At 43.5% G+C, this 576,716-nt stretch overlaps 3 protein-coding genes across 8 annotated transcripts; 2 read left to right on the top strand and 1 right to left on the bottom strand.

Moving 5' to 3' along the window:
• The first annotated feature begins 65,170 nt into the window (after window positions 1-65,170).
• Window positions 65,171-358,980, top strand: MARCHF3 (membrane associated ring-CH-type finger 3). 6 transcript variants are annotated; one of them, XM_077462158.1, is made up of 6 exons: window positions 65,175-65,335; window positions 132,806-132,914; window positions 249,767-250,007; window positions 276,269-276,473; window positions 351,155-351,373; window positions 357,731-358,980. In XM_077462158.1, exons 3-6 carry the CDS (start codon window positions 249,823-249,825, stop codon window positions 357,887-357,889), a joined length of 768 nt encoding a protein of 255 aa, XP_077318284.1. In that variant the 5' UTR covers window positions 65,175-65,335; window positions 132,806-132,914; window positions 249,767-249,822; the 3' UTR covers window positions 357,890-358,980. The 6 variants fall into 6 exon arrangements, with proteins under 6 accessions (XP_077318282.1, XP_077318288.1, XP_077318284.1 ...); XM_077462160.1 differs by having other exon boundaries at window positions 65,177-65,335; window positions 132,810-132,914; XM_077462156.1 differs by lacking the exon at window positions 132,806-132,914 and having other exon boundaries at window positions 65,171-65,335.
• A 121,736-nt stretch (window positions 358,981-480,716) lies between these two features.
• LMNB1 (lamin B1) lies at window positions 480,717-505,272 on the bottom strand. The gene is made up of 11 exons (XM_077462163.1): window positions 504,513-505,272; window positions 487,680-487,836; window positions 487,431-487,556; window positions 486,262-486,432; window positions 485,706-485,831; window positions 485,332-485,552; window positions 484,851-485,076; window positions 484,667-484,771; window positions 483,323-483,442; window positions 483,084-483,203; window positions 480,717-481,216 (listed from the first exon to the last, which is right to left on the bottom strand). The coding sequence occupies exons 1-11, from the start codon at window positions 504,869-504,871 to the stop codon at window positions 481,184-481,186; spliced, it is 1,764 nt and encodes a 587-aa protein (XP_077318289.1). The 5' UTR covers window positions 504,872-505,272; the 3' UTR covers window positions 480,717-481,183.
• Window positions 505,273-545,201: 39,929 nt separating this feature from the next.
• SPMIP10 (sperm microtubule inner protein 10) lies at window positions 545,202-558,021 on the top strand. Its single transcript, XM_077462164.1, has 3 exons — window positions 545,202-545,687; window positions 549,317-549,425; window positions 557,718-558,021. The coding sequence occupies exons 1-3, from the start codon at window positions 545,551-545,553 to the stop codon at window positions 557,940-557,942; spliced, it is 471 nt and encodes a 156-aa protein (XP_077318290.1). The 5' UTR covers window positions 545,202-545,550; the 3' UTR covers window positions 557,943-558,021.
• Window positions 558,022-576,716: the final 18,695 nt, after the last annotated feature.

Below are 576,716 nucleotides of genomic sequence, written 5' to 3' on the forward strand. Positions count from 1 at the left end.
TAAAATTTCAGCCACAACTGCCAGGAAATTTTTTGGGATGCAAAGAAAAACCCACAAATAGCTTCAGGTGGAATATAGGACTCTGAAAATATGTGGTGTGGTGTTTCAAGATGCGCAATAAGGAGGCACTTGAAGAACGATGGGCTGCATGGTTGAGTCGCCAGAAGAAAGCCATTACTACGCATGTATCCCGCTTACAATACGCCAAACAGAACAGAGACAAGCCTCAAACCTTCTGGCACAAAGTCATTTGGAGTGATGAGACCAAAATTTAGATTTTTGGCCAGAACCATAAAGGCTACATTTGGAGAGGAGTCAACAAGGCCTATGATGAAAGGTACACCATTTCTACTGTGAAACACGGAGGTCGATCGCTGATGTTTTGGGGATGTGTAAGCTACAAAGGCACAGGAAATTTGGTCATAATTGATTGCAAGATGAATGCAGGATATTATCAAAAAATACTGGAGGAACATTTGCATTCATTAGCCAGGAAACTGCTCATGGAACGTACTTGGACATTCCAACATGACAATGATCCAAAACACAAGGCTAAGTTGAACTGTCATTGGCTACAACAGAATAAAGTGAAGGTTCTGGAGTGGCCATCTCAGTCTCCTGACCTCAATATCATTGAGCCACTTTGGGGAGGTCTCAAACGTGCAGTTCATGCAAAACAGCCCAAGAATTTACAGGAACTGGAGGTTTTTTGCCAAGAGGAATGGGAAGCTTTACCATCTGAAAAGATAAAGAGCCTCATCCACAAATACATATATATATATATATATATATATAGAGAGAGAGAGAGAGAGAGAGAGAGAGAGAGAGAGAGAGAGAGAGAGGGAGAGCACACGCTATGTTTTTTTTTTTTAAAGTTAAGGTTACACCTGAACTGCAGTTTGGTTTGGGTACAATTGCTCTAAATTTGGACTTCAGCATCAGTCTGACTGGACTGTGGAATGTTCAGCCTGGCCACAAGGGGCACTGTCTCTTCTGGCAGGCATGAAACTACAGTCTGGTTGGGCGCTTTAAGTTTATTCTCTCTCAGAGCCCGCCCAGTGGGAGTGTCATTCTTGCTGTGCTTTCTGGGAGAGAGTACTTAAGATGCGGATATCACATGGTTCGGGGTTCCGGTCCAGAAGGATGTTTTGACTCCATGGTCCTGGTCCTCCTTACCAGCCCCCAGGAAGGCTATGGCCTGGGGTGCGGATCCACCCGACTTATTGTCTCGGGGCTGGCTAGCCCGAGGCAAGGAAACTAAAGAAGGATTCCGAGATAGTCCGGTGCCGTCTCCAGTAGTTGGAGAGGCCCAGTTACTTCATAGCTATCCAGGGGAGGACTCATCAGAAGAAGGCCACTTACGGGTTGACTTCTTAGCAAGAGCCTGGAAGGCCTGAAGTACCTAAGCGAATCCAGTCTCATGGGTATCGCCAAGCTGGCTGAAAGATCCAGGTATCACACGAGTGGTCCAAAAGTGTTTCCTGAAGTCTACAATACCGTCTATGGCAGAGACGTATTCCTGTATGTTCTACAACAACATCTGTGGCAGAGACTTGTTCCTGAGTAAAGCACCTTGTTGGCTGCTAGGCCTTGTGAGAGAGGGACTATCCAATTTGAGTGAACATCCAGTTGTGAATGGCTATTCTCTGGATTTAGTCAAAGTAAGCAAGTCCTTTAGTATTGACTTTGACAAGAAGAGTACCCGAACTTCCTTCCTAACCCTCTGATCCTATTCTAAGAAACTGTTCGTTGTCTACGTTTTTCAAATAAAAAACAATTTATGCGGATCTGTCGTCAGTCTCTGAGTTTACTGGCCCATCTACCACGGGAACCCCTAGACACAGATCGAGGAGGAGAATGTAACGGTAAGCCCAATCAAACCAGCAGCTCCTTCGAGGGTCAGTGCTACATATATATAGTATTTTTAATTTTTTTTGCTATCATTTCAGGTTAGAGTGATTGAGTTATTTGTATACTTTTTAGTGCCTTTGGGATCTCTGTGTTTGCCTGCTGGCTTTCCCTTCAGCTCTCTCTGGCCCAAACTGGATTGAGCATATATGGAAAAAAAAATTTAAATCATGATCGCAGGCTATTACCCTTATTGTTTATTGGTTATTGCATCACTTTTAAAGTAGTTACATGCACTACTACACCATAATGTAGGCAAAATATCTGTGGGAGTGTGCATAGATGTGTAATTGTGTCATCTTGCCATCTTTATTATGAAGGTCCATCAGATTGCCCCTGAACGAAAACAAGTCTCAAAATACGTTGGTCAGTTAGCCATAATGCAGTTTGTACCAGAAGTATTTATATGCCCCCTTTCTTTTTTGGGAGGATATTTTCCAAATACTTTTCTGCTCTATGTAATATTTATGGACTTATTACAGTTTTGTTTCCATTTTACATGTGGGGTATGTGACTCTTAGACCTGCCTTACTGGGTTTTATTCTTATTTTTGCAACAATAAAGCATTGTTATACTCTCTAAAAATGTTTGTTGTTTAACTGCTTGCTGACCACCTCACGCCGATGTACGTCGTCAGAAGGGCTCGTACAGGCAGAATCGCGTACCTGTACGTTGCCCTTAAAGAGGTTGCCAGCGGGCACGTACGCGCCCGTGGCAAGCTCCGTGAGTCGGGTCGCAGGTCCCGCAGACTCGATCTCCACTGGGATACCCACGATCGCCTCACGGGGAGGAAGAACGGGGAGATGCTAATGTAAACAAGCATCTCCCCGTTCTGCCTAGTGACAGTGTCACTGATCTCTGCTCCCTGCAATCGGAGCAGAGATCAGTGAAATGTCACAGCCACACCCCCCCACAGTTAGAAACATGCCCCAGGACACACATAACCCCTACACTACCACCTAGTGGTTAACCCATTCACTGCCAGTGTCATTTACACAGGAATCAGTGCATTTGTATAGCACTGATTGCTGTATGAATGACAATGGTCCCAAAAATGTGTCAAAAATGTCCAATGTGTCTGCCACAATGTCGCAGTCACGATAAAAATTATTAATAAAAATGGCATAAAACTATTCCCTATTTTGTAAATGCTATAACTTTTGCGCCAACCAATCAATAATTGATTATTGCAATTTATTTTACCAAAAATATTTAGAAGAATACGTATCGGCCTAAACTGAGGGAAATAATTTTTTTCTATATATTTTTGGGGGATATTTATTATAGCAAAAAGTAAAAAATAATGCGTTTTTTTCAAAATTGTTGCTCTTTTTTTGTTTATAGTGCAAAAAAAAAAAACTACAGGGGTGATCGAATACCACAAAAATGAAAGCTCTATTTGTGGGAAAAAAAGGACGTCAATTTTGTTTGGGAGCCACGTCGCACGGCCGCGCAATGTCAGTTAAAGTGACACAGTCCCGAATTGCAAAAAGTGCTCTGGTCAGGAAGGGAGTAAATTCTTCCAGGGCTGAAGTGGTTAATAAGGTGCCTCTAAAATCCCTGCCACCCCTGTTTTTTAATTTTTTTGTAATCTGCTTATATTTTTTCCTTCTCTGCTTCCTACTTCACCCCTCATTAACATGCTTATGAAAGCCTTCCCTCTTTCATTACAAACCTTATATAAACCCTGTGCATCATCACTGGGTCTCCTTTCTTCTTTATGCATTTCAGCCAAAATATGGATGGTGGGAGGGGGCAATTGGGGCCTTTATATAGCTTCCTGAAAACATCACAGCATGATGACTCCTCCTAAGAGGGAGGTTTAACAACATTCATTAATAAAATGGCTTGTGTAGTAGTAGAATAATGTTTAAAGTGAAAGTGGAGTTTCTCTTTAAAGTTGTATCCTATAGGAAGCTCTACTTGCAACCAAGCATTTAATATAGTACTTTTGTTTGTTGTAACATTAGTCAGTATTTTCACTGAAGGTTATTGCAGTACAAAATCCAGCAGACTTATTGATTCTTGAAGAGTTATATGTATGCCATAGGCTAAGACACGTCGTAAATCAAGAGATTTCTTCAACGATTATTGTTCACAGTGCTTGCATACTTGCCAGTTGCCCACGTGTGTACCCTGCCAAGGTAATATACGTAATCCATAAATTAGGAATCAATATCCGAAAAAAAGTGCAGAATAATAGTACAAAACAAATTTACATTTCATTTAAAAGCCAAGATATCATAGGAGAAAAAGTAGATACCGGTAATAAATATTTGCCCATAAATATTGCATCTCACTTGAGAGCATCAATATTACGTTTTTGACCACAGGAAATGAATTTAGTGGCACACAATGAGATTATAAACACACAAGCCTGATTAAAGTGTTATAGTTGAATCTGCCTTTTGCTCATAAAGGCAATTTCAACTGGTTCATTAAATGAAAAAAGAAGATTTGTTGACATGCCTAACTGTATTTGTTTATGCTGTTCTGCTTCTGGGATATATTGTGGAATTATTTAACTGTATAAATTGTAATCTGCAGAAGCCATCGAGCAATTAAAGGTTATGTCCATCCAGATTGTACATGATAACATTTTTAGATTACTGCAATTTGGTGTGGTGTGAAGCAAGTGTCTGTCATAGTGTCTTTAGACATAATCTGCATATTTATTATGGGTAATTGAGGGATTGCATTCAAGGCAGAAGATCAGCATGGCAACCAGGAAACTATAATTTTCAGAAAGAGGTTCCAGATGCCTGGGGGGGAGGGGGAATTGGGGAGGTCAGAGTTGCAAACTAGGGTTGTAGCTGAACAACGTAACAAAAATAATAGCACACAGATATGTGCTTGAATGGACAGCTGCTACTCTAATTATTGCAGGAGACAGTAAATAAACCATATTTAGTAAAAAGAGTGTTGCTGGTCTGCACATCAACCCAACGATCCTCAATCTTAAAGTGTAAGTGATCAGAACACTACAAAGAGCAGCAGGAAGATGTCACATGACGAAACGGATGTAGGGAGGGCAAGGATGCTGATCGCGTATGTCGGCTCACGCTCTTGGTCTATGATAAGTCTGGTGGTGAATTGCTAATAATAGCTAAGTGTGTTACTCCCTAGTGCTGGGTAGGCATTCTTCAAATGTGAGTGGATTGTATACATTCTTTTAACAAGCCCGTGAGATGTTTTTACACTATGGGAGCCTCCTTCCTTCTTTTTTTTCTTCGCCATCACATGCTGTGACCTGTGAAAGGAGAATCTGACCAAAAACTATGCTGTAAGGGAGTTGGAGTTGGTGATCGTTTGGAGATACTGTGGTCTTCTGGCTGGTTTATAAATTTCCATTTTAGTGAGAGCAGTGAAGGATTCACACAGTGGTGGAGCACTTGGTGCACTCATAAGTAAAGACGTTTTTACTTTACAAGTTTGAAATATTGTTCATATATTTGTTAATATTTTCATTTGCGTTTTTTAGATTTTATGGACTGTTCTATAAGCACTTTAATATTATTGCACAAAGATTTTTTGTATTGCACTTTGATATGCACTAGCACTTTTATTCATATCTTTGCACAGAATGATTTTTATTACTTATGTGATATAGTGTATATAAATATATATACATATATAGCTATATATGTTCTGATCACTTATGCCACGTACACACAATCAGATTATCCGGTGGACTTGGTCCTACAGACCAGAGTCTGCTAGACAATCCGCCCGTGTGTGGGCTCCAGCGGACTTTTTCTTTCCAAAAGTCCGGCGGACTTAGAAAGAAGTTTTGACTCAAAATTGTCATTCAATCCGGCCATCTGTGTGCTAGTCTGCCGGACTTTTGAAATGAACGGACTTGCTCACACACGGAGAAAAGTCTGTTAGTTTTGAACGCGGCTCCAGGTAGACGGGACTAGCGCAGTAAGTCAATGTCACTGCCTCCATTAGCGAGATTGACACCTCGCTGGCCCCCGTCACCTGGTATGGACTTAAAGGGGAGGCTCTACGCTAAAAAAACGGCGTGGGATTTCCCCCAAGGTCCATATCAGACCCTTATCCGAGCATGCAGCCCGGCCGGTCAGGAAGGGGGGTGGTGATGAGCAAGCGCCCCCCCCCTCCTGAGCTGTACCAGGCCACGTGCCCTCAACATGGTGGGTGCTTTGGGGAAGAGGGGGGTCCTTCCCTACAACCCTGGCCGTTGGTTGTCGGGGTCTGTGGGCGGGGGGCTTATCGGAAACCGGGAGCCCCTTTAATAAGGGGGCCCCCAGATCCCGGCCCCCACCCTATGTGAATGAGTATTGGGGTACCATGTACCCCTACCCATTCACCTGGTGAAAAAAAGTGTAAACAAAAAAACACAACACATGTTTTTAAAATAATTTATTGCACAGCTTCGGTGGTCTTCCGTCTTGGGGGGTCTTCTCGCCGGACTCCTCCGCTATCTTCTGCTAGCTCTTTTACTATTGGAGGAGCCCGGCTTTCTTCTTCATCGCCGCTACCGTCCGGGGGTCTTCTTCTGACTTTGGGGGTCTTGTCCGCCTCTTTGGGTCTTCTTTCCGGGCCTCCACTTTCTTCTTCCAGCTCTTTTACTAGCCCGGTCTTCTGTCGCTGTTGCCGCCTTCTCTTCTTCTCTTCTTCTTCTTCCTTGAGATGTTGACTCGAAGCTCTCTCTGGCCGCAATGACAGGGACGCTTTGTGCTTTGACTTATATAGGAACAAGGGGCGGGGTCACCGGGTGATGTCACATGGTGATCCCGCCCCCTTATGATGCCACAGTCCCAGCATCCTCCCTGCGGCCAAAGCACCCCCCTATGTTGAGGGCATGCGGCCTGGTACAGCTCGCTCGTCCCCACACCCTTTCCTGACCGGCTGTATGCTCGGATAAGGGTCTGATATGGACCTTGGGGGGACCCCATGTCATTTTTTCGGCGTAGGGCTTCCCCCTTAAGTCTATACCAGGTGACGGGCTTCACTAGTCCCTTCTACCTGGAGCCGCGTTCAAAATGAACAGATTTTCCTCCGTGTGAGCAAGTCTGTTAATTTCAAAAGTCCGGTCCTGTGTGGGCAGGTCCGCTCGCCGGATAGTCCGATCATGTGTGCGTGGCATTACACTTTAAGATTAAGGATATTTGGGTTGATGTGCAGACCAATGCCATTCCTCTCACTATATATGGTTTATTTATTACCTGTAGCTGAAGCCCAGTGCATCCACAAAGTATTCATAACGCTTAATTTTTTCCACATTTTGTTATGTGACAGCCTTATTCCAAAATGGATTAAATTAATTATTTTCCTCAAAATTCTAAAAACACTACCCCATAATGCAAACGTGAAAGAAGTTTGTTTAAAATCTTTGCAACTTTATTAAAAATAAAAAATGAAAGAAATCACATAATTATTCACAGCCGTTGCTCAATACTTTGTTGAAGCACCTTTGGCACCAATTACAGCCTCAAGTCATTTTGAGTATGATGCTACAAGCTTGGCACACCTATTTTGGGCCATTACTTCTTTGCAGGACCTCTCAAGCTCCATCAGGTTGGATGGGGAGCCTCGGTGCACAGCCATTTTCAGATCTCTCCAAAAATGTTAAATCGGGTTCAAGTCTGGGCTCTGCCTTGGCCACTCAAGGACATTCACAGAGTTGTCCTGTAGCCACTCCTTTGTTATCTTGGCTGTGTGCTTAGGGTCGTTGTCCTGTTGGAAGATGAACCTTCGCCCCGATCTGAGTTCCAGAGCGCTCTGGAGCAGGTTTTCATCAATGATGTCTCTGTACATTGCTGCTTTGGTCTTTTTCTAGATCCTGAGAGGTTTCCTGCTGCTGAAAAACATCCCCACAGCATGTCTGATTTAGTCCAGATATGACGCTTGCCTTTCAGGCCAAAGAGTTTAAACTTTGTTTCACCATACCACAGAATTTTGTTTCACATGATATGAAAGTTCTTCAGGTGCCTTTTGGAAAACTCTATGCGGGCTGTCATGTGCCTTTTACTGAGGAGTGACTTCCATCTGACATCTCTACCTTACTGACCTGATTGGTGGAGTACAGAGATGGTTGTTTTTCTGGAAGGGTCTTCTTTCTCCACAGAGCTCTGGAGCTCTGTCAGAGTGAATATCGAGTTCTTGGTCACCTCCCTGACTAAGGCCCTTCTCCCCCGATCGCTCAGTGTGACCCGCTCTAGGAAGAGTGCTGGTGGTTCCAAGCTTCTTTCATTTACAGATGATGGAGGCCTCTGTGCTCATTGGGACCTTCAATGCTGCAGAATATTTTTCTGTACCCTTCCCCAGATCTGTGCCTCGATTCAATTCTGTCTTGGAGGTCTACAGACAATTCCTTGGACTTCATGGCTTGGTTTGTGCTCTGAATTACACTGTTAACTGTGAGATCTTATATAGACAGGTTTGTGCCTTTCCAAATCATGTCCAATCAACTGAATTTACCACAGGTGGACTCCAATCAAGTTGTAGAAACATCTCCAGGATGATCAGTGGAAACAGGATGCACCTGAGCTTAATTTTGATTGTCATGGCAAACGCTGTGAATACTTATGTACATGTTATTTATTTCATTTTTTATTTTTAATACATTTGTAAAGATTTCAAACAAAAATCTTTCACATTGTCATTGTGGGGCAATATATTGTTTTGTAGAATTTTGAGAAAAATAATTAATTTAATCCATTTTAAAATAAGGCTGTAACATAACAAAATTGGGAAAAGTACAGCGCTGTAAATACTTTCGGGATGCACTGTACCAAGATACAATAGGACAAATGATAAAACAGGCACAACCTACCTATTACATAAATTGTTTTGGATATATTTGAGTTTTACCGACCATTACAGCAGTAAATTTGAATAATTACTTCAAAAACTGGCCACATGTTGTCATATCAATCAATTTTAGAGATTAATAGTAGGAGGGTCTTCACGACACTGGATATAATTTGGCCACAAAATCATGTGGTTGATGTTGATCTGATAGACCAACTTTTGACTATGAAGGCCCAGCTTTAAAGAGGAGGGCCGGTTATACAAAAAAAAAAAAAAAGTCGGCAGCTGCAAACACTGCAGCTGCTGACTTAATCAACACACTCACCTGTCCAGGGCGCCCGCGATGTCGGCCGCCCGAGGCCGACCCGTCCCTCGGCTCTCGGGTCCCGGTGCTGCCCTTCCTTGTAAGGGAAACAGGCAGTGGAGTCTTACGGCTTCACTGCCCGTTTCCTACTGCGCATGCGCGAGTCCCGCAGCTACTGCGCATGCGCGAGTCCCGCAGCGCTTTCTGAATGGGACGCGCTGTGTTCTGGAACACACAGTTCCCAGAACACAGCGCGACTCATTACCCAGAAGACGCCGCGACGAAGACAGAAGACAGAAGATCTCCGCGGAGGAGGAAGAGGAAGATTAGGAGAAAGTGCCTAGCAACAGGCATTTCTGGTAAGTAAAAAAAAAAATTTTTTTTCATTTTTTTTTTTTTTTATATTTTTTTGTAATTTTTTTATATTTTTTTTGTTTTCAGGGTGGCCCTCCACTTTAAGTAAACATGTGCTCACTCTAAAGCATACTAAACCTTAGGTAGACATGTAAAAAAGCACCTAAAGGTGCCTGCACCTTTAGCTTGCATGCGCATTGCAGTTTTGTTATGGACAGCCTCACTAACCAATAGTTCTGTACACAAACGGATAGGATCACATATGACTTTAGACACTGAAGCCAGTATATGCATGTTGGCGCTTCCTAGGTTCTGGGAGTTTCTATGATATTCCTAAAATATGTAAACTTATGTGCAGGAATCTTTAGATTCCTGAGGTTTGAGTTTTAAAGTGAACATTTTCATGTTAAGGTATGACATTATTAAGATCTTCTCAAGCAACTGTGGTGATGGCAACCTATCAATTATCTGTTGTTTGTCCCACTGATTTCATGCCATTTCTGGTGCCCACAATATTACTTACCCTCCACTCTACACAGGCCATGCTATTTCATAAATCCTTGAGGAGAAAATGATTTTAAGCCACAACATGAGTAGATTATAAACGTTTTTCTACATTTTTCATTATTGATTTTGCCATTGGGATTCAGCCTTGTAAAAATTAAATGATTTCTTAGCAAGACAGCCAATTTCCTTACCCAATACATCCATAATGAGTCGTATGGTCCTTTCTTTATCATTAACAGACCCAAGAGGCCCCAGACTATTGAATGCATATTTAATGTTCATAGATTCTATGGATAATCCAGTCTTTATTTAATACTTATTCCCAATGTATAAAAAATGTGTCTGTGCATATGTGGGACCCTATATGTGCATGTCAATTTCTGACGTTATTTGGATATCAGATATTTTATTGGATAAGAAGATTGTTTGTGTACCTGTTTTTTTTTTTTCAAATTGAAGTAAATCTGTTATGTAGCCATAAATTTATTCAGCTGAACATTAGGGGGAAAGACAGGTTCTTTCTCAGAATATAAATATACACTATATCAGCCCTCAAAAATTCTACTCGCTTGTATGCATTTTGCGGGTCTGGCAAGCTATGGATGCCTGGGAGCGGGGGGAGGGGAGGTGACCACCGTTGGCAGCCTGGGTGGAATGGGAGTACTTCTCTCAGCGATCGTGTGGAGGGAAAGAGAGACAGAGAGAGCCACCCAGATGATCAGATCGCAGCGCAGGGAACACAGCAATTGAAATGAAACTGTTATCGCTGTGTTCCCTGCGCTGCGCTCTGATCATCTGGGTGGCTATCCTGTTCCTCTACTCCCCTGCACAGGTAGGCTGCATGGTGGAAACAGGGTTTATGGAGGACATGGGTTGCATAGTGGGCACATGCTGCATGGTGGGTACATGCTGCACGGTGGACACAGGCTACATGGTGGGCACAGGCTGCATAGGTGGACATAGGCTGCATTGGTGGGCACAGGAAGGCTCTATTGTTGGGCACAGATAAAGTTGATATTCATTTATATAACGTAATTCTGCATAAAACTTTTTTTTTTATAGAAGGAATGTTTATTAAAATATTCAATCAGTTACATGTTAAGCCTAGCAGATAATACATCAGTAAAAAAAGACAACGCAACATTACAGTAGGGTCATGTGACAGAACCATAGAAACAGAACAAAATGCATCTAATAGGCATGTTACGTTAAGGCTATACCCCTGAAGGGCTAGAGGACAGAGTGATATCTGAAGTTAATCCTGCGTAAACGTTGTTGTATGATAGACTAGAGAATACATAATTGCCAACTTCAAGGTACTTAGATGGTGAGAGCAATTAATGGCGTCAATGGAGGAGAGGGGGCAGGGAGGAGGGTTAAGGAAGGAAGTGGAAAGGAAGGGTGGGCCCTCCACGTAGAACTATACAGTGAGTTATCTAGCCTCCACCCACGCCGCCCAGATTTTATGAATTTTTTTGGGGACAATTACGGCCCATGTAGGTCAGCTTATAGAGGGGGAGGGCAGCGTTCACCACTTCCCTCCAAGTGGAGGCCCGGGGTGGCTCTGTCACCTTCCATTGAAGTAATATTGTCTTCCTGGCATAATATGCAGCATAAAAGATAAACAGTTTTTTGTGTGTTTTTGTGGGCAAGTTGTCTGTTATACCCAGCAGCAGAACCAGGGGATCAAGCCCAACGGGTATCCCACTAATCGAGGACATGTCAGCAGCCCCTGCCTGCCAAAACTCTTGCACTTGTTGGCAAATCCATACCATGTGTTTATAGTAACCCACGTCTCTTTTACATTTAGAGCATTTATCATTGGGGTATGAAACATTAGTGCCAGTCGTTGGGGCATGTAATGCACCCTATGGAGAAATTTTAACTGTATAAGTTTGTCCTTTGCAGAGATCATAAAAGGGATAAACTGTTGTAGGCCCTCAGACCAGTCCTCCTCAGTCAGTGTCGGAAGGTCACGATGCCAGGCTGAGAATGCCCTATTAGCCCTCGAGCCTCCTGCGCATTTAAGTCAGAGATAGATGGAAGATAGTGTTCTATCCATGATGCGGGATGTAAGCAGTCTCTATACGAGTGGGGTTCAACCTTAATAGCATCGGGAACTGTGCCCTAAGGGCATGTCTTAGCTGTAAGAACCTAAAATACATCCAGGGGGAAGCCCAAATTTGACCTTCAGCCCCCTGAAGGCGAGCAGACGCTCCCGAGCATGACATCTCTCAGTGTTCTCACTCCGTATCTGGCCCACACCTGTGGGTCGGGTAAAGTCCACAAATGAGGCATAGACAGATTTCCCCATAGGGATATATGGGGAGAGGTCGTCTGCAGCTCCTCTAGGTGCTTAGAGACCTGTGTCCACACCCTTACCGTGGTCCTCATGGGGGTGGTGATTTGTGTGGTGGATCTAGGCCCTCTGTACACTAGATTGCTCAGTTCAGAATAGGAACCCACTATAGTTGCCTCTAGGTGGACCGAGGGGTTGGATTGATCCTGTGTGAACCACCACCGCACTGACACAAGGACCGCCGCCCAATAGTATTTCCTAAAGTTGGAGAGGGCGAGGACACCTTCTGAAAGTGCCCTGCATAAAACATTTAAGCATCATGAGATAATTTGAGGGCGTGTTTAAGGACAGAATTAGGGGTAGGATGGGGATGGGTGGGGCAACTGATGGTGAGTAACCTTTGAGGCCTGGCTAGTAGCTCAGGACTTGAAATTTTGAGCTCTGCACTATATTGTCAAAAGTATTGGGATGCCTGCCTTTACACACACATTAACTTTAATAGCATCCTAATCTTAGTCCGTAGGGTTCAATATTGAGTTCAGCTGTTCTGGGAAGGCTGTCCACAAGGTTTAGGAGTGTGTCTATGGGAATGTTTGACCATTCTCCCAGAAGAGCATTTGTAATGTCAGGCACTGATGTTGAATGGGAAGGCCTGGAAGAATAGCCAAACATTCCCATAGACGCACTCCTAAACCTTGTGGACAGTCTTCCCAGAAAAGTTGAAGCTGTTATAGCTGCAAAGGGTGGGCCGACTCAATATTGAATCCTGTGGACCAAGACTGGGGTGCCATTAAAGTTCATATGCGTGTTAGGGCAGGCATCCCAATACTTTTGACAATATACTGTATATGTATTCAAAAGCAAGTATTTCAGGTGATGTGGGAGGAGTGGGTGTAAACAATCCCCTCCCACAATTACAGACAATCCTCAACTGTGAGGCTAGCCTATGTCATATATGAAATGTTTGGCTCTTTGCTCAATGGGAGCGGTCTAAAGACCAACAAGTAGGAAAGTTATTAGCATGGACAGGGAAGACGTTAATGCTTCCAGGTGTCAGTGTCAAAACTGGAAAATAATGATGACAGCTATAGGAACCAAATTCAAGGTACGAAAGAAGCTGCCTCTGTGCACAATTAAAAGTTTTGCTGGAGGGAATATGAACAGCTGGATATAACAAGCAAGCAGGCCAGGTTTCTCAGAAGGGTGTAAAATTATGCTCTGATTTTTTAAAGTGTAGATAGAAAAGAAATAATTGAGGATACTGCAATAAGGAACAATTGATGGAGATATGTATGATTATAATAAAGTTATCTTGAGATCTGACTTGAAGGATGATATAAAGGTATTGTCCAGGGAATAACTTGCAGGCAATGCACGGCTGGTGATAAGAAAGACCATCAGTTAAGGGTACTTAGGTCATAATCATCCCAAGAAAGGATTGAAAGCCAAAGAGAATCAGAGCGAGGGAGGGTCACATGGAGCAATAAAGCAAAGAATTCTACTAAAAGGTGATTCTAGGTTAGATGATGTGATAAATTAATGCAGAACCTCTTAGATTACATTTTTCAACCATGGAGAATGTGTGAATATTACTGAATTGTAAGGGCTGTATAAGAGGTTATCGGTATGAAAAATGGAAAAATTTGGAGTCAGGTAGATAATTGGGGGAACTTGAAACTTAGTATAGGATAGCAACTTAATGGAAAATATACAGTGCCTTGAATAAGTATTCATACCCCTTGCAATTTTTCTCATTTACAACCAAAAATGTAAATGTATGTTATTGGGATTTTATGTGATAGACCAACACAAAGTGGCACAAATTTGTGAAGTGAAAAGAAAATTATAAATAGGTTTCAACATTTTTTACAAAAGAAAATGTGTGAAAATTGTGGCGTGCTTTTGTATTCAGCTCCCTTTATTCTGATACCCCCAACTAAAATCTAGTGTAACCAGTTGCCTTCAGAAGTCACCTAATTAGTAAATAGAGTACACCTGTGTGTAATTTAATCTCTGTATAAATACAGCTGTTCTGTGTAGCTCTCAGAGGTTTGTTAGAGAACCTTAGTGAACAAACAGCATCATGAAGGCCAAGGAACACACCAGATGGTCAGGGATAAAGTTGTGAAGAAGTTTAAAGCAGGGTTAGGTTATAAAAAAAAATATCCCAAGCTTTGAACATCTCACAGAGCACTGTTAAAACCATCATATGAAAATGGAAAGAGTATGGCACAACTGCAAAACTACCAAGACATAGTTGTACACCTAAACTGACAGGCTGGGCAAGGAGAGCATTAATCGGAGAAGGCGCCAAAAGGCCCATGTTTACTAAACAAGTGCAAAGTTCAAATAAATAATGCAAAACAAGGTCAGAATGACAAGTATCATACATACACTGCCATGTCTCTGTGACACAGAATAACATGGGACTGCATAGCATAAAACAACAATCACTATTTAAGTAAAACAGCTCAAAACACAAATAGAACACAAGTTTGATTATCCTAAACCACTTGCGGACTACCTGGCCACAATGTACTGTATTGGGACGGCCTGTACGGGCAAAACGACATACTGGTGCATTGCTGCTTGTTTCCAGGTTGAGGATGCACGCATGAGTGCAAACTCGCCAACATCCGCTGTGATTGTACAGAGCAGGAGTTTGTTAGCAGGTTTTGGCCAATGATTCATGGCTGGGACCTGGTGATCGGCTGTGTCTAATCACAACCCAGAGCCCTGTGTTGACAATTGCCTTCTTTCTTATCCCATCTATTAGTGTCACTGGTGATGTCAGTGGCAGTTAATCAGTTTCCCCTTAAGTTAGTGTCAGGCCGCGTACACACGGGCGGACTGTTCGCCCAACTTTGTCCGCTGAACAGTGTTTGGGCGGACAGTCCGCTCGTGTGTGGGCTTTCAGCGGACAGTTTCAGCGGACAGTTTGACGGACAAGGTTTTTCGGAATTTCCGAAAAACTGTCCGCTGAAACCTTGTTTCAGCGAACAGTCCGCTCGTGTGTAGGCTTGTTCGTCAAACAAAGTTGTGCGCATGCTCAGAAAGGATTTTCACGCCGAAAGCTATAATGCAGTGTATAGGACGTCGTATTTTTCGTCCCGTCGTACGTGCCGTTCACGTCATCGCGCACGGTTTCAGCAAACTGTTCGTCCGTCGTGTGTGGCCATGTCCATCCATGCTAAGTTTGAGCGGACTGTTTGCCGAAACTGTTTGACGGACAAAGTTGGGCGAACAGTCCCCGCGTGTGTACGCGGCCTCAGACTGCCCACCGCACTATTGCAGTCCCATTATAAGTTGCTGATCACCGCTATTAGTAGTATTAAAAATAAAAAATCTAGTATATACCATAGTTTTAGATGCTATAACTTTCATGCAAACCAATCAATATGCACTTATTGGGATTTTTTTTAACAGAGACATGTAGCAGAATACATTTTGGCCAAAATTTATCGAGAGACTAGATTTAAAAAATAAAAATAAAAAATTGTATGGCTATGTTTTATAGTAGAAAGTAAAAAATATTTTTTTTTCACATTTTTTTCATATATTAAAGCTCTATTTGTTTGAAACAATATATATAATATATATACATTTAATTTGGGTACAGTATATACATTTGGCCTTGCAATTACCAGTTAAAGTAGTACAGTACTAAATAGAAAAAAATGGCCTGGTCATGAAAAGGGTAAAACTTTCTGGAGCTGAGGGGGTTGTTGTAGACAGTATCTCACTCAGTGAAGAACAGGGTCTTTTTTTTTATATATATAATCTATCTGTTATTAGGATCCTTCCTGACTGCCCATAGGCATGTTTTGAAAGTGGAGGGCCTTTCACCTGGTTGTAGATCAATTGCCCAGCTACCTCTGCCCCATTTGGTGCGACCTCTCTGAGCTGCTAAGAGTGGAAGCAGTGAAACCTATTTTCCCTGGGCATTATAGGAACCTAGGGGGTTATGGAAGAAGTAGGTAATGGGGCTTGAGCCTCCACCTGGCCATTGCGAGTAAACGGGCACTCTGCTACAGGTGTACAGTAATTGACAAACTAAGATAATGTAACTGATGTAAACTAGGCTGATAAATGTGATGGTGTAAGAACACGATCCAGGCAATTGCATACAAAAGAAAATTACACTAATACACAGAACAAGAGAGGAAAGATGACACTGACAGATGAGAAGTTGCTGAGGGAAATTAGAGTAACAAATAGGTGGATGAAGTAGAAAGGGCACAAGACTCACAAAGGAAGATGAAACATAATGAACAGAGGAAGGCAACACTGGCAGATTGGACTGGAAAGGAAGGCTAAAATGATGAAAAAGGGCAAAAACGAGACATGCCAGAAAATATGAATCTGACAAGTAGGATAGACAGCAAAGGAGCTTGATAAGGAAATGCAAGACTAGAGAATAAAGCTACTGAAATCCAGCTGAAACCAGTGAATTTTGGTCAGTGTGTGCCACTGTCTGTTCAACAGAAACCAGTCTAACAACCAGCCAAGGTTGCCACCTGTCTGGGATTCTGTAAGAGAACTGTTGTTGCGCTCTGGGCGCACTCGCGCAGGTGCATAAGGCACTGTAGGAGAACTGTTGTCGCGATCCGGGCGCACTCACGAACGCATAAGGAACCTTACGGAACACACGCGTGCCAATGCGCGTGCGCAAAGGAGTGCACGCATCGGTAGAGCACGCCCGCATGCCCCTTTGGCACCAGGCAGTCTATTTAAGGGGCGCTCTAACTGGTGACAGATGCTGACAGATCTTCAGCTGTTCCTGTACCCGTACCCTGTGACTCCCGCTTTTGCCTGATTGAAACCTGTTGCTGAATCCCTGGATTTCCTTGACCTTGCTTCTGGACTCCCCTACATCGCTGATTCCTGGTTCCTGATTCCAGCCTCCTATCTGACTCAGCTCCTGTCTGATGATTTTGTACCTCGCTGCCTGCCTGCTTCCGAACCTGGCTATTCCCGTGACTCTGCTTCTGTCTCCTGTTTGGCTCCAAGCTGCCTGCCATGTTTCTGTAACTCCACTCCTGCGACCCGCTGTGACTTCCTGCATTCCCAATTCATTCATCATCTGTCTCAAGCTTCCTGGGATCCATCTGCAGGCACTTGAGTTCCTCCTTTCCCTTGGGTCCTTTTGTCTCCATCCTCAGCGGGACCCGAGTTGGAGAGACAAGAGAGGCTGACCTCGTCACTTCAGACTCCGACCAGGTACATGGCAGATTCACCCGGACCGTCTGGGTTTTGAATCATGCGTCCGGGTTTCAGGCGGACTGAAACTCAGACACATTATTCAGACCAGGCTGTGGCTCCCCAAGTAACCAAGATAGTCACACACATCTGTTGCCATCAGGGAGTTGCAGGCAGCTGTCTGGGGGCAGGTTCGGTATTACTGGAGGGCAGGATGCTGATGTCAGCAAGAGCAATTTGGCCACATCTACACTTTGCTGCAGCACGCTTTGCACACCACATTACTACTTTCCATGGGGCATCCAAAGGTGTCCCAGGTTGCTAAAGTGGTCGGGTTTGACTTGAAGAAAAGGTAGCAACCCTGCAACCAACTTCTGTTGAACAGTCATGCTTGAAAACCAGCTTTCGATCAGCGCTTGCAGCCAATTGCTGCAGCACTGATCTGTGTATTCTGTGTATCCCCACTGTCAGAATACAATAGAACAGCAGAAGAGATCACTACATCAACATTGCTTTTGCAGATTGGGGATCTATGACGTTTCTTTTTTGTTCAACCCCCTCGCTGAACGAAGAAGAAAAAACTCAACATGCAAACCCAGCTAAGAGTGAAAAAATTATCAGAAAGAGAAAGGTGACCCTGTCAAATGGTAATGGGCAGAAAGGGTAAAGAACAAGGAGAATGACAGACATGAAAGGTGATAAAGGATAAGACAGAGAGGGTGATTTACTAATTTATGTTGAAAATGTTTACACAAAGAATTGAGTGAAGATTCACATCAGTTATCTAATCTTGTGAAAACAAAATTCTCATTAGTTTTTTTCTTAATTTGTGCATGATTGGATATTTGAAGTGAATATTCACACAGTTTATTGTGTGAATTTTCTGAACTCCTTTAGTAAATCAGCCTCAGGCTGACAGATAGGGATGGCAAAACACATGAATAGGAAGAAAAGATCACAGTGCCAAGAGTGAGAATGGAGAATAACACGAACAATGGAGAAGGAGGTCAAAGAACAAGATACAGACAGAGATGAGTGGCAAAAGAAGAGACTTACAAATTGGACAGGGGAGGATTGACAAGAATGATATCTGATTAAAGATACACAGTATCTGTGAGACTGAAACTTAATGGGCGTGCTAAATAAATAAATGGGGTTGTAAATGAGGGTAGAAATGTGAGGCATGAAAAATACAGCTGGTACTACAGTTTCTATGAATGAAACATGATCTTTGGATGGAGGAAAGGCTGATGATTGATTGGTTTACCCCCTCCATTCACAGATCAGGTTTCATTCATAGAAGCCAACAGTGAAGGAGCTGGGGGAAAAGGGCAGGCATAGTCGGGCAATCTTGATGAGTGCCTGTACCAAATCTATTAACCCCCTCCACACTGGGAGAAAAGGGGGGCATTGGAGGAGGTAGATTTCTGATAAATGGGGGCATTGCAGTACAAGTGACACATCTCACTGAAGGTAAATAATGTCTCTTGTGCTTATTTATGTGCTTATTTTTTTTAAAGTAAACTTTGGCTTCAATTAACACTGTCCAGCATTTTTCCTTACTTCACTCATACGTAAACCTCATAATACCCTGCTGATCCATGCCCTCGTCTTTTTAATTTCTGGACTTACCTAGCGCAAGAATCCATTACCTGGTCCTCCAACTTTATGCCAACAACTCACCACATCATTTGAACATCATTTGAATATGACCTTTTCCATTGCCCACCAGGTTGATATTACTGCCAAGAAATTGCCACAATTGCTAATTCAACAATGTTAATTCTTGAATGTCTTGTTATTAAAAAAAAAACGATTGAAATGAAAAGATGTAACAGTGGAAGAAGAAAAAAGGAGTAGGTAGGATATATGACTAGCAGGGTACAGTGTGGCTGAAATGTTCAGATTAGCAAACAAAAAGGAGTTGGTCTGATAGCTTCCTCCAGTAAATTGACTAAGGGCCTGTGTCAACGGCTTTTGTTCACAGTTTTTGCGCACCCAAACAAGTCTATGACAATGACAAACCTGCTTGAAGTTCATAACCCAGATAGCAAGGATAACTTGCAACAAATTTGTGGCAGTGTTGAATTGTAAGTCTTGTTAATTTGCTATACACCTGCAGAGTACTTGAAGCACTAGTTCTAGTTGACAATTTTCCAATTTGTAGCAAATGTGCTTGGCAAGTCTCTAGCAAGAGCAAAGTTGTAGTGGTGAGTCTGCAGCAAGGGCTCCGCAAGTCACAGTGACCCCTGTGGTGGGATGACTATTGCACAACATAACTGAAGCAGAAATTGCACCAGACTTATAGAATGTTTGGAAAAAAAGTTGATCTGGAATCATGCAATGCAGACTTGCTGCAATTGTGCCAACACACATGTGAAGCATTGCAAGTCTAGCAATAGCTCAACAAGTCATTTTCAAACTTGCAGCTCAGTTGCATGCTATCTGGGAAGATAGCAAGTCCAAAGTCCGTCAACACAAGCCTTAAAGGTAATGACATACTGCTAAATCAATAACTGTTGGATTACAAATAGAGCAGCTGAGCTCTTCCATAATGTTAATATGATGCATGAAATATGCCTACAAAATGAACTGGTGAACTGATAATTGAGCTGGTGATCTGTACAAAATCAACAATGAAAAAAAAAGTTATCCAAAATAATCCACATCCGCATCCCCTTTTCACATTTCTCATCGTCTGTCATGTGTGATAGAATTAATGCTCAGGAAGCTGGACATAAAAGCTCGCATCAGCTGTGTGACATATTGCGGAGAGAATTTCCTGCTATTTGAGAGGTGACCAACAAGTAAAGCGATTAACTTTGCATCAAATGAATTCCATAAAGTTGGAGTGAATATCTTCGTACAACCCAAAAACTTTTTTCTTCTACAAACATTAGTTACAGGGTATTGAGTAATGGGATGCATCTGCACAGCTGTGTTCCACAAAAAAAATTGAGACTTTTTTAGTGTCTTCAGGAGACGGCCCTATTTGTATCTATGGTAATATGAAAATATTTTGTTTCGGAATTTCCTTTTCGGCCGCAAAATAAATTTATTTAGTTACTCTCGAAATTTGTTTTTATTTATTTAGTTTGGTTAAAAAATGCATTCGTCCAAAAATCCAAAATAATTAAGGTTGAATCTGTCATTGAAGGCTTATGGTGTCTGTTGAATGTTCTAAGATTCAAAGGAGCAGTTAAACTGTACGATGCCGCAATCGTACATTTCCAGTCGAATGTTCTGACTACAAGCTATAGTAGAATTCTAATGTATGACACTAGTAATACTTATATTTATTAATTATTATTACTAGTCAACCAACATTAGAATTCTTCTATAGCCTATGGGCGGAGCATTTGACCATAAATGTCCGCTCGTGGGTACTGCTTCGTCGAATCTTCATGTTGAATCTTTTCTCTCTATGTCGAATAATCTTGGACTAATAGAGTTAGGTTAGGCACATTCAACCTTTTTTGCTATTGTCTCTATAATGTCGAATCTTTTCTCTCTATGTAGAATAATCTTGGACTAATAGAGCTAAGGTTAGGCACATTAGACCACAGGTTCGATGGACACAGATTGCTATTGTCAGCTTCATGTCAAATCTCCTATCTATATCGAACTGTTGCCACAACGAAAACAAAAATAAAGCATTTGTTTATTTCGGATTGGGTTTTCGGATTCTGCGCGTTCGCTATCGTTTGTTAAAACGATAACGAAAATACCCGAAATTCGGACGAAAATGCAATTGGACGAAAATGAATACACATGTCTAATAACCAGCAGGGACAGTAGATTGCTGCAAAGGCATATAAACGAAGATATGCTTACAGCTAGGGTTAGCATTGGGGAATATTAATGCCATGTATTTTATTGGTTGTCTGTAAGTTTCTAGATGGTTGTAACCCCAGAGAGAGATGCTAAATTACATTTGCAAGACGACTGTAAGAAGCGGGACCACCCCCCATTTTAACACTTATGGAGCAGATTCATCTGTGCTGCCCTATTTATTTGTATGCATGTTATGTGTATTGAATGTCAAGGTAATATATTACTTGGATATTATCTGTACATGTGACTTGATTATGCTACCACTGCTACCATCTATGTGTAGCATCAGTTTCCAGCCAACACAAAACAGAAAAAAAAAGTGTTTCTTAGCAAATATTATATTCCTTGTCTGTGAGCACCTTTATAAATCATACATCATCTAATTCGAGTTTCTGTGGCTCTAAAAGATGTTAGAGAGGTAAGTAATGCAAGCTAGTTTGCTGCAGCCCCCAACTTTATAAACATCATGGGGATTGGGTACCATCTGTGAAATGGATGGCCATTCATATGAACAGACATTATCTCATCTTTTATTGTTGCAGCAGGTCTGTGCTCACAAACTGAGCTGTTCTGCCTGTCCTATAGTGACTGATTTATAGTGTTAGTGGAACCGGAATGAACAATTTTGAAATGTGTTTTTCCTCACAATCTTTATCATTGTCATAGCATCTAAATACACCTATATGCTGAAAGGAGTTTTCAGTTTAATATTCATGTGTATTTGTACCATGCATAAATGTATGTCTTCGATGACTGTCCTTACGATGAGACAAGGTGACAATTTTGTTTTTGATAATTGCTTTAGGAACATTTTAGCCAATTTTTTCAAATCACCTCCAATCATTCTAACTGTCTTCTGCTTCTATCTATGTATGCAGGATTCATTTCACTCCTAATTTCATTACTTTATTTCTTCATCTTTGTACCCATTATATACAATCCTAATATACCTATTGCCAAATTCTGAATATCTTCTCTACATGGCAGTGATGATCATTTAACTCTTGGGAACAAGTTGTATGTAATTCTATCAACAGCATGTAAAAAATATGTATATTGCAATGAATTGTAATATGCACGACTGCATGGTTAGTGTTACTTACTTGTCTAATTCTGTTTATAACTTTAGAGATTTATGCAATTCTCCCTGAGGAAGAGGGCTTTTATCCCTCGAAACATGTCGGACAAGAATAATCTTATGCGAGAACCCTTTTGTGATCAACTGCGATCACCAACAATATACTGGCATAATCTGAAATTTTACGGTGTTTTGAAATGTTACCATGATGTTTGATATCTATATTATTTTCCTTCACTTTTAATGTTTTATACAAGAAAATGTATGTTTTTTATCACTAAATCTGATGTAGTACCTAAAAAGTCCTAGTAATTTATCTTGTTAGAGAATTGATTATTTTTCAGTCTCCTATAATATAGAGGATGTGGAAATATACAGACAGCAGAGCCAAGTTGATGTGAATTTTCACTACTGTAGTTACCAACAGGGAGCCAAGCACAGAAAGTAAACCAAGGAGCCAAAGTTATTATGAAAGTCACACTGGACCGCTGCTACCGCACTCAGATGACCAAATGAGAAAAAGACAAAAAACAACAAATTGGAAAGCGCAAGTCCAGGAAGTGACAAAAAATCAATTGGAGATGGAATCCATGAAAGATATAAAAACACTTTATTGCTGACAAAACATGTAACCAATACACAGTACAGATGGGAACGATCATCAGAGAAGCCAAACTCACTGGGCTACATCAGAGAGGAAAGAGGCTGAGCACAGATCCAGGAGGCATGGTCACTGTGCGACCAGAGTGGAAGATGCCAAAGCTGCTGCAGCAGCTGGTAAAACCAAGGTGGATGCTGGAGGGGCAGCGGGAACGAGGCTGAGCTGCAAGGTATCTGGACACCCCATGACTCCTCCCTGGCTGCGTCACACACTCCGGACACGGGCAGACGTCGGCAAAGCCTGATGGATCAGACGGATCAGAGGAGGGGATGTGAATGGTGTCACAGCAGGTGCTGAAACTTGAGCGGTATAAGATTACATGTTTCAGGGTTTAACCCCTTCCTCAGATAACACGCTTAAGATCCAGCATAGAACAGGTGTTTTATAGTCACGAGGCAGGGCAACCAATCAATCCACCACCAATCATCCAATACCTGGATATCGTAACGAATACCATGGACAATCATTTAAAAACAAATAAAGACATAAACACAAAATAAATATTAATTCATTATTGTGCAATAGATTAAACACATGTAAAACACAGTTTAATGAGTGGTAACAATAAATATATATAATTAACCGCTTCAGATCCACGCTATAGCTGAATGATGGCTACAGAGTGGACCTACTTTGCCGGGAGGGCATCAATAGATGTCCTTCCGCGCTCAAACGCCCTGCGCCGCAGGGCACATGCAGCGTGCTCTGCGATCAGCGAGTCTATGAGATGAAGAGAGGAGGTCCGGGAGAGAGGGGGTCACGGAGATAGAGAGACGGGTCAGGGAGAGAGAGAGGGGTCAGGGAGAGAGAGAGAGGAGGGTTCAGGGAGAGAGAGGGGGTCAGGGAGAGAGTGGGGGTCAGAGAGATAGAGGGGCAGTCAGGAAAAGAGAGAAGGGGTCAGGGAGAGAGAGGTGGTCAGAGAGAGGGGGGGTGGGGGTCAGGGAGAGAGAGGAGGGCAGGAAGAGAGAGAGGGGTGGGGTCAGGGAAAGAGAGAAGGGGTCAGGGAGAGAGAGGGGGGTCAGGAAGAGAGAGAAGGGAGTAGGGTCTGGTCAGTGAAAGTGCTCACTTACTTGGAATGGTCCCCAGGGGCTCACTGATTCATTCAGCAGTTTTTCAGTGTGGATGTTGGCTTCTTGTTATTTATCTTCTGGCCCACCTCCCCTTCAAAGACGGAGCACACAGGAGGGATGGGACTCAAGAGAAGTGTGAAATGTGAAGCTGCCCGGGGCAGACATGCTGGAGGTGGATTGGATGGAGCACATAGGAGGGACGGGACTGTGTGAAGCTTATGAGACATCATGATCTCGGAGAGGGGGATTGCTGGACACACATCAGAACGGAGAGCGCCCTGCTGGGGGGGGGGGGGGGGCTGGGTGGTTGCTGGACACATGATGTCAGAGTGGAGAGCTGCATGGGGGGGCCTGCTTGACACATGTCAGAGCGGCTGCCTGCTGGATAGTTGCAAGCTCTGTGGACAGTGCGAGAGTAGAATAACCAGTGGCTGGGCACCCTTGCCTAGTCCGCCTAGTGGTAGCACCGGCCCTGGCACCGGATGATAACTGAATTCCTAAGGATAAAAGTGTATTAAGAACACCTATATTTTGTGGTCTTAGGAGTCAGTAAAAGGCTGTGTGTGGTGGTGGAGATCATTGGGATACAGGACATTTCTATTAGTTATGGTGAAGCACAGTGATTCATATTTAAGATTTTTTGTTCAATTTTTTTTATTGTTGTAATTGTAAAACTGAACACAAAAAAAAAAAATATATATACATTCAAATGTGAACATCCAAAAGTTGTTTGTTTCAGGTTGACAGGCATATAATGAGAAAGAAGGTATGAGGCCTTGAAAACATATCGGAATAAACAACAGTAGAACCAACATTGAAGCTAAAACAATCCAAAATTGATAAATAGGAGGTATGTAGGAATTCATTCCAGAAAATCTAAATCCAATAGTTTAGGATCATGAAAGCCCAGAAAGAGTAGAAAGGGAAAATAAGGAGACCGGATAGAAGGGAGAAGAGGGAGGTCAACTGCTCCAGGCGGGGCCTAGGACTCATTGCATTACATACATTAGTAGTAAGAGCTCAAGGCTTCAGGATGGACTCCTCAAACCCGGGTGGAAGAAAACGAGCCACCCAAGGTTGCCATATCTTGAGGTGTTTATGAATTTTGTCCTAGATAATTGCTTCAATTTTGCTATGTATCATAGCCTGGCTTCAAGGGAACAGCACGTGGGGGTCTTCCAGGCACATGCTATAGTTTGTTTGGCTGCTGCCATAACCATATTTTATGTGTACAGATTATATTTTTTATGTATGATTATGGTTTACTTATTACATAATTATGATAATATAGCACTTTATTATGATTTAAAGATGTACACAATTGTATTTGGTGTTGTTTGAGTGCAGCTGTGGTTAATATAAGTTTGTGTACTAAGCACAGTTTTCCATGATTTCACATCAATTAAGCAACACAGCCTGCTCACCTCTCTGTCTCTCTGTGATTGGACAGCGAAGGCCCAGCAGCAACACAGTATGTTTCATCTCTCTGTTCATTTTGCTATCTCCTCCTGTGACAATGCCACCTTCTCCCAGTTTTTTGCTTTACATACACATTTAAGCTACCGTTGTTTTTAAAAATATATTTTTTATTATTATTATTCATTATTCTTTTTAATTGACTACACTGCCTACAATAATTGGAATCTGTGTGGAGTTGACCTCTAAGTACACAGCACTGCTAAAATCATAGGTTATTACACATACTTGCTTGTTGCATTGAATCATAAAATCATAAACTAAATATCATTTTTTTTTTTTTGCCCTTTTTTTCCCCAACAGGGTTCTGTGTGTGCGATGCTGTGATTTGTGCAGATTCTTCATCTTGCTGTCTGATTGTTGCTTTTCTTTTTTTTCAGGTTTTTCACTGGCTGTTATTTTTGTTGTTAAAATGTCAAAGGTGATTCATTTTCCCCATTCTCTTCATGCAATTAGATGCAAATGCACAACTATTGTTTTAGTGTTCCAATAATTCATTAATATTACACTAATATGGGCTTACGCTCTCTAAACACTGATTAAAGATTCACATTTAAAACCACTGCTTACTTTTCCTACATAAAATCAGACAAATGCATTTTACCCTGCATATAGCCATGATAAAATAGACCACCAACCAGCTGAACATGTTCAACATTTACATTTACTATGAATCACTCACAAATAATTTTATTTTATTTTGTTTATCACAGGTAATTATATAGCGCCTTCAATTTACGCAGCGCTTTACATATATTTAGCACTTTCACATCAGTACCTGCCCTCAAGTAGCTTACAATATGAGATCTCTATCTCACATTCATACATATACTAGGGTCAATTTAGACAGGAGCCAATTAACCTCCCAGTGTGCCTTTGGAGTGTGGGGGGACACCGGTGTACCAGGAGAAAACCCACACAGGCACAGGGAGAACATGCAAACTCCAGGCATGTAGTTCCGTGGTTGGGATTCGAACCAATGACCCTAGTGCTGCTACCACAAATACTACCTCCTGCTACCTAGTGCCAACCAACCATGTGTAGCCCTATTTTACTAGGTTAGGCCCATTTTTATTCTGGCTACTACATTCTCTGCACCCATGTGACAACTTGACACTGAGCCTCTGCAAAGGGGGAAACATTGGAAATCCAAAAGTAGTAGCTCTAGTTCTCTGACTGGCAATTTCTAGATAGATACTCGGTTTTACCCTGCACACAGCAGGTAGATGAGTGCAGCAACCACACCATTGGAGGTTCCCGTGTATAGTCCAGTGACTCCAGCTCTCTCTTCTTTAGCATAATCGATATGAATAAGGTCAAGAGTAGGCCCCAGAGGTTCAACGCAGCACATCTAACTCAGGCCATAACCTGCGAAACTGTCCATTTCAGAAGCCTGCTCTAGATCAGTTTTTCTCAAACAGGGTTCAGCATAAACATGAGATGCCTCCAAAAGGTTCTAGAGATTCATTGAACAGTATATTCATCCTACTAAACAGGGAATTCCTGAAAATCCTTCTACTGACCATCAATGTAAGAGGGCACCACTCCCACTGACCAACAATGTAAAGGTGGGAAAGGTGGTAGACAGGGAAAAGATGGTGGACAGAGGTTGTTGAAAACCAGAAAGAAGGCAGCGTTAGGTGGCAGACAAACTGCAGAAATTTGACAACAAACCAAGTTGTTATTATGAGCAATCGATCTAAAGGCAATGGTCATAGCCAAGAGTGAAGTTCAGCAACATAGGAACACATTTCTGAAAAACAGACAAGTTGTTATGGAAGTAGCAGGTAGAAATATCAGTAGGTTAAATTTCTAATGAAGGATTTCGTAAAGGTTCAGTCACAGTGGTAGAGCACTTAGCCAGATTTAAATCTAGTGTTATAATGATGTCATGAGAACATTGCTGTGAGCTCACACCGCAGTACCCAGTATGTGCCATAAGATGGCACTGGTGCACACCAAGGAACAGCATATCCACTGTAAGCACAGAAAGGGTTCAAGAAGGAGTGAGTCGATGTAGGAGGTGAACAGCTACCAATGACTTGTTACACAGTAATTTAATTGTGTAACATATTACATATTGTTTGATGGGTTGAAAGTACAGGCAAGGTAGACTGTCCATTTAAATCTAGGCAAGATTAAGCAAAAATGTTTCCAATCTTAGTTAATAGAAGACAAAGGACAAAATGGCGCTTTTAGTAAATATTAATCATTTAAAGAATGAATATGAGCAACAAGTATTCACTGAAGTGCAAAAACAAACCAGGAAATGCTGTACCAGGCTCTGTCAAAAGAACGCAGCTTATAGACATAGGGACAGTAATAGCAAACATCTGTAGAAATAAATTATTTATTTAGAAGGTACTTTAATTGTTTGCTTTCTCAAAGTTGGCTTCACATAATGCAGCTCAGCAGGTCCAAAATGTAAACATTGCCAATATGCGGGACCATATTACAAGCTGGCAAACATCATGTGGGTATGCACAGATGTTCTCATGTGAGTAGAACCATGAACAGCAATAGACATGGCTGTCACGCTGAACTAGTTGCTTCAGTATTTTCTGACTCATGGATTCCCAACAAGTAGGTAGATCGGGAGTTCTGACCTCATGTTTCATGCTCACTTCCATTGCTGCATTTATGTTCTTGGTCAATGGTTTATAACACTAAGGTCAGAGACAGCCAGGTAGCTGGCATTTTCAGAAGAAGGCTGGTGATGGCAGACTCTATGCTTTCTTCAGTACAAGTTTCCTCGAATGCTCAATGCAAGTGACAAGAAATATGCCATTAGATAGCCTGTACATACCAGCTTTATTTTCATATTCCTACCTTCCCTTTCTTGTTACAGCATTTGTGTTAGGGTGTCAAAATATGACTTTGAAATCAGCAGTGTACTCTCTAATGTAACAGACCGGTACAGACAGACCCCTCCCCAGCATGGAAATACAAGTCTGTGTGAGGATGCTTGTGATGAAAGGTGTGGCTGCTACTCAGCTCTGTCAGCACAGAGCACAGGCATGAGAGAGCAGGAGGCAACATTATCACTGAGAAAAACAAGGTAGTCACATATTATAATGTGGGGAACTATGCAAAGATAAAAAGGTGTCAGGAGTGGACTGACAACTCATGGGGCCCCCGGGCAATAGATTATGGGGCCACACAGTATACAGACACACAGAATACACACACACAGAATAAGCATACACACACTGAAAAGATACTGGAGAGGCAGGGCAGCTATAATCTTGGGATTTTTAAAAAAACACAGATTTTTACATACCGTCCCTGGTTTTATTGAGGCTAGCAACCCTGATGGGGCCCCTTAGTGGCATGGGGCCCTCAGGCAGTGTCCGAGTGCCCGAATGGTCAGTCCGCCCCTGAAAGGTGTAATACTTGGTTGGGCTTTAATGACAAATCCAACAGTTGATTAAGTGAACCACATCTTTCTTCATTACATAGTACTTGGATCTTCGATTGGTAGGCTTTCATTTATGCCAGGACTGCTTTAAGCATTTTGTGGCATCCAACCTCCTTGAAAAAAAACAAAACATGTTTTCTGTTCACCATAGTGGGACTGTGACTATTTACTTTCTAAATGATATGGGGTATTCAAATATTGCACAATTGCTTGACGAAGAGTCATGTGCAAACCTGTCTGTCATGCTCTATTTCCATATCTGCTTTCATAGACACACATTTTCTTTCTTTTGTTTTCGTGTTTTTTTTTTCAATCTTTACCTTGCTATTGGGACGCTGTCATGAAAAGGTCCACCCGTTGGTGGTGCTGTTGATCTCTTGGATTGCAGTACCAATGTCCACAAGCGGGTGTCTTCTAACACCCAGGGCCTGTAATAAGAGGACCTACCTCCTGGTGGCACTATTGGATCCTTGGACTGTAGTACCGGTGCCCACCAGCGGGTGTACTCCGGCAGTATGGAGCAGACAGCACCTTCTGCGCTCAGCTGTTACGTGAGGGTAATCATTGGTAGTCTTATAAATACCCGGCAAGCCCTAACATGCTCGCCTTGGTATCGCTTTCTCCATGTGCCCTGACCTTGTAACCTGAACCTGAACCTGAACCTGAACCTGAACCTGAACCTGAACCTGAACCTGAACCTGAACCTGAACCTGAACCTGAACCTGAACCTGAACCTGAACCTGGAGCCTGTATCTACCTGACCTGTTCCTTCCTGAGCCCATCCTGGACCTGTCCCTCTTGTCTCCGGTTATCTAAGATCCCTGCTCTGCAGCCCATCCATCCGACCTCTCCCTCTTCTACTGATTTCCCAGTGTATGACCACGGCCTGGCTTTTGTTGACGACTTTGGTAGTTCCCATTTATTGTATATATTTCTTGTTGTTGGTGGTTGGTAGTGCACTGTGTGTTTTCACTTTCTTTTATTTATAATAAACACTTTTTTGTTATTTTACTTACATGCATTTTGGGTTTCCTCTGTGCAGTCCACACAGTCTGGTCTAATAATTCCCTGACAGTATACCAAGGCCATCCCTGAGCAGACGTGGCTGCATTGAGGTACCATTCTGACCTGTTAGTCTGCCAATATGGATTTCAATGAAATCACGTATTATTCTCTGCTGGCAGAAGAGGATGGTGAATATTGTCGCCAGCTTCTAAAAAGGGGGACTAGTGACCAGCTGATGGAAACCATCCGATCAGCTCATTCCCTGGTGGATCAGGGCTACATGTCATTTGAGGATGTTCAGCCCTTAATCCAATTATGTGCAAAGCCAGCTCTGTCATGTTATCCCGAAGGAAGTGATGATTTTTCTCCCCCCTTCAATTTGGGCCAAGTTGAGTCTCTGGTATGGTTGTTAGAGGATGATCCAGCCTATTTCATGGAATGTTATTCCTCTTGTCCACAGCAGGTGCTGTCTGATTGCATCCATTCAGTGCAATCTCTGGTTAGTCAGGCTGTGTGTGAATCAGTGTTTGTTCAACCTGTGCTACAGGCATGGTCAGATCTCCTGCATTTAGCCAAGCCACAACATTCCAGCCCTGTCATTAATCACCTGCCTTCCCAAGTATCTATCTCCCCATTGCCTATGGCAACCTCAGCTACAGCCCAGTCTACTCCACTTCCTACCAAATACTACTATCCTGTCACTAAGTGTAGCACCTATCCTGCCTTCAATCCACCTGCCTCTTCTCCTCCACCTGTAACAATCCCACAAAACCCTCCTCCTGCCACTGTTCCTTGGTCTTCCTTTTGCCCAGATACTTTCTTTTCTTACAGCCCTGCACCTACATACAAAGCTGCAGTGGCTAAGTCAAAAAAGAAACAAAAGTTCTTTCCGACCCGCACAATCCTGCCAGTAACCCAACCCGCCTCCGCACCAACCAACCCGGTCCAGCCTGCATGCATGCCAGTTGTACCCGGTGGCCCACCTAAGCCTGACGTCCCAGTTCCAGCTACCCAGCCTGACGTCCCAGTTCCAGCTACCCAGCCTGGCGTCCCAGCTACCCAGCCTGGCGTCCCAGCTACCCAGCCTGGCGTCCCAGCTACCCAGCCGGACGTCCCAGTTCCAGCTACCCAGCCGGACATCCTAGTGCCTGCCCTCCAGTCCAACGTGCCAGCCTTCCAGTCTGATGTCCTGTCGCCTGCCTTCCAGTCCAACGTGCCAGCCTTCCAGTCTGATGTCCTGCTGCCTACCTTCCAGTCCAACATGCCAGCCTTCCAGTCTGATGTCTTGCTGCCTGCCTTCCAGTCCAATGTGCCAGCCTTCCAGTCTGATGTCCTGCTGCCTGCCTTTCAGTCCAACGTGCCTGCCTTCCAGTCTGATGTCCTGCTGCCTGCCTTCCAGTCTGATGTCCTGCTGCCTGCCTTCCAGTCTGATGTCCTGCTGCCTGCCTTCCAGTCTGATGTCGTGCCAGCCTTCCAGTGTGATGTCCTGCTGCCTGCTTTCCAGTCCAACGTGCCAGCCTTCCAGTCTGATGTCGTGCCTGCCTTCCAGTCTGATGTCCTGCTGCCTGCCTTCCAGTCTGATGTCGTGCTAGCCTTCCAGTCTGATGTCCTACTGCCTGCCTTCCAGTCCGACGTGCCAGCTTCCCAGCCTGATGTGCCAGCTTCCCAGCCTGATGTCTCTGCTTGCCAGCCTGATGTTCCAGCTTCCCAGATTGATGTCTCTGCTTGCCAGCCTGATGCTCCAGCTTGTCAGCCTGATGCTCCGGCTTGTCAGCCTGATGCTCCGGCTTGTCAGCCTGATGCTCCGGCTTGCCAGCCTGATGTGCCAGCTTCCCAGCCTGATGTGCCAGCTTCCCAGCCTGATGTTCCAGCTTCCCAGATTGATGTCTCTGCTTGCCAGCCTGATGCTCCGGCTTCCCAGCCTGATACTCCGGCCTCCCAGCCTGATGCTCCGGCTTCCCAGCCTGATGTTCCGGCTTGCCAGCCTGATGTTCCGGCTTCCCAGCCTGATGTTCCAGCTTCCCAGATTGATGTCTCTGCTTGCCAGCCTGATGCTCCGGCTTGCCAGCCTGATGTGCCAGCTTCCCAGATTGGTGTCTCTGCTTGCCAGTCTAATGTTCCGGCTTGCCAGCCTGATGTCTCTGCTTCCCAGTCTGATGTGCCAGCCTTTCATTTCGATGTCTCTGCTTCCCAGTCTGATGTGCCAGCCTTTCATTTCGATGTCTCTGCCTCCCAGTCTGATGTGCCGGATTTCCAGTCTGATGTGCCAGCTTCCCAGCCTGATGCTTGGATATCGGTGTTCCAGTCTGAAGTGCCCGTGTCTCGGTCTGCGAAGTCGGTGCCCGCTACCCAGTCTGCGAAGTCGGTGCCCGCTACCCAGTCTGCGGAGTCGGTGCCCGCTACCCAGTCTGCGGAGTCGGTGCCCACTACCCAGTCTGCGGAGTCGGTGCCTGCTATCCAGTCTGCGAAGTCGGTGCCCACTACCCAGTCTTCTGAACCAGTGTCCATTAACTGGCCTGTTAAGCTTGTGCCCGTTATTCGGCTTGCCGGACCAGTGCCTGGTGTCCAGCTCGCTGAGCCGGGGCCCGTCACCCAGCCTGCTGGACCGGGGCCCCGTTACTCAGCTTGCTGAGCCAGTGCCTGTGATCCGGCTTGCCCTTACAGTACTTGCTGTTCGGCCTAAAGACCCAGAGATTGCTGCCCAGCTCGACGACCCGGTGACTGCTGCCCAGCTCGACGACCCGGTGACTGCTGCCCAGCTCGACGACCCGGTGATTGCTGCCCAGCTCGATGACCTGGAGCCTGCTGTCTGCCCGGATGTGCCTGCTGTCTGTCCGGATGTGCCCGGTACCCAGCTTGGCGTTGCCCTCATCCGTGGTGTGGTTTGAGGCCATTAACTTTGGACACTTACACCTAGTTGGAGCGTCCGGAGGCCGCTCCTTTGAGGGGGGGTACTATCATGAAAAGGTCCACCCGTTGGTGGTGCTGTTGATCTCTTGGATTGCAGTACCAGTGTCCACCAGTGGGTGTCTTCTAACACCCAGGGCCTGTAATAAGAGGACCTACCTCCTGGTGGCACTATTGGATCCTTGGACTGTAGTACTGGTGCCCACCAGCGGGTGTACTCCGGCAGTGTGGAGCAGACAGCACCTTCTGCACTCAGCTGTTACTTGAGGGTAATCATTGGTAGTCTTATGCCGCGTACACACGGTCAAACTGTATGACGTACTTAGTCTGGCGGAAAAGTACGCCAGACTGTCCGTCGGAATTTCCGAACGGGCTACTTGCCCACACACGGCACTTTTTGAGCGGACTAATAGGGCCGTACTATCCGCCCTACTTTTGAAACGAACGGACTCGCCCACACACGCGGAGGAAAGTCCGCTCATTTCGAGCGCGTCTCCAGGTAGGCGGGGCCCGCGAAGGAGACGTTGCTGGCCCCGCCGCCTGGTATGGACTTAAAGGGGAACCCCAACGCCGAAAAAAATCGGCGTGGGGGTTCCCCCCAAGTCCACAACAGACCCTTGTCCGAGCACGCTACCCGGCCGGCCAGGAAAGGGGGGCGAGCGAGCGCCCCCCCTCCTGAGCCGTACCAGGCCGCGTGCCCTCAACATGCCCTCAACATGGGGGGGCGACAGAAGACCGGGCCACCGCCTGTAAAAGAGCTATAAGAAGGCGCGGTGGCCCGGCAGAAGAACCGAAGAGGGGGACAAGACCCCCGAAGTCGGGAGAAGAGGCCGGCGGCGAGGAAGAAAGCCGGACTCCTCCGCTAGCAAAAGAGCTACAAGAAGATAGCGGAGGAGTCCGGCGAGAAGACCCCCGAAGACGGAAGACCCCCGGAGCTGTGCAATAAAGTATTTTATCTAGTGTGTTGTGTTTTTTTTTGTACTTTTATTTTACAGGTGAATGGGTAGGGGTACATTGTACCCCATACTCATTCACATAGGGTGGGGGGCCGGTATCCGGGGGCCCCCTTATTAAAGGGGGCTCCCGGATTCCGATAAGCCCCCCGCCCGCAGACCCCGACAACCAACGGCCAGGGTTGTCGGGAAGAGGCCCTTGTCCTCATCAACATGGGGACAAGGTGCTTTGGGGTGGGGGGGCCGCGCGGCCCCCCCTTCCCCAAGGCACCCCCCCATGTTGAGGGCACGCGGCCTGGTACGGCTCAGGAGGGGGGGCGCTCGCTCGCCCCCCTTTCCTGGCCGGCCGGGTAGCGTGCTCGGACAAGGGTCTGTTGTGGACTTGGGGGGAACCCCCACGCCGTTTTTTTTCGGCGTTGGGGTTCCCCTTTAAGTCCATACCAGGCGGCGGGGCCAGCAACGTCTCCTTCGCGGGCCCCGCCTACCTGGATACCCGCTCGAAATGAGCGGACTTTTCTCCGGGCGGGAAAAGTCCACTCATTTCAAAAGTACGGCGGACTGGCATACACACGGCCGGATTGTCTGCCCGAAATGCGAGTACGACGGACAGAATTTAGAAAAAAACGAAATTCTTAGTACGCCGGACTGCACGCTGAAAAAGTCAGCTGAAGCCCACACACGAGCGGACTGTCCGCTGAAATGTGTTTCGGCGGACTAAGTAGGCCATACAGTCCGCTCGTGTGTACGCAGCATTATAAATACCCGGCAAGCCCTAACATGCTCGCCTTGGTATCGCTCTCTCCATGTGCCCTGACCTTGTTACCTGAACCTGAACCTGAACCTGAACCTTGAGCCTGTATCTACCTGACCTGTTCCTTCCTGAGCCCATCTTGTCTCCTGTTACCTAAGATCCCTGCTCTGCAGCCCATCCATCCGACCTCTCCATCTTCTACTGATTTCCCAGTGTATGACCTCGGCCTGGCTTTTGTTGATGACTTTGGTAGTTCCCATTTATTGTATATATTTCTTGCTGTTGGTGGTTGGTAGTGCATTGTGTGTTTTCACTTTCTTTTATTTATAATAAACACTTTTGTTATTTTACTTACGGTACATGCATTTTGGGTTTCCTCTGTGCAGTCCACACAGTCTGGTCTAATAATTCCCTGACAGACGCTGGGGCAGGTTTTTTATTTATTTATTACAGGTATTTTTATAGTGCCGACAAATTATGCAGCTCTATTCATAAACTGTATATTGTACATTCACATCAGTCCCTGTCCTCAAATAGCTTACAATCTAAGGTCCCTAACTCACATTCATACATATAGTAGGAACAATTTAGACAGGAGCTAATTAACCTACCGTCATGTGTTTTGAGTGTGGAAGGAAACCAGAGTACCCCGAGCAAACCCACACAGAGACAGGGAGAACATGCAAAGAATGTGAGAATGTTCACAAAATTCATCGTATGAAGATTCACTTCAATTATTCTGAATACATGAAAAAAAATATGTATTTACATATTTCACCTGCACATGGTTGGATAATCGATGTGAATATTCATACAACTTATTTTTGGACATTCTTAAATCATTTAGTAAATCACTGTATTGGCATATAACAAGCACTTTTCCACCCTGAAAATCGGGTGAAAAGCACGTGTGTGTGTGTTATATGGCATCGTTCAGTTCTGGCTGCCTCAGAGGGGACAGGGAGGCGGGCGGGACGAGCGCCATCAGATTACATACAGTGAGAATCTCCTGTTTAATCGGCTGGATCTGTAATAGGACATCCCGTATCCTGGGCTGTCATTGGACGACTGTTCTGTCTATCATAAGAGGCGGGACTTTTTATAAGAGGCCGCCAAGTAAATATGAGATTCTCCTGTATGTAATCTGTAACCATGGATCAGGCTGCACCAATGGAAATGGCGAGGCTGCATAAATGGCAATGGAGAGGCTGCATTCATGGCAATGAGAAGGCTGCATTCATAGCAATGGGGGGGGGCTGCATTCATGGCAATGGTGAGGCTGCATTCATGGCACTTGTGAAGCTGCATTCATGGCAATGGGGAGGCTGCATTCATGGCAATGGGGAGGCTGCATTCATAGCAATGGGGAGGCTGCATTCATAGCAATTGGGAGGCTGCATTCATAGCAATGGTGAGGCTGCATTAATGACAATGGCGAGGCTGCATTCATGGCAAGGGAGAGGCTACATTACTGGCAATGGGGATGCTGCATTCATGGCAATGGGGAGGCTGCATTCATAGCAATGGGGAGGCTGCATTCATAGCAATGGGGAGGCTGCATTCATAGCAATGGTGAGGCTGCATTCATGGCAAGGGGGAGGCTACATTACTGGCAATGGGGATGCTGCATTCATGGCAATGGGGAGGCTGCATTCATGGCAATAGGGGTGCTGCATTCACGGCAATGGGGTGCTGCATTCACGGCAATGGGGAGGCTGCATTCATAGCAATGGTGAGGCTGCATTCTTGGCAATGGGGAGGCTGCATTACTGGCAATGGGGAGGCTGCATTACTGACAATGGGGAGGCTGCATTCTTGGCAATGGGAGGCTGCATTCTTGGCAATGGGGAGGCTGCATTACTGGCAATGGGGAGGCTGCATTACTGGCAATGGGGAGGCTGCATTCATGGCAATGGTGAAGCTGCATTGATGGGCAATGGTGAGGCTACATTGATGGGCTCTGACCCTTATTTTGCGTCACAGTTCAATATTTAAAATTGATTTTTTTTCCTGAAACTTCCCTCTTAAAGTGAAGGTATGTGTTATAACCAATAAATATGGTAGTATATTTAGGATGATGATACTGATAATGGGAACTCTTTTATATGGTGATAAGTTTACAGGAAGAAGCTGACCCTTTGCTGTTGACGTCGGTCAGTATATAGTGAACTGCTGTGTCTATGGGAAAATCCAATCTTGATCATAGGCCTTGGAAAAAGGTGTTCTCAGAACAAAGGGGGTATTTAAAAAAATCTTTGCATAGCTTTTTGTCCATCAGAACTGCATGTAAAAACTGTCAGAATAGGGACAAATGAAATGCTCTCAGGTTATATTCTCGGCAGAATGAATGTCATTCGTTGAAAAACAAATGTGTTAATGGGGAAAATACCAAATTATGATGTAATAATCATAATGTGATTGTATATAATTATTACACATTATAGCAAACAGGAGTTTTTTTTGGTTATGGAGATAATAGGATAGCTGTGCATGCTAGCCATTCATATCGAACCAGAACCAAAGAGTTGGTGTTGAACTATACCGGTACTTTATATATAAAGGTAAGAGAAAAATTGAAGATAGTAATAAAATTTAACATGAGTTTAATAATTAGCACAAATAACAAAATACAAAGTATAACAATTAAAATTCTAGTACACCCCAGATTAATGTGTGCAAATACTCATAATAGAGTTCAGTTCTGGTGGCGTAGATGAAGAGTTCCTCTACTAGTTTTGCGGATTGTCCGCTTCTTCAGGAGGAGGTCTATACAAATAATAAACAATTCATAGATAATTAACAATTGGTATAATTGCACAAATAAAGCATTATGAAACCAGTAAAAATAATAGATAATGAAATCAAGAAGATAAAGGGAATATAGGGAAATTTCACTCACCCAGAAATTCAAGGAAAAGGGGAAGGTAAAAACAAAATATGGGAAGGTGGTTCCCCTCCATGTTCCCCCACCGGCGGACATGGGGGATAAAATGCGTGTGGCACTATAAAAAATAAAATAAAAAATTATATTATTAATTTACGAATATTATACGTAATGGGGACATATATGCACATGAATGCATATATACCCATACTAGGGCAATAATACATAATTAAATACTCTAGATGGTATATCAATTTTTACCTGGTAAGGATATACGAATAAGGTAGAGACTCTACCTTATTCGTATACCCTTACCAGGTAAAAATTGATATACCATCTAGAGTATTTAATTATGTATTATTGCCCTAGTATGGGTATATATGCATTCATGTGCATATATCTCCCCATTACATATAATATTCGTAAATTAATAATATAATTTTTTTTTTTTTTTAGTGCCACGCGCATTTTATCCCCCATGTCCGCCGGTGGGGGAACATAGAGGGGACCCACCTTCCCATATTTTGTTTTTACCTTCCCCTTTTCCTTGAATTTCTGGGTGAGTGAAATTTCCCTATATTCCCTTTATCTTCTTGATTTCATTATCTATTATTTTTACTGGTTTCATAATGCTTTATTTGTGCAATTATACCAATTGTTAATTATCTATGAATTGTTTATTATTTGTATAGACCTCCTCCTGAAGAAGCGGACAATCCGCGAAACTAGTAGAGGAACTCTTCATCTACGCCACCAGAACTGAACTCTATTATGAGTATTTGCACACATTAATCTGGGGTGTACTAGAATTTTAATTGTTATACTTTGTATTTTGTTATTTGTGCTAATTATTAAACTCATGTTAAATTTTCTATCTTCAATTTTTCTCTTACCTTTATATATAAAGTACTGGTATAATTCAACACCAACTCTTTGGTTCTGGTTCGATATGAATGGCTAGCATGCACAGCTATCCTATTATCTCCATAACCAAAAAAAACTCAATTTTCAAATTAATTTATGGATGGTGGTACATTCTTTAAATTTCACTTATTTGAGGCTATACTCTCAAATTTCTTGAATTATAGCAAACAGGTTTTTAATACATATAAATATAAAAAAAACAGTTGAGTTTTTCCTAAACTCGAAACTGCTCTAATGAGTTGTTATGCTGTTTTATTCAGTAAGCTTTTAGAGCAGCTTGTTACTTAACACTGTCTGCTGTGTCATAAGGTCATCTGACTTTTCAGCAGCAGACATCCCAGACTCACTTGGGAGCCACATGCTCTGTCTTCATGAGATCAAGGTCAATCATTTATTCCTTTGGCTACAGCTATGGATGCAGCATTGGGGAAAGTAACAGACAGCACGGATCGTACAAAACATGCTTAAGGGTGAGCAGAAGATCAAACGTTTTCTGTTGACTTTTTGTCACCACCTGCGTCCCTGTCCTCCTGCCAATTATCCACAAACCTCAGCTAGAGGGTTGATAGAAACCAAAACTGTCTGCAGTCTGAGCATTTATTGAAGAAACTGATAAACACATGTCACAAGCTACCGAATCAACAGTCGTAAGTCATCCATTGACATAAAGATGTTAAAATTTGAGTTCTTTTTTTGTTTTGTTTTTTTAATAAAGTGTAAGAACATCCATATACATGCCAATTTCTGAAAACCCTAAGCTTTGCTTGCTGTATCGTTATAGTGTAGGGGCAACGTTGCTGGCTATAAGTGGGAGCGAGCTTTATAAAGACCCCACATCCAGTAACCGTCTGGTTCCCCTAGTTCCATAGGTAAGCCAATGATCCTTCCCTGCATATGTGGCAAATTTTATTGTGCAACTGCTATTGCAGTATGAATCTATGGAACTTAATAGAAGGTGTATATCTGACGGTCTAGCTCAGGTGATTTTGGCAAACAGATGTGCAGCCTCTTTGTTAAAATTTAGAACTTTCACTAAATACACCCAATCTCTTTATTAACCTTCAATGTGAAATCACTAATATATATATATATATATATATATATATATATATATATATATATATATATATATATATATATATATATATATATATACATATATTATATATATCAAAAGTATTGTGATACCTGCCTTTACATGCACATGAACTTTAATGGCATTCCAATCTTAGCCCGTAGAGTTCAATAGTGAGTTGGCCCACTCTTTGCAGCTATATCAGCTTCAACTGTTCTGGGAAGACTGTCCACAGGGTTTAGAAGTGTGTCTATGGGAATGTTTGACCATTCTCCCAGAAGGGCATTTGTGAGGTCAGACACTGATGTTGGACTAGAAGACCTGGCTCGCAGCCTCCACTCTAATTCACCCCAAAGGTGTTCTATCGGGTTGAGGTCAGGACTTTGTGTAGACCAGTCAAGTTCCTCTACCCCAAACTTGCTCATCCATGTCTTTACGGATCTTGCTTTGTGCACTGGTCCAAATCATTTGGTGGAAGGGGATTATAGTGGGAGGGTTGTTTTTCAGGGGTTGGGTTTGGCCCCTTAGTTCCAGTGAAGGGAACTCTTAAAGCATCAGCATACCAAGACATTTTGGACAATTTCATGCTTCCAACTTCGTGGGAACAGTTTGGGGATGGCCCCTTCCTGTTCCAACATGACTGAGCACCAGTGCACCAAGTGTGTGTAAAGGCATGCTTCCCAATACTTTTGGAAATATAGTAAGTGTGTGTGTATGTATGTATATATATATATATATATATATATATATATATATATATATATAAAATTATAGAGCACAGTCTGTTGTCTATTTTGCTAGATAGGAGTGACGCAGCCTCCTAGAAAACCTGATCCCAAGTCTCATGAGAATGCGCACCTACTTATTTGCAGACCCAGTTGGTTGTTTGCATAGGGCTTACTGTGTCTTAAATCCTAAATCCAAGCAAAACCATTTCTTTTAACAATAAAAAGTAAGAAAAGGCTAAAATTGCAGTTGCTGGGGTGGGAAGAAACAGACAGAAGTAAAAAAAAATAGTGCTGCACTGTTTTTTAAATTGGATGCCCGGTGACAAAGCAACCCTTTGAATATGATTCAATAATATTTGAGATTGCATATTGCAGCATGCATTTATTGATGCTTTTTATTTGGATCTCTGTTATTCTAGAAGATCAATGCCCCTAAAATGAAAACCACATATTGGATGACTGTTTGTTATTTTTTATAGCCTTTCATAAATACAACCTTTCTGCCTATCATAAGCATTAGATTTATATATGAGTTTATATGGTAAGAGTTATTTCCCATTTCATTAGAAGCAAGTAAAATAGGGGAAGTAAAATATTTCCTTTTATGGAACAACGGATAGAATGATTCCATTAATACAGGCTTTACACAAATATAAAATGGGAATTTACTGAAAAGCAACTATAAATCTCCCTGGGAGGAAGAAAGAGAAAGTGAAAAAGCAGATGTTCTAGCCATTTGGTTCCTCCACCTGTTACTGTAGAATAATTATACTGTTAGGGTGTTCTCAAGGAAGAAAAATCATACACTATACAGTCCAAGCCAGTATTAACATATTGTTTGTGTGATGTATTGTGTTTTTATTGTCATTTACTACTTGTGCACCATCTGATAGGCACATGGTGGTCTTCAGAGGCTTGAGGGGTCATTTGTCAAGGGTCTAGTTACTTTTTTAATCCCCATAACGACTCACAGGGTAATAACTTATAAAGTTGTCAAAATTCTTGTAAGATTTCTTTTTAAATATACTATGGTGTGCTTGCGTGGAGAAATAGGGGGTACGGGACAACCTACATAATGATCAGACTTCTTGCAGAGAACACTTGTCAATTATAGACTTCTACTATCAAACATAATCCAGGAGTGGATACAACATCTAGCAGAAGCCAAAGAGAAGCTTAGATAGTCACAACAAAATAAAGCATGTGCAGCTACAGAGATCAGTGTGCACTAAAGGCTGTTTTATAGGCAGCAAGGGTGCCGAGGGAGGGACACAGTCTAGTGAGCGGGGAAGCACTGTGAAAATAAAGCACAGCATGCATTGCCTTGTTAGCCCATGTTAACAATAGAGGTGACACCTTTCAAAATGCCTTGTTCTGGGATGATTTCTTTTGTTTCAATCTGGGGAAAAATAGAAATTTATAAAATTGTTTGTCATCTGGACTCAGGACTGGTAATTATAAAAAATAACTCTTTTAACTAAACTACATTAAAAATGACTGTGCAGAAAAACTCCCTTACAGCAATGTTTTTTATCCTTAGTAAATGACACACATCACTGTTTTTCTATCCATTATGGCTGCATGGGTTAATGTATATAAAGGAGAGAACAAGTTTAATATTTACTGTATTTATTGGCGTATAACACACACCAGCGCATTAAACACGCACCCCAAGTTTAGGAGGGAATTTTAAGGAAAATATACTTTTAGGAGGGAAGTTTAAGGAAAAAAACTTACATTTAAATGCCCATCAATGCAGCCTTATCAGTGTCCATCTGCAACCTTGTCCATCATTGCAGCCTTCCCAGTGTCCCTATGCAGCCTTCCCAGTGTCCATATGCAGCATTGTGTTATTCAAGCCTCCCTAGTGTCCTTGCAGCCTTGTGTCATTTATGTCATTTAAAATTGGCGCCGAGCGGAGGAGAGGAGCGATCACCGCCGACATACACAAAGCCGAATGTACTTCAGCTAGACTTGGCTCTGCTCACAGTCAGGGGTAGGACTGCGAGAGGAGCCGAGTCTAGCCGAAGTACCCTCGGCTTTGTGTATCTTGGCTCCGCTCGCTCCTCTCCTCTCGCAATCAGTGGAGATTGGCGGGACTGCGAGAGTAGTCGAGTCTAGCCGAAGTACACTTGGCTTTGTGTATCTTAGCTCCGCTTGATCCTCTCATCACAATCAGTGGAGATCAGTGGGGATCGGCGTATAACACGCATCCGCGATTTTCCCCTGATTTTAAGGGGAAAAAAGTGCATGTTATACGTCGGTAAATACGGTACTTGCTTATGACTTGAGAGAGCCTGTGTTTCGTGCGTGGAGCCTACATTGCACCTGTGATCTACTGATTTCAGGTGTCATGCTTTCCAGGTTCCTGCAGGAAAAATTAACAAATGCATGTTTTTTCCTGCAAAAATATGTGCATTTATAAATTCTTTTGGAAAGATGAATGTATCCTTTATGTTTTTCTCTCTCTGAATGCTACGGGGGAGATTTACTATGCATGGTAGCCAATCAGCTTCTAACTTCAGTTTGTTCAGTTAAGCTCTGACAATAAAACCTGGAAGCTGATTGGTTTCTATACCAAGCTGCACCAGATTTTGTACTCTCCAGTTTTAGTAAATCAACCCCTATGCCTCTTCCCGTACATTTAATTGTCAAAAAACAGAATTTAATTGGTAGTAAAGGCTCTGGCATTTAATATTTGAAAGTCAAAGGATGAAACTAAGGGGTTGATTTGTCAAATATAATGTTTACCTTTCAAGGGAATTATCAATTTGCAAGGGAATTTTTTTTAGCTTGGTGAATGTAGTGAAAACCCCATTTGCAAAGAATATCCCAGTCATGAGCAATGAATATATAAAAAAAGCAGTATTTTTGCATGCACATGATTGGCTAATGAAGGTCAACAGAGCTTCACCCCATTCACTAAGCTAAAGGGAAATTACCTTGCAGGTTGAACAGTCTATTTTCCTTTAGTAAATCAAATCCAAGATGTGCTAAGAATGGCAGTTCTCAGTCTCAAATTGGGTAGAAATTGACATCCTATTCAAACCTCATTGAGATTTGAAGCATGAATTGAAGCTTCATCAGAAGTGCTTCAATGATGAACACTAGGTTTTCTATTATTTTCAATGGTGCTAGTTCATACCTGATTATAGTGTCTGCTGAAACTCATCACTAGAAAAAGTACATAAGCTTCATACAGGGCAGAATGGTGTGTTTTGACCCCAAAAGACTTAGTAACTCGTTTTTCATTAGTTAAAATTATAAATAAAAAAGATGTTAAAAAAATGTTGTAGCCTGAAAAGCTTGCAAAAAACCTCAAAATTGCCTGTACATATGCTCCAAAAAAATGCCCAAAGATGCTCAGCTCAAGTGTTAATGGAGTGAGTCTGGCATGAGAGCTGCAGGTTATTAGACTATCATCAGAGCTGCAGGTTACCCGAATTACCCTGCCATTGTGTTTTTTGTATATATTTTCTATGATGGGGAATTTAATTATTTTTTACTACAAACTGTATTGTGTAAGTGACAGTTGTCTTTTTCTGGCAGATGGTAAAAGTGAACCTGACCTGGCCTAAAATGTTTCCCTGTTAACAAGTGCAGGCACCTTCTGGTATGGTAGTCTACATATTTAACCCTTTCCTGAATTTTCTTTAGTAACATTCGCCAGGCTCTGGTAAACCAAAAACTGTCTCTGCCAATATGGCAGCTTTCCCTGGAAAAAGTGGAGCTCTCCTTGGTAATATGGAACCCGTTGCTGGTAAAATGCAGGTCTCTCTGATATCACTATAGTAACAGAGAGCTTAGAGGGGGCACTGGATAAGAGAGAATACACGCTATGGGTTTATATAAAGAACCCATGACCCATTGTACCATATAATATGAGTTTCCAATCTATTTTATAATCTCACTTTTGTTCTCAGCACTCATGGTAATTTTTGACCATTATCTTTCTGAATTTCCTTCCTTGGAAACCATCTTTGTTGAGTCCTGGTCTGTCATTAGCACCTCAGCTCCCACCAGTGATACCCCTAGGGTTTTTCTGATCCACGTTGGCACTTTGCTACTGCATAGACATACACAATATAAGTACTTTTGAGAGTGGTTTTAAGGGGTTTATCCTAGGCAAGATTACCTCTAATTACTTTATTTTATTTTAATCTCCATCTGTGACAGGGTCGGACCTTACAGATATTCGTGTTACTATTATACTACAGCATTCAGTTTTCCATGTGCATGCTCCTGAAGAGTGGATGAATCCAAAATGCATAGAGCTATTATATGCCATGTTTTTATGCCAACTATATGTTTTATTGACTTAATGATCACTTGTAATATGTGATTTGTATTAATGGATAATTGTCATTGCTGTATGTTTTTCCTTTGAACAAAATATATTGGTTTTCTTGGTGTACTCATGATTACCCGCATGTAACTTATCACTGACTTCCAATAAATTCAAACTTTTTACACCTGCCTGTTTCATTTAAAGTCCCAACCCCCAGTCCTCCTGTTTGTTTCATATAAAGAACTATTAACAAAATAATAGTCAGACTCAATACCTGTTGATTGAATAGGCCGTACCCTTTTTTTATAGGTTTAATAATTAAATCAATCACTAAGATAAAATTTAATAAATAATACTCTTATAATATAATACAAATGTTATTCTCTTTTATACAAAACTTTGTATTGTACTAATGCCTTTATTGGGGAAAGCTCTGGTTGGGGGGGCCTCAGGCAACAGGGACATGCGTGGAGGGTGCCATATGCATAAAATAATAATAAAATAATTTTGATCTGACTTGAATAAACTGCCATCTGGTTTCTGAAATGTGCAGTAGGCTTTTGCCCTAATTTATTTAAAAAGCTTTTATATTTAAATGTAAGTACCTAAACAATGAGCCTTGCTATTGAAGTTATCCAGATATGTGAACTACTCAAGGTGAATGCAATAATACATTTTCCTAGTGAAGTTAGTCATTCGAATATATGACTTATGTAATGTAACAAAAATTTATATTAAAACGGAACATTGATAAATGTTAGTCTTCCATTTATTGTGTAGATATAAGAGTACTTTAAAGCCCCATACACACTATCAGTTTTCCTGCTGAGTTTTTCCTTCAGATTTACCAAAACCATATCATATGAGGTCAAACCTTAGACGTTTCAATGTGTATGCAATCAGGCAGGCCCTTGTACTACATGGTTTTGGTAAATCTGAAGGAGAAACTCAGCAGAAAAACTGATAGTGTGTTTGGGGATTAAGAGGAGACTATGGTATACTTGTACTAATGTCCTGTTGTACCACTACTTTTATTGGGACCAGTCAGTGGGACATAAGCAAAGGTAATCTCCTGTTGATTGTATAAAGTTCCTCTAGGACACAATCCACACAATATCTCAGCAGGCTCTTACTGTGATTTTTTTTAATTCTTTCTTGTTCTTTAGTAGCTTTCACATTCCTAACATGAATGATGAAATATTTCTTTATATACATATGAATTCATCTTGTTAGACAACCAGAATAACATCTCTCAGAAGATATCTGGAAAGTACCTATCATTTTTAAAGTAGAAAGCTTTTAATCTAACTCTATGACCGGAGATAGGTACACATTTTTCTTAAGGGGAAACTGTGAAGGTTTTTAATACATTTTAAATTTTTGATCGTTTGTATTGATGTAAAGAAAAAAAAAATTGATGGCATAATATTTGGTTACAAATAAATGTTTAATTACTATTATTATTATACACGATTTATATAGCGCCAACAGTTTACGCAGCGCTTTACAATGTATAGGGGGGGACAACACAATTGCAGTACAGTTCAATACAAAAGGTACAGGAGGGCCCGGGTCGTAGAGCTTACATTTTAAAGGGAGGGGGTGGTGGTACAAAAGGTAATAGCTGCAGAGAATGATTCCATGCTCCAGTCTAGGATCCAGACCAGCCATTCTCAACCAGGGTTTCCCTAGAGTTTGCTAAGGGGTCCCTTGATCTCTCATTTGATGATTCCTGCAAAGTTCTGGATCCAACGCCACTTGGTAGAGCCAGATGCATGAAACTCATGGTCTTTTTTTACTGTCTGTAAAGGTATAATTCTAACTTTCTAACTGCCACTGTGTTGAAATACAGAATTGCATTTTGTGCAACAACTACTGTACAACAGTATTTAGTAGAGAAATATTCTTCAACCAGTAGATGGTACTGATTATAAGATTGTAGCTGCATCTATGGTATGCTCTGTGTCTTTTCCCTGAATAAAGTTTCCTGTTTGCAGTTAAAGTAGAGCTCCACCCAAAAGGGGAAGCTCTGCTTGTTTGCACCCTCCACTGCCACATTTGGCACTTTATGGGGAGGGCAGGGATACCCACTCCCACTTCCAGCTCAGATGACTGCAGCGATCTGAGCCGGAAGTGGCACCTCTCCCACCACCGATGACAGTGATCTTGCGGCGAACCCGCTGCGGAGACCACCATTATCATACACACGACCGGCGCCTGAAGAGATGGATATCTCAGTTGTGGCAGCAACTGCTGCCGTTAGTGAGATATCCCTCTTCAGAAAATGGACGTACATCGTCGTGCGCCGGTTGTAAAGTGGTTAATAAGGGTTTCTCAAGACCTGAAACATTTTTTAGGTTCCTCCGGGGTAAAAGGTTTGAGAAAGATTGATCTAGACCAGTGATGGCGAACCTTGGCACCCCAGATGTTTTGGAACTACATTTCCCATCATTCTACACTGCAGAGTGCATGGGCATCATGGGAAATGTAGTTCCAAAATATCTGAGGTGCCAAGGTTCACCATCACTGATCTAGACAGTACCTTTTTGTAACTGGAGCGGAGAATGTCATTCAAGTATTCAGCTGTGTCGGTACAACACTGCAGTAAACCAGATATTTTAAACTGTAAACTGGAATATGCGATTTACCAACTGCTGTCTGCAAATGGGAAAAAGTTAATATTTATATGCAAGTAATTTATATTTATTTACAACGCATGCAATTTTTTTTTATATATCGTTGATTTAAAAAGAAATACAAGAAACCATGTCACCCAGTTACCATTCAGGAAAAAGTGAACAGTATGTTTAAACTGTACCCCTGACCCCTTATATTACCATAACTCCTAAAATTATAATTTGAGAAAGAATTGCCCCAGTGTCAGCAGGAGTAAACAATGCATCTTTAGTATTAGGGGTTTGGAATAGTCCCCCATTGTTGGTGTCAGTGGGAGGAATAGTGCCCCATTGTTGGTGTCAGTGGGAGGAATAGTGCCCCATTGTTGGTGTCAGTTTGAGGAATAGTGCCCCACCATTGGCTTCAATGGGAGAAATTGCAGTTGCAGGCTGGTCGGTAACTTGAGCTGGGATTTTTCATTGGTTTTGTTTGACATGCTTCACCCTTCCACGTGATCCTTGCTGCAAAGGCCAGTTATAGGTGGGGGCAGTAGCAATTCTTACTGTTGGAATACTGGAGGGAATGCACTGTACATCTTTTTTTTTTCCATCCTGGAATCGAATCACATGGCTGTTCCACTCCCCCCCCCCCCCCCCCCCAGTGATCTGATTTAGGCAATTGCACTGCATTTTACCAACTTTTTTGGGGGTTTTGTTAACTTAACATAGACACCTGCAGCAGTTTACATGAACAGAGTGCGATTGTGATGTGGTGTGGGAAACGCACAGGAATCTCTGCAAATCCCACACTGCATCAGTGTGAACCAACACTAAGAGTTTTGGTCATTGGAAGATAGAAATGACCCTGTGTTGGTGGTCAGTGGAAGGAAAACATGCCCCAAAATCCCTGGTCAGAAGGAGGTTAAAATACCCTCCCGAGGTCAAAAGGCCCCAGCAGTGTCAGTGGCAAAGCAGTATGGCTGCAGGCTGTGTTGTCAAAAACTCTGTCAGATATGGTTAATTTGCAACACACCTCCACCTACGTATGGTGACAACTGGAGGAAATAAAGACCTGATGGATCATGCTAAGCCTCCACACACACATACTAGTACATGTTACATGAGAAGAGTTTGAGAGGCGGAGTCGAGCTGTCAGAGGACAATGGCGGTGGCGTGACCTAAATGATAGGAAAGGTGCCTTTCCCTTTCCTACTCCAATAAACTGGTAAATTTTAGTATCAATCTAACACAATTGGATGTCATAGCCACATGAAGCACATTAAGGCCGCGTACACACGCGGGGACTGTTCGCTCAACTTTGTTCGTCAAACAGTTTCAGCGGACAGTCCGCTCAAAATTAGCATGGACGGACTTGCCCACACACGACGAACGAACAGTCCGCTGAAACCGTGCGCGATGACGTGAACGGCACGTACGACGGGACTAGAAAACGACGTCCTATACACTGCAATGCAACCTTCGGCGTATAAATTCTTTCTGAGCATGCGCGGAACTTAGTTTGACGAACAAGCCTACACACGCGGGGACTGTCCGCTCAAACCAAGTTTCAGCGGACAGTTTTTCGGGATTTCCGAAAAACTTTGTTCGTCAAACTGTCCGCTGAAACTGTCCGCTGAAGCCCACACACGAGCGGACTGTCCGCTGAAACACTGTTCAGCGGACAAAGTTGAGCGAACAGTCCCCGCGTGTGTACGTGGCCTTAGACTTACATAAACACTTTGCCAGTTCTGCACCAGTACACCAACCAAAACATACTACTACAAGAGTAAGGAAAACTATGCTACCCTACTAGTAATTTGGTTCTACGTGTATGGAGCTGAAGTGAACTATTAAAGCATACTACACTATTTCACCAACACGAAAGCACAAACTGCGCAGGGACAGTAACAATGAGGACCCAAGTAGATTGCACACTGGTAAGGAGGGTGGCAAACAGTTTCCCTGCAATGTAATACAAGGAAACAGGTTACTGAATGTGAGCATTTTGGGTGACTGTGTGCTACCCCTGGGAGCTTTGCAGCCCTAGGCTGTGATCTACAGCATGTTGGCCAATACAGAAATCCGACCTTAGTGACAGCCTTGTATCACTGCTACTATTCTTTTCTGATATACCCAGAGCCAAAACTGAATCAGAAGCCCCTGGTTTACGAAAGTCTGTTAACTTTTCATGTCTTTAAGGTTTCCCTAGATTCCTTATCAAATACACCACTTGTGTGAAAGCATGTTCTCTATGCCTACATATGTATTCTAGATTGATGTTAAGCAGACTTTAAGCCAGTTATGCATTTGTTACCATTTTTTTTTTTACATAAAACGTACAAATATAAATGCCCCCTGCAAAGCAGCACTATGAGCCAACCAGCACTTTACTGTTTTACACCAGGGGTCTCCAAGCTTTCTAAACAAAGGGCCAGTTTACTGTCTTCCAGGCTTTAAGGGGGTAGGATAGTGGCCATTGGGAGTATAAACTGTCCTGGTGTCAGTGGGAGTAAACAATGCATCCTTGGTATTAGGGGGAGGAATAGTGTCCCAATGCTGGTGTCAGTGGGAGGAATAGTGCCCTATCTTTGATGTCAGTGGGAGGAATTGTGCCCCATCCTTGATATCAGTGGGAAGATTCGTTTCCCATCTTTGATGTCAATGGAAGGACTAGTGCTCCATCATTGGGGTCAGTGGGAAGAATATCTTATTGGTGTCAAAAGGAGAAATAGTGCCCAATCTTTGGTGTTGTGGGAAGAATAGGCTTCCATAATTTATATAAGTGGGAGGAATTATGTCTCATTGTAGGTGTCAGTGGAAGGAATAGTGCCCCATCATTGATTTTTGTAGGAGGAGGAATAGTACTCCATTATGGATATCAATGGAAGGAATCATGCCCCATCTGTGGTGCCAATAGGCAAAATAGTACCACATCATTGGTGTCAGTGGGAGGAATAGAGCCCCATCGTTGGTGTCAATGGGAGAAATAGTGCCCTATTGTTGATATCAGTAGCAGGAATATTGCCCCATTGTTGGTTTCGGTGGGAGGAATAATGTCTTGTATCAGTGGAAGGAGAAGTGCCCCAAGGGCTGGAGAGAGGCAAGCAGAGGGCCGCAGTTTGTAGACCACTGTTTGACACAATGCCTGCAGTCAACAGTTTGAACATGCTTACAGGAGGAGAGCAGAGAGATAACCTCATTGTGGCCTGCTTCCTCCATATTGTCTAGTCAACGGATGGCAGCAGGTTTAATAAAGGGGGTTAAACAGGAAGGTGTGGTCAGCAACCTGGATCTGCTCTGTGGCAGGAGAGTATTGATTATTAGATTAAATGACAGGTGTAAGCAAATCACACATTTGTGTATATATATATATATATATATATATATATATATATATGTTTGTAATTTTCATTTACCTGTTTTCTTAGCCCTTGTATACATGGTCGGACATTCCGACAACCAAATCCATCAGATTTTGTCCGACGGATTTTGTCCAAAACTGGTGTTGCATATACACGGTCGGACAAAGTTGTCGGAAAATCCGATCGTTCAGAACGTGATGATGTTATTTCGTTACGACGGGACAACGTTCAGGCTAGTAGCCAATAGCTTTGGTCTAGGAATTTCATCTAAGCATGCGTGGCACTTTGTCCAATCGGTATTCTCTACAAACGATCATGTTGTCGGAAAATTTTACAGCCCAGCTCTAAAACTTTGTCGGTCAGATATTCCGACAGAAACAGTCCGATGGAGCCCACACACGGTCGGATTATCCGACAACACGGACCGATCGGACATTTTCCGTCAGAATGTCCGACCGTGTGTACAAGGGCTTAGAGTTCACCTTTTGGATGCAGGGTGGAATGGTTAGAAATTCTCTCACCTTACATTCCTCTCTATAATCCCATTAAGGAGATTTCATCTAACTGCAAGCCTGGGCATTATGACAGCAGGTAAATGCTGTGACCCAACCTGTAGCAGTTAAAGCATTCACTTTTACTAGAGTGCGCAAGGGTTAGTTGTTTTTGTATTGTGTGCGTTTTTTTTTATTATTATTATTGTGTTTTGCGATTATTCCAGTCACTTCCTGTGTGATCACGGCAGCCAGGAAATTTTTTGCCAGTACTTGGACTTCAGGCTATAGTTGGCAAACATTTACTGGTTAGCAAATTCAAATATTTCATACCGAGACCCAAAGTAGCAAATCTAGCGATGTGCATCCATACTGGCACCATACAGTATTAACTGTCTTCTAAGACCACTTTAGCACTTAGCAGTTTTTACTGAATAAGACTGTCTTCAAACACAGCAGCTATCTTGAAATCTGTGAGCTGTCTTCTCTGCAAGAACACCACAGTGGCAGAAGGTCAGGCCAATTATTGTGTCCATCTATCTGATGTAACGGCTACCAAAATGTAAAAACTTTCTTACAGTGATCAGTGAGACTGAAGAGCGCAGACCTCTTAAGAATTGGAAGTACAGCGGACAAACATCAAGAAGCAATCTGTAATTATCAAGACATTCTCTTAGTGAGGCTCAGCTAACTGTGAAAAAAATAGTATCTCTCTCTCCACTATGTTCAGGTAATGCAGTAGGGAGGAGGTTTGCACTGTACATCTCAAGAAAATAGATCTATTCCCTATTAAAGTGGGGATTCTAAAATGAACTAACATCATTTTTCTGAACCTGCTGCCATATACAGTGGGCAAAAAATCATTGATCCCCTGTAGATTTTGTAAGTTTGCCCACTTACAAAAAAATGAAGGGTCTATCATTTTTATCATAGTTATATTTTAAATGATAGAGACAGAATATGAACCAAAAATCCAGAAAATAAGCAATACAAATGTTAGAAAATTGAGTTGCAGTTCAGTGAGCAAAATAAGTATTTGATCCCCTACCAGCCAACAATAATTCTGGCTCCGACAGACTGGCTACAGTATGGGCTCATGTGGTACACAGATTATTCCTGTCAATTTAAGAAGTTGCTCCTAACGACAACTCGTTTTGTGTATAAAAGACACCTGTCCACAGAATCTCTTTCGTTTATTCAAACCTCACTATCATGGGCAAGATCAAAGAGCATCAAAGAATGCAGGGACAAGTTTTTAGACCTGCGCAAGGCTGGAAGTTGTGACTGCTAAACTGCATATTGGTGCAGAATTTATAGGGTTAAAACCGGCGGTATACATATTGCATCACCACTACCTGTCAAACTCCCCTGAAAAGTTTTTCACTGCAGATCACTTTTCAGATGTGTGGCAAAAGATAGCTATGCATCTAAACCTACCTTTAAGTGGATGTATACCCGATTCATGAAATTTGACCTGGGCACATATATCTGTAGTGTTTGCTTATCTCTCTCCAAAGCCCTGAGTCCCGTGTCTTTCTGCTGCTTTGTTCCTCTGTTATCAGCATGATAACTTCTGATAAGTTTCCAACACGGAAGATAAAAGCAGCTGAAAATTTGTGCTGGGGTTGGTGCTATAAATTGTTTAGCAGAGAGCTTGTTCATTCACAGCACAGCTCTGCAAGTATCTTTGTTCCTCTGCCTATTTGGGGAGTGTGCTTTTCCTCCAATCAGCTGTTACGCAGTGTATGCCCAGACTCCCCTCCCACTTCTGAAAGAGGAAGTAAAATTTCTAACACAATGTTTACCTTCTAAAGAATGTAGAAAGCTGAAGACAGCGGATATACATGTAAAATTCATGTAGGGAGATTTGTTTCATCCCTGTGTATCATCTGAGGCTGTTCACTTCACTGGGTTTACATCCACTTTTAGTAGGAAATACCCTTCAATTGGAGACATTCCCTCTCACTTCCTTTTGCATCCCTGGACAGGATGTGAAGGACACTGCTTTAATGTAATACAGATGACAAAAAAATACCTTGAAAGGTATTTGAACCTATTTTTTACCTCTGCTTAAAAAAATAGCTTTAGCTGTAGTATAACTGAATTTTAGATGGTCATGCAAATGTGTTTTCCGTTAACTGCCTGGTACAAATTCCATTGTAAATCAAACATGAGTCATATAACTGTTTTCCAGATTTGAGCAATAACATCACTGATCTCATTGATTTCCAAATACTTTTTAACAGCATGTCCTCATTAATTTCCAAATATATTGTACATGTGTGATCTGCCTGGCAGAAGGTCCTTGAGATAAGAGGTTGTCTATCCCCCAAAATGTTGTTTTTACCAGGATTTGGTTCTGCTTCCTTTCTCACTACACTATTTGGGGGACTAAAGCCCCATACACACTATCAGATTTTCTGCAGATTTTTTCCTTCAGATTTACCAAAACCATGTAGTACAAGGGCCTGCCCGATTACATACAAATTGAAACTCCTAAGGATTTGACCTCATATTATATGGTTTTGGTAAATCTGAAGACAAAAATCTGCAGAAAAAACTGATAGTGTGTATGGGGCTTAACTTCTTGTATGTATTCACAATATCAGCTGTTATATGACTGAGTGGTACTCACTTTACCCATACAGTAAATGTCTTTTTTTGGATATAGCTTGGAGATGACAGTTTAGCAAATACTCATGCTCAGGGACATATGTACAGGGGTCATAGGGATTGTGATTGCGCGGCTCTACTGTACACCTGGATAGGAGAGATAGCAGCATGTAGAGGAACTGATCCCTCCATGCAACCGCTTAATTCCTACTTCTCCTCCTCTCCCTCCTGGAGACATTCAGCGGCTGCAGGAATGAAATAGAGGGCATTGGTTGCTGTTCTGCTGCCCTGAGCCCCCTGCGCTCCCAGGTTTCTCTCACCCTTCTCCTGCTGGCTGCCACGGGGGATTTTGTCAGGATGGAGAGCGGGGAAGGAGCTGGTAAATGTCATATATATCGGCCCCTTACCTGACGATCACTGCCATTTTTCCATTCATAGCTGAGGCAGAGCTATTCCTGTTCATTCATTCTGTGCTGCCAAGGCTGCACAGGAAGGTACAGTGTTCCATCATTGGTGTCAGTGGGAGGAATAATGTCCCATCAGTGGTAAGGATGAGCCAAACACCCCCCGCTTCGGTTCGCACCAGAACCTGCGAACAGACCTAAACTTCGTGTGAACTTTAGAACCCTATTAAAGTCTATGGGGCTTGAAGGTTCAAAATCAAAAGTGCTAATTTTAAAGGCTAATATGCAAGTTATTGTCCTAAAAAGTGTTTGGGGACCTGGGTCCTGCCCCAGGGGACATCTATCAATGCAAACAAAGTTTTAAAAACTGCAGTTTTTTTCGGGAGCAATGATTTTAATAATGCTTAAAGTGAAACAATAAAAGTGTAATATTCTTTTAAATTTTGTACCTGAGGGGTGTGTAAAGTATGCCTGAAAAGGGGCACATGCTTCCGATGTTTAGAACTGTCCCTGCACAAAGTGTAATTTCTGCAGTAAAAAAAGTAATTTAAAAGCACTCGCGGCTATAATGATTTGTTGGCTCCCCGTAATAGAGAGAACAGTCATTGAAAGTCATTGATAAAAAAAGCGCGGGGTTCCCCCAAATTCAATTACCAGGCCCTTCGGGTCTGGTATGGATATTAAGGGGAACCCCGCGTCAAATTTTAGAAAAAAAATGACGTGGGGTTCCCCCAAATATCCAAATCAGACCCGTCAGGTCTGGTATGGATTTTAAGGGGAACGCCACGCCAAATAAAAAAAAATGGCGAGGAGTTCCCCCCAAAAATCCATACCAGACCCTTTATGCGAGCACACATCCTGGCAGGCCGCAGGAAAGGGGGGGGGCGAGAGAGCGCCCCCCCCCTCCTGAACCGTACCAGGCCACATGCCCTCAACATTGGGAGGATGCTTTGGGGTCCCCGCATGTTGATGAGGACAAGGGCCTCACCACCACAATGGGTTGTGGGAGTCTGCGGGTGGGGGGCTTATCAGAATCTGGAAGCCCCCTTTAACAAGGGGAACCCCAGATCCCGGCCCCCCTGTTTGAAATGGTAAGGGGGTAAAAAAGTACCCCTACCATTTCACAAAGAAAGTGTAAAAAAATGTTAAAAAGCACACACACACCATTGGGAAAAGTCCTTTATTAAAAATAAAAAAAAGATTCCAGCGGTGGTAATCCACTCTTGCTATACAGCGATGGGTGATCTCTCCCTTCAGCGCAGAGCATCCATCCTGTCTCCACCAGAGGCACTGCGGGAATCCCGGCAGCCTGACACTTCTTAGCTGAGGAGGACGGGGCCACCCGTCACCTGACCCCGCCCCCTCTGATGCAAGGGGAAAGCCAGGCTTCCCCAGTGACATACGGGTGACCCCAGCCACCCCCCTGATGTAACGCAGGTTTTCGTTAGAGACAGGATGGATTCCCACAGTGTCTCCAATGAAGACAGGATGGATGTGCTGCACTGGAGGGAGAGATCACCCATCGCTGGACCCCAGAGAGATGATCATCCATCGCTGGATATCAAGAGTGGATTACCAATGCTGGAATCTTTTTTTTTTTAATTTTATTTTTAATAAAGGACTTTTCCCAATGCTGCGTGTGTTTTTTTCAATTTTTTACACTCTTTGTGAAATGGTAGGGGTACTTTTGTACCTCCTTACCATTTCAAACAGGGGGCGGGATCTGGGGGTCCCCTTGCTAAAGGGGGCTTCCAGATTCTGATAAGCCCCCCGCCCGCAGACCCCCACAACCACCGGCCAGGGTTGTGGGGATGAGGCCCTTGTCCTCATCAAGCATCCTCCCAATGTTGAGGGCATGTGGCCTTTAAAATTAGCACTTTAGATTTCGCCCATAGACTTGTACAGGGTGTTCCGCGGCTTTTCAAATTTGACGCGCGCACACCCCAAATTGTTCTCTGTTCGGTGAACAGGCAATGTTCGAGTCGAACATGAGTTCGACTCGAACTCGAAGCACATCCCTAGTCAGTGAGAAGAAAAGTACCCATCGTTGGTATTGATCCCTGCTTGTAACCTGATTCTGCCTGATGTTCCCGTACCTCACTGACCAGTTGTGTACTGATCCCTGCTTGTATCCTGACTCTGCCTGATGTTCCCATACCTCGCTGCCCAGTTGTGTACTGATCTCTGCTTGTATCCTGACTCTGCCTTATGTTCATGTACCTTGCTGCCCATTGTGTACTGATCCCTGCATGTATCCTCTTTATGCCTCTGCCTGATGTTTATCTACCTCGCTGCCCAGTTGTGTACTGATCCCTGCTTGTATTCCGACTCTGCCTTATGTTCCCATACCTCGCTGCCCAGTTGTGTACTGATCCCTGCTTGTATCCTGGCTTTGCCTGATGTTCCCGTACCTTGCTGCCCAATTGTCTACTGATCCCCGCTTGTATCCTGACTCTGCCTCTGCCTGATGCTTATGTACCTGGCTGCCCAGTTGTGTACTGATCTCTGCTTGCATCCTGACTCTGGCAGATGTTCCCGTGCCTCGCTGTATGGCTCTTGATGACCTTTTGGCTTGTGTCCTGGCTATGCTCCTGTCTTCTAATCAAGTGTCACCATGTTCCAGTCTCTGCTTCCTGTCTGGTAATTTGGTGGCAATTAGTTGTATCCTGCAACCAACAGCTGATACTGCACCCTACATCAGCCCTTGTGCTACACTGTGTCCTCACACCTCCTGTCACCATTACCAGGGGTGTTGGACAAGAGGTTCAAGAGAAGCCCCCTCTCCAGCTCGATCTCCACCAGGTACGTGACAGATGTGCAGATCTTAATTGCTAATTAAATATATTCCACAATTGCCACGGGGATATACATCAACTTGTGTGCATCAAATGGCTTTACAAAGCAAATATTACCGTATGTCCTGTGCAGAGAGAAGAGCCGTGGGTGGGATGCAGGTTAAATTACACATGCCTCTTTACTTAAACAATATTTGTTTAGCTAATAGTTCAGCTTTAAAGAAGTAGCACTTAATTTTTTAATTAACAAGTACGTGTAGCCCCATGTGCCTTAAAAGCAAATTTTTACTTATTTGTGCTGTACTTTACCTCCACCCCAAGCTTAAAGTGGAACTATACTCACCTTCAGTGCAGCGATGTGGAGTCCCAGAGCTTCCTGCGGGACCCTGACATCTTCGGGGTAGCTGGCTTCTGGGCCTCAATCGCTAGCTGCTTTCATTCACTGGGTCAGGATGATACTACTCCCGTGCATGCATGGAAGTTCTGTCAGCTCGGGATTGGCAAATTTGAACAATGAGCTGTGCATGCATAGCTCAGACTACAGGAGCAGACAGGGAAGTAGTTAACTTTCTGCAGATTAGACAAAATATGTCTCTTCTGCATTAAAAATACTGCCTGTACACCCATTTTTAATATGTTCCATAAAGTTCCACTTTAAGCACAATTTATGGGTGCTTCTATGAGGGAGCTACAGGCGTTAATATACTCGCCACCCCCTTTCTAAAATTTCAACGGAGAACAACCTAGCAGTGCTGAGTATTCATTCAATTGTAAATGATCTACCAGCACTCTTGGACTGTGTAATAGATGTGGTATGTTTACAAGGAGCTGTAGATCTATCACACAGACCCGCAGAGTGGACTGGATGTTTACTATTGAATTTATGAATGAACAGTCAGCTCTGGCAGGGCTGTGTGATAGATCTGCTGCTGCTAGTAAACATACACTGTGTCACAGCACTGACTAATCTTTGATTTGTGAATGGAATTGACCTCTGCTGTTCTGTATGGTGACCCTTGTCTCAAGCTTAAGCATGCTGCCAGAGATGAGCGCTGTCAGCCCCTCATTATGTATTTGTCTCCTTGATAGAAGCATTGTCAGAAAGCAGTTCTGGGGGGAAAGCTGTCTGACCACAGGGTAGATGGTGGCTTTTTTTAATCCAGTGAGCTACAGGGCTGCATCATTCCTCTCCCTGCAGCTCACTTGAACTGCAGTGCGGACGATGATCCAGCCCACAGGAGTAAAAAAACAAATGGAGTTCAGAGTTCAAGTTAGAGATTAGTTCAAAGGATGCTCAAGCTCATCTCTACTGACCATGCTGCTCAGCAACCATAGGACAGAATGGAACAGGACCAAGTGCTACATGAACTCAGTCCGCCGGTAGATTGAAAATCAAACTCCACCTTTCAGACCATGTTTCATGCCCAGATAACAAGCAATTGTACTGCAATTTGAAAATGATTTACTAAGCTATTGCTAAACTTGCCAGGCTTCACAATTAAACAATTGCAGCAAGTCTGCACTGCATGACTCCAGATCAACTTTCTTTGCAAACATTCTGCAAATCTGCTGCAAGTTCTGGTTCAGTTTTGTTGTGCAATAGCCATCCCACCACAGAGGTCACTGTGAATGAATTTTCATGCTGTAGACTTACCACTGAAACTTTGCTCTTGCCAGAAATGTGCCAGGCAAGTTTGCTACAAATTGGAAAAGTGTCAACTAGAACTTGTGCTTCAAGTGCTCTGCAAGTGTACAACTTGCCAGTAAAAATGTGCAGCAAGTTAAAAGACTTACAATTCAACACTGCCACAAATGAGTGGCAAGTTATCCTTGCTTTCTGGGATGCTACACCCATATTTAGGGTGTAACATGAAAACTGGTCAGTGTGTACAGCCCCCACTTATAGGATTGTAGGGTTCTTCTCCCTGCCAGCCTCTGTCCAATCATCTCTGTGTCTGTGCCATTCAGTCACAAGAATCTATGTGCACTGGACCCCCTAAGGAGCCACAGGTGAACTGGGTTCCCCTACCCTGCACAGACAGGCACATCACATTTTCACAGGCACTTCGGGGACAAAGAACAGTCCGTGACTTTGTTTTTTGTGGTTTATTGAGGCTTAAAAACTGGGATGGGGATGGGAAATTATGGGATGCCCACTAAACTTTAGCAACAATCTTTTAACAAGACATTGAGGGACATCTTCCTATATACAGTCTCCTTTACTCTCCTCCTGCACTTTCCTTGCTTGCAGAACTCTAGCTGGGTCACTGTCAATTATTCTAACAGGCACAGTCAGATTTAGCAATGGCCTTTTGCAGGAACCTGAAGCCCCTTGTTGTGTAGCAATGCTCAGTGATTGGCTTGCACTCTTCTTTCTATTGGCTACTGGTTCTAGCACCACCTCTTCAGCCACTGCCAACCCACCTAGCGGCAGCTGCCCCTTTCACTAGCCCTCCCGGCTAACTTCTTACAGCAGTCCTCCAGATGAACTCTCACCAGCCCACCCAGCTTACTCTGCAGAAGATCTCCCAGGAATGGATGAAGACGTGGCACAACACTGTCTTCAGGGAGGACTGGCTACACGTGGCAGTCTCCCCTTTGTAAGTCCCCAATAGTGCTTCTCTACTCACACTGTCCTCCACTTGCTCCTGTGAATCCAGGAAGGGCTTCCTCCATGTGTTGTGATGGGATCCTTCCAGCATCCGAGCCCCAGTCTCCCCCAGAGGGCCATCGACAGCCTCCAAAGCACTAAATCTCCATCCTGTACTCGACTGCCCTTGCTGGCATGGCTCATGCCTATTTATGAGATAAGCCTTGCTCCCTGCCAGCCTATTACTGGGGATTGACTGAGGCCCACATAAATATTCTACACAGCTCCTACTAACCTCCACCCACTAGCTCTAGAAGTTTCTACAACTTTCTAGACCAGGGGTAAGCACCAGAGGAACTCTCAGGATGAGTCATCCAGCCCTGACTCACTGAACCCTGACCCAGATTCACAGCTCAGGCTTAGCCTTGAGCTAAATAAATTTAGCTACACTAATGCCACGTACACACGATCGGATTATCCAGCGGACCAAAGTCTGCTGGACAATCCACTCGTGTGTGGGCTCCGGCGAACTTAGAAAGAAGTTTTGACTCAAAATTGTCCGCCGGATTCGGCAGTCCGGCGGACAATCCGCCCATCTGTGTGCTTTTGAAATGAAAGGACTTGCCCACACACGGAGAAAAGTCTGTTCATTTTGAACGTGACTCCAGGTAGACAGAACTAGCGAAGGAAGTCAATGTCGCCACCTCCATTGGCGAAATTGACACCTCGCTAGCCCCGTCACCTGGTATGGATTTAAAGGGGAACCGAAAAAACTGGCGTGGGGGTCCCCCCAAAGTCCATAGCAGACCCTTATTCGAGTATGCAGCCCGGCCGGTTAGGAAAGGGGGTGGAGACGAGCAAGCGCTGCCCCCTCCTGGGCCATACCAGGCCGCGTGTCCTCAACATGGGGGGGTGCTTTGAGAAAGGGGGGGCCCTGCGGCCCCCCACCCCAAAGCACCTTGTCCCTATGTTGATGAGGACAAGGGCCTCTTCCCGACAACCCTGGCCATTGGTTGTCAGGGTCTGCAGGTGGGGGGCTTATCAGAATCCGGGAGCCAAGGGGGCCCCCAGATTCCAGCCCCCTACCCTATGTGAATGAGTATGGGGTACCATGTATCCCTACCCATTCACCTGGGGAAAAAAAGTGTACATTAAAAACAACACAGCACAGGTTTTTAAAATACTTTATTAGACAGCTCCGGGGTCTTCTCTTCTTCCGTCTTCGGGGGTCTTCTCGCTTACAGGGCATACAGGAAACTGCCAGAACACGTTCAGCAGCATGCCAGAGAATCGTCAGTGGAACTCAGGAGATTACCATCTCCAAAGCTGTAGTGCACATAACAGGGCAGAGCCTAGCACCAAAATTATCTTCTGGGTTTTACGGACAGGGGATGGTGAAGCTCAATCCCAGGACACCAGTTCCAGAGACTGGGGATTTAATAGACTTCTCTGCTGAGGAAGGACAACCTGGTGAGCCTCCAGCAGAAGAGCTGGAATCAGGGCCAAACATCACTAAGCTCTGCCTAGTACCAACAGCAGCATATGTGGAGTTACCAAAAGCGCTGACAACTTAACAGAGGGTCCAAGACCTCTGCCCCATGCCTGCGGCAGTTCCGGAAGGCCCAGGGTGAGAAGGAGATGGTCGATTCGCAGCAGCAGATAAAGATCCAGGGGGAGAAGGGAGAGGAGGTGTTTGTCCTCCCTTCCCAACAGTTAGCCAGGGAGGAGGAAGCGATCTTTCCTCCCCAGCAAAGATCAGTGCACCTGGGAGAGAGTACCAGAGACACGTCGTCCCAGCAGCGAGATGAGGGTAAGGGACATGGAGCAGCTGGCTCCCCTTCTCAGCAGCAGAAGGCACTCCACAATGACGCCACCAAACCAGCAGAAGAGCTAGCAACAGAGTAGAGTGCTGCTGGCCTCTGCCCTCAACTAACAAAAGATGTGGTATCCACCTGTATACTCCAGGGATGCTGGGCAGTTGGTCAAGATCACCAACAGCATGATGAAGTGAGCCCAGCCACCCTGTTTTCTTTCCAGCGGTTGAGGTTGGGAAACCCTTGTTTCAGCTTCCCATGCACCTCCTATGTCTAAGTCATCCTGTGTCTATTAAGGGCACAGGATGACCGAGGACCCCAGTCTGATTTGTACTAATCAGACTCACTATACAACCACACTGGAATGTTGTGTATATATATATAACACATTTATTTTTACATATTTGTGTCTGCCTTGTGAGCAAAGTATTATGGGATGAATATCTAGGTGGATAAGCTGTGAGAGGGGAGGGGGGAATTCCCCCAGCAGCCCCTCCCAAAGACAGTCCGCTGATGAGAAGTTGACTACACCTGTGTCATGCTACTGGTGGAGGTAAAGTCTACTCCATCCTGTTTCATTATGCAAAGGGGTACCCTGAGTGTATCTCTATGTACCTGTGTTCAAATAAACAGCTGATGCTCCAGCTTTGTAACTGAGCTAGTCTCGTCTGGTTCTTGGTTACAATATTGGGCTGTAAAATCTGATATCTGAGGATCCAGATTGGAGGAAGCCGTGTACTGATGGAAACACTCAAGCGGATTGTGACGGGGATCCGTTACACTATGTGTATCTTACTAGCTATGTGTGCACCCTAGTAGATGTGTGTGTCCTAGTAGCTGTGAGTGCGTGTCCTAGTAGCTGTGAGTGCGTGTACCCTAGTAACCGTGTGTGTGTACCCTAGCAGCCGTGTGTGTGTGTGTATCCTAGCAGTCGTGTGTGTGTGTGTATCCTAGCAGTCGTATGTGTACCCTAGCAGCCGTGTGTGTGTGTACCCTAGCAGCCGCGTGTGTGTGTGTGTGTACCCTAGCAGCCGCGTGTGTGTGTACCCTAGCAGCCGTGTGTGTGCGTGTGTACCCTAGTAGCCGTGTGTGTGTATACCCTAGTAGCCGTGTGTGTGTGTGTGTCCCCGTATGTGTGTCCTAGTAGCTGTGTGTGTCCTAGTAGCTGTGAGTGTGTGTCCTAGTAGCTGTGTATAGGTGTGTGTGTCCTAGTAGCTGTGTGTGTCCTAGTAGCTGTGTGTAGCTGTGTGTAGGTGTGTGTGTCCTAGTAGCTGGCTGTGTGTGTACCCTAGTAGCCATGTGCGTGTTTACCCTAGTAGCCGTGTGCGTGTGTGTACCCTAGTAGCCGTGTGCGTGTGTGTACCCTAGTAGCAGTGTGTGTACCCTAGTAGCCGTGTGTGTGTGCACCCTAGTAGCCGTGTGTGTGCACCCTAGTAGCCGTGTGTGTGTGCACCCTAGTAGCCGTGTGTGTGCACCCTAGTAGCCATGTGTGTGTACCCTAGTAGCCGTGTGTGTGTGCACCCTAGTAGCCGTGTGTGTGTGTACCCTAGTAGCCGTGTGTGTGTGTACCCTAGTAGCCGTGTGTGTGTGTACCCTAGTAGCCATGTGTGTGTGTACCCTAGTAGCCAAGTGTGTGTACCCTAGTAGCCGTGTGTGTGTGTGTGTATGTGTACCCTAGTAGCCGTGTGTGTGTGTCCTAGTAGCTGTGTGTGTGTACCCGTGTGTGTGTCCTAGTAGCTGTGTGTGTCCTAGTAGCTGTGAGTGTGTGTCCTAGTATCTGTGTGTAGGTGTGTGTGTCCTAGTAGCTGTGTGTGTCCTAGTAGCTGTGTGTAGGTGTGTGTGTCCTAGTAGCTGGCTGTGTGTGTACCCTAGTAGCCATGTGCGTGTTTACCCTAGTAGCCGTGTGCGTGTGTGTACCCTAGTAGCCGTGTGCGTGTGTGTACCCTAGTAGCAGTGTGTGTACCCTAGTAACCGTGTGTGTGTGCACCCTAGTGGCCGTGTGTGTGTGTGCACCCTAGTAGCTGTTTGTGTGTGTGCACCCTAGTAGCCGTATATGCACCCTAGTAGCTGTGTGTGTGTGTGTACCCTAGTAGCCGTGTGTGTGTACCCCAGTAACCGTGTGTGTGTGTACCCTAGTAGCCACGTGTGTGTGTACCCTAGTAGCCACGTGTGTGTGTACCCTAGTAGTCACGTGTGTGTGCACCCTAGTAGCCGTGTGTGTGTGTGCACCCTAGTAGCCGTGTGTGTGTGCACCCTAGTAGCCGTGTGTGTGTGCACCCTAGTAGCCGTGTGTGTGTGCACCCTAGTAGCCGTGTGTGTGTGCACCCTAGTAGCCGTGTGTGTGTACCCTAGTAGCTTTGTGTGTGTGTACCCTAGTAGCCGTGTGTGAGTTTACCCGAGTAGCCACGTGTGTGTGTACCCTAGTAGCCGTGTGTGTGTGTACCCAAGTAGCCGTGTGTGTGTACCCTAGTAGCCATGTGTGTGTACACTAGTATCCGTGTGTGTACACTAGTAGCCGTGTGTGTGTACACTAGTAGCCGTGTGTGTGTACCCTACTAGCCATGTGTGTGTACACTAGTAGCCGTGTGTGTGGACACTAGTAGCTGTGTGTGTGTGTGTACCCTAGTAGCCGTATGTGTGTGTGTACCCTAGTAGCCGTATGTGTGTGTGTACCCTAGTAGCCGTATGTGTGTGTACCCTAGTAGCCATATGTGTGTGTACCCTAGTAGCCGTGTGTGTGTGTACCCTAGTAGCCGTGTGTGTACCCTAGTAGCCGTGTGTGTGTGCGTACCCTAGTAGCCGTGTGTGTGTACCCTAGTAGCCGTGTGTGTGTACCCTAGTAGCCATGTGTGTGTGTACCCTAGTAGCCATGTGTGTGTGTACACTAGTAGCCGTGTGTGTGTACCCTAGTAGCCGTGTGTGTGTACCCTAGTAGCCGTGTGTGTGTACCCTAGTAGCCGTATGTGTACCCTAGTAGCCGTGTGTGTGTAACCTAGTAGCCGTGTGTGTGTACCCTAGTAGCCATGTGTGTGTGTACCCTAGTAGCCATGTGTGTGTGTACACTAGTAGCCGTGTGTGTGTACCCTAGTAGCCGTGTGTGTGTACCCTAGTAGCCGTGTGTGTGTACCCTAGTAGCCGTATGTGTACCCTAGTAGCCGTATGTGTGTGTACCCTAGTAGCCATATGTGTGTGTACCCTAGTAGCCGTGTGTGTGTGTACCCTAGTAGCCGTGTGTGTGTGTACCCTAGTAGCCGTGTGTGTGTGTACCCTAGTAGCCGTGTGTGTGTGTACCCTAGTAGCCGTGTGTGTGTGCATATCCTAGTAGACGTGTGTGTGTGCATATCCTAGTAGACGTGTGTGTGTGTGTGCATATGCTAGTAAACGTGTGTGTATATCCTAGTAGCTGTGTGTGTATCCTAGTAGCCGTGTGTATATCCTAGTAGCCGTGTGTGTGTACCCTAGTAGCTGTGTGTACCCTAGTAGTTGTGTGTGTACACCTTAGTAGCCGTGTGTACATCCTAGTAGCCGTGTGTACATCCTAGTAGCTGTGTGTGTGTACCCTAGTAGCCGTATCTATATCCTAGTAGTTGTGTGTGTGTACCCTAGTAGCTGTGTGTATATCCTAGTAGCTGTGTGTGTGTGTACCCTAGTAGCCGTATGTGTACCCTAGTAGCTGTGTGTGTGTGTATCCTAGTAGCCGTGTGTGTGTGTATCCTAGTAGCCATGTGTGTATCCTAGTAGCTGTGTGTACTGGTGTCAGCCATCTGCTGAGAGGGAAGCCCACTTCTATCCTGAGAAGGACACAAATATCTCTGTAAATACCGGTATCCAGGGAAGCCTGTAGAGATCATGTGTCCAGCAGGGGGCCACATCCTCCCGATCCGCTCTCTACTAGACATTCCCTCCTCCCCTCCTCGCACTTTCCCACACTCTGCAGTCTTGAATGAATCCCTGCTGGCGCCCCGCCCCTTTGCCCCGTAGCGATTGGCTGCCTTGGTAGCCGTCTGCTTGCAGCTGAATCCACGGTTTGATGGTGGAGCTGACAATCAAAGCCGCGTCTCCGCCCCCTCCCCAGCAGGTCAATGAATTGACAGAGCTCAGAGCTCAGGCAGCTGTGAGAGCTGGAAGTCAGAGTACAGGATCTGCTGCTGCATTCTTCTAGTGGGAGATCTGATCAGTGGAGGACCCTGGGAGGGGAACCAGCACATCCTGCACTGTATATGTGTCCCTGACCTATGTTCATTTACTATGGTGAGTTCCTTTGTGGATTGCATGCATCCTCTTAGTGCTGTGTGCTGGAGTGACATGTGTGTGCATGGTGCTGAATTCTTCACATTGTCATGTGTTCTGTCCTGAGCTGGTCCCAGGGATGTGCTGATCACATAATAATGGGTGTCATGTTCCCTTCCTGCTGATGGCACAGCTGTGATCTGCTGCAGTTGACTGTTCATCTTGAACTTCTTCTATGAATGAGCTCAGGAGGGGGTCTGATCTTTGTTGGTGTCTGTTGTGTTGTCTTTAAACTTTTATGATCGCCCAGCACACAGCCCAGGCAGATTCCTCAGTGCTATTGCTGAAGCTTTACAAGCCAGCCTGACCCATCTGTTATAACACAACATTGAAAGGAGCCAGACAATCCTGGGAAATACTTTGACTGCCTTCTGTTTTTTTTTTTTTCTTTTATTCTGTGATGTGCAAATGGATTACACCTTGTGACAGATGATCACACTGGAGAAGACGTGGATCTCTGACAGGGCTCATTAAATTGCTGCATCCAAACCTGAAAAGTTTCGCAGACGTTTCTGTAAAATGTCACTTGTATGCGTTTTTACGTGTTAAAGATGATTTGCGTTACACGTTGGTAGATTTAATATTTTGTGTAAGTGTCAAATGGTTTTTGTGATGCTGAGGAATGCAGTGGCTGTCAAGTATCGCTGGCACCATCTGCAGTCCTGTGTGCGAAAAGAGATAGCAAAGTATCCATAGTGGATGTGGAGGATGTCCCGTTTGGACCCCATGGCTTGTCTCATCAAGTAGGTAAGGCTGGTGACTACGTCTAATTTAAACTGTGATGGGCAATAGTTTGTTTTAATGTTCATGCTAATTTTAATTGGTTTATCAGTCTATGGGTATTGTGGATAAATGGTGAAGATGTGCATTCCATATACACCTGGGAGGTGAAGATTATTATTCTAGAAAAAACAATTACAAGCAGGGTTCCTTCAGAGGTTACTAGGGGGTCCTTGAGCTGTGAGTAATTGACCTCCAGTCTGGTGCCTGCATTGTTCTGGGACCAATCCACTTGGCAGAGCCTGCAATATGCCATTCGTAATCCTTTTAGCTATCTATAAGAGTGGCATTCTGACCACTGCTATAAGCAGGTCGTTCTTCTTACTAACTGCCACCACTGTGAGGGGCATTTTTTCCGAGTGGCTGCCAGTGTGAGGGGCATCCTTTTCGCCCCACCAGTGGCCGCCAGTGTGAGGGGCATCCTTTTCGCCCCACCAGTGGCCGCCAGTGTGAGGGGCATCCTTTTCGCCCCACCAGTGGCCGCCAGTGTGAGGGGCATCCTTTTCGCCCCACCAGTGGCCGCCAGTGTGAGGGGCATCCTTTTCGCCCCACCAGTGGCCGCCAGTGTGGGGGGCATCCTTTTCGCCCCACCAGTGGCCGCCAGTGTGGGGGGCATCCTTTTCGCCCCACCAGTGGCCGCCAGTGTGGGGGGCATCCTTTTCGCCCCACCAGTGGCCGCCAGTGTGGGGGGCATCCTTTTCGCCCCACCAGTGGCCGCCAGTGTGGGGGGCATCCTTTTCGCCCCACCAGTGGCCGCCAGTGTGGGGGGCATCCTTTTCGCCCCACCAGTGGCCGCCAGTGTGGGGGGCATCCTTTTCGCCCCACCAGTGGCCGCCAGTGTGGGGGGCATCCTTTTCGCCCCACCAGTGGCCGCCAGTGTGGGGGGCATCCTTTTCGCCCCACCAGTGGCCGCCAGTGTGGGGGGCATCCTTTTCGCCCCACCAGTGGCCGCCAGTGTGGGGGGCATCCTTTTCGCCCCACCAGTGGCCGCCAGTGTGGGGGGCATCCTTTTCGCCCCACCAGTGGCCGCCAGTGTGAGGGGCATCCTTTTCGCCCCACCAGTGGCCGCCAGTGTGAGGGGCATCCTTTTCGCCCCACCAGTGGCCGCCAGTGTGAGGGGCATCCTTTTCGCCCCACCAGTGGCCGCCAGTGTGAGGGGCATCCTTTTCGCCCCACCAGTGGCCGCCAGTGTGAGGGGCATCCTTTTCGCCCCATCAGTGGCCGCCAGTGTGAGGGGCATCCTTCCCCCCCCACCAGTGGCCGCCAGTGTGGGGGGCATCCTTTCCCCCCCCCTCCAGTGGCCGCCACTGTGGGGGGCATCCTTCCCCCCCCCTCCAGTGGCCGCCACTGTGGAGGGCTTCGTATGCCATTCGTAATCCTTTTAGCTATCTATAAGAGGGGCATTCTGACCACTGCTATAAGCGTTCTTACTAACTGCTACCACTGTGAGGGGCATCCTTTTCCCCCCACCAGTGGCCGCCAGTGTGAGGGGCATCCTCCCCCCCCCTCCAGTGGCCGCCACTGTGGTGGGGCATCCTTCTCCCCCCCCTCCAGTGGCAGCCACTGTGGGGGGCATCCTTCTCCCCCCCCTCCAGTGGCAGCCACTGTGGGGGGGCATCCTTCTCCCCCCCTCCAGTGACAGCCACTGTGGGGGGGCATCCTTCTCCCCCCCTCCAGTGGCCGCCACTGTGGGGGGGACATCCTTCTCCCCCCCCCTCCAGTGGCCGCCACTGTGGGGGGGACATCCTTCTCCCCCCCCTCCAGTGGCCCGCCACTGTGAGGGGCATCCTTCCCCCCCCCCCCCCCCACTGACAGTCAGTGGGGAGAAGGGCCCCTCACATTGACAATCAATAAATTGTTTGTAGCAGGGGTTCTCAGAGGTCTGAAAATGATTTTAAGGTTTTCTCTGGGATAAGAAGGTTGTGAAATACTGATCTAGATAGTGAAAAAAGGAATTTCATCAATTTTAAATCTCTTGATATTCTCGCCACTGGAAAATGTTAACATATAGTTCACTTACATATTAAATCTTATCCTTTAAATCCACATAGAAGCGTTTGTAGACAGCATAGTTCCTCCGTCACTCCATTACCCTTGATAAATGACTGATAAAGAGTGAAATAAGAAAACATAAGGCCCTCATCTGTCTTATTACCTGCATAGTCTACTTTCTGTCATAAGGGTAATTTGCTGGAAAATATCATCTAATACTTTGATAGAAATGATACCCCATGCAGCTAGATTGTAGTGCTAGCTTCCTTCCAAGCTTCTGCAAGTCATACATACAAACCGCTCATTATCAATGCTCTTATGCACATGACAGATTAGCCATGGGGCTCTGCCAAGTGTGACTTCGTTCTATCTCACAATATAAACTTCAAACATTCGTACATAGGAGTAATTTATGACTGCATAAAGTACGAATGCCTGTCACACAATAGTATGCTGGGCTGATGACCTTGAAAGCTTGATTAACAGTTTCCAGGCCAGTGCTATACACGGTGCATTGGGAAGCATAAGGGGACATGTCAATGCCAGGCTGGGTATAAAAAGCAACCTTGGCATATACGGTAAATCGCAGCCGTTCTGGTTTGTTCTTCTGTCCAAATGTCACAGGACATCAGGTCAGTAATGTTTTTGGAATTGGAACCAGTTTCAGCCAAGGGTCAAGTGCAGCATATGCCGTGTTTAAAGAACTCTTTATTAAAACAGGACATGTAGGGGATGAGCAAGTGGCATGGGCTCATAAATACCCTACGACATGCAGTACTAATCCTGTACTGTCATACCTCTTTGTATACTAGTACTGTCCTAAAAAAGTAAGAAAATAAATATTATTCTGTTGATCAACAAATATATCAATTGTGTTTTTATTGGTTATGTCTATTTTTAGTTCCTGCAAAGGAGGTGTGTGGGCTATAAATAGAACTCATAATTGTCTCCAGAGGTGGAGTTCTTTGAAGCAATGAATAATATTGACTATGAAAAGAGGTTATGTATGCCTGTCCCCAAGATGTATTGTAGATGTAAGCATCGGGTTTAATTGAGTTTTCAGTGATGACATAATCTTGACGATTAGAAAAGTTTCCTGATTTGTTTGTCTCTCTGATCCATTAATGTGTGTAGGATGTTTATCCACTCCGAAGGACAACATTACAACAGTGCAAGATATTATTTATGCAGGTTAAATAAGACTAGATTAGTAAAAACTAAAACTTTTTTTGGAAAGGATCAATCTCTACTTGGATTTTAATGATTTATTATTATTGTTTATTTATTTTTTACTTGTTTACATTTAGGTTCTCTTAACACTTAATTTTTCAGTGCTAAAATGCATTGTGGGGGGGTTCAATAAAATGTTTGTCACTTTTCTGCCACTATTGGCCCATTAGAAAGTCCTTCGCCTAATTCATTACTCTTGTGGCAGTATTTAACCCAAAAGCAAACATTTTGACCCCTTTCACACGGACGCCTCTGCTAAACCGACTCCGCTTGCTCAGCGGGGGATCTCTCTGCTGATCCACGCTGAGCAGGCGGATGATAGGTCCATGTTTTACTCTGCATAGCAGTCCAGCTATCCGCCATGGGGTGATCTTGTCTCCCCCCCCCCCTTTCCTGGCCTGCCAGGCTGCAGGCTCAGAGCAGGTTCTGGTAGAGCTGCACAGGTCCTTTGTTAAAGATGAAGAATGTCCCCTGTCATAGCTCCAATGTGTCTTCTTTCTCCGGTTCTGCCACCGATGTCTTCGCCCTCTGGTGATATCGTCTTCCACTGCTAAAAATAAAAAAACGCAGTCCTCTGATGCTGGCTCTCGCTGTTGCCTGTCAGTTTTTATATAGCTATGGGGTGTGGCCATCCGGTGATGTCACCCGGAGACTCTGCCCCCTTGTGACATCACTGGCCCAGTGGCTAGAAATTGCATCCTGGCACCTGGGCTTTTGTTAGCCCACATAAGAGAAGGAGTTTTGTCATTGACAATAAAGCTTTGTTGAAAAGAAACTGGCTCTTAACTTTTTTAACTGGCTCCTTTTATATTCAAAGCAAATTTTTCAAGCCTTACTTTAAAGCAAGCTCTAAATTTTAGTGTACAGAGGCAGGTCAAAGTCATCGGTGGTGGGGGTGATTCTGTGTTATGTTGTTGTTGTGTTTTTTTGCCTCATTGCTTGCAAAAAGTCAGGCTGCCAGGGTCCTAGCTACCAATGAGGAGGGGCTGAACTTGAACAATGCATGGGGACACCTCCTTTTGATTGACAGCAGATGGCTGTGGGCAGTTTCCATAGCAGTCTTGAGCTATCTAACACTTAGTTGTCAACATTTCCAGAACCTCAGTGTAGGGGGAGTCGTATGTTAATTAGAGGCATTCCTTTTGTGGGTGTGTCCAAAGCCGAATAAATTGCAGCGCAGGAAGGAGTCAGGCAGACCTGATGGGACCCGTTGTGTTAAAGGGGCTTCAGTGATTGTGTCAGCAAGGAGTGACTGTGAGAAATTGTTTTTAAAATTGCACTGCCCAATTTCTCGCAGTCCAGTGACTTCTGGATAAACCCTTACCTTTACCATCCAAGCCCCCCTTTACATTCTGAGCCCCCCTTTGCCATCGGGGGGCCCCCTTTACATTCCGAGCCTCCCTTTACATTCGGAGTCCTCTTTTACCATCAGCCCCTCTTTGCATTCCGAGCCCCTCTTTACCATCGGGGAGCCCCCCTTTACATTCTGAGTCTTTCTTTTACCATCAGAGCCCTTTTTTACATTACGAGTTCCCCCCTCCCCACCATCAGGGGCCCCCCTTTACATTCCGAGTCCTCCTATACCATCAGAGCCCTCTCAGTGCTGGAACTGTGCATAGTGGGTAAGGAGGTTCTACTTACAAGCTGAGGAGAGCAAAATAGTCTGTGCTGGGACTCCGACCACCATACTGCTGTCATGTCATGTGCCAAGCATGGAAGGAGGTTGAAAAAACAGCGGGAAGGGTACACTGACTCTGACTGGACCGACATCCCACTGATGTCATCGTTGGAGCCTGCATATTACAGGACAGCTGCATACCCATCCCCGCCCCCACTCACATAGCCTAGGCCAGTGATGGTGAACCTTGGCACTAAAGATGTTTTGGAACTACCTTTCCCATGGTGCTCAGCTGCACTGCAGAGTGCATGAGCATCATGGGAAATGTAGTTCCAAAACTTCTGAGGTGCCAAGGTTCGCCATCATTGGCCTAGGCAGTAAGGAGAAGACGGGCTCTTCCTACCTAGGGGATGGTCTATCAGAACTCCACCACAGGATAACGGCTAATAAAAGTTACTATTGGGGCAGGGGGTGGAAATATATCCCAATCTCTGTCTGCAGAGTTGTTGCAGCCGGCGGTGTCGGGATCGTGTCCAATATTCGGAACTTTGGCCGGGACAAGGAGATGCCGGGACAATTGACCACAATCTATGAATGTCCCAGCAAATCTGTGAGTATTGGCAACTATGCTAACAACTAAAGAATCTGTCCACTGTCAATCACAAGGGAGATGGACCTGATGGAGAACTAGTCTCTAAGCCCTTATACACACAGTCGGACATTCTGACAACCAAATCCATTGGATTTTGTCCAACGGATTTTGTCCGAAACTGTTGCATACACACGGTCGGACAAAGTTGTCGGAAAATCCGATCGTTCATAACGTGATGACGTAATTTCGTTACGATGGTTCTACGTTCAGGCTAGTAGCCAATAGCTTTGGTCTAGGAATTTGATCTGAGGATGCGTGGCACTTTGTCCGATCGGAATTCTCTACACACAATCGGACAAAGTCTGATCGGATCATGTTGTCGGAAAATTTTATAGCCCAGCTGGAAAACTTGGTCCGTCGGATACTCCGACGGAAACAGTCCGATGGAGCCCACACACGGTCGGATTATCCGACAACACGGTCCTATCGGACATTGTCCATCGGAATATCCGACCGTGTGTACAAGGGCTAAGAGTTCTATATCAGGCTCCGCCTACCAGACAGCTTAGCTTTTTGGCTGATGCGCCTGGCTGTGTGTTCACTGTCCAAACAGGGAGCTCAGTAACACTTTAGGGTGGATTCACACCGATTCATTTTGCAGATTTGCACTACAGAACGTGTTCCATAGGAAACCATGTTAAATGGACTGTAGTGCAAATCTGCAAAAAGCACTAAAAATGCATAGGTGTGAATCCAGCCTCAGTGCTGGCCGCCTTCTGTGACAGAGTGATGTGCCTGTTCCCGACAAGTACATGAATCTGTTTCAAGAGCTGACAACTGTGGTGCGGAGTTGCAAATTATTTCAATGTTTTTACTTAACTTTTTATCGATCAATATCCGACATAAAAAATGTCTTTCAAATATGCGTTTCTTTCCTTTGGTTCACCTCTATGCACTGAAGTATATGTTTTAAAGGGAACCTATAAGTGTACATTTTACACCGTCTATTATGCATGCACAAGTACTCGCCATCCTTAACACTTTACACACTTTCTATTTAGTTACAACCCAGACATAAATGTTGATTTGCATTTTTTTTATTTTTTTGTCTCTAATCTGTAAAAAATAGTTCATAATGTCAAAATGGGGCATAGTTCAACTTTTTTTTATTTCTACATTTTATGTAAATAAATAATGCAAAGCAGTCACAATCTCCAAACAAATACATCTCATTCTGGAAGGCCTGATAACTTGTTAGAAAAAAATGCAACTTATGGAGGATAGTGACGCTATCAATACAAGACCTGCCTTTAATATTCTGGAGAAGCACTAATTAAATATTACTAAGACCACAACCCTAAAATTAGCTTGTATTTGCAGTAAAGCATGCTTGTTATACTCACTGTGGAACCTAAGGGGTTAATCAGCATTGTGTAAAAAGGCTGTTTGATCCTCCCCTTCTGCCACAGTCCCCAATCCATCTCTTGATAAAACAGCACCTTGTGGGGCACTTTGCGTATGCTCAGTTTGGTGTGTATTGCTGGAGAGGTGTGTGTGTGTGTGTGTGTGTGTGTGTGTGTGTGTGTGTGTGTTTTTTGTTTTTATTTTTTTGGAGGGTGCATGTGATTGGAACAGGGCTAATCAGCACTGGCCAGGCAGAGGGTCAGGGGTCCTGCAGCCTCATAGGACAGTCAGAGGAGAATGAACACAAACTTTAACCAGACACTCCTTGAAGTCATAAGACTATATACTGCTGATGAGAAAAGGTACAGTATTTAGCAGTTTATATTTACTAAAATGAATTGCAATTTAATGTAGTGTGTACTGTGGGAGGCCAGATATAGTAAATGCAGGGTCCCGGGTTTATTAACACTTTAATGCTGGGTTCACACTATTGCAAATCGGATGCGGATTTCTCCACATCCAATTCACATGACGTGAGTGTGCCAGATCTCAATGGAGCTGGTTCACACATCTCCGGACAGCCGCGGAATGCATAGCAGAAGAGTCCTATGCATCTTTGGCTCTGTTTCAGGTCCGAATTTAGCCAAAAATTCAGACCTGAAACGGAATGGGGATGCACCAGACCCCCTGCTGCAAGCCGCACCACACAGTGTGAACCCAGCCTAAAGTGGTAAACCTCAGACATGAAATATAAACAAAGCATATCGCTCTATAGGGGGCGTACTTGTCTCTATTCAGGGCACTACGTGTCAATTCTGTCTGCTGCTTTGTTCCTCTACTATCGGCATTAATCACTTCTGACAAATTTTTCTGACACTAAGACCCCTTTCACGCATGCGGACCATATGTCCGTATTTCACCCATCCGTTTTCAGATGAAATACGGACATACATGCATCCCTATGGGATAGCGGGTGTCAGCGAATGAACATCCGCTGACACCCGATATCATCCGTCTCCGCTATGGTCCGATTCTGCAGACGGAGGAAAATCCTATTTTTCTATCCATTTGCAGAGCGAATTGGATGAACACGGACAGACGGTCTGTGTTCATCCGATCCCCCATAGAGAGCGGCGATCTGACAGAGTGGTCCCTGCACAGTGTGCTGGGACCGCCCTGCCATCCGCCGGCTCAGCAGGGGATAAACAGAGCGATCCCCGCTGAGCAAGCAAATGTTCACGGGGCGGATCATCACGGATCCGTCCCGTGTGAAAGGGGCCTAAGAGGGGGAAAAAAAGGTGACTGGCGGGATTTCCAGATGATTGACAGCCTCAGCTCTGTTTCTCTGTTCCTCCAAATCAGCTGTCAGAGCTCTCCTCATTCATTAAGTGCTGCAGTGTGAAATTTCAGCTCCCCCCCCCCCCCCCCCATTTTTCTTCTAACAGCTCAGACAAACTTTATAAATTCTGGACTTTGGCTACGGATAAGAGATGACTGAAGATAAACAGGTACAATGTATGTAGGAGGATTGGATTCATCTCTACATCACTGAAGCCAGTCACTTCACCGGGTATATGTAAGGGTTTACAACCACTTGCAAAACAAAAAAAGTAGAACATAGTTTAGAGCAGAGGACAGGGTTGATGGCCCCTGGTTTAGAGCATGAAAAGGATATGACACAACTGCTGCCTTGCCTTGATATGGCCCATCGGGTGACTGGGGATTTAAGGCATTAGTCAAAGAAGCAGCTAAGATGCCGGTAGTAATGCTGAAGGAGAAGTAATGGTCCATAACTGAGATGGGCGAAAACATCCTTGGGACAACTATATAACCCATAAGGAAAAGATATACTTTTCTAAAAAATCATCACGTCCTATCCTATGGCTTGCTACATAAACGGCAAAGATGTGGGAAAGTGTCTTTGGTCACCCTGCAAAATGCTATGTGTGATGGCCACCTCAAGAACACCAGCATGTCATGGGTGTGATTTAATTTTATTTTTTGTTAGCGGAGACTGAAAACCTTGCTCAGGCTTAAAGCGGTTGTAAACCCGCAGAATTTCTATTTATTTTTTTACTCACCTGCAAAGGAAAAGGCATAATGAGCTAGTATGCACCACATACTAGGTCATTATGAAATACTTACTTTAGAATGAGGCCCCGGCATCTGGCCCGATTCACGTGAGGGAGCTGACATGTTTCCTCTGCGTTTCTTCCGGGTATGAGCCGCGATATCGTCACTTCTTCCCGGCAGGGTCTGGCGTCTGCCAGGCTTCCAGCCAGGCTTTCCTGTAGGTAAAAGTAAAAAAAATTACTTTACAACCACAAAAAAATAGAAGGATCCAAATACTGGGAAAACCTGAGGCTGGAGCCTCCAGCAGGACAATGACCCTATATGAAGCCAAGTTACCTTTTTGTGTGTTTTTATAACTAGAATCTCTTAGAATGGCCAGCTCAAATTCACACATCTATTCAATTGAAAGTCTGTGGGAAGTCTTGAAAATTGCTTTAATAACATTTAGTATCTGAATAGTGTGTGGGTTTTTTTTTTTTTTCTTTTAATGTATTTACTTATAATAATAATCCATATTTGCATGCAGATCAATCCATTCTAGAAGACTTGAAATTGCCTTAATGATGGCATTCATTATATGAATACATTTTTATGTGCCTGGCTTTATTTATATTGTTCTCTGTATTTTACATGCAGACCAACCAATTCAACAAACGTGGCATGATAGAGGTTCTGAAATTTGCACATTATAGTTCTGGTATTGTTTTCCCAAACCCCTGCTGCAGTTACTTTTTTTTTTTTTTGGACAGCTTGGTCTGAATTTGAATATGAAAAAAATGAATTCATATACAGAATACTGTGACTGCATTTATTATATCCAAAAGAAAACCTTTATTATATTGCAGGTTACCATTTCTCAAACCCCCCCCCCCCTTTTTTTTTCTTTTCTATTTTCAGTAAGTCTGATGTTTTTCAAAAGAAGTTTTCCAGCAGAATGTATAACTTATGCCGCGTACACACGAGCGGACTGTATGGCGTACTTAGTTCGTCATACAATCCGACGGACAGTCCGTCGTACTTTCGACTGAACGGACTTGACCACACAGGGATACCCAAACAGTCCGTCGAAAGCTTGCGCGATGACGTGTACAGCACGTACGACGGGACTAGAAATAGGAAGTCCAAGACACAGCAAAGCACCCTTCCGCCGTGTAAATCCTTTCTGGGCATGCGCCATTAGTCCGTCGAACTAGCATACTGACGAGCGGATTGTCCGCTGAAACCAAAGTATGACGGACAGAATTTCGAAAAATCCGAAATACTTAGTACTCCGGACTGCACGCTGAAAAAGTCCGCTGAAGCCCACACACGAGCGGATTGTCCGCTGAAATGTGTTTCGACGGACTAAGTACCCCATACAGTCCGCCCGTGTGTACGCGGCATTACAGAGTAAGGATGAGCTCAGGTGTGTTTGCATGCTCCACATGCAGAGCCCGCCAGGAAGTCGGCGCAGCGCTGCGCTAATCACAGTCAGTGAGACATTGCTCTGATGCGCTTCTGCAGAGATTGGGAAACGTCTCACTGCCTGTGATTAGCGAAGCGCTGTGCCGACTTCCTGGCGGGCTCTGCATGTGGAGCATGCAAACACACCTGAGCTCATCCCTATTCGCACCCATGCAGTTTTAGTGCTTTTTTGCATTTTGCAGATTTGCACTACAGTCCATTTAACATGGTTTCTTATGGAACACGTTCTGTTGTGCAAATCTTCAAAATGCAAAAAGCACAAAAAATGCATAGGTGTGAATCCAGCCTTACAGAGATGAGACAAACCCATTTAACACTGGTGGGGGTGCTTGCGATGATCGGGGGGGGGGGGGGGCTAAGTAAAACGAATGCAGCTACCACATCTAATGATTGGTAAGCTGTGATTATATTATATTTTTGGCTTTAGGTTTCGTACTCCTTACCAGAGTACTTTTTAAATTTTTTTTTTTTTTTTTTATATATATATATATATATATATATATTTATTTTTTTTGGTGACAGTATTCCATTTTTAAATTTAGGCAGAGTGTGGGGAAAAAAAACAAAAAGAAAAAAAAAAAGGGGGTGTGAACACTTATTGAAAGCTTGCTCTATTTCATGAAACTCCTTCCAAATTGTACTGTCTGGTCTCATGAGTTCAAAGTAAAGCCATAAGGCTGGATTCATACCTATGCATTTTTGTACTTTTTGCATTTTGCAGATTTGCACTACAGAACGTGTTCCATAGGAAACCATGTTAAATGGACTGTAGTGCAAATCTGCAAAAAGCACTAAAACTGCATAGGTGTGAATCCAGCCTTAAACTGCTGTATTGGAATCCATTTTACCTTGCAACAGCGATCTAAATGTATTTTTGATTGGAACTTTAACTAATTCACATGTGTGCAATGCAATTGTAGGTGCATTACCACTGAATTGGATAGAACGTGTGTTTTGATGCAAGCGCATTAAAGATCCAGCATTTATTTTATTTTTTTAAATGCACTGCATCTAAAATGCACACAAAACACACACACCGTGTGCTCTAATACCAAGGTTTTCTGGCCTTGAAAATATCAAGTGTAAAGTCTCGTACACCCGATCGGATTATTGGCCAACAGAGTGTCAAAAGGGCGTGTGCCTGGATCTTGTCTTTCATACTAACGGCGCACAATTGTCTGCCAACAAACACGAACGTAGTGATGTACTATGTGGAATTTCAGCTCTTGAGTGCCACCCTTTGGGCACCATCTGCTAATGTCCTGTTTGGTGAGCATTGATTCTGAGCATGAGTGTTTGTACTTTGTACTTTTGTGTGACAGACTTATGTACACACGATACGAAAATCTGACAACAGACCATTGTCCACTGAAATTTACTAGCCTGCCATCCAACATTTGTTGGCGAAATGTTGGACAACAATTATCTGAAGGAGCGTACTAACAGTCGGATTTTAGGCAAACAGTCTGTCATCACACAATTCCCTAACAACAATCGTATCGTGTGTATGAGGCTTTAGACTTGGGTGCACACTGGGACGACTGAGGCCGCGTACACACGGGCGGACTGTTCGCCCAACCTTGTCCGCTGAACAGTGTTTGGGCGGACAGTCCGCTCGTGTGTGGGCTTTCAGCGGACAGTTTCAGCGGACAGTTGGACGGACAAAGTCTTTCGGAAATTCCGAAAAACTGTCCGCTGAAACTGTGTTTGAGCGAACAGTCCGCCCGTGTGTGGGGCTGTCCGCTGTACTTTCGAAATGAGCGGACTGTTCCCGCTCGGAAAGTCCGCCCATTTCGAGCGCGTGTACAGGTAGGCGGGGCCCGCGAGGGAGACGTCGCGGGCTCCGCCGCCTGGAATGGGCTTAAAGGGGAACCCCAACGCCGAAAAAAATCGGCGTGGGGGTTCCCCCAAAGTCCACACCAGACCCTTGTCCGAGCACGCTACCCGGCCGGCCAGGAAAGGGGGGCGAGCGAGCGCGCCCCCCCCTCCTGGGCCGTACCAGGCCGCGTGCCCTCAACATGGGGGGTGCCTTGGGGAAGGGGGGGCCGCGCAGCCCCCCCCACCCCAAAGCACCTTGTCCCCATGTTGATGAGGACAAGGGCCTCTTCCCGACAACCCTGGCCGTTGGTTGTCGGGGTCTGCGGGCGGGGGGCTTATCGGAATCCGGGAGCCCCCTTTAAGAAGGGGGCCCCCGGATACCGGCCCCCCACCCTATGTGAATGAGTATGGGGTACAATGTACCCCTACCCATTCACCTGTGAAATAAAGTACAAAAAAAAACACAACACAGGGAAAAAATATTTTATTGCACAGCTCCGGGGGTCTTCCGTCTTAGGGGGTCTTCTCGCCGGACTCCTCCGCTATCTGTGTGTAGCTCTTTTACTAGCGGAGGAGTCCGGCTTTCTTCCTCCCCGCCGCCGGCCTCTTCTCCCGACTTCGGGGGTCTTGTCCCCCTCTTCGGTTCTTCTGCCGGGCCACCGCGCCTTCTTCTAGCTCTTTTACAGGCGGTGGCCCGGTCTTCTGTCGCCGCTGCCTTCCGTTCTTCTGTCGCCGCCTTCGGTTCTTCTGCCGGGCCACCGCGCCTTCTTGTAGCTCTTTTACAGGCGGTGGCCCGGTCTTCTGTCGCCGCTGTCGTCGCCGCCGCCGCCGCCGCCTTCCGTTCTTGTTCTTCTTCTTGTTCTTCTTCTTCTTCTCCTGGAGATGTTGACTCGACGAGCTCTCCGGCCGGAATGCCAGAGCCGCGTTGTGCAGTCACTTATATAGTGACAATGGGGCGGTGTCACATGGTATATGTCACATGGGTTGGTCACATGGTGACCCCGCCCCCTTACAATGTCATAGTCCCCATGTGACATCAACCCATGTGACCAACCCATGTGACATATACCATGTGACACCGCCCCATTGTCACTATATAAGTGACCGCACAGCGCGGCTCTGGCATTCCGGCCGGAGAGCTCGTCGAGTCAACATCTCCAGGAGAAGAAGAAGAAGAACAAGAACGGAAGGCGGCGGCGGCAGCGACGACAGCGGCGACAGAAGACCGGGCCACCGCCTGTAAAAGAGCTACAAGAAGGCGCGGTGGCCCGGCAGAAGAACCGAAGGCGGCGACAGAAGAACGGAAGGCAGCGGCGACAGAAGACCGGGCCACCGCCTGTAAAAGAGCTAGAAGAAGGCGCGGTGGCCCGGCAGAAGAACCGAAGAGGGGGACAAGACCCCCGAAGTCGGGAGAAGAGGCCGGCGGCGGGGAGGAAGAAAGCCGGACTCCTCCGCTAGTAAAAGAGCTACACACAGATAGCGGAGGAGTCCGGCGAGAAGCCCCCCGAAGACGGAAGACCCCCGGAGCTGTGCAATAAAATATTTTTTCCCTGTGTTGTGTTTTTTTTTTTGTACTTTATTTCACAGGTGAATGGGTAGGGGTACATTGTACCCCATACTCATTCACATAGGGTGGGGGGCCGGTATCCGGGGGCCCCCTTCTTAAAGGGGGCTCCCGGATTCCGATAAGCCCCCCGCCCGCAGACCCCGACAACCAACGGCCAGGGTTGTCGGGAAGAGGCCCTTGTCCTCATCAACATGGGGACAAGGTGCTTTGGGGTGGGGGGGGCCGCGCGGCCCCCCCTTCCCCAAGGCACCCCCCATGTTGAGGGCACGCGGCCTGGTACGGCCCAGGAGGGGGGGCGCGCTCGCTCGCCCCCCTTTCCTGGCCGGCCGGGTAGCGTGCTCGGACAAGGGTCTGGTGTGGACTTTGGGGGAACCCCCACGCCGATTTTTTTCGGAGTTGGGGTTCCCCTTTAAGCCCATTCCAGGCGGCGGAGCCCGCGAAGTCTCCTTCGCGGGCCCCGCCTACCTGTACACGCGCTCGAAATGGGCGGATTTGCCTCCTCCTTACGTGGGCGAGTCCGTTCATTTCAAAAGTTGAGCGAACTGTTTGCCCAACCTTGTTCGTCAAACAGTCCGCTCGTGTGTGGGCAAGTCCGCTCATGCAAATTTTGAGCGGACTGTTTGCCGAAACTGTTTGACGAACAAGGTTGGGCAAACAGTCCGCGCGTGTGTACGCGGCCTGAGTCACCTGACAAGTCACGCACCATTTAGTGCAATGGAACTGTTCTAATCAAAGCGACCCAAGGCACTCCGACTTAGAGAAAGGTTCCTGCACTACTTGGGGGCGACTTCAGTGTGGCCTGCATTGACCTTATTTAAGAAGTCGTTTGCAAGCTGTGCTAAATTAGAGCTGTGCGGGGTGCCTCAAAAGTCGGGTGACTATGAAGCCACTCTAGTGTGAACCGAGCCTAACAGGCATTTGTTTTGTAAATAAGTGTTACATGGTGGGAAATTTATAAGGATCCATGAAGCTTCATGTGTTTTCAATTCTGTTCCCTTTTCTCTTTCTCATAAAAGCTGTGGGTTTTGTAGTTCCTTATTTTGTTATACGTGTGACACAACTTTCTTTATGATGACTAAGGAAAGGAAATTGTGTCCGAAAATGTTAAGTCACAGTACATGCCCAGGGTCACCATGGAGGAGTGTCCCTGCAGGCTAGAAATGTAATCTGATTAGTGGCAGATCATAACTGATGATCTATGGTAAAACTGAAGGCATCTCCACTTCTATATGATTTAAAACTTAAAAAGATGTCCTACTGCATTATACATGCTGGCCAATAGCAGAAACGGTGATGGTAAATACTCCATTTTGTATATTTGTCCGGCAGACTTGACTGCTTTTAGCAGTCAGATGTTCTAATAAATGTTGAGATCTCAGCAGACTCTGGATCGCGGGTGACAGAATCCATCCATCAAGTTCATCTGATACAGTTTGGGCTAGTTTGGAATTGTATTTTATAGCTCAGTCTGTGTTTACTCCACAAGATATGTATATATTTATTTCTAACAAGGGCTCATTTACACTTGCTTCGCCTTTAACACACGCTTCAACATGCTTCTATGACACGCTTTTGAAGCTTTATTTAAGTGCCCTGTGTGTGTTTGGTGTTAAAGGGGCACAGTAGAATCCCAGCTCAGTGGTACCCCCACTTATCAGATCCCCAGCTCATTAGTACCCTTGTTCAGCAAATTCCCAGCTCATTGGTACCCTCATTTAGCAGATCCCCCCCCCCCTCCTTGGTAGTGACCCCCCAGCTCTGCTGATCCTCTAATTTGCTGATTCTCCTCTCGCTCTGGTCCCTACTCGCCTCCCGTTACATTGCTCCCATGCTGCCACCATGCGTGACATCTGATAGTTTCTCCTGCTTTGGTCCCCTCTCTCCAGTACTCGCTCACCTTCCGTTTTTATAGTGTTTCCATGTTGCACACCATGTGTGCCATCTGCTAGCTGCTTCGCTCTGGTCCAGATTCCGCTCATCATTCTTCTGCACCACACTGCACACCAGATGTGACATCTGCACCAGACACTTCCAGAAGCTATACACATGAACCGGACATGACTGCTGATGTCTTTCTGGTTCACTTCTTGGTTCACCAGTACATCCTAGGATCTTTCATACCTACAAAACAAAGAAAAGCTAAAGCTCAATAAAAGCCTCTAAAAAGCTGAAGGTGCTGTAAGTGAGCATGTCATAGACTTCTATTGAGGCTTTAAAGATGCGTTGATGCACCAAGAAAGCCAGGGCAACATTTTAGATGCAAAACAAAGTAAACACAATGAGGTTTATTTACTAAAGATGGAAAGCGCAAAATCGGGCTCACTTCTACATAGAAACCAATGAGTTTCCAGGTTTTATTACCAAAGCGTAATTGAACAAGCTGGGGTTAGAAGCTTATTGGTTTCTATGCAGAAGTGAGTCTGATTTTGCACTTTCCAGCTTTAGTAAATAAACCCCATTGTGTAAACAGGACTGGAAGCTTGCCATTTTATTTAGTGAGCAGTGTTTTGATAGCCATTCAGAGTGCTTTAAAAAAGAGAGGGTATTAGACATGCTTTTTTTTTTTTTAAAGCGCTCTGAATGCCAGTGTCCTTGAGGGCTGGCTAAGCAACCAACCATTACAGCTCCAAATCGCTTTGGATAAGTCTCTGAGCTTGCCATATCTTACCACTGGGATTTTTGCCAATTTTTCTCCTTGCAAAACTGCTTAAGCTCCTTCAGGTTGGATGGCTTGCACTTGTGAACAGCAATCTTTAAGTCTGACCTCAGAATTTCTATTGGATTGAGATCTTGGCTTTGACTAGGCCATTCCAACACATTTAGGTGTTGCCCCTTAAACCACTCAAGTGTTGCTTTAGCAGTGTGTTTGGGGTCATTGTCCTGCTGGAAGTTGAACCTCCGTCCTAGCCTCAAATCGCACACAGAGTGGTACAGATTTTGCTCAACAATATCCCTGTACTTGGCACCATCCACCTTTCCCTCAACTCTGACCAGTTTCCCAGATTTCCCAAATTTCCGGTACAAAACAGGAAATCGAGTGTTTCCAGGATCTGCATGACAGAATAAAATGTCAACGAATCCAACATGTCTGACTAGGGGATAGCAAACATATCTGGGTTTATGATGCAACCTCTCTCCTTGTGACTTGCTACCAAGGTACAGTGTCCCAGTGTGATCACTATAGGAGAGGAGAGAGGGAGAATGCCTGCAGCAGACTGAAGGTATCATCCACCTTTGGGAAAAGTCACATGACTAGAACTTCTTTTTAATGACAAATTAGAGCTTTGATTAAAAAAAAATTAAAATTATACTTTTATTTAAAGTGACATGTCAGCTGGGTGTAAGAGTGCTGTTAATGAACAAAAGGTTTGTTAGAATACATACTGTTGCTTAAAGGATATCCTAAATACATTAATAAAACTGAAATGATTGCAGCTTGCCAGTTCTTGGATGTGGCGGCTGCATTATTATTATTTTTTTCAGGCTAAGTGTTTTTTCCTGCGAGGAAAGAAAAAAACATGTTGAACTTGCTAGAAGTTCATTGTCCTTTTTAACTTCCTGTGAACTAAACTAAATAAATATTAGCCTTCCCCCAACTCTCTTTGTAAACTACTACAGCACACGGTCTCACTATGTTATGTGGAGGAGGTGTGTGCAATCCAAATCAGGAGAGCGGCTTTGTGTGACAACGCTGCTCCTCCATAGATACAGTGTAGTGAGTGAATGTTGTCATTCTAGGACATAAAAGTGTGTTACTGGTGGGTTCACCAGATAAAATAAAGACGTTGGGGGGGGGGGGGGGGGGTGGGGGGGTGCCTGAAAATTGGAAAAAAACGGTTCACACTGGTGCGACATGTGCTCCGATTTTGAGAGCACATGTCACATGAGAAAATGCGACTTGAGTCAAGAGAGACTTGAAAAAGGTTCCTGCATTACTTTTTGGTCCGACTTCGGCAGGACTTGCGTTGAATTCTGTTAAAGAAGTCATATGCAAGTCGCGTCAAAGTCTCGCTGGGATGTTGGCTTCAAAGTTGCACGAAAGTCACTTGAAGTGTGAACCAGGCCTTTCTGTGCAGGCCAGAGCAGAGTCGGCTATGGCAGGGAGGTGTGTGTGTGTGTGTGTGTGTGTGTGTGTTTGTTTTTTTTTCTTTTTTCAACTTTATGTGAAGTAACATGCAGAGACATGCAATGCTGTCCAGTGCTGCACAGAAAATTCTGCACTGCAAGGCACCACACATCACACCAGCGTTGCAGTGTGAACTGAGCACCTGGACGATAAATAGTTTTCTAATTACCGTAGTGGTGACCTGTGATTATCCAGTGCAGGAAAAATGCAGGACACTTCACACATTGTGAACGAATGTCATTGGCAAGCTCTGCGCATACATGTATTACTGAACGAAGACCCTGCAGAAGCTGGCCATTGTCAGATCAGGAAATTAGAGCTGAATTAAAGGAAGAAGAGAAGATGTGTATGAGCTGTGTTTTCATATCTCCCAATTCTACCATTTTGTCTCACGAGATTGTAGAAAACATTCTGCTGCCTCCACTTGTCTAGTGCTCTGTATCTGCCCGATAAGTGCAATGTGAAGATGACGTGAACTGATAGAGGCCTGTGAACAGGAAGGAAGGAAAGGACCTTCCCTTTTTATTATCGGCTATGGTCAGGTCATGTGCCACCTAAGCAAGTTTTTACATCAGACCCACAATATTTACAGCATGTATACATAATCGTATTTGCAATGTAAAGCCTATACAAAGCAAAAAAAATGATATAGATAGATAGATAGATCTATCTATCTATCTATCTATCTATCTATCTATCTATCTCTCTATCTATCTCTCTATCTATCTATCTATCTATCTATCTATCTATCTATCTATCTATCTCTCTATCATTAAAATGTAAATAACCAAAAACTGTTTCACTTTTTTTTTTTTTTTTCCGCAAATGCCTAGCTGCATCTATTAGTGTTTTTTCTATCTGCCTAAAGTTCAGGTTTTAAACATGACTGAAAGTTTCAGACATGGTTATTGGACTTCTGTACTAAGGAAATGATTTTTGCAGACATTGTCTGAGATCACAGGATATTAAATATACAGATGTATTTTCTTATTTTAATGTCAGATGTGGTTGTCAGAGGTATGCAGCATGTGCACTGTGATTGTCAACACAACAATGACCTTTTTACGCTCTTTTACTATAAAGGTAAATTGGAAACATGTGCACAAAAAGTCAATTTAATATATAATACATTTTAGGTTGCTAACTTTTTATTCTGCTTTCACGGCATACAGTCATTTGTCACTTGTTATTTACTTTGCAGTGCTCTTCTCTATATATCCTCATTCACATTGCATGTTATACAGTTAGAGTGCAGAATATTAGTCATCAGTTCTGCAAACCGAAAACCATGTCTGCTTCATTTGTTCATTTTTGTTTACCCATTGAACCCCAATGAATACATGGACTGCATCCTTTTCTTTAACCAATGAAACCATTAACACTAACCAAAACAATGTACACCATGTCCAATAACATGGCAACTGTTGGAATTTGGGAAGGGGTCTTTGTTGTCCTCTAGCTTAAGTATTGACTATGATCCAACCCTGTCTCCAGCTGCACCCCTCCAACTCGTGGACCACTTCATCGTACAATTTTCTGACTTTCCAATGGTGTAAACCCTAGTAAAGACAACCAATACCATAAGGAGAAGCATTATACCAAGAGATGGACCCTACATTTTGTAATGATCCCACTGTTCCACAGACCGTTAAAAGTCCCCATGCCTATCAGACTGCCACAACAAATCTTCCTAAAATCTGACCCAGACTATTACAAGAAATTAGAGCAGGTGGACACAACAACTTTCTCCTCTGAATCAACCTTCTGAAATTATCTTGCAGCAAAAAAACAATACCTGCAACATGAAAATTCTCTTGCAAAGCGAACAGCGCATTTTGCCTTTAAGTCAACCCCAAAAACTCTAACAAGGGTTTATTTTTAAGTAGAGCTATAGGCAAAAAAAATTTATTTTTTTTTTCATTTTGGATAGAATAACAGAAAATGATAAGGTTAAAATGCATAGGCAGTAAATGGAGACAAGGTAAGCTTTTTCCTGTACAAATCTTGTACAGTGGCTGAACAGTATGTAAGCAGCTTGATTAGGCCACAATAAAAGAGGGAGAGATGAGGCAGGTTTTATCTTAAAATAAACATGAGAGTTTACAGTATTTTCTGAGAGAGAATAGCCACACATATTGTGCAGTTGCTAGACTGTATTTAAGCAGCTTGGTTAGGTTGCACTAGTAAAGGGCCAGATAGGTTTTATCTTGAAATAAACTTTGAACCTTTAAAATAACTGCAAATTATATACGACTGGCTGGACAGTATTTAAAGTGGTATTAAACCCAAAAACATTTGTGTATTATACTGCAGCTTACCAATTCATAGATGGGGTGGTTGCATTTTTTTGTTTTGTTTTTGGTTTTTCTGTTTTTATTATAATAATAATAATAATAATAATAATAATATAATTTTTTTTTTTTTTTTTTTTAGCTATCAAGCTCTTCCTAGCCTTGCCCAGCTTTTAATACACTGACACATATCAAAAAAAAAAACGTTTTGTCCTTTTTTGCCTGCTGGCCAAAGTTCAAAGACCATGCAGTGCAATATGGTTTAAGTGCAGATCCTAGGCAAATCTGCCCATAAATTCACTGTAACTGCAAATCACAAACCCCCAGGATTCACTTTGAACCTATGGTAGCTGCGAACCCAAACCTCATCCCTCCATGACTGAAATGAACTGAAATCCAAAAAATGAAAGGGACACTCAGGCAAGGAAGGAAAAGTGTTAGATGATGCTGGATGTCCTCCAGCCAGGAAATTAGGCTGGTTCTATCTGACTTGCCGCCGATGCAAATGGGCAAACTTCAGACTATGCATCACATTTTCAGTACAGTAAAGGGGCCTGTACAACTGTGAAAGACAGAAGGTAAAGCTGGAGATTGGCTTTAAACGGGTTGTAAAGGAGGTGTTTTTTATTTTCTAATTAGGTTCCTTTAAGCTAGTGCATTGTTGGTTCACTTACCTTTTCCTTCGATTTCCCTTCTAAATGTATTTTTTCTTTGTCTGAATTTTTCACTTCCTGTTCCTCCTCTGTCAGCTTGTGTACGTTCACAGGCACGGGAGGCAGGGGATCCGTGGGTGTGTCTAAGACTCTGTAGCTCCGCCGCCCAAAAACACATTATTTTACTATTTTTTTTTTTTTTTTTTTACATTTTGCTATAACAAATATCCCCCCAAAAATATCTAAAAAAAAAATGTTTTTCCTCAGTTTAGGCCAATATGTATTCTACATATTTTTGGTAAAAAAAATCGCAATAAACGTTTATTGATTGGTTTGCGCAAAAGTTAAAGCATTTAAATAAAAAAAGGGGATAGTTTTATGGGATTTTTTATAATTTTTATTTTTTTACTAGTAATGGCGGCGATCTGCAATTTTTATCGTGACTGCGAGATTATGGCGATGGCGGACACGTCGGACATTTTTGACACCATTGTCATTTATACAGCAATCCGTGCTATACAAATGCCCTGATTCCTGTGTAAATGACACTGGCAGTGAAGGGGTTAACCACTGGGGGGCAGGGGCAGGGTATGGGTTAAGTGTGTCCTGGGGCGGGTTTCTAACTGTGGTGGGGAGTGGTTACATGTGACACGTCGCTGATCTCTGCTCTCAATCACAGGGAGCAGAGATCAGGGACACTGTCACTAGGCAGAACGGGGAGATGCTTGTTTTAAATTGGCATCTCCCCGTTCTTCCTCCCCGTGAGGCATTCGCGGGTATCCCCGGGGAGATCGCGTACGCAGGACCCGCAACCCGACTCACTGAGGACTCGGCTGGCGCATGTGGGCCACCGGCGGCACGCACGTGCTGGCGTGACGGCAAATTTAAAGGGACATACCTGTACGCCCATTTGCCTGTCCATGCTATTCTGCCAACGTACATCAGCGTGCGTCGGTCTGGAACCGGTTAAACAATAAGGTAATGTTGAACAAAAATTTTATAATAGAATATACAATTACTGGCATTTTTTAATCAGTAATATAATATAGGAAATGTATGTAGATTAATGCATTTACTTTAATCAATTGTTATCGTTATTTGACATGATGAAAAAGCAGCACTGCGCATGCTCGATGCCGCTAAGCCTCAAGGGAATTGTAGTTTCTTTGATGCCGTGACGTAGCTTTAGTGAATGCGCTGCAAAACCCAGAAGTTGAGGAGAGAATCAAGGGAGGGAACGAGGAAGTGAAGAAATGGCATTATTTAACCACTTGAGGACCGCCGTATTGCCATTGTACGTCAGCACAATGGCACAGGCAGGCATAATCACGTACATCTACGTGATTGCCTTCCAGCGGGTGGGGGGTCCGATCGGACCCCCTCCCGCTGGATACGGCGGTCCGGTTCGCTCCAGGAGCGCTCCGTGATGAGGGGATGGCCGTTGGTTTTCGGCCACCCCCTCTGGATCGCTCCTGGCCAATGAGAAGCTTCCTCCCCTGTGTATTGTTTACACAGGAAGGAGGAAGTGATGTCATTCTCCTCGGGGCGGTCTTTTTGACCGGACTACGAGGAGAACAGTAAAAGTAAGTGTGCACCAACACTACACTGACATGTAGGTACACACAGGCACACAAACCCCCCCCGATCCCCCCGCCCCCCCTCCCCCCCCAGTCACAGTGTCACTGATTGCATTGATCATTTCTTTACTGATCAATGCATTCAGTGTCAGTTGTGACAGTAAAAACTGTCAGGACAGTTAGTGTTAGGTCCAGGGTAGCCCCCTATCACCCCCCAATAAAGATTTAACCCCCTGATTGCCCCTAGAGTTAACCCTTTCACCCCCTTTTGCCAGTGTCACTAAGCGATCATTTTTCTGATCGCTGCATGTGTCGCTAGTGTCGCTAGGTAGCTAGTTATTTTTTTAGGTTCACCGCCAGGTTTTTATATCGCTAGGTACCCCGATATACTACCCAATAATGTTTTTAACCCCCTGATTGCCGCTAGTTAACCCTTTCACCCCCTTTTGCCAGTGTCACTAAGCGATCGTTTTTCTGATCGCTGCATTAGTGTCGCTACAGTCGCTAGGTAGCTAGTTATTTTTTTAGGATCACCGCCAGGTTTTTATAGCGCTAGGTACCCCGATATACTACCCAATAATGTTTTTAACCCCCTGATTGCCGCTAGTTAACCCTTTCACCCCCTTTTGCCAGTGTCACTAAGCGATCATTTTTCTGATCGCTGCATGTGTCGCTAGGTAGCTAGTTATTTTTTTAGGTTCACCGCCAGGTTTTTATATCGCTAGGTACCCCGATATACTACCCAATAATGTTTTTAACCCCCTGATTGCCGCTAGTTAACCCTTTCACCCCCTTTTGCCAGTGTCACTAAGCGATCGTTTTTCTGATCGCTGCTTTAGTGTCGCTACAGTCGCTAGGTAGCTAGTTATTTTTTTAGGTTCACCGCCAGGTTTTTATAGCGCTAGGTACCCCGATATACTACCCAATAATGGTTTTAACCCCCTGATTTCCGCTAGTTAACCCTTTCACCCCCTTTTGCCAGTGTCACTAAGCGATAATTTTTCTGAACGCTGCATCAGTGTCGCTAGTGTCGCTAGGTAGCTAGTTATTTTTTTAGGTTCACCGCCAGGTTTTTATAGCGCTAGGTACCCCGATATACTACCCAATAATGGTTTTAACCCCCTGATTGCTGCTAGTTAACCCTTTCACCCCCTTTCACCAGCGATCACAGTATAAGTGTCACTGGTGACGCTGGTTAGCCAGTTAGTTATTTAGGTTCCCCGTCAGGTTTTTATATAGCGCCAGGGACCCCCATATACTACCTAATAAAAATTTGAACCACCTGATTGCCCCTAGTTAACCCTTTCACCACTGATCACCGTATAAGTGTTACGGGTGACTCTGGTTAGTTTGTTTTTTATAGCATTTTATATTCAAATCCGGAAGGCAGTGCTTGGTTTTCGGGGTCCCGTACGTGGCTAGGCTCCCAAAAAGTTCCCCACATGTGGAATCCCCGTACTCGGGAGAAGCAGCAGAATTTATTTTGGGGTGTAATTTGACTTCTGCCCATAGCATGTGTGAGCAATATATCATTTAGTGACAACTTTGTGCAAAAAAAAAAAAGTTTGTAATATTCCCGCAACTTTTGGCAAAATATAAAATATTCCATGGACTCAACATGCCTCTCAGTAAATAGCTTGGGGTGTCTACTTTCCAAAATGGGGTCATTTGGGGGGGTTTTGTGCTATTTTGGCATTTTATGGCCTTCGAAACTGTGATAGGTAGTGAGGAGTTAAATCAAAAATTTGCACCCTTAGAAATCCTGAAGGTGGTGATTGGTTTTCGGGGTGCCGTGCGCGACTAGACTCCCAAAAAGTCCCACACATGTGGTATCCCCGTACTCGGGAGAAGCAGCAGAATGTATTTTGGGGTGCAATTCCACATATAACCATGGCATGTGTGAGCAATATATCATTTAGTGACAACTTTTTGTAAAAAAAATTTTTTTTTTTTTTTTTTTGTCATTATTCAATCCCTTAGGACAAAAAAAATAAATATTCAATGGGCTCAACATACCCATCAGCAATTTCCTTGGGGTGTCTACTTTCCAAAATGGGGTCATTTGGGGGGGATTTGTACTGCCCTGCCATTTTAGCACCTCAAGAAATGAGATCGGCAGTCATAAATTAAAAGCTGTGTAAATTCCAGAAAATGTACTCTAGTTTTTAGACGCTATAACTTTTGCGCAAACCAAAAAATATTCGCTTATTGACATTTTTTTTACTAAAGACATGTGGCTGAATAAATTTTGCCCTCAATGTATGACTAAAATTTAGTTTATTCGATTTTTCTTATAACAAAAAGAAGAAAATATCTTTTTTTTTCAAAATTTTTGCTCTTTTTCCATTTATATCGCAAAAAAAAAAAATCGCAGAGGCAATCAAATACCATCAAAAGAAAGCTCTATTTGTGGGAAGAAAAGGACGCAAATTTCGTTTGGGTGCAATATTGCATGACCGCGCAATTACCAGTTAAAGCAGCGCAGTGCGAAATTGCAAAAAGACCTCTGGTCCTTAAGGTATTTATTGGTCCGAGGCTGAAGTGGTTAACAGGCAACTAAATATTTTAAGCAGAAATGACAACTATATTCACTATGTATATAGCACAGAGAACACATATTGGCTAAAAACTCTTTACCTTTACAACCCCTTTAAGTCATTGGGTGGCCTGGTGGGCAGTTCTTTTTTTTCCTTTGTTCCCACTATGCAATGAATTTCTTGACTTTTAGCTTTGTTTGCTGTGCATACCCTTTACGAATGTTCTTTCACTGAGAAAGTGTAAAAAAACGACACTTTCTGTCCCTCCTCTCCCCATTGATTAGTAGGCACAACCACTCCACACCCCTGATAATTAACTGTTATCACATCCTCTCAAAGAATTAGTAGACTCAGAGCTGCTCAATATTCTCTGGCTGCCCTGCCTTGCCCCACCACCCACTATGGTGGTCTTTATACTGATTGGCAGAACTATTAAAAAGCTGATCTAGGAGTTGTCGATGAAAGGGGGGGGGGGGGGGGAACTCTACACTCTCCACATCATTCTAACATGAAATTGGCATGTATACATTTATGCTGAAAATATAGTAACATTTCAAGAGTTTAAAAGCCTGAAGTAGACTATCTTCTAGTCCCAGCTGCTCTTCTCCTCTGTGATATCTCACATTCAAGGGTCACTGATGGATTTAGTATGAAGCTATATTTGCTGCTATAAACATATGTTCCAAGATAACAAATGGAGCAATGTTAAACAACCTGTCAGTTTAACCAAACCTTGGGGGATCTAGCCTGTTATGGCCATATCTGGAGAAAAAAACATTTTCGAAGAAGCTTCTTCACTAACCAAAAATTCAAGACTGTTCTACCAGCATCGGAGTGTTGGGGGGCTACGGCATGATTTGAAAACTAGAACTGCCGGCATAGTATGTCCTATTGCCGAGTGCCATGACTGAAGGAAAAAAATATGACTTTCTTTAATAAAGGTTGCAGGTATAACAATTGCCACCATGTATTGCACTGAAACTGTGAATGTAACCAAACTAGAAATAGCCTTTTGTAGTGTAACCATTAGACAGTAGTCCTTTCTTTCTTTCTTTCTTTCTTTCTTTCTTTCTTTCTTTCTTTCTTTCTTTCTTTCTTTCTTTCTTTCTTTCTTTCTTTCTTTCTTTCTTTCTTTCTTTCTTTCTTTCCTTCCGTTTCCGAACTTAAACAGTGATACTTGCTATATCGATCTTCTCTGATCTATGTACTGGAATAGATTGATTACTGTTCTTGATGGCGAAGCAGAGCAAAACAAGTGTAATTTATGGATGTACTGTATGTATCTGTGTATCTTTTCAGATCAATACCATCTTCTTTAGCTTAGCAATTTTCCTATTATCCAATCAGAAAACAGATTTAAAATATATTTTTCTTACAATATCTTATATGCTACACACAAATAAAAATATGACATGGAAATGCATATTGGGAATTTTAGTACACATGTCCAGAGCATTCATTTTTCATTCTGGTATTGTTTCAATATCCTGGGCCTGCTTGCTGTATAAAATTTATAATTTTCTGTTTTTGAAGAAACACCTAATCTTGAGTATGTGATTCTGCAGGCTAGGCCTTGCCAACTCCACCCCTCCCAGTCCCAGCAGCCTGTGTAATTGTGAATGAATCTAGACAAATTGTGCAGATTTGTGGTCATCTAGAAATTATTCACAGCATTACTCTCTATTTGCCTGAAGATATACATTCTGCCAGTAGACTTGGGAGGAAGGATAAGCATATAGGAAGAGTATCCTTGGGTCAAATTTTTGTAAATAGAAAACATCAAATGTTTAAACTGAGAAAACGTATGATTTTTGAACAAAAATAAGGTTATTTTGAAATTGATAGCAGCAAAAGTTGGGACAGCACCATGTTTACCATGGTGTAGCATCCCCTCCTCTTTAATAAACATTTGTAAAATGTCTGCGAACTAAGGGGATCAGTTGCTGGAGTTTTGGAAGAGCAATGTTTCCCCATTCATGCCTGATATAGGATTTTAACTGCTCAACAGGCCTGGCTCTTATTTTTTATTTTTTAAGATGTGACAAATATTTTCAATTGGTAAAAGGTCTGGACTTCGGCCAGACGAGTTAAGCACCTGGACTGCTGGACCATTTTCTACTGTGAAGCCATGTTGTTGTTGTCCTAGATGCAGTACGTGGTTTAGCATTGTCCAGCTGAAATATGCAAGACATTCTGTAAAAAAAGATGTCTGGATGGGTGCATATGCTGCTCAAAAACCTGTATATATCTTTCAGCATTGCTGGTGCTTTTCCTGATGTGCAAGCTGGCCATTCTATACACACTAATGCATCCTCATACAGGAGCGGACTGACAACTCATGGGGCCCCCGGGCAATAGGACAATAACACAGTATACACAGACATGTTTCTATTGGCTGAGAAGATACTGGAGAGGTGGGACAGCTATAATCTCAGGATTTTTAGACCAAAAGGATGTTGGTAAGGGACATTTCAGAGACGGATTAAAAAAAAAACACAGATTTTTACATACTTTCCCTGGTTTTACTGAGGCTGGCAACCCTGTTGGGGCCCCCTAGTGGCATGGGGCCCTCGGGCAGTGCCCGAGTGGCCCAATGGTCAGTCCGCCCCTGTCCTCATACCATCAGAGATATGCAGGCTTTTGCACTCACTGATAACAAGCCTGGAAGTCCCTCCCCTCTTTAGGCCAGAGGATGTAGTGCCCATGGTTGACAAAAATGTAAAATTTTGATTCATCTGACCACAGAACAGTTTTCTGCTTTGCAGCAGACCATTTTATATTTCAGTATTTTTATTGAAAAGATGGCAAAGTTCAGAACGACCAGACATGGACAGAATGGCGTCGCTTTTTCAGATCATTGTGTAAAAATATAGAAATAAAATGCATGGTTATGATACTTAACCATTATCACAATAACAGAATGTACCAGCTGTGATATGTATGCAAAACTAATGGGATTTAACACAAATTTCCCCGTTATGATCTGGAGTACCCCTGTATGAAGGGATGGTAGAGATCCAGAGTCCTAGGGAGACCCGGTGATGCTCTGCGGGACAACCTCAGGGCCCGTATTCGCATGAGGTCTCATATGTGGTCTTCTGTATTGTGTGTTAAGTATCTCAACAGACCATTTTAAATGAGCTTTGGACCAGAGAAGGCAGCTTTTCTGGATCATGTTCAGATATGGCTTGTCTCTGTGATAGAGCTTTAAATTGTTTTTTTGGGTGGCATGGGGAGCTCTGTTCAGACAGTGATTTTTGAAAGTATTCCTGAGTCAATGCAATGATGCCCATCACAGAATCATGCTTGTGTTAATGCAGTGCCATCTGATGGCCCGAAGATCACGTGCATCCAATATTGTGTCTCGGCCTTGTCCCTTTTGACCGCAGAGATTTCCCCAGATTCTTGCAATATATTGATGATATTGTGTACTGTAGATGAAGTCTTTGCAATTTTACATGAAGAAACATTGTTATGAAATTTGTTTGACAAATTTTGAAACACAGCTTTTCACAAATTAGTGAACCTCTGCCCGTATTTATTTCTGAGACTCTGACTGTCCTAAGATGCTCTATTTAATTCTAAAAATTATGCACGTCTGCTTTTTTGGATCTTTTGGTGCCTTGCTAGCCCATTCATGTGAAGGGGCCACCTTAATGTAACACATATTAACATGGGAGAAAATGTGTTCACACAAAGCTCCAGGAAACTCGGAGGCTTCCCTTGCAAATCTCCATCTGAAAACTTGGGTTGCTTGGCTAATATTCTAACCGACTAGCTTCAAAAATCTGAATCCAGTACATGCATCAGGAAACTTGGCATATGGCCAGAAGCCCTTATATGAATATTACAGTTCTTTTTAAATAATGTTTAATAAAACCAAAAGTTCTGCATTGTAGCCAAGCAGCTGGCATTTGCAGAATATAATATAAAAAAATGAGTAGTCAGGCTACCAACTTCCGATTGGTTGGTTTTATAGGAGAGGTGAAAACACAAGATGCCATGGCATGAGCACCTGGATTTGATTAGGTATTACTGAATACCTGCATAGAAGAACTCGGAGTAGGAGAGGGAGGAGCAGTGCTTGAAGCCAATCGGATGTACTGCATGAAGGTGTACTTACAAGGATCTAGCTGATAGATCAAAAGAGCATGGTGATGACTTTTCAGTCTGCTGCTACTCTCTGATTATCCAATCACAGACTGAGGGCAGAGAGATCTAGTTTTATTGGTTAACAGTGGGCATTTGAGGTGATCAACCTCAGGACTAGATGGAGATGGATACAAATCTTTAAGAAGGTAAAACGGCTCCCAATTTTGTATTCATCTGTTTGCTTGCAGTTCAATGTGTACTGCTTATATCATTTAATATTATGGATGAGTATTATTGCTGAAGTGATGATCCATTTTAGATTGCTATAAGTTATATAGTTGGTAATCTAATTTGGGCTTGATATTAAAGTATTGATATTACTAATATATTACATTTTCATTAGTACTTTATTGAGCTCAGGAGAAAAATTAGATGTGAGGTCATTGGAGCAGCAAGTGACAAACTGACTAGAAGCATCAGTGTAGCAAATCGATCCTGGTCTCAAAGCCAAAGTGTTCGGGATTCATAATACGACTTAACTCTTCAACGTACAATTTCAAGTTTTTATTTTTTTGGGCTCAAATTTCCCCACGAGCTATTTCGCACAGTAGCTGTTGTAGCTGTTCCTTCTCTTCAGCAGAATGGCAGCCATAGAACCACATATAGCAGTATGTAGCTGCATGTGCACACATTTATACCTGGTGAAATAAGTGCTGTAAGTGATGATTGGATTCAAATGACGGGAGGTATTCCTGTCAAATTCCTGTTCATAAATAACCTGCTATACACTTAAGGCATCACTAGGGACTTGTGGGGGATTTGGTAATTCTCTCTGTAGCTTCAATTTATTTATTTTTTTCAATAAATGATGGATCAAATATTTTTATCGGCCTGTCAACGAATTTAAAATATTACACGTGATATTGTTCCATTTAATGCTATATGTACTTGTGCTCACGTTTGCTGTAGAAATGTATTGCTTGTATGCTGGTGAGGATATTTAAGAAGCAAACCTAATGGGGATAGACAGAGAATCCAGCACAGCTGAATGGCACCACCGCTGAGGGAGGTGTGCCCTTTAACCCAGCAAGCCTTGCCCCAGTCTTTCCAAAAGTGAGTAGCCTGGATAGAGCAGAGCTCTAGGCAGTCCGGGTGCAATTCAACCTGCAATAAACTGATATCTGGAGTTTTCCTTTGAGCAGTAACTCGTACACATCCATCTTCAGAGCTACAGCCAGAAGCTATGCCGTCACATTGAAATATGCTGACTCTATTTACTGTCACTTCTGTTTTTGCGTGTCAGGAAAAACTTGCTGGCAGTATATGAATTTGTCAGTCATATAGCTTATCATTGTGAGTTAAGCATCTTCATACATAAAGGTAGAAATGATAGGTTAGAATAGTTTTAACAGGATAAGACCAAAACCCTCATATGACCTATTAGCTAATCAGAAGAATGAATAAGCATTTCAAGATTAGTGATGGACGAACGTTTCGCCCGGCGGTCGTTTCGCGGCGAATTTCCGACATTCGCGGTCCGCACGTTCGAACGCCTTTTTCCGTCGTTCGCCGCGGCGGACTTACGTGTTTAATGTATACAAGAACTTTAACCTTTGGTGACACGTTTATCATGTGATACAGGACAGCCAATTGAGACATGACAGCACATGGACACTTGGACATTCCCCCTAACCTATAAATACACCCGATCCGGTGGCCATTTTACATTCTTTCTTCTGTTACGATAGGGACAGGTTCCTGTGTGGAGTAGGGAGAGATAAACCACTAGCTATTTGGTACACAAAAGTTCTTTTCAGGACTGGTATAGGTGTTAGGTGTTGATAGGTTTGCTGTGCTGCTGATTCTTGCAGCAGCCTGAGTGTCTTTTGTTAGTTTAGAGAAAGGGAAAGGACGGTGTATGCTACAGGGACAGCCAGATTAGTCTTTCATCATCATCATCATCATCATCATCATTAGCTGTTACTATCAAGGTCCACAAAAGAGCTGTTCCAGTAACCACTAATCGTTCTCTTTTTTTGCCAATTTGTATAGGGACAGGAAGGAAGCAGTGTTGTCAGGCAGTGAGGGTAATTTTAAAGACTTGCTGTTATTATTAGTTCCACAAAGGTTCTTTTCAGGACTGGTATCAGTGGTACAGTAATAGGCTTGTACATGTATAATATTCTTTCTTCCAAATATAGAAAGGATATTATACTTGACTGCTGCCCTTCTGCTGCAGTCTGCTAAACATTCACAACTCACTTGTTCCACAAAAGTTCTTATAAGGACTGGTAACTTGGTATAGGGTGCTACGGTACATAGGCTTGAGTGCGGTACAGTCTGCTGTTCTGTAAGGACCGCTATCGGTCCACAATAGATAGGGTTGACGTGCACCACTGCTGACCGCTGCCCTATACTGCAGCAGTCCTTCAGCGGTATAGGGACTGACGTACAGTCTGCTAATCACTAACACACAACCTGCTTGTTCCACAAAAGTTCTTATAAGGACTGGTAACTTGGTATAGGGTGCTACGGTACATAGGCTTGAGTGCGGTACAGTCTGCTGTTCTGTAAGGACCGCTATCGGTCCACAATAGATAGGGTTGACGTGCACCACTGCTGACCGCTGCCCTATACTGCAGCAGTCCTTCAGCGGTATAGGGACTGACGTACAGTCTGCTAAACACTAATACACAACCTGCTTGGTCCACAAAAGTTCTTATAAGGACTGGTAACTTGGTATAGGGTGCTACGGTACATAGGCTTGAGTGCGGTACAGTCTGCTGTTCTGTAAGGACCGCTATAGGTCCACAATAGATAGGGTTGACGTGCACCACTGCTGACCGCTCACCTATACTGCAGCAGTCCTTCAGCGGTATAGGGACTGACGTACAGTCTGCTAATCACTAACACACAACCTGCTTGTTCCACAAAAGTTCTTATAAGGACTGGTAACTTGGTATAGGGTGCTACGGTACATAGGCTTGAGTGCGGTACAGTCTGCTGTTCTGTAAGGACCGCTATCGGTCCACAATAGATAGGGTTGACGTGCACCACTGCTGACCGCTGCCCTATACTGCAGCAGTCCTTCAGCGGTATAGGGACTGACGTACAGTCTGCTAAACACTAATACACAACCTGCTTGGTCCACAAAAGTTCTTATAAGGACTGGTAACTTGGTATAGGGTGCTACGGTACATAGGCTTGAGTGCGGTACAGTCTGCTGTTCTGTAAGGACCGCTATAGGTCCACAATAGATAGGGTTGACGTGCACCACTGCTGACCGCTCACCTATACTGCAGCAGTCCTTCAGCGGTATAGGGACTGACGTACAGTCTGCTAATCACTAACACACAACCTGCTTGTTCCACAAAAGTTCTTATAAGGACTGGTAACTTGGTATAGGGTGCTACGGTACATAGGCTTGAGTGCGGTACAGTCTGCTGTTCTGTAAGGACCGCTATCGGTCCACAATAGATAGGGTTGACGTGCACCACTGCTGACCGCTGCCCTATACTGCAGCAGTCCTTCAGCGGTATAGGGACTGACGTACAGTCTGCTAAACACTAATACACAACCTGCTTGGTCCACAAAAGTTCTTATAAGGACTGGTAACTTGGTATAGGGTGCTACGGTACATAGGCTTGAGTGCGGTACAGTCTGCTGTTCTGTAAGGACCGCTATCGGTCCACAATAGATAGGGTTGACGTGCACCACTGCTGACCGCTCACCTATACTGCAGCAGTCCTTCAGCGGTATAGGGACTGACGTACAGTCTGCTAATCACTAACACACAACCTGCTTGTTCCACAAAAGTTCTTATAAGGACTGGTAACTTGGTATAGGGTGCTACGGTACATAGGCTTGAGTGCGGTACAGTCTGCTGTTCTGTAAGGACCGCTATCGGTCCACAATAGATAGGGTTGACGTGCACCACTGCTGACCGCTGCCCTATACTGCAGCAGTCCTTCAGCGGTATAGGGACTGACGTACAGTCTGCTAAACACTAATACACAACCTGCTTGGTCCACAAAAGTTCTTATAAGGACTGGTAACTTGGTATAGGGTGCTACGGTACATAGGCTTGAGTGCGGTACAGTCTGCTGTTCTGTAAGGACCGCTATCGGTCCACAATAGATAGGGTTGACGTGCACCACTGCTGACCGCTCACCTATACTGCAGCAGTCCTTCAGCGGTATAGGGACTGACGTACAGTCTGCTAATCACTAACACACAACCTGCTTGTTCCACAAAAGTTCTTATAAGGACTGGTAACTTGGTATAGGGTGCTACGGTACATAGGCTTGAGTGCGGTACAGTCTGCTGTTCTGTAAGGACCGCTATCGGTCCACAATAGATAGGGTTGACGTGCACCACTGCTGACCGCTGCCCTATACTGCAGCAGTCCTTCAGCGGTATAGGGACTGACGTACAGTCTGCTAAACACTAATACACAACCTGCTTGGTCCACAAAAGTTCTTATAAGGACTGGTAACTTGGTATAGGGTGCTACGGTACATAGGCTTGAGTGCGGTACAGTCTGCTGTTCTGTAAGGACCGCTATAGGTCCACAATAGATAGGGTTGACGTGCACCACTGCTGACCGCTCACCTATACTGCAGCAGTCCTTCAGCGGTATAGGGACTGACGTACAGTCTGCTAATCACTAACACACAACCTGCTTGTTCCACAAAAGTTCTTATAAGGACTGGTAACTTGGTATAGGGTGCTACGGTACATAGGCTTGAGTGCGGTACAGTCTGCTGTTCTGTAAGGACCGCTATCGGTCCACAATAGATAGGGTTGACGTGCACCACTGCTGACCGCTGCCCTATACTGCAGCAGTCCTTCATCGGTATAGGGACTAAGAGTTTTGTCACAGGGTCATTTAAAAAATGACAGGCAGAGGAAGAGGCAGGCCCTTCCGCAGGGGTGGTAGGGGTAGGGCAGGAGCAACAGGCTTGAGCCAAAGTGGGAAGTTGCAGAAGGTGCGTTCAATTACTTTAAAGGATGCACCAGACTTGGTTGAGTGGCTCGCTCAGCCTTACTCTTCTGCACCCTCCTCATCCTCTCGATCTGCACCCTCTTCTTCACTCTCTGCTATGTGCACCCCCAAAGACACTACCACCAACAACACGACCACCACCACCACCACCACATACCTTCCGCTTGAGTCACTGGAATTATTTTCCGATCCATATCAAGAGGACATTTCTGATGCGCAGCCACTCTTGGTATTGGATCAGGAAGAGGAGGTAGCAACAAGCGCTACTCAGCAGTCTGACGCCAGTACCCAGATCAGCCCAAGGAGGAGGTTGGTCCCCGGTGTTGCTGCCTACTCCGAGATCTCTACTTATAGCGGTGGGGAAGGTGACGTTGATGATGACGTGTCTAGTGATGTCACGTGGGTGCCCACAAGAGAGGAAGAGGAGGGGAGTTCAGAGGGAGATATGGACCAGCAGATAGGGAGGAGAAGCAGCAATGACTTACATTGCACAGCAGGGACAAAGCAGACTGCAAATGTATCAGGAGCGAGTCATCGACCATGTACGGTCACATCTGGCGCTCCCAGGACACCGGCACATGGCTCCGCAGTGTGGGCTTTTTTTAACGTGTCCGCTGCTGACAATAGCGTTGCCATCTGCAATCTTTGCAGTCAACGCGTTAGTCGCGGTAAGCCCAATACTCACCTAGGGACGACCGCCTTAAGAAGGCACATGAGCAGCAATCACCGAGCCCAGTGGGAGCAACGGAACACACAAAGCCACACTGCAGGCTCTCACCGTCCAGCCTCGTCTTCTACTTCTCCTTCTCCTCTCTCCTCACAATTGTCCTCCACTCCACCTTCCATCACGCCAAGCTCACATTTTTCTGCAAAAAGGCAGGCTTCCGTGGGCCTAATGTTTGAGCGTAAAAAAATGATGACGCCGGATAACCCTCTTGCCCAACGGTTGGCGGCTGGCTTGTCAGAACTCATAGCCCGCCAACTACTGCCATATAAACTGGTGGACTCGGAGGCCTTTCGCAAATTTGTGGCCATTGGAACACCACAATGGAAGGTCCCAGGAAGGAAGTATTTCTCAGAGAAGGGCATCCCAGAGCTATATGGCCATGTTCAGCGGCAAGTGAATGTATCTCTGGCACACAGTGTCGGTGCCAAGATACATCTGACCACAGACACGTGGTCTAGCAAACACGGGCAGGGAAGGTATATCAGTTTTACTGCCCACTGGGTGAACCTTCTGACGGCCGTCAAGCATGTAACCCGTGGCACCCGTGTAGATTTGGTTTTACCGCCACGGATTGCATGCAGGCCTGACTCTTCTTCTCCTCCTCCTACTCCATCCTCCTCCCTCTCCTCCTCAGCTGCCTCCTCCTTTTCCGCTGCTAGCGTCTCTTCCACTGCACCGCCCAAGCTCCCCAGAACCTATTCCACATGCCAGGTGAGACGTTGCCATGCCGTGCTGCGTCTGTTGTGCCTGGAAGCAAAGAGCCACACTGGCCCGGCACTCCTTTCAGCTTTGCGTTCACAGGCAGATGAGTGGCTAACACCGCTCAATTTGACAGTTGGTAAAGTGGTGTGTGACAACGGTGCCAATCTGCTTAGCGCATTGAAACAGGGCAAAATCACGCACGTGCCGTGCATGGCACACGTCTTAAACTTGGTCGTGCAGCGATTCCTTGTCAAATACCCTGGGGTCCAGGACATCTTGCGGCAGGCAAGGAAAATCTCGGCCCATTTCAGAAGATCTTACACGGCCATGGCTCGCCTTGCTGACATTCAGCGGTGACACCATCTGCCGGTCAGACGTCTTATTTGCGATTGCCCGACGCGATGGAACTCAACCTTCTATATGCTTGATAGGCTGCTCCAGCAGAAACGTGCAGTTAACGTCTACCTGTATGAACTCTGCGAAAGAAACGGTTCTGGGGAGCTGGGTTTTTTTTCACCGCGCCAGTGGCTGCTCATGCGCGACACATGCAGACTTCTGCGGCCATTTGAGGAGATCACCAAACTGGTCAGTCGCAGCCATGGCGCCATCAGTGACATGGTACCTTATGCCTTCTTTCTGGAGCGTGCATTGCGTCGTGTCATTGATCAGGCTGTGGAGGAGCAGGAGCGGGAAGATGAGGAAGTCGCAATGCTGGATGAATTCCCAGGGGGGGCTACTCTATCTGAGACAAGTCAACAACAGGAGTCTGATGAGGAGTCAGAGGAGGATGGTGCCGGGGCGGATGAGCAGGAGCAAGAAGAGCATGCTTTAAACCTTTCTGGGATCCCTGTTGTGCGAGGATGGGGAGAGGAGAATGAAGAGGACGACATTATCCTGGATGATGAGCAGGAGCCAGGCCACCACACCGCTTCCACTTTAGTGCAAATGGGGGCCTTCATGCTCCAGTGTTTTAATAGGGACCCCCGTATAAAAAGCATGAGGGTCAAGGACCAGTACTGGGTGGCAACGTACTTAGACCCCCGGTACAAACACAAAATGGCGGAAATGTTACCGCCGTCGCAGAGGGCTGTCAGAATGCAGCACTTCCAGGCCTTGCTTCGAGAAATGCTGCATTCTGCTTTTGCGTGCGCTGGCAGAGGAGCAATTCCCACTCCCAGAGAAGGATTTGCGGGTACCAATCCAACAGCGCCTGCAAGAAGAGGCCGGTTTGAAGATGTGTTGGTGACTTCGGATATGAGGTCATTCTTTCAGCCGACCCATCGACAGGTGTCATCCGGATCCAGCATCAGGGAACGCCTAGACCGTCAGGTGTCCGACTACATTGGGTTAACGGCCGATGTGGACGCTCTGAGGAGTGATGAACCCCTAGACTACTGGGTGGGCAGGCTTGACCTCTGGCCAGAGCTTGCCCAATTTGCAATCGAACTGTTGGCTTGCCCCTCATCCAGTGTCCTGTCCGAAAGGACGTTCAGCGCAGCAGGGGGGATTGTGACCGATAAGCGTACTCGCCTAGCTCACCACAGTGTTAACTACCTCACATTTCTAAAAATGAATGAGGCATGGATCTCGGAGGAATTCAACACATGTGACCAGTAGACCATGTATATGTCTATAAACTATTTTTTTAATCAAGCACACAGACCTTCTTAATTCATTTGGCTCACTTCCTTGACCCAAAAAAGCACACCGTACTATATGCCCCTACCCTCCTCTTTGAAGAGGTTGAGCGGTGTCATATTTCTACTGGGGCTGCTTATGATATCCCTGTGCTGTGCTGACTTCCTCCTGGGGGTTCTTATTATGAAGGGATCACACTATCCCTGTGCTGTGCTGACTTCCTCCTGGGGGTTCTTATTATGAGGGGATCACACCATCCCTGTGCTGTGCTGACTTCCTCCTGGGGCTGCTTACGGTGCTGCTGTCAGTGCTGTATGTCACGGTGCTGCTGTCAGCGCTGTATGTCACGGTGCTGCTGTCAGCGCTGTATGTCACGGTGCTGCTGTCAGCGCTGTATGTCACGGTGCTGCTGTCAGCGCTGTATGTCACGGTGCTGCTGTCAGCGCTGTATGTCACGGTGCTGCTGTCAGCGCTGTATGTCACGGTGCTGCTGTCAGCGCTGTATGTCACGGTGCTGCTGTCAGCGCTGTATGTCACGGTGCTGCTGTCAGCGCTGTATGTCACGGTGCTGCTGTCAGCGCTGTATGTCACGGTGCTGCTGTCAGTGCTCTGTATTACGGTGCTGCTGTCAGATGCCTCTATCACGGTGCATGTGTCATTCCGGTATGTCACGCTGCTGGTGATCATCTCCTGCACCCTCTTCTTTGCCTACCCTGGTCCCTGACCTTCCCTCTCCTCCATTGCCTTCATTAGCTCCATAGTCCTGAATTGTTAGAACAATTTCCCAAATAAAATAAAAATGCTTGTAGTTATCGATCCCAAATTCACCTCATACATGTATTATGTCATTGTCCAGATGGTGGGACTACGTTTTACCCCCTAATAATTACCACGTGGCCGCAAATTCGACATGAAGGTTTGCAAAGTTCGCCTCCCATTGAAGTCAATGGGGCCCGCGGCGAACGTTCGGTTTCGCGAACGTTTGGGTCCGTTCGCATTTCGCTTTCGCGAAACGTCCCGTCGGAAGTTCGTCCATCACTATTCAAGATATCCAAAAAGTAGAGTTAATGTAGATGCAGTACTTGTAGATCTAAACCCAATAAATTAAAATCTCATATGATCGTTAATGTTTTCTTTTTTTTAAATCGACATCTTTCTTTAAAATACTACCTGGCAAAGGTCTTTATTCAGGCACTTCTTGTAAATTGGGTAACTATGCTCTGTCCATGCTTTCCACTTGTTCTCCTGCATTGTCACCCTGCCATATGTGCATCTGCTGCAGGCTATTAGCAGTCATGTTGATGCTTGTTTCGTAGGCATGTTCCACCGTTGTCCCCCCTCAGGAAACTCACCCTAAAGCCTGGTACAAAAGATCAGATTGTTGGCCAACCGAGCATCTGACTTTTGTCAAAAGGGCATGTGCCTGGATCTTGTATTGCATACTAACGATAAACAATTATCGGCCAACAAACACTAACGTAGTGACGTACTACGAGGAATTTCAGCCCTTGAGCGCCACCCTTTGGACCCTTTCTGCTAATTTTGTGTTTGGTGAGCACTGATTCTGAGCATGCGTGTTTGTGCTTTCAACATTTCTGTGACGGACTTGTGTACTGACCATCAGAAACAGACTGTTGTCTGCCAAAACTTTACTAGCATGTCATCCAACATTTGTTGGCAGAAAGTTGGACAACAATTGTCAAAAGGAGCATACTAACAGTCAGATTTTAGGACAACAGTCTGTCAACAGACGATCTCCTGCCAATCGGATCATGTGTACGAGGCTTAAACTATATACAGTTGCCAATTGAGCAGTTACATGTAGATATGAACTGACTCCAGTGAGGCAACCAACAATCAATAACACTGAGATGTAAAACATAAAAAAAATAAAATAAAAGTGTTTGGGGGGGGGGTAAAAAATCTTGTCATTGAGGGATGGATGATTCAGAGACTGTTGGTTTGCACTGCTGCTTACAGAAGCATTTGAAAACTGGAAACCAAACAAACTGGGACCAGCCTAGTATAACCCCTCCTAGTCCCTGCATGCCTCAATTTTTTGCTAGCATCCTAGGAGGATAGATGCTACTGAGAGAAATGTAACCATTTTGCTAGCCATTTTTTCTATCTCTATCTCCTCATTTATTTATTTTATTTATTTATTTATTTATTTATTTATTTTTTCAGTAAAGACTTCCCAACATGCTGTTTGAACTAGTCTCTTTATGCAGATATTTGTATCGACGTGTCCTTAGTGGTAGCTTTGGAGGCCATACCTGGACCATGATGAACTGAACAATTGCAGGGCTTGCCTGGAATGTGACTTTCGGGCACGGGGTTCTGTGCTTTTAGAGTGGTAGCACAGCATCTGTTGTGACCCTGCCTCTGAAGACTCTCTTTTTGTAAATAGGCAATGTAGGCCTTGATTTACCATGGAAAGGGTCAAAATGCTGAGGGATTTAGAACTGCGTCACTAGGTGGGGTGTTCCTGCCATTCAACAGTAGATAGCACTTACCTGCCACTACTCTTAATCACAAGAGACACATGGTCTAACCTGTGTTAGTCCTTGTTGCTGCCTATAGTGACCTGGTCACCTTTAGTTGTCTGAACTTCTCCTATCTCCAGCTGCCCATTTTGTTAGTACCAAGGCCTAGCCTAGTATACTAATCCAAAGTGTCCTTGCCTTCTAGCATAATATGTGGGATCCCAGACACCTGGGCAACAGTTTTATTGTGCCTGGTCTCTTAAGCCCATGAGTCACTCACAAGGGCCTGACATTGACAGCCAGGAATGTTGTCTCCTGCTTGAGCCTAGGGCAGCAACTAACGATTTATTTTCATAATTGATTAGTTGGCCAATTTATTGTTTATGATTAATCAGAAAAAAATCATAAAGGAAATAAAATGGCATATTTAATATTTTTTTTTTTTTAATTTCAAATAATAAATGAAAAAATTGAGTGTTACACTCAAACTGCATCACAACCATAACTACTAAAGAAAATTCCTAATTCTTTACTGACAATGCAGTGAGGGGACTGGCCCTGAATGGGAGAGGGGACTGTACTGGAGACTGGGAGGGAGTAACTTAGTTTGGAGACCAGACCTTAGAGGGAGTAGGTTGGGATGGAGTTTGGAAGCAAGGAATGTGGGAGGGGAACTGGACCAGAGGGTGTTGTGATAGAAAGGGAGTTTGTTTTGGAAAAGGGGCCAGACCCAAAGTTGGGGGGGGGGGGGGGGGGTGGTGAGTGCACTGGGGCAGGGGACCAGACCAAAGCTGGCTGGAGGAACCGGACCAGAGTGTAGGAAGGAGAGGTGGAAGCTCCAGACCAGAGTGTGGAGTGTCAGTGGTCTCTGTATTTCTCAAACTGACACCAATGATAGGGCACTATTCCTCCCCCCCCCTCCCCCTCACAGAAATACCAAAATTAATGTTTTGCAAAGTTCACTCACTGTATTAAAGTAAGCCGCTACCTTATAAGGCAGCTCAGCACTCACGGCTTGTACACAGAGGATTGTACAGGAATCAGGCAGAGGCGGGACTGGCAGGGAGGTAGGTGCGTGCTGTCAGACCAACTAATCGATAACGAAAACCTTTGCCAATGATTTTCGTTATCAATTATCGATTTAACCATTTCAGACCTACTTGAGTCCCTCAATTCCATGGTGTCAGGCGTGACTTCCTCCTTGGTTCTCTACTGGGAGGATTTCACCTCAGTCATGCAAGATTTTGTGGGCCAACCTTGATTGCTGACTCTGATTGCAGAGACTTTACGCCTGCCTCCATGTCTTCCCCTGCAGAACCATTACTTGCTCTACCTGGGTCACCTGAGTCTTCTGTTTTTAGAGGCTGTGCCTGGTGAGAAATCTCTGAAATCCTTGCTGGATGATGTTGCCCCTGAGTAGTTGGGCAACTGCCCATGCTCCCAGACTTGGAGAGACTATTTTGGCGCTTAATGATGCAGTGCGCACCAAACTAAAAATCGAGGATAGTGACAAGGATTTTATTTAATGGAACTAAGGCATTGACATCGTATATACATGCCTCCAATGATCTCCTGAGGAAGCAGCTTGAAAGTGTTCATTCTCCTCTTCTAAGGCTGTATTCACATCGCTACATTTTGAATCGTGGGCTGATTTTCCGCAATTCTGCCCCGTGATTTCAAAGCACCAAGGTGTGAATGACAAATCGCGGAAAGCACATTTTGAGATGCCATTCATTTGAATGCCACTTAGGCCCCTTTCACAGTGGGGCGTTTTTCAGGCACTAGAGTGCTAAAAATAGCTCCTGTATAGCGCCTGAGAAAAAAATGGCCCCTTTCACACTGGAGAGGAAAAAAGTCCTGCTAGCAGCATCTTTGGAGTGGTGTATTCACCGCTCCTACCTATTAAAATCAATATACTGCCGGCAAAGCGCCGCGGGAGGTTTTAACCCTTTTTTGGCTGCTAGCGGGGGATAAAACTGCCCCGCTAGTGGCCGAATACTGCCGCTAAAACAGTAAAGCGGCACTAAAAATAGCGCTGTTTTACCGCCAACGCCCGCACCGCCCCAGTGTGAAAGGGGCTTAAAAATCGCGTTACTGTTCTGCTACGATTGGCTCACCAACCCACTAAATCGTGCAGACCCATTTGGCATGAAGCAAAAGTAGCTCCTGAACTTTTTTTGGGGCGACAAGCTTCAGCAATGCGAGTTGCCGGAATTGCAGCACAGTTTATCACATGACATTCGTGCCAGAACGGCACCACAATTTTAGGTGGCATTTTAAATGAATGGCATCTCAAATGTGATTTATCATTCACATCTCAAATTCAAAATGAGATGTGAGCACAGCTTAAGTGTGATAATAAATGTACAAGTTAATTTCTTTATATGGTGGGTTAGATCAGTGGCTCCCAACCCTGACCTCAAGTACACCCAACAGGCCATGTTTGCAGCTTTTCCTTTATCTTTACAGGTGCTTTAAATCAGAGTCCCTCTTTCCTCCTCATTTGTCCCTCATTTTGGTCTATAAAATGCACTTTTTATCTTTCAAAAAGTGTTTCCCCATGACAAACCTTTCATTCAATTTCTAAATTGCTGCAGTTGTAAACTTCAAAAGCCAGTATAAAGGAATAGTGGTTAAAAAAAATAAAAAAATAACAGTACTTTGTGGGCTTAAGTTATCAAATTTGTTTGGTTTTTGGTATAATTCTCCTTTTTTTTTTTTTTAAAGGGGTGTGGCAGGGTGTGTCCTCCTTATGCCTACATACTTTTGCTAATGGGTGTCCCTCGTGCCCATCTCAAATAGTTGGGTGGTATATAAATATGTTTTTAAATTTTGAACATAGATGTACTTTAAAGTACAATGCACCATTCAGCAATCAAGTGTACAGGCCCTTTTCGAGAGCCTTCATATATGTAAATAAAGGTAAGAGTGTGCAAGCAACTCATTTAGTAATAAATCCCAGTGACAAGATGTGGAGGAAAATGTTTTGCTGAATATTCTCCTTGTAAGTAGTTCTAATGATAGTAATTTTACTGCATTCGACATGACAGAGAAATTTCCAATTGTTCTTCTGTCAGAAGTGCTCTGCACTGATAAAGTGAGATTAATACATAGGTTATGCGCAGTAGCACTCAATATTGCCGGGTAATTGTCATTCCCAAATGCTGATTCTTCTCGCTCAGTAAAATGATTTGCAACAAGATTAGAAAGTAAAATGAAAACCAAAGTAATATGTTTAAGTTATGAATCTTGACCAAATTGTTGATATGCAGTCATTTGTGGATGGTTGTCACCAGGATCACCAAAATGAATGTCTCCCTGGGAAGATATCATCACTATTTTCTGTTCTGGGGATGGCTCAAAATTTTGGGGATTTTCTTTTACTTTCATTTTCTGTGATAATGGTAAACGGTACAAATAGAGGGTGAATTTTACTAATGGGCACAGGTAACACTAAAACCCGACAGGTGTTCTAATCCTTCTCCATTCTATCCAAAATGAAAAAAAAAATAAACTTTTTTGTCCTTAGTTATACTTTTTATGCCGCGTACACACGATCGAATTGTATGACGGACTTAGTCCGTCATACAATCCGGCGGACAATCCGGCGGACTTTCTACCGAACGGACTTGGCCACACACGGATACACAAACAGTCCGACGAAAGCTTGCGTGATGACGTACAGCACATACGACGGGACTAGAAATAGGAAGTCCAAGATACAGCAAAGCACCCTTTGGGCTCCTTCTGCTGACTTTGCGTTAGTGGAAGTTTGGTTAGAGACGATTCGCGCTTTTCAGACTTCAGCTTAATTCGTCCGTTATTTTATTTTTTTAAATTTATTCTCGAATTGGAATATTAATCATAAGATGAGGATGAATAAAGACATTTGTGATAACTCTGTGTGAATATAAGCAGCAAAGCAACTTCACTTTTCTCGCATTATGAAGAAGAAAAGAATGTGCTATATTAAAAGATCACAAAATTAGCAGCATGATGAATATGCTAGCTTCAATACGAACACTAGTTTTACAAGACAGAGCGCTTCCGCCCTGTAAATCCTTTCTGGGCATGCGCCATTCTTAGTCCGTCGGACTAGCATACTGACGAACGTATTGTCCGCTGAAACCAAAGTATGACGGGAAGATTGGTGTGCAAACCGACCTTCTTAGGCCGCGTACACACGCGCGGACTGTTCGCCCAACTTTGTCCGTCCAACAGTTTCGGCAAACAGTCCGCTCAAACTTAGCATGGACGGACATGCCCACACACGACGAACGAACAGTTTGCTGAAACCGTGCGCGATGACGTGAACGGCACGTACGACGGGACGAAAAATACGACGTCCTATACACTGCATTATAGCTTTCGGCGTGAAAATCCTTTCTGAGCATGCGCGCAACTTTGTTTGACGAACAAGCCTACACACGGGCGGACTGTTCGCTCAAACAAGGTTTCAGCGGACAGTTTTTTGGAATTTCCGAAAAACCTTGTCCGTCCAACTGTCCGCTGAAACTGTCCGCTGAAAGCCCACACACGAGCGGACTGTCCGCCCAAACACTGTTCAGCGGACAAAGTTGGGCGAACAGTCCGCCCGTGTGTACGCGGCCTTAGTACTCCGGACTTCACGCTGAAAAAGTCCGCTGAAGCCCACACACGATCGGATTGTCCGTTGAAATGCGTTTCAACGGACTAAGTACGTCATACAATTCGATCGTGTGTACGCGGCATAAGAGGTTCAAAGAAGACTTTTCACTGTAAAAGGATATGCATGTGAATTTTACATGAACTAGGACAGAATGATCACCCGCATATGCCTTACTGGTCAAAAGTATTAACTGCTTAACATATGATGGGTTTTCGGTTATTTATATGCCTCTGTATCATCTATGACAGGGATCCAACTCCAGGCAAAAAAACCTATGCCACACAGTGGGTGGTTAATTAATTGCTTTGTCCAGGAGAGAGGAAAAAACTTTTTTTTTTTTTTCGTATACTAGTAGTATGACAGTCGCCCACGCTCCAGCACTGGACTGTTCCTCAGCGTCATCACATCGAATGCAGGGTTGCGGACCCTGCTTTGGTCTTGGTGTCAGGAGTCTGGACTGCTGGAGTATGGGGGAGAAGAAGCTGCCGGGGCCAGTCTAGCTGCAGTTGAAATGTGGCGGATGGGATAAGTAAATCTTTTTTGCTCCCCTAGACCAAAATGAGCAATTAACCATTGCAGTGCAGGCACAGCCCCACTGTAAGGGATCATATATATATTTTTTTTTTTTTAGCTGCCCAGATTTGGGCTTTAAAGTTCTTGCACACAGTAGAGCCACCCTGTCTGACAGTAAGGACACAAGTACATGCTTGTGCGGTATACATGCCATCCAAAGGTTAGAGTCTCAAAAAAATCTAGATAAAAATCTAAATTAAAAGCACATCTAACACTGTTCCTAACGCAATACTGTTATGTCTGCGTAAAGCCTCGTACACACGGTCTGATTTTTGTCAAAAGGCCGTGTGAAGGATTTTGTCTAGCATGCTAACTATCTGCAAATTGTCATTTGACAAACGCAAACGTAGTGACATACTATGAGAGTATCAAGAAGTTCATTTATCAAGCGCCACCCTTTGGGCCTCTTCTGCTAATTTCGTGTTAGTAGAAATTTGAGCGTTGATTTGCGATTTTCAGATTGTACAAAACAAATGACGTTTAAAATATGTTTGGCATAACTACATGCAAGGCAGCTTCATTATTATCCCATTAAAGAAGATGAACATTTTTGACATTTCATCAATTGCCGCGTCACAAATGTTAATTCTAGATTACAAACAGTAGTTTACAAGACCAAACTCTTCCCAGTCGTTCCTTGAATCCAAGCATGCATGTTTGTACTTTTGACTCTTGTGTGTAGGATTTCTGTTTTGACCATCCGAAAATCAGACGTTGAGTTCACATCAGACAAAAATCTTATAGCCTGCACATCCAGCTTTTGTCTGATGTCAAAGTCAAATCGTCTTTCAAATGCACCGTACTAACGATCCGAAAATCCGCAGACAGATCGTCTTACGAATTTTCCCATCTGATTTTCGTACCATGTGTATGAAGCGTTTACCGCTTTAGAACGCCTTTAGTAAAGATCGGATACCTGTACAATTACAGACACTATCCCCTAGAGTTTCAATGATCTTTGGTGTATTGTGAGGCAGTGTCTGAGAGTATAAATTACAAATGAAATGCACTAAATTAGATTAGAAGATTAGTGTTTAAAATGCTGTTTCTGGAGTTTAATGGACCACTGTATCACAAGGGGCAATGGGTGACTAAAAAGGCAGGAGGGACGCTAGAGTGGAGTGAGGGTCGGTTCACACCATAGAAACAGTCTGGATGTGTTCCAGATGCTCTTCTGCATGTGCGTTTTTGATGCATTTTCGGTGCATATTTGATGCACTAGGCACCCCCCCCCCCTTTTTTTTTTTTCCTTCACCCTAAATAAGAACATGTGTGTGTTTGATGTATTTTACCACGTTCCAGTACAGTTCAGTGCAGAAAAAATGCTCTACTTTTTTTTTTTTTTTTTTTTTTTTTTTTGGAACGCAGTGGAACTGACCACACTGGTGTGAACTATGCTATTGTAAACCATATAACCTACTATCCATGCATTTTTGATGCAGAAAAAGTCCACAGGCACATGGTTGTGCAAACAAGTACTCTGAACCCTTTCCAGGTCATGAGAAAACTGAATTAGCTGTTGATCAGACACAGGCAGAATGGTCTTCAGCAGGGCCATTGCTAGGTTTATGGAAAACTTAGGTCAGTCTTGGCGATCCAAAGAAGAGGCGTACGGTTGTGGCCAAATTGTACAGTGGAAGGGGCTTAAAAGGGCGATGGTTAAATAAAACTTACTGTATACATGGCACACACATACCACAGTGCATGTACCCACGCAATATGCTTTAATTACAGGGCCACAAGTGAGAGTTTAACAGACACCTAAAAATCACACAATTTCCCCCCCCCCCTTTTTTTTTCTTCTTTTTTTTTTTGCACACACCCTACTTAAAAGAAACCAGCAAAATAAGTTACACAAAACACAGGGCTCAGAAGCATGCAACACAGAGTGCAGGGCTCATCAGGAATTAACACACCATGCAGGGCTCAGGAGCATGAAAAGCATGAAGCACAAGGTGGCATGCAAAATGCCCAGAGGTCAGAAGGGTGGAATGCATAGAACACTGGGCTGAGGAATGCATAACATGTAGTGCCGAGCACAGGAGTGGGTAATACATTAAATGCAGGTGTTAGAAGTGGATAATGCATGGAGGTCAGGAGTAGATAAAGCACAGGGGTCAGGAGTGCATAAGGTGCAGGGCTCAGGAGTGTGTAAAGCTGAATCTAGTGGTCAAATAATGCACAGGTTAAAGAACAAAAAATTTCCCCCCCCTCTTTCCAGTACAACCTCCCCAAATTGTCACCAATACAGATTGCCCTCCCAGTATAGACTCCCCTGAAGTCCAGGTACCAAACTAAAGTAAAATAATTTGTGATAACAAAACCAATACTCTGGTATTTTTTATGGATTATTTTTAACCTAGATATTATATTTGATTGTGTTTTGGCTAGGTTCTCACACTGTACACCTGGCTATTGTGTAGTCCAATCTTTCTGCAGTACATGGCCTGCATGTGGTGTATGAATCACTTTCTCATTTGACAGTGTTGGTCTGTAGTGCTCTGATTCTTGTGTTCTCTGCAATAAATGTGATGGGGCGGAATGAATTTATGCTTGGCTGTGAAGCAGTCGCATAAGGCTGGCTATAACCAGGTGCTGATATGATGGAGCATTGTGAATCAGCTTCAAGCGACTTCTAATTCTTTTTTTCCTAGAAGAACTGCGTAACTCGCTTTGCTGATTTGCCTGATGCCTCAGTTGTGGCTAAATGGGTAGCGCTATAACGTATCATGGATGTCGGACATCAGAAAGTACTACCGGACAATGGAGTTATATTTACTCTACTCTATATATGTATCATACAATTTATTGCAAGATAATATTTCTTTGTTTTTTTTCTTCTTATTTTATGGTAATCATGTCTGTCAATGTCTACATGCTATTTGTAAAATAAATTCTGATCTTTTAATAAATTTCCAGTGTCTTTGCCAATTTAAAGTCCCAATTTCTTTTGGGGGGGGGGGGGGGGTACAAACTACCTTACTCTGTTGTGGCTAAATTGACCATGTGATAACTGATGATGGGGAAACCAGGCAGATCTTTTATTCGATATGAGATCAAGATCTGATATTTTTCCTTTAATATTAAAAGGACCACAAAAGGCACTATATAGGAACAGTGGCACAGCCATCAACTCAGTTTATCTGGTGAAGATTTCTAAGAAAAGATTGGTGTCAGATTGTACTAGCTTTTTTGCAAAATTCCTGTATTTTGCAACACCTGATCGTGTGACTTGAACAACTGGAAATTTTGGACAATATTTCTACAAGTTGGTTAAATCGTGTCCTTAAATAGAGGTTATTAATCTCTAGGATAAGTGCATTGCCTATTTTAAAATACAGTATTTGTCAGCAATGATTGCTACAGGGTTTATTGTATTCCCTTAATAAACACTCCACAAATGGGGGAACTCTAAATGGAATCCAATCAACCTTGCTTGTGACAATAATTGAGATCTTTTTGCCTTATAGTAAATTAATCGGGCATCATGCCGTGGAAAATGAAAGTACACCACTATGTTTACTGGTTCTTTTAAATCTGTGAAATTTCAAATCGGGTGTTCCAGATTATGTGCCAAGGATCAGAGCCTCCTTTAAATGTATACACGTGGAAGTTGTTTGTTTGTTTTTTGTTTTTTTTTAAACCTCAGACATCTATGGTCTGGTGTGTGGGTTTTTTCTATTTTTATTTTTTGTTATTTGACATGTGTGGTATCATCATACCAAGAACAAGAGAGGCCCTCCAGAAAGAGCTGTGGATGCCCAGGAGTCTGGCAAGCGTTAAAACAATTGCCAAATTATATGAAATCAGTCATTCCACTGTAAGGAAAATTATTTACAAATTTTGTAGATTTCAAACTGTGAATTGTTCTAGGACTGGTCAGGCCAGCAACGTCAACCTAAAAGAGGACCATTTTGTTGCTAAAAGAAGTCTCTGAGAGATTCCCAAAATGTCATTGGGAGTTGTTCACGGAACTCTTGCAACATGCAGGGTCAAAGTGCATGCAAAGTGCTAGAAACATTAGAGGAAAAAATACAATTTTCCATTGAACATTTAGGAAACGAACAGGCATTCTGGAACATTGCACAGAAAACTGATTAAATCAGAGATAGTTGGTTGTTCACAATAACAGTGATGCCACAAACCAAAGACAATATTTCAGTGAAGAAAAGCTGTAAAGCATGGAAATGTTGTGGTTTGGGCTTACTTTCAAGGCCTGGGCAGCTTACAGTCTTTGAGGCAATAATACAATCTGCATCAAGTGTGCTTGATGAGAATGTAAAGCTAGGTTGAACCAGAGATGAGTTTTTCAACATGAAAATGATCAGAAGCACTCCAAAAAATTCCAACGGATTGGCTCAGTAAGAAGAAACTGAGTTATAAACTACCCTAGTCAAAGTCCTGATTTGATTCCTATTGAAATAGGGGGATTTTGAAATGGAAAGATCGCGCAGTGGGGTTGATTTACTAAAACTGGAGAGTGCAAAATTTTGGTACAGCTCTGCATGGTAGCCAATCCACCTCTTAACTTCTTCAGCATATAATTAGGCTTGACAAAAAACAAAAACTGGAAGTTGATTGGTTTCTATATAAAGCTGCACCAGATTTTGCACTTTTTCCAGTTTTTATAAATCATCCCCACTGGGCTGTAACAAAATGTCTACAAGAGGTACAAAATACTTAGAGGTAATTTCTGCTAAAGATGCCAATACCAGCTTTTGATGCCAAGGGTGTACTTTATTATAGTACATCTTTACATTATTTTATATGATGTTGAGCAAATTTTTTTTTTTTTTACTTGTGTATTCAAATACATCACCTTTTTTTTTATTTTTGACAATGTTTTAAATAAAGATCTAATATTTGTCTGCCCAAATAAGTTGGTTGACAGCTACCACAAAGTGTATATATAAGTTTTAACATTATTGTATACATCAACTTAAATGCATGATTATTGATCATATATACCTAAGGGAAAGAGGGTTGGAGATTGTAAATTACCTCTCAGGAAGCCTAGAATACAATGGATACATTGCCTTAATACACACAATCTACGAGTTTTGAACTCTGCATCTACATTTAATTTCTCTAACTTAGACCTTGCTGATATTTGTGATACTTAATTTTTTGTTTCAGATCTCAGTGGAAGAATATACTGTTGTGAACATGAATGCATTGTTTTTTCATTTATATTTTATGTTGTCAATATATATTGTAATATGTACAGTAGTTGGATTACAACTATCTTATGTTGCCTTCTTAGTTTTATGCTAGTTGACTGAAACCTGTTTGAATAGTATGGCAATTGATGCTGTTTCTGGTTCCTGTTTGTATACATTTGAAGTTTGTTACTTTATGTTTCCTAGCCTAATTAAATATATAATTTCATTTTTTTTTTTTTTTTTTGATTTAAGACAAAAACCCTGATTAAAAGCGCAAATTGTGGAAAATGAAAGTGAAAAATATTCAAGTGTAGCAGAATAGGGCTATGCTATGTAGTCAAGTACAGTTCTGTATGCATTTATGGATTTAAGAGTTGCTTTACATATTTTTTCATAATTTAAAAGTGTTGCATCTTCTGTGAATTTCAGACCACATTAATCATTACACTAGTACTCAAAATCAGTGTGGTCTTGGTTCCTCTAAAAATAAAACTATGTAGTCCATTAACCCGAGCTGAAACTGCAATTGATTTTCCTATGGTTTCTTTCCATTTGGATGAGCAAACAAGGATGTGCTGGTTTTACTAATAGTCTTTTTATCTGAGACGTATATAAGGTTGTTATCTGTAGATTTGAATTAGCCATACAAGGTTGTTATCTGAAAATCTGAATTAAGCATACAAGATGACATCTTTACAAATGGAGTTATATTTGGCAGTCTCTGAGTATTTTTAAAGGGGTAAAACACTCCTAAAATAGCTTTTTGCATTAAATGACTTTAAATATGTACAAAAAAATAAAGATGCTTTATAGCACCGGAAGATCCTAAAATCTTTACTGGAATTGATCTGAAGAAGTGAAGCGTGAAAAGGGACACTGTGTAATTCAGTATGAACAGGAATACTGTCAACTCAATGTAACGAGGTCACCGTTGTGCTAATAATGCAGTTTCTATATAAACGCATTATAAAGAACTGATTAAAGTATTTCAGTGGCACATTTTCATACCACAGTGCTTAAGCTTCGGTGGACTAAGCACATACTAGATGATATCATTTTGGTGCAGCCATCTATGAGGCCTGCTTTGAGTAGACCACTAACCACTGGTATGCCTGGAAAGAAAAACTCTGAAAACTGAAAAAAAAATTTCCAGAAAATAGCCGTTCCTTATAAGATATGGATTTAGTTAAAGGGTCCTGGTCACATGCAGTGTAGTGTTACTGCACAGAGGTGTTTGAATCATCACTAAAGGTTGTGTGGAGGTGTTGAACTTTTGCAATTCCACAGATGGGTTTTTCTCGAATAGAAAACTGGCTACAGGGGGGCAGCCAAAGGGTGGTGATGACTAACATGTATTCAGAATGGTCTGGAGTGGTAAGTGGCGTACCCCAAGGCTCTGTCCTGGGACCAATTCTGTTTAATTTATTTATATATTGTATATAGAGGATGTGATAAATGGCTCAATCTGTGTTTGCTGACCACACAAAAATAAGTAAGACAATAACATCACAGCAAGATATAGAAACATTACATGAGGACCTGCATAAATGAATGGAGTGGGCAACTAGATGGCAAATGAGGTTTAATATTGAAAAATATAAAGTAATGGACTTGGGGGTTAAAAACATAAACGCAAGTTACTAACTAGGGGGAGAACGCCTGGGGCTTTGGTAACCAAACCCAGCAGAATATTAGCATGCATTAAAGGGGGATTTACTCCAGAAATAAAACAGTAATCCTGCCACTTTACAAAACTCTGGTTAGGCCACATCTGGAGTATTCTGTTCAATTTTGGTCACCAATCCTCAGGAAGGATGAGCTGAAGAGAGTCCAGAGAAGGGTAGCAAAATGAATAAGGTGACTTGAGGACCTCAATTATGAGGAACAACTACAAGCACTAAATGTATTCTCCTTGGAGGAGATATGATAGTGATCTACAAATATCTCAATGATGAACTTGGGTAGGAAACTATTCGGTCTCAGGGAGTGTAAGACACAGGACCACACAATGAGACTGGAAGAGAAGCAGTTTAACCTTTAAGCTGCGTAGGGGGTTTTTCACTGTCAGGGCAGTAAGGTTGTGGAACTCTCTTCCACAATCGATGCGTCAGCAGGAAGTGTGGATAATTTTAAGACTCCTGGATGTGCATCTTGGCGAACACAATATACAGGGATATGGGAAATTATCTACATGAACACACCCACACAGGGTGAACTGGATGCACTATTTTCTTTATTCAAATTTACCAGCTATAACTTTGGACTGCCATTGCAAAACAAGCTGTGGAAATTCCTTAAATGGTATGGAGGCAAAGGTGGCCAGGGGATGCCCTAAAGAAGCATATGGGAAGGTCACTGTGATGCTTTCCTCATCTTTGCTCTAGTTCACACTTTCCTTAAAGCGGAGGTCCACCCTAAAGTGGACCTTCCGCTCATTGGAACCCTCCCCCCCCCTCCGGCGCCACAATTGGCACCTTTCAGGGGGGAGGGGGGTGCAGGTACCTGTACAGTACAGGTATCTGCACCCACTTCTGGCGTAGATTCTGCAGAAGGTACACCCCTTTCCACAGAATCTACGCCCCTTTCCGAAGGTCCCCCACTGCCTGCTGGGAAACACACGGATCTCAGAGACAGCGGGGACCATCCTTATTAAGCAGCGCAACTCGCGCATGCGCAGTAGGGAACCGGGAAATGAAGCCGAAAGGCTCCACTTCCTGATTCCCATACCCAAGATGGCGGCGGCAGCACCCGAGAGACGATCGAGAGATCGGCTTCGGGTGCCGACATCGCGGGCGCGCTGGGCGGGTAAGTGTCATTATTTTAAAAGTCAGCAGCTGCAGTATTTGTAGCTGCTGGCTTTTAAAAAAAAAAAAAAAAAAAAAACGGCGGACTCCCGCTTTAAGGCAATTTCTACCTAGGAAAAAGTTCAGTGAGTGCGACAGTCCTTGGGACTCCTATAGTTTGGCCTGACTTGTCACAGATAAATCCTGGTAATTGTAGGCAATATGTTATGAACTTCTTTGGTAAAAGAATATGCAGAAAAAAGAGATGGCAAGAGGAGCTTCAGTATGCTGGTTCCAAATTCAGGGACTTTAAAGCTAAATATCTACATGTGTGCTGTTTGCTTCTCTCAAATTATGTGGGACTCCAGATAATTTTTCTTTTCTGTTTTGGGTTTTTAAAGGAGAAGAGCGAAAACCTCACATTGTTTATAATTGCACTTTGTGCACTGCTGGGGATAATTTTACTTACTGGCTGTGAGAAGTTTTTCAAATGCCAAATGGGACATAGACAGTAATGAGCAACTTTTTTGCCCAGGTTCCAATCAATATTAAAGACAGCCCTGTCCTGTATGGTGTATGGTCACTGAGCGCCCACACTTCCTATATGGTCACTGGGACAAGAAGGGTAAAATCAGTGTATGGCCAACTTAAGACCAGGGAAGGTGTGCAAGTTTTGTTAGTCTATGGCTGTCTTTGTGTTGGGGAGATTTTCCTTACTTGCTCTCTGCACAGAAAGTGATGGGAAATGCTGCAGACTGGACAAAAGCACATTTTTAGTAGCATAGGGAAAGGTTAGAACGTCTAACATTGTTTTCATTTCTCTCCTGCTGACCAACCTGATGTCTTGTACAGTGTTACAAGCACAAAAAGGTGTTGGAAATCTCCCAAAAGAAGATAAAAAATAAAATAAAACTCTTTTGGCCGAAGTTAGGCATTAATAACTTTAAAGGGTAACTCCATTTTCGTAGGGTAAAAAAAAAAACAAATAAAGAAAAAATATTGCATATACATTGTGACACAAGTCTTATTGTAATTGAAAATTATTAAAAATTACCTTTCCTTTTCAATCTGCAGCACTGTAATTTTCTATAAAATGCAATGCAATATGGCAACTTGGAGGTGGTTCTGTACACAGAATGTGTACAGAATGCCCCCCAAAAACATAATTTCCTGCTTGTGTGATTTGACTCCCTGATTTTCCCAGGAGTATACAGAAAGATACAAGTCAGATATCAGGAATCCCCTGGAACAAAAATATTGTGGTGTGTGTGTGTGTGTGTGTGTGTGTGTGTGTGTATTTTTTGGTGAGATACTCCCTATACCTCTAAAGGGATGCAGGCCCAACAGCTTTCCTCATTAGTGCCCTGCCAGGTGCACAGCTGATTGATAATTCTGAAACCACTCCCATTAGACTCACTTTCCCACATGGCCACAGAGAAACGCATAGGGACTTCAAAATAACAAAAGTTAGGAATCTACATCAAAGTTTGTTAAAATCCTTGCAATGTCTCAACAAAAGTGTAGCTACACTTTAAGTACAGTACCGCCGTGTTGACATATTGTGGTATGAACAGAATCTGACAAATGATAAATGGTCCACAACATAACAGTCAGTTTCTGTCCTTCTTTCCAGCATCATCCCACATTTTCTGCAGATGCACAGTAACTCTAATTACCCTTAGTTAGGCATATCTGTCATTTCTATCCATGAGAGAAGCATTTATGAAATGCAAAGAGCCCACACCTACATAGGAAATAAACCCCATACCAGCTGCCCTGCCAGCTGTTTCTTATTGTCAGTTTGATAAGAATGGAAGAAGAGAGCTCTTAGCTCAGATGTTTAGGTTGATTTCAGATTCCATCCTAAAAATATTTTTCACAAGCCCCGCTATCTCATAAGTTATGAAAATGTTTCAGTTTTTTTAGCTTTAATTGGCAGGTACTATGCAGTAGGCTGCGCAGCCAAAATGTCAAATATCTTAATTTTTAACAAGATGCCCCTTGAGACTAACCTTTTCGATTGAGTTCATCTGGCTTGATGGAAGTTGTCTTGATTGTTGGTGTGCTGGTAAACACACATTAAAAGCAGCCAATTAGTCATCAGTGTACTTCTTTAAAGGGGCTAGCACAACTTCTGTCATTAATAAATATAATCGGACCCTGGCAAGCAATTAGGTTCAATATGTGCTAAGGAAAGTTAAACATTTAAAATCACGTTATATTTTTTTACAAGATGTACAGATACAATCAAACATCTAAGTAGAGGTCGACCGATATGGGTTTTTCTCTGGCCGATGCCGATGCCGATATTTAGAAATCATGGCGGCCGATAGCCGATATATGATGCCGATTTTTTTTGGGCCGATGTTAGGCCGATTTTATTTTATTTATTTATTTTTAATCCCCCTTGATCTAACAGACCTTTCCCACTGGGGCGTTAAGGCGCTTTTGGGCTAAAAATAGCGCCTGTAAAGTGCCTGCAAAATGGCTCCCCTGCAGTCTGTGTGAAAGACAGAGTGCTTTCACACTGAGGCGATGCGCTGGCAGGATCTTAAAAAAAAAGTCCTGCAAGCAGCACGTTTGGAGTGGTGTATACCGCTCCTCCACCACTCCTGCCCATTGATATGAATGGGCACCACTGCCGAAGCGCATGCAATGCGATTTGGCAGCGGTGCTTCATGGGCGCATTTAACCTCTTCCTTGGCCGCTAGCTGGGTTATATGTGCCCCACTAGCAGCCAAATAGCACCGCTAAAATGATGGTAAAGAGCCGCTAAAACTTGCGTTTTACCATCAACGTCTGCCCGCTCCAGTGTGAAAGCAGCCTTCATAAGTGATACAGAAAATTTCTTACACTTAAAGCGGAGGTCCACCCTAAAATGGACCTTCTGCTCATCGGATTCCTCCGGATAATCCAGGTAACTGCACCCACTTCCGGGCTAGCTCTCTGCGGAAAGGGGCGTACATTACGCCCCTTTCCGCAAGTGCCCGCCCCCTTCCGCAAGTGCCCCGCTGCCTGCTGGGAAACACACAGATCCCAGAGGCAGCGGGGACCGTCCTCATTGCGCAGCGCGGCTCGCGCATACGCAGTAGGGAACCGGGAAATGAAGCCGAAAGGCTCCATTTCCTGATTCCCATACCCAAGATGGCGGCGGCAGCACTCGAGTGTCGATCTAGAGATCGGCTTCGGGTGCCGACATCGCGGGCGCGCTGAGCGGGTAAGTGTCATTATTTTAAAAGTCAGCAGCTGCAGTATTTGTAGCTGCTGGCTTTTAAAAAAAAAAAAAAAACGCGGAGTCCCGGCGGACTCCCGCTTTAAACATTTATTAAACAAAACAAACCTCCAATCAGTTTACTTGTATGTATGATCTAGATAAAAAAAAAAACAAAAAAAAAACCTATATATTAAATAAAAACGGGTAGTCAAAACTTTTGGACAAAAAAAAAAAAAATGGGCTAACTTTACTGTTTTTATTTTATTTTTATTTTTTAAATGGTGTATTTTTTTCCCAAAAAAAATGCATTTGAAAGACCTCTGTGCAAATGCCGTGTGACATAAAATATTGCAACAACCGCTATTTTATTCCCTAGGATCTCTGCTAAAAAAATATATATAATTTTTGGGGGGTCTAAGTGATTTTCTGGCAGAAAATACAGGATTTTTACTTGTAAGCAACAAGTGTCAGAAAAGAAATGGTTAAACTGAGAACTTCTACACAGAGATGACTTCATTCATTCAGAAGTGTAAACATTGTATCATTTAGTTCTTTTCTTGGCAGTCTGCCCAGAGAGGAGGAAAGTGTTGCTATGACGACTAAGGGAACTCACACTGACTTCTTACAGAAGTCATTTCAAGTCCCGCTGTAGAATCGGCTTTTTATCAGCACAATCGGCCGATGCCGATTATTTAAAAAACGGCAAATATCGGCCGATATATCGGCCGGCCGATATATCGGTCGACCTCTACATCTAAGTGCAGACAAACTTTTTCTAAAATAAAATAACGCTTCTTGGTTCTAACTGGTTCTCCAGATAAATGTGTCCCATGTGCTGTGCTACTCAGATACTATGATAGCTTTTACTGGCCTTGGGCTAATCTATGCAAGAAAATGGTGGTTTGGTTAATAAAGGGGAAGGGAAACTTTGATTAAATATGTGATAATTGCTGTTCAAGCAGTGCGACTCTGTGGTCAGGCTATTTAAATATTATCAATCGATAAAGAAGCCCTCACTGACCTCTGTAGCTACAGGCACTGAAGTAATTCATTTTCAAAGTTCACAGCAAAAGTACTGATGTTGATCTCCCGGAGTTTAAATTTCCACTTGCCCCACTTTTAAAAAATTAGCCTTTTCCATTTTAGGCTTCAGCCCACTAAAAATGTTACCATGCAACTTCCTCTTTTAAAAATTCTTGCATCCTCCCTCCGTGACAGCGGGTGGGGGAATCTTTCCCCGCACCTGCTCTCAGACTTTAAAAAATGCGCCGCTGTGCAGGGCTCCTTCCGCAGGGCCGCATCATCCATTCACAAGGACATGGGAATGAGAGAACTACAAGTCCCGTCTTCAACCCCAGCAGATTGGTTATGGTTCTCAGTGAACTGCGAGGGCACTGATGAGCACCCTTGTAGTTCATTGACACTTCCCACAGCTTTCTAAATTAAAGCCCATACAGAGATACTGGCAGAAACCTATAGAAAGAGTCTGCAGGAGCCTGACATTGCACCTATGATCCACTGATCATGGGTGCAATGATCTTGCATGCTCCAAAGGCAAAAAAAAGTATACTTTACATGTTTTTTTGAAAAGGTGAACTTGGCAATTAAATGAATATCAACCCGCCTGCATTTTATATGCAATGCATAGAGTTTTTATGTGCACTATTGAGAGAAAGGACCCTAAGTTATGGTAAAACCATACAGGTTATGGTGAGAAGGGGGTAACCAAGGGACTGAATAACTTAGTTGTAAGTGGTTGTAAATCCTCTTTCCTTTTGTTATTTTTATCAACAAAAAAAATATGCCTATACTTGCCTGCTCTGTGCAATGGTTTGGCACAAAGCAGCCCCAATCCTTCTCTTCTGGGGTCCCCTGCCAGTGCTCCAGGCCCCTCCTCTTCATTGGGTGGCCCCACGGAAAGCTGTTTTCCTGGGGACACCGGTGCAGGCGGTGAATTTTGTCCAATTCATCAGGAACTGGCTGAAGTTTACTCAGTGTATGAGCATTGACCAGCTTAAGGGTCCATGCACACTGGCTTAAAAAAATGCTGCTCCTAGAGGTGTTCTAGCATTATTTTTTTTTTTTTTTTTTTTTATGCCTCTAGATCAGGGGTCTCAGACTGGCAGCCCTCCAGCTGTTGCGCAACTACAGGTCCCATCATGCCTCTGCCTGTGGGAGTCATACTTGTAACTGTCAGCCTTGCAATGCCTCATGGGACTTGTAGTTTTGCAACAGCTGGAGGGTCACCAGTTTGAGACACCTGCTTTAGAAGCAGCTAATGTTCTCCTATGTGTCCATTGACATTAGATTGTCTAGAGGCTTTTTCTTCAAAGCTCCGCAATTAGAGACAGAAAAAAACCTTCTTTGATTTGTGTTTTTGAGAGCATTTTTCTGACACAAAAAAAAGCGCTAAACACCATGCCCAGCTTTTATTTTTATTTTTTTTTGGCTAGTGTGCAAGAACCCTACACGGTCGGACATTCTGACAACAAAATCCGTCTGATTTTTTTCAGACGGATTTTGTCCGATACTGGTGTTGCATACACACGGTCGGACAAAGTTGTCAGAAAATCAGATTTTTCATAACGTGATGACGTTCGTTCGTTGCGACGGGACTACGTTGCGGCTAGTAGCCAATAGCTTTGGTCTCGTAATTTGATCTGAGCATGCATGGCACTTTGTCCGATCGGAATTCTCTACAAACCACTGGACAAAGTATGATCAGATCACGTTGTCGGAAAATTTTATATCCAGCTCTCAAACTTTGTTGGTCGGACATTCCGACGGAAAAATTCCGATGTAGCCCACACGCGGCCGGATTGTCCAACAACACGGTCCGATCGGACATTTTCTGTCGGAATGTCCGACCGTGTGTAAACGGCTAAGGGGTTCATTTACTAAAGCTAGAGAGGGCAACATTAGTCACAATTCTAGATAGAAACCAATCGGCTTCCAGGTTTCTTCAGGTTTCCAGGTTAGAAGCCGATTGGTTTCTAATCGGCTTCTAACCTGAAGAACCTGAAGAAACCTGGAAGCTGATTGGTTTCTATGCAGACTTGTGACTAATGTTGCCCTCTCTAGCTTTAGTAAATAAACCTCCTGTATGTCCATGTAATAGTCACTGAATATGGTAGTAAGAATCCAGTTTTGGATACTTTTCATTTGCCATGTGTAACCATATCTATTCTCTGCCAATTACATAAAGCCACTGCAAGTGTAATTTGGAGACTTCTCGCATAAAAATAAGGTTCTCTTGTCATGGACAATGCTTGATTTCTTACATTGACTAATGTAGATTATGTTAATTATTACTAAAATTAAAACAAAAAAGGTTCACAAAGTGTCTAATTACAAACCAAGAACCATCTAAATCCCAAAGCAGTCATAAGACTGTTCCTTAGAAGATGAAGGAAAGATGATTTTTCAAAAGTACAAATTATAACCATGGAATAAATGCTATGCTGAATTGGTTTCAAAATCCCTTATAAGGCTAGACAATGATTCATTTGTGGTCCCTGGTATACAAAACAAAGTAATAGGCTGCCCATACATGGCTAGATCATTCTCCGAGAACAGTCTGTGAGAAGTGTTTCCATTCTGGTATCAATTGTAGATCCACCAATCACAATCTGCATGTCACTCCCGGTTAGGATTTCTCTTGTATGCTTATGAGATTTGTGTGAATTTCAGATTAAGTTTGATTTGTATGTAGTTCTCCTAGTGACATTTCACTGGTTTATGATTTAAATGTTTGCCTACTGTTCTACTTTTAGAAAAATAAGGGTCATTGTGACCAATAGATCAGAAATGGTATTTCGCTTAATCTTCACAGAGGAAATAAACGCTTAGATTCCAAACAAGAAAAAAAATCTAATTATTTCACTTTTTTTTTTTTTCGCTGTGATATATTATTTTTTTTTAAATACCAGTCTGTCAGATCCCAATTAGTTGTTAGCTGGCGTGGGTGTATTATGTCTCAGCACCTGGCTGCATTCTGCTTTAGCTCTGTGATGTTTTTAAAAGTCGTATTAGCAAGGGATTCATCTCTTTATTTCCCGCAAGTGTGTATGTAGAGCGAAAAATTACATTAAAAGTCTATAGAAATTGGAAAAAAAATTCATGCACAGAAAATGCCTAGACTTCTTTTTATTGTTGCTTGCTAAAGTATACATTTGAATTTGACTAATTTGAAATAAGGCAGTGTATAACATCTGAAACTATCTTTCCATTTAAAAGTGGGCATTTTGATATTCTTCACTCTTCATGTCTATGCAATTGTTTGTGCTACTGCCGAATTCCTTTGTGTCTGGCTGAAGTTAATTCACGCTTTGTCAGTCCTTACTCCGTATAAACAGTAAAGCAGGCCTGAACATTTTCACCTGTCGGTCCCAGTGACGGATTGTATAGGAAAGAGCAGCAATACCTGCTTGCCTAAACACAATTTAAGGCCTCGCTTATCAAGCCATGTTCTGCACTGACGGCTCTTTGTGTCTGCCACAAGATTTACCTCTAGTTCCCAGTTCCATATGTACAGATGTGCTTGTAAGTTTACATACCCATGACAGAATTTGTAACTTTTTCAAAGTTTTCATGCCCTTCGTTCTTAATATTGTGTATTGCACCCATTACTTTTTTTGACAACTTGCAGTCGATAGTTGTGAATAAGGCCCTTGACTTTTTTTTATGATGTAAAGGAGGCCACTCTTAGCAAAAAGCCTCTAGGTCTTGTAAATCCTTTACTATCGAGTAGAGTTATGGTCCATGTGTAACTTCTGAGCTGATAGATGCTAATTAGATGCTAATTTTCCTTTAATATTTTCTGATAAAATGCTGCATTCATCTTGCCATCAATGTTCATGCACCAACAAAACCATCAGAACCAGTAGAGCTCCACTATGCTTCACAGAAAGGATACAGACCTTGTTGGCTCCTCTTGTTGACCTGCTTATACTTGTAGTGCCACTATAAGTAAAAAAAGGAAGATGTGCAGTGAGGAAAAATTTTTGACCCCCTACAGATTTTGTAAGTTTACCCACTTACAAAGAAATGAAGGGTCTATAATTTTTTATCATAGGTGTATTTTAAATGATAGAGACCGAATAACATCCAGAAAAAAAAAAAACATTAATACAAATGTTTATAAATTGAGTTGCAGTTCAGTGAGTAAAATAAGAATTTGCTTCCCAACCAAAACATCACTTAGTACTTACAGAGCTAAGATGTTCCTTGTAGTTGGTTACCAGGTTTGTACACATCACAGGATGGATTTTGGTCCACTTTTCTCTACAGATGTTCTATATAAATCCTTAAAGTGTTTGTTGCCCCCCCCCCCCAAAAAAGGGAAAAAAAAGAGAAGCAAATCCTGTTCCCTCAAAGCATGTTATACAGCACAGTGCTTGTGCTGTGTAATTTGGCCCCCTGTATCGCCAAAAAATAAATAAAAAAACCTGGTTGATCCTGCCTGCTTATACCCTCCCCCCTGTAAACTGACCATGGGTATTATGGCTGCTGAGCCCTGACCGTGGTCAGTTTTACATGCCTCTGTCATCCGCAGCCTTGCTCTGTCACCTATGTCCTCTTCCCCCCCCCCCCCCCCCGTCTGCTCATGCCAGCGCCCGCCCCCTCTGCTCCTTTCATATTTAATGTAAAATGCTTTCATCCCCTCTGTTTTGTAACAATAAGTTTCCCTGTATAAACTTATAGGTAACAGCGCTAAATTAACACAAAAGAAAAAAAGGACTAGCAGCTGACAGTTCATTGATAATTAAAAATATATAGTCCAAGGTGCAGCGCTTGTATATGTTATGGAACGTATATAAGCGCTGCACCTTGGACTAAATAAGTTCCCCTGTGCCTGTGTTATATAATAAATGTGCTTACCTGTACTGATAAGTCACATGATCAGGGAGTCTATGTGTTTTCAGCTCTCTCTCCTCTCTGACTGACAACAGCGGCAGTGCTCAGCCCCGCCCACTTGAACTGTCAGCTGGGCAGAGGAGAGAGGCACCTGAGGGCTAGGAACTGATGTGTTATCAGTATATATAAGCTTTATTTATTATATAACACAGGCACAGGGGCACTTCTTGTTATATTATAGAGGGGATAGGAGCATTTTTATAGAAGTGGCTTAACAGCCACTTTATGGTTTCTTGACTGTCGCTTGGCAACTCAAAGTTTCAGTTCCCTCCATAAATGTTCTATATGATTAAGGTCTGGACACTGACTAAGCCACAGCATGACCTTTTAAGTGCTTCTTCTTGAGCCACTCATCTGTTGCCTTGGGATATGTTTTGTGCCATTGTCATGCTGGAAGACCCATCCTTGACTTTTAGCAGATAAACAGCTCATAGCATAATGTTTTCACCTCTGTGCTTGACTGTAGGGATGGTGTTCTTGGGGTCATAGTAACCATTTTTCTTCCTCCAACCAAGCAAGTCGAGCTAATGCAAAAGAGCTCCATTTTGGTAGTCTCTGAACACAGCAATTTCTCCCAATCCTTTTCTGCATCATTTACATGTTCATTGGCAAACTTCAGACAGCCTGTACATGTACCTTCATCAGGGGGACCTTGCGGGAGCTGCAGGATTTATATCCATGGCAGCTTATTTATGTTACTAATGGTTTGTTTGGTGGCTGTGGTCCGAACTGCCTTTAGATCATTCACAAGCTCCTCCCATGTAGTTCTGGGCTGATCCCTCACTTTTATCATCCTCATCCTTGCCCCATAAAATCTGCAGAGTCAAAACATTTTTTCCCCCACTGTATATTTTCCTGCTTTTGCTCAGGATTGGGGGGGGGGGGGCTGGCATGAAATTTCACCATCCAGTGTCAGCCTTGCACCACTCCGCAAGCCATGCCCTCTGACATGTTTCGCCCTGCCCACCGGAGCTTAGTCATAGTGGTGATTAGTGACTCCTCTGCATGCATTTGTGGTTGTAACCTTAAAGTTAATTTTTTAAACAATCATTCCAAAGTATTTTGTTTCAAAAGTTTTGATCTCCTTTCTAAGTGTTGTTTTGCTATATTGTAAGCAGACTGATTTGTGGCACTTGTGCAGCAAAACTGTTAATATATACATAGGTATACAGCCCTGACCAAACGTTTTGGAATGACACAAATATACATTTTTCACAAAGTCTTCAATTTTTATGATGGCAATTTGCATATACTCCAGAATGTTCTGAAGAGTGATCAGATGACTTGCAATTAATTGCAAAGTCCCTCTTTGCAATGACATGGCCTTCACCCCCCAAAAAAACCTTTCCACTGCATTTGAGCCCTGCCACAAAAGGACCAGCTGACGTGTCAGTGATTTTCTTGTTAACACAGGTGTCCGTGTTGACGAGGACAAGGCTCAAAATCACTCTGTAATGCTGATTTGAATTAGAACAGACTGGAAGATTTAAAAGTAGGGTGGTGCTTGAAATCATTGTTCTTCCTCTGTCAATCATGGTTACCCGCAAGGAAACCTGGGCGACCATTTATCAGATCATCAACAACTTCAAGGAGAGAGGTTCAATTGTGAAGAAGGATTTAGAGCACCCAAGAAACTATAGGAAGAGCCAGGACTGTCTCCTGCAGTTGATTCAGCTGGATTTGGGCCCCACCAGCGCAGAGCTTGCTCGGGAAGAACAGTTTGGTGATGAACACTGCCTTTTCCAGCATGATGGAGCACCTTGCCATAAGGCAAAAGTGATAACTAAGTGGCTTGGAACGAAACATAGAAATTTTGGGTCCATGGGCAGAAAACTCCCAAGACCTTAAAGTGATTGTAAGGGTAAGCTCTCTCCCGGGGGTTACCTTGCGGGCGTGCTCCCGAGTCAATCATTCGGCATCCATAGCCACCGAATGTATGACTCGGGCCCCAACGGCTGCACTACTATCAGTTTATCCAATCAGGACACAAGGCACCTTTTAAAGCCTAGAATAAAGGTGAAAAAACGCCGAGCATTTACAACCCCTTTTAATCCCAATGAAAACTTGTGGTCAATCCTCAAGAGGCGGGGGAACAAAAAACCCCACAAATTCTGACAAACTCCAAGCATTGATTATGTCAGGATGTGGTCCAGAAGTTTGAGTGACAGCATGCCAGGGCGAATTGCAGAGGTCTTGAAAAAGAAGGGTCAGCACCGAAAATATTGATTGCATAAACTTCATATAGTTGTCAATTAAAGCCTTTGACACGTATGAAATGCTTGTAATTCTACTTCAGTATACCATAGTAACATCTGACAAAAAGATCTAAAAACGCTGAAGAAGCAGTCTTTTGACCAGGGCTGTACACATACACACCACACCTTGTAAAAGAACCCATTCAGTTTAAAATAGAAATGAAAGACAAAACGTGTGTGTGTGTGTGTGTGTGTGTGTGTGTGTGAGATATATAGACCAAGATAAACTTATTTGGTTCAGATGATGTCAGGTGTGTGTGTGTGGCAGCAACCAGATTAGGACAACAAAGACATCAAGAATGGTAGTAGGAGTATCATTGTCTGGGGCTGCATGAGCGCTGCCGGCACTGGGGAGCTACAGTTCATTGAGGGAACCATGAATACCAACATGTACTGTGACATACTAAAGCAGAGCATCCCCCTCCCTTCGGAGAGTGGGCCGCAGGGCAGTAGTCCAACATAACGACCCCAAACACACCTCCAAGACGACCACCACCTTGCTAAAGAAGCTGAGGGTAAAGACAATGGACTGGCCAAGCATGTCTCCAGACCTAAATCCTATTAAATATCTGTGGGGCATCCTCAAAATATTATCACTTTGGGTCCAATTTGGACATTTTCACTTAGGGGTGTACTCACTTTTGTTGGCAGCGGTTTAGACATTTAATGGCTGTGTGTTTAGTTATTTTGAGGTGACAGCAAATGTACACTGTTATACAATTTTTACACTCACTACTTTACATTGTAGCAAAGTGTACATTCTTCAATGCTGTCACATGGAAAAAGAAAAAAAAGAAAGTATATATATATATATATATATATATATATATATATAAAATATGATATCATTTGTAAAGCATAGCTAGAGAACTGACCACAGTATGTTCCCCTCCTGCTTTAGTGTAGTTCAATTTTAATAGGAAAGCAGAGGGACTGGCGGGAACACCAGGAATTTCACACAAATGAAGCAATGCAAAGAGAACAGAATACTTTTTCATACAAGTACATGGTACAGCAGGTACATATCAGGAATTTGAAACGTTGGGTTTACATGCTAAACATTGTCCAGAATGTTTTTAGGATACGTACCCTCATCTGTATGATGAAACACGTAGGGCGGGGACCTCTGATGACATCATATCAATTTATTGGAACACACACTGGCTCTAGGGGACATGGAGCAGCGACGGACATCCTTCTTCTGGTGAATTGTCCAATTCCTGGTACCAGGCAGGCAGTGCACCTTATTTGTAAGTGTATGCTACTTCTGGATTTTTAAACCACGAATATACAGATGAGCTATGTTGTTCCACCTGGTTTTTCTTCTCATCTGAGTCTCCTATTTGAGATGTGGAGCCACAGCAGATTGACAATGGTATAGCAATGAAAAAAAACCTGATTGACCTGTCTGAGTGCAGGCTCAGAGGATCCGCGACAGTGGGTGAGTGCATACCCTGCTGGAGGCACAAGTGGTGAATGCATGGAAGCACAGAGCAAGCAAGTCACTACAGCACTAGTCACTTATGGGCTTTTGTATTTGATGGACTTTTTATCCCATTTATAAAGACTTGCACCATATGTGTTTTTGGTATTGGTATCAAGTGTCAAAGGCATTTTATCATTGCATTTTTGCACAAGCTTTTGTATTGGTATTAAGTATCAAAGGATCTTTATAATGCAATTTTTGCACAGGTTTCTTGTACACAGAGGGTACACGCAAGGAAACCTTTTATTTATTGCAAGTTTACTTTTAAACATGTACAAGTGCAACTGTTGAACATTTTAATATATTTTTTAACAATATACTTTGTTATATGGGATGTTGGTGGTAATGGGTCTAGACAGCATATTTTGCTAGACCTGCTATGTCACGGTTTTATTTATTTGAGAGCTTATCATGTTTTGAATCATGGAAAGCAGACCGATGCTGGTACACATGGCCTATACAATTTGATGTCTGCCCAAGAAAGTTTGCTCACCTAGCATGAGATGCCAGACATTTTGAGAAGTATGTTTGTTTGATTTCAAATATATTTCAACCTTCACATAAATGTTCCCTTTGTCCAGAATAGCTATATGGACTTTTTTCTTTTTAGTTAAACCTTTTCCTTAAATATTCCCTTGTCTATTCCAGAATGGCCCTAGTAGGCGCATGGAATCTTACTTTTAAATTCAACCCCTTTTCCAGTAACGTGTTATTACCTCACTTGTTAGGCCAAGTCTCTAGTGTCTGCACTGAATATTTCTTTTCCATAAACTCCAATACTTAAAACTTTTTCAGTTTTAGAAGTACGTGCACCATGCCTGTGCACCTCACACCTCTCTACCAATTCTACTTTCTACACTCTTACCATATACACAGGAGCATATCTTCCTCCAGTGACATGGCCTATCCTATGCCTTCCTTGTGGACGCCAATCTCTGTTCATGTTGCGGAACTGTGCATCATTGTGTTAGCTTTCAGTTCACAGGGAAAATCTTATGCGTGACAGTGCTGTCTCTGTTTAGGTAGCTGCTCAAGGAACATTGTTACTCTAGGACTAGAAGAAAAAATGGAGATTGAAGAAAAGAAGCAGGAACAAAGAATAGCTCTGGAACAAGTAGAACATTAGTGGAGGTAATTTTTATGAATATTTATTTTTAGGTTTTATTACACTTTACCTGCAGACTTATTTGCTTCCATGGGATCCAGAACCAGGTCAGTGTATCAATGTGCTTTATTTTAATTGTTCATAGGAAAAAGTTTGGGTAATCAATGGGAAAATGTATTGCTATCAAGTACTATTTTAAAGCAAAGTTGTGGTTAGAAATATAAAGTTACATCCTCACTTACACTGGACAGCAGGCAACCCCAAGTTCCTGCTTTCCTGGTTGCTATTCTTCTAACATTTCCACGTCATCTTCACGTACCAGGGCACTCTGATATGCAAATAGTGACTAACTTCCATGAGAACTTCTGCTCTGGCCTCTCCCTTCCCACTGTTGCTTCTTGCCTATCACTGAAAGGTGGCCTCAGGAACCGATATTGAGGTGTGATATATTTCTGGCCTTGGGTTTGAATTAAAAAAAATGTCCATTGTTTCCTACAGTGAGACTGAAATCTGTAACAATTCAGCTACTTAGAGTTTGTTGCAGAGGAGTACTATGAATGAATTCAAACTGTCATAAATACTCCTGGGATGTGAGATATGTTTGACATCCAAGCTTGTGTGTATCTTGAGGATTAGAGCTTGTGCAACATTACACTAAGCATTCCTGAAAATGGAATATTAAACTGCAGTCAATAAATCTCTAAGCAACGTTTTTTTTTTATATATTTTTTTTCCAAACCCAATATCACATGAGATCATGTGTTTTTTAACTCTGAATTCTCACTAGGGAAAAAAATAACTCTGCTTCAGTGCTAGCTATGACAGACAAAGTAAATGCCAATGTACTTCAGTATTAAAAATGGAATGTATCTGTGTATAGTGTTGTCTGTTAAGCTCAGTACAAACTGCACGTTTTTTTTTTTTTTTTTTCCTTTCGTTCAGCGGGTTGAACAAAAAAAATTGACAGACCACTGTACCAACACAAACAATGTTGGTTCTGCGATCTCCCCCGCTGTGTTATTGTATTCTGACAGGGGGTACTCCCACCTCCCGTTCACCCCCCCCCCCCCCAGTCAGAATATGCTGATCAGTGAATGCTGGTTTTCCAGCATGGCCCTCCAGCAAAAGCCGGTTGACCGACTTCTATTGGACTGGCTGCTGTACACACTGACCAAAAATCGTCCGGTTCTGGCTGTCAGTGTGTACCCTGCTTTAGCTGTTCAGAGTCATTCAGGAAGAGTGGGATACCACTCCATTGCAAACCTATTTTACAATTCACGTTCAGTTAAAGTGGGTGTAAACCCACCGCTCATCGTTATAAACCAATGTCATACTGTTAGTCTATATGTATATGCATGCCTCCTGCATGTATCCCTACCCTTTGAAATGTCGCCCCCTTCTGCAGTTGGAGCCCCACAACTCCAGAATCAGCGGGCGGGTCTATTTTCTGAAACTCGGTGGGCAGAGTCGTGACATCACCAGACTCCCCGGCCACCTGTACACTCCCCTTGGCTAGGCAGCTTTGTGAGGGCTAACCTCGGGCCTGGAGAGAGAAGCAGAGCACATTCTGGGCAGAAGCAGAGCGTGCTCACGGGCCCCTGTCTCCTGCGCATGTGCCGAATAAGGCATTATTCAATAGAACACGGGCATAGTGTTTGAGCGGGGCTCTGCACTCTGTCATAGGTGGATGGAGGGGAGTCTGGGTGGTCCTTTATCTAGATCATGGAGACTGTCTGCTCTCATGCTTGTGCATGAGCTAAGGAAATGAGATGTCAGTCACAGCACAGGGGAGTAACGGCACATATTTTATCTGTGTGTTGTTTTTGTTTCTTACTGAAAAAAGATAAAAGAATTGCTCAGAGCTGGATTAACTTTGTGGCAAAACTGAGCAAAGATGATATGACATCCTCTAATGTACCAGGTAGAAGTCTTCTTTCAACAAAAATTTTGGGGGTTTAAAACCATTTTAAACTAATTATGGCACAAAACAAAGGGAGGCAAAACCTTCCTATGCTATTGGTAGTACAATACAGTCTTCCTATATCGGTGATAGGGAGCTCTCTGCATATGTTAAGACTACATAATGAACCCTCCCTATTGACTCTCCTATACAAGCCCAAACATATGTAGGAATTAAATGGTCTTATATCAGACTTTGTTTACCCCTCAGTCAGAGCCAGATTTACCAGTAGGCGCACAGTAGACATTAGAGACATGGAGGCCAATCTTCCATATAAATTTATTGGCTACACATCTTTTTTTTCCAGCTGATTAATTACACATATTGCATAAAAGTGAATTGGACAGCTCAACAATGTGTTCTTAGGCAGGTTAGGGCAACTATTAAAAAAAAGTTCTGTGTATTTGTCTCCTATACTTGGATATGGTTTTCCTCTCTCAAAAGCTTTTCACATGGACCACATGAAATAGAAAGGCAACTGTATAGTACTTTCTGTATAAATCATTTATTAAAATACCCCCATAAAATTACACTTACAAGAAGTTGGGGTATGGGGGATTGATAAGAGTAGTATATGTAGGTTCCGTCGGCCAGATGAGGTGGGTGGGTACACATAATTTCAAGCCTTCAGAGGAGATGCCAGTTAGGTTGCCATGATGACGCTAACTGATAAAAGAGCTGGGGTAATTGGGCTGTTCCATCCTGCTGAAAAAGCTATCCTATTGGCGACACGTGTATAGGAGGGAGGAGCCCATCCCTGAATTGTTACGTGATCACGGAGAGCCTGAGTAGTGTGGTGAGCTCAAGAGCGAGATATTAAAAAAAAAATGCATTTTTTTTTATTTAACTTCTTGTAAGTGCAATTTTATGGGGGTATTTTAATAAATGATTTATACAGAGAGCATTATGCAGTTACGTTTCTATTTCATGTGGTCCATGTGAAAAGCTTTTGAGAGAGGAAAACCATATCCAAGAATGAGAGAGGAGATGACTATCCCTGAGGGATTGGTTGGAGTTGTAATAAAGATGAGCCTGTGATTAATAGGAGTGAAGTGAGAGCACAATTCACCTGTTGGCAGAAACGCTTGCTTTAGATGAGGAGCACAGCGATGGATTAATACACATTATAAAGACTTTGATTATATGTTTATTTATTGTACTTTTCAATTTTTGTTTTATCAAGTCAGTTTAATTTAGTGTTATACATTGTATGTACAGTGGAGTGGATTGTATGAGAATAGCACTGCACCATTTATATATGCAATTTTCTATTTGTTTGGTGTAGTGAATCACTAATGGGTGTACAGCAGCTATTTCATATTTTTAGATTTCATATTTATTATTATTATTATTCATTAATATTATTTAAAGTAATATTTTGAGATTTGTGAATGTTTTAGCCCTTGTACACACGGTCGGTGATTCCGACGGAATGTGTCCGATCGGACCGTATTGTCGGATAATCCGACTGTGTGTGGTCTCCATCGGACTGTTTCCGTCGGAATATCCGACGGACCAAGTTTTCCAACTTGTCTATAAAATTTTCCGACAACATGCTCCGATCGGACATACTCCGATCATGTGTAGCCTACTCCAACGGACAAAGTGCCACGCATGCTCAGATCAAATTCCTAGACCAAAGCTATTGGCTACTAGCCAGAACATAGTCCCGTCGTAACGAAATAAAGTCATCACGTTATGTACAATCGGATTTTCCGACAACTTTGTCCGAGCGTGAGTATGCAACAGTTTCTGACAAGATCCGTTGGACAAAATCCAACGGATTTGGTTGTCAGAATGTCCGACCGTGTGTACAAGGGCTTAGTATAAAGGTCACTGATTTTGTTTTGTGTTTTTTAGGATACCAGGTAGCAGTGATTGTTTGTTTGTTTGTTTCACTTTATTTACATCTAGAGAAATGTTGCTTTGGGTGGTAAAGGTTGGGTGCCTGCTGGCTCCATTGATGGAAATCTGGTTCTTTCTGTTTTAATTTTGTTGTGGCTCTGTGCCAGAACTTTTGTCACAAGAATACTGATGATGCATCGTTATATTGTCTTAGGCCTCTTTTGATATATAAAATATATAATATAATATATGACACTTACACTTTGCTATGATATAAAGTAATCAGTGTACAGCTTGTATAACCAGGCATGTACTGGCCATCGGGACTACCGGGAGTTTCCCGGTGGGCCGATGGCTCAGTGGGCCATTTTTTATACAGAGTTCTGCAGCAGTGGGAGCAAACAGCAACGGGGATTTGGGGAAGGTGGTAAGTGAGGAGGGCATTTAGATGTGAGAGCCCAGGAGGGAGAAGAACTCCACCCTCTCCCTGACCACCGAAGAGGCGAACAGGAGTGGCCGCGGCCACCCTGGCGCTTCCATAACCTCAGTTCCTCCACCTCCTCTCTGCTCAAAGAACTGTGAGGCCCGGCCTGGAGGACAGGCTGACTGGGGGCCCGGAGGAAGCAAACATGTAGGAGGCGGAGGCTCCCAAGAAGCCGCTGGAAGGAGCAGAGCAGCGTGATCATCCCTGGATCAAGAGGAAGACTTGGCACTGCCACCGCTGGCCATCAGGTACCCGGTATCCTGCACATACATGCCCTCACAATGAGACGGAGGAGCAGAGGTGGGACTGCAGATAGGGACAGTGCTATGTGGTCTCTTTCAGTCCCCTCTTCTGTCTCTCAGCTGCCCCCCTCTCTGTCTCTCAGCCGCCCCCCTCTCTGTCTCTCAGCCGCCCCCCTCTCTGTCTCTCAGCCGCCCCCCTCTCTGTCTCTCAGCCGCCCCCCTCTCTGTCTCTCAGCCGCCCCCCTCTCTGTCTCTCAGCCGCCCCCCTCTCTGTCTCTCAGCCGCCCCCCTCTCTGTCTCTCAGCCGCCCCCCTCTCTGTCTCTCAGCCGTCCCCCTCTCTGTCTCTCAGCCGTCCCCCTCTCTGTCTCTCAGCCGTCCCCCTCTCTGTCTCTCAGCCGTCCCCCTCTCTGTCTCTCAGCCGTCCCCCTCTCTGTCTCTCAGCCGTCCCCCTCTCTGTCTCTCAGCCGTCCCCCTCTCTGTCTCTCAGCCGTCCCCCTCTCTGTCTCTCAGCCGTCCCCCTCTCTGTCTCTCAGCCGTCCCCCTCTCTGTCTCTCAGCCGTCCCCCTCTCTGTCTCTCAGCCGTCCCCCTCTCTGTCTCTCAGCCGTCCCCCTCTCTGTCTCTCAGCCGCCCCCCTCTCTGTCTCTCAGCCGCCCCCCTCTCTGTCTCTCAGCCGCCCCCCTCTCTGTCTCTCAGCCGCCCCCCTCTCTGTCTCTCAGCCGTCCCCTTCTCTCAGCTCCCCATCACTCAGCCCCCTCTGCTAGTTTTAGCTGTGCTTCACCATTGTTTTAGCTGCGCTATTCGGCCGATAGCAGGGTGCTTTTAACCCCCGCTAGCAGCAGAATAAAGGGTTAAATGCGCCCATGTAGCAGGAGTTGAGAAGGAGCAGTGTATACACTGCTCCTCCACCGCCCCAACGATGCTGCTTGCAGGTGTTTTTTTTTTTTTTTTTTTTTTTAACCACTGCAGCCCCGGAAGGATTTGTCCCCTTCCTGACCAGAGCACTTTTTTGCGATCCGGCACTGCATTGCTTTAACTGACAATTGCGCGGTCGTGCGATGGTCTACCCAAACAAAATTGACTTCTTTTTTTTTCCCCCACAAGTAGAGCTTTCTTTTGGTGGTATTTGATTGCCTCTGCAGTTTTTAATTTTTTGCGCTATAAACCTAAAAAGAGCGTCCATTTTGAAAAAAACGCTATATTTTTTGCTATAATAAATATCCCCCAAAAACATATAAAAAAAAAAAAAAAAATTTTCTCAGTTTAGGCCAATATGTATTCTTCTACATATTTTTGGTAAAAGAAAAAATTGCAATAAGGGTATATTGATTGGTTTGCGCAAAATTTATAGTGTTTACAAAATAGGGTATGGTTTTTATGTAATTTTTTATTATTAATCTTTTATTTTATTAGTAATGGCGGCGATCTGTGATTTTTATCATGACTGCGACATTATGGCGGACACATTGACACTTTTGACACTATTTTGGGACTATTGTCATGTGCCGCTTCTTAAAGGGGACGTACCTGTATGCCCTTTTCCCCACCCGTGCCATTCTGCCGAAGTATATCGTCGTGCATCGGTCGGGAAGCGGTTAACAACCTGCAACACTAAGACTGCAGGGGAGGCGTTTTTCAGACGCTTTACAGGCACTATTTTTAGCCCAAAAGCGCCTGAAATACGCCTCTCCCTTACACTCACCCCCTCTCTCACTCCTTCTATCTCTCAACCTCTCATGATATACAATAATGGATATAGGGGCCTTTTTGGTGGGCGTGAGAGATTTATATATATATATAATTATATTTTTTAAGGGGGGGGGGGCAAGGTGACAGTACATTTTTTTAGATTTTCTATAATTAATATGTGGCACGTAAAATTGAAACTACAGGCAGATAAAAAGACTGTCATTTAATCCAATTACAGATTTACTAAAGACCACTCCATTTTTACATGCAACTGGCAAAAGCCATGCACAATACATTTTATTAAATTAAAGTTGCCCGGTCTGTATGAAGTCCAGGGCCAAATTTTTGTCCCAGTCACATCAAAGGGCCTATCCGAACCCCTCTATGCTCCCTATACCAGGAACCCCTCATTGCTTTCCTCCTCCATAGTTGGCACTGCAATGGCTGGTGATGGTGACCTGTGGGAGCAGTGACATTACTTCCCAGGTCATGTGATAGTACTCTTGCTAGCAATTGGCTGCAAGACCCAATCACTGTCGCATGGGACTATGTTACATGCTCTTCCATATTTGGAAATGTGGGGCATTGTGGATGCCTGCAGAGATTAAACAGGGTATAAGCTGGGCGGGGGACCTATTGGAGAGGAACTGTCATTGTAACCTGAATTTTGTGTTCTAGTTGCAATTTTTCTTTAACGAAGCAGGCCCTGTTCACAAGCAGAAATCCTGTGTAATATTTCACAATGAGATTACATTGTGTTCGCCACAATTTATTTTGTAAGCGCCCAAGTATATGATGGTGATCTGGTTGCCCATATTTATTCCCCAAAAAATATGAGGTGTATTCAGTTAGTGCAGCTAACTGACCTGTAGAAGTGTGTTGTGTGCAGTACCCGATGCCACCAAGTAATATCTGCATAGTAATCTCTTGGGGAAACAATGACTGTAGCAAAGTCTTGCTTGTAATTGCTTTCCAAAACAGTATGGGCAAGGGCTCAAGCAGGATTCCTAATCTTAGAAAGACTAATTTTATTCTGCTAAGGGCAACTCCACAACACACAGCCTGTGCAGATATTTTCATACGAAAAAAAAGCTGCCATTCACACATGCTTTCCCCATCCATATATGTGTTTAAATCTCATATAAGTTGCGGTTTAAAAATAAATGCATTTAAGATGGTGGATAAAGAAGGTTTTCCGTAAGTCAAAATATAGAAGATTTGCTTTCCATAATACTGTAAAAGGCTCTGATCATATTATATAGATATATTCAAATTAAAACCCAATTTCTGGGTTTTCATGGACTGCCAGCAGCACTTGTAGGTTCAGGGACTTGGCACCAGAGAACCATGTGTTTGGTGTGGATGTGGACATATTATGGTTTTCCGTTTAATGCACTGTCCTTTGCTATATTGCTAAGGACATAATAGCGTTTATAACCATGTGGTGGACAACTCTTTTCATAGAAAAATATCAGCTATGCAAAATCCATGCTAGAACTATACAATCATTGTGGATTTATGTGCTGACCAATGAGGATTGTGTAGTTCGAGAGCAATGCGGACATCACTGGGATATTCCACAGCATGGGAGAAGAGATCAGGTAAGCAACCACTGACATCAGTCAGCGCTGCAGTGCTGTGCTCTGGAAAAAAGATAGGACTTGACAATTTTTTGCCCCTCAGCATTGTGTGACCAACATAACTGCATTGCAACATGCTGCGATTTTGTCACATTCCAACAAAACTGAAAAAAAAAGTGAATGTGTAATGTGCTATAATCAGCATATCGGCACTGCGTTTGACACAGTACACACCAGTGGCTGCATCGCAATGCGGATGTTGGTGTGAACAAACCTTCAAGCCTCATATACACAGATGTGGCACTTTAAATACAGAAATATGAATCCTGCTCCAGCCGCATATCTTAGAAGATTGTGAAATGTTTTGTCAGGTGAGAAGTTTTGTCTATGGAGACGTCACCAGCTCTGTGCAAACTGCTGCTACAACCACAATAGTAATTTTAAAGGTGAAAAACATTTGAATTGTAATCTCCAACTTCTTCTACTTCTTCTACTTCTTCTACTTCTTCTTCTACTTCTTCTACTTCTTCTTCTTCTTCTTCATAGACCAGGAATGTTATGAAGAGAGCAGGTACAAATACATGTGTGCAAATAACATACATATTTGAATTAATGTTCAAAAATTAAAAAAACCGCTTGTCTGCAAATCCTATATTGCTTACAAGAATTTCTCCGAAACTAGTCAGGCTATCAATAACTTAAACTGGGTAGGTTTACAGGTGCTCAAGAGATACACATGAGGTGAGATTGGGGGGAGGGGTGAGACGGCACAAATCGGGAAGTGAGAGAGGAAGGGGTTGATTGGGGGGTTGTTTGCTTTCAGGAAAATTTGTGCATTGTCTTAAGTGATTATATAAACAATAATTATTGTTTAAATATTGTATATAAAAGTATCATACTGTTTATGTGCGAATGAAGGCTATAATCCATATAATTTGGATGCAAGACCCTCCAAGTGTTGTTCGGTTAGACCATAAGAAGTTTCTGCTTGATAGAGCTTAATTGTTTGTATGGTATCGACGTTTATCCAGATGAAGTGTCCAAGAGTGGGGTCCACAGCAATAATAAAATCTCCCATTTTATTAGTAATGTACTCCTTAAAGTTAAGTAGGGTAGAGATGGTTGCTTTAAGGAGAATAGATAACTTTTGCAGATCATGGCAAGTATCCCATGCCTTTCCACATTAGAATCTATTGCCAAAAAGGGGGTTTGTCTGCTTATCGCAATGGCATCACCTTTTCAAGCAATTACGATTTGTATAGATATAAAGGTACTGAGGGTGATGTTTAGATTTGAGGCCTAAATTCGATACTACAGTAAGCGGAGTTTCCTTGTAAAAAGACAATATGCACTGGTTGGTGTTTCAGCTCTCTATATAACATTAGGTTACACCATCATGGTCATGGACATCATGGACAAATACACAAAGAGTTCTGATAATATTATAAAACTAGACCATGCGTGGCTTAGGTGGGGTCGGAGTTAAAGTGGTTCTAAAGGCTCCAGATTTTTTACCTTCATGCATTCTATGCATGAAAGTAAAAAACCTTCTCTGTGCATCAGTCCCCCTAATACTTACCTGAGCTCCATCTCGATCCAGCAACGTGCACAAGAACCTCGGCTCTTTGGGGACTCTCACTCATTATTGGCTAAGGCAGCAGCGGCAGCCATTTGCTGTCAATCACAGCCAGCGAGCTTCATTTTCACTGAATAATCTATTTTTCAAACATCCCTACTGCAAAAGTATTTTCTTTCTGTAATGTTTTGAATAATACTCAGTTACAAATAAATATGGAAAAAAAGGTTTTAAAATCTAGTTTTATAGTAATCGCACAACTGACAAATATTAATAGTCAAAACAGGAAAAAAATGCAAAGCTGAATTGTCATGAGACCGTTGTCATCTATGACACATTTTAGATACATATTTATTGGCTTATTACAGATTAAACCTAGATATTTTTTTTAAATAAATTCATCCAGCTCCTGGCAAACACAGGAAGAACGTAAAAACGATTAGGTAAAGATAGCAGGCCTGAAAGCACCTGGCCCAGATGGCATACATCCAAGAATGCTTTAGAAGCTTAAACCAAAAATAGAAAATATTTTTAGCCTGCAAGAACTCAAATTTTCTTCCTCCTCAATATTGGTGGAAAGCAGATGTAGTGCCAGCACTAGATGACAACACCACAGTGCAGGATAGGATCTGCATTTATATTTTTAACTAAGCTTAACCTGCAAATTTTTCTATTTCACTGTCAAAATCTCAATTTATTTATAAAAGGAACAAGCATGGTACAAGACAAAAAAGCAGATGGTAGTTATTACAGTACATAGTATAGTAAAGAAGTTGCATGGACCTAGTCATAAAGTACAATCACAATTTAAACTGGGTTTCGGATCAGGAATATCTGTCATCAGTTTAATAGAGCCAAAGTGGCCTTCCAGCCAAATGCACCAGACATGGGAAGGGAGGTAGACAGGGGGGGGGGGGGGGGGGGCAGCACGGGGAAAGAAGGGAAAGGTCTATCCATGGTATTCAAAGGTGGCACTCAATGCCTTCATGCCGTCCAAGGCAACCAGATATCTTCAGGAGCCACTACAAGATACAAGGCCATTGTGCAACATAACAATTCAAGTAGTTTGTCTGTTTCATAATTTTGTAATGTGCACTCACTAGAAGTAATTCCAGGGATAGCTCATCCTGGGACTGGGGATTCATGGAAATTTGCAAAGGGTATAACCTGTGGTGAACAACTGGAAGGCAAGAATTGGACTAACATACATACTTTCTAATTGAATTATCATGTTCATTTAGTTATTTATCTTTTACAGTTTTGTTGGGAGAGTTGAATTACTAGAACAATGAGCATGTCACAAAGGGCAGCATCCCACAGCAGCCAAAAAGGGCCTAAGACCCCTTTCACACCGAGCCACCCTGGGCGTCAGCGGTAAAGTGGCGCTATTTTTAGCGCCACTTTAACGTTGTTTTAGCGGCGCTATTCTGCCACTAGTGGGGTGGTTTTAACCCCCCGCTAGTGGCCGAAAAGGGGTTAAATCCAACCACAAAACGCCACCGGAGCGGCGTTTTGCCAGCGGTATCGCAGCGCTGCCCTATTGATTTCAGTGGGGAGCAGAGGTGGAGGAGCAGTGAGTTCATTGCTCCGTCACCACTCCAAAGAAGCTGCTGGCAGGACTTTTTCTGATGCCCTGCCAGCGCACCGATCCAGTGTGAAAGCCCTCGGGCTTTCACACTGGAGTGAATGGAGCGGCTTTTTTCAGATGCTATTTTTAGCGCTGTAGCACCTGAAAAATGCCCTCAGTGTGTATGGGGTCTTATACAATTTTTACTAAACTAAGCTGGTGAAAGCTGAAACCTGATTATTTCAGTGGATTATGGCATGGCTGGACAAAGTATGCTAGGTCACCATAACTACTGAAAAAAGTCCACTGGGATATCCTGCCTATAGGCATCTTCAATTGTGGTGGGGCAAAACTGTGCACACTGCTAGGAAGTTGTTGTTGTTGTTGTTGTTGTTATTATTATTATTCATTATTTATATAGTGCCAACAGTTTAAGCAGCGCTTTACAATGTAGAGGGGGGGCAGCACAATTACAGTACAATACAGAAGGGACAGGAGGGCCCTGCTTGTAGAACTTACATTCTAAACGGAGGGGGTGGTGCTACAAAAGGTAATAGATGCGAGGAATGATTTGATGGGGTTGTTAGGTGGGTGTGGGATAGACTTCCCTGAATAAGTGAGTTTTCAGGGATCTCCTAAAGGTGGACAGGTTAGGGGCTGATCGTATATACGGGGCAGGGAATTCCAGAGAATGGGAGAGACTCTGGAGAAGTCCTGAAGACCAGCATGAGAGGAGGTAACAAGGGAGCTAGAGAGCAGGAGGTCCTGGGAAGAGCGGAGGGGACGATTTTGGTGATATCTGCAGATGAGGTTGGTGATGTAGCTGGGGGTGATGTTGTGGATGGCCTTGTATGTTGTGGTTAGTATTTTGAATTTTATACGATGGGGTAGGGAAAGCCAGTAAAGGGATTGGCAGAGAGGGACAGCAGTCACAGATCGATTAGTGAGGTGTATTAGTCTAGCAGCAGCATTCATAATAGACTGAAGGGAGGATGGCATGTGTAAGGGTAGTCCATTAAGGAGAGAGTGTTAAGTGTGAAGAAGAAAATTAGACCTGGCTACCTTTTTTGTGCTCTGCATCATCAAGGTTTTTGATTTACCATTACTGATGTCTAATCCCTATGCGTGCAAGATTGTTTTTGAGTTGTCTGGCTGTACATATTTTCTATTTGTGTACCTTTATGACTGCATATTCTTGTTTGACTTGCATTTACTGTGTGTGTGTGTGTATATTATATTATATTATATTATATTATATTATCCTTCATCCTCCAGAACCAAGTATAGGTGTATGCTGGCAATATACTACCCGTGGGGTAAGAGGTAACAGGCATACCTTAGTCCATGAATTCATATTTATATATATATAAAAAAAAGACAGTTATTAGAATCCTCTCCTCGCTGTTAAAATGTATCTTTTTTTTCAGGCTGCAGTCAAATGCAGGAAACAAAGCACAGTGTGCATACAGGATTCCAACTGGTCTAAAGTAAAGTGCTGCTTTTCGTAGCAGAGTTCGAACTATTGCATTTTTAGGTTATTTTCCTTATTAAGAAGCACTATTCCTTCCAGACTGCAAATTGTTATTATTAAGAAGCACCTTTTCTTCCAGACTGCAAAATGGTGAATGATGGTATTTTTGATATACTGTATGTCTACCATATAGCACATACAGTAGCATATAAAATAATGCCTTGAAGGGGATAGTAAACAAAGTAGACCCAGCATTTCCAGTTTTAATGTATTTTGTAAAAATGTTTGCTAAAAGCATAACTGCATCCATTTCTTTTAGTTCCAATAGAAAGTTGAGGAAACTCTTAGTAAGGACACAATGCAATAAAATCCTGACCAAAACAATAGCCCTAACCACTCTGTCTAAGAAAAAACAGTTTGGCAGAAGTTGGAAGATACTTTAGCAATGTGTTGAAGCTTGGTTGCGGCAGGAATGTTGAGTATGATGGTATCAGGACACCACTTTAAGAGACCTGTAACTGTCTAACTGCCTGACCACCTTACATAACATCAGAGCATTTTGAACTTCCATGAACTCCTATTGCTCCATCTGTGAGTTATAACCACAGGTAATGTTCTTTCTCCAAGTGCAAAACAGAATTTTTGCAAGAGCTAGAACATAGTTGGGGACAGCAGGCTTGGCAGGATGTTGCACAACTATTTTGTTTTTGCAACACTAAAGGCGATTTAGACCCAAGAACAAAAATGCAATACATTGCAGCTTACAGTCTTTAGATGTACTGGCTGCATTCAATCTTAACTTGAAAAAAGAAAAAAAAAACATTTTTACCAATCAGCAAATACAGAAAATATGTGATGATCTTGCCAGAAATGCAGTGTCCTTGTCATTTCCTGTGAGATGCACTGAAGAATATTTTTTTAATTTTTTAGCTTCCTTCTGTGAACAACCCGTTGCCCTGCCCCCATGTAAAGGAGATGAAGAGATATGGACAGGTGTGGTCCATATCAGGAGAGCAGTCTAGGATCACAATCATAACTCCCTCCCTAGATAAATGGAGAGGTGGTGTAGCCACCCAGGGACTGGAAGTGTGTTATTTGCAGGATTACCAAGTAAAAGTAAAGCAAAAGAAGCATGAAAAATGCAGCCACCACACCAAGGACTTTTAAGCTGCAATATATCAAGTGTTCTCATAGAATGGAAACCATTAGTTTAGCAGTTGGAAATGTTTAGCCGCGTACACACGGGCGGACTGTATGGCCAACTTAGTCCGTCAGACAATCCGACGGACAGTCCGTCCTACTTTCGAATGAACGGACTTGACCACACACGGATGCACAAACAGTCCGTCGAAAGCTTGCGCGATGACGTGTACAGCACGTACGACGGGACTAGAAATAGGAAGTCCAATACGTAGCAATGCAACCTTTCGCCGTGTAAATCCTTTCTGAGCATGCGCCATACTTAGTCCGTCGAACTAGCCTACTGACGAGCGGATTGTCCGCTGAAACCAAAGTATGACGGACAGTATTACGGAAATTCCGAAATACTTAGTACGCCAGACTGCACGCTGAAAAAGTCCGCTGAAGCCCACACACGAGCGGACTGTCCGCTGAAATGTGTTTCGACGGACTAAGTTGGCCAGACAGTCCGCCCGTGTGTACGCGGCTTATGTTTGAGCTGGATTGGCATTGTTATGATGCAGTAATGCGCATCGTGTTAAGTCAGCCTATTCATTTTAAGTGGGCTGTCAACAAACCGCAATGCAAGTTATGACCAATATAAAAAAAAATTCCAATACATGCACCACAAGGCACAGATTGTTCACATTTGTATGTTTAGCTGCCGTTCTGAATGAATGGAAGAGCAATGCAATATATATACTGTATACCTGTGTATATTTTGCAGTAACGCAAAAGCCATGCATTACTGAGCATAACCGTGCATCAATATGAACCTCTCCTAATAGTACCATTGTGTAAAGGGTCTTGGTGAATCGAGTTGCAAAACTTTTGAATTTGACTTAGAAACCTCCATGTAGACTTGATATTTTAAACTATCTATCAGCAATATTAAAATAACAGTATATCTTTATCAAAAATTTAGAGAAATTGGAAACTGATATAGCTTAAAAACTTGAATTGAAGTAACCTTTTACTTGAAAATATTTAAAAGCATGCCTTTTCAAGAATACCAATGAAACCTCAAACCCACCACACCACTAGAATGCTTTTAAGCGGACCAAACATTCAACGTTGGAAAATCTGAGGTTCTGGATTTTTTCTTAGGTCAGCCATTTTTGTGCAGTAAGAAAAAAATAATAATAATAATTTGGAACTTTCAGTTCCGGTTTTGGTATTAGTTTCCATAAGTTGTTTTAGGATGGCTATGGTCCCTGTCTGTCCATCACTGGGTTTACAAGAGAGGGGTGGGGTTAGATCCTTGAGGAGCTGTCAATTTTTGTGTGGCTCCTTTTGTTCAGATAAGCTTTAAGTAGTTGGCAAGAATGCCAAGGTAGGCATGAAAAAAGGCTAGAGGAGTGGAGTCATGTTCAACCTGGATCCATTGCTTAGAATCAAGTTGATGGCACCAAGAAATTATAAATAAATGTAAAGCTCTGTTTTTATCTACAGAGGTTGAATAGGCTTTTAGGATTGAGGGATTTTAGGGACAGAAAAGCGCATACAAGAAGAGTTGCCCCCCCAGAGGGACTTGAGGCATAAAGAGAGAAAGTTGGTGAAAAAAGATTGTGATGCATAAATGAGAAGTGTTTGAATCAAGTATAGGATCTGGGGTAGTGTGGTCATTTTAGAAACGCTGCTTCTCTCAAACCGCATCAAAGTCAAAACTGGCCAGTGATCAAGGCTTCATGATGGTTCTCACAATCAGGAGAGATTCTAACCCCCTAGTATTTGAGGCCAGCCAGGCCCATTAAAAGGGAATCTTTTATAGCTTCCAGGTGAGTTTGAGCGATAGAAATATTGGTCTCCGATTTGGAGTAATATTTAATTGTTTGACAAATCCCCTTTATTTGAAGAAATTTAATGAAGATTGAAGGGCTACTCCTGGATTAGAGATAAAAAATAAATAAATAGGCGATCATCTGCATAGGCTGCTACTTTATGATGAGCTGAGTGAGATAAAAAGCCCATTATGTTCTGGTTTATTCTAATGATGCAGAGCTGTAATTTGAGTGTCAAGACAAATTTGAGAGAGGAGACTATCTCTGGCCACCACCATGCAACAGAACGAAGTACTCCGATCAGGTCACATTTTTGCAAACTGCTGCCTAGGGAGGGGAATAGGGAGCTGATTCACTACATCATATGAGATCCCAAGCGCAAGCTGGATAAAGTAATTTTTAGAAACTGCCAGTCTGTGCAGTCAAAGGCCTTCTCAACGCTCCCTGAAAAAAAAAACTTTAAGGCCCTTGACCAGACAGCAAATTGATTACATTTTCAAAATGGCACTTTTTTTTCTTCTTTTTTTCCTATATCCTTTTTGAACAAGGAATAACATCTTCTTCCTCAGGAAAACAGACACCTCACAAAATATGGGTCCATATTACATTTAAAGGAAAACTATTTTTAAAACTTTAAGTAAATGAAATGCTAAAATACTCTAGCCTAGTCTCTATTGTTCCTAAAGAGAAGTTCACTATCTTTATGCTAGAGTTCATTTTGATCCACCAGATGATTCAAGGCCCAGCTGAAAGGCAAAAAAGTGAGCAAGTGTAAAAACTTCTATTGCTGTTTGAGTTCCTGTTAGTCAGGACAGGAACTTTTAGAAATCTTTCAACAGAGACAAAACAGCAGCACATTTTGAATAGAGTGAGGAAACTTCCAAGGTTAAAAGTCTTTGCTCTTCTGTCTCCATTATTTTTACATCCCCCCCCCCCTCCATGGGGGATGGTGGTCACCAGGACAGTAAGTGTAGGAAAATATCATAAATAAGGTCAATAACAAAAATTAAGATCTAGTACAGTGGTTTTCTACCTGGAGGTTGAATGATGGTTTGCCAGGGGTCACCGAATCCAGGACTGTTCCTGGAGCCCGCGCCGCTCTCCCAGCCTTTTTGAGGCTGCCCAGCAGGGCTATCCCTGGAGCCTGTGGCCACCCAGCTGGGCTGTTCCTGGAGCCTGCGGCCGCCAACTCAGCCTCTTCACAGCCACCCATTCAGTTCCCGGCATGGCTGGGGGATAGAGACTAGAGGTCAGCTGATTGGTGAGGAATGTGAAGTGGGATGCACTGGAGGAGACCCTATCTCCCGATTTTGGCATAGGTTTTACTGTTATGAGATACCACAAAGTCAGAGACACAGTGTGTAACACTACCTGTGATTTATAGTTCCCATTAAAAGTCCCCACTACAGTTCTCAGATCAGCAGAAGACGTTGACCTAAGTTGGTTGATCAGAACTCCCCCCAGCATTGCTACGCATCCCAACTCCCTGCCGGCACTGCCACTTATCCTGAATACCCGCCAGCACTGCCACTCATCCCATTCCCCCACCAAGGAGTAAGAGAAGGAATAAAAATCGAGAATACATGGAAGGGAGAGGAAAAGAGGAGGAGGAACAGAGAAAGGGATAGAAAGAGAATAAGAGAACAAAAAAGACGGCTAGAGAGAGGGATGGGGAAAAAAACAAGAAAATAGCATAGAGAAAGAAAGGCGAACAAAGAGAGAGTTGTACATCCTAAACGTACCATAAGGGGTTTAAATACTGTACGAGTGGAAGGGACTCGGAGCTCTAAATGTCCATTAGGGGCACAAATTAGTTGTCTTGCCTTGGGTGCTGACAACCCACGCTACAAAAATTTACTTTACTGTTAGGGGTCCCCACAACGTGGGAAATTTTTATCAAGGGGTCATGCCACTAGCAAGGTTGAGAACCACTGATCTAATAGAAAACCTGCAATGTTTAGACTCCTCCATCAATGTCCCAACTTCCTTGAATCCTTGAGTGTTGTAACATGCACATTTTTACCTATCCGGCTAGTTTTTACCACACCTCTAATGCACACGGTTTGAGCTGAAAGGCTGCTTATCAGAGAAATGGGCCAATAGAAATTTGTGGGTGAAGGCAAGCTGGAAAGGACCATAGAACTAAAAAAAACTGTGCTAGGGCTCTATTGGATATTAAAAACATAGGATTTCGCACACTACTGTAATACATAGCATAATCAACATCACAAAACAATAGTGTAGTGCTAAGATAAATTAAACAGTAATGTGTAATGCAGATATATCAAACTATTATGTGTCGTCACAAATTAAAAAAAATAAAACTAAGGCTGGATTCACACAATGCAGTTTTAGTGCTTTTTGCATTTTGCAGATTTGCACTACAGTCCATTTAACATGGTTTCCCATGGAACACGTTCTGTTGTGTAAATCTGCAAAATGCAAAAAGCACTAAAAATGCATAGGTGTGAATCCAGCCTAAATCCAAATGTGAAGCCAAAAACTGTGAATTCAGTGATTCTTCGATTACAAGGGAAATGGCAGATGTGGATGCCATACGCCACCAAACTTCTTAATGATAAACCACACATCACTTCCGTATGCAACACAGGGAGGCTTACCAGGATCATATGACCCCCCAATTAAGATTGGTCAACCAGCGCTAGTGTATTAATCCAAGTTATCTAGCTTTCCTTAAAACCACATGTCAAAGGATGGTACTTCTGCATTATAATAGATCGATGTGCATATCCTGTATACTCAGTTGGACATCATGAAAAAGACACATTTTCCATAGTGTGATTCCGATTTAAAACACCAGTTTATTGTGGTAAATGCACTTACAATGAAGAGATGGCAACCAAGCACTTCATATCGTATAAACAACTCCTATTCCAGAATCCATGATGGCTGTGGTGGGATTGCATATGCGTATTGGCGTGTTTCGTCTCTGCCCTACTAGTTTCGTCAAAAGATGATGTCATCAAGAGCACCAAGCTGGAAAAGACAAGGAATCCTGGAGAGGACATTAAAGTTATGTGCCTACATTGTAGTGTTGTTGCGTTATCTGTTCCAATTAAATACTAATACCGCATACACACGACCGGACTTTACGGCAGACTAGGTCCGATGGTCTTCCCGACGGACTTTCAGCGGAGTTCCGGTGGACTTTTCCGAACAAACGGACTAGGCCACTTATGATCTAACTAAGTCGGTTCGAAAGTCTGTTCGTTTTGAACGTGATGATGTACGACGGGACTAAATAAGGAAGTTCACTAGCCAATAGCTTCCCTTGCGTCGTATTTGGTCCATCGGACCAGCACACAGACGACCGGTTTTCCCACTTTTAGTCCTTCGGAATTGAATCAGTTGGATAGATTTGAAACCTATTCTATTTCTAGGTCCGTCGGATTTTTATCTTTTTTGAAAAACGATCGGACTAGCCCACACACGATCGGATTGTCCGACGGACTAATCCCTTTGGACCTAGTCTGCTGGAAAGTCCGGCCGTGTGTACGCGGCATTACAGGTTAACTTTTAAAAAGTTAAGGTTTCAAGGATCCGCTTCATCACTGGATTTAGGAGATCTGAGTGATCCAAAAGCTGGGTTATAACTGGATGTGACCAGTTAATATTTTGAGATTGAAATACAGCCTTTGGTGGGATGGCACATCTGATCCTTTTATACTGAGATCACTTCTTTGTGGGTGTGCAGGTTCTATGTACATGCACACATGCCTGATTTTCAAACTAACTTCTTTTCAAATATTTTGATGTTTACACAGCGAATGAAGCGTAGAGCTTGTATCCCCATTAACAGACAAAATAGAGTTATTTTCAGTCTGGGGTTATTCAATTGAAAGACCTTGCTAGAGTCGAACCAGGTGACTTAATGTGCTCATACAAGCAGCATTCTTACCCATCAGATGAAAAGAATCTTAAAGCTTCTTAATAATGTAATCATCTTCATTAGGCAGCTTCAGTCGCCATTAAGCAGGTTATTTGATTTCCTGTAGGCAGAAAATGTATACTGGGCTATGCATGGGTCATATAAAATGGAATCCTTACAAAAAAATGCTGTGCTGCAATGTTTTTAAAGATGGTAACACAATAAAGGGAAAATAAATGAAATGGAATTCATTAAATTACAGGCATGGTGCACAGCTGGCGATACAAGTAAGAAATGTTACTTGCTTGTGGAAGGAGATTAAATTGTTGTGACTTCCGGACACAGACTGACTAGAAAGGATGCTACAAAGCCTGTAATTGCCAACATTTTAAAATAATTTTCAGAAACACTTTGCACTGAGTGGTTATGACATATGATTCTCTCTGAGAACCTAAGAGCATTACCAATCATCTATGGCACATCTCTATCATTAGAATGTATTTTCTACTATTTAAAGCAACCCTGTCTCTACAGCATGGGTGCTCAACCTGTGCCCCCCCCCCCCCAGCTGTTGTCGAACTACAAGTCCCATGAGGCTTTGCAGGGCTGACAAGTACAAGCATGACTCTCAAAAGCAGAGGCATGATGGGACTTGTAGTTTCACAACAGCTGGAGTGCCACAGTTTGACCAACCATGCTCTACAGCAGCCTTTCTCAACCTTTTCAACACAGAGGGACCCTTGAAATAGTTCTCCGGGCTCAGGGAACCCCTGCTAAAAATGAGAAATCTACAACTCATTATACATTAGTGTGATGGTCAGTGGGAAAAATGGTCCTTACACTTGTGGTCATTGGGAAGAATTACCTCCTTACAGATTGCTAAAAAGATTAATGGTGTCAATGGGAACTTATCTGAGAGGCAGAAATTGCCCGATGCTGAAGTAACCCCTAGCAACCTCTGGAGGAACCCTGGTTGAGAATCACTGCTCTACAGCTTAGAAATGAAACCACAAGCCGCCTATAAAAGAAGATTAGGGTTCTATCACGGAGATCTGTAGTGACATAGCGGCCTGTGGATGGAACCACAGTATTCGGGAGATGCCACGGCATCTCAAGATTGAGAATTACTTTAAATTACATTAGCATTTCAGCGCTTGTATGAGATATTAGTGATTAGATTTACATATTTTAATCCAGCAAGGGAAGAAATGTTAATCATGAGGCTTATTTAAAGATGGTGTCTGGGTCTATGGAGCAGGGAAAGATATGCAGGGCTCATGGTTCAGAACAAAGCAGGTTTGGAGGAGGTTTGTTTATCAAAATATTCATAGTTAATAATTCAGAAACAGTACATTTTTATTTTTTTAATTTCGGCTTAAACTCCAAGGGTACATTAAACAATGGGCAACCAGTTTGTGTATCTCCTGTATTTTCTGGTGTATAAGACTACCTTTTACACTTAAAAAAAATGCCCAAAAATCGGGGGTCGTCTTATACGCCGGGTATACAGGTATACAATGCTGCCCGATGGATGTCAGCCCCCTAATACTGTATGTGGCTTCAGCTACAAACAGTATACGCCGTTGAGCCAATCCCGGCGAGCGATGTATTTTATTAATGAATACAGAGCCTGCTTGGATTGGAGTAACAACCTCTGCCAATCCGAGCAGGCTACATAGAGTAGCCTGCTCAGATTGGCTTAGAGAGAGAGAGAGAGAGGCAAGGGCTGATGATGCTACAGCCTCTGCCAATCCAAGCAGGCGTTGTATTCATTAAAATAATACACTGCTCACCATACTTCCCTGGGTAAATCCATTCACTGATCTCCTACTACTATACATCCTGCTATTTGCCTTTGAGGTCCCAGGCACCCAAAAGGGACAGGTAAATCTGGGACATATGACAGGGGGGTTATTAAATGCATTTTGGTGGACAATTCCCATAGACTGTAACCCAAAAGTGGTATAGGTTTGGTTAGTGAAAAATTCTACTTTCCAGAGTTGTGGCATTCAGTAGATCTCTGTTTGTGTTTATTATTGTTTGATTTACTTTATGACATATCACAGCATGGCGGATGAGTAGTTGGCATTCTTGCTTTGTGTTTTTTAATGGTTGTAATGTTTTTTTTAAATGGTGTTGCCTCAGAAGGGGGGTAGTCTTATACCGCGAGTATTGCCCAAAACCTATGTTTTCACTTGAAAAATAGGGGGTCGTCTTATACGCCCAGTCGCCTTATACGCCGGCAAATTCGGTAAATTTAAATCCTTTACCTTTTCAGGGATTTCCTCTCACTTTTTTTGTCTATCAGATAGGAAGTGAAGGAAAATCTACCCAACAGGGACATAGATGGCAAAAGAAACTGAGGGGGTTCAAGATAAAATCCAAAATAATCCAAATAATATCCAAAATAAATGGGGGGAAAATATTGCCTATATTTCTACTTTAATGTATTTAGATTTATTTATTTTTTTTATTATTTAAAATTGGCTTTTACATGATGCTTGTTTCCTAGTATCATGCATTTACCTCTCAGAATTATTTTTTTTTTCCATGTGTAATATCTTGTGGCCCATTTGATCACAGCATTTCTGGCAGATCTAAATAAGAATTTCTTCCCCTCTGTTGCCAAGTACTGAATCTCTGCCAGCCGTAGCCGAGCCTTCTGTTGGTTTACTCTTGTTTCTACAGTGACAGTCCAGGCACGGGCAGGGACTAATCATATCCGAGGTTAAGATGTGAAAATATTAAATAGCACATTGATTTAAAACGGGTAGCAAGAGTGCGTCAAACACACTTCTTATTTTAGTATAGTGTTATCTTGGCTGTTACTAGGATTTTGTTATTGTTGTAGCTATTTTTACAATTACGGGTGTTATTTTTAGGGTCATATGGTTAGTTACAGACTAAATCTCCTCAACAGTGTAATTTAAGGGAATCGGAAGCAGGTAAAGATGGTAAACATGAGTATTTTATGAAGTAATGTCTGCCTTGTAATTATAATATTAATGAAAAGAATTTGCTAGGTGCTGTATCACACTACAGAGGGCAAAGACATGTATTTACTCTGAGAAACCAGACAGATTCCAGCTTGCATCAATTTAGTGCTGTCATACAAGTGAAAAATCATTGCTGGCAGGTGTGTCCAGGTTGTACTATATGAGCACCTTGCAAAGTATAGAATGTAATTGCGAATTGTCTTTGCTTTCTACCATGAACTGATGAAAGCTGGGGATCGATTGGTTACTGTGACTCTTCGTAGAGATTTGTTTTCTGCTATACTAGCAAAATTGTGTCCATTCATGAACGGGAAAGATTGGGGATATAACAAGCAATGCTAAAGAGGTATACTGGCATGCTGCGTTTTTTTTTTTTTTTTTTTTTTTTTAGAAGAGGAGCGTTGAGGGTATGTCAGTGGGCAATATGTGCAGAAAGTAGTACAGGGGGCATGACAGCAGGCAGTAGGTGTCAGAGAAATTTGGGGGGGGGGGGGAATATGACCACAGGCATTTTGTGCAGGAGAGGAGTGTGGAGGATAACCTTGAGGTCAGTATGTGCAAGAGTGTGTTTGGCATAATAGCCAGTGTGGGCAGGAAAGGAATTCGGGGGAAGGGGAATATGGCAGCAGACATTAGTCAGTGGCGATAAAACTAATAGGAGAAAACTGTCTGGGAAGGGGTTAATGCACACGCTCTGAGCACAAAGGTGTTATTAACCACTTCCCACCCGGCCAATGCATATATACGGCCGGGTGGGAGCCGTCTACTCCTGATAGGACGTTCAGGAACGTCCTTCAGGAGTAGCGGGATCGCGCGCGCGTGCCCGCGCAGCGGCGCGATCCCGATGTGCTCGTGTCACCCGGACACGGCACATCTCAGATCGGCAGGAGGGCTCTGTGATTGGCCCTCCTGATCACATGACGGCCGTGTCCAATCACGGCCGTCATGTGATGTAAACAAACAGCCGGTTGCTAGGCAATCGGCTCTCCTCTCCTCACACGGAAGTCACCGCTGAGGAGAGGAGAGCAGAACGCTGCAGCCGGCTGATGATCAGTGAGTATGGGCTGCTTTTTACAGCTTTTTACTCACTGATCATCAGTGTAGTGTAAACACACAACACACCACACAGTACAAACACAGTCCCCACATATGTCCCCAAAACACACATGTCCCCAAAACATACATGTCCCCAAATAATAAAAACACATGTCCCTAATAATAAAAACATGTCCCCCACATATGTCCCACTAAAATCACATGTCCCAAAGATTATCTGCACACATATGTACGTGATCACCTGCACACATATGTACATGATCATTTGCGTACATATGTCTGTGATCACACAAACCAATTATTATACACTTAACGGAATTTTTTTTACCAAAAACATGTAGCAGAATACATTTTTGGCTTAAATTTATGACAAAATTTGATTTTATTGGATTTCTTTTCAAATAGAAAAAAGAAAATATTGTTTTTTTTCCAAATTTCCGCTATTTTTGCGCTTATATCGCAAAAAAAAAAAACGGAGTCGTGAATAAATAACACTAAAATAAAGCTCTATTTGTGCGAACAAAATGATAACAATTTCATTTGGGTACAGTGTAGCATGGCCGCGCAATTGTCACTGAAAGCGCTAGAGCGATGAAAGCTGAAAATTGGGCTGGGAAGGAAGGGGGTGAAAGTGCCCTGTATTGTAGTGGTTAAACATGTGCTGGAGACTGTCTTCTGAGAGGTAAATGCACTGGCTGCTAAGAGATAAGAGTATGTAAACCCAATATTTCATATATCTTATATATGGCTGCCTTATATGTGTTGTCTATCAGATGCAGTGAAGAGGACATGAGGGACAGGCCTAAGTACCGCTGTGCAAGTCTATGGAGCACGGCTCCATAAAGACACAGGTTGGGTGCTCTCAGACTATGCTCTCCCCATAGCCAGCGACTGGCTATGGGACCATGTACTTGTATGTACTTGTACCATGTACTTGTATGAGAAAGTATCCTGTTCTCTTTGTATTGCTTCCTCTGTGTGAAATATTTGTTGTTCCTGTCAGTCCCTCTGCTTTGTTTTCCTATTAAAATCTGAATATACTAAGCAGGAGAACACACCGTAGTCAGTTTTCTAGCTATGCTGGGAACTCAGGCTGTTCTCCTCCAATAGTCAGACCTGTCCTGACACATCTCCCCTGCACAGTATACTGTGTGTGTGTGTGTGTGTGTGTGTGTGTGTGTGTATGTATGTGTAAAATATATATATATAATTTTATATCTATGCCCAGATATTTTGCCTTTCATTTCTATCAGTTTCTCTGTGCCCCCCTTCCCTGTGTGAAGGGGAAGAGAGGGGAGTAGAGATCAGTGCTGTGCACAGCTGCATTTATTCTCCCCTCTTTTCCTTTTCACACAGCACTCAAGCAGCAGCAGGAGACATTGTCTCTTGCTACTGTCAATCAGATGCAGTAAAGAGGAAGTGGGGGGGCGGCTTAAAGCGGGGTTCCACCCTAAAGTGGAACTTCCGCTGATCGGAACCCTCCCCCCCTCCGGTGTCACAATTGGCACCTTACAGGGGGGAGGGGGGAGATACCTGTCAAAGACAGGCATTTACACCCACTTCCGGGCATAGACTCCCATGGGAGTCTATGTCATTTCCTGTCCTGCCGCGCTGCCTGCTGGGACACACACAGGTCCCAGTGACAGCATGGACAATTCCTATTGCGCTGCGCGACTCGCGCATGCGCAGTAGGGAACCGGGAAGTGAACCTGATTCGCTTCACTTCCTGATTCCCTCACCTACAATGGTGACGGCAGCAGCCGAGAGCCGAGCGATCGATCGGACTCGGCTGCCGGCATCGCTGGAACCCGGGACAGGTGAGTGTCCATTTATTAAAAGTCAGCAGCTGTAGTATTTATAGCTGCTGGCTTTTAATTTTTATTTTTAGGTGGAATCCCTCTTTAAGTACCACCATGTAAGTATATGGAGTGCGGCTCCATAGAGACACAAGTTGGGTGCTCGCAGACTAGGCTCTTCACATAGCCAGCGGCTGGCTATGGTAGTCCCTAAGAAGAAGAAGAGGAGGAGCCAAGGGGCCCCAGAAGAGGAGATCAGGCCCCTCTGTGCAATACCACTGCATAAAGCAGGTAAGTAAACCATGTTTTCTATTTTCATAAAGGAGTTAAGGTACACACAATGGAAATTCAGAGACTGCTGATGGACTAAGGTCCACTTTGAGTGTAGAACCTCCAGGGTGTCTGGCTCAGCAAGCAAAGTCTGGGGGGGGGGGGGGAAGAGACATGGATAGTGTATGAAGTGAATAGCTGCTAACTTGGCCACAGTTGCAGAATAGATTTAATGTGAACATTACTTACCATTGTACTGTGGTAGGAAATATTATATTTACAGTGTGTAACCAAACCTGGAGTCCATGCTGCAGTCTCCATTTTGCCACTCTAGTAAGTTTTGGTTACAGAGGCTCCTGGTGGCAAGCAATGATGTCCTAACATGGTTTGTTGTGTATCTACTTTATTATTATTGCTGCACTTGGCGACAGTATAGCCAGACATTTACCTCTTTCCTGCATTGTTTTTTTTTCTTTTTTGTGAAATGTGAATAATGTAATATCTGGCAGTTAAAACATGAGGGTTAACAGAAGCAAAATACAGATCCAACCATTTTGGTGGATTCCCTAAACCATTCCCTGTGATTTAGAATGCTGGTCATACTGCCCTCCTTGTGAACTTACTGGGTTGTGTTCTGCATTCCCAGTGGAACAGACCCCGGTGTTTAAAGTACACAGACCTAGCTCTTTCCCCAGAGTTTCCTGCAGTCGCCATATTTGGAAGGCCTGCTACATGGTAGTAATTGAGTTGTTCTTCGTATGACTGGTTCGCTTCTAGCTCATATGAGAGTAGAGCATGAAATCCTTTCTGAAATGTCTAATTACTCTTTTGACTTTACATGTGAATTTTGAAGAGCTTTAGAGCCTACAGCTTGTATTCTACTCGCGTAGCTGCCAAGTGTGTGCCAGTGAATCTGAATGTGTCCACACTTTTTGATTTTCAGGTACGATTGCAAGACAGCATGAGGGAGCTTGCTACTCTTTGTCAGAGTGGAATGTATCAAAGAAGCACAGTGTGCTATTTTATTTCTGCTACAAGCAGAACCACTGCTGAGATTCTGTTTCTGAGGCAGAACTATTCAATCAGGTTACCTATTATTTTAAGTGCTTTCAGCTTTTTTTGTCTAGTTTGTCACTTTAGCTGATTTTTTTTTTAGATACAAAAAGCATTGTCACTCTTGTGGGCATTTTCTGCATTTTACCACCTTACGGTTTTCTTTTAGTTCCTAGAATAATGGTGTGCAAAACCGTAGCCAAGGATCCTTCCTTATTTTTTTTTTTCCGATGGGATACTTTTCATAGTGCTGAAAGTAAACAAAATGCACTGCCCTTTTCATAGATTTGTAACATGTCTATGATGTGCAGGAGACAATGTAAGAATACTCCTGTACATTGTAAAAGCCCTCCTGTTCCTTATGTATTGTAATGGTGCTGTCCCCCCCCACTACATTGTAAAGTGCTGCTACATTGTAAGCACAAACTGTTGTGTTGGCGCTATAAATCCTGTATAATAATAATAATACAACTGATATGCATGGTATGGCATGCTTTTTGGCATCATCAATGAAGGTCCTGGGGATTCATTTAATGTAATGACAGCATTAAGTGATGCTAAATGGCAACATTGTGTTATTTTCATGTAGAATTTTGACAGGTGCTTTTGACCTGTAGTTGACCGACCCCTTGACTTGCTTCAAGCGGATATTTTGCATTCCCTTCGGCTTGTATGGAAGTGCAAAACCCACTTGATGCAAATAAACGTCCACAGGAGAGTCTCTTACACTGCTTAGAGACCCTATCGTCATGTATATTGGGTATGTTTTAATTGTGGGATATTCTACCTTTTGGCCTGTGTTATTTTTATGTAAAAATGTTCTTTCTGATACACGGAATGATCCTTTAATGGCGCGTACACACGATCAGACTATCTGGTGGACTTTGCAGCGGAGGTCCGCCGGACTTTCCAAACAAGCGGACTTGCCCACACACAACCAGACTTTTCCGGACTATGGCGGGGGTCCGCCGGACTTTTGAAATTAACGGATTTGCCCACACACGGAGTAAAGTCTGTTCATTTTGAACGTGGCTCCAGGTAGACGGAACTAGCGAAGGAAGTCAGTGTCGCTGCCTCCATTGTCGAGATTGACACCTCGCTAGCCCCATCACCTGGTATAGGTTTAAAGGGGAACCCCTACACCGAAAAAACGGCATGGGGGTCCCCCCAAAGTCCCAGACCCTTACCAGACCCTTATCCGAGCATGCAGCCCGGAGTGTGTACGTGGCATTGTCAGACACTGAGATTGGAGGGCAATTAGACACACGCCTTTCAGTTTCTCTATTGGCTGGCCCCATTAGCACAAGTGCTCAGCTTGGTTAAAGTGATATGAAGCACACACTGTTAAATTTACATTGTCCCTTCTATTTCTGTATATGGACGATGGCACTGAAATTATTTTAATTAAAAAAAAAAAATAAAAAAAAAAGACATCCAAGTACCCTTTTTTTGTTCATCAATATACAGCTGTCACATGACTCAGATCTTTCCCAGCCTGTCTGCAGGGAAACTTAAGCAGGAGGAGTTTCTGCTGGTCACATGTTAAAAAAAAAAAAAAAAAGAATAAATAAAAAACAGCCTTTGGAATAGGCTGTAAAATTGTCATACAAATATGTATTGGAAATCAAAGCTTTATTATTTTTTGGCAATAACATGGAGTGGGCGTATTTCCGCCAGCCAGCCAAGCCCTCCCAGCCCACATGGGTGACTCTATAGTCACGTGGGCTGCTCAGATGTGATGGGGAGGAAATGCTCATCAAAGAAACACACTGAAAACTGAGCATGTGCAGAGTTGCCAACACAGCTGCAAAATTGGGGACATGAACAGAAGGTGATAATAAAGCAGCAGGATCAAACCGTTTTTTTTTGTTTTTTTTGCAGGATACAGAAAACATTTTAATAGTGGCTGAGTATGAATAAATGTATATTACAACAGGTTTAGTGACACTTTAAGCTTGTAAGTTAGTGCTATAAACATAAAGAAAGGAATTACTGACAAATACTTGCCTAATCTTCAAATGACTGCATAACATTATTAGTGTTATATGTGATCAATGGTGATGGTTGAGGTGCCTGGAAAAATGATCAAACAGTTGTAGAGTCCCTCAGATCACTTTTACATGAAAGCCCATCGCATGCTCTAAAAATGTATACCACAATCATGGCTGCTGCAGCGTATACATATAAACCCTGTATTACCAAAAGTATTGGGATGCCTGTCTTCACATACACATGAACTTTTAATGGCATCCCAGTCTTAGTCCGTAGGGTTCAATATTGAGTTGGCCCATCCTTTGCAGCTATAACAGCTTAAACTCTTCTGGAGAGGCTGTCCATAAGGTTTAGGAGTGTCTATGGGAATGTTTCATAATTCTTCCAGAAGCGCATTTGTGAGGTCAGGCACTGATGTGGAAGAGAAGGCCTGGCTCGCAGTCTCCACTTGAATTCATCCCAAAGGTGTTCTATCAGATTGAGGTCAGGACTGTTTGTAGGCAAGTGAAGTTTCTCCACCCCAAACTCGTTCCCCAAACTTGTTCACCCATGCCTTTTATGAAGCTTGTGCACTGGTCCAAATCATTTGGTGGAGGTAGGATTATGGTGTGGGGTTGTTTTACAGGGGTTGGGATTGGCCCCTTAGTTCTAGTGAAGGGAACTCTTAAGGTGTCGGAATACCAAGACATTTTGGACAATTTCATGCTTCCAACTTTGTGGTGTTCTGTCGGTTTGTTGTGTTTGGGGTGTTCTGTCGGTTTAAAGTCAGGACTCCGTACAGATCAGTGAAGTTCTTCCAGCCCAAACACACTCATCCATGTCTTTATGGATCTTACTTTGTGCACTGGTGCTCAGTCATGTTGGAACAGGAATCATCAGCCATCCGCAAACTGTTCCCACAAAGCTGGGAGCATGAATTTGTCCAAAATGTCTTCATATGCTGATGCCAAAAAAATTTCCCTTCACTGGAACTAAGGGACCAAGCCAAACCCCTGAAAAACAACCCCACACCATAATCCCTCCCCCAATAAATGATTTGGACCAGTGCACAAAGCAAGATCCATAAAGACATGGATGAGCAAGATTGGGGTGTAGGAACTTGACTGGCCTGCACCCCAACAGAACACCTTTGGGGTGAATTGGAGCGAAGACTGCGAGCCAGGCCTTCTCATCCACACCAATGCCTGACCTCACAAATTCACTTCTGGAAGCAGTCCCATAGACACACTCCTAAACCTTGTGGACAGCCTTCCCAGAAGAGTTGAATCTGTTATAGCTGCAAAGGGTGGGCCACCTCAATATTGAACCCTACAGACAAAGACTGGGAGGCCGTTAAAGTTCAAGTGCGTGTACAGGCAGGCATCCCAATACTTTTGATAATATATAGTGTGTGTGTGTGTGTGTGTGTGTGTGTGTGTGTGTGTGTGTGTGTGTGTGTGTTTGTATATGTATGTGTATATTTATGTGATGCAGTAGCATGGGTAATAATAGATTTTTTTGCTGGCTGTTACCACTTACGGCAGATAATACAATTTTCTAAGCATCACTGATATTTTAAAATTGGCTTGAATTGATGTTTAATAATAGCTTAACGTGAATATTTCACTGCGTTGGAAAGGAAAGGGGGGGGGGGGGGGTGTTTCTGTAGGTGTGAAGTGCACTTAGAGGTGTTACATAGCAAAGTGCTGTAACCCGTATTAATTAATCAGATTTCGGATTACTTTTAAATTGCTCCTTTGGGATATTGCCCATTTACAAAGACCAGGACACTTTTTCCAAGTCATTTTGAGTTGGCAAAGAGTATAGTGAGAACCTTTTTGTATGCTTTTTGTAGAAGGGGTCTCTACAGTTCGAAAAGGAGGTGGCCCTGTGTTCATATAGATTAGATACTTTTCTAACTGATAAATCTTAGATTGTCCAAACAGCAGTGGATGTAGCCATTTTTTGCTAGAATTATGTGGCCAGATATAGAACATATTTCATGCATGGCCAAATCTTAATTATGCTGATGCTTTTCTCTAACTGCAAATTTTCAGAGTGAGCAAAATTATCCACTGCAGTCCTGGCAGTCCAATATCTAACCTCTTGCAGAGTCAGCCATGATTGGTATTCCCCCGTTACTCTACATGGCTATTCATATGTAAAAAAAAAGCCTGTCGCAATATGACGACTCTAGGTTTTACATAACGAATTTTGGGTTAACATATTGGGTAGTATGTAAAGGTCAGAAAGGAAGAGGTAAAAAAAAAAAGATTTATTTAGCAGCACAGATTTTGTTGGGAAAATATAGGCAGGGCAGAAACAACCATCTGCTATACAGATATATTTATTCCAAAGCTAATCCCAACTTGACTTGGATAAATAATGTCTTTTATTGCAAGTTTTGATTTAGTTTAAAAGACATCTACGATAACGCTGGAATCTTTTTCTCAGGTTGTTCAGTTGTGTTGTGCATGTCATTACTGAGATAGAAACTTCGAAAAAGATGTCTTTCTCGCTGACAAAAAAAGAAACAATTGTTTTGATCTATGTGAACACTTACCTTGAAGGTCAAGAAGGTTCTCTGTCTTCAGCTCACAATTTTCTGCTTAGCCTTTGTACTAAAAACTACAACTCAGAAAATTTCCCCTTCGCACAGATGAATTTATTGGTGTACTTTTTGGTGCTTCTGCCATATATTTATAATACAATGGACAGCTGCGAACAAATAGAAACGCTTACACAAACCTTAAAAAGGAAAGCTGTTATACACTGATGGACACTTTTACATGGCATTGAGGTTAGTAGTCTTACAATAATAGCCTATAACAGTTTTTTCTTTACAATAAAACACTTTAAGTATAGGGTGGGGGTCTGCTACAAGGGGGACCAGCAGGCCTAAAGTCCATTCTTGGCCTATTCATTTATGCTGCAGTCCACAATCAAGATCTTTGTCCAGCCATGGTGGCTCTAGAAGTGTTGGAGGGTTCTTTATAGACTTAAACTGGACCAACATCTAGTAATGGACTGACTCAGAGGCACAAACCACAAGTCCTTGAAGTGTACCTCACTGAGCTTGCAGGCAGAAGAATGATAAATTGGGATTATGTATGAGTCTTAAAGCAGTATTAAACCCAAAACAAAAAATGTACTACATTGCAGCTTACCGACCATTAGATGTGGTGGCAGTTTGTTTTCTTTTGGCTTTTTCCCTCTTACTTCACCTGGTGATCTGGCCAGCCTCCTATATCGGTGAGACACCAAAAACAAAAAACGGAAGCGCAAACTCCTGTTGCATTACCCAAGTAAAAAGGTATTTATTAAAATGAACGGAAACCAATACAATGCATACTCACAAAAGTACAGAGGTGTACAGCTGTGCACAGCTCTGAAATAGGAGGTGCGCCCCCCCCCCAAATGTGTCAGCATGCTTACTGTGAGGTTTTAGAAGTACTTGCACTTTCTACGTCATGGTACGCTCACAATTACATGCTGTACACCTCTGTACTTTCGTGTGTATGCATTTTATTTTATTTTTTTTAACTAATACCTTTTTACTTGGATAATGCACCAGGGGTTTGTGCCCCCCCCCCCCTTTTTTTTTTTTTTTCTTTTTTTTGCAGTTCCACACTGGATACCCCTATATAGAAGGGCATTGGACCAAGCATGTGATGTGCCACTGGTTTGACCACCCCAGTGCTCAGTGGTCCTCAACTGTCTTTTCTTAGTGAGAAACCACTCTGAATGAACGAGCCCAGCAAGCAGCAGCATTGTCATTCTGGGGGGAGGGGGGTATAGAGAGGTAGTGTTAAATGTATTAGCAGATGTAGATAAGCTAACAAATTAAAGCCAAACTTCAGCTCACGCTTTATAAGCCGTTAATGCAAACCATTTTTTTTTTCCTTTTGGGATAAAGGTTTTGCATGAATAAATAAAAGCTTATCGTTTTTATCACCCCTGCCAGTGTTAAGTGGTTTGTCTCATCCATGTAAACTGATACATTCTTCTGGAGAGCTTGAGCTTGTTAAAAACAACAGTTACTGCCTGGATTACTAGAGGACAATTGAAGAAAGGGAGCCTAAAAATGGAAATGAATACAGCCGTCACATCTAAGAATTGGTAAACTGCAATATAATAAATGCTTCTTTTTGGGTTTAGTACTGGTTTAACCACTTAACAACGCCCATTGCCGATTAACGGCTTCAGGGCGGTTGTTTAACTCTGAGAGGCCGTTAATTAACGGCCTCCCAGAATTCTGCTCTCGCGCGCCCCCTGGGGCGCGCACACGAGAGCATCCGTGACCGCAGGTATCAGTGGACCCGGCGCATCACGAATCACGGTAAACGGCCGCTCATCGCGGCCGTTTACCACGTGATCGCTCCGTCAAATGACGGAGTGATCACTTGTAAACAAGCCGGCGTCATGTTATGACGCCGGTTCCTCCCTCCCCTCTCTGTACCGATCGGTACAGCGGAGGGGGAAGAGATCGGTGTCAGCAGCGATGTGGGCTGCATCTGCAGTGCCCACATCGCTGCTCACCGAAAATTAACCCCTCAATTCCCTGCAAATACTCTGCATTACTCTGCAATTCCCTGCAAATACTCTGCATTACTCTGCAATTCCCTGCAAATACTCTGCATTACTCTGCAATTCCCTGCAAATAGTCTGCATTACTCTGCAATTCCCTGCAAATAGTCTGCATTACTCTGCAATTCCCTGCAAATACTCTGCAATTCCCTGCAAATACTCTGCAATGCCCTGCAACACTCTGCATTGCCCTGCAACACTCTGCATTGCCCTGCAACACTCTGCAATGCCCTGCAACACTCTGCAATGCCCTGCAACACTCTGCAATGCCCTGCAACACTCCGCAATGCCCTGCAACACTCCGCAATGCCCTGCAACACTCCGCAATGCCCTGCAACACTCCGCAATGCCCTGCAACACTCTGCAATGCCCTGCAACACTCCGCAATGCCCTGCAACACTCCGCAATGCCCTGCAACACTCCGCAATGCCCTGCAACACTCCGCAATGCCCTGCAACACTCTGCAATGCCCTGCAACACTCCGCAATGCCCTGCAACACTCTGCAATGCCCTGCAACACTCTGCAATGCCCTGCAACACTCCGCAATGCCCTGCAACACTCCGCAACGCTCTGCAATACCCTGCAACACTCTGCAACACCCGCCAATACCCTGCAACACTCTGCAATGCTCTGCAACCCCCGCCGATACCCTGCAACACTCTGCAATGCTCTGCAACCCCCGCCGATACCCTGCAACACTCTGCAATGCTCTGCAACCCCCGCCGATACCCTGCAACACTCTGCAATGCTCTGCAACACCCGCCAATACCCTGCAACACTCTGCAATGCTCTGCAACACCCGCCAATACCCTGCAATGCTCTGCAACGCAGTACTCTGCAACACCATGCTCTGAGATACCCAGCCATAGTCGGTGATACCCTGCAATACCCAGCCATAGACATCTCCCGCCGCCCTCCGCCCTCCGGTGCTTCTACCGAATCGCTAATACGATCAAAGCCAGAATCTTTTTTTTTTTTTTCAGGCTTCCCAGCTTAGAGGTGAGATGTGGGTCTTATTGACCCCACATCTCACTGTAAAGAGGACCTGTCATGCCATATTCCTATTACAAGGGATGTTTACATTCCTTGTAATAGGAATAAAAGTGATCAAAAAAATTATTTTTGGGGAAAAAAATGTCAAACTAAAATAAATAAAGTAAAATGAACAATAAAAAAAAATGTTTTTTTGAAAGCGCCCCTGTCCCCATGTGCTCGCATGCAGAAGCGAACGCATGCGTAAGTCCCGCCCACATATGAAAACGGTGTTCAAACCACACATGTGAGGTATCGCTGCGAACGTTAGAGCGAGAGAAATAATTCTAGCCCTAGACCTCCTCTGTAACTCAAAACATATAACCAGTAAAAAAAATGTAAATCGTCGCCTATGGGGATTTTTAAGTAGCGACGTTTGCCGCCATTCCACGAGCGTGTGCTATTTTGAAGAGTGACATATTAGGTATCTATTTACTCAGCGTAACTTCATCTTTCACATTATGCAAAAATTGGGCTAACTTTACTGTGTTTTTTTTTTTTTAAGCACAAAACAGTTTTTTTTCCAAAAAAAAGCATTCGAAAAATTACTGCGCAAATACCGTGCGAGATAAAAAGTTGCAAAGACCACCATTGTATTCTCCAGGGTGTTTGCTAAAAAAACATATATAATGTTTTGGAGTTCTATGTAATTTTCTAGCAAATAAATGATGATTTTTACATGTAGGAGAGAAATGTCAGAATTGTCCTGGGTGCTCCAGAACACCTGATGGCGCTCCATGCATGTTGGGCCTCTGTATGTGGCCACGCTGTGTAAAAGTCTCACACATGTGGTATCACCATACTCGGGAGTAATAGCAGAATGTGTTTTGGGGTGTAATTTGTGGTATGCATATGCTGTGTGTGAGAAATAACCTGATAATATGACAATTTTGTGAAAAAAAAAAAAAAAAGTAAAAAGAATCTTGATTTTGCAAAGAATTGTGGGAAAAAATGACAACTTCAAAAAACTCATCATGCCTCTTACTAAATACCTTGGAATGTCTTCTTTCCAAAAAGGGGTCATTTGGGGGGTATTTGTACTTTTCTGGCATGTTAGGGTCTCAAGAATTGAAATAGGCCGTCAGTCCTTCAGGTGTGATCAATTTTCAGATATTGGCACCATAGCTTGTGGACTCTATAACTTTCACAAAGACCAAATAATATCCACCAATTTGTACTTATTTTTACCAAAGATATGTAGTAGTATAAATTTTGGCCAAAATTTATGAAGAAAAAATTACTAATCTGCTAAATTTTCTAACAGAAACAAAGAAAAATTCGTTTTTTTACAGAATTTTCGGTATTTTTTCTTTTATAGCACAAAAAATAAAAAACCCAGCGGTGATTAAATAGCACCAAAAGAAAGCTCTATTTGTGTGAAAAAAAGGACAAAAATTTCATATAGGTCCAGTGTTGCATGACTGAGTAATTGTCATTCAAAATGCGAGAGCACCGAAAGCTGAAAACTGGTCTGGTTATTAAGGGTGTTTAAGTGCCCAGTGGTCAAGTGGTTAATTGCACACCGCTTTCCTTCCTGAATCTGCAACGAAGAAATTATGAGATTAAAAATAAACAGATATCTGAGTAGCAGGATGGGAGAATCTCTTGAAAGATGCCTTTTTTAAACCCTTCATTTCTGCATTGCTGGGTATAGAGGAAATGTATTTCTGATGAAAGTGGAAGACTGCTGTGAATAAATAAGAAACTGCGGGCGCATAAATTGATTTATACTCTGGGAATTTTGTAGCATGCTTCTGAAAGCTCAATTACCCAAAATAATATCTCTGTTGTAGGTGACGACCAATATGTAGACTTACCACCTACATTATGACATCCTCTCTGATGACAATTTACTTTATTTCCCAGTGCAATCAAGTTTGTAATGTGCATGTTACCATTGATCTTGCTACCATGTACTTTTTCTTTAATATTTTTTTTTTACTCCTAGAGTCAAACTATCCTGTAGTGTTCCCATGTTGCTCTTTTCTTATCAAAGTTCTCATGCACCAAGCCATCGCCTTGAGAATGTTAGTGTTAATGTGTGTTTGCAACATTACAATTTTTGGCAATTTCCCTTTTTTTTTTTTGGAAGATGGGAAAAGGGGAACTGGCTGCCACAGTTGTGAACAGTGTATATGTGTCACTTGGGTTTCTTACCTACACATGGTGAGGGCTGTAGGGTTTGTGATGGATCTGTGCAGAAAACAAAATATAATAAGGTTCTATTGTGATTCCTGGAGTTGGAGATCTTGTAGAGTTTAGGGCTGGATAAAGTCTCCACTCTTGGGTCCACAGCTTACCTGGTAGCCAAACTTCATTATTATGCCACGTACACACGACCAGACTTTTCGAGGGACTAGGTCCCACGGTCTTTCCGACGGACTTTTGGCAGAGTTCCGATGGACTTTCCGAATGAACGGACTTGGCCACACACAATCACACCAAAGTCCGACGGATTCGACCGTGATGACGTACGACCGGACTAGAATAAGGAAGTTCATAGCCAGTAGCCAATAGCTGCCCTAGCGTCGGTTTTTGTCCGTTGGACTAGCATACACACAAACGGATTTCTCGGTCCGGCGGAGTTGCGGTGGAAAAATTTAAAACCTGTTCTATTTCTAAAGTCTGCTGGATTTTTGGCAAACAAAGGTCCGATGGAGCCCACACACGATCGATTTGTCCGACGGACTCGTTCCGTCGGACCTTTGCTGTCAAAAAGTCCGGTCGTGTGTACGCGGAATTAGTCTCAACTGTCTACAGACTTTCTATTTGGGAGCTGACTGATGCTCATAGCTTTTTCTTACTCTGCTGGGTGAGAAGGATGACTGCTGACAGAACACTAAAAAATTTCAAGTGTTTATTTGTTTTGGAGAACCCACTAGGGCAGGCATATGCAATTAGCTCCAGCTGTTGCAGAACTACAAGTCCCATGAGGCATAGCAGGACCCTGACAGCCACAAGCGTGACACCCAGAGGCAGAGGAATGATGGGACTTGTAGTTTTGCAACAGCTGGAGGTCCGCTAATTGCATATCCCTGCTCTAGGGGATACCCTGTTAGTCAGGAACTCACATAAGTTTAGTTAGTGGCTCAGATGAGCAGATGTTTTGTTTTCTGCTCTTGCCTTGTTTGTACATATTTATCCCGCATTGGAATTGCATTTGTTTGCTGTCTTGCTGAATGAAAGTGCAGGACAAACCTGCAAATCAAAATGATCAGTAGAACAAAAGATACACAGTGCATTGAAAAAGTATTCATACCCCTTGCAATTTTCCACATTTGTCATGTTACAACCAAAAACGTAAATGGATTTTATGTGATAGACCAACACAAATTGCCACATAATTGTGAAGTGGAAGGAATATGATAAATGGTTTTCAAAATGTTTTATAAATAAATATCTGAGTGGCGTGCATTTGTAGTCAATACTTTGTAGAACCACCTTTCACTGCAATTACAGGTGAAAGTGCTTTTGGGTATGTCTCTACCAGCTTTGCACATCTAAAGTGAATTTTTTGCCCATTCTTCTTTGCAAAATAGCTCAAGCTCTGTAAAATTGGATGGAGAGCATCTGTGAACAGCAATTTTCAAGTCTTGCTACAGATTCTCAATTGAATTTTAGGTCAGGACTTTGACTGGGCCATTCTAACACATGAATGTGCTTTGCTCTAAACCATTCCATTGTAGCTCTGGCTGTATGTTTTGGGCCGTTGTCCTGTTGGAAGGTGAACCTCTGCCCCAGTCTCAAGTCTTTTTCAGACTCTAACCAGTTTTCTTCTAAGATTGCCCTGTATTTGGCTCCATCCATTTTTCCATCGATTTTGACCAGCTGCCCTGTCCTTGCTGAAGAAAAGCATCCCCACAACATGATACTGCCACCACCATGTTTCACGGTGGGGATTGTGTATTCAAGGTGATGTGCAGTATTCGTTTTGCTTTTAGGCCAAAAAGTTAAATTTTGTGCTCATCTGACCATAGAACCTTCTTCCACATGTTTGCTGTGTCCCCCACATGGCTTCTCGCAAAGGGCAAATGCAACTTCTTATGGCTTTATTTCAACAATGGCTTTCTTCTTGCCACTCTTTCATAAAGCCCAGATTTGTGGAGTGCATGACTAATAGTTTTCCTGTGGACAGATTCTCCCACCTGAGATGTGGATCTCTGCAGCTCCTCCCGAGTTACTATGGGCCTCTTGGCTACTTCTCTGATTAATGCTCTCCTTGCTCAGCCTGCCAGTTTAGATGGACGGCCATGTCTTGGTAGGTTTTCAGTTGTAACATACTCTTTCCATTTTTGGATGATGGATTGAACAGTGCTCCGTGAGATGTTCAAAGCTTGGGATTTTTTTTTTTTAGAACCTAACCCTGTTTTAAACTTCTCAAATTTATCTCTGCCCTGTCTGGTGCGTTCCTTGGCCTTCATGATACTGTTTGTTCACTAAAATTCTCTAACAAGCCTCTGAGGGCTTCAAAGAACAGCTGTATTTATACTGAGCTTAAAATTGCACACAAGTGGACTCTATTTACTAATTAGGTGACTTCTGATTTTAGTTCGGGGCCTCAGAGTAAAGGGGGCTGAATACAAATGCACGCCACACTTTTCAGATATTTAGTTATAAAAAAAAATTTGAAAACCATTTATCATTTTCCTTCCACTTCACAATTATGTGCCACTTTGTGTTTGTCTATCACATAAAATCCCAATAAAATACATGATTACGTTTTTGGTTGTAACATGACAAAATGTGGAAAATTTCAAGTGGTATGCATGCTTTTTCAAGGCACTGTAGTATCTCAACGTTACTTCTTGTAAAAGCCAGGCTTGCCTTCAACGCTTCTCAACTGCCAAAACCCTCATTAATCCTCTAATGCAGTTTTTCTCAACTCCAGTCCTCAAGGCGCCCCAACAGGTCATGTTTTGCAGGATTTCCCTTCAATGAAACGGCTGTGGTAATTACTAAGGCAGTGAAACTGATCAAATCACCTGTGGAAAATAATGGAAAGCCTGAAAACACGATCTGTTGGGGCGCCTTGGGGACTGGAGTTAAGAAACCCAGTTTTTAATGTGATGAGCAGCTTCACTGGTAAACAGGGAGATGTGAGTGGAGTGGGACAAGCTATTTTTAAAGGAACAGTCCAATTTTTCATGTTTTCTGTGCATTTATCTTTAGGCCCGATCACTTGCACATCATTTTTGAATAAGGTAGTTTTGCATTAGCATTTCTTTATACAGTAGGTTGATCATGTTTGTAAGCGATTTACTTTAATAATGAGCCTTAAACATTCAGTTTTTTGTAACTAGCTTAAAGTTGAAACATAAAATATAGATAATGACACATACACATTTTATGAGAAATGATGGATTGAATCACCCACACATGTTTCCATTTAGATGCGGAATCTTTTAGTGTCCTCTGCTTCATTCGAACGCAGGGCCTTCTTATTAAGCAAAGTTTTGGCATTCTTCATGGAGTGAAAGCTTGCCCATTCCATCCCTCTATCCACACATGCCTATCGGTCCATGAAGCAAGTCATCATACGGTACTGTTTTAGATGGGTGTGAAGAAATACTGTAAAGTAAGAATGCTTTAAAAAAATATTTTCATTGTTTATAAATTTACAAAATACAAAGTGAGTGAACAGAAGAAAAATCTAAATCGTATCCATTTTGGGGGGGGGGGAAACAGTACCACCCCCCCACCAGGGTCTGCACTTACCCCATCTGTGGTGGGCAGCACTCCCGGGCTTTCCCTTCCCCTGCTCTCCACAGGCATTGCTGCAGATTCCGTTTCCTCCCTCCTCCTCGGTGACCAATTGGGACTCTTAGGTCTCAGACCTACTTCTGATTGGCTGGATTGAGGATCAGTGTTTCAATAGTGAATATTTGCTGTTGCACAGGGAGCCCACCCAGGTGTTACAACGCTGTGCCCCACGAGCCCACCCTATTTTGAAGCCTATTAGAGCCTCTGGCTCTAATCAGGTGCTTCAAAAAAAAACACCCCCGCCGCTGTAATTAAATGCCTGGCGTCCTGAAAGAGGCCACATTAAAAGGGGGTGGTGGTGTCCTGTAAAATAACAGCCGTGAATAGAGCATAGGGATGATGCTCCGGCGCTTCTAATGGATGGGCCACCACTGATCAAATCAATATTTGGTATGACTACCCTTTGGCTTCAAACCAGCATTAATTCTTACACTTGCTCAAGTCAGGGATTTTGTAGGATTAAAGTCAGGTGTATATTTAACCAATTATACCAAGCAGGTGCCAACGATCCTCAATTTCATATGTACGTTGAAACAGTCATTAGCTGAAACAGAAACAGCTGTGTAGGGGGCTTAACCTTGGTGAGGAACAGCCAAACTCTGCTACTAAGGTGAGGTTGTGGAAGACCGTTTCATGTCACAGGTCACACAGCAACAAGACACATCAGCAAGGTGTCTCCTATGCAAAGATTTCAAACCAGTCTGGGGTTTTAAGATGTGCAGAGGACCATCTACACAGTGGTCGGCCAAGGAAACCTAATGCAGCAGATGAAAGACACATCATGCTTACTCAACTCTGACATTGGAAGATGTCCAGCAGTGTCCTCATCACCGAACTGGTGGAAACAAGTGTAACCCAGGTACACCCATCCACTGTCCAGAGAAGTCTAATGGAATAGCTGTTTCCATGTTGAAGGTATACATTTTTGGCTCAGTATGGATAAGTGACTCAACTATGCACGAAAACAGGAATTGGGGTGCAGAAAAATGGCAGCAGATGTTTTGGACCGATGATACAAAATTTAAAATATTTGGCTGTAACAGGAGCCAGTTTGCCTGCAAAGGCCTGAGAGCAGTATAATGGTGACTGCCTTCAGGCATCATTGAAGCATGGTGGAGGTTCCTTGCAAGTTTAGAGTTGCGTTTTTGCAAATGGAGTTAGAAATTTGGTCAGGATCAATGGTGTCCTCAATTCTAAGAAATATATCATGCTATACCATCACGTGTGATTGGCCCCAAATTTATTCTGCAGCAGGACAATGATCCCAAACATGCAGCCAATGTAATTAAGAACTATCTTCAGCTTAACCTCTTCAGTTCCGGAAGGTTCACACCCCTTCCTAATCAAGTCTTTTTTTTTTTGTGATACTGCACTATGTTGCTTTAACTGACAATTGCGTGGTCGTGTGGCGCTGTACCCAAATAAAATTGTCTGTTTTTTCCCACAAATAGAGCTTTCTTTTGGGGGTATTTGATCACCTCTGCGGATTTTATTTTTTGCGCTATAAACAAAAAGACTGACAATTTAGAAAAAAAATATATATATTTTTTACTTTCTGCTATAAAACACATCCAATTGTATAATGTAAAAAATCTAATTTATTCATAAATTTAGGCCAATATGTAATCTGCTACATGGTTTTTGGTAACAAAAATCCCAATAAGCGTGTATATTGATTGGTATAGCAAATACAACCTTTGGGATATATCATATTTATCGGCATATAACACGCACGTTTTCCCCCTGAAAATAGGGGGCAAATCATGGGTGCGTATTATATGCCGATAGTGTACCTTAGAGGTGAAGGAGGGAGACGAGTGCCGCTAGAATTCACTGAGCCGCCGTCTCCTGTTTACTCAGCTCTCATGTCACATACAATGTTCCGCCTCCACCAGCGGCATTGACCAGTGTTCTGTCTATCACAGGAGCTGGTCCAATGCTGATGGCAGAGGTGGGACTGTGCGTCGACTGCCCACTGAGAGCCCAGTAAACAGGAGATGATGGCTCAGTGATTTCCGGCGCTGTTCAGGCTGCATTGATGAGAGATGGTGAGGCTGCAGATAGGCATTGAGGACTAAAAATTGGCATTAATCAGGCTGCATTGATGGGAGATTGGCTGCAGATGGGCATTGATCAGGCTGTATTGATGGGAAATGGGGAGGCTGCAGATGGGAACTAATCAGGTTGCATTGATGGGCACTGAACCTTATTTTGCTTCAAAATTGTTTATTTAAAAATACATTTTTAAAAAAAAAGAACTTCCCTCTTAAAATGAAGGTGCGTGTTATACGCCTGTGCTTGTTATACACCAATAAATACGGTATATATGGAATTTTTATTTTTTTACTAGAAATGTTGGCGATCAGCGATTTATAGTGGGACTGCAACATTGCAGTGGACACATCTGACATTAAGTGACACTTTTTGGGGACCAGTGACATCAATACAGTGTTCAGTGCACTTTCACTATACTAGTGACACTGGCAAGGAAGGGGTTAACATCAGGGGCGATCAAAGGGTTAAATGTGTTCCCTGGGAGTGCTTGCTAACTGTGTGGGGGATGCTTTGACTGGGGTAAGACTGAGATATATGTTCCTGCTTAGCAGAAACACAAGATCTCCATATTTCCACCTGACAGACTGGCGGTCTGCCTTGTTTACATAGGCAGACCGCCGTTCTCTCTAGCTCAGGAATGATCGGCGGGTCCCGGCGGACATCAGACCCCCTGATTTGGCCCCCGCTGTGTCCAGTCACAGCAGGAGCAGTTCACCGGCCACTTGCACCCCAGACACAAGGAAAAAAAAATCAAGTACAAGTACGTGATTTTGCACTTAGGTCCGCCCTGCTGCAGTATATGTATGGCTTAAGCGGTTAAAGAAGGAGTCCTGGAAGGGATGGTTTGATCCCCACAGAGCCCTGACCTCAACATCATCAAATCTGTCTAGGATTATATGAAGAGACAGAAGGATATAAGGCAGCCTCCATCCACATAAGATTTGTGGCTAATTCTCCAAATCTTTGTAACAACCCTTCCACCGAGTTCCTTTAAAAACCTTGTGGAAATGTACCTAGAAGAATTGATGCTGTTTTGAAGGCAAAGGGCGGTCACACCAAATTTTGATTTGGATTCTCATCTCTTCATTTACTTTTTTTTTTTTTAAACATTTTGTTAATTGATAAAAATGAACTAGTAACACTTTTATTTTTGAATGCTATTACAGCATTTTTTCACATCTGCCTAAAACCTTTGCACAGTACTGTACTTATGGGCCAATAAGAAAATATGTAGATGGGGCTTAGTTGCAAGTTCTGACACTACCCAGAAGTGTAAAAGCGTGGCCTGATCAGGACTACGTGGGTAACGTGGCATTTGGGCAAGCGGTGGATACAGGTACTTATGGGTGCCTGCACTGCATAGCTGTCAGTATCCTTTAGTTTTCTTAAAGTGACAGAGCTGCTTTCTCGACACGTGAACCTTCAGATTACTAATATTCAGATTGCTAATACTTCCAGTTCCCAGTAAATCACTTTTAAAAGTTCAATCAGCATGTTTTCTACTAGTGAAGGGATTATACATACACTCCCAGAATTGACTGAAAAACACACAGCTGGTATAACAGATATGTTTAGTTATTTGCTGTCTGCTTAAACAAAGATGATTTTTCATTTGCTCTTATGTGGGTGACAGGTCTTTAAGACTTCGGATACAGATGTCAAATAGCAGAACAATATACTGCATAACTGTATTACATACAGACACGTGCTTTAGATTTGCTTAAGTGTATAACAGAGCCACTGATATTCTTTTTTTATAGCTTATACAATATGATTGTTTTTCTGTACAGCAGATCTTCTGCATTTGGAGCAGAGGTTGCATCATCCTGCTGTACACCGAATAAAGCTTGAAATATTCTGCACGAAGAAAGCCTTATAAATGTGTAATAAAAGAACTGTTCCATTTCATGTGAATCTTTTTACTGAAAATGTACTGTAAATTGCAAGCATATGTGTTTTCAAGATGTCTGCACCACTGGACCACTAATGACTTTTTCACATGACTGATTGTTCATGAGTAAGCACATGAAAATGGTTGACTTTTTCATCATATTTGAACAGACAGCTATTAGATCAAATAGTGCCTGCAGATAAGGGTGATAAGTTGGACAGATGACAAAATTTACATGGTAAAATAATTTCCATTATCCAAATTAATCAAAATGCAGAATTGTCATACGAAAGAAATATTTAGATCCCTACATTTACCACTAGAATTGGAATAGGGTGTTCAAAATTAGGTTCCAATAATTAGATGGAACCTGTCTTATTTAAACCTCCGGTATCTAGGGTCTGATATGTTTTCTATTGACGTATGTGGTGCCTTCATGTCAAGTTCAATAAAGTTCTCCAAGGCCCTCATAAAGATTCGGATGACTGAATCTGGTATGGGATATTAAAGATTGCCCAATGATTTGAAATCAATCATTCTACTGTAAGGTAACATTAATGTCCTGTACACACATTCCGACAACAATATCCATGGGTTTTTTCCGACGGATGTTGGCTCAAACTTGTCTTGCATACACACAGTCACACAAATCTTGTCGGAAATTCTGATCGCCAAGAACGCGGTGACTTACAACACGTACGATGAACCAAGAAAAAATGAAGTTCAATAACCAGTGCGGCTCTTCTGCTTGATTCCGAGCATGCGTGGAACTTTTTGCGTCAGAATTGTGTACGCATTTCCGACAATGGATTTTGTTGTCGGAAAATTTGAGAGCCAGATCTCAAATTTTGTGTCTTAGAAATTCCGATGGAAAATGTCCGATGGAGCCTACACACGGTCTGACAAAGAGCTCCCATCGAACATTTTCCATCGGAAAATCCGACCGTGTGTACGGGGCATTACAAGTGGTGAAGACTTCAAACTACTGAAAATGTAACTAGGACTGGCCTGCCCAGCAGATTCAACTCAAGAGCTAACTGTTTGATGTTGACATCTTCAAGAACCCCAAAGGTCCATTGTCTTGTACTCAGGTAACTCTTGCAACAGTTGAGTTCAAAGTGCATGCTTCTACAGTTATAAAGCGATTTTCACCAATTTAACCTATAGAAGAGGTATGTTAAGAAAAATGCTGTCCAAAAAGAACATAAGGGCAAGACTAGAGTTTGGCATTGAACATATAGGCAAAGGTCGGACCTTCTGGACCATGGTGCAGAAGACTGCTCAATTAAAGATAGAGTTTGGTTACCGTAACGGTGAACATATTTGTTGCAAACCAAAGACCACGTTTGAGAAGAACCTCATAACATTTAAGCTTGATAATGGAAATGTGATTTTGGGTTTCTTTGCTGCTTCAGGGCCTGGGCAGTTTTTAGGCATTGAGTCAGCTATACATTATGCATCATATAAATGTGTGCTTGAATGTGGCATCTATCCAAAAGCTGAACCTGAACCAAAAAAGGATGATCCAGGGCACACTATCAATTCCACCAATCATTGTTGCTAAAAGAAATAACAGAGGGCTACCCTAGTTGAATTCCTTGCTGTTATTGCCATTTAAATTTTGTAGGGGATAATTTGAAACAGACAGCTCATGCAACGAAACCCACCAACATCTTGCAATTGAAAGGATTTTTCATGGAGAAGTGGTCAATACATTTTAATTTCAGACACTATTCAGCTAGATGCCTATGAGAAGTAAATTCTGCTACAGGGGCAATACCAACTTATGATGCCAAGGATGTACTTGCTTTTTCCACAGTACACCAGAATAACTTTTCATATTCGTGTTGGATACATAAATGAAAAGGCAAATTAGTTTTTATGTATGAATTCAAGTATATCACCTTGTAGTTAGCATTTCTATTGCAACATTTATATAGACTGAGATTTTAGTAACTACAGAATTGAGCATACAATAAAAAAAAATGTCTTCCTTAAATTTTATATAGATTCCACTTTTTGCAAGCTACCGGTTGTGATGTTATACAGTATGTCCTCATTACAGATGATCCCATTGTTTCTGCATATGCGTGGCAAAGCAGTGGTTTTCTGTAAGTTGTCTCATTAAGCAGGGTGTATCAGTTTGATTACTTTGGAGATTGGATTGCATTACTTTAGAAGGGTGTATACCAATAGATATGGCTAATAACATTTCAGATGAATCTCTTAGGTTTGTGCATGTATACAGTGGTATAACTTTATTTGCCTTACGGGAATCTATAATCTTTTGAAATATAAAACTTTGTAGATGTCTTTTTTTACATTGTAAATACCTGAATTTATGTTGATATCTGCCTTCTATAATACCCTGTATGGTACTGTACACCTGCAGAGAAAATCTGGAGCAAGAGCCAGTGCTAGAAGCTAATCAGTCTACATTGCCAGTTCTGCTGAGAAAATAAAAGAGCAGAGTGGTGACCCTTTTAGCCCCCTTTCACACGGGGTAGATTTAGTTAGGAAACTCTGAGCTGACATGGGCAGACTCCTGTTCTATGGGTGGCTGGGTGTAAACGGACTCCGCTGTGCGTTTACATCACGTTACCTCTGATGGGGTCTGCCAAAATGGAAAAGGATGTAGTTGTTTACCCCCTTTTTTTGGGGGGGGGGGTATTTAATTGTACCTGGAGGTAGGTGGATGTATGTATGTAAATCGGTGTATACCCCTTAATCCAAGGGGCCCTCCTGTTTTACTTATCTTCACTGTCCATTTTATTGTTGACCAAGCTATGTTTCTATGTTGGAATTTGGGATTCTCTCTGTTAGTGGTGCCTCAACAACAAATCTTGCCTCTTGTGATTCTGTATCCTGTGGCAGGTAAAATACTTGTCATTTAATGTCAATTTGGCTGCTTACGTGATGTTCAGCTTTAAGGGATCATAATTAAGCATCCTTTACATGTCTAGGGAATTTCACCATATGGCTTCCATACTGTTGATTTTGAGCATAAAAATATATTTATTGCAGGTGATTGAAGCATTTAAGTTTTCAGTCATGTTCCTAGTCATTACCAATACCCAGATAGGTTTGATCCCTCAAATGCAGTGATTGAAGACTGTATAATTTAGTCTGCCATCTGGCAATGATTGACATGTTTTCATACTTGCAATGTATTGAAAGCAAAAAATGATATGCAGAATAGGAAATGTGTTGAGATAAAGTAAATGACAGCATTTTAATGTGGAAGGATCGGACGAATGTGTTCAGAGGGCAGTGGGTTCATTGTGGATAACTGGACAGCAAACTGGTAAACACCTTTTTGGAATACAGAAAGATCTCTATCATTTTGAAGTGGAGACAGCACGCAGATCACAATGGAATAGCACAACAGCACATACAAAATGATTATTTTTTTTTTTTTACTGCGGTACTTTAAATAACCAGCACAATAGAAAGTTGATTGTTGGGAAAGACCTTAAAGATGTGGTTCACATTAGCCAGCCGGATGAATGTGACTTGTAATCATTGTTCTATGTTAGAAACCGACCAACGTTATTTAGAAATTATTTTGAGAATGTTACCAACTGTGTTAGACGGAAACAACAAAAACGAGAACAATCTGAATTATTTCCAGCTTAGTGCTTATCACTTCCTTTTGTTTCTGGCAATCGTCCAGCTCAGACATTTACTTTTTATGGTAACCTGGTTGATCATGAACTAGTCGACCAGTCTTCAAGCAGCTTTCTCGACATGTCTAAAGGTAAGGCAAATTCAGGGTTATATTGCTGCTTCTTGGCTCAATGGTATGTCTCAAGATGTTAATAGCATGGTTGGACCTTTTAAGCGTAGTTGGACATTTATTGATGCTGGATTGATGTTTTTATTAAACCCTCCTAATTTAGCTAAAATGGTGCACTGATAAACGAAAAAGCGTTTAATAGTATATTGGAAGCAGACCTTCATTCATTACCATATGCCACTTGCAATAAACACTTACATACAAGCCCAACAATTTCTGTTCCTGCTGCTCTTTGCTGTATGTCCTGTGCTGTGCCATTGTCTTAGTTTATTTTTTATACATCATGGGACATAGAGTCTGGCTTATATTCATTACCTGCTGGGTTATACTTCATCATTAGGTGACTGGACACTGGTAGACCAAAGGTCTTCAGACAGGAAGTGATCCCCTATATAACCCCTCCCACACAGGAAGCGCTTCAGTTTTTTACCAGTGTCTGCAAGGTGAATGGCACAGTTTGAGCTCTCTGAGCTCCAGGTCTCTAGTCCCACAAACGGTTCCAAAAATGAATCAAGGGATTGACCAATTGGATCCATTTGACACAGGCTTTTATGCTTAGATAAATAGTACCTGAGCCTCGCAAAGAAGACTCAAGATCCTGCTACGTTTTGCCTGTAATGTGGCCTCCAGGTACTGGATCCTGTGGAGTGGAAATCCTGGACACGACAGCACTAAGGCATTTCCTGCAGGGTGCTGTACAGGTGTCACTTACAAAGAAAGATAATCAGAACTCATATCATCGCTACAACAATCAAAGTGGTCATATTTTGTATCCTCTATTATGTCTCTCCTCCATTTACCGGAGGCTACCGCCGTAGCCAAGAATGGCATACAAAAAAAGGAGGGGGTTTTCTCTTTTAAGTATGGTCAAAGGTTAACCATGCCCAAAAAGAAAAAGACCGCTACTACTATTTGCAGCAATGTCTTTGTGTTTAAATGTATCTAGGACTTTTTGGTTTGTCACTATCTGAGGCCCAGCAGGGTCGGATGTATTTTAGTCATAGGGCAATGTGATTTTATATTTATATGGTCTTTTTGTATTAATTAATAATAGAAAGTTTGAACTAACTACAATTACTCTATATTTGTCCACTACAGCCATAGTAGCTGTCTTTTTCTTTTTGGGCATGGTTAACCTTTGACCATACTTGAAAGAGAAAAACCCACCCTTTTTTTTTGTATGCTGTACAGGTCCAAGGCAAGGGGGTGGACCCTAAACATGAAAGGGTACCCAGTCCTTGAAGGTTCAAATGACAGGAACCCGCCATGAAGGGTGAAGATTGGGCCCTTAGCTTCTAAGTGGCCCTGTGCCTGGATGTGTAAGTGAAAACCCTATATTTTATTATTGAGGGGTGTCCCAGTGATTGTAACAATCAGTCAAGCTAGCTAAAGCCTGGACACCTGTGTGCGGTGACCATAAGGGGGAGTTTTAGGCTAGCTGCGGGTGTTTGCAAAGTGTACCTTTTTTTTTTTTTTGCTTGTGTCTGGCTATTTTGTACCTGTATGATGGCAAACCACAGTGTGCAATTTCACCTTGGTTTACCATGGCACACATGCATTCACAAGAGCACCACTGGCCTCAGCAGTTTGGGGGCCATGGCACACGTGGCTTCGCCCGCACATGCATCCTAGCCTTTATCTGGGCAAATGAAGATTTGCGTCGTACGCAAATACAGTCACGCCTGCTCGCTGGGACCGCGCACACTCGTGTGCACACGCACATAGAATGTTCCAATGCCACACCTAGCTTATTAAAGCTGTGCAGGCCAAGCATGTGGTTCTTCCAGAAGGCATCCGTGGGGCACAGAGCAGGCTCTGAACAGACACTTGCAGTGGTTAATTTTTCCCTTACCCGGTCACGCGAGTCACCAGGTGTTGCTTGGCAGGCTGTAGGTGCTTAGTAGGATTGTTGCATAGGGGCTTGGTGAGTCCTATTAAAGGGCCTCCCTTCTGAGGTGGTTTAACTACACCCAAATACTCTTTGCAAGCATTGAATATCTTCCGAAAAGATGAGTTGGACTAACACCATACGGAAGGGCTCACTTATGTTATCAGTAGGTCCTGATCAACCTAGTCATATCCCTAGTGTTGTATTCCCTGAAAGACCAGAGGCTCCCAGGTAATCTGTGCCGCTGCACTTATTTGGTATTGTGCCTACAGTCAACGCTGCTGCTTCATCCCTTATCACTAAGGATGAACTGTCCTCAGCCCTAGTTGGGTTATTAGACCACAGGATTGCTGACATGATTGCCTCCATCCCACAGCGCGGCAGGAAGCGTGACGGATCCCCCTCCCCACAGTCTCCTAGTCTGAAGCAGGAATGGATTGAGAATGGGGAAGAGCTAAAAGCTTGGATTCGGTGGAGTGCCCGGCAGATGAGTCAGCTTCCGAGCAATCTGGATAAGAAGATATCCAGTCGATGTCTGTCTGCCTCTCATTTACAGAGGCTTTTCATCCTGACTCTGACCATAATGGTTAATTCTGCCTTTGTTTCCTCTTACAGAAGGGACTGAGCCCCCCTGGTCCTCTTTGGGATCTCTGAGACCTCTCAGACTTTCCCGCTACACCCCTTGTTGGAACAGGCAGTGTATGCTGATTGGGAACATCCTGACAGGACTTTTTGTCTCTTAACCACTTAATAACCGCCCTATAGCCGAATGACGGCTACAGGGCGGTTTTTTAACTCTGGGAGGCCGTCATATGACGTCCTCCCAGAATTCCGCTCTCGCGCGCCCCCTGGGGGCGCGCACTCAAGAGCATCCGTGACCGCCGGGTCCACAGGACCCGGGGCATCACGGATCACGGTAAACGGCCGCTCATAGCGGCCGTTTACCACGTGATCGCTCCGTCAAATGACGGAGTGATCACTTGTAAACAAACCGGGGTCATGTTATGACTCCGGTTCCTCCCTCCCCCTCTCTGTACCGATCGGAACAGCGGAGGGGGAAGAGATCGGTGTGAGCAGCGATGTGGGCTGCATCTGCAGTGCCCACATCGCTGCTCACCGAAAATTAACCCCTCAATTCCCTGCATTACTCTGCAATACCCTGCAATACCCTGCAATACCCTGCAATACCCTGCAATACTCTGCATTACTCTGCAATACACTGCAATACTCTGCAATACCCTGCAACACTCTGCAATACCCTGCAACACTCTGCACACAAAAATTGAGACGGGGGTGGGTCGAATGAGAGGGGTAAAAGAATCCATAAAAATCCTAAAATATTATATATTTTTTATTTTTTTTATATTGTACAGGAGGAATGATTATAATAGTGCAGTGTGTATCAATTGTCCTCTTTAATAGATCAAAAGAAAAGTTTACTGTTAAGTTTTACATACACAGTTATGTATGAAGCCTGTACAGTTTTGCATAGGGAACAAAAGATCCCTTTACTCTCTCCATGTACTTCTATACACTAATAGTTCTTTCTTGTTTAAACTACTACTACTATGCTACTGTTTGCTCCGTCTATGGCCAGCCTTATATGTAACTTAATCGGGTATTAGTAAATTCCCTTTTCTGCAACCATGGGTTGCAGGACAGAAATTCACTCAGACAGTGTTGACAGGAGAATCCCTCCTGTGGAGCCATTGTGTTTGCCCAGCGGGGGAAGCCACCCCTGCTGGGAAAACACAGTGAGTAATCGCTTTTAAAATCCAGCAGGCTGGTTGTACCCATTTTGATTGATCGATCAACTTGGGTACATTGAGCCTGCCCATACATGGTTTGCATCTCAGCCGGTTGCTGCTGAACTGGCCGAGATTGAAACCATCTATGGATGGCTAAAGACATTGGTCATCTAGCACCCACATCACATATTGGCTCTTGTTCAGTATTTATTCTATATCAGGGAGGTCCAGTATTTTCCATTCTAGCCCCTATTACATCGGTTGTGTGGGATGAAGGAAGTTTAAAGTAAAAATAGGATTGGGGTGGACTGGCACAGAAAGCAAAGTCTGGATAAAAATCTGAAGTTGTTACTAAATTGTAAGTTAAACCCTAACCATGAATCTCTCTTCCTTGCTCCCGTTTGGTCTGGTAAATATCCAGTTATTTTTGCTATATCTGTTTGATAAATGTTTTTAAGTTGATTTTTCCAGAAACCTTGTGAGCTGATTACCTTACTGTGTTCTCTGCCTATGCAAAGAAGCCTGCAATCTTTGCAATACATCTGGAATGAAGTAGGCAGGGCTGACAACACATGTTTTGAAATTCAGAGCTAGAAAAACACCATGTTAAATCAAACTGCAATAGTATGCTATATTTCTAATACCTCAACAGTTGTTGTATGTGTAGTGTATTTAAAGGGATGGAACAATGGAAATGTGTTGCAGAGATAAAAAAAAAAATCAAAATGTTTTTGACTGGAGCCTACCATTGTTATTGTTGCAAATGAAAAAAAAAAAAAGTTGTAGAACTAGCCTGTGTACTGCAACAAAACAAAACACAATAGTCCAATTAGATGGAGCTCTTGTCCCAGGGATAGGCGAAGATGAGGAGCGATGAGGGTGCTGGAAGTGGCGATCAACCATACATCAGATGTAGCCATCTTGGAAGACCACCCTCAGAGCAAGAAAAAACAAATAGCAGTGTGTAGGCAATGTCCGTAAAAACATTCCATTTTATTAAGAATAAAACAGCATCCACTTGCATTACAGAAGGTGAAGGCCAGCTTGGTTATGAAGCAGCATGTTGGCTAGAGGATCAGCAACTCAACATCAGTGAGTTGATGAATAAGGATCAAGGATCCACACACTACCTGTGTTGTTGAACAGCAGGGACCAGAGGATGATAAGCTGCCAGTGGGAGCAAGCGGTAAGGACCAAAGCAGCTGCTGCAGGGAGGCAGCACTTGGAAGAAGACAACTGGCAAGTTCTTCTGTGGTGTGGGGAGACTCAGAGAAGGAAGGGGGGGTGCAGACAATGTGTTTCCAGGCGACTATGCCCTTTTGTCAAGCCTGAGGTGCATTCGTCCAGACTACTTTTGACGTTGCCTCCCTGCTGCAGTTTCTTTGGTCTTTACCCCTCGCTCCAGCCAGCAGGTTATCATTCTCTGGTGCCTGCTGTCCAATAGCACGATTAGTGCGTGGATCCTGGATTCTTTTTCATTGCCTCAATGATGTTTTGTGGCTGTTCCTTGAGCTGACGTGCTGCTTTATTACCAGGCAGGACTTCACCTTCTGGGATTTAAGTGGATGCTGTGATGTACGTTTAATGTGAAAAAACAACACTGACATCGCCCTACGCTCTATTTGTTTTTCCTTGCTTTTTGCAAATTGCTTTTTACAAATAAGCCCTAAGATTGGTAATTAAATTAAAAAGTGTTACTTGAACATTTACAGGCTTGACTCAAAATGATCACAGTGGCTTAGAATTAACAGTAACCTGCTTGCATTATTATTTTACATGAGTTTATTTTTTTCCAGGAAAAGTAATGATTGTAGATCCAAAATCAGAGCTTAATGTTTAGAAAATGGAACCCTTGTTTTAGTATACTGTCAATAAATGCCTGCGATAATAATCTGGTATGTGCTATGGAGTTGTAAGAAATTTCCTGAAAAAATACATTTGATGTAACATTTTAACAACATATAAAAATGCAGGAAAAGTGGAAATCTGTACTTTTTCTGGTCGACCCAAGCGAAAAAACTATTTAAAGGGGTTGGTATACCCCAAAATGCTATTCTTCGATTGTTAGAGGTTGGTTAGAAGCCCCTCCCTCTTCTTTTACATCATAAGGGACTCTGATGGTGAGGGTTTTCTGTTCCTCCTGCTGGAACACCCATTTTTTGCCCTGTGTTGTCCTCTTATCCAGTTTTACATAATCTTAAATCTTTGGGCAAGAACTGAATAGTAGATGAAATGAAAAGAAATCTGAACAGTTTTGGGGCACTGAAATTAGTCAATTTTTATGTGCTGGCTTAAAATGTTTGTCCTTTCTTTGGTGGAATTATAATAAGACATTTGTGGAGCAACAAGGATGTGTGCAAAAGGGAGGTAAATCGGTTTCTTCACAAAAACCCTCCTACAATCAGTGTCCATCCCTGTTGGTCATTTCATTCAACAGACTTTTCTCCTGTGGAATAGTAATTTTTGAGCTAGGAAGCAAGAATTGCCCAAGAGTGACATTTATTTACCATTTTAATTATGTAAAGGAGAAGTACAGCCAAAGCTTGCTTGGCTGTGCTTCCCCTTTGGATCACAGGAATGCAGTTCGTTCTTCACGCCTGTGACCAAATTTCAGCAGACAGTGAGCTGAAGCCCGCTGTCGGCTGATGTAACAGAGCCAGTTCAGGCTGGGGAAAGAGCTCCGGTGAGCTTGGGGGGGAACAGACGGCGGTGACTGACAGTCACCAGCTCTCTGCTCACAGAGCTCTGAGAACTAAGCGAACAGCGATGTTTGATCACACAGTTCTCAGCCATAGAGACGGACCAATGCTGCCTACCTAGGTAAGTATGATTCTTAAAGAAAAAACAAAAACATTTCTCATACTTTTCCTTGAAAGCTCAACTCCAGCCAGGTCACCCTAGCCCCATCCCAGCCTGTGACTGCACAATGAAAGAAGCAGCAGCACGGTGATGAGCGCACCTCCCCTTTTTTCTTTTTTTTTTTTTTCTTTTTTTTTTTTACTTTGCTTTGTCTTCCTATTAGCATGCTGTTTATCAGCACATGAACTGCAAGCAGCTGATGCCAGGTAAATTCAGGTACTTGCACTACTTGCCTTTAAACAATACAATTAATGGTGTATTAATGAGTAAATAATTACATTCATTCATTTGTATCTTTTTATATCTGCACTCATTTATCTTTAATATGGAACAATGAACTTCTCTTATTGGGTACATTTTGGTCTGTTAAACATACCATTGAAATTGTTTTGTTATGTCTGCTTATTAACTGCAAAAAATACCCGTTGATCTTTTCCGAAACCTTGAACGCAATTTTGTGCTCTGCCTGTGCTGACTTTAGCATAGCATTGTTCACAGCTTTTTCTGTAAATTTTAAAAGTTATGGAAATAAGGAGAGGATGAGGTATCCTGTCCTATGGTGCCAAAGTTGCTCCTCCATAAAGTATGTTGAGTGAATGTTGTCACCCTACAGAAATTGTCAAAATCACCATGTAAAAAACAAAAAAAAAAAACTGATAAAAGAAAACGAAATGCATCATGAAAAAAAGCAAAAGATTGCAGGCACCACGTCTAAAGACTAGTAAGCTGTAATATGACATTTTTTTTCTTGGGTTTATGTATGCTTTTAATAAGATTTCACAATCCTGAGTATCAGGATTTAATAATGGATCTGTGAGTTATTACTGAGGCTACCTAGGGAGTTTGCAGGGAGGAGCAGGCGTATTTGCGAAGTAGTAATTGTCAGGTTCTTCTGTTGATTGACATGGCAGGAAGCTTAGCAGGTTTGGCTAATAAATAGTAAAACCCAATAAATGCAAGAAGGGTAAACTGCTACAAAACTGGTTTCTTTCTAAGCTTAAGACTTCTTTGACACTTTGAGGTCTTTTTAATAAATAAGGTAATTTTGGCCCAGTAGTCTTGTGATTCTAGCACCCCAGGTAAACATCATAGCCAGATCTGTGACCTCAATTCTGCAGCTGAGCTGGTCACTCACTAGTTAGTAAAGCCAGAATCGGGAGGACGGTCCCAGAACTTAGACTTTTACAACAAGTTAGCAATGACAGCCCACTGATGTCTCAGTCTTCAAGTTGACTTTAAGGCCAGCCATTTATTGCTATCCCCCTTTAAATAATATTTCACAGCATACATTCTAAATCCTGCCTGTCTGAAGTTTTGAAGAAACTGGTCTGTAAATGCCAGCTTCTTTTAGCATTATAGCTAAACATCTGCTATCTTACAGAATTTATACCTGGAAAGTACTGAACCTTCAAAGTGACACTTGCACACAAATTATGGAGAATGTTCCCAGATACACAACAGTTAATCAGATCATTTCTGGAGTTACTACTGAGTGGTTTAGCCATCAACTGTTATTATGACACCCAGTGACAGTTAACATGGGAAAAAAAGTTTAAAAAAATAAAAATAAAAAATGTGAATGGCTTTTCAGTGTCTCCAGTCACAGTGCTGTCACCATATTTCCTTGTCAGGCATGATTAATGTTCCATCCAGTGACAAGAAGATGGCTTATGGGACTGGTGCATAATGTGGTGAATGGATAATGTAATAAGAAATCGGAAGCTCACGTGTTATAACGGTATTATTATTATTTTGTTTTACGGCTGTTAGCAACTAACTTGAATGGTTTGTGTTGTGTAGCTTAGTGCAGGTAACACAGAAAACACAATACTCCATTTTCATATACATTATATTTACAGGCAGAAACACATCTGAATGCAGCTGTATTGCAAAAAGCTTCCATTTCAAAAGATCTAGACTTCATAGTGGCACCATCTGTTTTAATAAGCTAGACTGGTTTTTCCAACTGTGTAGGACTGCCTTTTATAGTTAATAGCACTGAGCTTTGTTTTCTTCATCAAATCGCATATTTTACTCATATTGACAATTTTATTAAAAGTTGTCTTCATTATCATCCCCCTCATTAAGTAATAGTGACAGTATTCTTAACATCCTACCACATACCTTGGTGGCAGCCTCATGTTTTGTTCTTTTAGATCTACCAACAACTATGAAGTATAAAGTCTTTATCTGTAAATAACAGAAAGTACACTGGCCTCATGCATTCAGTAAAACTTAGAGGAAGTAAACCCTGGTTGGTTTTACTTCCTCTTTATTTCCATGCAAAGGTAAAGCATAATGGGCTACTATGCATCGCATAGTAGCCCATTATGTGTCACTTACCTGAAACCGAAGCCCGCAATGTCTCCGCTGTCCCCACTAGCAGGGAGCATCCATCTTCGCCCCTCTTCCTTCCGGGGCTGCCAACTCCAGTTCTGTGACTGGCCGGAGTCGTGTGACGTCACTCCCACAAACACTTGTGGGAGCCACCAGTTATGGCATGACCCGTATTAGAAACGGCACGATGTGCCCTTTCTAAAGGGCGCATGCGCCAATGACATCGGCGCATGTGCCGTAGTCATCTGCACTGTGTGTGTGTGTGTGTGTGTGTGTGTATGTATATATGTATGTATATATATATATTATATTATATATAATTATACACAAATATGTACAGGGTGTACAACCACTTTAAGGCCTCATCCCCATGGGCGTTTTAAAAAAAACAAGCTGTAAAACTAGTACCGACACTAGTAAAAAAGCGGCGTTAAAAACTCGATTTTATCCACGTTTTGTATTGACGTCTTCTCCCTCTGCCGGTCCTTCTTCCCTCTCCCCTGTGTAGTGTGTATTTATTTTTTTGGTGAATGGGCAGAGGTACGATGTACACCATACTCATTCACCTAGGGTGGGGGCCGGGATCTGGGGGGCCCCCTTGTAAAAGGGGGCTTCCAGATTCTGAGAAGTCCCTGCCCGCAGACCCTGACAACCACCAGGTAAGGGTTGTTGGAAAGAGGCCCTTGCCCTCATCAAGACGGGGACAAGGTGCTTTGGGGTGGGGGGGGCCGCGCGGCCCCCCTTCCCCAAGGCACCCCCCCATGTTGAGGGCATGTGGCCTAGTATGGTCCAGGAGGGGGGGCACTCGCCCCCTCCCTTTCCTGACCTGCCGGTCTGCATGCTTGGATAAGGGTCTGGTGTGGATCTTGCTGGGGAACCTCACACAAAATTTTGGCGGGGTTCCCCTTCAAGATTCTCAGCACACAAGTCAAACCGCAAGTCGGATCATCTGGTGTGACTTCTATTCAAATCAATGGGCTCCTATAGGGAACCATTGATTTTGAAAAGAGACAGAAAGCCTTGTTAAATCTCGTTGACCTTTTACCGACGTCTGACGTTTTTACAGCTCTAGTGCTGGAGCCTCAGAACACGCTGGTCCTGGGTTGTGTTTTTTTTTTTTTGGAGGCATAAAAATGCCTATGCCACTTACAGCTCCCAAACGCCTTGGTGGGCATGAAGCCATAGGCTAACATGGAGAGACATTTTTAAGTCTAAAATGCTCCTAAAAGTGACTGCAAAAACATCCGTGAGGCATGAGGCCTAAGCCCTTGTACACACGGTCGGAGAATCTGTCGGAATGAGTCTTATCGGACCGTGTCGTCAGATAACGTTGGAAATATTTCCCGACCAACTGGGCCGGACGGACCTAATCCGATCATATGTAGAGCATTTTCATCGGACCAAGTGCCACGCATGCTCAGATCAAATTCCTACATCAAAGCTATTGGCTACTAGCCTGAATGTAGTCCCATCGTAACAAAATTATGTCATCACGTTCTGAAAGATCGGATTTTTGCCAACTTGGCCCGACCGTGTGTATGCAACAGTTTCGGACACAATCCGTCGGACTAAATCCGATGGGCAAAATCCAACGGATTTGGTTGGCAAAATCTCCGACCGTGTGTACGTGGGCTAACTCATACTCAAAGTTGCTTGGTAAATGAACATACGTAGAAAAATGACCTCAATCCAAGTAGAGTCTCAGATGACCAAGTATAGGATCCATTTAGATGCTGCCTCCGTTTTTGGATAGCACTGATGCGTTTGATAGCAAAACCTTTCTGCTGGCAGTGTGTGTGTGTGTACAGTATACACTATAATACATTATATACAGTATAAAAAAGCTTATTACTAATTTTTCAGGGTAGTAGTTGGAGCCGTGCAAATAATTCCTTTATGTCCCATTGGAACCCATACAGAGTCAATGGAATACAATGAAAATATAGCCTAATATTATAGATCCATTTTTTCCAAGCTGATTACAGGTGTTTTGGGCTTTTTGGTCATTATAGGTGCAGTATATGGAAACCCTGGCTTCCATGGAGTAGGGCTTGGGACATAACCACAAAGTACAACCATACTTGTTATGGTGAGAGGGAACTAAGGGAATCCAAAAGTTTCAACTGAATCGGTGTATAGCACAGTAAAGTCTTCATATAACAGAATGTATCCACATCTCCTGAAGATAATTTTACAGAGGGCAGAGACATACATATGTTGACTTTGTGGGACAGTGCTGAGTAGGCCTCACTGCTGAGATCTTGCTAGATCTGAGACAAGTTAGCATGATGGCTTGCATGATGGCTTGCCATGATAGCCCTGAGGTGGGGGTACTGCAATGGATGTGTCCAAATTATAGTCCTGGGCCTGTTTAATGCTGAGAGATGAACAAATTACAGCAATGAAAATTCCAGCTCCACCCACTCCAAGTGTAAATAGGCAACATCATGCATTTTTGGAGGAAAAAAGCATTTCCTCTTTATCGGCTTAACCTCATAGGGTTACCCACTTTGTCAGGTTTTTGGTTCTGTAGTTCTGCCTGTTGCCGCCCTGGGGAGATCACTCTTCATTCTCTAGTTCCTGCTGGTGCTGATCAGCACATTTTTGTTTTTCTGGTATCAACCATGGGCTCTTCGATATTTTAATTTGTCGTCTTCCTACCCTGGCGACTGTAGTGGCTTTGGCAGTTGTATTACTTGAAAAATACTTGGTGTCAGTTGATATTCCCCTATAACTTTCATAAAGTCTAGCAAAGAAGAAATCCTTTGGGTGGATTAGTGGGATTTCAATGCAGTTTTCACAATGTTTTGTTTCAGAAATTTGTAATATATTTATTATTTTATTTTTATTTGCTCTTTTTTTTTCCTTGACTCTTTTTGGTTGTTTAGATTTCCTAATCCTTTATGATTTCCTGTGATGCACAAGCAAGGGTTTAAACTTTTTTTTCTTTTATTTGTTTAGTTTTTGTAACCCACTGTCTCAATCGTTGGAGCGCATTCACGCTGCTCCACTACGGTTTGGCCGCAGTGCAGTGTGCCCACGGTTTCCCATAGACCTCTATTATGTCCCGTATTTTTCTTGCTTTTTCTGAAAGTGCACCAAGAGTCCTGCATGCTGCATCTTTGATGGGCTTTCAGAAAACAAAACAAAAATGCGAGACATAATAAGTCTATGGAAAAGCGCAGGGAACCTGCACAAAAACCATGCGGTACCTGCAACCAAGCTGCAGTGGGGCAGTGTAGAAGCGCCTTTAGTGTTCCTAGTTTTTTGGGTGTTTTTTGCAGACATCTGCCCCTGACATTGACTTCTCCTTCACTGTGGCTACTGATTTAGCTTGTTATTCATAAGTCAGGCCTACTTGCCATTTGTTTGATTAAATTCTAGATGCACGTCAACAGTCAGTGAGAAAAACAGAAATACTACAAAAAAATAAAACAATCTGCTGAAAAATAGCTCATCTTATGCAAAAAAAAGAGAAGTGGTGCTCTTATGTCCTTGTTTTGTTCTGTATTATTGGACCCCTTTACCATTCAGTTTGGATTCCAGCTGTCTTCCATTTTGCTTCGCTTGATGTTGTGCGGAATCACTGTGTAGTCTAGTCTGTGTTCTGTCTACTCTTCTCCCTAGTGATTGCTGTATTCTCTCTCTTTTCCTTCCTCTTCTAATTTATTCCATAATCTGTCCCATCTGCTTACTCAAGTTACTTACTGTTGTCTCATCTCAAATGTCTGCATTTTTCTTCTTATCGTATTATTTTCCATTTATCTGCCTTTCAGTGCTATGTGCTGTGGCCCAGCTTGGGTTACCTTTTTTACAGTGCCAGAGCTCGGCACAAGCTAACATTTTCAGGGCACATTGTACTTGACATATGAGATATGAATGCAATGATGTTTGGTTAGTGGCTCAATAATTAGCGGCTGGATTTGGCCTTCTGATTTGAAGCTGAAATTCTTTAAATAAGAACTGTCTGTTTTGCCCCAAAAATGTCAGCTATGTTTCTGGGAATTATGCTAAAAGATCAGAAAGCACTTCTGCTTCAAACCAAATTCAATTGAATGCAGTTATATATTGCAAAATTATTAAATGTATAGCAAATGCATTTCCCATACATTTTATTAATTTAATACTTGAAATCCCCTATGCCGAAACCTTCAGCCTGGGTAGGAGAAGAGCACTGCTTGGGGCTAGTCATGTGTCTTGCATTCACATGGCTGAAAAGGAACGTGCTGACAGTAGAAGACAGCAAAAAGATATTATCAGTCTGTTGCTAATGTGTCACTGTCCAAAGGCTGTGATTCATTCTTTATTGGAAAGGGATTTGCGTTTTTAGACAGACAAGCAATTCTCAAGGCCTGCATTTACTGTGCTGTTTCTTTAGATAACCCATAGTGCTTTGTGATTCCTTTGTCATGTAATACATGTTCATTTTTGATAGAGTTGTCCGTTATTGGACATGGACAACTCCATTAAAGGCTTCAATCAGACAAACAAGCCTGAAGACATACAGCTACTGTGCTGTTTATTTAGGAATCCTTTGTCTAGTATTAAAGCAGTATTAAACCCAAACCCAAAAAATGCAATAAATTCCAGCTTACCAATCATTAGATGTGGTGACTGTTATGTTTTTTGTTTGTTTTTTTTTTAACCTTTTTTTTGTCCTGGTGATCTTGCCAGTAACACGCCACCTGTATTATAATGCCCCCACTCTGGAGGGGCACTTTTGGACAGCAGCATTATTAGTCTAGGCGCAGGGGCATGTTAGATGTACTAGCAGATTTAAATACGGTAACAATTTGATGCCAAACTCTAGCTCAGACTTTATAATTGGTTATAGTAAACTATTTTTTCTTTTTGGGCTAAAGGTCTTGCATAAATAAAAGCTGAACTTTGTAAGTACCTCTGTCAGTGGTAAAGGTTTTGTCTCAGCTCTGTAAACTGATACATTCTGCTGGAGAGCTTGTTCTTTTGAAAAGCAACAAACTTACTGGCTAGATCAGATGAAAACCTTAAACAAATGCAGCCTTCACATCTAAGAAATGGTAAGCTGCAATATAATTGTTTGCTTTTGGTTTAATATCACTTTCAATGTTAATTTGTAAAATATCATGTACAGGTTCTAAAAAATAAATATCTAAAATTGTTTAAAACATAAACTTAAAAAAATTGTCCCAAAGTCATTACAGTTTGCTTTTTACTTGAAATTGTAACTCCTGTAAATAATGACATCTTGTGCTGAGAGGTCAGTTAGGACACATCGGAGTCGGTTTACTAAAAGCAAATAGACGTTTTACTTTGCAAGGGAATTTTCCCTTAGATTAGTAAAAATTCACATTACACAAATATCTAATCACATGCAAGGGAAAAAAATAGCTTGCACGTGATTGGATGCACAGCTCATTCACTTTTAGCCAAGGGAAAATTCCCTTGCAAAGTAAACAACCTATTTGCCTTTAGTAAATCAACTCCAAGCTGTAATACAGTTAGTCACAAAGGTTATAGCTTATTTGATAGCAGGATACTCATAACAATGAAATATATGGTGCCAATCTGGTCAGAAAACATATTTGTTTCATTGACCAAGGCATCGGTAATGTGCACTTCAAACCATTATCAGCGCTCGTAGAGCTTGTATAGTGGTTAGAGGGATTGTGATGCCTTTCATAAGATCTCCTGCCAGCTTACAGAAGAGTCCAGAACTGTCTCTTCAGCAGTTCTCCAGAATGACTTCCAGCACTAGACTTCTTTCAATTTTCTTCTTCGTGTGAAGCAAGCCAGAGATCCCACCCCTAGGGCAAACTGCCATCCCCAGATTTAAAGTGCAGAGCCTGCCGTGGTGGGTGTAGTATTTCAGGAATGGGAATTTTACATCTGGTGCTTCTGTTTTATATAAAATGAGGAACTATGCACTGCCATCTGTGCGGCATGAATAATAAAACTCGGAAGGCTTCCTTGTAAGGCTAAAACATCTTATAGATCTGCTGGTGGTTACACATGAATCCATGCCATTACACTGTGTTAGTGTGCAAGACATCACTGAAGAGCCCTAAAGAATCCATTGGAGAAATATAAATAAATAATAATCCTACATCTGGTTCTGTGTTAGTGACATCTTTATATACAGTAATAAAAATACACCGTGCAACACTTTAAGCTTGCTAGAAGAAGCTGGAAACATACCAAACGATTCAATACTTATTCACTTTTTTTCTTAGCTGTAGTTCACTATTTTACAATTTGTAAAACATAATTGGCAACTATGCTAACTCAAAATTGACATTTTTTCCAGGTGCAGAAATGTAGCAAAATTCAATAATGCAATTTAAAGCTGTTTCAGTAGACGTGAATGACAAAAACCTTGGTTTGAATTTGTGACACGAGTACATTGTTAGTGGCTACATATAAACCATATATACTTTTATTAAATCCAGGTCTGCACTTGGAACCATGGCAATTTGGGTACCCTCCTGCATCCAGTGACATGACTGGTGCTGAGGGTCAGATGATGTAGTCAATGCTGAAGGAAGGAATCCATTGTTTTGCCAAAACCCCAGATTGGCTACATCAGACCTCCAAACCCCTTTAGCAGCCATGACATATTTACATATTTAAAAAAAACTACTACTAGTAGGTCAAAAATATAGCAGCCAGCATCAACAATGATCCAATTGTGAAAGAAAAAACAAAAAAACAAAAAAAAGCACCGGTAAATAGAGAAAACAAAAAGTGATGTATCACAAATAAAACATATATGCTACGTATAACTAGTAACCTGTGGGAAAAAAAAGAGATGGTATAAAAAAAACCTGACCAATGGCATTAGTCAAAATGAAAAAAAGTCCCATATCAAATAACTCGAAATATGACTGACTCAAAAAGTGAGAAGTGAACTACAAAAACACCTGTGAGTAAAAAATGTCCACTAAACAATAGACTTGTAGAATGTTAATTTGAGCAGTGAAGATTCCTCCATAAAAGGCTTGCATTTGTTTCATGCTCCAAAGTATGGAAAGATATTAGAAATGCATATAACTTTTCCTCCAATGAAGTAACAGAACATCAAAATAGAGGTATTGAGTACTCTTACCCCAAGGTGTGGACCCACACACCGTAGCGGTGAGTCATTCAGGCATGTAAGTACTCAACGAGAGCCATTCGTCCTCTTATACTGGTATCGCCTCCGATGCCGTCAACTGCGATGCGTCCAGTCCCAGTGTCAAATGCGCATAGGACACAAACGAACTCCAATTCCAAGAAGGGTGTGTTCAGCCACACGTGTAACAATGCATGGAGGAAAAAAAGAAAAAAAAATACGCCGCATAGAGCAGATCACTCCGGTAAAAAGATATTTATTTAAAAATACAATACAATAAAATGTTTAAAACTCAGCTATAAGAATGTTTTCAAATTCTAAAATATATAAAGGCCATTTATTGTCATTCCCATGAGAATATCTTGAAATTCTTCTTTGCGTTGTATCATCCGTACTTCAATATGTCTACTTTTTATTTCTGGTATCACATAATTTATCTTATATTCTGTACATGTAATTTATTTTAACATAAAATAAAAATTTTTGAACGAGAAAAATAGAATACAAAAAAGTACAAAACATCAATAAAGATGTGTACAGACAATAAAAAGCGTGGTAAATCTGTCTGGCAGGCTATGTACCCGACATGTTTCGTACCAATGTACTTCAACTGGGGCATAAACAATGCCAGTTGCTGAAGAGACATCAAAGTTCCTATGGTCCATGCGCAGGTTGGATTTAGCATGTTCAGATTATTCTTACATCATACTCACAATGTGTTAAAATACTTAATTTATTCCATTGCATAAAAAAAATCAACTAAAACTGGAGAGTGCAAAATCTGGTGCTCTCCAGTCTGAAAACCGGCTTCAAGGTTGTTTTTATTTTATTTTTTTGTCAAAGCTTGACTGAACAAGCTGAAGTTAGAAGCTGATTGGCTACCGTGCACAGCTGCACCAGATTTTGCACTCTTCAGTTTTAGTAAATAAATCCCAGTATATAGTTCCACTTTATTGTTATACTGTAACAGCTTTTGGAACTTCTACTCTTTTTGATTGCTTTTAATTTAACTTGTAAAGTTTAATAAAAAATGTAATTAAAATGCAATAAAAAAAAAACTGTCAACGCAGGTAAGGGGCACCTGTAGTTAAAAACCAACTGCAGCTTTGACTAAAATTTGAATAATGCCACATATGTAGGCCATTAACATACCTTGTGAAGCTTGGCCAAAAATATTAATGCCAGATTTTCAGCATATCGAGGCAAATTTCCAAAAAAGGAGAATCAACAATGGCAGCATCCGTATTTTTCCAATGACCGGATCACCCCACATACATGTACTATGGCAGGGCGACCCTTAAGCGCAAAATCACGTACCTGAACGTAATCATCTTCCTCGGCCCTGGGGCACGTGCTGCCGGAGCACCGCTCTCGCTGTGATTGGACACAGTGGGAGCCAATCGGCAGGTCTGGCGGACACTATGTCCACTAGGAACCGAGTGATCATTCGTAGAGAGGCAGAACGGCCATTCTGTCAGAGAGGAAAATGGAGATCTCCTGTTTCTGCTGCATCTCGGTTTTCCTTTAGTCAAAGCACTCCCTCTACAGTTGGCATACATAGGGAACACATTTAAACCCTTGATTGCCCCTAATGTTAACTCCTTCCATGCCAGTGTTATTTGTACAGTGATCACTGCATTGGTGTCACTGGTCCCCATAAAGTGTCACTTATGCCGCGTACACACGGGCGGACTGTATGGCGTACTTAGTCCGTCAAAACACATTTCAGCGGACAGTCCGCTCGTGTGTGGGCTTCAGCGGACTTTTTCAGCGTGCAGTCTGGCGTACTAAGTATTTCGGATTTTTTGAAATTCTGTCCGTCATACTTTGGTTTCAGCGGACAATCCGCTCGTCAGTATGCTAGTTCGACGGACTAAGAATGGCGCATGCCCAGAAAGGATTTACACGGCGGAAGGGTGCTTTGCTGTGTATTGGACTTCCTATTTCTAGTCCCGTCGTACGTGCTGTACACGTCATCGCGCAAGCTTTCGACGGACTGTTTGTGCATCCGTGTGTGGTCAAGTCCGTTCAGTCGAAAGTATGACGGACTGTCCGTATGCCATACAGTCCGCTCGTGTGTACGCGGCAATGCAGTCCGCCCGTGTGTACGCGGCATTAGTGTCAGATTGGTCTGCCGCAATGTCGCAGTCATGCTAAAAATCACTGATCGTCGCTATTACTAGTAAAAAAAAATCTAAAAATAAAAAGTCCATTAATCTATCCAATAGTTTGTAGACGCTATAACTTTTTTGCGCAAACCAATCAATATATGCTTATTGGGATTTAAAATATGTAGCAGAATACATATTAGCCTTAATTTATGAAAGAAATGTTTGAAATTTTTTTTTTTTTATTTATTGGATGTTGTATAGCAGAAAGTAAAAAAATAAATATATATTATTATTATTATTATTATTATTATTATTTACTTTTTTTTTGTTTTTTTTAAAGAGCAAAAAATAAAAACCGCATAGGTGATCAAATACCACCAAAAGAGAGCTCTATTTCTGGGGAAAAAAAGGATATCAATTTTATTTGTCAGTTAAAGCAACACAGTGCCAGATAAAGAGATGGGGGTTACCACCGCTCCAGGTAGATCTGCTGAAACAAAAAGGTTTTTCCTCCCAGGTGCTGGCTAATGCATATAGCAAATCAAGTTGCGACTGTGCAGAATTTTCTACTCGCCTTGATAAAGCAACGCAGTGCCCGATTGCAAAAAATGGCCTGGTCAGGAAGGGCGTAAAACCTTTCGGAGCTGAAGTAGTTAAAGAAAACCATCCAACAGGTGACAACTCTGCAGAGGCATATTATCCAACAAGCCGCAAACCTATCTTGAGAGAGTCTGATGATTTAGAAACAAAAGAATCCGATTTTGTTGCTCATGCCTAACATGGTGATGCATCTATTTACCCAAAGCTGGAACAATGAGATCTGATAAGTCACATGTCTGACTCGAAAAAGATTTAAAAATAGCTCTGACAAAATAATACAAAGTTTTAATATCATTAGTACAGTGTGCAATGGACCATGTCAAAATGCTCAGCGACTGTTCTAGCAATTATTTCTATCACCTAAATAAAGTGCAGCTATGCAAACACATTAGGACTAAAAACTAATTGGCATGCATTTTTGATAAGTATCAGTGTGAATGTTTTAAACATGACAAATGCTTTGCTAGATGTGAATACCTCATCTTTTCAAAGCTTCCCTTGCCTGAAGCAGGTGTGAAGACACACTTGGGAGTTCAGCTGTTTGCTCCCATCAAAGAGTTGATGAATCAAAGACTGTAACTAATGTGCTTTGTCAAATTTTATTTTTTGATAGGCAGTCAAGAAAAGTCTGGGCAAATATGTAAAGAATATACTATTTTCTGTGATCCAGTTTGTCTTGCTCCATCTTGTAAGGGACGGAGAATGCCCATACACAGCTGTTTCTTTGCAAGCCTTATCTGTTTTAACTTCTAATCTGTTGAGGACTAAAGGAAGTAGGTGTAGCCTAAGGGATGCTAATCGCCCACAAAGTGAATTTATTTTATAGAGTAGAGGAAGCAAGTATATCATTGAATGTGCGCTGACATAGGAAAGGCTATGGTAAGACCCAAGACTTATGCAGGTCTATTGGGGTGACGCCTGCCATTCTCACACACCAGCTTGTATATATAAATACAAACTATGTGGATGAACGTCACGTGATAAATGGGATGTGCAGGGGTGGACACCAACTCTAGACCTCACTTATTATCACATGCAGAGATTTTCCAGTTTTCTGGTCAATATGTGCACAGCAGATCACAATTTTTTCAGTTTTATGGAGAAAATGTGCAATGAATGAGTTAAGTCTATGAAGTATGAACACAAGCTGCACTCCTCACCGTACTCAACCATTTAATGATGGTGCTCAAACTGAATTCCTTGGATGGTGCCATGCCAGAACCAGATACAAAACATTTGACTTGTGTTGCCTTGAGAAAGGGACCCTCTGAGGCCCATAAACAATGTGACTTTGCATCTTTGAGTTTAGAAGCTTTTTATCTTGAATATGAGCACCTATACAAAATTGCTCCAATTCTAGGTTGTTTCCATGACGTCATATTTCATATTATAAGGATAACATTTAGGAAGTACAGCCAAGGCTCATTTGACTGTACCTCTCCTGTGGATCACAGGAGTGCAGTTCGTTCTGCACTTCTGTGACCTGTTTTTCAGCAGACAGTGGGCTGAACCCTGCTGTCGGCTGACATCAGTGTCGGTCCAAGCTCAGGCAAGATCACAATGATATGGTCGGGATATGCCCACATGCATGGAACAGCACCCAGCTCAGCCTCTCAGCGAGCCGCCGAGAGCCTGAGCCAATGTGCTCCTGTCCCCTCCACAACCCAGCGCTCCAGTGAGCGCGGGGGGGGGGGGGGCAGAACAGAGAGCTGCTGACTGACAGTTACCAGCTCTCTGCTCAGGGAGCTGTGAGAACTGAGCGTTTGCTGTTGCTTGATCACTCGTTAGAGCCGACGGGAGACGGATGTAGTATCAGACCAATACTGCATCCACCTAGGTAAGTATGATTAAAAAAAAAAAAAAAATTCCCATTATTCCCATACTTCTCTTTTAAAGAGTCAGACTGCAAAAATATTTGTTTTAAATATTATTCTCATCCCTGGCTTTTTCAATTACTTTTCATTATGACAAAAGCAACCAGGGCCATTGAAACTCTACCCTGCATAGCAAAAGTGTTGAGATTATATGCAGACTATTGGTAAGGTCTTCCCATCGGCATTCCCACCTTTGCCACAAAGTCTGCAAGACTGCCTTTTTTCAACCTTTTTACTGTGGAGAAACTCTTGAAACATTCTGGTCTCAGGAAACCGCTGCTAAATATATCTACAGTTCTGGGTACATTAGCATAATAAATAAGCTGTTGATTTGATAACAAGTAAGACAAAGTATAAAAATTAGTGCATATTTAATAACAAAATCAGATCCTTTTTTGACACATGATTTACATGACCATTTTTCCTTTCCAATAATGGTCATTCAGTAGAAATTACAGTGAAACTAATGATAACATTAGCCATGAAATAGAAGCAGCATGCCCCTTACCCTTGTGGTCAATGGAGAAATGCCCTCTTACTATGAAGGTTAGTAGACAAATGTCCTCTTACACTAGTGACTAGAAACACCCCTCTTGATTGTTAGTAGACAAAGACCCCCTTATGTTGGTAAATTGTAAGACTGCCTCCTACATTAGTGGTCAGTGGGAAAAATGGCACACACAGACTTATAAAAAGATCATTGGTGTCGGTGGTTACTGTGGGCTGTAAAGCGAAAATGCAAGCAAAACTTGTCCCTGCAATGGGAACTCACAGCAACCTCTAGGAGAGCCCTGGGTAACAAATGCTCCAAAATACAACCACAGTGAATGATTTCTTACACCGATGTTCACTCATAACTCACTAGTGATCACTTCTAATTCAAATATCAGTTTGTCAGAGCTGTACCCTTGAAGCTGAACTCCAAATAGATGTTCAAAAAACACAATTGAAATTAATGTATGTATTTTTTAGACGTAGACCTATATCCACTTCCTATAATCCTCTCACCTTTACAGACTTGCCATGCCTTGTTGTGCACTATGTCCCTGTTTGGGGCAGCCATGTTGGTAGAGGCAGGGCTTCTTATGTCAGCCTCCAGCAAAAAAATAAATAAAAAAAAACGTGAACTGCACCTTAGTGACATCACCAAATCTTGCTCCAAATCTTGCTCCAAATCTCCAGAGATTAGCAGTCAGAGGTAGCCATGCCTGAGAGCTCACATTGCTGGTATACAGCTAGGAAGCAGTAGGCACATTTGAATATAACATAGCAAATCTTTTTGCGTTCAGGTCCACTTTTGAAGCCCAGCTCCTACCTGTATTATTATTATTATAAAGGTTTGGATAGAGTGAGGATGTGTTGAATCCTTCTATCTTCTGATTGTCAAAATAATAATTCCTATGCTAGTCACGTCTTGTCTTTGTCCAATTGCCCTCTGTTGTCTGTAGACCACTTCAGTACTCAGACTGACACACTAAATGATGATTTAACTCTGTGTTTTTTGTTTTTAATCCATAAAATGTGTCAATTATTTTGATGATTCATTGGGCAAGGCAAATTGCTTGGAAGTCGTGTCCTCATTAGGAAACTATTTTTCAGCAATGTTAAATTACAAGTTCTAAAACCCAGAATGATAGTGCGCTCTCAAACCCATTTAATTTTTAATTTTTCTTAATATTTTTTCAAACCTAAAACAGGCACAGTTTTTAATGACTGATTCACACCACGAATTGCACTGGGCAATTCCTTTTTGATTTGAGTGCAGTGCGCCCAATGAATGGACTGAGATCACACTGCATTGCACTAAAATCATGCATACACTACTTAAAAATACGCACTGCAACTGAATCACATTCTGCTTCTGTGTAACCGCGCATTTTAAATGTGATGCGGGAAAGGCGCATTGAACAGTTTCCTGCACCGCGTTCTGGTGGGATTGGGTCCTCAGGGCTTCAAAAACAAAACGCCAGATGCCAATACATATATAATAATAGTGATAAAAAATAAACACTTATTTGACCACATTTTTATATAGTAGAGAACTGGCAATTGTCTGGTTGTTTCTGTAAGGCCGCGTACACACGCGCGGACTGTTGGCCCAACTTTGTCCGTCCAACAGTTTGAGCGAACAGTCCGCTCAAACTTAGCATGGACGGACATGGCCACACACGACGGACGAACAGTTTGCTGAAACCGTGCGCGATGACGTGAACGGCACGTACGACGGGACGAAAAATACGACGTCCTATACACTGCAATGCAACCTTCCGACGTGGAAATCCTTTCTGAGCATGCGCGAGACTTAGTTGGCCGAACAAGCCTACACACGAGCGAACAGTCCGCTGAAACCTTGTTTCAGCGGACAGTTTTTCGGAATTTCCGTAAGACCTTGTTCGGCCAACTGTCCGCTGAAACTGTCCGCTGAAGCCCCACACACGAGCGGACTGTCCGCCCAAACACTGTTCAGCGGACAAGGTTGGGCGAACAGTCCGCGCGTGTGTACGCGGCCTCAGACACAGTGAACATTAAATATAGAACTATGAATGATGTTTTTAGCGGAAAATAACGGTTAATTCAGAACAGATCATTTCCTCTTTTCCAAAAAAATAAAAGTTGATAGGAGTCTCCGGTTTACTTCCGTTTATTGACTAAATAAATTGTTTTCTTGAGATGAATGACCTTAATATGCAAAGTATGTAGTATCAGCAAATAGCAATGTTGACAATCTCATTTTCACTATTTACGACCTTGTGTGTTGTGCAATCATAAATCGGCTCAGAGGAAATAATTGCCTGTAAAAGAAGCAGAATCTGTTCAGTTCACAAGCATATTACAGCATATTGCTCTTTGCAACAACAGGTGCTGTTAAAGTAGACGTGTCTCTGAAATTCATACGCTGCATGAATCAATTGGACACATATCAGCCTTACCAAATTACTATATTGGTTTAAATGAAAATGTGCCTACTTCTTGAAGTAGATATCAACCTTCTACACTTGAGTTCCCTTTCGTGATCTAAACCCTTGGCCGGTGGATGCCTCCTAAGCACGTTGGGCGTGGCAGGCGAGGAAAAAAGCTCAGTTTCCCCCTGGAAATAACAGCTACTGCCAGCCCTGAGAATCAGCAGGGAGGTGGCCAGCCGCCACGTGGCAAAATGGCGTCCCAGATGGAACTCCCTGAGGGATCTTATGCATCCACCCCAGACATCCTGGTGCTCATTGCGGTCTTAGCTATCTATCAGGCGGCCATTGTGGCATGCCAGATGACCCTCACCATTAAAATTGAGGCTGTCCAGCTAGATGTGGGACTTGTCCCACAGGATCTAGACAAAGTCCGCTCCTGCCTGAATACTGCTGAGACACGGGTCGGCCTTCTTGTGGACAGTGTGGCGGATAACTCGGGTGCGCTCTGCTCCTGCACTCCAGGGTCAAGGTGCTGGAACACCATGCTGAGAACAGATGCAGACGAAACAACCTCAACATCGTTGGTCTGCCGGAGGGTAAGAACCCCACTGTGTTTGCAGAAGAGCTGTTTAGATCCCTGTTGCTAGCGGCTCAGCTATCTCCTCACTTCACGGTTGAGAGGTCCCACCATGTGCCACCACAGCCAAGCCTGCTGGGGGCCCCCCTCACACATTTATTCTGCACCTTCTGAACGTTGGAGACCAGGATTAGTTGCTTAGAGTGGCCAGAGCAGCAGGAAAGCTGGTGTATCAGAACAACCACATAATACTGTTCCCAGATTTCTCCATAGAGACCCAGAAGCTCCGCTGGACATTTGATTCTGTTAAAGCAGCCCTACACACCAAAGATATCAAGTATAGTATGCTTTTTCCAGCTAAGCTGCAAGTAGTGGATGGGAAGACAATCTGTTTTTTTTTTTTTTTTTTTTTTTTTTTTTTTTTACATATCCAGGATATGCTGCTGACTGGAGACTTTGCCCCCTCTGAGATGAATGAAATCTCTCACACCCTTGATAATCCTCACCACCACTTAGGGATTCTTCCTGGCTGGGTTTTGTTCTGTTACAGTGGTCCCTATGGCAGCGGCTGCGTGCTTTGCATAGCATGGCAGGGGTCAGCTGACCCTTGAATTGCATGGGTCCTGATTGCTTCAGAGTTTTACGGACCTGTTGGTCTCTGTTGGAATAACAATTCTAAGTTATGTGCCCCTGGCATAGCCCAGGTGATTACCAAGCACCCGATTCTGGTGACATTACATTACAGCATCTCCAATATAACTCTTATGCCTGTTTTCCCTTTTTTTGGATCCAAATGATAGACTATGCTGAGATTCCTACCTCTCTGCATCTGATACATGTCTCCCAGTTATTTTTTGCCCTCAGGCAAGTTATTTGGGACTAAAGCGGGTCTCGTGGGGTGGGAGGAATGGGCTGCTAGCCATTGCCGGCAGGTTGTTGCAATATGTGCTGGGTTTTTATTTTATTTTCATTGATGCACAGTTTAAATGCTATGTTCCTTTCTGGTATGGTTTGAGTTTTCTCACACAAGATGACAGTTCTGAAGTGGCTTGGCGAGTTGGGGGTGACTGGTCCTGTGATGGAACACAATCTCCTTGCTGCGGGCTCCCCTGGAGGGCTGAAATAGGTGCACTGTGGGTGACATGCAGTTCTTAATGTACTTGCCAACTAGCATGCCTCTGGTATCCATAGTTTCTTGGAATGTGTGGGGACTTAATTTTGCCCATAAATGTTCCTTCAGTATTTCATTTTCTACGGAAGTCCTCCCTGCACATCTGTGTCCTGCAGGAAACCCACCTCCTTGGGTCTAAGATTTTGAGACTTAAAAAAGCCTGGGTGGGTGCACATTGCCATTCAATGTATTCAAGCTACTCGAGGGAAGTAAGTGTACTGATAATTAACCAGCTTCCATGTCCGCTTTGGGATATCAGGACCCTGGGGAAAGTATATTGTTATGCATGCCCTGATAGCTTCTGTGCCTTAGTGGGGATCTATTTGTTGGCTCCGGCGGACTCTGTCCTGCTCTCCACTATCATGCAACTAGTGATAGGTTACAGGATCGATAATGTTCTGATAGTTGGGGACTTTTTAATTTGACCCCCTCCCCAGTTCTGGACAGGCTCCACTCGGTCTCTAGATAGACCCCCGGTTTGTCACAGTGGGCCAGTACTTTTGCCCTTATGGACGTCTGGTGCCATTTTCACCCTACAACTAGGAAACTTGCATGTCACTCCTCTACCTTCCGCACTCCCTCCTGTACCGATCTAATTTATGCCTCCCACTCCAGAGACATTTCAGACCATGCTCCCATAATGCTGAAGTTGTCCCTGGGCCCTCTGGGGGAGAGGCTGTGGAGGCTGTCCAGATATTGAAAATTGGATTGAAAACAAAAAGTTTCAGGAGGCTCTTCAGGAGGGTATCTGCTAGTACTGGTTGAACAATGCTGAGACCACTGATCCCCCGATACAGTACAGGGATGCCTTTTTAAGGCTTGGTCCGGGGGGGATATATCTCCTGTATCGCTGCAGAGCGCAGGGCATCTGTGCAGTCTCTGGAAGGGTTGAAGGAGGTGGCCAGACAGAAGGAGGCTGCTTATCTAGCCAACCCTGATCAAGGTACTTATGGGGCTTGGAAATTCGCCCTGAGAGAGGTCTTTCTAAGTAGGGTTGACATGACGCATAAGTCCCTTTTGAACACAGCAAAACGGGTTTTGGAATATGGCAACAAGAATGGTCGATTGCTGCCGTGGTTAGCCAGAGGTCAATTCGTGGTCATCCACATTAGTGGTATAAAGGATTTTAGTGGGGAAGTGCTGAGATCACCTAGCAGTATAAATGAGAGGTTCTTTCGCTTTTACAGGGCTCTTTACTGCTCTAGGGTAGACTACACTTCGGATGACTTGGATATTTTCCTAGCTAAAGTTGCCCTCCCTACTCTTGATGCTGCGGTGAGTGAGGGACTGGAGTCTGCTATCATTCTGAAAGAGATACAGATCGCTCTTTCGCAACTCCAGGATGGAAAGACTCCTGGGATGGATGGCCTCCCAACTGAATTCTACTCCCATTATCAGGAACTGCTTGCCCCTAGACTGGTTTCTCTTTTTGAACAATTTTTCTCCCTTGTCTCTGATTCCAGGTCAGTGACTGACTGCTGATCACGTAGGCAGATTAGGTTAAGAACTGAAGCCCAATTCCATACATGTTCAAAAACAAGTAAGCATTGACAGGTCCCATGCTTTTCTCTTGATGGGATCCCTTTAAAGTTGTATATTCTTTATAGGTGTGCAGAAAACAATTCTAAAAATGTTAAACCGTTGTTTTATTCTGCTTATCATGATGAATTCCTTTGCTAAGTTTGGCTTGTAGCTATAAGAATTATACAATGTGTCTAAAATATGCACAGAAATCCAAGAAAATAAGAGAAAATTCAAATTGCAACAGCACTCTTGGAAATTCAATGACCCCTCCATATACGATTGCCAAGTCTCCAGGTAAACATTGTGCTTTGGTTATTTACATCTCGTACTTGGCTGTCAAATGAGCTTCTTTTTTTTTCCCCCATGCAGGCTGAGTTTGGAGCACTCCGGTCTTTATTTAGACATGCAGAGGCTTGAGCTGCCCCTTCAGTTTGTTAGCAATTGTTTTGATCTGTAGCCATGACTGGAGATACACATTGCTGCATAAATAAATACATTTAAGCATCCTCAGCACTTTCTCCTGTGCCAGAGCAAAAATATAGTGAATCCAGCTTTTGAGCACTCCTCTTTATAGGGATGTTCCAATAATAAGAGCTAGTTTCTACTTTTCACAGCTAGGTTTTCTGTTGAGGAGTGAAATGTTAGAGGCACTGTCACATATACTCCTAGATGTACAGTATCATGGTTTGGCACTAGTTTAAATTTTATTTATATTAACCTTGCTTGGTTTCTGCTTATCTAGAGATACCAGTCCATTCAGAGACTAAAGTTTTTTGCCTCTGACATTAAATACAAAATGAATGTACAGTCATTGCACTAATACTTTAATTCAGAATGATGTTTCTGTTTTATAACATTGAGATTCTATTAGGCAGATGTCACACCTGTTATTGACAGTGACCAGATCACTAACCTACCTCTTATTTTTTTTATATGAAAATGCTCCCTTATTGGCTGACCTAGTGAGATGTTCCCTCTCTATTGAGTGAGTTTATGCAGTGGTCCAGGCCAGTGTAGGGGGGTTATTCCATTGAAGCGACCTACAGCTCGGCTTACATTTACCTGTGCTCCAGCGATGTGATGTTCATGAGCTTGTCTGTGCTGATCTCTTCTTCCAGGTCCGGGGTCTTTAGCTATCTTGATTGGTTGGTGAGGAATAACAAATTTCCTACACAATTGAGTTAAATTCATTTCAAGAGAAAGGGGAATCCTCTACCCGTGCCACATCTGTATTAATAGAACATTACAGCCTGTTGAATTGTGTGTCTCTCTGCCGCCAAAAGGCGGACTATGTGGAGCCTGCCCCTAGGGATGAAGTTCCATTACTAATGCTAGCTGTCAAGAGGCACTTACAGCTTACAGTGTTAATAGAATTTAAAAGGTTGGAATGCTGGTCCATTTATATTGACGCAGCCACCCTCTTCTATCAAGACCTGTTGGGTGTTGCTGAAACTTCTTTGTACTCTAGGAACCCCTGGACATTCCCCTGTGTCCGCTCACCAGGTACTATATGATGCGTATACCCCCCCCCCCCCATACCATATAATATGATACTGTATATAAGTTGGTCCTGAGGAAGCTACACAATCTGCGAAACATGTTGACCAGTGGATGAGAAAATACACATACCTCTACTTCCAAACATTTGAGTATACAATTATTCGAGGTGTCTGGTCCCTAGTGGGACTTTTTTTTATCATGTGATGAGTTGTGTGATGTATTTTAAAATTCATGCATTGATGCATGGCGTTATCACATTTTATTTACAAATTATTATAAAAAATGTTTTTATAAATTGTATCTTGTCTCATGTGGATGCCAGTAAAGTCCATCATCAGCAGGATTAGGTCTTGCTAATTCTGTAATGTTTAATTCATTCCAGCACCCAGCAGATGCAAGCACTGTACACTGTAAGAAAGATTGCGAACTGTAAGGTAAAATTGCAGAAGAAAACTAGTATGTCTTTTATGTGATTAAAAAAAAAACTTCCAGCTTGCAATTTTTTTGTTTCCGAACATATTTCTGCTATAATGTAGATAGATCTCTCACATGGGTAATTCTAGTCACTGGTTCTCAGACATGGCCCTTGAATGTTTCCTGATTTATATTAGGAATTCTATATCTATTTGAATACAATTTGCTAAGCCTGTTTAGGTGTTAGAGCTGACCATAATGGGCAAAGTAATGGGTGTACTTTACTGTAGAGATGCCAACGCCCATGTATTTTTTTTTACTTTCTTGCACTCCCCCATTGCCATGATTTGCTGCTAGGCCACTTGGAATTCTTGTGTAAGTTTCCACACAGGACTGCTACCATGTGACAGCACTCATTGGAGGCTCTGACACCAATCACTGCATTGTAGGCAGGAAGGATGAGTTTAATACCAGAAAGTACGAAGTACATCCCCAGGCCTAACAGTAAAATGAACATTTTGCTTTGCCCACTACTACTACTGTACTATTACAAAGAAAAATGAAATACTAGGCCCAATAATATTAACTGCATACCTCCCAATTTTTTTGAGATGGGAACGAGGGACATCTATTTATGCCCCCATGCCCCCAACAAGTGCGTTTTTTTTTTTTAACCATTTCTATTCCCTTTCTACTGGCAAGTTAGAATTTGGATGAAAGGTTTAGCATTGTGAAACACTATTTGAAAGATAAACCGTGCATTTTATATACAACTTTACAGATCAGGCCAAAATGAGGGGAGAAGTGGGACATTGTTCCAAATCGGGGACAGTCTCTCAGAATCAGGGACAGTTTGGAGCTATGTAACTGTCCCATAAAATTGTGCCCAAAAACTAATAATTGACATACCAAATAGACAATGTCATTGGCTTACTATGTATCAGATTATTAGCAATGGAATATTTTTTATCCAGAACAACTAATTCATCCAAATCGGTATTTGAAAATGACCCTGTATAATTTCAGGTCAAAACGCCTGCCCAGGAAGATGTCCCGTGTCAAATTAAGCCCCGTAATTTGGGTATGGCAATATTCCTTACTACTTTATACCTTTTGTCTATTTATTTTCAGCTTATCTCCAAAACAAAGGAATATGGATTAGATGAGACATTCTTTATTGTTATGGGGAGGCCCATAGTTTTTTTTCCAAGACCAAGCTCTATTGCCAGTCTTGTCAAGCAAGTATAGACTTTATCCCTATTGTGGTTTCCCTAACCAAACATACCTGTTTTATATACCCCATTATTGAATGGCAGACCATCTAGACATTCATGGCACACTAATCAGATCATGTTGACTAACAAATGAGTAACAGATCATATTGACTGTTATCAATATGTCTGGGTATGTAAACATTGTCAAGTGTTGCCTATATTCTAACTTTTCTCCAGAATGATGTTTAAATAAACACACCTCCCCTTTTTACAATGCGTTACAAGACCCTCACTGACCTATTTGGAGCATTCCAATCCATATTATAAGTTGAAAGGGATGTTTAAGCGCCAGCTTTTAGAAACTTTAGTATTTGCATTAGCTAGGGCGTATCAGAGTTCTTACTAGACAAACCAAATATAGCTTCTGTTTCATGATAATTCTAGTTCATTTATCATTTCCTGAGGACAAGTATACATCAAAGCTCAAATCCAGCCCACTCTACATGGGAAAAAAAAAAGTTTTATTACTGTCTGCGCTTAGTTGATAAGATTTTGCTCACTTCTGCTTTAGTGACCATATAGGAAGTACAGGAATATCTCCCCAATGCTTAAAAAATGGTAACAGAGATTGCAGTCCTTTCTTATTATGTTCAAAACATTAGAAAAGCATTTAGGCTGGAGTGTTTTGTATGCTTATACAGTGTTTTTTCTAAACCATATCTATTTGGGTAAGTGTAGGCAAATTCATTTTAAAATGTTAGGGTAGAAGACTTATTTGCTAGGTAGCAGAAATATTCTCTTCCAGAGACAAAATAGATCAGGTCTAAAATAGCTAAACGTACTTTCTTTAGGTTTGAATAGAGTAGAGCAGGGTTAGAACCCCTGTCATGTTTTAATTCTCTTTGTGTTTACACTGGGGAGATCTAACCTTACTATTTGTCTTGGTGACCATTGTCACTAAGACCCAGTGAAGAGAAATATACACTTTTACATAAACTTTTACTAAAGGTGAAGGGAAATCCTCCCCTTATTTTGTAGAGCTTTACTCAGATGTCCCATTGTGCCTCTATTACAGGAAGCAGAGGTAAATCTCCCTGATGGGACAAACGCCAAAGAAAAAGGCAAGTTAAATCCTATTCAAAACTAAACAAATATTGGCTGTACAGACATTTTAAGGTGGCCATACACTCTAAAATTGTGACCTAATGAAGCATTTACGTTTGCTTAAAGTCAGCAAGATGAGCCTCCTATTTTGTGGCTGTGGTTAACGCTGGTTGAATGAAAAATCTAAATCATACTGAGCTTGGTCAACCCCTTGTCAGACTACCAATCCTGTCTCTAGTAACAACTTCCCAGTAAAAGGATCACTAAATAGAACATTCTCTCCCTCGCTGATTGAAACTCAGCAAAATCTCTCTAACCAGAAAGTAAGGTATGCCATAGAAGCAGGAGAATTGTTTTTGTGCTCTCCTAGCGATTCTGCTGTTGGTGATCTCTGGTGTGACATAAGCCTTAGGCAGGCCATATATTTTATAAAAAATGTTTATAAAAAAAATGCTAATTCCACCATCAACACACTTGGTGCTGATGAGGGAATCCATCCCGCAGTGCTATTGTATTACTCAGTGCTGCCGGCTTTAGCCAGAGGCACTGATCGTTGGGGGGGGGGGGGGGGGGAGACCCGACCGGCTGGTTGTACACAAGTCAATTGATAGATCGATTTGTGTATAACCCATATATGCATCAAGATTCTGACAGTCCTTGCTGAATCAGACAGATTTTGATCCATATATGGCTGACATTATGTGCAGATTTATTTTGGAATATTATCTAACTTCTTGATTCTTACAGCCTTCCTTTTGGAGGTCCAGAAAAATGACTATCCCACGAAAACAGAGAAGGTTGAAAAACCTACCAATCAGTTCACTATGAGGCATGTCATTAGTTTAACTCCAAATATAATGCCTCCCTTTTGTGTACTTCTTTCATATAAACTTTAAAATCTAACACACATTATGGTACAACTTTGCACTTATTCATAAGCCACTCATGCAGTTCCACAGATTTTCTCTGACAAATTAGATGGTTTTTATTTTCTTGAAACTGAAAATATAGGGTTCCTACTCAACAAGGTCCTTTTTATTTTTTTTTTATTTTATTTTTTTTATTTTTTTTGTAGAGGCCTACTGATGGCTGATATTCTCATTAGGTAAAGTAGCTTTTGAAATTGAATTTTAGACCTGACTTTGTCTATGCAAAGTCTGTGTTGGTTGGTTTGTGAGTAATTTTAATAATTGCATGCTCCAGACAAGCTCCTGCAAAGTATTTATGGAAGCAATACAGCAGGCGTCGTGCAAATAGGCAATTGAAAAGAACATATCCCTCTTTTTCTACCTAGTTTCACTTTGTACAGTGGTTTTTATTTCTCATAAATCAGAATAGGTTCATGTATTTACAGTTCGGCAGAATGAAATGTCTTATGGTTAGACTTAAAACTGTTACATTGTAATTGAATTAGCCAGCATGATATTACATCCCGAGCAGCAGTCATAAAATCTTCTGCTTTCCATCGGAAATGGCTGCTAGTATTTTTTTTTAGTTATGTCATATTTATTTATTTTTTTTACTATAATAAATTGCCGCTTGTTGACATTTTTTTTAATCTGGCTTTTAACAATTTAGAGCATTCTCGTATAACTACATCTACCAGTGTTTTTTGCCCGGAGTGTTTTTAAATGTTTCCACGTACCTAGTTGAAAGAGAAATGCCTGGTGTTCTTCACTGAGTGTTTTCTTGCATCCTGCTGTGCATCGGTTTAATGTTAATCCTTCCTCAAGGCCAGGAACATAATTCTATCGTGGGATTCCCTTGTGTTTCTATATTGTCCACAGGCCAAAGAAAGACTGGAAATCAAACTGTACACGTCTTTGTCTCCTGTGCTACAGAGATTCTCAAACTCTGAAGCTTGCTATCAAATAAGGCTTCACGCCAAAGCTTTTATATTGGATTGCTTAGCGTTTTGTTACTTTTCTTGAGGCTTGCGAACCTCTGACCCTTTCGCTTGTGTGCTGGGTTGGAGATGTAATTTCTATGTTAAATGTGTTTTGTTTCCGAGCTGTTTATTTTCTCTTCGTTTTTAGATCTGCATGCATGGAAGGTTCGTTTGTTGAACCTTCTTTAACCGTTTGCTGTCAGACATGCTTTGTGGTTAGTGTAAAGTTATAAATGTGTAGTGACTTTGGAAAGAGGTGTCCTTTAGTAGTGGAAGATGGGGCTGTGATGAACAATATGTCAGATTCCGGTGCTTACTTTGCCCACCTACTTTAGAGCATGTGCACACACTTTGGGGCTGATTTGCTGAAGGCAAATACTGTGCGGTTGCACTCTGCAAGAGCAGTTGCTTCAGAGCTCAGTAAAAGAGTATGAGCTCTGTTGACTGCCATTATCCAATCATGTGCAAGCAAAAATTTATTTTTTTATTTTCTTGCATGTGATTGGGTACTTTTTGCAAAGTGAAGCTTTACCTCACTTACTAAGGTCTGGAGTAACTGCAAAGTGCACAGTCTATTTGCCCTTAGTAAATCAACCCCTCTGGCCTAACATTAGCTGAAAAAGAGATATTGCCTTTACAGTCTTGCACAAGAGAAGTAGATCTGTCTTACTTGTGAGTCTTTTTAGGTATTTTTTTTTTTTTTATCATTTGAAGTTTTATTGTTTGCACCAGCAAGACAATGCAAATCCAGCATTGATCTAGGTTACAATAATCATAAACTGTAACACAAATCTATAATAAAGTAAAACCATATGCAAGGTACAGAGCAGTCAACAAAAAAACTACAGTAGCCTGGCAAAGAATGCAACAGTGTAAAACCACCCAGAGGCTGGTGTAAAACAAACACATTTTCCAATAGAAAGAAAAAGGCATAACCTCACAGAAATTAGAAGGCGAGGGCAAGAAGGAAAAGAGAATAAGCAAACTCAATAGGGGAAGACAGATATTGAACAGGAAAACTTACATAGTAGGTGAGGTTGAAAAAAGACACAAGTCCATCAAGTCCAACCTAAGTGTGTGATTGTCATTATTACATTTTATATCCCTGTATTTTGCGGTCATTCAGGTGCTTATCTAATAATTTCTTGAAACTATTGATGCCCCCCACTGAGACCACTGCCTGTGGAAAGGGAATTCCACATCCTTGCCGCTCTTACAGTAAAGAACCCTCTACGTCAGTGGTCATCAATCCTGTCCCCAGGGCCCACTTACAGGCCAGGTTTGCAAGATAACTGAAATACATCACAGGTGATATAATTTGCTGCTCAGTGATTGCAGTATTCTAGTCTGCATCTCCCTCAAGGTAATACTTAAAGCGGGAGTCCACCGGGACTCCGCGTTTTTTTTTTTAAAAGCCAGCAGCTACAAATACTGCAGCTGCTGACTTTTAAAATAGTGACACTTACCTGTCCAGCGCGCCCGCGATGTCGGCACCCGAAGCCGATCTCTAGGTCGTCTGTCGGGTCCTGCCGCCGCCATCTTGGGTATGGGAATCAGGAAATGGAGCCTTTCGGCTTCATTTCCCGGTTCCCTACTGCGCATGCGCGAATCGCGCTGCGCAATAAGGACGCTCCCCGCTGCCTCTGGGATCTGTGTGTTTCCCAGCAGGCAGCGGGGCACTTGCGGGAAGGGGCGGGCACTTGCGGAAAGGGGCGTAAGTTACGCCCCTTTCCGCAGAGAGCTATCCCGGAAGTGGGTGCAGTTACCTGGATTATCCAGGTAACTGCACCCCCCTCCCCCCTGAAAGGTGCCGATTGTGGCACCGGAGGGGGGGAGGGTTCCGATGAGCGGAAGGTCCACTTTAGGGTGGACCTCCGCTTTAAAACCTGGTCTGTTAGTGGGCCCTGAGGACAGGGTTGATGACCACTGCTCTACGTAGTTTAAGGTTAAATCTCTTTTCTTCTAGTTTTAATGAGTGGCCATGTGTCTTGTTAAACTCCCTTCCGCAAAAGTTTTATCCCTATTGTGGGGTCACCAGTACAATATTTGTATATTGAAATCGTATGCCCTCTCAAGCCTCTCTTCTCCAGAGAGAATAAGTTCAGTGCTCGCAACCTTTCCTCATAACTAATATCCTCCAGACCCTTTATTAGCTTTGTTGCCCTGTTTTGTACTTGCTCCATTTCGAGTACATCCTTCCTGAGGACTGGTACCCAGAACTGGACAGCATACTCTAGGTGCGGCCGAACCAGCCTCGTAGAGCGGGAGAATTATTGTTTTATCTTTGGAATGATTCCCCTTTTTAATGTATGCCGATATTCTGTTTGCTTTGTTAGCAGCAGCTTTGCTTTGCATGACAATGCTGAGCCTGTCATCTACTAGGACCACCAGGTCCTTTTCCATCCTAGATTCCCCCAGAGTTTCTCCCCCCAGTGTATAGGTTGCATTCATATTTTTCTCACCCAAATGCATTATTTTACATTTTTTTACATTGAACCTCATTTGGCATGTAGTTGCCCACCCCATTAATTTGTTCAGATCTTTTTGCAAGGTTTCTACATCTTGCGGAGAAGTTATTGCCCTGCTTAGCTTAGTATTGGTCAGGGCTGGGCTCATCCCTACCTTCTCTGAGCTGGCCGCTAATTGGCAGTTCTTATCTCGCCACAGTGACTCACCTGTTGATGATATCCTGCTCGTCAGTCCTGCCTACTTAAGCTGTCCAGCCCAGATCATCTCTGCCTTTGCCTTGGTCACATCTCTAGAGACACTCTCCTTTGTTCCTGTTAAAGACTTGCTTGGCTCCAGAGTCTGCTTGCTGTTCTACTATGCTCATCTCTGGCTCCCTGATGTTTTGGCTTGGCTGACTATCCGTTCCGGTTCCTGAACTCTGGCTATATTTTGACTATGTTTACTCTGTTTACCTTTTTTTTTATTATTATTAAACAAGTGAGATTTAACTGTACATTTGTCTCAGTCTAATTCGTGGTTTCTGACAGTATTGTCCGCAAGTACAGAGATTCAACTGTTTTCCCTATCCTCCAGGTCGTTTATGAACAAATTAAATAGGATTGGTCCCAGCACAGAACCCTGGGGGACCCCACTACCCACTCCTGACCATTCTGAGTACTCCCCATTTATCCCAACCCTCTGAACACGCCTTTTGTAGCCAGTTTTCAATCCATGTACTCAGCCTATGGTCCATGCCAACAAACCTTATTTTGTACAGTAAATGTTTATGGGGAACTGTGTCAAATTCTTTTGCAAAATCTAGATACACCACGTCTACGGGCCTTCCTTTATCTAGATGACAACTCACCTCCTCATAGAAGGTTAATAGATTGGTTTGGCAAGAACGATTCTTCATGAATACATGCTGATTACTGCTAATGATACCCTTTCTCATTGCTAAAATCATGTATATATTCCCTCATCATCCCCTCCAAGTGCTTGCATGCCATTGATGTTAGGCAAACTGGTCTGTTATTTCCCAAGGATGTATTTTGGGCGCTTTTTAAATATTGGTGCTACATTGGCTTTTCTTCGATCATCTAGTACCATTCCAGTCTGTAGACTGTCAGTAAAAAAATAGGAACAATGGCCCGGCAATTACCTGACTGAGTTCCCTAAGTACTCTCGGGTGCAAGCCATCTGGTCCCGGTGATTTATTAATATTAAGTTTCCCAAGTCTGTTTCTAATTCTGTCCTCTGTTAACCATAGAGGTGCTTCCTGTGATGTGTCTTGAGGATAAAATCTGCAGTTTTGGTTACTGAAGTCCCCCCATTCCCTCGTGAAGACTGAGGAGAACAATATATTCAGTACCATTGCCATCTCCCCATCCTTTGTAACCAGATGTCCTTCCTCATTCTTTATGGGGCCAATATGGTCTGTCCTTCCTTTTTTACTGTTTACATACTTTAAGAATTTCTTGGGATTTTATTTTTCTTTCCTCTGCTATGTGTCTTTTTTGTGTTCTCTTTTAGCTGCCCTAATTGCACCCTTACATTTCTTGTTGCATTCCGTATAAAGTATGAATGCTGATGATCCCTCAACCTTGCATTTTTTGAAGGCCGTCTCCTTTGCTTTTATATGCATTTTTACATTGGAGTTAAGCCATTCAGGACTTTTGTTTGCTCTTTTAAATTTATTACCCAGTGGGATGCACTGGCTAATGCCCTTATTTAATATGCTCTTAAAGCAAACCCATTTCTCCCCCATGTTCTTTGTTCCTAAGATTGTATCCCAATTTATGCCTTCTAGCAAGGTCCATAGTTTAGGGAAGTTGGTTCTTTTGAAATTCAGTGTCTTTGTATTCCCCTTATGTTTACCTATTTGTGTGATTTATACTGAAGCCAATTGACCTGTGATCACTGTTTCCTAAATTTCCCTGTATTTCCACATCCGTGATCAGGTCTGTATTGTTGGTAAATGGTAGATCCAGTAACGCTTTATTTCTAGTTGGTGCGTCTACCATCTGAACCATGAGATTGTTCTGCAAGACATTTAGGAACTAGCGAGTCTTAGACGAATGCGTGGTTCTCTCTGCCCAGTCTGTCTGGATAATTAAAATCCCACATTATAACACTTCCCATCCTTGTTGCTAATCCAAATTGTGATAGATCTGTGTCCCCCTCCTCCCTCAGGTTAGGGGGACTATAGCATACGCCCAATATTTTCCCCTTAGCTTCATACCTTTTGGAGCTCTACCCATACAGATTCCACCTCCTCCCTAGCTCCTTTAGTGATGTCATCTCCACACCCGCCGGACATCGTACCTACTAATTTAATGAGGATTGGGGATTATAGCCTGTCCAAATTACCTAGCAATACATTTACTAATACTCAACAAGACAGTACACAGGTACTCAACAAGACAATACACAATACATTCTGAATGATAACTAGAAGAGACTGAGCAAATATTCCCTACTACCTGCAGCAGACTGATGACCCCAGTCTCAAGGTCTAATGATCTCAAGCTAGGCCAGCCATTCTTAACCAGAGGTTCATGGATATTGTAAGATGGCACCTATTTTCTGGTCATTTATAATAGTATTTATTAATATAATTTTATCATACAGAGCTAATGTAACAAAAACTGTAAATCTAATTAAGGCAGGGGTTCCTTGGGGACTGATAATTATTTCAAGGGTTTCTCTAGGGCAGGGGTCTCCAAACATTTTACACAAAGGGCCAGTTTATTGTCCTTCAGACTTTGGGTGGTTATTGGGAGTAGAAAAGGTTAAGACGTCAGTGGGAAAAAATAATGTCCCATCGCTTGTTTGCGTGGGAGTAATTGTGCCCCATTGTTGGTGTCATTGGGAGGAATTCTGTCCCAGTGTTGGTATCAATGAATGAAATGGTGCCCCAATGGCCAGGTAGAAGCAAGCAACAGGCTGCATCTGGCCCCCTGGGCCACAGTTCGGAGACCACTGCTCTAAGGTAAAAAGGTTACAAAAGGCTGAACTTGACAGTTGCTTGCCTAGAGCTCAAAAACTGCTTTGTAATGAAAAATGTTTCAGTGTTTTAGAATAATTATCCTGTTGCTGTTAATTATGAAAAAAATCCTGTTTAAGAGCTTTGGACATTTTATTGTACTGATGTAGATTAGTTATTTTCAAACAATCTAACAGCTTCAAGGCAGCTATGGCAGCATCCATTAGCGTGAATGTTTGGCTTAGCCAAAAGTTCCTGTGTAGCATATGTAAAGTGGAATGTCTTCTAGACCTCTCCTGGAGAATTCTACTAGTCTGCCCAAGCCTATTTTCCCCTTTTAGCTCCAAACTTGATTTCTCTACAAATTCTCTCCTAGTCTTACTATGATCTTTACATCAGAAGACCTGAAACTTTTTTCTATGACGCAGAAAAAATTCATAGTGAAAAGATCGTTTTAAGCTTCATGGAGAGAGGGAAATAAAAATAAGCACAGTAGAAAATCCCTACAAGCGATTTTAAACCAATTTTGCTCGTGTTGACCTCTGCACTGGCCAGTTATTGCAAATTATGCTTAGATTGGTTAAAACATTGTGAATGCAACCTCTTTTATAAAGGTTTCTCATTACTTTTACATATTCCCAACATGTGAAAACCATCTATACTTTGAAATATGACGGCTATGAAATGTTTGTCGTTGTCTTCTGTTTGTGTACAGTTTCACAGCTAGTGCAATATTAAATTTAGTCCACAACATAAAGTAGGATGACAACACTTTGATGTAAACTTGCAGATATTTATTACATATCAAATACATGAAAATAGAGAAGCGCAGATCCAACTTACGCATTTCACGTTAAAATGATTTGGTGTGAAGCGAGTTTGAGAGATCTGTATTCCTGTATCCGCAAGTTTACATTGGAATGCCATCATCCCACTTTGTTGTAGACTATTATCAGTGGCGAATAGGACAGGCATCTGATGATTTCAAGTGAGCCAACCTAGAGCACTAGTACTATGCAACAATAAAGCTGAACTGTGGTGTACAAAGCCTGTGCAGAGAGCAGAACTGTAGGAGTGGCCCAGTAGCTCCATCCACTACAGGCTACCTGTGTCCCATCACCCATCAGAATAGGTAATGGAAGCAACGCGGCAGCGGCCATCTTGCTACACCCCACACTCATTCTCAGTAAGCCTGCAGTCAGAAGGTGGCAGCAGACATTTTTTTACACCCAGGCAAGTCTTGTATTTCACACTTTTACCAGTAAACTAAGCTTATATAGTGAAATACAGTAATTGGAAATCTTTGACATAGTTTACATGTTGAATTTTAAAAGCAGCTGCTGATCTCAGTCTTGCTAATCTGACAGAACACCACTGCTTTTACTGCGTCTGAGTGCAGGGTCCACCAAGATGGCCGTCACAGTGTAGTACTTCCATTACCGAATGTGACAGGTCGCCAATTCTGACCAAACGCCTGCAGAAAACTACAAGAGGAGGCGGCAGTTACCGGTGTTTATTACAGGAAGCTTCTGTACAGGGACAGTTTCAAACCAGATTACTGCATAGATCTGGAAGAAATACACAAAGCACATCAAGATTCAAGTAAGAATATACATGACAAAATTATTTAGACAATATTTTGTTATCCCAGGGTTCAACTTTAAACATAGTCTGAACAAAGATGGTAGGAAATGTGCTCTGCATTTCAGAGTAGATTTAATATGTGATAACATTTCCTGGTCCCAAAAACAATAGCGGGATATTAAACACATGAAGGTTTTTGATGTTCACTTCTCATGTTTTGTTGTTGATTATTTTCATGCTTGTCTTAATACTGCTGCCAATCCCAGCATGTGGTTTACTCTTGTTCAAGGTCTTCAAAATAAACTGCAAAGAGGCAACATCGCATCCACAACTAGAGGGAAAGCGTCAACGTTAACAGGTTTCCTGTTTGGTCACAATATTATTTCCGCAAAGGCAGGAAACAATATTAATGTGATGGCTAGTCAGTCCGTGTTTTATAAGGAGTATAATCACATCATCTATATTCCGAAGAAGCCTAGTAGTCTATACCTTTACTAGTCTCTGATCATGTAAGGTTGAACTACCAAAATGATATCTGCGCTAGGTCAATTTTTGTGAACAAGCAGCCATCCGTTTAAAACCGTGATGCCAATCAAACAAATCTTGTGCAAGGAAAGCAGTGCTAAATCAAAAAATAATAATATTGCCAAGTATGTAATATTGTAACTGTGACAATATAGATAGAAAGGTATCAGAAATAAATGTAAACAAAGAACAGTGTCCAGAAAGAAAATCAGAAAGTCTACACATGATCCACATTCTATTGTGCACAAAATCCTTCCTATCCGATGTGCAGGAAAACTCCACTACCAAGTGAAATTAATCATTTGCGCCTCTTAACAAATAGGTTTACCATTAAGTTATAAATGGTCATACACGCTTGACATTTCGGGGTAAATACGATTCCTCCAATCTATGTCAGCATCCAGCCTCAAGATTACCAACTGAAAGAAATGACATACGAGCTTCTATGGTGAAGTATGTAACAAACTTAGTCCATTTATCAAATTATGACTCAAGCATGATAATAAAAGTAGATCAATCGATCCATCCATAAAACGTCTTGTAGCAGGCTGATGGCTTGATTGAGAAACGCCAAGTTGGACTGACAAGCAGCACCAACCCTTGCCACCACGTGATATCGTCACATACAGGTCACCCTCCTATATGTTTCATCAAAATTATGTCTTTGGGGGACAGGCTGAACCATACATTATACAATGTTCTTGTACAATTTTCCTTTAGATTTACCAAAACCATATAATATGAGGTAAGACCTAAACAGTTTCAATTTGTATGCAATCAGGCAGGCCCTTGAACTACATCACGTATGTCAAACACAAGGCCCACGGGCCGAATTCGGCCTGCCAAGCCTTATGATGTGACCCTTGCGCCCAGTTTTGCAGCTGTAACAAGGCATAACTCCATTCTACCACCTCCTCTCCTCCTCACCCTCCACTTCCCGCTGTCAATTGTAAACACAGAAACCTCCTCTGTTTAAGTGACAGCTTTGAGTGTATAGTGAAATATCTGCATTGCCCCCAACCTTTAGAAATGTATTTATAAAAATAGTGAAAAAAAAGTAAAAAAAAGGAAAAAGTAACCAAAACAAATGTGACCATGTGCTGTGTTTTACAACTCAAAAAGCCTGAATATTCAGTTCATAAGATTGTAGATAAAGTAAAATCCAAATAAAATAAAACCTATGAAAAAATATCTCATATACAATTTAACTGGTGTTTATATTCAAGTCCATACTTCGCTCCAATAAATAAACCGTGATGTTGAACAGTCAAGTAAGGCTTGGTACTTCTGTTCATAAAATGCGAGATATCTAAGAGGCCGCTTACCAGATAGGGTGGATCTCAAATTATAGAGATCAAATTCGCTCATCCAGGGATCATTCAGCTTGGGAATACTCCTCCAGGGCCTCCTCCAATACAGGTATACTTTTCGGTACAGCAGACTCCTAAGTTCATGTAAAATTCCTCACAAATGCGATGGCAACTCTTTCTCAGTAATCTCCAGCATTGGGATATATCACAAGATAAAAAGAAGAGGCTTCATGGCAGAGTACTCCCGTTTTTAAAAGATTTATTAAAAACTTCACAGGCACTAACATCCAAAAGCAATGAAACAATATTTTTCAAACAGCCGCTGCTCAAGCCAGCCAGCCGGTGTGTGGTGGCGTCAAGAACTGGTGCTCCACCCAAAGTGTTTTACCGTACAAGGCATTGACTGTGAATGGAGGCCTCCCTTTCCAGTCGATGCCTTGTTACATATATTTTATTGTATTTGGTTTTGCAATTTTACTTTATCTACCAAGGGACAGCTTTGCTTTCAGTGGATCCCAGAACGAATAGATCCCTGCACATGGCCACAGGGGGGCACAAGGGTTGGGGCAGATCTCCAGAATTTAAAGGAAAGAACAATCTCCCTGTAAGGCAAGGCAAAGAGTCCTACAAAGGGAGGTGTTGGAGTCGGGCGAGGTAGGAGAGAGCGAGAGAGAGATGGGAGCAAACTTTAGTGTGGTTGAGGTAGCACACTGCATAGCACACCCCTAAACCCTGCACTCTGTACATAGCACACCCCTGGACCTTGCACTCTGTATTAGTGGTGGCCGCTCCATACAGGGTGCAGGGGCTCCTCCCCTTTAATCCATACGTCGGCCTCCTAATCTACATGCAGATGGCTGCTGTCATCTGCTCTCCATCACCACCAAGACTCCAGACCAGTTGAGTACCACCCACTGGACGTGTGCGTGGGGGGGTGCCAGGTGGTCTGTTTGCTGCCCTGGGTGGTTTGTTTACCCCCCCCCACTGCTCTGTACGTAGCATGCCCCAGATACAACCCACCCTTTGAGAACAACCATACTGCTGATGTGGCTCATGATTAACCACTTTACATCCGCGCTATAGCCGAATGACGGCTACAGTGCCGACCTGAATTTCTGGGAGGCCGTCATATGACTGCTTCCCCTTTGCACACTCCCCCTGTAGGGCGTGCATGGCCGAGACTGGGGTGATCACAGATCCAAGTAAGGGGCCAGTCCTGATGCCTTACCATGTGATCAGCTGTCAGCCAATGACAGCTGATCACGTGTGTAAACAAAAGCTCGGTAATCTTCTTTTTTTTTTTTTTTCTCCCGCTGATAGCATGAGGAGAAAAAAAGCCAATCACCAGCTTACATGCATGGGAAATTAGTCCTGAAGAGGAAGGCGGCACATCTGCCTCATCTGTGCTAATCTGTAACCCCTGCCAGTGCCACCTGCCAGTGCCACCTATCAATGCTCACATGTGCCACTAGCAATGCCCAACAGTGGTGCCAAGCAGTGTAACCCATCAGTGCCCATTATTGCCATCCATCAGTGCCCGTCACTGCCACCTATCAGTGCCACCTATTAGTGCCACTTATCAATGCCCTTCAGTGCCACCTCTCAGTGCACACTAGTGCCTCCTATCAGTACCGCCTATCAGTTCCCACCAGTGCTGCCTTATTGGTGCCCATCAGTGCAGCCTCATCAGCGTACATCAATGAAGGAGAAAAATTACCTGTTTGCAAAATTTTATAAATATATATATATATATATTTTTTTTTTATTCAGGCTTTTTACATTTTTTTAACAAAAAATAAAAACCACAAAGGCGATTGAATACCACCAAAAGAAAGCTCTATTTGTGGGAAAAAATTATAAAATTTTAATTTAGGTACAGTGTTGTATGACCACGCATTTGTCATTTAAAGTGCGATAGCACTGAAAGCTGAAAATTGGTCTGGACAGGAGGGGGGTTTAAGTGCCCAGTAAGCAAGTGGTTAAACTTATTTGACACCCTTGCACTGCATAGTTGAAGGTAAGTTGAAAGGAATTTGAATAAGAAAATTTGTATAATGTATGGCCAGCTTTATAGTGCCCATGCCATGCGATTGACTAGCACAAGCCATCATCTTTACTCAGTACAAAAAAAAAATATCAGTAGATTGTGAAGAGTTTATATTATGGCTAAAGATTTATTAACCTAACTTAACTGATTAATGTCCATTTTTTATAACTGTTCTCTTAGCTTTCTGCTCCTTTCAGTCACTGGGACCATATGCTACTAGCTTTGTTAATAGCAGTAATACAATGCAACAGAATATTGTATGAAAAAAAATAATGGGGATACAAAAATACAGTATAGTCTATAGAGGAAAAAAAAAAAAGTTATCCAGCGTGGGCTGAAATAGATACATTTTTATGCAGCATAGTCCTATTGGGTTTGTCTGACAGCACTTGTTAAATGCAGTTTAGTGTTGAATTTAAAAGTAAAATAATTTTTTGGCTCGTTTTAGGTTTCTGTATATTCTTCAATCAGGTCTGGCATTATGCGAACACTCGCTGTCAGATAAAATTGCAAATAACAATTCCTCATTGAGCTTTTCTGTATCTGAATGTGCACAGGAATTCACAAGTACCTTATAGCTTTTGCTGCCATTAAGGCTGAGCATAGGAAAAAAAGGTGCAGCAATTCAGGTCTATTGTGTCTTCTTTTTTTTTTTTTTTTTTTTTTTATCTTAATCAGTAGGAGCAGGCTGGGACACATTGATTGAGGAACAGTAAAGCACTGTCCAGCACTACAAAGTAGGATGCACAGCCTGCATATGTAGTGAGCAAATATGACTGATCCCATGACAGATTATACATAGAATAAATGTTATAGTAAAGTATACCCAATGCCAAAACCCATTTTTCCTATTTTTATTTTTGATTTATTTATTTTTCTCGTTATTATTAACATGGGTATTGCATAAACCGTAAAAACTCCAGCATTCGCTTCCGTCTTGCACACTTGTACAGGCGCCTCTCCTGTGCTGAAAAGGCTTATTGTGATTTCACTGCACACTGTGAGCTTCTTATAGTATGAATTAGAAACTGCAGCAAGTAAAATAGAGCTTGCCTTATTTCCCGGCTGAAGGACATCTAGCATCATTCAGCACAGATTGCCATGAAAATCTAATGTGGATGCTAACCCTTCCCCACTTGATCCAAAAACAGATTTTGGATATACAATGGCAGATAGTTAGTTACATTTAAAAATGTATTTAATCCCTAAAATGAAAATGTAAATATTGTAACTCATCAGTCAGATGTGGTGGCTGCAGTTGTTTTCTTTTTTTTCTTTACTTTCCCCACTTCATCCTGCCAGTAACAAACTACTGTCCATACAACAATATATATATTTTTTGTTCAACCAACAGGTTGAATGGGAAAAAAAAAACTCAAATCACTCCTGCTGTGCCATTGTGTTCTGATGGCGGGGAGACTTCCCCGCTGTCAAAATACACTGATCAGTGCTGCTGGCTATAGCTGGTGGCACTGATCGTTCAGGAAAAACCTGACAGGCTTGTTGTACAGAAGTCAGTCAGTAGAATTTCAATTATGTATGGTCTCATAAAATATCTATGGAGGAGAAGCATTTTAACCCCAGGCTGCTCTCCTGATTTGGATTACAAACCCCTCCTCCTCTTCATCTCTATTACATAGAGATGAAGTGTCCTATAGTTCACAGAATATATAAGGCCAATAACATTGTTTGAGACATGTGCAAGGACACTGGAATTCTGGCAAGATCAAGAAGGTATTTTTTTTACTTGCAGAAAATACACTGCAAGTTCTATTAAACCCAAAAGAACAGTTATTATATTGCAGCTTACCAATCCTTAGGCTCAATTCACACTATGGTATGACTTTGCCAGATGACTTCTTGGCGATTTGCTGGCGACTTGAGCACAACTTGATGCTACTTTGAATTGACTTTCAGGGAATGCTTGGGTAATCTTCCTGACCTCTGTGACTAAGCCCCGGTGGGTGGGGCGAAACATGTCAGAGGACATGGCTTGTGGATTGGTGCAAGCTAGAGGCCATTTTATACATTTTAACCACTTAGACTGCGGAAATGTATTACTATTTTTTTTTCCCAAGTAATCTTCCTGTAATGTTGGATCCAAATCGCATCAATATAGATGAGTATCTGACTTGGAAGCATCTCCCATTAAAGTCTATGGGCACAAGTCGGATAGAAATCTCCTGGAAGTAGTACAGGAACCTTTTCTAAAGTTGGAGCGACTTTGGTAGTGCTAATTAAGACGGCTCTCATTGACTGACATAGGATTTCACATGTAATGCAACTTGGGGTCTCACAAGTCAGATCCAAGTCACGGCAGTTTGAACCCAGCCTCAGATGTGATGGCTTCATTTATTTATTTTTATTCCTTCTTTTTTTGTGATCCAGCCGGTAAGTATGTTGTTTTTCAAAAGAACAAGCTTTCCTGTAAATGTATTGTTACAGAGAAGAGAGAAAACGTTATAGGGGTGCTTACAGTGATTGTTTTTATTTATTTATTCATATAAAACCTTTATCCCAAAAGGAAGAAAACTGCTGTAACTGCTTATAAAGTGTTAGCTGGAGCTTGGCTGCAATGCGTATTTAAATCTGCTAGTACAGTTAACACTCCCCTCCACCCAGAATGATCATGCTGCTGTCCAAAGGTGCCCCTATGTGCTTTCATCCAGGGTAGGGGCATTCTATTACAGGTGGTGTGTTACAGACCAGATTAACAGGGGGAAAGCCTAAAAAGAAAACAAATGCAGCCACCACATCTAATGATTGGTAAGCTACGATATATTATGTTTTAGGTTTAATACCACTTTAATCTGTAAAAAGAAAACTAATGGAGCCACCACACCTAAGGACTAAAAGTCTGCAATTAACGACTTTTTTGTTCTTGGATATCCTTAAAGGTTATTACATGTAATATCTAAAACATTTTAATCTGTACACATTCCCGTGAAAACCGTGTGCTGTAGATTGCTATCTTCATCTAGACTATTCTATCCATTTGTATGTTCTTGCCAAGAAGTGGAGTGTGTAAGGTGGTGACCTCCTCTCTATACATATATCATTTGGAAGAGCTTAGCTTTGGTTTCTGGCCTCTAGCAGCTGTGGAAGATCTTCCACAATAATGGAAATGAGTGATGAAAATAACTACAAGTGTCGTCTCTGCTGGCAAAATGCATGGTACAGATAGTAATTTCCTGGAGGTAAATGTTTTTGAAATGAATAGCTTCTCTCCGGCTTGCCAGTTGGAATACCACTGATCATGACCGGTGATCTTTTATGAGACTCAGTACAAGCTTTAAATGTGCCTTTTTCATTCAGTTTTCAGCAAATGTAATTATGAGCCCACCTGCCATAACTGTCCGCCGTTCAGGAAACTTCAGCTTCCTCTACGCTAATATTCTTCCTTTCTGTAAATTCACGAACAAAGTACACATGACACACGCACTGTACCTCGTTTTCCATGACCTCCCTCTCTGGCTCTTGCCAGCATTGTAGAGCTCTTGTGTAATGAGGTTATTTCCCTAATCTGCTTTATGCTCACATATTTTCCTCCGGATAAAGCCTTTTTATTCATTTATTTCTCTGTTTACAAATTGTTGCATGACATGAAATTTTGCAGCAATGGCCAAATCATTTTCATGGATTGCTAAAAAAAAAAAAATGCTTTGTGCTACAAATATATTAAAAATGTTTTTAAAGGTATCAATGCTGTGATGTTTTGGTGGGCAATCTACTGACCAGTGTATTTTCTAGAGCATTGCTCCTATAGCTGTAATGGCTAGGAACGATGGCCTGGTTTATACTATTGCATTTTTATGTTTTGGAACGCCCGAAAACACAAGTAAAATAAAAATACATGGGAAAACAATGAGCACATTCACATCTGTGCACTGTTGGGTTGTGTTTGTAAAACTGAAGCATGTTTGTTTTTATTTGCATTTTTATACTTTTTATGGTGTATTAAAGTCTATGAAAGCCAATCCATATGTTGATTCCAATGTGTTCTGGCTGAGCACACGGCAGCTTTCAATCCAGAGACGTTTTTAATATTGACTGGACCCTGGGCAAACATTTTCTTGGGCCCCGTCTTCCATGCAATTTCACTCTCCACATGCTCTAAGACCTACAATAAATAACAGCTAGACTCAAAATCCATTTACTGAATCAGAACAGGCAGTGATTGCGATTGGTTTCTGGAGGTTACAGTGTATCATTACCGCTCACTGAATGGCTGTTTGAGGTTACAGCACACATTATGGCTCACTGTTTATTTTCTAAAGGGTTACAGCACATGACTTCTGCTTGTTTATTGGTTGCTAGAGAATACTGTACATCACTACTGCTCACTAATTGGTTGCTAAAGGGTACTGGACATTATTACTTGTCACTGATTGGTTCCCAGAGGTTACTGCATATCCTTACCACTTAATGATTGGTTGCAAGAGGTTAGTGCACAACATTACTACTCGCTGATTGATTGCTAAAGGTTATACAGCACATCACCTCCTCACTGCCTGCACACCATGAACTGAGGAGGTGAGGGGACCATTAATTGTTAATGACACCCTCATGCATCGGCTGTGATGCGCATATTCATACACCAAAATTCAGATTGCTGTGGTGCCATGTTTTTTGAAGAAGGGTTCCACCTGCAATTTGCTTACCTTTGCAGAACAGGCTGATGTTAGGCTGCATGACCACAGTTGTAGGCAGGACTTTCAAGCATGACCCTTTACTTCCCCAGTGGACAGCATTCAGCAGAAGTGATGGTAGATATGATCTCAGGGGGGCATGATGTACATATGAATGCCGCCTTTATTTACATATCAATACAGCAGTCCCTAACTTTGTACATATTAATGCCGTTGCTATTTACATATCAATGCAGGTTATTTACTTGTAAACGTAGGGTCTGCAGGTGAGTCATCTGTACATGGCAATAGGACAGAGCTGGGCAGCAGCAACATAACTTTACTCTGAGATATTGGGACACAGCATGGGACTAAAACTTCAAGGGATAAGTGAATTTAAACTGGGATAGTTGGCAAGTATGAGGCAGCTGCTTTGGGCCCCACAACGATGGCCTTTTGCCCTTTCTTAAAACGGTCCTGTTGGCATGGATACTTGCCTGACACTAAGGTACTCGCCAGGGAGTTTCGTAGCCCCCCCCCCCCCCCCCACTTCTACAACCCTCCTTATTGCAACTAGACAGGCAGATGCTAAAGAAGCTGGGCAGGTCGCTGCAGGAGCTGCAACAGCTGCAAATAACTTTGTAAAACCAGCCATACTTCCGTAAGCATAGGACACACCATGAAGCACAAAAGTTCGTGATGTCCTTGCAGGAAAGGAAGTCAACATTTTCTCAAACTGAATAGGCATGATGCAATAAAATTGCTCAAAAACTTACTTAAAAAAAACACAATTAAAAACACATAAAAGCTGACATGGATAGATGTGAACAGAGCCTTAGCATTAGTTGGGGAGCTCTTCTGGTGTGAATTGGCCTTTCGTTGAAGGTTTCTAAAAAAAAAAAAAAAAAGAAAAAAAAGTACCTGTGTTGAACATAGCAAACCAAGCAAACACCAACTGGCATTATTCCAACATCATTAGAAGCTGGTTTTATGGGCATCATTGACAATCGTGATGACAAGACACTGGTCAATGACAGGAGAGGTGATGGGAACCTTCTAAGTTTCACAGCAACATCAATTCTCTTACTGGTAATAGTTTTTTCGTAACTGGGCCAGCATGTACATAACTCACTCCTTTCATCCCTCAGGGGAGATGAGATACCCCTTCCACATTTTATTTTAGCCGCACCAATAACTATAAAAATGAAAAAGCATCATGTAATATTTTGTATTAGCAAGCTGCATGTACTGAAAATAGAGCTTATATATTATCCTAGCAATTGAATCTGAGTGAATTCCCTGAACCATCAGGCCATAGGCTCAGGACTGTTTGGTTTTAATGACAAAAATAGGATTTATGAATAGTTATATGGCCTCGGATTTTTAAGGGAGATACCGCAAGTGGCACTTTATGATCTTATCATGATATCAATCAGGTGCTGTTGTTAAGTAGTTACTTTTTGTTTTTTTATTCGCAATCCTATTTGTTTTATAACAGTAGTATATATTTTTCTCAGTCTTTCTTACTCTTCTAGCCTATACTGTAAATGCTATATTATTTAAAAAAGTAATGCTTGTTTAGAAGCAGTATTATTTTTTTCTTTTGTATATGTAACAAATATATACATATACTGTACATTTTTCTTTGCCCCATCATTTGTGTCAATACAAGGACTAGCGCCCCATTGAATAGTGTGCTGTCATTGCTAGAAATAGTGCCCAATCTTTGGTGTCAGTTGAAGGAGTATTGCCCCATTATTGGTGTCGGTGGGAAGAATTATGCCCCACTGTTGGTGTCATTGGAAGGAATGGTGCCTGACAGTAGAAGGAATAGTGCTTTGCCTCAGTGATAGTCCACTGATCTGAACCAAGAGAAAAAAGTTCAGACACCATCATGTAGGACTGATAGTTTCACAGTTTGTGAGGGTGTCATGCATTGGAAACATGCTAACTTACTGTACTTCTATGGCAGTAAGATATGGCTATATTGGGTATTGCCGCTGTGTTTAAATTGAAAGCAGTCAGCTTAATACACAATTAAAATACCTAAGAATTAACTTTTTTTTTTTAAACCTCTTTCACATGGGCCGGATCCATTTTTCTCTACAGGGGATCTGTCCGCTGATCCTCTGCTGAGCTGAGTATGTGCATGACAGGGTCTGTGTCCGCTCTGTTTATGCAGACTGGACAAGGACACAGGCTGTTCTGCTCTATGGGTGGTCGAATGTAAATGGACCAGTTGTTTTTTTACACCTGACTGCCCTCTGATCCAGTCTGGCCAGATGGAGGGGAGTGGATCCTCCTTTTTAATTTTGTTTTTGACAGATTCAAAAAGCAAATGATTCAGAAAGATTCGCTAGAAAACTCCATCCAAGCTGACCATATGGCTGTAAAGCTTGTGTGTCATTCTCAGATGCTGGCAATGAGTTCCTCTATTCTATTATTGTTTCTCTTTTTAATAATAGTTTGCAGAATTACATACAAAAATGTATTATTGTTGAGTTCTGACACCAATTCCCTGATAGTAGGAATAGAGGGCATTCTCCGATGTCTGAGAGTCAATGTTCTGTTTGCGGATAACAGTAATCAAAGAAGTCCTTTTAAAAATTTTTGTAATTGACCCTAATTTAATGCACAGAATGGTCTAAGGCCAAGTTGTCCCTGTGATCAAGTGATAAAGTTGAAATATCCAGAAGAGCAATAAGTGCACCATATAAGGAGCAGAGTGCCACCTTCCTCTCCACAGCTCCAATACCAATCTGGAACTAATGGTATTTTATGTAGTATGGCAAGACTCCTGTATTATCTTGTTAGAAGTTATCATTTCTCTCTTGGGTCTGACTGGCAATACTTTGAGGTAAAAAAATAATTATTTGTCCCAGTCATCCTCTCAAATGGAATATCCCAGTTCTCTCTTCCAGTCTCTGGTGTAAATGGGGCAGTTGGCAAATACACTATTTAAAAGTAAGATGAAAATGGAAGTGTTTAAGTTGTAAATAATGGCAACTGAAAGTTTATGAAAACATTTAACTTACGAGGAAAGTAAATGTTGACTGTTCATCTATCCAATGTCTCAGCTTCTCTATTGGTCACAAAGTCAGCCCTTTACCTAACCAAAAGAGAGCTCAGAATGGAGCTGGGCCATTACAGATTTTTTTATAATGAGTACCTATATCTTTGGAACTACTGATTGGTATGAGATGCAGTTTAAACTGAAGATATTTTATTTTTATTTATTTTCCATTATGTGTTAATACTAAATACCAAAATACACTGCATATGTCTAACCTGTAGCTACAAATCAGCTGTTTTATTACTTTAGGGCAAACCAAATAATGAAACATGATGTTCTAAAAGGCGTTATGTATGGATACAGACAGTGCCTGAGTTACAAACAACCGACTTACATATGACTTGTATTTTTACGAAAATTATATGTACAAACAGAGGGAGACAACAGGAAGTGAGAGAAAATCCACCCCTAGGAAGGCAAATTCACTCCTGTAATGCCCCATACACACTATCGGATTTTCTGCTGATTTTTGTTTTTAGATTTGCCAAAACCTGCCTGATTGCATACAAATTGAAACTCCTAAGGTTTGACCTCATATTATATGGTTTTAGTAAATCTGAAGGAAAAGATCAGCAGAAAATCTGATAGTGTGTATGGGGCTTAACCACTTGCCGACCGCCTCACGCCGATGTACGTCGGCAGAATGGCACGGGCAGGCATAAGCACGTAGATGTACGTGATTTGCCTCCCGCGGGTCGGGGGCCCGATCGGGCCCCCGCCCGGTGCCTGCGGCGGTCGGTTTTCGTTCGGGAGCGATCCCGGACGAGGGGACGGCCATTCATTCATGGCCACCCCCTCGCGATCGCTCCCGACGAATGGAAATCCCCGGTGACATCACTTCCTCTCCTGTAATGTAAACACAGGAGAGGAAGTGATGTATTCTCTCCTCCGTGTCGGTATTTTTCGTTCCGACACGGAGGAGAGCGGATCAGTGAGTTGCACCAACACATCCCACACACAGTAGAACATGCCAGGCACACTCACACCCCCCCTTTACCCCCCGATCACCCCCCCAATTACCCCTGCCCCCCAGTCACAGTGACACCAATGTCATTTTTTTTTTTTTTTTTTTTTTTTTTTGCATTGGTGTCATTTGTGACTGTAATAACTGTTAGGGCAGTTAGGGTTAGCCCCCTTTAGTTCTAATGTACCCCCCTAACCCCCCCAATAAAGGTTTAACCCCGTGATCACCCCCCGTCGCCAGTGTCACTAAGGCTGGGTTCACATTGCAGCGGTTTATGAGAACGAATGTGATTCGCACCGCACTGCAGTGCAAATCACATCCGATCTCTGTGCGATTCGAGTTCAGCCATTCGCCGCACCCGCCGCACCCGCCACACCCGCCGCACCCGCCGCAAATTCGCACGGGACCCTTTTTTTGGCCCGCAGCAGAATCGGATCGCATGGGTGTTCACACCATGCGATCCGAGTTTGCAGATCGCACTGCGATATGCGAACTGATCTGGGGGTGTCAGTAACATTTCACTGACACTCCCAGCAGTTCGCATAGGGCAGTGTGAACTGCCGCCGGGAGGCATGCGATGCGGGAACCCGCCGCGGATTCGCGGCGTTTCCGCATCGCTCCAGTGTGAACCCAGCCTAATAAGCGATCATTTTTCTGATCGCCGTATTAGTGTCACAGGTGACGCTAGTTAGGCAGGTAGGTATTTAGGTTCGCCGCAGCTTTTTATAGCGCTAGGGACCCCCATATACTACCGCATAAAGCCCCCTGATTGCCCCCTAGTTAACCCTTTCACCAGTGATCACCATATAACTGTTACAGGTGACGCTGGTTGGTTAGTTATTTTTTTATAGTTTCAGGGCACCCGCCATTTATTACCTAATAAAGGTTTAACCCCCTGATCACCCGGCAGGTGTCATTTGTGACTAATAACTGTTAGGGCAGTTAGGGTTAGCCCCCTTTAGTTCTAAGGTACCCCCCTAACCCCCCCAATAAAGGTTTAACCCCGTGATCACCCCCCGTCGCCAGTGTCACTAAGGCTGGGTTCACATTGCAGCGGTTTATGAGAACGGATGTGATTCGCACCGCACTGCAGTGCAAATCACATCCGATCTCTGTGCGATTCGAGTTCAGCTATACAGATAGTATGGCTGAATTCGTGTCGCACCCGCCGCACCCGCCGCAAACTCGCACGGGACCCTTTTTTTGGTCCGCAGCAGAATCGGATCGCATGGGTGTTCACACCATGCGATCCAAGTTTGCAGATCGCACTGCGATATGCGAACTGATCTGGGGGTGTCATTAACATTTCACTGACACTCCCAGCAGTTCGCATAGGGCAGTGTGAACTGCCGCCGGGAGGCATGCGATGCGGGAACCCGCCGCGCATTCGTGGCGTTCCCGCATCGCTCCAGTGTGAACCCAGCCTAATAAGCGATCGTTTTTCTGATCGCTGTATTAGTGTCACAGGTGACGCTAGTTAGGCAGGTAGGTATTTAGGTTCGCCGCAGCTTTTTATAGCGCCAGGGACCCCCATATACTACCGCATAAAGCCCCCTGATTGCCCCCTAGTTAACCCTTTCACCAGTGATCACCATATAACTGTTACAGGTGACGCTGGTTGGTTAGTTATTTTTTTATAGTTTCAGGGCACCCGCCATTTATTACCTAGTCTCACTAGTGTACCCCTAAATTTAGGGGTGTCTACTTTCTAAAATGGGGTCATTTGGGGGGGGGGGTTTGTGCCATCTTGGCATTTTATGGCCTTCAAAACTGTAACGCCCTTAGAAAGCCTGAAGGCGGTGCTTGGTTTTTGGGGCCCCGTACGCGGCTAGGCTCCCAAAAAGTCCCACATATGTGGTATCCCCGTACTCAGGAGAAGCAGCAGAATTTATTTTGGGGTGTCATTTCACATATGCCCATGGCATGCGTGAGCAATATATCATTTAGTGACAACTTTGTGAAAAAAAAAAAAAGTTTGTAATTTTCCCGCAACTTGTGGCAAAATATAAAATATTCCATGGACTCAACATGCCTCTCAGCAAATAGCTTGGGGTGTCTACTTTCTAAAATGGGGTCATTTGTGGGGGTTTTGTGCCATCTTGGCATTTTATGGCCTTCAAAACTGTAATAGGTAGTGAGAAGTGAACTCAAAAAATTACGCCCTTAGAAAGCCTGAAGGCGGTGCTTGGTTTTCGGGGCCCCGTACGCGGCTAGGCTCCCAAAAAGTCCCACATATGTGGTATCCCCGTACTCAGGAGAAGCAGCAGAATTTATTTTGGGGTGTCATTTCACATATGCCCATGGCATGCATGAGCAATATATCATTTAGTGACAACTTTGTGAAAAAAAAAAAAAAAAAAAAAAAGTTTGTAATTTTCCCGCAACTTGTGGCAAAATATAAAATATTCCATGGACTCAACATGCCTCTCAGCAAATAGCTTGGGGTGTCTACTTTCTAAAATGGGGTCATTTGTGGGGGTTTTGTGCCATCTTGGCATTTTATGGCCTTCAAAACTGTAATAGGTAGTGAGGCGTGAAATCAAAAATTTACGCCCTTAGAAAGCCTGAAGGCGGTGCTTGGTTTTCGGGGCCCTGTACGCGGCTAGGCTCCCAAAAAGTCCCACATATGTGGTATCCCCGTACTCAGGAGAAGCAGCAGAATTTATTTTGGGGTGTCATTTCACATACGCCCATAGCATGTGTGAGCAATATATCATTTAGTGACAACTTTGTGTAAAAAAAAAAAAAAAAATTTTTTTTTGTCATTATTCAATCGCTTGAGGCAAAAAAATAAAATATTCAATGGGCTCAACATGCCTCTTATCAATTTCCTTAGGGGGTCTACTTTCCAAAATGGGGTCATTTGGGGGGGTTTTGTACTGCCCTGTCATTTTAGCACCTCAAGAAATGAGATAGGCAGTCGTAAACTAAAAGCTGCGTAAATTCCAGAAAACGTACCTTAGTTTGTAGATGTGACAACTTTTGCGCAAACCAATAAATATACAATTATTGACTTTTTTTTTACCAAAGACATGTGGCTGAATACATTTTGTCCTAAATGTATGACTAAAATTGAGTTTATTGGATTTTTCTAATAACAAAAAGTAGAAAATATCATTTTTTTTCAAAATTTGCGGTCTTTTTACGTTTATATCGCAAAAAATAAAAATCGCAGAGGCAATCAAATACCATCAAAAGAAAGCTCTATTTGTGGGAAGAAAAGGACGCAAATTTTGTTTGGGTACAACATTGCATGACCGCGCAATTACCAGTTAAAGCAGCGCAGTGCCAAAGTGTAAAAAGACCTCTGGTCATTTACCAGCAAAATGGTCCGGTCTGAAAGTGGTTAAGCGTTATCATGGGAAAAAGGTGTCTCCATTGAAGCTTTATCACCAAACCTTGTTTCCAGCCCAACCCAAAATGTTCAAAATCCAATTGTCACAGGGACAGAAAGTGAGGTGTAATCTTCTGACCAAAGATACAGACAGTAAAACAAACATTACTGAGGTGTTAACCCTTCCCTATGATATCCAAAAAACCTAAAAATATTTTTTGGCTTGGAGTTGCATTTAAAAAATGTACCTGTTCCAACTTGCATATAAATTCAACTTAAAAACAAACCTACAGAATCTTGTTTGTAACCCAGGGACTGCCTATATAGATATTCTAAAAATGTATTTTGTACTTCTATAAATACTGTATGTATAGTTTATCAAGAGTACAATATATTTGACAGCAAATGCCCCTACTTTAAGTAAAATTGGAAATGATTCTTCTTGTACATTTTCAGCAGAACAGATCAGACTCAGAGAAAATGAACTTTTATTTTAGTGTGTGAAAAGAACAAACATTCATCATTTCACAATTTGTAACTCTCTTGTGATTCCCAGTCTTACAGTATGCTCTGTGGCCTGAGGAATTTTATAGTAGTTATTTTACATATCTGAATTAGGATTATTTTAGTTTTATACACATGCCTGCTCGTAAAAAATGGGCAGTTCACTTGTAAAGCATTAAGCAGTTAGAAAAAAAATTGAATCAACATTTAGAGATTTGCTTAAACACACAAATTAGATAGTTGGGGTGTTGCCAATATCAACCAAGCAAGAGCTAACCCTTATTATCTTAACTGAAACATTAAAGTGACATCAAAATTCAATTTCTGTGTTTAAGCCAACACAAGCACAGTCCACTGCATTCTTTTAGATAGAGAAGACAATGACAGGCTTTAAACGAAGAAATAGACCCACCATAAGCTTATTGGTAGAGGAAAATGTATGTGAAACCCCCAAAATGGTGTGCAGAGACAAAGCCATGTGTTACATCTAAAAGGACCATAACTAGCCATTAGCAGTGGGACCAATTTGAACATCCCTTGCAACATTCCTGTCCTGTAGGGTTCAGAAGTGCTTGCTAGACTACATAGACTTTTCAACATGTTGCAAAATTGTAGCCCAACTATGGCTAAAGTGGAAGAAACCTTTGACCACATGTGCACAATATCTATATGTTGAGTAGAACATTGGTGGCCCCAAAAGGTGTATTGTACCTTACACCAGTGGTCATCAACCCTGTCCTCAGGGCCCAATAACAGGCCAGGTTTTATGTATTACCTTGGGGAGATGCAGACTAGAATACTGCAATCACTGAGCAGCAAATGATATCACCTGTGATGTATTTCCGTTATCTTGCAAACCTGGCCTGTTAGTGGGCCCTGAGGACAGGGTCTCTCTCCACCTGTATTTGGTACGAGATCTGCCCATCTACAGTTTATCAACTTCTACATTCTGTACTATTTAGTACTTTTCCTTCAGTCTATTTGTCTGCTGCCAAATGCAGAAAGGAATGAGTCACGCTATATTGATGTTGCTTGCAACACACCGATTGAATGCCCCATTCTGACTAGAGATGAGCTTCGGCATCTTTCATACTCTTCTCTAACCTGATCTCCTGAACACTTGCTTTTTTTGCACTCCAATAAGCTGTGGGCTGAGTCATTCCCCACCTGCAGTTCATTGGAGTACAAAAAGAGGGAGTTCAGAGTTTTGGTTAGAGATGAGTTCAGTGCTCGCACTGTCTTCTGACTAGCATTGTATATAAGGACAGTTAGGAATGCCCAATGTTTATTGTCCAATGTATATCTATCTAGCCACTTTCAAACATATATTTTCCTGAGAGACACTAGCACACTGCTAGGCAGACCTACCACTTCCACCAGCTTATTGTGTGAAATACCACAATCAAGGCAGTGGGTAAATCCCATCCATGACTCTGCAATGGATCCAAAGACTCTATCTATCCATCTTGTATGAAATAAGGCTGTTTGCAGGACAATAATGATGTGTATATAGTGCAATATGCCATACACACTAATAAGATTTGTTTATTACATTTGGGTCAGTGTAACATGAATTCTGATTGGCTGCTATGGATGAATGCATTTTGCACATTCTCATTTTCACTCTCATTTATCTCTTGCCCACTTGCTACCTGCTTTCACAGCTTCTTTCTATAATTACTCTCCACATTCATATGTCAGTGATAGAAGACCATTTGGATAATCTGCTGCATTTCACCGCTCACTGGAAGACAAAAATGCTAATAAGGGTGATATAAGTGTAAACTTTTAATAAGATTAAAAATACTCACTTTACTAAGATTACTGGTTGGTCAGTTTTAATTAAAGGTACTATATTCTTTACAATGAAAGTTTACAAAGAAATCACTATTGTCCTTTCCGGTCTTTGAGCCCTGCCACACTATGCACATGCTGCACCATGTATTCTTGATGCATGTTGTAAATAGGATTCATTTGAAACAGAGGCCTGATAGTAAATGGGATTCATTTGGAACAATGAACAGTCACTAGCTGTGTACCACAAGGCTCTGTACTAGGTACTGTTTTATTTAACCTATATGTAAGCAATATAAATAAAGGTTTGGTGGGCAAGGTATGTCTTTTTGCTGATGACAAAAAAGTGCACAGTGAACTTTTCATCTTTGAAGGTGTCTGTAATATGGAACATGATTTGGCATTGCCGGAAAATTGGTCAAAGCACTGGAAACTATCTTATTTAGTAACTATTTTACTAAATGTAAAATAAAGAACCCATTGATATAGTACGTTATTGGGGAAAACAGTGTTGGCCAGCACTACGGAGGAGAGATTTTGGGGTACTTTATTTTAGATGACTGCAAAATGAACAAATAGCGTGGCCATGCCATGTGGGAAAAGCAAATAAAATTCTTGGCTACATCACTAGAGGAATCACCAGCTGGAGGTAGGAGGTCCTGGTTCCTTTTAAATAGATTTTTAGGCCCCTTTCACATGACTGTTTCTTTTTATTTTTAGAAAACCAGATCAGAGGTAGGTTGATGTATATGGACACAAGACCGTTTACACCAACCGGTCCATGGGGGTGAATGGACTGTCCGATCAGTTTCGCCTGAAAAACAGACAAGCGGAACTGATCGGACAGTCCATTTACCCCTATGGACCGACTGGTGTAAACGGTCTTGTGTCCATTTACACCCGCCTACCTCCGATCTGGTCTTCTAAAAATAAAGAGAATCTGTCTCTCTCCATCTAGGTGAATTGGATCAGAGGGCAGTACTCCTGGTTGCCCGTAGAGCAGAACCTGAGCAGACAGGGACCTGTCATCCACCCACTGTGCTATGATCAGCAGACAGATTCCCTCCTGATCAAAACTGAGTCCAACCTGTGTAAAAATGACTTAAGTTAGACCTCCTTTAGAACACTGTGTCTGTTTCTAGAGACCTCACTTACAAAAAGATAGAACAAGTCCAGAGGCGGGCAACAAAAATGTTGAAGGGTCTGAGGAATTAAACCTATCAGGAGAGACTTCAGGAGCTTAATATGTACAGTCTGTAGGAAAGAAGGGAAAGGGGAGACACGACTAAGCCTTTAAATACATCAAGGGGGTGAATAAAGTTCAGAAGGGCAGTATTTTCAATATGAAGAACACTGACGAAATGGCTGCACTCCAAGATCCATCAAAATTCTTGTTTAATAAACGAACACCCCAAGTGTTACAAGCAGTTCAAATGGTAGACGCTTTTCACACACTAACAGGTGTGCTTATTCATTACCGTACGTAATGAATAAGTGCACCTGTTAGTGTCTGAAATGTGTTTACCATTTGAACTGTTTCTAAAACTTGGAATGTTCATTTATTAAACAAGAATTTTGATGGATCTTGGAGTGCAGCTATTTCTTCAGTGTTGATTGTTTGTGGAGGCGAGCCGAGGCAGGCACCCCGTGATATCATTAGGCTTCCTGTCTCACCTGGAGCAGTGAGTTCTTTTGTTTGGATATTTTCAATATGAAGCCAAGATCTAGAACACGTGGACATGACCTCAAATCAGCAGGAGGGTGGTTCATTTTACTGAAAGAGTGGTCCATGCTTGAAATAGACTTTCATCAGAGGTAGAGAGTCAGTCGACAGCAAATGGATTCAAACATGGATTGACTGTATACTCAGACAAAAAAAGTTTACAAAAAAACCCTAAAAAACAAAACAAAAAACTATACTGTATAACATCAAAGGGGAAAGAAAATTAGGGCAGACTCGATGGACCACTTGGTCTTTTTTTCTGCCATTGCTATGCGTTTGTGTGTGTTTTTAACGTGTGTGTGTGTGTGTGTGTGTGTGTATGCGGTTATGTACAATTTTCTTCTTTGTGCACTATACAAAGTGAGGGGAAGCAATTAGAATGTATATTTTCTTGATGCAGTTGCACAATATGTGTATTTTTTTTACATTCATACTTTCATTTCAATAGGGCTACCCTGTCAATATCCTAATGGAATTCAGTCAGTGCCACCCTGTAAAAAGAATAGGCTAAAAACTTCCTGTACTGTGGATATTTAAGGAACGTTCTCTTCAACGTTCTGGGCTCTAGGGGGTAAACCATTTCATACACACCCAATAATGTTGGATAGCAGCGGTGCCTGGTGCTCTTAAAAAAAAAAAAACACCAGACAGGTAAGTATTTAAGGTATTGTTTTTACAGGATGGCATTTCCTGAGTTGTTTGATAACAGGGTCACTTTTAAAGCATCTGAACATACAAAATGAAGTTGAAGCATTTAGATGTAAACTAGCCATCTAGGAATGAATTGCATTTTCATGCAGTGCAAGTAATGGGATTTTCTGCAGGAAACAGAGGTTTGAATGGGCCTGTGGCATAAGTAATAGATTTCCAGCTGCAATGACAGATACCCCCCTGAGCCCTTCAAACTCGCAATTGATTTACCCTCCGTGACTGGGAGCCAGCTGCTCACAATGAAAGTCCCTTTTCTGCACCCCTTATTTCTTCTTTTAATGCTCCTCCCTTACTGCAAAATGTGACTGTCATATCTCAGCATGGCCTGTATACACAACATAATATATGCTGGAGGACTCCAACTCTACAATGCCCGGTAGCCAGTCTGCATCAGTGTTCCATGTCTGCTATTCTCTCAGTCACCAGACTCTGGATCCCATTAAAATCACGTCAGTGTCTGGCACAAACACACTTTTGCTAGTATACAGTAAAATAATGTTTATGCTTATACTACCTACAGCTGAGTGTGCATATGTAATTAGGGCTGTATGAGTAGCTTCCTAAATACCATATATCGTTAAATGTGCGTAACACGATATACGCCAGCATGTGTTTATATAAGCTGGAGCCGCTGGTAGTTTTGGGTCCTTTGCTCTTGTCTAGCCCTTTGTGAGACCTCACCCTCACTGACAACACCCGAATACCTAGTTTTGAAACACCCAGCAGATGCACAAAAATTATACACACCACCTTTTAGAAGATAAGCAGACTGTATTGGCAGATTAAGATAACAAAATTTAACAAAGCAGATTGGCACATGAAAGTCATGAACACAACAGTAATGGTGTATTATACTCCACAGAGGTACTTCTAAAGTCCAATCCCCAAATATACTGTAACACCAAGGAGTGTAAACAGTATCTCTCCGTATGAGATGTTACACCTCAAGCGACCAGCAGGAATTACAAAGAGGTGTACCAGACTATGTCACGTGACGTGAGAGCTCTCAAAGAGGCTAGGTTTAGGCCTTTGCACTGAAACTCTATAATAGAACCAAGTATTTATGATGAACTTCTGCTGGCTATGTTGGGGGTTTTTCAAAACTGTTGGTGCGTGAGGTGATGAATCGAAGGGTAGCATTCAACAGCAGTATATTCTACAAATATACAGTATATACAAATAGTGTAGTGCTACAATCACCCCACATATTACACAGGTTGGGCTCAGCAGTTATACTCCTTTTGTGGTGATGAGTGCAAAGAGTAGGGCAAGCCCAAAGGTAGTAGCTGGGGTTTAGGCGACAAGGATGTGATGTGGCAATGGCAGTTAGATGGGAAGCAAGAACAAAGTCCACGCTCTGGAATTCCAATGGACTTATGACTGTGAAGCAGCAATGAATGTAGCAACAGGTGATAAGCCTCAGAGAGTACTGTAGAGTGTCAATGGATGAGAATAGCTTGTTTATGGGCAGGTGGATTATAAATGTAATATTGGTCAGAGACCCTCTCACCAGATTCCTTTCTTGACAATCCTCTGGTAGCAATAGAGGCACTGTACAGTGGGGGACCCCCTTATCTAGAAGTACAGCGAAAGCAACAGCTGATGCAATGGCCAATGGCATCTCTTACAGCAATGATGGATGCAGGTGTTACTGCAGTTACTTTCTGGTTCAGCTTCCCTGGTCTAGTGTCCAGCTGATCCAGCACAGCAGACCGTCCTCTGGGCACAGCACAGCTCTTTCTCTTCAGTCCTCTCCTGCTGGCACACTTCCACAATTACCCCAGCTCTTTCCTGAAATTTTGCTTATATCTGACCCCTTCTGCCCCAAGTGACTATGGGTCTTGTAGTTGCAGCCCAGGGATGGTAATAGGTGAGATCCTCCCAGACTGTTCCTGTGTAAAGTCAGTCACAGCTAGGTAAGCGTAACTGGCATCGCCATCTTGTGGAGAAATAAAGTTCTGCAGACAGTAATATTCCCAGTTACATATAAACATGAATATATATATATTTTAATGTGTTTGTGTATTTGTATGAATTTGTGTCCACTTTGGTCGGACAATGGGCCATGTCCCACTGAAACATCGGACAAAGTATAGTGGATGTTTACTGAACACATACAGAGCTCGTTTCCTGCTGACAAGCTGTGTATGTGCCTCAACCAAAGCTGCATTAAGCTGGCCATACCTTTGATTGAAATATGTCCGATTCAACAGGGACTAGCTGAATTTCTATCAGCAGCTGTCATCGATTGACAGAAGTCGATTGTATTATCAACTTCTGTCGAAGGGATGTGTTGGAAATTTTTTTATCGATTAGTGACTGCAGGCAATCAACTACAGCCCCTGATTAGGGTTCTGCCATCAGAACACACAAAATAAAAGAGAACAGTGTATGGCCAGCTTTGGTCACATTCTGCTAGCCGCAGTGCACCCAGACGCAACAGTGTACAGTTGTAAATTATTTGTGTTACATAGTTAGTCAGGTTGAAAAAAGACACAAGTCCATCCAGTTCAACCTTAAAAATGTGTACATTTTGTGTCCTGTATATATCTCCATATCACTTTTTTTCTTCTTTCTTTGTTGATGAGAATTTACTTTTGATGTGTATAAAGCTGATTATACGCTTGTAGAATTTTTTTTGAAAATTTGGGTTTTTAAGAAGGTTCGTATAGTTTTCTACTCATTAGTGGGGTCAACCATAGTGACAAAAAATTTGAAGGAGGGTGGAAATTTTTTCTCAAACACAATTCTCTGACCATGTATGTGGTCTTGCTTTATAAAGTCCTTTTATTTCCAAAATCGAATGTTAACAGCAAACCGTTTTAAACCGTTTTAAAGTATTCATCAAGTGGTCAAGTGTACTGATCATTTTCCTATGAAAGTTCATGTGAATGTAACAAAAATTAAGAGTATGGCCAAATTAAAATGGTTGTAAAGCCACATCTATTCTATTCTTTTATCCTCTCTGTTTTAGGAACATTAAACACAGTGCGTGTGTTTATTTTAATGCCAAATGCCTTCTTTGTCCAGCTTTGTGGTCACGTGTCCTCCTTCTGCTCTCCTTCTCAATCTAAGGAAATACAGTGGGAGGGGCTGAGATTCCCCTCTGCTGTATGCAAGCTAGCAGAGGACATGTGACCACGCAGAAGCCCTGTGCAAGAAAGATATTTAGCATTATAATAAAAAAATAATAATGCATGCACTGTATTTAATATGTCCCTAAAACAGAGGATAAAAATATGTTACTTTACAACCACTTTACAAAATGAGAGGAGCAGATGCAGCAGAATCCTCAATCAAGGCAAGAAGGGAGGGGCGGGGAAGAGATCGGCTTTGCACAGACTACAAACTACTGAAATCACAGGGAGAGAGGGAGTGGGGGAGATACAGAGAAGCTGAATACACAGCAGGATGATGAAGGCATGTAAACCTACCATGCTATCATGGATCAGCTGCCATAAGTGTGGTCAGATTACAGAGGGGAACACAGGAATAGGAAGGATAAACCAGGTATTGCACAACATGGAAAGGGACAAATGAAACAGCAAAAGCAATATGCTTTATATTGTGCCTCAAAGGAACAGGGACTTTTTTTTTCTTTTTCAGGGTTACAACCACTTAAATGCAATAGTCTGGTGCTTGCTGGTGCAGAATTCAAACACAGTAACTCTAAATATTATCCAAAACCATTAATCATGTATATGCTATAAAGATGAATTTGATCAGCCAGTCTCAACCTGTGTCCCATGGAACCCTAGGGTTCCTCCAGAGATGGGTAGGAGTTCCTTGAGCTGTGGCTAAATGACCTCTCCTGATGGTGCCTACTGTTCCAGGTCCAGTGCAACATGGCAGTCAATGGCATGACTGCAAAATGGCATTCTGACCACCATTGTAAGGGGGCATTCTTCTCACTGTCTTAAATCAATGTAAAAGGCATTTTCTCAATGACCCCCTGCTGCACTAACTGGTTCCGTCACCTGAAAATTCATTCAAGGGTTCCACTGGGGTACAAAGGTTGGGAGAGGCTTAGCTAGACAATAAACTCTTTACCAAGCAGAAAAACGTCACATTAATACTAGACAAGTGCAATTACCATGTCTCTAGTTTAGGATCATCATTACTGTCACTGCAGCTAATAAATAGTCTGAGATTTGCTTTTTCTTATTCTTGTAACATGGTTTATGTGGATTATTGTTCATTGGTTTTATTTTCTAAAGGTTATATATATTTTTTTACCCAAATTGTTTTTGTATTATCCAGCCAGAAAGCAACTGTCCTTCCAACAGAGTAATGTGGTCTAGGAGACTCCCACAGAGACCTTGTGCAGACCCAGACATCCTCCCTCACTGCAAGGCAATGTGCACTAGAGCGCACACACAGACATACTAAACCAAGCATTCTGTCAATAGTAAGACACACCAGTCCAGCACTGATACAGCATATACACAGTCCAAAGCACAGGCAAATTTAGTATTCATACACCCAAGCATGTATAATGCATTGAAGTGCGTGCTGCATTCTGATATTCATATAGTAGGCACAGTTGGCAAAGAACTTGAACCATTTTATAGAATAACAACTAGAGCTGATTAAAAAAAAAAAAAAAGATAGAAAATGAGAAGCCATAGCAACCAATCAAGTTCAAGCTGTCATTTTACTAGAGCAGGAAATGAAAGGAAATATGCTTTAATCAATGCAGATTAAAACGCATGAGCCACAGCTGTTAAAGCACATCAGGTCTTATGCCTTTTAGATCGAGCAATTTTGTCTGATATGCGTGCTACAATTGAAGTTTGTGAAGCTGTGACTATATATTTAATATGTATTATCCTTGCAAATTAAAGGCCAGTGTACATAAGACTTTGAAATCCGTTAAGTAAATCTAAGAGCAAAATCATAAAATGCTATACTAAATCTACTAGTCCATCTACTAGTCCATCTAATGCCCCGTACACACGAGAGGACTTAAGTCCGACAGACTTCCAAAGGAGTTCCGTCGGAGTTCTGCTGGAATTCCGACGGAGTTCTGACAGACTTTTCGGCTGAACGGACTTGGCCACACACAATCACACTAAACGTGATGACGTACGACCCGACTCTAAGGAAGTTCATAGCCAGTAGCCAATAGCTGCCCTAGCGTCAGTTTTAGTCCGTCGGAGTAGCATACACACGAGCGGAGTTTTCGAAGGGGACCGGGTCCGGCGGAGTTCCTTCGGGAAAATTTGAAGCATGTTCCATATTCTAAAGTCCGTCAGACTTTGGTGAATCAAAAGTCCGTTGCAGCCCACACACGATCGGATAGTCTGACGGACTCGGTCCTTCGGACTTTGGATGTTGAAAAGTCCGCTCGTGTGTACGCGGCATAAGACTACCCTCCTTTTTTTTTGGAAACGTTATAGATCGGCACCTCCTATCCTCATATTGATTAGTGGTTCCAAATTAATGATAACAACTGCAGTAGGGAACAGACACAAAAGATACACTCCACATCTTTCCAAATAACTGTTCTGCTTTATTATGACGCAATTAAAGGTTTTTATACACATGATTAGGCAGGTATCACAATAATATTACAATTGTACTTTTATGATAACATAGGGGCGTAACATAGGCAGGCTAATTCTAATCAGGACTCGAAAGAATACAAACATGTAATGAAAACATTATTAGCACTCTCCACAAGTTGACAATGCTGCTGTGCAAGTGTGGCTATATTGCTCCTCAGTAGATACAGTGGAAAAGTGAGTGTAGCCACCCTAAGACACGAAGTGTGTTTCTGGCTGGATCACCTCATAAAAATAAAGGGGGGAAATGTTTTATGAAAAATAAAAAATAAATAAAAAATAGAATAATAATTTCGCTACTACATCTAACTATTGGTAAGCTATAATAGTAGGAAAAACAATGAGGGAGCCAGGATGGATAAAAAACTTCAGTAAGCTATGATTTAAGTAAATTTTAGCCCTGGTTCACACCACTGCGTCTTTGAAATTGCGCTACTTCAGCGTGGTTTCAAAGCTGCAGATCCGTATAATTTGGACCTCCAATTTCACAGCTGATTGTGACTTAATTTAACAGAAGTCAATGAACTCACAAAAAAATAGCGCAGCAAACTTTTTCAAGGTGGCGGCGAATTGAGTTGCACAGATTTGAACCGTTCTATTACCAACACTGGGGTGCAACTTGTCATGGGACTTGTCATGCGATTTTTAAAATGTCACATCGCATGAAAAATTGCCCTGGTGTGAACCAGGGCTAAAGGTCAGTGTGAAATGTATAGAGAAATAAAGCAAAGCACAAACCAATCTCAATGTGCCCTCAGGGCAAATACACAGCAAAGGCAACACAATACATCCCAAGCTTAAAAATCTTTGTAAACCAACACTTACCGATAGTTTATGCCTATTTATCCATCCTAAATGTCATATGTATGGCTATCCTAAAGAAGATAACTAAACCCAAGAGCAAAAATGTAAAATATTGCAGTTTACAGTCCTTAGATGTGCTGGCTACATTTTATTTAATTATTTTGAAGGTAGGAACATTTTCCACAAATACAGAAAATGCCTCTTGAACTTGCCAAAAATGCAATGTGCTTGTCGCTTCCTGTGAGCAGCACACACAATTATATTTCCTTCTACCTATCTTCTGTAAACTACCAGTTGTCCTGCTCCCCATGTAATGGAGATGAAGAGATACGGACACAGAGCCTGCCCATAAATTGATCGTAATTCGGCTGGTCGCTACTGAATTGGACAAATTTTGATGGATGTATGTCTGGCTTAAGAGGGCGGTTGACAGAGATTTGGGAGGCACTATGCCAGCTTCTCACCACCTGTGTTAACCCTGAAAAACTCACACCACCATTCCACAACTGTGTGCATTGCACTAGGTTGCAGGGCAATTGCGGTGCAGCCCATTCACTTGGGTATAATCTTTGCCACAGCTTCTGTACAGCCCCCCACCCAGTTGCTGTGCTAAGTTAATGTGTTCAGTCGGAGGTTGGTAAAACCACAGCTCAACCAAGTGTATGAATGGGCCTTGTACACATAGGCCAAATGTCGGGAGACAGCGGCCAGTTTAAAAAAAAAAAAAAAAGGCAGACATTTGGCCCGTGTGTGCCACCCTGTGTGACAGAAGCCAGTTTGGCTAGCTCCTGTCAGACAAGCATGATGGAAAACCAGCAGCCGACTGACTACCAATGGCAGAGAGTGCTGATTGGAGTGTTCTGGCAGGACGCTGTCCCCCTGTGAGAACACAAGAGCTCAGCGGGGGGGGGGGGGGGGTCGCTGTACTAACTTTGTATAGTTAGTACATCGGTTCCGACTGGAGCTGACAGATTTTTTTTTGTGATTGAACTCATAGCGTGTACCAGGCTTAAAGCTGTTTAAATTCATTAGATGATAGTCAGGTGTCTTGATACAATGGGACCACTTACGACAAACACTCCAACATTGGGAGCTCATGTCGCATGATGTGTGAAAATCAATGTTTGCCTATGGGAGCCATCTTAACTGGTCCAACACAAGTCGGTCCGACTTTGAAAATGCTCCCTGCACTTTGATCCTACTTCAGCGCATTGAATATCACTGTGAAAAGATTTGGGAAATGACTGTGCTTAACCAATCATATGTGAAGCTGCTAACACTAAATCAAAATCAAGAAGATATGTGAAAACACAGTGTAGCGCTGAAAAACCATCAAAGAAACAGCATAATACAGTGCATTGAAGATGTATAAACATAAAATAATAATGTATACATAAAAAATGGTCAAGTATACAAAAAAAATTTAGAATAATAAAGTCCAGTGATATACACACGTGCGTGTTTGTGCACTGGGGTGCACACCCTAATGCAGGAGTAAGCAACCTGGGGCCCTTCAGCTGTTGTTTAACTACATTTCCCATGAGGCATTGCAAGGCCGGCAGTTACAATTAATCCCAGAGGCACGATGGGACTTGTAGTCCTGCAACAGCTGGAGGGCCTCAGGTTGCCTACCCCTGCCCTAATGCAATAGGCTGCCCTCACCAATGACCACATCCCTTTTAAAATTGAATGCAATTCCTAATTCACCAATATAAACAAAAGTTTGAAGAATTCATTGGACGGTGATTGAGTGTCTTTCCTGCCATACCCTGCTGGATGTGACAGACAGTGATAATTGATGTAAAGGGAACACAAATTGGCGTTAAGTGAGGCAGATTCATTAAGACTCTTGACATTAATTTAGTTCCTTTTGATGGTCAGCCCGCCTCGCGCAGCCCCTGGCGTGTGGAAAACTGATTTTCCACAGCCGTAAGTTGGAGCTTCCAGTCACCTGTATGTGACAGGAATTAAAATGAGGTTCAGGTCTCTCTATGACACTCCATGGATTATTCAGAAAAGACATCCGTTGCTACCTGATAATCCCGGCAGACAAGGAAAACGGCTCTCATTACAGTAGCTGGAGCTGAGAGCGGCTGCTGTCCTGTCTGTGGAGCAGTAAGCGTTAAAGCCTGTTTTCCTGTGACATATTCTTTAGTGGGAGATTATGTGTGTGTTTTTTTTTTTTTTAAAGCCGCACTTTTATTCTTCTCCTCTCCTGAACATCTGTGCCGTGAATCCTGCCTGTGACGCCAAAACATCCTTCTCATTAGTCAGGAGACAATAGTCATGTTTTATCGGTGATGTGTTTTCTGCAAGCTGCGTCTTTTCTATTAATGCCAGCCTCCTGACTTAGGCGACACAAAGTCAGGCCTAATATAATTCTGTGTACCCACCAGAGAAAATAACTGCACCCTGTTTGCTCAATATCGAACGTGTGTGTGTGTGTGTGTGTGTGTGTGTGTGTGTGTGTGTGTGTGTGTGTGTGTGTGTGCGCCACGTGTCAAAAACAACAGAACCGATTTGTGATTTTTTTTTTTCCCTTTCTTTGCAGATGGAAATACAGTACGTATACGGAAGCTATTAGCACTATAATTGCTGTCTGTCACTATGACAACAAGCCGCTGCAGTCACCTGCCTGAGGTCTTGCCAGACTGCACTAGCTCAGCACCCTCTGGAAAGACAGTGGAAGATTGTAGCAGTCTTGTGAATGGACAGCCACAGTATGTCATGCAAGTTTCAGCAAAAGACGGTCAGCTGCTATCTACAGTAGTACGGACTCTGACCACACAGAGGTAAGTACTGTCATCAGTGTTTTGTTGCTCTTTTGTGTTTTGGGATGGCTGTGCTGCACCAAGCCCCAGCACTGCCAGTGTAAACAATGAGGGCTTCAGTACATCATGGCAAGCCCACCATCAGTGATGTGTAGTTTGTAGCAATAGAACAGGAAGGCAATGTATTTGCAGTTTTTTATTCGTTCACTTATAATTGTTTAAAAAAAACTTCAGATTATGCCACATTAACATTTTGTTATTTTTTTTTCTTTATTTTTGTACATTTTTATTTTGCAAGTTTAACATTTTGTAAAAGAAAAAATATATAACCCAATTGAATCTGCCAAGTGATATACATCACCATCCATAGTGTTTTTTTCTTTTTTTTTGTTTTAATTTAGGTACTCTGTGTCCTGTGTTGTTGACGGTATGTTGGTATTATAGTATGAGACCCAATACACACTATACAACTTTTGTTGTCAGATTTCCTACAGATTTACCAAAATTATGTAGTGCAAGGGCCTGCCTGATTGCATACAAATTGAAACTCCTAAAATGTAACCTCGTATTATATGGCTTTGGTAAATATGAAGGAAAAAATCGACAGAAAATTGGATAGTTTGTATCCAGCTTTAAGTACTAGTATGTAATAGTATAATCACAGTACTATAGAATATTACCATGTACTTTTAGAGTCAGCAAAATGCTTTTATAAATCGTCTCTTTGCTGGGGCTGATGTCAGAATATTGCTGCTAGCATGTTAAAGTTATACTGTACATTTTTACGAAGTATGCTAAAGTTTTAATATAATTGTTTAGAGTAATGATAGTAGTTTGCTTATGACTGCAGTTGTATAAATGGGGGTGTGTGTGTGTGTGTGTGTGTGTGTGTGTGTGTGTGTGTGTGTGTGTATATATATATATATATATATATATATATATATATATATATATATATATATATATATATTTTAGTGTGTGTGTTTATATATGTGTGTGTGTGTGTGTGTGTGTGTATAGATATATAGTGTGTATGTATGCGTGTGTGTAATACACATATATATATATATATATATATATATATATATATATATATATATATATATATATATATATATATATATATATATAGTGTGTGTATAAATATATATATTACCTCCATAAATATTATGGAGGTAAAAAAATACTATCTTCTAAGAACGAGTTGGTCTGGAAAATGTTAGCGAGGATCTGCCAAAAAGAAGTGCATATTTGCAATGATCTGCAGATATTCTGAGGTGTTAGCATGTAAATTGCAGAAATTTCTTTCTTGAAATACCTGCAGCTGACAGATAAAAATCTGTGCACAGGTTGTGCTCTAGCCAGCTTATTTTGTGTCAACTCCCTGTTTAAATTTTTAACATTATAAATGTAATTTAAAATTGTAATTGTTTTAAGTTAAAAGAATGAGATAATTTCTAAATGCCTATGCTGATAATAAGTCATGATCGTTTAATTATAGAGTTTGTGTTCATTGTCGTAGAACCTGCAAAGGTAACCAACATTCAGCATCTATTATCTAATGACATGACATTTCTATTTTCCTATGTTATCATTAGGGATGAGCTTCGTGTTCGAGTCGAATGTACATTCGACTCGAACATTGGCTGTTCGGCCGTTCGGCGAATTCCGAACGTTTGGGCCGTTCGCGTCAAAATTCGAGTGGCGCGCGCGGACCACAATGCACTGCGGTGGCGCAGTGCATTGCTGGCTCATGATTGGCCAAGCATGCACTGTGACCCCGCATGCTTGGCCAATCGTAGCGCCAGCAGCGAGGAGAGCCATGATTGGCCACAGGCATCCTGCCTGTGGCCAATCATAGCTCAGGCTGTGTAGTGCACGCCCCACAATATATAAGGCCGCCTTTGAGGCGGCCTCGTGTAGTGTGTTAGCATCTGAAGCAGAGGGTGTTCTGTGTACCTTCAACACAGTACACACCAATCGTTTTTGGCTGATTTCCTATCTTGCTGCTGTGTAGTGGTTGTTGTCTGTGCCCTGACCGCAGTATACACCACTATATTCACCTCACCTATATAGCTAGTGATCTAGCTTTAACCACTTAACAACTGCCCATTGCCGATTAACGGCTTCAGAGCGGTTGTTTAACTCTGAGAGGCCGTTAATTAACGGCCTCCCAGAATTCTGCTCTCGCGCGCCCCCTGGGGCGCGCACTCGAGAGCATCCGTGTGGACCCGGCGCATCACGGATCACGGTAAACGGCCGCTCGTCGCGGCCGTTTACCACGTGATCGCTCCGTCAAATGACGGAGTGATCACTTGTAAACAAACCGGCGTCATGTTATGACGCCGGTTCCTCCCTCCCCTCTCTGTACCGATCGGTACAGCGGAGGGGAAAGAGATCGGTGTCAGCAGCGATGTGGGCTGCATCTGCAGTGCCCACATTGCTGCTCACCGAATTTAACCCCTCAATTCCCTGCCAATACTCTGCAGTACCCTGCCATTACTCTGCAGTACCCCGCCATTACTCTGCAGTACCCCGCCATTACTCTGCAGTACCCCGCCATTACTCTGCAGTACCCCCCAATACTCTGCAGTACCCCGCCATTACTCTGCAGTACCCCGCCATTACTCTGCAGTGCAGTACCCTGCCATTACTCTGGAGTACCCTGCCATTACTCTGCAGTACCCCCCATTACTCTGCAGTAACCCCCATTACTCTGCAGTACCCTACCATTACTCTGGAGTACCCCCCAATACTCTGCAGTACCCTGCTATTACTCTGTAGTACCCCGCCAATACTCTGCAATACCCTGCCATAAATTGCCATACCCAGCCATACTCGGAGATACCCAGCCATACTCGGTGATACCCTGAAATACCCAGCCATAGACGCCCCCCACCCCTCACCGCCCTCCGGTGCTTCTACCAACTCGCCAGTACGATTAAAGCCAGAATCTTTTTTTTATTTTTTATTTCAGGCTTCCCAGCCTAGAGGTGAGATGTGGGGTCATATTGACCCCCAGATTTCACTGTAAAGAGGACCTGTCACCCCATATTCCTATTACAAGGGATGTTTACATTCCTTGTAATAGGAATAAAAGTGATCAAAAATATATTTTTGGGGAAAAAAATGTCAAACTAAAATAAATAAAGTAAAATGAACAATAAAAAAAAAAAAAAAAATTTTAAAGCGCCCATGTCCCCATGTGCTCGCATGCAGAAGCGAACGCATGCGTAAGCCCCGCCCACATATGAAAACGGTGTTCAAACCACACATGTGAGGTATCGCCGAGAACGTTAGAGCGAGAGCAATAATTCTAGTCCTAGACCTCCTCTGCAACTCAAAACATGTAACCAGTAAAAAAAAATTTAAGCGTCGCCTATGGGGATTTTTTAAGTAGCGACGTTTGGCGCCATTCCACGGGCATGTGCAATTTTGAAGAGTGACATGTTTGATATCTATTTACTCAGCATAACTTCATCTTTCACTTTATGCAAACATTGGGCTAACTTTACTGTTTTTTTTGTTTGTTTTTTAAGCACAAAACTGTTTTTTCCCCCCAAAAAACGCGTTTGAAAAATTGCTGTGCAAATACCGTGTGAGATAAAAATTTGCAACGACCACCATTGTATTCTCCAGGGTCTTTTGGTATGCATATGCTGTGTGTGTGAAATAACCTGATAATATGACAATTTTGTGGAAAAAAAAAAAAAAGGAAATAGGCCGTCAGTACTTCAGGTGTGATCAATTTTCAGATATTGGCACCATAGCTTGTGGACTCTATAACTTTCACAAAGACCAAATAATATCCACCAATTTGTACTTATTTTTACCAAAGATATGTAGTAGTATGAATTTTGGCCAAAATTTATGAAGAAAAAATTACTAATCTGCTAAATTTTATAACAGAAACGAAGAAAAATTCATTTTTTCGCAGAATTTTCGGTCTTTTTTCTTTTATAGCACAAAAAATTAAAAACTGAGAGGTGATTAAATACCACTAAAAGAAAGCTCTATTTGTGTGAAAAAAAGGACAAACATTTCCTATAGGTCCAGTGTTGCATGACTGAGTAATTGTCATTCAAAATGTGAGGGCACCGAAAGCTGAAAATTGGTCTGGTTATTAAGGGTGTTTAAGTGCCCAGTGGTCAAGTGGTTAATAATAGAGCTTGCAGTCAGTAGTGTTAGGAGATAGTGCGTGCTGTCTGCGTGCTCTGTACCCAGTACATACCGCTATAATATAGGGCAGGCCCCTACTTTCAAACATCCAACTTACAAACATCTCCTACTTGCAAACGCAAGGAGACAGCAGCAAGTGAGATGAATAAAGATGGACGACAAAACAAATTATACAGGGGTGATAACCCTTCCCTATGTTTTCCAAAAAGCTTAAAAATAGTTTGTTTGACTGGAGCTACACTTTAAAAATGTACCGGTTGAAAATTACAAACAGATTCAACTTAACACAACAAACCTACACAGTCCCTGTCTTGTTTGCACCGCCTGTATACTGCTGTTCTGAGTATATAGGGCCTGGGGGCCACACGCATTTCCTTTTTTTAATATGGGTACGGGGTTCCCCTTAATATGCGTACAAGACCCAAATAGGCTGGTAATGGGCAGGGAGGGCTACCCATGCCATTTTTCTGAATGATTTTCAACCATATTGCAGGAACCAGATATAACATTAAAACCGCAAGCAGTTTTAAATGGTGTTATTTTGTGCAGGGACTGTTCCAAACACGGGAAACACGTGGCACTTCACAGGCATACTATAGACACCCCCCAGGCACCATATTTAAAGGAATATTTCACTTTTTTTTTTTCACTTTAATCGTCATTAAAATCAGTGCTCCCGCCAAAACGGCAGTTTTTAAAACTTTTTTTTGCAGTGACCCATGTCCCCTGAGGCAGGAGGCAGGTCCCCAAACCCTTTTTAGGACAGTATCTTGCATATTAGCCGTTAAAATTAGCACTTTCCATTTCGAACGTTCGAGTCCCATAGACTTCAATGGGGTTCTAACGTTCGTTTCGAACGCGGGGGTCGTTCGCAAGTTCTGGTGCGAACCGAACCGGGGGGTGTTCGGCTCACCCCTAGTTATCATATATTCACATCATTTTAAGGGCCAGTTCACACTAGCCGCACACTAAAACGATCAATTTTAGCATGTAGGCTAGTGTTCTAGTGTGCTAGCGGTGGGGGCGGTGCCTTGTGCTGTGAAAATGCGCTGTTTAATTTACTTTACTTTTTTTTTATCTAAACTGTATTGAAATGTAAATTTGCCATTTCATTCATATCTATGAACCTCTGCGGTGTAAAAACAAACAGTGATTTGAGTGAACTCTGGAGTCTGTCTGCATTTTTCTGCAATGCACTACAACCCACCTGAAGGCAGCAGTGCAGTGTGAGCAGGCCTTACACAACAAAAATTGTTTTCTATGTGTCCCTGCAGTGACTAATGTTGATCTCATTCAGAAAATATGCCGGCCACAGCACATAGGGGATTATTTACTAAAGGCAAATCCACTTTGCACTACAAGTGCAAATTGCACTGAAAATGCACTTGGAATTAAAGTTGCTGTGGATCCGAGGGGGACATGCAAGGAAAATAGAAACAGCATTTTAGCTTGTACATGATTGGATAATAAAATCAGCAGAGCCTCCACTCATTTCAGATCTACCCCTTACAGTGACTGCACTTCCAAGTGCACTTTCAGTGCAATTTCAAGTGCACTTTGCACTTGTAGTGCAAAGTGGATTTGCCTTTTCGTAAACAACCCCCATAGTGTGAATGGGCCCTAAAAATTACTTTTGTTTTATACACAATTACCGACATGACATAAAGTGCATAGCATAACAAGTAAAGTCTTTATGCAAAAAATGCGGGTTTGCCTGGCCTGTACAGAGTATCTAAGAAAAACAGAGGGCGCACTGGCCTAGTGCATTATCCCATGGATACTTTATTACAAATCAATAAAAAATGTGCTTACATACCATGTAAGTTCACAGCACATCAAGATCCAAGTTGGCTTATGCATTTTGAGGGTAAACCCTCTTATTTAGAGGCAAAAAAAATGTAATTTTCATTTTGGCTTTTAAGAGGGTTTACCCTTGAAACGCATAAGCCAATTTGGATACTAGACGGCGCCTCTTTGGCATTGAAACACTCAAACTTACCATTGTGCCAGAAGATAGTGGCTTGATTTGCAGTGAAGAAAAGACAGTTCCACGCTAAACTTCTCTTCTGCACGAATACATTCCAGGTGCCTCCAAACAAATGTGTAGCACTAACCCCCGAAGGAGCTGCTGGTTATTTTTGGGCTTACCGTTACCTTCTGTTTCTTCTTGTTGCACGTCTAGGCGATGTCCCGTGGTAGGTGACCTAGTAACTTGAGACTGACAATAGATTCAGTTGAATGGATTTTATTTGAAAACTTCAACCATTGAACAGTCTTTTAACTTGGGATCAGAGGGTTGGAAAGGAATTCAGGAACTCTCAATGTCAAAGTCTATAAAGGTTAAAGAACTTGCTTACTTTGACTGCATCCAGAGAATAGCCATTCGCTGCTGAATGAACACTCCGGTTGGACAGTCCCTCTCTCACAAGGCCTAGCAGCCAACAAGGTGCTTAGTCAGGAACAAAGTCTTTATCACCGACATTGTTGCAGAACACGTGGGGAAACTAAGCTGTAGAACACTTGTAGGATACCTGGATCTTTCAGCCCACTTGGCGATATCCACAAGACCGGATTCTCTCAGTTATTTCAGCCTTTCCAGGCTCTTGTTAAGAAAACCAAACTCACACCTGGTGTTCTTCTAAAGAGTCCCCCCTGGAATGCTTGAAGTCCAATGGGTCGCTCCCAGACCGTAGACGGCACCCATCCACCTCAGAATCCTCCTCTAGTTTCCATGCCTTGGGCTAGCCAGCCCAGAGGCATTAAAGTCGGGTGGAACCACACCCCAGGCCATAGCCTTCCTGGGGGCTGGTCAGGACATGTACATTTCCAAAGCCAGTGTAATGGAATCATAGTGGTAAAAAAAACACTTGTGGGTTTACCTCATCAATTTTTTTTGTTTGTTTAATTCTCCTTTAAGAGGGCATTGTAGAGGGTGTGTCCTATGCCTACATACTCTTGGTAATAGGTGTCCCTCATTCCTATCTCAAAAAGTTGGCAGGTATGCAAATGGTGTGCAAAGTCTTACAGTTAATTTTCCTTAGAAAGTAGCCACAGATGGTGTAGGAAAGCCAGTTCCCTGCCAGAATGCTGCAGAGAATGATCCTGGCTTACTGTGTGGAAACCGTGTATTTTTCTGCAGAGATCAGACATGTTTCCTGCTGAGTTAGTTCTCCAATAAGCAGATAGAATGAACTTTGCTTTTTTGAGAGCTTTAGCTCTGACTCAGTGAAGGGTATGACAAACCTCTGCAGAGAGACTACTGCTTTCACACAAAAAAAGTAAGAGTCATCCTTCTCTACAGCTTGCTGGAGGAGGACAGGCTTCTTGGCTGCTTTCTAAAGAAAATTACATACAAGACTTTTCACACAATTTACTTTGATGCATCTGACTTATTTAGTTGATTTAAACTGAAAGTTCAGATAGTTAGATAGTGTGTGGTCCTATCTCCCTGTACCAAGCAATTGTTCATTTTTAACACTGCATGACTACATGCAGTCCATTATTTATGTCTACCTAGTCCATAGTAGGTAGGTAAGAGTCTTAAAGTTCCTTCACATAGGGCAGGGATATGCAATTAGCGGACCTCCAGCTGTTGCAAAACTACAAGTCCCATGAGGCATAGCAAGACTCTGAGAGTCACAAGCATGACACCCAGAGGCAGAGGCATGATGAGACTTGTAGTTTTGCAACAGCTGGAGGTCCACTAATTGCATATCCCTGACATAGGGGATAGGCAGTAAAAATGGATGGTTGAGCTGCAGTCTTAACCCCAGGTTGCCCACCTAAATTATAACATTACAGCTGGACTTGCACATGCTGTGGTGGTGTTGCCTTGTTTTGCAGCCATGGCAGTTTTAACTTGGCCTGCACAATTTGACAGGTGGCAACGCCGGTCAAACTGGCCCATTGAGTTCAAGGGAGCACACTGCAACTGTCAACCTGACATTTTTTTTTTGTTTTTGTTTTTTAATACAAAATCCCTGCTTGGGTTTAAAAAAAAACTGATTGGCAGGAGGCAGCTGAAAGAGCCCTTTGAGCTGTCATACCTCAGAAAAAGGTATGATGGCTTTAACTCTACATTGTAGCTGAGGTTTTACCTTGTCTATAGAATTACAGGATCACATCTCAGCAGGTGGGCATGGTTGAGAATACAGGTGCACTGATCCAGTAATGGTAATGTGACAGACCTAATCAGGACAGGGGCTTTTGGAGGGGACTGCAGGGTAGCCTCTCGCTTGCTTACTTACTATGAGCCCTGGCATTTGAGGGAGCTTCAAGCATTCAGGAAGATGTCCTGTTACATAATGCAAGATGCAATGTTATTACCTCATTTAACAGTCAAGGAAGCCATGATGGTCTCTGCCAAATTGAAACTCAGTGAGAAGATGGATGTTAAAAGAAGACTGGTTAATGAGATTTGGACAGCCCTGGGTCCTCTTGAATACTGTTGCTGAACTGTTTGGGTGGGCACTAATCTGGGTCACCTGTTTAACTACTTCCAATCTGGGCCTTTTCTGGCACTTTTTGTTCACATCCATCTTCTCACCGAGTTTCAAGTTGGCAGAGACAATCATGGCCTCTTTGACTGTTAAATGTGATTATAACATGGCATCTTGGATTATAGAACAGGACATCTTCCTAAATGCTTGTAGCTCCCTCAAATGCCAGGGCTCATAGTCAGTAGGCATGAGGCTACCATGCAGTTCCCTCCAAAAGCCCCTGTCCTAGTTGGGTCTGTCACAGGTAGTTTTTCATTTTCAAGACCTGAGTTCTATTTAACACATCTAAACAATTGAATGCTTACAAACGCATACATACATTTTGGGCACAGCTTTAGACCACTAAAAATGTGTAGAGAAACTTGTAAACAGGATCACTTATCTCTTCATGCATTGTGTTTTTTCTTTTTTGGAATTGAGCGGAAGTCTCGGCTTCCAATATGAGAACTCATTTATGAGAATGACATTGTGGTTTCTTTAATGGGAAATTAAAACCAATCCTAATATGTTGCAGATGGTGTCTGCATCATTATTAGAGATGGGCAGCTTTTTCTACACTACATTAGGTAGGTGAAGCTTGTCATCAGCACCCATGATAGCGCTATCACCACCTGCAAAATATTAGGAAAGCCATTTGGGGATTCAGTTGTATCTATCACTGTGCAATGATTCAACCCTTTCATCGCTCAGCATCCTACACCCTGTGTAATTACAGCAAGATACACAGTCTCCTAAGATTCATTTTTCCTCTGTCTAAACCATATAGACCATCATAATTGTTGCCAGATCTGTTTGTATTGTGTGTCAGTCCTCTGTAGTTATAGGAAATCTGTCATGAATATAATACATGGAATGATGAGACCTCCATTGCAAATGCTAGTTCCCTGGCAGCCATTCCCGTCCTTAGGCTTTAGTGCTTTCTGAGTCACTTACCTGAAACAGGTACGCAGTTCAGAAGTTCCTTTGCTGCATGCTCATTTCAGGTCTGTAACACAAAGTGGTGTATTTCTATTTAAAAAAAAAAATCTCTGAGCTATTTGTCCTGTAAAACTGCATGTGCATTCGTTCTGTGCAAATACGGGCAAAAACAAATGTTTTTTAGGCTGTTTGTTCTCTAGGTTGAATGTTTTTCATTCATACAAATAAATCATGAAAATGCTGCATTATGGCCCCTATATGGAGATGAAAGTATTTTCTATTATCATCAGCTCCATCCAGTGGTCATAACTTGGTATTTTCTTGCTTTAATCTACTGTGTATGAATGGAAAACATTCAATCTGGTGAGAAAATAGCCTAAAAAAACAAAAACAAATGTGCAGTTTAACAGGACAAATAGCTCTTCAATAATTCTTTTTAACCACTTGCTCTCTGGAAGATTTACCCTCCTTCATGACCATGCCATTTTTGCTTTTTGGCACTGCGTTACTTTAACTGATTATTAGGCAGTCCTGCAACGCTGTACACATATTACATATATCATTTTTTTCCTTACAAATAGAGCTTTCATTTGGTGGTTAATTATTGTGAAGTTATATACAGCGCTAACCTTAGACTCCAGTATTTAACAAGCAACCCTATATATATTCCCTTGCTCCAACTATCAAGAATCCTTAATTTAGTGCAAAGTGTTAAAAACAACAAAGTGCTTAGTCTAGAAAATAAAATCACATAACAAAATCCAAAAGTGCAGTAGTCAGTGAAAGTTCCGTCAATAAAGTGTCATGCCATGTACACACGACCGTTTTTTCCGTCAGAATAAACTCTGACGGTTTTTCCGACGAAGTTCCGACGGAGTTCCACTGAAACGGACTTGCCTGCACATGATCACACCAAAGTCCGATCGTTTAGAATGCGGTGACCTACAACACGTATGGCGGACCAGAAAAAGGAAGTTCAGTAGCCAATAGCTGCCCCTGCGACATTTTTGGTCCATCGGAACAGCATACAGACGAACAGTTTTCCCGATAGAAATTGATTCAGTCGGAAAGATTTAAAACATGTTCTATTTCTAGGTCCGTCAGAATTTTCAAAAAAAAAGTCTGCTGAAGCCCACACACGATCGCAATATCCGATGAAATGATTCCGTCTGACTTTTTCTGCGGAAAGTCCGACGGTATGTACACGGCATCACAATGTTATATAGAAACAGGTATTCCGTGCATTTGAAAAATCAATACTCCGCCACCTTAATCGTGCAGGAGAACTCTCCAGATTCCCATGACTACCCAATCTTGCTAACCTTTTGATGGGGAAACACGTCGGAAGGGACCAGATGTGACGCCATCACGCTCGATAAAAGCTTGTTAAACCCAGGAGATAGGAGACGGGAGCCAGCAATACATGTATAGAGAAGGCAATCGCTGCAGTGATTTTTATTGTATAGAAATGCGTATATCTCTCAGTGCGAGGTTAGCACTTGTAAATGTGAGTAAGCATTAAACTATGTTGGTCCCCATTTACTTCCTTATGCAATGGCCAATTGGCCGATGGAGATAACATAGCTGGTTAACTAACACTGAGGAAGAAGGTCAAAGTGATTGAGAGTTCTGCTGTATCTTTCATGCCTTACATAACTCACCTGTAGTGGGTAGTCATGGGAATCTGGTGAATTCTCCTGCGTGATTAAGGTGGCGTAATCATATGTGAGGTGGTTGGCAAGGGGACATATAGATTTTAACTGTTCTCTGGAGGGACTGTCCCACTTTTAAAATTAAATATCTCTGTACCCCTTGCCTCCTCAAATGTGCTTTTCAAGTATGATATACATGTTGTTTAAGTAAATGTACTGTTTAACCATCACAATTGTTTAATATAACCTTAGTGAAGCATAAAGGCAATTTTGTTTAAAAAAAATAAAAATAAATGTTATACATGGCTGCTCTGTGCAGTGGTTTTGCACAGAGCAGCCATGATTCTCCTTTTTTCTGGGATCTCATTATGCTCCTGGCTCCTCCCTCCTGCCGAGTGCCCCGATAGCAAGCAGCTTGCTATTGGGGCACCCGAGCAGGCTCGCTCCCGAGCAGCTGCTCTCTGTATATCTTCAGACGGGGGGCTACTGCACACAAAATGTTTTTTTTTTTTTTTTTACCTCCCTCCATGCATGGAATGCATGGAAATAAAAAACCTTGAACCTTTACATACACTTTAACTTTCATTTTAAAAGCTAGTAAAGAGGAAAAGTAGTGATAGACATTGCACCGGAGATTCTTTTTTTTGAGCTTTAGCCTAGGTTCACACTGTAGCGATGCGGGAACCAGCGCAATTCCAGCACCGGTTCCTGCATCGCATCTCTCCCACAGGCAGTTCACACTGTCACCTGCAAACCACTGCTGGTGTCAATACAATATTAATGAAACCCCCAGATTGGTTCACAGATCGCAGTGCAAACTGTGGATTTTGACAGGAATGAGATTGCATGGGTGAGAACACCCATGCGATCCGATTCCAGTGTGGGGGGAAAAAAAATCCTTTTTTTTCCTGTGAATCTAATGCTAGTTCAGCCATACAACTGTATGGCTGAACTTGCATCACACAGACATTGCCAGTGATTGGCACCTGCAGTGCAGATGCGAATCTCATGCGATACCTGAGATCGCTATAGTTTGAACCTGGACTTAAAGTAGTGTTAAACTGGGAGGGAGATGTACTAAAACTGGAGCAGATTGGCAAGGCAACCAATAAACTTCTACCTTTCTTTTTTAAAACATATTTGCTTAGAAGCTGAGTGTGTATTATGCATAACTTGTCCAGAGTCTCTGCTCCAGTTTTTTGAGGCCTCGCTCACACGATACATGCGTAAAAATTGATGGGAAAAACGCACAGATTTCACATGTGCCATATACGGCAGCTCCTGATGCGCGGGAGTGATGTCACGTGGCTCCGAATAGTCACTCAGCCAGAGTCCACGGCCACGGATGAAGGGGGATACGGCCTCCAGCGGGGATGACGTGGGCTTCATTTGCAGGCAAGTGTCACATAATCTAGTATGCGGTACATACTAGCACATTATTCCTTTACTTTGCAGAGAAGAAGAAAGGAAGAAAAACCCACCAGAGTTTACTTTGGTCAGTCAGGGTCTACTTTAAAAAGGAACTTTACTTAGGCATGTGAAATTGTAAAAGTCAGCAGCTGCAAATATTGTAGCTGCTAACTTTTAAAGTGGTTGTAAACCCTTTACAACCACTTTGAACTACAGGCAAGCCTATAATTAGGCTTACCTGTAGCTGCACTGGATATCTCCTAAACCTGCACTGTTTAGGAGATATCCCTGTATTTGCATGTGCCGACGTCATGCAGCACATGCGTATTTAAGCCAACTGAAGCAATGGCACGTATGTGCCGTTGCTTCAGTTGTACTGTGCCATTCCCGGCAGCTCCCGCGCATGTGCGGGAGTGACGTCATCGCGGCTCCAGCCAATCACAGTGCCAGAGCCACGATACCCGGAAGTAATCTCCAGGATAGATGTTGCTGGCCAGAGAGAGAGACGAGGATGACTGCGGGGGCTTCATTCTCGGGTAAGTAATTCATGATGAGCTAGTATGCATAGCTTTTTTTTTTTTTTTTTTGCAGGAGGGTTTACAACCACTTTAAAAAAAAAATAGGGCTGCAAATCTCTGGGGATGCTATCTTGAATGTGGTAGCTGGCTATGACTTCCTGGTAATTCACAGCCACCTTCCTCCCCCCACTGCACATGCCTAAGATTGTATGGTACAGGAAATCTGGTCCTGCAACCTCCTGGGATATGTGATTTTATCCTAGGAAGCTTCAGGTGGACTGAGCTGATATTCTCCTTCCCTAGGCTTCGATTGGGGGGAAGGGTGCCTGTCAAAAAAAAAGTATTCCGCCCGCCCCTTCACCACTGTATCTCAGTTAGAGGTTAGGAAAACAATAGGAGGAACCTTCATTTTTGCCTAAAGTTCCACTTCAACAGTGACTTTCTCATTATTCACTCTGATATTGTTAAATTGAGATGAAAGATGTGATTGAGGGCTGTATCAATGTGTGTATGCAGCAGTTGGCCAATCTTTCCTGTTGCCCTTGCATGTGATGGGGGCAGCAAACACCTGCCTGGACCATGTGGATGTTGGATTCTGCAGGTGTATCTAGACACTTCCATACACAAGCAGAGCTTTGAGGCTCACATTGTCAGCACCAGAAGGTAGGAATTCCTGACCTTCATCAAGTTATCGCTCCTCATCCTCATCGCCATTCCTTTCATGTTGTAAGAGCATCTCGGGGCTTCTTGCTTTCTCCACCGAAGACCTAGGGGAGAGAAAAATAGTAATTGTAAATGTACTGGAGCATGGAGAACAAGGGACATAGCCAGCAATTCTAAGTGCCATGTGTCAGGGAAAACTGCTGTTTTTCTGTTTGATCCACCATCAGTCTCTGCTCTAGATATCGAAAGATGTAGATGCTGTGTATACTGAAAAATATGCTCAGGCTTTTCAGAACAGAAAAATCAGGCTTATCATAAACAAAGCAGTGTTTTAGACTTAAACTTTGTATATACATTTATTTGGTCACTAAGTGGTTAATGAAGAAGAAAGACTACTTGGAGTCACAGAAATCTTGCTGGACAGTTTCTGGTAATCAAATGCCCATTCATTTTTACAATAGCAGCAATGTGCTCAAGTCAGAAGGGAGTTGCTAAACTGCTGCAAGATGCACAGTAATCAATTGTAGACTGTACGTTTATCAGATCTTTATTAGTTATTGATAGTACACTTGGCCATGTATGTCCAGCATAAGAAACATGCCTCCCAACGGTCCTGATTGTGAAATAATGTCTTTTCAATTCACCCATATACCGTTTTACTGACGGCATCGTATTCTGATACTAGCACTTGTTATTGACTTACCATAGCTAGTGACCATTTCTAAACCCTTTTCATTTGTACATTTTTAGCAAATTTTGCACCTGGTCCTGATTATTTTTGTAGTTGTACTTTGCTAGCATAGCATTTTATTTAATAATTCAATATTGAAGAACTTAAACCCAAGTCTGTTTTTAATAATCTTATTATTATTTTATATCGTGTTCCTTTATTCATGTTTCTCTACAATACCTTGTAGACCAAGCTGTCTGGCAAATGTGACAGTGATAGGATAACTTTTTAGCGTACTTGACACCCAGGGCAGATCTTTTTTTTTATATTTTTTTTAACACCCCCTCTTATAAATCAGAAATGTTTTCAGTAATCAAAAATCCTAAGGCCCCTTTCACACATGCGGACAGTATGTCCGTATTTCATCCATCCGTTTGCGGATGAAATACGGACATACATGCATTCCTATGGGATAGCGGGTATCTGCGGATAAACATCCGCAGACACCCGCTATCGACCGCCTCCGCTATTGTCCGATTCTGCAGACGGAGGAAAATCCTATTTTTGTATCCGTCTGCAGAGCGGATCGGATGAACACTGACAGACGGTCCGTGCTCATCCGATCCCCCATAGAGGAGAACGGAGAGAGCTGACAACGTAGCGATCCCCGCTGAGCAAGCGGATCATCACGGGGCGGATCATTACTGATCTGTCCCGTGTGAAAGGGGCCTTATAATGGTCTGAAAATAAACAAAAGGAAGTGAGGATTGTCTAATGCCCCGTACACACGGTTGGATTTTCCAACAACAAAACCGTGGATTATTTTCCAAAGGATGTTGATTCAATCTTGCATACACACGGTCATACACATGAGCGGACTTTTCGACAGACTAGGTCCGACGGTCTTCCCGATGGACTTTCGGCGGAGTTCCGACTGACTTTCTGAATGAACGGACTTGGCCACACACAATCACACCAAAGTCCAACGGATTCAAACGTGATGATGTACGACCGGACTAGAATAAGGAAGTTCATAGCCTGTAGCCAATAGCTGCCCTAGCGTCGGTTTTTGTCTGTCAGACCAGCATACAGACGAGCGCATTTCTCGATAGGAACTGGGTCCAGCGGAGTTTCGGCGAAAAAATTGAAACATGTTCTATTTCTAAAGTCTGTCAGATTTTTGTACAGCAAAGGTCCGATGGAGCCCACACACAATCGAATTGTCCGATGGATTCGTTCCATCGGACCTTTGCTGTTGAAAAGTCCGCTTGTGTGTACGCGGCATTAGCCTGCTGGCAAATTCCTGCACATGTTGAGACGGTGAATACAGTTGTCACAATCTGGTGACAGCAGTGGGATTAGAGGCTGCTGCCTTCCCATCCTAATAGCAGCAGTAGGATTTAAGACTGTTGTCACACTAAGGATGATCGAGGGGCCACAACTAATGCAAAAAAGTGACATAAATCTTTTACTATCTAGGATTACCCACAAGCAAAAGCAAGGTGGATTTGATTTAAATCAAGTCAATTGAAATCATGATTTAAATCACTAGTAAAAAGGCTTGATTTAAAGCAACTCGATTTAAATCCTAACTTTTTAAAGAGCAATTGTCATCTTTCTCCCACAGCAGCTCCTCCTCTGACCCGCTGTTGACTTACTGACAGTCCCATTCACTTTAATGGGACGGTTGGTGATGCAGCAGTGACACAACAAGATGAACGTGGCAGCAGCAGGTAAGTAGATGCCTGCTAACAGGTGCTGCCATGATGGATCTGAAATGACAGATGCTCTTTAAATGTAAGCACTTATTCTTTATGACAGTTAGAATATTTAATTTAATAAAACAGTGATACTAGAACCAATTTAATCATGCAGTTTGTAGTGTACTGTACATAGATTTGCAAAACAATGGGATAAAGGAATATTCATGAACTTTGGTTTATCTCATGGTTACTGTAAAATTGTTTGAATGCATCAATGCAGTGCATGTTATCTTAACTTTCAGAGCTTGGATTCTTTGAATGAGTTTACCAAAAATGTAAATATTGCAGAATATACAGCCTCTTGCTACATTTGTTACATAGTAGGCATGGTTGAAAAAACACACAAGTCCAACCCATGTGTGTGATTGTATGTCAGTATTACATTGTATATCCCTGTATGTTGTGGTTGTTCAGGTGCTTATCTAATCATTTTTTGAAATTATCGATGCTCCCCGCTGAGACCACTGCCTGTGGAAGAGAATTCCACATCCTAACCGCTCTTACAGTAAAGAACCCTCTATGCAGTTTAAGGTTAAATTGCTTTTCTTCTCATTTTAGTGAATGGCCGCATGTCTTATTAAATTCCCTTTGGCAGAAAAGTTTTCTCCCTATTGTGGGGTCACCTGTATGGTATTTGTACATTGAAATCATATCCCCTCTCAAGCGTCTCTTCTCCAGAGAGAACAAGTTTAGTGCTCTTAACCTTTCCTCATAACTAATGTCCTTTATTTGTTTTTTGCCCTTCTCTGCACTCACTCCATTTCCAGTATATCCTTCCTGAGGACTGGTGCCCAGAACTGGACAGTATACTCCAGGTGCAGCCGGACCAGAGTCTTGTAGACGTGGGAGAATTATCGCTTTATCCCTGGAGTTAATACCATTTTTATTGCATGCCAGTATTCTGTTTGCTTTGCTTACAGCAGCTTCACATTGCATGCCATTGCTGAGCTAGGACCCCCATGTCCCTCTCCATCCTAGACTCCCCCCCCCCCCCCCCCAGAAGTTCTCCCTCCAGTGAGTAGATTACATTCATATTTTTGCCACTCAAATGCATTATTTTACATTTATCTACATTAAACATAATTTGCCATGTAGTTGCCCACCCCATTAATTAGTTTAGATCTTCTTGCAAGGTTTCCACATCCTGCGGAAAAGTTATTGCCCTGCTTAGCTTAGTATTGTACCCAAATACAGAGATTGAACTGTTTGTCCCATCCTGTTAACAGTAACCAAAGCAGTACAAGCTATACGTACAGATGCAGCTGCATTGTCCATATACTGCTGAAGGCAGCACACCCTTGAACAAGGTTGTTGTTCTACATAATTCTGATATCTCAATTGTAAGCTGGGTTTTTGTATTCTCTTTTTATTGCCTTGGTTTTGTCGTGATTTATTGGTATTATTGTTGTGCTCTTACTTTGCTGGGCTCTTACTAGTGCTGTGTTGCACTCATCAACAACATTTCTATCAGCCTTGATATGTTAGAGAGTGCAGTACTGTCTAGTACAGTGTTTCTCAACCTTTTTCCTGTCAAGGCACCCTTTAAAATTTTGCACAATCTCGAGCCACTCCATTCTAAAATGTAAAAACTTAAACTAATAGTTTTACATATTGCAGCAGCATCCACACACATAGGACACCCCATATTAGAGATGATTTATTCTTAAAGCGGTTGCATATTCTATTTTTAAACTTGTACCTACAGGTAAGCCTATAATAAGGCTTACCTGTAGGTAAAAAAAAAATCTCCTAAACCGTACAGGTTCCCTGTGCAATGAGCTGCTGACTGCAGCGGCGCATGCACACAGGGGATTCTCGGCTGAAAGCCCGGCAGATGCCGGACCTTGCCGGAAAGAAGTCTGCCGCAGGAGTGACGACATCGTGGCTCTAGCTACTCACAGTGCTGGAGTATGCAGTGCATACTAGCTCATTATGCCTTTTTGTCTTACAGGGGTATTTAAAAAAAGTGTCAGTGGATATACAACCGCTTTAAAAATGCAATGCACCTTTGTATTCCAGTTTTTCTCTTCTGCCCCAGTTTCCCTCAATCGGCTAATGTGACCCCAGTGCTGACAGAGAGGGGCAGGTAAAGGGCAAACAAAGATGTTCTCAGCAGCTGGCCAACACAATGCCCAAATTTGTAATGCTGCACATTAAAACACTGTGAATTTGTGTAACAAAGAAGGCAGCCTTGATCCACCCTCTGGTTTGTTAGAAATGTTTAGGCATTTTGCCAAGGCACCCATGAAGATCCAAGAAAAAGGTCTAGTGCAATGATGGCGAACCTTGATACCCCAGATGTTTAAAACTACATTTGCCATGATGCTCATACACTCTGCAGTGTAGTTGAGCATCATGTAGTTCCAAAACATCTGGGGTGCCAAGGTTCACCACAACTGGACTCTAGTCGGTTGCTAACAAGATTCAAGCATCAATGGCCCCTTCAGGGGTAAAAGTTCCATAATTATATTCCTACCCTTTATTTCCGTAACCCATATCATAAAACCTTATCCAGACACTAAGCTTCATTCCTGACAAACAGTGCAGTATTCGATTATGTACACAGTAGGAAAGGAAAGCACTGAAGCAGACTGTGGCTAGCTGCCTTCTATTCAGTAGTGTGTAGAGAAAAAAAATGGACAGATGTGAATTTAGTTGGGGTTGATGAGGAGAGAACCTTGCATCACGTTGCCCTAAAAGGAGTTTTCTTCTAGAATCTGATGAAGGGGCTTACCTGTCCCTATCGTGGGACAGCCTGCAGCTTCACGGAGTGGCCATAGTATGAAAAGGACTGAGACTGGCTGCCTATGACCGAGCCATGTGTGATTGAGACTATGCCAACTCTTGAACCTGTTCCAAAATTCTAGAAAGTAGTTCTCATGACCAGGATTGTTACCTAGCTTCATCATAGGAACAGACTCTAGTGTCTATAATCCATGCTGTCATTGGACATTTATCCCACTCTTTGTTCTCTTACATATTTTGCTGCCTGAGGAGAGGTGCTTACCTGATAAATATACCTCAGCGATAACATAAGCAACTGGATGCCATCTTTTACAGCACTGTCAAATTCCGAGACATTCATAGTTACTTATATCTACTTTGATAAATATCATCATACCTCATAAATGTCAGCACTGTGACACCGACAGCTGTTTACCCTCGTTCGTTCAATGATTAACTATACGTATATTGCTACTTTGAAATTACATATATTTGTATTACTCTCTCATATGGGCTTGGTGGAATCTGATAGGTATTTCACTCCAGCTCTTTATTGTGATGTTAAAGTAGGATGTTTTATTTCATCGAACCCCAGAGAGTTTTTTTAATCTTAATTCAACATGTTCACTGCTGATTTTGGTTCTCTGAGAAACTGAGGTCTTTTAAGCTCTTTTGCACAGATGTCAAATGACATTAGAGGCTTTGCTGACACCAGTGTGGCAATTCAGTAAGAAGATACTTTTCTGCATAAAAAAGTATCTCAGTTGGCCCAGTTTCTAGATGACATGCCTTCAACCAACCGTGACTACTAAAGTGGAAAAACACCATTAATGGAAATGCATTACCATACAAGCTAAAGATTTCAGAGCCTGAATGAATAGGACTTGGGATAAGGGTACAATGATATGCCAGCACACAGCAACCCTATCTCTTAAAGTAAATCTACTAATGTGCTGTTCTTTATTAAAAGACTCCTAAATGCAAGTCAAAAGGAATTTTTTTTTTCTTTTTTGGGGGGGGGGGTTTGTTTTTTAGTAGTTGTCATTCTCTGCCTGTAAATGTAAAATCCTGTTTTGTTTTTTTATACATAGCCATTACCTGTTAATATTTGGCTTCTGTTTTGTAAGGAAGGACCAACCCAATGAAGCAAGAAGTGGACCTACTTAAAAAAACAAAACAAAAAAAACGCATGTTGCATGCCTTGATAATTAACCCCTGAAAGTCCCAGCATCCCATGCATCCAGTTTTTCGGGAAAAAATCTACAGAACTATTTTACCACTAGAACTGTGCTTACACTTTTGGTCCCTGATTTTTAACCCTACTTTTCTTATTTTCCTTTTTCTTTTTTTTTTTAATCAGAAGAAAATTTTATTTTAACACATTGAAGCATACATGTTCTATATACACTCACGAAAGGATGTAAAGTTGTAATGTACAAAAACAAATGGTCAATTACAGAACCCAATGAGAAAAAGAAGAGGGGGTGGGACTTTAAATGAAGCACGCGGTTGCAAGTAAAAAATGGTCAATTAATTGATTCATGTATATTTGTGAATATCAAAGTACAAAATAGTAAAACATAATAATAGTAGATATCCAAATAAAATTAATGTATATACATACATATACGACAAAATAACGCATGACAGTTGAGAGAGGTTGTAAATATGCAACCTATTGAACTCTCTATTCCGTATCAAAATTATGTACTTAAAAATTGCATAGTTGCGAGAAGTTCATGTAGGATCCTGTAACCACATGATTCATATATAAGAAAAATTTACATATAAAGTCTTATAAACACATGATGGATTTAAACATAGCATATATAAAGCTTGACCCGTTTCGTGGATTGATCCACTATTCAGAAGCAGGCATGTGGTGTATATCTGTAATAAAATGCATGGATTTCTATATAGTCTGACATTGTCAAAAAAAAAGATAGGCTGGGGAGACCCCCCTATAGGTTACTTACAAAACAGCTGTGTGTTGAGAGTATGGCACCGAGAGCTGGGTGCCCCCTGGAGGCATCATTTCCAGGTGGCAGTGTGAACCGTGTAAACAACCCAACAGAAGGCAACATCCAAAGTGGACAGATATCCATGAAATGGTGATCCCCATATGTGGCCATGGGTATTACCAAAAGTGTCTCTGAAGGGTTTCTGTGAAAAGTATTTATGTGTTTTAGTCCATGATGTGCAATCTGACCCGATACTGCTTGTTAGAGCAGGGTGAGTGCAAGTATAAACATAGTAACAGAAGTGAAACCCAAACAGAAGGAACTGAAGTTTATTAAAAAGTAAAGTGAAAAGTGAAAAACTATATCACCAAGGAAAACTAAATAGACCAATCACACTAAATGCCAAGAAAGGCTAGTGGTGAATTCCATATACCAAAGTTTTACCTGATACTAAGACAGGAAAAACCGTAGTCCAAAGTGATACATGTTGTCCAAAGACAAAGAGAAAACCAGCAAGATACCTTAGCCACCTAGGAATGAGACTTATATGGGCACAGCCACAGCACACTCCCAAACGTCACGCAAGCATGAGAAATGAGAGGCATTTGGCACCAAAGCTTCCTCTCACGTTGCCCGCAGATGTAAAAGGCTCTGGTGTTTTGGTGTCATAATGAGTGATGGCGCACATCCGGAACATAAGGCGTGATGTCAATGGGTAGTGCAAGGGCATCTGCCCACCCCGTGTCAGAGGAGGAAGAGGGAAAGCCCGCAGTATGCATTGCAGCTTTCGGGAAAACGTATGAGAACCCAATCGGGTCACAAATTACAGAGCCCTACTTTTCAATTCCTATTCTCCCTTCGTGAATCTGCTGCTTTGATGTTTAGCAAGGTCAAAGTGAAATTGTCTTAAAAAAATGTACATTTCAAAGATTAAGCAAGGGTTTCAAAGGTTTATGTGAGTATTATTAGGGAGTCTAAACTTAAAGCTTAATTCCAGGCAGATAAAAGACACAATTTCATTTAAATATAGATTCATTAAATCATCAATGTGATTTTAGAAGCAACTAGTGTTAAATGTCTGAATCTAACTAGCCTTTTTCAATCCCCCTGTACAACAGACTCTGATTGGGAGAGGGAAGAGGTGCAAGGAGCCAGTCAATTGTTCTGCAGTGCTCATGTGGTAGCAAAGATCATGCAGACAGGAGAAAAGAGCAGAGTGACTGAGCGATGAGCTCATAAATCTGTTACTTCTCATTTAGTGTCAAATCATAGGCTGGAAAAAGGCAAAAACAGGTGTGGGATACAGGTTTTCTATGGGTAAGTTGATCGATTACTGGGCTTACTACCTTCAGTTCCACAGCACTTTAGAAAACCTTCATAGCTCCTAAAAAGGGGAGAATCAGAGTTGAGAACCACATACTGTATATGCCATCTAAGTGCCATGGTTGGATAAGGAGGTAAAATCCAGTGATGAGTCTCGAAAAGGCAGCAGTGTGATGCAGAGGGCTGGGGGGGGGGGGGGGGCAGAGAGTCGAAGCATTGTGTGTATAAGGCAGCAGTGTGATCCAGGGAAAGGGAGGCAGAGAGCCAGAGTATTGTGCATATAAGGCATGTAAAATTCATGTTAGTGGTCCGCGGGATTCAAAAATGTGAGTTTAGTGGTCCGTGAGGTCCAAAAGGTTGGTGACCACTAGTTTATAGTGTGTACTTGTCTCAATTAGGAACACCAAGTGCCATTTCTGTCTGCTGCTTTGTTCCACTGCTATCAGCATGAGTAACTTCTGATAAATTTTCCTGACACCCTATAGAAAAATGGTGATGGGGAGGGAAACCTCCAGCAGATTGACAGCCTCTGCTCTGTTCCTGTGTGCTGTGTGGAGGGGTGTGTGTGTCTCTTCCCTCCAATCAGCTCTCAGACCTCACCTCACTGACCTCTGCAGCGTGTAATTTCCGCTCTCCGCTCACTTTCTCTGAACTCTCAGGCAAGCTTTAAAAAGTCAGCACTTTGAATGGATGTAGAGAAGAGAAGACTGTAGATAGACGTGTTTGTTTCATCTCTGCATATCATCTGAGGTTAATCACTTTGATGGGTATATGTAAGAGTTTACAACCACATTAAGCCAATCTAAGAGTCCCACTATTAAGAAAGCCTGGGTTGAGTAAAAGCTTTTGAATTATAGACCCTTTTTTGTGCTCTCATTTGACTTTATTCAGGTTGGAGGCTGGGACAAGACCTATGTGTATTACTCAACCACCTTAATAAAATGCAGGTCTTCAGGCCAGCTGTGCTGCCTGGGCTTGGTAAATATCAGAACTCAATGGACAGGAGCATAACTCCATTGGTCACTCTAATGTGTGTTTTTCATTTGTGCATTCAGAGTTCAGCTTCAAAGCAACTCTCACCATTTAAACAAAGCTTTAAAAAGACGTCCATGTAAAGGGTTACTATCTTCTAGGAGTGTCAGATGCCTTATTCCCCACTCTGCACTGTGGTTCATTTTGCCAACCCTTACCTCAGTACAGGACACAGGAGTAATGTAGTGGCCACGGTTTGCATCAGGGGCTCAGACAGCCAACAAATCCAGAAGTGTGTCTGATGCAGAAGACAAGTTTTCGAAGACAATGGAGAGTGGAAGTTTGGGAGGAAGGAGGGAAGCCTTGAAGCTTTGTTTAGTTAGTAATAGATTTGCTTTGGTGCTCATGCACATCAAAGGAAATACAACCATAAAATGCACTGGTATCTGTGGCACCTGGGAGACCTAGTGCATAATTCTGTAGCTTGGGATTGTATTGACAGGATCCGCTGTATGCGAGTATACATAAAAAAATGGTATACTTGTTGTAATGGATGTAATTTCCTGCACCAGCAGGGCTCCCAGGTGCTGCAAATACAGGCATATTTTATGCTGTATGCCCATATTTACATCTGTGTACAAGAACCTCTAAAGTTTGCACCAGGATCTTCTCCTTTTAATTACAACTCTGCATTTCACCTATGTTGAATCGCCGTTAGGCTGCCAACTTTTGTTTTAGCGTACTGATGATCAAATATGGTTTCCATTGCTGCTTTTCAGTGATGGGTCATATGATGATAATTTGGAAATAAAAATGCTGCTAGTATCTTGAAGTGCTGATTTTTTTTTTTTAGGGTAAGTAAGTTCTCAGATGGTAAAACTTTCTTTGTTGGATAGATTTAACAATGGGAATTTATTTTGGCTGGGTAAGCACAAGCCCATTTTAACAAAACTATCCAAACCCATGTGGAAAATGGGTGCTTTCCAATTAATAAATCATAGCGTGAAGTCTAAAAATGGAATCTTTTTCAGCGCCATGAAGAGTTTTCTTCCCATTGAAAACAAGACCTACAAGGTTGCATGCTTATTATATTTTACTTTGCAGATGATTGATGAAAGCACAGAATATGTTTTTCTGTATATGATCGTTTAGAAGTAGAACTATTGCTAGGTTGTGGTTTTGAGTACAATGTGGAGTTCTATTTTCTGTGGTTTTGAATACAATGTGGCATTCTTTTTTTTCTTTTTAACAGTACAACAATAAGTTCAAACATTATTGATAGAAGTATATAATATGAATTGCAAAGTTACAAGTGTCCTTTTTTCGCAAAAACTCTTTAGAAAATGTCTTTCTTTGTCACGTATACAGTGATTGTACTTAAGTAAACCCAGCTTGTAGCATATGGCATCTAATATATCTAAACTTACTGTCTTGCATTTGCATTTTTCAGACTTGCAGTATATCCAAACCCAACATTTTTTGTTTTGTTTTTGATAGAGAAGGGAAAGATGAAATCTCTATTTATGCTGTTTGTGTTTCTGCTAAGTTGATTCACCCTCTCTATTTGTTCTGGTGACCCTTTCACCAAGACATAAAGTAAAGAGAAACCCAAACTCAGGTGTCCCTTGGCCAGTATAAGGGCAAAGTTATCCAATAATACCTGTCCAAGTAACAGCTGCCTAAAAAAGAATTTCCTCTTAGGTTTTCACATGTTCCTTTCCTGCAGGGCAGGAAATAAGGGAAAAATTCCCAACTGGACACAAAAAAAAAAAAAAAAAAAAAAAGTTTAGCCATTCCCTTCTCTATTCAAAACTGGGAAATTATCTCAGAAAATCAGTGCCAACATTTAGATGCGTTAGAAAATCATTGGGCTCGGGATCCCAGCAACAACTGCCCGGCATAGAGGTCTGTAGGAAGAGGCTTTGAAGTTTGGATCTTAATTTGCCACCTGGGTGAAATAAAGTATATATCCTTTCATTATGTTTTGTAGCCATAGTTAGCTAAGAGGTACCCATATAGATTAAATAGGATAGGAATAACTAGCCCAGTCTTTAGAAGTGATGTGATCACTTGAGCACTGCTTGTGAAGATTCTGGGGTTAAGGAGAGCTGTAGAGCGAGTAGTGGTTAGTCTCAATCAACTGGACTTGTTCTGTAATGTTGAAAAGATTTTGCCGCTTATCCAAGCCACTTCTTTGGCTCTAATTATAGAAGTCTAGTTGATTGTGACTAACCACTGCCAGCTGTACTATGACCTGGATAATAGAAACCTTCAATAATTTGTTGTAGATGTATTTCAGTTAATTGAAGGTAACCTATTGGCCATGTTTGGTAGAACATTGAGGCATTATTTTGAAAGAGAAAGGATATAGTAAAAGTTGAAAAGATGTGCAACTGTCCATTGCCTTTGGTAGGCCTTAGATTATAGTTGTTTGCAATTATTCCAATATAGGATCCTTATTATACTCAACATATATTTGCCTGTGTGTGTGTGTGTGTGATATATATATATATTATATATATATATATATATATATATATAAAACTTTAATGAAAAGGATAACGTTTTTCTAACCATTCAATTCAATATTTTATTTGGCTGGTGATCGGTAGACATGTATTTAAAATAATTTTCGGAGATAAACTTATTGTCACATTGTCTAACGTGTTAGTGTCAAACAGAAGACTCTAATGTCTATGAGCACATTAACCTTTCAGCAGAAATGTAAGGCTTCCGTTCAGTTCCTGAGGAAAGTCTTAGTCATGAAGTAGGAAATTGGTACATCCCTGTGATCTTCAGCTTGATGAAGCCTCCATTCGCATATCAAAAGCAGCTAAAATGATCTGAATACTGTTACATTATTTAGCTGAAAGTAAGCACAGAAGATTGATTCTAAGAAATTAAATATGACATTACAGATTTTCATTGTCAGTGACTTGAAAGATGTTGTAGACTTGGTACATAGGTACCTTTTTTCAGTTTAAGAATGTAACTTATATTCCTTTGAAATTATTTTGCTTGTCTTTTTAGCACTTTCAATGACCGGCCAATGTGCAGAATATGCCATGAAGGAAGTAACCAAGAAGATCTTCTTTCTCCATGTGAATGTACTGGAACATTAGGGACAATACACCGCAGCTGCCTGGAGCACTGGCTTTCATCATCCAACACCAGCTACTGTGAACTCTGTCACTTCAGGTTCTCTGTGGAACGCAAGCCTAGACCTTTAGTGGAGGTCAGTCAGTAATGTACTGTTATAGCTTTACAGTTACTCTGACTTGGTTCTTTCTGAAATATGATTCTGCACTGCATTCTGCCATCACAGGTGTTGGAGTTGGGTTTGGTGCAAAACTTGTCTTGTAGTTTTAATTTTTTGTGGTACATATCAGATTTTGTTTCTTAAGCCCCATACACACTATCAGATTTTCTGCTGAGTTTTTCCTTTAGATTTACCAAAACCATGTAGTAGAAGGGCCTGCCTGATTGCATACAAATTGAAACTCCTAAGGTTTCACCTCATATTATATGGTTTTGGTAAATCTGAAGACAAAAATCAGCAGAAAATCTGATAGTGTGTATGGGGCTTAATTTAGCTCAACTAATATGTGCCATTTTTTTTTTTTTTTTTAGGATTTTTTTTCTTTTTATAGTAATATATATATATATATATATATATATATATATATATATAGTAGTAAGTTAAAAAATAAATAAAAGCTAATGGGTGACTTCACAGCTGATCTCTGCATTAGTGAAGATAAACTGCCAATTGAAGATCCAGCAGAATCCAACATTTCTGTGAATGTTAGATTCCTGTTCCCTCAATGCACTTAAAGCGGAGCTCCACCCTAAAGTGGAACTTCCGCTCATTGGAACCCTCCCCCCTCCGGTGCCACAAATGGCACCTTTCAGGGGGGAGGGGGGTGCAGATACCTGTATAGTACAGGTATTTGCACCCACTTCCGGCATAGATAGCTGCAGATTCTGCGGGTATTTACGCCACTTCCTGCGGGTCCCCCGCTGTCTGCTGGGAAACACACGGATCCCAGAGACAGTGGGGACCATCCTTATTGCGCAGCGCGACTCGCAAGGCTTCACTTCCTGATTCCCATACCGAAGATGGCGGCGGCAGCACCCGAGAGCCGATTGAGAGATCGGCTTCGGGTGCCGACATCGCGGGCGCGCTGGGTGGGTAAGTGTCCTTATTTTAAAAGTCAACAGCTGAAGTATTTGTAGCTGCCGACTTAAAAAAAAACGGCGGAACTCCCGCTTTAAGGTTTTTTTTCATTGTCACTTTCTGTGGTAACCTAGAGACTCTCAAGAGAATCCATTGCTGAAGATCCAATGCACTACTCTTAGGCCGCGTACACACGCGGGGACTGTTCACCCAACTTTGTCCGTCAAACAGTTTCGGCAAACAGTCCGCTCAAAATTAGCATGGACGGACATGGCCACACACGACGAACGAACAGTTTGCTGAAACCGTGCGTGATGACGTGAACGGCACGTACGACGGGACGAAAAATACGACGTCCTATACACTGCATTATAACTTTCGGCGTGTAAATCCTTTCTGAGCATGCGAGGAACTTAGTTTGACGAACAAGCCTACACACGAGGGGACTGTTCGCTGAAACAAAGTTTCAGCGGACAGTTTTTCGGAATTTCCGAAAAACCTTGTTCAGCGGACTGTTCGATGAAACTGTCCGCTGAAAGCCCACACACGAGCGGACTGTCCGCCGAAACACTGTTCAGCGGACAAAGTTGGGCGAACAGTCCCCGCGTGTGTACGCGGCCTAACAGATTATGTTTGATCTCCAGCTGGAACTTAATCTTCATTGTAGAGACTAGCAACATGGGCAGCAGGAGAGGTGATTTTCAGTGTCTTCATTGCATGGAGCCATTGAATGTAACATTTGATTTAAGCAACAGGAATGCTTTAAAGTATAATCAGAGACAAAGACTAAAAATCTGAATGTAAAATTTGCATACATTCTAAATTGAAAGGCCACCTTTAATTTATGGAATGCTCATCCATTCACACAATAAATACTTGATGATCCTACCAGTCCACAACCCTTTCTTCACAGGATTACAACACAATGTCACCTACAGTAAATTCACTGCAGCATTGTCCTTCTATGCAGCTGTGTCCTGATGTATACTGAGGAGGTGGGTTATCAACATTGTGACTGAGAACAACTCTCCTCCTCCATAACAATCCAAGCAGGACACATATCTACAAGAGCCAGGTGAGGGGATCCAAGAGGAGCCCAGTTGTCACTTCCTGAAGACACAGGCCATCCTCCTTGAACTCTGCTCCCAACTGCAACAGAGTGAACACCTCTGAGGCACCTGTGACAACATCATTATAAGTAAAAATAATAATAAAAAAAAGAAAGAAAATCATCTACAAAGGTAGGGGAATTGTCATGAAAAAGTAGGGGGTATCCTTTTTTTTTTTTTTGTAGCACAATGCATTGGTGTTTTCCATTTGAAATACATTGCATTTACAATGTAAATGCATTGGTCAATGTAGGTCAGCACATCTGATGTGAATATGTCCTAAGTGTGCAGACTGCAATTTGCATTTCCTAAGCGATTATTATACTCTTCACTTCCAAGAATGTATCTAAATATTGGCAACTAAATAGTGCACATGCGTTATTTTTCTTGAAATTCTTTGAGCACTATTTCTATGTTGAAATACTTGTCATCTCTTAAAACCCCAAGTAAATAAATCTTGCATTGTCTGCATGAAGCTGGCTGACTTCCGATATAGTGCGAGTTGTAATTAAATAACAAAAGCAAAAAAACATATGTTCTGCACCGTAATCTTTGGTATACAGATGATAATGAAGGCGCTGCTGTGATTTACAGAATTCGTTTTGCAAAATACTTTTTGTTACCTGGTCAAAAGTTAAGCAAAGTTGGCATCTGCCTAAATGCTCAGCTTGCTGATTATTTCCTTTTCTCCTTAACAGTGTCCCACTAGAAACTTAGCTTGGTCAGTGATAAAGATTGCATAGGATCTTGCTAGAGAAGCATTGTTGGGGGGGGGGGGGGGGGAATGGTATATGTGGAGCTTGCCACATCAGATTCATATCAACATCCACTAGCACTGGTTTCTAGGGTGTGGCTTATTTTTGTCACTTAATGGTGACAGCATTGACTGGACGTTCATTGAAAATGAGCTACATGGGTTTTAGGACAGTCTTCATGGATAAAATATGTGACACGGCCATGTGATTTGATTGCAAACCGCTTTAGAGCAAACTGTTTGGATCTCATGAACACTGTAAACTTTTGCGCTTCACTAGTGTAAAAAACATCATTAAGGCTGGGTTCACACTGCTGCGGGGGGAGATCCGGATGTGATTCGCACAGCAAATCACATCCGATCTCCGTAGCACTGCGAGTTCAGCCATACAGATAGTATGGCTGAACTTGCAGCTGTCCCGCAGCAAACTCGCACAGGACCCTTTTTTGGGTCCGCAACGGAATCGGATCGCATGGGGGTTCACACCATGCGATCCGATTCCTGTGCGAGTCGGCAGATCGCACTGCGATATGCCGACGGATCTGGGGGTGTCATTAACATAACATTGACACCCCCAGCCGTCCGCATAGGGCAGTGTGAACTGCCGGCGGGAGGTGAGCGATGCGGGAAAACGCCGCGGATTCGCGGCGTTCCCGCATCGCAATAGTGTGAACCTAGCCTTAGACTGTATTGGGCTTGGTGAATAACTTAATACAAAGAGAAGGTTTGTTGTAATATATGACATATATCCAATTTGCTGCACCTTGTGGGCAGACTAATGTATGTTGATTTTAGGTTACACTATTTTATAATCAGTCTTAAAGTATTGATTAATGTTTGTTATACTTCTGATTTTTTATTAACATGTTTGACCTATGCTACATTTACATACCAAAAAGTGTGTTTTTTTTTCATGAAGGTTTTTTTTTTTTTTTTTTTTTTTTTAGAACTATACTAACCAGTTAAAAAAATAGCATTATATGATATTGTAAAATAAAGAAATGCATTTAAAGTATAGAAGCATAGTCCACCCACATTCGGCAACAACGCCAATAGCTGTCTTCATTAATGCAGCAATGTTTGTTCATAAATCCCCCCCCCCCCCAAAAAAAAACAACATATAATAAGTACAAGTGTTAAATTCTAACTAAAGGCAATACTTTTTTTTTGTTTTAATTAGAATAGAGAGGGATTAGAGCCCGTCGGTTTTTATTGCTCTGTGTCCCCCGTTAAGCAGATTCATCCTCTCTAATTGTCCGGTTTACCATTTTCATAGTGGAAGTAAAAGAAAAGCTCACATTGGAGATATTGGTTCTGGTGACCTGGGGGTCCCCAAGGAATTCCCTTAATTTGCAGGGATTTCCTCTCACTTCCTGTTTAGCTATGGGACAGGAAATGAAGGGAAATCCCCACAATGGGGCACAGATGGCAAAAAAAAAATTGACAGGGGTTATTACCCTCCCATACTTTATCCAAAATAAAAATGTGCCCATAGTTCTACTTTTAAGCTGGCGTGTTATAAAATCTACCGCTCATGATTATGATCTCATGATCTATTATTCATTTAAAATTCTAGATAGTACTTTCTATTTTTAAAATTTGTATTTAAAAATATTGACATCGTCTGAGCAAAATATCTTCCCCCTTCATCAGCCCACTCATACTGTCCTCTCCAGCAACCCCCTGCAACTCCTCCTGCCATTGCTGGTGGAAACAAAATAATCCATATCAGCTGGCGTCAGAGTCTATAACAGGGTTTCTCAACCAGGGTTCCATGGAACCATAGGGTTCCTCCAAAGGTTGCTAGGGGTTTTATGAAGCAACTTCTGCTCTTTAGATACTGTAAGTTCCCACTGACACTATTCATCTTTCTAACTATCTGTAAGGGGGTAATTCTTTCCAATGTCCACAAGTGTAAGGAGCATTCTTCCCACTGATCATCACACTAATTTATCATGAGCTGCAGCTATAGTATTTTTTTTGGCAGGGGTTCCCTGAGACTGTAAAGTTATTTTTATGATTTTTCAGTATTAAAAAAGTTGAGAGGCTGGTCTAGAAGGAAATTTATAGTCTCTTCCTCTGTCCTGTAATGATCTGTGGTTGTCTGCTAGGTCTGAGTACTACATCATGGGAGGAGGTCACATGCTGCTCCATACCCAGAAGCACCAGGTAAAGAGTTGTGGGGGATCGTTGGATAGGGGAGTATCAGTGGGTTAAAGAGGAAGTAAACCCTGATGAGTTTACTTCCTCTTTCATTCCCTGCAAAGGCAAAGCATAATGGACTACTATGCATCGCATAGTAGCCCATTATGTGTCACTTACCTGACACAGGAGCCAGCGAAGTCACCGCTGTCCCCTGTAGTTCCGAGCGTCCATCTTCTCGGTGGGTCTCGCAGCTCCGCCGCTGTCATTCGGTGAAGCCGCAATGACCTCACTCCCGCGCATGCGCACAAGAGCCGAGACGCACGGCATTGCGCTGCATCTTCATTATCGTAGACAGCGGGTATCTTCGTAGACAGCGGTGCCCATCTTCGGGCAAATATCTCCTAAACCGTATAGGTTTGGGAGATATTTCTTGGACCTACAGATAAGCCTTAATCTATGCTTACATGTAGGTCAAAGTGGTTTGTAAGGCTGCTTTCACACTGGGGCGGTATTTTTTCAGGCGCTACACAGGCGCTATTTTTAGCGCTGTAACGCCTGAAAAAAACCGACCCCTTTCACTCCAGTGTGAAAGCCGGAGGGCTTTCACACTGGAGCGGTGCGCTGGCAGGACAGTGAAAAAAGTCCTGCTAGCCGCATCTTTGGAGCGGTGAAAGAGTGGTGTATTCACCGCTCCTAAACCGCTCCTACCCATTGAAATCAATGGGACAGCGCGGCAATACCGCCGGCAATACCGCCGGCAAAGCGCCGCTGCAGCGGCGCTTTTCAGGCGGTTTTAACCCTTTTTCGGCCGCTAGCGGGGGTTAAAACCACCCCGCTAGCGCCCGCAGACCGCCGCTAAAACGACGGTAAAGCGCCGCTAAAAATGGCGGCGCTTTACCGCCGACGCCCGCACCGCCCCAGTGTGAAAGGGGCCTTAGGGTTTACAACCACTTTAAAGAAGTAGCTTATACAGATACTCTCTTTAACCTGGACTTGTTACAATCAGATGTCAATCCAGATTAGTTATTATTCCTTGTAGCTTTTTCTTAGGTTGCTGGAACATTTATATAACATCTTAACTAATTTCTTGTTTTTCTCATAATATTTTACCATTATTGACACATTTCTAAACCGTGTAACCGAGAGCAGTATTTAAAATTCATTTATGCACATTTTTTTTTTATGTTGTTTGAAAAGCATTATTCCCATGAGCTCTGAAGACCTCATACACGCTTACAAAAATTCATTATTACACACCAGTATCACTTTTGCATGATTGAATGCCCGCTGGAAATTTACTCCAGTTTGGCTTTTCATGTGCTTCAAAACTGATTGAGATCTTCCCATATCTCCTCCATGTTCCTCTAAGAGATACAGACAAGCAGCTGAAATTAGAATGTAGATTCTGTGTCTGCTCCTTGGAAGCTGAGGAATTTGCTTAAAGTTCAGACTGACTAAATCACATCATTATAATTGTTTTTTATCCAGCTTGTCCTGATTATTCATGTCATCTGGCTTGTCTGCAGTAAAAGATAACGGTTCAATCCTGACTTTACCAATTGGAAAATTAACGCATTCCACACTGGAGAAATTCATCATATGGCACAGCATTATTAAGCTGCAGGCATCATCAAACTCTCTATTGATTGACACATTAAAAGCTCCCTATTGCTTATAGCATGATGACATTTGATGCTGTCATTTTTTTTCTATCTGTGTAGGGTACCAGCAAGTTGGGCCCTGCCGGGACCGGGAAGCTTTAACTAAATTATAAGATGAAATTGTTTTCTCCTTCTTACAACAAATGTCAGTTTTCGCTGTGTACTTCTAGAGAGTTTAATTGACCTTTTATGTAAATGTTTTTGTAGAGAATCTTTAGAAGGTAAGAAATGCACCAGAAAAAGCAAAGGTTGTGATTTATTGAAACAGAATGGGCTAATTATGCATTTAATTATTCAACGGTTATAGTGCCAGAGCACCAAATGTAATGCAAAGCCTGACGGAGAAAACCCTTTCATTGATTGGTATGCCATCTTGTCACCTAGGGCATCATATCTTCCACTGTGACTGTCTTAAGAATACTTAACTTCTTAAAAGATTTGCGTTGTATTAATATGATGTGCTAACATCATTGTCAGTGCTAAGGAATGTAACTTCATTACAATGATGCTGCAGATGCTTGGCACAGTGATCCTGAAAGATATCCCATGACATTGACCCAATGCAAGTATAGCAGCTGCTGCTAGCAAATTCGATATAGGGAAGTAACCGCATGCCATAGATTTCAGTAGAAGTGGGTGACAAGCAGAATGGCTGTAGTAAGCCTCTAATCTTGAAAGGGGTTCAATAAAAAGCTTTTTAGTGGCTCAACTCTACCTCCTAGAAGTCTAAAAAGAAACAAAGATGATTAAAATAAACCTTCCACATTCATTTTATATAAACAATGCAATAGTGGAAGCAAATACAGTATATTACAGTCTTATTCATTTAAAAACACTTGAAGTGTATGTCACTTTGGATAGAGCGGGGTTGGTTTTGGTTCTGTCAGAGATTTTCTCTCACTTCCTGTCCTGCTGTTTTACCAGATACAGAGCGATGGTAAATCTATAACACCAAAGACTAAAAATTAAACTTTGTTTTTTTTTTTGTTTTTTTATTTAGAGTAAGGAAAGGCTAGCTAGAACTCTTGACTTAAAAAAAAAAAATTTATTCGTGTGCATGTTAAATATTTTCCTTCACTTTTTTTGTTTGGTTGAACTAGTATGGGTGACACAGTCGTGTAGTGGGTAGCACTCTTGTCTAGCAGTAAAAAGGGTTGCTGGTTCGAATCCCAACCACGACACTACCTGCCTGGAATTTGCATGTTCTCCCTGTGCCTGTGTGGGTTTCCTCCCAGGTACTCTGGTTTCCTCCCACACTCCAAAGACATGCTGGTAGGTTAATTGGCTTCTGTCTGAATTGGCCCTAGTATGTATGAATGTGAGTTAGGGACCTAGATTGTAAGCTCCTTAAGGGTAGGGACTGATGTGAATGTACAATGTATATGTAAAGCGCTGCATCAATTGATTGCGCTATATAAGTACCTTAAATAATAATAATTATCAGAGGCAACAGGATGTGAGAACTGTTTTTGGCTTGACATACACTTCAAAATCAATTATTCTATGCAAAGCCCAGTTAATAAATCTAGCTATCATGCAAAGGCCCAAGGATGTCAATTTTGTTTGGATGCAGCATCGCACGACTGCGCAATTGTCAGTTAAAGAGACGCAGTGCCGCATCGCAAAAAATGCCCTGGTCATTCAGCAGCCAGATCTTCTGGGGCTGAAGTGGTTAAATTATCCTCAGAACCTTTGTAAATCATATGTGTTTGGGTTTAAAGGGATGACGTGGCAACCCCAGTTTCAGATGACTTTGAGTTTCATTATAGGTGAATTGGACCTGCAGTTGACCTTCTAAGCTGCATCAAGGTCATTTGCTTTCCTGTTAACTTGTATGGGCAGAAAAGCAGTTCTAAAGCGAACAAAAGACCACGTACACAGTCCTTAATGGCAACAAACAACGCCTGTTAGTCCTGGAAAGTAATGCCATGAAGCCATCTGTTTACGATAATGAATATACAAAATATATATAGACCAAGCTTAGGCCACATTATAGGGCCCGTTCATAGGAAGTGCTCTGCACATTTGTGCTTTACAGATGTGCTTCGTTTTCTGCTAATTTCAGGACTCCAAAGCGGGTGGAGCGCTATTATAATTAATACATCAGTGTAAAAAAAAAAAAAATCTGTCAGAAAAGCTTGGTGAGGTGACCTGCTGAAATCATGTTACTCTACACCAGGGATATGCAATTAGCGGACCTCCAGCTGTTGCAGAACTACAAATCCCATGAGGCATAGCAAGACTCTGACAGCCACAAGCATGACACCCAGAGGCAGAGGCATGATGGGACTTGTAGTTTTGCAACAGCTGGAGGTCCACTAATTGTAGATCCCTGCTCTACACTGAGGCCTGTATTTCATAAATTGGCTGTAAAATGCCAGCCATAGTGTGTAGTATTGCAGTGGATTATAACAGCTCAAGTTAAAATGGCACTCTATGCTCTTGAACATTTTGTTTCTGTAATGTTGACCAGAACTCAATAGTCAATGTCAGGGAAGGCATTTTTCTACCAATAAAGTTAGCTGTCCTGCAATAACTCTGGTGCTGGGGGTATCTGCTGGGTGCAGAATCATAAGTTGGGTCCCGATTCTCAAGAAAAAAAAATGTAGCTGCAGCAAAAAGTGCTGAATATTAGGCGTAGCTTAAAAGGTTGTAGTTAAATAGAATCTGACACAACTTGCATATTCCAAAGTAAGGCAACATGAAATAGGAAAAGTCTAGCTGATACTAAGGGCCCAATTACACTGGACAGTAACACACATTGGGCTTGATTTACTAAAAAAAAAGTGGTGCAAATTCTGGTGCAGCTGTACATGGTACAAAAAACTGGAAGCTAGTTTGTTTCAATGCTCTGGGTAGTCTGGTCTGGTCACGTGATGAGCTCCCAGTGGCTGGCTTCAGGAGGAGAGGAGGGACAGCCGACAACGGATGCCCATAGTAAGCCTATGGGTGATGTCACCACACAGGCATTGCAGCACACAGCTGTGACTGCTCTTCCTTGAAGCCAGCTGTTGAGATCACGTGACCGGACTGGAACACCCCAAGAATTGGTAGGCATAATTAGAAGGGTTAGGGGGTGATTATATCACAGGGGTGATTATATCACACGCTGCATGTAGACTGCTGTGTGACAGTAGTCCTGCTTACCCCAGTCCTGCACCTGCCCCCTTGAGCGTCAGCTCCAAGGAAGGTGTCATGACTGTGAATCGGATTTTCAAAGGGTGCAGTAAATGAATGCACAGTTGGTCCCATCCCTCTTACATCCCACATAAATAGGTAAATACCACTGGTTCTAACAGGTTTAAAGAAAACACAGTCAACAATTGGATTGCACAAGATCCATCCATTTTCTTAAGCCTTGGCGCTTTTCAAGCACAGAGGATATGTTATCACAAATCTCTGATCTTGATAATAATACAGATTATCACAGTCCTCGTGGCTGCCCGCCCCTTTTTGTTCTCTTCTCTATTCAGAAAAATGATTGTATTGTTTTCATAAAATGCAACATGTTCCATGAATGAGATGTTTCTTGTGTGACACTTTGGTAATGAGATGCCTTTTTATAGGCCATCCGTTGAGACTGAACCAGCTGATATTAATTTGCACTGATAAGGGGAAGGATTACTTTCTAATTAGGCCCCTTTCACACTGGGGCGGTGCGGGCGTCGGCGGTAAAGCGCCGCTATTTTTAGCGGCGCTTTACCGTCGTTTTAGCGGCGGTCTCTGGGCGCTAGCGGGGTGGTTTTAACCCCCGCTGGCGGCTGAAAAAGGGTTAAAACCGCCCGCAAAGCGCCGCTGCAGCGGCGCTTTGCCGGCGCTTTGCCGGCGGTATTGCCGCGCTGTCCCATTGATTTCAATGGGTAGGAGCGGTTTAGGAGCGGTGAATACACCGCTCCTTCACCGCTCCAAAGATGCGGCTAGCAGGACTTTTTCCACTGTCCTGCCAGCGCACCGCTCCAGTGTGAAAGCCCTCCGGCTTTCACACTGGAGTGAAAGGGGCCGTTTTTTTTCAGGCGCTACACAGGCGCTATTTTTAGCGCTGTAACGCCTGAATACCGCCCCAGTGTGAAAGCAGCCTTACTGATAGACTTCAGCTGATGTCTTGGCTTTCCATGCCTCTTTTGGACCTCCCTTTCTTTGTGTGTTCAGTACTTTTTCCCTGTGTAATTCCATTTTATTACACATAACTTCATTTCTGAACTTGTTTGTTTTGGTTTCCTTGTACAGTGAAACCTTGGTTTGCGAGCATAATTAATTCCAGAAGAATGCTTGTAATCCAAAGCACTCTTATATCAAAGCAAATTCCCCATAGGAAAAAGTGGAAACTCCGATGATTTGTTCCATAACCATTTATTCATATAAAAATGATTACAGCAGAAAAAATACAGTATAAAGTGTACTGTAAACATAAAACAAACCTGCACTTCAAAATACAGTACTTTACAGTAGTAGGAATACTGTACTGTACCTCTGTGTTGCAAAAGTGTTAAGGTAGAAAAAAAGAATATGCACAGTGACAATGTTAAGGAGTCTGGTACTCACCTATTTAAAGCCGCTGTGTATACTTTATGTAGAGTAAAGCCGCTGGTGCACTCGGCTCTGTATGTGGCCATAGGTTGGCGCTCTGTATACAGTACTGTATGTTCAGTAAAGCTGCTGGTGTACAGTACAATGCTGTATGTGGCCACAGGTTCAGCTCACAGCGCTTCCTAGAGAACTTGGGAACGGTTGACATCACTTCCGGGTACGTCCGCTCCTACTGAGAGTGTCTGAGTGCCTCCAGGAAGTGCTGGGAGCCACCATTGCCTGCAAATCTTTGCCCACATACAAAGCTGTACTGTATGCTGTACACCAGAGGCTTCACTGTACATATACACAGCGGCTTTACATGGATGAGCAGCAGACTCCTTTACATTGTTGGTGTAATTCTTTTTTTTTACATAAAAAAAAAAGACAAAAAAACTACAGTGCTCGCAGATCAAGGCAATTAAAAAAAAAAAAAAAGTTGCTAGTCTTTCAAAACACTCGTAAACCGCGTTACTCGTAATCCAAGATTTCACTGTATTAGTGATACACCGAAACTTCGGCAGCCGAAACATATCGGTCGAAAATTGTGTTATTGGCATTTTGCCAATAAGATAAAAAGGTGGCGCAATTTTACCGCCATGATTCTAAAACCAGGTTACTGTGCTTATGGTGTGTTTTTCAATGAAACATGGGTGCGTTATTGAGGCGTTCTTGCTGCATTTTCAATGCATTTCAACAGAGGTGCCTTTTTTTTTAACTGACCAAAAATGAAGCAAGCAGGATTTTTAAAAACCACAACAGAAGTGCAACAGGCCATTTTGAAGACCTACATAGAATTTAAACGGATACTTTTTTCTCAAACTTTTCTTGCACTAAAGGAGCCAATAATGGCCGACAATAAATTCATATTCATTTAAATTCATGATTTTAATTAAAAAATTAAATATAATACAATTCTATCTAAAAAATATATATATTTTAAAAACTGTAATTTTCATTTACGGTTTTCAGCCAAGTGAATCCTGCATTTTCGGGTTTCGGCACCAAAATTTCCATTCGGTGCAGCTGTACCTTGTATGTATAGATTGCATGGGTTGTTACCGGCATGTAGTGAACACTGAACATTTCATGTCAATAGCACCTTTTAGAAGTGTATTTACCTAGAAAAATGGTGACGTGTTCAGTACTTCTTTTACCCGCTGAATATCAGAGAGCGAAGAGAAGGAAGGATCTCCAGCTATGTAGTAGGTGACAGTTTGTGAGATTAGACATGCCCGGTGACACAGTAATGTATCACAGTGGTATCTCTTATCTGAACCGGTAGAGCTACATCCCGGATTTCCAGAGCTCTTTGACTCCCTCTGTTTGTAAATAAAACATCACTCAGCACAGCTGATGAAAGCTGCTCATAAGATGCATAAAACGTTCAGCTCCCAAGTGGGATTTCTTTTCTTCTTCTTCTAGTATAAAAGTACTTTTTCTTGCCGGAATTTACAATATCAGCTAAATGCTAAGATGGGAATAGAAACGTCTGTTCTATTTATGCAGAATGCAGAATGTTAAGAGTTTGTTAATACTGTCATGTTAATCTGGAAGGGCTCTGCCCACCAATCTCAGTGTTATGAATGGCAGCGGTGTGGGTGGGCCAACATGCTAGGAAATACTTATCGTTACTAGTCCTTTTGAGACATTAATCCCAGCTAACTGCCAAGATGTTTTTCTCATATTCATGTTCTATCATTTTAAATTAATGCAGATAGCAAAAAACTATTCAAGCAGATTTTGTATCTTGGATTTGGAAATTTTGATCATGGATTAAAGTACTCCATTTATAAGCTTTGATGCAATGTATACCAATCAGGTGTTTGCCTTCCTTTTGTAAAAAAAAAAAAAAAACATTAAACTAGATCTAAACCCAGAGCAAGAAAATGTCTCAAAAGTGTTAAACTGTAAATGCATTTTAAACTGTCTTATTTAAAAAATACCTATAGTAGTTACCTTGCCATGATGATCCTTGTTCAGGCACTTACTATCTTGACAACTGTCAGTAATTTGTGCTCCTGGATTGTTACCTTGTCACACGTGCCGCTTGGCGCAGATTTCAATTAGCAGTGCCAACACACATTGCTAAGGCATTGTCTTCTGTTATCATGACGTGAGATTGTTCCAGAGCAGTGATGTGTAGCTGATGCTGGAGACAGGAAATGGCTAAATGAGGCTGGGGGAGATCAGCAGCACTGAAAAAATACTTAATAAGATTACAGTTATATCGTTTTTGTTTAAAAAATTTTGATACGCAGTATTTTATGCCATATATATATATTCAATGCGATTATGTAGTGCAACTTGGATATGGTTTTCATATTTAGTGAGGCCAAAATTGCACTGGAATTGCACCAAGGTAGTACAGGAACCTTTTCCAAAATCGCTCCATGCTGAGTTGCATTGATGTGAATTGGCACAAATGAAAACAATGTGATTTCCATTTTCATAGGATTCTGTGACTCAAGTCGTACCTGAAATCAAACTAGTGTGAACAGAGCCTTATGCCGCTTCCCGTGACGACGTCCTATTTATGACAAAACGCGTAGGGAGGAGAAGCGACGTCCTGACGTCACTGCTGTACGCTTAGTCCCGGAAGCTACGGCTGTGCAGCATTGTTTTTATGCTGAATACATTCGTTATTTCTGCAAGTGCGCATTTTTAATTTCATGATTACATTTTAAAAACGTTTTTTTGCTATGTGAGTTTACTTTTATTTTGGGAACTTTGCCGTATACTTCACACACTATGGATTAACCCTTGTGGGCTTGGATACCTTTGCCTTATTGGAGCGCAAGTGTGGTTCCTTATGGTGGATGGTTTAATCAAACTACAAAAGTTCTTCTGTGGCAACATTTCCATCCTTGACTGTGGTCAAAGCCCAATACGCAGTGTGGCCCCCTATAAGGGACCATTCAGTTCCGGTAAGCGGCAGTGTGTTTATACGTGGTGGAGGTGGCTCACAGATGTTTTCGGGTGTGGAAATTTGATTTTCACACTGGTGTTAAGGACTCATGGGATACATATGGACTAATATATAGTTACTTTTGAATTATTCATATGTGATTGTTTTATATGGTTAACGTCACTGGATGTATTTATTACTGATATTATATATTATATATTATATTATATATATATATATATATATATATATATATATATATATATATATATATATATATATATATATATATATATATATTATAATTAATTTCCAGTATTATTTATATTCATTCATTGTTTTCACTTAATTTTATCACTATTGATTTTTTATTCACTTATTTATTTAATTATTTTTGAGCACTTTATGCAAGTTTTGCACTTTATAGATAATTTTGAGTACAGTTATTGATATTTTTCACATATTTTGCACTTTAACATCTCGGTTCATATCACATTGAATTGTTGAGTGCTGTCATTGTTTAGCGCAGCTCCTTTTGGTCTTATACATTACATTTTTATTTGAAGTTTGCAGGAGGAGCTCAGGCTTAGTTTGCTAGGCTATTTTTACCTGCTTTGTGGAAAAAAGCTTGTTTACTGAACGTAATATTTGGCGAGATTTTTGTTTTACACGTTTTGTAACATTAGAAGCGCAAGATAAAAACATAAAGTGCTCCATAAATCTTGTGAGTGCAGTCCCCAAACCAATATAGTTTATCATTACAATTCAGCATTTGACACCTGGAGGTTTCTTAGGCATTTAGCTGTCAATTGTTGGATAAAGCTGACCATTTCTCTTGTTCTGTGTGAACTGAATGGAAGAAAATGTTTGATTCCTGCATCCATGCTTAACAGTGCGAATGGAAGAATCTTATCTGACGGCTGTGTATTCTGACAGCTGACACCCATGGCCGTCTGAATACACAGTGATGGCATCCTAGGAGTACTGGACTACTATGTCTTTGGAGTGTGGGAGGAAACCCACGCAGGCACAGGGAGAACATGCAAACTCCAGGCAGGTAGTGCCATGGTTGGGATTCAAACCAGTGACCCTGTTTACTGCTAGGCAAGAGTGTGCAGACTGTGCCGCCAATATAATAGAAATGAGGGAGGTGGAAGAACCCATACAGGGATTTAGTATTAAAATACACCTGTAGTTTTAAAGCGGTAGTAAACCCGCAAATTTATTTTTTTTTTTTTAAACCTGCAAAGCAAAAGGCATAATGAGCTAGTATGCACTGCATACTAGCTCATTATGAAATACTTACCTTAGAACGAGGCCCCGACATCTGGCCCGATCCACGCCGAGGGAGCTGACATGCTCCCTCGGCGTCTCTTCCGGGTATCGCGGCTCCGGCGCTGTGAGTGGCCGGAGCCGCGATATCGTCACTCCCGCGCATGCGCGCGGGAGATTTCAGTCCGGCCGGACGAGCGCTGCCGGATTTTCACGGCGAGAACCCCCTTGTGCGCATGCGCCGCTGCAGTCAGCGGCGCATACCGAGGGGAATATCTCCTAAACCGTACAGGTTTAGGAGATATTTTTTTTTACCTACAGGTAAGCCTTATTATAGGCTTTCCTGTAGGTAAAAGTTAAAAAATTGACCATACAACCACTTTAAGGGTCATTCTACCTAAAGTAAAATTTTCAGCTATAAATGGAATTTGGTTGGCTGAATAATTGAATGACTTTCATCTCCTGTGGACTCCAGTGGCATCATCTTGTCTCATCTGTTCTATAGTAGTTTTGTTTCCACCCACCTTGTGGGGGAAGTATTCCTAATTCCTTCTCACTCTAGCCTGTAATCCTTGATTCGGAGGGAACCCCTTCATAGATTCCATGACAGGTGATTAAGAACTCAAGTACAGAGCTCTCACCATTGAAGACACTGAGAACTATAAAAAATAGTTTACTGATTCAACCCTCTTGCCAAAAACTGAAATATCAGTTTTCAGTGGCATGGCACTTTCATCTCTACCTGTTCCGACACCTAAACAATTGGTACAATTACACTATTGAATTAGATAAAAAAATTATAAAGAGCAAAGCACAGAATAAGATCCTTATAAACAACCATCATTCAACAACAATTATTCATCATGTACTGGTCTGGCTCCTGTGTAGAAAATGTTGATTAGTTGTTCTGTGTTATTGAGCCTTGCTTGTTGCATGTTTGATCTAATAAACCCATATACAGTGCCTTGCGAAAGTATTCGGCCCCCTTGAACTTTTCAACCTTTTGCCACATTTCAGGCTTCAAACATAAAGATATAAAATTTTATTTTTTTGTGAAGAATCACCAACAAGTGGGACACAATTGTGAAGTGGAACGAAATTTATTGGATAATTTAAACTTTTTTAGCAAATAAAAAACTGAAAAGTGGTGCGTGCTAAATTATTCGGCCCCTTTACTTTCAGTGCAGCAAACTCACTCCAGAAGTTCAGCGAGGATCTCTGAATGATCCAATGTTGTCCTAAATGACTGATGGTGATAAATAGAATCCACCTGTGTGTAATCAAGTTTCTGTATAAATGCACCTGCTCTGTGATAGTCTCAGGGTTCTGTTGAAAGTGCAGAGAGCATCATAAAGACCAAGGAACACACCAGGCAGGTCCGTAATACTGTTGTTGAGAAGTTTAAAGCCGGATTTGGAGCTTTAGAGCTTTAAACATCCCAAGGAGCACTGTGCAAGCGATCATTTTGAAATGGAAGGAGTATCGGACCACTACAAATCTACCAAGACCTGGCCGTCCCTCTAAACTTTCAGCTCAGACAAGGAGAAGACTGATCAGAGATGCAGCCAAGAGGCCCATGATCACTCTGGATGAACTGCAGAGAACTACAGCTGAGGTGAAAGAGTCTGTCCATAGGACAACAATCAGTCGTACACTGCACAAATCTGGCCTTTATGGAAGAGTGGCAAGAAGAAAGCCATTTCTCAAAGATATCCATAAAAAGTCTCGTCTAAAGTTTGCCACAAGCCACCTGGGAGACACACCAAACATGTGGAAGAAGGTGCTCTGGTCAGATGAAACCAAAATCGAACTTTTTGCCCACAATGCAAAACGATATGTTTGGCGTAAAAGCAACACAGCTCATCACCCTCAACACACCATCCCCACTGTCAAACATGGTGGTGGCAGCATCATGGTTTGGGCCTGCTTTTCTTCAGCAGGGACAGGGAAGATGGTTAAAATTGAGGGGAAGATGGATGCAGCCAAATACAGGACCATTCTAGATGAAAACCTGTTGGAGTCTGCAAAAGACCTGAAACTGGGACAGAGATTTATCTTCCAACAAGACAATGATCCCAAACATACAGCAAAATCTACAAAGGAATGGTTCACAAATAAACGTATCCAGGTGTTAAAATGGCCAAGTCAAAGTCCAGACCTGAATCCAATCGAGAATCTGTGGAAAGAGCTGAAAACTGCTGTTCACAAACGCTCTCCATCCAACCTCACTGAGCTCGAGCTGTTTTGCAAGGAAGAATGGGCAAGAATTTCAGTCTCTCGATGTGCAAAACTGATAGAGACATACCCCAAGCGACTTGCAGCTGTAATTGCAGCAAAAGGTGGCTCTACAAAGTATTAATGCAAGGGGGCCGAATAATTTTGCACGCCCCACTTTTCATTTTTTTTTTATTAGTTAAAAAAGTTTCAAAAATCCAATAGATTTCGTTCCACTTCACAATTGTGTCCCACTTGTTGGTGATTCTTCACAAAAAATAAAATTTTTATATCTTTATGTTTGAAGCCTAAAATGTGGCAAAAGGTTGAAAAGTTCAAGGGGGCCCGAATACTTTCGCAAGGCACTGTATAACTGGCTGCACCATTACAGTCTGTTTGTTTAACATTGTTAAAGTAAGCCCTAACTGTACATAGATGTTTTTTTTTTTTATATTCTTTTTTTTTCCATTTTAAATACCATTTACCAGATGCTAATTGTACAGATAATTTACTATCCAAACTTGGACATACATTTATATTAATCATCCATTGAACAATCCATTCCCAACCCCCATCCCCCCAAAAAAACACCCCCCCCTCTTCTCTACTCCTCCCCCTCTCTATCCCTGTTACCGTCCAACATTGCAAGATAATCCTTTTTCAAGAATGTTCCCCATTGTTGCCATTTCCCTTGGTATTTTCGCCCTGTTTCCTCTAGTTTCTGTATGGACTCCTCTATTACCCTTATCTGTTCAACTTTCCGCACCCACTCTGTTATTGTTGGAACCTGCACGGTTTTCCAGTGGCATGGAATCAGGGCTTTAGCTGCGTTCAACAGGTCTGGGGTCATTGTACACCTATATTGTGTGACCCTTTTCTCTGTATCGTGGAACAAACATTCCCATGGGGATTTTCCAATCCGTTCCCCGATTACTAAAAATATAATTTCTAATTATTTTTTGTACATAGATGTTAGTAAATTGGGCATTTACATTGTAATGCGCATGGCCTTCTTAAAGAGTTATCGAAGTCAAAAGTTTAAAGTGATTGTAAAGGCAGAAGGTTTTTTATCGTCATGCATGCATGAAGATAACAAAACCTTCTGTGTGCAGTAGCCCCCCCCCCCTAATACTAACCTGAGGTCCATCTAAATCCAGCGATGTTTCATGAGACTCGGCTGTCCAGGACTTCCCTCCTCATTGGCTGAGACAGCATTGCGGCATCATTGTTTCCCGCTGCTGTCAATCAAAGCCATTGAGCCAATTGGGAGCTGGGCTGCGGCTCCATGTCTGTGTGGACAAGCTACTTGTTGGGGGTGGGGGCACTCAACAGGAGAGAGGGGGCAAGAGTGCCAAAGAGGGACCCAAGAAGAGGAGGATCCGGGCTGCTCTGTGCAAAACCACTGCACAGAGCAGGTAAGTATAATATGTTTTTTTTATTTTTAAACAAAAAAAACAAGACTTTAGTATCACTTTAACTTTGCCCTACAGGTACGCTTATAAAAAGTCTTACCTGTAGGTGTCTTTGAAAAGGCCTAAACTTGTGCCATTTGGTAAATATTAACATCAACTCCATCTGATGGTGTCACTGGAGCATGTACTGTACTTAAGGCATTTACGGAGTACTGAGAGTGTTGTGAATGCAGAGAGCGATGTGCCACAACAGTGATGGCTTTAAGTGCTATTAAATTTCAATTCTGACAGGAGGGAGCAAATATAAACACCAGCAGCGGGGTTCAGGTTATTGATTGAGGATATTACTGGAAAGAGGCATCCCTTTCTACTACTGCAGTGGTCTCCAAGCTGTAGACCAAGGGCTGAGTGTGGCCCTTTGCTTGCCTGTATCCGGCACTTGGGGGACTATTCTTCACTCTGATATGAGGAACTATTCCCCCCGCTGACACCAACGATGAGGCACCATTCCTTCCACCAACAACAACAGTGGGGCATAACTCCTACTTATAGCCCTTATCCCCGTAGAAGTGCTGTTATCTGCGGCACTCCGCTACACTCCCACTGACACCAGTGATGGGACACTATTCCTCACACTGACACCAATGATGAAAGACTAGTCATTCTACTGGTCCACTGACGCAAACGATGAGGCACTATTCCTCCTATTAATACCAATGATAGGGCACTATTCCTCCTCATACTGACCTTAGGCACTATGTAATTGTTTTACTTCAACTCACCACCAAGTCTGAGGAATTGCATACTCCCATTGATGCTGGGGCATTACCAACTTCAACTGGCACAGTCTGCCCACCCCCCCCCCCCCCCCCCCCCAAAAAAAAGTCTAAAGAACAGTAAACTGGTCCTTCATTTGAAAAGTTTGGAGGCCCTTGTACTGCTATATGCAGGATTAAAAAAAAACTTAAAACATTAATTTAGCCATACTGTATATGTACACTACATAGCAGTATAGAATATGGACTGAAAATGCACTAAAAATGGTTAAGTAGAAATCAGTGAAGAATAGTAATAGATTGTCCTGGTAAGATTACAGAAATGTATTAAGCTGATAGAAGAGGCAGATTTATCATGTTTTAGTCTCTGATAAGACTTCTATATAGGTAGCCCAGTCACCCTTGACTTGTAGTAGTTATGTTGCCCTGTCCTTGACAGTATATTGCTGGAATTACAGCATTTTGTATAAAGTGCCTATAATCTTCTTGATACCTGTTGAAGGCTCTGTGTTTGCTATTATCAGATTTATTCTTTTGCTGCTATAGGACAGAGCAGCTCATTAATCAGCAACATGCTGGCAACCCTTCCGGCTCAAAAAAGCTTAATAGATTTAGTGAGTCTTGTTGACCCACTGAACAGAAATCTATTTATTCTATTCTCCAGGCTTTTTTAGATAAAGCTGCTCATTGGGCACCTCGAGATACATGGTTTATAAATCTACTTTGTGTCTGGCTATATTAGTTAATGTGATTTAGCTTTTTGTGGTTATTATTATTATTGCTTTATTAAGGGATGTATTTTGTTTTCTACATGAAAAGACAATTTGTATTTATGCTTGTGGCAACTTGCTGCAGTGTGTATGCATTGCTGGTTTGTTACATTGGTGTTTTAATTTTTTTTTATTATATTATGTAATTCCTTATATGAACAAAGTACCCCATGGTGTCCATTTATCCTAAGACTAAACCATAGGCTGTTGTAAAAAAAGCACATTAATGCAGCTCTGCAAACATTTAATACATCATTAAATGTACTTTTTTAAATGCAAGCAAAGCTGGTATCAGCCTCTTTATTGAACAGGAACAAATAAAATGTGTCCTCAAGACAGGAAAAAAAAATACATAAATAAATTTAATTGTATTATGAGGGAACTGTCGATGCATTCATACATACATAAGGGAAGAAAAAGAAATAATAATCAAAAAACAGACTAAGCTCAATCTAAATATGCAGAATTGTAATCTATGCCTAGATGTGTGTGTGTGTGTCTATATATATATATATATATATATATATATATATATATATATATATATATATATATATATATATATATATATATATGACGCTATGAGTAAGCGCTGTTTGTAGCGTGAAACGCGTCAGATTCTTGTTCTATTTTTTTGTTCCCCTTTGCTGTGATGTGTTGTTCCATGGAGTTTTGCACTTGCATTTGAAGAAATAAAGGCACTTTATTTTTTACTCAACCCGGAGTGTGGCTATCCAGAGTTTTGTTCTGTTTTTGCTCAAATAGAGTAGTACTTGGCCATCCATGTGGGTCTTGGAAATTCCAGGCCGTGCTTATAGAAAGTAAGGGTCTAAAGGTCCATATCCAGAGGAACCATGGCCCCTTAAATGGATGGAGGAGATGGGGGAGAGGATATCCCAAAAGCTGTCATTGTGGGAGCAAGGCTGGAAGCCTGACCAGTTTTGCCAGTCTCGCCAGCTGCTTCAGAGGCAAATGTCACCTATGCTGGGTCTCTTACATAGATATATCCATCTATGAATACATTACACTTTTGCATATTAAGATTGAGCTCAATCTGGTTCTTATGATTATTATTTTTTTCTTCCTTCTGGTATCAGCCTCCTGCAGTCCCTTTACAGCAATGTTGCAAGGTGGGGGGAAAAAAGCGGCACAAGGATACAGTCAGTTCTTGTGCTGATATGAGAAGATAGCAGAGAGACAAATATGAACTTATTTCTGTGCTGCTTCTCCTTTCACGGTTCAGTCACAGGCTGCAGTTTGGTCCATAATAAACAAATAGATTTCCCAGCACACTTATCTGCCAGCCTGCAAAACAACCAAATTGACCCTGTCTAACAGTTTACGTTAAAAACAGAGGGTTTAGGTTTCACACATTTGCAAATACAGTATATGCGTAAGCCACAGTGCTCATGCAAAAGAACCTCTGTATATACTATCGTCCTAACTCTAAATTTCCAGAGTCTCCATAGTAGGAATAGATAGAAGTATGCCTGGAGGGAGCCCACACCTCCTTAAAAGCCCAGTGAAGCACATGATGCCTAGCAAGAGCACAATGGCAGTGGAGGCATCCAGTGTGTCCCTGCACCCAATTAATCCAACTGTACAAAAAAAGTAGCAACCACCCCAACCTATATATGGGCTTTGAATAAACGGAAAATTAATTAACTACACTCAAAACAAAGTGCATGTGCATCCATAAACATCAATTTAGTGATAAGTGGATAAAGTGCTATAAAATTCCAGAAAATATCAATAAAAAGTGAAGTCCCATATATTCTCTGTATTATCCAAAAACACTTCTGTGGTCAGAAACACCCTTGACTCAATGTGTCTTCTCACCTACAAGTACTTAGTTAATAGGTATAAAGAAGGTTACAGCAAAGATATTTTAATGTCTACCCAAAATATGGTCAAAGATATGGATAGAAATCAACTGTTAGTTTATAGACCAAAAAATTTAGGGGGAAAATGAGAATTGGCCTTTATAACAAATTTTAACTGAGAATACAGATCATTAGAACACTATGTAATAAAACACTGGCCAATCCTGCTAAGGGACAGGACACTTAACAGGATCCTGTCCAGGAAACCAAAATGAGTATATTGAAAAGCCACTAATCTAAGGAATAGGCTAGCTCCAAAAATCCTTGATCCACCAAAAAAGAAGGTAACATTTTTAGATTAGATGGGTTTTTTGCGTTGTAAAAGATGTAAGGCATGTAAGACTGTGAAGAACAAGAGCAAAGTGTTATGATTTAAATCAAATAGTACAGGGAAAGAATATAAAATACATTTATCACATGCCAATCCACCAATGTAACCTATTTAATTTCCTGTCCATGTGGATTGCAATATATTGGCCATACCACAAGGAAGTTAGGTATTAGGATTAATGAACACGTGAATAATATTAAAAAAGGTTTCCCCAGACATGGTCTGCCTAATCAATTCAGGACCCATCATAATAGGGATCCTAGCTTGATGTCCTTTTTTGGCATTGATAGGATCGAACAACATTGAATATGACACAAAAGATCTCCCAAAACGAAACCGAATTGATTTTTTTAGATGAATACATTATATCCTCTGAGTATGAATATAGATATTGATTTAATTTGTTTTATTTAAATTTAATTGCATTTTGTAAAAGGTGCTCCAATAGAACTCAATCATGTTATATGTAGCATGATTATAAGCTGGTGCTTATATTTGTGGATCAAATTTACAAGAGTCTGGGCACTGGAAGCTTTTTTTTTTTAACATGCAATTTAAATTGTTATTCATTAGATATCATGTGGGGATTTGCCACTAGAGGTCCCCTCTACCTACTCTGGCCACTAGAGGTCTCATCTGAGCATAAAGAAATAAGTCCATAATAAAAAATTTAAAGGGTAATTTCACCTTTACAGAAAAATCTGTAAGATGAACTTACACAGGACCTTCTCCTCTCCCCCGCTGACCTGGAGTGCAGCGATCACCCGCAATGACACATCAGGTCTCCGCCTCACCAGTCTGGGGATTAGAAATCCCCCGCAGCTTAATCTTCAAAACATACCTCATCAGGAGGTACATTTAGGTGCATTCTAATTGGTCGGCACATCACATGGGCAGCGCTGACCAATCAGAACCTGTGCAGCCCGTCCTGTCACCGGGGGTAAGGTGAACTTACACAGGACCCTCTCTTCTCCCCCACTGACCTGGAGTGCAGGGATCACCTGCAATGACACATCAGGTCTCTGCCTCACCAGTCCGGGGATTAGACATCCCCCGCAGCTTAATCTTCAAAATGTACCTCATCAGGAGGTACATTTAGGAGCATTCTAATTGGTCGGCATATCACATGGGTGGCGCCGGCCAATTAGAACCCGTGTAGCCCGTCCTGTCACCGGGGGCGAAGAGGAGAGAAAGCCGTGGGGATTTAAAAAACCTGGACCGATACAGCGGCGATACGATCTGTCCGTGTGGAGGATCACCAGACTCCAGGTTAGCGGGACCAGGGGGATGGGGAGGGGGTCCAGTGCAAGTTCACCTTACTGGTTTTCTGTAAAGGTGAACTTACACTTTAAACATAAGATATAACAAAGTATAAATTTGATGTAGTTTAGACCTCTTTTTAGTTATACATATTTTAAGAGAGTTCACTGTGTGACGTTTTTAAGCCAATTAGAAAAGATTGATTTGGATTGGATTATCTGAGAGAGCGGTTGTGTGTGTGTGTGTGTGTGTGTGTGTGTGTATATACCTAGGAGATTATGTATACGGGCATGTGACCAGGGCAGGACTTAGGGTGGTGGGGGCCCCTGCTCTTGAGTCATTTTCGGGCCCTACCTTCTATACGTTACCATATTTATTGGCGTATAACACGCGCCGGTGTATAACACGCACCTCCAGTTTAGGAGGGACGTTTAAGGAATAAACTTACATTTAAATGCCCCATCAATGCAGCCTTATCAGTGTCCATCTGCAGCCTTGCCCCAGTGTCCTGTGCAGCCTTGTCATTGTAGTCCTGAAGTTTAAAAATGGTGCAGCCAAGATACAGAGTCCTGGGTCCTCTCGGCGGCTTACGGCAGCTCTCAGGTCCTCTCGCAGTCCCAAGCAGAGCCGAGAGTACTCGGCTCAGCTCACAGTCATGCCCAATCCCTGTGTTATGTCCATCGTAGGGGGGGACTGGGTGGGACTGGGCGTGACTGTGAGTGGAGCCGAGTACACTCGGCTATGTATCTCAGTGGGGATCGTGGGGCCCCCTATTGGGAGGGGCCCATGGGCTTGAGCCCAGTCAAGCCCAATGGTAAGTCCAGCCCTGCATGTGACCCTTGATGTCAGACACACTCTGATGAAGTGGGATCCAGGGTAACACGCCACTTCCGTTTTCTTGGAATGCAGGTGGAGCGAAAATACAGCGTCCCCTGTTTTTATGTTTTTATACTTCCACACGCTGTTAGTGTGATTTTAATAAATTCCTTGGATGTACTACACCATGAGAGGCTTCTTTTTTACCTCTACATGAGCCAGTACGAGCATCTCGGGGGCAGCGTCAACAATACTTGCCCGGGCTGCCTTTCTCTCCAAAAGGATACATCCAACCATGCTGTCTTTGACTACCCGTAATGGGGGTCAACATGCTCTGGTGGGTAGGATGCACATATGAATGTCAGGAGAAGAAACATTGAGTCACGGGTGTTTCTGACTACAGACATGTTTTTGGATAATACAGAGTGTATATGGGATTTCACTTTTTATTTTTATTGATATTTTTTGGAGCTTTATAGCACTTTATCCACTTATCACTAAATTTATGTTTATTGTTAGTTATAGAAGCACATGCACTTTATATTGTGTGCGGTTAATTAATTTTAAGTTTATTCATTGTTAAGCTTTTTGCTTTATAATGTGCAGCTCTTATTTATAGATATAGTATATTAGCACATTATTCACTTTTGCGCAGGTGTTGGGTATATCTACTCTAATCTTTATAACTGGCCTATGCAGCAAGGTGTACATGAGAGGGCAATGCATATCCCAAACAAACAAACTATTTCCCAGCACATTTACCAACCAGCCTGCAAAACAATCAAATTGGCCCTGTCTAACAGTTTACATTAAAAACACATTTGCATATACTCATATATACGTAAGCCGCAGTGCCTATGCCAAGGGACCTCTCTATATACTGCAGTCCTAACTTTAAATTTCCAGAGCCTCCATAGTGGGAGCATGACTCAATAGATTAAGAGCATGTATGCCTGGAGGGAGCCTACCCCTCCTTAAAGGCACAGGGATGCATGTGACGCCCAGCAAGAGCACAATGGCATGCTGCTTCTTTCACAGTCCAGTCACAGGCCGAAGTTTGGTCCATAATAGCTTGGGCCTCATAGTAACATAGGCTCAGGTTTTATTTAACCATTCCCCTTTAAGCCCAGCCCACTGTTATGGCAATTTGACCATACTAACAAGCTATTGTGACCATTTCCCTGCTCCCAGTGCCCAATATATTTTGTCTTTATACCTTCAATGTCTGCCACTTGTCCCAAATGTCTGTGACCAATTGTTTCAGTATGTGTTTAAAATGGGGGTGCGATTTTGTGGGTGTGTTGAAAATGAGGGTGTAATATCGTGGAGGTGGTTAAAGGCATGGTCATTAGGGTCTCCCCACACTTCATTTTGAAAATCTGTTTATCTCATGAGCCAACACAAAAAGAAAAAAAAATACAAAAGAAAAAAAAAAAGTTGATTGACCTGTAGTTTTGATTTTTGTTTGATTAATTGTATACTGTCCTGCACCTAGAGTGCTGCTACTGAATGTAACGAGCATTCATTATTGTGAGCGGATAGGTGTATTATAGTCTTCTGCAGCTCCAACCATCCATTTTGTACTATAGCTCAAGGTCATTGTGTAGTTACATAAAAAAACAATATCCTGTGCTGTTCATGAGAAAAAAAACTAAGAAATGAGTGCTGGTGATTTAAAATCAAAGTAAATACATTTCGGTAGCACTCTGCAGTTTTTGTAGCACTTTTCAGAACTGGAATTGAGGCATTAGAATTGGAATAACAGAAAAATCAAATAATAACAGTAATATGCTGATACCCAGTTGACACATTTACAACCAAGCAATTTCGCTTGGCAAATAAAAGCCGCTTTTTCATAGTGTACTTCTCTCATAGACCTATTTATCACAAAAGACTAGAGAGAATGAAAACAAAGTTAAGAAAATGATAAAAGAAAAAACCCAAGCGTATATTTTAGTCAAGGACTTCTATGGTCATCCCTGTGATTAAGTACTTCTCAATGCATCCTTCATCTTTACTGACTTTTTTGTTTTAACTGTTGCAAAAGAATGCCTTTGTGATTACTAGACAGGGTAAGACTAGGTATGGGTGCCAATATTTACAGGCCTACATTTAACACATTCCTGATCAGTTTATTACGAAACATTGAAGTGTGATCTGAGCTTTAAAGGGCACTGAATAATAACATCTAAGTCTAAAACTTGTTTTCAAGAAATGTTTTAGCTGGCAGAATGTTTTTTATTGTATTGCACATACTTTTGTGATCCCCACGTTGCCATTGTGCCTATATTTCCATGCTCTATCAGTACAATCCATCCAAAAGTGATATTTAGCCAGTGGCGACTCCTTAATTTTTTAGGAGGGGGTGGCAAACAATCCACTCACCACCACCCTGTCCCAAGTTGGTTCATCAGTCAAACCCCCCCCCCCCCTCCTCGTCGCTCAGTAAAACAAACACCAACCCTCCCCCCCCCCCATCACTCGCCCATCTTCCCACCAGCCCCACACTTCGCCTTCCCCCTGCATCTCCTCCTGATCAGAAGCTTCCTCCTCAGCAGCCAATACTGTCACTTCTTCTCTCAGCCAATCGGGTCTTAAGACCTGCTTCCTGATTGGCCAGGAGGAGAAACAGGAAGACAATAGCGAATGATAATTCGCTATTGTCTCACAACTGGGTGGGCTCAGAGCGCCCCGAGCCCACCCTTTTTTGAAGCCAATAGGAGAGTCAGGGGCTCTAATCATGTGCTTAAAAAAAAAAAACCATTGCAACTCATGCATGTAGATTAGGAACCGGGCGCATGGATTAGGGATGTGGCTCCCCTGTGCCCCTAATGGAGCAGCCACCACTCTATTTAATTATAGGTGGATCCCAATGGCTCGAGTCATCCCCTAGTTTCTTATGTGTCTTGGAATCTCCAGCAACCAGCTATTTCTGCTATTTTTTCAAAACTGTTTCTGTTTGCCTAAGGTCCCTTTCACACAGGTGCCTCAGTGGAACAGATTCCGCTTGCCTGCGGGGGATCGCTCCACTGATTCCCGCTAAGCAGGTAGATTGACAGGTCCCTCTCCGCTCACTGTGCAGAGCAGAAACTGACCCAGTCCCGCTCTCCCTTATGGGGAAATCGGATAGAAACTGTGTGTTTCTATCTGATCCGTTCTGCCAGACAGATGTAAAATAAGACCACTATCTGTCTGTATTTTGTGGATCGGATTGGCCATGCCACCTGTGATATCTGCCACTCCATAAGGGAGATTGAAAGGTCCGATCAGGTGTGCCTGAAAAACTGACAAGTAAACCTGATCAGACAGCCCGTGTGAAATGGCCCTTAAACATTTGGTAGATTCTGTTCAGTCTTCCATGCTCTAGCACCTCTTTCTGCAGATAAAAAAAAGAAAAAAAATTAACAGGGCACACAGCAACCCATCTTAATGGTCAAAGCATGTGTACATATCCAGCAGCTCAAGTGCAAAGATCTTGTTAATAGTATCTCAAAAAAAGTTCCATCAAAAGCTAAATATTGGTATTTGGTCAACTGGTCCTTCAGTATCTGACTGTTCTAATCTGTTTTTAAAACTATAACATAATAAAACTCTGCTACTAATGGCACTGTAGTGTTGTTTTTAACAAGAGGAAAGGTACAAAAACCCTTAAATTATACTTTCACAACTACAAAGTAGTCACTGTCTGGCCTTTAGACTATAACTATTTTAGATATTTAGCTCATCACAGTTTAGGAAGAGTAAACTTTGATTATTTATTAAGCACCTTTAATTCAATACACTTTGTTTCTAGTTCTCACGTGTTGGGTAATAAGTAGGATCAAAGCAGTTGGCAACAAGTGCATCTTATCTGAACCACAGTAATTTGTCTAGTCTCTGGCTCTGCATTCATGGGGCAGAATCCATTACATATTGTAGAACATACACCCTTGCTCAGTTCAATAATACCATGTCACTGCAACAGCAAAGTTGTATTCCCGTTTAGCACTTATGTGTGAACATAAATTCTGGACTTCATCCATTAGAGCAATAAGAGTAAATTGGTTTAATGTATGGATTTTTTTTTTACAAGATAACCGCACTTTTGTAGGTGGTTTCAGACTCTGACTTAAAGAACTTGTGGTCACTATATAAACTATTTTCTTTGCATTGACGTTGACCATAAAATAAAGGATGTTAAATAATTAATGAACTGTGAGGTAACAGCAATACATAACCCTCTGAGAATGGCCACTAATAGCAGATAGTCATCCTGTATATAACAAAGCATATTTATTCCATTATAAGATGGCGGAATGAATTAACAGATGGTTGGAAGAGGTGCCAAGAGTCTCACAACTTCACCATGTTGGTCAGTAACGAAAGCAGAAAGTTTGGAGTTAAAATTATTCCATTTATTGGCTAAATTAGTAAACTGCTTTTAGAATACAGTGTTTTTAAATTGGACAGATGTCATGCTTTCAATAAAAAATAAAATGGAAAACTCATTGTTTTTTACTAGTAAGCTGCATGGTAGAACCTTGTTTATTTCGCATCCTAGAAAAATATGTTTCAAGCACAGGAGAATGCAGCGTAACAAAATTGGGTCTGCAACAAACACACGTTGTGGACAGGGGCCGATTTAATAGATTAGCACAAACCTTAAAATTGTCTCAAAATTAGATTTTATTATGCTAGTATGGAGGTACTAGGGATTAGGACATCAGCGAGTGCACAGGGATGTTCCTGGTGGTCATAAACCCTCTGTCAGACTTTGTAGATTTGTAGAAAACTTCTGGATCTTCTGATAGAAACAAATTACCAACTTCTCAATTGTTTGTTTCCTATACTTATGTGTTATACATATAGCATATAAGCAAGCGATTGCTTCTTGAGTCCTGTTGTCTCCATTTAGATTCATGGTGGCTGGGCCCCATAACAGCCCCTTTATTTAGCATTGTTATTACTCTGCTATATATCGGGAGCAAAGGGAAACCATGCATGTAACTCTAGAACATTGATTCTAACATTTTTGCAGAATACCTAGTTGGACAGGGTTATATGAGTGCCATCAGAGGGAGCATTAACTGGTAATAACCGCAACAGTATGTTTATTTTTGCATTAAACTGACATAAAGCAAGGTCTACAAAGATAGGTTTCATAGAACAAGATTATGTTCCTTTCTGACTCATGTTGGACATGGATTTTAACCTTGGCACCCTTCTGTTGGGGTACTCTTTGCCCAGTTTTCCTTGAATATTATGTAATAAACAGCATACTCTTTGCCTTAGTTGCCATAAGTCCTCATACGATCCTGATTGGCATCCAGGGTCTCAATCAATGGCCTTCTACATTCATTGACATCATTAGTAAGAAAGTCAGTGTTGTGAGTCTGGTATCATAATGAGGCATGCAGCACTGAAGGATTGCAGGTTTTTACTGCGCCCTTTCTTCTTTGTCCCCATACCTCTTGCAACTGAGTACTGCCAGCAGAAGTTTTTTTTCATCTCCATTTTTCTTCTTTTTTTTGAGAGAGTGAAGGCCTTGAAAAAGTATTTATACCCCTTGAAATTTTCCACATTTTGTCTTGTTACAACCAAAAACGTAAATGTATTTTATTGGGATTTTATGTGCTAGACCAACACAAAGTGGCACACAATTGGGAAGTGGAAGGAAAATGATAAATGGTTTTCAAAATTTTTTTTACAAATGAATATCTAAAAAGCGTGGGGTGCATTTGTATTTAGCCCCCTTTACTTGGATACCCCTAACTAAAATCTAGGGGAACTTTTTGCCTTCAGAAGTCACCTAATTAGTAAATAGAGTCCACCTCTGTGTTAATTAATCTCAGTATAAATACAGCTGTTCTGTGAAGTCCTCCAAGGTTTGTTAGAGAACCTTCATGAACAAACAGCATCATGAAGGCCAAGGAGCACACCAGACAGACCAGGGATAAAGTTGTGGAGAAGTTTAAAGCAGGATTAGGTTATAAAAAAACAGCTGTAAAAATATCCCAAGCTTTAAACCTCTCACAGAGCACTATTCAATCCATCATCGAAAAATGTAAAAAGTATAGCACGACTGAAAACCTACCAAGACCTGGTCGTCCACCTAAACTGAGAGGCCAGGCAAAGAGAGCATTAATCAGAGAGGCAGCCAAGAGGCCCATGGTAACTGTAGAGGAGCTGCAGAGATCCACAGCTCAGGTGGGAGAATCTGTCCACAGGACAACTATTAGTCGTGTTTTCCAGAAACCTGACCTTTATGGAAGAATGCCAAGAAGAAAGTAATTTCTGAAAGCCAAAAGAAGTCCCATTTGTAGTTTGCGAAAAGCATGTGGGGGACACAGCAAACATGTGGAAGAAGATGCTCTGGTCAGTTGAAACCAAAATTAAATTTTTTGACCTAAATGCAAAATGCTATGTGTGACGAAAAGCTAACACTGCACTTTCCCCTGAACACCCCATCTTCACCGTGAAACATGGTGGTGGCAGCATCATGTTGTGGGGATGCTTTTCTTCAGCAGGGACAGGAAAGCTGGTCACCGTTGATGGGAAGATGGATGGAGCCAAATACAAGTCAATCTTAGAAGAAAACCTGTAAGCCCTTGTACAACCGGTCGGAGAATCTGTCGGAATGAGTCTTATCGGACGGTGTCGTCAGATAATCCGACTGTGTGTGGTATGCATCGGACTAATTCCGTCCGAATCTCCGTCCGACCCAATTTTCCAACATGTTGGAAATATTTCCCGACCAACTGGGCCGGACGGACCTAATCTGATCATGTGTGGAGCATTTTCATCGGACCAAGTGCCACGCATGCTCAGATCAAATTCCTACATCAAAGCTATTGGCTACTAGCCTGAATGTAGTCCCATCGTAACGAAATTACGTCATCACGTTCTGAAAGATCGGATTTTTCGCCAACTTGGCCCGACCGTGTCTATGCAACAGTTTCGGACACAATCCGTCGGACTAAATCCGACGGGCAAAATCCGACGGATTTGGTTGGCAAAATCTCCGACCGTGTGTACGTGGGCTTAGAGTATGCAAAAGACTTGAGACTGAGGTGGAGGTTCACCTTCCAGCAGGACAACGACCCTAAACATACAGTCAGAGCTACAATGGAATGGTTTAGATCAAAGCATTTCCATGTGTTAGAATAGCCCAGTCAAAGTCCAGAGCTAAATCCAATTGAGAATCTGTGGTAAGACTTGGAAATTGCAGTTTACATCCAATCTGACAACGCTTGAGCTATTTTGCAAAGTAGAATGGGCAAAAATGTCACTCTCTCCAGATGTGCAAAGCTGGTAGAGACACACCCAAAAAGACTTGCAGGTGTAATTGCAGCGGAAAGTGGTTCTAAAAAGTATTGACTCAGGGGGCTTAATATAAATGCACCCCACACTTTTCACATATTTATTTGTAAAAACTTTTGAAAATCATTTATCATTTTCCTTTCACTTCACAATTTATATGCTACTTTGTGTTGGTCTATCACATAAAATCCCAATAAACATTTATGTTTTTGGTTGTAACATGAGAAAATGTGGAAAATTTCAAAAGGTATGAATACTTTTTCAAGACACTAAGTACTCATTCAAAAACTTGTAAGACATTTAGAATTGTAGAAAAAACTGTCTTCAGCTTGGTCAGTAAGGCAAAGAACAATCACTTAAATAAACCAGTCACGATTTGTCTTTTGCTGTATAAATTCATTAAACTGAAGTTGGTGTGGAATGCAGCACTTTTCATGTCCTCGATGTTTATTGAAATACTTTATTTAGGATGTTTATGTACAGTAAGTAGAATTCTTGAACAGTAAATTAAAAACCTCTGTGGTTAAAAATAGGGGTTTGACACTGTAGAAATGCACTGTTTTATTGGGAGATTGGTTCTGAAAAGTTGAAAAATTGCTCATTGTCAGTTGGTCGGACACAGGAAGCCTATGGACTAAGGGGTCCATTTATACTAGAAGTTAATCAAATGGGTGCTTGTAGCCCCCACATAGACCTTTTGCATAGTTCAGTTCTATCTAGCTATCAATTGATGCACTGTGGATAGGTGTAATTACTTCTAGTTGGGTGAGAGGCCCACAATAGGTCTTGCATAGGTGCCCTTTGGTGACTCAATTTACCATTGGTAACAGGCAATTTTTTGGCTAATTATCTGTATATAAATTGTATGGATTGTACTACATAACCTATTCATATGCAGATTTTGCTGGTTAAACCAAATGCTTACTTGGTTTACTAATTTTATATGGCTCTAGCTGAAGGAAAGGCAGAACAAACATAAGGCAAAAACAGACTGAAACCTATTTTACCTTATGTTTCTAGAATAACGTATCTCTTCTAATCTTAATTAATGGACTGAAAGTATTAGGTGGTCATTTCAATAGTAAACTTCTGATGTAAATGGTTGAGGGTATTGAAGCAAGTGAGTTTTTTTATAGCAATATTAGTTCCACAGTGTGATGTTCACTGCAAATTAGTAGAATTCATTTGCAATAAAACACAAACTTGTCTGGTAACATTGAAAATCAGGAGCAGATTTTATGTCTGGAAATTGGTTACTAAACAGATCAGTTTGTGTTATGGGACTATACTGGGCCTCATTTGGGGAGGCTCCAGTGGATTGAGGTTTGGATTATTAAATTGCTGTATGTCTAAAATTCCTTCCAAAGACAATAAAATTAGGCAGTAATGATTAGTGAAGGAAGCCAGGGAGGAAATTGACCAAGCTTTGCTTTGTAAAAAATAAAATAACAAGCACAACCCGATTGAAATTCCAGTCAGCTGATGTGATAAAGATGCTGATTTAAGGTGACTTGTATTAGGATGTTTAGTTTCTAAAACTCTCTTTAGTTTTGTTTTTGCTTATACAGTTATTCCTTCTAATATAGAGTGTATTCATAAAGTTTATTCAGATCCCCTTCACGTTTTTCAATTTTTTTTATGTTGCAGCCTGATACTCCAGTTGTTTAAATTCATATTTTTCTCATTAATCTACACTCAGTAAACTCATTACGTGAAAACAGAGTTTTAGAAATGTCTGTGAATTTATTTAAAAAAAACGGAAAGATCGCATTGGCATAAGTATTCAAACCTTTTGCAACAAAACTTGAAATTTAGCTCAGGTGTCTCCTATTTCTCTTGATCATTGTTAAGCTGTTTCTACACCTTGATTTGATTTCAGTTGTGGTAAATTAAATTGATTGGACATGACTTTGGGAACACTTACACCTCTCTATAAAAGGCCTTACAGCTTACTGTATCAGAGCAAAAGCCATGAGGTCAAAGGAACTGCCTTCAGGGCTCAGAGACAGGTTTATTGCAAGACATAGATCTCAGGAAGGCTACAAATTTTTGTTTAATGCACTGAAGGTTCCCAAGAACACAATGGCCTTCATAATTCTCAAATGGAAGAAATTTGGCACAACCAAGACTCTATCAAGAGCTGATCGCCCAGCCAAACCGAGCAATTGGGGGAGAAGGGCCTTACTAAGTAAGGTGAAAAGAACCTAATGGTCACGCTAACTGAGCTTTAGAGATCCTGTGTGGAGATGGGACAAATTTTCAGAAGGAAAACCATCACTGTAGCTCTCCACCGACCTGGGCTTTATGGCAGAGTGGCTTTACAGAAGCCTCTCCTCAGTGTAAAACACATGAAAGCCTGCTTGGAGTTTGCAAAAAAGCACCTGAAGGATTCTCAGACTGTGAGGAACATTCTCTGGTCTGGTGAAACCGGGACTGAACTGTTTGGCCTCAATTCTAAACTTTATGCCTGGGGGAAACCAGACATCGCTCATCACCTGCCCAATACTATCCCAGCAGTGAAGCATGGTGGTGGTAGCATCATGCTGTGCGGGTGTTTTTCAACAGCAGGGACTGGGAGACTGATCAGAGTTGAGGGAAAGCTAAATGGAGCAAAGTGCAGAGATATCCTCAATGAAAACCTGTTCCACAGCACTCGTGGCCTCAGACTGGGCCAAAGATTCACCTTCCAACATGGCTCAGCCTACCGGAAACTAGGTCCTTGTTGTTGCCCTGTCGGAGGGCGAAACGTTGACGCTGTTTATGGGAATACTGACGTCAGTTCTGGACGTTTGGAACGCACGCTACTAACGATGGTTTCATATGATCTGTTCCATACTTAATGCTTGTTTAATCCCATCATTTTGTAAGTACCCACCTTTTGTTCAAATAAATCCATTTTTTGATGGTACTTCACTATTGGTTCCCCCTTTTTTTACTTCTGGGTACGTGTCTATTTGGCTCAAACTCTTCATTGAGGAACCCTGGATCTGCTGACCTGGCTTTCCACACACCATCCTAAAGAAATCCATACCAAGCCTTAACTGACCCTCCAGACTGAAAAGCTGGGGGTTATGTGGATCTGGTGAGTGGGGACTCTTAAGGGGGTGTTGTACACCTAAAGTTTTTATTCATTCACTTTGGATTGGAAAACCTTCAGTGATTTGTTTTGGACTTTGTGTCGGTTCATCTTATATATCATTTTTTTTTCACATATATATTTAGTATGTTTGCGGGCGCTGTATTTATATCTCATGTGGTATATCCGTTTTTTTCTGACATTTCTAAAATTCTGTTCTCGCTTTGTCATTATGGGGTACAGAGTGTAGATTAATGAGAAAACAAAAATACATTTAAACAACTGCTTAGCGCCAAGACATGTGTGCAGCTGAGGAGAGGAAGGTGGTGGGGCCTGGGGCTCTGTGAAGCGGCCAGGCACATTGATGATCCTGAATCCCGGAAGGGGAGTTTATCATTCTCTATTGGATTATGATCCAAGGCTTATGCCTATCAGGTGACCGTTCTGTGAGCACAGTGGTGTGGTGTCAGCGGTTTCACTTATTTGAGAAAATACCAAGTTAATATTATTTGTCCCCCATCTGCACTATCTTGAGCAATTGGACTATTTTAATCTATGGACTTCACTGCCCATATTCAATTATTTTTGTCACTATTTATTGGATGAACATCGGATGTATTATATCTTTTTATTCTACATTATTGCATTAATTTGCCACTATTGATGCTTCACTTTATATATGGAAGACTATAGGATATGCACAAGATCACTGTAAATTTCAATTTAGTTTTTTTGTGTAGTTGTAAACACTATTAGGTTTTGCTGCAATTCAACTTTTATTTATTTCACTTACAAATAGTAGCGCAGAGACCATTATACACATTAACTGCAGTATCAGAATTCAACCTCACAAAATTGAAAAAAGCAAACCGGATCTGAATACTTTATTAATGCACATTCCTTATTGGCTGATATGGCATGTTAACGTTGGTCAAAAAAATTAAAATAAGCCAGCAAAGTATAACAAATTAATAAATTTCAGCAACCTGTAAAAATGTTTATATTTTAATCCCAATGATATCTAGACCAGCGCTACGGCAATAAGGTCTGTAGTTCTGCTCTTGGTCATTTACCACAGGTATATGTAAAGCTAAGCCCAATAACACACCTAATAGCCCATCAATCGTTTGTGTCTTTATAAACCCTGTATTGGCTTTCATAAATTGTTATAGGAGCAATTTAGGTATAGTACGCTTTTTTTTTTTAAATCTGTCGTTGGCCAAGCAACAATGGCAAATAAGACATCATCATATGTCTTGTTCCTCCTAATAGGTCCAGTGTTGAGTAGTGGGGTCCAATCTTTCCTTTTCTCTGTCTACAAGCATGGGGTAAATTTTCAAGTGTTTATATCCCCTAGCATTATCAGTGTCTACCTTTAGGACCTTCTCTGTGTGCAATGTGGTTGGAACTCTTGTGACTTCAGAGGAAAGCTATACGTGTGCTAAATAACTTTTCCTTCACAGACATGTTTCTTTTTGTAAAACGATTTTATTTTATGTGCTTTATGAATGGTATTGGGTATCAGGCATAGACCATGACCAAAGCACCAAAAACATTTGCTACTGCATAGATTGATTGAAAACTTGGTGCATAGTGTACATGTGTGACTTGGTTAATTGAGGGAAAGGAGAGGTACATGACTTTGGCAAAATACATTATTGAAGAAGTAGATATTAGGTATCTATTAATATACATACACACAGTCTTCTATTTTGGGAAATGTCTGATTCAGTTATGATCTAGAATTGCCTATAGAATATTAACTGCATCCCAAAACATTATTAGCAACAATTTCTTACGTTTTGCGTTCCCTAGACAAAGACTACTAGTATAATATACTTTTTAGTCAGGTGCATAAACTTTGTGAATATCTGTAATTCATAGTGCAAATCTCAGTACTTTTTATAGTGAATTAATCACAAAAGATATGTATGGCAGGAAAATTTGTCTTGTTACTGGCATTCATAAAATCTATTTGGCAGCTTACGTCTGCTTTAATGCTTTGCAGATCTTTAAATCTGAACTCCAGGGACATAAAACACACAGAATAATACAGTTCTCTATTCATTAAATGTATTTTTTTAATGTCAGCAGTGTGATACCCACATTTGATTTGGAATCAGCCTCTTGCAGTCCTTGTACAGCAAAGCTCAGAATAGAAAAGGGAGAGGCAAAACAAGGGACCCCAATCTACTTTGATGCAATGCTCATTAACTACCAAGGAGCATGCTGAAAGGACTAGAGAGCAGAGAGGCTTAGTGTGCTGCTTCTTCTTTCACTGTCCAGTTATGGACAGGCTTGGACAGTTAGGCTGGGAGAGAGGCAAGAGATGTCAGTGTCACTTAAAGCTGAACTCCAGTCTTGAATCAAAAAATACCCCTGCAGTGACAGACCTACAGACCCCCGCCCCAACAACTGCAAGGGGATTGTTAAATGCTCATTATGTCTACGGTGTCTGAATAAGGCAAAATGCTTACTTATTCTGCACTTCAGCAGACGCTTAAGTCCTTGTGACTGGTACAGCATTGCATTCTCTCTAGGCCACTCACAGCTGCGGTCACATGATCCCCATATACATAAAATTCAGGGTTAATAGCCCTGCGTTGTATGTGATGACGTTGAGAGACAACCCAAAGGCCAGAGTTTCAGAGGAGGAGGCCATCACTGGAGCTTAATGGAATGGAGAATAGAGTAATAGAGCCTCCTCCTCTACCCACTAAAAATAACAAGCCTTTAAGACTTGTAGTGCGGTGGCACCACTGCAAGGTTATTTTTTTGTACTCCAGTCTGGAGTTCAGTTTTAACTGCAGTAGAGAAAAGTGAACTGGATGAACAGAAAATGTAATTCTTTAGAAATAAAAAACTGCTGATTTAGAAGTATTTAATGTGTATTTTGCTTTTTGCATGGAGTTTAGCTTTAATGAATTTGTGGTAAAGCTTTGTGTATGCCAGCTGTTTGAAAAGAAATGACAGGTCCTCTTTAGGAAGGCAAAGAGTCACATGCAAAGTACAATGACCAAGAGCAGTCAGCTATAATTTGATACTGTTTTGACTATTATAAACTGATTGCAACTAACTGAATGAATTGTTGCTTCCTTTAGAAAATATAGTGTTGGAACCATCAGAATGAAATGTCAGCGGTGAAAGGTTGTTATTGCTGGAACTCATGAAATTAGATCTGAGTAGTTTATCCCTGCTAATCCATGTTAGTTCATCCCAGTCATCTTGCGAGTTGCGGAAACTAATTTATTATATTAATCATACTATTTATTGTGCCGTTTCTGTAATGAGCTATTAAGATAAATCTTACCTTCTTAAGAAATAAAAGCACACAGCTATCTGGGCTGTTGGCTATTTTATGCACCAGCTAATTTAGACTTCATTACTTTGGGTTCTTAATTTATACCTCTAATTCCAATCAGTTATGGCTAGAATAACATTTTATTCAATGCAGTTTGTAGTTCCAGGCCATAGAACTAAAAGCAAATCTTATATAATCATCACCAGACTGTGATCTGATCTGACCAATCAAGCCAGTATGTCGCAAGCTTTTAAAGGACCACTCCAGTTTCATAGTTAGGTTGAATAAAGCTACCAGTCCATCCAGTTCAACCTGAGTGAGTGTCTACAATTGGCCCTATCTCTGTACATTGCACACTCACGTCGGTCCCTACCCTCAAGGAGTCCACAATCCAAGGTCCCCATTCATATACTAGGGCCAATATTGGACAGAAGCCAATTAACCTACCTGCATGTCTTTGGATTGTGGGAGGAAACCAGAGTACCCGGAGGAAACCCACGCAGGCACAGGGAGAACATACAAACTCCGTGCAGTTGTTTTGAAATAAAAAAAAATGTCATTGTTAAACAAGACATTTGTATCATCATTATTATTTTGAAATGGCATGCCCGTACCTCCCAACTTTGAACTTGAAAAAGAGGGACACCTTAGGGAGATGATTAAATTATACTGAAAACTTGGCGTGGCTTAATTGAGTCTGAGGTACAGTATACACCACATATGTTACATGCATTCATAAAATATCCTTAACTAGATTCCGGTGTTTTCACAGCAAGAGTTCTTTGAGCTACAAAACATGTGAAAGTGGTGTCAGCAGAGAAATCTGAGTGTGGATTGCTATTTTTGAACCTTGAACGAAGAGTCAGATTGACACTTTCTGCTCCCCCTAGGCTAGCTGTTCTGTGTCACCCTGCCCGTACCTACACTAAACCAGCCCCATTGTTTACATAGAAAGCAATCCATATATTCAAAGTAATGTGACATAATACCAATCCTTACAAGGTTTAGCCTTGGAAAATCTTGTATTTCAATTAGATCGTTCTATTTAATAAAACTGTAATATACAATTGTCTGGAGTGGTCTGGTGTGCTTATTTTGGTCTTAAAAAATGTGTTCTTGTGTGCACAAACCATATTTTGCAGGTGTGAAAAATGCCAAATAATGAGTTCTGAAATCCTTGCAAAAATTTAGAAAAGTGATGACTGTGTGGTTTTCCTATTCCTGTTGTTTTTTTTGTTTTTTGTTTTTTAACTACCGTATATGCAAACAGGATCTGACAGTGTGTGTTTTTACTAGTTAGTTTTTTTTTTGTTTTTGTTTTTTTAACTATCTTACATTATGCAAACAGGATTTGACAGTGGAAGTGACACCCATCCTCCCTCTAATTAATAAAGGTGTGACATTGTCCTAAATATGGAGCAGAAGTCTTACATGTTGCTGACATTAGCTGATTTCATATGTGGGAGAGACTACAGGTTTACGGCATTTATTACACATGAAAACAAGATATTAAAGTCCCTGCTTCTAGGTTATAGTAAAAGATTAATCTCACAGCTTGCTCAGAGGATTACCTCTCATGAAACAATGGCAGATTCATGCTGCAGCATTTGGAATGTAAGCTAAACTCCAGTTGGTAATACAATGCGGCCGTGTAAAATGCGAGGAAGGAAGGCAGTCTACATTTTGTTTCCTGAATACGTATGATTAGTGTTTTTCTCAGTGTTCTAATGAATGGGATTTTCTGTGGATGTTTCTTGGCATTGATACTGCACAATTATGTTCTTCTTGACAAAATAGGCAGGTGGCTTGTAAGTGTTTTTCTGAATGAGGTGACACCCTGACATGTTATGTTTCATGATTCATCTGGAATACCTGAGAATAATTGCCAGTAAATGGGGTGTAGATTCCTAAATCCAGTATTTTACATAACTAAGCGGTATCACAAATTTTCCGTTTTTATAGCTGTGACTAACCATGATATCATGGCTCTAATGCAGAACCTCTGGTGCTATTACTGTATTCCTGTACTAAAAGAAGTATAAACACACACATGTTGCGTTATTTAATATTAATAGTACATGGTAAAAAAAAGTATTGGCTTGAAAAAGCCCACAGCTTCTAGAAATCGTGATTTCTTTTTTTGGGGGGGGATTGCCCGCATTTTTGAGTGCTAATGGAGTGTGGGTTTTGAAAATGGGCATGGTCTGTCCAGAATAAATTTTAGGTAAAAAAAAAAAAAGACAAAGGACCTTACATATCATCAGTGTGTATGGTTGGATACATCCCTCCGTACAGTCGGCACAAAAATGCCCAATGGTACCATGTAGGAGCTGATTAATGCCAAGAGGTGCTGACTGAGGTACCACTAACTGGTAGATGTCTTGCTGTTTAGTAGGAATGCAAGCCCGCTGGTACAACTCTCTATCGCATACCTCCAGGCTGTCCCATTGTCAAATCAACTGTCAGGCTAAGGCCAGGAGTCGGATCCATTCTCGATAAGTGGGCTTCCTGTTTCGGAAGAGAAATCTCCAAGTCTGTGAGATGTCAGAATCTTCTTGTTGTATGCTACCCTATTCATTCAATGTGTATATTTCAATACTTGTTGGGGTTGTTACACAACACGAACAGCTGAAAAATTCATGGCTTGAGAAAAAACAACCTCGGATTCCTCTAAACATTGATCTACATCCTCTTGAGATTGTTCTAGGGCATATTAAGATAATGAGTCCACGTTGTGCAGTTGCAGATACCAAAGTTGAAATCCTATGAGATGTAGGACACCCCTAGCTGATTCAACCCATAATTGTACCCCAATAAGTGAAATACTTTGTTTATATATAATACCAGGCAGAGTCGTTCATGTAGGGGTTGCAAACCGACCGCATGCTCCAGGGCCCTGTATGCCTAAATGTGGGGGTGATGGCATGTAGAGGAACCGATCCCTCTATATAGCTGTTGAAAGCCTACTTCGGCTTCTGCAGCAGCTGCAAGAGGGAAATGGAGGGCATCTGTTCCTCCACATGCTGCTTCCGCGGCCTCCCTATCCCTGTGCTGCTGCCTCTGGCCCCTGTGTGCTTCCCTGATCCCCCTCGCCCCCCCCCCGCAATGCTGCTGGATTTTCCCCTCCCGCCGGCTGCTGTCAGGATGGAGAGTGGGAAAGGGGGCAAAAAATGTGTCCTGTACAGGCTCTTTTCTTGTTTTAATAAAGTCAGTGATCGGTACCGTTTTTTTTTTTTTTCCATTCATAGCTGGGGTAATTATGTTTACTATGCCTATGTTTATGATTGAATGAGAAGCTCTGTACAGAGCTATTCATGTCCATTCATTCTGTGCAGCTGATGCTGCAGAGAAAGGGACTGATGATGTTTGTTTAGACCCCTGATGTTTCAACAAAGCCCTCCAAGGGGGTCTTGCGACTGCGCTCTGGCATTCCTCCACTCTGGAGGACCCCAAGATGGCAGGTAGGTGGCCCACAGCAGGACTGTAATAAAGGTTCCCACGATGGAAGTGAAGGGCCCCTGTTGGAGGCAAGGTGGGCCCTTCATGGTTTCTTGCACCGGGGCCCTAAAGGTCCTAGTTACGCCTCTGATACCAGCTGATAATAGAGTCCAGTCTGCCTAGTCTGTTGATTTATGTTGTATCTGATGTTGGTTCCCTGTCTCACTTTTTCACTGAGCTGGTTACACTGCGAATCTTAAAGCTGAACTCAGGGCATTTTTTCAACTTTCCATCTATTAAATCTTCTGCCCTTGTTGTTTTAACTTTGTATAGTAAAACTTCATTTTTTTTTTTCTGCCAGTAAATACCTAAAGCCCCGTACACACGAGAGGACTTATGTCCGACAGACTTCCGAAGGAGTTCTGCCGGAGTTCTGCCGGAGTTCCGACAGAGTTCTAACGGACTTTTCGAATGAGCGGACTTGGCCACACACAATCACACTAAACTCCGACGGATTCGAACGTGATGACGTACGACTGGACTCGAATAAGGAAGTTCATAGCCAGTAACCAATAGCTGCCCTAGCGTCGGTTTTAGTCCGTCGGAATAGCATACACACGAGCGAATTTTTCGAAGGGACTGGGTCCGGCGGAGTTCCGTCGGAAAAATTTGAAGCATGTTCCATTTTCTAAAGTCCGTCAGACTTTTGCGAATCAAAAGTCCGTTGCAGCCCACACACGATCGAGTAGTCTGACGGACTCAGTCCGTCGGACTTTGGATGTTGAAAAGTCCGCTCGTGTGTACGCGGCATAAGACAGCCCACTTCCTGTTTCTTGTCTGCTAAAAAGCCTAGGCCTATGACATCATACACAGCTCTCACTCTCTCAGGCTGCATTCACACCTGAGCGTAGCATTTTCAAGCGTTTTTTGCTGCGTTTTTTACCGCGATTCGCAGTGTTTTTTACCACGTTTTTACCGCGATTTGCTGTAATTTTGTGCAGGGCAAAAGGTCACCAATGTTAAAAGAAGAAAAACGCCCAAATCTGCTCAATTCGAGCGACAAACAAGGGTCTGGAACTTGTTTGAGCGTCAGGCGTTCGGTTTCAGGCGACATGTAGTGGAGATGTGAACCATCTCCATTGAGAATAATATAATTTTTCCCTTCTAGCGTTTTGTAGCTTCAAGCTACAAAACGCTCAGGTGTGAATGGGGTCTCATGTGACAGTTTTCCAGGAAGAGATGGGGGGGTGAGTCATAAGAGGGCCAGAGAGACCTGCAGAGCTGGAGGTGTGCTTCTGTGTGTCTGTGTAAATCCAGGAGGTGAACAGGCAGGAGCTTCAGCTGCCCACAGTTAAAATGTTTGCAGTCAGACTCAGTGGAGGGAGATTTCTGCAGCATATTTGGCAAGTACAGAATCACGGTGTATATAAAATAATATGCAAAGTGGTTGGATTGAAGCTTCAGAATGGCAAAGATGTTTTTATTTCACATTATGTGAGGAGACTACAGCTCTTTAAGTTCTACGGGGCGTAAAGAGTCTCTGATAGAAAAGTAAGCCTATGCAGTATAGTCTAACATGGCTAAAATACACTTGACATAAAGAATGCAGATCTTCTATGAATTGGATAGTATCATTATTAATAGACATAATCTTGTTTAGCTCAAATGTTATATTATTTACAGTGATTTAAATGTGACTAAAAGGCAAGTGCTTTTTAATGCTTTTTGTTTTTTCAAATAATAATGTTTATTTCAGTAGATACATATAACCACCTACTGGGCAACAACTGATTTTGCTTCTAAACATCCTTTTTATTTTTATTTTTTGAAGCATTGTCTAGCTTTAATGTAAGTAACTCTAGCAAGAAATCACACATAGCCTCCTTCGAGCCCTGCGGCCTACATAACTCTAGCGGCAGCAGCACTTATGAGTATGTTGTGTTTGTACAAATATTATTGCTTTTGCAGATATAGGAAAGTCTTCTTCAAGGATAACAGCCGCACTGGCAGGAAAAATAAAACATTTACTAGATTTAACCTTCTTTCCGAAGTGAATTCATTATTTTGTTATTTCAGTCAATATGTGACTTACCGGCTTCAGGCTCTCACTAAATAGATAGGTATTTAATATACGAGGTCTGCAAATTTCTTTCTTTTTGCCTTTATCTCGGAAAGAAAACCATTTCCGATGGGACTCCATTGATAAAATGAAATGCATTCTACCTGGCATTGTCTGTTGTATTAAAAGTAAGCTCGTTCCCAGCCTTAATTAATGTGCAGCCATCGGTCGACATGTTTGGAATATGAATTTCTTTAGGGTCAGCCAGGGTCAGCTGGAACCAGACAGTAATAATGCAACACTGGTGCACTGGAGCGATCGTTATAATCCTTATCCTGATTGCTAAGAAAGAGCCTGTGTCTGGTCCGATCACTTGGTCATGGTTCATAAAGACTATCATAACTCAAATGGCATAGATAAATGCACAGCACCATATCAGATGAGTCAGGGGCTTCCTACGAAACCGTATCGTACAACATTGCATAAAATAAATTTCAGTATAAAATCTTTGTTGGGAAATGCGTTTGTGGTGTGTTTTGTGTGAATGAGTCACATCCTTCCTTTAAATACTGTCTTAAAAGCGACTACTCTGGTTTAAAAAAAAATCTTCTCATGGTATTTATTTTTAACTCAAAAAAAGTACTTTCTGTTGCTCCCAGCCTCCTCCAAATATCCAAATACCTTTATGTTCCTGTTTGAGGGTGGCTCCATTTTCTCTCCATGGTCCCACTGTATGTAGGAGGTAGCCACCCTCTCTCTTCCTCGCTCCTAATATGGACTATGGGATTTGTAGCGTGTATACAGCAGTGCATATGACCGCAACTAACATGCACTGCTCATTTCCAGATGGGAGCGAGGCAGAAAAGAAGAGGTTTGAGAGCTTATAGAGGACGTCGCAAGGAGGCAAAAAAAAAATACAGTAGGGGCCTGTTCACACCAATGGCTCTGCTAGAACTAGAACACAGACCCTGGTGTGCTGGAAGATGACAGTGGTGCCAATTGCGGTGCAGCACACTTCTTTTCTTTTTAAACAAACTTTTTTGAAATGTTACAGTGCCTCATGCTGCGCTTAGGGATAGTTTACACTTGCTTCAAAACATGGGTTCGGACATGCTTTGTTAAGTCAAAGCTCCTGTCGCTAAATAAAATGGTTCGTTTACAGTCCTGTTTACACCTTGCTTTTGCGTGATGCTTCAATGAGGCGTCTATGAGGCTTTTGTGGAGCTTCAATGGGGCTTCGATGAGCCTTTGGTGAGGCTTCGATGAGGCTTTGGTGGAGCTTTGATGGGGCTTCAGTGAGGCTTCGGTGGGGCTTCGACAAGGTTTTGGTGGGCCTTCAAGCAAGCTTTGCCATAGACTTCTATGGGGGCTTTGAAGATGCTTTGAAGCCCCACTAAAGCGACATGGGGTATAATTTTTGAAGCAAAGCAAAAGCTAGGCGCAAACAGGACTATAAGCTAAAAATTTTATGTAGTGAGGGAGACTTTGGCTGGCCGTCAGAGAGAGCTTTAACAAAGCATGTTCGAAGCCATGTTTAAATGAGCCCTTAAGAAAAAAGTACTGTGCACTGTGCGCCCTACTTTTTTTTCAACACACAGCCAGTGTTAACTGGCTAGGTAGGAGACGAGGCATTTTGCCTTGTCAAATGGTGGGGCTATGTTGGAAAAGCTGCCTAACACTGGTGTGAACAGGTACGGTAGGACTGTGTTGCGCATGGAAAAAAAAAATAATAAAAAATAGATTAGAAAGCCATTAAAATGGTTCTAAAGCCTAAACATTTTTTTACCTTAACGCATCCTTGCATTAAAGTGTTACTAAACCCAGGACCCTGCATTCACTATATCTGATCTCCCACAGTAAACAGAACATGGGAATGCAATTATTTTTGTAAATATACACCGCTAAATACTTTTTTCTCATGAGCAGTATATAGCATCCCTATGACTTCTATCAGTGTCTGGTTAAAGCTTGCTGGAGGAGTATTCATTCTATCCTCAGTGTGTCGTATGAGGCTGCAGGACCCTGACCCTCTGGCTTGACAGTCCTGTGCTGATCACATGCACCCTCCCAGAAAAAAAGAAAAAAAAACTAGCAATACACACCAAACTGAGCATGCGAAGAGTGACTTTAAAGGCCCGGTTTTATCATTAGATGGTTAGGGGACAGTGGAAGGAGGGGAGGATAACAGGATAAAACATCCTTTTTACATAATGTGGAGGATTAATCCCTTTAGGTTCCACAGTGAGTATAGCAAGCAAGCTTTACTGCATATACAGACTGATTTTACTGTTGTGGGTTTAGTAACACTTTAAGATGACAAATGTTTAGGTAGTAGTGTTCCCCCTCCCCAAACAAAATGACCTGAGACCTCATTCGATCCAACGCTGTGCCCGTCTGCAGTGGCTCTCTCCCCTCACTTCCTGGTCTCACAGGCTTTGCTGAGGTAGTGGGAACCATTGGCTTCCACTGTTGTCAATCAAAGCCAGTGACAAGGGAGTGAGGGGGCAGGGCTGAGCCCCGCTGTATGTATCTATAGATGCAGGCAGCATGGTTTGGGAGTGAGCTTGTATTCCTATGGGAGCACTCGCCAGAGAGGAGGAGCCAGAAGCGCTTGTGGGGGATCAGAGAAGAGGCGGTTCAAGGCCACTCTGTGGAATTCCATTGCACAAAGGCAGGTAAGTATAAATCTGTTTGTTATTAACCTTCTCTCAGCAGCAGTACACATATATGTGGCCTCTCGTCGGGTGGGCCTTAATGCCGGGCAGCCGCATATATGCAAACCAGAATGTAAGTTCGGCCGAGAGAGTGCGCCCTACACACTCCCAGAGCAGTTACGGCGGCTAAAGGAAAGCTCCCGATCATTGCTTGCGATAGGGAGCTTCCTGATCATGTGATTGCTGTGACAGCCAATCATGGTGGTCACATGATCAGAATACCCAACCTGTCTCCTGCCATCAGAAACTTCTTGCATTAATAAACAGTTTAGGTAATGGATGTGTATGGATTACTTTTGGAGAATAAGGATATTGTTTAGTTAAATTTAATGCCAAAGGAGTATATATTTTGTGAGTATTGCAGCTATCTGTTTTAAATTTATGAGAACAATACTCCTATTTAGTGGCATTAGATTTGTCTTGTATCCATAGCCATTGTTGATCATTATACATATACAAAAGTGAGTACAGCCCTCACATTTTTCTCAATATTTTATTATATCTTTATATGTGACAACACTAAAGAAATTACATTTTGCTACAATGTAAAATAGTGAGTGTGTAGCTTGTATAACAGTGTAAATTTGCTGTCTCTTCAAAATAACTCAACACACAACCATCAATGTCTAAACCGCTGGCAACAAAAGTGAGTACCCCTGAGAGAAAAATGTGGGCCCAAAGTGTCAACATTTTGTATGGCCACCATTATTTTCCAACACTGCCTTAACCCTCTTGGACATGGAGTTCACCAGAGCTTCACAGGTTGCCACTGGAGTCCACTTCCATGCCTCCATGATGACATCACGGAGCTGGTGGATGTTAGAGACCTTGTGCTCCTCCATCTTCCGTTTGAGGATGCCCCACAGATACTCATGTAGCGATGGCTCCTGAAGAGCACGCACTATGCTTTTTTCAGTTAAACTTTAAAAGTTAAACTTTGCCTAAACTGCACTTTAGTTTGGGTTTATTTGTCTAAATTGGACCTCTGCATCAGTCTGACTGGACTTTCGATGTTCAGCCTGGCCACAGGGGGCACTGTTTCTTGTGGCAGGCGTGGAACTATGGTCTGGTTAGGTGCTTAAGTTACTCTCTTTCGGAGCCAGGTCAGTGGGAGTGGCCCTCTCGCTGTGCCCTCTGGGAGAGTGTATTTAAGATGCAGACGTCACGTGGTTCGTGGTTCCGGTCCAGTATGAAGTGCTGATTACGTGGTCCTGGTCCTCCTGACCAGCCCCCAGGAAGGCTATGGCCTGGGGTGTGGATCGACCCGACTTTAATGTCTCAGGGCTGGCTAGCCCGAGGTAAGGAAACTAAAGGAGGATTCTGAGGTGGTTGGGTGCCGTCTCCGGTTCGGAAGAGACCCAGTGTACTTCAAGCATTCCAGGGGAGAACACCACGTACGGGTTGGTTTTCTTAACAAGAGCCTGGAAGGACTGAATTAACCAAGATAATCCGGTCTTGTGGATATCGCCAAGCAGGCTGAGAGATCCAGGTATCCTACAAGTGTTCTAAAGCTTAGTTTCCCTACATGTTCTGCAACAATGTCTGTGACAAAGACTTTGTTCCTGAGTAAGCACCTTGTTGGCTGCTAGGCCTTGTGAGAGAGGGACTGTCCAACCTGAGTGCTCATCCAGCTGCGAATGGCTATTCTCTGGATGCAGTCAAAGCAAGTTCTTTAACGTTTTTTGGACTTTGATCTGAGTACCTGAACCTCCTTTCCAACCCTCTGATCCCAAGTTGAAAGACTGTTCAATTGTCTGAGTTTGCAAATAAATTCCATTCAAGTGGATCTAGTGTCAGTCTCAAGTTACTGATCCATCTACCACGGGACATCCCCTAGACGTGCCACAAGGAGAACAGAAGGTAACGGTAAGCCCAAAAATAACCAGCCACTACTTTGGGGGTTAGTGCTACACTCAATAGGGTTTTGTTCTGGAGACATGCTTGGCCAGTCCATCACCTTTACCCTCAGCTTCTTTAGCAAGGTGGTGGTCGTCTTGGAGGTGTGTTTGGGGTCGTTATCATGTTGGAATATGGCTCAGTCTTCAAAGGGAGGTGATGATGCTCTGCTTCAGTATGTCACAGTACATGTTGGCATTCATAGTTCCCTCAATGAACTGTAGCTCCCCAGTGTCAGCAGCACTCATGCAGCCCCAGACCATGACACTCCCACCACCATGCTTGACTGTAGGCAAGACACACTTATCTCTGTACTCCTCACCTGGTTGACGCCACACACTCTTGACACCATCTGAACCAAATAAGTTTATCTTGGTGTCATCAGACCACAGGACATGGTTCCAGTAATCCATGTCCTTAGTCGGCTTGTTTTCAGAAAACTGTTTGTGGGCTTTCATCTGCATCATCCTTAGAAGAGGCTTCCTTCTGGGATGACAGCCATGCAGACCAATTTGATGCAGTGTGCAGAGTATGGTCTGAGCACTGACAGGCTGACCCCCCACCCCTTCAACCTCTGCAGCAATGCTGGCAGCACTACGTCTATTTCCCAAAGACAACCTCTGGATATGACGCAGAGCATGTGCACTCAACTTCTTTGGTCGATCATGGCGAGGCCTGTTCTAAGTGGAACCTGTCCTCCTAAACTGCTGTATGGTCTTGGCCACCATGCTGTAGCTTAGTTTCAGGGTCTGGGCAATCTTCTTAAAACCTAGGCCATCTTTATGTAGAGCAACAATTCTTTTTTCCAAATCCTCAGAGAGTTCTTTGCCTTGAGGTGCCATGTTGAACTTCCAGTGACCAGTATAAGAGACTTGGGGTCCTTTCACACGGACGATCCATTCAGGTCCGCCTGTCAGTTTTTCAGGTGGACCTGAACGGATACTCCATAGAGCTCTATGGAGCGCTGGATGTCAGTGGTGGCATGTCCACTGACATCCGAGCCGCTCCGAATCCAAAAAAGTGTGACGGAGGAAAAAAATATTTTTTCATCTGTCATCAGATCGGATCAGGTGACGACGGACACTGCGGTCCGTCGTCACCCGATCTCCCATAGGGGAGAGTGGCGCTGTGACAGGTCCGTCCCTGCGCAGTGTGAAGAGACGGACCTGTCCTCTGCCTGCTCAGCGGAGATCGCTCCGGCGATCCCCGCGGTGCGGATCATCACTGATCCGCCTCATGTGAAAGGAGCCTAAGAGAGATAACACCAAATTTAACTCACCTACTTCCCATTCACACCTGAGACCTTATAACACTAATGAGTCACATGACACCAGGGAGGGAAAATGGCTACCAGTTTGAGGGGTCAGAATGGTTGTGATATAGTTTGCCTTGTGGTGTTGGGATCCTAAGTGTTATTTTGCAGCAGACAGTATTTTAAAATTTTTATGCTCTTCATCTGTTGCATCAATTTATTCTTTGTGCTATAAATTCATCGTAGATTCCATAGGCCTACTAGTAAATTGGCCTTCACCCATAGCTAGGTTCAGGCTGTGTGCCTGTACTTCAGCAGTAAGGCCCTCATTCCCATTGGTATACTTAAACACACATCTGCACAAAGGACCATCTTTGCCTGCATGGGATACACAGGTGTTCCATATATTCATGTACAGGCAGTCCTATTTGTATCTTGTGGGACTCAGTAGCTGCACAAACACAGCCTCTGGTGCCAATGTGACAGCCATGCAGGTACGGGTGGTTTTCCCCAAAAGCAGACAGTGTGCAAGGCAAGTTCGGTAGGCAATGGCGGCTGGTGGGCCCCCTCAGCCAAGGTCACGGGTTGGTCAGTAGTTGGGGCCCCCACACTTACCCCATCTCGCGGGCATTGCTTGTGGCGGAGGCATTTCTCTGGGCTGTGGACAGCTGCTTTCTTGCTTCTCCTTTGTCTCTGCCTCCTCCCAGAAACCAATTTGATTGGATCTCCTTTTGACCAGGTGACGGGTCTGCTGACACCAGTGCTGGGGGTTAATAGTGCATCCACTGACACCAGTGCTGGGGGTTAATAGTGCATCCTGATTGGCCGAGAGGAGATTTTTCATTCGCTTTTGTCATGCAACTGGGTGGGCTTTGGGCGCAGTGCTCTGCTTCCCGAGCAGACCCTGTATTGAAGCCTATTAGAGCCTCTGGCTTTAATCATGTGCTTAAAAAAAAAGCCCGATTGGATAGAGGGGGCCGTGCCCCTAATGGACAGGCCGCCACTGGTGGTAGGAATGTGTTGGACAGCTATTGGATGGCTATCCCAGCACATGTTTCTGTGCACTACATTAATGCATAGGTGTGAAGCCAGTTTAAAACTATAATTTCCCAATGGCACTATCCTTGGGTGTATAAAAAAAAAATTGCAATGCAAGGTCAATCAGCTAATACAATTACAGAACCTTTCCAACGTTGGTAGTTACGACCGCTGTATTTACTATAATGTCTGTCTGTAGAAGACGCCATCCCAGTGGTATGAAGTGGACCTGCACAAGGCTGAACGGCTGATTGCAGATACATGATTATTATTTCACAGAGGTATATAATTAACACAGAATGCCTTCAGAAAGCGTGACACTGTGTTGTGATTAATGATTCCTGTATAGATTCATCAGAAGCTTTAATTGTTGTTTGCCCAGAATACCTGCTTATTTAAGCTGTTTTGTTTAGTGACATATTTCAGGGATGCTAACAGAGAAGTGATAAAAAGGATGAAGATTTTTTTTTTTTAAATAGGTTTATGCTGCTTTATTTTTTTTTTCTAGACAGATTTGTATTCTGAACATAAATTATTTTCTAAACATGATTTTTATTTTTTTTTTAGCATTGGTGTCAGCAGATGCACTATTTACCCCCAGCATTAGTGTCAGCAGAGGCACTATTAACCCCCAGCATTGGTGTCAGCAGATGCACTATTAACCCCCAGCATTAGTGTCAGCAGACGCACTATAAGGCCTGATTCCACTTCCCCAACCCCCTCCCTGGAAGGTGCCAAATGTGGCAGCGGAGAGAGGCAGGGTGTGAACAAGCAGACAACTTTTGAGTGGCACTCCACTATAAGTCTAAACAAAGGATTTAAATGCATCTATACACAAGTATTTTAGGCTAGATTCACACCTATCCATTTTTAGTGCTTTTTGCATTTTGCAGATTTGCACTACAATCCATTTAATATGGTTTCCTATGGAACACGTTCTGTAGTGCAAATATGCAAAACACAAAAAGCACTAAAAATGCCATAGGTGTGAATCAGGCCTTAACCCCCAGCATTGGTGTCAGCCGATGCTCTATTAACCCCCAGCATTACCCCCTACACTGCACAAATACAACCAACACTCCACAAATACCCCCCCCCCCCACTTCACAAATACCCTCTTCTCAAATTCCAACCCCAGCCAGGACTTTGCTCAGCCTCGGTGTGATGGCTCACTTACCTCTCCTCCTGGCAGTCAGCTGGTGGCCTGATCTTCTGCCTCCTGTGTCCTTTCCTCCTGTCAGGACCTGGCTTCAATATAGGCTTCAATATAGGCCTAGTGGCAGGGCACCCTGAGAACGCCACAATCTCCCGCCCTGAGGTGGCAGCAGGACCCTGGATACGGGGTCAGGCACAGCCTCCGAGGTCGATGATCAATGCCTAGGTGGGCAGGGTAATGGGCGGATTCTCCCTCCGCTCTTTTCTCTCTCTGCTCCCCTGTGCTGTGTCTGTTTTCCTATGCTGTATGCGCTGGGCTGTAGCAGCATGCAGAGAAGAGGACACAGGAGACGGAGAGAGAACGCTCCCAGCCCCTGCACACAAGCAGGGGCATTGAATAAACTGGGGGGGGGGGGGGCGATCGTTCCCTTGCCCCTAAAGATGCCACTTCAACAGACATTACAGGCACTTCAGCGCCCCCCCCCCCTGCAGCGCGCCATGTGTAATATATATATACATATACATTACTATCAGTATTAAGAAAGAACAAAACAAAAACAGGCATCCAGGAGGTGGTGGTAACGCCTCCTAAAATGCCTGGCAGCCGCTGCTATACCAACCTCTAAAAAGCCACTGGGTCAGCTGAGACCAGCTAGGATCTTGTTTAAAGTGGAACTCCATACATATAATATAAGGGAGCTGTTTTACCTGCCAAAGTATTCATGATAATTGTGATATTTTTTTTTATTTATTTTTTTATGTTATTGTTCTGCTATGAGAAAGGCTGCCTTGGCCAAAGCGCGTTAGGATTTTAGACACTGTGTTCTCTGGAATGTAGCCAATAAAGACTTTGCAATGAAGACTTTGCAATGAAGAGTTTACTGAGCTGCCAGCTTTCTGATTGCAGTCGTGTTTTATTTGGAACAGAACTCAGCCTGAGCACCAGGTTTCAGCCATCAATGTTTGCATGAAGCAGTTGAGCTGGGGTATTCTAACGATATTTGTGTTTTTGTATATCCAGTCCTGAGATGTACACTGCTTTTCCCCACAGCACAGCCCTATCCATCCGAGGAGAGGGACTTATCTTTCTCTGGTGCAATTTCACTTTCTCTTACAGTTCTTCTCCCCACACCCACCCTGTGAAAGGATAGTTAAAGAGGAAGTAAACCCTGATGGGTTTACTTCCTCTTTTTTTCCCTGCAAAGGTAAAGCATAATGGACTACTATGCATCGCATAGTAGCTCATTATGTGTCACTTACCTGACACAGGAGCCAGCGAAGTCGCCGCTGATCCCTGTAGTCCGCCGCATCCATCTTGCTGGTGGCGTCTCGCAGCTCCGACCAATGACAGCGGCGAAGCCGCGATGACGTCACTCCCGCGCATGCGCACGGGAGTCGCGTCTCGCAGCTCCGCCGCTGCCATTCGGCGAAGCCGCGATGACGTCACTCCCGCGCATGCGCACGGGAGTCGACAAATTAGGCAAATCCATTCTTGGACTTGCCGCATTTAGTGCGCCTGCGCGCCGCTGTCTACGGCGCATGCGCCGTAGACAGCGGTGCCCATTTTCGGGCAAATATCTCCTAAACCATATAGGTTTAGGAGATATTGCTTGGACCTACAGGTAAGCCTTAATCTAGGCTTACCTGTAGGTCAAAGTGGTTTGAAGGGGTTTACTTCCTCTTTAAAGGAGAGGCAGCACACTGATATGCTCATATCTCTGTCACTTCTCTCTCTCCTCCTCTCGGTATGCTCCTTGCTCTACAGCAGTGTTTCTCAAAATTATGGACAGTCTAAAGGCACGCCATTCTAAAACATAACAAACTATTTTAATAGCTTGACATAATGCAGCAACATCCACATATAGGACACCCAACGTTAGAAGGGATTTATTCTTCCAAAGCAAATACACTTTTGTACGCTGGTACTGACTAGTATTGCAATGTTTCACTTCTCCCTCAATTTTCTCCATCAGTCAGCTAATGTCACCCCAGTACTGAGGGAGCGGGGCACAGGAGGGTCAAACATTGATGTTGTGGAGGCAACAGACATCCTTCTTATTAACTTATGTTGTTGGTTGTTAGGATGCCAGTGTCTAGAAAGTCATAATGCGTAATGAAAACCTGTGGCTTTATGTAACTAAAGGGCAGGTTTGATCCACCTGCTATCTTGTATGCAATTTTTGATCAATTTTATGCATTTTGACAAGGCACCCTGGTTGAAAAAGGCTGTCCTACAGCACACTTGATTGTCTCTCACCCCTTTTCTGGACTCTGTTGAACTGGAATTGGTGTCAGCCTCCTGCATTTAAAAATAATTTGCTTATGTTTTGATGATTACAGTGGTTGTAAAGCCGCGTACACACGGGCGGACTGTCTGTCCAACTTAGTCTGCCGAAACACATTTCAGCGGACAGTCCGCTCGTGTGTGGGCTTCAGCTGACTTTTTCAGCGTGCAGTCTGGCGGACTAAGTATTTCGGAATTTCCGTAATATTGTCCGTCCAACTTTGGTTTCAGCAGACAGTCCGCTCGTGAGTAGGCTAGTTGGACGGACTAAGTATGGCGCATGCTCAGAAAGGATTTACACGGCGGAAGGTTGCATTGCTGTGTATTGGACGTCCTATTTCTAGTCCCGTCGTACGTGCTGTACACGTCATCGCGCAAGCTTTCAATGGACTGTCTGTTCATCGTGTGTGGTCAAGTCCGTTCATTCAAAAGTAGGACGGACTGTCCGTCGGATTGTCTGACGGACTTAGTTGGCCAGACAGTCCGCCCGTGTGTACGCGGCTTAACCCTAAAAAAAAAATATGATCTATAGCATATTGCTTGTGCAGTGTAATTTGTCCCATTCTATGTTTTAAGATACCTGGTTGATTCTGGCTGTTCCTGTGTCCCCCTATGTGTACTAATCATGGTCATTATGACTGCTTATCCATGATATCGTGTTCAGTTAAGTCCCTCTGTCACTCCCTCTCGCCCCCTCCCTCTCTGCCTGTCAGCTCAGTAGTTTGTGCAGTGAGAGCCAATCTCCTCCCCGCCTCTCCCTCTCTGATGCTTTTCTGCTGTGGCTGTAAAGTACTGTATATAAATCACTTGCATGAAGATATAAAGCACAGTATGTCAGTTTTTTTAAATTATAATCCTAAATACCTTCTTGCACAGCGCCACTGTGCGGTCATGTGACCTCCCTCTTTTGGCTGGCATGCGTCAGAGGGGAATCTCAGACCCTTCCGCTGCACTCCTTAGACCGGGGAAGGAGAGTGAAGGGAGGTCACGTGACCGCACAGCAGGAAGATATTTAGGATTATTAAAAAAAGGATATAATGTGCTTTATACTTTCCTAAAACAGAGGGAATGCAAGTAATTTATACACTGAATTTGACTGAATAACCAATGTAATGTGTTCCTTTCATATATGTCTGGAGTTCAGCTTGTTTGTGTTTGCTGTCCCCAAACTTGATAAGAAAGTTGCGCTAAAAGCCTAAAAAAAATGCAGAAGTTTGGGATCATAAAAAAAATAAACTTACATACTCACCTCTCTACTGCAGTGTTCTCCCAAGCTGGCTCTAAGACCGACAACTGACTGATCACATGACCCCTTATCAGACAGCTCTGGCCTCTGCTGAGATTTCCTGCTCCTCTCTGCTACTCCAGCTCTGATTTCCCACTCCCTCCCTGCTGCTCCATGGCTGATTTCCCACTCCCTCCCTGCTGCTCCATCGCTGATTTCCCACTCCCTCCCTGTTGCTCCATCGCTGATTTCCCACTCCCTCCCTGCTGCTCCATCACTGATTTCCCACTCCCCTCTCTGCTGCTCCAGTTCTGATTTACCACTCCCCTCCTTGCTGCTCCAGCCCTTATTTACCACTCCCCTCCCTGCTGTTACAGCCCTGATTTACCACTCCCCTCCTTGCTGCGCCAACACTGATTTCCTGCTCCTCTCCCTGCTGCTCCAGGTCTGATTTCCTGCTCCCCTCCCTGCTGCTCCAGTGCAGATTTCCTGCTCCAGCTCTGATTTACCGCTTCCCTCCCTGCTGCTCCAGCTCTGATTTACCACTCCCCTCCCTGCTGCGCCAGCTCTGATTCACCACTCCCCTCCCTGCTGCTCCATTTCTGATTTCCCACTCCCCTCTCTGCTGCTCCATCGCTTATTTCCCACTCCCCTCCCTGCTGCTCCAGCTCTGATTTACAACTCCCCTCCTTGCTGCTCCAGTGCTGATTTACCACTCCCCTCCCTGCTTTTCCAGCCCTGATTTACCACTCCCCTCCTTGCTGCGCCAGCGCTGATTTCCTGTTCCTCTCCCTGCTGCTCCAGGTCTGATTTACCGCTCCCCTCCCTGCTGCTCCAGCTATGATTTCCCACTCTCCTCCCTGCTGCTCCAGCTCTGATTTCCCGTTCCCCTCCCTGCTGCTCCAGCTCTGATTTCCTGCTCCCCTCCTTGCTGCTCCAGCTTTGATTTCCCCCTCCCTGCTGCTCCAACTCTGATTTCCCCCTCCCCTCCCTGCTGCTCCAGCTCCGATTTTCCGCTCCCCTCCCTGCTGCTCCAGCTCCGATTTTCCGCTCCCCTCCCTGCTGCTCCATCGCTGATTTCCCGCTCCCCTCCCTGCTGCTCCAGGAGCAATAGACTGGTGAAGGGATGTGCGCTACTGGCAGAGCCAGCTGTCAATCGCTCAGCCGGGGTGGATCCTTTTGACCTTGGCTTGGCTCTGCCCCATCAGCTGCTACCATCAATATCCCACTATTGCCTGATTTGAGGTCACAAGTGTATATTGGTAAATGTTCATCTGTGACCAAAAGAAGAATATAGCCGAAAGAAATGTCTGGCTTTACTTCTCTCAATTCTTGCTCCACACTTTGTAAAAACTTGCTATACACACTGCTCTTGCATTAGTTGAAACTGGCATGTACAAGACCTAGCAGAACTGGCAGCCCTTAATTCTGCAATTTTCCCAAAACGATCGGAAAGGGTTATATACAAGTTTCTCTCTGATTTAATGCAAAATAATATATTAAAAAAAAAACAGCTCTGTGTTTGTTTTCCTTGGTGATATTAGCTCCCCTTTTTTTAATAATTTATATTTTGCTGGCATAAAAAGAACTGCACTGATATATTATGAAAATAAAACTACAGAAGAGAAATACAATATCCAGCCAGGGGATGTTCTATGAGGCCATACACGTCTTGCCATCAAATGGAATATTTCACATGAAAAAGGTCTTTAATATAAAGCCATGATTCTGCGGAGATGTCCCTGTGTGAATGATGCTCCCCCAAACCTGTCCATCAGAAGAAAGGTTACTGTTCTACAGAATCTTTACAGCCATGCTGTTTTGCCATTATATCAGCCCAGCAGAATTAATTAGCCTTTGTGATTGCTTTGCCTGACCCTGTCTTTTATATTTCCCTGGAAAGGAAGATGCAAAAGGTCTAAGCTGTTTGATGCAATTCTCTGCAGTGCTGCACGGCTGCATTTCATCTCTTCTCCTTCAGGTTTGCCTGCAGCTTTTCCTTGCTGGACCCCTATTGACAGCCTTGCGTTTGCTTACAGAACAAGGTGACATGTAAAAGGATGGGTTAAAACATCTATTTTAGGTATCTAGGGGCAAGGTTGCTTTGTATGGTCATATGCTACGCTATGTCTAATGAAAGAATTGTGCTTTTGCCTCACAGCTACCAATAAGGACCTTGGTTTTTATTGTGCTACAGAGTAGGAGAATGTGATTGCTTACTGTGGTGTGCCACAGACTGAAACAATATTTCCTTCAGACACATTCATAAATATTTATATTGTCTGATGGTAACATCATTACCAGAATAATATCTATTTAGAACATTAGTGCCTAATGGGTGGCCCACCAGCACGTGCAACCCCCTGTGCTCCAGACCTCTAATATGGGCTGCGCAATGAGCGAAGGAGGATTTGGTGGGTTTTATACCTGCCCCTGACCATAATGCTGACATCACATGCCCCTGCTGAGGATGCTGAGCTTCTGCTCCTTTCTTTATCAGTGGAGCACTTTACTATGTTATGGATGAGGGGATTTTTGCTAAAGACTGATTCTGTATGGAACTAACACATTTCAACCTCAAGCCAAGCATTTGGCTCATGGTTGCTGCACAGTCCAAATTACTTTAATGGGCAAGTTTGATAGACAGTTCTGCTTATCAAGCTTGACAGGTCAGGTTAAATTTGCCACAACATGTTTTCGTTCCCCTCCAACTGGCTTCTTAGGCTTTCAGTGAGTGGTCGAGGAGTAACAGATTGACAGCTGGGCAATGGCTCTCCCATTTTGAGTGGCCGTCATATGACATCCTTCAGAACGGGCCGCTTGCTTGAGCCCTTGGTGGTGCGAAGCACAGCGATCCATTGTGTGGTGTGTCCCTCGAACACACTGCATCACCGATCACGGTGAAGAGCCTATGATGTAGGCTCTTTACCATGTGATCAGCTGTGTTCAATCACAGTTGATCACAGGGTAAATAAGAAGTACCGGTTATCGGCATTCCTCTCCTCATGCTGACAGTGCAGGAGGAGAGGAGAGCCGATGAGCGTCTTTCCTCAGTGGGGACATCTGCACTGATAATCAGTGCAATGATTATCAATGCAGCCCCATCAGTGATGCCTGCTAATGCCCAGCAGTGATGACAATCAGTGTCTATCAGTGCTGCCTTTTAGTGGCCATCAGCGATGCCTCTCAGTGCCACCTAACATTGCCCATCAGTGCCACCTAATTTTGCCCTTCAGTGCCGACTATCGTTGCTCACCCGTGTAGGCTCATCGGCGCTCATCAATGAAGCAATGAAGGATAAAAATTTTATAATAAAAACTGATAACTTTTTTTTCACAATTTTTGGTCCTTTTTTCTATTTGTTTAGCAAAAAAAAACAAATGGTGATTAAATACCACCAAAAGTGTCATTCAATTGTCATTCAAAGTGCAACAACACTGAAAGCTGAAAATTACCTTGGTTTCAGAGACTGTGGATATGTTTGAATGGATCATGATTAAACACGAGTTTATGTGGACTTGATTTTTGTTGATATTAGGTTTTTTTTTATTGATTGGTTGCGCACATCGCTCATACTTTTTTTTACATAGATTGTTCACAATTACAGCTGCAGCACGGTGGCCAAGACCATACAGTGGTTTAACAGGACAGGTTCCACTCAGAACAGGCCTCGTGCTGGTCGACCAAAGAAGTTGAGTGCACATGCTCAGTATGATATGCAGAGGCTGTCTTTGGGGAAATAGACGTATGAGTGCTGCCAGCATTGCTGCAGAGGTTGAAGGGGTGGGAGGGTCAACCTGTCAGTGCTCAGACCATACGCCACACACTGCATCTGCATGGCTGTCATCCCAGACAAAGCCTCTTCTGAAGATGATGCACAAGAAAGCCTGCAAACAATTTGCTGAAGACAAGCAGACTAAGTACATGGATTACTGGAACCATGTCCTGTGGTCTGATGATACCAAGATAAACTTATTTGGTTCACATTGTTTCATACGTGTGTGGCGGCAACCAGGTGAGGAGTACAAAGACAAGTGTGTCTTGCCTACAGTCAAGCATGGTGGTGGGAGTGTCATGATTTGGGGCTGCATGAGTGCTTCCGGCACTGGGAAGCTACAGTTCATTGAGGGAATCATGAATGCCAACATGTGCTGTGACATACCGAAGCAGAGCATGATCCCCTCCCTTCAGAGACTGGGCCCCAGGGCAGTATTCCAACATAACGACCCCAAACACACCTCCAAGACGACCACAGCCTTGCTAATGAAGCTGAGGGTAAAGGTGATGGACTGGCCAAGCATGACCTAAACCCTATTGAACATCTGCAGGGGCATCCTCAAACGGAAGGTGGAGGAGCGCAAGGTCTCTAACATCCACCAGCTCTGTGATGTCATCATGGAGGAGTGTAAGAGGACTCCAGTGGCAACCTATGAAGCTCTGGTGAACTCCATGCCCAAGAGGGTTAAGGCAGTGCTGGAAAATAATGATGGTCACACAAAATATAGACACGTTGGGCCCAATTTAGACATTTTGACTTAGGGGTGTACTCACTTTTGTTGCCGGCGGTTTAGGCATTAATGGCTGTGTGTTGAGCCATTTTGAGGGGACAGCAAATTTACACAGTTATACATGCTGTACACTAACTACTTTACATTGTAGCAAAGTGTAATTTCTTCAGTGTCGTGACATGAAAAGATATAATAAAATATTTACAAAAAATGTAAGGGGTGTACTCACTTTTGTGAGATACTTTAAATCTAATGGGTGTTCTAATCCACCTCCACTCTACTCAAAACTTTAAAAAAAAAAACATTTCTTTAAGTCTATCAAGATAGTACACAATACCAGCACTGGTATCCATCATAGATGTAGATAAAATGTTGCTGGGGGGGGGTACAGCCAAACTGAAAGTTATTATATGGCAGAGGTATATTCCTGCTAACACTAAAACCTTTAAAACTATAAAAAATAATAATAATGGTCCCAGAAAAATAAATGCACCTGTATTGATGATCATAGAAAAATGCTTTTTTATTTATTTATTTTTTACACTAAAGCCTTCAAAGCTTTTGAACTGCAATCGATGGATTGCAGGTACAATGCTCTGGCTCCTGCAGACTATTCCTCGGATACAAGGCCATACCTCGGTACAGATATTCTGTTACTTCAGCACTAGCGCTCTATTGAGATCTACAAGTCCCTCTGCCATGGTGGTGGGTGGGACTTGTCATTTTTTTTAATTCAAAGATTCCTGGAATGAATGAGGCAGCTCTTTGGGTGGAGTCGCTCACAATCCCACCAAGTTCAAATAATGACAGGGATGGGGAGAAGATGTCCTAGATTCCCTAATGGGTATGGGAGCAACATGAAACATGGTGAGAGATGGATTTCTCTTTTAAGGCTATGGCAGTCAAGGACTAACGAAATGGAAAAAGAATTTAGTGGTAAGCAGTTGCAAGTATAACAATTTGAAAATACATTTCTTCTTTAGGGCCGGTTCACACTGCAGGCGAGGCGAGGCGACTCCGACTTGCCTCGCCGCGACCTGCAGCGGCCTCGGCGGCGACTTGCAAATGACTTCTGTATAGAAGTCAATGCAAGTCGCCCCAAGGTCGCCCAAAAGTAGTACAGGAACCTTTTTCTGAGTCGGAGTGACTCGAGTCGCTCCTCTCAGAACGGTTCCATTGTACAGAACGGGGGCGACTTGCGAGAGCGAGGCGAGGCGAGTCGTGTCGCCTCGCATCGCCCGCTGTGTGAACCGGCTCTTAGTATACAATGTTGCTAGACAATGATAACTGGCAAATAAATATCATGGGAATTGTAGTGGTTTCTCATTGACCTGCTTTAGAATTATTTCTGCCCTTTGTACATAGTTCCATAGACTTTCTCATTTCACTTTCTTGTGTTGCTCAGCATAGCAAAGCTTTAAGGGATTCCTACACTTAATTTCAGTGCTGTTCTCTTAATTAAAGAACTCCAATTTGGGAGACGGTAATGGCTTTACTTACGGTTATGGCTCTAATGAGCTTCTTTACTGTTATAATTAGAAATGAATTTTGTACTCTTCTTCCGCCTAAGAATTATATAATTGTGTATAGCGGCTGCGATGAATCTGCATAACCACTTTCAATATTGCTTCCCATGAACATGTTTGCCCAGTGGATTTGTGTGATGGTTTAATTGGTGAATTATATATTTTATACATCCAAGTATTTTGTCATCTGATGTGGATAGAAGACGGTATAATTCTGTTTGTGCAAAACAATGCAGTACTTTATGAATTGAGGTAAAACAATTATGTGTCAGCGGAGATGCTTTTCATACAAACAGAGCACTTAAGAATTTATGATCTAATTGTAAAATATTTATGTGGTTGGCCAGACGTAAGGGATCAGGGATTTGCAACATAATATTTTAATTACAGTTATCTTGACGTAGAGATAAAGCAGGTATAGTGCAATAAATATATGTAGCCTGATAATGGTAAGACAGGTCATAGATGGGAGATCTGTTACCAAGAATGACTGTGCTCAATGAAATTACCACACCAAGAATCAACTTCTTGGGTGCTTGATACTATACGTATTATGCTAGAATTGTTTGCTGCTTCTTACTCTTGGGTGCCTGATACTGTGCTTATTATGGTAGAATTGTTTGCTGCTGTGCATGGTAATATTGATCCAGGTATATTCGATACATAAATAACTGGATGCAAATAAACTGGGTGGGAACTGACTAACCAATTAAACAAATACAGTGATAATTGTGAATACTATGCGCTGTCACTGTACTAAGGACACTGGTTGGGAAGGGGTTACATCTAGAGGCAATGAAAGGGTTAACTGTGCACCTAACAAGTGTAATGTGTGCAATATGTGCTGCTTTTACTAGTAGATGGGACTGATTTTTCTTCCTGATTTGCAGGCACATTTCTGCTCTGTGTACAGAGCTCTGTGTTGTTCGTAAACACAGGGCTCAGTACTGTGATTTGCTAAGGCAATCAGCAGGTCCTGGCCAAAAATCAATGGCCGAGACCTGTTAACTGACTTGTGCTGTAACAAATCATAGCACAGTTGGGGCAGCGGGCACACACGCCCCCTTATCCAGAAATGCCCGATCCGATCACGTACATGTATGTGATCCGCCGCAGAGTGCCATCCTTGATTTTCCCAGAGGTTCTCCCCCTAGTGTGTAGTGTGCATTAATATTTTTAGCCCCCAAGTGCATTATGGCGAGATCTCTCAGAAGTGGGGACGCGTACCTGTCAAAAACGGGATCTCCCCTGAAAGGTGCCAAATGTGGCATGGGGGGGGGGGCAGGTAGATCAGCGGAGCTTCCACTTTTGGGTGGAACTCCGCTTCAACCTCTCGCCGACCGGGCTATAGCCAAAAGATGGCTGCAGAGCGGTCGGCTAGCTCTTAGAGGGCGTCCAGGGACGTCCTCCTGACCTCGCGCTTCCCGTCCACCTCCTGGGACGCACACATGGAAGTACCTGTGATGGCCAGGTCGTCCAGACCCGGTGCATCACAGATCGGTGTAAAGGGGCAATGACAGCGGCCCTTTACTATGTGATGGCTCCATCCAATGATGGAGAGATCACTTGTAAACAAGCCGGTGCATGTCTAGTTCAGCTCTCCCCTCTCCTCACACTGATCGGTACAGTGTGTGAGGAGAAGAGGGACCCGGGTGCAGCAGCATTTGTGGGCTGGATCTGATGCCCACAGCGCTGATCTGTACCCATCCATGCCCATTCATGCTCATCCATGGCCAGCCGTGCCCATCCATACTTATCCATGGCTCCTCCATGCTCAGCCATGGCCCATCCATGCCCAGCCGTGCCACCTCAGTGCTCATCTGTGCCACATCCATGCCACATCATTGCTCATCTGTGCCACATCCATGCGACATCAGTGCTCATCAGTGCTCATCCGTGCCACATCAGTGCTCATCCGTGCCACATCAGTGCTCATCCGTGCCACATCAGTGCTCATCCGTGCCACATCAGTGCTCATCCGTGCCACATCAGTGCTCATCCGTGCCACATCAGTGCTCATCCGTGCCACATCAGTGCTCATCCGTGCCACATCAGTGCTCATCCGTGCGACATCAGTGCTCATCCGTGCCACATCAGTGCTCATCCGTCCCACATCCATGCCACATCAGTGCTCATCTGTGCCACATCCAAGCAACATTAGTGCTCGTCAGTGCTCATCTGTCCCACATCCATGCCACATCAGTGCTCATCTGTGCCACATCCAAGCAACATTAGTGCTCGTCAGTGCTTATTCGTGCCACATCCATGCCACATCAGTGCTCATCCGTCCCACATCAGTGGTCATCCGTGCCATATCCACGCAACATTAGTGCTCATCCGTGTCATGTCACTGCTTATCCATGCCACATCAGTGTTCATCTGTGCCACATCCATGCCACATCAGTGCTCATCCATGCCACATTCGTGCCACATCAGTGCTCATCCATGCCACATTCGTGCCACATCAGTGCTCATCCATGCCACATCAGTTCTTATCCGTGCCACATCAGTGCCCTACAGTGCCTCACAAAAGTGTAATAGGTAGTCAAATTAGATTTGAAATTTATGTCCCTAGAACATCTGATGGTGCTCCCTGCATGTTGGGCCTCTGTATGTGGCTAGGCTGTGTAAACGTCTCCCACATGTGGTATCGCCATACTCAGGAGGAGTTCCAGAATATATTTTGGAGTGTTATTTTTGCTATGTACATATTGTACATGGACCACATTCCAAAAACTTGTGGAAAAAAATTACATTTTAAAAAGACTCATTATGTCTCGTTGAATATGTGTTGGGGTGTTTTCTTTCCAAAATGGGGTCATATTTTGGGTGTTTTCATTGCTCTGGTGCTCCAGGGCCTTCAAAAGTGCAAGAGGTAGTCAAGAAATTAAATGGGTAATTTATGTCCCTAGAAAGCCTACCGGTGCTCCCTGCATGTTGGGCCTGTCTATGTGGCCAGGCTGTAAAAAAGTCTCACATGTGGTATCGCCATACTCAGGAGGGGTAGTAGTAGGGCTGCAACGATTAATCGATATTATCGATAATAATCGATAATGAAAATCGTTGTCAACGATTTTCATTATCGATTAGTTGGTCCGCACCTTCCGCCTGTCGGTTAGTTGAAAAAAACGGAAATAAATCCTCTCCTCCTATGTCATCCGTCCTCGGCGGCGCTATCTGTGACCATGCACGCACTCGCCGCTGCACGTCCGCGGCTCGCCTCTCCTCCTTGACATTCACACAGATCTCAGCCCCGCCCGCTGCTGCCTCAAGGGAACAGAGGGCGAGAATCTGTGAGGAGGACACAGCCGAGCTGCACACAGAGTGTGAAAAAAGGTAGCAGCTATCGGCTAAAAGTTGTACCCAGCGCGCACACACACACACACACACACACACACACACACACACACACACACACACACACACACACACACACACACACGCGCGCGCGACACCAATGATGGGGCACTATCCCCCCCCGGCTGAAACACCAATGTGGCGCTATTAATCCCCCCCCCCCGCTAAAACACCAATGTGGCTCTATTATTCCCCCCCCAGAAACACCAATGTGGGAGGAATAACGCCCCATCATTGGTGTCAGTGGGGGGAATAGTGCCCCATCATTGGTGTCAGTGGGGGGGGATAGTGCCCCATCATTGGTGTCAGTGGGGGGGGGGGGGGAATAGTGCCCCATCATTGGTGTCAGTGGGGGGGGGAATAGTGCCCCATCATTGGTGTCAGTGGGGGGGGGAATAGTGCCCCATCATTGGTGTCAGTGGGGGGGGGGAATAGTGCCCCGTCATTGGTGTCAGTGGGGGGGGGAATAGTGCCCCGTCATTGGTGTCAGTGGGGGGGAATAGTGCCCCGTCATTGGTGTCAGTGGGGGGGGAATAGTGCCCCGTCATTGGTGTCAGTGGGGGGGGGGAATAGTGCCCCGTCATTGGTGTCAGTGGGGGGGGAATAGTGCCCCGTCATTGGTGTCAGTGGGGGGAATAGCGCCCCGTCATTGGTGTCAGTGGGGGGGAATAGCGCCCCGTCATTGGTGTCAGTGGGAGGAATAGCGCCCCGTCATTGGTGTCAGTGGGAGGAATAGCGCCCCGTCATTGGTGTCAGTGGGAGGAATAGCACCCCGTCATTGGTGTCAGTGGGAGGAATAGCGCCCCGTCATTGGTGTCAGTGGGAGGAATAGTGCCCCGCCATTGGTGTCAGTGGGAGGAATAGTGCCCCGTCATTGGTGTCCGTGGTAGGAATATAGCGCCCCATCCATGGTGTCCATGGTAGGGATAGCGCCCCATCCATGGTGTCAGTGGGAGGAATAGTGCCCAGTCATTGGTGTCCCTGGGAGGAATAGTGCCCCATCATTTGTGTCCCAGTTTTTTCATTATTACTTTTAAATAAACTGAAAAATTGAACATTACGTTTTTTTGGGGATTTTATCCGATTAATCGTTTAATCGAAAAAATAATCGGCCGATTAATCGATTATGAAAATAATCGTTAGTTGCAGCCCTAGGTAGTAGAATGTATTTTGGGGTGTAATTTGTGGTATGCACATGTGAAAGAAAAATAACCTGTTAATATGACAATTTTGTGAATTTTTTTTTTAAAAATCTTAATTTTGCAAAGAATTGTGGGAAAAAACTACAACTACAACTTCAAAAAACTCGCCATGCCCCTTACTAAATACCTTGGAATGTCTGCTATCCAAAAAGGGGTCATTTCGGGTATTGGTACTTTCCTAGCTTGTGTCTCAAGAAATGAGATAGGCTGTCAGTGCATGAGGTGTGATCGATTTTCAATGATTGCCACCATAGCTTGCCACCGTAGACTTTCACAACGACCAAATAATATACACTGATTTCGGTTATTTTTTGCCAAAGATATGTAGCAGTATAAATTTTGCCCAAGATTTATGAAGAAAAATTTACTAATACAAAACTGAATAACAGAAACAAAGAAAAATTAATTTTTTTTTGACAAAATTTTTGGGCTTTTTTCATTCAAAAATAAAAAACCCCAGTGGTGATTGCCACCAAAAGAAAGCTCTATTTGTGTGAAAAAAAGGGACAACAATCTCATATGGGTACAGTGTTGCATGACTGAGTAATTGTCATTCAAAAGCTGAAAATGTTGGTCTGGTTAGGAAGAGAGTATATGTGCCCAGTGGGCAAGTGGTCGGGTGCCCCCCTAACAACGCCGCTGCCCTCCCTACCCATTTAGGATGCCGGCGCATTAATTCCTATGGCGGGGATGTGTTTTTTTTGAAGCACCTGATTAGAGACAGAGGTTCTAATAGGCTTCAACATAGGGTGGGCTCAGGGTGCAGAGAGTGCGCCTGAGCCCACCCAATTGTGTGACCATAGCAAATTAATTTTTGCTATTTTCACACTACAGTTCCTCCCTGCCAATCAGCAGGCAGGTTGTGAGTCCTGTTTCCCAATTGGCCAAAGCACCGGCGATTCTATTGGATGCCTAGCACTTTGGAAGAGGAGACTGTTGGAGCCGGACCTTCCTCTGCCGCTGCCCGGAGGACACAGGAGGAGAGAAGAGGAGGTCACGGCAGGAGAGCAGCCCGCCGCATTGTTAGTGGCGGACCTCCCACAGGAGGGAAGGTGGGGAGTGCTGGCTGACAATGCCGCAAGCCCCGCAGCCACCCCTGGTGCGGGGGGGGTGCATCAGTGCCGCGAGCCCTGTGGCCACACCAACCCTATCTGTAATACTTGGCTATATACCCTGCTCTGTGAGGCTGAGCTATATTGTCCTTTCTGTAATGCTGGGCTATATACCCTATCTGTAATGCTGACCTATATACCCTGATCTGTGAGGTTGAGCTGTATACTCTGTCCTTTAATTCTGTGACTGTATACACCTGACATTATGGGGGGAAGCAAGTGGAATACAGGGGGATGGGTGGATTCCATAAGGGGTGGGGTGTATCAGAAGTGGGAGGGGTCAAAAAGGAAGGGTGGCATCTGGCACTCCCCCATCGTAAAACTTCACCAGCCACCACTGCAAGTGGTTAAGCTCATTATTACCCTTCAGCCAATCACAGTGCAGGTCAAGAAGCGCAAGCACTTTTAGGGTATGCACCACTTCTCACCCCATCACAGTGTGCTATAGGCTAACCATCCATGGATCTCTTCTTTTTTTTTTTTCTTTATCAACCAGTGGGAAAATACTGAAAGTATTCCCCTATCCACATAAGCGAGGTGGGTGGAAGAATCCTTCTCACTGTGTTATTGTATTCTGACAGCGGGGGCTCCTCCACTGTCAAACTATACTGATCAGTGGCTGCAGCGCTGATCGAAGGAAAATGATCCAGCAAGCAGATTTAACCAAGCCTTGCTGAATTTTGATCCAACTGTGGCCAGCTTTAGGGTCTGCCTAGCTACTAGCACCAAGCTGGGCTCTAAGCTCAGTGGATATTAAAAGAGGTGGTAAGGCATAAGGTGATGTGCAGCCTGTGCAGAGGGGGTGAAAGGAGAGCAATCCGGCAGCCAGAGCAATGAGCATTACTACATTTGAATTGATATCCTGACTTCACCTTGGGTGCTAAAAAAACTTTTCTCGTCGCTGCTCTAACCTACATTCCAAAAAAAGATATCATGAGATGAAAAATTCTAGAACAGATAAGGAACTAATTATAGGTTTACTTTAACGCCATAATAAATGAAAACAAACTGTGAGCTATTAAAAATAAAAGGAAGGAAAACCGAGTTTGTTGCATATGGTTTATTCTTTAGGAAATAAAATTAGGCCTTTAATTTGTCATTACAGACAACATCCCATTTTTTTTTCCTGTGTATTTCTTAATGATCTTATTTCATGTCTAAGAATGCATACATACAGTATAGCATTGTATCGTGGTTTCATCAGACTGGGAGCTGGACTTAAAATGTTCTTTAGATTTGAAAACTGTTGGGAGGTATGTAATTATTAAGATAGCAGGTAAAATGGTTATAAAGTAGACATTTGCAGCTATTTGATGAATAATACATCTCCAGAGAACACCTGTGGCTTCTTGTCGCTGCAATGTGCAGCATGTTATAATTGAGAACGCTATAATATAATAACTGGCTTTCTGATATTCTCCTTCTTTGAAATGTGGTTAATGGTTTATTCTGGTCAACTCATTGTGGTTTTTTACTGCTCATTATATTACTGATAATAAAGAGATTAATTTGCCTGTGCTAAAGCAGGGATAGCCTTCTTATAAATGATTTTCTCTGCATTATACTTGTACGGTAGAATTATGCAAAAGACAACAGTGACATCTCGTGGCCAGACAGTCCTATGGATGGTTACGTACACTTGATATCTAGGGATTATGTAGGCTATGACTGAGCTGAAGCTAGATTCCTTGGTAATTTAATAATAATATGCGTGTGTAGAAGAGGAACCGGTTGATGCTTGATACATTTTACTTGTATTGCTTTCCTTGAAGAATTACCCTATGCTCTTATTGTATTAAAAATAACATATTTTGAATTATTGTTGTGAAATGGTGAGGTTATTGATTTGAGAATGTTCCCCTTTAATGTACCCCCAAAATATGTATATGGTCAAGATTATACCGTAATAAAATTTGGAACCTGGATGCTTTAGTTATTGGCACCATCACCTTTTTTAGAATTAAAGTGGTATCCCAGGGCTGGACACAAGTGAGAATATAAATACATATACTGCTTGCAGTCGCTTCTCCTACAGTAGATAAGGTATAGGTGGACGATTTTGCCTGTTCCCTGTGATAGGGCCAAGGGCATAACCATGTCTGAGGGAAAAAAATAATGAATATATGAAACCCTGTGCTACTCCCTATAGCATTGATGGCAAACCTTGGCACCCCAGATGTTTTGAAACTACATTTCCCATGATGCCCATGCACTCTGCGGTGTAGTTGAGCATGATGGGAAATGTAGTTTCAAAACATCTGGGGTTCCAAGGTTCGCCATCACTGCCCTATAGAATACATCTTACCATGGTGCTAGAGAAATACTAAGAAAAAACATCTAGCTTCTATTTCTACGCTGAGGCAGCCCATAGTGTATGGACCTCTGTCTATGGACTACATATGAACATTTATCAATTCCATCTTATCTCAATCACGATTTAAATTATATTGGGGTTCTATACTGTCACTCAGTGTGTTGCGCCTTTTACTTGTATATGTCTAGAGAACTACTAATAACGTATAGCAGCTGACACTCTGTGCCATCACAAAAATAACTAAATAAGAAAAAATAGTGAAGTGCTCTAATATACACTATATTACCAAAAGTATTCAATATTGAGTTGGCCCACCCTTTGCAGCTATAATACCCTCAACTCTTCTGGGAAAGGCTGTGCACAAGGTTTAGAGGTGTGTCTGTGGGAATGTTTGACCATTCTTCCAGAAGTGCATTTGTGAGGTCAGGCACTGATGTGGGCGAGAAGACCTGGCTTGCAGTCTCTGCTCTAATTCATCCCAAAGGTGTACTATCGGGTTGAGGTCCGAACTCTGTGCAAGCCAGTCAAATTTCTCCTCACCAAACTCACTCATCCATGTCTTTATGGATCTTGCTTTGTGCATTGGTCTAAATCATTTGGTGGAGGGGGGATTATGGTGTGGAGTTGTTTTTCAGAGGATTAGGCTTGGCCAACCTTTCAGTGAAGGGAACTCCTAAAGTGGCTGTTAAGCCACTCTGACATGTTTCTACTATCCTCGCTGTCTCCTAATGACAGTTGCCCCTGTGTGTGTGTGTGATTTATAAATAAAATGCAGTATATACCTTATTTCTGCGTGCTGATCGGCGATCACATGTCCGGTTGGCTCTCTCCTCTCCCTGTCTGACAGAGGGGTCCAGGCTGAGGATCCCCCGCTGACGTCAGTCGGGGGGGGGAGGAGAAGAGAGCCAGTTGGTCATGTAATCGGCATGCAGAAATAGGGTATATACTGCATTTTTAAAAATAAATTACACACACAGGGGCACCTGTCATTAGGAGACAGTAAGAATAGTATTAAGATGTCAGTTATTTCAGCAACAGGAGGGGAGGAGGGGGGCGGGCACTTTCACTAGTTGACAGGCAGGGAGGGAGGGTGGAAAGAGGACACAGACACAGGAGAGCGGGACTTCAGATAATGGAGGCACATAAACTGACCACACTGTCAGGGCTCAGCAGCCATGATATACCATGGTCAGTTTACAGAGGGGAGGGTAGAAACTGGCAGGATCAGCCAGGTAGTTCAGGTGTTACAGGGGGGCAAATTACACAGTACAATCACTGTGCTGTATAACATGCTTCAAAGGGACAGGATCCATTTTTTTTTTTTTTTAGGTTAACAAACGCTTTAAGGCATCAGCATACCAATACATTTTGGACAATTTCATGCTCCCAACTTTGTGGGAACAGTTAGGGGATGGCCCCTTCCTGTCGCAACATGACTGAGCACCAGTGCACAAAGCAAGGCCCATAAAGACATGGATAAGCAAGTTTGGGGTGGAGGAACTTGACTGGCCTGCACAGTGTCCTGACTTCAACCTTTACACTTTTGGGATGAATTAGGATGAAGACTGCAAGCCAGGCCTTCTCATCCAACATCAGTGCCTGACCTCACAAATGCGCTTTTGGAAGAATGGTCAAACATTCCCATAGACACACTCTTAAATAGAGTTGCCACCTCGTCCCTTTAAACACGAACATATATGAAATACATAGTTTCTGAGGCTAATTTAATGCAGATAAGGCACCAAGTGAGTTTAATTGCCACAGAAACTGTGTAATTTAATATTTGTTCAGGTTTAAAGGGATGAGGTGGCAACCCTACTCCTAAACCTTGTGGACACCCTTCCCAGAAGAGCTGAAGCTGTTATAGCTGCAAAGGGTGGGTCAACTCCATATTGAACTATACGGAGGGATGCCATTAAAGTTCGTGTGTGTAAATGCAGGCTTTCCCAATACTTTTGGTAATATAGTGTATACATTATATATATATATATATATATATATATATATATATATATATATATATATATATATATATATATATATATATATATATATATATATATATATATATATATAAATATAATATATATAATAGATTAAAGCACTTCACAAGTTTTTTTCTTATTTATGTCTGATGGAGCCCCACAGCAGAACCATTAGGGGGCTCCACTCCAATCCCCTCCTCCAGTGGTACAGAAAACAAAATTATTTCATAGCATTGAGGTTCCCAAACTTTATATATTTATTAATTTCAATGCATTTTACTAATACAACTGATACTACACATGGCTTGCCCTCCTCTGATTTCAACCCTACTGCAGTCTGCTGGGGCTATAGTAATGCTTTTGCAAAAGAGCCTACCAGTGGGTTGCAACAAATATTGGCAATCCACTGACTTTTAAACCAGTCAATGAAATCCAAGGATTAAAGAATAGGAGGTCTGCACTTACAATTGTGACATAAGGGTTATTGCTTTTAAGTGTGGGATTTTTATTCAAGGAACATGTGTTGCAGGAGTATGGCAGTTGTTTTCAGGTGCTTAACAACACTTAACAGTACTTTAACATTGTACAGGGAAATCTTTCAAGGGAAATGTTTAAAAAGTAATTTCCAAAGTGGTTATTGCTCTTAGGCCGCGTACACACGCGGGGACTGTTCGCCCAACTTTGTCCGCTGAACAGTGTTTCGGCGGACAGTCCGCTCGTGTGTGGGCTTTCAGCGGACAGTTTCAGCGAACAGTCCGCTGAACAAGGTTTTTTCGGAAATTCCGAAAAACTGTCCGCTGAAACCTTGTTTCAGCGAACAGTTCCCTCGTGTGTAGGCTTGTTCGACAAACTAAGTTCCGCGCATGCTCAGAAAGGCTTTACACGCCGAAAGTTATAATGCAGTGTATAGGACGTCGTATTTTTCGTCCCGTCGTACGCGCCGTTCACGTCATCGCGCACGGTTTCAGCAAACTGTTCGTTCGTCGTGTGTGGCCATGTCCGTCCATGCTAATTTTGAGCGGACTGTTTGCCGAAACTGTTTGACGGACAAAGTTGGGCGAACAGTCCCCGCGTGTGTACGCGGCCTTAAAGTGTTACTAAACCCAGGACCCTGCATTCACTAAACCTGGTCTCCCACAGTACACAGAACATGGAAATGCATTTATTTTAGTAACTATAAACTGCTAAATACCTTTTCTCATCAGCAGTATATAGCAGTGACTTCTATCAGTGCCCAGCCAAGCACTGGTAAAGCTTGTAGGAGGAGTTTTCATTCTCCTCTGACTGTCCTATGAGGCTGCATGACTCAGGGGCGGAACAGAGAAGACAGGATCAAACAGCTTTTTTACACAATGTGCAGGAATAACACCTGAGGTTGCACAGTGAGTATAATAAGCATGCTTTACTGCAAATAAAAACTGATTTTTACTTTTGTGGGTTTAGTAACACTTTAAAATGTTAATGACAACCATGGGAATTTCCATTTATAAGTAACAAGTTTCAACAAAATGTATAGATTGTTCCTATATTAAGAAAAAAACAGGAACTTTTTTCTACAAAGCCTGACTTGAGTTGTTTAGGAAAAAACTGCAGAACGTTTGGAAGTATCATTAGCAGTATTACTAGTAGAGGACGAGGGGTATTGATTCCCTGTATAGCACTTCAGTCAGACATCACTTAAAATAGTGTACTTGATTTATTGAAGTGTCAGAGGAAATTAACTGTCTAAGACAATCAGTATTGCATCAACTCAACCACTCAGATTCATATTTGCACTGGGAAATGTCAGTTAAAGAATGGACGTTTGCATTTCTTTTTTTTCGCTGTAGACCAAGTCCGCCTGGAAAAGTTTATCTTTTAAACATTTTTTTTTTTTTAAATTCCAAGTAATATGCAAGTTTAGAGATTTTTCACCTACAGAAGACATTCTTAAAGCAAAGATAAGTCCTGCCATTTGCAACACAAATGGTCCAATGACTTCAACGCAAAACATTTTCGGAAAATAGTGATATAAAAGGAATTAAACTATCACTTCTAAAGTGTCCTGAAGTCTCAAATCCCTGGTAGCTGCTATATGCAAATGTTGACTTTATCTAAGAACTTGGCATTTTGTCTTTCACCCTTCTGCCTTCAGTGAAGCTGCCAATCATCTAAAGGGTGGTGTGGAAACTGATGGCAAACACTGATTTCCTATATAGATTTGAGAATTGCTAAAGCGTCTTTTATTTCTTAAATTTGTAAGGTTCTATAGAACAAAGTATTGCCTAAAGAAAATGTGAAAGTATTAACTCTCTGATCTCCTTGCTTTTTACGGATCAGTAACTTAGAAAGTACTGAAGCCTTAGGAAGCCAAGAAGTTGGCTTTCTCACAAAACCATGGCAGTCCCTATACTACTTTCACTACGGGTTTCCTTTAGGCTGTGGTAGTGGTTTCAGATGTGTCTAGGTAGTAGTAGTTCTTCTAAATGCATCCCAAACACCAATGAAAAATCCATCATAAACAACCACAGATGGAGGCTGTACACCACAATTTCACCACTAAATAGTTTAGGACAATTTTAGAGACTGAACTTGTCAGAGGGAGGAGATTGTTGGAGTCGGAGCTGCTTGTTAGCTTAAGCCGGCCTTAGATGAAGCAATGTTCTTTCCTGCAACCACGGGTTGTGTCGATGGGGGGGGGGGTCCCTCCTGCTGAGTCATTGTGTTCTCTCAACGAGGGATCGATCGTCCAACTTTGGTACAATCAGCCTCCCCTTCCTTGGTTCAAATCTCGGCCAGTCCCTGCTGAAAGCTGTTCAATGGGTGGCTTTGTAATGTGTGGGCTTCGTTTTTGGATGTAATTATAAACCGCAATATGGTGGGATGAGGGCCTTTCTAAACAGTCTATTCAATCTATATCCTAACAGGGAGGCCCCTCACACTAGTTGGTAAATCTAAAGGAGATTATAGAATAAGATTGTTGCATGAGTAGTCATCTTGGACTAAAGTATTAATAAACAACAACAAAAAAAATCAGCAGATTTGACAGACCATATTTCATCATCTGCCATTTCTTTGTAAATGTGGGATGGTAAGAAGAGCTGTAGGATAATAGTTATTCATGGACTTGTTTGTTTTGTAGTGGTTACGGAATCCTGGCCCCCAACATGAGAAGAGAACGCTGTTTGGAGACATGGTTTGCTTCCTGTTCATAACCCCACTTGCCACCATCTCTGGGTGGTTGTGTCTTAGAGGAGCCGTGGATCATCTGCACTTCAGTAGCCGACTAGAAGCAGTTGGACTTATTGCACTCACAGTTGCACTCTTTACAATTTACCTCTTTTGGACACTTGTGAGTATTGTATGTGTTTATTTTATCCATTAATTCTCTATAGTATTGTAAATGGTCTGTTTCTGACATGGATAACCTAAGCTGTTTTTCCTCTTTACCTGAATATTTTGAGGGACATTTACTCTAAAGATCACTATTAATGTTCATATACTCAATGTCTGCTCACAGGTCCCCAATATTTGGCAGATCGTGGCGTGTAACAAGTATCGGTGAGTCATGATTGACTTGCAACATAAACTATAACTAAAAATGTGTTAATAAAGTAAATTGTGCTGTGCTGTTCTTCTCTTGGTTTACTGGTAAAAACTAATAATTATCATCTTTTCAGGCTACTGGTTGCCTCATGAAAGAAAATTGTGAGCAAAACGTAGTCCTAAGATAGTGGTTGGGGATTTTGCTCACTTAAAGAATTATTCCAGTATAACAAAAAAATCCCATGCATTGGTGCTGTGCCTACACTGCATAGGTTAACTGCTAGTTTTTGTCTAGGGTGAGGAAAACGGAGAGCTACTTGCCTAACCTGCCGATCCTCCAAGAGCAAGATGGGTTCCTGCTGCTCCTGCCCCCTGCACGCTGTTTTGTTAATGGACTGTTCCTGACGTCATCATGCCCATAGACCGGCTCTGAATGGGAGGACAGCAGGAACAGCTTTTCTGTACGGCCATGGACAAAATAAGCAGTTAACCAGTGCCGTGAGGGGACAGCCCAACTGCATGGGAGATTTTTTTTTTTCATGGAGTTCTGCTTTAAGAGACTTCCACTGACCCTTTTCAAGCACAGCAGTAATGTTCACCATTCTCAGATCCTGAAGGTACAGCTCAGATCTCCCTATGGCAGCAGTCTTTCCATGAATACATATTTTTATGTATGTCTCTATACCGTGAGTTACTAGGCCACAGTTAAAAATCTCAGCCCAACCTTCCAAAATGCCACCCAAAACCAGTACAATACGAATGCAATCACAGGAGATCCATAGTGACTTGCCATGCTGCATCCTCACATTTCCATACTGAGGCAACATAAATTAATACAAGGGTGTAAAGGAAGTAGGAGGACATCAATCACATTGCCTCAGAGAGTCAGGCAAGTAGGCTGTACTGCAACTTACATTTTCTCCTACACCATTAAACTACGTCTTATCAATAGTTTCCTGCTTATGTTAGTCATCAGTGTTGTCAGGGGGTTCTATTCTTTTTATGTTTTTGGAGCAAACTAAGCTCTTGCTTCAAATTACATACAAAAAGTATAAGACACCCTCACTGTTTTTATTTGAGCCTGCACAAAAAGAAAAGTTGATATCTGCATACCTTTTCAGGGTTAGTGAGCAAGAGGGTCTGCGTAAAAGCCTGGCAACAATGGTTTTAAAAAGTTGAGGTCTGCCTTGGCAGCCATTATGTTTCTTATGCCGCGTACACACGAGCGGACTGTATGGCGTACTTAGTCCGTCGAAACACATTTCAGCGGACAATCCGCTCGTGTGTGGGCTTCAGCGGACTTTTTCAGCGTGCAGTCCGGCATGCTAAGAATTTCGGACTAAGAATGGCGCATGCCCAGAAAGGATTTACACGGCGGAAGGGTGCTTTGCTGTGTATTGGACTTCCTATTTCTAGTCCCGTGGTACGTGCTGTACACGTCATCGCGCAAGCTTTCGACGGACTGTTTGGGTATCCGTGTGTGGTCAAGTCCGTTCAGTGGAAAGTACGACGGACTGTCCGTCGGATTGTATGACGAACTAAGTACGCCATACAGTCCGCTCGTGTGTACGCGGCATTACATGACCGGTTTTCTTTAATTTTGACCTGCAAAAATAAAATGACAGCTACGGTGTGGGTGTTTAGAACAAGCACAATATTTTTGTTCAGATTTTATAAAGAACACCCAAGGCTACACGTGTACCACTTCACAATAAGTTTTGGCAACAGCAAAGAAGCTTTTCTTTAAAGTATTGATTTTTTTAATCATTTTTCTTTGTTTAAGATGTATTATGCTTTAAATGTAGTTTCCTTGATATTGACAACCATTTAATTGGTACACACGTGGTTGCTTTTGCTTATTCAGTACACTTTCTTTTACGGAACTTGTGCAGTACGACTAATGCACATAAGCAAATACAGTAGCAAAGTCTTCTGAGATCCAGGCTTTTACCAATCTGTATAGGGTTGTATATGAAACGCTGATTCTGCTATTAGACTACTTGGCTAGAATTTTGTGGATACCTGTATAAGCTTGTTGAACATTTCATTCCAAAGCTCCCTTCCTTTTGTTGCTACAATAGCCTCCACTATTCTGGGAAGGCTTTAAACAACATTTTGTAGGGTTTTTTTCTGTGGGAATGTTTAGCTCCAGTCAGAGCATTTGTGAGGTCAATTAATGATGTTATATGAGAAGACTAGGGATGAGCCAAACACCCTGTTCGGTTCGCACCAGAAGATGCGAATAGGCAAAAAATTTGTGCGAACATCATTAATCTATGCTTAGTCTATGGACTGGAACATGAATAATCAAAATTGCTTCTCACTTCTCTGATGTAAGAAACCAGAAGTGACAAATTTATAGGCACGTCCGGTTTCAGTTTGTTGTTTACAAATTGATTGTAAAGCATCAAAAGTTTTTGAAGGGCAGAGGAGAGATCTGGGGCCTAACTGAGGCCCTGTACACTGCCCATGCTATCACAAGGGATAAACAACATCCCTTCTATGTAAAATAACAAAATAAAAATTAGTGTAGCGGCCATAATCCTTTGAAGGGCTGCCTTGACTTAATTGACTTACCGGTTACCTCCGCTTGGCTTGTTCTTCCACATCTAGGGGTTCCCAGGGTTGATACCCAACAACTTGGACGCTGACACCAATAAAGTTCTTTTTTATTTTGCAGTGATAACATCCATTAACACAGTCTCATATAGGAACAGAGCATGGGTGAAGAACTCGGGTACCTTGAACTGCAGATAAAACAAAGTCTCTAATTCCACCCAGAGAGGATGCTACTTGTCGGCCCTCCTCTGTAGAGTCCTCCCTCGGTCACTTCCATGAGCTGTGGTGCCTCTCCAAGCCGAGAGCACATCCAGACACCTTGAATCCTCCCTCAGTTACTGTGCCTCAGACCAGCCGGTTCTGAGACTCGGGAACAGACAGATCCCTACCCCAGACCAGACAGGTCTATTGGGGGTAACCAGCAGAAGCATGTTGCGGGATATCAGACACCCCATGACCGGGACCCCTCGTGGGGCTACCCCGGTCCTGGAACAAGACCAGACCACACGGGCCTCACAAACTCCTCTAAGGCCGCGTACACACGCGCGGACTGTTCGCCCAACTTTGTCCGCTGAACAGTGTTTGGGCGGACAGTCCGCTCGTGTGTGGGCTTTCAGCGGACAGTTTCAGCGGACAGTTTGACGAACAAGGTTTTTCGGAAATTCTGTAAAACTGTCCGCTGAAACCTTGTTTGAGCGAACAGTCCGCCCGTGTGTAGGCTTGTTCGTCAAACTAAGTTCCGCGCATGCTCAGAAAGGATTTACACGCCGAAAGTTATAATGCAGTGTATAGGACGTCGTATTTTTCGTCCCGTCGTACGTGCCGTTCACGTCATCGCGCACGGTTTCAGCAAACTGTTCGTTCGTCGTGTGTGGCCATGTCCGTCCATGCTAATTTTGAGCGGACTGTTTGCCGAAACTGTTTGACGGACAAAGTTGGGCGAACAGTCCCCGTGTGTGTACGCGGCCTAACACGTGACCCCCAACATCTTAAGTACCCCCTCCCAGACTCCTCAGCGAGGCCCGGCACACCTGCCGATTGGTTCCGAGAAGGCTGACGCCTAAAACATCCAACCAGGCCTGGTTTTGGCTTGTCATGTGCACCTCACTACACACATGACCAAGCAGAACTTCCAACATAGCCCAGCCAAACTGATGTCAAAGTCAACCTACATAATTAACCCTCGGAACCCCTACTGTTCTGAGGCAAAAACTTTACACCTGTATGATACTTTGTCCAAAATGTCATCCACTACATCCCTGTGCTCACAGGCAAATGCATAAGTAGGTCCCACATAGGTATGCAAACACTGATTACACGTGGTATCACCGCAAACATCAGAGTGAGAGCAATAATTCTAGTGCCAGACCTTCTGTTTACTCTAAACTGGTAACCTGTAAAGGCCTTTAAAGCGTGGAGATTTTTAGGTTCCGTAGCTTGTTGCCATTCCACAGGCATACACAATTTTAAAGCATGACATGTTTGGTATCTATTTACTTGGCACAACATTATCTTTAAAGTGATTGTAAAGCTTGATTTTTATTTTTTTTTAAAACAACAAACCTGTTATACTTACCTGCTCTGTGCAATGGTTTTGCATAGAGCAGCCTGGATTCTCCTCTTCTCGGGTCCCTGAGAAGCTGCTCCCCATGGGGGCACTTGTGCATGCAGGAACCAATGGCTCCCACTGCTCTCAGCCAAGCCTGTCAGAGCCAGAAAAGGGGAAAGAGCTTCTGCAGACAGCGCTGGATCGAGATCTGGATCAGGAAAGTATTTAGGGGGGGCTGGGGGTAAAGCCACTATTAATTTATTTTTATTTTTTTACCTTAATGCAGAGAATGTATTAAGGTCAAAAAAACTTTTACCTTTTATAACAAAAAAGGGTATTATATTGTGTGCACTAAAATTAAAGTGTTTTTTTCCTGCATTTTAAAAATGACTGCCTCCGTTAAAAAAGAAAAAATGGCTGCACAAAATCCGCCATAAAATATTACAACAAATATAGAGATATGGTGGAAGGAGAAAAAGGAATACCCTCCTTGTGTATGGGACTATTAGAGAAGCAACACAGACAAATATGCTCCTATATTGTTTTGGAGCATATTTGTCTGTGTTGTCTGTAATAGTCCCATAAATAATGAGGGTATTCCTTTTTCTAAAACATTGTAACAACCACTATTTTATTCTCTAGGATCTCTGCTTTAAAACATATATAGTTTGGTTCTAGTAAATAATTTTCTAGTAAAAAAATATGCTGACTTTTATGTATGTGAGAAGTGTCCGAAGTGGCTCAGGGTTAACCCCTTCCTGCCTCCTAGTCCTTTAAGAGGTTCTAAATACCAGGAGGCAGAGGCAAGTATTCCGTTCACGTGACTCCTGTAATTGGTTGTTACAGCGGTTGCATGATCGGAAAGATCCCTATTGCAATTATACATCAGGAGCTTTCTGGTAACTGTGCTGGGAGTGCGCACTCTTTCAGCACAGAAGGATGTTTACATAGGACTGCATATATGTGTCCTCTCCGCATTAAAGCCCACCGACTGAGAGACTGCATATATGCATACCACCTTTGGAAAGAGGTTAAAGAGGTATATATTTTAAATAATAAACAAATGTGCTATACTTACCTAGGCAGGTGTGTTGCACAGAGTGGCGAGTTGCTACAGACAGGTACAGTGCTGGATTGACTGAGCAAGTAATTATTTGTTGGGGGGGCATACAAATGCTGGGACATTTTTTTCTTAATCCAGGGGAATTAATTCAAGTGAAAGTCCACCGTAACACTAAAATCTCTAAATCAACAGACATCCACGATCTAAGACGTGGTATTTATCTAGCCCTGTAAAGAAGAAATCACTATACATACCTTTTTAAGCTGCTCTGGTCCGGTCTCCAGTGGCGGAAGCTCTTCAGAGGACACAGCCGACAATGGCTGGGAAATGAATGGGAAGTGACTTCACCCATAGACTTACTATGGGGCTTCCCTTGTCGGCTGTGTCCTCTGCACCCGCCTCCACAGTGGAGCCGCCGCTGACAGCTCAGCATGAGACCAGACCGGAGTGGCTTCAAAAAAGGTATGTATACTGATTACTTTGTTACAGAGCTAGTTAGGTTAGTCTTAGATCGTGGATGCCAGTAGATTTACAGATTTTAGTGTTCTGGTGGACTTCAACCTAAAAAATTTAAAAAAACGTCTTGCTGTTACAATGACTTTAAATCTGCCTGGAGTTAGGCTTTAATGCCAAACGATGTTCTCTGTATGTTGGGAGCCAATTTTGTACAGTGGCTGACATTCAGAAAATATTGCCTGGATATTTATCTGGTCGAGCCATTGGTGTCCCCAGAACACCAACAAAATAAACCAAGATGTTAGATCTCCCTGGCACACCATAGCTCTGTCTGGCTAAAATGTAGAAGTCTTAGGTGGGTAGACTGTGTACTTTGTATGCCTAATTTTCAAATTTACTGTAACTAGAGTGTATCATTTATTCACAATCAGTTTAGTCTTTTGACCTTTTAAATTGCCTTTAAATATAGTTGTTGTTTTTTTTTTGCAGTGTAACACTTATCCCTGTTTTTATAAATAACTGTACGTTTTGTTCTTTTATTCCAGGTGTCATTTAGATATCACTGTAGATTATACAATGAATGGCGTCGGACCAATCAGAGGGTTATTCTGGTGATCCCAAAATCGATTAATTTACCTTCCAATCAGCAGTCGTTGTTGGGCCTGCACTCTCTCAAACGGAATTCTAAAGAGACCATAGTGTGACAGTGACTTAAGAGGGACTTGTCTGCCAGCCACACACACTGTAGCACTATAAATCTCCCTCTCTTTTCTCACTTGGACTTCATTCAGAGACTGTTAACCCCTAACTTGGACATCCTCATTTCTTGGAGCAACAGAATCCAGTTTTAATTTAAGTGATGAATGCTGCAATTATGTATTTGCTAACTTGCCAAACTTGTTCATTTAGCCGGGGGCATCTTGCATACAAGTCGCTAATACAGCAGCCATTAACCTCCTATTTTGCTATATTATGACATTAAAATTGAGAATACACTATTGTATTTTTTTTTAAGTCCTCCTTATTGCAGTTTAAAGCACGGCGTAATGATTACCTATCATTTCATAACAATGGAGGCAGTCATTTTAAAAATGAAACTAATAATCACGCCAATGTTATATGTCATATTAATAAGAACAAATGACATCATGATAGCATGGGGTGTTTTCAGTATCATACCTCATCGATATCACTTTGTGCGTACAAAAGAGCTGCCTCCATTTTTCTTGTAAAGGGCAGGTAAACATTACAAATGTTAAAGTGAAGGCGTAGAATTTAGCACAATATTTTTCTCCAGTGATGTACTTTCTTGAAATGATATTATGCAGCCATTTTTATTTTTATTTTCTTCTGTTTTCAACACATTTTGTATAAATATATTTATGGTTTCTAAGCTATTTTTTTAAAACAAGTATTTTTTCCAAGCCTGGCATTTACAGGATCGATACGCCAAGAGGATGTACCTGATTGTAACTCTGAATAATGTCAGCTCCGTCTACAGTCTACACATTACTTGGTGGTGCTGCTGAAAGCGAGGATCTTGCTTCTGATCGAATGGTGTTCAGCATAAGCTTTTGTTCTTACAAGACACAGAGAGACATTATTATCCTGAAGTCCACCCATTTAACCCTTTCAATTACTGGAATATTTGAAATATGCCATTAGACTTAAATGGGAGATGGCTAGCAGAGGAAATAAACTTCAATAATTTTTAAACAATTTCACATATACCTTATGAGTTATTATAAAATTATAAGATTGTGCATTATTTAAGTAATAAATACTATAAATTCTTCTGGTAAGCCTTTTATTGTATATTGGCAGGAAACACCTTTTAATTTATTCGTTTTTATAACTTCTTTTATGTTTCTGAGCAGGCTACTGTTTCTTTAAAGCTGGTAGATTTTTAAATGCATTTTCCCATGAATATAGGTATGAATATTCATACAAAAATTCTTAGTACATTTGATGACTGTCATTTAAACGTACTTCAAAATTAACTGGCTTTTAACGTTTGATTTTGGGATGAATGAAATTTCCCAAAGAAAACCCACACATGCAGTTAGAAAATGTATTTGTTCAAATTTTCATCCTTCAAATTTTCTCATAACTAAGGTCAAAAACAAACCTCAATTGACCCCACTAGCCATTAAAAAACCAAACACTCTTAAAATGAAAAATTTCAATTAAAATTCTTGTACGGCCAGCTTTGGCAATGGGTCTTCCCATTTTTGTTTTCTTTACATTTTTGTCTGAGGATGTACTTATGTTTATACTAAGATGTTGAGCCCTCTTTTTAACCACTTCCGGACCGGCTCACGCCAATATATGTCTGCACTTTGAAGAGGGATATCATTGTTATGGCAGCAGCTAGCTACCATAACCCTGGTATCCTCTTCTTCAGTGACCGGTCTGCTTTCAGATAACACTGGTTTCTGCAGTGGATTCGCCGCAAGATCACTTTTATCAGTGGTGGGAGAGGGACTCTCCCGCCGCTCTCTGGTGCCCTCCGCCGCTTACCGGAGCCATCGGTAGCGGCGGAGGCAATTGGGTCCTCTCCCTGGCTTGGTATAGAGACAAGTGAGGGGAAGATGGCCCCACCCATCTTCATACCATTGTATGCCGGAAGCGGTGTCAAAATGTCACTTCCGCCCATAGCTCTTAAAGCAACATTTTGTTTTTAAATCACATTTTTTTATTGCATTTTAGTGTAAATATGAGATCTGAGGTCTTTTCGACCCCAGATCTCATTTAAGAGGTCCTGTCATGCTTTTTTTCTGTTACAAGGGATGTTTACATTCCCTGTACTAGGAATAAAAGTGACACGATTTTTTTTTTAAAGAACAGTGTAAAAATAAAAACCAAAAGGTAAAATAAATCAGAAAAAAAATGTTTAAACACGCCCCATCTTGCTGAGCTTGAAGCAAACACATATGTGAGCAGGGCCCACATATGAAAACAGTGTTCAAATCACACATGTGAGGTATCACCGCGATTGGTAGAGCAAGTGCAATAATTCTAGCCCTAGACCGCCTCTGTAACTCAAAACATGCAACCTGCAGAATTTTTTAAACGTCGCCTATGGAGTTTAAGGGTAAAAGTTTATTGACTTTCCACGAGCGGGCGCAATTTTGAAACATGACATGTTGGGTATCAATTTACTCGGCATAACATTATCTTTCACTACTCAATATAAAAAAATTGGGCTAACGTTACTGTTTTATTTTTTAATTAAAAAAAAGTGTATTTTTTCCCAAAAAAAAGTGCGCTTGTAAGACCACCAGGCAAATACAGTGTGACAAAGTATTGCATCGACCGCCATTTAATTCTCTGGGGTGTTAGAAAAAAATATATAATGTTTTGGGGTTCTAAGTAATTTTCTAGCAAAAGAAAAATGTTTATTTTTCATACATCATGGGACACAGAGTCAGGCGAATATTCATTACCTACTGGGTTATACTCCATCATCACATGAATGGATACTCGTAGACCAAAGGTCTTCAGACAGGAAGTGATCCCCTATATAACCCCTCCCATACAGGAAGCACTTTCGTTTGTTACTAGTGTCTGCAAGGTGGATGGCACAGTTTGTTTGAGCTCTCTGAGCTCCAGGTCCCTTTTCCCACAAATGGTTCTTATATGAATCAAGGGATTGACCAATCATATCCATTTGACACAGGCTTATTTGCTTAGATAAATGGTACCTGAGTTTTGAAAAGAAGACAAGATCCTGCAAGGTTTTGCCTGTAATGCAACCTCTGGGCACTGGACCCTGCAAAGTGGAATCCTGGACACAACAGCGCTAAGGCATTCCTGCAAGGTGTTGTACAGGTCCAAGGGAGTGGACCCTAAACATAAAGAGTACCCAGTCTTTGAAGGTCCTCAAGTGACAGGAACCCCCTGTGAAGGTTGGGCTCATAATTTCTAAGCTGCCCTGCGCCTGGACGGGTAAGTGAAACCCCTTTACATATTATTATGGGGTGTCCCAGTGATTGTAATATTCAGTCAAGCTAGCTAGAGGCTAGACACCTGTGTGCGGTGACCATACAGGGAAGTTTTGGGCTAGCTGTGGGTGTTTTCAAAGTGTATTCTTTTTGCTTGTGTCTGACTGTTTTTTACCTGTATGATGGCGCACGACTGTGCGCCATTTCGCCTTGGTTCACCAGGGAGCATGTGCATTTGCAAGAGTGCTGCTATGCTTCGTTAGCAGTTTGTTTGGCAACCATAGCGCACACAGCCATGCCGCACATGCGCAGTAGCCTTGTATCTGGGTGCATGAGGATTCGCGTCATACACAAATATGGCCCGCCTATTCGCCGTGACCATGCACATGCGTGTGTACTCATGCACAGAACGTTCCCGGCGCACACCCAGCTTATTTGAGCTATATAGGCCAAGCATGCTGTGCTTCTTCCAGAAGGCAGCTGTGGGACACAGAGCAGGTCACGTGAGTTACCAAGTGTTGCTTGGCAATCTAAAAGTGCTTAGCAGGATAGTTACATAGGGGCTAGGCGAGCCTTATTAAAGAATCTCCCTTCTGAGGTGTTTTAATACTACACCTAAATACTCTTTTTATGGCTAGTCCATGTCTTCAAAAAAGAGGAGCGGGACTAACGCTACAAGGAAGGGCATACGCCGATGTCAGTAGTTCCTGATGAACCTAGTCGTAAACCCAGTGTTGTAAAGACCAGAGGATTCCAGGCAATCTGAGCCCCTGTGCCTAACCAGGAGGATGATCTGCCTGAAAGTAGGACATATATTTTTCAAGCGCAGTGTTTTGCTATTGATGCCTTAAAGGATTCAATACAGCAGGTTTCTTGTTTGGCTCTCTCATCTGTACATATGCACAGACTCTTATATCAAGAACTGTTTAACTGAGCTTCCTTGCAAAAAGTTATTGGCAGGTTTCCCATTTCATGGGGAACATTTATTTGGTGATCATTTGGACAAATATATCCAAAAGATATCTATAGGGAAGAGTTCTCTACTTCCTGTGAAGTAAAGCACCAGATATCCCTCGTTTAAAACCTCAGTGACTGCTTCCTCCAATGTCTCAGCATCAAGGCGGTTCTGCTGCCAACAGGGCGCTAGGGCCAGGGGCAAGTCGCAGGGCCAGAAAAGGCCCTGGGTCCAAGATTCTTCTAAACCCAGCACCAAGCCCTCCTGTTGATGGGACGACCCATTGAGTGGGGGGGAGGCTACAGCACTTTTCAGACATTTGGAGAGCAATAATTCAGGATGAGTGGGTCACCTCAATTATCACAAGCTAGGGCTCCCCCTGAGAGGTTTTTAAGATCCAACGTTCCCTCAGATCCTCCAAAAGAAACTTATTGCTTCAGGCACTACATCATCTAGTACATCAAGGAGTGATTGTAGAGGTTCCGGTATCCAAAAGGGGCATTGATTTACACAAGGCCAATTTTGGACCTAAGATCCCTGAACAAGTATCTACTGATAGTCCTTTCAAATGAAGTCTGTCCACTCAGTAGTAACCTTTCTAGCCTCCATCGATATAAAAAATGATGCGTATTTACACATACCTATCTTTCAGCCTCATCAGAGGTTCCTACATTTTGCAGTAGAGGAACGTCATTTTCAGTTTGCGACTCTACCCTCCAGGCTGGCTACAGCTCCCCGGGTGTTCACAAAGGTCCTAGCACCAGTACTGGGTCTTTTAAGGGCCCAAAGGACACTGGTACTCGGGTATCTGGACGAACTCCTACTCAGAGATCACTCAGCACAGGCTCTAGAACAGAGCATAATATGTACAGTGCAGTATTTGAAAAGCTTATGCTGGATCATAAATACTGAAATATCAGCCTTGAAACCAGCTCAGCCTAAATTAGTTAGGTCTGATCCAAGATATGGTTCACGCAAGAATATTCTTGCCACCCGTAAAGATCTGTGCCCTGAAAGTTCAGGTGCATCAGAAAAGGGGCACCAGACAACCCTTGATTCGACTCTGAGTCTTTTAGGGAGGATCCTTCCAGTCAGTGCCCTATGCCCAGTTCCATTCCAGGCCTTTACAACAAGACATCTTGTTGGTCTGGACCAGAAGAGGAAAAGCCCTGGATTATCCACTGTGCTTATCTGCTCAGGCACACTTAAGTCTAAACTGGTGGTTGCAGGATCAAAACCTGCGAAAGGAAAAATTCTTTCTCCCAACTAACTTGGAGAGTACTGGCTACAGATGCCAGTCTCTCAGGTTGGGGAGCGACCCTAGAAGGGCTCACAGCCCAGGGGAAATGGACAGGGACAGAACAGATCCTGCCCATCAACGTCGAACAGGCGGACTGGCATACACACGGCCGGATTGTGCGCCGAAATGCGAGTCCGGCGGGAAGATTGGAGTGTAAAACTACATTCTAAGTCCGCCGTACTTTCGGGTCAAAAAAGTATGCCGGAGGCTACACACGGGGGGGGATTGTTTGGCGGACTTGAGTTTGCCGGAATTTTCCACCCGCTTGTTTGATCGTGTGTACGCGGCATAAGGCAGCAGTGTGGTCCAGGTGGAGGGGGGCAGAGAGCCAGGGCATTGTATGTATATAAGGCAGCAGTATGATCCAGGTGGAGAGGGCCAGAGAGCCGCTGCATTGGGTGTGTAAGGCAGCAGTGTGGTCCAAGTGGAGGGAGTCTAAGAGCCAGAGAATTGTGTGTGTGTGTGTGTGTGTGTGTATAAGGCAGCAGTGTGGTCCAGGTGGAAGGGGGGCAGAGAGCCACAGAATTGTGTGTATAAGGCAGCAGTGTGGTTTAGGTGAAGGGGGGAAGAGAGCTGAAGTATTGTGTGCATGAGGCATATACATTCATGTTAGTGGTCCACTGGATTCAGAAATGTGAGTTTAGTGGTCCTTGAGGTCAAAAAGGTTGGCCTTATGCTGCCATTGCAATTTTATTTTTGATCTGTCCCTGTTTTATTTCACCTAAAAGCAAAATAATTGATTTTACTGAAAGACATGCCAAACTGTGAATTGCTGAGGTATTGGAGCTTGAGCTTTTTTGTGACACAAAGCTTTTGTTGTTTTCAATTCTGTCAAATGTCAATGAAAATGAATGAGGAAACCTGCGTTGATGTGTTTATACAAGGCGGCGACATTTTTTGTATGCGGTGGCTTCTACCTGAAAGACCAAGTCCACAGGTACCTGGAACCCACACAGAAGAGGGTTGCATGGTGGAATTGTACAAGAATTAGACCAAATATCTGTTGGGAATGTGAACATACAGGTTGAACATGCACATCTAATGTGGGTTGTGAACTCAGTCCCATTTCCTGCTGTTTTTTGTTTGGATTGTGACACCAAAAATAGTTGAAAGAGTAATTGTAAAATCTATCACATCCAGCCATATTCCTTTTAATTCCCTACGTGTTTTGATCTTACAGTGTCCTTTGCTGTTCATGTTATATAGAGAGAGCTAATCATATTAACGTTTCCAGGTTTCTTTGCATGTACTACATCCATCCCAAGTCTGTTATGGGCTCTTAGATTAATTTCAGCAGTTATCTTTTCTGTAGGTATAGCTGATCTCCATGCAGATGTACATGCCTTGCCTGTGTTTTGCCACTAGAGGGTGTAAAAGCTACATACCTGGCTACCAGCATTCCATGCTTCCTCTGTGATGTGCTCAAGTGTCAGCAAAGGCTTCCTGTCACAGCATTGCTATTTCTCCTGCTCTGTCGGCCATCAGTAGGGGTTTGGGGGGGGACCAACCACCATCATAAAGGCCAGGTTCCCCCCTGCTGCCCGGCTACCCCCAACATGTCAGCTTCTGCATTTGTCACTAAGGATGATTTAGCTTTGGCTCTGGCTGGTTTGGAGGGGAAAATAGCCGATTTGTTCGCGTCATCCTCCCAGGAGGTAAGAAAATGCGGCAGATCCCCTTCTCCTGCCCTTGACCTTCCCGTTTTGGAACAACAATGGGCAGATGATAGTGGGGTAACTTTGAGGGAAGGTGGTTCAGGTGACTCCTTTTCTGAGGATTCAGCATCTGAAGAACCTTTCTCAACTTCACAATCTCAGAAATTGCTGATTCAATCCCTTATGGACTTGGCCCGCTCTGGATATAAATTGCCTCCTGCAGAGGTGGATGAGGTTTTCTTCTCCTCTTTGGGTTCGATAAAACCCCCACAGGGTTCTCATGCTTTCCCTATGCACCTGTTACTGGAGCAACTGATTTATGCTGATTGGGATCACCTAGATAAGCAGTTTTCCTCCCCTAAGAATTTTTTTATTTCTTTTCCCTATGGAGAGAAAGTTTCCAATGAGATGGAATTTGCCAGCAGTGGATGCTGCTATCTCCTCTGAACAGGAGTTTAACTTGTCCAGTGGTACTAGTTAAATTTGTAAAATTATGTTTATTTAAGGCATTACATTTCCTTGTCCAGTGGACAATGTACAAGTATTTAGAGATCCAGCTGATAAAAAGTTGTAATCTCTACTAAAAGCCCCAATTACTGTAGCCCGTGTGGTTATACAGCCTGCAGTAACACCAATAGGCATCTGTCAATCCCTTCAGGATGAACTCAAGCAGGTTATTAACCACTTCCCAACCGCCTCACACCGATATATGTCGGCAGAAGGGCACATACAGGCAGAATCTTGTACCTGTACATTGCCCTTTAAGAGGTGGCATGCCCGCGGGAAGCTCCGTGAGTTGGGTCGCGGGTCCCGCGGACTCGATCTCCGCTGGGATACCCACGATCACCTCACGGAGAAGAAGAACGGGGAGATGCTAAAGTAAACAAGCATCTCCCTGTTCTGCCTAGCAACAGTGACATTGATCTCTGCTCCCTGTGATTGGAGCAAAGATCAGTGATGTGTAAAACACAGCCACACCCCCCACAGTTAGCAACACGCCCCTAGGACACACTTAACCCCTACACTGCCACCTAGAGGTTAACCCCTTAATTTACACAGGAATCAGTGCATTTGTATAGCACTGATTGCTGTATAAATGACAATTGTCCCAAAAAGGTGTCAAAAATGTCCGATGTGTCCGCCATAATGTCGCAGTCGTGATAAAAATTGCTGATCGTCGCCATTTAAAAAAAATACATATTAATAAAAATGCCATAAACTATCCCCTATTTTGTAAGCGCTATAACTTTTGCGCAAACCAATCAATAATCACTTATTGCGATTTTTTTTTTTTACCAAAAATATCTAGAAGAATATGTATCTTTTTTTATATATTTTTGGGGGATATTTATCAAATGTAAAAAATAATGCTTTTTTTCAAAATTGTCGCTCTTTTTTTGTTTATAGTGCAAAAAATAAAAACCGCAGGGGTGATCAAATACCACCAAAAGAAAGCTCTATTTGTGGGGAAAAAAGGACATAAATTTTGTTTGGGATCTACATCACATGACCGCACAATTGTCAGTTAAAGCGACGCAGTGCCGAATTGCAAAAAGTGCTCTGGTCATGAAGGGGGTAAATTCTTCCGGGGCTGAAGTGGTTAAAAAAGTTCCTGCTTAAACTGATGAGGCCCAAAGTTTAGCTGAGCTACCTAGTGCCCTATACTTTGCAGTGGACCCTATCAAGGATTCCATACATCAGGTGTCTCGCCTTGCGCTTATGTTGATACATATGCGCAGGACTCTGTGGCTTAAAAATTGGTCAGCCGAGTTACCATGCAACTCTTGGCTGGGTTTTCTTTTCATTGAGAGGTTGCTTGGGAAAGATTTGGATAAGTATATCCAAAAGATTTCTGGGGGTAAGAGTACCCTTCTGCCGATTAAGAAAAAGAATAGACAACCTTCTTATCAGACTTCCCCTCCTCTGCCTGGGGCAACAGCCTCCAGGGCAGTATTGACAGCCTCCACCATCAGGTAAGCCTCATAACCAGATACAGGGCTACAAAAATCCCTGGGATCAGAAGTCCACAAAACAGAGTCCCAAGGCTTCCTTGTGAAGGGGCACCCCCACTCTATCGAGTGGGGGGAAGACTGCATGGTTTTCAGAAACTTGACAAGAGGAAATCCAAGACAAGTGGGTCCTCTCTGTAGTAGCCCTAGGCTACAAATTAGTGTTCCAAGAGTTTCCACCATCGCGTTTTTAAAAATCAGAGGTTCCCAAGGACCCAGTAAAGGAAAAAGTCCTCATTTCTGGCACTGGACCGATTACTGTGTCAGAGAGTGATAATAGAGGTTCCCTCAGAAGAGAGGGACATGAGGTTTTATTCAAATCTCTTTGATACCAAAACCAAATGGACATGTCAGACCCATTCTAAAGCTTATGAATCTGAATCACTTCCTAAATATCCGCTCCTTTCCAATAGAGTTGATTCGGTCGGTTGTTTCCACCATAGGAGGTTCTAGCATTCCTAGATATCAAGGATGCTTATCTACATGTGCCAATATTTCCTGCTCACCAAAAGTTTCTGCGTTTTGTGGTAGAGCAGTGCCACTTTCAGTTTGCGACCTTGCCTTTTGGCCGCACCCGACTGTTTAAAAAAGTGTTAGCCCCAGTACTAGCAAGACTAAGGGGCTAGGATATAGCAGTAATGGCATACCTAGACAACCTGCTACTGGTAGATCAGTCAAGAGCAGGGTTAAATCAAGGGGTATCCAGAACAGTCAGTTATCTGAGAAACCTGGGTTGGATTCTCAATCTAAAGAAATCATCCCTACAGCTGGTAAGTATTTAGGTTTGGTCATAGACACAACCCAGGAAAGTGTGTTCTTGCCTCAGGCAACGGTCAAGGCAAAGAAGGGTCCTTCCATTAGCCTTTGCATGAGATTATTAGGGAAAATGGTAGCTTCCTTCGAAGTGGTACCCTATGCCCAATTTCATTCAAGACTGTTGCAACACAGTATTCTGTCTGCTTGGAACAAACGGATCATCCAATAAATCTGGCTCCAAAAGGTACACCAGAAACTCAACTGGTGGTTGATAACTAGGAATTTACAGAAGGAGAAATCCTTCATTCCAGTTTCCTGGAAAGTAGTAACAACGGATGCCAGCCTATGGGGCTGGGGAGCAGTTCTAGAAGAGACAACTGTTCATGGGAAGTGGTCAGAGTCCTAGAAGACCTTGTCCATCAATATCCTAGCGATTCGGGCAGTACGTCTGGCTCTAATAGCCTGGACGTCCAGGTTTCGGAATGCTCCTGTCAGTAAGCAATCCGACAATGCCACAGCAGTAGCCTATATCAATCACTATTATTGTTTATTATGCCCATATAGCGCCGTCAATTTTACACAGCGATTCACACATACATCGCACACTCACATTGGTCCCTACCCTCAAGGAGCCCACAATCCAAGGTCCCAACTTACATTCATATACTAGGGACAATTTTTTTTTTTTGGACAGAAGCCGATTAACCTACCTACTTACCGCTAGGTTAGAGTGCTACCCACTACACCACTGTGCCACCTGGTTGTGTCCTCTCTCTGCGGATCTGGGGAGGATAAGTTGTACAGATTAGTATAATATTGAACAAAATGGTTTGCTAAATCCGTATTTGATACTAGTTTATGGCCAGATGGGTCTGTCAGTGAGTGTATCACTGTTGTTACTCTTTTGGCTTGGAGTGCTTTGTAATTTCCCAGATTTGTTAGCATATTCATAGATAAGAATGAGCTCGGTGTTCGAGTCGAATGCATGTTCGACTCGAACACCGGCTGTTTGCCCATTCGGCGAAGCCAGAACTTTGTGGGCCGTTCGCGCAATATTCGTGTGGCGCTCACGGCCCACAATGCAGTGCATTGCTGGCTGATGATTGGCCAAGCATGCACTGTAACCCACATGCTTCGCCAATCCCAGCGCCGGCAGCAAGGAGAGCCATAATTGGCCATAGGCAGGATGCCTGTGGCCAATTATAGCTCAGGGGGTTTAGTACACGTCCCACACTATATAAGGCCGCCTGCGCAGCAGCCTTGTGTAGTGTGTTGCGGAGTTCATAGAGAGACAGATAGGCAGGGACAGTGTTGTCATTTCTTGTGAACCTAGTTATAGTCAGTGTATTGTGCCCCCTGCACAGTATACGCCTGAAGCTACCCCCAATTGCTCGTGTTGTTCTGGTCCTATACCACAGGCAGATGCAGCAGTTACAGTCAGTGTATTGTGCCACCTGCACAGTATACACCTGAAGCTACCCCAAATTGCTGGTATTGTTCTGGTGCTATATCACAGGCAGCTGTAGCAGTTACAGTTGGTGTATTGCGCCACCTGAAGCTACTCCCAATTGCTGGTGTTGTTCTAGTCCTATATCACAGGAAGCTCCAGCAGTTACAGTTGGTGTATTGTGCCCCTTGCACAGGGTTTACCTGAAGCTACCCCAATTACTGGTGTTGTTCTGGTGCTATACCACAGGAAGCTGCAGCAGTTACAGTCCGTGTATTGTGCCCCCTGCACAGTGTACACCTGAAGCTATCCCAATTGCTGGTGTTGTTCTGGTGCTATACCACAGGCAGCTGCAGCAGTTACAGTCGGTGTATTGTGCCACGTGCACAATGTACACCTGAAGCTACCCCCAAATGCTTGTGTTCTTCAGATCCTATACCACAGGCAGGCAGCTGCAGTAATTACAGTCGGTGTACAATGTCATCTGCTCAGTGTGCACCTAAAGCTACCCCAATTGCTAGTGTTCTCATCTCCCTGCAGGCCATTAGTATGTCTGGACGGCCAAAAAGGAAAGACAGTCACAAGCCAATAAAAGAGGGCAAGCAGGCTCTGTGTCTAGAGGCAACGGTGCTGGTCATGGACGCAGTGCATCATCATCAGCACGTGGCCATGGGACACGCTTGTCCTTATTTTCAGCAGCTGGACGCGTTGAGCCAAAACATGTCAAAGACTTGGTAGAGTGGATGACCAAGCCCTCCTCATCCTCCTCTCTCACCCAGGCTCAGGGTACTGGCAAAGCAGCTGCCAACGTGGCCTCTTCCCTCGTCTCAATGGCATCAGTCACTCCTTCCCTAGACCCACCATGTCCTCCTGAGGAGTCCCCCAAACTGTTTGAGCACAGTGTTGGGTACATGCTCCAAGAGGATGCCTAGCGTTTTGAAGACTTTGATGATGATACCCAGCTAGAGGAAGGCAGTAGCGTGAGCCCAGAGAGAGGGGATGCTCAAGAAGGACAGCAATCTAGCAGTCATGTTCCACCAGCTGCAGCATACTGCCAGGTTTGTTCCAGTGATGAAGAGGGAGGGGATGATGAGGTCACTGACTCCACGTGGGTGCCTGATAGGAGACAGGAGGAGGAGGAGGGAGGCACATCTCCAATGAGACAGGATGAGACAGGATGCCCTCCAGGGGCAAGCTTAAGGGCAGCATACGACTGAATCACACTGCAGAGCCCCGCCTGCACAATATTCCAAAAGTTCTTTGGTGTGGGCCTTTTTTTGAGACGAGTGCATCAGATTGCACCACTGCTATTTGCAATATATGTCTCAAGTGTATCTTGCATGGCCAAAACATCAGCCTCTTGGGCACCACATGCTTGACCAGACATATGTTGAGCTGCCATGTAGTTCGTTGGCAAGCGTACCTTAAAGGCCCACACCAAAGAACAAAGCGGACCTCTCCTTGCTCCTCATCAGCTGGGATCTCCAACCCCACTATACCTTCAGTCCTCTCTGAAACCTGCACTGAGAGGAATGAAGGTGTAGAATTAGATGTGTCACAGCCAAGTACTTGCGGGCACTCTACTAGCAGTACACCGACGTCCGATTGTACCAGGCAAATTTCTCTGCCCCAGCTGCTGGACCGTCAAATGAAGTTCACTCCCAGTCATCCACATGCCCACTGGTTGAATGCTAGCTTGGCTAAATTTCTAGCACTTCACCTGCTGCCTTTTCAGTTGGTAGGCTCGGCCCCCTTCACGTGAGTTTGTACAATGTGCGGTTCCTCAGTGGCAGGTTCCCAAACACCACTTTTTCTCATGGAAGGCGATTCTGGCTCTCTACCGGCATGTGAAAGGCAATGTCCTTGCCTCGCTGGACAGGGCAGTCAGTGGTAAGGTGCATATTACCGCTGACTCATGGTCCAGCAGGCATGGATAGGGACGTTACCTATCTTTCATGGCACATTGGGTCACTCTTCTGGCAGCTAGGAAGGATGCAGGACAAGGTGCAGTAGTGTTGGAGGTTGTTCCGCCACCACGCCTCCAAAATGCTACTACTGGTTGTGACACACCTCTCTCCTCCACCCCCTCCTCTTCTTCTTCCTCCATGGCCTCTTCCTGTGCTTTGTCCTCGGAACTAGCGGTGCTCTGTAGGCGTTCAAGGGGCTACGCAAGTACGCAAGCAAAAAGATGCCATGCCGTGCTTGCGCTGGTGTGCTTGGGGGACAGGAGCCACATTGGGGCAGATATTCTGTCAGCTCTGCAGTGGCAGACTGAGAGGTGGTTGACGCCACACCAGCTTAAGCCAGGAATGGTGGTTTGTGACAATGGCACCAACCTCCTCTCCGCCCTCCCACAGGGACAACTGACCCATGTGCCCTGTGTGGCTCACGTGCTTAACTTGGTGGTGCAGTGGTTCTTGGGCAGGTACCTGGGCTTACAGGATGTCCTGAGGCAGGCCAGGAAAGTCTGTGTTCATTTCCGCCGGTCATATAATGCCAGTGCTCGGCTGGCTGTGCTCCAAAAAAGAGTTGAACCTGACCAAGAACTGCCTTAGCTGTGACATGCCCACCAGGTGGAACTCAACGTAGGCCATGCTGCAGCGGCTGCACACGCAGCAGAGGGCCATCAATGAGTACCTGTGTGACTACGGCACCAGGACAGGGTCAGGGGAGCTTGTTTTTTTTCCCCACGCCAGTGGGCCATGATCAGGGATGCATGCACTGTCCTGTCCCCATTTGAGGAGGCCATGAGGATGGGGAGCAGTGACAGTGCATGCATCAGTGACACTGTACCTCTTGTCCACCTGTTGGAGCACACGCTATGTGGAATAATGGACAGGGCACTTGAGGCAGAACAGAGGCAGGAAGAGGAGGACTTCCTTGTCTCTCAAGGCCCCCTTTATCCAGACAGTGTTCCTGCTGTCCCGCCGATCACACAAGAAGAGGACATGGAGGAGGAGGAGGATTGTGTCAGCATCAGCAGTCTTTTAGGGATGATTTACAGTCCGAAGAAACCCGTGGACTTGTACATGGCTGGGAGGAGGTGGCTGCGGATCATGTCGTCCTTAGTGACCCAGAGGACTCCAGACCGAATGCCTCAGATAACCTATGCTGCATGGCTTCCCTGATCCTGCAAAGCCGGCGGAAGGATCCTCATATTCAGCGGATCAAGGAGAGGGATCATGACTGGCTGGCAATTCTCCTTGATCCACAGTACAAGGGTTGCGGACCTTATCTTGCCGTCGCAGAGGGAGCAAAGGATGAGACATCTGCGGGAGGCCTTGCAGAAAGGTCTGTGCAACGCGTTCCCAGAGACTGGGAGGTTACAAATTCCTGGTCCTGGACAACGTGTTGCTGAGGCATTGGTCAGTCACAGAAGGAGAGGTGGAGAAGGTGGCCGTCTGACCGATGCGTTCAGACAATTTTTTAGTCGGGAGCCCCAAGGTATGATTGGTTCCAGCAACCATCGCCAGCGTCTGATTTACATGGTGCAGGAATATCTAGGGGCAAGGTCAGACTTGCACACCTTTCCCACCGAAAATCCTCAGGGTTACTAGGTCTTGAGGATGGATCACTGGCCAGAGCTTGCACAGTATGCAATTAAGCTACTGGCCTGTCCTGCATCCAGCGTTCTTTCGGAACACACATTCGGTGATGCTGGAGGCTTTGTAACCGATCACAGGGTGCGCCTGTCCACTGACTCGGTTGATCGACTAACCCTCATAAGGATGAATCAGTCTTGGATCACCACCAGCTACCAAGCACCTGAAGCTGATGTAACTGAATCATTTTTTTTTAAATGTCACATCCCTTCAAGACTGCCTATGCTGATGCTGAGTGACTATCTTGTTATGTTGACGGACTATCCTCATCGTCCTCAATGATCCTGCATCTTGGAAGAACATTTTTGGTTCTGGGCGCCGCCACCAGTGGCTAAGGCCCAATTTTTCAGCCCGTTTAACAGGGGCATGTAATTACAATTTTTGATGCAATACTTTGCAGCAGGGCTCATTCCTGCACTCCAACTAGAGTTTCTGTGAGGTGTTGCAGTGTTGTGGCACCAGTGCCTAAGGCCCAATTTTTCAGCCCCTGTTTAACAGGTACATGTAATTACAATTCTTGATATAATATTTCACAGCAGGGCCCATTCCAGCACCCACCGAGAGTAACTGTGAGGACTTACAGTGTTGTGGCACCAGCACCACCACCAAAGGCCCATCAACAATGGCATGTAATTACAATTCTTGATATAAAATAGTTCACAGCAGGGTGTTCCAGCGCCCACCAAGAGTCACTTTGAGGGCTTACAGTGTTGTAGCAACACCAACACCTTAGGCCCAAATTTATGCAGAGCATATAGGGCAGGCCCCTACTTTCAAACATCCAACTTACAAACGTCTCCTACTTGCAAATGGAAAGAGACAACCAGAAGCAAGGTGAAAAAAAGACTGACGGCAAAAAAAATTATACAGGGATGATAACCCTTCCCTAGGTTTTCCAAAAAGCTTAAAAATAGATTTTTTGACTGGAGCTACACTTTAAAAATGTACCAGTTCAAAATTACAAACAGATTCTACTTAACAAACAAACCTACACAGTCCTTGTCTTGTTTGCACCGCCTGTATACGGCTGTTCTGGGTATATAGGGCCTTGGGGCCCCACACCTTTCCTTTATTTAATTTGGGTAAGGGGTTCCCCTTAATATCCGTACAAGACCCAAAAGGGGCTGGTAATGGGCAGGGGGGCTACCCAAGCCATTTTTCTCAATGATTTTCATCCGTATTGCCGGAACCAGACATTACATTAAATCCGCAAGCAGTTTTAAATGACTTTTTCCGTTATAAATGTCATTTTGTGCGGGGACTGTTCTAAACACGGGAAACACGTGCCATTTCACAGGCATACTATAGACACCCCCCAGGTATGATATTTAAAGGAATATTTCACATTTTTTTCACTTTAAGCGTCATTAAAATCAGTGCTCCCGAAAAAACTGCCGTTTTAAAAAAAAATATTACATTGATACATGTCCCCTGGGGCAGGAGCCGGTCCCCAAACCCTTTTTAGGACAATAACTTGCATATTAGCCTTTAAAATGAGCACTTTTGATTTTGAACATTCGAGTCCCATAGACTTTAATGGGGTTCTAAAGTTCGTACGAATTTTCATTCCGCTCAAAGGTTCTGGTGCGAACCGAACCGGGGAGGGTGTTCAGCCCATCCCTATTCATAGAATATCCTTTGAGAGAGAATGTATTTCCTTTTGTTTTTTTTTTGCCTAACTCTTCCAGAAGATCAGCTCTGGCTTGGACAAGATCTGAGAGGGAGTGTGTTCATCTGGCCATGTGGCCTGTGTCATCTTATGTGCTCTTTCCAATTTATGGATACGGGCTGTCAGGGCATTGATGTGTGTCTGTCGTTCACGTCTTCGCTTTGCTGCCAGGTCTATTAGTTCCCCTCTTCCCATTTAATCAGTTGGGGGATATATGGAAGATCGTTTTCTGAGAAGTAGTGAAGTAGATGTTTTTGTATTTTGCCGATGATGGTGGGATCTAGACAGGACGGATCTAGACACCAAAGTTGGAGGAGGGAGGCTGTCTCTGGGATCACTACTGTCAATGAGATGGGGTGGTGGTCGGATAAAAACATTGGATCTACAGAATTGTGGGAGATCTTCAGGTAATCTTAGGGAGGCTGATCTGCTTTGGAAAGTTGCAAACAAGCAGAAAGGGAACTTCCACTTGTAGTGTATTCCTTTTGCGTGTAGGGTTTCTAGCAAGGGCTGGAGGTCTCTGCGGTGCTGTAGGCTGATGGCTGATAGGTCTTGGTATATTTTGATGTCATGGCCACCATGTGAGAGCTGAATTTTGTTATGGTCTTTCTCAGAATTTCCTCCTTTAAGGGAAAGTCCACCAGGCAAAAAACAACATCCTGGGGGTGGGTCTGTGTCCCTGTCTCGTGGCCTGAGGGCTCTGTGGATTTGTTCCAGCACTATAGGAGTGGTAGGGGGTCTGTCCAAGAGATAGTTAAACAGAATTACCACTGTGGGTGCAAGTTATTCTGGTTTCACAGCTTCTGGAAGGCCCCGCACTCTGAGGGTATTTCTTTGTCCCATGTTGTCCAGCTCAGTTGCAGGGTATGAGTATCCACCGCATGGTGCATATGCTTCAGCGCTGAGCTGTGTTGGGCAGTTGTGACTTCCACATCCTGCTAGTGCCTGGATATCATGGCGGAGGTCCGTGATTGCCGCCGACAGTGTGCCCTTAATGTCGGCAGCTATCGCCCGCAGGTCGTGAAGATTCAGCTGTGCAGGTTGATGTGCGGGACCCGCTGACATGGGGGAGGCAGAAAGGAAGGTGCCTGTTAAGTGGTTCCTGTTCCCACTGTGTTAGTAACTTGTGTGGGTCCTTGGGAGGAAGCCGCCATGTGGCTGGTCTGCCTTGTGGAAGATTTCCAGGATAGACTGGCTCAGCTGCCCGCTAGTGTCACGGGGAGAGTGGAATCGTGTGGCTGAATTAACGCTGGATTCGTCCCCCATCGTGGCAGGGTGCTCGACTCGCTGGAAGTCTCAGATGGCTTGGATTAGAATGGCTCTGCTGGCAGGAGATCTCGGTCTAAGCGTCCATCTTCACTCAAGGTCAATGCCAAGCTTTTTTGGTTTAAATAGGGAAGGGTCAAAACAACTTTCAGGGTATATTTTGCAGTCTGTAACCTTTTGAGGCGTATTCCCTGGAGACACCACAGGAAGAGGCAATTGTCCAAAAGAGAGGGAATTGTTGTCCCTATTGGAAGTTTTCTCCTTATATATCGCTCTCATGACAACTGGGAATTTCCCATCTCTTCCAGCCATCATAAGAAATGCAGGGGTGACTCTCCCCAATGTGGACACAAATAGAAAAAGACCTGGGTCTCACTCTTCACTCTATACAAAACTAAAAATAATGTTTTTTTCTTTATATATTCATTAAATATATTTATTTTTAAAATAAAGGTTTTATTAATGCATAGTAAAAAGAAAACAAATTATATATATATATATATATATATATATATATATATATATATTATATTATATAATATACACTTATCAGCTATAACTTTATGACCACTGGCAAGTAAAGTGAATAATATTGATTATGTCATTACAATGTCATCTGAAATATGGTGGGATATATTAGGCAGCAAGTAAACATGTTGTCCCTGAAATTAATGTGTTAAAATCAGAAAAAAAACATTGCAATTTGTTGTGTATGGGGCTGCATATCTGCAGACCATGCTAACCCTTTTTCTACAGCCAAAATCACCTACTGTACATATGAGCATCAGAAATAGACCACAGAGCAATGGAAGAAGGTGGCCTGGTCTGATGAATCATATTTTCTTTATATGGATGGCCGGATGCATGTGTGTTGTTTACCTGGAGAAGAAATTACACCATTATTCAGTATGGGAAAAGGCAAGCCAGCATAGGCAGTGTGATGCTTTAGGCAATGTTCTTCTGGGAGTCCTCAGGTCTTGCCAATTATGTGGATGTTACTTGACATGTACCACCTACAGTGCCTAAACATTTTTTCTGACCAAGTACATGCTTTCATGGAAACGGTGTTCTCTGATGACAGTGGCCTCTTTCAGCAGGATAATACACCCTGCCATACTGCAAAATGGCTCAAGAATGGTTTGAGGAACAAAATGAGTTTCAGGTGTTGACTTTGCCTCACATTCTCCACATCTCAATCCAATCAAGCATCTGTAGAATGTGTTGAAAAACAAGTCCGATCCATGGAGGCCCCACCTCCCAAATTACAGGACTTAAAGTGATTGTACAGTCTCAGTTTTTTTAACTGATTAATTTTTTTGGAAATGTCACATCCCTTCAAGACTGCCTATGCTGATGCTGAGTGACTATCCTTTTATGTTGACTGACTATCCTCTTCCTCCTCAATGATCCTGCTTCTTGGAAGAACATTTTTGGTTCTGGGCGCGGCCACCAGTGGCTAATGCCCAATTTTTTTTCTATAAAAATGACAAACATGTTATACTTGCCTGCTCTGTGCAATGCATTTGAACAGAGCAGCCTTTATCCTTCTCTTCTTGAGTCCCTCTGAGTTCCTGGCCCCTGCATCCTGTTGAGTGCCCCCACAGCAAGCAGCTTCCTATGAGGGCGCCCCAACCGAGCCTCAGCTCTGTGTGTCCATTCAGACATGGAGCCCTAGTTCGGCCCTGCCCTCTCTCTCTCTCCTGATTGGCTAACTGACTTTGATTGACAACAGCAGGAGCCAATAGTGTCTCAACCAATCAGGAGGGAGAGTCCCAAATGGCCGAGGCATTCATGGACATTTCTGGATAGAGATGGGTCTCAGGTAAGCATTAGGGGGCTGAGGAGGGCTGCTGTACACAGAAGGTTTTTTATCCTAATGCATAGAATGCACCAAGATTAAAAAAAAACTTCTGTCTTTACAACCACTCTAAAGGATCTTCTATTTATGGCTTGGTGCCAGATACCACAACATACCTTCAGAGGTCTAGCTTAGTCCGTGCCTCAATGGGTCAGGGCTGTTTTGATGGCAAAAGGAGTACTTACTCAATATTAGATAGGTATCTATAAAGTTATGGTTGATCTGGGTATATAAAACATTTCTGTTTATAAAACACAGAAACCTAAAAAATAAAATAAGATGAATCCAAAATTACTATACTGTCCTTTTCATTAAAATAAACTCTTAATTAAAAAAACACAAGAAGAAACTCTATTTACTTTTGTTCATGACATGTCAAGCACAGTTGAGATTTTCAGAATTAAGGATGAGACTTTTGGGCTTAAACTCATATTTAAACTCAACTTATTTGCATTTTTTTGAGTGTGAGTTCACTCACCCTCTTTTCCTGCTGCTAGAATGCAAACAATGCAACTGAGTATCCTGGGAATTGCCATTGATCAAACATGTTCATGAATGTATATGGCCCAATGACATCACCTAGTACACGGCTGTCTTGTTAATTGCAGCAGTCATAGTCAGGGGATGTGTCATTTAGCGTTGCTAGTGCGGTGGGGAAACTTCATCAGGTTGTGCGTCATTATTGATTTGGGGAAACATCATATGGCATTAAAAGACTCCTGTCTACTGCTGGACAATATTCTGGATATTTTATATTCAGAATTAGATTGCTAATTAGCCATGAAGGCTAAATGGGATTCACTGCTAAATTAGGTGTTCAAAGACCTCCAGCTTGCATTACACAACCTCCCACAAACTGAACCTGATCCGGTTCACTTATAACTATCCAACATTACAAAATTTTGTGTGATTTACATAAACACATCAGAAATTAACATTACAGTGCACAGAAAGACTCTAGAAGATATCTATGCCATCTTATTAACTGTTTCCCATCCAGCTAATGTACATAAATGGCCGGGTGGGAGCTTCACCATTCTGAGTGGACGTACCCATACATCCCTCAGAACGGGTGCTCACGAGCGGCTCCAAGGCCGCACAGTGGTGCAATCCTGTGATGGCTGTGATTGGCCCTACTAATCATGTCATGGCTGTGTCCAATGGCAGCCTTCACATTGTAAACAGTGACACATGTCTCTGTGACAGTTTTACCCGCTGAGCTCAGTGTGAACTTGGGGGTGAGAGTGTGGGGTGAGAGCTGTCACAAATCACAAAGACTGCAGCCATCCACACAGTACACAAAGCACCACTGTCCCGGTCCCATGAACATCTTTCCAAGTGTCCCCAGTGCACAAAACATCTGCCATTGTCCAATCAACATCTGTACCAGGGCACAAAACATCTGTCACCGTGTAGGTGTCCCATAAATATCTGTACTAGTGCACAAAAACATCCACAATAGTGTTCAATTGCAACATCAACATCTGTAAGTGTCTGCCGGTGGACAATCAACATCTGTATCAGAGCAGAAAACATCTGTCCATGTCCCATCAACATCTGTACCAGTGCACAAAACATCCCCCAATTAACATCTGTAGCATTGCACATGTAGCGGCGGCTCCTAAAGAGCACGCGCTATGCGTTTTTCAAATTTAAACTTTGCCTGAACTGCAGTTTGGTTTGGGTTTATTTGTCTAAATTGGACATCTGCATCAGTCTGACTGGACTGTGAGATCTTCAGCCTGGCCACAGGGGGCACTGTCTCTTGTGGCAGGCGTGGAACTATGGTCTGGTTAGGTGCTTAAGTTACTCTCTTTCGGAGCCAGGTCAGTGGGAGTGGCCCTCTCGCTGTGCCCTCTGGGAGAGGGTATTTAAGATGCGGACGTCATGTGGTTCGGGGTTCCGGTCCAATATGATGTGCTGACTTCATGTTCCTGGTCCTCCTGACCTGAGGTGCGGATCCACCCAACTTTAATGCCTCGGGGCTGGCTAGCCCGAGGCAAGGAAACTAAAGGAGGATTCTGAGTTGGTTGGGTGCCGTCTCCGGTTCGGGAGAGACCCAAAGTACTTCCAGGACTCTTTAGAAGAACAGCACATACAGGTTGGTTTTCTTAACAAGAGCCTGAAAGGGCTGAAGTAACCGAGAGAATTCGGTCTTGTGGATAATCACCAAGCAGGCTGAAAGATCCAGGTATCCTACAAGTGTTTCAAGTTTAGTTTCCCTACATGTTCTAATAAAACGTCTGTGGCAGAGACATTATTTTGTACGTTCTACAACAACGTCTGTGGCAGAGACGTTATTTTGTACGTTCTACAACAACGTCTGTGGCAGAGGGACTGTCCAACCTGGGTGACAATCCAGCTGTGAATGGCTATTCTCTGGATGCAGTCAAAGTAAGCAAGTTCTTTAATGTTTTTTTTTACTTTAACACTAAGCCCCTGTACACACGGCCGGAGATTCTGCCAACCAAATCCGTCGGATTTTGTCCGTCGGATTTGGTCCGACGGATTGTGTCCGAAACTGTTGCATACACACGGTTGGACTAAGTTGTCGAAAAATCCGATCTTTCAGAACGTGATAACGTAATTTCGTTACGATGGGACTACATTCAGGCTAGTAGCCAATAGCTTTGATGTAGGAATTTGATCTGAGCATGCGTGGCACTTGGTCCAATCAAAATTCGCTACACATGATCGGAGTATGTCCGATCAAACCAGTTGGTCGGGAAATATTTCCAACATGTTGGAAAATTGGGTCCGACGGATATTCGGACGGAATCAGTCCGATGCAAACCACACACAGTCGGATTATCTGACGACACAGTCCGATAAGACGCATTCCGACGGATTCTCTGACCGTGTGTACGCGGCATAAGAGTACCTGAACTTCCTTTCCAACCCTCTGATCCCAAGTTGAAAGACTGTTCAATTGACTGAGTTTTGCAAATAAAATCCATTCAAGTGGATCTGTTGTCTCGAGTTACTGGGCTATTTACCACGGGCATCCCCTAGACCTGCGACAAGGAGAACAGAAGGTAACAGTAAGCCCAAAAATAAGCAGCAGCTCCTTCGGGGGTTAGTGCTACACACAAAATATCTGTGACAGTGTACATGTCCCATCAACATCTGTACCAGTGCACAAAAACAACAGCAATAGCGTGCAATTGCAACATTAACATCAGTGGATGTTCAACATCTGTCATAGTGTGTACACATGGACAAAAACATCCGTCAGTGTCCCAGTGTCCCACCAATAAATTAACACATTTAAAGTGCCCCCCCCCTGCTTACATGTAAAGGGGAATGCACAGGTTGGTCCCGTAAGTATATGTAAACAGTGATCACACCACACAGGTGAGGTATCGCTGCTAAAATCAAAGTGAGAGCAATAATTTTAGCACCAGATCTCCTTTGTAACTCAAAACTTGTAACCAATAAAGGCTTATAAAGCATCGCCTATGGAGATTTTTAAATACCAAAGTTTGGCGTCACTTCATACGTGTGCGTAATTTTAAAGTGTGACATGTTTGGTACCTATTTACCCAGTGCAACTCCACATTTTATATTTTACAAAAAGCTTGGGCATTATATTGTCTTTGTGTGCATTGAAATTCATTCCAAAACAAGATTTTCATTAAAAATGCACTAAAATCATTATTGTCAGATACAAACACAGCAAATATTACAAAATTATTGCTAAATTCCTTCTAAATATAAAAGTCAAACATGTATTCAGTTAATAAATAACAAATATTTGTCAATTTAAAATTTCGCCTTTTTGGAGAAATGGAGAAAACGGAAAACGGACGGATTCAAAAATGTCTCTAAAAATCTGGAGGTTTTAATTTCTCACTTACAGTTTCAGAGTTTGTAAAAGACCCCCCAAACCATACATTTTATGAAAGCACATGTCCAGTAGAATAAAAAGAAGGTGCTACTGATTTTTAAGGCTCCGCAATGTTTGCACAAATGTTTATCAAACAATATTTTCACAAAAAAATACACTCAAATCATTATTAGGGGGATTCATACATAGTGACATTTAAAAAAATTCCTGCTATATTCCTACTAAATATAAAAGTTAAATCTTTACTGAGTTAATAAATAACAAATATTTGTATATTTTAAAATTGCACCTTTTTGTGAAATGGTGAAAACTGAAGCTACGCAAAGCAGTAAATAAAAACAATTTCATCTAAAAAACTGGAGGTTACCATTTTTTCCCTTACAGCTTTCAGAATTTGTAACAGGCCTCTCAAACCATACATTTTCTGAAAGCACATGACCTATACAATAAAAAAAAAAAGTACTACTTATTTTTTTGAGCACCGCAATAATTGCACAAATGTTCATCAAATCACTATTTTCACAAAAAATACACTAAAATCAGTATTAGTGCTCACAAAAACAACACAACTTACAAAATTCCTGCTACATTGCTACTAAAGCATCATCCACATGTGGCATACTAAAGTGCACTCCCATGGAGGGCCATGGAGGGTCATGTTTACCCGCACAGGGATGCACAGGTGTTCCGTGCATCACTGTGCAGGAAGTGCCAATCACAAGCACAGCCGCTGCTCCCAATCCGACATTCCTGTAGGTGTGGATACATGACCCCAAACGCAGACAGTGTGAGCTCATTTGACATGCACCTGGACCTACGTGGATGTTAAATTTAGAGTAACGGTACAGGGATGCAAGGAACACCTGTGCATCCCTGTACAGGTAAACATGACTTAGCAAGGGTGTACGCTGTGTATGCCCTGTGTAAACAAGGCCCCTTTTACACAAGCAGGCTAATCGGGTCCGTCTGTCTGTTTTTCAGGCAGACCTGATCGGACCACCCATTGTTCTCTATGGAGAGGTGGATGTAAATGGACACGTGTCCATTTACACCTGCCTGAATTTGATCTGATCAGGTCCGTCAAATACAGATGGATGGGGATCCATTCCCCATTCGTCTAGTAGATTGGATTGGATGACAATTGGATGGAAACAGACAGGCAATCCGTTTCCATCCGACCACCCCATAGAGAACACCGGGCTGTGCCTGTGTCCACTCTGCATCAGTGGAGCAGACACAGACTTGTCATCCGTGTTCTCAGCAGGGATCAGGGGAAAGATACCCTGCTGAGCAGGTGGATCTGCTTGACAGAGTCCGCTCCATGTGAAAGGGGCCTTTATGATTTTTTTTTTTTTGTTTCTTTAACTTTTTATATTTTTTAATATTTTGTAATTTGAACAGGCCCCTGGTGTCTCTTTTTTGAGACAGATAAAGGGACTGAAGATCGTCCCTTTCTCTGCAACACATTACATGAATGAATAAGGAGTCTGTATAGAGACTCCGAATTCATCCATAAACTGGCACATAATAAACTCTGTTTACTATGCTATCAGCGGACACAGGAGTGATCTGTAGTGATTTCTGTATGTGTCCATTGTGGTAAATGGAGGGGGCTGGTAAACACATGTTTACCAAGCCTCCCCCAGCCCCAACCTCACCCACCAATGACAGCCACTGGTCAGCAGCTATTGGAGTCAGGAGAGGAAGGAGGGAATGCTGCAAAGAGCAGAGGGGGCTTGGAGATGTGGGGGCCATTGCTGGGGGGGGTAAAGAGTAATGGGGGGACATACTGTGATCCCCTCTAAGCCCCTGCAGCTGGTAGGAGTGGCAGAGGAGGGAAGCTGGCTTCTCGAGGGTAGCCGCAGGGGATCAGATTGGTGTGGGGAGAAAAAAAATTGATGCAAGAGGGGAGGAAGGGGGATAAATAACAGAAAAGAAGGGGTGGAGATTCTTATTAGAGGAAGAGGAGCGGTGGGAGGTGTTTAGACAGGAGCAGCATGGGGGGGAGCATATTTGACGTGAATAACTCGAATCAGTTGTTTGTAATCCACTGATCTGGGCAATAGGATCATTCAGCAAAGATTGCTGAACAATTCTGCAATAGGTTTATCATCAAGTGACCATGAGTGTATAGCAGAATGAGGAATGAGGTCCGTATGGTGTAAGGATCTGGCAACAAAAGGGTTAAAGTGAAAGTTTCATTAACTTTATTAATGCTATAGAGCAGTAGTCTCCAAACTGTGGCCCAGGGGCCAGAGGTGACCCTTTGCTTGCTTTTATCCAGCCCTTGGGGCACTATTTCATCCACTGATACCAACAATGGGGCATAAGTCCCCTTACTGACATCACTGAAGGGGCACAATTACTCCCAATTACACCAATGATGGAGCGCAATTCCTCCCAATGACACCAATGATGGGGTACCATTTTTCCCAATGGCACCATTGATGGAGCGCAATTGCTCCCAATGACACCAATGATGGGACACAATTCCTCCCGATGACACCAATGATGTGACACAATTCCTCCCAATGACACCAATGATAGGGCACAATTTTTCCCAATGACACCAATGATGGAGCGCAATTGCTCCCAATGACACCAATGTTGGGACACAATTCCACCCAATGTAACCAATGATGGGGTACATTTTTTCCCCAATAACACTAATAATGGAGCCCAATGACTCCAATGAAAAGACATAATTCCTCCCAATGACACCAACAATTGGAGTGTTGTTTTTTCCACTGTCGTCAGGACATTTTCTACTCCCAATGGCCACAATACAGCACCCACTAAAGTCTGAAGGACAGTACACTGCAGGGGCGGACTGACCATTGGGCCACTCGGGCACTGCCCGAGGGCCCCATGCCACTAGGGGGCCCCATCAGGGTTGCCAGCCTCAGTAAAACCAGGGACAGTATGTAAAGATATGTGTTTTTTTTACATCTGTCTCTGAAATGTCACTTACTGACATCCTTTTGGTCTAAAAATACAGAGATTATAGCTGCCCCACCTCTCCAGTACATTCTCAGCCAATAGAAATATGTGACCCCATGATCTCTGATTGCCTGGGGGCCCCATAACCTCCTATTGCCCGGGGGCCCCATGAGTTGTCAGTCCGCCCCTGGTACACTGGCCCTTTGTTCAGAAAGTTTGGAGACCCCTGTTATAGAGGATGGAATTAAGAGCTCAAGTTACAAAGTTACAATGTTGCAGTTTGATCATTTGTGGAAAGGAGACTGAGGAAATGCTTCCTTCTGCCTAAGGCAGACTGATGACAGCATCTTAACCTAAGCAAAGTCACTGACTGGAGCTCAAGAATGGCTTGTTTATGGTAAATGTGGAACTTTAGGGAAAAAAAAAACAATTCTGTTGCTGTACATTTTAGGAACTGATTCATGTACAATTGTAGGGCTATGAGAGGTCAACTTTAAATATAATGTGTATATAGTAGTAGCAAAATAGAGCTGGACAGTGCTGACACCGATTCTTGTGATTTCAGTTTAAAAACTCCTGTGTGTGTCAGCTTACAACAATTATGAGCTGAGTGCATTTCTGGCAGGATCAACAGGTATACTTCGGTACTTGCAGGGTCTTTAAAATGATAAAACATGGGGAAATGTTCACACGTTGCAGAGATGTTCTTCATATATCTTATTCACTGACATACACTTTACCCACAGTGATACCCTACCCTAATTACCTACTAACAAATACAAACCCTACCGGAAATGTTGGATATCTCTCCTTCTGGACATGGAGCACACTCATAGCATCATTTATGAATCGAAGATCCAAACTTTTTTCTGCTGTCAGGTAAACAGGGATCTGAGCATCAAGATACCATAACCTGAAATCAGATATTACTAATATTATTATAATTTTTAAAAGTCCACCATATCTCATGAGGCTATACATACTAGGTGCTACAAATACAATGAGGTTCAGGTTTGCCTCTACCATGAGTTCCCTGTGATTTCTTCAGGTCTGAGATCCATTCAGGGCTCAGTTTTTTTCAGGATTTTCATTCATTTGGGGAGTTTATTGATTTATATGGCATGCTGTTAGGGCCTCTATTTTAGGTTAAACTACTTTTTTGCAAGGCTTTTCTTTAAAATTAGATGGCTTTGGTTTGGGGGTGTTTTAGGGTTTTCCTAAATTTTTTTTCTTATTTTTGTATTTTATGTTGGTACGGTTTTAGGTTTAGGGTTCTCAAAGCACAACATTCACTTGTCTCTGACCCAATCTATTTTTGGCCGGATCTGTTCTTGGGGCTGCTTTTTTCACAGCAGATGGCCGCATTGTTTAATTTAAAGAAAAAATGCCCATAGGGCTTTTGTTAAAGTTGCGCCAAGAAAAAAAGTTAATACCTCATTACATAAAATGTTTATGTCATATTCAAGTTAAAAATAGACAATATGAGCAGTACATATATCATGTTATAAAAATTAGAAAAAAAAAAAAAACATAGCAACGTTGATGTATATTTCCACATTTAGGCAACATTACACATAAAGACAAATAGGTAAATGTTGGACTATATCTCAATACGTTTTGTGAAACAATGTTTACTTCATAATGAGACAATAACATCCAATGTATACACCAACCCAGAAGTCTAAAGAGTAACAGAAGCCAGAAGAATGTTCACAAATAGGCCAATGACATAGAGGGGCACCAAAGGACATGCTCAGTCTGGGAGCTGAAGGTAAGGTGGTACATTCAGCAGGGGCACACAGGGGGATCCAGGAAGACAGGACAAAAATTTATATATACGGCTGTATAAGGACCTGTGGTACAAGCAACAAATGAAAACCGGAATCCACATGGTGTGTCAGCAGCCCAAAGAAAGTCAAATTGTCCTGCTTTTGAAACGGGGTTACCCATCTCACATATTATATTTGCTATAATAATGGAACCATTACCCTCGGTTATAAGGGTCATTAGACATAAAAATGAGGGATAGGGAACATAAACATGCGCTTATTTGCCGATGATGGGATCTCCATGCTATCTAGATGTTACCTTCACAACTGTCCAATGTACTGTATGCTCTGTGCTTTTTGTGACATTTCCTTTTATAAATTGAATAAAACAATATCACATATCCCAGGTTTATACATTTCCTTACAACAGAAAGAATCTTTCTGAACCCACTACCCGTATGTCTGAGAAATGGTAGACATTAAATATTTCGGGATATCCAATGGCGGCTGGTGATAGAGGATTTTGGGGCACACAGATGGGCTCCCCCAGGTCCGCACTCACCCTACGCTGGAGCCTTCCAGCTGTCACGGCTCCCCTGGTGCCCCGCGGGTGAGGCATCAGGGTGGAGAAAATATTTAAAGAAGTGGTGTTACATCCATGTTGATATTTTGCTTAGCAAATTTGTGATACATGAGGAGATTGAGGGGGTAAGATGAGGAGTCCAGATATAGATCTGGTTGTCGTCAGCATAGAGGTGGTATTGCAAGCCACGGGAGGTTAGTATCTAGCCCAGGTAAGGTGTATAGAAAGAGAATAAGAAGGGCCAAGGATGGAGCCTTAGGATACCCCAACAGAAAAAGGAAGCCAAGAGGAGCGGGGGAGATGGTGAGAGTTGGTGGAGATGGTGAGAGTTGGTAGAGATGTGATAGGTAGTGAGGAGTGATATCAAAAATTTACGCCCTTAGAAATCCTGAAGGTGGTGATTGGTTTTCGGGGGCCCCGTGCAAGGCTAGGCTCCCAAAAAGTCCCACACATGTGGTATTCCCGTACTTAAGAAAAGCAGCAGAATGTATTTTGGGGTGTAATTCCACATATGCCCATGGCATGTTTGAGCTATATATCATTTAACCACTTCATCCCGGAGTATTTTGCTGGCCAAAGACCAGACCACTTTTTGCGATTCGGCACTGCGTCAATTTAACTGACAATTGCGCAGTCATGCGACGTGGCTCCCAAACAAAATTTACGTCCTTTTTTCCCACAAATAGAGCTTTCTTTTGGTTGTATTTGATCACCCTTGCGGTTTTTATTTTTTGTGCTATAAACAAAAATAGAGCGCCAATTTTGAAAAAAACGCATTATTTTTTACTTTTTGTTATAATAAATATGCCCCAAAAATATATAAAAAAACATTATTTCCCTCAGTTTATGCCGATGTGTATTCTTCTACATATTTTTGGTAAAAAAAAAACGCAAATCGTAAGTGATTATTGATTGGTTTGCGCAAAAGTTATAGCGTTTACAAAATAGGGGATAGTTTTATGGCATTTTTATTAATAATTTTTTTTTTACTAGTAATCAGCGATTTTTATTGTGACTGCGACATTATGGCGGACACATCGGACATTTTTGACACATTTTTGGGACCACTGGCATTAATACAGCGATCAATGCTTTAAAATTGCATTGATTGCTGTAAAAATGTCACTGGTAGTGAGGGGGTTAACCACTAGGGGGCGGGGAGGGGTTAATTATTTCCTAGGGCAGTGATTCTAACTGACTGGGGGATGTGTGACGTGGACACTGATTGCTGCTCCCGATGACAGGGAGCAGACGATCAGTGTCCTGTCATTAGGCAGAACAGGGAGATACTGTTTACATCGGCATCTCCCCGTTCTTAAGCTCCTTGACACAATTGCACGTATCCCCGCTGCGATCGAGTCCACGGTCACGGACCGCGCAGCAGGCGCACATGCATGGTGGGAATTTTATAGTAACATATGGGTACGTTACTTTGGCAAGCCGTGACATTCTGCCAAGAGCGGTTGGCAAGTGGTAAAGAATGGCAATGCCATGTGTGAGAAATAACTTAAAATGACAATTTTGTTGAAAAAAATAAATGAATTTTCATCATTTTGTAAAAACTTGTGGTAACAAATTAAATATTCAAAAGACCCACCGTGCCTCTTAAAAATACTTTGGGAAGCTTTTGATAGGGTGGACTGGCAGTTTATGCAAGCCACATTTCAATACCTAGGCACAAACATGATTAAATAGATTTCCTCACTTTACTTCACTCCAGCAGTGGCTGTAAAAGTAAATTAATACAGACCTGACTTTTTCTCTATACTAAACGGCACGAGGCAAGGCTGCCCGTTATCCCCTATCACTTTTATTCTAAAGGCCCATGCACACGATCAGACTTTTTGACAACAAATATGCAAATGAGCTGTTTTGGAGCAACATACAAATATACAAAGCTATACAAATGCAGTGATTCCTGTGTAAATGACACTGGCAGTGCAGGGGTTAGCCAGTAGGTGGCAGTGTAGGGGTTAAGTGTTCCTATGAGCAGAGATCAGCGTCACTTGTTGCTAGGTAGAATGGGGAGATGCTGTTTACAACGGCATCTGCCAGTTCAGCCGCCCGTGAGATGATCGTGGGTATGCCCACGGCGTTCGAGTCCGCGGGACCCACGACCAGACTCACTGGCGGCGCGTTCGCGAAGGCAAGGCGGCATTTAAAATTGGACGTACCTGTACGCCAATATGCCTGTCCATGCCATTCTGCCGGCGTACATCGGCGCGCACCGGTCGGGAAGTGGTTAATGACAACTTTGTGCAAAAAAAAAAAGTTTGTCATTTTCCCGCAACTTGTGGCAATATATAAAATATTCCATGGACTCAACATGCATCTCAGCAAATAGCTTAGGGTGTCTACTTTCCAAAATGGGTTAATTTGGGGGGGGGGGTTATGCCATATTGGCATTTTATGATCTTCAAAACTGTGAGAGAGTGAGGAGTGAAATCAAAAATGTATGCCCTTAGAAATCCTGAAGGCGGTTCTTGGTTTTCGGGGCTCCATACGTGGCTAGGCTCCCAAAAAGTCCCACACATGTGGTATCCCGTACTCAGGAGAAGCAGCAGAATTTATTTTGGGGTGTAATTTTTTCCAGTACATAGGGGCACTTGCCAAGGATGCCCTTTATCCCCGGGTCTTTTCTCTATTATGATTGAACCCTTGGCTGCGGCCTTGCAAGCCTCTGAGGAGGTACAGGGGATAACGGTGGGTAACTTGACCGAAAAAAACTGCACTATATGCGGACGATATGGTTATTTTCTGTGAGACTCCAAGAATTTCCTGTCAGAAGCTTTAGACATTCTAAATTCCTTTGCTAATATTTTGGTCTGCAAGTCAACTGGCGGAAATCCCACATTCTCTCACTCAGGACGCCATCCCCCAGATGTGAGATTCCCGCAAATTGTCCCTTGCAGAGGGTAGAGGTGATAGCATTTCTGGGGTTACATATCTCCAACTCTGTATCAGACTTTATTGCCTTGAATGTTGATCCACTTTTGACTAAACTAAAATCCAGACTGCAGGCATGGCAGAATCTACCTTTTGGGTTTGGTAGACAATCTTGCCCCAAAGAGAGTAACTCATACTTTGCTGACAATCCTAATCTATTAGGCTAGAAAAATGATAGTGTTATCATGGAAAAAGCCCAATCCTACATCTGTATCAGCGTGGAAGGGTGTGGTTAATAGGGCTGCACCTTTATACAAGGCTACATACATTAGCAGGGGCATACCTCAGAAATGTGATAAAGTGTGGGGCAGTTGGCGAATTGAGTGGCACCTAATGGAATGCACCCACTGTGGGATTTAACATGTATGTAAATATTTGACATATTGAAACGTACTATTGGCTGTTATTGGGAAAAGGTGGCCTTATTATTATTATTGTGATCCTTTCACTGAGTGAGGGTCTGGAAGGAGGAGGAGGTGGCCAGATGTAGTCAATGTTTTGTGATTATGCTCTGAAAGTAATAAGATAATTAAAGAGGAGATGCAGAAAACATACTGTGTTTGCTGGGTTTAAAGTGGTTGTAAACCCATTACAAACTTTGCATATACTAGCTCATTATGCCTTTGTCTTGCAGGGTGTATTTTTTTTTTAAGAGGCTTTACTTCCTCTTTAACAGCTTAAAGCGGGAGTCCGCCGGGACTCCGCGTTTTTTTTTTTTTTTTTTAAGTCAGCAGCTACAAATACTGCAGCTGCTGACTTTTAAAATAGTGACACTTACCTGTCCAGCGCGCCCGCGATGTCGGCACCCGAAGCCGATCTCTAGATCGACACTCGAGTGCTGCCGCCGCCATCTTGGGTATGGGAATCAGGAAATGGAGCCTTTCGGCTTCATTTCCCGGTTCCCTACTGCGCATGCGCGAGCCGCGCTGCGCAATGAGGACGGTCCCCGCTGCCTCTGGGATCTGTGTGTTTCCCAGCAGGCAGCGGGGCACTTGCGGAAGGGGGCGGGCACTTGCGGAAAGGAGCGTAATGTACGCCCCTTTCCGCAGAGAGCTAGCCCGGAAGTGGGTGCAGTTACCTGGATTATCCAGGTAACTGCACCCCCCTGAAAGGTGCCAATTGTGGCACCGGAGGGGGGGAGGAATCCGATGAGCGGAAGGTCCATTTTAGGGTGGACCTCCGCTTTAATATACAGTAAAGAATTTCCTGGTTAAATACATTGACATTTAAACAAACATATATACTTGTAATCTTATCAGGAGCATCAAAACTGTGCGAACTATGTACAGTACAAGGTGCAACTGGGAAGATCTAAAAGTATTGCAGGGCAACAAAATCCATGTATAGACATAATACATTAGTGTGTCAGTCTTAGAGAAAATTGAGTACTGTCCGTGATACTTTTTTTATTTGCACTAACATAAAATTTTTCAGGACAAGCTTTCGGGTATTTCCCCTTCTTCAAGGTCCAAGCAGTACTGATTTACAAATTTTTAAGCAGAATGTAAAAACAAAACAAAACAAAACAAAAAAAAACACCTCTGAGGGAAAGAAGAATTTTCTTTTTTTTCTCTTCTTTCCCTCAGAGGTGTTTTTTTTGTTTTGTTTTTTGTTTTCTGTTTTGTTTTTACATTCTGCTTAAAAATTTGTAAATCAGTACTGTATTGTATGTTAGTGTAAATAAAAAAAGTATCACGAACAGTACTCAATTTTCTCTGTCACAATTGCACTAATACGGCTACAATCACATTAAGTCTTAGGCCGCGTACACACGCGTGGACTGTTCGCCCAACTTTGTCCGTCAAACAGTTTCAGCAAACAGTCCGCTCAAAATTAGCATGGACGGACATGGCCACACACGACGAACGAACAGTTTGCTGAAACCGTGCGCGATGACGTGAACGGCACGTACGACGGGACGAAAAATACGACGTCCTATACACTGCATTATAACTTTCGGCGTGTAAATCCTTTCTGAGCATGCGCGGAACTTAGTTTGACGAACAAGCCTACACACGAGGGGACTGTTCGCTGAAACAAAGTTTCAGCGGACAGTTTTTCGGAATTTCCGAAAAACCTTGTTCAGCGGACTGTTCGCTGAAACTGTCCGCTGAAAGCCCACACACGAGCGGACTGTCCGCTGAAACTTGGTTTCAGCGGACAGTTTCAGCGAACAGTCCCCGCGTGTGTACGCGGCCTCAGAGAACAAATGAGTGGATAAGGATACAATTTTCTTGTTTAATTTCTTTTAGATTTACCTTTCACTGCTTGACTGCATACAATCTGAAAGGTTTAGGTTTGACCTCGTAATATATGGTTCTTGTAAATCTAAAGGAAAATTGTGCAATAAAATTGTATAATGTGCCAGCCTAACTGTATACATAACTATAGGAACTTCAAAAAATGTAGTTTGCTTTTAACATTCAATTATATTTTGAATAAAAGCACATATACTGTTAGAAATTCATTTGAGAAAATGTTTCCATCCTGCTCCTTCCAATTTTTTTTTTCATCACCATGGTCGAATACGAATGTCTATTTGACCCAACTAATGGTTAAAAAAAAATCAAATGAATGTTCCTAAAAGGAGAAATTTATAATGAGATTCTATTAGTATATGGTCAGTTTAAGGTTTGTCCCAAACTACACAGGTAATTTGTTAACTTAATCAAATTGGTAGTGATTAGCGTGAAAGAATGAAAAATCCATAGGTAAAGATCTTGCCAGAAATGAAGTTAACTTGTCCAGGCACTTCCTTTTAATGGAAGGACAACGCTGATAATCTATCACTGAAAAGGTAATCAGGTTTTTACACCTTAAGCTGAATTACTGCCGAACCAGACAAAGTAATACACAACAACACATCATTGAAAGGGCGTGCTCTCCTAGTACACACTTCCTTTACTGGTGGCATCAGGAATTGTGAAAGGTACGGTTCTACCGATTAGTGCATGTCATAGTGTAGGGCCAAAGAAAGCATGAGGGATCTTGGTGCTGTCAACACTAGAACAATAAAAACAAAGGGCACACTACCTTTTTATTAAACCTTTATTGAAGAGATTAAACTGTTTTGTACTCACAAAACAGCATAATGTAATAGCCCTTGTACACACGGTGGTAAATATGGACGGAAAATGTCCGATCGGACTGTGTTGTCGGATAATCCAACCGTGTGTGGGCTCCTTCGGATTTTTTCCTTCGGAATGTCTGACCAACAAAGTTTGAGAGCTGGATATAAAATTTTCCAACAACATGATCCGATCGGATCGTTTGTAGAGAATTCCGATCAGACAAAGTGCCACGCATGCTCAGATCAAATTAGGAGACCAAAGCTATTGGCTACTAGCCCGAACGTAGTTCAGTCGTAACAAACTAACCTCATCACGTTCCGAACGATCGGATTTTCCGACAACTTTGTCCGACCGTGTGTATGCAACACCAGTTTCGGACAAAATCTGTTGGAAAAAATCAGACGGATTTTGTTGTCGGAATGTCCAACCGTGTGTACAAGGTGTCCTGCACAGATGTCTATACAAATTGTCCTCTGAAGTCACAGAAAGTAGTACGGGAACTACTTTTGGGAATCGGATGGTGCCATTGCCGGCAATAGCCACTGATTTGGCATGCGATTTGACATGTGAAATCGCATGCCAAATCGTACCACTGTGAACCTAGGCTAAAAACAAGAAAAAAAAATAACAAACCTGTTATACTTCCCTGTTCTATGAAGTGTTTTTGAACAGAGCAGCCCCGATCCTCCTCTTCTTGGGCCGCCCGCTGCTGCTCCTGGCCCCTCCCTCCTGCCAAGTTCCCCCAAAGCAAATAATTTGCTATTGAGGCACCCAAGCAGGCTCATTACCAAGCTGCTGCTCTGCGTGTCCACTCACACACAGCCACAGTTCGGCCTTGCCCCTCTCTCTTCTTATTGGCTCACTGGCTGTGATTGATAGCTGTGATTGAGTATATATAACAAAGTGTATTGAAGTGGTTAAGGGGAACCCAGTGCCAAAATAAAAAAAAACTGTGTGGGGGTCCCCCCCAAATCCATACCAGGCCCTTTAGTTCTGGTATGGATTTTAAGGGGAACCCTGCGACAATTTTTATTTTTTTTAAATGGCGTGGGGTCCCCCCCAAAATCCATACCAGACCCTTATTCGAGCATGCAACCTGGCAGGTCAGGATAGGGGGGACCCTTCTTAAAATCACTGCTCCCCCTGGGGCAGAACCCGGGTCCCCATACACTTTTTATGGCAATAACTTGCATATACGCCTTTAAAATGAGCACTTTTGCTTTTTCATGTTTGTGACTTTAACGATGTTCGCACAAATTTGTTTGCCTGTTTGCATGTTCTGGTGTGAGCCGAACCAGCAGGTGTTAAGCTCATTACTGCTCATAACCACCCCTAAAAGAGGGCTATGTAAATATAAAATTATTTAGGCTACATCCACACTGGCTGGCAGGGCAGATCGTTTTTTGTATTAAGAAGCCGCTTAACACCGCCTTTGTATGCAACCGCTTGGATGAGCGGTTATAAAAGAACAGCGGCAGTGCCTGCCAGTGATTGTTTTATTGAAGACTTAAAGAGTAAGTAAACCCTGATGGGTTTTACTTCCTCTTTGTTTCCCTGTAAACCCTGCAAAGTAAAAGCATAATGAGCTAATATTGCATACTAGCCCATTATGTGCCACTTACCTGCAAACAAAGCCCGTGGTGTCCCTGCTGATGGCCGCATCCATCTTCTGCCCTCTTCCTTCTGGTGCCATGGACTCTGGCTCTGTGACTGGCCAGAGCTGCGTGGGAGCTGTCAGTCACGGCACATACGAGTGAAGAAACGACACATGACATCATCGGCACAGTGCACAGGAAATATCTCCTAAATAGCACACGTTTAGGAGATATTTCCACTACCTATAGATAAACCTTATATAGGCTTAGCTATAGGTAAAACTTACAAATGTGGGTTTACAAACACTTTAAGCTGCCTATGGATGGTGTTATGTCAGCTGGTAACCATACTTGTAAGAGAACTGGTAGTTTGCGCCTGGCACTCACTTGTGCGCGATCGTGGTTGACTATGTACTGACGTACCGAATACCAGGGCGCCGGACGGCATGCACACGCAGGAGCACGTCCCTAACTCCAATTGGCTTCAGGTGGCCTATTTAAAGGGCGCCCTGACTCTCTAACAGTGCTGGCAAGCCACGAAACCTGAGCCTGCAAGTTGTTGGAGTGCCTCTTTAACATCAGCTGATCTACTGAGCCACATCCCAGCTCCCTGCCTGTTGTCCTGCCTGTGCCACCATAGCTACAACTTCAACCACAAGTTCTGCAAGCAACATTCCCAGGCACTCGTGTTCCTCTTGTCCCCAGCCACCATCTGTTCCAACTTCAGTGAGGCTTGGGTCGGAGATACAAGGGAGGCTGACCTCGTTATATCAGACTCCTACCAGGTACATGACAATACTGTTCAGACAGACTGGATCTAAGAAGGTAAGTCAATGAATAGGAACAAATGAATGAATGAATTTGAAACAAAACACTGGTGTATACCTGCTTATAGCCATGCATTGCCATTTATATCTATGGGTGGCTGTATGCAGCACCTGGGTTCTCATGAATGGAAATAAGCAAATTTTTACATTTTACATGACTCGTAAACCCCCATGCATGAGGCCAAAGACTGGCTGAACAGAAACAACTCCTCTGGCCGATAAGGCAGTACAGGTATACATTTATCTTGACTGTTTTTAGCATTTTGCTTCAAATGTCACATTAGTAGGTACAATATATGCTGCGTACACGCAATTAGACTATATGGTGGACTTAGGCAGACTATCCGGTGGCAGCAGAGGTCCGCTGGACATTCCGAACGAGCGGACTTGCCCACACACGACCGGACTTTTCCGGTGGACTAAGTCCGGTGGAAAATACGTAGGACTATGGCGGGGGTCCGCTGGACTTATGAACTGAACGGACTTTCCCACACATGCAGTAAAGTCCGTTAATTTTGAATGTGGCTCCAGGTAGGCAAAGGAAAGTCAATGCCGCCGCCTCCATCGCCAAAATTGACACCTCGCTAGCCCCGCCACCTGGTATGGATTTAAAGGGGAACCCCTACGCCGAAAAAACGGCGTGGGGGTCTCCCCAAAGTCCATAGCAGAGCCTTATCCGAGCATGCAGCCCGGCCCATCAGGAAAGGGGGTGGGGACGAGCAAGCGCCCCCCTCCTGAGCCGTACCAGGCCACGTGCCCTCAACATGGGGGGTGGGTGCTTTGGGGAAGGGGGGCCCTACGACCCCCCTACCCCAAAGCACCTTGTCCCCATGTTGATGAGGACAAGGGCCTCTTTCTGACAACCCTAGCCAATGGTTGTCGGGGTCTGCGGGGGGCTTATCAGAATCCAGGAGCCCCCTTTAATAAGGGGGCCCCCAGATCCTGGCCCCCTACCCTATGTGAATGAGTATTGGGCACAATGTACCCCTACCCATTCACCTCGGGGAAAAAAGTGTTAATAAATATACACAACACAGGTTTTTAAAATACTTTATTAGACAGCTCCAGGGGGTCTTCTTCCACCTTCGGGGGTCTTCTCGCTGGACTCCTCCGCTATCTTCTGCTCTTTTACTACTAGCTCTTTTACTAGCGGAGGAGCCAGGCTTTCTCCTTCGTCGCCGCCGCCATCCGAGGGTCTTCTTCCGACTTCGGGGGTCTTGTCCCGGATCTGTCTAACAAAGTATTTTAAAAACCTGTGTGCTCGGATAAGGGTCTTGGACTTTGGGGGGACCCCCACGCCGTTTTTTCCGGCGAAGGGGTTCCCCTTTAAATCCATACCAGGCGACGGGGCTCACGAGGTGTCAATCTCGTCGATGGAGGCGGCGACATTCACTTCTTTCGCTAGCCCAGGCTTTCTGGAGCCACGTTCAAAATGAACGGACTTCACTCCATGTGTGGTCAAGCCGTTCATTTCAAAAGTCTGGCGGACTAGCACACAGACGGGCGGATTGTCCGCCTGACTGCCAAGTCCGGTCGACAATTTTGAGTCAAGCCTTCTTTCTAAGTCCGCCGCAATTTTGGGAACAAAAGGTCCGCCGGAGCCCACACACGAGCGAATTATCCGGTGGACTCTGGTCCGCCAGACCAAGTGTGCCGGATAATCCAATCGTGTGTACGCAGCAATAGAAGCCAGATTTCTTTAGATTTGCAGTTCCTGTATCCTCTCTCTTCTCTGATACAACACACGAATAAGCCATTTAAGTAGGCAAACAATTTTTGTATGCCAACCCCCTAATGACAATAAAGAAAAGTTCATTCTTGATAGAACATTTTATTTTACAACATAATATCTTCTCTTTTTATTCCCAGTGTAAAGAAGCAGCAATGACGACCCAGCGTGTGCTTAGTTATGCTAAACTTTTTATGAGCCTTTTTGGTTGGTTTTATGACCAGGACTCCTGAATTCAAAACATCTGGCAGCTTACGGCCCTACTACATTAATCTAGTTAGCACCAATAGGTCATGTAGATGACATTAGTATAATGTTATACCTTTATGATGATTAGTACATTCCAGTATAATTTTCAATGCAAAATGACCCTCCTTTATTTTTCTGTGACCAATATGCAACCTTGTAATCATAACTATTCAAACCCAATAATATCAGCACAGCTCTTCATTATAATTAACCTTAAGGATTTTACCTTTAGGCTGGATTCAGACCTATGCATTTTTAGTGCTTTTTGCATTATGCAGATTTGCACTACAGAACGTGTTCCATAGGAAACCATGTTAAATGGATTGTAGTGCAAATCTGCAAAATGCAAAAAGCACTAAAACTGCTTAGGTATGAATAAAGCCTTGTAGTGTGTGACAGTAAAAACACCCAGGTTTCCCGTGGATGTAGTTCACAACTGTGCATTTTATTGTTTGGGCCAGGTTTTTCTTTCTGTTTTATGGTTCCAAAGACTTCAGTGGTTTAAAGGTGTGTATTGAAATATGCAAATTGCACCTGCAATATGCAAACTGCAACCTGCACAAGTGTGAATCAGGCCTGAGGCTGGATTCACACCTATGCAGTTTTAGTGCTTTTTGCATTTTCCAGATTTGCACTAGAGTCCATTTAACCACTACAATACAGGGCACTTTCACCCCCTTCCTTCCCAGCCCAATTTTCAGCTTTCAGCGCTCTAGCGCTTTCAGTGACAATTGCGCGGTCATGCTACACTGTACCCAAATGAAATTGTTATCATTTTGTTCGCACAAATAGAGCTTTATTTTGGTGTTATTTATTCACGACTCCGTTTTTTTTTTTTTTGCGATATAAGCGCAAAAATAGCGGAAATTTGGAAAAAAAACAATATTTTCTTTTTTCTATTTGAAAAGAAATCCAATAAAATCAAATTTTTTCATAAATTTAAGCCAAAATGTATTCTGCTACATGTTTTTGGTAAAAAAAATTCCGTTAAGTGTATAATAATTGGTTTGTGTGATCACGGACATATGTACGCAAATGATCATGTACATATGTGTGCAGGTGATCACGTACATATGTGTGCAGATAATCATTGGGACATGTGATTTTAGTGGGACATATGTGGGGGACATGTTTTTATTATTAGGGACATGCGTTTTTATTATTTGGGGACATGTATGTTTTGGGGACATGTGTGTTTTGGGGACATGTGTGGGGACTGTGTGGTGTGTTGTGTGTTGACACTACACTGATGATCAGTGAGTAAAAAGCTGTAAAAAGCAGCCCATACTCACTGATCATCAGCCGGCTGCAGCGTTCTGCTCTCCTCTCCTCAGCGGTGACTTCCGTGTGAGGAGAGGAGAGCCGATTGCCTAGCAACCGGCTGTTTGTTTACATCACATGACGGCCGTGATTGGACACGGCCGTCATGTGATCAGGAGGGCCAATCACAGAGCCCTCCTGCCGATCTGAGATGTGCCGTGTCCGGGTGACACGAGCACATCGGGATCGCGTCGCTGAAGGACGTTCCTGAACGGCCTGTCAGGAATAGACGGCTCCCACCCGGCCGTATATATGCATTGGCCGGGTGGGAAGTGGTTAACATTGTTTCCTATGGAACGTGATCTGTAATATGAGACTGTGTTGTTGGATGTTACCCCTGCAAATAAAAACCTTTCAAAAGCACTTTATTGGTGTCAGCGTCCAAAGTTGTTAGGCATCAACCCCAGATATTCCCCTAGACGTGGAAGAACAAGCCAAGCGGAGGTAACCGGTAAGCCCAAAAGGTTAAGGCCGCCCTGCCAAGGGTTATGGCTGCTACATGTGGGGGCTCGCAGTCCGGGATTTACAGTTACTTCGCAGGGCCTTGAAACAGAGGGTGAAGAATGTTTTTTTGAACTGCGCCATAAAGATCAGTGCCATTTTAGAGAGACTTCCACTGAGGTGCGTAAGCATGGGAGGAGCCTGTACTGAAAGCCCGCAAAATCACACAGGAGCCAGTGCCTAGGCTGATCTTTTCTATGTATGCGGCACCGCGTGAGAGTGTGGTGCGTAACGAAGAGGAGAGTCCGTTTTTCTCAGAGTTGGAGAAAAGTTTGAAAATGCACCGATTGTCGCACGTGCAGCCAGCACCTCTTCCCAGGATACCTACAGTGAGGGGTCCAGGGAACGTGCAGATGCCCGGTACGGTGATCACAGATACAGGCATTCGGTTGCTGTCGCAGGGGCGGTTTGTCCTGTGCAATATTGGGGAAGTTGAGGCCCTTGGGATGTTGTGCAGGAAATGTGATGGGATGGTCGTAAACTCCCAACCTTTCTCAAGATATCGGAGGTGTGGCGACTATGTGTTCAGGGTCGAGCAGCCTACCGTGCAGCCCCGGGCTTTCTGATATGACTGGGTCACAGGTATTTCCACACAGGAGTCTGTTGGATTTGCCCCGGTGTTGTCTTTTGGGGCTCAGACTGCCAAGAGGGATCCTACCCCTTCTGAAGCTTTGGAGACCCTCACGGAGGCTGCGGACATGACCCCGCAGAAGAAGGTTGCCTCTACAGCATGGGCCGTCCAAGCAGAGGAGCAAAGCAGCAAACCCCGCCACCGCAGAGGCAGGCCCACCTCTTGCACCCCAAGGCCAGATATCTGGGGGAAGGTATTTAAATGCAAGCCGCGGGGAACTGCAAGTGCTGCCACGGAAAACTATTTGCCTGCGGAGACTCTTCGCCTGACTCGCCAGTTGAGACCGGCTCCGACGAGGGAGGTGATTGGTATTTCAAGCCGAAGTTGCCGTGAGTAAAAGGTTTTAAAATTTTAAAGCTTTTAAGTTGAACTGAACTGTTGCCGATGCATGAACAGTGCCCGAGAATGATGGGATCGTTGGGCCCCTGAGACTTTTATAGGCGGGCGGCAACAGAGTCTGGACTTGACCTCTCTTGTGTTCTTGGGGGAAGTCATTGACGTTGTAAAAGAAGTGACATACAGAGGATGTTTGGGACCACCCAAGGGTCTCAAAGTTACTGCAGAAGATGTCTTTCACATGGAAATGTTGAGCCGATTTCAGGGCTGTTATTTGCATTGGAGCTATGGTCGGCACATCTATAGTGACAAAGTCATGATATGCAGGCCCGATAAAGAGAGTGCCATCTATTTCATCACCACCGTTGATGCACAAGGAAAAGACCTAACTTTGCCTGATCCGAGGTTTTATTGGTGAACTGTTCCTGGAGTTAAGTCTTTGAAAAATTTTGCAGAAAAGAAGAATTTCTTTGTGTCTTCAACTTTTCCAGTGTTTTCTGCAAGTTACAAGGACTCTGGGGTAGTTAAGTAGGTGGTTACTACAGGAAGATGCACGTCAGGTTCTCCAGGCTTTTAGCCCACCGTGCTCTGTTATTGAGAGACTTGTAGTTACAGCGGCTCTGATCACCAGGTGGCGTGAGTTGGCAGGAAAGGAGCAGTTATAGGCAAGAACTTTTTCTCTCACCAGCTGTTAGAAAATGTTAGAGAAAAATTTCATAAGTCTTTGAAGGAGGAAGTTCCGTTGTATTGATAATGGAATTTCAATGAAGGGGGCGTGACCGGATGTGAACGGTAGTGTGAATGACTGAGGAGTGAGAGCGTGGTGTAGCTCTCCCCTGCTCCACCCTGCCTGCAAACTTGTGCCTGCCGCTCGGAGCCTCTCTTACCTGGGCTGTTTGGCTGGGGCTCTTCCTGCTGCCTTTTGGGTGGCCGGCGTGTCTGTGCGGTCCCCGTTTGCCTGCACAGGGGGTTCGCCGCTCCTGGGGTTCCAGGTCCTGTTGGACCGGAGTGCGGTCCCTTCGGAGTGTGGAGGAGAAGGGGCTGTGAATCTCGCAGAAGATATCGCGAGACTTCGGATGACAGCGGCGTCCTGTAAACACCGCTTGCTGTTGCTGCCAAGACAGGAGGTTATCTTAAAGTGCTGCTGTTCTATGCTGCAGAAGGTAACAAATTTTTTCCTAGGAGAACTGCTGGCTGATGTTTGCAGACTTGCTGAGGACAAACCAGGGACCAGATAAGAAGCTCCTTTGGATGTGCGGTGTGGTAATCGCTTTGATACTTACATTATATATTGATGAAGCTTTTTTTTTTTTTTGTTGTTTGTTTTAATTGATTAATTGATTTAAATTTATACATGCAAGAGAGTGGAATCAAAACAAACAGTTTGAAGCCACAGACTTTCCACTAGTATTTGAAAAAAAAAAAATTTTCTCCCCTCTCTTTGGACTGCACTCTTGATCTGTTTGCATTGCTTATACAATATTAGCCTCTTGCTGTTTGAGTGACTGGGGATTATTTACCTATTTTTTTTTTTTTATTATAGTGGCTGTCTCTCTGCGAATTTGCCCATTGGCATTTTTGTACTACAGTTCCCCCCCTTATCCTGTTTTCCTAGAGATCTTAGTTTGGATATTAGGGAGTCGCAAATATCGCATACATCGTATATATCGCTTTCCCTATAAAAGCTGTATAAACTGCCTTTTCCTGCTTGCAATACCACTGGAGTTGTGACCTATATTGCCGTCTTCTACCCCCCTTTTTTAAAGGGGGTTTCTGATTCTTCTGGTGTTGGTTGCACCCGGAAACTTTGGGCGGGAGCGACACGGTGGTTCATTTATTCTTCAGAGGGAAAAAAAAAAAGACTTTAGTTTCTATTTAAAGCCAATTATGTCCAGGAAAAGACCTCCTGAAGAGCAACCTCTCTCGGAGGGGTCTCAAATCACCCGATCGGCTAAGGGTAAAGCCAATCACATGGCTTTGACTGCAAAACTAGAGCGATATGCCCATTTGGACCCAGTTTCACCTTCAAAGACGAGTAGCCAGCAAAATACTCTACAAAATAAAGACTCTAAGAACTTGCCTGGCGATAGAAAGAGCCAAGGACATGTTGCGATTAACCCTCTTACTCCATTAATTTCTAAATCTGGCTGTACTAAGGGACCAGGGGGAGGAAAAACTGCAATGGCCACAATAAATATGGAAGTGATTGATATACCAGCTAGCATTCATAGATCTATACCTGCTACGCTGGAGGGAGAGCCTACACTAAGAGACATATTGAATGCGATTAAAGAATGTAAAGTTTCAATATCCTGCTTTGACAGTCAGTTGAGAGCGATCAAAGAGGAATTACTATCTATGCGACAAGAAATAAATAGGACTATAGTAAGGACCTCTGATCTTGAGGAACGCGTAAGCGTGATCGAGGACGAGTTAAGCCCTGTGAAGCAAGAAGTTGAATCCCTTAAAAAAATTATCAATAATCAAGCAGCCAAGTTGGACGAGATGGAAAATAGAAATCGAAGAAACAACATCAGGGTGATAGGCCTCCCCGAGCGCAGCGAGGGCACTAACTTGATAGGTTTTCTGGAAGGATGGTTCCTAGACCTTTTTGGGGCTGCTGCTTTTAGTCCCTTATTCGCAATAGAACGTGCACACCGAGCCCATGCCAATGCTCCTAATAGGGGGGATCATCCTAGGCCTATACTGATCAAAGTCCTTAATTATAATGATAAAATGTCCCTATTGCGAGAAGCTATGGAGAAAGGCGATATTAGATTTGAAGGAGCTAGAATCTCTCTATATCCTGATTTTTCGCCGGATCTCCAGAAACGAAGAGCCAAATTCATTCCAGTCAAGCGCAGTATGATCAAGTATAAGTTAGATTATGCTCTCCTCTATCCAGCTCGCCTGAGAGTAATAGCACTCGGTAGGACGCTTTTTTTTAATACACCGAGGGAGGCAGCCCAATGGTTAGAAGAAAACAAAAAAGAATTATAGACCTATGTAACTGGGTTGGTTTTCATGATTTAATAATCTTAAGGTGTGCAATTTATAGTGTGGGGGACGAGGGGGTTGAAGATAGGGTATGAGATATCAATAATTATTTGCACGTTTATTTTAAGTATAAAAAGGAGGGGGGCTGCACCTTGAGGGTTTGAGGTTAAAAGAATGTATATGGGTGAGTGTAGAGGGGTGCATTTGTGCCGCTCGTTTTGGGTTTGGTTTTTGATTGATGCACTAAGTAGAGATAGTGCAAGTAAGAGGTGGATGGGGTGTAGGAAGGTCACGGGTCAACCCCTAGGGGGGAGCCCCTCAGGGCAAGATGGGAGGGCGGGAAGGGGGGTGGTTCTAATTTTAGGGAATGGAAGGGATAGGGCGGGAAGGTTGGGAAATATTGCACTAATATATGAATACACAAGATTAAGGATTTACCTCCTGGGAGGAGGTGGGAGGAGGTACCACATTTGGGGGGATAATAATTTAATTTATGTATCTGGGAAAGATACGAATGCAATTATGTGGGAAGGAGAAGGTCTTTTCTTTTTCTTTTTCTCTTTTCCTTTTGTTGTTTGTTTTAACCTGCCCGTTACATAGGTTGTAAGGACAAGATGTAGGCAAAAAGAATTAGGGTAATGTCATGGAATGTCCGGGGTTTGGGAGATCTGATAAAGAGAGCTGTGGTGCTATCAGCACTAGAGGGCCTAGGGCCCGGATTGCTTTGCTTGCAGGAGACACATCTGACTGCTGAGAAGGTCCCGCTCCTTCGTGGCCGGAAATTCCAAACTCAATTTCATTCAGTGTTTTCCTCATATGCAAGAGGGGTGAGCATTTTGATCGATAGGGAGGTTTTGTTTTCTTGTTATAATAGTCGTATAGACACAAAGGGTCGTTATATTTTTTTATATTGCTGTATTGAAAATAACCCATATGTGATAGCAAATATATATGTTCCACCTCCATTCAAGTTGGAGATTTTACACGAGCTAATATTATTTACAATAGATAAATCTGATATCCCTGTAATAGCAGTGGGGGATTTTAATGAAGTCCTGAACAAGTCCTTAGATAGATTCCCAACGGTAGTTTCAACAAAGGCAGGGAACGAGACGAGACTATCTCGCTTTCTGCATGAAGTGGGATTATGTGACTCCTGGCGTACCCGGTACCCATTGGAGCGAAACTATTCCTGTTTTTCAATGTCTTTTTTTACTCTATCTAGAATAGATATGGCCCTGGTGAATAGCCAAGCCTTGGCCTTGGTGGAGGCAGTACAATATGGCCCATGGGGGATATCAGACCATTCCCCCTTAACATTGACGCTTATTGTGGGGAATAAGCAATACCTTGGGCAATGGAAAATTGATCCTTCATGGTCAGAGATATTGGACGATCCAGAGCGTTTAATATTTGAACTGAAATACTTTATTCATATTAACGTGGGTACTGCATCGGCGGGAGCAATTTGGGACTCACTAAAAGCCTTTCTAAGGGGACTCTTTATCCAGCAAATTGCTGAAAATAAAGCTAAGATTAGGAATCAGGAAGAGGAGGCCAGGAAGGCAGTGCTAGGGGCAGAACAGCAGTATATTATTAACCCAACCCCATTTACTCAGAAGGTATGGATAGAAAAGCAGCAAGAGTATAAGATGACTATCAGGAGAAAGATAGAGAATAGATGTATACTTCAGAGACAGGTGAACTTTGGGGAGGGTGAGAAAGTGGGTCGCTTATTGTCTCTATTGGTTAAAACAAACACCGCCCCTTCAACGGTACTAGCGGTTAGGACCCCACAGGGGGAGATCACTTCTGAACCTACTATTATTAAAAATATATTTCACCATTATTATTGTTCTCTATATAAATCTCAGAGGAGGGGAGAGGGGGGAACGGCGGTTAATTTTTTGGGAAATATAAGTATACCAACATTATCAGTAGAAGATTCTATGGCAATGGAGGCCCCAATAACTATTGATGAACTTTGTAAAACGGTGGCGGAGATACCCAATCTAAAATCACCAGGACCTGATGGGTTACCTATCGAGGTTTATAAGAAATATGGCGAGGTCTTGTTGCCAGAATTGCTGGAGGCATTGACCCAGGCTTTGGTGGTGGGGACGCTGCCTCCCTCAATGTTGGAAGCTAACATAGTGGTTCTCCCCAAGGAGGGGAAAGACCCTATGGAGCCTGCTTCGTATCGTCCGATTTCGCTGCTTTGTACTGACGTAAAGATCCTAGCGAAAATACTGGCAACACGTTTAAAAAAGTTTATTCATACGCTCATTCATCCTGACCATTCGGAATTTATCCCGAACAGGTCTACCAGCATTAATATACGTAGAGCCCAGTTGAATGTCCAGATCCCAGCAGACGATGGAGGCCCCAGGGCAATATTAGCCCTGGATGCAGCCAAGGCCTTTGATTGTCTTGAGTGGGAATATTTGTTTGAGGTACTTGCTAGATTTGGGTTTGGACCAACTTTTATTAAATGGATAAAAATGATCTATACTAATCCAAGTGCAAAAATAAAAATTAATAACGAGTATACTGATGCGTTTCAACTGGAACGAGGTACAAGGCAGGGTTGTCCCCTTTCCCCTCTGCTTTTCGTTCTGGCAATGGAGCCATTGGCCATAGCTATTAGGGCTAACCCAGACATTCAGGGATTTAGGAGAGGCCAGATGGAGGAAAAGATCGCATTATTTGCCGATGATATTTTGCTTTTTTTGGGAGAAGCTCAAGCTTCGCTAAAAGCGGCTATGAAAATGATCAGGGAATTCGGCCAAGTATCTGGATTGACTATCAATTGGGATAAGTCTGCACTACTCCCGATAGATATGGGGGCCACCAATGTAATACAAGATACTCTTAACTTGAAGGTGGTAGAGAAATTTAAGTACTTGGGGGTTTGGGTGGCAAGGGATGTAAATGGGTATCTGGAAGATAACTTAGCCCCTCTCCTGTTGAAACTTAAAGATAAGGCAGATATTTGGAGCCGCCTCCCCATATCGATGGCGGGACGCTGTAATTTGGTCAAGATGGTTTGGCTCCCCCAAATTTTATATTTTCTCCATAACTCGCCGGTATGGATTGGCTCGCGGTGGTTTAAGAAAATAGAATCTCTGTTTAGAGATTTTATATGGAGAAAGGGGTTGCCCAGGATTAGTCTACGGACGTTGCAGCTACCGTTGGAGGATGGGGGGATGGCGGTTCCACATCCTAGGCTCTACTATTTGGCGGCACAGATGCAGCATCTAGCAGGAGCAGGAATATTAAGCGAGGGTTCGCCACGCCATAGCCTATTAATGTTAGGATGCCCCCACAACACACTTATTGAGGCCCTTGAGGCAAACTCGTTTGGTATAAGTTGATAAGATTGTTAAACTCTGTAAAACAGCTAAGGATATACTAGGATACCAGGGGGTATCCGTATTGGCCCCTTTATGGAATAATAGAAACCTGGCCGAAGTAGCTAAAGTTGAAAGATGTAGAGAATGATTGAACCAAGGTATAAACCAACTAATTCAAATATTCCAGGGTTCAGAAATGAAATCATTTAATAGCTTAAAATTGGAGTTCTCACTGTCGAACCGTGCATTTTATAAATATCTCCAGGTCAGGCATGCAGTCCAGTCACAATTTGGACCTCAAAAGGATCAATGGATTCAGATGCCTGTGTTATCACAAATTATGTCCCAGGACTGGCGATTTCATCCATATGTTCTGGAGGTGCCCGAAGTTATTTAGGTACTGGACGCAGGTTATAGACCAGATCAACAGAATCTTTAATTTAACACTGAAAGCAACAGTCAGGACCTGTCTCCTGACTATACCTGAGGATTTTACAATTCCCAACGTTACTAAAATACCAGTGATTAGATGTCTCTTCCAAGCCAGGAAGTTAATTGCTCAACAATGGCATTCACATTTAGGCCCATCAGTTGAAACTTGGATGGCAAACATAAAAACGACAATTGGCAATGAAAGGGTCTTCTTCATTAAACAGGGCAATAACAAGAAGTTTATGAGCTTATGGGGGTCTAGTCTGAGGAAGTTGGGTATTCTACCATAGGTGGACGGGCTGCAACTTCTGCACAGAAAATTGACTTTCCCTATGAGTGTTCGGTGTCTTTTCCCCCTTTGGCTGGGATTTTATTTATTTTTTTTCTACTATCTTTACACTTTTGCTCTTTCCTCCCTGCTGGCCTCTCCAGGACTTTGTTTATTAACCTGCAAACGTTACTAGTACAGAATTGGAAAGAGGAGGGAGGAGATCATATTGAAATCAAGTGTATGAGGTGATCCCGTGGGGATGGAGGGGGGGGAGGTGGGGGAGAAAAATTTTAATTTAGGTAGGGGATGCCAGGGGAATAGGTATAGCTATGGTATACACTATGAGAACACCAGGAATGGGGAGGTTTCTCGCCATTTTGCTCATTCACTTTATTTGTTTGTATTTTATCAAATAATATGAAATTTTTATGTGACCACAAGGAATTTTTGTGAAAATTTATGAAATTAAATAAGCCACGATGATGTGAAATTATGAACGAGACACTAATGAGCGGCAAGCTGAATCTAGTCTCTGGTACAAAAATACTGATGTGGCAAAGAAAAAAATAAATAATGGAATTTCGCTCTTCACGGCAAAATGTATAGTGTACAGCGTTGTCTTTTGTATTGTGTTTTCTTTCAGGTTACATCGAGATCGACTGTCAAGCTCATCGGAGGTTGGGTGGGTTTAGTCAGTTAGCTGGGTGGTATATGTACAGCATTGAATGTGTTATTGTGAAAAAAGTTAATGTTTGAATATGTTTTCCTTTCCTTCCTTTCCCCAACACCCAAAGTAAAAAAAACTCAGGCACTGCATAGTTTTTTTTTTTTTGATAGGATAGGATTTTTGCCCTGGTTGTTGCCTAGACGATGGGGACATTGTCCAAATAACTGGGGGGATGTGCAGCAGATGACATTTTGAACAAAATGTCATTCATGTATAAATTTAGTTTTTACCTCAGAACGGTAATGGGGTTCTGAGGGTTAATTATGTAGGTTAACTTTGACATCAGTTTGGCTGGGCTGTGTTAGAGTTCTGCTTGGTCATGTGTACAGTGAGGTGCACATGACAGGCCAGAACCAAGCCTGGTTGGACGTTTTGGGTATCAGCTTCCTCTGGGTGTGTCGGGCCCCGCTGAGGAGTCTGGGGAGGGGTACTTAAGATCTTGAGGTCACGTTTTACGGGTGGTTCGTTCGTTAGGCCCTAGCGTTCTGTTCCTGATTCTGGACCGGGGTAGCCCCGCGAGGGGTCCCGGTCACGGGTTCATTAGATGCTCTGCAGCATGCTTTGGTTGGTTAACCCCACTAGACCCGCCTGGTCTGGGGTAGGGATCCATCTGTTCCTGAGTCTCGGAACTGGCTGGTCCGAGGCGCAGTAACTGAGGGAGGATTCAAGGTGTCCGGGTGTGCTCTCAGCTTGGAGACGCACCACAGCTCATGAAAGTGACCGGGGGAGGACTCTTCGGAGGAGGGCCAACAAGCTGGCGTCCTGAGAAGTGCCTGGTTACTGAGTTGGGAAGGACATTGACGAATCCACGTTTTTTACAGTACTATCAAGGAGATAGAGAACGTTCCAGGTACTGAGGAAAAGGTTCCTGTTCACTTTCAGTTACAACTTGTTCAAGGTCAGAGATTTTACAAGTTCTAACTGCCATAATCTCTGGCTAGAGATTTGTTCAGCCTTGAAGCGCCCAGCTGAGAGTGGCTACTCTCTGGGTGGTACTAGAGACTTTTTTATGTCTGCAGTTCAAGGTGCCTGAGTTCTTCACCCTTGCCCTCTGTTCCCATACGAGACTGTGTTGTTGGATGTTACCCCTGCAAATAAAAACCTTTCAAAAGGACTTTACTGGTGTCAGTGTCCAAAGTTTTTGGGTATCAATCCTGGGAACCCCTAGACGTGGAAGAACAAGCCAAGTGGAGGTAACCAGTCAGCCCAAAAAGTTAAGGCCGCCCTGCCAAGGGTTATGGCCGCTACACAGATTTGCACTACAGTCCATTTAACATTGTTTCCTATGGAACACGTTCTGTTGTGAAATTCTGCAAAATGCAAAAAGCACTAAAAATGCATAGGTTTGAATCCAGCCTAAGGTTTGGGATGACTAGAACAGCTGTGGATGTTGTGCAAAGATCTGTGACAGATTTATCTTTTTAGTTTAGAGCTGAACCTGGGGGGGGGGGGGGGGTGTTTTTTTTCCCTTGCATTAGGCCCTCCGTGCTGCAAGTGATAAATGCTAGGGGGGATGAAGTAGAAGGTGAAATACTTATCGTATTCCTTATGCAGGCTGCATCCTGTGACAGCTGTCTGGTGTCATTGCTGCATTGTACAGGACTACGCCAAAGGGCCTGCCCACTTTTCTGAGTGTCAGACAGCGAAACAGTGTCAACTCCAGAGGGATAAGGTAAGTATAGCATCTTATTTAACATCCCCTAAGCAAAATGAGAAGTTAATCCTTGCAGTGGGGATATTTACCTATAGGTAAGCCTATTTATAAGGCTTGTGAAAAAACTTGCGCACTGCTATTTGAACCCTCAAAAATAAATAAACATCAAAAAAGTATGCGTGAAAATGATTCAGGACAATGTCGATGGTGAACAGGTGCACTCAAAACACTAAATATGCAAAATAAGACCAAGAAATAATGGTCCGCTTGTTCAATAAATGAAAAACACCAAGTGAATATAATACTACTGACTTAGTGATTGTAAAGGATCGTTTTTTATTTTTTTTAAATAACAAACATGTCATACTTACCTCCACTGTGCAGCTTGTTTTGCACAGAGTGGCCCCGAACATCCTCTTTTGGGTTCCCCCAGTAGCTCTCGCGTCTCCTCCCGAGGAAAGCGCTCTCCTGAGGGGGTTACCTTGCGGGCACGCTCCCAAGTCCAGAATTTGCGTCCACAGACACTAATGCCTGACTCGGCCCTGCCCCCCGGCGCCTGTGTCATTGGATGTGATTGACCGCAGCGGGAGCCAATGGCTTTGCTGCTATCACTCTATCCAGTCAAGAGCCGAGACCCCGTGGAGAGAGGGACAGCGCGTTCCCCACCAAGGAGATGAAGGGGCTCAGGTAAGTTAAATGGGGGGGCTGGGGGTGGCCGGTGACTGCCAGGTGTTTTTTCACCTTAAATTAATAGGATGCATTAAGGTGGAAAAACACGAGGGTTTACAACCCTGTTAAGTCCAAATGCTCACCCCTCTCTCCACGGGGTCCCGGCTCTTGATTGCATTAAGTGAAAAATGTGCAAAAAAATTGTCCAAATGAAAAATAAAAATTAGTGAACAAGGTGACTAATAAGTTTATATCTTAATGGAAGAGGACCAAACATCAATCCAACACCGGCTCTGCCTCTTCCACTATACAGCTCTGTTAGAGGGCCCCCTGGCAGAGTTGCATAGAGGAAGAGGCAGGGCCGGGCACAGCGCAGTGACACCTATACAAGAAATTATCCTATTGGAGCGAGCCTGCTTATACCTGTGAGAATACATAGTGATGATCGCATAATGTTCTGATACCACAAATACATCTGGAGTAACGTCTTGGCTTGGTTTCTGAGGGTGTCTTTGTAAAGGTATCACTGGATGCCTTATCTGACCCTTTGGTCAAACCTGGAGGTGAGCGACCAATCTATAAATATTCTCATTGATTTTTTTTGCTGTGTTGGATTGATGTTTGGTCCCTTCCATCAAGATATAGACTTATTAGTCACCTTGTTTACTAATTTCTATTTTTCACTTGGACTATTTTTTTGCACTTTTTTCACTTAATAATTTGCATTTGGACTTAAAGTGGAGGGCCACCCTAAAATAAAAAATGTAGGCGATGCGGGACTGACATAGGGTCACTATTCCACATCTTTTGGGAATGTCCCCTGATACGTCCCTTTTGGAGAGAGGTGGGATCATTGGTGCTGGGGGGTGATGGGGGTCTCCCCCCCGGTTGAACCCTTACACTGTTTGCTGGGTCTCCCTGTTCCAGGCTTACCTAAAAATACACATTGGTTGATCTCCTATATCCTACTAGCTGCTAAGAGGCTTATTCCGTTATTCTGGCTATCTGGCGCCCCCCCCCTCCCCCGCCCAGGTTCCTTCACCTGTTGACGAGATACGGAGAATGGAGTACCTGACGGCCTCGGTACATGATTTAGTTCCTCAGTTTAATAAAATCTGGGAGCCCTGGGACTGGTCAGAGTATGGGGCCCCCCTGCCCAGAAATCCTTAATAATAACCACACCTGCCGGTAGCAGCACCACCCCCCCCCCCCCCCGGTACCTATTTCCCTCTCATCCACACTCTCTTTGTTCTAGGTCGGGTGACCCCCCCCCCCCACTGGAAACTTACCATGACAATCATATGGATGTTGTAGTTGTACTGTCATCCTTTGGCCGCCGGCCCGCTGTTTCAAGGTTATCTTGTCTTTTATAAACTGTATGTTATTTACTTTATCTGTTATAGTTATGCAGTTCACCTCTATGCCTGCATACGTGGACGACAACCTCGGGCTTTCATAGTCAAAGTTTATTTTATTTCCTATAATCATTTCTACTTACTGACTAGTTCAATGTTTAATTATATTGTATTTGCTCTGAAATTTCATAAAAAATAAATAAAATAAAATGTAATTAAAAATAAATATATTTTTTTTAAGTTACCTGAAACCACTGTTGCTAGGCAGTCTTCATAATCTGTTTCTTCCTATTCCCTGGTGCTTCCTCCTCTCTGGTGAGTGGCCCCGTTGCCTTCTGGGACATGTGTGTGTCCCAGAAAACAACGAGGCCATTCACAAAGTGCACAGTAGGAAACGGGCAGTGAAGCCGCAAGACCAGATGAAGATGGAAGCCCTGTCAGAGGTGACAGCACATCGCTGGAGGGCTTAGTTTTAAGGTAAGTTTTACATACTGTGCTAGCATGCGATGCATACTAGCACATTATAACTTTACCTTGCAGGTTAAAAAAAAAAAGCATGGTGGTTTACTACCACTTTAATAAGTAGAGATGAGCTTGAGTGTACTCTAAACTCACCTCTATCCAAACAGCAAAGTCTTGCTCTTTTTTAGCCCCTTCAGCTGTAGGCCGGGTCATTCGCTGTCCCTGCAGCATGTGTAACCAAAGGGCAGGGGTGCTGGTGACTTCAGTGCCCCTTTATGGACACATGTCCAAACATAGTAATTAACTAAATATAGGCATGTATCCATGGGCACCGATGTCACCAGCATCCCGCCTTTTTACTTGTGCTGCGGGGCGGTGAATTACCCGACATGCACCTGATTGGACTACAAAAGAGCTTGTCTTTGACATTCAAATAGGGGGGAGGCAGGCCCAGACTGGGACAAAAAATAGGCCCAGGCATTTTAGACTGAGCAGCCAAATTTTCCAGGGGATGGGGGGGGGGGTCGATCCTCCACACTGTAATGTGCAGGGACACTGTGATATAAAGAGAACTGCACTATAAAGGGGCACTGCAATGATTACAGTGCCCCTTTACAATGCAGTCCCCTTTATATTACAGTGTCCCAGTCCTATTATGGCCATGCATTGCTAGTACTGTCTGTCTCCTAATGTGCCCACACTGCCCAGTGACACTGCAGTGTGTCTCTCTCGGGTGGTATGGTACAGCGTGGCTCCTTCTCTGGTGGTGCGGTACAGCATGGCTCTATCTAGTGGTGTGGGTACAGTGTGTCTTTCTCTCTGGTGGTGTGGTACAGTGTGTGTGTATCTCTCTGGTGGTGTGGGACAGGGTTGCTCTGTCTGGCGGTACGGTACAGCGTGACTCTCTCTGGTGGTGTGGTACAGTGTGGCTCTCTCTCTCTGATCGTGTGGTACAGTGTGGCTCTATCTGGTGGTGTGGGTACCGTGTGACTCATTCTTTGGTGGTGCGGTACAGCGTGGCTCTCTCTCTGATGGTGTGATACAGTGTGGCTCTCTCTCTGGTGGTGCGGTACAGCGCGGCTTTATCTGGTGGTGTGGGTACAGCATGGCGCTCTCTCTCTGGTCGTGCGGTACAGTGTGGCTCTCTCTCTCTAGTGCTGTGGCTCAGTGTGGCTCGCTCTCTGGTAGTGTGGCTCTTTCTGGAGGTGCGGGTACAGCGTGGCTCTATCTAGTGGTGTGGGTACAGCGTGGCTCTCTCTGGTGGTGTGGTACAGCGTGGCTCTCTCTCTCTGGCGGTTCGGGACAGCGTGGCTCTCTCTGGTGGTGTGGTACAGCGTGGCTCTCTCTCTCTGATGGTGCGGTACAGCGTGGCTCTATCTGGTGGTGTGGGTACAGTGTGGCTCATTCTATGGTGGTGCGGTACAGCGTGGCTCTCTCTCTGGTGGTGCGGTACAGCGTGGCTTTATCTGGTGGTGGGGGTACAGAGTGGCTCTCTCTCTGGTGGTGCAGGTACAGTGTGGCTCTTTCTCTCGTGGTGTGGTGCGGTACAATGTTACTCTCTCTGGTGGTGCGGGTACAGCGTAGCTCTCTCTCTCTCTCTCTGGTGGTGTGGGTACAGTGTGGCTCTCTCTGGTGGTGTGGGGCAGTACAGCGTGGCTCCATCTAGTGGTGCGGATACAGTGTGGTTCTCTCTCTGGTTGTGTGGTATGGTACAGTGTGGCTCCATCTGGTGGTGCAGGTACAGTGTGGCTCTCTCTCTGGTGGTGTGGGTACAGTGTGGCTCTCTTTCTGGTGGTGTGGGTACAGTGTGGCTCTATCTGGTGGGGCAGGTACAGCGTGACTCTCTCTCTGGTGGTGCTGGGGCTATTAGTTACCCCAGCACAATCCTCTCTTTTGTTACAGTGTCTCCTGTAGTCAGGCCCGGACTGGCCATAGGGTAGACTGGGCATTTGCCTTTTGGGCCGGGGCTGCCCGCTCCGTGGCCTGTTGATGATCAGGCCCCACAGTGAGAGGTAAGTGGCGACCGTGTCCTAAACATAAGTAACACAGGCCGCGCCCGTTGCTCACCCACTGCTATGCGGCCGTGCCTGTGTCATCTCTGGCAGCTGCATGGGCTGAACTGTGTGTCTCACACACAGCTCAGCCTCAGAGCCATGCTGACAGTTCTGCTCTCCTCCTCCAGCCATAGGCGTCTGCAAGGTGGGCAGAGCTGCAGGCTGCTGACACAATGTTTTCCCTGCTTGCCCCCCCTCCCCTTCCCATGTCAGCAGCACGAGGAAGAGAAAGTTTTCCTGTCTGTTCTTCTTCCCTCCCCATTGGCCACAGTGGAGGGCCAATCAAAAGCAACTAGAGGGAGCATCATGGGAACTGTGGTCCCAGAGATTGGTGGCCCAAGTGTTCTCAGCAGGGAGCAGACTACAGTCCCCAGCATGCACTCTGCTGAGGTGAAAGAGAAAACCCGGAAACAAGCTGAGGAGTGCTTGTAGCAGCTACTACAGGCAGGCCCAGACTGGGACAAAAAAAATAGGCATTTTAGACCGAGGAGCCAAATTTTCCAGGGACCGGGGGGTCGGTAGACATTTACAGGGGTGGCTGGTGTCAGTCCTCCAAACTGTAATGTGCAGGGACACTGTGATATAAAGGGAACTGCACTATAAAGGGGCACTGCAATGATTACAGTGCCCCTTTACAGTGCAGTCTCCTTTATATTACAGTGTCCCAGTCCTATTGTGGCCATACAATGCTAGTACTGTCAGTCTCCTAATGTGCCCACACTGCCCAGTGGCACTGACCTGCTCTCTTTCTGGTGGTGTGGTACAGCGTGGCTCTCTCTGGTGGTGTGGTACAGCGTGGCTCTCTCTGGTGGTGTGGAACAGCGTGGCTCTCTCTGCTGGTGTGGTAAAGTGTGGCTCTCTCTGGTGGTGCGGTACAGCATGGCTCTCTATCTGGTGGTGCGGTGCAGCGTGGCTCTCTCTCTGGTGGTGCGGGTACAGTGTGGCTCTCCCTGGTGGTTTGGTACAGCGTGGCTCTCTCCCTGGTGGTGTGGGTACAGTGTGGCTCTCTATCTGGTGGTGTGGGTATAGCGTGGCTCTCTCTCTGGTGGTGCTGGGGCTATTAGTTCCCCCAGCACAGTCCTCTCTTTTGTTTTCCATGTCTCCTGTAGTAGCTGCTACAAGCACTCCTCAGTAGGGATGAGCCGGACACCCCCCGGTTCTCATCAGAAGCTGCGAACAGACCTAAAATTTGTGTGAACTTTAGAACCCTATTAAAGTCTATCGGTGGTTGTGGGGGTCTGTGGGCGGGGCCTTATCAGAATCTGGAAGCCCCCTTTAACAAGGGGACCCCCAGATGCCGGCCCCACCCCCTGTTTGAAATGGTAACGGGTACATTGTACCCCTACCATTTCACAAAGAGAGTGTAAAAAATTGTAAAAAAAGACACAGACACCTTTTGGGATAAGTCCATTATTAAAGATAAAAAAAAAAAAAAAAAAAAAAGGAGTCCAGCGGTGGTAATCCACTCTTGGTATCCAGCAATGGGTGATCTCTTCTCCGAGACACTGCGGGAATACCGGCAGCCTGACGGGTCTTAGCTGAGGAGGACGGGCCACCTGTCACCTGACCCGCCCCCCCTCTGATGCAAGGGGAAACCCAGGCTTCCCCAGTGATGTACGGGTGACCCCGCCCCCCCCCCCTGACACAAGGGGAAACCCGGGCTTCCCCAGTGATGTACGGGTGACCCCGCCCCCCTCTGATGTAACGCAGGTTTCCGTTACATCAGAGGGGGGCGGGGTCACCTGCACGTCACTGGGGAAGCCTGGGTTTCCCCTTGCGTCAGAGAGGGCGGGATCAGGTGACAGGTGGCCCGTCCTCCTCAGCTAAGACCTGTCAGGCTGCCGGGATTCCTGCAGTGTCTCCGGTGGAGATAGGATGCGCTGCGCTAGACATCATTGGGAGAGATCACCCATCGCTGGACCCCGGAGAGATGATCATCCATCACTGGACCACGGAGAAGAGATCAGCCATCGCAGGATACCAAGAGTGGATTACCACGGCTGGAATCTTTTTTTATTCTTAATAAAAGGACTTATCCCAACAGTGTCTGTGTGTTTTTTAACAATTTTTCACACTCTCTTTGTGAAATTGTAGGGGTACAATGTACCCGTTACCATTTGAAACAGATGGGCTGGGATCTGGGGGTCCCCTTTTTAAAGGGGGCTTCCAGATTCTGATAAGCCCCCAGCCCACAGACCCCCACAACCACCGGCCAGGGTTGTGGGGATGAGGCACTTGTCCCCATCAACATGGGGACATGGTGCTTTGAGGGCTCACCGACCCCCAAAGCATCTTCCCAATGTTGAGGGCATGTGGCCTGGTGCGGTTCAGGAGGGTGGGGTACTCTCGTCCCCCCCCCCTCTTTTCCTGCAGCCTACCAGGTTGCGTGCTCAGATAAAGGATCTGGTATGGATTTTTGGGGGAGATATCACTGCTCCTGAAAAAACAGACGTTTTTAAAACTTTTTTTTGCATTGATAGATGTCCCCTGGTGCAGGACCTAGGTCCCCAAACGCTTTTTCTGACAATAACTTGCATATAAGCCTTTAAAAATAACACTTTAGATTTCTCCCATTTTTACTTTTACAGGGTGTTCTGCAGCTTTTCGAATTTGACATGAACACCCCAAATTGTTCGCTGTTCAGCGAACGGGCGAACAGGCAATGTTTGAGTCAAACATGAGTTCAACTCGAACTCGAAGCTCATCCCTACTCCTCAGCTTGTTTCTGGGTTTTCTCAACATTGTGTCAGCAGCCTGCAGCTCTCCCCACCTTGCAGGCGCCTATGGCTGGAGGAGGAGAGCGTAACTGTCAGCGCGGCTCTGAGGCTGAGCTATGTGTGAGACACACAGCTCAGTCCATGCAGCTGCCAGAGATGACACTGGCACAGCCGCATAGCGGTGGATGAGCGGCGGCCACGGCCCGTGTTACCCATGTTCAGGCTGCGGTCACCGCTTACCTCCCACTGTGGGGCCTGATCATCAACAGGCCATGGAACGGGCAGCCCCAACCCACCCGGCAAATGCCCTATGGCTAATCTGGGCCTGTCCATCCATAATCACTTCACACTCTCCTGCTGGCAGACACCTCTCCCCAGCCTGCCCTACAAACCCTCCCAATTGCTAATAGATTCTCTGCCATCATATTCTCCACACACCTGCACATACTGTCCACTGTTGTACATTGCATCCCTCTGCTGCATAGTATACTGCTCACCCCCCTCTACTGCACATACTATCCATTGTCATACCCTCAGTACTCCTCTCCTACACATAATGCCTACTGTCATACCCTCCACCTTCCTTTCCGGTACATACCGCCCACTATCATACCCTCCACACTCCTCTCCTTTACATACTGCCCTCTGTCATACCCTTCACATTCCTCTCCTGTATGTACTGCTCACCATCATACCCTCAACACTCCTCTTCTTTACATACTGCCCTCTGTCATAGCCGCCACACTCCTCTCCTGTACATACTGCTCACAGTCATACCCTTCATGCTCCTCTCCTGTACGTACTGCACACCATCATACCCTTTACACTCCTCTCCCACTCCTGCACACATTGCCCACTTTTATACCCTCCACACTTTTCCTCTATGCTTGTTATGCACTAAAACAGTTCCTCAGCATTATATTGAATATCCCCAAAGTTGCTTGCTCTAGCCTGGGCACACTTTTGCTAGTTTAGCTAAAGGAAATCTTCTATGTCTCCATATTTCTGATTAATTCTGATTTGTGATCAATTTTCAAATATATATCTCATAGTCTGTGAACGCTATTACTTTCACACAATTAATATATACTTATTGGGATTTTTTTTACCAAAGACATGTAGCAGAATACATTCTGGCCCAAATTTATGAGGAAATTTGACTTTATTGTGGGTTTTATGACAAAATGTAGAAAATATATATTTTTTTCAAAATTGTCAGTCTTTTTTGTTTTTATATATATATATATATATATATATATATATATAAAAAAGAAGAAAAAAGAAAAACCCAGTGGTGATCAAATACTACCAAAAAAAAGCGCTATTTCTGTGAAAAGAATTATATAAATTTCATGTGGGTACAGTGTTGCATGGCAGCGCAATTGGCAGTTAAAGTAGCACAGTGCTAAACAGCAAAAATGGCCTGGTCATGAAGGGAGTTAAAGCTTCAGGAAGTCAAGTGGTTAAAGTATAGCATTAGGTTAATGATATGCCTCTTGTTAAACAATGCCCATTTTAAATGAATGCCCCGCCCAAATTAAATTATATTCTCCTTCTACAATTGACAGACAAAAAAAAGGTGTCCCTGAAAACTTTTTTGAAATGTTTGCAATAGAAATGGTAAAATGTCTGTGTTTAAATCCACATAGCTGACATATATAGAGAAGGATCACTCTGAACATGTATTGCAGTATATGAGAACCAAAAATTCATGTTTTTTACAAAAGCTTGCTAGAAATATGTGAGGGAGTATAGCAGTGTTCAAATAATTAATTCAGAATTTTCAGTGACAATGTGATTGCACCTCATGTTTTTTACTGTAAAACATAAGAACTGATGTGCAGAAAAATGGCAGCAGGTTCTCTGGACTGATGAGTCAAAATTTGAATTATTTGGCTGTAACAAAAAGCAGTTTATTCTTGAAGGGTTGGAGAGCAGTACAATGAGTGCAGGAAACAGTGAAACATGGTGGAGGTTCCTTGAAAGTTTGGGGCTGCATTACTACAAATGGAGTTGGAGATTACATAGTTAGTCAGGCTAAAAAAAGACACAAGTCCATCCAGTTCACACAACAATGAATAAATAAATAAAGTCATACAATCCCATAATACACAGTCCATCACCCATAGTTTATCCAGAGGAAGGTGAAAAACCCCAGCAAAGCATGATCCAATTTGCTACAGCAGGGGAAAATTCCTTCATGTTCCCCGAGAGGCAAACAGATTTTTCCCTGGATCAACTTGGCTATAAATGTTAGTACCCAGTTATATTATGTACATTTAGGAAAGAATCCAGGGCTTTCTTAAAGAGGAAGTAAACCCTTCCAAACAACTTGGACCTATAGGTAAGCCTAGATTAAGGCTTACCTGTAGGTCCAAGCAATATCTCCTAAACCTATATGGTTTAGGAGATATTTGCCCGAAAATGGGCACCGCTGTCTACGGCAAATCCAAGAATGGATTTGCCTAATTTGTCGACTCCCGTGCGCATGCGCGGGAGTGACGTCATCGCGGCTTCGCCGTATGGCAGCGGCGGAGCTGCGAGACGCGACTCCCGTGCGCATGCGCGGGAGTGACGTCATCGCGGCTGCGCCGCTGTGATTCGTCGGAGCTGCGAGACGCCACCAGCAACATGGATGCGGCGGACTACAGGGGACAGCGGCGACTTCGCTGGCTCCTGTGTCAGGTAAGTGACACATAATGAGCTACTATGCGATGCATAGTAGTCCATTATGCTTTACCTTTGCAGGGAAAAAAAGAGGAAGTAAACCCATCAGGGTTTACTTCCTCTTTAAAGTAATCTACTGAGCTGGCTAGAACCACCTCTGGAGGGAGTCTATTCCACATTTTCACAGCTCTTATTGTGAAGAGACATTTCCGTATTTGGAGACAAAATCTTAAGACGTAAAGAGTACCCCCTTGTCCTCTGTAATGACCCTAGAGTGAATAACTTAACACCAAGTTCACTATATGGACCCCTTATATATTTATACTTGTTGATCATATCCCCCTTAATCTCCTCTTCTTCAGTTCCTCTAAGCTATCCTCAGTTCCTCTAAGCTATCCTCAGTTCCTCTAAGCTATCCTCATAGCTGAGCTCCTCCATGCCTCTTATCAGTTTAGTTGACCTTCTCCTATTTTCTTTTTTGAGAACTGGTGCCCAAAACGGAACTGCATATTCCAGATGAGGTTGTGCCAATGATTTGTACAGGGGCAAAGTTATAACTCTCTCTCTGGAGTCCATACCTCTCTTAATACAAGAAAGGACTTTGCTTGCTTTGTAAACCGCAGCTTGGCATTGCATGCTATAATTACGTTTACGATCTACCAAAACCCCCAGATCCTTCTCCACTATCGATTCCCCCAGTTGTGCTCCCCCTAGCATGTATGATGCATGCATATTCTTAGCTCCCAAGTGCATAACTTTACATTTATCAACATTAAACCTCATTTGCCACAAAGTTGCACAATTAAACAGTGCATTGAGGTCGGCTTGTAAGTTGGAGACATCCTGTAAGGATGTTATTCCATAGCATAGCTTGGTGACATCACCAAAGATTTGATCAGGATCAATGGTGTCTTCAATGCTGAGAAATACAGGCAGATACTTATCCATAATGCCATACCATCAGGGAGGCGTGTGATTGGCCCCAAATTTATTTTGCATCGGGACAATGACCCCAATATCATTAATAACTATCTTTAGTGTAAGGAAGAACAAGGAGTCCTGGAAGTAATGGTTTGTCCCCACAGAGCCCTGATCTCAACATCATCGAGTCTGCCTGGGATTACATGAAGAGACAGAAGGATTTGAGGCAGCCTATATCTACAGAGGATCTGTGGTTAGTTTTCCAAGATGTTTGAACAACCTACCTGCTCCGTTCCTCCAAAAATCATGTGCAAATGTACCAGGAAGAATTGATGCAGTTTTGAAGTCAAAAAGCGGCCACACCAAATATTGGTTGGATTTGGATTTATCTTCTTTTTTACTTTACATTTTGATAATTGATTCAAAAATAAACTATTAAAACTGAAATTTCTGAAAGCATTCCTAATTTACAGCATTTTTCACATCCGCCTAAGACTTTTATACAGTACTGGAAATATATATATATATATATGTTATTATTAGTGCCCCCTTGTCCTCTGTGATGATATATACATACACGCACACACTTCCCTCCAGGGCAGCCATCAGAAATTGTCGGGCCCCATAGACAGCTCTGGCCGCCCCACCGAATCTGCCCACCAGCTATCCCACAAAGTCCTTCAGTGCACACACTTTTATTTTAACACTCATGCAATGTCATATATGAAAATGCACAGTGTATTGTAAGTCATCAGTGTCAAGGTTTAACAGTAGGAAATTATATTTTGCCCAAAAGAGACATCCCAATCCAGCAGCTGTACGCTTGCAGCCCCCCCTCACACCTCTATGCTCTCAGCCCCCCTCAAACCTGTATGTTCTCAGCCCCCCTCATACCTGTATGTTCTCATCCCCCTCACACCTGTAAGCTCTCAGCCCCCTCACACCTGTACGCTCTCAGCCCCCTCACACCTGTACGCTCTCAGCCCCCCTCACACCTGTACGCTCTCAGCTCCCCCTTCCACCTGTACACTCTCAGCTCCCCCTTCCACCTGTACACTCTCAGCCCCCCTCGAACCTGTACACTCTCAGCTCCCCCACACCTGTACTCTCCCAGCCCCCCTCACACCTGTACGCTCTCAGCCCCCCTCACACCTGTACACTCTCAGCTCCCCCTTCCACCTGTACACTCTCAGCCCCCCTCGAACCTGTACCTTCTCAGCCCCCCCACACCTGTACTCTCCCAGCCCCTCTCACACCTGTATGCTCCTAGCCTCCCTCACACCTCTACTTTCTCAGCCCCCTCACACTTGTACATTATCAGCCCCCCTCACACCTGTACATTCTCAGTCCCTCAAACCTGTATGCTTGCAGCCCTCCCTCACACCTGTACACTCACAGCCCCCCCACACCTGTAGGCTCACAGCCCCCACTCACACCTGTATGGTTTCAGCCCCCTCAAATGTGTATATATATATATATATATATATATATATATATATATATATATATATATATATAACACACACACAGACATGTAAACACACACATGTACACAGACAGACACGTACACAAACAGACACAAAACACACACATGTACACAGACAGACACACATGTACACAGAGACACACACACACGCACATGTACAACAGCCCTTACTTGTAAGGTGGGGTTCCTTCCTGGTCTCAGCTGTTCTGCAGCACACACGAGGAGCGCACATGCAGAAATTTGCCAGAGGTGGCAGCAAAGAGCCTAATGTCAGCTGAATGACACAGGGCAGCACTCATACAGAAAGCCAGTGCAGCCACGAAGCTCTCCTGCACCCGACCCAGCCTTCTCCCATCTGGCTGGGCCATCCAGACTCTTGGGATCCTTACAAGTGTATAGGCTGAACCCCCCCCTGATGGTGGCTCTGCATCCCTCCTTATCTATTGCACAGTGCAGGTCAGTGACCAGACCTGAGTCTGTAGCTCTTTTCCAACCATGTCTGTCCATCACATATTTGCGATTAAAGTATGATAAGGATTTTGTATTTTCACAGTAGAGTAGGCATTAGACAGAGGTATTATTTTGATGCAGTTGGCCAGCTTGAACATGCACAGTATTACAGTATATGCAAACCAATGTTTTATGTAACGTTTTGTAACGTTTTATGCACAATTGTGCTAGAAGTATGTAAGGGTAGATAGCAGTGTACAGAGGGTTAATTCAGAATATTGGATGCAGACAACTGTCCTCTCCTTTAACAGGTGTCTGTACTCAGTGGCAGCTGTTGTATATCATTTAGTAAGTGAGGTCAGCAGGAAAAAGGATGTCAGTCAGCGGAATCATACAAACAGATAGTAATGAACAGCAAAAAAATAATGTGAACATGTGAACATTCTATTATACTTCATTACTCTATACATTAACACAGATGAAGATAATGACCAAAGTTTTATTTGGTTTTGAAAATATGGCCCTACTCTCTGTCAGGAATAATGGAATAGGCCATAGATGTTATTTCTTGCTAATTCTCTTATATGCTGCACCTGGAAGATAACTTGACAAAACAGAGAGTAATCACTTTGCATTATTTTCTGTTGTCTCTAACTGGCTTGGAAAACTTTCTCTAATGAGAATAATAATAATAGCACACGATCGGAATTTCAGCCAGCAAAAGACCAATGAGAGCTTTTCATTGGAAAATGCGACTGTATGTATGCTCCATCGGAATTTAGCTGGCCGAATTCCCGCCAGCAAAAATTTGATAGCATGTTCTCAATTTTCCCGATGGAAAGACTTTTTATCGGAAATTCCAATTGTGTGTATGCAATTCCGACACACAAAAACTCACGCATGCTCAGATTCAACTACGAGATGGAAGCTATTGGCTACTAGGTATTGAACTTCCTTTTTCTAGTCCCGTCGTATGTCACCGTGTTCTTAGTGGTCAGAATTTGGTGTGACCGTGTGTAGGCAAGACAGTTTGAGTGGAATTCCAATGGGAAAACCATCTGAGCTTTTTCTGACGAGAATTCCAATTGTGTGTATGCGGCGTAACTGTAGAGTGTAAATTGGATGTTGGGGCCTAGATTTGAACCTGAAACCTCTGCTGTGGCAGGCAATGTCTCATCTTGCTGAGCTACCTGGAATGCTGGACAGTTCACTGGACAAATCCTTGAATGATTTTGTCTTGAACCTTGTAGTCTTTGCTCCTCCCATGAACCCACCTTATTTAAGCCATATCTCTGCACTTTTTGTTTTACCAGATTATTGTGCTTTCCATTTATTTTCTAGGAATCTTCCAGGGCAGCAGCTTCCCGTCCCTATGCTTACATTAATTTAATAGATTTAATTTAGCATTTTGTAATTATAAAAATGTTTCCCTGTTGTTCCTTTGGTATTGTTATATTCCTGAGGTATCTTGCTCTTTTTATATAATGGTGGATGATGTGTTTCTTGTTTCTAGGTGGCAGGAACCTTATCTCAGCGCTGCCCTGGAAGATTCCTAGAAAATGAATTATCAGGTACTTAACTCTAAAACTCTTTTCAGGCATTTGATCCCATTCATAACAAAGCTGTTTGCTTTAACATTTCATATACAGGTGGAAAACACAATTATATTAAATAACCTGGAAATCCACTTTACATTCTACAGTCAGAGAAGGTTTTCCTAGCAAGTTAGAGACAACAGAAAATAATGCAAAGGGAATAGTTAGCACACAAACAGAACACAAGCAACACCCATAACTAGGCACATTTTTTTCCCCTCTAGAAGTTCAACCGGAGTAAATGGAATGGAAAGGGCTAGAACCTATGCCACATTTTTTTCTGTGTCCCCCACTAGGTTTTCCTACCTTTGCTCAGGGAAAGAAAATGGTGGGGGGGGCAAATGATGGGGAAATCCCCAATAGCTACACAAACAGCTCCAACACAGCCTTTTATTTTTTTATTTTTAGAACCACTGTTGGGTTTTGAATGCTTTTTGTGCCTTTCTGTCCTAAAATGGCTGGGCTTGCAGACTAAACTCCGGGTAAACTGTTTTAAAGACATTCTCTCTGCAGTGATCAATGTGTAGCACCCTCCTGTTAGGCTGATTTTTGTTAAGGCAAATTTTTTTATTTTTTTGGTCTCTTCTGTAATCAGCAAGGCAGAATTGCTTTGGGCTGACGTGGTTCTCCGGGCTGCAGATCTCGTTCCCCCTTTCTGGTGCTTTCCAGAATATAGTGGGTGGAAGAGTAAGATAGGCAGGCCAAATATTTGTGCAGCTCAGCCAATCCTTAGAGATGTGAGTCCAGATGGTAGTTGGGAAGTGTATAAATATCCAAAATAGTAAAAATGTCGGGAGCCAGAATATGTAAGAGGTACAAAACAGTACTGCTTTATACTCATCCACTCACTCCTAATAGGAGTGGGGTAGGGTGGCAAGGGCCAGCACATAAAAGAACGGAATTGTACTAAGAAGAGGGGTATGGTTCAAAGTACCACACAGTTGAGCCACAGGGAGATAGTACCACAATTAGTCCCGGTTCACACAGGGGAGACCTGTCAGACCAAAAAGGGCACCTGACAAGTCGCGCTCCATTCAGTGCTATGGAACCATTCTAATAGGAGACACTCAAGTCGCTCGGACTTAGAAAAAGGTTCCTGCACTACTTTGGGGTGACTTCGGAGTGGCTTGCATTGACTTGTTTTAAAGAAGTCATTTGCAAGCCGCTCTGAGGTCGCGCTGTGTGGAGCAGCTTCAGAGTCGGGCGACTTTGAAGCCATCCCTGTGTGAACCGGCAATAAAAAGAAAAAACAAATAAATCTAAAAATGAAAAAGTTTAATTATAAACAAATAAAGCAAATGGGATTAACAAAACCTCCACCTTCCACCGTCTAAAAAGACGTTGTCTGTAGCAAATAAATGTCTAGACACCATCCGTGCATCTACATATATAACCATCAAGTCATAAATAGTGTATATAATGAAATGGAAGACTATAGCTGACACCAGTAACTGGGTAGCCCTGCAAATCTGGTAACAATGGAGTAACAGTCAATAAATGCAGTGACTCAAGTATCGAGAGGGCTGTAGACCATGGCTGTAAAAAATAGTACATAAATGTGTGTGGAGCTGTCCCTTATAGGCCGTGAAGAATAAATGCTGGTGTCACATAACCACATGAGCCAAACTCCAGGCAGATAGAGAGGATGATGATGAAACACCTTAATCAACAAGCTGTAGCCTTGAGGAAGTGGCACGCAACCAAGGGTAAAGCATGAAGAGATCATATGTAAATCTCCCATCAAACAGTATCATTGCTGCAGGGAGAAAGACAAGATTCACAATGATAGTTCATTGCATAGTTACGTTTCCTGGTCTCAGCTTGTGAGCTCTGTGATTGCAGTATGAAGTTAATGCCAGTGTGACAAATCCAGGCTGCTGCCAGCTCTCCTTGTGGCAGCTCAACAGCACGCTACACTCGGATACATGACCCGCAGGCTGCTGGATGTCTTGTGGCCCGTTATGTATGAGGGTGGCTTCAAGCGGCTCCGATAAGCCTACGGCCAAGCTCTATAGCTCCATGCCCACAATCCTACAGTCATATCCATGCCATGGAAGCCAGATAGCCATGAAAGCCAAGAGAATGCAAGAAACAGTGTCATACGCACAAGGGCATGGAGTGTATAAATAGTCTGGAGCCCAAAGGCTCTTCTTGTCCAGGAGGAGAAGTTCTGAGACAGGTAGGGCTGCCTGCATTCCTGGCTGTCTTGCTGAAGGTCCAGCCTGCTCATCAGGATCTGAGTCATGTTGAGAGGACCTGCTCAGCCACAAACTCTTTCAGGGACTAAAGAGGGGTGCCACTAAAGACCTGCCTTGGGGGTTCATAGGGAGAGCCTGTTTTCTGAGTTACAATTTCAGTGACTGTTGCTTTTGTCACCCTTGCTGCACAAGGCTTACCTAGCTCGAGTCATTGGTACTGTTGGTGGCGAGTTGCTGTCCTCTTAATGTCCCACTACTCATGGGACTGTTCAGCCAAGCTACTACAAGGAAGAGTGCCCTCACTGTTCCTGTTAGTAATGTGGAATATTCCACAGCTCCCTAAACCTTATACAAGTTAGTACTGCAATTGAACTTGAAAAGAAAACCCTTATATACTGTGATTTCTGGCATCAAAGTGTGAACTTGCTGTTTACCTGGCTGCTGCACTAGTGGGAATAGAACCTGGGATATTAAATCAGCAGCCCTATCAAGGGATTAGTGCTACAATGCATCCCTACCAGACCCTGGACCTCTCTACAGACACTCCAATAAAGCAATGAGTGGACATACCTGACGGACTAGACAGTGAAAGAGTGAAATCATCCCTTTGCTCTTTCCTCCTGTAAGCAATTACACAGTGTTAACTGACAGCAAAATGCACAGCAATAGAGCCCTGATTGGTTCAGAGGGCTGCTTCTGCTGCAAAATTCTGTAACTTATCAAATAAATCAGAGGAAAAAGTTCACATAGACAGACACTAGCATTGGCTCAGTATTGAGAGGACAAGTAAGAGATAAATGCGTACATAATGGGTTTATTCGTTTTGAGATGTGTGAATTCTACAAGACACGGCAAATTCATGTCACCATACATACACATACGTATATCGCTAAACACATGCTTTCATATGCTTATGTTCTTAACAAAGTCAAAGTGTACTTTTGCTCTTGACTAGGGAAACAAACTTTACTTTGTATTATAGACACAGATGTCAGTGAATCCACTTGTGAAGAAACAGGTGCTGCAGGCAGCTCAGATTCCTTCAACCATGCAGCTGCAGTCTCCTGCCAAACAGCAGACCCTGTCAAACCACTGACACCTGTTGATGTGCGTTAGCTTTCTAGAGTCTTTTTATTAAATTAATGTTCTAACACCAGCGAATTTTTTTTTGTAATTTTGGAAGTAGGGATTGATTGCATTTTACAGTAGTGAACAGGCAGGCACACTGGCTATGTCACTTTGTACACTTCAAATCAAGTTAACTGAAAAAAAAGAAGAAAAAAACAAAACTGAGTGATGTGTTGGCCCACTCATTCCAGCCAAAACTGACAGCTGCCCACACGCTAAAACAAAGCATTTAGTGTATGGGCAGTGTAAATGGGCCCTAAATGTTTATACAGTATTCTTTAAGAAGAATTCATGCTACTGCTAAAGAAGATGAGAGTATCTCTGAAGCAAAGTCTAAGTAAGTGAACCCCCTCTGATGGATAGGGATGAGCTGAACATGTCCGTGTTCAGTTAGGGGAAGCTCGGTTGAACATATCAAAAGTTCACTCTCCAGATGATACAGGTAAAACAAAGAAAGGTCCAATCATCAAATAGCATTTGGCCACCAATTTTATCGAACCCCAAAGCCAGAGTGGATATGATAATCGTTCACTAGTTTAGAATTTACTCAAATGGAGACAAAGAGGCATAAATAGTGAAGCCTGTAAAGTAAAAAAAAGCAGTAATTAATTGTAGTTCACTTACAGGTTAAAAATCCACAGCTCTCAGCTTAGGCTGGCTGATGCAAGCATGCTGAGAGCCGCAGATTTTTATTTTACATCATGATGACTACATTCTACTATTACCTGTAAGTGAACTACAATTAATTACTGCTTTTTTTTTTTTTTACCTACGGGCTTCACTATTGCTGCCTCTTTGTCTCCATTTGGGTAAATGCTAAACTGGTGAATGGTTATCATATCCACTCTGGCTTTGGAGCTCGATGAATTGGTGGCCATATGCTATTTGATGATTGGACCTTTCTTCGTTTTACCTGTATCATCTGGAAAGTGACACAGTGATTGATTATTATATGTCTATATATCATTTCCTTCTGGTAAGCAGATTGGACTCACTTGGGTGTGGTGTGCCTTTACCTTCCATTTCCATATACACAGAAGCTGGTGAAGGGTCCCTTGTATCTTCTATCCATTTAATGAAAGAACTTTCATGTGAAATTCAAGCGCTGCATTTTGGACTTTTATATTTTTTATTGTTTGATGATCAAGAAACTGTGCTGGCTGCTTTTACATATTATTGTTATTATAGTTAGCGCAGATACCCACCACCCTTTTTTTTATATCAAAAGTTCAGATGTCAAAATAAGTACAGTATGCGAGGTAAAATGGCCATTGTGGGAGAGTTGATTCTCCCGAACCACATTAAGGTGAGTGCCGATGTCTGAGATCTTAGTTATCAGTGGGACAAAATTAGAGACATATAAATCCAAAGGATCTTTCCCTATATTGGTCCCCAGGTATCTCAATATCTGCCAATAGAATGAAAATTGGGTTGGAGAGGTTGGAAGTTTGATAAGGATTCATATTCCTGCAGGGCTTCTAGAATATTTGGAAGCATAGTCAGAGGAATAGATATAAATAAAAATAAGGTCACCGGCAAACTCCTAGGTTTGGAGTAGCCTATGATGTCTTAATTGTCTCGAATCGTTCACAGCAATGGTTTTAAAGTAAAGCCTCATACACACGATCGGACTTTGTACAAACTTTCCTGTGGATCTTTGTACAAAGGGCGTCAGCCGAGAACTTGTATTGCATACACACGGCAGGACTTTTTTTTTGCGCAACCAATCAACTTTTGCGCAAACCAATCAATAAACGCTTATTGAGTTTTTTTTTATCAAAAATATGTAAAAGAAAACGTATCGGCCTAAACTGAGGAAAAACATGTTTTTTTATATATTTTTGGGGGATAATCATTATAGCAAAAAGTAAAAAATAATGCGTTTTTTTCAAAATTGTCGCTTTTTTTTGTTTATAGCGCAAAAAATAAAAAATGCAGGGGTGATCAAATACCACCAAAAGAACGCTCTATTTGTGGGAAAAAAAAGGACGCCAATTTAGTTTGGGAGCCACGTCGCACAACCGTGCAATTGTCAGTTAAAAACGACGCAGTGCCGAATCGCAAAAAGTGCTTTGGTGGGGAAGGGGGTAAATCCTTCCGGGACTGAAGTGGTTAAGCTCCATACACACTATTAGATTTTCTGCAGCTTTTTGTCTTCAGATTTACCAAAACCATGTAGTGGAAGGGCTTGCCTGATTGCATACAAATTGTAACTCTTAAGATTTGACCTCATATATGGTTTTGGTAAATCTGAAGACCAAAAACCTGCTGAAAATCTAATAGTGTGTATGGGGCTTTAGAATTACAGGCCAAATGCATTGTGCTATTCCACCTGAGTATGGGAATAACACACATGTGGGACTTTTTGCTGATTAATCACATTGGGAAGGGGGGCAAAAACCAGGGAGAGCCTTCAGACTTTTAAGGGGCATATTTTAGTGATCTGATTTCTTGACTACCAATTATATTTTTAACGGCATGATTTGCAATTACAGTTCCAAAATAAAAAAAACAAAATAAAAAAAACTTTATGGAAAGCAAACAGCCCAAGAGGTGTGGCAAGGTTTATTTTTTGTTTGGTCAGAAAATTTTGGAAATTGATAGTGTTACCACAATTGTTAAGGCCCATACACACGATCAGACTTTTTGACAACAAACATGAAAATTAGCTGTTTTGGAGCAACATCCAACCGTATGTATGCCCCAACGGACAAACTTTTTCCGTTTTCAGCAGACTTTTGTTGGCTGTGCGAACGGAAAACTTTCTGGCAACAAAAGTCCAATGGAGGGGGGGCGTGGCCTGACCATGGAGGAGTGAAGATGTGTGTCTCCTCAGCTCCGTCTCACCGCCGCACATTATTAGCGAAAGGAGGGTGAACTCTTCCCCATTCTCAAGCAAAAATGTCCCACAGAAGCCGGACATCTTCCCAGCGCCTGCGGGCGGACCGATCGAGGTAAACCCATCTAGATAACTTCTTCCTGGGGCAGGAGGAGAAAGGCCGGAAGGCCTCCAAAATGGCGCCGACCACTAAGGCCCTGAAAGCCGGCAAAGCCGCGCCAGCCGCGAAGTGGAACCGGCGGGACGCATCGCCCATACCTTCCCCTCGGTCGGTAAGTGACTCGGCTCCCCTGACCTCCCCCGCGTTGATGGCAGAGGCCCCAGATGAACCGGACCCCCTGACTGATGCTGACATCAGGCGCCATATTCTGTCCCTCCCCACCAAGGCTGACCTGGAGCGCTTTGCTGACAGGGTGGAAAGAGCGTTTAAAGAGGACATTGCGCAGCTTAAGACAGACACAGCACATCTGGGGGGCAGGATGGAGTCCCTGGAACAGAGGTTTGAAGAGACCCTACCTGTTATATCCATGCTGCAGGACAAATGTGACACGCAAGGGCGTCAGATTGAGGCCCTGCTTTGCCAGTTGGACGACACAGAGAACCGCAGTCGCAGAGCCAATATCAGGATCCGAGGCCTCCCCGAGGCCACTGGAGCTAAGGACATTATCCCCACCCTGGAAGGTGTCTTTAAGGAAATACTAGGCCTGCCTGCCACTGCTACTGTAGAAATTGACCGAGCACATAGGGCCTTGAAACCCCCCTCTCAAGATGTGACTAACCTGAGAGACATCATTTGCAAGCTGCATAAGTACACACTTAAGGATCACATCATGCAGAAAATGAGAGGAAAACCCTATTTTGACTTTGATGGCGCACACCTGGCTTTCTACCAGGACATTTCTAGACGCACTCTCATGCAACGTAGGGCATTGCGCCCCCTCCTGACAGCTATCTAGGATGCAGGCTTGTCATACCGGTGGGGGTTTCCCTTCGCCCTCCAGGTCACCAGGGAAGGTAAGACCGTAACTCTCCGCACTAAAGATGACCTTCTGTACTTCATAGCCTCCTTGGAACTGGAACAGGTAGACTTTACAGACTGGAGAAGCCCCTCGGACTTTGCAGCTCCTAGATTGCCGGCAGCGCAACCGTGGTTATCCTCTAGAAGTCAAAACCGCAGAAGGCACCACAGGAGGTAATCCATGGACCCCTCCACGGAATCTATCACCCTGGGAACCTGAGGGAGCCGACCCTTCATAACAAGGAAATGCTCATGTGATCTGCAGAATTATGGACTGACATAATTAGAGCTCTCCACAGACACTAGTTTTGGTTCAAGTTTTTGGTTCATGTTTTTGCTTTTCTCCTCTCTCCCCCCCCCCCTTTGTTTTTACCATGGGGAATCAGATGCACCTTGGCCGTTTACGCCTCTTTTATTTTTTCCCCCTCCTTTATCGCACCATGTTAGATACGGTGGATGGAGACGGAGACCCCCTTCCCTCTTCACTATGTGATCCCACTAACCCCAAGTAGGATGCCCGTTTTCCATTTTTTTCTTTTTATGGGTTTAGATCCTTATTGGGATCTTGGGTTGTGGCCTCGGTCCCCCCCCCCCTTTGTGGCATGGGGGCCTTAGCATAACTCGTTTTTTTTTTTAACTCTGGATGGCCACGGCCACCTTGTTCTAACAGATGTGCCTTCCATATGTCTCACGTATATTTTTTTTTCCTCCCCCCTTTTCTTTCTCTCTTTTCCCTTTTCTGCTTTCTCTTTTCTGACTCCTCCCTCTCTAGGTCAACTCTGCTATTTTGTCGTCTGCACCGGGCGCACCACCAGTCTTCGAACATGACCCAGCCTGATTTCTATCTATGGCTACACTGCAGGTAAGCACATACAATGTTAGGGGTCTCTGCTCCCCTCATAAGCGTAGTAAGCTCTGGGGGGAACTGAAGCGGTTGAAGACGCAGGTGATCTTCCTCCAGGAGACTCACTTTACATCAAAGTCGTCCCCTAGACTACCTACCCATCTCTTTAACCAGTGGTTCCTGAGCATCTCCCCATTACCTCAAGAGTCAAGAAGTACAGCCATAGGCATACACAAGTCATGTCCCTTCCAACCCTCTGACCACAGGGTAGACCCCCAGGGCAGGTATGTTTTTTTGAAGGGTACTATAGCTGGACAACTATACACATTCGTGACAATTTATGCCCCCAACGCCGACCAACTCACTTTTATTGATAGTACTTTGGACTGCCTAGCAGATTTTAGGGAAGGCTTCCTGATTGTAGGAGGCGACTTTAACGTAAACCCCGACCCTCAGCTGGACACATCCCATGCGAGACCTTCACATTCCTACACGTTCCTTAAACACTTCCGCAAGGCTATGCAATCCCACCTCCTGTCGGATGGTTGGCGGACGCTACACCCTTCAGAACGGGATTACAGTTATTATTCCAAAGTACACGATGTATACACACGCATCGACCACATTTACGTTGACCGCAATATTCTGGAGCTCCTTCAGTCTGCGTCCATTGACATCATATCGATTTCGGACCACGCCCCAGTGACAGTAGCCTTTGCCCTGCCCTTGGGCATGCAGAGGACCTGGACATGGCGGCTTAACGATAATTTGCTAGATGACGGGGTGAAGGAGGTCGGCGACACACTAACTAACTACTTCAGGGAAAACCCAACAGATGAGCTGAGTAAGGCAGTGATCTGGGAAGCCCATAAGGCTGTAGGCAGAGGGGCCTTGATCTCTCAGGGATCCAGGTTGAAAAGGGAACGCCGGGCTGACTTCACACGGGTACATACTGCCCTTCAGAAAGCTGAACTCCAACATAAAGCTAGTGGAAGTCCAGAGGCACTGACAGCTTTGACAGAGCTACGGGAACTATTTCTGCGTCTACTGGACCTCCAAACCCGCAAACAATTTCGCTTTATGGCCCATAAATATTACAAGCATGGGAATAAATGCAGACGGATGCTGGCCCGCGCCCTCCGTAAACATCACGCTCATACCTATATCCACAAATTGCACACTTCCGCGGGGGGTCCCGGTCGTACAATCTTCTAAAATAGCAGCGGGGTTCCGAGAGTACTACACAACACTATATAATTTAGACTCTACCCTCCCCCCACGGCCTGAGTAGATAGACACAAAGCGACTACTTAGTGGCAGCTGACCTACCAACACTTACAGACGAACAATCCGCAGCCCTGGAGCTCCCAATTACCACAGTGGAACTCGAGGCCACGGTGGATTCCTTGCCTAATGGGAAGAGTCTTTCTTGCCCCAGCTGATAACTCCCTTGTGTACTTATTTTAATGCAATAGCTGGAGGTGGTGCCATCCCTCCAGAGGCCCTTCTGGCTCACATCACGGTGATACCAAAGGAAGGCAAGGACCCCACCGTCCCTCAGAGCTACTGCCCTATCTTCCTCCTTAATTTGGACATAAAGATCCTGGCAAAAGTTTTGGCAGACTGAAGCACCTTATCCCTGATATTGTCCACCCCGACCAGACGGGTTTTATAGCCGGGAGGGAGGCCAGGGATAATTCCCTTAGGGCAGTCCACCTTATCCACTGGGCTCGCTCCCATTCGGTCCCGCAACCGTATATTGTTTTGTCTACAGAAAAGGCCTTTGACCGCATAGACTGGTCCTACCTGACAGAGGTGCTTCGATCAATACAACTAGGCCCACGGATGTTGACTACGATCGCGGCCCTATATTCCACACCTTGCGCTCAGGTCAAGGTCAATGGGATTTTGGCAGCCCGGTTCCCCATTAGAAACGGCACGAGGCAGGGGTGCCCTCTTTCACCCCTCTTGTTTGCCCTAGTGCTGGAGCCATTTCTCTGCACGGTGAGAGCTAGCCCTGATATTAAGGGCCCCCAAGTTGGTAATACGGAACACAAACTCTCGGCCTATGCCGATGATGTGCTGTTTCACCTCTCTGACCCCCTGCTCTCTCTGCCAAATCTGATGAAGGAACTGAAGCTTTTTGGTTTATTATCCATTATTGTCTGGACTACGTCGTCCCTGCGATACTTAGGTGTGCACTTAACAAACTGCTTTGATACCCTATACCCAGCTAATTACCCACCTTTGTTAAATGCGATCAAGAGAGACCTCTTGCAATGGACGGGGGCGACGTTTACATGGCTAGGTCGGGTGAGCATTATAAAGATGAACGTCCTACTCCGTATACTCTTCTACTTACAGATGCTACCGATCCCCTTACCCAGGTGCTTCTTCGACCGCTTACGCAGTCTACCATCTCGCTTTATCTGGAATGCATGCACACCTAGGATAGCTCTACGGGTGATACGTTCGAAGAGGAGGGGTGGCCTGGGGGTTCCAGACATTAGGCAGTTCTATCAAGCCATAGCCCTCCAGAAAATTTTTGACTGGCGTTTCCACTCTCAAACAAAGCTCTGGGTCCCTCTAGAGAAATGACTGGCGGGTAGGAACTTATCTTACGCACCCTGGCTGCCCCAGGAGCATAGGGGCTTTGCGGAGACGACCTTCCCCTTGACGACCCATGTTTTTTTCAGTCTGGGACAGGATAAATCCGCTCCTAAAGCTGGCTCCCCCTATGTCCCCGTTGGCCCCACTGGGAGGTTTCCTGTGGTTCCCACCGGGCGAACAGATGGCTTTCTTCGAGACCTGGGTAGATGATGGAAACGCCAGTTGTGGGAAACTCATGAGGGATGGCAGACTTTTGCAGTACGAAGCCTTGTGCGGCGTAGGCAGCTGAGATTCACGGATGAATTTCTGGAGATACAGACAACTACACCACTTTTTCCAGGTACATGGTCATACTATTAGAGACCCCCTGTCCCTCACCCCATTTGAGCGTATTTTTATTGCGGAGGAGCCAACACCACACCTGGTCTCTGAGTTATACCAGCTGTTGGGTTCGGCTGGCCCCCAGACACCGAGGGACTTTAATACATATATGGTGGGATTGCCCCTTAATTCAACCCTTCTGGGAAGACATACAGGGTCAAGTAAAAATAAAATCACCTCTATTTGAAATGTTTCATTTGGTCAAGTTGTCATTTTACTTATTTTTCACACATATTAATTTTTAGAACTACATCCCAAAATGCATTCTGCTACTCCTCCTAAGTATGGGATACCACATGTGACTCTTTTTTTGCTGAACTGACATATAGGTGGGTCCAAAATCCAATGAGCACTTTAAGGCTTTCAAGGCACATGGATTATGCAATCTCAATACTTTAATGCTTTTTGGAAGGCAGATACCCCAAGATACAGAGTTTGTTAAAACGGTTAAAACAGTAACAAACCGAGAAAAAAAAATTGTAATATATTACAGCTTACCAGTCATCAGATATTTTTTTTTATTTTTTTCTAGGCTAGTGATGCAATAGCAAATTTAGATACATTGACATATTGAAACTAAACTCCAGCTAACACTTTTTAGACAGCTATAGTAAGTTTTGTACCTTATGGATTTTGTTCCTTTTGGATAAAAGTTTTACATAAATAGGTAAAAGCTGATCATTGTAAGCACCCCGTCAGTGTTAAATCGTTTATCTTAACCCTCTAACTGCTACATCTGCAGGGCATCCCAGTCATTTGAAAAACAACAGATTTACTGGTAGGATCACCAGGCAACAATAAAAGAAAGAAAGCCTAAACAAGAAAACAAATGCAGCCACCACATCTATGAACTGGTAGGCTGCAATTAGGGATGAGCTTCGTGTTCGAGTCGAACATACGTTCGACTCGAACATCGGCTGTTCGCCCGTTCGGCGAATTCCGAACGTTATGGGCCGTTCGCGCCAAATTCGTGTGGCACTCACGGCCCACAATGCACTGCGTCATCGCAGTGCATTGCTGGCTCATGATTGGCCAAGCATGCACTGTGACCCCACATGCTTGGCCAATCACAGCGCCAGCAGCGAGGAGAGCCATGATTGGCCACAGGCAGGATGCCTGTGGCAAATCATAGCTCAGGCTGTGTAGTACACGCCCCACACTATATAAGGCCGCCAGTGCGGCGGCCTTGTGTAGTGTGTTGGCGTCTGAAGCAGTTAGTGGGTGTTCTGTGTACCTTCAACACAGTATACACCGATCGTTATCAGCCGATTTTCGATCCTGCTCTTCTGTAGTGGTTGTTGTCTGTGTGCTCTGACCGCAGTATACACCGCTATATTCACCTCACCTATATAGCTAGTGATCTATCTTTTATAATAGAGCTTGCAGTCAGTATTGTTAGGAGCTTGTGCGTGCTGTCTGCATGCTCTGTACCCTGTACACACCGCTATATCCACCTACATAGCTCTTCTCTATTTGAGCCCACTTGCCATCTGCAGGAGTTATTGGAAGTTGTGTGTGCCTCCAGCACAGCACAGTATACATCTGTATATACCTCTTTATCTCTGGTGTTCTATAAAAAAGGCATCTGCAGGAGTTAGTGGGTGTTTTGTGCCTCCAGCACAATATACACCTGTATCTACCCTTTATTGCTGTTCTCTAATAGAGCCATCTGCAGGGCTTAGTGGGTGTTGTGTGACTCCATTACAGTATACCCCTTTATCTCTGGTGTTCTATAATAAAGGCATCTGCAGGAGTTAGTGGGTGTTGTGTGCCTCCAGCACAATATACACTACCCAACTGCTGTTTTACCCAACTCCCTTCAGGCCATTACCATGTCTGGAAGGCCAGCAAGGAGAGGCAGACAGGCGCGAGCCGATAAAAGAGGGCAAGCAGGCTCTGTGTCTAGAGACAACAGTGCTGGTCGTGGACGCGGTGCATTGTCATCAGCACGTGGCCATGGGACACGCTTGTCCTTCTTTTCGGCAGCTGGACATGTTGAACCGCAACATGCCAATGACTTGGTAGAGTGGATGACCAAGCCCTCTTCATCCTCCTCATCGTCTCTCACCCAGGCTCAGGGTACTAGCAAAGCAGCTGCCAATGCATCGTCTTCCCTCCTCTCAATGTCATCATCAGTGACTCCTTCCCTAGACCCACCACGTCCTCCTGAGGAGTCTCCTGAACTCTTTGAGCACAGTGTGGGGTACATGCTCCAGGAGGATGCCCAGTGTTTTGTAGCCTCTGATGATGGCACTCAGCTAGAGGAAGGCAGTAGCGTGAATGCAGAGAGAGGGGATGCTCAAGAAGGACAGCAATCTGGCAGTCATGTTCCACAAGCTGCAGCATATTGCCAGGTTTGCTACAGCGATGAAGAGGGAGGGGATGATGAGGGCACTGACTCCACGTGGGTGCCTGGTAGGAGAGAGGAGGAGGAGGAGGAGGAGGCACATGTCCAACGAGGCAGGATGCCCTCCGGGGGCCAGCTTAGGGGCAGCACACTGACTGAATCACACCGCAGAGCTCCGCCTGTGCAGGGCGCTGCCTCTGCACGTTATTCTAAAAGTTCTTTGGTGTGGGCCTTTTTTGAGACGAGTGCATCAGATCGCACCGCTGCTATTTGCAACATATGTCTCAAGCGTATCTCGCATGGCCAAAACATCAGCCGCTTGGGCACCACATGCTTGACCAGACATATGTTGACCTGCCATGCAGCTCGTTGCCAAGCGTACCTCAAGACCCACACCGGACTTCCGGTTCCGGCGCCGCATGGAGTAGCTGTCCTCCTCACAGCTCCCGCAAACCGCCCGCCACATCGGCCTAAAAAAAAAAATCTGCGTTTTTCCGCCCCGATCGCTACAGCAGCCTCCCCCACGACCCCGGCCACGAGATGGACCGGTTTGTTGAAAAAACCGGGCCGCGATCGTACGCGGCCGCCGCTGCGCGGCCGGCCCCGCCGCAAATCGAGGCCCCGACTTCGGTCTACGTGGATCCGGCATGTGCGGCCCAGCCTGAGGAGATGGCACCAGCGATGGAGGTAGGAGAAAGGCCCAATCTTCAGCCCACTATCAGAGACACACTACCACCACAGCTCCAGGCCCCCCCCTCCTCCATCCAGCCCTGACACTTCTACCTTTATTCAGCAACCTCTCATGCCTTCACTGAAACAGGACCACCACACGGAACTCCTGGCACAGGCCGTGGCTGCTCTCCTCTCCCCTATGATAGCTGCATCAGTGGAGAAGGCTGTCAGCTCAGGCATGCAGAAGATCCAAGCCCAGCTGGGGGAACATGCTTCCAGGCTGAATGAAGCAGAGCATCGCATATCCACCATTGAAGAGGAACTTTACCAGACGCAATCTCTGGAACATGCTCAGGACAGAACGAACAAATTCATTCTGGAAAAACTCGACGACCTCGAGAACAGGTCCAGGAGGAGCAACCTGCGTTTTGTAGGTTTGCCTGAATCGCTTCATCAATCTGCCTTAATGGAACTTTGCGTTCGTCGCATTCCTGAAGCTCTGGGTCTGGGAGGCCCATGCACCGTGGAACGGGCACACCGCGTGGGTGCCTTCAACTCGGAACGCAAATCACCACGCCCGATCGTAGCCAAGTATCTTAATTACTCAGACAAAGCCGCCATACTGCAACAATACCGGCAATCCAGATCCCTGCAGATAGACGGAGTCCGCATTCTGATCTTTGCCGACTATTCGGTGGACGTCTCCAAAAGACGCAAAGCCTTTCAGCATATTTGTGTAGAACTTCACCAGCGGCAAATCAAGTTCACACTGGCATTCCCGGCTACCCTCAGGATCAAAACGCCCTCTAGTGAACAACTGTCCTTTCAAGACCCGGATGAGGCATCTTCCTACTTGAAATCATCGCGCTCAAGCTCCCACCACAGCCCCACGCCCAAGGCCCCACCAATCAACCGAGCCCTGGATCAGAGAAGCCCGCGAAAAGACTCTCCCAAACGCTTCAGGGCTTCGGGTCCAACTCAACACGGCCTGACCGCGCTCTGAGGGGCGAAGCCTGGCCCCGATGTTTCCACACACAAGTGCATCCTTCTTTAAGGCACTGTTTGGCCTTCCTCCATACCTGGGTTAGGTGCTCTGACTTTGGACTCTCCCTCCTGGACAGTCCACACCTCTCAGGTAATATCCGTTACTACTTGATCGGATGTGCGACTCTGTTTGCCTACATACCGATTTGACTTTTTTCTTTCTTTTTTTTGCCTGTTGCACTATTTCGTTATGTTTTATTTATTTATACTCTTTATCATCCTTCAATGGTTCATAGCTATACAGGTATATTGCTTAACGTAGTATGCTATGTTTAATGACTTGTGTTGATGGTATCTTTTTGTGTATGCAGCTATGCCCTCTTCCCCCTGGGTTTCTTTGTGCAGACCTGCTTCCACGCACTGTTATCTCGCATGCCCAGCTGCTATCTTATACCCCATCTCCGAGGGGCGGGAGCCCCTGACATGATACTGGGCTGGTTATGGGAACTGGTCTCCACAGTGATCCCCATGCGGAAAAAAGCGAAGTTGGTTAGCTATAATGTTCACTTCTGCTTACCCTATCTTTGGTTACTGCTTCAGTTCTACCCCACTCCCTCTACTCCTCCCCCTCTACTCCCTAAGTTTACTAATAGTACACACTTCCCCCCTCCTAGGGCCATACACATATGCTCCAGTGTAGAGGACCACTACCCTCTGCGCTCCACTTCCTGTTTCCCAATGATTTTACTATTTGCTCACCGTACCCCAGTCCTAATCCCAATATGCTGCGAATAATTTCGTGGAATGTGAAGGGCCTTCGTTCTCCCTCTAAGGCCGCGTACACACGGGCGGACTGTTCGTCCAACCTTGTCCGCTGAACAGTGTTTCAGCGGACAGTCCGCTCGTGTGTGGGCTTCAGCGGACAGTTTCAGTGGACAGTCTGACGAGCAAAGTTTTTCGGAATTTCCGTAAGACTGTCCACTGAAACTTGGTTTGAGCGGACAGTCCGCTCGTGTGTAGGCTTGTTCGGCAAACTAAGTCTCGCGCATGCTCAGAAAGAATTTACACGGCGAAGGTTGCATTGCAGTGTATCGGACACCGAATTTCTCGTCCCGTCGTACGTGCCGTTCACGTCATCGCGCAAGTTTTCAGCGGACTGTTCGTTCGTCGTGTGTGGTCAAGTCCGTTCATGCTAATTTTGAACGGACTGTTTGTCAAACTGTTTGACGAACCTAGTTGGGCGGACAGTCCGCCCGTGTGTACGCGGCCTTAGAGAATGAAGGTTCTTCGACATCTCAAACGGCTCAAAGCAGATATAGCTTTGCTTCAGGAGACACACCTTTCTTCACCCGACTTTGTTCGGATGAAGAAACTCTGGGTGGGAGCGGTGGCTGGCTCAGAAGCTTTAGGCCGTAAAGCGGGAGTCCTTATCCTTGTACACAAGCATCTCCCATGTACCATATTGTCAACGGACACGGATACTCAGGGCAGATTGCTCTCTATCCGGGTCCGCATAGGGACGAAAGAAATAGTGATATCCAACATTTACGCCCCTAATAGTCCCACGAAACAGTTCTTCAACACACTGACCACTTGGCTCCTGCGCTACCCATTTGACATGTGCATTCGTTTTCGTCCGAATGCATTTTCGTCCGAATTTCAGCTATTTTCGTTTTGACAAACGATAACGAAAGCACAAAATCCGAAAAACGAAAGATCCGACATAAATAAATGCTTTATTTTCGTTTTCATTGCTTTATTTTCGTTTTCATTGTTACAACAGTTCGATCTAGAATAGGAGATTCGACATGACTCTGACAACAATGTGTCTATAGAACCTGTGACCTTACCTCTATTAGTCCAAGATTATATAGAAAAAATATCCGACATAGAAAAAAGATTTGACAGAGAGAAAAGATTCTGCAAGTTACTGTCCTAAAAAGTGTTTGGGGGGGTTGTCTATAGTATGCCTGTGAAGGGGCACATGTTTCCCGTGCTTAGAATTGTCCCTGCACAAAGTGTCATTTATGCAGGAAAAAAAGTCCTTAAAATCACTCGCAGCTATAATGAATTGTCGGCTCCGTAATACAGAGAACACTCATTGAAAGTCATTGATAAAAAAATAAATAAATAAATAAATAAAAAAAGCGTGGGGGTCCCCCAAATTCAATTACCAGGCCCTTCAGGTCTGGTATGGATATTAAGGGGAACCCCGCGTCAAATTTTAAAAAAAATTGACGTGGGGTTCCCCCTAAAAATCCATACCAGACCCTTTATCCGAGCACGCAACCTGGCAGGCCGCAGGAAAAGAGGGGGGGACGAGAGAGCGGCCCCCCCTCCCTCCTGAACTGTACCAGGCCACATGCCCTCAACATTGGGAGGATGCTTTGGGGGTCTGTGACCCCTCAAAGCACCTTGTCCCCATGTTGATGAGGACAAGGGCCTCATCCCCACAACCCTGGCCGGTGGTTGTGGAGGTCTGCGGGCGGGGGGCTTATCAGAATCTGGAAGCCCCCTTTAACAAGGGGACCCCCAGATCCCGGCCCCCCCCCTGTTTGAAATGGTAAGGGGGTACAAAAGTACCCCTACCATTTCACAAAGAAAATGTAAAAAATGGTTAAATAAAACAAACACACTTTTGAAAAATTCCTTTATTAAAAAAAAAAAAAAAAAAAAAAAAAAAAAAGATTCCAGCTGCGGTAATCCACTCTTGCTATCCAGCGACGGACGGTCATCTCTCCAGCGAAGTCTCATCTCATCCAGCGCAGCGATCCATCCTTCTTCTGTCTCCTCCACGGAGACACTACAGGCATTCCGGCGGCTGACGTTTCTTATATACGGAGGGCAGGGCCACCCGTCACCTGACCCCGCCTCCCTTTGACGCAAGGGGAAACCCGGGGTTCCCCGTGACATATGGGTGACCCCGCCCCCCCTCTGATGTAACGGAAACCTGCCTGTGTTACATCAGAGGGGTGCGAGTCACCCCTACGTCACAGGGAACCCCGGGTTTCCCCTTGCGTCAGAGGGGGGCGGGGTCAGGTGACGGGTGGCCCCGCCCACCGTATATAAGAAACGTCAGCCGCCGGAATGCCTGTAGTGTCTCCGTGGAGGAGACAGAAGAATGATGGATCGCTGCGCTGGATGAGATGAGACATCGCTGGAGAGATGACCGTCCGTCGCTGGATAGCAAGAGTGGATTACCGCCGCTGGAATCTTTTTTTTTATTTTTTTATTTTTAATAAAGGAATTTTTCAAAAGCGTGTTTGTTTTATTTAACCATTTTTTACATTTTCTTTGTGAAATGGTAAGGGTACTTTTGTACCCCCTTACCATTTCAAACAGGGGGGGGGCCGGGATCTGGGGGTCCCCTTGTTAAAGGGGGCTTCCAGATTCTGATAAGCCCCCCGCCCGCAGACCTCCACAACCACCGGCCAGGGTTGTGGGGATGAGGCCCTTGTCCTCATCAACATGGGGACAAGGTGCTTTGAGGGGTCACAGACCCCCAAAGCATCCTCCCAATGTTGAGGGCATGTGGCCTGGTACGGTTCAGGAGGGAGGGGGGCCGCTCTCTCGTCCCCACCCTCTTTTCCTGTGGCCTGCCAGGTTGCGTGCTCGGATAAAGGGTCTGGTATGGATTTTTAGGGGGAACCCCACGTCAATTTTTTTTTAAATTTGACGCGGGGTTCCCCTTAATATCCATACCAGACCTGAAGGGTCTGGTTATGGATATTTAGGGGGAACCCCACGTCAAATTTTTTCTTAAATTTGAGGCAGGGTTCCCCTTAATATCCATACCAGACCTGAAGGGCCTGGTAATTGAATTTGGGGGACCCCTACGCTTTTTTTTTTATTTATTTATTTTTTTATCAATGACTTTCAATGAGTGTTCTCTGTATTACGGAGCCGACAATTCATTATAGCTGCGAGTGATTTTAAAGGACTTTTTTTCCTGCATAAATGACACTTTGTGCAGGGACAATTCTAAGCACGGGAAACATGCGCCCCTTCACAGGCATACTATAGACAACCCCCCCCCCCCTACGAAATTTAAAGGAATATTACACTTTTATTGTTTCACTTTAATCATTATTAAAATCACTGCTCCCGAAAAAACGGCCGTTTTTAAAACTTTTTTTTGCATTGATACATGTCCCCTGGGGCAGGACCCGGGTCCCCAAACACTTTTTAGGACAGTAACTTGCAAATTAGCCTTTAAAATTAGCACTTTAGATTTTGAACGTTGGAGTCCCATAGACTTTAATAGGGTTCTAAAGTATGCTATATAGTTAGCTCCGTCAAATCTTCTTTATACATTGACAGACACCATAAGCCTTCCAAGACAGATTCGACCGTAATTCATGTGGATTTTCGGACGAATGCAATTTTTGAACGAAAAACGAAATAAAAACGAATTTCGGGAGTAACTAAATAAATTAAGTTTTCGGACGAAAACGAAATTCCGAAGCGAAATATTTTACTCTGCACATGTCTACTACCCATCACTACCCCAAGTCGTTGGGGGAGACTTTAACACCGTGTTCCACCCACTTGATGACAAATCACCGAAACGACGACTCGACTCTTCACTGACTCCTACCAATGTCACCTTGCTAGCGGACACAATGGAATCCCTTCGTCTCCATGACATATGGCGCTTACACCACCCGACTGATAGGGAGTTCTCATTTTACTCACATCCACACAATGTATTCACCAGGATTGATTACATATTTAGCTCACATGACCTACTCCCATTAATCCCGGACGCAGAGATACATGATATTGCTATCTCCGATCATGCCCCTATTTCTGTGTCTCTAGAGACTCCTGATATCCATCCAAATCCCAAACTCTGGCGTTTCCCCGCTTTCCTCCAACACAACGCGGATTTCCACACCTATATCACAAAAGAATGGCAACTGTACACACAAACGAACGCGGATCATACGGATAATCCTAATCTGCTATGGGACGCAGGGAAAGCTTTCCTTCGGGGACACATTATCTCATACGCATCCTCCTTCAAAAAGAACGCGCACCTTAATTACAACACAGCCAGTTCCAGACTTCACCAGGCTCAACGATCACTCTATACCCATGACACACCTGAGAACCGGATAGCTTGGCGAATAGCCAAGCAGTCATTTGACACTTGGGCCGACACCCTGGAATCGATTAAGAGAGCTCACTTTGATGCCACTCTTCACAAATTTGGGAACAAGGCCGGTAAACTGCTAGCCCGACTATGTAAGGGTCCCTACCGCCCAACTATTATCCCAGCTATCCGGGAGCCGGATGGCTCTATAACGACGTCGCAACAGGGCATAAATTCAGCCATGCTGCGCTATTATACTTCGTTGTATGCGGCCGACCCCATCGACGAGTGCACGGCACGCGAATTCATAGACAAAGTGACTCTGACCCAGATATCCCCCTCGCAACTAGACTCTCTTAATGCCCCCATATCTCTCGCGGAAATAACCAACACGATCCGGACTTTAGCATCCTCGAAAGCCCCTGGCCCAGATGGACTAACGGGCGAATTTTATAAATCCCTGAACTCGCTCCTAGCTCCCACGCTTGAAAAGGTTTACCAACACATATGGATGGGTGGCCCCTATCTACCTATGGGCAATCAGGCAATAGTAAAACTTCTGGAAAAAAAGGGGAAGGATCCTCTGGAACCAGGCTCCTATAGGCCCATCTCGCTTCTAAATCTTGATGCCAAGATTTTATCCAAAATAATAGCCACAAGGCTAGCTGACGTCATCCCTTTTCTGATTCACCCTGCCCAGTCAGGCTTTGTGAAGGGCAGAACGGCCACGATCAACATCAGAAAAGTGATGATGGCACTAGAGCATGCTAGATGTAACCCGAACGGGGATTTTGCCATTATTACCCTTGATGCCGAAAAGGCTTTTGACAATGTTAGTATCGAATGGCTATCTCTGGTTCTGCACAAAATGGGTTTCACCGGTCCTTTTCTACAGCTCATAAAATCTATGTATACCTCCCCGGCAGCCAGATTGGTTGCAGCTGGCTTGCTCTCGAATGAATTTCGCCTACATAAGGGCACGAGGCAAGGCTGCCCCTTATCCCCTCTCCTCTTTAATTTGGCCCTGGAACCACTTTCTAGGTACTTGTTGACAGTAGCCCCAATTCATGGCATTACGATAGGGGAGCAACTTTTGAAGACGTCACTCTTTGCTGATGACGTCCTCATATTTTCCGCAAATCCTTCCGCAGATATGCCCACGATAAAGAACACATTTGATCTATTCAGGAAATGTTCCGGTTTACGCATTAACTATTCTAAGAGCGAGATATTGCCCCTTGGTCCCCTTCCACCTCCGGCCTGGACTCAAAATTCCATCTTCTCGATAGCAAAGTCACATATCACTTACCTGGGTATCAAGATAGGGAAACTCCCTTCCTCCCTCTATCATCTGAACTAGCCCCCCCCCCCCCTCTTTGCCAAGATCATTTTGGAACTGGAAAACTGGGTGGATCTGCCTCTCTCGCTCCTGGGAAGATGCCACTTGGTAAAAATGGTCAGTTTCGCACGCCTACTATACCCTCTACAAACGATACCTTTACTTATCAGACATAAAGACATCCAAATTTTGAACTCTGCAATATCAAAATTTCTTTGGCGAAACAAAAGACCGCGCATCGCTTTTTCGAAACTACATCTTCCCAGGACCGAGGGCGGTATTAGTCTTCCTAATCTTAGACTGTATAATTTAGCTTGTCTTTTGCGGGTAAGCCTAGACTGGATTGCCCAAAAGTCCCAATGCTCTAACTTTCGTCTGGAGACAGCAATGGTCCATCCCTACTCCCTTACTGCCCTTCTTCACTGCAAGTGGAAATCTATACCAACTCCGCACCAACACAACCTCTTGCTGAGAGACACTGCCATAGCCTGGAGGGAAGTGAGGAAAAGCCTCCGTCTGTCCCCTTTCATCTCCAAATTCCTCCCGATCCAAGGGAACCCAAATTTCACTCCGGGTCTGGAACGACAGCCTTATGATGAATGGCGCCAAAAGGGACTCGTTACTTTCTTCTCCCTGTGTGATCCGGAATCTGGTCGGGTAGCATCATTCAGGTCCTTAGCCACAAGATTCTCTCTCCCGGATGCCTCGGCCTTCCATTATGGCCAATGCGTTAGCTTCCTTCAGAAAACCTGCAGGACCGAATCCACAAGGTTCGCGCCTTCGTTCCTTGAAACACTCATACAAAACGACACCTGCAAAATTTCTGACATATACAAACCTTTACTTTTGAAAACGACTCCCTCTTGCCCAATTTGACACAGAGGACGAGGCTAAAAAGACTTTCCAGAAGAAGACATAGTAGACAAAATCTTGCAAGGCCTCAATTCAGTATACAATCTGGTTCCTAATGAATCGTGGAGGGAAACACAGCTGAAGATCACACACCGCGCCCATATTCCTTTTCTTCCTACTTCTAAACTTTCCTCAGCCTCAACCTTGCCCTCAATGTGCCCATTGTGCCAGCAACCCAAGCCTTCTCTTGTACACCGATACTGGACTTGCACCTATATTGCTACCTTCTGGGACCAGGTTCTGGCTTATATATTCCGGATTACGTTGTTGAAGCTCCCTAAGAACCCACTCCTCCTCATCTTTGGACACTGGGACCCCACACTACTCCTCTGGTCCACCGCTCCCAGCCCTCCGGGGAAAGATTGGTCCTTGATCTGCCTCCTGTTAGCAAGAAGGGCCATACTGGCCAACTGGACCTCTACAGCCAAGCCTTCCATCTCACAGGTCGAAAGAGACCTACTACAGCTCCTTTTTCGGGACAAGATCAATACCAACCTGGACCAACAGAAGGCTTCCAAACGCTTCCACGACAGATGGGACCTCTTTATTAGGGCGCAGCTCTCTCCACACGACCGAACTCACCTTGACGAACTCTCCTTTGTCTACAAAGATCCTTGTCGAACATGACCCTTTCTACTACTGGATGTTTTCCCTCCAAATGGAGTATTGGATTTAGGCCCCCCCTTTTTTCCTCCCCCACCCCTCTCCCATCCTTCCATCTGTTATATACTGCATTTGTTGTTAGCCATATGAGGTTAGTTTAGAGCCTTATGGTCATTAGATCCATCCAGCTACAGCCTCCTCATATTTTTCCAGTCATACTTGGGAGGGGATCAGTGTCCGCTCTCGATTAAGTTCCTTTTATCCTTTTCCTTCTCTTTTATGTTTTTTCTTTGAGATGATGTGAGACTCGTCTTGTTGTCTTATTTTGCCTTATATACTGTACTTTATGAAAAAATGTATACCTATACCTGCTGATGATATTATGTACTGTTCTAACTCTTTCAATAAAATTTTATTCAAAAAAAAAAAAAAAGACCCACACCAAAGAACAAAGCGGACCTCTCCTTGCTCCTCATCAGCTGGCATCTCCAACCCCACTAGACCTTCAGTCCTCTCTGAAACCTGCTCTGAGAGGAATGAAGGTGTAGAATTAGGTGTGTCACAGCCAAGTGCTTCCGGGCACTCTGTTAGCGGTACACCCACGTCCGATTATAGCAGGCAAATGTCCCTGCCCCAGCTGCTGGACCGGCAAAAGAAGTTCACTCCCAGCCATCCACATGCCCAGCGGTTGAATGCTAGCTTGGCTAAATTGCTAGCACTTCAACTGCTGCCTTTTCAGTTGGTAGGCTCGGCCCCCTTCCGTCAGTTTGTACAATGTGCGGTTCCTCAGTGGCAGGTCCCCAAACGCCTCACGGAAGGCGATTCCGGCTCTCTACCGGCATGTGAAGGCAATGTCCTTGCCTCGCTGGACAGGGCGGTCAGCGGTAAGGTGCATATTACCGCTGACTCATGGTCCAGCAGGCATGGACAGGGACGTTACCTGTCTTTCACGGCCCATTGGGTCACTCTTCTAGCAGCTGGGAAGGATGCAGGACAAGGTGCAGTAGTGTTGGAGGTTGTTCCGCCACCACGCCTCCAAAATGCTACTATTGGTTGTGACACACCTCTCTCCTCCACCCCCTCTTCTTCTTCTTCCTCCATGGCCTCTTCCAGTGCTCTGTCCTCAGAACCAGCGGTGCTCCGTAGGCGTTCCAGGGGCTACGCAAGTACGCAGGCAAAACTATGCCATGCCGTGCTTGCGCTGGTTTGTTTGGGGGACAGGAGCCACACTGGGGAGGATGTTTTGTCAGCTCTGCAGGGGCAGGCCGAGAGGTGGTTGACGCCACGCCAGCTTAAGCCAGGAATGGTGGTTTGCGACAATGGCACCAACCTCCTCTCCGCCCTCCGACAGGGACAACTGACCCATGTGCCCTGTGTAGCTCACGTCCTTAACCTGGTGGTGCAGCAGTTCTTGGGCAGGTACCCCGGCTTACACGATGTCCTGAAGCAGGCCAGGAAAGTCTGTGTGCATTTCTGACGATCATTTAATGCCTGTGCTCGGCTGGCTGAGCTCCAAAAGGAGTTGAACCTGCCCAAGAACCGCCTTATATGTGACATGCCCACCAGGTGGAACTCAACGTTGGCCATGCTGCAGCAGCTGCACACGCAGCAGAGGGCCATCAATGAGTACCTGTGCGACTACGGCACCAGGACAGGGTCAGGGGAGCTCGGTTTTTTCTCACCACGCCAGTGGGGCATGATCAGGGATGCATGCACTGTCCTGTCACCGTTTGAGGAGGCCACGAGGATGGTGAGCAGTGACAGTGCATGCATCAGTGACACTGTACCTCTTGGAGCATACGCTGCATGGAATAATGGACAGGGCACTTGAGGCAGAACAGAGGCAGGAAGAGGAGGACTTCCTTGCCTCTCAAGGCCCCCTTTATCCAGACAGTGTTCCTGCTGTGCCACCCATCACACAGGAAGAGGATGAGGAGGAGGAAGAGGAGGCGGAGGATGATTGTGTCAGCATGGAGGTGGAGGCTGGCACTCAGCATCAGCAGCAGCAGCAGCAGTCTTGTAGGGATGATTTACAGTCCCAAGAAACACGTGGACTTGTACGTGGCTTGGAGGAGGTAGCTGCGGATCATGTTGTCCTTAGTGACCCAGAGGACTCCGGACCGAATGCCTCAGCTAACCTACGCTGCATGGCCTCCCTGATCCTGCAAAGCCTGCGGAAGGATCCTCGTATTCTTCGGATCAAGGAGAGGGACCATTACTGGCTGGCCACTCTCCTTGATCCACGGTACAAGGGTAAGGTTGCCGACCTTATCTTGCCATCACAGAGGGAGCAGAGGATGAGACATCTCCAAGAGGCCTTGCAGAAAGGTCTGTGCAACGCGTTCCCAGAGACTGGGAGGTTACAAACTCCTGGTCCTGCACAACGTGTTGCTGAGGCATCGGTCAGAAGGAGCGGTGGAGAAGGTGGCCGTCTGACTGATGCTTTCAGACAATTTTTTAGTCCGCAGCCCCAAGGTATGATCGGTTCCAGCAACCATCGCCAGCGTCTGATTTACATGGTGCAGGAATACCTAGGGGCAAGGTCAGACTTGGACACCTTTCCCACCGAAAATCCTCTGGCTTACTGGGTCTTGAGGATGGATCACTGGCCAGAGCTTGCACAGTATGCAATTGAGCTACTGGCCTGTCCTGCATCCAGCGTTCTTTCGGAACGCACCTTCAGTGATGCTGGTGGCTTTGTTACCGATCACAGGGTGCGCCTGTCCACCGAATCAGTTGATCGACTGACCTTCATCAAGATGAATCAGTCTTGTATAACCCACAGCTACCAAGCACCTGAAGCTGATGTAACCGAATAATTTTCTTTGAAATATCACATCCCTTCAAGACTGCCTATGCTGATGCTGAGTGACTGTCCTGTTATGTTGATTGTCTATCCTCTTCCTCCTCCGCTGATATGTTGGAAGAACATTTCTGGCTCTGGGTGATGCCATCAGCCCAATTTTTCTGCCCCCGTTTAACAGGGGCGTTTAATTACAATTTTTGATGCAATGCTTTGCAGCAGGGCTAATTCCTGCAATAAAACTAGAGTATATGGGAGAGGTTGCAGTGTGGTGGCACCAGCACCAGTGCCTAAGGCCCAATTTTTCTGCCCGTTTAACCACTTTCAGACCGGACCAATTTGCTGGTCAAAGACCAGACCACTTTTTGCGTTTCGGCACTGCGTCGCTTTAACTGACAATTGCGCGGTCGTGCGACGTGGCTCCCAAACAAAATTAACGTCCTTTTTTACCCACAAATAGAGCTTTCTTTTGGTGGTATTTGATCACCCCTGCGGTTTTTATTTTTTGCGCTATAAACAAAAATAGAGCGATAATTTTGAAAAAAAACGCCTTATTTTTTACTTTTTGTAATAATAAATATCCCCCAAAAATATATAAAAAAACATTTTTTTCCCTCAGTTTAGGCCGATACGTATTCTTCTACATATTTTTGGTAAAAAAAAAAAAAAAAAATCGCAATAAGCGATTATTGATTGGTTTGCGCAAAAGTTATAGCGTTTACAAAATAGGGATAGTTTTATAGCATTTTTATTAATAATTTTTTATTATTTTTTTTTTTACTAGTAATGGCGGCGATCTGCGATTTTTATTGTGACTGCGACATTGTGGGGGACCCATCGGACATTTTTGACACATTTTTGGGACCATTGTCATTTATACAGTAATCACTGCTATATTAATGCAGTGATTCCTGTGTAAATGACACTGGCAGTGAAAGGGTTAACCAGTGGGTGGCAGTGTAGGGGTTAAGTGTTCCTAGGGGTGTGTTACTAACTGTGGGGGAGTTGGGCTTTCATTTAGTGTACACTGATCTCTGCTCCAATCACATGGAGCAGAGATCAGTGTCACTAGTTGCTAGGCAGAATGGAAAAATGTTGTTTATACAGCATTTCCTCCATTCGGCCGCTCCGTGAGACGATCGCGGGGATGCCCGCGGCGATCGAGTCCGCGGGTCCCACGACCGGACTCACGGGGGTCCCGACCAGCGCGGGAGCGCGCCGCCGGCGGTGCGCTCCCGATGGCACGGCGGCAACGAATATTGGACGTACATGTACGCCAATATGCCTGCCCGTGCCATTCTGTCGACGTACATCGTCGTGCGCTGGTCGGGAAGTGGTTAACAGGGGTGTTTAATTACAATTTATGATGCAATGCTTTGCAGCAGGGCTAATTCCTGCAATAAAACAAGAGTATATGGGAGAGGTTGCAGTGTGGTGGCACCAGCACCAGTGCCTAAGGCCCAATTTTTCTGCCCCTGTTTAACAGGGGCGTTTAATTACAATTTTTGATGCAATGCTTTGCAGCAGGGCTAATTCCTGCAATAAAACAAGAGTATATGGGAGAGGTTGCAGTGTCGTGGCACCAGCACCAGTGCCTAAGGCCCAATTTTTCTGCCCCTGTTTAACAGGGACATGTAATTACAATTCTTGATATAATATTTCGCAGGAGGGCCCGTTCCTGTGCCCACCCACAGTAACTGTGAGGACTTATAGTGTTGTGGCACCAGCACCACAACCACCAAAGGTCAATTTTTCTACCACTGTTCAACAATGGCATGTAATTACAATTCTTGATATAATCGTTCACAGCAGGGCGCTCCAGCACTCACCAAGAGTCACTTTGAGGGCTTACAATGTTGTGGCAAAACCAACACCTTGTTCCGCCATTTTCTGCAGAGCATATAGGGCAGGCCCCTACTTTCAAACATCCAACTTACAAACATCTCCTACTTGCAAACGGAAGGAGACAACAGCAAGTGAGATGAAAAAAGATGGACGACAAAACAAATTATACAGGGGTGATAACCCTTCCCTATGTTTTCCAAAAAGCTTAAAAATAGTTTTTTTGACTGGAGCTACACTTTAAAAATGTACCAGTTGAAAATTACAAACACACTCAACTTAACACAACAAACCTACACAGTCCCTGTCTTGTTTGCACCGCCTGTATACTGCTGTTCTGAGTATATAGGGCCTGGGGGCCACACGCATTTCCTTTTTTTAATATGGGTACTGGGTTCCCCTTAATATGGGTACAAGACCCAAAGGGGTTGGTAATGGGCAGGGAGGGCTACCCATGCCATTTTCTCAATGATTTTCAACCATATTGCAGGAACCAGATATAACATTAAAACCACAAGCAGTTTTAAATGGTGTTATTTCCGTTTAATGTCATTTTGTGCAGGGACTGTTCTAAACACGGGAAACACGTGGTACTTCACAGGCATACTACAGACACCCCCCAGGCACCATATTTAAAGGAATATTTCTTACTTTTTTTTTCACTTTAATCGTCATTAAAATCAGTGCTCCCGCCAAAACGGCCATTTTTAAAAACATTTTAGGCATTGACCCATGTCCCCTGGGGCAGGAGCCAGGTCCCCAAACCCTTTTTAGGACAGTATCTTGCATATTAGCCGTTAAAATTAGCACTTTTAATTTCGAACGTTCGAGTCCCATAGACTTCAATGGGGTTCTAAAGTTCGTACGAATTTGGGGTCCGTTCGAAAGTTCTGGTGCGAACCGAACCGGGGGGTGTTCGGCTCATCCCTAGCTGCAATATAATGCTTTTGTGCTTAATACCCACAGATCCTAAAATAATTGAGCTCTCTCATTTCAAAGCCATTGTTTCTAATTTTTAGGAACTCTTTAATGACTGGCATAGTACCACTGGATTGGCCAATGTGGCGCCTATTTTTATATTTAAAAGGGGATCAAAGTCTTTACCAAATAACTATAGACCTGTTAGTTTAACTTCTACAGTTGGGAAGATACTGGAGAGATTAATAAAAGACCACATAGATGAGTTCTTGCTGGAAAAAATAAATAAGCAACAGACAGCATGGAATCATGAAAGACAGAAGTTGTCAAACAAATCCGGTTTCTTTTTATGAGGTAAGCAAAACCTTAGACAAGGGAGTGTCTGTGGACATAGTATACTTGGATTTTGCAAAAGTGGTCGACACAGTTCCCCACACGAGGCTAGTGTGTAAGTCTACAGGCTTGGAAAAAACAGGATTTTTAAAACAGCTTACCTGCAAAATCGTTTTCAAAGGTGTACATCAGGGGACACAGAGCCATAGATGTTACTATGTGGGTTATAGGGCAGTGGCAGAACTACCGCCATAGCAACACATGCGGGTGCTATGGGGCCCGCAGTCAAGTGGGGCCCGGTGAGGACAGGCGCCGCGGCTCCACGGGAGATAGCGGGCGGTCCGCGCCTCTGCGGGTGGTCCACGGCGGCTCTGCGGGTGAGAGCGTCAGTCAGCGGCTCCGCGGGTGATAGTGGGAGGTGGATGAGACCGGCCGTCCGCTGGTGAGAGAGTGGGCGGTCCGTGGGCGTGAGCGGGCTGGCCGATCAGGGAGCTGATGGGCAGGGGAGCATAGAGATGACATCATCTCTCACCACCCGGCGCCCGCCCTGCATCCCTGCAGTGCAGTTCTCCCCTCACTGTGCAGGCAGCCAGGAATCAGAGAGATTACATTATCTCTCTGCTGCCTGACTGATTATCTGCTGCCTGACTCTGTGACACAGCAGGAAAGTGACAGAGCAAGTGACAATCCATAATGTGTGGCAGGCGACGTGGCAAGTGACAACCCGGGACGTGGCAAGTGACAATACGTAACGCGTGGCAAGTGAAAATCTGCGACGTGGCAAATGACAATCCATAATGTGTGGCAGGCGACGTGGCAAGTGACAACCTGGGACATGGCAAGTGACAATCCGTAATGTGTGGCAGGTGACGTGGCAAGTGACAACCCGGGACGTGGCAAGTGACAATCCGTAACGTGTGGCAAGTGACAATCCGTAATGTGTGGCAGGTGATGTGGCAAGTGACAACCTTGATGTGGCAAGTGACAATCCTTAACATGTGGCAGGTGACGTGGCAAGTGATAATCCGTGACGTGGCAAGTGAAAATCCATAATGTGTGGCAGGTGACGTGGCAAGTGACAATCCGTAATGTGTGGCAGGTGACGTGGCAAGTGACAACCTGGGATGTGACAATTGACAAGTGACAATCCATAATATGTGGCAAGTGGCAATCTAGGACGTGGCAAGTGACAATCCGTAATGTGTGGCAGGTAACGCGGCAAGTGACAATCCGGGACGTGGCAAGTGGACAATCCGCAACATGTGGCAGGTGTGACAAGTGACAATCTGCATCTGGTGGCAGGCGACGTGGCAAGTGGACAATCCGCAACGTGTGGCAGATGATGTGACAAGTGACAATCCCTAATGTGTGGCAAGTGACAATCCATAATGTGTGGCAGGTGACTTGGCAAGTGACAATCTGGGATGTGGCAAGTGGACAATCTGCAACATGTGGCAGGTGACATTCCACAACGTGTGACAAGTGACAATCTGCATCTGGTGGCAGGTGATGTGGTAAGTGGACAATCTGCAACGTGTGGCAGGTGATGTGACAAGTGACAATCCTTAATGTGTGGCAAGTGACAATCCAGGATGTGGCAAGTGACAATCCATAATGTGTGGCAGGTGACAATCTGGGATGTGGCAAGTGGACTATTTGCAACATGTGGCAGGTGACATTCCGCAACGTGGGACAAGTGCTGCATCTGGTGACAGGTGATGATGGCAAGTGACAAGCTCATGGGTTCCCACTGATTTTGCATTATGGTGAGTTGAACTATTTTGTTTTATATAACAGAACAGAAATTGGTTAGAAGGCATGGTGGTCTGCAATGTGTTCCCTTCAGGGGCTGCATACAGTATACTGCATACTTTGTTGTTCAAAATTAATATAAGCTGTTGTCTGGGTACTGTGCCACATGAGTGTGGTAGTCTGTTGTTCAATGGCATTAATGAATTTTTTTTTGTGTGTGTGTGTGTGTGTGTGTGGGCGGGGGGGAGGCATACAACATTTTGCTATGGGGCCCTGTGATTTCTAGTTACGCCGCTGTTATAGGGCCACTGATAGGTGATGGACACTGGCACACCTTAAGGCAAGAAGTGTACTCCCTATATAACCCATCCCACTACTGGGAGTCCTCAATTTTGTAGGCAAGCAATTAGGGGTGCAACGGATCAAAAAACTCACGGATCGGATCGTTCCTCGGATCAGAGTCACGGATCGGATCATTTTTCGGATCAGCAAATAATAATTACATTTGCAAAAACCTGTGAAAATTCCACCACCATATAGTCCCCACTGTAATATCCACAATCTCCCCCACTGTAATATTGGCTGAGTATGGCTGGGTACGGCTGAGCATGGCTGGGTACAGCTGAGTATGGCTGGGTACAGCTGAGTATGGCTGGGTACGGCTGGGTACAGCAGAGTATGGCTGGGTATGGCTGGGTACGAGTGGGCATTGCAGAGTATGGATGGGTATTGCAGAGTATGGTTGGGTATTGCAGAGTATTGGCAGGCAGGGTATCACTGAGTATTGGCAAGTATTGGCAGGGTATCGCAGAGTATTGGCAGGGTATCGCAGAGTATTGGCATTCAGGTTATCGCAGAGTATTGGCAGGCAGGTTATCGCAGAGTATTGGCAGGCAGGTTATCGCAGAGTATTGGCAGGCAGGGTATTGCTGAGTATTGCTGAGTATTGGCAGAGTATCGCAGAGTATTGGCAGGGTATCACAGAGTATTGGCAGGCAGGGTATCGCAGAGTATTGGCAGGCAGGGTATTTCTGAGTATTGGCAGGTAGGGTATTGCTGAGTATTGCTAAGTATTGGCAGGGTATTGCAGAGTATTGGCAGGCAGGGTATTGCTGAGTATTGGCAGGCAGGGTATTGCCGAGTATTGGCAGGCAGGGTATTGGCAGGGTATCGCAGAGTATTGGCAGGCAGGGTATCGCAGAGTATTGGCAGGCAAAAAATATTTTGTCTGTTTTTATGTAGTTCCAACCTTGTTATTTCTTCCACATGTAAATGGAGGTCTCTTTGTGCAGCCATAATTTGCTCAAAATTTACAACACTGGAGTCTTGACCATATTTCTATCTGTTTTTGCAATTCCTGTGTTCTAACCTTCTGTTTTTTTATTAACCGCGGCAATATTTGAGATGTATTGTTGCCGTATATACGCTTTAAACACATCCCAGACAATGTCCACCGAGGACAACCCTGCATTTTTTTTTCCCTGTACTCTACATTTAGGGATGCCAGTTTTCCTTCTATCTCGGGGCGTGACACCCACTGCGGAGTTAACCTCCACAATGATGCACTCCTCGGGGTGGGGACACGTATTGACAAAAATAAAGGAGAATGATCTTATAGGCCACTCGGTAAGTATGTTACTTCTGAAATATCCGTTAACATTGTTACATCTGCAAATGCTAAATCTATTCTGAATATTGCTTAGGAGGTTTTGGTCTATCCAGCTCTGGCAATAGAATTGAATTCAAATCTCCAATAAATAATAACTTTGCTGGGAGATATTTGATTATTTTCTCAATTATCTCATTCAAAATTCCTACCGCAAAAGGGAGGGTGGTATATAAATTGCTACTGTAATGTATCTTTGCTGCCCAATTGTATAGAATAAAATAACATATTTCCCTTGTATGTCTATAAAGGCCTTCTCTATTTCTCCCGGAAAAGTTTTATTTACTAAAACGGATACTCCTCTAGCATAGAAGGAATACGTAGCATGGTATGCTTTTTTTAATCCAGGCTTTTTTTAAAGTTGTTAATCTTTTACCCATTAAATGTGTCTCCTGAAGTATGATCAATTGAGGGCTATATTTTCTTATATATTGAAACATTAATGCTCGTTTAAACTTTGACCTCAATCCTCGGACATTCCATGAGAGTATTGAATAGCTATTATTTTTACCTGCCATTATATTGGAAGTGTGGGAAGGTTAAACACCTAAACCGCATCATAGATGACGTCCATAGGGTTCTTAAGCCACACCCTTGTTGCACCCATCCATACCTCCCCCTTACACTTCCTTCACCTCTCTCCCCATCCCAACCCATCCCCTTCCACTCCCCTCTCCACATTCACTTCACCCCCCTCCTCCCATCCCACCCTGTCCCTTTCCACTCCCTTCCCTGTTCTGAAACCCCATCCATTCATGGATGGGAATGGAGAGGAACTTCTCCTTAACTCTTCTTCACTGAACATAGTATAAATTCCATGCTCAGTACCCAACATATCCAAACAAAACTACAAAAAAACGGCCACCCTTCCATTCCATTATGCACCTTTATACAAAGGAAGAAAAAAAATTCCTTTTGTCCTTCCCTTTTATCATTCCAAAAATTATATTATCAATCTATATAACAATTGTCATAATTTACCATATCACAATTGTACATAAAAAGAAACCAAAAAAAAAATAAAAAATTATCACAATGTATCGCTTTATACATTTTGAGAGGAAGAAGAAAAAAAAAAAAAAAAAAAAAACACTATTTGAGCAACACTCCTCTTCCAACCACCCCTCCTTTGTTTCCCAGGTGCCATTCTCCTATATTTCACTGTATCCTACGATATAAAAAAAAAAAATATTTAACGTATGTTTTAGATAATATTCAGTGAAGGAAAAAAATAAAAAGAAAACAAATAGATTGCTACATGGAATCTATTTCCAACCACCCTCCTTTATTCACATGTGCCATTATCCTATTTATATATGTTTTCAGAATTTCTTTACATCATTGGTGCTTAGTGCTTATTGTCTTTTTTCCTCTTTTCTCTCCCCCCCATAATTCCATATATGTGATCTCCCCTACTCTCCAAAAAAAAAAAAATTAAATACATGTTCATATATGTAAAAAAATAAAATTTATTAAATACATGTTCATATATGTAAAAAATAAAATAAAATGTATTAAATACATGTTCATATGTAAAAAACAAAACAAAAACAAAAAAACACAAAAAATAAATAAATAACCCCCCCAATCCCCGCCCCCCTATACATTGATCCCTTAAAGTATAATGCTTGGCTGTTACTCTAATCTATACCAATACCAAGCCATGAACAAATAAGCATTTAAAATATACCACTAAAAAACGAGGGGGGTCAGAGACAAATGGGGGGGGGGGGGAGAAGAAAGGGAAGGAAAAAAAAAAGGGGACACAGAAAAAAAATCAATCTATCTAATGTCTTGCTACTTAGTGCCCAGCCATTCTGCTGCTAAGAGCGGTGTTTCAAAAAAAAAAAAAAAAAGTGTGTCCCGTCAATCACTTAATTTGCTAGGGTATATATATATATATTTTAAACCTTTCTCTCTCAATCTTTTTCGTATATCCATATAGGCTCTTCTTTGCTGCTGTATCTCCTGCGGATAGTCTGGAAAAAATTATAATTTGGAGTTCTCATACTGTAAATCTGCCTTTATCCTGGCTGTTGATAAGATGTGATCTCGATCTCTATAATTCAATAGACTTATCAAATGGACGAGGAAGCGCCCCTGATTTTGGGGGGGGCGAAAGGAGGTCCTATGCGCTCTCTCCACCACAAATGTTGCGGACATATCCACTACGCCAAAGACTTGTCAATAATTTCTCTGAAAATTTCATTGGGTTGTCTCCCTCCACACGCTCTGGTAAACCCACAATACGAACCTTATTTCTCCTCAGATGACTTTCTGTGTCAATTGCCCTGTCCTGTAGCACTTTGATTTGTTTTCTCAATAATTCTCATTCTCTGTTATCTTTAATTCATCCTCTATTTTAGAGACACAAGTTTCTATTTCTATAGTCCTTTGCTGTATTCTATCAAACTCATGTCTCATTAGATTTATATCCACTGCTAATGCATTAATCTTTGTAAGAGTCTCTCTGCTTATTTTAATAGCCTCCATGATGTCTTTACCAGAGGGAGTTTGCTCTACTTCTATCACAGTCTGAGTCTCTGCTGGTGTCCCCCTCTGCAAAGACAGCAGGGAAATCTGCAACAAAATCCTCACAGACATTGCTGTGGGGAAGGAACAGGGGGTAACAATTTGTGCTCTTAGGCCGCGTACACACGCGCGGACTGTTCGCCCAACTTTGTCCGCTGAACAGTGTTTGGGCGGACAGTCCGCTCGTGTGTGGGCTTTCAGCGGACAGTTTCAGCGGACAGTTGGACGGACAAGGTTTTTCGGAAATTCCGTAAAACTGTCCGCTGAAACCTTGTTTCAGCGAACAGTCCGCTCGTGTGTAGGCTTGTTCGTCAAACAAAGTTGCGCGCATGCTCAGAAAGGATTTTCACGCCGAAAGCTATAATGCAGTGTATAGGACGTCGTATTTTTCGTCCCATCGTGCGTGCCGTTCACGTCATCGCGCACGGTTTCAGCAAACTGTTCGTCCGTCGTGTGTGGCCATGTCCGTCCATGCTAAGTTTGAGCGGACTGTTTGCCGAAACTGTTGGACGGACAAAGTTGGGCGAACAGTCCGCGCGTGTGTACGCGGCCTTACACGTGGTTTAGTAGGGACCATTTAGCCACACACCTTCCAGGCTTCTCCACTGTTCAGCAAAACAACATAGAGGTAACAAAATATACTTCACGTCTTCCTCACCTGGCTCTCCTCCTTCCTCCCTTTTCAATCTTTTCTCCCCTCTTTCCAAGTGTAGATAAGAACAGGAAAAACTGGTAATTTTACAGCCTACCGTTGTGTCCGTGTTTCTGGTACTGTCTGCAAGCTGTACTTCTGTTCAAGGCATACGAGAGGAGACATCCATCCATCCCTCTGATCCAAAAGCCTGAGAAACTGAAAGGTTCTCAGCTGATACTCACAGAGCAGCTCCAACCTGTTTCTGTCTGTGCTGAATGTCCAATAGTCTCCTCAGAACAGCCAGGGGAGGGAGAGAGAGAATCCATCAACACCTGAGGATTTCAGCTACAGCGTCTGGTGTGTAATGCTCTCCTCTAGCCAGCATGGGGAGAGAACATTCAGCCTGTACAGAGCCCAGCGTCTCTCGATGGAGGCTTCATAGGATCAGAGCCCGCCCACCCCCTCACACCTGCATGCTCTCGATCAAGGGCAAATACTGCTGTACAAAATGGAAGCAAATTGTATCACAGGAACCCTTGGTTCTGAATCTAGAGAAGCAACTGTCAGCACGGATAAAACTAAAGGAGAGCCGGGAACGTATAATCACGAGCCTGAGATATTCCTATTTCACCCGAAGAGAATTGCTATGTAGGTTTAATGGAGGTACTAATGAGAGATTAGGACCGTTGTCTGGTCATAATTATCCCCATTTCCAATTACTGCTACTTTGATGACCATACATGTGCAGATTTCCGATAGATTTTTATATCATGCTTCCAAATAGAAGCGTAATATTGGTACAATTTGATCATACTCGGTATATCACCACATGTATGGCTATAGGAGGCGCCTCTATCTGTTTTATTGTTGTATGTATGAGTATGTCTGGTTCTGTTTGAAAGTCAGGGTGTATGAACTGTGCAGATAAGGATGATCTTTGGGTCATCTTTGGTTAATGTTGTGTAAACATCTAGGATCGATTGATGCAATTCAATCAAGGTTTATTGTTTTATGTATAGAAAGAAATAAAAATATTTTTGATATTAATCAAATGTCCTATGTGTTCACCGAAACCTAAGGTAGCTACTTTTCTTTTTTCCTGGTGTTGGTACGCAAGTTAAAAGCAGGACACAACAGCAGGGGAAAAGTCTCTTTTCTTTCTTACTATATGTTAGCTACGGCTTCGGCCTTGTAGACTCTGAGGAGTGACATAAGGACTTATTTCTTTCAGAGGGGCCCACTGCCACTATTTGGATTTATTCGGTAGTGACAGTGGATATGGTCATGTAACGGTATAAATTATGAAAAACACAGACCTTATACTTCCACCCAAGGGGCGGTCCCTTAGGTAACAACCCCCCAGCCTGTCATCCAGCCCTCAGTACGTCAACAAGCAGTATAACGTAAAGAAAAACCGGAAGGGCGGGTGCTGTGTCAGTCAGTGAATTACAGAGAAAAGGATTTTACAGTGAGTACAAAAAATCCTATTTTCTCTTCACCGACTGACACAGCTCCTCTCTTAGCCATTGGGATGTCCCCAAGCAGTGCCAAAACAAGGGGTGGGAAAACAGCATAAAAACTTCATCCACCATGGCAAGTGGGAACTAGTACAACTTTACCCACAAAAAGGACAGTGTGTGTGTGTGTGAGGTGGGGGGGGGGGGGAGAAACACCACAAAAACAGAGTGTTCCTCAACAGAGAGGCACTACCCTCAAAACTGCAGTAACAAATGCAACAGTGCATTAACGTAAAGGTACTGCATTTTTACCGATAAACCAGGAAAAAATTGCATACGCAATTGCAACTATACAGCCGCTTGCAAAACTTTGCGTCCAAAACAGGCATCAGCCGATGCACTGACATCTACCTTGTAGAACTTTGTAAAACTGAACAGACGACCAGGTCGCCGCTTTACACACGAACGACAGAGCTTGATGTCGGAAGGCCCAAGACATTCCGATTGCCCTCGTGGAGTGGGCTGTGACCGGAAAGGGGGGCACCTGCCCCTTTCAAGGCGTAGGCTTGTACTACAATCTGCCTGACCCACCTGAAACTAACAGTAAGTCTGACTTCTGGAAGGGAGCCGTGGCAGACAAATACACCCTCAGAGCCCGAACCACGTCTAGGGAATGGAGGGCCACCTCCTTAGGATGTGTCGGTTTAGGACACAGAGATGGTAACACAAAGTCCTCATTGATGTGAAACGATGAGACCACCTTAGTCAGAAAAGAAGGTTGCGGACGCAACACCACCTTATCCTTATGGATAACCAGATAGGGCGACTTTCAGGACAAGGCCGCCATTTCCGAAACCCTCCTGGGCGATGTAAAGGCCACTAGAAAGACCACTTTCTGGGAAAGTCAACAGAGGGATCTCTCTGATATTTTCAAATGGCGGTTCCTGAAGCGCCAACAACACCAGGTTCAGATCCCACGGGGGTAACAGTGGACGCACCGGAGGAACTACAGGCCGCACCCCTTGACCAAAAGTACTCACTAGAGAGTGAGATGCCAAGGGTCGCTGAAAAAAGACAGCCAAAAGCAGAAATTTGTCCCTTAATGGTGCTCAAAGCCAGTTTCTGGTCTACTCCTTGCTGAAGAAACAGCAGGACCCTGTATATAGAAAAGGAGCGCGGATGCCATCCTTTCTCCTCACACATGGAGATTTAGGCCTTCCAGGTACGATGATATATCTTCTGGGAAGATTTCCATGCTCTCAGCATGGTTGGGATCAGAGTCCGAAAGACCCCAGTTCCTCAAAACCTGGCTCTCAATAGCCATACCATTAAAACCAGCGGTAGTAAAGCAGGATGGTGAAACGAACGTTGACACAGAAGGTCTTCTCGCAACGGCAGTCGCCAGGGAGCGTCTGCGACCAGGCACACTAGGTCCGCGTACCAGGGACGCTGGGGCAATCAGTATTACTGGGATCCCCTTGGCCTTGACTCTGCAGAGCAGACGTGGTAACAGCTTCAGCGGAGGAAAGACATAGATCAGCTGGTACTGATCCCATGTAGCCAACAGCACATCTGACCTGTCTGCCCACAGATCTCTTGACCTGGACACAAATCTCCGCACCTTCTGATTGAGACGGGAGGCCAGAAGATCCACATCTGGTGTGCCCCACCGCAGGCACAGTAGCCTGAACACCTCCGGATGCAACGCCTATTCCCCTGGGTCCAGCATCTGACAACTTAGATAGTCCACCTGCCAGTTCTCCACTCCCAGGATGAAAATGGCCAATAGGGCCGGTATATGTCGCTCTTCCCACCGAAGTATGCAAGCGACCTCCCGTGCGGCGGCCGGGCTTCTTTTTCCTCCTTGGTGATTGACGTATGCCACAGCCGTGGTGTTGTTTGACTGGATCCCGATCAGACGCCCTCGCAGTCTCATTGACCATGTGGAGAGGCATAGCCTGATCGCTCTCAGTTCGAGCAGATTGATCGGAAACTTGGATTCCTCCCCCTGATGCCCTGAGCCAACTGAACTCCCATTACTCCACCCCAGCCGGATAGGCTGGCATCCGTTGTGATCACCGTACATTTCAGAGGAAGGAACGACTTCACGGACTGAAGTACTGGGGACCTCAGCCACCAGATCAGGGAAATCCCTAACTGGCTCACCTGGATCTGTCGATCCAGGGACAATGGAGATTTGTCCCATTTCATCAAAATCTCTATTTGCAGAACTCTGGTGTGAAACGGGGCATATGTTACTTGCTCGAAGGAGGCCACCATGAGTCCCAGGACTCGCATGCAGAAGCGTAGCGATGACCACTTGCGGTTCATTAGCAGCTTTACCGTAGCTCTGAGAGTCTGCAGCTTGTCTGAAGGGAGAAAAACTCTCACCTTCCATGGAGTCCAGCAGCAAGCCTAGGTACTCCAAAGGCTGAGTCGGTACGATCACCGACTTTTTTAGGTTCAATTGCCACTGAAATTCCTGCAGGGTCTGCATACTGTTCGCCACATCCTCCTCTAACTCTGAGGCGGAAGATGCTCTCAGGAGGACATCGTCTAGGTATCCCACGATCGTGATCCCGCGCTGCCGTAGCAACGCCAAAACAGGAGCCAATACCTTGGTAAAGACTGGGGGGGGGGGGCTGATGCCAAACCAAAAGGGAGAGCCACAAACTGGTAGTGGGCTTCCCTGACTGCAAGTCGCAGAAACTTTTGATGCTGGAGGCATATGTGCCAGTACGCATCCTGGATGTCTAAGTACACCAGGGAGTCCCCTTGATGGAATGCTGCGACTACTGAGCGAACTGATTCCATTCTGAACCTCTGTACTTTTACAAAGTAATTGAGGGCTTTTAGATCCAAGATTGGACGTACCCCTTCCTTCTTGGGAACTACAAACAGGTTTGAGTAGAACCCCTGGAAACGTTCCGATTCCGGAACAGGTACTATCACCCCCCCGATTCAGTAGGTCCCTTACCACCCCCAAAAGGGCCTCCCGGCGAGCTGGGAGTACGGGTATGCTGGAGGGAAAGAATCTGTTTGGGGCCAAGAGAGGAACTCTATCTTGTAGCCAGGGGAAATCAGATCACAGACTCACCGGTCGGACAGCCGAGAGGCCCACCGGGCTGCAAACTCCCGAAGGTGACCCCAAACCCTTGTTGCAGCAGCAATTTTGCTTGCAGGCCTGTTAGGATTGCGGTTCCAGGGACGCTTTTGTCCTTGAGAGGTCACCCTGTCAGGCTGGGGACATTTGGTCGAAGCTCTGGGTGGATGAAAAAGCCGTTTGTGAGCTGAAAATGAGGACCCTTGCCTACGGCGTGGCTCCTTAGCCTTCCTGGCCTGTGGGAGTAATGTACTCTTACCACCTGTGGCATTTTTAATAATGTCATCCAAAGAGCCGGTCGCCAAGGAAGGGCAGATCCATCAGGGCTTTCTTGGATGCCTGGTCAATACACCAGCATTTCAACCATCAGGCGCCTCAGCAACACTGCTGACACTGCAGCCCTGGATAACAGGGGAAGAGTATCCAGGGCCGTGTCACAAACGTACTTAAGCCCTTGCACTAGTTGGTCTGCTAGTTCCACATAGACAGAAGAAGCCTGTTCTCCCAATTCGTGGTGCAACAGTTTTGTCCACTCAGTTATTGTCTGCGACACAAGTGCGGATGCCAGTGCTGGTCGCATGGTTGGCCCCACAACCGTAAACAAGGAATGAGCCACTGCCTCGGCCTTCCTGTCCGTGGGATCCTTAAATGCAGGAGTCCCCTCTACCGGGATCATGGTTACTTTGTTTAACCTGGATACTGGGGGGGTCCACAACCGTAGGAGCCGACCACTTTTTGAGAAGGCTCTGCTCAAAGGGGTAACGCACCGCCAAGTATTTGGGGACCAAAAGGGTCTGTTGTGGTCGACCCCATTCCTTGTAAATGAACTTGTCAAAATAAGTCAGATACGGGAACATCTTAGGTGAACGGGCTGGCTTACGGGACCCAAAGGGGACCGCTACATTAGCAGAGGGATCTGCTGGCTCCTAAATCTTCAGGGTATCACGCACAGCTGTGATAAGTGCTCCAACAAGTGCTTTGCCATGCACGGACCCGGACGGGGACTCATCCTCACTGTCTGAAAGGTCCTGGTCAGCGTCATCTGAAATGACAGAGCAGGGGTCACCAGCCTCAGCAGGGCCCGAGTCTGCGTCACAGCTCTCCACAGAGGATGCGGGGGGGGGGAGGGCGCTTCTTAGCACCTTTGCGCCCACGCACCGCCTCCATCTTGGCAACAAACGAATTGAGGTTGCAATTGCCTGGATTTCGGGGGAAGAAACACCAGTTTCTGAAGCCATGCTGACCTTACCCTGTCTGCCACCTGATGGGGACTTAGGACAGTGATGGTCCCACCCTCCTAACTGCTGCTAGCTGAGGGGCTCGTTCCTGCAGGACTCACCACCCTGACTGGATCTGCACTGTCCAGCAAGTAGTGCCTGTGTCCCTTGTCAGCTCCCAGGTGCAGAGGAAATCACACTGTGTCATCCAGAGCTGCTGCTTATGAACTCGATCTACAATGTGTCCAGGCTCAAAGAAAATGGCCCGGACTACAGGAAAGCATGCTGCTCCTAGAGACTGATCAAAAAACTTGCTCAGGCTTCAACAAAATGGCCACCGGGTATCCAGTATAAAGGACAAAACCACATGCAAAATGGCCGCCAAGCTACAGGAGAGCATGCTGCTCCTTGCCCTCACCTAAGATGGCCGCTGAACACTAAAAAAAAACATTAGGGACAGTGACAGAAAATGGTGGCACAGCCAGCTAGCACAGGCCCCCCCCCCCCCCCGGGGAGAGCCCCTGCACATGACGCACACCGCTCAGCAGCCACATGCAGCATCCCCCACAGGGAGGGGGGGGGAGATAGGGAGAGGAGAGGGAGGTGAGGGACCCCCGAAATCGACCTCCCAGGGAATGCCCAGCTGCTCAGCCCCACGAGGCAGGGAGAGCTGTACTTAGCAGTCCTGCAGAGCTGGGAGATATTCCATCACATGCTCACACTCCGATCAGTACGGGGTGGCTGCTGGCTTGGCACACTGACGTAAACATTAGTAGCCTGGTCCTATGTGTGCCCCGGAGCATTAAAGCTCACCGACCACCTCTGGAGCTGAGGTACGTTGTGGCTGACCCAGCGCATAGCTCTGGTCTGCACACGCTCGCTGGCCAGGCTGGGGAGACTACAAGGACAAGGGTATCCAGCCTGTCACCCAGCCAACTATTGATAGATCACAGGATCTGCACAAAAAGCAAAGGTTCTGCAGAAAAAAATCCGGATAGATGGTCCCGTAGGGTTCCTAGGTCCTTCTCCTTCACTAGGCAAAATAAAACTGAGGGCTGCATGGCAGGCTGGGGGGTTGTTACCTAAGGGACCACCCCTTGGGCGGAACTAAAGTTCTGTTTTTCATAACATGTTATGCCTAGTCTTCTCCTAAAGGTGGCGTAATAACCCAATGGCTAAGAGAAGCTGTGTCAGTCGGTGAATATAAGAGAAAAGGGGATTAACGCCAGGGATAAAGCAAGAATACTCCCACTCTACAAGACTTTAGTCCAGCCTCACCTGAAGTATACTGCCCTGTTCTGGGCACCAGTCCTCAGGAAGGATCTACTGGAAATGGAGCGAGAAGAAGAAGGGCAACAAAGCTAATAAAGGGTCAAAGGGTCTGGAGGATTTTAGTTATGAAGAAAGGTTGAAAGCACTGAACTTATTCTCTCTGGAGAAGAGGCGCTTGAGAGGGAATATGATTTCCATTTACAAATACCATACTGGTGACCCCACAATAGGGATAAAACTTTTTCACAGTAGGGAGTGTAATAAACCATGTGGCCACTCACTAAAATTAGAAGAAAAGGTTTAACCTTACACTGCATAGAGCGGGGGACATTGATAGTTTCAAAAAAAACTATTAGATAAGCACCTGAACTACACCACAACATACAGGGATATACAATGTAATACTGACATATAATCACACACATAGGTTGGACTTGTGTCTTTTTTCAACCTTAAATAAAGAGAGAGACGACGACCTCTAAGTGCAGCAATAAGGTTACTCAAATTTATTAAAAAGACTACTGTAGCTGGCACTACAGTGACCACCACTACCTCGATCTTTCTGACCATCCTGAAGAATTTCATGGAATGGACTAAAGCCACTAACCATCGACCATAAAGTCAGATGCTGCGAATCATGTACTACAACCTTGTGAGTCGTGCCTATGGACATACGGATGAAACATTGTATCTAAGATGTGCCTTTACACCACTAATCTAATTTAAGTGTTTTTAATACATTTAAGTAACCTTATTGCTGCACTTAGAGGGTGCCGTCTCTTTGTTTCATAGAGCTACTTCTTGCTTTAAGACTGGCAGCCCATTAAGGTACAGATTGTACTATAGACCCTCCATATGGACCACCTTGATGATCTACATAGACTTTGAACCCTCTATCGTGGACACTGGCGTGTGGATATATTTAAAACCCACAAAAACAAATCTATATACGCTTGCTATATAGACACGATTTCTTGTTCACTTAATATTTGAATATTTTAACTCATTGCATTATAAACTATCGTGTTTTTTTTTTTTTTTTTTTAAACTCCCAGTGAGCGCCATATCATCCTCCTTTACTGTTTTTTCAACCTTACCTACTATGTAACTAATGGAGAACACACTGAGGAATGTCTTTGTGATCATAAAGAGCCAAGCATAGGATCTTAAGGAGACAAGATTGTTGGAAGGAAAACTTGCCTGGGCCATTTCTAGAATGAGTCCTAGACAATTCTAGAGGGGGTGGGGGTGGGAGCAGACTTGTGAAAGAATTAACCAGCTGAAGGCCTCAAGCATCTGGATAGTCATGGGCATTTGCAGATAGCGTTGAATACTTCATCTAGGCACCCTACCCCAAATTCTTAAGAGGGTGAGAAGTAGTGCAAGCAATTTTGTGGATGCGCCTCAGGGCAGAGGATAGCCTGAACATGAGTGCAACCAATTAAAAGGGTTTGTCTCTTACTGCTAACCACAGAAAGCGCTGGTATCTTAAATGTTTACAGATATTCCCCTTGTAATCAGAGAGGCAATAAAATCTTTTGAACATGTTCTCTAAAGAAACTGAAACAACCACTTTGAGGCAAAATGTGTTTAAGGGTGTTCTACAAACCCTTTTGGGCAGATGTTGACTGATTTGAGGGAAAAAATCAGTGAGCGGGTAGTCTGAAACAATTTTGTACCCTTTGGAAACCACTGAGTGAACCCATAGGTCTGGGACATCTCTGACCCAGTGGAATCCTAATTGCAACAATGCCCCCCCTCCTTGCTTGCGTGAGGGTGCTCCCTCATTGTGAAGAGGCGTTTCAGGTAGACTTGATATTACAAGACATGCTGAAAGGAAGGGCTACATTTTGGTTTTGAAAATGAAGGCTGGATAGAGTGATGGTGCACCCTTTGTGTAGAAGTAAAAACCCCCATAGAAAGGGATTTTAAAAACATTCCATGGAAGATGAACTTTTTCTCCCCTGAACTTTTTTTTTTTTTTAAACTTATCAAGTGTATCACAAAAGATGTTCTCCCTCAAAAGGCATGGGTGAGAGGGCTTTTGGAAACAATTCAGCTGTCCAGGTTTTTAGCTTGTGATTAAACAGATATGAGTAATTCTAAAAATTTGTCATGTCTTGTTCTAGAGCAGGGGTCTCCAAACGTTCTAAGTGAAGCTTATTGTCCTTTGGAATTTAGGGGGCCAGATTGTGGCAACAGACAGTAGAAAGATTCCTGTCATCAGTGGGAGTAAGCATCACATTAGGTATTAGGGGGAGGAATAGTGCCCCAGTCATTGGGAGAAATGGTATCTTATATCAGTAGGAGTACATGCCCCAAGGGCTGGATAAAAAGCCTAAAAAGCAGGCCATAGTTTGGAGAGCCCTGGTCTAGGACATCAACACAGAAAAGTAGGGCAGAAGGCAAGGTTTGGAACTGTCCTGCCATAAATCAGTCCTGGGATATAAGCTACTGTGGATTGTGCAATGTCCACTCTAGTCCAATTAGCTGAATGAGCAGAATGAGCAGAATTTTGACAACTAGAAATTACAGCAATAGCCATTCTGCAAACGCAAAATACCTTTAATCGCTTGCCGTCATACTGCAGCAGGCCGTCACAATCCTGCAAACAGTCGTAGCTGAAAGTCGGTCCCTTAAAGCGGGATACCAGAAGCACCGATGTGTACAGTGTCTTACGAAAGTATTCGGCCCCCTTGAACTTTTCAACCCTTTGCCACATTTCAGGCTTCAAACATAAAGATATAACATTTAAAATTTTTGGTGAAGAATCACCAACAAGTGGGACACAATTGTGAAGTGGAACGAAATCTATTGGATAATTTAAACTTTTTTAGCAAATAAAAAAACTGAAAAGTGGTGCGTGCAAAATTATTCGGCCCCTTTACTTTCAGTGCAGCAAACTCACTCCAGCAGTTCAGCGAGGATCTCTGAATGATCCAATGTTGTCCTAAATGACTGATGGTGAAAAATAGAATCCACCTGTGTGTAATCAAGTCTCTGTATAAATGCACCTGCTCTGTGATAGTCTCAGGGTTCTGTTGAAAGCGCAGAGAGCATCATGAAGACCAAGGAGCACACCAGGCAGGTCCGTAATACTGTTGTGGAGAAGTTTAAAGCCGGATTTGGATACAAAAAGATTTCCCAAGCTTTAAACATCCCAAGGAGCACTGTGCAAGCGATCATTTTGAAATGGAAGGAGTATCAGACCACTGCAAATCTACCAAGACCTGGCCGTCCCTCTAAACTTTCAGCTCAGACAAGAAGACTGATCAGAGATGCAGCCAAGAAGCCCATGATCACTCTGGATGAACTGCAGAGAACTACAGCTGAGGTGGGAGAGTCTGTCCATAGGACAACAATCAGTCGTACACTGCACAAATCTGGCCTTTATGGAAGAGTGGCAAGAAGAAAGCCATTTCTCAAAGATATCCATAAAAAGTCTCGTCTAAAGTTTGTCACAAGCCACCTGTGAGACACACCAAACATGTGGAAGAAGGTGCTCTGGTCAGATGAAACCAAAATCAAACTTTTTGCCCACAATGCAAAATGATATGTTTGGCGTAAAAGCAACACAGCTCATCACCCTCAACACACCATCCCCACTGTCAAACATGGTGGTGGCAGCATCATGGTTTGGGCCTGCTTTTCTTCAGCAGGGACAGGGAAGATGGTTAAAATTGAGGGGAAGATGGATGCAGCCAAATACAGGACCATTCTGGATGAAAACCTGTTGGAGTCTGCAAAAGACCTGAAACTGGGACAGAGATTTATCTTCCAACAAGACAATGATCCTAAACATACAGCAAAATCTACAAAGGAATGGTTCACAAATAAAACGTATCCAGGTGTTAGAATGGCCAAGTCAAAGTCCAGACCTGAATCCAATCGAGAATCTGTGGAAAGAGCTGAAAACTGCTGTTCACAAACGCTCTCCAACCAACCTCACTGAGCTCGAGCTGTTTTGCAAGGAAGAATGGGCAAGAATTTCAGTCTCTCGATGTGCAAAACTGATAGAGACATACCCCAAGCGACTTGCAGCTGTAATCGCAGCAAAAGGTGGCTCTACAAAGTATTAACGCAAGGGGGCCGAATAATTTTGCACGCCCCACTTTTCATTTTTTTTATTAGTTAAAAAAGTTTCAAAAATCCAATAGATTTTGTTCCACTTCACAATTGTGTCCCACTTGTTGGTGAGTCTTCACAAAAAATAAAAATGTTATATCTTTATGTTTGAAGCCTGAAATGTGGCAAAAGGTTGAAAAGTTCAAGGGAGCCGAATACTTTCGCAAGGCACTGTATGAGAGCCAGAACAGAGGCAATAGGTGTGTGTCAAATTGTCATAAATCTTTCCCTATAACTTTTGCACAAACTTATCACTATAGACATATTGCGATTTTTTTTTTTATTACCAAAAATACGTAGAATACATATTGGCCTAAACTAGGGAAAAGAAATAGATATACAATTTTTAAATTGGGGCTATTTATTATAGTAAACAGTACAAAAGTGTTTTTTTTTTCCCCTTCAAAATTGTTGCTCTTTGTTTATAGCACAAAAAAAATAACTGCAGCAGAGATGATAAAATACCACCAAAAGAAAGCTGTGAGTGGAGGGACGTGAATTTTGTTTGGGTAGAGCATCGCACAACCACACAACTGTCAGTGAAAGTGACATTGTGCCACATTGCAAAATAGGATTTTTGTACTCACCCTGAAATCCTTTTCTCTGAAGTTCATTGACAGACACAGTACCTTTTAATCTTGACCTTAGGGTTAGATCGCCACCTTCAGGAGAGGACTAGGCAGAACATGTAAAAACAGCAAAACTGCACAGTACTGCCCGGGGGCAGCCCTACTGGCTATAACCCCTCACTTTGCTTCCTGCAGCTCAGTTCATCAAAAAGCAGCACATACATAAATAGGAGGGGTGGGTGCTGTGTCTGTCAATGAACTTCAGAGAAAAGGATTTTACAGAGTACAAAAATCCCTTTTTCTCTTTGGTTCATTGACAGACACAGCACCTTTAATCTTGGACCTTAGGGATGTCCCCAAGCAGTGTCAAAAAACGAGGGGTGGGACCAAGATAAAAAAAAAAAACTCCACAGCAGAGTAGTTAGAACCTTAAACGGCCACCTGCAAAACCTTACACCCAAAGCATGCATCCAAAGATGCTCTCACATCAACCTTGTAAAATTTAGTGAAACTTGAATGGATGACCAGGTCGCCGCCTTAAACACCTGGCAAACTGATGCTTGATGTCGGAAAGCCCAAGAGGCACCAATTGCCCTGGTCGAATGTGGCCTGACAGGAAAGGGGAGCACCCGCCCCCTTTACGGCATAAGCCTGAACCACGTTCTGCCTGATCCACAGAGAAATGGTAGCCAACAAGTCTGCCAGGCCCTTCTTCGGACCAGCAACCGCTAAAAGAGTCCGACCTCCGGAAATGAGCTGAAGCAGACAGATACACCCGCAGAGCCCGGACAACATCCAGAGAAAGCAAAGCAACCTCTTTGGGATGTGACGGCAGAGGACATAAGGATGACAGAATAATGTTCTCATTTAGATGAAAACAACCTTTGGAAGAAACGAAGGCATGCGGCAACAGATTTGTTTGCAGAGCCAGGGACACTTTTGTCCCTCAGCAGGCACCTTGTCGGACTGGGAACACTTACCTGCCGACCCGGGCGGACAAAAAAAAAAAAACCCACTTCCGACAGAAAAGGAGGGCCCCTGCCTACGGTGTGGCTCCTTACTCTTTCTGGACTGTGGGAGCAAAGTACTCTTACCCCAGTAACATTCTTAACAAAGTCATCCAGCAAGGCTCCAAACAGCCTCTCCCCCTGGAAGGGCAAATCTGCCAGCGCTTTCTTAGAAGTCTGGTCTGCAGACCAGCATTTAAGCCAAATCAGGCGATATAGCACCACTGCTGATACTGAGGCTCTAGAAAGCAAAGGGGCCGTATTCTAGGGCCGCATAACAGACATATTTTAGGCCCTGCACCAACTGGTCTGGGGAAATCTGTTGCTTCTCCAACTCGCAGTGCAATAACTTAGCCCATTCAGTAAGCGTCTGTGACAGCAGGCCCGTGGCTGACCCCACGACTGTACACATGAACCGAGCAACCACCTCGGCCCTTCTGTTGGCTGGATCCTTGAAGGCAGGAGTCCCTTCCACCGGAATCGCGGTTGCCTTTTTTAACCTGGATAGCAGGGAGGGGGGGGGGGGGGGGGGGGTTAACAACCAGAGATGTCAATTTCTTCAGGAAACTCTCCTCGAAGGGGTAACGCACCGCCATCCATCTCAGGACTGAAAAGGCCCGCTGCAGGCTTCCCCACTCCTTGTAAATAAACTTATCAAAATAAGTTAGGTAGGGAAACACCTTAGCAGTGTGAGCCAATTTCTGGGACCCAAAAGAGACAGAAACCTCTACAGATGCCCCCGCCATATCCTCTATCTTTAGGGTATCCCGCACCACTGTGATAAGTGCTCCTACTAGCGCTTTTTCCTGCGCTGACCCAGACACAGTCACAGTCACCCTTGCTGTCCGAACAGTCCTGGTCTGCATCCTCTGACACGTCAGAACAGGGGCCACCTGTCACAGCAGTGCCCAAGTCCCCAAGCGTTTTTACCCCCCCTGGCAACAAAAGGACTCCAAGACTTCCAACAAAGTGTCCATAGGCACCACAGGTGCAGGTGAGCCGGTTGCAATAACAGGGATGTCTGGGGAAGAAGCACCAGCTTCTGACGCCATGCTGAGCCACTCTCGTCTGTCACCGCTTAGGGACCTAAGGCAAGCCACAACAAAAGCCCACCCTCCTAGATGCCACAGACTGAGAGGCCCCCAGCAGGACTCACCACCCTGACCCAGGTACTGGTGCCCGCTCTCCCCTGTGCCAGCCACGAGGTGTTCTGTGTCAGTTTTGCGCTGTTCCAGATTGAAACAGCCACCCAGCGCTAGAGTGAAACAAAACTGAGGTCTCTAGAAAATGGCCACCTAAGCAAAAAAAAAAAACACCATCTGAGAGCGCAGAGAAAATGGCAGCAGTTAAGAAAACTTGCTGCAGCTACAAGAAAATGGTTGCGGCGGCCAGACCCCACATGGCAACACACAGATATGCAAAAATAAAAAAACACCCAGGAGGAATCAAGCAGACCACCAACCGCCCAGCCCCCTGCCAGGACTCAGAACCCCCACCCCCCGGTACACGCACCATACCCCCTATGCCCAGTCATACAGCAACCAATAGCATGGGGAGGAGGAGGAAGGGACAGGGAAAGAGGAAAGGGAGAGTGAGAGACCCCCTAGTCAACCTCCCAGGGAATTTCCAGCTGCGCCATCCTGCTGACACAGGTGGAACCATACTTACCCCTCCTGCAGGGACTGCTGGACGCATTCCATGGACAGTCTTATCACCCGAGCAGTAAGTGTGTCGTGGCTGACAGCCACCTGGTCATGTGTGTTCCCCAGAGCATATAGCTCACGGCCACCCCTGGACCAGACCACACATGTTGTGACCGACCCAGTACGTAGCTAAGGTCTGCACATGCTCGATGGCCAGGCTGGGGAGACTACCAGGATCTATATTATCCAGCCTGTCACCTAGCCCAGCTGTTGATTGAGATCACAGAAATCAAAAAGAAATCTAGTCCTCTCCTGAAGGTGGCAATATAACCCTAAGGTCAAGATTAAAAGGTGCTGTGTGTCAACGAACAAAAGAAAATGGCCTGGTCACTGAGCAGCCAAATCTTCCAGGGCTGAAGTAGTTAAGAGTTTTTTTTTTTTTTTTTTTTTTTAATTCAAGCTGAAAACAGATATACATTTCTATATTGTATTATATCACTATTAATCTGAACAATGTTGAAATTTTCAGAATTACTTTGTGAAGATTCCCACCACATTTACTTTCTTGAATTTAGACATTTAACTGTTACTGATAGTCACTGCTGTCACAAAATTCCAAGCCTGCTGTCTGAACGATAGAGGTGCTACAAGGAGAAGTTTCAGGAAGTGGGATCAGTACAGAAATACCTGCCCTGGTGGGGTGCGTTTTTCCTTTTGGCTCTGGACAATGAAAACTGTACTAAGGCCATTAGCTGTCCAAGAAATTCGATCATAGTTACAAAGAAAGCATTCTTGGAGAAATAGACTGCTTGTTGCATGCCTGAGATAGAACTAGAATCAGTTTTGTTTACAATAGATCCGGACCCTATAAAAAGGAATCACTGTCTATGAGCCGTTTAAGGGCCAATTCACACCATAGAAACGCATGCTTTTTGCATGCACATTTGATGCAGTCCCCCTTAACCTTTAGAACATGGGTTTTCCAGTGAGTTTGATACTTTTACAGCGTTCCAGGAAAAACGCAGCATGTTCTTTTTTTTCCCCCTGGAACTGCAAGCACTGGTGTGAACTAGGCCATGGAAAACCATATAAACTTACTTTCTGAGTTTTTGATGCAGAAGAAAAAATAAACCCATATCAAGTTTGAGTTTCTACCACTGCATTGTAAGGGCATCCCCTGTGGGTGCTCACATAAGGGGGGGGAGGAAATGGGGGGAAGAGAATGTGGCAAGCATGGCTGTAGAAGTATAAACAACCCAGGTGTTGACTGGCCATGTGGAAAGTAGTGGCTGCGTATCTTATAAGGACTCCAGGCAGAATTAGTGGTAAAAGTGCAACCTGTTGCATGATACAGTTTAGTCCAGCCGCTCTCAACCAAGGTTCCTCAAGCTGTGTCTAACTGACCACCCTTCTGATGGTGCCTGCATAGTTCCAGTTCCCATGGGACTTGGAAAAGCCAGCAGCTCGATTGTAAGGGTGTTATGCTAGCCAACCCATAAAGCAGCATTCTTTCCACCAATGTACAGAGCCATTTTTTCCAATCTTTGTACCGATAGGCTTACCATTAGGTACTGTAAATAGCTCCTAAACTTGCCACATACAAGATATTTACAATATAGTGCACCAATGCCATTGGCGCATGCACACTGAAAGAACTAGGGCTGCAACTAACGATTATTTTCATAATCGATTAGTTGGCCAATTATGGTTTTGATTAATAACCTTAAAAAAAAAAAATTTAAAAAAAAGTGGGTCAAATTGATGTTCATTCTCAACCACAGTGACGGGAAAATTTGGAAATAGAAAACATCTTAGTCAAAAGGAATTTTCAGACAGTGCATGTGGTTTTCGTTCAGAAATTACATTCATTTTAAAAACAGAATGTTAAACTCTTAATGACGGCCGTAGAGCGGGCGCTTTTGTCCGGGAGGCCATCCCGTTGTTTACTTCCGCAATGCGCGCCGCCGCGGGCGTGCATCAGGGAAGTTCTGCGTTTGCCGTGTCCCCCGGAGAAAGGCAAACAAAGAGCGCTGTAAACGGCCAATCACAGCGCGATGTCCAATGTGAGATCTCATATGTAAACATATGAGATCATCTCTCAGCGCCGCTCTCCCTCCTCACAGACAACATGTGAGAGAGGAGAGATGAACGGCTGCAGCGGCCGTAAGTGTAAAAAAAAAAAGTTAAAAGTGCCATCCTGCCCCAGTGCCACCTGTTGTCAGTGCCATTTGTCACCAGTGCCATCTGTCATCGGTGCCACGTGTCATTGTCCTGGTGCTCCAGGGCCTTCAAAAGTGTAATAAGTAGTCAACACGTTAGATGTGTAATTTATGCTTCTAGAACATGTGACGGCGCTCCCTGCATGTTGGGCCTCTCTGTGGCCAGGCTGTGAAAGTCCCACACATGTGGTATTGTAATACTCAGGAGTAGCAGAATTTTTTTTGGGTGGTGTCATTTGTGGTATACACATGCCATGTGAGAGAAATAACCTATTACAATGACAATTTTGTGGAAGAAAAAAAAGCTCACCATGCCTCTTACTAAATACCTTGGAATGTCTACTTTCCAAAAAGGGGTCATTTGGGGGGTATTTGTACTTTCCTGACTTGTTCGGGTCAAAAGAAGTGAGATAGGCCACCAGTACATCAGATATGATAAAACATTTTATGATTCGCACCACAGCTTGTAGACTAACTTTCACAAAGACCAAATAATATCCACTAATTTGGGTTATTTTTACCAAAGATATGTAGCAGTATAAATTGTGGCCAAAATTTATGAAAATTTTTTTATAATTTGCATAATGCTGTCACAGAAACAAAGAAATATGCATTTTTTCATTTATAGCACAAAAAATAAAAACTCCAGAGGTGATCAAATACCACCAAAAGAAAGCTCTATTTGTGGGGAAAAAATAAAAAATTATTTTGGGTACAGTGTTGCATGACTGAGTAATTGTCATTCAAAGTGTGAGGGCACCGAAAGCTGAAAATTGGTCTGGGCAGGAAGGGTGTTTAAGTGCCCAGTAAGCAAGTGGTTAAAAACAAGTAAAAATTTCAAAAAAAAATTTCTTTCATTCAGTGAAATGTACAAAGATTTTTCGCCGGAATATTGTCATCTGAAAATTGATCTGTGTGGCCAGCATAAGGCTCGGTACACCTATGCAGTTTGCTTTTGATCTGTTTCTGCAATGCTTTTTGCTGTAAGTTTTGATTTTTGCGCACGTGATTTTACTGCAATTTGCATTTTTGCCCTTTTTGGGCAGATTAAAAAACAAATTGCTGCAAAAACACATTACATGCTTTTCTGCAGCTTCTCCATTGAAGTCTATTGAACCAATAAAGCACCATTTTGCGTTAAAAGTCCCTGACCCTTTCAGATGTGAATGTATCCCATAGGAAACCATGTAAATGAACTGTAGTGCATTTCTGCAAAAAGCACCAACACAGATGTGAACAAGGTTTAAGGACGTTTACTAACATAATATGGGGGGGGGGGGGGGGGGGGGGAATATATAATCACTACTGTAAGGGGTTCATTTTTTACTGTAGAACAGTGAGTAATATTTAGAGTAGCGATTTGCTCTTTTAGTACCATAAAGGGCTAATTTTAGTTTTTTTTAACACCATTATGTTACTGGCCAATTAGATTATTATTTTCATAATCGATTAATTTCATAATTGATTAGTTGTTTCAGCCCTAGAAAGAACAGCACAGCCGTAGTCTGCAGACCCAGAAGGAAGACAAGTGCAGGCAAGTTTCACAGTATGTGATGCACATTATGCCTTTACTTTGCTTTTTCATGTGACCTGCAGCCTGTATTTACTTCCTCTTTAAAGCGGAGGTCCACCCTAAAATGGACCTCCACTCATCGGAATCCCCCCCCCTCCGGCGCCACAATTGGCACCTTTCAGGGGGGAGGGGGGGTGCAGTTACCTGGATAATCCAGGTAACTGCACCCACTTCCGGGATAGCTGTCTGCGGAAAGGGGCGTACATTACGCCCCTTTCCGCAACTGCCCGCCCCTTTGCACAAGTGCCCGCTGCCTGCTGGGAAACACACAGTTCCCAGAGGCAGCGGGGACCGTCCGGATTGCGCCGCGCGGCTCGCGCAGTAGGGAACCGGGAAATTAAGCCGAAAGGCTCCATTTCCTGATTCCCATACCCAAGATGGCGGCGGCAGCACCCGAGTGTCGATCTAGAGATCGGCTTCGGGTGCCGACATCGCGGGCGCGCTGGACAGGTAAGTGTCACCATTTTAAAAGTCAGCCGCTGCAGTATTTGTAGCTGCTGACTTTAAAAAAAAAAAAAAAAAAAGCGGAGTCCCGGCGGACTCCCGCTTTAAAACAGGGGCTCACTGAGATCAAAAAGTTTCTTTAAAACGTCTACAGACTACAGTATCTGTCCAATAACCAGGACAAGCCTATCTTACCTTTAGGTTAGTTTCTAGATAAATTCAGGTTTCGCTTGTCACAGTGGGCAAATCCCTGAGGGGCCTTCAGGGTCTGCAAACCATAGGAATGGATCACGGACCTGATGCTATAGCACCCTGCAGCTGCCTACAGTTAGTGCAAAGGTAAGCACCCAAGCAGGATTCAGTGCCTGAGGAAACATTACAGGCCATCCTCCCTGTGTGGAGACTGGTTCCCAAGGTTAAACAGATCCAAAATAATTGTTATAGTAGACGTTAGTGAAAAGTTGATTGAAGAATCCAAAATGGAAATTGGGGAGGGGGAACCCATAATTTAAGAGTTTCCCCAAACTTTTCAGTCAAGGCATCCTTTAACCACTTGCTTACTGGGCACTTAAACCCCCCTCAGTCCCAGACCAATTTTCAGCTTTCAGCGCTGATGCATTTCGAATGACAATTGTGCGGGCATACAACACTGTACCCAAATGAAATTTTTATCATTTTTTTCCCACAAATAGAGCTTTCTTTTGGTGGTATTTAATTACAGCTCGGAGTTTTATTTTTTGCTAAACAAACAAAAAAAGATGCAAAAAAAAAAAAATAAAAAAATCAGGTTTTAATAGTTTGTTATAACATTTTGCAAACGGGTCATTTTTCTCCTTCATTGAAGTGCGCTGATTAGGCGGCACTGATGGCTGCATTGGTGGGCACTGATGGGCTGCACTGGTGGGCACTGATAGGCACAGATAAGGCAGCACCGATGGGCACAGATAAGATCGCATGGACGGGTGGCACGGATGGGCACTGATAGATGGGACTGATGGGCACTGATAGGTGGCACTGCTGGGCGGCACTGGGGTGCAGCACCTTTGAGGCACATTGTGGGCACTGTGGGTGGCACTGCTGGATGGCACTGTGGGCACTGCTGGGTGGCACTTCCTTTTATTCAGGATGGCACTGCGGTGGGCAGGTGGGCACTGGCAGGGGGCCAGCTTTTTTTTCTCTCCTCGCACTGTCAGCGCGAGGAGGAATAATAGCCGATTACCGGCTCCGTTCGGTCACATGATCAGCTGTCATTGGCTGACAGCTGATCACGCGATAAGGGGGTCGGGATCGACCCCTTACACGGATCGGTGATCAGGCGAGTCTCACGGACTCGCCGATCACAGAGCGCGCCGCGCGCGCCCCTCAGGCCGCTCGTACCCGGGACGACAATAGACGTAGTCCCGGAAAAGTAGATCCGCGCTAATGCCGTCATTTGGCAATAGCGCGGATCCCAAGTGGTTAAAAACGATGGAGTCTCAAGATACCCTATTCTAAAATGTAGAAAAGGTTTACATTATTTCGACACATGTAGGACACTCAACATTAAAGGGGATTGCAAAGCAAATAGGCTTTTGCACACTAGTACCAACTACCATTTCTCCCCATCATGCAGCCAACGTGACCCCAGTGTTGAAGGGAGAGGGGCAGTGGAGGGTCAAACAAGGATGCTGTGCTTGACATCACTGCATGTTAGGACACCTAACAAGGACACACACACACCCCTGCAAGCAAAAAAAAAAAAAAAAAAAAAATTGATCGCACACTTGAATCCAAAAGATGCTGTAGAATTTTCTTTTCTGGCTCATGACAGAAAATTCTACACCATATTTTGGTTTCTAGTGTGCGATCAATCTTTTCTTCATGTTAAGACACCAGTGGCTGAAATTGTACACAAAAGCCTGTGGTTGTGTGCAACAGGCAGACTTGTATCTATTTTGCCAAGGCTCCCCTTCTTGAAATAGGCTGACTTAGAAACACAGGAGAAAAATAAATAAAATAACCCTCCCCCCCCCCCCCCCCCCACAGATCTGACAGTGACTAAACAAAACAATCGTCACAGTAGTGATGACCGTTTTTCCCCAAGTCTGGGTGGGTAATCAGGTAGGCTAGCACAGGGTACAGAGGTCAAGAGACTATAGCAGTCAAGTGTGGCTTAACCTATAGCAGCTCCCATTCCCTTAGGACAATTAAGCCTACCAGTACTTGGCTACCCCTGGGAATTACTACATGGTGCTATATTCTCTGTTCTGGGAGCACAAGTGGTAGAGTACTTATGGCATATGAGGTAGATTTACTAAAACTGGAGAGTGCAAAATCTGGTGCATTCTTGCATTGAAACCAATCAGCTTCCAGGTTTGTTTTGTAGTTGCGTTCTCTCAACTCCTAGTAGTTAGCAAGATAGTTCATATATGCAAAACCTTTTGCATAATGCCATTTTCTAGAGAAAGACAGATGGCACACTAAAGAACAACAATTCCACCCTGTGCATACTAAACATTTGAGGTATGCAAAAAGCAAAACATTAGGAGTTGCTGCAGAAAAGTGTAGAAGGCCCAATTTTGAAGAGTGATCATCTAAGCTTGGATTGCAGGTGACCAAGAAATGATTCAACTCCATTTTGAATAGTGTGCTGCAAACCATGAACATTATGTTACACCAGTCATACATGTTAACACTTGACAGGTTTGTTGAGAGGGGGACAGAACGAACTATCCATCTCTTAAAAACACATACATCAAAGACAACTGTAGAATTTTTTTATTTTACTTTTTATTTAAAAAAAAAAAGTGTGTAATGGTTTCATATTTAAAAATAGTTACATTACCCACCCACCACACTAAACTAAAAAGTTTTAATAAAACAGCTCGATTTTTGCATGATACAAATAACGCCTTGCAAGAAAGCCAAAAGGATAAAATGGTTTAAAATCTTGATTTCATAATAGAAAATAAAGATTCAGTACAAAAATTGGAAGCACAAACACTTGCCTCCAAATGTACAGCACCTTTTAAAGGAATTGCTTAGGCCTGTCAGATGAAAATGTGTGGCCCTTCACAGTTAATCACTTTTCCCTGAACGACTCAGGACTTTACAGTGTACAAACTAGTCGCTTCACATTTTAGCCAAATATTTGAACAGGACATTGTGTGCCCAATGAGTTTAAAATACAAAAATAAGGCCATCAGCCTGAGCAATTTCTAAGTTTTAAAATGTGTACACTGCCAGAAGATGATGCTCCCAAAAAAGGCTCAGATCGGTGGACTGGAATCAGACCAAAAAAACAAAACAAAAACACAAATGTGTTTTACATTACAGCACAGCCACGGTTTTGTGAAGCCTGGAAAATAAAAAAGAAAGTTCAGTTATGACTAGAAAACACAGCAAGCATCGTTCACTGCTATAAAAATTGAGATTGCCTCAATATTACAATGGGGGGGGGGACAGACTAAAAGTTTAGTTCAGAAAAGGCACTTCAAAAAGGGTTGAGTAAAGTTGAGTGCTTAACCCCTTTGAATATGCAGCCCCGCTAGACTGGGTTTTTTCCCCATTGGGCCGCATATTTGTGCATCTCCCTTTGTGCGCACTGCACACTCCAGCATAAAGACTGGGGTCTCACCCCAGAGCCCCAGGCTCCGTTTTAACGATCGGGACCTGGAACACTGGTTTCCAGGTCACCCGACCGCTGTGATAGCCTGCTTTGCTACCACAGTGATCATGTTATAAAAAGACAATTAGCGCCACCTACCTAAAGTGTTATGTGTTATAAACTATACTAATTAGTACTCCATAGCTGCTGTACACTTAGTGAATTCACAATACAACATAAAATGAAAAATATAAGTGCAGCGCTATCATGTGAAATATCCAGCGATATCAATTTATTAAAATAATTTGATAAGTGTTCAATTTTCTGCGTTGTTTTGTGCGCTCAATATCAACTACCACTGTGCAAATCATGTCTTCAGCAGGGGAATAATCACAAGAAAGATCTTATACTGCCTCACACCAGCGTTATTAGTCGGTATTCCCGATAGGATATGGCACTGTGGCTGTGTGACTATATGGGCTTGGCTCTTCCGCTCTACAAATACAGGTATTGAGAAAGCCCAATCAGAGTGCAATGCGCATGAAGAGGGGGAAGAGCCAAGCCTGTGAGGTCACGCAGCCACAGTATTATATCCTTATCAGGAATACCAAGTAATAATGCTGGAGTGGAGGAAGGAGAAAAGCAGTGGGGCAGTATATAAGAATTTTTTTTTGCGATCCCCCTGGGAGGCTATGGATTTGAAAGTGGATACAGAGTAGCTGGTTGGATATGGAAGAGATGAAACCATAGCTGTAAGGAAGGAATTGTTTTGAGCGACTCATGTATGAGGTGAGCAGGTATAACAGTTGGTGAAGATGTGCACATTATCTTCTGAGGACACTGATATGTGTTCAATTGTGACTTCTCAGTTCATATATTGATTTGAATATAATGCGATTTCACTGGATATTTCACACAATAGATTAATAGCACCGCACTTATATTTTTCATTTTACAGCAGTGATCATCAACTGAAGCCTGCCCCCACGTTTACCTTCTGAATAGCGAGTGATGCATTGCATCTTTCCGCCAAAACTGCAAAATTGTGCTTAGTCATTAAGATTTGTTTTTTTTTAGTCGAGAAGGGGTAAAAATTCACACATTTTACACACTACTCACATCATACAAAAAAAAAAAAAAAAAAAAAAAAAAAAAAACACCCGTCCACTTTGACAAGACTTTGGCTCATGGGAAAGGATGATCATGAGAAAAGTGAGGGATCAGTCCAGAACTACACCGGAGGAGCTTGTGAATGGATTTCAAGGCAGGTGGGACAAGTCACCAAAACCAACCATTGGTAAAAACGCCACCATGGATTGAAGCCATGTAGCACCCGCAATGGAGATACATGTACAGATCCGTCTTAAGTTTGCCAATGAACATCTAAAAGATTCTGAGAAGGATAGGGAGAAAGTGCTGTGGCCAGAGAAGACCAAATTTGAGCTATTTGGCATTAACTTGCAGTGTTAGAATTTTTCTTCAATGTCCCTAAGAACACATCCCTACGTCAAGCACAGGAGGTGGAAACTTTATGCTCTAGGGCTGTTTCTCTGGAGACAGACACAGGGGGCTTAGTTTCCCCACTGTACATATGCCAAACTAATGCAGTTGCACCTACCTGCCGACGCTGCCTCGTCTCCTCCACAAAAAGGATTTCTTGTGCTTCTTCTGGCTCCTCTTCATCTACCTCTTCCTCAGGTACAGTGGTTGTAAAGACAGTGGATCGCCGAGCAGCTTCCTAAGGAAACAAATATAGTAGAAATTGTAACAAATTGGTAAAAATACATTCTAGAATAGCAAACTCTTCCACAGTCTTAATACAATATAGTCAACAGGCATTCTGACTATGACACATACCTCTCCCTGAGAATTTCTCAAAACCACCTTCACATCTTCACCAGTGCCCCAAGAGTTCTGGTTCTTCCAGATGAGGTCAGTTGGGGGACTTGCAGGGACACCAGCATTAGCAGCCCAAATCTATTAAGGGTTAATAAAATGTTAATGAATGCCAACATGCATCAGCTTACAGATCAGGATTGTCACTGTACATTCCGATTGTTAACAGTGCAAAAAGTCAAGCTAATGACATTTTCTAAAGAGCTTTTTTAAGCAGACATACTGGAAAATGTAAAAGGGAAAGTTCACTGTTACAGAAAAATCTGTAAAGTGAACTTAAACTGGTCCCCCTGACCTGGCCCATGGCAAGCTCCAGTATATCAGCAAGTCTGGGGCTTAGAAATCCCAAGCTGAATGTCCAAAAAGTCATCGTGAGGTGGGCATCTGTGCAAGTTCACCTTACAGATTTCTGTAAAGGTAAACCTTTAACTACCCATGCACCAACCTGTTCACCTCATTCAATACCATTATTTTCCCCCAGTTTTTAAGTGGGGGGGAAGAAAAAAAAAAAAAAAAAAAAACTCTGCAGCATCCCCCCCCCCCCCCCCCTTACCTGAGCCACCAATGTTGCGTGAGAGCCTCAGTCTAGGGACTCTCCCTCATTGTCTGAGAAAGCAGCATGCACTATTGGTGCCCGCTACTGTCAAAGTCAGTGAGCCAATGAGAGAGGCAGCGTTGAGTCATGGCTCTGTCTGGACACAGCAGCAGTTCAGGTGCTCCCATAGCAAGCCAATAAACCGCTGCTTTCTACAAGTTTATGCAAAAGTGAAATGCAACTCTTACCAATTTTAATGGTGCTTCTAAGTGCCCCCCCCCCCAAGAGAGCTATAGATCGAAAAAAATTTTTTTTTATATATATATATATATATATATATATATATATATATAAAATCCAAGAGTGCCAGCAGGAGACCAGCGAGGATAAGGGCTGCTCTGTGCAAAGTCATTGCACGGACCAGAACACCCCCCCCCCCCCCTCCATTTTACTTTTAGCTTTAAGACCCATACCAAGCATCAGGACATTTCCCCAAAATGGAGAGAAGCAGATTTATCCACCAAATAAAGATGCAGAAAGGACCCATGTTACACACTATAAGATTTTATTTTGTTAGCATGGTTCTGCATACTTTTATCATGGCTGTACTCTGTATAAAAGGCTATCTGTACTAATAAAAAACGCAAGCTGTCACTGCTACCTTAGATAGATGGCAATTTACAAAACAGCTCTCCACTCAGCCCAGACGTGCTCCTCAATAGCGTGACATTTTAAATACTTGAAAGTTAGCCACAAGGCTAGAAACTTACTGTGACAGTCTGGCCTGCTTTAAGCACATATCTTGAGGTAAACTTGTAATTCACAGAGGTGTCTTTAATTATTCTAGTAATTTCCCAGCCTCCCAATGGCTGATCCTGGAAAGGAATACATAGATTTATAAATTTGTACATTATAGAGATCTGAGAAGGAACATAAGGAGTGTAAGTAACATACTTCATCTGCATTATTTTTCAGCTTGATAAATTTTCCATCCACATCCAACTCTTCAATGGACACATTCCCAGTTGCTGAGGCAGTATGCGCAATGCTGACGCTACTGCTGGCTTCAGATTCCTCCACGTCAACCCTCTTCCGCTTTCCTCTAGTAGTTCGCACTGCACGGCTCGAAGATGCACGGGAGACAGTCACGCGGGAGGATGGACTTGGAGAAAGTTGTAGTCTGTTTACCAGAGAAAAATAAATATATATATATATATATATATATATATATATATATATATATATATATATATATATATATATATATATATATATATATATATATATATATATATATATATATATATATATATATATATATATATGCGCAAGATTACAGCTAAAAACAAAAATGATCAAATCCATCAAAGCCCAGTCAGAGATGCAATGACCACTTCTGATTGATGAGGCTTAATTTGAGGAGCAAGTGGCTCACCTTTCCTCTTCACCCTCTAGCAGCTTCCTATAGGCACTGATCTCCATATCCAAAGCCAACTTCACATCTAGAAGTTGTTCATACTCCAAAAGCTGGCGCTGCATTTGATCTCTTATTTCAGCCATCTCTCGCTCTCTTTCTGCCAGCATCCGACGACAAGAATCCCTCTCTTTAGCCAGCAGCTCTTCCAGCTCTTGCATACGATCATACCATGCTCTAGACTGCAAATATAATCAATCTTAAACAGCATTTCTAAACATGTATATCAAGTTCAGTAAATAAACCCCCCCCCCCCCCCCCCCCCCCACCGACCCACACTGTTCTTAAACAAGTTCTTGTTTTAGTAGTATACAACGTGTCACCCTACCACATACCTCTTTCTGCAAGTCTGACAGCTGGCTTGTGAGACTATCAATACGTAGACGACTCTCCATGAGCTCCTCACGTGTGCTGTTGACTGCAGAGCTATTCATCTCAGAAGACAGTCTAGCATTCTCCAGCTGAAAGAGAAAATGCATGCAATGAGGAAGTACACCAAATACGAACATCGACGCACCGATACTACCAAACAGGAAAAGAGTATTTCCTAAGGAAATACGATTACTGCTGTCATACGCAGCAGATGGTGTGGCAGAGAAGTAATAAGTTGTTAAACAGGAAGAAAAATATGAAGTAAAATTGTGTCAACATAAATTTTACCAAAGCATGAGATTTTTCAATTTGAGTAAATTTTTAGAGAAAAGATAAATAATAAAAAAAAAAAAAAAAAAAAAAAAAAATTCCAAAGTACAAATTATAGCTACCAGTTTACTCAAATTTTCTTGATCCTGAATGCCTAATGTAACACGTGTGGGCCATTAAAACTAGGTTCTTTGCAAAGCAAGCTAAATCAGTGTTAAGAACCCAATCTTGAAGTGTGAAAAGTCCTACCTTAGCTTGATAGGTATGCTCAAGCTCCTCTTTATAAATTTTGACTTGTTCTTCATGCTGTGCTCTCATTTCAGCAAGAGCTTGAGCAAGTCTGTGCTCATAGTCAACAACCCGACCAGAATCCACTTCAACCAAGCGTGTCTCATGCCGTTTTCGTGTCTCCTTGATTTCCTGTGAAGGTAGGCAAACAGAAGGTGTAAAAACCACTTATTGCAATACATGAGGTTCTTTATCCAATATATTGGGGGGAGAGAGAAAAGACAAAAACCCACACACCTCTCAAACTACACAGTTTGGCTGGCGTTCGAGCACGATTTTAAATTGGAAAGCAGATTCTCTTTGCTATACACTGCAGTCTGCAGATTAAACAAACTGTAAAATGCAGACTCTGTAGCTTGCATTTTATGAACAGTTCGGCATTATGCAGCAGAGAGCTCAGCGATATGAACGGCTGCTCAGGGGGAATAGGGTCTGCTGCTAGCTTTTATTCCCGGTTCTTTAAAAAGCACTCCCCTGAGTCACAGATGTGATGCCACCCCCACCCACCACCCAGGGAGGACGACACAATCGCCTCCACCAGAGAGCGGCAGGAGGGGGACCTCTCCTGTCGCCAATAAAAGATCTCGCAGCAAATCCACTGCAGAGATCACTTATCTGAAGATGGACCACCCGCTGAAGAGGATACCAGGGTTATGGCAGCTAGCTACTACCATAACAATGATATCCCTCTTCAAACAGCCAATGGCGCATAGCATACTAGCACATTTTGAAATACTTACCTTAGAACGATGCTGTTGCAGCTGTCCCAGCACACTGCTGTGACAGTCGACATGTCGCCCTGGAGTTATTTCAGGGACCTGGGCTCAGTCTGATTAGGTCACGGAGCCGCTGGAAACTGCACAGCAGCTGAAGTGGCACGAGCTGTTTCTTCAGTGTGCCGATGACATCAGCAGATACAGTGAATCTCTCCTAAACTGTGCATGTTTGTAAACACTGTACAACCACTTTTGCCTACAGGAAAGCCTTATTATAGGCAAAAGTGGTTTTACAGTGTTTACAACCACTTTAAAGTACATCCGATGTAATCGCTTTTCTATTTCTTCCCATGTCCTGGGGAAACGGGGGTGTGGACTACTATTGCATATAATCGTGCAAGCAGCAGTACTCACCTCCTCATAGATGTTTTTACGGAACTCAAGCTCCTCCATCAGAGATTGGCAACGGTTTTCAAAATCCACTTTCTGCAGTGTCTCTTCTCCTAGTTGTGCCTTTAAGTTTGCCAGAGCAGATTCAAACTGAGAAGAAAACAATTTGAATGATTAAAAACTCAGTCTTCTCCCACCTGTTAAAGGTGCAGTGAAAAAAAAATAAAAATAAAAGCCATTAGGTAGAACATCTACACCAGCAACAGTACTTACCTGTTCAATCTCTGCTCTAAGACCTTCCACTTCTAGCGCCAGAGCCTTCTTCTCACTTTGTGCCGAGACAAGGGCAGCATCAGTAGTGTGAAGGAGGGCCTCATGGTCACGGAACTTTGCTTGAAGGGCGTTATAGTCTGCTTCTTTCTTGGAGAAACTGGGGGAGAAAGAAAAATAAATAAAATTTAGCCGTTCATTCACTAACAATTGTTGCATTTCCATTAGAGCTGCACAATTCTCTGCTCTTTTGAAGCCACAGCCCTCAAAGAATGTGTTTAGATTCTTGGCAGACTGATAAGTTTCTCTCTTCCTTTCTTTTATCAGTTGAACTTCAGTATAAACATTGAAACAATTTGTCGTCAATGGAATAGACTGTAAATGAAAGTTTAACACTAAAACCTTTTCTGACATTTGTTGGTTTCAAGTAAAAATCTTTTTTTTGCGAGAAAGTTACTTGGAATATACATACACACGAATAAAATGGTATTTATAGTAATAAATTATGCAAGACTATTTGTACAGCTGTCTTTCAAATGAATTTTTGGAAAGTAGACCGTCCATGGTATTAAGATGCATGGTGAGTTTTTTTGAAGTAGTGGTATTTTTCCCACAATTGTTTGGAAAATTAAAAATTATAGTTTTCACAAAGATGACATTAACAAGTTACTCTCACACAAGGCATATTTTCAATTACACCCAAAAACATAATACCACATGAAAATACTCAACCTGGCCACAGAGATGCACAACATCCAAGGAGTACCTTCAGGCATTACCCACTTTAAGACCAGACCTTACACTGTTTACAAGTAGAAATCGGTATTTTTGCTTCTAGGTCACACATAAATGCACACAAAACCCATGTGTGTGTCACTAGATACCAAACATTACACGCAAAAAAACTTCAGTATATGAAAATCTCCATAGGTAACACTTTAAAAGCCTTTATTGGTTATCAGTTTAGCGTAAGGGCTAACGTACACTGGATGCTCAGGCAACCTCTTCTGAACATTTCTTTACCCTCCCAAAGCACACACACTAAAAATAAAGTTATAACCATTTCAGCCATTCTGTGAGACCAGAGTGAGTAGCAGCAGCTAAAAGAGAACAGTAATTTCATATACCTCTTAATGTTGGTGCTTTGACTATGGATCTCTTAATGAGCATATTAGAGGAAATGCTCCTGACGTTGCTGGAAAACTTAAAGTGGAGTTCCACGCAAAAGTAGAACTTCCACTTTAAGCACTCACCCGACATGCCACATTTGGCATGTCCTATTGGGGGAGGGGGGGGGGTTACCCCCTTTAATGCAACTTCCTCCTTCCTGTTCTTGGCCACCTAGGCGACTCCTCTCGCCCTAAGCAGCCCCTCCCTGCCAGCGATCCTCTGGGACACAACACAGGCCCCACAAAATTGGCTGGCCAATAGAGTGATGCGCGCATGCCCACAGTATCAATGAAGGCACTGAGGAGAGGGAGAGGAGCGAGGCTTCGACCAGCCTAATCGCTGGACAGGCAAGTGCCGGTTTATTAAAAGTCAGCAGCTATGCCCTTTGTAGCTACTGACTTAACTTCTTCCTGACCGGCGCACGACGATGTACGCCAGCAGAATGGCATGGACAGGAAAATGGGCGTACAGGTACGTCCCTTTGAATATGCAGCTGTGCCATCGCATGCGCGCTGGTTGGGACCTACATGAATCCGATCGTGGGTCCCGCAGACTCAATCGCCACGGGGATACCCGCAATAGTCTCAAATGGAGTAATGTAAACAGCATCTCCCTGTTCTGCCTAGCAACAAGTGACACTGATCTCTGCAACACAGCCACGCCCCCACAGTTAACACAGCCCTAGGACACTTAACCATTATGCTGCCACCTCCTGGTTAACCCCTTCACTGCCATTTATACAGGAATCGGATGTATAGCACCGACTGCTGTATAAAAGACAATGGCCCCAAAAATGTCCGATGTGTCCGCCATAAAGTCGCAGAAAAAAATAAATAAATGCCGATTGGAGTCACTAGTAAATATAAAATGCAATAAAAACGATCCCGTATTTTGTAAAAGCTATAACTTTTGTGCAAACCAATTGCTTATTTTTAAAAGAGAAAAAAAAAAAAAACCGTAGAGGTGATCAAATACCACCAAAAGAAAGATATATTTGTGGTCCGGGGCTTATGTGGTTAAAGTGGTTGTATACCCACTTTTTTAACTTTTACCTACAGGAAAGCCTATAATAAGGCTTACCTGTAGGTAAAAAAAATATCTCCTAAACCTGTACGGTTTAGGAGATATTCCCCTCGGTATGCGCCGCTGACTGCAGCGGCGCATGCGCACAAGGGGGTTCTCTCCGTGAAAATCCGGCAGCGCTCGTCCGGCCGGATTTAAATCTCCCGCGCGCATGCGCGGGAGTGACGATATCGCGGCTCCGGCCACTCACAGCGCCGGAGCCGCGATACCCGGAAGAGACGCCGAGGGAGCATGTCGGCTCCCTCGGCGTGGATCGGGCGAGATGTCGGGGCCTCGTTCTAAGGTAAGTATTTCATAATGAGCTAGTATGCGGTGCATACTAGCTCATTATGCCTTTTGCTTTGCAGGTTTAAAAAAAAAAAAAAAAAAAAAAAAATTGCGGGTTTACTACCGCTTTAAAGGCCAACAGACGACCTGCACATGACTTCAGCGGCGACTTGCAAAACGACTTCTATATAGAAGTCAATGCAAACTGCCCCCAAAGTAGTACAGGAACCCTTTTCCAAGTCGGAACGACTTAAGTTGCTCCTATTAGGACGGTGCCATTGTACAGAACAGAGTGCGACTTGTCAGGCGGCTAAGTCGCCTCTACGTGAACCGGCTCCAAGTCTTAACCCATGGTTAGATTGTAAAACAACAAATCTGTTGCCAAACGCAAGTACCATTAACCCTCAGCTAGCAGCAGCATTACACAGACCCAAAGCTGCTACAGCCTGTGTGTAAAAACAAGCTCTGCATTCACCCTGCCTCCTCTCCATGTTTCCTAGACTCCACTTTCTTACCTGTGGGCTGATGACTGCAAAAGGTCCTCTGATCTCCTAGTAAGAACCCAAAACTGTCAAGGATTGACACTTTTGCCACCACTTTGGTCAGAGAAGACTAATGGGAGTGCAATCTGCCAACAAAAAGGTGTAGAATATGGGGCCTGGTCTCCATTCCCTCATCAGGCTTGCCAGCTGCTAAAGAGACACCATGCAACACGTGCATTGCTCCATAAAATAATTTTTTTCTTCATTTGAAAAGGAGTTTGTAAAAGGGCAGAAAACCGTATGCAACAGTTAAGTCAGCGGTGCACAACCAGTGGTTTGCAGAGCCCTCTGATGTGGCCCACGACCTCCTGCTCTGGGATGGTGGGTTGGCAAATCCAGATCGTGGGTTGCCGACCCGCCATACCAGAGCATCAGTGTTAATGAAGCCAGCGGTAGAGAAAGCAAGTGGCTACAGATCTGCATAAACCGATGGTTCCTGTATAGCGCCGCCTCCTGTCACAGGCTGAGTGATACCAAATGCACTCTGCTTGGGACATCAGCCGACGATACCTGAATGGAAGACTGTTTAAAGGTACGTTTATTACTAAAAATCAGTGTATATATGGGCATCTCCTCTGCAGTGGTTACTGGGCTGCTTTCAAACTGATCCGCAGGTGCAGGGCAGAACACCTGTGAGTTACTTGCACTGAGCCATAGACTTCTGTTATTACCTGGTGCGCCTTCAGAAAGTGCCTCACACCTGCAGGATATAATAGAAGTCTAAAGCAAAGTGCAGCCATTTATGCTAGCTGTTAAGTGCGCTATTGTACTTGGCCAGTTTTCACTCCTATTTTGCTCATTGATCACGGTTTTATTATTTTACCTATACATTTTTTTGTCCCATATCCGTTTCCATGTTGTAAGTGGATATTTAAATAATCACAGCTCACATTAGAGCACAACACCATCACTTGATTATTTTTGCATATAATTTTTTTTGAGTAGTGTTTGGCCCATACGGTAGTTGCAGCACCCCTGACCATTTATTCATATTCTATTGGAGTGCAGGTTTAAATATTCTATTTATTTATAACCCACAGATGTACTGCACTGGCCGTACAGGTAAACTCCAGCGCGTCATTGTGAAAGCATTAGGCCCCTTTGGCGTGATCAGTCCGACACCCCCCCCCCCCCCCCCCCCCATTTCACCTCTGTTGTGTCTGCCACAATGTTGCAGTCCCGAACAAACAAACATCACCAAGGCGACCCTCAGAAGTGATGGCACCAAAAGTAAGCTCTATTTGTGGGGGGGGGGGGGGGGGTTTACAACGTCGCACGACCACACAATTGTCAGTTAAAGACGCTGTGCTGCATCACACACACAACGACCTGGCAGTGGGTAAATCCTTCTGGGGATTAAGTGGTTAAAGATACACTGGGATCCTCAAAAGCTCCAAAAACACATTTGACGCAATACATTTAGAAAGCACTTTTATTCTGAACACATGTTGAGCCCACCTGTTGGGCTTGAGGCCACTTTTACAGGCGTTTGGATTCTTAAGCCTGTAAAAGCACCTCTGTTGCCCATGTGTCCAGCACGCAAGTGTTTACAACCGTATTGGTAGGTGGGGGGGAGGGGGGCCCCCCCGTTTCCACTCACTCAAATCCAGCACACAATAGTGTGCAAACACACAACAAATCCAGACAGACCACAAATGCCCAGTACAGTTGAGAGGAGCTTTATAACCGAACACCTGATGAGTCTAAATGCTAAGCATTTAGCTCGAGTGTTAATTCCAGCGAACAAAATCCATTAAAGCCCAAACACACAAAGCACCTAAATTTGCACATTGTGCATGCATTTTAAGTGCAATTTTGTATACATCTTCTCTGCCAGCAACCCTGACGTTGAGGAGAAAAGCAGAGACGCTAGTGTGTATGTAGCCTTAAGAATTAACTCTTCCATTACATATGCTTCTCTGTGGTATATACATAGACAATGGCGCAGGTGCACGGAGTGCGCCGATTAATGAATGGGATCACGCAGTCACTGACGGCTCCCACGTGCAAGTGCGGGAGTGACCTCATCACAGCTCCAGCCAGTCACAGAAGTCATTCCGGGTATCATGGCAGTGATGGAGGACCTCTGCAGGGGCTTTGATCGTATGCATACTAGCTCATTATGCCTGTCTTGTAGGGTGTTTTTTTTTAGCGTGTTTACTTCCTCCAAGTCAGTTAACCCCTGCAATCATTAATGTGAGCCAAGTTCAGCCTTATGCCTCAGAATAATAAAAAAAAAAAAAAAAATCCCAGTGCATATATACACAGTATAGTTGTGCACAGAAGGGAGCTGGACACAGAGGAGGCCAGTGGAAGCAGATTGGGAAGGAAAGCTTTTGTAAACCCCCCCCCCCCCCCCCCAGGATTTGGAGGCAGTTTGCTTCTTAAATTGTTACTAATCCCAGGACCACACATTCACTATATCTGGTCTCCCATAGTACATGGAAATGCAATTTTAATAAACTGCTAGATACCTTTTGTCAGCAGCTATAGACTTCTTGTGAATTCCATCAGTGTCAGCCCGGGCAAAGGATAACGCTTCTAGGAGATTTCATTGTCCTCCGACTGTCCCATGAGGCTGCATGACCCCTAACCCTCTGTCTGGATGGAGCTGGTCGGATGCACCATACCAATATGCACCAAATGCCTCCTAGGGCTCTGCACCATCAGTAGATTAATTGGGGACTGTGGAAGGGGAGGATCACAGAAGACAGGATCAAACAGCCTTTTTACTTTACATTTCCGCACCAGCCATTGCCAGCAGCTTTGACAAGAATGCAAACCCCTGTACCGCTGACAAGATTGCTACCAACCCACAGTGCCATGTATGAAGGCACAAGTCAAATAGTTAAAAGATCAGCTGCAGGGAGACCACGGGCTATACAGTTAACTAGTTTTACACTCCACTTGCTTTTTTGGGAGAAACTTCCACAGTAAAGGTCCTTTTTCATCCCATCACAACCAGAAGTCATTGATGCCTAGGCCAAATTTTAGCAGCAACTGCAATTGGGTTAAAGTAGTAAATTACTAATTTGCATACCCAAGCACAGGGCTTGACAAAACCCGGGCGCCAGGTCGCATTTGCGACTAGAATTAGCGACCTGGCGCAGCACAGCTGGGGGTATCCTTTCTCCGTGGACACCCCCGGCGTGATCGCGTCGGGCCGTTCCGCCGGCAGCCGGTAATTGAGGCCGCAGCTTTGAGGCCTTCTGCGGCCCTATGATTCCTTCTGGAATCGGGCACCCTCTTGTGGTGGCCATTGGTATGACAACCAGCAATGCTAATGGAGCGTTCACTGTTTTTTTATTGCCTGCCCATCTCCTTCCCTTTATTTAGAACCCCCTAAACATTATATATTTTTTATTCTAACACCCTAGAGAATAAAATGGTGGTTGTTGCAATACTGTCTTTCACACCGTATTTGCGCGGCAGACTTGCAAGCACACTTTTTGGGAAAAATAATTTATTTAATAAAAATATATATATATATATATATATATATATATATATATATATATATATATATATATATATATATATATATATATATATATATATATATATATATATATATATATATATATAAAAATAAAGACAACAGTAAAGTTAGCCCAATTTTTATTATATTGTTAAAGATAATGTTACGCCGAGTAAATTGATACCCAACATGTCACGCTTCAAAATTGCACCCACTCATGGAATGGCGACAAACCGCTATCTTCCCCTCACTCGTCTCCATGTCAGGCCCAGATCGCCGTTACTGACCTGGCTCCTAACTTTTTAAGCTGGCTCCTAGATTCCAAGCAAATTTGTCAAGCCCTGCCTAAGTAACATCATTTATTTTGATTACAAGGCTTTGATTTGGTACACGATATAGAATACATATTTGTACATTACACACAGGAACGATCTGTAATGAGCCACCTGCTCAGCGGGGGAAATTGCTCCGTTTATCCCCACCGAGCCAGCGGATGACAGGGCGGTCCCTGCTGAAGCTGATAAGTCTGACAAAGGGAAACAGATATTGGCACAAGTAAATACTATGAAACAAACAAGCTATTACAGTGGCTAGTCTGATAAATTATAATGGACTAAATGAAAAGCAGCATCAGAGTGGGAGTTTACTTCCTCTTTAAAATTACCCAATTACCCCTGGTCAATTTACATGCCTGATCCAGATTAGTGACTAACCAATATTTACTTGGAGTTCAGGTTTAAATATCTTCCTTTCAAAATACACATTCAGAACTAAAAAAAAAAAAAAAAAAAAACAAACACACACCACACACACACACTTTAGAACCTTTACATATGCTTTAAAGGGGTTGTAAAGGTAAATGTTTTCTCACCTTAATGCATTAAGGTGAAAAAACATCTGACAGTGCCTGCCCCCAGCCCCCACCCCCCCCCCGTTTTACTTACCTCACCCCTCGAAAGTCCTGCGCTCGTCCCCGACTTACTCTTCACCACTCAGCCTGGCCGCTGATTGGCTGGAAAGCAGCGCAGCCATTGGCTCACGCTGCTGTCAATCACGTCCACTGACACGGAGCCGTGTGATACAGCCGGTAGCTATAGCCACCGGCTGTATCACGGGAGCGTGCCTGCAGGTGCTTCTCACCATGCGAGGGAGCTCGCATGAACGTGATGAGTACCTGCGGGAGGAAGCAGAGACAGCCGCCGAAGGGACCCCAGAAGAGCAGGTTTGGGGCCACTCTGCAAAACGAGCTGCACAGTGGGAGGCAAGTATAACATGTTTGTTTTTTATTTTTTATTTTTTAATTTTATTTTTTTAATATGTTAACTTTACAATCCCTTTAACAATTGGGAACCAAATTTGTCATACTTTCATCTGTGCAGTTGGTTTTTCAGAGTGGCCCGATCCTCCTCTTCTAGGGTCCCTCAGCAGCACTCCTGGCTCCTCCTCTTCGAGTGCCCTGCATCTGTTGACACGGGACTCTGCCTCCCACATCACTGCATTAGATTGACAGCCGCGGGAGCCAATGGCTGTGCTACTATTAAGTTATCCATTTAGGACCCAAGACACGCTGGAGCTGGTGTCCCAGTCGCTGGTTTAGGGAAGAAAAAAAAATAAATAAATAAAAAGGGGGGGGGGGGGGTGCTGCATCACATGAGGTTTCTCACCTTAATGCAAAGATCACATTAAGGTGAAAAACCTGAGGGTTTACAATCCCTTTAATAGAGCTCAGTTGCAATAGTGTGATATCACAGCTAGAAGCATAGTGCTATACACCAAGTCAAAGTGGAATTTGTATGAATATTTCTCAACATGTTAAACATTGATCTTCAGATTGCAGGCAGGAAAGGATTATGGCAAACCAATTGGTTTGCTGTATTCCTTCCCCCCCTTGACAGGATAATACATTTACAAAGTCATCCAAGTGCTGCTGGGGTGGGGGGAAATAAGGGGAACCAGTGCATTTACACTGTGGAAAACAAGTTCACTAAGGCTCAGTTTCCACTATTGCAACACCAAAATCACACAAGTTTTTTTTGCCGCGACTTGAAGCGATGCCTGTGTATTCCTGAGGTCTATGGACCTCAAGTCGCATCGACGAGGAAAAAAAAAAAAAAAAAGTGTAGCGTAGGGACTACTTTGAAGTCACACAGATATGAACGGTACGGCTTGTCATGTGACATTTCAGTCCCAAGTCGCACTAGTGGAAACCGAGCCCAAGTGATACTAAAGCCTTTTCTTCAATTAACAACACACATTATACTTACCTGCCCTGTGCAGCGATTTTGCACAAGGAAGCCCAGATCCTCGTCTTCTCAGGTCCCTCGCTGGAGCTCCTGGCACCTCCCTACTGTTGACTGACAACAGCAAGCAACTTGCTACGGGGCACCCAAGCCATAAATCAGTGTCCATTCAGACATGGAGCCGTGATTTGGCCCCACCCTCTCCCCTGATTGAGAGCAGCAACGCTGAAGAGAGATGGGCTCAGACAAATATTAGGCTGCTACACACAAAAGGCTTTTGATCTTAATGAAAAGAACACAAGATCAAAAAATATATAATAGGTAAACAAAACCCTGCCTTTACCACCACTAAGCTGGTGATGTGTCAAATAGTGTCCCCCATCACATAGTGTCCGCCCTGCGCGTACAGACAAGGACATTCCGAAAGTCTCTGAAGATGAACCGCACCTGCGCAGCGAGTCCAGGTTAAAGCCCCACCATCCAAGTGGACATACTTAGAATAAAAAATAGCCGAGTGAAGCGAGGACGTGCCCGAAGTGTGGCGAGCGAAGAGAGCCCATGAGGGGCCCCGTTACTATGTGCAACCGTATGTCCACTTGGATGGTGAGGCTTGCACCTGGACTCAGTGCGCAGGTGCCATTCTTTGGAGTCTCCTACTCCGTACTGCGCAGTTCGGGGCGGACACCATCCGATGGCCAGACACACTGACAGAACACCGGTGATAAACTGAATTTTGCTCAGTAGGTGGCTTTGTCAGCTGTCTCCCACCTTACAGCCTTTCATTGACAAGCCAAAAGTAGATGGGTGAAATACTGTCAGTCAGTATGCGGTCCACAGTTCAGGATTCTGACAGCCGGCGGGGCAGGCTGACATTCAAAAGGGAGAGCAGGAGAATTCTCCATTTTAGACTGGTCTGGACAAATCACCCAGAACTAGACTACACAGCCTACCTGACAGCCCTCTAATCCTCACAATACCCGCTACAAACCCTCACTGGCCACTTTACTGGGTACACATGTTCAATTGCTTGACAAATTGCTAATCAGCAACTCAATGCCTTTAGGCATCTAGACGTGGTAAAGGAGACTTGGGGGAAGAGGTGATTTAGTGCGATGCGAGAACCCTGCATCACACCCGACACGCACAGCAGTTCACACTGCTAGGGAGTGTCATGTTGACACCCCCATTTCAGCTTGCATATCGCACTGCGAACTGACAGTTCAGACATGAATCGGATCGCATGTGTGAACAGACATGCGATCTGATTCTGGTCCGAACAGGAAAAAAAAAAAAAAAAAGAGAAAGAAGAGTGGTGGTTGTGTGGACAAGAATGGGCAAACTGGTTCGATATGATACAGTAACTCAACCACTCATTACAACCAAGGTATGCAGAATACCATCTCTGAACGCACAACGCATTGAACCTTGAAAGCAGTTTACAGCAGTAGACAATCACACCGGGTGCCACTCCTGTCAGCTAAGAACAGAAAACAAAGGCTGTATTCAGACTTCCCCAAAAAAAAAAAAAAATCACTAAGCATTTAACATACACCTGAGGAATTGTGAAAAAGGACAGTGGTGTTTAAAGGGCAAGTCTCTGGAACCAATAGCCTACTTTGGCACACACACACACACACACACACACACACGTGTGCCTCCATCTGTAAAAGGATAGGTACGCATTTTGGCAAGTAGTTCCTAAGTGGGGTCAATGGCACACATTTTGGGGATTTTCAGATATCTGAAAATCCCTGCCACCAAGTACATTTTTCCAAATGATTCAGCATTGGACTTTTAAATTCCTTATTTTTGCAGTACTATTTTTCATACATTTGCATTCCAATTATTTGTAGCCTACTCCTATTAAAAAGAGAAGTTTGTTAATTTTAGAAATACAGTGCCTTGCGAAAGTATTCGGCCCCCTTGAACTTTTCAACCTTTTGCCACATTTCGGGCTTCAAACAAAGATATAACATTTTAATTTTTTGTGAAGAATCACCAACAAGTGGGACACAATTGTGAAGTGGAACGAAATCTATTGGATAATTTAAACTTTTTTAGCAAATAAAAAACTGAAAAGTGGTGCGTGCAAAATTATTCGGCCCCTTTACTTTCAGTGCAGCAAACTCACTCCAAAGTTCAGCGAGGATCTCTGAATGATCCAATGTTGTCCTAAATGAATGATGGTGATAAATAGAATCCACCTGTGTAATCGAGTCTCTGTATAAATGCACCTGCTCTGTGATAGTCTCAGGGTTCTGTTGAAAGCACAGAGAGCATCATGAAGACCAAGGAGCACACCAGGCAGGTCCGTAATACTGTTGTGGAGAAGTTTAAAGCCGGATTTGGATACAAAAAGATTTCCCAAGCTTTAAACATCCCAAGGAGCACTGTGCAAGTGATCATTTTGAAATGGAAGGAGTATCAGACGACTGCAAATCTACCAAGACCTGGCCGTCCCTCTAAACTTTCAGCTCAGACAAGGAGAAGACTGATCAGAGATGCAGCCAAGAGGCCCATGATCACTCTGGATGAACTGCAGAGAACTACAGCTGAGGTGGGAGAGTCTGTCCATAGGACAACAATCAGTCGTACACTGCACAAATCTGGCCTTTATGGAAGAGTGGCAAGAAGAAAGCCATTTCTCAAAGATATCCATAAAAAGTCTCGTCTAAAGTTTGCCACAAGCCACCTGGGAGACACACCAAACATGTGGAAGAAGGTGCTCTGGTCAGATGAAACCAAAATCAAACTTTTTGCCCACAATGCAAAATGATATGTTTGGCGTAAAAGCAACACAGCTCATCACCCTCAAAACACCATCCCCACTGTCAAACATGATGGTGGCAGCATCATGGTTTGGGCCTGCTTTTCTTCAGCAGGGACAGGGAAGATGGTTAAAATTGAGGGGAAGATGGATGCAGCCAAATACAGGACCATTCTGGATGAAAACCTGTTGGAGTCTGCAAAAAACCTGAAACTGGGACAGAGATTTATCTTCCAACAAGGCAATGATCCCAAACATGCAGCAAAATCTACAAAGGAATGGTTCACAAAAACATATCCAGGTGTTAGAATGGCCAAGTCAAAGTCCAGACCTGAATCCAATCGAGAATCTGTGGAAAGAGCTGAAAACTGCTGTTCACAAACGCTCTCCATCCAACCTCACTGAGCTTGAGCTGTTTTGCAAGGAAGAATGGGCAAGAATTTCAGTCTCTCGATGTGCAAAACTGATAGAGACATACCCCAAGCGACTTGCAGCTGTAATCGCAGCAAAAGGTGGCTCTACAAAGTATTAACGCAAGGGGGCCAAATAAATTTGCATGCCCCACTTTTCATTTTTTTGTTAAAAAAGTTTCAAAAATCCAATAGATTTCGTTATACTTCACAATTGTGTCCCACTTGTTGGTGATTCTTCACAAAAAATAAAAATGTTATATCTTTAGGTTTGAAGCCTGAAATGTGGCAAAAGGTTGAAAAGTTCAAGGGGGCCGAATACTTTCCCAAGGCACTGTACTTACCTAGGCGGATGCATCATTGGTCCCCCCCCCCCCCCCACTGGCTCTAACACCAAGAACTGAGCAAACAAAGACTGCTGATCACTCAGTTCTCAGAGCTCCGTGAGCAGAGCGCTGGTGACTGTTAGTCACCCTCGCTGCCTCTCACCCACACATGACCAAAACACATCTAGCTGAAATATCTGATTAGGCAGAAATTCCCACATGGGAGGAATCCTGACCACTGCTGCAGTGTAACCCAGGTGCCAGGGTGCAGTTTCCAGTCGCCATTGCGACCTGGGTTTTGTCGAACCCTGCCATACTGCAAGTTAAATAGTGATTTTGGGCATTTACATGCACTCTGAAAAAAAACTGTTTAAAGAACCCATTCATTAATGGCAATTAAATAAGCAAGCAAACCCAAAAGCACGTTAGCTGGAGGATGCATTCAAGCGCAGCATTTTACACGGCAAGGAAAGTGAAGTTCAGCTGTGAAAGATCACATTACAAACTGGGCAACATTCCAGCAGCAGCTGCCACAGCAAATACTGACCAGGGTGCAGCAAGTTAAGTCACCCAATCCTACCCTAGACTTCTAAACTGACATAACCAGCTGAGTAAGCAAGAAGCCAACACACTAAACTGTACATTTGAAGGGAAGAAGAGTTTCCAGTTAGGTGGTCATTTTTTGTTGCACACAAAGTCGCATTTGGCCAATTAGCTTAAATTAAATTTGAAGATCCCATGGCTGCTGGGTTACTGTCTCCTGAGCTTTGCAGGATGACTACAGAGTCAGTTTCTGTACTAAATGCTGTATTGACAATGCTCTATTCAGATTCTGCTGTCAATCTACAGCTGGGGGCATGGCTGCCTGTGTAATCACAGGCTAACAGTGTTCAGAATGTCAGGCATAGCTACATTATCTGGTACACTTTTGCAGAGAACTTGCTAGATAGTGACAATGCAAAACCTGCAGTTAACTGAAGTAACCAGTTTCCATTGTCAACGATTCAGGAAGCCTAGGCTGCTGGCAGAATAACCAGGTATAGCTTAGCTTATTCAGCATGAAATTGAGCATGAGGCTGTATATGCTGCAATATTTACATTTGTTAAACTCATACAATGAATCAAAGTTGAAATAACATGCACTGCATTGATGCATTTACACAATTTCACAGTAACCATGAGCTAAAACAAAGCTCAGGAATATTTCTTTATCCCATTATTTTGTAAATCTATGTACACTACAGTATGATTAAATCAGTTCTGATATTGCTGTTTTACTAACCCAGCAGCTTATTCTAGGAAAGGAATCATTCATTTTGTTTGCAAATATTGAAGATTCTGACTACCAGCAAAAATAAGTCCTTACATTTAAAGAGCACCTGTCATTTCAGATCTATCAAGGCAGAACCTGTTAGCGGCCATCCACTCACCTACTGCAGCCACATCCCTTACCTTGTTATGTCCCTGCCACATCACCACCCATTCCATTAAAGTGAATGGGACTGTCAGTGAGTTCACAGCAGGTCAGAGGAGCCGCTGCAGGAGAGATAGGATGGTTGCCTTTAACCACTTCCAGACCACCCACTGTCATACATCGGTATGGAAGCAGCAAGCTGCCATAACCCCGGTTTCCTCTTTAGTGAGCAGTCTGGTTTGAAATAAAAGTGGTCTCTGTGACGGATTCGCCACAAGATCACTTTTATCAGCGGGCAGGAGAGGGGCCCCCCTCCCACCAACGCTTACTGAAGCCGTTGGCAGCAGGGTAGGCAATCCAGTCCTTCTCGTGGCCCGACATAGAGATGAGCGAGGGTAACATGGAAGCCAACCGTCTCCATATCATTGCTCAAGGGTAAATCAAGCTTGTGTACATGCATACATGACTAACATCCGCATATGAAAATGGTGCTCAAACCACACTACTGTTAACTTGTAAACAAGTCTCAGAAAGAGGCTCAGTCCTTAAGTGGTTAAAAATTATGATTTAAATCAAGACTTTACTAGCGATTTAAAATGACAAGTCAAAGTCACCCTGTCTATAGGTACTGTAAATATCTCCTATACATGCACCGCTTAGGAGGTATTTACTATATGCCACCAATGACATTGGTGTATGCATGCTGAAGTAACAGCCACCAGATACCATCTAGCTGAAAACGGACCATGCTAGAACTGGCATCTTAATAAAAATTTACAGTGAAAAGACAATTTAGCGCCAAAAAGATAAGAGATTGTGTTTGTCAGTCTGGGAGGAAGTGTAGTGGGTGTGAGCAATATGAAGGCAACGTTACTGCTCTGGAGAATTGAATGAGAGGGGGGGAGGGGAAACACCCAACACCACTCAGCTCGCTGACAGGATAGGGCTGTAGCCACCAAAACAATAAGCATTTTTCTATTAGCAGGCTACAAACCTAATGCATTAAACTTAACCCTCTGCACACCAAAACAGCTATCAACCACCAAGTCAATTGTTTACCCCATTCACAATATAAAGGGATTTAGAGTCTGATGTGACACAGTGTGGGAACTGAGACAATCACAGCTCAATGGACATGGTGTGACAAGCCTTTAACCAAGTAACCTGTGCTCACTGAACATCCGAGACTGTTTAGAGGAATCAGGGTTGGACCCAGACACATTTGCAGGGCTATGCACACAAAATACATTGGAATTGGTGGCTGCATCAGTCCCCCCCCCCATAAACGCACCTCGTGTATTAAGTGGCCATAGATGGTTCGAATCTTGGCCGCTTCAGCAAGGATCAGCTGAGATTTGATCTGTGAATGGGCAGGCTGATAAAGTTGATTGATTTGAGTAAATCCAGCATGCCACTAGCAAATAACCACTATTCTCCCAGCAGTGATGCCCCTTGCCCCACAGGGAGAACAAAATAGCTCTGTGGGAGGAATTCCCACCCAATTAACCAACCATTTTCATGAGGGAACCAAGGGACTTTCCTGCAACAAAAAGTTGCATCACCCATGGCATGCCATAGAGCGTCCCCACTCTGGATGAAGGAGCACCTTGGGACAGCAGCATTGTGGGGGGGGGGGGGGGGGGGTGTTGAGAGTGATGGACTAGCAGATTTTTGTATTAGTGTGCCAGTTGCTATGAGCAACTTTTGTGCCGCAATCAAAAAGTACCTGATCCAACATACTATATTTGGTTGAGGAAAACAAACGATGGCACAATGGTATGCACCGTTTTTATCTTGATCAACAGAGTGTTTAGTTTGGGACTCATCCACGGCCGGTGTTTTATCGAGAAGTGCCCTGTATCAAAGAATGCCGCTGATGGGTCTGCGCATGCAACGTCACTCCAGCTGATTGCAGGGTGGGTTTTGTGTGCATTTTTTACCCGCCCTAAAACCTGCCATTTAACACACAAGCCGCTGTGCAACAGACAGAAAACACGCTGTTCAATAAACCCACAACTCACCCTGTAACAGTGAGGCAGAATCTGACAATTTCAATCTCTCTGCACTTAACAGATCATCAGATATTGCCTTTGACGATCCGCACATTGCGCTGCATTGATATCAAGCCAGCTGATCAACACATCAGCTGGAGCGACATTGAGCAAACCCAGAGGCATTTTTTTTTTCCAGGATTGGCCAAAAATGAAAAAGGCCTGTAAACGAAATGCAGCCAAGGCTTCATGTACACCGCTGCTGGTAAACATGTTCAGAGGTAGTTGGGCACATTCAGCTGCCCTGAACTCATCCAATGTACGCTGTTTTTAAGCGGTTCCGTTTAGAGGCTTTTCTTTGAAGGCAAAAAATAAATGAGTTCAGACGCTGAAGCCTCCCACGCCAGATGAGCCGCCGGTTTGGCACGTTTTTGTTTAGAAGACTTTAAAATGGTGCCCTATTTTGAGGGTCTAATGATGTCATTATAAACACTCACGTGACAAAATGGACTGACCAGTGATATGGGGGGGGGGGAAATATGGAGGGTTTAGATGAGGACAGACCACTGATTTGGGGGTTATAGAGCATTTAGATGAGGACTGATCAGTGATTAGGGGAGCTTGGGTGGTGTGGAGACCAGTGATTGCTTTGGGGGGGGGGGGGGGGGTGTAATGGAGCACTTAAATTACAGGCCAGTGATTGGGGGGTATAGAGGGTTTAGATGAGGACTGACTAGTGATGGGGGCATAGCGTGTTTAGATGACAGACCAATGATTTTTTTTTTGGGGGGGGGGGGGTTCTAGTGCATTTAGATTAAGACCGAACAGCGACGGGAGGTAAATGGAGTACTTAGATGATGACTGGCCAATGATTTAGGGGAGGGGGGGGGGGGGTATAGGTGGTTTAGATGAGGACTGACCCGTGATGGGGGTGTACAGGCGATGAGACCAGACCAATGATGTACAGATCTGGTTGGCAGACAATAGCACAGAATACAGTTAGAGGTGAGTGCACGGCACTGTCGTAGGGCTCAGTGATGAGGCCATGTGACCGTCACCATCAGCTCTCATTGGATGAGGCTGGACTCCTCTTTTTAAAGAGTGGTGTGTGAATGGATGCCATTGTCCGCTCCCTCCCCGGCACTCACCTGCTCTGGATCTGCTCGTAGTCCCCCCTCAGCTTGCCTAGTTCTATCTGTAGCTTGGCTCTGTCCCGAGCCGTGTCGTCCAGGGTCCGGCGGGCATCGGCCAGCTCGTTCTCATAGAGCTCCTTGATGCCGGAGACCTCCCGGCTCCGGACCTCCTCCCGCTCGGTGACTTGTAGTTGTAGCACGCTGTTCTCGCTCTCCAAGCTCCGCACTTTGTCTATGTAGACGGCCAGGCGGTCGTTGAGCTCCCGCAGGTCCTCTTTCTCCTGTAGCCGGGAGATGCGGGTCGGGCTGAGCGGGGTGCTCATGCTGCTGCGGCGGCTGGAATGCCGGGGGTTGCTGGGAGTCGCGGTCGCCATGAGGAAGGAGAAGACGCGGAGCTCGGGTTCTGTGAGGTGACCAGGGTGCCCGTCACGTGACCGGCCGGCTGGTTACAATGAAGTTGAGGTGCTGGAGGGGGCAGTGTGCTCCCCAAGTCACGTGACCCAGGGGTCGTCCACCGCGGGCTACAACGAGGAAAAAAAAAAAAACTCCACACAGCCGGCTAAACAGACGAAATCCCGTGTGAGGGCGAGCCAGCCAATCAGATCCGTCCCAGCGGATTCCGGTCACAGAAAACTCTTCGTCGCTTTAATTCAAATTGTAAAAATGAATTCCAGCGTGCCCAACAATACACCAGCAAATGATCTCCCCGCCAGGATCAAGTTGAGGCTTGGTCTCAATATGGCGCCAGAACGAGCACGTGGTGCCCCGCTACCAATCAGCAGCTGTCTGATAGAAGATTCAAATTGAAGACTTAGCTAGGCGGCATATACAATGGAGGGAGGAGCCCCGCCCAGCCCAGGGGATGAGGCGATTGGGGGGTGTGACATCGCATGCTTATTGGCTGGGCTGATGCGTGTGAGGATATTGAAAGATGCGTTCACATCAAACTAAACAATGTCCAGCACAAGCCTGCAGTCTCCCCTGTGTGTACTACACTACAGCGTTGTGTGCTACGCACAAACCGTCTGCAGGAAGTCACACATCGCAATTCACAAACAATTATCCGTGTGTTTTTTTTTTCACGTGCAATAGTAAAATGTTGAATTTGAGGTAAATACCACAAAATAATGAGATAAGTCCATTCACAAAAAAAAAAAAATCACACACTGGTTATTAACCCCATGGTGGAGGAAAGTACAAAATACCAGTCAGAAGACTTTGTACTGATAAAGGGTAAAAGTATACAATGTATCTGTGTGGTAATGTTCTGTCCTCAGATCAGGTAAGTCTCCGTTCACGCTATGAACCGCACAGGAACCCGTACTGCATTCCTCTTCAATTCACATCCATTCATTTAAGGTGGTTGTATACCCTCATTTGTAATTTTTACCTACAGGTAAGTCTATAATAAGGCGTACCTGTAGGTAAAATTTATATCTCCTGAACCTGTAAGGTTTAGGAGATATTCACTTTGCATACAGCCGTTGACGTCAGCAGCCCATGCGCTCTGAAAGCCGAGAGATGCTACCGGGAAAAAGACTCCTTTCCGCATGAGCGAGAGTGACGTCATTGCGGCTCCGGCCACTCACGGCACGGAGCCGTGAACCCGGAAGGAATGCAGAGGGCAAAATGTCAGCTCCCTTGGCATGGACTGGGCTGCAATATGAGGGCTGCGATCTAAGGTAAGTATTTCATAATGAGCTAATATGCTGTGCAGAGATAAGCTTTAGAATAAAACTGTCTTGCCAATTAAATGATCAATCTGATTAGCTGAGTAGTAGTAAAACTCAACTCCAGTTAAATACAGTAGTTTTTTCCTGACAGACTCCATGGCAGCCTACATGTGGGTTAACCCGGCCTCCTCTCCAATGCTATAGGACCCCACTTCCAAAAATTTGAGCTAACCACTAGAGACTGCGTTCCTTTTTTGTCATTCATTTGGACCTATAAGGTGTACACTTAAATCTCCTCACGTCCGAATCGGTCGAATAAGCCCTGAGCGGGCCAATGTCTCACATGCCAACAGAGCGGTGTGGAGAGCCCAGGGCCCTGCCACGGGTGGGTCTGTGGCTTCAGGCATGTATGCCCCAAGTGGTGGGGGGCAGCCTGCGTATGCCCAGAAGGAGACGTGCAACACGGCTGGCAAGGTCAGGATTCTTCAATTTGACTTTTTTTCCCAGTTCGGGTGGTCCTCATCCTCATGCTTGGCTCAAACTCGAAAGTTTCTTCACTGTTCCATGGGAACCAAGAAATTGTCCTACCTACATTCAGGACCCCGGGGTCCTCTGAAATTCATCCTCTAGATATGGGTGAAATACTGAAGGAATACCTTCAAATTACTTTTTCCTTTAGACGCTCCGCCTCCCTGTTCATCTTGCTCTCTGGCAATAACAGAGGGAAATGAGCTTCATCCAGAATAATTGCGGCCTGGATAATCCAGTCCATCCAGGAAGCTTATAGAGCTAAGGGCTTGGCTCCTCCAGAAGCGGTGACGGCACATTCCACCAGGGGTATGGCGGCTTTGTGAGCAGCAGCCCAGCATGTGGCTCCAGACGTCATCTGTAAAGCAGCCTCATGGGCCTCCATTAATACTTTAATGGCAAATTATTGCATAGAGCCTGCATCTCTATCTCCTGTGAGCTTTGGTTTAAGAGTCCTGTCAGTTGATAGGCCAAATAAAATTTCTATTTGATCAGCATACCCACCCGTGTGGACTGGCTACTTCCCACACGTAGGCTGCCATGGAGTCTGTCAGGAAAATGGAAGATTAATTATCAAATACTTACCGTAATATTCCTATCCAGATGGACTCCATAGCAGAAGTTTCCACCCATTTGGCCATGAGTTGGCTAGTAATGGAATGCAATCTTTATGGGAGAGGGGTCCTATAGCATTGGATAGGAGGCAGGGTTAACCCACACATAGGCTGCCATGGAGTCCATGAGGAAAGGAAAATTACGGTATTTGATGATAAATTTTACATTTTTTAGTTTTGTATGGAGTGGAAAAGCACACACTGGGTTCTGACTCCACCCCCACAACCAGACAGGATTGGTTAACTATAAATTTGAAGGGGAGACACCCCGCTGCATTCTCTTTTTTATCCTCACCTGACAGGTTGGATAAACAAGGTTTCAGGAATTTACAGATGAATAAAGCCTCTTACCGCTATCGCCCCAGCAGGTTCAAGCCTCTCCTGTTTGGAAGTCCCTCCTGTACAGTCTCTAAAGGAGCTTCTATGGAGGGATGGTCTCAGGGGGCGTCTGGTTATGGCATTATTACAAGGTTAAGCTTCCCTTTCTGCAGTGGATCCCTTAGTTTCTCTCATATTTTTCTCCCTATTTTTTTCTCCTATCTTCACTTTGTTTCTTACTGTGGAGTTCTGCTGGTCCTTGCTGTCCTCCGCAGCTGTCATGGCCGCCGCTAGTGTCTCTCTTGCTCTGCGCATGTGCAGAGTCTGCAGCTGGATCAAAATACAGTGTTGCCCTTCTCCAGTATGGCGTTGGATTCGTCAGGACGCTCTGCGCATGCGCGAAGCGTCATTCGGCCACCGCTATGGCACCCTTTTTAAATACAGCTGTATGCTCTTCTGCATACTGCTGTTTACCTATCATCTACTGCGCTGTCTCCTCGGAAAATTCACCAGGATCAGATAAGATTATCTTTTATCTTTTTCACATGCTGCTCACTCTGCATATGTACAAAAAATATATATTTTATCATGTATGGTAATCTTAACTTTTAAAGAGACATACCTTTTAAAAAAAAATATATATATATATATATTTTTTAAATATTTAAAAATTTATTGTGCATATATATATATATATGGTTTGCAATGAATTTTTTGTTTGTTTTTCTCAGCCTGTATTGTCCGTCTTTTCTATGGAGTCCACTGCCCACACAGACCACCGTCAGCAAGAAAGGTAAGAGGCTCTACCTGGCTCTACCTGGTATAGGCAAGTATTGAAGAAGGGGAGAAAAAAAGAGTGCCGCCTGCTAAATGCTGTGTTTTTTTGGCAGCCCTACCAGAGCAAGAGGAGTAAGTCCCAGACATGGAAGAACATCAAACCGCACTTCTAGCAAAAGATCGCGCAGAAGTCGCTCAAGATCTCCATCTCATCATCAGAGACACAGCCACGCTCAGCACAGCCATTCGCACCACAGTCACTCCCGGCATAGTCGGTCAGACCACAGGAGGTCTCCTTCCTCACATCACTGCCGTCACACCAGACCTTCAGCAAACGCCTGCTGGGTATGCGGTGCACCAGCACTGCCAGACAAACTTGCCTGCCGCTCTTGCTTCAACAAAGCTACTAAGGAAAAGGAGGCAAATGCAAGGATGGCTACGGAACTTATAAGGGAGTCAGTGCGGGAATCCATCTTGGAAACAACGATACCCGCAATGGATGTGGCAGTCCCTAGTACGTCCGCTGCACAACCCCATCACTCCCAAGCTTCAGAATCTTCCTCTGATAATGAAGTTCTTGAAATGTCTGCAGGATTTTATTTTTCTCTGGTAGAGCCCTTTGCGAAATCAGTTAAGGAAGCAATCGGCTGGGAAGATGATATAGCTGAGCCACAAAAAATTTGACAGTATTTCCCCAATTTGAAGAGGCATGCAGAGTCTTTTCCGTTTATAGAGGAACTCGGGGATCTCATTAAAGATGAGTGGGAGAGATCAGACAAGCGGTCAAGTCTTGCGAACAGGCTGGTGAAAATGTATCCTCTGAATGAGTTAAAGGTAAAGCCTTTGATTAATGCTCCCATAGTCGATTCCTCTCTGATGCACCTAGCCGAAGATGCTGTCTCCCTTCGGGACGTACTCGATCGCAAGATGGACTTGGAATTAAAGAAGGCATATTCCATTCCAGGGGGTTCCTGCAGACCAGCTATTACCACTGCAGCTGTGGCAAGAGCCATCTGAGGATGGGCAACTAAAATAGAGAAGGATCTACTGGATGGCACTGAAATGGAGAAAATAGATTCTTCTCTGCAGGAAATCAGACTGGCAGGTGACTCCGTAGCGGAGGCTTCAGTAGACATCATAAGGTCCTCAGCTAGAACAAAGCTGGCCTCAGTGACAGTGAGAAGGGCCTTATGGCTTAAACCATGGATGGCCGATACAGCATCTAAGATTAACTGGTGCAAAATTCCTTACGATGGCTCTAATCTTTTTGGTGCCAAATTGGACTCTGCCATTTCTGAAGTTACCAAAGGCAAATCTGGTCTGATTCCCTCCGATAGAAGACCCAAGGCTCAGAAAGGGCCTTCCTTTAGACGCAATCTCCCAGATAGGTACAGAGAGTCCAGATCCTACCACCCTGGTAGAGAATTTAGGAGGGATTGAAAAAATACAAAACCTTCCTTCCTGAGGATGCAGAAATCCAAGGCTACCCCAACGGGGAAGCACCCAAAGTCATTTTGAAAATTCGCCCATCCACCCAGCCCAGGTGGGCGCCAGGCTAAAGAATTTTATCCGAATCTGGACGAATCATATACAGGACCTTTGGGCACTGTCCACAATCAAATTTGGGCACAGGTGGAAGTTCACGAACAAGCTTCCAGGAAACCCCTTCCAGCCTACCAGACTACCATCCACACTATCCAAAAGAAATCTGCTGATAAAATACGCAGCAGAATTAAAGCAGAAGGAGGCTATTGTAGAGGTCCCATCAGCTCAAAGAGTGAGAAGATTCTACTCCCCGTTGTTTCTGGTGAAGAAAAAGACAGGGTATTTACATCTAGTGTTAGATCTCAAAAAGCTCAATAAAAACATCAGAGTGGAAGCCTTCAAGATGGAAAGTCTCCAATCCATACTTCTAGTGATAAATCTGGGCGATTGGATGCTATCAGCAGATTTATCAGACGCCGATCTTCACATCCCAATCCATCCGGCCTTTCAAAAATTTCTTTGGTTCGCCATCAATCATTGCCATTTTCAGTTTTGGTGCCTTCCATTCGTCATCTCCTCAGCACCCAGGACATTCACCAAGGTTCTATTACCGTTAGTGGCATTCATCAGAGGGAAGGGTCTACGAATCCATCATTACCTGGATGACCTCCTACTATTAGCAAAAAATCAGGAGATATTGCTTCAGCACTGGGAGATTCTTCTTACAACTCTCCACAACTTTGGATGGATCGTCAATTGGAAGAAGAGCAGTTTGCAACCCACTCAGAAAATGGTGTTTCTGGGAGCAGATCTAGACACCAAACTACACAGGGTACAACTCCCGCAAGCAAAGATTCAGCCTCTAATACAAAAGATGCGAAAGCTGCTATCAACAAATCATCTATCAGCCAGGGTCTCTCTGAGTATACTGGAGTCTATGTCTGCGACCATACCCATGGTGCAATGGTCTCAATGGCACATGAGGACCCTGCAGAACTGTTTTCTCAGGCAGTGGGATGGAGTATCAATGCATCAGACCATTTTCATCTCCAGGTCAGTAAAGCAATCAATATGGTGGTGGACACACCCAAGTAATCTAAAGAGATACAAGCCAATAACCCCTCCGGACCCAGAAGTAGTTACTTTCTGATGCTTGCCAAAGCTGCTGGGGAGTCCACTATCAAGATCAAGCAGCCCAGAGCCAATGGCAGTTCCAGGCTCAAGGGGTGGTTTCCAACATACTAGAACTCAGAGCGGCCTTTCACGTCTTGAAAGTATTCACACCACTCTTGACCGGGAAAAATGGGCTTATCAGAAAGGACAACAGAGTGGCAGTGTCCTATGTGCAGAAGCAAGGAGGTACCAGAAGTGTCACACTGATGAAGTTCATCCCATTTTAGAATGGGTACAGATACACCTGGCAGATTTGAGGGCAGTATATGTCCCAGCAGCACAGAATATGCTGGCCGACTACCTGAGTTGGGAGACATTTTCTAACGAGTGGTCTTTGAATCCTCAAATTTTTTCTCTCCTGACAGAAGCCTGGGGGATGCCGGAGATAGACCTAGCAGCCACACCAATGAACACCAAGTGTCACAGGTTCCTGACAAGGAGTCCATTTCCATCAGCCGGGGGAGTAGACTGTCTAATCCATCCATGGGATTTCAAGTTGGGGTACATATTCCCTGCTACTCCATTAATTGCGAGATTCCTGTCCAGACTCCGGAGGTCCTCAGTGACAATAATTGCGGTGATTCCACTTTGGCCGAGAAGGCCATGGTTTACGACTCTTCTGCAGCTCAGCCTTCAACCTCCAATCCCTCTTCCATTAAAACCGGACCTTCTCTCACAAGGACAGTTCTTGCACCCAGCTCCCAAGAAATTGCATCTAATGGCCTGGAGGTTGAGAGGTCTAGACTGAGGGTGCAAAGCTGTTCTCAGGAGGTTATTTCTACCCTAATGCAGGCCAGGAAAGTTTCTACTAATTCCATCTATGCAAGAATTTGGAAAAAATTATGCCTCATGGCCCAAGAGAGGGATTGGAATCCTCTTTCTCCAGAACCGCCTCAAATTCTAGAGTTCCTTCAGTCGAGAATTAACAAAGGTCTGAGCTCAAGTACCCTCAAGGTTCAGGTATCTGCTCTTTCCGCTAAGACAGGCACAAAATGGGCTTTCCATCCACTGGTTGTACAATTCCTTAAAGCTAGTCTGAAGATAAAGCCTCCTAGAAAACCTATTTTTCGTTCATGGGATCTGTCAGTTGTCCTCCATACCTTTTCCAATCCACCGTTTGTTCCTCCTGAGTCTATTTCAATATGGGACTAGGGCAGTGGCTACCTCCTGGGCAGCATATTGTAGGGTCTCTCCAGAGACGATATGCAGGGCAACAACATGGTCTTCCGAGCATACTTTCATTTCCCACTATAGAGTGAATTCTATTTTGGTAGATCTGTTATAAGAGCCAATTCTTCTGCGTTGTAGGAATAAAATATTGTTTGCATGCACCCACCCGTCTGGCGAGTTATTTCCCAGTGTGTGCTGCCATGAAGGCGTCAGGAAAACGGAAAATTGAATACTCACCTTTCCGTAATTTTCCTTTCCTGACGCATCTGAAACGTTTTTTGTCAGAGAGGGGAAGGTTTTTTTTTTGTGTTCCCTCACTTCCTGTCCAGGCTATTGGTGTCAGACAGGGCTGGAAGTGAGTTGAAGCCTCCCAATCAGCAACTCAGATTGTGGGTCCTGCACAGTTAGGCCTAATGTACATGGGACAATCAGGCAACCTCTTCTGAATGTTTTTCTTGAAACCGGCATTTTATAACATCCGTTTAGCAGCGTTTTGCCGCGTTCATGTCTCGGAGCGTTTAAGATAATATCATTAGACCCTCAAATAAAATAGGGCACCTTTAAAAAGGCTTCTAATCTGAAACGTGCCTAAATGGCGGTAGCACGTACCACGTCTGAACCCATTTTTTTGCCTTCAAAAGAAAAGCTTCTAAACTTAACTGCCTAAAAACAACATTAAGCGACCCTGTGTACATGTACACATAAGCTAACACTGGATGAGTTCAGGGGCAGCTGAAAAAAGCATCCAACTGTTCTGCCTCTGAACGTCTGTTTACCAGCAGTAGTGTACATGAGGCCTTAAGATATTCACTTTCCAAGCGGATCCAGTGTTGTCCTGCAAAATCCTTTTCTCCTCTTCCACCGCTCGGTTCCTGTGCTGCCATCTTCTTTTGTGACGTCATCGGGAGGCTGCCGGCTCTACTGGATTCAGCCGGTGGGTGCACGTCACTTGTGTAGGCATAGGAGGGGTATAGAGGAGGGAGGTTCAATCTGAAGGTGAAGATTTAAGTGTATTTCTAATTTTGGTAGAGGAAAGTTCCAACCTTTCCCAGCTCTATTCAAAACTAACAAAAAGTTCTGATTAGAGTTGGCTTCAAGACTCCGGAATCAAAACCCTATGAAAACACAGCTTTAACTCCAAGCAGCACAGTTATAGACGGATGCAGCATTGTTATATTAAATATAGTGTAGCACCCCCTACCTCCTAGAGGCGTTTTGGGTGCCCCATTGGTCAAGGAGCTGACATTTTACCTAAGGATTGGATTCTTGACTTTTAGTAAAAATTTGAACAGATGGGCACCAGTCACTTTTAGCCAAGTATTATAATAGAGTTTGTTCACACTAATAAACTCCAGGCAGAGGGGATTAGGGCACAGGTTACCATAAAGTATAACGTGCAGACAAAAAAATACACAGCTGATTTATAAAAAAGGACCTTTAAACAAGACTGGCACTTTTATTTTTCTGACTGTAAGCAGTTGTATCACCCAAACCCTGGGCATAAGCACCAGACCTTCTGCGTTTATCTTGCTCGGAACAGTCTGCAGCTTGTAGGCCCCTAGGTTTAGGCCTAGTTACTGGGAGGCTAGAAACAACATTACACACATCCTCCACAGGCAGAGCCTGGGAGGCAAGAGAGCTTTCAGAAGTTTCCCCCAAATATTTATACCTTTCCCCAGCATGCACCACCGGCAATAAACCTCCTAGTGGTTGGCCAGGGAGATATAAATATTCATAACTTAGGCTATAGGAGCCTTCCGAACTAATGCCAGGGACCCTCCCTGGCATCAGGCAGAAGTAAACATTAGCCTGAACTTAGGGGAAAGCCTGTAGAAAACAGAACTATCAATTCAGACTGAGGCTGATTACAGACCAGCAGTGCTAAATTAGCACTATCACTTATGGCAGGATCCCCCGAAAACAATAATCAGCAGCCTCAGTTATAATGACAGATCCAACTAGCACTCTTCTCTTATTACATCTCATAGACTCTTAGGCATTATCATAGGCAGAAGCAGCAGCTACGTGCTCCGTGACACAGGAAGATGCAAAGCTGTAGTAGAGAATTGTGGTATAATGATCCTGCCTACGCAGTCTGGCCAGGGTGCATTACAAGACTGGCAGAACCGAACAGCAAATATTTTTGCAGGTAAACAATCAACATAAATGTATTTAGCTATTTCTACAGTTCTACTTTAGCGGTAGTTTGTGTTTCATTTTCACTTAGGCTGCTTTCACACTGGGGCGGTATTCAGGCGTTACAGCGCTAAAAATAGCGCCTGTGTAACGCCTGAAAAAAAACGGCCCCTTTAACTCCAGTGTGAAAGCCGGAGGGCTTTCACACTGGAGCGATGCGCTGGCAGGACGGTGAAAAAAGTCCTGCTAGCCGCATCTTTGCAGCGGTGAAGGAGCGGTGTATTCACCGCTCCTATACCGCTCCTACCCATTGAAATCAATGGGACACCGCGGCAATACCGCCGGCAAAGCGCCGCTGCAGCGGCGCTTTGCGGGCGGGTTTAACCCCTTTTCGGCCGCTAGCGGGGGTTAAAACCACCCCGCTAGCGCCCGCACACCGCCGCTAAAACGACGGTAAAGCTTTACCGCCGACGCTGCTCCCGCCCCAGTGTGAAAGCAGCCTTAAAGTTATTTTTTTCAACTGGGGGGTTAGAGGCCCAGGTGCAGCATTTTAGCTTACCAAAAGTTGTAATTCTGCCAAGATTCACATGTGGTGTACACATCAAAGCTGGAATACTGTAATATAGCTAATGTGGTGACCAGCTGGTCTAATTAAATATGGTATAATTTTACTTGAAGATGCATATGGGGGTATGTAAAATCTAGGTTTTGTCTACACTATCAGAACTAAGCAAATAAACATGTTTAAACAAATATCGAATGTGCTTTTGCAGCTTGATACCTTAACTTTTTAAAGTTAAAGTAAAAGATAAAAGAAAACAATCTGCTGTTGATAATCAGTGATCACGCAATTCATTGCATTCTATGTTCATTACTAAAGGAAAATCCACTTTGCACTGAAAGTGCACTTGGAAGTAAAGTCGCTGTAGATCCGAGGGGGACATGCAAAGAAAATAAAAAACAGCCTTTTAGTTTACACGTGATTGGATGATAAAATCAGCAGAGCTTCCCCTTATTTCAGATCTACCCCTTAGATTTATAATGACTGCACTTCCAAGTGCACTTGCAGTGCAATGTGGATTTGTCTGATTGCATACAAATTGAGGCTCTTAAGGTTTGACCTCATATTTTTTGGCTTTGGTAAATCTGAGGGAAAAAAATCTGGGTTACTAGCTTCTTCTTCTTCTTCTTTTCCTCCTCCTCCCCCTCCCTCTCTCTCTCTCATTGTGCAAAGCTGGTCGCCCCTAAATAGGAGCAGGGGCTTCTTTTTGCACACATAGGGCACATGTAGGGCAGCCAAGTGAATGCACCCCCCCCCCCCCGCGAGTTTCAACATTGCGTACAAATCGATATTAAAGTATCCCTGCACTACCATAAACAAAGCTAATAAATAAACTAAAACTAGTTGCAGCAAACCACCGACAGAGGTGCAAACCCCACCAAAATAAATAAATATAAAAATCAATAAATGGTGTTGCGCTACCAAATATAAATATGAACTAAAGTGCCTAGTGCTTAAATAGAAAGTGAATCATTTTACAGAGAACTGATTACAGAGGTGCAAACCCCACTTAGAGGAATTTTCTAATTAATATAGCAATCCCTCAGAAAGGAATTAGTTACAAATATTCAAAGTGCCTGGTGCCTGAATATACACAATATAAACTGGAAAAACGTTGCGTATTAAAAATCTGTAGATCAAATATTACAAATAGCAGCATCCAAATGTGCAATAATAAAGTACAAAAAAAAAATCAGGAAAATAATCAAATCAAGTGCATTTGAAACAAGTGAAATAAAACAACCAGTTCGATAGATAAGGACCTTGAATCACACAGTGCAAACAAGCAAATAGAGTCCATAAAGAGGATGGAATTTGGTGACATTCAGTGACTTATTCTTGTGCCTCTCCAGTGAAATACGGGTGGATTAATACTCCTGTGCCTCTCCAGTGTTCACAGCACACTTTATATTCATGCACTAGGCACTTTAGTTAATACTTATGTTTGGTAGCGCAACACCATTTATTGATTTTTATATTTATTGCGTACAAATCGCTCTTTGAAAATCACATAGCAGGAACACTTGTCCCCTCTACGTGATAATATCAAATGCTTCAGAAAAGTGACCTAAGCACAGATCACTTTTCAGTGCAATAGCAGAGCCTGTTGCAAGTGTGAACAAGCCTTTGGGTTCCATAGGAGGAACCTAAAGAAACAGGTAGCTAAGAGGCCTGTTTCAGGAGGAATGGGGAGGTGGTGCTTGTAAACTGGCCATTGCTTTAACAACCGTAGCAAGTGCTATGTGAGTGTGGCCGCAGAACTTGGAGTATGCAATGAAAAACCAGCTGCCAAAAGAAAAAAAAAATCATCAAGGCTCTTGATGAGATAACACTCTCGGCAGACTTCACAGGTGAGGCAGCTATAGACATCATTCGATAGTCCTCCAGAGCCATGCTCAGCTCAGTCACAGCCAAAAGGGCACTGTGGCTAAAACCCTGGGTGGCTGATCCATCCTCAAAGCAGAATTGCTGTAAACTGCCTTTTGATGGGAAGGCGCTGTTTGGCCAAAAAACTGGAGACTGCCATCTCCAGGGTTGCAGGAGGAAAATCAGGTCTTCTGCCCCAAGATAGAAGGTCCAGATGCCAGAGGGGGCAACCATCCAGATGAGCGCCAAACAGGTACTGGGATTTCGGAGGCTTTCACCCATTCAAGAACTTCAGAAGCCGTTGGAGGGTTACACAGTCAACCTTCATAAGATTGCAGAGAGCTAAGATCCCTGTGGCTCCACAAGATACCCAGAAGCCCTTTTAACGCCAGGCCTAGCCCAGGAGGCAATTGGAGCCAGGTGGCTCAAAGTGACCCAGTTTCGGCAAGACCACTGCCAAAAAACAGCAGATTCAGTCCACAGTGGTACAAGGCCATTATTGGCTATTCAAACAGAAGCCTCCAGAACGACCTCAAGAGGCTGAATCAATTTATCCGGATAGACTCAAGGTGGAGTCTCCCCATTCCATAATCCAGGTTATTCAACCAGGAGACTGGAGGATTTCAGTGGACTTGCAATATGCCTAACAGCATGTCCCGATCCTTCAGTCATACCAGCAGTTCCTCAGATTTGCATTGAGGGACAGGCATTACCAGAGCCAGCTGGAGCCTACACAGAATATGGTCTACCTATGGGCCCAATTCAATACTCAGACAACCACAGTTTCTTTGCCACCTCAGAAACTCCCCAAAATTAGGGAGAAGTTCCAACAGGCATTGGCTGCACCAGTGATGTCAGCATCCCAGTGCATGAGTCCTCTCAGGGCTATGGTTTCATGTATTCAGATGATCCCCTGGGCTTACTGGAAACTCAGAGTTTTCCAACAAGGCTCCCTGATGCAGTGGAAGAGTTTGTCCAGCCCATCACATACAGGGTCACCTGGTCCTGCTCCATCTGAACAACATGGCAGCAGTGTCCTACATACAGTGCCAATCCCTCTTGAGATAGGTAGAACCAATCATGACATTGGCACAACATCTCCCAGATTTGAGGGCCATAGTTCTTCCAGGCTGTCAGAACTTGGAAGCAGATCGCCTATCCAGAAAATTCATGGACCCCAAAGAATGGTCCCTTCACCTAAAGTGTTCAAACAGATCATCCACGAGTGGGGGTGTCCGCAAGATGGATGTTTTTGCCTCATCAACCATCTGCAAGGTGAGCCAGTTCCCCTCACGCTACCCTCATCCATTAGCAGAGGGGATGGATGCCTTCACCCATTCTTGGGTTGGGCAACTGGCCTATGTCTTCCCTCCAATTTCTTTAATCCTGAAATTCCTGAGGAGATTGTTGACAGAATTTGACAGTACTCACAGTATTTGCTTACTGGCCTCACAAACCATGGGTCTCTCTGGCAATGGATATCAGCGTGTGCACACCAATCACTCTGTCTGCGACTCCTCATCTCCTGTCTGAAGAAGATACCCTACATCTGTAACCATCACGACTGGCCTTAGCAGCCTGGAGATTGTAAGGCAGGGGTTACAAGTGTTAGGATGTTCTTCAGAGGGTATTAGAACTTTAGAGAGTTCTAGAAAGGGGTCAACCAATGCCATCTACTCCAGAATATGGAATAAGTTCACAAGCTATGTAGCTGGAAGGCAGTTTGACCCTAGTGACCCAAATGTATCTCAAATCCTGTCTGTCAATACGGATTGATTTGGGGCTCAGTTCGCTTAAGGTGCAAATTTCAGCCATCATAGCTTTTACCCAAAGGAAATGGGCAGCAAACCTGCTGGTGGAGCATTTCATGAGAGTGCTACTTAGACTACGCCCTCCCAAGAGAAATGGTTTCCCTCAATGAGGCAGTAGTCCTCAATTTTCTAGCAAACCCTCCTTGTACTCTGACAGAAAACATTGTTCATTGTGGAATATCGCCTTAAAAACTACTATTCTATGAGCCATAACTTCAGGGGGAAGGGTGTCGAAACTCCAAGAATTGGGGGCAGCAGAACCTTATTCCATGTTCTTCCCAGATAGGGTTGTGGTGAGACCATTGGATCATTTTGTCCCAAAAGTGGTGTAGTGTCACAGTTTGATGCCTATCACAGGATGGTGCGGAAGTGACGTTGTTGCGTACTGCGCATGCGCGATGCGCTCCAAACGCTCGCGCCGTGCGTTCCAACATAGTTTCGGCAATACAGTTCAGCGAAACCATCACATAATGTTACGGAAGTGATGTTACACACAACACAAACACGGCCACGTTGTTGCGTACTGCGCATGCGCGATGCGTTCCAAACACTTGCGCCGTGCGTTCCAACATAGTTTCGGCAATACAGTTCAGCGAAACCATCACATAATGTTACGGAAGTGAAGTTACACACAACACAAACACTGGGCCGTTCGTTACAACACTAATACTTCCCTTGTTACCTAGTAGGTTTTGCATTGCTGGGACTTGTAGTGCCTATCCTGAGCTACATGCTTCAATGTACAGTGTCCTCATCCCTATCCCCATGCTTCAATGTTCAGTGTCCATCCTTATCCCCGTGCTTCAATGTTCAGTGTCCTCATCCTTATCCCCGAGCTTCAATGTTCAGTGTCCTCATCCCTATCCCCCTGCTTCAATGTTCAGTGTCCTCATCCTTATCCCCGAGCTTCAATGTTCAGTGTCCTCATCCCTATCCCCCTGCTTCAATGTTCAGTGTCCTCATCCCTATCCCCGAGCTTCAATGTTCAGTGTCCATCCTTATCCCTGTGCTTCAATGTTCAGTGTCCTCATCCCTATCCGCAAGCTTCAATGTTCAGTGTCCCATCCTTATCCCCATGCTTCGATGTTCAGTGTCCTCATCGAAGCAGGGGGATAAGGATGAGGACACTGAACATTGAAGCTCGCGGATAGGGATGAGGACACTGAACATTGAAGCAGGGGGATAGGGATGAGGACACTGAACATTGAAGCTCGGGGATAAGGATGAGGACACTGAACATTGAAGCTCGCGGATAGGGATGAGGACACTGAACATTGAAGCTCGCGGATAGGGATGAGGACACTGAACATTGAAGCACAGGGATAAGGATGAGGACACTGAACATTGAAGCTCGCGGATAGGGATGAGGACACTGAACATTGAAGCATGGGGATAGGGATGAGGACACTGAACATTGAAGCACAGGGATAAGGATGAGGACACTGAACATTGAAGCTCGCGGATAGGGATGAGGACATTGAACATTGAAGCATGGGGATAGGGATGAGGACACTGAACATTGAAGCACAGGGATAAGGATGAGGACACTGAACATTGAAGCTCACGGATAGGGATGAGGACACTGAACATTGAAGCACGGGGATAAGGATGGACACTGAACATTGAAGCTCGGGGATAAGGATGAGGACACTGAACATTGAAGCACGGGGATAAGGATGGACACTGAACATTGAAGCATGGGGATAGGGATGAGGACACTGAACATTGAAGCATGTAGCTCAGGATAGGCACTACAAGTCCCAGCAATGCAAAACCTACTAGGTAACAAGGGAAGTATTAGTGTTGTAACGAACGGCCCAGTGTTTGTGTTGTGTGTAACTTCACTTCCGTAACATTATGTGATGGTTTCGCTGAACTGTATTGCCGAAACTATGTTGGAACGCACGGCGCAAGTGTTTGGAACGCATCGCGCATGCGCAGTACGCAACAACGTGGCCCGTGTTTGTGTTGTGTGTAACATCACTTCCGTAACATTATGTGATGGTTTCGCTGAACTGTATTGCCGAAACTATGTTGGAACGCACGGCGCGAGCGTTTGGAGCGCATCGCGCATGCGCAGTACGCAACAACGTCACTTCCGCACCATCCTGTGATAGGCATCAAACTGTGACACTACAGTGGCATTGATATTTCTCCAGTGAATGGGTGCTTCCAGCCTTCCCAGTGGAATCAGATGCTGTTCTGCACGAGTTGGACATTCCAAAAGTCCTCAAAGCCTCCAGGCTACTTCTACGTTCAGATGTTCTGACAGACTTTTTCATCATCATCATGAAAATTTCAAGGGAAAGAGGCATTGCCAGAACCATCTCGGCCTGGATAGTAAAACATATTCAAAGGGCATATAGAGTGGTCAGGAAGGATCCTCCAAAGGTGATTATTACTTGCTCAACCAGGGCGATGTTGTCTTCTTGGGCTGCACGGGCAGGATTGTCTCTGGAGACAGTCTGCAAAGAGGCTAGCTGGTCATCACATCATACGTTCTTAAAACACTACAGGTTGGATCCAGCAGGTCTTACTACAGTAGAGTTTGGGAAGAAAACCATCTAAGCTTTTATGTCTATTGTGAAATAAAGACTATGTTTGTACCATTAAACTCTCCCTTTCAAAAGCTCATTATGTATCATATGTATGCTGCCATGTTTGGCATCAGGAAAATGGAAAATTGTATCAACTACTTACTGTAATTTTCCTTTCCTGATGCCAATACATGGCAGCACATGAACCCTCCCTCTGATCTTTGTACTTTATACAGAGAATGGGGGAGGTAGCTATCAGTCAGACTTTTATAGAGCTAAACAGTTCCTGTGGGTGGATATAGGGGTGGATCTATATCATATGTATGCTGCCATGTATTGGCATCAGGAAAGGAAAATTACGGTAAGTATTTGATACAATTTCCCATTTTAAGGTGAAGAATACCATTACTCTCCATGGGCTTACTGTGTCACCTGTAGAAAAAGTACATTCTTCTTTGGGTCAGCTATAGAATCGAAGGAGCACTTCCACATGTTTTGCATATCTAATTTTTTGTCACAAGGTTTTGAAAAAATAAAATAAAAAATAAATTTTCATTTTCTTTCTTCATTTTTCAAAAACTTGTGGCAAAAAACTAGAGCTGCAAAATACTCATCATGCCTCTTAGCAAATACCTTGGTGTGTCTGCTTTCCAAAAAGGGGTAATTTGGGGGTTGTTTTTACTATTCTGGCATGTCAAGGCCCCTGAAACTGTGATAGTCAGGAAATTAACCCCCTGAAGGTGCTTATTGAATTTTGAGCCCCCGTACGTGGCTGGGCTGGCAAAAAGCCTAACACTTGTGTTATCCCCATATTCAGAAAAAGTAGCAGGCTGTATCTGGGAGTTTAATGTTACATATATATCCATGACATGTGGGAGAAATATATATATATATATATATTTTTTACATAAAATTGTCTTTTTGCTGAGATATTTCTCCCACATGTCATGGATATATATGAACCATTACACTCCCAGATACAGCCTGATACTTTTTATGAATATGGGGATAACACAAGCTTTTTGCCAGCCCAGCCACGTACGGAGACTCAAAATTCAATAAGCACCCTCAGGGGGTTAAAAAAAAAAAAAAAATATATATATATATATATATATATATATATATATATATATATATATATATATATATACATATATATATAAATATAAATATATATATATATATATATATATATATATATATATATATACATATATACAATTTTTTTCTTCCAAAAACAAAACAATTCTGTGCCAGAAAAATAATGAGATAAAAAATGTGTAGCACCCTCTACCCTAGGTAGGTGTTAGAAATACTTTTTTTGAGTGTAGGTAAATTTAGGCAAGCCTAGCTGAAAGCTAAGCCTGTTTGTTTTGATCTGTGGCGCTGGGAGTGACTTAGAGTAGGCTGGTGACTCACAGCTAGTTTCATCCTTTGGTTACCTCTCTTCTGCCACCTTAGATACAGAGAGTCAGCCCAGCTGGGGTGGAGTTGTTAGGGTGGAAGAACTGGAGATGGAGTATTAGGCTGTTGGGGCCTTGGAGATAGCCCCCCAGTCTGGGGGGGGACCTTGGGCCAGGGGCCCAGAGCTGAACAGAAACACCACACAACAGGGAATACTGCCGGGCAAGTCTCCAGGAGGGATCCATCAGGTGTCAGTGAGGGGCAGGCACAGTCGGGAGAACTGGGAGAGGCATGCCGGAGCAGACTGGGAGTGTGCAGTCTGAGATGGATGTAGAGCCAGCGGGAGAGACTGTGTAGTTACTGGTGGTGAAGTTGGGCCGCTGCAGCTGGGAGGGCTGTCAAGGTCTGCAAAGGTCTGACTGGGAACAGTAGTCCACCAAACAGGGCAGCTAGCACCAGCACTTTCCTTTGCTACACTATAGGGACCAGCGGTCCCGGCCTGTAATAAGGAACTTTGCTAAGCCCTGGCTGAAACTAGAGTTGGGCCCAACCATGTGCTAGCTGCGCCTGAAGAACTGTGCTGGAGGGAGAAGGAGAGATAGTTTGCAGCAAGTGTTGTGCAGAGGAAAGTATCTAAATTGTCCCAAACCATGCAATAATCTTTTCTGGGCATCCAATGTATTCCTTAACCCCATCCAAGTTCTAATCCCTCAATAAAAATACAAAAACAAAGCTGATGGACTTGTTTATTATCTTGGAGTGTCTGGAAGTGAATGCTGGGCTGGGCCGGTGACAGGTGGGCCACAATCACTCAGTATCCCCTACAGGGGTACCGCTACAAATGAAAAAGGTATGTGCCAAGCATAGGAGCTACTGCCACCTGACCACCCCATGCTCCTAATGTTGGGCATACACGTTTTTTTTTTTTAAACTGCGGATGGAGAAATCATCCCCAAAGTGCCACAGGCACTGACGTATGTGTTCTGAGATCAGCACCCTGCTGCTGTCAGAATACTGTACACAGATAAGTGCTGCACCTGACTGGTGTTCCTGTTCAACAATAGTTAACAAAAATACACAGTAACAATATACCATTAACTCAATAAAAACAACTTTTTTTTTCTGTAACTTAACTTTTCAGAACAATAACCTTTTTAGTGTCTCTCAAAATGTGATTCCTGACTACCTAATGTCTTTAGAGATCAGGGGCGTAACTAGAAATCACAGGGCCCCATAGCAAAATGTTGTATGGGCCCCCCCCCCACCAAAAAAAATGAACTAATGCCATTAAACAACCGACTACCACACCCATGTGGCACAGTACCCAGGCAACGGCTTATATTAATTTTGAACAACAAAGTATGCAGTATACTCTATGCAGCCCCTGAAGGGAACACATTGCTGACCTCCAGGCCTTTTAACCAATTTCTGTTCTGTTATATAAAATGAAATAGTTCAACTCACCATAATGCAAAATCAGTGGGATCCCTGAGCGTGTCACTTGCCATCATCGCCTGCCACCAGATGCAGATTGTAACTTGTCAAACGTTGCGGAATGTCACCTACCACATGTTGCGGATTGTCACTTGCCAAGTCACCTGCCACACATTATGGATTGTCACTTGCCACGTCCTGGATTGTCACTTGCCACATATTATGGATTGTCACATGCCACGTCCTGGATTGTCACTTGCCACGTCACTTGCCACACATTATGGATTGTAACTTGCCACGTCCTGGATTGTCACTTGCCACACATTAAGGATTGTCACTTGTCACATCACCTGCTACACATTGCAGATTGTCCACTTGCCACGTCGCCTGCCACCAGATGCAGATTGTCACTTGTCACACGTTGCAGAATGTCACCTGCCACATGTTGCGGATTGTCCACTTGCCAAGTCCCGGATTGTCACTTGCCACATTGCCTGCCACACATTACGGATTGTCACTTGCCATGTCCTAGATTGTCACTTGCCACGTCTCGGGTTGTCACTTGCCACGTCACCTGCCACACATTACGGATTGTCACTTGCCACGTCACCTGCCACACATTACGGATTGTCACTTGTCACATCACGGATTTTCACTTGCCACGTCACCTGCCACATGTTACGGATTGTCACTTGCCACATCCAGGTTGTCACTTGCCACGTCACCTGCCACACATTACGGATTGTCACTTGCCACGTCCTAGATTGCCACACATTACAGATTGTCACTTACCACATCCTAGATTGTCACTTGCCACACATTATGGATTGTCACTTGCACGTCCCGGGTTGTCACTTGCCACGTCACCTGCCACACATTACGGATTGTCACGTCACGGATTTTCGCTTGCCACGTCACCTGCCACATGTTACAGATTGTCACTTGCCACATCCAGGTTGTCACTTGCCACGTCACCTGCCACACATTACGGATTGTCACTTGCCACGTCCTAGATTGCCACACATTACAGATTGTCACTTACCACATCCTAGATTGTCACTTGCCACACATTATGGATTGTCACTTGCACGTCCCGGGTTGTCACTTGCCACGTCACCTGCGACACATTACGGATTGTCACTTGCCACGTCCTAGATTGCCACACATTACAGATTGTCACTTACCACATCCTAGATTGTCACTTGCCACACATTATGGATTGTCACTTGCACGTCCCGGGTTGTCACTTGCCACGTCACCTGCGACACATTACGGATTGTCACTTGTCACGTCACGGATTTTCACTTGCCACGTCACCTGCCACATGTTACGGATTGTCACTTGCCACATCCAGGTTGTCACTTGCTATGTCACCTGCCACACATTACGGATTGTCACTTGCTACGTCCCTGGTTGTCACTTGCCACGTTGTCTGCCACACAATATGGATTGTCATTTGCCACGTCATGGATTTTCACTTGCCACGTCACCTGCCACACGTTACGGATTGTCACTTGCTCTGCCACTTTCCTGCTGTGTCACAGAGTCAGCCAGCAGATTATCAGTCAGGCAGCAGAGAGATAATGTCATCTCTCTGCTTCCTGGCTACCTGCACAGTGAGGGGGGAACTGCACTGCAGGGATGAGAGGGCGGCGAGAGATGATGTCATCTCTATGCTCCCTCGCCCGTCAGCTCCCTGATTGGCCAGCCCGCTCACGCCCACTCTCTCACCAGCGGACCGGCCACTCTCATCTGCCTCCCACTATCACCCGCGGAGCCCCCCGCGGACCCGCGGACTGCCCGCTCTTACCCGCGGAGCCGCCCGCGGTCCACCCGCGGAGCCGCGGACTACCCGCGGACTACCCGCGGACCGCCAGCTCTCACCCGCGGAGCCGCCCGCGGACCACCCGCGGACTGCCCGCGAGCCACCCGCGGAGCCGCCCGCTATCTCCCGCGGAGCCATAGCGCCTGTCCTTACCGGGCCCCATTTGACTGCGGGCCCCATAGCGCCCGCATGTGCTGCTATGGCGGTAGTTCCGCCACTGTTAGAGATCCTTCTTGTGCAAAATTGTGTGGACCACTATAGTGTGCCATGCTGTACCCTAGACTAATAGTTCACTATGGTTTTATAGCAAAGGAAGCAGTCCTTGATGTAGAGGCCAGGTTGGTCAGGACAGGAGGGACAAAAAAAAATGCGTGCCACATCTTATTCCATATTAACCATGTTTTTGGGGTGACCTTTAAGTTGAAGGACATCTGGATGATCACTTCCTAAAATGTTAGGAAGGATCCATTTCTTCAAGTAGCTTTGTAAATAGCAAACAATGTGTATAGAGCCAATTGAAATAAATATATAGACACTTTTTGTACCAGTGTCTAGCTCTGTGGGAGGCTAAATATGGCTTCATCATTTTGTTGTTGAAGTCTACACCTCCCATATTTAGATTATATTTGAGAATGCAGAGAGGCACCAGATGACACCAGACGCTGTGCAAATTCAGGCAGTCATGTCTGGGTGAAGGGAGGACAGGATGAATACATCATATTTGTCCCTCCATTTTACTGCTAGAAGTTCTTTATTCCACAAACAGGCTTTCTAACAAGCCATTGGATGAAACCCCAGTGATCAGGTCATATGGTGCCACAGCAGCCATTTTTTTTTAAGGAACAAATGTCTAAAGTGGCACCTTGCATAAAATGTGTCCATGTACAAATGGTACTCCATATGAAACAAGTGTGACATCAAGTCCTACACTATCTTGCCATTGCTTCACATGTAGTCTAGGCATTCTGGGGGCTGTCTAGACTGTCTTTTCCCATATAAATTCTAAAGTGGTATGTATTGCCCCTCTCATAGAGCTTATACATTTTGACCCCATATCTGGTACGCTTGCTGGGGAGATATTGCTTGATTGCAAGCCTGCCAGTAAAATGTACAAGGGACTCATCTATGCAGATATTTTGTAGGGGAGTATACACCTCTGCAAATTTCTGGGACAGGTAATTTATGCTGGTAGGTTAATTGACTTCTGTCCAAAATTGGCCCTAGTATATGAATATGAGTTGGGGACCGTGGATTGTGGGCTCCTTGAGGGTAGGGAGCGATGTGAGTGTGCGATGTATGTGTGGAGCGCTGTGTAAATTGACAGCGCTATATGGGTACCTTAAATAGGGATAATTGTAGACACACACACTCACTCAAGTTGAACTGGATGGACTGGTGTCTTTATTCAACCCTACTAACTATGTAACTATGAGGGCTGAATTTTGTGGAGCTAATCGTAGTCAGGGTCACCCTGAGGACAACAGCGGTTATTGTCACTGAAATGCATGAAACTATTATCTCATACTTTTTTCAGGCCATTGCAGCAGAGAACATACCCATATGATAAATCGGGTCTGTGGACCAATATGACTGCAATTAATTATTTTTGTAATGCCCATATTAGAGTTAGGTCCCTTGTTTTAAATTCAGAAACCATGATAGGTTTCCACTCAAATGACCTGGCAATGTATGAATTTGGGTTGGTGGCAGTGTTCTGTTGGGAATGAACATTACTTTAGCCTACAATAAAATTCGAGAGGTCTTCTATGAAAAACAGGTAAAAAAAAGTCAAGGGGCATTGTTAAGTTGGTTGTTTCCACCTGAACCCTGGGTTGGGCTGTGATTGGGGAAATAACTGGTGCTGCTGAATCTGGGTCAGCCAACTAGGGTTTACAGAAACTCTGGAAGGACACTATGGGCTTTACGCAGGGCTGGACTGGGAAAAAATTCCAGCCCTGGAAAAAATTTCATACCAGCCCCACAGCATTGTTATACCAGCGCAACAGCATAATGTCATTATCTTATTGTTCATGAAAGTGTATATATATATATATATATATATATATATCTATATCTATATCTATATCTATATCTATATATATATATATATAAAAGCAAATACCAGTTAAAAGTGGTAAGTGGTCAATCATCAAGGGGGACACCCCGGGAACTCAGAACGTGGGGGGGTCACCTTCCGCTGAAAGAATACACTAATGTAAGGGGGGGTTACTGATATAAGGGGGAAACCCTTTATATCAGTGCCCCCTTACATTATCGTATTCACTCCCCTTCAGACTGGCCTAGCGGTGCTGTCACTGACCTCCTCTCAGGTGCACCGTGCAGGGCTTAGTCAGTCAGCTCCAGCTCGGTGGCTCTGGTTTTATCCTATAGTCTCCTCTCCACAGTCCACACATGTCTGACTTCTCCATTGACCCTCATTCCGGCGGTGCTCCCACTCTTGACTCCTCTCCAGACTCCCTCAGAGACTGCAGACATGATACAGGAGATGGTCAGAGACTGCAGACATGATACAAGAGCTCAATGCAGCCTCATCAGTGCCAATCAAATACAGCCTCATCAGTGCCAATCAAATGCAGCCTCACTGTGCCCATCAATGCAGCTTCACTGTGCTCATCAAATGCAGCTTTACTCTGCCCGTGAATGCATTCTCACTGTGCCTATGAATGCGGCCTCAACAGGCCCACTATTGCAGCCTCACTGTGCCCATCATTGCAGCCTCACTGTGCCCTTCATTGCAGTCCACTGTGCCCATCAATGCAGCCTCACTGTGCCCATCAAATGCAGCTTTACTGTGCCGTGAATGCAGTCTCGCTGTGCCCAGGAATGTAGCCTCACTGTGCCCACGAATGCAGCCACACTGTGCCCATCATTGCAGCCCCTCCTGTGCCTCATGTCCCAATCTGCAGTCCCTGTCTGTGGGAAGGTGTGTTGTTGATGCTCGGTATGGTACCTTGCATGCCAACAGGATATCCATGATGACCAGCAGCAGGCTGGTTCTGTTCTCGTTTTGGATGGGGACAGTGCTCCTTCCAGAGGATCTGTTTGCTGTGAGATGGAGTGGTCCCTGGTCACCTGCACCTTCAGCTATCCTCATTTTCTGGCCCCAGTCAGCCTGTCCTCTGGTCCTGGGGAAGTGGAGAGCACTGGGTGGGACCAGGAGAGAAGGGGGAGCAGAGAGTACTGGCAGGGTTGGAGAGCACATGGGAGGGAGCAAAGAGCAGATGGGAGTGGAGATCACAGGGGTGGGGAGCGAAGAGCGCTGGGGGGGGGGACTTGAGAGCACTGGGGGGGGCAAAAAGAACAAGGGAGGCTGAGAGCATGGGGATGGGGCTAAGAGTGTGGGGTGGCGAAGAGCACAGGGAGTCACTCTAAATCTAAGGGGTAGATCTGAAATGAGGGGAAGCTCTGCTGATTTTGTCATCCAATCATGTACAAGCTAAAATGCTGTTTTTTATTTTCCTTACATGTCCCCCTCCGATCTACAGCGACTGCACTTCCAAGTGCACTTTAATTGCACTTTCAAGTGCAATTTCAGTGCAAAGTGGATTTTCCTTTAGTAAATAACCCCCAATGTTACTTTAGTTTTGCTTTAGACCTAACTCCAGCACCCAACATTACTTAAGCATTTACAAATAGGTTATTTTTCCTTTTCGGATAAACGTCTTAACTGATAAAATTGTAACTGACCATTGTAAGCACCAATGTCATTGTTAAAGCTGCAGTTTAGTGCTAAAACATTTTTGGGCAAAAAGCACCAGGTGTATATTTTAACTGTACTGAAGTGTATCCCATGTTCTGCAGGCTGATAGTTTCTGTAGCAAACTTCCCTTTACTGATGCCGCTCCTCTTTTCAGCAGTGAACATTTGGCACTGCATGGGTCAACCCCTTTCATCAGCAATGAATATTATGTTAGCTGACCTAAAAAGAGTCAGCTGCTTGACTGATGGTTAGACAACCAGTCTAAACCTAACTTTACAAAAATGTAAAAGACGTAAACTGGTTTTTCGAGAATGAATGCTGGAGTCTTGTGTGTTTACATTTTTCCAATTTGAAAAGAATCCCAAAAGTGCAGTAAAATTATAGGTTTCTCCTAATCGTTCTTTCATCTGGAAATTTGAGTAGCACAAACCATCTTCAAACTTCAGAACTTGGTGACCTTCATCTATACATTATTGCTTGGGATTATTTGTGCCTTTTCCCAGTTAGCCTCATGACTCTTTTGCTATTAACAAGACTTGTTTCATGCGTTCATAATCTTTGCACTATAGAAAACATATTGCTGGTGAGCTTAGCAAATATCATGAAAAACATGAAGGCTGCCATTGGCGACCTCTCTTATTTCTGAAAATGCTAGTTGCTTAGCTGTCATGCTGATTTTCTACCATCAGTGTACTGAGTCATGTTTGCATTTTAAGGATTTCTGACATTCTTGATCTGCTTATACGTTTCAGGTCAGTGATTAAAGGGAATCTATGATCACAGCATACACTTTCATTTTATAACATCAGCGTATATGGAAATGAATATATGATTTTACATTTTGACCATAGATACACCGTACTATTCTAAAGTTCTATTGGGCTTTAATATACTCCCCCCTTTTATGCAACCATGGGTACAGGCACATTAAAAACTATGGGCTGCAATTAGATTATAAAACGTATGTATGCCTGAAAACGGAATGTTTTAAGGCAGTAGTGTACAAGAGGCCTAAAGCCGGCCATAGATGGATTGGTCGGATTGAAGACGACCTAGATCCTTTGATACGGGTAGTCAAGACTATGCAAGAACAGTTAACCAAACAGGAAAACAAATTAGACGAAATGGAGAACAAGATGAGGAGGAAAAATATTCGGATAGTGGGCTTGCCAGAACACTGTGAAGGATTAGACCCTATAGCTTTTTTAGTGAAATGGTTTGGAGATATGTTTGGTCAAGATACATTTTCACCATTCTTTGCTATCGAAAGGGCACACAGAGTCCCTGCAAGACTCCCACAATCTGGTGCTCCCCCAAGACCAATCCTGGCCAAATTATTGTTTTATAAAAACAAAGAAACCATTACACGTAAAGCTAGAGAGATGGGCAAGATTGTATATAATGGCTCCCGAGTATCGATTTTTCCGGACTTTTCGCCAGATCTGCAAAGGAGGAGAGCCAAATTTGGGGAAGTAAAACGTAAACTCTGCCAGAGGAATGTGACTTATGCTTTACTATATCCAGCAAGATTGCGGTTAAATGCCCCTGGAGGGGCTATGATATTCGATAGCCCTAGAAGGGTTGAGGAGTGGTTGGAGTCCCACTCTTAGAGACTATAATGCTGGTGGACTGCTAATCTCTTTCTCGGCTTTCCCCCCTCTCCCTCTCCTCTCCCTGTTTTAGGGGGGGAGGGGGGGAGAGGAGGGAGAATGCTGGGCCATTTTTTGCTGCGGGGGGGGGGGCAATTGTTAAAGAAGGTGTTTCTATTACTATTGGAGGGGGAGGGCGAGATAGAGAAGAGGGGGAACGGCAAGCATGTCGCCCCTTTATATGGGGGGGTTGGCGAGCTGTTCTCCCCATACGTTTGTTGTATGGGGTATACTTTGTGTTTGGAGGTTTTTTTGGGGGGGGGGTAGAGGGGTGGGGACGAGGGAAGGGAGAAATCCACGGTAGAATGGTGAGGAAAGTTTTTGTATGGGAAGGTCACATTAAAAGGCCCCAGGAGGTGCCTAGAGAGGCAATGGGAGAAGTGTGTGAGTTGAGCGGTGGGTGTGATTGGAGAGATGTGGGGGGGGGGGGGGGTATAAGGGAGGGTCGATATATAGGATGTAGAAAAGGGTGGGAGAAGCACACTTTAAGAGTGTATAATGAATATTTAACCACAAGAAAACAATGGGTAAGAGATAACCACATAAAACTGAGTGTCAAAGATGGAGTATATAAATTTTGTAATAAGGATGACCACTATAATTAGCAATGAGTGAATCCACAGTGTTAAAAGGGGAAAGCTTTATTGTGTATTCCTGGAATGTTAGAGGTCTGTAAGATCCGAGGAAGAGGATGGCGGTTAAGTCAATAGCTGGGTCACATGGGGTAACGTTTCTTTGTCTACAGGAGACACATTTCACAAATGCTTGTATTTCACAGTTAAGTTGGGGGGAATACCCTATCCAATACCACTCAGTACATACCTCCTTCTCTAGGGGGGTTAGTACTTTGATCAAAGCAGGGACACCCTTTAATTGTCTTCAGGATAAGATTGATGAACAGGGGAGGTATGTTTTCTTATATGGTAAGATAAAGGAAAAGACTTTGATTTTGGCCAATATTTATATACCGCCGCCCTCTTCCTTGGATATTTTGTATGCATTGGTTGAGTTTGTGTTGGATAAGCCGTGGGTCCCATTGATGATAGTAGGGGATTTTAATATGGTTATTGATATAACAATGGATAGATTCCCCAAAGGGAGGATACAACAAAGAGGTACAATAGAAAGCCGTTTTTTACAGTTCATGGGAGAAATGGGTCTGAAGGACCTCTGGAGAATCCAGAATCCAACAGCCCGGTCTTTTTCGTGACTTTCTGCCTCACATTCAACCCTGTCAAGGATAGATATGATCCTAGGGAATGATGAGGCAGTAGGATTAGTAAGTAAAATAAAATATATGCCAAGGAGCCTTTCTGACCATTCGGCAATGATGGCCTTCCTGGAGATAGAAAAGGGAAATCAGCAACGAGGGTGGAGATTTAGTCCCCTATGGCTGGAGCTTATGGGAGACCCAAAAGATTTACTTGATGCATTAAAGGAATATGTTGATTGGAACACAGGCACGGCTTCGCAGGGAATGGTGTGGGATACATTAAAAGCCTACCTTCGAGGTCTCCTGATACAACAGATCTCTAAAATTAAAAAACAGTCTGGGGAAAGGGAGGAATTTGCCTCAAGGAGAGTGGCGAAGTTAGAAATCCAATATATAAATGCCCCAACACTGGATAACCAGGGACAATGCCGTCATATAATGTTAGAGAAAGCTGAAAACAAATATATATTCCAGAAACAACAAGCATTTGGAGAAGGTGAAAGGCTTGGTCGGATGCTAGCGCATTTAGTGAAAACGAACTCGACACCGTCTATGGTAACAAGGATCAGAATGGCAGAGGGTGGGATATCCACAAACAAGCTAGACATACTAGAGAGATTTAGAGCTTATTATGAGGATTTATACCACTCTAACCAGGCTGAGAAGGGGGAAGAAATGGACACATTTTTTAGTGGGCTGACAATACCTCACCACTCTAAGGAAGATAGTGATACTCTTGATGGTCCTATAACGATAGAAGAGATTCGGCGCATTGTGCAGGAAATGGCAGGACAAAAAGCTCCAGGCCCAGACGGCCTCCCGGTGGAGGTTTACCGCCATCTTGGTGAGGTGTTATTGCCTGAACTGTCAAAAGTCTTTGATTGGGCATTAAAAACAGGAGAGCTTCTGTCTTCAATGATGGAATCAACCATAATAGTGATACCGAAAGAAAATAAGGATCCCCTCAACCCCTCGTCATATAGACCTATCTCCTTATTGAATTTGGATGTAAAGATCCTAGCAAAGGTCTTGGCAGCTAGACTAAATAGAGTGATAGAAAACCTTATTCATCCTGATCAATCAGGTTTTATCCCTGGTAGATCCACAAGTATAAATATAAGGAGGCTTTTCTTAAACCTCCAAATACCAGTGGATGGAGAGGGCCAGAGAGCCGTCCTATCGTTGGATGCTGCCAAGGCCTTTGATACCATAGAGTGGAGCTATTTGTGGAGGGTTTTGAGGGAATTTCATGTGGGCCCGGTATTTATAAAATGGGTGAAAATGCTATATAGGTCCCCGGAAGCAAGGATAAGAATAAATAACGATAGTTCGGCAGGGATTTAATTGAAGAGAGGAACGAGACAGGGGTTCCCTCTGTCCCCTCTCCTGTTTGCCATGGCAATCGAACCCCTGGCCATGTCCCTTAGATCAAATTTGGGGATAAAGGGATTTAAGAGAGGGAATGAGGAAGAAAAAATAGTGTTATTTGCAGATGATCTTCTCCTGCTTCTTGGAGATGTGCAGCATTCTATAGGGGAGGTAATGTATAGAATTAAAGATTTTGGACATCTTGCGGGATTAAATATAAATTGGGAGAAATCCTGTATATTGCCTATTGACCCCCTGGATAGTCCTTTACCTTGTGAAGCTGCACATATCCAGATAGTGACGCAAATGAAATACCTAGGCATACGCATCACTAAAGACCCCAAACAGTATATAGTGGACAACCTGGCCCCTTTGCTATTTAAACTCAAACATAAAACCAATATCTGGAAGAGATTACCTCTATCAGCAGCAGGTCGATGTAACTTAATTAAAATGATAGTTTTACCACAACTCTTATATGTTCTACACAATTCTCCAGTATGGATCTACAAAAAATGGTTCTATAAGGTAGATTCCATATTTAGAGAATTGATCTGGAAAGGGGGTCAAGCACATATTAGCTTAAAAACGTTGCAACTTCCCAGTAATGGAGGGGGAGTGGCACTTCCACACCCATTTAACTATTTTTTAGCGGCCCAGCTACAACATCTGGTGGGAGAGGGCTTAGAGGATGGAGGAGGGAAAAAGAAAACCCCTCTTGAACAACTTCTGGGTAGACCGTTGGTAGTGACACTAGAGTCAGGGATCCATCGGCGAGATGTTCCTACTCTAGGGTCGATGATAAAGGTGTGGGAGGCAACCAAAAGAATATTGGGATATAGGGGATTTACGGAGTACTCCCCCCTTTGGGATAACAATAAATTAGATGAGATACAGAAAATAGGACAAATAAGGGAATGGGAAAGGTGCGGCATAAAGCTTATCCACCAGATCTACCAGAACGGTAATCTGAATTAATTTCAAGAGTTAAGGGACCAGTTTGCAATTCCGAGGAAGTCTTTTTTTAGATATTTGCAGGTTAGACATGCGTTGGGAAAACAGTTTGGGTAAGAGGCAATAGAATGGTGTGAGATGCCAGTAATCAAGGATATATTAAGAGTAAAATCAGGGAAAGGGTTAATATCTAAAGTCTATGTAAATTTGTGTAAGAAGACCCAGGTAAGAACGCAGGAGCAAACGAATAGGAAAAAATGGGAAGAGGATGTGGGAAGTATCTCGGAAGATCAGTGGGAGAGGATTCTTGAGTTGACACCTTGGGTGTCCATCTCCCCCCCTCAAAAGCTTTCTCACCTATTCCTGTTGTATAGAGCATATTACACTCCCAAGAGGCTCTTTTTGTTTGGTAGAAGGCGTGATGCGGCTTGCCCTAGGTGTGGAAGGACAGAGGGAGATATGATACACATGTTCTGGAGATGCCCCAAGTTATATCGGTATTGGAGAGAGGTAGTGACGATAATCAATCGAGTATTTAAGATGGTAGTAGAAGTGGAACCGATGGGGTGTGTACTGGGGTGGATTGAGGGGGGTAGCGATCCCAAAGATAGTAAACTGGCGAAAATAAGGTCCCTCTTTCAAGCCAGGAAATTTATAGCTCAGAAATGGCAGTCTCCAACACCCCCTACTAGTGGAGAGTGGGTGCAGAACATGAATAGGGTTATTCTTAAGGAAAGGGTAGCATATATAAGACAGGGTGGTATTAAAAAATTTGATAGGATTTGGAAGTTGTGGTACGAGAAAATGAACAAAGGGGTTTATACTTAAAAGGGGAAGAGCTGCTAGTCAAGAAACAGCGGGAGAAGTGGGTTTGAGTGAGTGGGGGAGTTGCCAGTTAAGAAGTAGTGTGAGGAGTGGGTCTGAATGAGTGGGGGAACGAGATGAATGTGGGGAATGGAAGGGTGTAAAAGGGCTATATGTAATTTGTATGGTGTTTTGGTTTTATATGGTAATGTTGTATGTTATGTCTAAATTGGGAAAGAAAAATCAATAAAGAGATAAAGTAAAAAAAAAAAAAAAGCCGGCCATAGATGCATCGAAATTCGTCTGGTTCCTACTGAACTGGCCAAATTTCAATCCATTTCTAGTGGTACTGAAGTTGATCCAGTACAATATTCTAAAGTTCTATTGGGCTTTAGTATATAGCATGTTTAGAAAATTTCAGAGAGATGAAGTGTGGCTGTTTAACTAAGGACTTTTAACTTGCATCTATATAGAGGATAATACCAGTTACGGTTGCCGCTTTCGAATACCTAAAACCAGACGTTTATAAAATATACATGACTAGCAAAAGTCTGCGCATTCACCAAATAGAGAAAATATATCAAGGGCGGTTGTTCTAAAAATGTTCTGTGTTAAAATTTTACTGCATTGGGTGCATTTCTTCTTTGTAAGGCTTATTGCATACTGTACTGATATGTGAGCATTAAGCCCCATACACACAATCAGACAATACCCCTTTCAAAGCAATTGTACAATAATCTTTAATACAGAGCTTTTGAGAGTCAATCATGACAGTTCATCCGATATTATCCGATCGGACAAGCATGAAAATATTTCCTGTACGATGCCAAATCGTACGATTTTTATTTAATCAGTACAGTTGGCATTCAACAATACAATACAGTACAAATATACTACAAGACATGACATCACTTCTGAATTTTTATTCTCTCGAATTAGAATTTTTGTAACTTTAGTAAACTCTTCATTTTCGATATGAGATTAGCATGCAAAAAAAAAAACAACCATTCGTCCGATAATCTCATCATGTGGCCAGGCATCAGACATGGGACAGCAGGCAGGAACCCCCCTTCTTAAAAGTAACCTAAAAAATAAAACACACAGACATTGGGTTGGATGATAACAAGGCTGCGGCCATTTATTATTGGTTCAAAAAAACAAGTAGAATAGATATTAATAAATAGTAGGGTTGTCCCAATACCAGTATTGGGACTGATACTGAGCATTTGCGTGAGTACTTATACTTTTATGATACATTTATGATCCACAATCAACTTCAGTACAACCGGCACATTGTTGTTGTTTTCGCCTGATCACTGCTGGTAGCTAAAGCCGCTAGCAGTGATCATTGTATTCTGCTGGTGATGAAGGCTCCCCACGCTCCCTACCAGCAGAACACAATAACTGTGCAGGAGGGATTCTCCGATCAACACTGACTATGTTGGTGGGTGAATTGAGCAATTTTCTTTCCTTCAACCAATGGTTGAAGAAAAGCAAATTGCATGATTTATGGCATGCTTAAAGAGCAGCTGCATTCTCCCACCAAAAAATGATATACCAAATACCGTGGCTGCTGACTTTTAATATAAATACTGTAATGGACGCCGTGGCTGGGTCCTGGAAGGACGCTATATTTCCCCTCTGTTTGGGTTGTGCTCTCTTTAGGGAATGAAAATTGATTAACCCACCTGTTAGAGGAAGTGTCTTTAAAAGGCAAGACAGGAAGTTGTAGATGGGTGTGGAGGAGTGGAGAACACATGGTGGATGGTGTTTGGCGTTTGTTTTGGGTTGCAGCAAATGAAGTGGACAGCAGTGTCCTGTTTGTAAGGCTCCTGGCAGGGGAAACTACCTGCCATCAAGACCAAGCTCTGTTTCTGATAAGGACAGCTGTTCTGGACTTTGCAAGTCGGTGAGACTACAAATCTTTTTCCTTTTGTTTTTGGCTGCTGTAAAGCTATTTAAGTTAATAAACCGTTTGTTGTATGAAAAGCCTGTGTCCTGCGGTCTACCTGGTCCCCCGAACATTACAAGTGGTGCTCGAATGCGGGCAGGACAAAGTAACAGGCATTTTTTCTTGCTATTTTTTTTTTTTTTTTTGTGGATTTGAACTGACATTTAAAGGGACAGTACAGTGAATTTATGTCCTGGGTTAAAGCTGCACAACTGCGGAAAGCTGAAACCATGGAGGAGCTAATTAAACAGCTGTCCTTGGCGAATATACAAGCGCAGACCCGCCATGAGGAAGCTAATCAGCGCTTAGCAACACAGCACAACGAGGCACTGGCTTTGCAGCAAGAAAATACTCGCCTGTTGGTGGCCCAGTTAGCAGCCCAGCAAGCGACCCAACAAGGGGTTATGCAGGATCAGATGGTGGCCTTAAAAGAAGCAGTGCAGCAGCTTTCTCAGGGCCGTGAACAAGTGGCCGTTGCCCCTGGCAACCAGGTGACCATAAGGGCAAGCCATTTCTTGCAGAAGTTGTCCCCGAGTGATGACGTAGAGACGTTTCTGGCAACATTTGAGAGGACGGCAGAGAGAGAAGGGTGGCCCCAGGACCAGTGGGCCGGCTTAATTGCTCCTTTCCTCACCGGAGATCCTCAAAAAGCCTATTTTGACCTACCACCAGAAGATGCTAAAAATTATCAAAAACTAAAGGCAGAAATACTGGCTCGGTTGGGGGTGACTACGGCCGTTCGGGCCCAACGAGTGCACCAATGGAAGTATCGTTCAAACCGGCCACCGCGATCTCAAATGCATGACCTGGTGCAACTATTAAAAAAATAGCTGCAGCCCGAAGTGTTGTCTGGCCCCCAAATTGTGGAGCGGATCGTGCTGGACCGGTACTTAAGGTCACTGCCAGATGACCTTCAACGGTGGGTCAGTCATGGCGACCCCAAAACCGCGAACGGCCTTGTTGAGATGGTGGAACGATATACGGTGGTGGAGGATCTGCTTGGCCCCACCAAGCGTCAAGGGCCCAGTCTGCCACGGCCCTTCCGATCAACTGCCGCTCTTCGAACGGATGTCCCCAGGAGCCCTGGAACCAACACCCCGGAAGGCCAAGAGTCACACCCGTTACCCCCTCAGCGACCTGTTCCTGATCGGAGAGGAGGGGATGTACAATGTTGGCGATGTCATGCCTGGGGCCATACCCGGGCCCACTGCCCATTGCAGGAAGAACCCATGGAATGCGGGGTTCTTCGGAGGGGGTCTTTTTATGCCCATAAATCGTGTACAACACATCTTGACCTTGGAGAGAGGAATTTTGAGTGTGAAGTCCAAGTGAACCACCACCCTGCATGGGCCTTGCTGGACTCTGGAAGCATGGTAACCCTGGTTCACCCTAGAGTAATTGGGAAGATCGGTCCGGTAAGCAAAATTTTGCGGGTTGTGTGCATTCATGGGGACACTAGAGAGTACCCTCTCATCTCGGTGTCCATCTCCACAGCATGTGGCACTGATACTCAAGAGGTGGGGGTGGTAAAGAACTTGGTACATGACGTTATCATAGGACGAGACTGTCCATTATTTGCAAAACTTTGGAGACAAGGAGAACTATCTGAAAGGTCCAGAGACTGGGAAGAAACTAGTCCCTCTGTTCCTGTTGTAGAGGGTAATAACCCTGAGATGCCACATGTTCATAATATGGACCCAGTTGATAAAAACGCCAAGACTTTGGTTAATAATGATGAAAATAGTGCTGATTCTGTTAAAGATGTCAATATGTGGGGTTCTCAGACCTACCTGAACACTGAGGGGGGGGAACCTTCCCCGCTTCAGGTAATGCTGGGGGAAAATGATGAGGAAATGGCCTCTACCCCTGACTTGCCAGATTTGGGTGTTCCCCAGGGGGCATTTGGTACTGCCCAGATGCAGGACCCCACTTTGGCCAGGGCACGGGAACAGGTTGTAGTAATAAATGGGGAGCCCCAAGAGCCAGGTGCTAATGAGCGGTGGCCACATTTTTCAATACGTAATGAATTGCTTTATCGGGTTACTAAAGTGAGAGAAAATGTGGTAGAACAATTATTGGTACCCCAACAATATAGACGCAAGGTCCTGGACCTGGCCCATGATGATGTGTTAGGGGGACACCTGGGAGTTGAAAAGACGGAGGCACGGATCGCCGACCGGTTTTACTGGCCAGGCTTGAAAGCAGAGGTAAGGAGATACTGTACCTCTTGTCCCACCTGTCAGTTGACCGCTCCGGCGACCCATTTCCAGAGCCCGTTGGTCCCTCTACCCATAATTGAGGTCCCATTCGAGAGGATAGCCATGGATATAGTGGGTCCCTTGGTAAAGTCGGCTCGAGGTCATTCTTACATACTAGTGATCCTTGACTATGCCACTCGATATCCTGAGGCGCTACCCCTGCGGAATACCTCCTCTAAGGCTATTGCACGAGAGTTATTCCAGTTGTTTACACGGACAGGTTTTCCCAAGGAAATACTCACAGACCAGGGCACCCCGTTTATGTCGAAGGTTATGGCTGATGTATGCAAACTGTTCCGGATTAAACAGCTGCGCACATCGGTCTACCATCCCCAAACAGATGGATTGGTAGAACGTTTTAATAAGACCCTTAAGTCTATGCTCAAGAGAGTGGTACAAAGGGATGGGAAAGACTGGGACTGCCTGTTACCAGCTCTCCTGTTCGCTATCCGAGAAGTGCCCCAGGCCTCCACTGGGTTTTCGCCCTTTGAATTGGTATATGGGCGGAGACCTCGCGGACTACTGGACTTTGTTAAAGAAGAATGGGAAAGTGAACCAATCCAGCATAAAAGTGTTCTTGAATATGTCTCTCAAATGCAGGAGAGGATCCGAACTGTGATGCCGCTAGTTAAGGAACACTTACAAAAAGCCCAGGAGGCTCAACGACAGGTCTATAATAGGGCAGCCAAAATTAGGAACTTTCAAGTGGGGGATCGAGTAGCAGTGTTGATTCCCACTGTGGAAAGTAAATTCTTGGCCAGATGGCAAGGCCCTTTCGAGGTTGTAGAAAAAATGGGAGAGGTAAATTATAGAGTCCACCAACCAGGCAAGAGGAAACCCTTCCAGATATATCATGTAAACTTGTTAAAGCCCTGGACAGACAGGGAACCAGCGACCTCCCTGGCTAGTACAAAACTTGAGCCTCGGGTTGGGGTGGAGAGTGTCCAAATAGCAAATACCCTGTCTAAAACCCAAAGTCAGCAGGCAAAGGAGTTCTTGCAGAGAAATAAAGAAAAATTTTCAGACTTGCCCGGGCTCACTAGTGTCGTAGAGCATGATATTGTCACAGAACCAGGAGTCAAAGTTTTTGTCCGGCCCTACCGCATTCCAGAGGCTCAAAGGAAGGCCGTTTCAGAGGAAGTAAAAAAGATGTTAGACCTAGGGATTATTGAGGAATCGCAGAGTGAGTGGTCGAGCCCGATTGTGTTGGTACCGAAGCCCAACGGGACTCTGCGATTCTGCAATGATTTCCGGAAACTTAATGAAGTTTCCCGGTTTGATGCCTACCCTATGCCCCGGGTAGATGAGCTTATCGAGAGACTAGGTCCAGCCAGGTATATCACTACGTTAGACCTTACCAAGGGGTATTGGCAAATACCGTTGACTAAGGCTGCTAGAGAGAAAACTGCTTTTTCTACCCCAGAGGGGAGTTTTCAGTACAAAAGGATGCCTTTTGGATTGCAAACTGCGCCAGCCACTTTCCAGAGAGCAATGGATAGGATTTTACGACCTCACCGGAAGTATGCCTCAGTATACTTGGACGATATAGTCATTTTTAGCAAAGACTGGGAATCACATTTGCCCAAAGTGCAGGCAGTGCTGGACTCTCTTTGGAAGGAGGGGTTTACAATAAACCCTGAAAAATGTGCTTTGGGAATGGAGGAGGTGAAATACCTGGGTTATATCGTGGGTAGAGGGGTAGTGAAACCTCAGGTCAACAAGATAGAGGCTATACAGAATTGGCCCCGCCCCCTCACAAAAAAGCAGGTACGTGCATTCCTGGGCATGGTGGGATACTACAGGAGGTTTGTACCCAACTTTGCCACGTTGGCGGCTCCGTTGACCGATCTGACTAAGGGTCGGAAATCGGTCATGGTGGAGTGGAATGCAGACGCTGAGAAGGCTTTTTTGGAGCTCAAGTCGGCGCTGTGCCAACACCCTGTCCTTGTAGCACCCAATTTTTCAAAAGAATTTATTGTCCAGACTGATGCTTCCGATGTAGGATTGGGAGCGGTGTTGTCACAGGTTATTCATGGCGAGGAACACCCGATAGTCTTCCTCAGCAGGAAGTTAACACCAGCGGAGAAAAACTATGCCATAATTGAACGAGAGTGTCTGGCCATTAAGTGGGCTCTGGAATCCCTCAGATATTACCTTTTGGGGAGGAAGTTTAGGTTGATTTCTGACCATGCCCCTTTAACATGGCTGAGACAGGGAAAAGGGACTAATGCCAGGGTTACCCGGTGGTTCCTGGCACTCCAGGAATTTAAGTTTGTAGTGGAGCATAGGCCCGGGAGACTACATCAAAATGCAGATGCCCTCTCCCGAGTCCATTGTTTGAGCTCCACTGTTGCCTCCACCTCCTTGGCGTTGGGGCACAGGGGGGGGATATGTAATGGACGCCGTGGCTGGGTCCTGGAAGGACGCTATATTTCCCCTCTGTTTGGGTTGTGCTCTCTTTAGGGAATGAAAATTGATTAACCCACCTGTTAGAGGAAGTGTCTTTAAAAGGCAAGACAGGAAGTTGTAGATGGGTGTGGAGGAGTGGAGAACACATGGTGGATGGTGTTTGGCGTTTGTTTTGGGTTGCAGCAAATGAAGTGGACAGCAGTGTCCTGTTTGTAAGGCTCCTGGCAGGGGAAACTACCTGCCATCAAGACCAAGCTCTGTTTCTGATAAGGACAGCTGTTCTGGACTTTGCAAGTCGGTGAGACTACAAATCTTTTTCCTTTTGTTTTTGGCTGCTGTAAAGCTATTTAAGTTAATAAACCGTTTGTTGTATGAAAAGCCTGTGTCCTGCGGTCTACCTGGTCCCCCGAACATTACAATACACTTACTTGTCCAAGGATCCAGTACTGTCCTCACCTGAGCTGATTCTTTTAGCTTTCAAAAGTTTTTATTTATGGTAGAGCAGAATTTTAATAACAGTGCCAAATATGACAATACAAAATACAAATATGTAATTCAAGAGGATGAACCTTCAAAACTTATATCAATCCAGTAATCATATTATGTTAGACGTACCACTAAAATAAACGTGGTAACATATAAAGTAGCAGAATTGTAACTTATATTAACAGAGACGTATCAAAGAAGGTATTATCTTAGTAATATCACCTCATGTAGGCAGGCCTAGTATGTACCAAGAGTTATAGCAAAAAAAAATTACCAGCACTTGCACTGCAAAAAAAAGAAAAAAGTAAAACCTGTGTAGCACTGACCCACGAAGGAGTGGCTGGTTTTCTTGGGCTTACCGTTTACCTCCTCCACCTTGTTACTCGTTGTTCTTGTCTAGGGGTTCCCGAGGTTGATGGCCCAATAACTGCAGAGACCGACACTTGAATTCCTTTAGGAATTTTTATTTGCTTAAAACGTTCAAAAACGTACAAAAACACAGTCTCTCAGTTGGGAATAGAGGGTATAGGTATGGAAGCTCAGGCACTTTGAAACTGCTGACACTTAATAAAGGTCTCTCTCTAGGTAATCCAGGGAATAGCCACTCGCAACTGGATATTTCCACTGTCGGATAAATCCTGGTTTGTGGACTTAGCAGCCGACAAATGAATCAAACTTAGCAAAGTCTCTGCCACAGACTCGGTTGCAAACTTTTAGATGAACACAGAAAGTCTCTTACACTCTCACAGGAACTTCGTTGAAACAGAAGGATGAAAATAGGAACCTTCTTACAGTACCAGTATCTTGCAGCCGGTCCGGCAATACTGTAAGAAATGTGGATTCAATTAGTGTCCATACAGCTCAGCATCCAGGCTCTTACCGAGCAGCCAGTCTCCTGCGTGGCCCTCTTCCAAAGAGTCCTCCCCTGGTTGCATGAATAGTTGCTGGGCCTCTCCAAAACCCAAGACGGCACTGGACCACTTTAGAATCCTCCTTCCAGTTACTGTGCCTTGGACTAGCCAATTCCGAGACTCGGAAACGGATGGATCTGCACACCAGGCCATGAGGGCCTCTGGGGGCTGGTCAGGAGGACCAGGACCATGGAGTCAGAACATACTTCTGGACCGTAACCCAGAACCACGTGACTTCAGCACCTTAACTACCGTCTCCCGGAATACACAGCGAGACAACGCACCCACTGATTGGCTCCAAGAGAGAGATTGGTACCCAATGCGTCCAACCAGACTGCGCTCCAATGCCTGTTAAAGATGCTACCTGCACCTATGACCAGGCAGAACATTAGTACAGCCCAGCCAAACTGATGCCAAAACCACAATTTAGAGCAATTAACCCCAAGACTCAACTATAGACTTGGGAAAAAACTAAATTGACAGACATAGCGCATACTCTTCAGGAGTACCAGCGCTACACCTGAGTCGATTCTTTAATCAGTTTTGGGTTCAGGTGCTGGCATTTAAAAAAAGAGAAACTAGCAGTTAAGCCTTGCAGCTTCAAAGCCAATTTCCCACTGCACATGTGCGAGCCGCGCTGCGGTTTGTGAATGGTCCAACAGTCTTCTGGAACCTGTGATGTGTCCCAGAAGGCTGCCAGGGGGGGAGAGGGAGGGGTGGGTGAAATTCTGGTTAGAGCGTCTTGTCGATCTGGCCAGAAGTGGGAGCAGGTACCTGTCAACCTCCTCCCTCACAAAAAGTGCCAAATGTTTCAGTGGAGGGTGTAATGAAAACAAGCAGAACTTCCCCTTTTGGCTTTACAAGCTACGTTCACCTTTGTTCACCTTTTTTTTTTCTTAATTCCAGCTCCCCTATGTACCAATAAAACATCAATGTACTTATTTTGAAAAAATAAAACAGTTTTCCATTTATTCTACACAGACTTACCTCACTGTCTTCATAGCTGTTTAAAAACACTTCTCCATTACTTCTGCCTTACTTCCTGGACAGACTTTAGGTCATGACACAGGAAGGAGTTGACCAGCTGAGGGTAGATGATGCAGGGTGTGTGCTACTGAGATCAGCTGGTCAACTTCTTCCTGTGTCATGACCTAAAGTCTGTCCAGGAAGTAAGGCAGAAGTAATGGAGAAGTGTTTTTAAACCACCATAAAGAGAGTGAGGTAAGCCTGTGTAGAAAAAATGGAAAGCTGTTTTATTTTTGCAAAATAAGTACATTAATGCTATATAGGGTAGCTGGAATTTAGAAAAAAGAAAAAAAAAGGTGAACATTTTTAAGGCAAAAAGGGGCTTCGGTAGGTGTGGGACATTAGAAATGTGTCAATTCAGGGTGTGTTGAAGTAATTAAAAGTAATGTTTTATAACTCTAAACTGAATAGACATTGGTTGAAAGCAAATAATATTTGTATTATTTATGTCAGTATAATTTGAATCATTTAGTCATTTTTGCAGACGATGGAAAAGTAATGCCTTTGTGACCTTTACAAGGAGTGCTGAATATGTTTGAGTTGAATAAATAAATGATTAGATTTCAGCAGTGGGTGTGATCATGAAGACTGTTCTTCCAAAACTCCTGAGTCTCACAATGCAGGTAAGCACACGCTCACTGTAAACAAATCGCATGATCACAGCAACAGTAACTATGAAGAGGGGAAGAGCTCGCCAGAAGGGGTGAGACTTGGACAGAAAGGTGATGTACATAGAGGGATCCCATTAGTAAACAAATAGGATCACCCAGGTTATGAGCAGTTATCATCCAGGTGGATAGAAAAAAGTCATTCTAATCTGAAGACAGAAAACTATTACTATAGCAGTATAAGGTAACTGAAGGAGGCAAGGCCTGGCCTCAAAGGATCTCTATGACAACAAGTACAACACAGAGGAGAGCAGGCTGTCATTTAGAAATGGCAGAAGTGAAGAACTAATGTCTATTTATATAGTTGTATACAGTTCGTAGTATGCAAAGTCAGCCTGTATTAATGGATGTTCAGATTCAGCAAAAGGCAGAAGACCAAAGCAGTCAGAGACAAGTACAGGAAAACAACCAGCAACCCGAAGCCATGAACTCTGTAGCAACCATCACCGACATTAAAGGGTAAAGCTCTACATTTTTTTGTTTTGACTTTTGTTAATTTACTTGCTTTATAACATTGTTCACAAGTGTTATGTATTTGATACACACTAATGCTTACAAGCAATACATTGCAAATAAACAGGAAACAATAAACACAAACCAAAAACTATATTAATGTCATAAAATATAAATTATGATTAAAATGTCTATTAAGAATGGTGGGTGTGGCCAAACTGAACTTTATGTTAAAAACGAAAAAAGGATGAATAGGCAGGATTTTTAATGCAGAAAATACATTTGTCTATTCTGCGTAAGGTTACCTACCTACCAGTGCACCCATGTACGGTGAGCATGTGCAGCTCACTGTAGAAAGCCAACTGAACTCCTGTGTATGCCCAGGAGTGATGTCATATTGGCCCTGGCCAATAAAAGTGGGTATCAGTTGCCAGTCGCTTAAAAAAGATGTTAGGGGGCTAAGCTCCAGGATGCCACATTGATGGAGCCTAGGTGAGAATATTCCCCTTTTAAATTAAATCTGAGCCTACTCACTGTATAAGTAGCATACACATGACACATTCCTTGTACCCACAATATATGCTTTGATTACTGTGCCACAAGCAAAAGAGTGCAGGTACATATAAGCAACCCAATCAACTTTAAAATATAAAATTCTTCCATTACATAGGATTTTCTGCATGCAGACTATAGACACGGAGCTCCCACTTTATCTGAGCCTACATTAACCCCTTGGTGCCTCAGCACCTGGCCCTTAGCGCCGAGGGTCACATATTTGCATTAATTGCTGCCTATGCACTTGTGCTGAAAGCATGCGCACTCCCAGCACAGTTACCAGGGGCGTAACTATAGGGGGTGCAGCAGTCGCGACCACAACTGGGCCCTGTGATGCAGGGGGCCCATGCAGCCCCCTCTACATATGGCCGGCAGCAGCATAGGCAGCTAGCACACACTATTACATACCCCCTCCATATCCCCCTGGGGACAGGGACCCCTTCTCACGTGGGGACAGGGACCCCCACCTCCCCTGGGGACAGGGACCCCTTCTCACCTGGGGGCAGTAACTTCATCTGCCCTGGAGAAAAGGACCTCATCACTTCTGGGGACGGGGACCCAATCCTGCCTGGGGACAGTCCCCCAATGGGGCACCGAAAAATGTTTAAAAAAAATAAAATAAAAACTACTGATACCAGTGGTGGAACTACAGGGCTCACAAAGGTCATACCTGTGACCACGCCCTGGAGTTCCACCGCCGGACTCAGAGGGATGGACCCTGGCTGGGGTTCAGGGGGGCCCTTCATGGTTTCTTGCATCGGGCCCTGAAGGTTCTAGTTACGCCACTGACAGTTACCATTGACTAACCGAAAGCACGAGCGATCGGGAGCTTTTGGACCACGTGACCCAATCCTGGTGGTCACATGATCTTAAGCCATGCCCTGCCTCCCGGCGTCATTCACCACTTAAAGGGCCAGGAGGCAGGTAAGGGGTAGCTGTAGATAAAACAAAATCTACTTTGTGGCTTGCCCAAAGTTGAAAAATGGCCTTTCTGAAGGTGTAGGCCATTTTCATACCTTATGAAGCCTGAATGAAAAACTCCTAGAGTTGACAGCATCCCATTCCTGCTAGGATGTTGCTAAGATAATCCAAGCTGTTACTGTTCACCCCACTTATTGAGTTACTGCATCAGGGGAGAGAAATTGCACATGAGTGGGTTTGAATCAGAGAAAAAGCTCACTCCTGTGATGGTGGAGGCGAACAGCTTGAAGTCTCTTAGCAACAGCCTTAGCAACAAGGCAGAATGGGGGGATGTCATCTTCATGAGTTTATCAGTCAGGCTCATAAGTATGTAAAGGGCCTACACCTATAAAAATACAAAAATATTATTTTGAACTTATTGTTTTTAAAAGCGTACACAGAGCAGCACCCATTAAAAATTGGAAAATTGGATGTCAGAATCTATATACAAACATACAATGAGTGCACATCGACATAAATAGAAGTCCACAAACATCAAGTGAAAAATAGAGACAACCAAGACATTCGTGCTCTTCACCACAAATGAGGATAGTCTCACCATAACGATCATCCAGGCATGTAATTAACAGATCTCCAGACTATAACCAATGGCAATAGCAGGACACCAATTTCCGGTTTCAGTACTTCCAAGGCTCAGGCAGCAACCACACTCATGGAGGAGAAAAGAGGCCACTCATAGTGTAAAACTGCCAAACAATTTATTTAAAACAAGAGACAGGTACTTAAAGGTAAAAGAAAATACAGCATGAGACAGCTTGCACTGAAGCCTCGCCACTGGCCACATGGTGAAAGTGCTGACATCACAAGTTTAGCTGCGCCCAACATGTTTCTCTGTCAAACAGCATCATCAGGGGAACAGGAACAAACACCATTGTCGTCTAATGCAGTTTATATATTAAACTTTGGTCCAGGCTGCACAGTTTGTTTTTATCTACAGGCACCCCTATTCTGCATAGACAGTTTTTTGGTAAAGCTGAACTATGGCTTTAAAAAACTTTGATAAAATAGCTAGTGAATACTTAACAACTAGCAACTATTGAGACAATAAACAAATTTGCCAATAATGTGAAAATATAAAACTGGCACACCCCCTCTGTCAGTACAGAGCTCTGTATGGTTTACATTCACAGAGCTCTGTCCTGTCATCCTCTTCACTGATCAGAGGGGGCCGGAGGTACATCATTGGCCAGGACCTGCTGATCGGCCTGTGCTGTGACTAATCACAGCACAGCTGGTGCGGGGGGGCACGCACGTGCGCGGCCCTTACCTGGATCACGTATCTAGTACATGATCCACTGCAAAAGAGCTGATTTAGTGCTGTACTCCTATGTGACACAGTCAGCAAGCAGATATACATTAACTTTTCTCTCATTCCAAAACATAATTTAGAGCACATTGCCATGGCTTGAATACATGGTCTATGCTCCCCTTTTAAAGTTGTCCACCATTGGATGTTTAAATTTTAAGGGATATTCTAATGCCCTTTGGTAAATTTTATTTCAAGTTTTTACAAAAGTCAAGACTGATATTTTAAATATTTAAATTTGGTTGTATTGTTCCCCTAAAAAAATATATAAAAACAGAAAAAAACTTTCAAAAGGCTTCAGTTATGAAAATGCGTTGAAGAGACATAAAACTTTAAATGTCTTCATATTAAAGCTGACGCTTGGACATCTGGTGTTAGTTCTCCAGTGCATAAGGCATAACCAAGAAACACAGAAAATGTCTGTTACATCCGCCACTCTATAGAGGGCAATGGATAGTCCGATTGGTCTGCCCATGTGAAGGAGTTTCAGCACCCGACACAGGATCTTTCCAAAGTACTTCTAGCAAAGTGGAGAGGGAATGGAGGATGTTGATAGCGCTTCTCTTCAGAGAGAAGCCCAGGCAAAATCATGACTATTGACTTGGAGCTGAAGATCTGCCTGCAGCCATTCAAGTAACAGCCTTGCGATCAAATTCTTGGATTAATGAGGTAAGTATGATATGTGATAGGTGCCAGTAGACTTAATTTTGCAAAGGCTTCTTCCTGACGAAAAGTTCCACCCACTTCCCTATCCCGACTTCTCAATTATCAATTATTGTTACTTTATTCGCAGACTAGTTCACTCACACATTCCTGAGTTCACCAGGAGACACCCAATGATTCCCAAACGTTATGTGATGCCCTGGAAACAGGACATGGTCAACAGGAAGCTCATTTTAAGGGTAAGTAATGGGGGGAAAAAATCCAGACTGGGATCCAGGAAAATGCTAATGGTTTATAGTAAAATTCATGTTTTTCTTGTATCTATAGGAATCTGCCAATCATTATGAATCATGATTCTTTTTATTTTGTATTGATTTATAAGACTTTTAAGCTCAATCTGATCTCAAGCTGCACTGACCATAAATGGGTAGAATTTTCAAATTCTTGGGAAAAGAAGGTTCTAAGAAAGTTTGTGAGTTTTTCTAAGCATTGGTGGGTCAAATCGATGTTTGTTTTCAACCGCAATGATGAGAAAATTTGAAGGAGCAGGATGGAAAAATGTTCTCAAACTAATGAATTTTTAACAGTGTATGTGGTTTTTACTCAGTCTATTCATTCCAAAATCAAATGTTAAAAGCAAATGAAATCAACAAACAAATGATGTGAAAATTTTTGTACCAATTTTCCTAAGACTTTTCCTAAGAATTATCATTTGAAATTCTATCCAGCTATGGCCTGCTTTAGGGCCGGTTCACACAGCGAGGCGAGGCGAGGCGACACGGCTCGCCTCGCCTCGCTCCCGCAAGTCGCCCCCATTCAGTACTATGGAACCGTTCTGAGAGGAGCGACTCGAGTCGCTCCGACTCAGAAAAAAGGTTCCTGTACTACTTCGGGGCGACTTCGGGGGCGACTTGCATTGACTTCTATACAGAAGTCCTCTGCAAGTCGCCGCTGAGCTCCCCGCAGGTCGCGGCGAGGTAAGTCGGAGACGCCTCGCCGCGCCTCGCTGTGTGAACCGGCCCTTAGGGTTTCTACTTTTTGTCAGCTGCTAATGGCTCATGTACATGGGTTTTTGTATCAGTTTAAGCTCCTTTCTTCCAAATACAGAAGGCACCTTGAAACAATTCTTTAAATAACTGAAAGACTCAACTCAAACACAAAACAAATCTACCTTGAAGTGCCTACAGCTTTTTTTAACAACCTCTGGGTCTAAGGCTCAATTCACATCTATGTATGTTGCTTTTCACTGTTTCTGCAATCCTTTTCGCTGTGCTTTCCGCATCTTTATAACAGCGTTTTTACAGCAATTTTCTTTTTTTTTTTTACATTTACTGTATATAGCCAGTTGCTAAGAAGCGGGCCACCGTTTCCTTTGCAACCGATGACTCACCAGCTGTCAGTGGGCTTCCCAGCTGACAGCTGAATGTAGAAAGAAAAAAATTGACAGCAAAAAAAATCACAAACAAATGGCGTGCCCCCCCCCAATCCATACCAGACCCTTAAGTCTGGTATGGATTTCGAGGGGCCACTTCCACGCCAAAATTTAAAAAATGGCGTGGGGGTCCCCCAAAATCCACACTAGACCCTTATTCGAGCGTGCAGCTTGGCAGATCAGGAGAGGGAGGGGATAAGCAAACGCCCCCCCCCCCCCGAACCATACCAGGCCGCATGCCCTCAACATGGAGGGGGTGCGGTGCTTTGTTAATGTGGACAAGGGCCTCTTCCACACCACCCTGCTCGGTGGTTGTGGGGGTCTGCTGGAGGGGGGCTTATCAGAATCTGGAAGCCCCTTTTAACAAGAGCGCCCCAGATCCAGCCCTCCCCATGCAAATTAGTATGGGGTACATGGTACCCCTACCCATTCACCAAAAAAAGTAGTGTAATGTGACAAAAGATTATAGACAATTTTTTACATATTCTTTATTAAAAATGTCTTCTTGTCCCTGCTTCTTCGTTCGGTTGTCTTCTTCTTCCTCCAGTCTTCTTCCACCACTCCCACCACTGCCCCGCTGAAAATAAAAAAAGTGAACCTCCTCCGACTCTGCGATGGGGCGGATGACATCATTCTGAGATCCCGCCCCCTTGTGACATCACAGCCCGAGGCATGATGGGTCAATGACGTCACAAGGTGGCGGGGTCTCCAGATGATGCCACGCCCCACAGTTATATGTGAAATGTGAAACTTTGAAGCAGACAGATCGGCGGGGCGCAGCATCAGAGGAGGACCTTTTTTTTTTTTTTCAATGGGTCGGCAGCAGGAGAGGCGGTGGAGAAAGAATAACACCTGAGAAAGAACAAGACCGAAAGAAGAAGACTGGAGGAAAAAGCGGGCGAAGGAGAAGACTGGAGGAGTGAGAAGACCAGAGGAAGAAGCGGGGAAGAAGACATTTTTATTAAAGGACCCCATACTCATTCATATAGGGGGAGGACAGGATCTGAGGGCCCCCTTGTTAAAGGGGCCTTCTGGATTTCAATATTTGTTTCTGTGCACTGCAGATGAGCTGCAGTGTGGAGATGGATGAAGGTTTGGGGTGAGCTCCATGCTGCATTTTTATACACCGCTTTTGCTTTGTTGTGGTGGGAATCAGGCACATATAAAACAATTGTTTACTTAAACGCTTGTGGAGACCTGAGTTGACCAGGTGTTGAAAAAGGCAGGTCTCCATGCATAGTTTGAACATGTACATGTCAGTCAGCATCACTAATAGAGATGCCCAGCTTTCCACAATTGAATCTGCATAAGGCTGTCATGGTATCATGTCTACACAAAAGAACTCTGGGATTAGCTAATATACAAGAGCTATGTTTATTCTTACTTGAATGTGTTTTGTGTATTTCTTCCAGATCTGTGCAGTAAACCAGAGTGAAATTTTGCCTCTGTGCAGAACCTTTTTGTAAAAAAGACCGGTCATTGCTACTCATTTTCTTTGTGCAGGGTGACTGGTCTTGTCTCCACCCCCTCCTGTAGTTATCTGCAGGCAGCCTGTAGTGGGGGAGCCTGCTGGGCCCCTCCCACAGCTCTGTTTTCTGCCTGGGCTATGTAAAGCAAAGTGATGTCACTGCTACTTTTACCAGGTGATATCTGGGTTTGCCAAGGCATTTAGGGCACATAAAGTGGATTCATATATTTGTGGCTATTAGGGAATATATTTAGGTGAACGTTTTTGCGCTTGGAGTTCAACTTTTGACTTCCAAGGCTTACAGCTCCAGATAGGCAGTTCAAGTCACACGTAAAATATACATGCATGAACTGTTTTAGGCTCCATGCATACTAGCGTTTTTTTAAAGTGATTGTAAAGTCTCGTTGTTTGTTATTTTTAACAAAAAAAAAAAGTCTATACTGACCTGCTCTGTGCAATGGTTTTGCACAGAGCAGCCCTGATCTTCCTCTTCTGAGGTCCCTCACCGGCGCTCCTGGCCCCTTTCGCCTGCTAAGTGCCCCCACAGCAAGCAGTGTGCTAGGGGGGCACCCAAGCCCATTTGAAGGCTCCCTGTGTCCATTCAGACAGGGAGCCGTGGCCAGGCCCCGTCCCCTTTTTCTCCTCATTGGATGACTGACTTTGATTGACAGCAGCGGGAGCCAATGGCATCACGCTGCTGTCTCAGCCAACGAGGAAGGTAGTCCTGGGCAGCCGAGACACTCTTGCAACATCACTGGATCTAGATGGACCTCAGGTAAGTATTAAGGGGGCTGATGGGGGCTGCTGCACACAGAGGGCTTTATCTTTATGCGTAGAATGCACTAAGATAAAAAAAAAACTTCTGAGTTTACAACCACTTTAAGCTCCTAGAAGCTGTCATTAGCATGTTTTTTCTGCTCCTAGAAGCTAAATAGTGTTATCCTATGTGTCTATGCACACTACATTAGGCTATTAGCATTTTTTGAATTTCAGCATCTAGAAGCATTTAAAAAAAAAAATTTTTGAAGCGTTTTTCCTGCAAAAAAAAAAAAAAAACGCTGAATGCTCCTAAACGCTACTAAAATACTACGAACAGCTTTTTTTTCTGTCTTTGTGAACAGTAAAAATGATAATAAACTGCAATTGCTCCTTTAGCTTCTTAAATGCTACAGCTTCTTCATCAGGCTTTTTTCTAAAAAATTTTTAGCATTTTTAGCATTTTTTGACTTTATAAAAAAAAGCTAGTGTGCATGGAGCCTAAAGTCTCGTACACGAAAATCAGAATGGGATTGTCGTTTGACAGGCTGTTGTCCAAAATTCTTAACGTTAGTACACTCCTTTGGACAATTGTTTTCCAATTTTCGGACAACAAATGTTGGATGACAAGCTAGTAAATTTGTGGTGAACGACGGCTCCACATCTGATTTTCGGATGGTCAGTACACAAATCCGTCACACAAAAGTCCAAAGTACAAACACGCATGATCGGAACCAAGAAACGATCCGGAAGTGTTCGGTCTTGTAAAATAGCGTTTGTAAAGGAGAATTTGCATTTGTGACGCGGCAAATTATGAAATGTCGAAATGGAGCGCACATTCTCATGTTCTTTAATGGGATAATAATGAAGCTGCTTTGCTGGTGATACTGATGTAGTTATGCCAAACATATTTTAAAAGGCATTTATTTTGTACGATCTGAAAATCGCGAATGCACTTTTACCAAAATTATACTAACTTCTACTAACACGAAAAATTCCTCTTTATACTCTCATAGTACGTCACTACGTTCGTGTTTGTCACACGACAATTTGTAGATAGTTAGTATGCAAGACAAGATCCTGGCATGCGCCCTTTTGACAAAAATCAGACACTCGGTCGTCCAACAGTCAGACCGCGTGTACGAGGTTTAAAGTTGGCTATGCATTATACCATTTTCTTGTTCAATTTCCTTTAGATTTACCTTCAACTATGTAGTGCAAGGGCCTGTCTGATTGTATACAAAATTGATTAGTGTTTAGGTGTGACCTTAGAGCCGGTTCACACAGGGGCGACTCGTGAGGCGACTTAGCCACCTGACAAGTCGCATCCCGTTCTGTGCAATGGAACCGTTCTAATCGGAGCGACTCAAGTCGCTCCGACTTAGAAAAAGGTTCCTGTATGACTTTTGGGGAGACTTGCATTGACTTCTATACAGAAGTCATTTTGCAAGCCGCCGCTAAAGTCGGGTCCCAGTCGCCTGAGGCAGTCGCACTGCAAGTCATGCTGCCTCAGTAGGTCTTATAGTATAAGGTTTTGGTAAATCTAAAGGAAAGTTGTAGAAGAAAATTGTATAATACATGGCCAGCCTTAGCTGCCAAACAATTTATAGTTGTGTTCAGCTAGCCTTGTGATTCAGGAACCCCTGACAGGTGGCATCATCAGAACCTTGACCTCAACTGCAGCGGTAGAATAGCTTGGTCAAGAACACTGGTAAAAAACACAACCCTGACTGCAAAATGGACAATGATGCAGCAGCAGATCGAAAAGTCATCATTACTATGCTCAGCCTACCTAAAACCTTTCTTACCCCTTTTATTTCAGACTACGATTTGTATCAGACCTGCAGCTGTACCGGAAATAAGAAATGGAGGTTGTGAGATTTTAGTCTGAGCTATGCATGTGAGATTCATGCTGACCTGGTGTCATGTTAGAGGTCTGGCCCGCTGTGCAGCTTGTGAATTATAATCCTAAAGACAAAAGATCTCTTGTCTGCACATGAACAGAGATATACAGTAATAGGAAGAGCCAAACCATTTGGAGAGGGTATTATCTTGCTCTACTATATGGATGTGTCTACCATATATAGATAAATAAATTTGTAACACTGAAATATCTCAGCAGTTTTAGTCTCTACAGTACACGAACCACAAAGATTGGGAACTTATTGTAGAAAAAGGATAAGATTGCTATTGAAATGTAATGTTTTATAGTTGTATGTTATAAGCATAGTACATATGCTGTATGGCAGGAACAAACCCATTTATCTTTATTTCGCCTTTGTACTATAGATGGAAAAACTATAGAGGACTTTTGAGCGGACCCAGTAGATGTGATAAAACGTTTTGGAGTTAAACTACTATGTGGTTTTGTGTATTCAATTTATACTTGTGTTCTAGTGGATTTTATATATTTACTAAAAACATATATGAATTTACACTATATTACCAAAAGTATTGAGACACCTGCCTACATGCACATGAACTTTAAAAGAGAAGCCCAGCCAAAGCTTGAAGTCTGCTCTCTGCGGATGTCACAGAGATCAGTCCAGCAACCACGTCATCACGACAATAAAGTCTGGATCCGCCAGGTGCCTGGATTGATACCTGTCTCAGCCTCTCAGCGAGCCGCTGAAAGCCTGAGACAGCCTGCTCCACCCCAATGAATGCAGGGGAAGATGTGCAGAGAGCCGTGACTGACAGAGCTCTGAAAACCGAGTGATTGTGGTGTTCAGTCGCTCGGTTTTCATGCTGCATCCACCGAGGTAAGTATAAATAGGGGGAAAAATAATCAAAACCCATACTTCTCTTATAATGGCATCCCAGTCTTAGTCCGTAGGGTTCAGTACTGAGTTGGCCCACCCTTTGCAGCTATAACAGCTTCACCTCTTCTGGGAAAGCTGTCCACAAGGTTTAGGAGGGTGTCTATAGGAATGTTTGACTATTCTTCCAGAAGCTCATTTGTGAGGTCAGGCTTTAATGTTGGATGAGAAGGCCTGGCTTGCAGTCTCCACTCGAATTCTTCTTAAAGGGGTTCTATTGGGTTGAGGTCAGGACTATGTGCAGGCCAGTCCGGTTCCTCCACTCTAAACTTGCTCATCCATGTCTATGGACCTTGGTTTGTGCACTGGTCCAAATCATTTGGTGGATGGGGGGAATTACGGTGTGGGGTTGTTTTTCAGTTGTTGGGATTGGCCCCTTAGTTCCAGTGAAGGGAACTCTTAAGGTGTCAGCACACCAAGACATTTTGGACAATTTCATGATCCCAACTTTGTGGGAACAGTTTTGGGGATGGTCCCTTCCTGTTCCAACATGATTGCGCACCAGTGCACAAAGCAAAGTCCATAAAGACATGGATGAGTGAGTTTGGGGTGGAGAAACTTGTCTGGCCTGCACAAAGTCCTGACCTCAACCCGATAGAACACCTTTGGGATGAATGAGATTGGAGACTGCGAGCCAGGCCTTCTTGTCCACATCAGTGCCTGACCTCACAAATGCGCTTCTGGAAGAATGGTCAAACATTCCCATAGACAAACTCCTAAGCCTTGTGGACAGCCTTCCCAGAAGAGCTGAAGCTGTTATAGCTGCAAAGGGTGGGCCAACTCAATATTGAACGCTACGGACTAAGACTGGAATGGCATTAAAGTTCATGTGCGTGTAAAGGTAGGCGTCCCAATACTTTTAGTAATATATTGTACATATTAAATATGATATTTTGCTTGAATACCCATCTGAATGCATATCCTTACCCGACCAGCGTCATATGCGTGGTCAATGGTCTTCTCATAAGCTTGGAACCTTATATCTAGTACACTAGACCTCTAGATGTCATAAACTGCTGGGGTAGACTATTCCACTTTTTCTGTAACACTGCATGGAATATGTTATATGTTCATTTTTCTTTGTCTCTACGTGTTTCAATAAAGATTTATTAAATAAAATAAAATATGATATTTTGGTAAGGAGTCTCATTATATGTTTTTTAGAAATAATTCTAGAACATTTAGATTCTGTATATACAGTACGTATATTAAATTAATCTATATCGTTTTAATAAGTAAATTAATTTTTCTCTGGCAATTTAAAATTCTTTATGCTTGATTGAGCAAGGGTTGATTTTTCTTATGGATTTAGGGTATATTCTCCCCTTGAGCCATAGTATTAGTAGCTGCACAGGGATGCGAGTGTTCGATTTTTTTTAGAAAGACTGACAATAAATATACTGGCTGAACATGTATGTCATAAGCATGGTATTTTATCAGTCATTTTTTTTTCCACTAATCCCAGACATACCACCTAACAAAGACAAGCAGCTCTGTAGTCTATCACGTGCTGTGCAGACAATGGCTGTGCTTAGAACTGAAAAGACCCCGTCAGTAACATATGCTGCTTATTGACTGCACCCTGTGACGGCACGGTTATCAGTCTTGCCGGCTTGGTAATTACATTTCCCGTTTCTAGTCTCTCAGAACAGGCTCATTAAAATTACATTACCATTCGATAAAAAGGGACCCCCAGCTCAATAATCTAAGCTAGTTATAATAATGTGTTAAGGTGGTCACAAACAGGCAGATGTCTCACCGAGATTAACAAATTATCTGCTGTTGGGGCCTACCATACTCTGTGCTGAAATCTTTGTGTCCTTTTCTCATAGAAAAAGGGAGAAATACACAGTTTGCTGCCAAAAGATTGTCCATCATGTTAAAAAAAAACATCATTATGTGATAATGATAGCTTCCGATGACCTTTACCACGCCTATCTGGTAATGCTTAGAATGGGTTATAGTGTCGTGCATGGTTGGATTGAATGTTGCCATGCCAACCTAGCGGTTTATGAGAATTCTTTCTCCTTTTTAACAACTGTGTTTTATTGTGAAGCATGCAGGTCAGTCTGGGGTGCACACAGGTCCCCAGGAAGAGAGCCTGTTTCTGGAGAACAAAGAGAGGTTGTGTCATGGAGAAGATCGTCACTTCATCATGGAGAAGATGAAAATCCCATCACATATGCAGAACACAGATTTACCACTGCACTCCTCCCTGTCTAGATACCAGAGCTATATGATCAACCAGAGAAGCAGAATGCTGGGACCACAGTATTGGTGACAATAGGACCCTATCTCTTACCACAGAGTGACTCAGAGAGCTTCACTTCCTGTAGACAGAATAAAAAAACATTTTGCAATCCCTTTGTTACGTAGTTTTTAATGATCAGCATCTTTTACTGTAAGGGAGACCTACTAAAACTGGTACACACAGTATCTGGTGCAGCTTTGCTTAGTAGCCAATCAGCTTCTAACTTCAGCTTGTTCAATGAAGCTTTGACAAAAAAACCTAGAAGCCGATTGGTTACTATGCACAGCTGCACAGTTTTAGTAAATCTCCCCCTGTGTGTCTTCTGGGGTTGCTTGATATTTCCACTCTTATATTATAGTTTGCACTATACCCCAGCACCCAACACTTATCTTTGGGGAACAATAACTATTGCTCAGAAATATTCAGTATCAATGGCCAGGAGCCTGTAATGGCATACATACGACCGGACTTTTCAAGGGACTTGGTAGGGTGGACAATCCGATGGACTTTGCAGCTGAGGTCCGCCGGACTTTCAAACGAATGGACTTGGCCACACGCGATCACTCCAAAAGTCTGATGAATTCAAACGTGATGATGTAGAATAAGGAAGTTCATAGCCAGTAGCCAATAGCTGCCCTAGGGTTGGTTTTAGTATGTCAGACTAGCACACAGACGACATAATTTTTCGACCGAACTCGAGTCTGTCGGAAAGATTTGAAGCCAGTTTTATTTCTAGGTCCGCTGGACTTTTGGGAAGACTCTGGTCCGCCGGAAAGTCCCATTGTGTGTACGCGGCATTAAGATTAATAGGCGCGGTTGACATTGAAAAGTCCAACTCCAACCAAAACATTTTCTTTTTTTGAAAAGTGAAGGGGTGGGTTTGAGCCCTTTTGAGACATATATTTTGAGAAAAATGAAGAAGAGGTAGAACTTCAGACAAAGTTTGTATTGCTGTCTGTGCTTTCTTACCCCAATAATGCCAACGGTGCCTATATTCCTTGTACAGACATCAAAGGAATAGGAAGCAATTCCCCAATGGGATCCAACAGAAAGAATACCCTAAAAGAAGAGTAAACTCTTTCCCAATAAATCCAAAATGTAATTTTTTTGTTGATTAAGGTTTCAAGCATAGCTTCACTTTTGGTTACAAATAACCCTCCCTAGGTCAGTTATGTAAATTTCAATGATATTTTATTAAATTTGCTGACTTTTTAATTTATTTTTATTTTTTTATGCGGACAGTTGGAAGATCTGCTTGCTGTAATCATATGATCAGCCCCATTGTTTTAGTAACACAAAAACTGCTAGGAAAAGCTATGAGCCAATCGCATGAACAGGAAATGAAACTTCTAAATGTTGCCTTAACTACAAAGAACAAAACATTTGAATTTTTTTTCCAGTTCTAGAAAATCAAGATGGTTGTAGATTAAAACAGATGCATTTTAATACCTTTAAGGTGAAACACCAGGAATTAACATTCTTTGATTGGACGAGATGGATATTGTCACACACCTCTACTCTCCATCTAGTCTAATTACTGAATGTACTTGTATTCATTGAAATAAAAAACGAATGCCCCGTACACACGATCGGACTTTCCGACAACAAAGCCGTGGATATTTGTTCGAAGATTGTTGGCTCCAACTTGTCTTGCATACACACGGTGACACAAATGTTGGCTAACAATTAGTAGTGACATACAAGACATACAAGACATATGTGATATCTCCATTATGAATGCTAGTTGTATCTCCGGGTCGTACTTGATTCCGAGCATGCGTGGACTTTTATCCGACTGACTTGTGTACACACGATTGGAAAGACCGACAAACATTTGTTGGCAGAAAATTTGAGAACCTGATAGCCAACATTTGTTGGCGGAGAGTCCGACAACAAATGTCCGATGGAGCATACACACATTCAGACTTTCCGCCAACAAGCTCACATCCAACATTGTTGTTGGAAAATCCGATTGTGTGTACGCGGCATTCGAGTTCTCTGAATGGCAACAGTGCAGAGCAAGTGATCCTCTGTGTTCAGTGTGTAGAGAGAAAGCCAATATAGCAGCATCCTGCAGATAAAAGCTATTGCTATATAGTTGTGCTCAAAATTTTGCATACCCTGGCAGAAATTGTGAAATTTTGGCATTGATATTAAAAATATGGCTGATCATGACAAAAAACAGGACATCACCACTCTGTCTCACCACCCCGTTCAGTCAGAGAGTGGTTTGCAATCATTGAGCACATGCAAAGTGATATCTGAATGGTGCTTATACCATCAGACAGTTGTCTGGCTCCTTTTTAAATCACAATGATAACAGAAATCACCCAAATGGCCCTGATCAAAAATATACATACCCTGGAATGTTTGGCCTTGATACATACAATAAGTGACACACACAGGTTAAAATGGCAATTAAAAGGTTAATTTCCCACATCTGTGTTTTTTTTAAAATAGAAATTAGTGTTTGTGCATAAACAGTCAATAAGTTTGTTAGCTCTCAGGTAGATGCACTGAGCAGGCTAGATAGGGAACCATGGTGCGCAGAAAAGAACTGTAAAAAGACCGGCGTAACAAGGCAATGAAGCTTTATAAAGATGGTAAAGGAAATAAAAAGATATCCAAAGCCTTGAATATGCCAGTCAGTACTGTTCAATCACTTGTTAAGAAGTGGAAAATTCTGGGTTCTCTTGATACCAAGCCAAGGCCAGGTAGACTGAGAAAAATTGCAGCAACAACTGCCAGAAGAATTGTTCGGGATACAAAGAAAAACCCACATGTAACCTCAGGAGATGTATAGGCTGCCCTTGAAAGAAAACAGTGTGATTGTTTCAAGGAGCACAATACGATGATACTTGAACAAAAATGAGCTGCATGGTCGAGTTACCAGAAAGAAGCCTTTACTGCACCAATACCACAAAAAAGCCTGATTACAATATGCCCGACAACACTTTAACATGCCTCACAGCTTCTGGCACACTGTAATTTGGAGTGATGAGACCAAATAGAGCTTTCCAGTGACAACCTTGAGCGCTATGTTTGGAGAGGGATCAACAAGTCCTATAGCGACAAGAATACCATCCCCACTGTGAAGCATGGTGGTGACTCACTGATGTTTTGCAGGTGTGTGAGCTCTAAACGCACAGGGAATCTTGTGAAAATTGATGGCAAGATGAATGCAGCATGTTATCAGAAAATACTAGCTGACAATTTGCATTCTTCTGCATAAAAGCTGCATAAAAGCTGACGGTCTTGTACTTTCCACTATGACAGTGACCCTAAGCACAAGGCCAAGTTGACTCTCCAGTGCTTAAACCTGAAAAAGATAAAGGTTTTGCAGTGGCCATCACAGTCTCCTGACCTTAATATCATTGAGCCACTCTGGGGAGATTTTAAATGCACACTTCATGCAAGACGACGATTTTGCATGACCTGGAGGCATTTTGCCAAGATGAATGGGCAGCTATGGCCCCATGGACAACTATTACAAAAGAATGCACTCTGTCATTGATGCTAAAGGGGGAAATACACAGTATTAACCACTAAGGGTATGCAGACTTTTAAACAGGGGCTGTTTGATTTGTTTACTTGTTGCCATGTTTTATTTTATGATTGTGCCATTCTGTTATGACCTACAGCTGAATATGAATCCCATAAGAAATAAAAGGGTTTTGCCTGCTCAGTCATGCTTTCTTTAAACATGTTACATTCCGAATATTACCAATTCTCCAAGGGTATGCAAACTTTTGATCACAACTGTACACATACCAATGATGAAATCACAGACACCATACACAAAGGAGGTTATTTAGGAAAGGCAAATCCACTTTGCACTGCAAGTGCACTCAGAAGTGCAGTCTCTCTAAATCTAAGGGGTAGATCTGAAATGAGGGGAAGCTCTGCTGATTTTATCATCCAATCACGTGCAAGCTAAAATTCAGTTTTTTATTTTCCTTGCATGTCCCCCTCAGATCTACAGCGACATTACTTCCAAGTGCACTTGCAGTGCAAAGTGGATTTTCCTTTAGTAGATAACCCCCAAAGTACCTTGTGGTAATGCTGGGGAGGTAGGATAATTACACTATAGAATATAAAACCGATTTATAAATAATATCATTTTTATCTTGGTTACAATGACCTTCATCTTAAATCAGCTCACTGTTTTTCAGGCTGAGATTCCCTGATGGATTTCCGCACTTTTATTTTTCATTTTACTAGCTGCAATAATTATTCTTTTTATTCTTCATCTTCAAAAAAAATAAAATGTTTTAACTGGAAATGAAAAGCTTTAGAAATGTTCCCATTTTATATTTTGAACATAGAAGGATTCCTCATATTTCTCACTGCCAGTATACGGTACTATTTAGTAATGGAGATGTCAAAAAGATGACAGATCAGTCATTCCAATTAGTTTTGTTATAGTATTTTGATTATGAGTAGAGCTTGAATGAATCAGCTGTTTATGTGCTTACTATATCATAGCTGGAAGGAAATTAGTATGAATAAAAATTCTCGGCAGCCACAATCGCTCGCAGAGGCATTAACAATTAATTATTTGAATGGGTTGCTGTATCAGTGAGAAATGTGGGAAAGAAGCCCCTGACCCTTTTTTAAAAACACGTTGCATGGAACGGCGTGGCTCTGTGGCACCATGCGGTTTCACGCACACGAAAACACAGACATTTGCCGATGCGTAGGGGTGCCTTTAAAAATGAATCTCTCCTAAAAAGTAGCACATTTTGAGGCAGGTTGGGAATATGCGCCACTATGCACTATATTGTCAAAAGTATTGGGACACCCGCCTTTAAACACACATGAACTTTAATGACACCCCAGTCTTATGCCCTGTCACATGGTCGGACATTCCGACGACAAAATCTGTCGGATTTTTTCCGATGGATTTTGGCCTAAACTTGTCTTGGTCGCACAAAGTTGTCGGAAAATCCGATCGTTCAGAACGAGGTGACGTACAACACGTACGACGAGACTATAAAGTGGCCAGTAGCCAATAGCTTTTGTCTAGTAATTTAATCTGAGCATGCGTGGCACTTTGTGCGTCGGAATTGTCTACGCACGATTGTAATTTAATTGATCGGATTTTGTTGTCGGAAAATTTTAGATCCAGATCTCAAACTTTGTGTGTCAGAAATTCTGACAGAAAAAATCAGATGGAGCCCACACACGAACGGAATTTCCGACAACACAAGCCGATCGCACGTTTTCTGTCGGAAAGTCCGACTGTGTGTATAGGGCATAAGTCTGTATGGTTCAATATTGAGTTGGCCCATCCTTTGCAGCTATAACAGCTTCAACTCTTCTGGGAAAGCTTTTCACAAGGTTTAGGAGTGTCTATGGGAATGTTTGACCATTCTTCCAGGAGCACATTTGTGAGGTCAGGCACTGACGTTGGACTTGAAGGCCTGGCTCACAATCTCTGCTCTTATTCATCCCAAAGGTGTTCTATTGGGTTGAGGTGAGGACCAGTCAAGTTCCTCTACCTATGTTCCTATGCGTCAGCATACCAAGACATTTTGGACAATTTTATGCTCCCAACTTTGTGGGAACAGTTTGAAGATGGCCCCGATGGTTCCGACATGTCTGCACACCAGTGCACAAAGCAAGGTCCATAAAGACACGGATGAGTGAGTTTGGGGTGGAGGAAATTTACTGGCCTGCACAGAGTCCTGACCTCAACCCGAGAGAACACCTTTGGGATGAATTAGAGCAGAGAATGCAAGCCAGGCTTTCTCGTCCAACATCAGTGCCTGACCTCAGAAATATACTTCTGGAAGAATGGTCAAACATTCCCATAGACACACTCCTAAACCTTGTGGACAGCCTTCCCAGAAGAATTATATGCTATATATTTACCGTACCATGAGAGTCCATAGTTGTTTCGTCCCAATGCTTTTGACAGTATAATGTATGTGATTCTAGACATAGTCTAATCCTCCATGCAGAGCTGTTGGCGAATGCATGTTCATCCACCTCAGAGCTTTTATTGCCATTGCATTTGGAATGTGTTTCTGAATGCATTCAAATGCATTTGGTGTGAACAGGTCTTATGTGTCATTTGTTATATGTCTTACCTAGTGTCATATCATTCTGAAATGCAAATGTAGCGTCGGCTTCTGAAGAGCACGTGCTGTGTTTTTGAAAGTTAATGTTACACCTGAACTGTAGTTTGGTTTGGGTACAATTGTTCTAAATTTGGACCTCAGCATCAGTCTGACTGGACTACAGGATGTCCAGCCTGGCCACAAGGGACTCTGTCTCTTCTGGCAGGCATGGAACTACAGTCTAGTTGGTTGCTTTAAATTTACTCTCTCTCTGAGCCCGCCCAGGGGGAGTGTCCCTCTTGCTGTGCTTTCTGGGAGAAGGTACTTAAGATACGGATGTCACATGGTTCAGGGTTTCCGGTCCAGAAGTACATTCTGACTCCATGGTCCTGGTCCTCCTGACCAGCCCCCAGGAAGGCTATGGCCTGGGGTGTGGATCCACCCGACTTATTGTCTCTGGGCTGGCTAGCCTGAGGCAAGGAAATTAAAGAAGGATTCCAAGGTGGTCCGGTGCCCTCTCTGGTAGTTGGAGAGGCCCAGTAACTTTGCAGCTATCCGGAGGAGGAGTCTTCAGAAGAAGGCCATGTACGGGTTGGCTTCTTAGCAAGAGCCTGGAGGGGCTGAAGTACCTAAGTGAATCCAGTCTTGTGGGTATTGCCAAGCTGGCTGAAAGATCCAGGTATCACACGAGTGTTCCACAAGTTTTAGTTTCCTGAAGTTCTACAACACCGTCTGTGGCAGAGACGTATTCCTGTAAGTTCTAAAACAACGTATGTGGCAGAGACTTGTTCCTGAATAAAGCACCTTGTTGGCTGCTAGGCCTTGTGAGAGAGGGAATATCCAACCTAAGTGAACATCCAGTTGTGGATGGCTATTCTCTGGATCTAGTCAACGTAAGCAAGTCCTTCATTATTGACTTTGACACTAAGACCCCTTTCACACCGAGGGCGTTTTTCAGGCGCTATAGAGTTAGAAATAGCGTCTGCAATCCGCCCTCAAACTGCTGCTCCATTCATTCCAATGTGAAAGCCCGAGGGCTTTCACACTGGAGCGGTGCGCTGGCACGACGTCAGGGAAAGTCCTGCCAGCAGCTTCTTTGGAGCGGTGAAGGAGCGGTGTGTTTACCGCTCCTCCACCGCTGCTCCCCATTGAAATCAAAATGCCGCTATTGCGGCTTATTGCGGGCAGTTTTAACCCTTTCTCAGCCACTAACGGGGGGTAAAAGCGCCCTGCTAGTGGCTGAAATGCGCTGCAGATCCGATGGTAATGGGCGCAGCAGTGTGAAAGGGGTCTAAGCCCTTGTACACACGGTCGGAGAATCCATCGGAATGTGTCCTATCGGACCGTGTCGTCGGATAATCCGACTGTGTGTGGTATGCATCGGACTGATTCCGTCGGAATATCCGTCGGACCCAATTTTCCAACATGTTGGAAATATTTTCCGACCAACTGGGCCGGTTGGACATACTCCGATCATGTGTAGAGAATTTTGATCGGACCAAGTGCCACGCATGCTCAGATCAAATTCCTACATCAAAGCTATTGGCTACTAGCCTGAATGTAGTCCCATCGTAACGAAATTACGTCATCACGTTCTGAAAGATCGGATTTTTCGACCGTGTGTATGCAACAGTTTCGGACAAGATCCGACGGACAAAATCCGATGGGCAAAATCCGACGGATTTGGTTGTGGAAATCTTCAACCGTGTGTACAGGGGCTTAGAGTACCTGAACTTCCTTCCTAACCCTCTGATCCTATTTTAGAGAGACTGCTCGTTGTCTAAGTTTTGCAATAAAAATCCCTTTATGCGGATCTGTCGTCAGTCTCCAGAGTTACTGGGTATCTACCACGGGAAACCCCTAGACACAAATCGAGAGAAGAAGGTAACGGTAAGCCCAATCAAACCAGCAGCTCCTTTGGGGATTAGTGCTACACAAATATTTGTTTTAATGTGTTTTAAGGCTTTGAACTTTGTGCTATGGTCCCAATTATGATTCACAAACCCGGAGGATGTTTCCACATGCAAAAAAATATTTAACATGGCCATTTAGAGAGCAATTTGTGGGCCCCGATAATATGGCAACATTTGCACATGGATTCGTGAATGACTATGTGAAGTAAATGTGTTGTTACATTATCACCACCCATAATTTCAGAGACCCACAGGCATAATACTCCGCATTCCTGCGTACACAACTTCCTGGTGAACTTTCTTCTCTCTCAGTACTCCAGTGTAACCAGATACGTGCCTGCTCCTCCACCCTTGGATTAGCAACACACTGTACACATTACAGACTCTAGTGATGTGTTGTCCCTGGAAGTATCACTCCCAGTTATAACACTGCTTTCCCCCTCCATCCCAACTCAGGGGGGACCCTTCAAATAGAAATCCCTGGTTCATCACTGAGATTTTCTTCCTCGGCTATATAATATCTTTGGAAATACCACTGTCCCATATCAAGCTTCTCTCAAACGTCTCTGGAAATATGACAATTTTTCAGTAGTGTGGCCCTGCCGCTGGTTTAGTAGTACTTCATCCCTGGAAATGTCTCTCTCATCCCTGGCTCAGCAGTGCATTGTCCCTCTAAACATCTCTCTCCTATTTATACATCTTTGATATATATTGTCCCTATATATATTCCATGGTGTGCTAATGACATCTTTTGCTCTTATTGTTCAAACCTCCGTAGCAGCTGGTGGTCACTTCATCACCCACTTTTACATACAGCCACTTTTACAGGAACGTGTGCATTGGGAATAGTGCATTCCAATTCCAATCACTGACACAAACAATGAGGTATTTCTCCTTCTATTGACACCAAGGATGGGTCCGTATTTCTTTCAGTGACACCAACAATATGATAAAATTCCTCCTACCAACACCAATGAATGGGGCACTATTCCTCACACTGACACTTATGCCACGTACACACGATCAGATTGTCCGGCGTACTTAGTCCGCCGAAACGCATTTCAGCGGACAATTCGATCGTGTGTGGGCTTCAGCGGACTTTTCCAGCGTGAAATCCGGCGGACTAAGAAAGTATTTTTGCACTCCAATCTTCCCGTCGGACTTGGGTTTCAGCGGACAATACGTTCATCAGTATGCTAGTCCGACGGCCTAAGAATGACGCATGCTCAGAAGCAAGTACGAAAAAGGAAGCTATTGGCTACTGGCTATTGAACTTCCTTTTTCTAGTCCCGTCGTACGTTCTGTATGTCATCACGCTAGCAAACGCCGGACTTTCTGTGTGTCCGTGTGTGGCCAAGTCCGTTCGGTAGAAAGTCGGCCGGACTATCCGCCGGATTGTTTGCCGGACTAAGTACGCCGGACAATTCGCTCGTGTGTACGCGGCATAAGGGGTTTCTTCCACTTTCTTCCACTTTATTTACTCCCACTGACCACCATGGTACATGTACACTATCTCACAAAAGTGAGTGCACCCCTAACATTTTGTAAATATTTTATTATATCTTTTCATGTGACCACACTAAAGAAATTACACTTTGCTACAATGTAACATAGTGAGTTTACAGCTTGTATAACAGTGTAAATTTGCTGTCCCCTCAAAACAACTCAACACACAGCTATTAACTGCTTAAGGACAGCCTCCTACACATATACATCAGCAGAATGGCACAGCTGGTCACAAGCACATACCAGTACGTTGCTCTTTAAGTGCCAAGCCGTGGGTCGAGAGCATGCCGCCGGCAGCTCACTCCTGACCCGGTCCTGAGCTCCATGACCGTGGCCACAGGACCAGCGGACCCGATCGCGGCTGGTGTCCCGCTATCGGGTCACAGAGCTGAAGAACGAGGAGAGGTCTGTGTAAACAAACCTCTCCTCGTGCTTCCTACTGAGCATGTCACTGATCATCTGTTCCCTGTTATAGGGAAATAAGATCAGTGACATCAGACGACAAGCCACTCCCCGTACAGTAAAAAAAAAAAAACACACATACACTTAACCCCTCCCTGCCCCCTAGTGGTTAACTCCTTCACTGCCAGTGTAATTTACACAGGAATCAGTGCATTTAAATAGCACTGATTGCTGTGTAAATGACAATGGTCCCAAAAATGTGTCAAAAATGTCCGATGTGTCTGCCATAATGTCCCATTCACAATAAAAATCGCTGCTCGCTGCCATTACTAGTAAAAAAAAAATATTAATAAAAATGCTATAAAACTATCCCCTATATTGTAAACGCTATAACTTTTGCGCAAACCAATCAATAATTGCTAATTGCAATTTTTTTTTACCAAAAATATGTAGAAGGATATGTATCGGCCAAAACTGGGGAAAAAAACGTTTTTTTATATATTTTTTGGGGATATTTATTATAGCAAAAAGTAAAAAATATTAAATTTTTTTCAAAATTGTCTCTCTATTTTTGTTTATAGCGCAAAAAATAAAAACCACAGAGCTGATCAAATACCCCCAAAAGAAAGCTCTATTTGTGGGGAAAAAAGGGCGCCAATTTTGTTTGGGAGCCATGACCGCGCAATTGTCAGTTAAAGCGACGCAGCGCCGAATCGCAAAAAGGGGCCTGGTCCTTTGGCTGCAAATTGGTCCGAGGCTTAAGTGGTTAATGTCCAAACCGCTGGCAACAAATGTGAGTACACTCCTAAGTGAAAATGTCCAAATTGGGCCCAATTAGCCATTTTCTCTAGTGTGACTAGTTAGACTCGGTTCACACTGGGGCAACTTCTCAGGTGACTTAGCCGCCTGATAAGTCGTGTTCTGTTCTGTACAATGGAACCGTTCTAATAGGAGCGACTCAAGTCGCTCCAACTTAGAAAAAGGTTCCTGTACTACTTTGGGGGCCACTTGAGGTGACTTGCATTGACTTCTATACAGAAGTCGTTTTGCAAGTTGCCGCTGCTGTCGTGTGCCTGAGGCAGTCGCTCTGTAAGTTGTGCTGCCTCAGTGTGAACTGGCTCTAAGGCTCGGTTCACACAGGGGCGACTTGTCCAGGCGACTTCGCCGCCTGACAAGTCATGCTCCGTTCTGTACTGTGGAACCGTTCTAATAGGAGCGACTCAAGACGCTCCGACTTAGAAAAAAGGTTCCTGTACTACTTTGGGGCGACTTCAGGCGACTTGCATTGACTTCTATACAGAAGTCGTTTTGCAAGTCGCCGCTGATCATGTGCAGATCGCGTGCCGCCCCTGTGTGAACCGAGCCTAAAGCCTCATACACACGGTCGGACTTTGTACAAACTTTTCCGTGGACTTTTGTAAAAAGGGCGTGGTCCATAAGTTTGTATTGCATACACACGGTCTGACTTTTTGACAACAAACACGAACGTAATGACGTCACAACGTACTGACGCCGCTTCAAAAGAGGACGTTCAATGACTCCAGCACCACCTTTGGTGAACTTCTGTATTGTAGTCTGATCTTTTGCATTGGTTCTGAGCATGCGTGTTTGTACCTTGTACAAAAGTCCGATGCTTTTGCGTACACACGGTCGGACTTTGCTCCATCGGACTTTTGTAGAAAGTTTGTCCGTTCGCACAGCCAACAAAAGTCCGATGAAAACAGAAAAAGTTTGTCCGATGGAGCGTACACACAGTCGGATGTTGCTCCAAAACAGCTAATTTGCATGTTTGTTGTCAAAAAGTCCGACCGTGTGTACGGGCCTTAAGTGTTACAAGGTCTCAGGTGTAAATGGGGAGCAGGTGTGTTAAATTTGGTGTTATCACTCTCTCACTCTCTCTATCTCTAATACTGGTCACTGGAAGTTCAACATGACACGTCATGGCCTATAAACTCTGTGAGGATCTGAAAAAAGAATTGTTGCTCTACATAAAGGTGGCCTAGGCTATAAGAAGATTGTCAAGACCCTGAAACTGAGCTGCAGCACGGTGGCCAAGACCATACAGCGGTTTAACAGGACAGGTTGCACTCAGAACAGGCCTTGCCATGGTCGACCAAAGAAGTTGAGTGCACGTGCTCAGCATCATATACAGGGGTTGTCTTTGGCAAATACAGTAGCTGCTGACTTTTAGTAAACAGACACTTACCAGCCCAGGGATACAGTGCTGTCTTCACTTTAGGCCAGTTTTTCACAGGTCTTCGGGTCCATGGCACTGCCATCTTGACTGTGGGAAGCCAGCTGTGACTTCCTGCAGTTTCCCCCACTGCGCATGCGTGAGACACACTGGGCTTTTTGAATGTCCCAGAAGTCCCAAGGGACCCGTGGGTGGTCCCAGGAGGTTGCGGAGGGGGGCAAACTTTTGCTCTTTTACGCCTACACGGAGCAGAAGTGGAAGTAGGTATCTGTCAGGAATAGGTACCTGCTCGCTGAAAAAAATGCACTTTTACAGTTAGCCAAAAAAGATCATTGGCGTCAGTGGGAACTTATCTGAGAAGTAGAAAATGCTCATTGCCTGAAGAACTCCTAGCAACCTGCAGAGAAAACCTAGTGTTTCATGGAACCGGGGGATGAAAAAGGATGTATAATAGAAACGCATGATGCAATGAATATTCTAGAGGGGGGTGAGATATTGTGGATGGTAGAGTCATTAGGCACTGTACATAACAGAGAGGGATTTGTTGCTGATTGTAATACAAAGAGATGAGGCACTGCATGTATTATAAAGAGTTGCGGCACCGTGTGTAATAGAGACAAATGAGGTGTTGTTTGTAATACAGAAGAACAAGGCATAGCAGGTAATAGAGAGACATAAGGCACAGCATGAAAAACAAAGGGATGAAGAGCTGTGTGTAGTAGATAGGCATGAGAAGCTGCATGTAATAGAGATGGATGGAGCTCTGTAGAGTGTAGCTGAAGGCGATAAATGGTTCATTACTGTACAGAATAATAAAGGTGTGTTATTTTGTTAAAGTGGTTGTAAACCTCAGACATGAAATATGAGCAAAGCATATCCATCTATAGTGTGTACTTGTCTCAATTAAGAGAACTAGGTGTCATTTCTGTCTGGTACTTCGTTCCTCTGCTATCTGTATGAGTCACTTCTGATAAGGTTTCCGGACACCAAGAGAAAAACGGTGACAGGGGAGGGACCTCTAGCTGATTGGCAGCCTCAGCTTTGTTCCTCACTGAGCTCTGCAGAGTGTGACATCAGCTCTCTGTCCCCTTTTTTCTGACTGCTCAGACAAGCTTTATACATTTTGCACTTTTAACAGTTGTAGAGAACAGAAGACTGCAGATACAGTAAACAGTTACAACTTATGCAATAGGATTTGTTTCATTTCTGTGTATCACCTGAGGCCATTCACTTCATTGGGTATATGGAAAGGTTTTACAACCACTTTAAGGTGCATCGGGGGCCCATTAGACATGAATAGGAAGTGCCCAATGCATGTGTCAAATGTGCGTCAATACGTGCACAGTAAAGTCCATCCACAGCTATAACTGTTTTCAGTTTGGGATAGAGAGGGAAGAAGTTAGAATTCCAATCAAGCTTTAAATGCTGGCTGTGTTCCGAATTGGTGGGATTTGATCTCACTTCAAGTCCACACCCATTAAAAAGGCAGAAGTAAGGGGAAAAATACCAAATCACCCCGTCAACAGATATGCGCAGATAGATGACAGAGGTTTGAATGCTTCACACTCTATCTCTACAAAAACGTTTTGAATTTGAGCTTTTTTTTTTTCTTTTTTTTTTATTATTTTTTTTTTTAATTAAAATTCCATTGAATATTATGTCAGACCTTACAGTCCACCTACATATTGCTCCAGATGTTTTATAAGTGTAAAGAACTTGGCAAGAGCATATAAAATCTGTTTATTGTGTACTTGCCAAACATATTCCAATCTGCCAAAAAAAGAGTTCTAGAAAAGTAAGGTCAGATAGGTAGACGGTGTCCCCCCCTTACAGAGGCTCTTAGGGTGTGTGCTGATTGAAAGTGAACATTTTGCCAATGACATATTTCACATGCATTCCAAACTGAAAAGATGATAGGGAAAGAGCACTGCAAGAGGAACTGAGAAACGTTTTTCTTTTTTTTTTGCACAGCTGTAAACTATAACTTGTAGATACGTTGAGATCTACAGATAATTATATTTCCATACTATAGAAGAAGCAAACATCATCAGGGTTAATCGATCAATGACACCGACTATATTCATTATGTAAAAATGTGTCTTGTGAAAACTTGTTATTGTACATGTAACAAAAAAGCAACAATAATCTATAAGTAAAAACAGGACATGTTTATAAAGCAGTGATTGTGACTTTCATCAATAAGGATGAGCTCCGGCGTGTTCGCATAGCCCACGTGCAGAGCCCGCCAGGAAGTTGGCACTGCGCTAATCACAGGCAGTGAGACATTGTCCCGATGCAGGACTGCAGAGATCGGGAAATGTCTCACTGCATGTGATTAGCGCAGCACAGTGTCAACTTCCTGGCGGGCTCTGCATGTGGGCTGTGCAAACTCGCTTGAGCTCATCCTTATTCACCAAACATTTACAGGTGGTGAATCAGTCATAGTCATCTAAGCCCCAGTTCATGCGATTTCAAAGCTGCATGTCAGTGCGATTTCAAGTGCAACTTGCCAGACAACTTCAGGCAATCCATAGCCCTGCATTGGATGCCTGAGGGACAGTCTACTGCTGGAGAGTGACGGAGCGCCTGAGGGACAATCTACTGCTGGAGAGTGACGGAGCACCTGAGGGACAATCTACTGCTGGAGAGTGATGGAGAGCCCGAGGGACAGTCTACTGCTGGAGAGTGACGGAGCGCCTGAGGGACAATCTACTGCTGGAGAGTGACGGAGAGCCCGAGGGACAGTCTACTGCTGGAGAGTGACGGAGCGACTGAGGGACAATCTACTGCTGGAGAGTGACGGAGCGCCTGAGGGACAGTCTACTGCTGGAGAGTGATGGAGCGCCTGAGGGACAGTCTACTGCTGGAGAGTGATGGAGCGACTGAGGGACAATCTACTGCTGGAGAGTGACGGAGTGCCTGAGGGACAGTCTACTGCTGGAGAGTGACGGAGCGCCTGAGGGACAATCTACTGCTGGAGAGTGACGGAGCGCCTGAGGGACAGTCTACTGCTGGAGAGTGACGGAGCGCCTGAGGGACAGTCTACTGCTGGAGAGTGATGAAGACCCTTCTGGTGGGGGAGTGGAGGATCAGATAAGTGAAAGTGTTTCTTCTCTCCTATAGACAAAACAAGCAATTAATCCTTGCAGCCCTGCTGCAAGGACCAATTAAACATTTCCCCAGAGTTGGGTTTTAAGCAAACATTCACTGCAGGTGAATCTCCTAGGTCCATGTGTTTTAGCCCCCATTTACACTGGTGCGACTTGTCATGCGGTTCGACAATGGAACTGTTCAAATCTGTGTGATTCTGCCACACCAATTTGAAAAAAAAAGGGGGAATGAATTGGGTAGTATCTACCGGGTGGCACTGTAGATACAGCTGGAAATAATAAAGTGCCATGTCCCAAAAGTCAATGCAGAATATAGTTTAAATGTATAGTATGGATTTTTTAGGCATATAAACATGACAAAATATGTAAAATAAAACACTCTTTATTGATTAACAATATTAAAAGTCACTATAATTACACAAATATCATATAAAAGTACACATAAAGTGTTAAATGAGGTGTATTCCCCAAATATACAGTAGATGAAGTAAAAACCTATGAAAACGCTGATGATATAACATCCACTGTATGTTGGGGATACATACAGTGGACTGTCCCTCAGCGTCAACATGTCCAATGCAGGGCTATGGATCCTGCTTTGGTCTTGATGATGTAACAATCCTAGACCAATATAAGGAGAGATAAAAGAGGCTGCAGGGATCGGAGGATCGGGTAAATAAATCTTATTTTTTTGTTCCCCTAGACGAGGGGTCTCCAAACTTTCTAAACAATAGTGTCCCATGCTTGGTGTCAGTGCAGAAATGATTGCCCCATAGTTGGTGTCAGTAAGAGGAATAGTGCCCTATCCTTGGTGTCAGTGCAGAGATGATTGCCCCATTGTTGGTGCAAGGGGGAGGAATAGTGCCCCATTTTTGGTGTCAGTGCAGAAATGATTGCCCCTTCTGATCTGCCACTACAAATGTATGAGTACATAATGCCCAATATAAAAATCCAATCATGGTTACAAAATAAGATATTGACATACAAAGAATTGTTATCCAAACAACCTAGTCCGGCATCCTTTTCTCATGTCCAAATCACCCGCTTTCACAAGTGCAACCCAAATATACACTATAGGGTGCACAGCAAAACTTGGACATACCTATTGTCTAGCCATGACAAACCAAAAGGGCTGCCTTGGTTCTACAATCTACTCCAATATGAAGGAGTCTTTCAAAAACCTTCCAATATGCAAAACTGGGAAAAGGCTACTCCCACTGTGTGAACCACTGGGAACCGATGTTGAAGATACTGTATAGAACCTACTTAACGCCATTTAGACTAACCCTGATTTACCCAGCATCTTCTCCCACTTGTTGGAGAGAATGCAGGGAAAAGGTGGCATTTTGCACATACTTTGGAGATGCAAAGGAGTGAGAAGCTTTTGGAAAGCAGTTTTCTCCCTAATAACGAAATCCACGGGTCTTATCATTCTCCAGACACCACAGATGGCTTTAATTAACATAGGTATTCACTCTGCTCCCACACAGTTCAGACCCCTAATTATGCATATTCTTATTGCGGCAAAACTAACTATCACGTCCATAAGGAAATCCACAAAAGCTCCCAATATTTCTGAGGTGATACAAAGAGTTCAATCACAATACACTTATGAAAAATATTTCGCTTTGAAATCAAAAAACCTACCTAAATTTACTTTCTCCTGGAACTTTCTCCTCATGGACAGCACGCTACCCAGTTACTGACTAAAAGATTCTTGAAAAGTAATGAAATGTAGCATCAAAAATCCGATCGCTCATAAAACATTATGGTACATATTATTAAGGTTTCTTCTTTATTTTTATTTTTTTATTTTTTTTCTGTTATGTTATACCAGCGGTATTGGTCTGTTATATCTCAGAATTACCAATATTTTAGTAGTAATATAGCTAATTCTGTAAAGAGTCATGGGAACACGCTTTAGTAAAAGAGGAGAGGGATCTGGCATGTCTCCCACAGCACAGTTAGTTTTCAATAGGGGTAAAAACCCTTTACAACTACTTTAAATTACAGGCAGGCCTATAATTAGGCTTACCTGTAGCTGCACTGGATATCTCCTAAACCTGCACTGTTTAGGAGATATCCCTGTATTTGCATGTGCCGACGTGCAGCACATGCGCACTTAAGCCAACTGATGGAATGGCAGTACGTGCCGTTGTTTCAGTTGTACTGTGCCGTTCGCGGCGGCTCCCGCGAGCATACTGTACTGTGACGTCATCACGGCTCCAGCCAATCACAGCGCCGGAGCCGTGATATCCGGAAGCAAGCATGTTGGCGGCCTGAGGGGGAGATGAGGATGGCTGCAGGGGATTCGTTCTCGGGTAAGTAATTCATAATGAGCTAGTATGCTATGCATACTAGCTCATTATGCCTTTATCTTGCAGGGTGTGTTTTTATTTTATTTTTTTGCAGGAGGGTTTACTTCCTCTTTAACTATAATATCTTTCTACTCATAGTTATTCTTTATTAACTATTATGTTTATGTAATTAAACATTTGTTGTTACTATGTAAACGCAATACAAATAATTGAAAATAAATGATTGCCCCATTGTTGGTGTCAGTGTGGGGAATAGTGCCCCATCCTTGGTGTCAGTGCAGAAATGATTGCCCCATTGTTGGTGTCAGTGTGGGGAATAGTGCCCCATCCTTGGCGTCAGTGCAGAAATGATTGCCCCATTGTTGGTGTCAGTGTGGGGAATAGTGCCCCATCCTTGGTGTCAGTGCAGAAATGATTGCCCCATTGTTGGTGTCAGTGGGAGGAATAGTGCCCCAAGGGCTAGACAAAGGCAAGCAAGGGGCCGCATTTGGCCCCCACCCTAGACCTAACCAAACAATTAACCCTTGTGGTTTGGGAGCAGTCACATTGCAAGGGATCATTTTTTTGCTTGCATGGAGCTGGGCTTTAATGTCAGACTCACTACTTTATAAATGCCTTGTCAGCAGTATGCTAGGAAATGATCTTTTTCAACAGCAAAATCATTTGGGAAAACAAGCACTCAGACAGGAAAAGACGCAAACCATTTATTGTTCTGTGCTGCAGGGGCTCGGGAATTATTTCAAGAAGGTCCAGTTGATGTGCCATTGGTTGAGAAATGCTGGGACTACGCTTATAAGTTATCCATTCTTTAGCAATGTAGCCAATCCTAGCATCAACTACACTAATAGAATGGGGCAGTGAGGGGGTTAACAAGCAAACAATAGGGAAATAACACAATGTACCTTATTGGTCACTATGGAGTTCCTACACAGTGTACTCTGGCACAACTGTGTAACAATACAAGAGCATAGAGCGTATGGATAAGTACAAAGCGTATCTTCAGCACACTGCTTTAAAAATAAATATTAATAATGAAAATTGTACCATTGTATCATTATTCTTTGTTAAAAATCTCCTAGAAATCTCCTAGAAATTTGGATTATCAGCAATTGCCCTTCTCGGTGACAATGGTCACTAGTAAAAATAGTGGAGTAACTCTCCCCAGCGGTAACACAGACAGCAATAAAAACATGGCAGAGCGACTAACCCTTCCCTAATCTACCAACATAAAAATATTGACTGCTGTAAGATAAAAGTCTTTTGCACATTTCTATTTTACTTACTGAATAATCCCAGTTA

This window comes from Lithobates pipiens, unplaced genomic scaffold (genome assembly GCF_037356315.1).
Source record: "Lithobates pipiens isolate NorthernLeopardFrog02 unplaced genomic scaffold, aLitPip1_a1.2 Scaffold_3, whole genome shotgun sequence".
NCBI lineage: Eukaryota > Metazoa > Chordata > Amphibia > Anura > Ranidae > Lithobates > Lithobates pipiens.

Bases quoted from the DNA above. Each gene is read 5' to 3' on its own strand.
- SPMIP10 (XM_077462164.1), top strand. From the start codon at position 545,551: ATGCAAAGTCAGCCTGTATTAATGGATGTTCAGATTCAGCAAAAGGCA. The intron at 545,688-549,316 runs GTAAAGCTCTAC...CTTTATTCGCAG, and splicing joins ACCATCACCGACATTAAAGG to ACTAGTTCACTCACACATTC. The intron at 549,426-557,717 runs GTAAGTAATGGG...TTTATTGTGAAG, and splicing joins ACAGGAAGCTCATTTTAAGG to CATGCAGGTCAGTCTGGGGT.
- MARCHF3 (XM_077462156.1), top strand. From the start codon at position 249,823: ATGACAACAAGCCGCTGCAGTCACCTGCCTGAGGTCTTGCCAGACTGC. The intron at 250,008-276,268 runs GTAAGTACTGTC...TTGTCTTTTTAG, and splicing joins CGGACTCTGACCACACAGAG to CACTTTCAATGACCGGCCAA. The intron at 276,474-351,154 runs GTCAGTCAGTAA...TTTGTTTTGTAG, and splicing joins AGCCTAGACCTTTAGTGGAG to TGGTTACGGAATCCTGGCCC.
- LMNB1 (XM_077462163.1), bottom strand. From the start codon at position 504,871: ATGGCGACCGCGACTCCCAGCAACCCCCGGCATTCCAGCCGCCGCAGC. The intron at 486,433-487,430 runs GTGAGTACTGCT...CTACCTTCACAG, and splicing joins GTAAAAACATCTATGAGGAG to GAAATCAAGGAGACACGAAA. The intron at 485,832-486,261 runs GTAGGACTTTTC...TTTCTCTTTCAG, and splicing joins AGCATACCTATCAAGCTAAG to CTGGAGAATGCTAGACTGTC.